This window comes from Dama dama, chromosome 1 (genome assembly GCF_033118175.1).
Source record: "Dama dama isolate Ldn47 chromosome 1, ASM3311817v1, whole genome shotgun sequence".
In the NCBI taxonomy this organism is placed as follows: domain Eukaryota; kingdom Metazoa; phylum Chordata; class Mammalia; order Artiodactyla; family Cervidae; genus Dama; species Dama dama.
In genome coordinates, this window is record NC_083681.1 from 15,307,089 (window position 1) to 15,801,551 (window position 494,463).

The following is a 494,463-nucleotide window of genomic DNA, read 5'->3' on the forward strand; positions in this document are numbered from 1 at the left end:
TCTAACAAAAACACTGATCCACTGGATCGTTACCCCATCCTTATGACTTCACTGTATAAGTCATCAGTTCCATTCAGTTCAGTCGCTCAGTCGTGTCCGACTCTTTGCGACCCCATGGACTTACACAGCCCATGGAATTCTCCAGGCCAGAATACTGGAGTGGGTGGCCTTTCCCTTCTCCAGAGGATCTTCCCAACACAGGGATTGAACCCAGGTCTCCCGCATTGCAGGTGGATTCTTTACCAGCTGAGCCACAAGGGAAGACCTTATAAGTCATAAGGTAACCTTAATTACCTCCTTATAGGCCTTATCCCCAAACCCAGTTACATTGGGGATTTGGACTTTAGTATATGAATTGGGAGCAGGGGGGCATAATTCAGCCTGTAGCAGATATAAACACTAATCTAAATCTAAATTAAGCCTAGTTATCTAAGTATAATCAACAACAATAACAAAGCAACAATGTCTACTATTTATTAAAGGCTTACTTTCACAAAACTATTTCTAATTTTTAGGATAATATTACTTTTCCCTACTTTGCAGCAGAGAGAGTTGAAGGCTTGAGGTGTAAAAGCCCTAACCAAGGCCATACAACAACAAAATGACAAGAGTTGGAACTCAAACCCGTGTCTGTAGGAATTCAAAGTCCCAATGTAATGTGTCTACCATGACTTCTTAGGTAGAAACTGTAATTCAGATCACTGATCGACCTTAAGTCCCAGTGTCTTCCCTTTCCCCACCTGCCTGAACTGTGATTAGTAGTTTGCCTCATAGACACACCTGAGTTTAGATAATTATGGAAGTGACAGCAAGTCAATCAAAATGTCTATTCAACACCTAAGATCAGGCACTCAGTAGAGCACTAGATTACTTCTCAAATATCTACATGTGCCTGAAAAGATTAATTTAGAACCAACAGATTCAGATGGTACTTTGGTTACTGTAATCAAATTTTGCAGCGATCTGCCTCTTTGATCCATGCTCTCCTTATTTAAAATTCTGCATTGTTCTTTGTGATATACCAGCTGTTAAATGGTCATCACATCCATCTTCCTCTATCTTTGGCTTCCCAGAACAGCATCCATTTACTCTTTAATTCAAAATATACGATTGAGCCTTGAACAACACAGGTTCGAACTGAGCAGGGCCACTTATCCAAGGACGTTTTTCAGCAGTGAATACTACAGTACTACATGAACTGGGGTTGGTTAAATCTGGTACTGAGGAACCACAGATATAAGGGCCAACTGAAAGTTCCATGTGGGCTTCCCAAGTGGCACCAGGGGTAAAGAATGTGCCTACCAGTGCAGAAGATGTAAGAGATATGAGTTCGATCCCTGGGTCAGGAAGATCTCCTGCAGGAGGGCATGGCAATCCACTCCAGTATTTTTGCCTGGAGAATCCCATGCACAGAGGAGCCTGCTGGGCTACAGCCCATAGGGTCACAGAATTGGATCCGACTAAAGTAACTTAGCACACACACACACACACACAGGTAAGTTATACGTGAATTTTTGAGTGCATGGATGACCAGCACCCCTAGCCCCCCCAACCTTCGCTTGTTGTTCAAGGCTCACCTGTACTTACTGAGCCCCTACTAGCTGTCAGGCATGTGGGATACATGAGAGAACACAACAGATAATAGCCCTGCCATGATGCTAATATGCTAGCCTATGGAAACAGAAAGTAGAAGCCATACTAAATAAGTAAAATATGTAATGTGTAGAAATTGTGATACAGCCTATGGAAAAAATAAGGGCAGCACAAGGTAAGGGAGATCAAGAGCATGAGAGGAGAGGGTCATGGTGAGCATCTCTGAGAAGGAGACGTGATCAAAGATATAAGGAGACGGCTCATATCCGAGGAAGAGCATTTCAGACACAGCACACAGTACTTGCAAAGAATTTGAGGTGAAAGCAGGCCTAGGAATGACTGAGGAAGAGCAAAGAGACCAGCATGACAGGAGCCCAGTGAGCAGGAGGAAAGTCAGAGAGTTAATGGCGCACCAGATAACAAAGGGCCTCTGGCCATTGTAAGGGTTTTCATTTTTTACACTGAATAAATCAGAAAATGATTGCAGGATTCTGAAAGGAGGAACAATCTTGACCAAACTCATATTTTTAAAGGATCATCACCATCCCGGCTATTATATAAAGGACAGATTATAGGGGAGAAACAATAGAAACAGGGAGGCCAGTTAGGAGGTCTTTGCAATTATGTAGGGCAGGTGGGTTGTGGGGAGCATGGTGATAGTGGTGGTGATGATGATGGTGGTGGCAGGGGGGAGAACTGGTTAGATTCTGGACATATTTTAAAAGAGACACCTCATCATTTGGATCCAGCTCTGCCAGATCTTGAGCCAAAGGACAAGAAGCGTGTCAACAGGCTTCAAAACCTCAATGCAGGTGGTGCTAATTTGTAAAGAGCCCGCTTGCCAATGCAGGAGATGTTAAGAGATATGGGTTCGAACCCTGGGTGGGGAAGATTCCCTAGAGGAGTGCATGGCAACACACTCCAGTATTCTTGCCTGGAGAGTCCCATGGACAAAGGAGCCTGGTGGGCTACAGTCCATAGGGTCTCAGTCAGACACGACTGAAGCAGCTTAGCATGTATGCAGGAGGTGGGGGTAGGTAAAATAATGTCTAACATAGTAAGCACTTATTGCTCACCAGTTACACTAAGAGTGCACCTAGTAAGATAGGAAACTAAACCACAGAAACATTAAATGATTTTAGTTAGTAAGCAGAAGAACTAGGATTTGAATCCAGAACAACTTGAACTGGAACCCTCATGCATCACTTCTCATACAGCCTTGCTGGTTAAGGTACATTTATAGACTTGAGATCTGGTGACTCAGGGATAAATACCTGGAGCTGATGACCCAAAGGTGGACCACAGTAACCTCTAAATTACAGCAGTCCCTAACTCACCACTGAGGCAGAAAATCCATAATAAAGCAGTGACAACTAATGAACTTGATTCTGAAATGAATGAATCTCTTGGCACAAAGTGATTCTGTATGGGATGACAGCTAACTAGAAATGTGGCAGTTTTACATATTATCCTACTTCTTCAGCAGTGTATACACACTTCTGTAATGACTGGGGACAACATCATGAAACTTCACTAGGGCACTGGGCTCCAGAAAGCAGAACTGCTTATGCCGTTTGGCTTTGGGGAAGGTTTTGGTATGATGCTTTTTTAAAAGAATATTTTGAAGTTTGAAATGAGAAAAAGAGATTAAGTAGCTGGAAGAATATGAGCAGTGTTTCTGCAGCTTAGCCTCAGGAGAGATAAAGTGAATTAATTCAAAGTATAGCTAGGCCTTTAGGACTGCATTTCTGCTTCTGAGGAGGAGGATACAGAGATGAAAGAGAAGAGGCTGACATGGGTGCTGCTCTCCTATGACTGGCACTTTCCTATAAGGAAACAAAGCCATATGTGAGGTCAGAAAAACTCAAGTGAGCACCCTACCCTGCTCCAAGCTAGGACATGTGCTTATAGATTCCCAAGCTCACCTTTCATAAACATCCAAAGTTATTCATGCCCACCATGCTTTTAAGTCTTCCAAGTAACCTCTTATTTTGAGCTAGAAATCATATTTTTTTTCTTTTTTTTTTTGTTTTTTTCATTTATTTTTATTAGTTGGAGGCTAATTACTTTACAATATTGTAGTGGTTTTTGCCATGCATTGACATGAATCATATTTTTAAGTGAATTTTTAAAATCTAGTCATGGTGCACTTTACTGCTGTAATAGGTAGAATTCGGGATAGTTCCCAAAATATTCCCACCCCTTTTGTATGCAAAATATTCCCGCCCCTTTTGTATGCAAAATATTCCCACCCCTTTCTCCCAGTGACTCAATCAGACACTAATCTGGTGCTGCTGTGGAGAAGTATACCAGTATAATAAAAGTGCCAAATCAGCAGACCTTAAGACAGGTAAATATTTTCAATGGCCCTTCAGTAGGCCTGACCTAATTAGTTGAGGCTGTAAAAGGAACTTGTCTCCTCCTGGTGAAAGAGCTTCAAAGATGGGGTAGGGGTGGGGGTTTGGTGCAAGAGAAATTCTTTGTTTCTCATTTTGAAGATGGAGGAAGCCAAATGGCAAGGAATGCAGGTGGTATCTAGGAGCTGAGAGCAGTCTTCAGCTGATAGCCAGTAAGAAAACAGGAAAAAAAAAAAGTCCTGTAACCACAAGGAACCAAAGTCTTCCAACAACCTGAGATCGTCCCCAGGTGCTCCAAAAGTAACCCAGTCTGGCCAGAACTCTGATTTCAACCAGTGAGACCCAGAGCAAAGGCCACCTCCACACCACACCAGACTTTCTATACACAGAACTATGAATTGCTAAATGGGGATTGCTTTCCACTGCTGAGCTTATGGTAATGTTACACAGAGATAAAAAAACTAATACAATTGCTAAAGGCACATTTTAGAAAATAAATCACTAGTAGAACTATTTAAGATGTGATTAATTCATTGAAAAAACCTTTCTTCCGAAGGATACTTTCTTTCATCTTCATCATCTATCAGAAGTTAATATTTCATATTTTGGCATTTCTTAAAGCAAGCTATGTCTTACTCATGTGATTGCTAAGTGAAAATCATAAGAGCTAAGTTTTATTATGAAATTTAGTCAGAATTAACTAGCAAAGAAAACTCTAAAACTGATTTCAGTAAATATGTTACAATTTAATTAATATGAAACCATCTGTGAATAAATTAGTCTACCTCTCAGTAGTTTCTGATAGATCTCATTATTCAAAATATCTCCCATTTTTCTTACTTGCTAATGAAGTTTATGCCATTTAAACTTTAAAAAGTAATTATTAAATCATATTATCAACAATATCTACTTTTCTACATATAATCCATATATATTTTTAAACATTTTTAAAGCCTCTGCAGAACTTGAAGAAAAAAAGCTATATTAAAATATAACATCATAGTTTTAAATGTAAAGAAATTCTAATATTTGCTTTGAGAATGTAGTCAGAATCCAGGCTTTTCAAAATTCAAAACATTTCAACTTTAAAATGTTGATTTTCATAGAATAACTAAAACAATGTAGATATACTAAAAATATTATATCCCCAAACTCCTATCCTTTCATATTTAATACAAAATATTATTATAATAATACTCATAAATAAAGCCTATATGTTCCCTCATACCTATTGTTTTCAAGGTAGCAACAAAAACAAAAGTACTCAACTGTGGCCTAGCGCTTCAGGGAGAGGCAACTGCTGTTGCCAAGAGACAGAAACTTCAGAGGCAGGATCCAGATTCTGGAATCGTGACTCAATAAGATTTCTGGCACTTGTTGGATCTTAAAAGAATTTAATTGCCAGGGAAAACACAGACTTGACCAAGAAGGTCCTGTGATGGCTCAATTCCTAGAGCAATCCCCAGTCTTTATAAACTTGCCAAGAAAGTATTCAGCTAAAGCAGTAAAGCCCTAATGAAATTAGGCAGACTATTGACTACACCTGACAGAATTTCACTTAAGCAATAAAAAGGTATTTTGGGGCCCACTTCAGCCAAAATGTCCAGAAGTCACACTGCCCTGAGGCACATCTAGATGGAGTGCACAAATACTGTGTCCCCCAAACTCTCCTCATGAAGCAGGCATGAGCATCCCAGCACCCCAAGGCTGGCAAAGTACCAGCCTGACAGCTCTGTTGTGTGAGAGCATCTGCAAATCCCCTGAAGAGGTTCTGAGTAGGAGTCTTGACAGCCCTGGTTTGGGGGCATATGTCCATCTCTGTAGCTGGGAAAAGAAAGGATAAGGGTATGGTAGGCTAAGATTGTTACCAAACCAAACTTAGGGACACTCCCCCATACACAATAAAGTCAATCTACTGATCCCAGGTTGTGGTGAAGCAAAATACAGTATTTATTGCAGGCACCAAGCAAGGAGTATGGGTGGCTAATATTCAAAAGACCCTTAACTCCTTGATGGGTTTCAGGAAAATGTTTTTAAAGGCAAGCTGACAGAGAGAGGTGCAGGTGCATGATCAGCTTGTGCACAATTCTCTGATTGGTTGAGGGTGAGGTAACGGGCTGCTTTCACAGGGGTTAACATCAATCCTTAGTCTCTAGCCAGTCTAGGGTCTACATGTTCATGGTCATCACGAAGTTAGCTGCTTCCATCTGGTGGACATTTTAGTATCTGCAGAACAATTCAGGGATGTGGATAAAACACTATTATCTATGTCCTTCACTGAGGAATTAAAGATTCTATGACTGCCATGTGGCTGATTTACTGTTTAAATGGTTACTGAGTCTCCTGGCCCAACTGCTGTTTTCTTTGTTACTACATGTTCACATTCTTCCAATTGTTCATTCTTGAGCCAGCCTTTTGTGACTCAGGGGAGGCCTGGGAGACTAAAGCTTTCTACAAATAAGAGGCAGGTAGAGGACATGGAATTGGGGGATGTCTGTCCCAGAAAACCCCATAGAGCCCTGCTTGGTTACAAGGTGTGCAGTTATAACCCAAATACATTCATTTCCTTTAGAGAGGTCAGGTTCTGTGATCAGAAGAGGACTGTATGCCAGAAGACACAATATAAAAGACCCAAAGGAGTCTTTATACTTCAGAAGGGGAATACTCATCTATACCAGACCCAAGGACAGTCATTGATGATGGTGGACCAGGGAGATATTCCTGGTAAGGAGAACCTGTAAAAAAAATTAGTCTGTCACCTGGAGGAAATCAGTCTGCTGCCAGAGCAGGGAGATTCTTTAGATATCCACGGTGAGCCAGGGAAATATTCCTGGAAAGGAGAACCTGTAAAAAAAAAATTAGTCTGTCACCTGGAGGAAATCAGTCTGCTAGCAGAGCAGGGAGATCCTTTAGATATCTATCTAGCAGATGTAATACATCTAACGGTACATCAACTTTACTGCACTCATTTCCTTCTATGAAATAGGAATTTTTATTATTATTAAAGGTGAGTGAGGACAAATTCTAGTGTCATGTATAAAAATATAATGAGCTGGATTTACTGAAAAAACATAGATATCAAGAGTTAGAATTCAGAGGCATAGAGTCTGCTTTCTCTCATCAAAGGGGAGTCTGAAAAAATAAGCACATCATACTCCACACACCACAGGTCCTTGCCTGCAGAAGAGGGATTGCTACTGAGTCCAAACTCATTCTGGTCAATGCACAGTCAGGAGATGAGGTGTTGGGGCAAGGAATAACAACTTTATTCGGAAAGCCAGGAGTCTGAGAAGATGGTGGACTAATGTCCTAGAGAATCATCTTATCAAAGTAGAATTCAGACTTCTTTTCTATTTAAAACAGGAGGGGTGTATCTGGCTGTGCACACTTCTTGGGCCAGAATCCTTTGTTCTTGAAGCTGTCCATGTAGGTCATATCACAATATCCTGTCTTGTTCCAACAAGACAAATGTTATTCTCTATTCTGCAGTTTTTTATTTCTATTTGAAAGGAAAAGTGTTACAGCCTTAAGGATCAGAGGCTTGAAATGGGCTATCCTGTATATTTCAGGCTATAGGCAGCCTTCTTAAAGCAAAAGCAATAGAATACAAAGGTTAAAGTAAAAGCAATAGCTGTAATATGGAGTCAGACTTATTCTTTCCTATTGCAGGATCCTGACTCTTGACTCTCTTAAAATGCAATCATGATAAAGTTGAGATAAGCATTATAAATTGAAAGGATTTAGGCACCAACAAGTCTGAGTGGAAATAACAGTGCAGTTGAGAATTGTCTAAGAATGCCAGCTGCCATCACTTTATTACTTGTAAGTAGTAGCTGCTGTGACTGCTGGAAAAAGCTCTCTATTACTGTGGGTCCAGATACAGCCATTCCTTCTAGAAGAGAAGGAGTGAGCCTCTGTACCTAAGCTGCTGGACAACTCTCCATTTCTCATCCAATATATATTGTTTGTCATTTAGCCACAACTGCAGGGTCAAGAAGAGCCCATTCAAACTTGACCTGGTGTAATAAACACTACCCAAAGATGCTGGACTTGGAACAGAATAGAGAAATTGGTTGGGTCATCTCCTTTCAGAGAGGGTTTAGGTGTGGGATTTTGCTATTGTTCTTGGTCTTAAATGTGGGAAAACTTATAATGTGATTTGGAATGTTTCTAGAACTGTGAAAGTGGAATGAAGTCTTGCTATAGAAGTCAGTACCTATGGTTTGCTAAGCAGTCCAGGCATAGCAAGGTGTAAACAATGTCAGCTATTGTTTTTGGCTAACCCATGGGGTCCCAGTGGGTTCTTCCCCATCCTTCTTCACCTGGCAAGAGGCCCAAGGAAGCCTACCTATTCATTTCCCTACTTTCTGTAGATATATTGATTGAATTATTTAGAAGCTGGTGTGTAGCCTAAACAGCCCCAGGCAGAATCATTCCCTGGAATCAACTGTAAAGTGCACCTTGCCACATCCATCCCTGTTCAGAAATTTATAGTGTCTTCCCATTATAATTAAAGTCATATCCCTTACCATGGCCTATGAGAACTTCATGATCTACCTTCTATTTCCTTATCAATTTCCTCATCACTTGCCATCCTATGATCTTGCCAACACACTTCAGCCATAGGAGGTATCTCTTAGTTCCTACAACATGTCAAGGGTTCCTTCCCATCTCAAGGGTGTCTTCTTTGCCTCAAATTCCCTTAGATTCTTCTTGTGTTGATTCTTATCATTTTAAACTTATGGAAAAGTTACAAGAATAGAAAAATGAATACTTGTATACTAATTGTCCAGATTCCTCAATTGCCCCATTTGCTTTTTTATTCTTCCTATTCATATTTTTGTATGTTCTTGCCATTTATTTGAACCATAAGAGCTTACATTGGAGACATTATGCCCTCTACTTCTAAATACTTTTCTGTGCCTTTACCAAGAATAAGGACATTCTCTTTCAGAACTAGAATGTAATTAACAAAAAACAAGAAACTTAACAGGAATACAATGCTATTCTCTGATCCACTTTGAGTGTTAAAATTTCATCAGTTGTCCCCGTGATAGCCTACAGCAATTTTTGCTTTTCAGTCCACTAGCTCATATAATGCTTCATTGTCACATCTCTTTACTATCTTTATATCTGGAAATGTTCTCAGGCTTTATCTTTCTTACTCATTCATACATTAAACATATGGGAAATATCTTTTATACCTATCAAATATAGGCATAAATGTTTCTAACATCGTGTGACTTCAGACTCCTTGAATTTAAATATTTTCATCTAAAGACTGTTCTTCATAGGAATTGTTATGTAAGTGTTTATCAAGTCCAAACCAAGTCCAAGCTTGTACACCTCACTGTATGATAGTCCAATAAGTCAAGAACTGAATTGTTGGGATGGGATATAGCAACTTTATTTGGAAAGCCTGCAGACCGAGAATATGGTGGATTAGTGCCCCAAAGAACCATCTTTCCCAGGTTTTGGATACTAGTTTCTTTTACAGAACAAAGACAGGGAACTGAGGAGGTAAAGTGAAAAAGGAAAGAAGTTGTTGTACAAGTTTCCTGGTTCCAGCCAGACTTCTGAAGGGATGTGTTAATTTCTTATTTCCTGCAGCCATTCACAGATACACCTAGTCAGGATGGTTCCTGTGAGCTAAACAAAGATATCTTAGCTTAACATCAGGCATGGGAGGTAGGGTTCCCAGATATGCGCCATTATGTACACCTTACATAGACAACATCTCTTTATAGTGATTAACTTGTAGTAAAAGCAGTTAGAATACAAAAGTTAAAGAAACAGATCCAATATGGAGTCAGATTTTTTCCTCTCTATTTCATAACCTGTAATGCTAAGATCATAATAGCCCTTACTTGCATAGTAGCAAGATCTCAGGTTCCTTCTCCGTGAAATACCCTATACTAGGAAGCACAGTATTTGCAGATTCCTGTCAATGCCTGACTGTTCCTCTTGTGTAACTCTGTGCCGCAATTACCCTTCTAACCATGGCCTCCCTGGACTCAGGACTCTGCTGCCAGCAATTAGATAGCAACCAAATCATCTCTGAGTTGCTGCTGAAACTATACTCCATACAATTAACAAGATGTAATGTCTGGTAAGCAACAGACATTCTTGAACTTGTCTTACAGGTCAGCAGATAAGGGAACAGCTTGTTAAAACTCCCTCGCTTGTAAACTGCCTTCCCAGTTTCACGCAGACCAGTTGTTTTACAGGAACTTGGAGTCAGCTTCTGCCCAGTGTGGGGGCTTCCCTGATGGCTCAGACAGTAAAGAATCTGCCTGCAATCCAGGAGACCCAGATTCAACCCCTGAGTCAGGAAGATCCTCTGGAGAAGAAAATGGCAACACACTCCAGTATTCTTGCCTGGAGAATTCCATGGACAGAGGACCCTGGTGGGCTACTTTCACACTTTCACTTCTCCCCAGTGTGAGCCAGCTACAGACAATTGGAACCACCAGCCCTAAACCTGGGCCTCACAGATGTCTGATGAATGGCCTGTTGATGTCAGAGGACTGGAAAACTCTGCCCTCAGCTCACCTCCATTGTGAATATACAGAAACATGTCATCCAGAAGCACCATCTCAAAATATCAATTACTTCACCTCCTCCCTGCCTCCAAGATCCTTCCCCCAAACCTAAGACCATCTTGCTTACCCATACATATCCCAACCACCACAACTTCAGGGAAGCAAATTTGATAACTGTACTCCCATTTCCTTGACTGGCTGCCACGTGAGTAAACTCTTTCTAGGCTGTAAACCTCAGCATCTCAGCGTTTGGTTTGCTGCATGTTGGCAAACGCACATGGTTTGGTAACACTGGGGTTGCTCCCTCTTCCACACTAGTCTCTAAAAAGGCAGTTCTCAAATAGAAGTGAAAGTGTCCGTTGCTCAGTGATGTCTGATTCTCTGTGACTCCATGGGCTGTAGCCTGCTGGTCTCCTTTCTGTCCATGGGATTCCCTTCTCCAGGGGATCTTCCTGACCCAGGGATTGAACCTGGGTCTCCTGCATCACAGTCAAACTCTTTACCATTTGAGCCACCAAGCTTCCCTTGCCAATTCTCAAATTGGCACATTAGAATCAACTGGGCTACTCTTAAAAATTCTGGTGCTCCAGGCTAATTATATCAGATTTTTCTGGAAGAGAGATTCAAGTAGAATGATTGCTGTCTCAAATCCTTTCTAAGCATGGATACAGATATGATTAATTATCTTTATCAGAACCTATGCCAGTTTCTGCATCTGAGCTTTATGGAATAAGTGAAGGGAATGTACAACATGTAAAATAAAAAAAATCACCTTACCTTTGGCTACTTTATATGAATCCAGGCATCCTGTATCATTCTCATGAGGCTTTTGCAGGGAACCTCCATGTGTAGCTACTAGGCTGGTTCCTTGTGGCAAAGAAAACTTCCAACCACCACTGCGTGTCTACAAGAATATCTACACTAGATTCAAGGGGATAGTCACAAAAGGAAATCCTTCTGTAACCAGCTCAGATGGCTACCTTCTCATCCTCATTTCTTATTCCAGAGAATTTATAATAGGAAAATCCACCTCCTTCAACACAAAGTCCACTTGGTACCCATAGTGGTGGACCCAGCCTTGACCCCATGGGCAGTCTCAACAGATTGAGCATCTACAAACTAGTTTAGTTCTGTCTTATGGTCTTTCCCTGCCAGCATTCATCCCTGCAGTATTTTTGGCCTAAATTTATGACATCTGTAAAATACTGCTCAAACACAACCGAACATACAAATATCAAACATACAACTAAATAAATTAATACATAAAAATAAACACATGTACACCCACATTTGCCCACATGTTCACACACAGTGAAGGCACTTTGCAAATTAAATTTTTCATTTACACAAGAATTATCTCTCCAAAAAAAAAAAAAAAATACCAAGAATTCTTCCTGCAACATAAAGACAATGTTTCACAAGCTGGATTCAAGATTGCCAGGAGAAATAGCAATAACCTCAGATATGCAGATGACACCACCCTTATGGGAAAAAGTGAAGAAGAACTAAAGAGCCACTTGATGAAAGTGAGAGAAGAGAGTGAAAAAGCTGGCTTAAAGCTCAACATTCAGAAAACTAAGATCATGGCATCTGGTCCCATCACTTCATGGCAAATAAATGGGGAAATAGTGGCTGACTTTATTTTCTTGGGCTCCAAAATAACTGCAGATGGTGACTGCAGCCATGAAATGAAAAGACGCTTACTCCTTGGAAGGAAAGTTATGACCAACCTAGATAGCATATTAAAAAGCAGAGATACTACTTTGCCAACAAAGGTCCGTCTAGTCAAGGCTATGGTTTTCCAGTAGTCACATATGGATGTGAGAGTTGGACTTTAAAGAAAGCTGAGCCCCAAAGAATTGATGCTTTTGAACTGTGGTGTTGGAGAAGACTCTTGAGAGTCCCTTGGACTGCAAGGAGATCCAACCTGTCCATCCTAAAGGAGATCAGTCCTGGGCGTTCATTGGAAGGACTGATGTTGAAGCTGAAATTCCAGTACTTTGGCCACCTGATGCAAAGAGCTGACTCATTTGAAAAGACCCCGATGCTGGGATAGATGGAAGGCAAGAGGAGAAGGGGATGACAGAGGATGAGATGGTTGGATGGCATCACCGACTCAATAGAGATGAGTTTGAGTAGACTCCGAGAGTTGGTAATGGACAGGGAGGCTTGGCGAGCTGTGGTCCATGGGGTCACAAAAAGTTGGACACAACTAAGTGACTGAACTGAACTGAACTGATAGAGTAATTCAGTCCTTTGAACAGTTTATTTTGCCATTTTTCAAGCATTTCTATTTTTCCATTACATTCTATTATATTTGTATACACACAAGGTGGCTTTTCCAGAAGAAAGAACATTCTGCTGTAAACATGAATCCAGACAAGATTTGACTCAGAAATGCTATTACAGATAATCAGGTTTCTTAACCATGAATCATTCTTTACATAATTTGATGTTTCTTACAAGAGAATTTTTAAAAAATAATTGCATAGGTTTTCTTCTTTTGTTGTTGCAAAATTAATAAATGTGTATTGTAAAACCTTTTGGAAAATGTATCTATGCAAAGGGAAAAAGCATTATCATTAAGGTCATCACCTAAATTTTACTATAGACATCTTATTGTAAACTTTCCCTCTACTGTTTTAGGGAATATATGCTTTTTAAATACAGAAGTGGAAACAAGAATTACAAAGTTTTGTGATTCATTTCTTATGACAAAATTAGTTTTTCCATGCCAATAAACAGTCTTCTACAAGATCACTTGTTTTTATAGTATATCAAAATTAATTTACATAGCCAGTCCCAAATTGTTAAGCAGGTTGTTCTTTATTTTCTCTTTTTATGAACAATGTCTTTGTAACACAACCTTAGTCCATATCCATAGTTCTTTCCTTGGGATGAATTCCTGAAGGCAGAATTAATGGATTGAAAGTTGTGCAAATCTCTAGTTTAAGAAAACAACCATTGCTAAAATGCTTTCAAGAACATTTCATCCAATTTACCCTCATTTCAACATCTTTGGCAATAAAGGATCTTAATTAATTTCTTATCTTTTATAATTTATGTCTAAAAATATGGAATTTCACTTTCTTACACCACTTTACATATTTTCATATAATGTTCTCACTACTCACAAAGTTGAACTTTTTTTGATGTAAGCCTATAGTTTAACTTATGAATTGCCTGGTGGTATCTTTCTTATAGATTTGTAAGCTCTCTTTTATATGAAAGACATTAAAAATAAGTTGGCTCCTCTAAATGTTTCAAGTTTTTACCACTCATTTCTCTTTCCAAAGTTTGCAGTTATTCTACATATATTTATTCAGTCAATATTAATAATTATGTATTAAAATCAACCAAACTTTGCTTACTGTCTTCAATTTTTTAGGTCATACTTAAGAAAAGTCTACTTCTCTCACACCCTTGTTTCTCTCACACACTTATTGTTTGTGGATTGTTTTATGAAAGCCATTCTGACTGGTGTCATTGCAGTTTTGATTTGCATTTCTCCAATAATTAGTGGTGGTGAACACATCTTTTCATGTGCATCTTGGCCATCTGTATGTCTTCTCTGGAGAAATTTCTATTTAGGTCTTCTGCCCATATTTTGATAAGTTTACTTGTTTTCATAATATTAAACCACATGAGCTGTTTGTAAATTTTGGAGTCTAATCCCTTATCAGTCACATCATTTGGAAATATTTTCTCCCATTCTGAGGGTTGTTTTTTTTTTTTTTCATTTTGTTTATGGTTTCCTTTGTTATGCAAAAGGTTTTGAGTCTAATGGGGGCAGCGACCTAGAGGAGCTACCCCACCTCCGAGGTCAAGGGCGGCGGCTGAGAAGAACTACCCCACTCCCGAGGTCAGGGGCGGCGGCCAAGAGGAGCAACCCCACCTCAAAGGAGCAGCTGCTGTGGGGTGCAGGAGGGCTGAGAGGAGCTACTCCACGTTCAAGGTCAGGAAGGACGGCCGTGAGAAGATACCCCTCGTCCAAGGTAAGGAGCAGCGGCTGCGCTTTGCTGGAGCAGCCGTGAAGAGATAGCCCAAGTCCAAGGTAAGAGAAACCCAAGTAAGACGGTAGGCACTGAGAGAGGGCATCAGAGGGCAGACAGACTGAAACCACAATCACAGACAACTAGCCAATCTGATCACAGGACCAGAGTCGTGTCTAACTCGGTGAAACTAAGCCATGTTGTATGGAGCCACCCAAGACGGTCAGGTCATGGTGGAGAGGTCTGACAGAATGTGGTCCACCGGAGAAGGGAATGGCAAACCACTTCAGTATTCTTGCCTTGAGAACCCCATGAACAGTATAAGAAGGCAAAATGATAGGATACTGAAAGAGGAACTCCCAAGGTCGGTAGGTGCCCAATATGCTACTGGAGATCAGTGGAGAAATAACGCCAGAAAGAACGAAGGGATAGAGCCAAAGCAGAAACACTACCCAGTTATGGATGTAACTGGTGATAGAAGCAAGGTCCAATGCTGTAAAGTGCAATATTGCATAGGAACCTGGAATGTTAGGTCCATGAATCAAGGCAAATTGGAAGTGGTCAAACTTCCAATTGGCAAGAGTGAATGTCGACATTCTAGGAATCAGTGAACTAAAATGGACAGGAATGGGTGAATTTAACTCAGATGACCATTATATCTACTACTGTGGGCAGAAATCCCTTAGAAGAAATGGAGTAGCCATCATGGTCAACAAAAGAGTCGGAAATGCAGTACTTGGATGCAATCTCAAAAACGACAGAATGATCTCTGTTTCCAAGGCAAACCATTCAATATCACGGTAATCCAAGCCTATGCCCCAACCAGTAATGCTGAAGAAGCTGAAGTTGAACGGTTCTATGAAGACCTACAAGACCTTTTAGACCTAACACCCAAAAAAGATGTCCTTTTCATTAAAGGGGACTGGAATGCAAAAGTGGGAAGTCAGGAAACACCTGGAGTGACAGGCAAATTTGGCCTTGGAGTACAGAATGAAGCAGGCCAAAGGCTAATAGAGTTTTGCCAAGAGAACACACTGGTCATAGCAAACACCCTCTTCCAACAACACAAGAGAAGACTACACATGGACATCACCAGATGGTCAACACCGAAATCAGATTGATTATATTCTTTGCAGCCAAAGATGGAGAAGCTCTATACAGTCAGCAAAAACAAGACCAAAAAAGTTTTTGATTTCTTTTGAAAGTTTTTGATTTCTATGTCAAATCTGAAAGAGAGGCTTGCTGGATATTCTTATTTATAGGTTCTCCCCTTTCACCATTTTGAATATATCATGCCACTCCCTTCTGGCTTGCAGAGTTTCTGCTGAGAAGTCAGCTAATAACCTTATGAGGAGTTCTCTTGTATGTCTGTTGTTTTTTCCTTGTTGCTTTTAAATACTTTTTATTTGTCTTTAATTTTGCCAACTTGATTAGTCTCAGCATGTTCTTCCTTGGGTTTATCTTGCCTGGGACTCCCTGTGCTTCCTGGACTTGGGTCACTGTTTCCTTTCCCCAGAATTCAGAAGAATTCAGCAACTATCTCTTCAAGTATCTTCTCAGGCCCTTTCTCTCTTTCTTCTCCTTCTGGAACCCCTTTAATGCAAATGCTGGTGTTTTTAATGTTGCCCCAGAGTTATCTTAAACTGTCTTCGTGGTTTTTTTTTTTTTTTTTTACATTTTTTTCTTCATTCTTTTCCTTGGCAGTGATTTACACCATTCTATCTTCCAGGTCATTTACATGTTCTTCTGCCTTAGTTATTCTGCTATTGATTCCTTTTAGTGCATTTTTCATTTCAGTTACTGTATTGTTCAACACTGTTTGTATTTTAGTTCTTCTAGGTCTTTGTTCCAGTATTCTTGCCTGGAAAATCCCATGGACGGAGAAGCCTGGTAGGCTGAAGTCCATGGGGTCACTAAGCGTCGGACACGACTGAGCAACTTCACTTTCACTTTTCACTTTCACACATTGGAGAAGGGAATGGCAACCCACTCCAGTGTTCTTGCCTGGAGAATCCCAGGGACAGGGGAGCCTGGTGGGCTGCCGTCTATGTGGTTGCACAGAGTCGGACACGACTGAAGCAACTTAGCAGCAGGTCTCTGTTAAACTTTTATTGTATCTTCTCAATCATTGCCTCCATTTTTTTCTGAGATCCTGGGTCATCTTCACTATCATTATTTTGAATTCTTTTTTTTGGAAAACTGCCCATCTCTGCTTCACTTAGTTGTTGTTTTTCTGGGGTTTTATACTGATCCTTCTTGTGGGACTTATTCCTCTGCCATTTCATTTTGTCTCACTTTCTGTGATTGTGTTTTCTGTTCCATGGGCTGTAAGACTGTAGTTCTTTCTGCTTCTCCTGTCTGCTCTGTTCAGTAAGAATTTTTCCTACCAACTTTTTGAACTGCAAGTATGATAAACTGATTCTCTCTGTTTCTCAGGGGTTTTGGGGGGAGAGTTTTCGCTTGCTTTTTCAATTGGGAGTAGTTGCTCTGCCTTATCGTTTCATTTAACTTTCTCTGTTTCTATGAACTTAGGTGAAACATGTATCTATCACAATCCTGAAGAGGTGTTTTCATGTGGGATCATCCCTATATGGGCTGTATGTGCTAAATGTCTTCAGTGCCAGGGCGAAATTTAATTTGCACACCAGCTATACCTTTCCTTATGGTGTACTGGCCACTATCACCTTGATAGAGGGTGTGGCTGGTGTTTGAGGAGCTAAAGCCTGCACAGGGTATGAGGTGGGAGTTCCTTTCTGCTCAGTGGCCCTGTCAGGGATGTGATCTGCTCCCAAGTTGCTGGAGCAGAAGCCCTGAAGTTGGACTCAAGCAGGCTTTGTTCCCCGTTAAAAGTGTGATTTTCCTTCTCCCTGAACTGGGGCCTTTGCCCCAGTGAAAGGGAATGCTGATGTAACTTGAGACCTGTGTGTTTACAGAGGTCCAATGTACTGCCTGTGTAAGCATCTATGATTCCACTCAGATGCACCCTAAGGTTGCACCCTTTACCCGATTGTGGTCATCCCAGATTAGTACAGTGCTGTGTGGAGCGAATGGTGCTGGAGCATTCAGTTGGCTGGGACTGGAGTTCACGGTGGTTGTAGGAATTTAAGTGGCTGTGCTGCTAACAGAAGGGGGTTGCTTCTGGGGCGCTGCTTAAATGCTAACAGTGGCCATCACTGCCCCACCTGGACTACATCCCAGATGCCCAGACTGCCTCCGCATCCCTAGTTCAAGTTTTTTCCCAGTTGCTGGTGATGCTAGATCCGCTGCCAAGCTGTGGCATGAATTGAGCAGGGAAGATGCATTTGCTTACCTTAGATTGGGGAGTGCACTGAGGTGGCTGCAACAAGGACAGATCTCTCTCCACCCTCTCTGGGGGCAAGCCATACCCATGCATGCCCATGAGTGATGTCTTGTCTTCTCCAGCCTTTTTACTTGTCTAGCAGTTCTCCAAGCAGCCAAGGATATCTTGTCTTCCCTGAATAAGACCCCAAAACTGGGACATTAAGCCTCTGGCTTAACCCCCTCATCCCCCTGGACAAGTGTCTGTCCCTGTACAGCCTTCTTTTCGTTTTAGTCCCTTCCCAGGAGCACAGGTCCCAACTCAATGTTTTTTGGGTTTTTTTTTTTTTTCATGCTATTTGATTATGTGGGAATATTTTTTGTAGCCTTGGTTATATAGGCATTCTGCCAGTTTGCAGATAGTTTTCCATGAGAATTGTTCCACATGTAGATGTATTTTTGACATATTTATGGGAGGAGGCAAGCTACACATCCTCTCTTCTTCCTCTGCCATCTTAATCCCCATCCAAATCACCTCACTTTTCACTGTGACTCATGTGTTTGTCTACGCCCCTAATCAGACTATAAGCATCTGATGGGTAGGGGCAGTATCTCACCTTCCCTACTTTTATATTCCTAGTTACATAGTTTTGGCACATCAGCAGCATTTCAGTGAACACTTTAAATCATGGATTAATTAAAAATAAAACCTCTTATGCCAAAGAACCAAATCATAAAAAGTAAGATAATAGAGAATGCACTTACATTCCTAACCATGCATTTTCAGAGACTCCACTCCATATTACAGGTAACCAGATGGGTCTCAGGCAAAAGGACTGGAATGTAATAATGTAAGAAAAAGAGGAGAGTGAAAAAGCTGGCTTAAAACTCAACATTCAAAAAACAAAGATCTTGCAGATTCAACTTTCTCTGCATTACTCTCCCCTGTTCCCAAGAATAATCAAGTTAGCTATCGTTTATATGTAAACTCAAAATGCCATTAAAAAGCAGAGTCAATATTCTGAAACACCACAAGATGGGGATGTTACTCCATTTAAAATAGCCTTTTTTCTCCCTTTAAACTTTCTTCATAGGGCTTAATTAATACTTTCTCAAAAATCAAGAGTTCGAGATCCTCTATAGTTCCAAATGAAGTTAGATTCAAAACTATTTAAATAACAAAATTGTAACAGTGACTTCCAGTTAAAATGTGTCAGGGAAGTATGAGTTATGTTGCTTCTCCTCTCTCTTTGCACATTTGTCTTTTATATGCATCTTCACTCGTGTGTGTGTGCGTGGTGTGTGTGTTATCTTCTAGGTGTTGACTGTCCTTTCCTTCTGTTACTCTATTGTTCTATATGTGTGCCTCCCATGCTGTGACTCTGTTATCACCATAATTGTCTCTCTAAATTGTGTCCAGCTCCTGTTACAATCCCAGGATCAAACAATCATGTCTGTATTAGTCTTGTGAACATGTGTGTATGCCTTCCTTTTTGTTTCTATTCTTCCTTATCTCTTCTGTTTTTTCCATTTAAAAAATCTTTACATAGCAGAAGATTCAGGTAGTTCACAGTCTCAAAAGTATTTCTTTCTCTTCCCTACCCTTTAACTCTATTTAACTACTCCTATTTCTCTCCCTTAAATCCACTAAATGTTTGATTTTTTAAGTAGCCATTATTATTAAACCAAATTAAGATATAGAAAAACACTTTATGTGTTTTATATGTTCCCTGAGTAGGGTATAGGTATGTGTGAGAGAGAGAGTGTGTGTTTATAAATACTTTTTTTCCTCTGGATGCCTTGAAGTTGATACAAGAGAAATCTCCTATTCAATTGATTTACATGATTTGTGGACAGACTTAAGTAGAAAAGCAAACCTCATTTTGATCTACTATACCAGTCAGAAATCACAGTCTGCAGGGAGAATTTGACTTAGTTATCTATTGATCAAAATTTTGTATTTTATCTAACGTGGAACTGAGTTGCTTAATTTCACTATCAAATTCATGAAATAATAAAATATATTTTTTTTAAAGTTACAATGGAGAGAACAAGACGGCGGGGGAGTGGGTGGACGTGGAGTACATCTCTCTCCACAGATACACCAGGAATAAACCTTCAGACACAGAAGTGCATGCAGAACTCCTGCTGAGAGTGGACAGGAGTCTCTGACCAGCGCAAAAGAGTATGTAGAACCATGCAAAAACCACTACAATATTGTAAAGAGTAATTAGCCTCCAACTAATAAGAATAAATGAAAAAAAAAAAGAATATGTAGAACCAAATAAAACTTGGGAGGACTAAGGAAGTAGGGGGGGAAACTGGAGTGTTAGTAGGACTGGACCTGCCCTTGGTGGGGGCGGGGAACTGAAGCAGGTGTCCAATCCCCACATCGGGGCAATTATCTGAGTCAGAAGAGAAACATTTAAGGCTGAGAGTGAAACAGCTGATCTGTGGCAGCCTAAATGGAATGAGAATCAGACAGTCCTTGCCGCAGCCATGCATACCCCAGGTAGGGACGCAGGTCTCCCGGAAGGCGCAGTGGCTGGGAGCTGGAGTTTGGGGATTGTGGAGCAATCCCAGGGCAAGGGCTGCTGTTGACTGTGGAGAGATGGATCAAGGAGATGTGAGGGAGGAGACTATGGTGGGAAATGCCTGTGGAGGAAAGCCAGGCAGCCATGGAAGCAAGGCAATACTGCTGAGTCACGAGTAGGTGGTGGAACCATCACATTAGCCTCTCTCCCCACATGCCAGCATCCGCAGCTGAACAATAGAGAGGCTGGTCCATCAAACACCTGATGCACTGAACTACAGAGTAGAACCCCAGCCAGGGGGCCCCTCTATGTGACTGACGTGCTGAAAAACAGAGAAGGACTCCAGGCAGAGGAGCTCTCTAAGTGTCTGAACAGGCGGAGCTATGGAGAAAGACTGGCCAAAGAGGCCTTCTAATCACCAGCTACAAGAGGCTCGAAAAAAGACTCTGATAGGGCCATAACTCCTGCGGTAGAGGCAATCCGTGTCCCTGAACATTTTGCGATGCCAGGGTCCCTGCAAATCAGGCAGCTGTACCACCTTCATGCTCAATTCTCACTGGGGTAGAGCTGCCACAGGCAAAAAAATTCTTGCGTCTATGTGTACAGGGTCATATTGGTAGTGTCCGACTCCTCGCAACCCTGTAGACTGTGACCTACCAGGCTTCTCTGTCAGGGGGTTTCTCCAGGCAAGAATACTGGAGTGTATTGGCCAACACTGGTTGCCATACCCTTCCAGAGCACTATATTTCCTGCTGCCCTGGCCGCCAGCCCCTCTGAGTACCTGGTGCTGCCAGAACCCTTGGAATCCAAGCAGCTGCACCACCTCCACACCTGGCCCTCACAGGGGCAAACCCAAGTCCTCCAGGGCAGCCTCAGGAGCAAACCCCAGTGGACGACCCACATGCAGAGGTGGACATAAAACCACAACTGAAACCCAGGGCCAGTGTGGCTAAGGAAGAAGACCCCAAAACTTCCCACCAGCTCTACCAGCTGGGGATTAAATCCACACGATCAGCTAGGCAGACACTGTGTCTATGGAATACACAAAAGGGCATTGAGAGCTCCCACAAAAGAAAACGCACTAGTTCTGATGGCTGTGGACATTGGAGGCAAGAACACACAGGAGTAGGACCAGGTTAGAGTCTGAGCTGCCCCCACAGCAGGTCCAGAGATCAGCACAGTGTTGGAGGGCATCCTAGGGAGGTGAGTAGATCATGACTCCCAGCAGGGAAGGGCTCTGACAGCAGTGACTCAAGAAAAATATTTATTCTTCTGATGTTTTGAGTTGTTCTATAGATTCTTTTGGATTTTTTCTTTTTTCTTTTTTTCTTTTTTCCCCCTCTGTTGTATTTGTCAATTTTATTGACACTATGATATCTAATTAAGATTTTGAGCTTTTTTTTTCTAAGTCACATTTTTTATTCTTGTTATAAATCTCTGCCTCTACATTGGGCTTTTGCTGTTCTGGGGAGTCCCCCCTACCTCTTTTTTCTCTTTCTTTAATTTTAATTTTTTAAGGCTACAATATTTTTCTACATTTATTCCTTTGTTTGCCTTTCCTACTGTTCTTTTCCCCTTGCAGTTAATCTTTACTGTATATAAATCTTCTTCATCTTCCTCTATGTAACTTTGTATATATATCCTTTCTTTTCTTTCTTTCCTTTTCTCTCAACATATTTGTTAGCTTAGTTTCCATTGCTTTATTCCCCCACCTGTCACCTTGCTTTAGTTTTGCTTTATAGTTTCTGCTTTAGTTAGTTTTGTTCTTAACTGGTAAATATAATTTATTTCCTTTGTCCACCAGGTCAATCTATTCTACTTTATTTTTGTTGGACTGTTTTGACTTTGTTCATGGGTGTATATGTACATGTGTATATTCCATTATTTTAATTATTATTTGCCTGATTTTACAACTGCCATTGGTCTGGGGTTCATGTTTGGTTTCTCATTTATGGATATTTGTTTTAATCTCACTTAATGCCATAACAAACCACTTGTGGAATCTCTGTTCCTGACCAAAGATTAACCTTTGAGCCTTTGGAGTGGGAACATGGACTCCAAGACCCTAGACTACCAGAGAACTAACCCTAGGGAGTATCAAATAGTGAGAATTCACACAAAGGAAATGACTTGAATACAAGACCCAGCATGACCCGACCACCAGAAGCACCCTATGAAGGCCGCCTCATCTAAACAACAAACAAAACTAAAATACAAACCCAATCATCGGCAGACAGGATTACCACCTCACTCAGCCTTGCCCACCAGCGGAAAAACAAACAACAAACAAAAAATTAGCACATATCTTACACTATCCGAAGCTTACACAAACCACTGGACCAACCTTAGGAGGGGAGAAACCAAAAGGAAGAAAGAATTCAACCTTGGAGCCTGGGAAAAGGAGACCTCAAATGCAATAAGTTTAAAAAAAAAAAAGAAAGAAAGAAAGAAAGAAAAAGAAAAGGCAGAGAAATACTACACAAATGAAGGAACAAACTAGAAACAAATAAATGAGGAGGAAATAGGCAATCTACCTGAAAAAGAATTCAGAATAATAATAGTAAAGATTATAAAAAACCTTGAAAACAAAATAGAGAAAATGCAAGAATTAATTAACAAAGACCTAGAAGAATTAAAGAATAAACATACAGAAACAAACAACACAATTACTAAAATTAAAAATACTCTAGAAGGAATCAATAGCAGAATATCTGAAGGAGAAGAATGAATCAGTGAGCTGGAAGATAAAATGGTAGAAATAATTTCTGAAGAGCAGAATAAAGTAAAAAGAATGAAAAGAACTGAGGATAGTCTCAGAGACCTCTGAGACATTATCAAATACATGAACTTTTGAACTGCAGGGGTCCTGGAAAAAGAAGAGAAAAACAAAGGGTATGAGAAAATTTTTGAATAGATTATAGTTGAAAATTTCCCCAACATGAAAAAGGAAATAGTCAGTCAAGTCCAAGAGGCACAAAGAGTCCCATATTGGATAAACCTAAGGAGAAACAGGCCAAGACACATATTAATCAGACTAACAAATACTAAACACAAAGAAAGAATATTAAAAGCACCAACAGAGAAGCAACAAGGAAAATACAATGGAAACCCCATACACTTAACAGCTGATCTTTCAACAGAAACTCTGTAGGCTAGAGGGAATGGCAGGATATATTTAAAGTACCAAAAGGGAAAATTTTACAACCAAGATTACTGTACCCGGCAAAGATCTCATTCAAAATTGATGGAGAAATAAAAAGCCTTTCAGACAAGCAAAAGTTAAGAGAATTCAGTACCACCAAACCAGCTTTACAACAAATGTTAAAGGGACTTATACTGTCAAGAAATAGAATAAAAAAGATCTACAAAATCAACCCCAAACAGTTAAGAAAATGGCAATAAGAACATGTATACCAATAATTACTTTAAATGTAAATGGTTTAAATGCTCCAAACAAAAGACACATAGTGGCTGAATGGATACAAAAACAAGATCCATATATATGCTCTCTACAAGAAACCCACTTCAGACCTAAAGACACATATAGACTAAAAGTGGGAGGATGGAAAAATATATTCCATGCAAATGGGAAGCAAAAGAAAGCTGGAGTAGCAATCTTCATATCAGACAAAATAGACCTTAAGATAAAGAAGATTACAAGAGGTAAGAAAGGACACTACATAATGATCAAGGGATCAATCCAAATGAAGATATAACAATTGTAAATATCTATGTACCCAACATAGGAGCACCTCAATATATAAGACAAACACTAACAGACAAAAAGAAGTTGACAGTAACACAATAATAGTAGGAGACATTAGCACCCCACTGAAACCAAAGGACAGATCATCAAACAGAAAATTAATAAGGAAACACAAGTCTTAAATGATACATTACATGAGATGGATCTCACTGATATTTTCAGGACATTCCATCCAAATGCAGAAGAATATAGTTTATTCTCAAGTGCATATGGAACATTCTCCAGGATAGACCATATCTTGGGTCACAAATCAAACCTCAGTAAATATAAGATTGAAATCAATCAACCATCTTCTCTAACCACAATGTAATGAAACTAGATATCAGTTACAAGGAAAAAACCTCTAAGAAACACAAACACATGAAGATTAAACAACACATTGCTAAATAACCAACAGGTTACTGAAGAAATCAAAAGGGAAATTAAAAAAAAAATTCTAGAAACAAATGACAATGAAAACACAACAACTCAAAACCTATGGGATGCAACAAAAGCAGTTCTAGGAGGAAAGTTTATAGTAATACAATCCTACCTCAAGACACCTAAAACAACTGGAAAAAGAAGGACAGACAAACAAACAAACAAACAAACAAAAAAACAAAATTAGTAGAAGGAAAGAAATCATAAAGATATGAGCAGAAATAAAGGAAAAAGAAATGAAAGAAACAATAGTAAAGATTAATCAAATGAAAACCTGGTTCCTTGAGAAGATTAACAAAATCGACAAACCGTTAGCCAGACTCATCACGAAAAACAGAGAAGAATCAAATCAACAAAATTAGAAATGAAGATGGAGAGGTTACAACAGACAATGCAGAAATACAAAGGATTATAAGAGACTATTATGAACAGTTCAGTTCAGTTCAATCGCTCAGTCATGCCAGACTCTTTGCAACCCCATGAACCGCAGCACGCCGAGCCTCCCCTGTCCATCCCCAACTCCCGGAGTCCACCCGAACCCATGTCCATTGAGTCGATGATGCCATCAAACCATCTCATCCTCTGTCGTCCCTTTCGCCTCCTGCCCTCAATCTTTCCCAGCATCATGGTCCTTTCAAATGTGTCAGCTCTTCGCATCAGGTGGCCAATGTATTGGAGTTTCAGCTTTAACATCAGTCCTTCCAATGAACACCCAGGACTGATCTCCTTTAGGATGGACTGGTTGGATCTCCTTGCAGGCCAAGGGACTCTCAAGGGTCTTCTCCAGCACCACAGTTCAAAAGCTAATATTTGTCGGTGCTCAGCTTCCTTTATAGTCCAACTCTCACATCCATATATGACCATTGGAAAAACCATAGCCTTGACTAGAGGGACCTTTGTCGGCAAAGTAATGTCTCTGCTTTTTAATATGCTATCTAGTTTGGTCATAACTTTCCTTCCAAGGAGTAAGTGTCTTTTAATTTCATGTCTGCAATCAACATCTGCAGTGATTTTGGAGCCCAGAAAAATAAAGTCAGCCAGTGTTTCCACTCTTTCCCCATCTGCCATGAAGTGATGGGAACAATGCCACAATCAGTTTTCTGAATGTTGAGCTTTAAGCCAACATTTTCACTCTCCTCTTTCACTTTCATCAAGAGGTTCTTGAGTTCTTCTTCACTTTCTGCCACAAGGGTGGTGTCATCTGCATATCTGAGGTTACTGATATTTCTCCCGGCAATCTTGATTCCAGCTTGTGCTTCTTCCAGCCTAGCATTTATCATGATGTACTCTGCATATAAGTTAAATAAGCAGGGTGACAATATACAGCCTTGACATACTCCTTTTCCTGTTTGGAACCAGTCTGTTGTTCCATGTCCAGTTCTAACTGTTGCTTCCTGACCTGCATACAGGTTTCTCAAGAGGCAGGTCAGGTGGTCTGGTATGCCCATCTCTTTCAGAATTTTCCACAATTTATTGTGATCCACACAGTCGAAGGCTTTGGCGTAGTCAATAAAGCAGAAATAGACATTTTTCCTTAACTCTTGCTTTTTTCGATGATCCATCGGGTGTTAGCAATTTGATCTCTGGTTCCTCTGCTTTTTCTAAATCCAACTTGAACATCTGGAAGTCCATGGTTCATGTATTGCTGAAGCCTGGCTTGGAGAATTTTGAGCATTACTTTACCAGTGTGTGAGATGAGTGCAATTGTGCAGTAGTTTGAGCATTCTTCGAGATTGTCTTTCTTTGGGATTGGAATGAAAACGGACCTTTTCCAGTCCTGTGGCCACTGCTGAGTTTTCCAAATTTGCTGGCATATTGAGTGCAGCACTTTAACAGTGTCATCTTTCAGGATTTGAAATAGCTCAACTGGAACTCCATCACCTCCACTCGCTTTGTTCATAGTGATGCTTCCTAAGGCCCACCTGCCTTCACATTCCAGGATGTCTGGCTCTAGGTGAGTGATCACGCCATCATGATTATCTGGGTCATGAAGATCTTTCTTGTACAGTTCTTCTGTGTATTCTTGCCACCTCTTCTTAATATCCTCTGCTTCTGTTAGGTCCATACCATTTCTGTCCTTTATTGAGCCCATCTTTGCATGAAATGTTCCCTTGGTATCTCTGATTTTCTTGAAGAGATCTCTAGTCTTTCCCATTGTGTTGTTTTCCTCTATTTCTTTGCATTGATCGCTGAGGGAGGCTTTCTTATCTCTTCTTGCTATCCCTGGAACTCTGCATTCTAATGGGTATATCTTTCCTTTTCTCCTTTGCTTTTCACTTCACGTCTTTTCACAGCTATTCGTAAGGCCTCCTCAGACAACCATTTTGCTTTGTTGCATTTCTTTTTCTTGGGGATGGTCTTGATTCCTTCCTCCTGTACAATGTCACGAACCTCCATCCATGGTTCATCAGGCATGCTATCAGATCTAGTCCCTTAAATCTATTTCTCACTTCCACTGTATAGTCATAAGGGATTGATTTAGGTCATACCTCAATGGTCTAATGGTTTTCTCCACTTTCTTCAATTTCAGTCTGAATTTGGCAACAAGGAGTTCCTGATCCGAGCCACAGTCAGTTCCCAGTCTTGTTTTTGCTGACTGTATAGAGCTCTCCATCTTTGGCTGCAAAGAATATAATCAATCTGATTTCGGTGTTGACCATCTGGTGATGTCCATGTGTAGAGTCTTCTCTTGTGTTGTTGGAAGAGGGTGTTTGCTATGACCAGTGCATTCTCTTGGCAGAACTCTATGACCCTTTGCCCTCCTTCATTCTGTACTCCAAGGGCAAATTTGCCTGTTACTCCAGGTGTTTCTTGACTTCCTACTTTTGCATTTCAGTTCCCTATAATGAAAAGGACGTCTTTTTTGGGTGTTAGTTCTAAAAGGTCTTGTAGGTCTCCATAGACTGTTCAACTTCAGCTTCTTCAGCATTACTGGTCAGGGCATAGACTTGAATTACCATGATATTGAATGGTTTGCCTTGGGAATGAACAGAGGTCATTCTGTCGTCTTTGAGACTGCATCCAAGTACTGCATTTCGGACTCTTTTGTTGACTTTGATGGCTACTTCATTTCTTCTAAGGGACTCCTGCCCACAGTAGTGGATTTAATGGTCATCTGAGTTAGATTCACCCATTCCAGTCCATCTTAGTTCACTGATTCCTAGAATGTTGATGTTCACTCTTGTTATCTCCTGTTTGACCACTTCCAATTTGCCTTGATTCATGGACCTAAAATTCCAGGTTCCTATGCAATATTGCTCTTTATAGCATCGAATCTTGCTTCTATCACCAGTCCCATTCAGAACTGAGTGTTGTTTTGCTTTGGCTCCATCCCTTCGTTCTTTCTGGAGTTATTTCTCCACTGACCTCCAGCAGCATATTGGGCACCTACTAACCTGGGGAGTTCATATTTCAGTGTCCTATCTTTTTGCATTTTCATACTGTTCATGGGGTTCTCAAGGCAAGAATACTGAAGTGGTTTACCATTCCCTTCTCCAGTGGACCACATTCTTCATACCTATTCACCATGACCCGTCCACCTTGGGTGGCCCCACATGGCATGGCTTAGTTTCATTAAGTTAGACAAGGCTGTGGTCCATGTGATCAGACTGGCCAGTTGTCTGTGACTGTAGTTTCAGTCTGTCTGTCCCCTGATCCCCTCTCTCAGTGCCTACTGTCTTACCTGGGTTTCTCTTACCTTGGACATAGGGTCTCTCCTCACAGCTGCTCCAGCAAAGCAGAGCCACCGCTTCTTACCTCAGACAGGGGGTAACTCCTCTCGGCCACCGCCCCTGACCTTGGACGTGAGGTAGCTCCTCTAGGCCGTGCTCATGTGCAGTCGCAGCCACCAAGTTATGAACAACTATTTATGTTGTCGGACATAATAGTTATGAACAACTATTTCACAATAAAATGGATAACCTCAAAGAAATGGACAGACTTTGAACAACCCAATTACAAGCACTGAAATTGAAGCTGTGATCAAAAATCTCCCCCGAAAGCCCAGGACCAAATGGCTTCACAGAAGAATTCTATCAAACACTTAGAAAAGAGCTAATGCCTATCCTTCTAAAACCCTTTCAAAAAATTGCAGATGAAGGAACACTTCCAAACTCATTCTGTGAGGCCACCATCACCCTGAAACCAGAACCAGATAAAGACAACACAGAAAAAGAAAACTATAGGCCAATATCACTGATGAACATAAATGCAAAAATCCTCAACAAAATTTTAGCAAGCAGAATTCAGAAACTCATCAAAAAGCTCATACATCATGATCAAGTTGGGTTTATTCCTGGAATGCAATGACTCTTCAATATATGCAAATCAATCAATGTGATACACCATATTAACACATTGAAAGATTAAAAACCATATGATAATCTCAATAGAAGCAGAAAAAGCCTTTGACAAAATTTAGCACCCACTTACGATTAAAACTCTTCAAAAAATATGCAGAGAAGGAAACTACCTCAACATAGTAAAGGCCATATATGACAATCCTACAGCAAACATTATTCTCAATGGTGAAATACTAAAAGCATTCCCCCTAAGATCAGGAACAAGACAAGGGTGTCCACTTTCACCACTATTCTTCTTCATAGTTCTGGAAGTCCTAGCTATAGCAATCAGGGAAGAAAAAGAAATAAACGGAATCCAGAACGGAAAAGAAGTAAAGCTCTCATTGTTTGCAGATGAAATGATACTGTACATAAAAAAACCCTAAAGATAATATTAGAAAATTACTAGAGCTAATCAGTCAATTTAGCAAAATTGCAGGATACAAAATCAATACATAGAAATCACTTGCATTTCTATATACTAACAAAGAAAATCAGAAAGAGAAATTAAGGAATCAATCCCATTCACCATTACAACAAAAAGAAATACTTAGGAATAAACTTGCCTAAGGAGACAAAAGAACTATACACAGAAAATTATAAGAAACTGATGAAAGAAAACAAAGATGACATAAACAGATGGAGAGATATTCCATGTTCTTGGGTAGGAAGAATCAATATTATGAAAATGACTATACAGACAAATGCAATCTACAGATTCAATGTTATCCATATCAAATTACCAATGGGATTTTTTTCAAGGAACTAGATCAAAAAAAATTCACAATTCATATGGAAACACAGAAGACCCCAATATCCAAAGAAGTCTTGAGAAAGAAGAAGGGAGCTGGAGAAATCAATCTTCCTGACTTCAGATTATACTACAAAGCTACAGTCATGAAGACAGTACGGTACTGGCACAAAAACAGAAATGTAAACCAATGGAACAAGATAGAAAGCCCAGACATAAACCCATGCACCTATGGGTTCCTTATTTTTTACAATGAAGGCAAGAATATACAACGAGGCAAAGACAGCCTCTTCAAAGAATGGTGCTGGGAAAAGTGGACAGCTACATGTAAAAGAATGAAATTAGAACACTTCCTAACACCATACACAAAGATAAACTCAAAATGGATTAAAGATCTAAATGTAAGACCACAGACTGTAAAAGTCTTAGAGGAAAACATAGGCAGAACACTTGATGACATAAATCAAAGCAAGGTCCTCTTTGACCCAGCTCCTAGAGCAGTGGAAAGAAAAACAAAAGTAAACAAGAGGGACCTGATTAAACTTAAAAGTTTTTGCATAGCAAAGGAAACTATAAGCAAGGTGAAAAGACAACCCTCAGAATGGGAGAAAATAATAGCAAATGAAACAACTGGCAAAGGATTAACTTCCAAAATATATAAGCAGCTCACATAACTCAATACCAGTAAAACAAACAACCCGGTCAAAAATTGGGAAGACAACCTAAACAGACATTCCTCCAAAGAAGACATACAGATGACTAACAAACACATGAAAATCTACTCAACATTGGTCATTAGAAAAATGCAAATGAAAACCACAATGAGATATCACCTCACACCAGTTGGAATGGCCCTCATCAAAAAGTCTACAAACAATAAATGCTGGAGAGGGTGTGGAGAAAAGGGAACACTCTTACACCGTTGGTGGGAATGTAAATTGATACAGCCACTATGGAAGACAGTATGGAGATTCCTTCAAAAACTTGGAATAAAACCACCATATGACCCAGCAATCCCAGTCCTAGGCATATACCCTGAGGAAACCAAAATTGAAAAAGACACATGTATCCCATTGTTCATTGCAGCACTATTTGCAATAGCTAGAACATGGAGGCAACTTAGATGTCCATCAACAGATGAATGGATAAAGAAGTTGTGGTATATATACACAATGGAATATTACTCAGCCATAAAAAGGAATGCCTTTGAGTCAGTTCTAATGAGGTGGATGAACCTAGAACCTATTATACAGAGTGAAGTGTATCAGAAAGAGAAAGATAAATATCATGTTCTAACGCACATATACGGAATCTAGAAAAATGGTACTGAAGAATGTATTTACAGGGCAACAAAGGAGAAACAGGCATAGAGAACAGATTTATGAACATGGGGAAAGGGGAGGAGACGGTGGGAGGTATGGAAAGAGTGACATGAAAACTTACACTACCATATGTAAAATAGACAGCCAAGGGGAATTTGCTGTCTGGCTCAGGAAACTCAAACAGGGGCTCTGTATCAACCTAGAGGGGTGGGATGGGAAGGGAGATGGGAGGGAGGCTCACAAGGGAGGGGATATATGCATACCTATGGCTGATTCATGTTGAGGTTTGACAGAAAACAATAAAATTCTGTAAAGCAATTACCTTCAATAAAAAAATAAATTAAAAAAAAAAGTAACCATGTCCCCTCTTACTACTCCTATTCAACATCATATTGAAAGTTCTGGCTAACGCAATAAAATGAGAAACAGAAATAAAAGCATATGGGTTAGGGAAGAAATAAAATTGCCTTTGTTCACAGATAACATGATTGTTTATGTACAAAATCTGAACAAATTGCACTGTGTAAGGCTAACATACAAAAATGAATTGCTTTCCAGCTACTAGCAATGAATTGTTGGAATTTGAAATTAGAAAAAACACCACCATTTACAATGGCACCAATAAAAAATGAAATATGTGGGCATAAACCCAGTAAGACGTGTACAAGATCTACATGAGGAAAACTACAAAACTCTGACAGAAAATCAAAAAAGATTTAATAAGTGGAGAGATATTCAATGTTTAAGGATAGGAGGACCTCAATATTGACAAGATGTCAGTTCTTCCCACTCTGATCTATAGTTTCAATGAAATGTCAATCAGTATCCCAGCGAGTTATTTTGTGGATGCTGACAACTTGATTCTATAATTTATATGGAGAGGTAAAAGACGCAGAATAGAAAGAACAATATTGAAGCTGAAGAATAGGAGGAGAACCAATACCACATGACTTACTATAAAACTATATAATCAAAGCAGTGTGGTGTTGGCAAAAAAAAAAAATAGACAAATAGTTTACTGGAAACAAATAAGGAGCCCTAATAGATGCACACAGGTGTAGTGAACTGACCTTGGACAAAGGACCAAAGACAATTCTAAAGAAACGGGACACTCTTCAATAAATGGTGTGGACCTACTAGACACCCATTTGCAAAGAAATGAATCTGGACAGACTTTACAAGCTTTATACAAAATTAACTCAAATTGCTTTATAGGCTTAAATGTAAAATGCAAAATTATAAGACTTCCAGAAGATAGTATTGTATAAAATCTAGGTGATCTTGGGTTTGGTGAAGACTTTTCTATTTTATTTTTTAAATTAATTAATTTTGAGAATAATTACTTTACAATATTGTGATGATTTTTGCCATACTTAAGCATGAATCAGCCACAAGTATACATATGTCTCCCTATCCTGAATCCCCCTCCCACCTCCTCCCCACCTATCCCTCTGGGTTATCCCAGAGTGCCAGCTTTGGGTGCCCTGCTTCATGCACCAAACTTGTACTGGTAGCCTATTTTACAAATGGTAATGTACATGTTTCAGTGGTATTCTCTCAAATCATCCCCCCCAACCTTCTCCTGCTGAGTCCAAAATTCTGTTCTTTACATTTGTGTCTCCTTGGCTGTCTTGCATGTAGGATCATTGGTATCAGGTGAACACTTTTTTTAGATACAACACCAAGAATATTTAAGAAAATATTGGTAAATTGGACTTCATTAAAATTTCTGCTCTTCCAAAAATACTGGTAATGAAAAACCACAGACTATGAGAAAGTATTTACAAATCATATATTTCATAAAAGAACATGTATCATCTATCCAAAATATATTAAGAACACTTAAAACCCAAGACTAAGAAAACAAATAAACCAATTTAAAACTAGGCCAACATCTAAATGTGCAGCTCATCAAAGAAAATATATAAATGACAAATAAGCTTATGAAAACATACTCATCATTAAATATTATGGAATTATAAATTAAAACAGTGAAATCACTACATTAGAATGGCTACTATGCATAACACTGACAGAGCCAAATACCAGTGAGAGTTTGAGTAACAGGAACTCTCACTCATGGCTAGTAAGAATGCAAAATGATACAACTACTTTGGAAAACAGTATGGTAGTTTCTCACAAAGCTAAACATAATCTTACTGTAGGGTTCAGCAATTGCAATCCTAGTTATTTACCCAAGTGAGCTGAAAATTTATGTCCACACAAAACCCTGCCTACAAATGTTTATAGCAGTTTCATTCATAACTGCCAAAAATTGGAAGAAATCAAAATGTCCTTCAATAGTGTAAAGAAAACTAAGATCATGGCATCTGGTCCCATAACTTCATGGCAAATAGATGGAGAAACAGTGGAAACAGTGGCAGACTTTATTTTTGGGGGCTCCAAAATCACTGCAGATGGTGACTGTGGCCATGAAATTAAAAGATGCTTACTCCTTGGAAGAAAAGCTATGACCAACCTAGACAGCATATTAAAAAACAGAGACATTACTTTCTGACAAAGGTCCATCTAGTCAAGGCTATGGTTTTTTCAGTAGTCATGTATGAATGTGAGAGTTGGACTATAAAGAAAGCTGAGCACCGAAAAATTGATGCTTTCGAACTGTGGTGTTGAAGAAGACTCTTGAGAGTCCCTTGGACTGCAAGGAGATCCAACCAGTCCATCCTAAAGGAAATCAGTCCTGAATATTCATTGGAAAGACTGATGTTGAAGCTGAAACTCCAATACTTTGGTGTTACTTAATAACAGTGTTTAATTATCAGTTCACTGATTATAACAAATGTGCAACACTAATGCAAGATATTAGTAACTGGGTAAACTGGGGGCGGGGGCGGGGGGGGGGGGGGGAACTTGCCTGGTGGCTCAGTGGTAAAGACTCTGCCTGCAATGAAGGAGACACAGGTTTGATCTCTGGATCAGGAGGATCCCCTGGAGAAGGAAATGGCAACGCACTCCAGTAATTCTGCTTGGGAAATTCCATGGACAGAGGGGCCTGGCAGGCTACAGTCCATGAGGTGGCAAGGATCCGACATGACTTAGCGACGAACCCACCACCATCAATCTGTGGGGGTGTGGGAGCAGTAGGGAAGAGGAGGCATGTGAGAACTCTCTATACCTTCTGTATGATTTTTCTGTATACTCAGAACTCTTCTAAAAATAAGTCTATTAATAAAAAACAGGTAATCTTATCACATTTTATGATACTTTGCAATGGAAATTATTCAAAGTGGCTTTGTGAAATTAGCTGGAGCTCTAGTATAACACTGTCAGTTTCAAATAAAACTCTGCATAAGGTGCATACATCTAGGTAGTCTAGTCATCTAAGGTACTTTTGACATTTTAAGGGATTTTATCAGAAAATCTTTTCATTACCTACAAAGTCCAAGCTTCTATTGTGGATGTGGGAAACGCTAATGATCTTAATATTGAAGATGGAATTATGACCCTAAACTCCAAATCAGGGGTTGTCTTATTTATCTTAACATATCCTACCTTAACTAACCTTTGTATAAACTTTACCCAATCTACAAAATTTTTAATTCACTTTGGCTAAAAATTTTAAAAAGACTCCAAAGATGTAAACCACAGTTAGCATTTTAAAGATAAACTCAAACAAATGGAGACCTGTTGTCATGAATGTTTTAAGAAAATAAATCTCATGAAATATGAATCAAAATGGTAGAGTAGAAGATACTGAGCTCTTGTCCTTCACTGACACACCAAAATACAACTTCATGTAGCACAACTATCTCGAGAACGGCTTGAAGACCAAAAGGGATATTCTACAACTAAGAATATTTTTTAAAGGCCACATCAAGAAGGGGAAGAGGGGAAGAGAAGCCGTCTAGTCAGAACCCACACTCCCAGTTGGCAACCCACAAGCAGGAGGGATATCACAATTGTGGAGGTCCCTCTCAAGGAATGAGGGGTCTGAACCCCACAGTTGCCCCCCAGCATGGGAGACCTTCATCAGGAAGACTAGCCTACATAATATCTGGTTTATGTCCAGGAGAGTTGAACGGTTATGGGAAACCAAAATTCCACTCTTGAAGAGCTTATGCACACACCTGCTCCAAGTTCCAGTACTGAATCAGCAGCTTGAAAAGCACTTGGTCATATAAGAAAGAGATTCATTGACTGATTTTATACTATGCACCAGAGGGGCAGGAATCTGACAGAATTTTCTCCTGGACTGGAAATGAAGGCAGGCAGCATTATTTTGCTCTCCTTCCACCTAGCTGCCCCAGCACTGGCAGGCACCATTTCTGTCACCCTTCATCAACCTAGCTAACACTGTGCCTTGCCCAAGCATACCCCTGAGTACCAGCACTTCTCAATTCACTATACCAGCTGCCCCTCCAAAGTGGCCTGTACTTCATCCCACTTGGGAGGCAGCACTGGCCAGCCACAGCACTCCTCCAAGTAGTTCCTGCTCCAGGGAATTAGTCCTATCCCACCTGGTGAGTGGTCTTGAACAGCATCAGTGCCCCATCAAAAGCTCTTGCTGCAGGGGACAAGTTCAACACACTAGCATGCCTGCAGCAATCTCAGCCCAACCACAAGAAGAGGGGGCACACAGCCCACAGAGGGGATAGACCTGGAGTACCTAGATAAAGTGACCATAGGGAATTGTGCCACTGGGCCCCAAAGGACATATTCTACATGAGGCTACTCTTTCAAGACTGGGAAATGTAGTTGATATATCTAATATATAGAAATAAACACAGAGAGAATTAGGTAAAATGAAGAGACAAAAGAATACCTTACAAACAAAAGAACAAGACAACACTTCAAGGAAAAAATAAGTAAAACAGAGATAAACAGAAATAAAGAATTCAAAGAAACAGTCATAAAGATCCTCACAAAACATGGAAGAAGAATGAATGAACTCACTGAGAATGTCAGCCAAGAGAAAATATTAAAAATAATCAGAACTGAAGGCAATAACTGAAATGAAAAACATGCTACAGGAAATCAACAGCAGATGAGAGAATGCAGAAGAATAAAGGCAGGATAGAAACACAATCAGAAAAGCAAAAGGAAAAAGAATTGCCCAAAACAAGATTAGTTTAAGCAACCTCTGGGACAACATCAAGCATACTAACATTTGCATTGTAATGATCCCAGAAGGAGAAGAGACAGAGGACAGAAAACCTATTCAAAGAATTAATGGTTGAAAATTATCCTAACCTGGCAAAGGAAAACAGGTATCCAATTCCAGGAAGCAAAGATTACCAAAAAGAATAACCTAAAGTGACCCACACCAAGAAACACTATAGTTAAAATGTCAAAAGTTAAAGATAAATACAAACTTAAAAGCAGCAAGATAAAAATCAGTTATGTACAAGGGAGCCCCCATAAGACTATCATCTGATTTTTCAGCAGAAAGGTTATAGACCACAAGAGACTGGCATAATATATTCAAAGTGAAAGTGCTCAGTTATGTCTGGCTCTTTGAGACTCCATAGACTGTAGCCTGCCAGGCTCCTCTGTCCATGGAATTCTCTAGGCAAGAAAACTGGAGTGCATTGCCATTCCCTTCTCCAGGGGATCTTCATGGTCCAGGGATTAAACTCGAGTCTCCTGCATTGCAGGCAGATTCTTCACCATCTGAGCCAACAGGGAAGTACTCAAAGGTAAAAACTTACAACCCAAAACACCCTAACCAGCAAAGTTATCATTCAGAATTGAAATACAGATAAGGAATTTCCTTGACAAGCAAAGCTAAAGAAATTCATCACCACTGAAGTGTCCTTACCAAAAAAAAAAATAAATAAATAAGTGTTTATTTTAAAGAAAGAAAAAGTTCTAACTACAAACAAAATTATGAAAGAAAAAAAAAAACTCATTGGTAAAGGCAAATATATATGAAAGATAGTGGATCAACTACCCATAAAACTGGAAAGATAAAAGTAGTAAAAACCAAAAGCATCCAAAATAAAGTACTACACAAAATTTTAAAATATAAATTATCAAAACCATAAAACATTAGCAAGGGTGTAAAAATGCAGTTATTGTTAAATGAGTTCAAACTTAAGTGACCATCTACTAAAAATCAACTTCTATATACATAGATTGTTATATAGTAACCTCAAGGTAACCAAAAACAAAAAACCAATAACAGGTACTCAAAAAATAAGAAGAAAGGAATAAAAATTAATACCAAAGAAAGTCATCAAATAACAAGAGAATAGAATGAGAAGAAAGGAACAGACAAGAATTTTAAAGACAACCAAAAAGCAGTAAAATGGCAAGAAATACATATTTATTAATAATTATCTTGAATGTAAATGGACTAAATGTTTAAGTAAAGACATAGTATGAATAAATAGATATAAAACAAGACCTATATACAAGATGACTACAAGAGACTCACTTCAGATCTAGAAACACACACAAAATTAAAGCGAACTGAAGGAAAAAGATATTCCATGCAAATGGAAATGAAAAGAAAGCAGGGATGGCATATTTACATTAGACAAAATACATTTTAAAACAAAGAATGTTAAAAGAGAAGAGTATTACATAATGTTAAGGGGATCAATCCAACAAGAGGATGTAATACTTGTAAATAACTATGCATTCAACATAGAAGCCCCTACAAATTCCTGTGAATTTCAGCATAAAATGTCATTGAAATTCAGGCATATTACCTGTCTCATGTTTATTGTCTAATTCTTTCTGGATTTGCATTGTTCTTTTTAAGATTCTAAATTGGTGTATTTTGATGGCAAAATGTGGTTCTTTGAAATCAGAGAAATCAAATAAAAGGCTTCATTCCAAAAATCATCATACTTATTGTTAAAGATAGTTCCTTAAGGGTTAGAACAGTGCCCACAAGCACTGAGTAAATATTTATTGAATGCATAAATGAAAATTTCTAAAAGTACTTTTATTGCTATTTGGTAGTATGATCATCACTCACCCTACGACAATTCAGTGTGAAAGAATCATGGAGCCTTATGGTTGAAAAGGTAATCTCATTCAACAAATACGGTGACTGAACCCCTTCTTTAAAAAGGCATAGTGAATAGGCTGTCTAATGAATCTTCTAGCTCTAAAAGGGATGGAAAACTCCATACTTTTGAAGGAAGTCAATTAAATCTGAAGATAACTCTAGTACTAGATTAATCCTTTTATTGAGCCACAAACTAATTCTCTGTTCTTAGCAGATCCACAGGGAAATAATTTGTTGAGTGTTACCATGGTCTAAGAGCAATACATAACCGTCTCTGCTGAATTCCAATACCTAGAGCAATGTCTGGCATAGGTAAGCCCTCTGTAAATATTCATTAAGCATTATACTGTTAATGTACACTGCATTAATTACTGGTTGATATTAAACTATCCATAGCCTTTTTTTTTTTTTGTAAACTAGCTCCCACAAACCGCATTCTTCTCTTACACATACACTGTTGAGCAGATTTGGACAGAAGAACACTAGTTGTCTTTGATAAATTTTAATTCATTAGATGATATAATTTATCATAGTCAATCATGTATGGAATTTTTTTAGTGTTACTCAGTTTTAATAGAAAAGGGTATCCTAATCTACTAAACAGAAATGTTCCACGTGTCTGCTTTTATTTTGAAGCTTTCTGTATATTACCCTTTTATAAAATGTTATGTAACTTTGTATATCGTCATGAACTGACAAGAAATATATTGAATCCCTGAAAACTAATTTTCTCCTTAGAATATCTGCAGGTCTCTTTGTTAATCCAAATCAGTTTTAAGCTATTATTAGACTAAATTCATATATTCCAACTATTTAAGCCAGAAAGGTGACAGCAGTCTGATTAGAAGGCAGCTCTGTTAGCTCTAGGATATATAATTGATATTAAAACAACTATCATAATAACTGTAAAAACAAAAGACACATTAGAAACCAGGCATCTGTGCAATTCAATAAAATATTCATTACTTTGAGAGAGATTTCATGAAAATTCATTTAAGACAAAGCTACTATCTATTTTAATATTTTTTGAATATAACCATTATAGAACACTTTAAACTTTCTGCTTTTATTTGTATTTGGATTTTTCCTTTTTTTAAGCCAGCATTTAATCTCTAGGTAACATAGAATGGGTATCTTGTATAAATATCTGGGATATATGTCCAAAAGTAGATTATTTGTATCAAGTGTTTACAGAAACCAAATATTTAGTTAGTCGCTCAGTCGTGTCCAACTCATTGCAACCTCAAGGACTGTAACCTGCCAGGCTCCTCTGTCCATGGGATTCCCCAGGCAAGAATACTGGAGTGGGATGCTATTCCCTTCTCCAGGGGATCTTCCCTACCCAGGGATCAAACCTGAGTCTCCTGCATTGCAGGTGGACTCTTTACTGTCTGAGTCAACAGTGAAGCCCTACATATTATAAGCACTTCTAAATGACAACCTCAAAATAATTCTGGTTTTAAGAACCAATTTGTATGCTAAAAATTATCAAAAACCTTCATCATCTCATTGATCACTAAAGTACAAGTGTCATTTTTCTAACATGCAAAATGTATGATTAAATCTAAAGCTCCTGATCACACAAACCTGCATGAAGAAACTGGGGAATGATTATTTAAATTTTTGGTTATGGAGTAGCTAAATATTTGGGATGAACAAATGAATGAATAAATGACAAAATTTCATAGAAACAGTAAAGGATCTTACAGAGTACTTGAATTAAAAGAGGGTAAATGTTTATCTAAGGGACATATTTTTTCTTGTACGAAACATTTTTTCCCTTTAAGATTAGGAAAAAAGGAGTTTCTACTTATCAGGGTAAAAATATAGCTAAAAAATTAACTCATGGATAATTTATTTTTCTATATCGCATTCAATTGTTTCATTTGTTAAAGTATCTATAATATATACAGAATAAAAATGGGCTAGCTGTAAATATTCAAGTGAAAATAGAAAATTATGTTTAATTAAATGGTCAAATACAGCTCTTTGTTTTCAGTTGCCAAGGAGCTCTCATACTTTTCTACAACAACAAAAAAATGTGTCTTTACGTGCCTCATACAAAAAAAGGCCTTATCAAGTAAGTTTTTTAATAAAGAATGAACTATGTACATTTCCCCCCATGTAATATGTACTGACAATTCCCGATCACTTGTGTCAATAATAGTACCAGACAAATCCATTTAGGGTCTTTGTCATTATTCTGTGAGGATGTAGAGAACAGTAGAAGCAAGAGAACTGAAGCTCAGGCTATAGGCAACAATCAGCTGCTATGAAGGCATACGCTTTGTTAGACTGAGAGACAAAATGCATTATGTATAAAAAGGGGGAATGGAAGAGATACTTGGCTGCTTGATACCACTTATTCCCTTAATATCAGAGTGGCATCGAATACCAACCATCTCTCTCACCTTTTGTCAAAATGTGATTAGTGAAAAAGTAGACTCCCTCTGCTATTTGGGTTCCTTTCAATGGAAATGAAAAACACAAACTGTTCTCAGTCAACCTGAAATTATCCCAGTATGATCATATTTCTAAAATGTATTAAAAATAAATCTGCCATCATTGTGATGATTCATTTAATAAACATATTTTTATTTTCCTCATTCAAAAAGATAAATTATATAAAGGCTGGTCACTAATCTGATATTATTTACTTATACATCACTCCTTTTCAGATTGATCTGTTCTTTTAAACTTGATGAACTTTTTTTGAATAAAATATTAGATTTATATACTTGTAAGTTATACTGGCCAATCTGATCACAGGACCACAGTCTTGTCTAACTCAGTGAAACTAAGCCATGCGTGTGGGGCCACCCAGGACAGTCGGGTCATGGTGGAGAGGTCTGACAGCATGTGGTCCACTGGAGAAGGGACTGGCAAACCACTTCAGTATTCTTGCCTTGAGAACCCCATGAACAGTATGAGAAGGCAAAATGGTAGGATACTGAAAGAGGAACTCCCCAGGTCGGTAGGTGCCCAATGTGCTACTGGAGATCAGTGGAGAAATAACTCCAGAAATAATGAAGGGATGGAGCCAAAGCAAAAACAATACCCAGTTGTGGATGGGACTGGTGATAGAAGAAATGTCCAATGCTGTAAAGAGCAATATTGCATAGGAACTTGGAATGTTAGGTCCATGAATCGAGGCAAATTGGAAGTGGTCAAACAGGAGATGGCAAGAGTGAATGTTGACATTCTAGGAATCAGCAAATTAAAATGGGCTGGAATGGGTGAATTTAACTCAGATGACCATTGTATCTACTACTGTGGGCAGGAATCCCTTAGAAGAAATGGAGTAGCCATCATAGTCAACAAAAGAGTCCGAAAAGCAGTACTTGGATGCAATCTCAAAAATGACAGAAGGATCTCTGTTCGTTTCCAAGGCAAACCATTCAACATCACAATAATCCAAATCTATGCCCCAAGCAGTAATGCTGAAGAAGCTGAAGTTGAACGGTTCTGTGAAGACCTACAAGATCTTTTAGAACTAACACCCAAAAAAGATGTCCTTTTCATCATAGGGGACTGGAATGCAAAAGCAGGAAGTCAAGAAACACCTGGAGTAACAGGCAAGTTTGACCTTGGAGTACAGAATGAAGTAGGGCAAAGGCTAACAGACTTTTGCCAAGAGAAAGTACTGGTCATAGCAAACACCTTCTTCCAACAACACAAGAGAAGACTCTACACATGGACATCACCAGATGGTCAACACGAAAATGAAATAGATTATATTCTATTCAGCCAAAGATGGAGAAGCTCTATATAGTCAGCAAAAATAAGACCAGGAGCTGACTGTGGCTCAGATCATGAACTCCTTATTGCCAAATTCAGACTTAAACTGAAGAGAGTAGGGATAACCACTAGACCATTCAGGTATGACCTAAATCAAATCCCTTATGACTATACAGTGGAAGTGAGAAATAGATTTAAGGGACTAGATCTGATAGAGTGCCTGATGAACTATGGATGGAGGTTCGTGACATTGTACAGGAGACAGGAATCAAGACCATCCCCAAGAAAAAGAAATGCAACAAATCAAAATGGTTCTCTGAGGAGGCCCTATAAATAGCCGTGAAAAGACGTGAAGTGAAAAGGAGAAAAGGAAAGATATACCCATTTGAATGCAGAATTCCAAAGAATAGCAAGGAGAGATAAGAAAGCCTCACTCAGCGATCAATGCAAAGAAATAGAGGAAAACAGTAGAATGGGAAAGACTAGAGATCTCATCAAGAAAAGTAGATACCAAGGGAACATCTCATGCAAAGATGGGCTCAATAAAGGACAGAAATGGTAGGGACCTAACAGAAGCAGAAGATATTAAGAAGAGGTGGCACGAATACACAGAAGAACTGTATAAAAAAGATCTTCACAACCCAGATAATCACAATGGTGTGATCACTCACCTGTAGCCAGACATCCTGGAATGTAAAGTCAAGTGGGCCTTAGAAAGCATCACGACGAACAAAGCTAGTGGATGTGATCGAATTCCAGTTGAGCTATTTCAAATCCTAAAAGATGAACCTGTGAAAGTGCTGCACTCAACATGCCAGCAAATATGGAAAACTCAGCAGTGGCTACAGGACTGGAGAAGGTCAGTTTTCAACAAGAGATAATTGCCAACATCTGTTGGATCATACAAAAAGCAAGAGATTTCCAGAAAAAAACATCTACTTCTATTTAATTGACTATGCTAAAGCCTTTGTGTGAATCACAACAAATTGTGAAAAATTCTTGAAGAAATGAGAATACCAGATGACCTTACATGCCTCCTGAGAAACTTGTATGCAGGTCAACAAATAACAGTTAGAACCAGACATGGAATAATGGACTGGCTCCAAATTGGGAAAGGAGTACATCAAGGTTGTATATTGTCACCCTGCTTATTTACCTTATATGCAGCAAACACCATGTGAAATGCCAGGCTGGATGAAGCACAAGCTGGAATGAAGATTGCTAGGAGAAATATCAATAACCCCAGATATGCAGATGGCACCAATCTTATGGCAGAAAGCAAAGCAGAGCTAAAGACCTACTTGATGAAAGTGAAAGAGAAGAGTGAAAAAGCTGGCTTAAAACTCAACATTTAAAAAACTAAGATCATGGCATCCAGTCCCATCACTTCATGGCAAATAGATGGGGAAACAGTGGAAACAGTGGCTGACTATTTTTCTGGGCTCCAAAATCACTGCAGATGGAGACTGCAGCCATGAAATTAAAAGACGCTTGCTCCTTGGAAGGTAAGCTATGACCAAACTAGACAGCATATTAAAAAGCAGAGATATTACTTTGCTGACAAAGATCCATATAGTCAAAGCTATGGTTTTCCCAGTAGTCATGTATGGATGTGAGTGTCAGACCATAAAGAAAGCTGAGCACTGAAGAACTGATGCTTTTGAACTATGGTGTTGGAGAAGACTCTTGAGAGTCCCTTGGACTGCAAGGAGATCAAACCAGTCAATTCTAAAGGAAATGAGTCCTGAACATTCATTGGAAGGACTGATGCTAAAGCAGAAGCTCCAATACTTTGGCCACCAAAGAAGAACTGACTCATTGGAAAAGACCCTATGCTAGGAAATATTGAAGGCAGGAGAAGGGGATAACAGAGGATGAGATGGTCGGATGGCATCACCAACTCAATGGACATGAGTTTGAGCAAGCTCCGGGAGTTGGTGATGGACAGGGAAGCCTGGTGCCCTGCAGTCCATGGGGTCGCAAAGAGCTGGAGATGACTGAGCGACTGAACTGTACTTAGCATGAAAGGAGAGTGAAAAAGCTCATTTAAAACTCAACATTCTAAAAACAAAAATCATGGTGTCCAGTCCCATCACTTCATGGCAAATATATTGGGAAAAAGTGGAAACAGTGACAAATTTTATTTTCTTGGTCTCCAAAATCACTGTGGACAGTGACTGCAGACCTAAAATTAAAAGACACTTGCTTCTTGGAAGAAAAGCTATGACAAACCTAGACAGCAAATTAAAAAGCAGAGACATCACTTTGCCAACAAAGGTCTGTATAGTCAAACTATGGTTCCTCCAGTAGTTGTATGGATGTGAGCTGGACCATAAAGGCAGCCAAGGACCAAGGCAAACTTTTGGAGGACCATAAACTATGTGTGAGAAAATTGTATTCTATATAATGAGGCTATGAGAGCTGGGACCAGGAATATGGATATAACAAACAAGAGACCTGATGCAAGAATCCAGGCATATATTAGGAAGCACCTGCCTCTTAGGGAGTTACTCTAGAGCGCCCCCTGCATCAAGGTAGGGCCAGATGATGAGTGCTTATCATTAGAACGTGAACAGAAATAATGTGTATCATTTCTGATAGAAGGAAGTTAATAAGCAGAGTATATTCTTTACTCTCTCTAAAGAATCTCAGACCAACAATTTAAATTTCCCATCCAGGCTGGAATACTGCTTCTCAACTGAAGACACAAATCTGTACTTCTGACAACTGGGTGACTGGAAGCAAACTTGGGATCTTAAGCAAGGAGGTAATGGAAATGGAAGTCACTCAGGAGTAGTAAAGACCAAAACCTTAAAACATAGAGGGTATAAAGAGCAGAAGCCACTGAAGGCATTAATAAGCAAACTAAATCATAATGGTTTCCTTACATAATTCATATCACATTATCTTGGCTGTTTTAAATGCTTATAAATAGACCAGATGGCTTTGTTCTTTTCAAATACATTATTTTTCTACCTTGATTTCAAGATCTCTAGGACATGAACCACTCTTCCCCTTTAGATACAGCAAGGAATTGCATTCCCTTCTCCCATCTACCCCCACAAAAGCCCAAATCTCTCATAAAGGAAGTTTCTTAATTCCTGCATCATCCCCTGCAGGTAATCCTACTCTCAGAGCTTTCTTGGCTAACAGGAGTGTGGGATTAGAGAAACTCTGTAATGCAGTTGATCAAGGCTCACCAAGGGGAAAACCTCATAAGACTAGTGAGATCGAGACCCTATGGATAATTTATAATTTAAATTCTTACCTGTAACCAAGTGGTCTTCAGTAATTAAAAGTATAAACTGAGCATCAGTATTTCCATCTAATTGATAATTTGGGGGTTAGTGATAGAAATACACTGCTTAGAACATAACATAGTATTCAGTAATTGGCAGCTTTTATAATTATGTTTTAAGAAGAGTCCAAAACAGAACTTTCTATTTACCATTGTTGACAGTTTTCAGAAACGAGTAAATAGCTATAAGCCTAAGAATGAAGAGTAGTTTCTCACAGGATAGAGAGTCACAAGATTCACACTCAAGGCCACAACACAGTGAATCTTTTACTAGATATTAAAGTTTAAAACCACACAGTTTAACAGTCATGTTAACTTTACCACTAGGTGGCAGTGATACAGCTGAATTTCACTCACACGGTTAATTTTAAAACTGAGCAAATCCAGAAATTCCAAGATTTTTAGTACCTATTTTCATTTTAGAAAAACGAAAAATACTTTTATATACAATTTAATTTACACCAGAATGTGTAATTATCTGATTCAATATGTATGCTAATTTCTGATGCTTTCTCTTCTGTTTACTGAGGCAATTCATGCAACAAACACAATTTTAAACAGTTGTCGACACAGATAAGTCTTTTTTAAAAATCTAAACATACATCATAAAGAACAGAAATTATGGAAAGCTAAAATATTTCTGAAACTTTAGAATTCACTTTAGAAAGCTTTAGAAAATCACTACAAAATGCAAGTGTTTCAATGAAAAAGTTAAAACATTTCAAAAATGACTTTTTTAAAATTTAGGGCCAAAGTTTTTAAATTACAAATGAAATTAATATTTATATAGGCAAAGTCTTTTCAATGCCTTGAGTAACCTACATTGTTAAACAAGTATCAAAATTCTGACAAACCATTTTATCTGAAATGCCATTTTACAAATGTCAAAATAATAATGATGAAATTCCTTAGAATCTGCCACTTTCCATAATTATTTCTGCTTTCCTCATAACAGATCATAATCTATGGCTTATTAAAAATAAAAACTCTTTTCACTCTTCTTTTCACATCATATAAAAGGAGAAAGTATCACCAAACTTTTCAAATTATAACTTTCAAGTATATAGTAAAAAAGAAAAAAAACTTACAAATACCCAAAATATTCCCTCACATACAGGTGGGTGCTCACATAACCATATGTAACATTACAAAACCTGTACTATAATTAGATGAATAAATACTAGACCTATACTGTTATCCAATTAATAATAAGACCCAATTAAGACAAGTGTATTTATTCCCTTTTCATAAATAACCTAAAGTTCCCCAAATTTTCACTTCCCTGTTTCTACAAATGAATAAGTCAGAATATCAGCTTTCCAATAGTTTTCTAAATTTTCTAGCTTTCAAAGTTAGCACCACTTCCTATATTTACTTCATTTCCAGAGAAATCTCCCCTCTAAAACAAAGAAAAGCATGATTCCTAAGTTATTTTATTAATTCACAGATCAGTTTTCTCATTTTGAATTATTATAGATCACTCATTCCAAATATACAAATAATCACTTAAGATGGTTAGCACAATAAAAGATAACTGTGGCTGCCCTCACACAACAAACAAAAGATTTCAGGAAAGTGCTCTATCTGTTCACTGTTACCTGTAACTTCTGCTAGAAATTTTATGGAATACCACTGTAATGGAAGGGATAATTGTAGATCTATGAAAGTGAATACATATGCATATGTAACTTACACCTATACAAAATCAGCTTCTGATTATCTACACAAATAATGGGACAGATGCTACAAAACACATAAGCCTTAAACCGCTTCAGATACTTTTTTTTTTTTGTATCTGTATTTCACAGGGCTGTGTCTGAGAATTCAGAACACCAAGTAAAGCCATATTGCAAAGAGGTCAAGAGTTACACAATTACCAAAACAATGCTAACGCAGATATGCCATTACTGACTTGAGTTTGCCATCTTTTGTTTATTTCTGATGGTGGCTCGAAGTTTACGTATCACCAGTCTATCAGGCAGAATCATATCACCTTGTTGTTCTAGATAATCCAATAAATTTTCAGTCCATTGGAGAGCAGCTGCATGATTAATATGTTTCTCTGGAATCAGTTCTATTTCCTCCTCCTCCTCTTCACTGGATTCATCTGTCTGACCTTGTGCTCTTTTGATGATTTCGCTGTCAGTTAAGACTTCATAGCCTGGTTCAGTACTGTCCACTTCAAGCCATTTTTCAATGTTCTCAGTAGGCACATTTTCCAATCCTTTGGTGTGTTGTAAAATGGTAGCAATGGCAGCCACTGAGATATCTTCCTCATCAAAGTCCAGGCCTTCTTTCTCCTCTATGGTAGGGAGAATCTTCTTCCATGCTCTGCTGATGGTAACTGGCTTTACTAAATTCCATGCCATTGCTATTTCATAAAGTGCATCTAGTAGAGTTAGCTTCTTCCAGAATGACCTCAGGTCATTGCCTTCTTCCAAGTTGTTCTGGAGAAGACGTGCTCGGTAGTTTCTCTTCATTGTAGCTATGACTCCCTGATTCAAGGGCTGAATCAACGAAGCCACATTAGGTGGTAAATATTTAGCAAATATTTGGCCATCATCTGACCTCAGGACGTTTTCATTTGGATGTGTTGGTGAATTATCCAATAGGAGTACAGCCTTTTCTTGCAACCCTTTGGATCTTAAGTGCTCTCGAACTTGGGGCACAAAAATCTTATCAAACCACTGTCGGAAAATGGAAAGATCCATCCATGCGCCTTTTTGGCTGAAATAAGAGACTGGCAGGTTTGAGGTGTCAGTTGACTTGAAGGAGCGAGGCTTCTTTGCTTTCCCCACAACACAAAGCTTAAGTTTGTGTAAACCTGTTGCATTGGCACAACACATGATAGTGACTCTTTCTTCCATTGACTTGTGCCCAGGGGCTGTGCATTTACCTTTGATTACCGAAGTCCTGGAAGGCAGGCACTTCCAAAACAGTCCAGTTTCATCTGCATTGTAGATTTGCTCGGGCTGCAAATTCTCTCGTTCAATATAGTCTCGAAAGTTGCTGCAAAAATCCTCCACAGCAGTCTCATCTCCACTTAATCTTTCATTTCTAATATTAATCTCTCTAATGCTGTGCCGCTGCTTAAAACGAGTTAACCAACCAGCAGAGGGGTTAAAATCACCATCCATTCCCAAAGCATAAAAGAAGAATTCTGCCCTTTTTGCACAAATTGGTCCAGACACGGGATTCCCTTTTGCTCTTTGCTGGTTGAACCATTCTAGCATCGCTTTGTCCAGTTCCTCATACATGGATGGTTTCATAGATTTCCTCTTAGCCAGAAGACTTGTAGAGTCTGAACTGCTTGCATAAGTTATGATCTTTTCCTTATTTTTCCTTATATCTCGAACTGTCGTTTCGCCAATTCCATAAATCACTGCCAGTTGTTTGGAAGAACCTCCATCTTCAAGTTTCTTTATTATATCAAGCTTATCTTTAATGGTCAACACCACACGCTTCCGTTTCCCTGACATGGTGAGGCTGTGGGACCCAGTTCGCACACTCACGGAAGCAACCCACAAAATTCTGCCTAATCTCACTGACTCAACTTTAACACAACCTTACACACTTACTCTTTCAACCTCACCAGGAACCCGGTGGCCCTGACCCCGTCCCTAGCTGGGCTTGGCTGGCGGAAGTTTCAGGGCTCAGGCCTCTAACTTTACTTGGGCAGCAGAGGAGGCCCAAGTCACCGCGGATAATCCGGATTACAAACATCTGTTTTATTCCCCCAGAGGCCGCGAGAAAGACTAGCTCCCCATCGCGACCACAAACCTCCTTCAGGCCCAGATCGCGGGTCAACAGCCGTCACTAACCTCTGCCACACCCCAAAGTTACCGCCGAGAGCGGAAGAGTCAGGGAGTCGGGGACTGGCCCCCTTCCCCAGAGGGACGTGACGCTGGATTCCTTCCCCAGCAGCCAGACCTTTCCACAGCAAGCCCCACTTCCCCGCGTCGGGCTTACTTAGTCTGCACAGTCCTCCCGGCCCCTCACAAGCCCGCCGAGACCCTCTCCCAACCTCAGTCGGAACCAGGACCCCTGGGCGGCGCCCTGCCTAACGCTCGGCAGCCGCTCCTCCCACTAGCGCCCGCTCCCGGAAGACGCCCCCTCCCGCCGCGGGCCCCGCCCCTCGCCCCGCCCAGAGGCGGGACTTCCCTTGGCGCCCGGAAGGAGGAGGAGCGTCGCCCGTCCGGACTTGGGTACCTGGGCGGAGGCAGAGGCGGAGGCGGAGGCTGAGGAGGGTTGAAAGGTGAGAGCGCGGGGCGGTGCGCGCTCCCTCGGGGCGGGGACTCGCTTTTGCTCCGGCTGCTGAGGGTTTGTTGGAGGGGCGGGGGAAGCCGCTCCTCTCAGCCTGCAGGCGGGAAACGTTCCCGCGGGCGCGCTCGGGGTGGGCGGGACTGCTTCCCGCACTGCGCTTCGTTCCCCTCGCGCGCCGCGGGCCCGGGCTGCGACGGGCGTGTCGCCCGCTCCTTCCGCGAAGGGGAAGTGGGCCGGCCGGATGCACGGGACGCGGAGGGTGACTTCGCGCGCTTCTCTGGTCTTTCCAGATCTCGGTTGCTTTCTGGGGGTCGAGCGCCTGTAAGCTCTGGGGGTCTGTGACGTCCCGCGCGCGCCCTCGCCAAGCCGTGTCGGAGGGTCCCGCGTTCCAGCTGCGGCGCCCTTCCCATCAGGTGGCGAGTGGCGGCCGGGCGGGCTTGCTGCGCCAGGCCTCTGTGTCCCGCGGAGAAGCCAGGTTTGTATCACGAGATACAACCAGAGTATCTGGTGTTGCACTCTGCTGCTAGCTCCCCAGAGGCTCTGTTCCTTCCTCAACCCCTCAGCCCTGCTGAATTTAGCGAACCATCTTCAGGGTTATAGATTTCGATGAATGCTATAGTAGTCTGGGATGCCAGCTGGCAGGATTCACTCTGTGCGAAATTGTGGAATACTGAACGGCGAGCCTAAGTGGGGGACATTGGCTTTTTCTATATATTTCTTGCTATTTTCCTACTTGTGTCGTATAGTGCTGCCCTGTTTTCGTTGAAGAACTATGATGCATTTGTTGCCAGCAATATGATAAGAGCAAAAAAAAAAAAAAAAGGAATCATATTCTGTAGCCCTCAAATCATGTATTACTCTGGCTAGTTTAGATGTTCCCTTTCATGAGATTGTGAGCTCCATGGGAGCTGAGACCGTGTGGTTGAATTCTTCAAGAAACGCCCCAGCCCCGAATTGGTGCCAGCGAATAGTGTATACATTCAGTGCTTTGGTTTGTCACGGTTTCCTCTTCGAACTGTCATACAAAAGGAAACCTTAAGGAGGGGTAGGTAATGTTTTTCAGATAGGGCGCATCCCTTCAGGTGGAATTTCAGGTAATGGTGGAAGTTCCATTGCCCTTCAAATTTTTAATTTTTAAACTACCACCTACATTTTCATAGGGCAAGTGGATGATTCCTAGAATGAATCTTTTTTTGATGAATTAACCTCAAAGTCTCGAATAAAGGATATTTCTTCTGATGAGAAATTCAGGTAGCATCAAAGTACCCCGTTTAGTTACCCCAGTGTTAGCCAAAGAGCACACGCCTTATGGGTTATTGCCCTGACATTGTTTGGCAGACAAGATAGTAAGTGCGTCTTAAGTGATTTTCACCATGAAGCACAAAGATGTGATAGTACTGATCATCTTCATTCACTTATTTAATGCTTTTTGTTTGGAGCTTCTATTTTTCTCTTTGCCTAAAAGGTTAGGTATCATTAAAATTTTGCTTTAACTTTGATTTCAAGAAATTGAGTGTATACTCAGCCTATATAGAAATTACATCCATTTGCCTGGACTGTTTTCTGAGTGAATTCTCATGCTCAAGAGATGTTTTACCCATCAACCTTTCATTTCTCTCCTCAGGTTCAGTTCACTCACCTTTTCTCTCTGTCATCCTTCTTCTCTCTCCAGCTCACAAAGTAAAAGTATCCACAATTTTAAAAAAGAGCCAGCCATAATCAAATTATCTTTTTCAATGACAGAATTTTTGACATTATTGACATAAACAGCAGTTTTGACATATGAAAGAGGCCCTGGAAATTTGGCACTTGGCCAAATGAAATTTTGTTTTAGGTAAAGTTTGCCTCATCAATATTCAACACTGAAGTTTTCCAAAATCAATTTTTTCTCACCAGAGACTGCCTTTCTTTGGAATCTTTACATTTGGATTCAATGGGGAATCCCTTAAATTTTGTAATCAGTGTTGTCAGTAAGGTGGTAGAGGGAAGCCTTCAAATTTTCATCTCTGTTGCACATTCTTGTTTTGCGTTTTGGATAAATAATTTTTAGAAGTTTTTGGCCTAGCTCACGTGCTCAGTTACATAATTGAAAAAGCATGTTTGTAAACTTACTCAGAGTATTTTAATGATTGTTTTTTGAAACTAAAATTTAGAATAAATGAGAGATACAATAATGACTTTTTGAAAGCATAACTTTTCCTACTTTGTACAAATATAATATTGGCAGCAGTCATTGTGTAACGCTGGACTGGGAATCAGAAGACCTGGTTTCTAATCCCTGTTCTGTCACTAAAGAGCTGTGTGATCTTTGGTAAGTCATTTAAAATCTATGTCCTTGGCTTTGACTTTTATAATTGAAGATAGATAATATCTTCCTTCTAGGATCATTGTCAGGACTTTAAAATATATCTGAAAATGCCCTGAAAATACATAAAGGGTGTTTTAATAGCTTAACTCTGTGGCAGTCACAGGTATTTGTATAGTGTGACATTCTTAGTTGTTTCTGCCATCATAAGAGTCACTTGATATGATAAATAGCTGTTTTTCACATGGTACAGTTTTGTGAGATAAATATCTAGTGTGTATGAAACTGCTTTTGAGTACTAATAAAAGGCATCTTTTACTTTAATGTTCCTACAGGCCACTCTTTAGTGTATCTACTGAGGCCATATTTGTCTTTGGTTTTCATAAACTTTTTTTCCATTACTTCTCCCAATTCAGAGAGATTTTTATAAAACAGCCTTACCTTCTTATTACAGTGAAAAGCACATATACAGTTAGCTTGTACAAATTTATAACTATATGTGCTTTAAAAATCCTTCTTTGTACTACATGGCTTCAAAATACAACCTGTATAATTTTACCTAGGTAAAAAGAAACAGTAATCAGTTTGAAACTTGAAAGAGAAACTGGGTGGACATATTTTGAAGCATTATGGAGTACAAAAATCCATACTTTATAAAGCAATATAGAGATCTTTGAAAAAGTACAGTTTTATTCTTTGCTTATTTTAATACATATCTTCTGTAAGATGCAATCTGAGTGTAATTTCAAATAGCATAATATTTGGTCTGTGGACTAGGATTTGTTCGATTGCTGTTACAATGCTGAATGTATCTTGTAGCAGTTACTGTCATAAGATTGCCTACATTATAATTTATTTTGTATAGTCATAGCAACTGTTCTTATTTTGTATGAGTTGTTACCATTTTAGAAGCAGTTACATTGTCTTATAAACATAACAGAATCTGTACAATCAAATAGGTGATATCTCTCTCCCCCACCAAAAAAAAGTAATCATCTTGGGGAGCCATAAACTTGGTTCAGTAACACTTCCATTGCTCAAAAAAGATGTGACATTCTAGTTTTGGAATGTCAGTTTGTAGCACATTTTAAAAATATCTTTAATAGTAGTTAGTCTTCATCTTTTCAAATTAGATTTAATTTCTGGAAGCTAGTAACAGTCCCTTCTGAGTAGGACAAATGAATAAAGTGGATATTTAAACCTCTCTTTGGGATAAAAAACAAAGTGTGAGTATTTTCATATTTTTTGAAAGTATGGTTTTCAGAAAATCTCCAGAATATTCTGTGCCATGGTAGAAATATTAGAACAATCAACCTCATAAAGTGATTTCTTTAAAGGAGATAGCACACAGTTAAATATGTAAGTTCTTACATGAGTGTTTTGAGGTCATCTCATTGCATTGTGATCATATTTCTCTTTTCCTTGGCAGCCATAGAAGTGTATGTGTATATATATATATAAGTGTATATATATATACACATAGAAGTGTATATATATATATATACACACACACACACACATAGAAGTATGTATATATATATATATATATATATATATAACTTTTTCTAGTTATCTTGTCTCTAATTGTTCCTTTATACTTGTGATGATTTTGATGGTGCTCCTCGTGGCTCAGTGTTAAAGACTGCCTGCAGTGCAGGAGAGCCAAGTTCGATTCCTGGATCGGGAAGATTCCCCTGGAGAAGGTAATGGCAACCCACTCCAGTATTCTTGCCTGGAGAATCCCGTGGACAGAGGAGCCTGGCGGGCGGTAGTCCATAGGATCACAAAGAGTCAGACACAGCTGAGTTACTAACATTTTCACTTTGTTTCACCCTTTTCTGAATCAGAAACTTAGAGCATTTGTTTTCCTTCCAAATACTGTACTCTGTTTCGCCATCCAACTGTTTTTTCACCCATGTTACTGGATTGTTAGTAAGTTTTCTATTGGATTATGTTGTACTTTTAGTTTTTAATGGTTTAAGCCATTACCATTTTACTGAAGTATATAAAGACTGAAATCTTAGTAGATAAGTTATCGCTCAGTTTTGCACCATTGACTTTTTTTCTGTCTATTACTATTCTATAACTTTCTTCATACGTATGATTAGTCTTTTGTGTTAAAATTCATTTCTCTGTTCAGAATCCTTCTTTGCTTATGGGAGGAATCGTTCTGTAATGCCACCCTACTTTTCTATCTCAATCCCTTTTTTCCAGCATAAAGCCTTTTTTCATGTCGTTTTGGTCATACTTATTTACTAAATGGGTTTGTTACCAGTGCCAAAATTTTTACTTTATCATTTTTTCCTGCCTGAAATCCCTTTTTCTTTCCTTCTTTCTGTTCAAATTTATCAATTCTTCAGAGGTGTATCAGGTCATAGCTGTTCAACAAAATCTTCAGTGAAATACTTGCTGTTCTGATCTACCTGCATCTTTACACTTTTATTGCAGTTACTTTTTATCACTCATTTTGTACTAAATGAACTCTACCTTGTATTTTTCTTAATTATTATGTTTCAGTGTTTTAGTTCTACACATGGATAATAATGAAGACGACGACCATGATTTTTGTATGAACCTCTTTCCTTAAAACATACATAGCATAATTCAGAACAGATGTTCGTGTGATGCTTTCATAGATGTTCAGTGAATTATTTGTTGAATAAATATTCTGCCATCTTCACACAGTTATTTCATGTGATTTTACATTTGTGAACCATTTAATAACATCAAATAAATACAGTCTGTACTATAAATGCGTTCATTGTTGTAATCTGATTGTCATTATTATATTCCTAATAACTTTATTTTGTAGAAGCTTAAGTGAAAATGGTACATGTTAGAAGACGTGAAACAAGGAGTAATTCTAAAACTCAAGAGCATGAACAGAAATCTCGAGTGGATTGGAGGCGGACTAAAAGAAGTAGTCTCTTGCAATTATGTGAGAGTGATGACGAGCTTGAGAGTGGTGACGAGCTTGAGAGTGATGAAAGTGCTGACAGTAATGAAAGTGTTGACAGTGATGAAGATCCAGACAGTAACAAGGGGCCTGATTGCATTAAGAAGCCAGAAAATGAAAACGAGCTTAAATTAATTAATGTTGAAGGTGAAGGAAACAACAGTAAGCATCTCATTAACACTGACAACAGTTCAATATATGAAGAAGAAAAGAACAAAACTAAACATGGAAGTATTGACTTAGCAGATCATGAAAAGGGTTCAGGTCAAGAGGAGGGTGATCTCAACAAACACACTGGACAAATAACAGAGGAGGATTTAGAAGAAGAACACATCAAGCGAGGGAAGAGGAGAAGGATCTCTTCTGTGATGTGTGACAGTGATGAGAGTGATGACAGTGATATCCTAGTTAGCAAAGTGGGTGTTAAACGTCCACGTAGAGTGGTTGAAGACGAATGTTCTTCAGTGGAGATGGAGCAAAAAAATCCTGAAAGAACTTCAGCCACAAGAAAGCGAGAACAGCTGCAGAAACTGAAAGAACTCTCAAAACAGAGATCTCGTCAGAGACGTGATAGTAGTAGAGAGTTTGAGGTGTGTTATATTTTATTGGTTTTGTTACTGTTTTTAAATTTTTATTTAAATTATTTAACTTTTATAAAAATCAAAGTCCTGAGTCTGTTCTCTTGCAGTAACTCTAGAATTTATTTTTTAGTCAAGTATCCTTGGGCATGTTTGGTTGCAGTATTGCATCTAATAATATTTTATTATGAGCCTCATTCCTTCACTCTTTTTTTAGAAATTTAAAGATTTTGTTTTGTCTGACTTTTCCCATTTTTTATTTCTACTTATTACCTTAACGTCCATTTTAAACATTTTATCACTTACTGGGGTATGTTATCTTTTTCCTTATTTCAAAAGTTCAACATCTAACATGACAAGATTTTTTTCAACCTTAAAGTATGAAATTATTTTCTACAGATCATTTTTTGTTTCAGATTTGATCTTTTAATTTCACATCCATAGTGACAATTTTAAAGGTACACTTTATTAAAAGATATGTTTTAATTTAATTAGGACTCTGAAAAGAAATCCTCCCCCAGCAGTGATGAAAATGATGTTGAGGAGGAAGAGGAAGAAGACAATGATTATGAATCTGGTGAAGATGGAGATAATTATATTATTGATGGCTTTGTAGTACAAGATGAGGAGGGTGATGAAGAAAATAAAAGCCAACAAGGAGAACAATTGACTACCTCGCAACTGAAATTAGTAAAACAGAATTCTCTTTGTAAGTTAAATATCAAGAGATGTTTTATGACTTACTCTAATTATTATGTTATGTTGAGTATTGAATCAGCCTTTTACTGTCATATTCTAAATCTTTGATTAGGAACTATGGTTTCATTTTCAGGTAACTTTATCTGTCTAATAGTTTATGCTGGTGGTTTGTGAGAACCCTTTACTCTTAAAAATAATAGAGAACCCTAAAGAGCTTTTGTTTCTGTGGGTTATATCTATCAACATCTACCATTGTAGAAATACAAAAGAGAAATTTAAAATATATTTATTAATTAAATGACTTAAAATTCTCATGTGATAAGCTCATTACATGTTAATATAGGTAACACTCATGAAAAAATAACTTTTCCCAAAAAATGAGAAGAATGGCGTTGTTTTACATTTATATTTAATATCTAGCCTAGTACAGGCAGCTGGATTCTTGTATCGGCTTTTGCATTCAGTCTATATTGACATTAAATTAGAGGAAAGCAATTTTGTTTCGTAGAAGTAGATAGCTGGAAAAAGGAGGGTTGTTTTTAAAGCATTTTCAAAATAATTGTGGATATTCTCACTGACACTGCACCAAAATTCAACAAATTTCTTAAAGAACTTGTTCTTAAGTTTCTTAAAGATTAGTTGCAATTTGGAGTCTGAAAGCATATAAATTAACTTTTAGTACTTACATTTCATTCCATTGATATGTCTTTCAATTTGAATGGATCTTTTACCTATTCATGATTTTGTAACATCATGCATTGGTTCTTTGGAAAATATTGATTCACTGGTTATATGAAAGTGAAAGTGAAGTTGCTCAGTCCTGTCCAACTCTTTGTGACTCCATAGACTGTAGCTCACCAGACTCCTCTGTCCATAGGATTTTCCAGGCAAGAGTACTGGAGTGGGTTGCCATTTCCTTCTCCAGAGGATCTTCCCCACACAGGGATCGAACCCTGGTCTCCTGCATTATAGGCAGATGCTTTACCGTCTGAGCCACCAAGGAAGTCTATATACTGGTTATATCTCTCTCTCTCTTTAGTTACTCAGTCATTTCTGACTCTTGGCGACCCCATGGACTGTAGCCCACCAGGCTCCTCTGTACATGGGATTCTCCACAGGCAAGAATACTGGAGTGGGTTGCCATTTCCTTCTCCAGGGGATCTTCCCAACCCAGGAATTGAACCTGGGTCTCCTGCATGGCAGGCAGATTCTTTACCAACCGAGCTATGAGGGAATCTTCCATATTTTGACACATTCCACTATATAATATTTTAAAAATCACATTCACTGATATCACCACCAGTATCATCAAAAAATTCTTTAGGTATTGGGAAATTGGCAAGCTCATAGTAGCAAATACAAGTTTTTCAAAATTCTGATTTCTGCTCAAATACCAGTTTTTATCTTTGGTAACAAACACTGTGAGTTCTTGAAATGACAGATTCTCTTTGTTCATTTTTGATAAAATATTTGGCAGATGCCTGAATAACCATAGTTGGTCAACAGTTCTTTCAGGTAAACTTGGTGTTTCAAATAAATCTGAAAAATGAGGCTCCCAACTTAGTTTTAAAAGATGTATGCTCAGATTCATGACTTAATAAAAATGCTAATTTTTACTGCTTCCTCATGGACCTTTTTAAATGAAAGTAGCTTTTTTACTGAATGCATAGCAGTGGTGACTATAGTGATTACTAGTAGTTTGATTCCACAGCTCCTTAACATTTGATTCATGTTAAGGAGCCAGCTGCCTTATCCATAGTTAATTTTGCACCATCAGTGACAATGTCAAAATGGCAAAAACAACAGATAATTATCTTAATATTACAGCTTTGACTTCACCGATCCCCTTAAATGGACTTAGAGACTTACAGGGGTCTGTAGACCACACTTTGAGAACCACTGGTGTTATCTGGACTTTTGAAGTGTTATGCAGTGAAACCTGTCAGGAGATTAGAATAATTTATATTTACATATAATAAATAATAGGACCCTAAAATATTAGGGTGTCTTTAAATGTGTATACTATTGTTCTGATTCCTATAATTGTACATAAATTTAAAGACTGTTATTATGATGTTTTACAACTGTGGTAGAAACAGGATGTTGGATGAAAATTTTTTTTTCCCTTCAAGAATGCATATTTCCAAAAGGAATTTAAAAGGCATGTTTACTAAAGTTAAGTTTAATATGATTCAATTTAGATACTGTGATTTAAATAAAATAGTAGATTGAGATATGAATTAAATTTCAAGGAAATCAAGAAATCAGTTACAGAGATGCCAGTGATAGGCATAGGCATCTGTATGTTGGAAATTAATGAGTGTTTTCTTTATATCAGTAAGCACTGGTTCACATGCCATCAGGACATTTGATCTCAGAGAAAGTCAGTTAGGAGGTGTCCCATCATTCTGGATATTAGTACCTAGGATGTGATAAAACATTTACTGAGAGATACCTACTTATAGGGGCTTCCCTGGTGGCTCATTGGTAAAGAACCCACCTGCAATGCAGGAGATGCAGGTTCGATCCCTGGGTTTGGAAGATCTCTGGAGAAGGGAATGGCAACCCACTCCAGTATTCTTGCCTAGGTAATCCCATGGACAGAGGAGCCTGGTGGGCTACAGTCCATGGGGGTTGCAAAAGATTCAGACATGACTTAGCGGCTCAACAACAACCACACACTCATAGCCACTCCAAATAAAAGTCCAGCACATGGAAAGTATCTTAACTCTCTTCTCTATCCTACACTTTAATGCTTACCTTTGGTTTTTTAACTTTGATTTTCTAAGTTTTAGATTTACTGAAAAGTTGAGTGGAAAGTACAGAGTTTCTATATAACCCATCACACACAGTTGCCCTGTTATTAACATCTTGTATTATCTTGATGTATCTGGTGCAAGTGATGAGCTAGTATTGATCATTGATACATTACTAACTGTAGTTCATAGTTTGCATCTAGGCTCACTCTTTGTGTTGTACATTCTGTGGGTTTGAGATGTGTATAATGATGCAACAGGTATCCACCATTACAATAACAGAACAGTTTCACTCCTAAAATTATCCTGTTCTCCACCTACTCATCCCTCCCTCCCACCCCTGAACCCCTAGCAACCACTGACCTTTTCAATGTCTCCATAGTTTTGCCTTTGCCAAAATGTTATCATCATGGGAATCATACAGCATGTAGCCTTTTCAGATTGGCATATTTCACTTAATAATGCATTTAAGTTTCCTCCATGTCTTAATGTGCAGGGTAGCTCATTTCCTTTTATCACGGAATAATATTCCATTGTATGGATGTACCACGGTTTGTTTATCCGTTCACTTGTTGAGGGATGTTTTGGTTGCTTCCAAGTTTTGGCAATTATGAATAAAGCTGCTATAAATATTTGTGTGAAAATTTATCTATGGACATAAGTTTTCAATTCATTTGGGTAAATATCAAGGAGCCCTGTGCTTGTTTTTAACAGTGATCATCTCCACCTTAGAAGGAGATGTACCTAATTTTTATGCAATACATTTTGTCTTTTGTGTTCTTAGTTACAGCTTTTCTTTCTGACTCTATCCTCACAGTCTCCCTTTTCTCAACTCCTAACCGTATTAATGCCTTTCCTCCCTTGAGTTGTCATGTTTTGTGACCCACTATTCTAAACTTACCTTTTTGTTCAGAGTTTCCCAATAACTACAAAGCACTGTACTTAGACTGTTCGAGCCATCAGTCCAGTGAAATTGCTCTTACTAAAATTAGTGACAACTTTTAAGTTGCCAAAATGCTCTTTGGTCCTTATGTTAACCTGATACTGCTGTGTGTTTTGCCACTAGCCATTGACAGTTCTCATTTTCAGGTGTTTGGTTTTTTTTTAGCTTCTTGTCTTCCTCTTTATAATATTGCATTCCTCTTTTTCCATTTGCCGTGTAAATATTGATGTTTTCAACGGTTTCATCCTCACACTGCCTTCATTTTACTTGGGCTTCAGGCAGTCTCTGCCCCATAACTTCAGCCTAATCTCTGGGGAAGTTCCCAAGCTTTTATTTCCAGCACAGACTTCTCCATAGTGTAAGGCCCAATTTTTCAATCTTCTTACTGAACATTTTCATCACAGTGTCTTTCAGACACCTCAGACTCAGTATGTACAAATCTAAATGATTAAGAGGGAGCATAAGGAAGTTTGGGGTGGTGATAGAAGTTGTGTTTTTCATTGTCTTGGTGGTTACACAACTTTGTGTTTTGATCATAGAACTGTGCACCAAAAAGAGTGAATTTTATGGTATGTGAAAAAGTAAAACTCAGTAAAGAAATCCAAATGGCCATCCCCACTTTCAAAAAATAACCTAGGTAGTTAATCAACTTCTCTTCTCTTTGTAATGCTAATACACATTAGACCTGCTGACACATTATAGGAACTTATTAGTTGGATGGATGGATGATTAAAATAAACGTACCAACTGAAGTTTCCTAAAGACAGAAAAATGTTAAGTATTACTAGATTTATTAAAACATCAGAGGAAAAACAACATACATATTTTAAGATGATAATTAATGACTTGGTTAATGTTTTTAATACTTATTAGTGACTGCCATTTATGAATATAGTAAGTATATGTAGATTTTATATGCCAAGGGATTATGTTCTAAAAGTTGCTGTAAGTTAATACTTACATTAGAAAATCAAAATATATTTTCTCATTAAAGCAATATGTAGGATGAATATGAACACAGTTCTCTGACCTGGGTTAGGTTTGTATTCCCAGATTCATTCTACCATCTGCCTCAACCTCTATAGGAACACTGACAACTACTCATATTCAACATGTGATCAGAATTTGGGAGAGACATTTCATAACTCCAAATTCAGTTCTCAATTGAGACAATCAGTGGCATATCCAATTTTACCTTTTTGAAGAGAACAGTTCTACTATAGGAAGACATTTTCTCACTTCCTTGCTGTCTGCCATTTGGCTCTGAGAGGTATGTTCACCTGTAGCACTTTAGAATAGTTTCCTTCCAAATATATGGTTCAAGGACTTAGTCAGAGTATTTTCCTCTTCTCATCAATCCCTATTATTATTTATTCATATTTATTCTGAGACTGCAACTCCCAGAAAAGATACCAAAGGAAGTAAAGGGATGGACTAGCAGTGGCTCATTTAATTCCAGATCTATATGGTTCACATGGTAATCTTATACACAGGTAAAGAGGTACACCTTCTGATTTGTAGATATTAAAATGATATTATTTTTCTGGTACTTTATCATATGTTCACAGTGACAGAGAACCAAGTAGTAAATTATCACAGTACATCTCAGTCTACTAGTGCCTTGGTAGAAAAATACTTGCCAGATTACTGAAAGTTAGATTGAGTGAACATTAACTTGGTCTCCACCTAGCAATTAAGCAGAATCATTCTGTCAGTACACTGCATAGGACTAAGACCAATCTCACAACCATTTATGTTAAATATTAAATCCTCTCCTCTGGAGAACTTCTCCTCTTGTTCTAAGATAAATAAAAAATACCTGTAAAATCATGTGGCACAAAGGAAAGGTGACATTACCCTGAAGACCCAAGCGAAAAAAATGCTCATGAAAAAATGTTTCATTAAAGGAAACATAAGAAAATTGTACAAAGCATTTGCCTTGCAATCTTAAGAAAAAGAAATAAGAAATCATAAGGAGAGAACAATTTGAGGTGAACGGGAAGTAGTTAAGGATAAACTGCCAGAAAATGAAAAGTATAAAATCAAAAATGAAGTATATATTGGAAGCAGTAGAGAGCCGAGTTAGCGGTTTAGAAATCTCATCAATAATATGTAGGTTAAACCCAAGAAGTTTCTAGTGTAGAGAGAAAAAACATTTCTGCAGAGAAGATAACATAAAGGAATAGAAATGAAGACATTATTTCACACATTCTTAGCTGGGAAAATAACAAATGAAAATCTAAAGAAAATTATATAACCTTAGTGAGATATGAAAAAGGAAATTTGAATGTACTAAAAAGGCTTACCTTGTTTTTGGATATAAAGACGTGCAGATGTGAATTCAAAGGTATGATAGAAGAAAACATAACCTGAGTTGCCAAACGCAGTTGTTTGTGGCAGATTAAAGAGGCCCACATTCCTAAGTTGATGAAAAAGATTTTCAAATAGGCATATGAAGGAAATATGTTTGTGGTTACAAGAGTAAAGAAAAAGTTCTCTAACCATTAGAGTTATAAAAATGGCCTAATATTAGGTGCCATATTAATGTGTTACATATATCAAAAGAATAATTTCAATAGATCCTTAAAAAGTACTTGATAAAATTCAATGCCCACACCTAATTTAAGTCTTAAAAATAGTGTGAACATATGTCCTTTACATAACGAAGAATATTTTAACTGAAATCCAACATTGTAATGAAGTGCTAAAGATATTCTCTTTAAAGAACAAGACAATAATATTACATGCTTTGTTCTAGATGTTTTCAACAATGCAACAGACACAAAAGTAAAACAAGAAATACAACTACGGAAAAGGAAAATACATTTATTACTGAACATAATATGCCTACATATACAAGCTGTCGGTTTCTGACTTAGTTAACCACAGATACGAAAGTTGAAAGGATGTGCATATATTGAGACCAGGAGTAGAGACAGCATCTATTCCCATATTTTTCCTAAGTTCTTTTTTCTGTAAATAGAGGGACACCTGTTAGAATAGAAAAAGGGTTCCTTTTATTGCTCTGCCCCTGCCCTTTTACTCTGGGCTCATATCTCCATTTGACATGAAAGTACACCAACAATCCATGTGCCTCTACCAAACAGAATACTTATAAACCTCTCTTGGTTCTAGAAATAAACTTAGCACTAGCAAGACCGCATCCTCCTCAGGGTTAAGGGAGAAAGCAGTCAGTGCCCAGGAATTTGCAAACAGTATCTCTCTCTCCAGCTCTGCGATTTTCCAGGAAGCTCATATTCCTTAGAAAACGGTCTCAAGAATGACTAATGCACAATAAATGCATAACATTCAATAGTTTTCTTATATACTGTCAATAATTATTTAGAAGATACAATGTGGGAAAATTCCATTTACTCTAGTGAACAAAATAGCTACTAGGCCTAATCTTAAGGAAGAAAAGCATAGCTTTATAGGTACAGGGATAAAGTTTACTGTGGAATAGAAAAGGAAATGTGAGTAAAAGAGATAAGAATGCTTATGGGAGGTATTAATAATAAATTATACAAGAAGTTCTATCTTCTGAAATTCTTTGATTCAGCCTTGTGGAGACAGTCTTAAAGTTTGCTTGGAAGAACAAATGTATGAGAATAAATAACATTTTCAAACCTGCCCCCACAAGATATAAAAATAATTATAAAATTTCAATAAGTAAAGGAATGTAGTACTGAAGTGAGAAAACAAAATCAGTAGTGGGAAGGTCAGATGCTAAACAAAATCTTAGCATATATGTGAAATGCATGACAAAGGATGCACAGAAAATCAACAGAATGACTAAACTGTCTGATGATTGAATATGGGGGAGTTGATTACCTTGTAAAAATAAAGATGCCTAAACATGTATATTGTTGGTTTTCTCCTGTATCCGTTTGAATTTTTTTGTAATCAAGGAGGAAAGTTTTAAACAGTATTCCTGGGGTATCCTATAGAAACCCATCCAATATAGGGATTAAAATGATGAGAAAAGCTCTGGAGGAGGTCAGGATTTGACTCTGCTTCTATCTAGTTGTGTAAGCTTGGATAAATTATTTCATCATGAGTGTCATTAATCCTAAAATAAAGGATTAATCCTAAGATAAAGGATTTGGATTTTATTTTCTTCAATTTCCCACCCAACTCTAAAATTACACGTTCTGAAGTATGAAAGGATCACATCTAACTACCATGCAAAACGACATCTTTGTAGGGGATTGTAACATGAAATCTAGAGTCAGGTTGTCTGTTCCAGCTTTGGTTCCAACATTTGCTGGCTCTCTCATCTTTCGGAAGTTTTTCATCCTCTCTGTATCTGTTTCCTCAATGAGAAATAAACTGAGAGTATTGATAGTACCTTGTAGGTTTGTTGTCAGAAATAAAGCAGTGTATGCAAGTGCATAAAATGATGCCTGGCCTTTACCTGCTCAGTAATATTTTTATTCAGCTTGAGAAAAAATTATGCCAGGAGCATAATTCCACCACCACCTACCCATCTATTCAAGCACAATGAAATCAAGGCCCTCCTCCTGACTCTTGTGAAGGAGATTCTGACACACATTAGTAGGAAAGGCTTGCTGTGTTTAGAAGAACTCCTCAGATGATTCTGATCTCTGCCCTATTCTTTCACTCCCAATCTTAAACACTGTTAGCACTATCTTTGAAATAGAGCATCAGTTATTCAAACTCTGTAACAGATGAGTAACACTGGGCATTAGCATATTTAAGACTGATGATAGATTCAGTGGAGTAAAAATTTTAAATTCTATTTCAGTTTTTTGATAGTTAAACACATGTGAAGGAGGGTCCATTTGATTTTTTTTCTCAACACAACAGTTACTATTTCCAGAACAGTTTTCACCTAATTCAGTTTGGTACGTGCTAGACAGAATTTAAATTCATTTTAACACTCGTAAATCAAATATGTACCAACACTATACTTTTATACCCAAAGGTTGATGAAAGTCTAGTCGAAATTGAATACTATTAAACTATCACTTCATTTTCCAATTGTATTCATAAATGGCTATTGTTAGTTTTTTTGAAATTTTCAATTAAACATAGGCTTTTAAAGCCTATGGTCCCCAGTGCAAATTATATGCTATTGTCCAGTAGTTTTATTGCTGCTTTATTTTGACAACTCTAGTACCTCAGTAAGGTGTTTTCTTAAAGATGGTTGCATACTAAAAGTTTCCCTGAAGTCTAAGATTTATACAACCCTTTTAGTAACTAAAATGTAAATCAAAAGATTTCTTCATGTTAAATTTCATCTTTATTTCAACTGAAATCAAAGAATCACTCGTGGATGCTAATACTATTGATCAGTTTTATTTTGATTTAATCCCTTGTTGAGCGTCTTCTACTTTTCTGGAAACACTCAAGCAGTTGTTAATGTCTTCACAATGCCCAGAGCAGGGACAGGTGTTCTTTGATGACAGCTTGGATGAAAGAAGGGGTCGTGTTTGACAGAGAACACTTCCACAGCCATAGTAAATCTTGACCGAAGAGAAATGGGAAACAATAGGAACCTTCTCTCTCATCATTTCGCCTGACCCACCACAAGAGATGTTTCCATGGGCCAAACTGAGTTAGTGGGAAAGTAGGCTTTTATATTTGGCATGAAAAAGAGGAGACATAACTTTTCTTAATTGATGTGGAAAATCCTAAAGCTGTGGCATCAGAAAGGATATTGAGTTTTTGTAGCCATTGTGGTTCTGGCTAGGGTAGCAATTTCCTGAACAATTTCATATGTAACATATTTTAGAGATAAGGAATAAGAGAGGAGTTCATTCACATACTGAGCAATATGCCTTTAGAGGTTTTCTTCCTTGCTGTAATTGTCAAGTTGATAATTAAATTTGAGTGCATAGGGGATGATTTTGATTTTTTCCACAAAATATCTTAATATTTCCTGAACAGTTTTCCCTTAATAAGTTTGAAAAGTGAAGATGATTTGAAATAAGAACTTGAAACTTTGGATTATAAGTCAGTAAATCTGGAAAATGGAGATTTTTTCAGTGACTGGACAAATCACTGAGGCAGCTAGAAAATTAGAATAATTAAGCAATTTCAGTGTATAGCATTAATTTCTTAGCCTTGGAGAAGGGAACCCATTGTATTCAGATAACTGTTTTGTCTGCCAGATTCTAATATTTATTTTAAATTAATTTCAGATTCTTTTAGTGACCACTATACTCACTTTGAAAGAGTTGTGAAGGCTCTTCTGATCAATGCTCTAGATGAATGTTTTCTGGGAACATTATATGGTAAGTTAATATAAATGGAGCAATCAGGGTTTTTTTTCCAATTTTTAAACTTATTGTTCTATATTTGTATGTGTATATTAAATAAAACCAAGGAGACCCAATCTTAAGGCCTTCCTATTGTTCCGTCTAGGATCAACTACACCAAAAGTCCATTCACATCGCAAACTTGTTAGTGTTTATTATTTGTGATATGTGAAAGTACAAAAGAAATATTTTCCCTCTCCTTTGAGAGTTCCACAGTAAACTTGAGGATATAGGGAATATATTAATAAAGCAATAGGGTAACTCAACACACTTGCATTGTCCCAGCCTAAGCACTAAGCTCCTTTAATTTCACCGAGAGTTATATGCTTTTTTATGCTTTTGTGCCTTGCTGTTTCTCATTAGAGTATAATCCCTTTCTACTCTAGATTTTCTAAGCGAGTGTAATTTCCACTGAACGTTATCTGTGACCCACTTAAGTAATATTTCTCACTACCTCATCTATGCTGTTGTCCTGAGTATGGTGGTACTGATATATATGCACTTCTCAAATGTATTGAAACTATTTTTGCCTTCCTCCCTTCTTCAAGAGTGTGGGAAGAACCATACTTTCCATATACATACCCCTTGCATCTAGCTCAGAATCTGGCTCTTAATAAAGACTATAAATAATGCTGAATATCTACCTACGTGCCTAAGCAAGATTTCATTCAAACTTTATTAAACAAATATCCATTGAGTGTCTACTAAGGACCAGGCATTATTTGAGAAAAACTGCAGGAATACGGCAGTAACTATATGACATAGACAAATCTTGCCCTTGTGTTGCTTGAAGTCTAATGGGAGAGACAGACAATGAGTAAACAAATATATAATATGATATGATGTCAGCTAGGGATTAGTTCTTGAAAAATTATAAAACAGGATAAGGAAATCAAGAGTATATAGGACAGGAAAGTCTGTGTTAGATTGCTCAGAAAGGTCTCCCGAATGGAGGGAGGAAGCAATGCATGAATCTAGCAGAGAGCACAGCAAGTGTAAAGAGCCTTAGAAAAGAATAAGTTTGAGGTGTTCAGGGAACAATTAGAGGGCCTGTGTGGTTTCTTCCATTCCCTCATACTCTGATGGAATGATTTTCTTTAACTTTATTTTTTTTTTTTAATTTAAAATGTTTCTAATCAACCAGCCAAGTATCTGCTTAAAGCTATGGGAAGAAATCTTTAACTATTCCATTATTTAAATATTTTATAAGGGCAAAGTGATTGTTTTTGTTGGTGTTGTTATTGTCCCCCTGAACAGATGGCACCAGGCAGAAATCGTATGCACAAGATATGTTGACTTCTCTTCATTATTTGGATAACCGCTTTGTTCAGCCTCGTTTAGAGAGTTTAGTCTCTAGAAGTCGTTGGAAAGAGCAATACAAGGTATACAGTTTTACTTGTTTTTAAATCTCTGCTTGAGGGTGAGGTGGGATAGGAGTGGCAGTCTTCTCGGAATTTCAATAACCAGTCACACTTCTTTAATTCATCTTCTAAATTTAATCTTCTAAATTATTAGCATTTTTCTTTGTTAGATAATCAGCTTGTTTCTTGTCTCTTCTAAGGTTATAATTGTTTTAATTATTCCCACTTGTTATATCTATCCAATAATTAAGTAGTTATAAATGATAACTTTAAAACATCTCTAGGGCTTAACCCATCTGGTAAAATGAGGAAATTGTCTCACAGGATGTTAACTATTTCAGTAAAAAGAGTTCCACTGTTAAAGAAGGTCAAGAAACAGTAGGTTTAACTTAACTGCAGGAGGGCTTTTCAAGAAGCATTAATGTGTGAATTTATACTGTAAATCTTCTAGAGGGCAATATAGAATATAATACTTTCCAAATTTGTGTTTTACTATGAGGCTCCTTTTCATAAAATACGTATTATTACCTTCTAGGATATTGGTTCCCATAATATAATTAGGGAAGCCCTGGCCTACGTGGTCTTTGACATCTTTCTCCACCTTAAGATTTTGTAATTCTACCAATTTGGGAGAATATTCTTTGTAATTTATAAGATCTAATTGATTCCATGTTATTCTCCTAGATTTCTATTTTATCATCTCTATTAGTACAGGCTGTCTTATATGATTTACAAGACTTTTTTTCCTCCCTACTTCTAACTTTTTATCTTTTAATAATTAGCAAGAAGAAAAAGGCAAGATAGTAGAAGTTCAAGTTCCATATAGTCTTTCTAGCACCTAAATCATTAGCTACTCTACCTCATTTGTGTCAGGAGATTTGGCTTCATCCAGTGCCTGTTCAGCCTTTTATTACTTGAAGATAAATTAGCTACAGATGGTTTAGGTTTAAGGGACAGTTATGGGATTACAAAAAAAAAAGAGAGAGAGAAGACTTCAATTTGGAGGATAGATTGAGTTTAGGGGGCTTCCCTGGTGGCTCAGCTGGTAAAGAGTCTGCTTGCAATGTGGGAGACCTGGGTTCAATCCCTGGGTTGGGAAGATCCCGTGGAGAAGGGAAATGCTACCCACTCCAGTATTCTGGCCTGGAGAATTCCATGGACTGGATAGTCCATGGGGTCACAAAGAGTCAGACACGACTGAGTGACTTTCACTCATTTGAGTTTAGAGTCACCATGTATTTCTTTTTGACTTTGAGTGATTTTAACTTCCATGAATTCCAGTTTCTTCCTCAGATAGAGAAAATACTTACCCACTTTAAAGGGAAATATTTACTAATTTTTAAGGTAAAGTACATGGCACAACTTTTAAGATATGGTATAATATATATCATTGTCTTTAATAGAAATAAAAGTAGCATATTGATCACTCAATTTTGCCAAGTAATTTATATGCAAAGTAAAATATCTGATCTGATCTTCAGAGTAACCCCCCCAAGAAAGGTACTACTGTTTCCTCTATTTTAGAAACGAGAAAATTGTGACCCAGAAAAACTGAATAATGTAAGGTAACAGAGCTAATGTTAGTCAGGCCATTGTTTGAACCAAGCACAAACCTTAGGTCTAGGGTTCCTCAGACTTCAAAGCCCATCAATTCTGCTGTAATATGTTTTGCATACTATGATAGGTTATGTGGAATTTGGATAACCTACTGTTGAAATAATAACTATAAGTTACAAGATAATATTAGCTTAAAAATTTAGACACATAGATAATCAATTCAGTACGATCTTGTTCAAAATAAGTTAAGTTATGCTGCAAGAAATAAATAATGTGACAAAGTAAACCAACAACGAAAACCTCAACAGCTTAATAAACAAAGTTTATTTTTCACTTGTGTGTTCACTGTGAGTCAGTAGGGGTGCTCTATTAATTGTGGTCATTCAGGGAGCCAAGCTGATAGAACTTTCATCTCCGTATGTGCTGTGAGTTCCAGAGAAGCAGGAAGGGAAGATGGTTAGTCACCTATTTACTCTGAATGTCAGCCTGTAGTGACACATGTCATGAAGTACCATGAAATAAGAGAAACACTAAAAAGTACAAGACAATGTTGTTGTGAATTATAAATGTAAAAAGGAAACTCTACTGGATACTTAATTACTGTCAGGCTGATAGAGAATGCAGATTAGTGACCTTGTTAATATGCTCATTGTGTGCAGCTCAAATATTGTGGTAAGCTAATCCACACTACTAACTAGAATAGGAGTGTTTAGCACCGGTCTAGAGCCTAAGCAAAACTGCTCGAGCACAAGTAATTTCACAGCTTAATAAAGCTTATTTATGAATGCCAAATATTTTCTCTGTTTGTCCATTGCTAACTCAGCTGTTATAGCAATACTGGCAACCTGGCAATCCTAGTTCAAACTTGTCTGTTTTCATAGTACTTTAGTAAGCAACTATAGGAGAATTGAATTATTTCTGGGATATTTTGTGGAAAACATAAATCATGCAACGGAGACTAAATGTGATCTTGTTTTTTTCTCTATTTTTATTAACCTAAATGAACTGATCTTTTAATTATATTATCCTGAATTTTTTTTCTGCTCATTCTTTCCTATTTTAACTAATCACAACATCTGGAGATAAGAAGAGAGATAGACGTAAATTAAAACCTTAGTAGTAACTTAGAAGTTTGAGAGAACTGAAGCTAGTTTCTTTCTTCATCTGATTTCTTTTCTTATAACAGCCTAAATTATCAATTTATTTTTAAAATTTAAATGTATTTTGTCAAACACCTACTGTGTGCTCAGTACTAAAGTGAGACATACCAGTGTGCTTTGCTCTTACATCTTATTCTATTATTATGATTCCTATTCTTAATTTTAGTTTGGTTGGGCTCTTATGTTTTATTTTGTTGTTGTCTTTCTTATGCTTTAAACTTTCATTACATTTTGAAATTATTTTCAGGAGCGAGTAGAAAATTATTCTAGTGTAAGTATCCAACCGAAGAATCCTGAGAACTGTTGCTGCCAGGCTTGTGGACTGCATCGCCACTGTACATACTCAGTGCGTTTATCAGGAAAGTTGTATAATACCAGGACCATGGAGACAGATGATTTCATGTCACACGATAAACAGGTATTTTTTCCCCCTCTCATTTTAATTCTCAAAAATTAGAATTTTCACTAAATAAGCCTGCACAGTTAACGCTAAGTTCTTTTCACAAATGGAGAAAGCACCAGGAGAAGAAAAAAGAGCACGGGGAAAGAGTGTGCCATTTTTTAATGTGAAAAGGTGTATTATACAGCAGATTCACTCCAGATTCAGTCAGGTACTGAAATCAGTGCATGTTGTCTAAGTGTGCTTCACCCAGACTGGGTGAGGGTGAGGGGCGTGAGGGAGAGGGGACAAGGATGAAAGGGAGGTAACTGAGCCAGAGGAAGCAGAAAGCCTTTTTGAGTCCCAAGGAGAATTTGACCCCAGTGGAAATTTTAGGGCAGATCATCTACCAAATTGACAATCTACAAGCAAATAATTAAAGATGCCTATAGATGGTAAAGGGTCTGCCTGCAGTGTGGGAGACCAGGTTTGATCCCTGGGTTGGGCAGATCCCCTGGAGGAGGGCATGGCAATTCACTCCAGTATTCTTGCCTAGAGAATCCCATGGACAGAGGAGCCTGGCGGGGTATAGTCCACGGGGTCGCACAGAGTTGGATACAAATGAGTGACTAACACTTTGAAATTCACCCCAATAATGAGGTTTGAAGAAAAACTGTGCTTCAACTTACACTACATCAGAAGTGTTTCAGAGCCTAGAACCATCACTGTATATTTAAGGTACTGTTAATTTTGAATGAATAGACAAAACAGAAGAAAATATTTGAAATATTTGAAGAAAAGTATTTGATAAACAAGAGCAGAACAGTGCAGTGTGAAGACAGAAAAAAAAAAGATGCAGATGCATACTACTTCTATTTATTTTTTTACTCTTTGTAAAATGATTACACTTACAAGTACAAAAAATAATAAAATTGAGAGCTTTCTCTGGACTTCCCTCTGTGGAGTCCTCATCCACTGATACAGAGGACCAACTGTATCTTTATTTTAAAAAATCCATATCTACATGGGTCCATGCACTTCAAGCGTATGTTGTTCATGGTTTAACTATACTATTTTTACACCTGTGGTTGGTTCAATCTGCAGATAGAGAAGCCCAAATGTAAGACTTGGGCAGCTGTGGATTTTGGCATCAGGGAAGGTCCTGAGGAGAGTGAGGGGTGGCTGTAGTTTTAGCTACAACAGTCTTGGATAGGTTACTGAGATCAGAACCCTGGACCACCAGCTTGTGGTGATACCTGAGGGCATTAGAGAAGAAGGAAATCACCTGGAGGAAAGAGACATGCGATCTGAAAGGCAGTCAGGAGTACTAAGAAGTTTTTCAGTTTTGCCCAGAGTCTGTCCAGACTCCTCAAGACACTTAAGATCCAGTGAGAAGAGGCATTAAGTTTCAGGCAGATGGCCATGTGTAATAAAAAAGGTGAAAAGTGAAAGTGTCAGTTGCTCAAGTGAGTCCGACTCTTTGAGACCCCGTGGACTGTATGTCTCCTCTGTCCGTGGAATTCTCCAGACAAGAATACTGGAGTGGGTAGCCATTCCCTGCTCCAGAGGATCTTCCCGAGCCATGGAGTGAACCCAGTTCTCCTGCACTGCAGGCAGATTCTTTTGCCATCCGAGCCACCAAGGAAGCCTAGCCACGTGTCATGCGTCCATGCAAAGAACAGGCTGAGAGGGAATAGAATCCCTTAACTCAGCTTGTTGCACTTACGTTTTTTGCTGTGCTTTGTCACTCAGTCGTGTCCGACTCTTTGCGACCCCATGGACTGTAGCCCGCCAGGCACCTCTGTCCATGGGATTCTCCAGGCAAGCATGCTGGAGTGGGTTGCCATGCCCTCCTCCAGGGAATCTTCCCAACTCAGAGATCCAGGTCTCCTACATTGCAAACAGATCCTTTACGTCTGTGCCACCAGGGAAGCCCAATGTTCTTAGAGATCTGGGAATAGACAGTAGATTTCTTCCCATCCTTCCTCTATCCTTGAAGATATTTTCTCTTTCTTCTCCATATTTTAATTTCTTTAAGGAACTGGTTGCTTCTCTGTATATGAGGGCCTAAAGAAATACCTCAAAAAGCTACCGACTGTTAAAAACGTGTTAAAAACGTACATAATGCATGTTTCATTGTATTTCCTTGCTTTAGTTTGTTAAACAGTGTTAATTTACATTTCCAGGTGTTGTATCTAATAAATTATAGAGCAGATTATTTCTATTGCTTTGCAGTCACCATCTTCTGCTTTAGGAAAATTTGATGACAATTTTTAGCTTTGCTTCTGATTAATTTTTGGCTATGTCAGGCCACTAGTTCACACTGATAACTGAGATGATTCAGTTATCTTCAGATTTATCAGTTCATAGAACTATACTAACCCTACACAGTGGATTAGTTATCATTTATATATCACTTATCTGCTTTGAGATAATCATCACAGAACTTGCCATTTCTCTTTCTCTCTGGCATTTTTAAATATTGTCTATCTTGTGAGACTAGCGTCTCTATTTTTTTTTTTTTCTTTTTCTTTTGGCTGCACCGTGTGGCTTGTGGGATCTTAGTTCCCCAACCAGAGATTGAACTTGGGCCCTTGGCAGTAAAAACACTGTGTCCTAACCACAGAACCACCAGATAATTTCCCCCAAGTAGTGTCCTTACTGTTTAGAAATGCAATCAGTTAATTAAAAGTACTCTCTAAACACATTTCTGGACATTTAAGGACACTGTTCTAGCAATATAGATTTAATTTACTTGTTTTTAGAACTTCATGTAAATAGAATGCTACAGTATAAGCTGTGTTGTACTATATACATTAATTCATAAGGTATAGTTGGCTGTAACAATACCCTAAAACAGGGAAGGGGTGAAAGGAGAGGTCTGCTTGCAGTGTATGCAGCAACTGTGTACACATACTATGTATATTTACTGCTTTTATGAAGCCTTACTCACAGTGATTTAGGCTCTTCCGTATAAAATGTGCTCACATTTGGGGAAAAAAATAGTATGAGAATATTCTAAAGGTAATTTTGGGTTTATTGACCTCCAGTGTCAATAAACTAAATGTAAAGTAGACACCAAGAGGGTAGGAATTAGACATGAAAAGGATTTTCAATAGATAGTTTTGTTTCATACTGGAAAAAGAAATTAAAATAGAAAATCTTAAACACTTCTCCTTTCCTTTTGTTCCGACTCAAAATCTCTATACAGATAAGTTCTTGTTTTGTGGAAATACAGAATACAATGTAATAAAAACAAAAAATTGTATTATTCTTCTACCATATTTTATCCAGACCAGCCATCAGAGATTTCTCCTGCATCATCTACTTAAATGGTAGAAGTGGACTTCCCCATAGAGTTCACTGCAACTGTTGTGGTATCTTTTTACTCAAAGTGGGAGGTATTGGCAAATGAACTGTAATTTATATGACTGGTTTGATGAAAATGTTTCAATGGGAACAATACTTAGAGTAAGCAAGCCATGAACAGTAATACCTGATTGTTTCTGATGATCTGAAAAACAGATTTTCCCAAATCATAAACAGAAATATGTATGTGCTTTTCCTCAGCATTTTGAAATTTTTAAGCAACGTTAGAAGATATCCCAAATGCCATCGTCACAAGACAATGCATCAAAGCTGACTTGTTACTATCATATTTAACTTTTATTCATTTTTGCCAACTTTTGTATTGTTTATTTACCTCATCGCCTGTGTGATCCCTATCGTGTGACTTCAGAAAAAGAGCACAGTTCTTTGCCAGATAGAATACACGTTGCATAGGTCAGTAATGTAACTGTATCACTCTTACTGAACTCACCAAAGTATAAACCATCATGCATGTAGACACAAAGACAAACACATAAGTTAGGAAGAAGTTTGTCTATTTCCTGAGGTTACTCCATGAGAACAAGATTGGTCATGTTATAAAAGTTTGAAGTCCTTTCTGATGCATTTTCTACAATGGGTGAAATAATGTAGGTACAATTACATTTAATTTGGTCAGTGCAGTGACACTGTTTTCCAATTTTAGCTATAGGTGTGTATAACAAAGTATACACTCAAAACATTCTAAAAGAGAATGGATGGTTGACTTTACAAGAAGAGTATTCTTAATCATGAGATCCTAGAAGTCTACATAAACATAGAAATCAAAATTTTTATAGTTTGCTAATAATAAAATAGTAATGTTTATAATTACATCAGACTCTATAATTAAGGGGCTTCCTAGGTGGCTCAGATGGTAAAGAATCCACCTCAATGCAGGAGACCCCAGTTTGACCCCTCAGTTGGGAAGGTCCCCTGGAGAAGGGGTAGGCTGCCCACTCCAGGATTCTTGGGCTTCCCTGGTGGCTCAGACGGTGAAGAATCTGCCTGCAGTGTGGGAGACCTAGGTGTGATCCCTGGGTTGGGAGGATCCCCTCAAGGAGGACATGGCAACCCACTCCAGTATTAGGGCTTCCCAGCTGGCACTAGTGGTAAAGAACCCGCCTGCCAATGCAGAAGAGGTAAGAGATGCAGGTTCAGTCCCTGGGTGGGGAAGATCTCTGGAGAAGGCAATGACAGGCCACTCGAGTATTCTTGCCTGGAGAATCCCATGGACAGGAGCCTGGAGGGTTACAGTCCATGGGATCACAAAGAGTCAGAAACAACTGAAGTGACTTAGCACACATTAATTAAGATAAAAAGTATAACTAAACACAAAGTTTTTTTTACTTGCAGAATATTTTAGAAAAAAATATTTGGTTAAAAGCTCTCTATTTTTGATATTGGTATGAGAGCCTGTTTCAGTTTACATATTGTTTGTAACAGGAGTCCCCAACCTCCAGAATCTAACACCTGATATCTGAGGTGGAGCTGATGTAATAATGATAGAAATAAAGTTCACAATAAATGTAATGCACTTGAATTATCCCAAAATCATTCCCCTGTCCAGGTCTTTGGGGGAAAAAAAAAAATGTTTTCCGTGAACCTGGTTCCCAGTGCCAAAAATGTTGGGGATTGCTGGTTTATAAGCTAGAAAATTATCATAATTCAAGCATTTTTACCTCAGTAACTGTATGTATAGTAGCTTGCGTGCTTTTCTTGCTTTGAAGTATGGTTGTCCTTTTGCCTTACAAGCCATCTTTCTCCTCTTTCCCAAACTTGGCTAACTGTTTTCTAAAGACTTAGTTCACACATCACCTAATTTAGAACCCTTCTACTTTCTGGATTGTGTTAATTGTCCCTTCTCTGTACCTTGATTGCCTCTCGTGCATTGCATTTGGCACGTTGATTTGTAATCATTTGGTTTTTTCTCCCAGCAGTGTAAATTCCCCTGATATAGGTGGCACATATTTTATTTCTGTATCTCCAGTGCTTAACTCAGTACTTGAAACAGCAGTTGCTCGTTTTTTTGTTATTCTGGTTGTATAAGTAAAAGAAGGTAAAGGAATTATTGTATAAAAAATTTTGAAAAATAGTGCATGGATTCTACTTTTAAAGAAAATCTGAAAACCAGAAAGGCTCTACATTCACTACTATATATTCATTTAATATAGCAGGTGATGTTTTATTTCTTGATTTAGGTGTTTACTGTTGGCAGAATTTGTGCTGAGCGAACCAGAATTTACCATAAACTGAAACATTTTAAATTTGAGCTGTACCAAGAGTGTTGCTCCATTGCAAAGACAGAAGAGGTTGAGGATGAACAGGTTAAAGAAACAGTGAAAAGAATTTTCAATCAGTCAAGAAACAGTGGCTGGATTAGAGAGGTAAGGTGAATATAGAAGAACCATTTCATTCAGTAGATTCTGGAGCCTACTACTGATCAGCGAAAGGATGTGAATTATGAGAATAGAAGACAGTGACTTTTAAAAGAGAACCTCTCCTGCTCTCCCTGTCTTTGTATTTTCTCTTCTTCCACCCATTCCTTCCACGCTTATCATTGTCGTACCCTGAATAGTGCCCTGATGTTCTAAGCATTCACTTAGCTCATCAGATAAATTTTAATCAGGAGTAATACAGTCCTTTAATGAAGGACCTCTGTCCTTTCACTTTTATGTATGTGTGGTTTTCCTTACATATATATTAAGTCCCCTTATTTTCTTTGACAAAGTATAGGACTCACCTCTGCTTGTCTGCTTCCTATCTTTAGAACAGTTCTTGTGACCTGAGAGTGAAGAAGCCTCTGATGCCAGTCTGAGGAAAGGATCTCGGCTGCCAGTTCTAATACCACCCACATCCTCTTCTTGAGGACATGGGACTGAGCAGTGAGCACTCTAACTGAAGATCAAGGGGAATGCAGAGGTCTCAGGCCACGGCACTGATTTTGATTCCCCCATATCCTGTTGATCACTAAATTTGATACCAAGGATAAAGTGGGGATTTTGAAGAGTGCACTGGATTCCCGAAGATCTGCTGGCAGCTCATAAGCTCTGGTCTACTTACAGAGCTTTTAGAATTGTTATGGTACATGGAAAGAATGCAAGGATGCTAACATGATTGCAGTCTTCTAAAGCAAGTCTAGTTACATGACTGTATAAGAGAGAACAGATAGGAGATTTTCAGGTATCAACTCAGATAGGAGTTGATACTCAGATCAACAGTATATTTAATCTTAAAAGCCTGGGTTATTTATATCATAGGGAAATTTGTAAAAGAGGAAAATAAAAAGAGCTTAGAGAGTCAACTTATGAGCCAAGGGAAAGAAAAGGAGAACAAACAGAACAGGAACGTCTCAGGGTGTGACATGTCCCACGGGGGTGTCCTGGGCCGGGGAGTGACATCACGGCTGGTCTCCCTTTTGACATTACCCACCCACCACAAACCACCAGCGGGGATCTCCTTGCCTGCTCCCCACATCGTGACCCTTCAGTCGTCTTGTTTTCATTTTACTCTCTTCAGCTTTGTATCTTTTACTTTGCTTCCAGTTCTCTCACTCACAGTTCTTTCCTCCCTGTCCTTCTCTGTGCTTTTTCATTTGCTGTGGGGAAGAGCCATCACTTATCCAGTAAGTCCCAACTTCTTTTTCCTCAGTGACATGAAATTCTTCAGTGCATTTATTGATGCATTGAACTGTTACCAACCCTCTAGTGGAGTTAAAAGACCTTTTGGGACACCAATTAAAAGAATTATGTACTAGGTGTAGCAAAATCACTCTGCATTGTATATACTATACAATAATTTTATATATGGCAAAGAACATTAAACTTCTTACAGAAAAAAGTAAAAGCATTTCCAAATCATGTACCTTAGAGAAAGCTTAACAAAGTTTGTGACAACAGAAGGGACCTGCAAGAAGAAAAAGATTCTTAAGAAAGCCAAGAGTCACATTATGCTTAAAAAAATAACACAGCATTGGGCATTGAAAGTATTTCAGGATGGTGCATATTTAGGACAACATGCATATTTTTTCACATAAAATACCAAAGAACTTCATTTTCTTTTTGAGAGCCCTCCTACTTTAAAAATATTTGTCAGTAGATATTCTCAAAAGATTTCCTGGAAACCAAACAAGTTTATTAGCCAATGTCAGCCCATAGGTAGCTTTTTGTGCAATGATTAAATTGCAGAATTTATCAGATGCCCTGGTATTTCTCCACATCACTCCGCCTCCCTGTCAGAGTGTGTTTGCCTTTGAGTAGTAGCACTGCCTGTGCTCTTGTGATGCACGCCTTCCTCTTGGCCACAGCTATCCTAAACCTTGAGAATACCTGGGCTCTGTGCTCCTTGAGTGGCGCATCCATGGCTCTTTCTGCCCTTAGCGCTCAGTTATCATGTGAGCCTCCTCTCTCACACTGTATAAACTCTGTTCCTGTCTGTCCCCCCCAGCTTACGTTTCACACCTTGCTTTTTCCCTTACCTGCCTCTTCTTCCTCCAAGCATTTTTCTTCCATTATCTTGGGATCTCTCAGAATTTCTTCCCAAAGACCTGCCAACTAGAATGACTTCATTCTTCTTATACTTCCTCCTAACAGTTGAACTAGGAGATCTGATTTTAACCTAATGATATTAAAAGGATAGGAGCAATTCAAGTGTAAGAAAAGAACAAATGATAAGAAAATTATGATAAAATCAAAATATATAACATATAATAGTAATACATGCCTCATTCTAAATTGGAAGTGAAGAACATAATGTCATATGCCACTGGCAAATGCTGACAAACGATTTTTCTTTGAGAGTACCTTTGATGGTGGGACTTCCAGGGCAGTTGAAGACAGGATTGTTGGGATAGGGTAGTGAACACATAACACCAGGAAGTGAAAAAAGTATGTCCACAGGAACATCAGGTCTCAGTCCCTATCACCATAATCGTCAGAGTTATCAACATCGTCTCTCCTTTTATTGGAAGCAGAAGCAGAGCTCATAAGGAGAGTTAAGAAACCATTAGGTCAGTTCATCTCCTCAGCGGAAGGAAGCACTTGAACTCTGTCAACCTTGAAATCTCCAAACTGTCCCAGCTCCTCTCTCCTCTTGTCCGGCCCTGGTCTTTACTCTCCATCGTCATTGCTGTCACTCAGATTTAGGCCTTCATTACCTAAATTATTATAGTAGACTCATGACTAGCTTCCAAACCATTCTAGACTGGATGTTTTACCCTTTAAAAAAAAAAAATATATATATATATATATACACATATATATATATACCTCAGATTGTGTCAATTTCCTGCCCTAACACCTTTGGCAGCTTTCCATTGCCTGTCACATTATTGCTAAACTCTATGACCTAACATTTCATACTTTTTATTCTCTGACCACCTCTTTGGTTCAGTCTTCTCTCTCAGTTCCCCTGGAAAACCTGAGACTGCAGTCAAACTCCGTACTTTTCTGTCTTGTCACTGTTTTATGGACTTCTGTCTCCTAGAGAAAACTTTCCACCAGATCGTCACCTACCAAGTCTTTTTCCCTAGGATAGCTCAAATGCCAGTCTTCCTGGTCACCTCAGCTAACCATAACCCCTCTTCCGAACCCTCATAGCAGTGTCTATACTTCTTTATGCCCCTTGTTATTGGTTGTCATTGGTGAACTCTGTTCTCCTTAGAGGCAGGGAAAGCAATGGAAAGGGCATGGCAATCCACTCCAGTATTTATTCTTCCCTGGAAAATCCCATGGATGGAGGAGCCTGGCGGGCTACAGTCCATAGGGCTGCAAAGAGTCAGACATGACTGAAGCAACTTAGCATGCATGCATGCATTAGCGAAGTATTTGATATATGTTATGTGTTAAACAAATTTTTATTGAATAAGTTATTGAAGTTTTACACTTCTACTACAAATATAATAGAAAACTTATAATTTATCAGACAGTTATGAAGTTAATAACAATGTTCATTTTGATCTCTTACCAATGCTTTCTGTGAATTAGAAATGCTTATTTGAAATTGAGTCCCTGTTTATAATAAAAAGATATTTGTTCATGATTGCCATGAGATAAACTTGTTACTATTTGTCTGTAGATTCAAAAGGCCTAGTTTATCTTCACTGCTTTGAGTAAAATAACTAGCTTTTTTATTGTATACACAGAAATATGATCAACTTGAAGAATATCTCAATTTTGCGGATTACTTTCAAGATGAGAAGTTTGACTGAATTTTAACACATTTCCTTCAGAGAAGATTTTGTAAATTCCTGTAAATGTGAAGATCACAAGTCTCGTTTCTCTGTATCATGTGACATATTTATATATTATATGTATAGCTTCATGGCAAAATTGGAGAAGGAAATGGCAACCCACTCCAGTACTCTTGCCTGGAAAATCCCATGGACCAAGGAGCCTAGTAGGCTACAGTCCATGGGGTCGCAAAGAGTCGGACACGACTGAGCAACTTCACTTCACTTCATGGCAAAATGTCTTGTGTGAAACATGTTTTTCTTAATTTCCATGAAACAACATTCTGCAGTCTAATAAAACTTTTATCTACTGTACATAGAAAACATAAGCCTAACTTTTAAGTATATTTTAAAGTTATATAACAATGCCTTTATATCAGATGACTATCAAGTGAATGAGCTGTTCATGTCCTGTCAGTTTATTCGAAAACCATGTTTTTTAAAAATGTATTTAGATTAACATCTATGTGTATTCCTGCCCAGATCTGCTTGTTATCCTTCTGCAGTATTAAATGATCTTCACTAACATATTTTTTACTGCCATCATTATCTAAATCAGTGGGCCATGGAAGAAGCCTCAGTGTTATGTTCAACTAAATTCTCTGGCATCACAATCAGACTATAGCTTACCCATTCCAAGTAGAGGAATGCTTTTTTCCCTTTTACAAAGTTTCCCTTACAAATATATTTCAGGCCTGCAAAGTCTTCCAATCCTCACATTCAGGAATAATTTCATGATATGTATTTGCATAGGTCATAGCGTTCTTTCTTTTTCCTGTCCAATTTTGTCTACAGGTACACGAATAAGATGTATTTTATTTATTTTTATCCATTACTCTTCCCCTATAACTATTTATTAGGATCAGAAGATCTTAGAGAGACAAATTCTGCCAAAAATAGTTTAAAGTCACATTTTGGCATCTGCATTGCTTCTAAATTGCACTTCTAAATTTTCCCTTAATATAATAAAGTAAAATGGTTTCAGAGTGAACAAATGGACCCTGGCTATTTTGTATCTTTAATTCTTAAAAGTGCTGTTCTGTTAGGGTCTAGTTCCTTGTGAATTTTAGATCCTTGTTTCTTCAAGTGTCAGTTGAGCTTTGCTTCATCTATTATGTGGTTCATGGAATGGTCTTCATTATATACATTAAAAATTGCATTGTATTAAGTCCTTACATAGAGATTTAATATTTTCTACAATTAATTTTCCAATATTATCCCTATTAGAATTGTAAACAAAACAGGTAGAAAGAACTTACAAAGTTGTAAGAATACTGCTGCTGACTTTTCATGTGAAGAGTGCATACCTTTTTAAAAACTATGAAATAGAAATTTTTAATCACGCATCTATTCATATTCTTACTTGTCTGTTATATTGAAATAATCCTTAGCTATATGAAGGTACAGTTGAAAGTTGAAGATATAGTGATAGTGTCCAAAAAGATATATGGCAGAGTTTAGAGAAAAAGTGATGGCCAGTTGGGAAGGGTGAAGATCGTGAATGATTTGTCAAAAAAGAAGTCCAGGGGAAACAAAGGAATGATCTCTAAAGTATCTCTGAAGACCTCGGGAGCATCATTTCTCACATGTGACACTACAGACAAGTTTGAACCAACTGAGGAGTGAACTTACGGACTGAACGTTAAAAATATTTATCTATTCTTATAAATAGCATTCCTTAATTTATAAAAATGAAAGCACTAACGACTTTAAGGACTTTTTATGGCAGCTGACTCAGTTCCTAGGTCATGCCTCTTGTTGACTTAAAACGTTTTTCTTGTTAGAACAGTATTCTGACTGTTGATCAGGAAATGCTGATAAGTAGTTTTGCTGATGTCTGAGGTCACTTGCAACTGAGCAAGCTTCTTCAGAAGGTGTTTGGAGAGTACAAGAGACTTTTTTGTACATGATTACACCAAAAGAACTGCAAAGAGACAGGCTATCAGGAAATGAGAATTAGCATGGATCAGGGGGCCAAAAGCAAGTGGTCTAGAAGAAAACAATGTTGAAAAATTGGAATTAACTTTAGTAGGTATTATGACGTACTGTATTATTTTATCATCATAATTGATATCACTGATTCTATATAACAAAAAATGGTTTGTAAGCTTACAAGTCTCATATCTATGAACTTTTGAGATCTTGACATTTATCACTATAGCATTAAATGCTTTATGTTAGGTAGCTATGAACAGCAAAGATGATGAGGAAGACAGATGGACAAACGAACTAATGCTTTAAAAAAATTGGTGGGGCTCTTATAGAAGCTTTAGGGATATAAGAGGGAACAGTTCCATAAAAGGGGAAGACAAGGAAAAAAATGTTTATTTTATTGGCAGCTGGACGTAACTGAGCATATTTTCTCACTTGTCTGCTCTCATACTCAGATGAGTAGTTCTATTCACTACTCATTTCTTGGAGGTATTATAGGACTTGCTTAGACTCCAGCATGTTGATTGAGGTGTAATTGCAGCCCTTGAGCTATTCTGGGTATAGTCTGGTTTCCCTGTAACTCTTTTCACCCTTGATACTGAGGCAGCAAGTCCAGTGGTTAAGAAAGGATAGGTTTGAAATTAGGCTTGAGTTCGAGTCCTGATCTGTTACTTCCTAGTTAGTTTAAACAGTTTATTTTCAATAAGCCTCAGTTTCCTCATTTATAAATGGGGTTAATAATTCCTCTCCCTCAGGATTGTTGGTGGATTGAGGGAGATACATGCAAAGTACTGTGCCTGAAACAGTGACTAAATAAATAGTAATGACGTGAGTGGAAACGAGGATGTGGATGATAATGATGTCAGCTTGAAATTAAATGGCTGTAAAGGGCAAATGTGCACAAAAGATGCTGTAAAGGCGTGTCCTACATCACTAGAATATAGTTGGAAAATTTACTAAATTGTTGCTGGACAAGTTTTTAAGGTGTGTCCTTGTCTAGCTTAGAAATAAAAGTTTACATCATTTAGAAATAGCAGCTTTGACCAAAAACTGTTAATCACAATCATGCTACTGGCAGGACTGTAGAGTGAACAGTAAGTTTAAATTTATTGAAGTGTTTCTCTTTCATCAAGTATGATTGCTGAATATAAAGTGCTGATGATAACAGAAGATAATGTCTAATGAATACACCTTTTTAAAAACCAAGTCTAAAATGATCAGAACTCCTTCACATTTTACTGACACCTCATGAGAGAGCTCTCCTTTCAGATTTGCATACCTTAAAAAGGTATTTCTGCCTTTCTCCATAAGTGGTGAGGAACAGCCTTGGAACAGACAGCAGTATGTTCCAATGAAAAGTAAAAAGTTACATTCCATCAGAATGCAGTTGTCCCAAATTCCAAAATAACATTCTAGAATTCGTGAAAATAAAATGAACTAATGTAGGCCAGCCTATCAAGAACTAAACTGTAGATAAATCCAGTCTTAAAATGTTTGCAGTGATCTTATTCATTTCTATCCACAGCTCAGTTTGAAGCAGGATCTTGTAACTGAGATGCCAGAGGTGGTTTAAATTAACAAAGCCCCATTGCTTGACACCTCAAATCCAAATGACTTCCAAATGAGCATAACAGATGATATGGTCCTGACTAGAGCAATACTGTGCTCACTTTATTTTATCCTCCATAACTGGTAATCAGCAGAATCCAACATACATTTTGAGAGCTTAAAGGTAGAATTATCTGAAGATGAGGAGACAACAGTTGTGTGTCAGAGATCTATTTGTTTTGTGTTAGTGAACTTCTTGAAACTGGACTGCTGCATAATGATTTTCCTTGTTATATATGTAAACAGACTACCATGAAGGCCCCAGATCTTGCATTAGGTTTGTCATAGGGAATCTTGTATTTTCAGAAAAGTCTTTTTTTGTTGTGTTTTTTTTTTTTTTTTTTTTTTTCCTTTCTGAGAAGTGGTATTTGTAATTTCATCGTGGTAGCATATTTTAGTTATTTTTACTGATTTGCTTGTGATCACCCAGATTGACTTAACCAGAGACAGACAAAACAGGCGAGCAGGTAGACACTCGCCTGCCCTTTAGGAGCTAACGATGTAATTTCTTCTCTGCACCCACTCCTCTGTTTCCCCAATACGCACACATCCTACGCCTCCCTTTCTGACACCCAGGAACATTTCCTCCGTGTTCACCCAGCTCTCGCTAGAGTGCCCAGGGGTGTCATAGACAACATACTGAAAAATGAAAGTGATATCCTCGGGGGGTGGAGGGGGGAGTGTAACGGAGGTCTGGCAGGGAAAATACATCCCCTGGCCGGGAATTTCTGCACCATTTCGGGCTGGTGAAGTAGTCGGGTAGAGGCTGGGGAATTTCCCCAACGTCCCCCCCTCCTGCCCGAGCCGAGCCGGAGTGCGAGCTGCGCGCGCCGACGCCGAGATGCGCAGGCTTCGGGATCCTCCACTTCTTGCCGCTGGGAGGCCCTCTGCGTTCCCCTTTCCCCGCGCCGGCAGCCTCGCTCGCCCGTGCAGTGGCACCCGCCTTCCACCAGGGAGCCTCGGGCGAGCGCTCCCCCGCCCTCCGCCCCCCACCCCCCTGCAGCTCGCTGGCTCTCTCTTTCTCCCTCTGTCTCACTCTCTCTCTTTCTCTCCCTCTCCTATCGGAGCACAATGAAAGCCTGTGTATCGCCGTGACTCCGGGCGGCGGAGCCAGTGTCAGCCCAGCGGCGAACAACAGACGGGAAAAAGAGAAAGGAAAAGACCGGCTACTTTCTTTTCCATCTCTAAAAGCGGAGCAATCCAAGAGATAGAACCACATTGCTTATTGCGAGTCCAGACCCTCAGATCCACTGGCCGGGGATGGAATGTACAAAAGTGGACAGAAAAGTGGCTGGACATGACTCGGTGCAATTTGCTGGAAGTTTGTAAGTTTGACCATCGTTTGTAAATTACTCTCGGAAGAGTTTGTCTCTCTTGATACTGTATTAGAATCGAGCCGGGGGTGAGGACTAGAAACGTAAGCGGGAAAGAAGAAAAAAAAAAAAAAAATGTGTTGAAGGATCTCTCTCTCAGTGGCTAGTGACTTCAGACTGCTTTCATTTAAGGCTGGGAAACCTTAGAGGGAATGAGGATTTTACCGGTGATTGGATTAGCTGAAGAAAAAAGCATGGTCCAGAAGTCCAATTACTGACGTTAACAATTGAAAAGCTGTCTCCCTCTTTGGGGAGAAGACCACATCCTACAGCACCCCCAAAGAGGAGAAAACACCGGAGCAAAAGGAAAGGGGGGGGGGATTAAAAGCCAAAAGACAGTCTCTGATTTTTGTACGTTTTGAACATTGACTTCAAAAAGCTTCTGAAACAGCACTTTAAAAAAAAAAAAATTGAGGAAAAGTAAAGGCCGTGGGTTACAGATTTCATGGTAGATATGGGTTTCTCTGCAGAAACATCCCCATAAAAGAATCTTCGGAAACAACGAGGCGAGGGGGGAGTCCAGCTCTCTGTAATACCTCTCACAATTCCCTTTGCTGTCTGTTCCTGTCTCTTGCTTGACAATCCCTGAATTCTTGCTCGAACCCCCAGATCGTGTGTTTACAAAGTACCCAGTGGCTCTTGTCAGCCTGGTGAGTTGGGGGGGGGGGGGGGGGGCGGGGGGAATCCCCACTAACTCTCTCCAACTTCTCCAGAGCTGTCAGATACAATTAGAGCAAGTTGATCAGGGCTTGTTTCCAACTTATCCTCTGCCATTGGTTTCTATTCTTTCTCCTCACCCTCTTTTTACTCACTCCCCTCCCCCATACCTTCTCCACTACGTCCCCCCCCCCCCCAGCGCCCCCAGCCTCTGAAGACCTCTATTCATGTGGTCCTGAGCACTGAGCGCACATTGTCAAAGGCAGACTTGCCTGTGCTAACCAGCCGTAGCCTCCCACCACCTCACCATCCCACAGGCAGCCGTCATTGTGTCCAGGAAGATGGGGGACACAGCGCCCCCGCAGGCCCCCACGGGAGGGCTGGGGGGGGCCCCCGGGGCGGGGCTCCTGGGAGGGGGCTCGGTCACCCCGAGAGTGCACAGTGCCATCGTGGAGCGCCTTCGAGCGCGCATCGCCGTCTGCCGCCAGCACCACCTGAGCTGTGAAGGCCGCTACGAGCGGGGCAGGGCCGAGAGCTCGGACCGGGAGAGAGAGAGTACCCTGCAGCTCCTGAGCCTCGTGCAGCACGGCCAGGGGGCCAGGAAGGCCGGCAAGCACGCCAAGGCCACGGCCTCCACCGCGCCCGCCACAGCGGCCCCGCCGGCGCCCGCCGCCCCTCCGCCGGCGCCCCCGACGGCAGCGCCCGCGGCCCCGGCGCCGCCGCCGGACTACCGTCACCACCAGCAGCACCTGCGGAGCACCGGTGGCAGCGGTGGGATCGACGGCGAGCAGCAGCCACCGCCGCCGGCCTCCGCCCCGGGGGACCAGAGGAACTCGGCCCTCATTGCGGTAAGACCCCTGGTTTTCTCCTCGTTCCGGCGGCGGTCCCGTGGCCTTCGGTCAGGGCGGACGCTGGCCTCGGCCTGATGCCAAGTGGACGGCAGTGCGGAGGGCTCCGGGCCCGCCTGACCACCCCAAAGGCCGTTGGGCGGCCGGTTGGTGCCGTGTTGTTAAACCTTCTTCGTCACGTTCTGCGGTTGCGTATGCATTGGTGTCCTTCCACCTGTAGAGTAGTTCTTAAGGGGTGAGAAACTTGAGTTTTCCAGAGTTTTCTCTGGGGTCCGCAGACTGCAGAAGAGTTGGCCCCAAGCGGCAAGATCTGAGCCACTGAAGAAGGCCTTGCCTCAAGGAGCCTCTCACTTTGGCAGGCCAGGGCCGATTAGGCCCGACAAGCCACACTTAGCCTGAAAGCGTTTGTTTAGCAGCCAGTCCAGCTGACCTTTAGCCAAGCCTTTTCCTTCTTGTCCCATTTCCCTTTCCCTCTTTGAAGTGGCCCCTTCTCCTTGGTCAAGAGAGCACAAGTGGTCATCCCTAACAGAGCAAGTTCCCTGAGCGCCCCCTCACTCAAAAACTCGGGGAGTTCTCCCCGAGACGTGTGCGGGAATGTTTCTGAGAGGCCTGCTCCCTGGTTTCTTCCAGACTCCCCCACTGTCCCCACCTAGCTTCTTTCCGCAGGCACTGCAATCAGAGAGTGCTGACTTGCAGCCTTCACTGAAGTGTGCAGGCGCCAAGGGGCTGTTTCTAGTTTGTCGTCCTAGAAAGTGCCTTGTCCTCTGCCACTCCTGGCGACAGAGTACCCTACCTGAGAGTTGTGATTCGGTTTCTGGCTGGAAGTTCTTCCTCAGAGGCGCAGACACACCCCAGCCCGGAGGGAGTAGCCCTTGACTCATTGGTTCCCGTGCCAGTCCTGGTCGGGTGATCGCCGGCTTGTGCGGGCTTCCCCCGCAAAGCTGCCGGGGCCATGGCCTCTGGGTAGAAGGTGGAGCCCCGCGGCCCTGTGACCCTGCAAGCTTCCTCCGTTTCTGCGTTCCTTGGGGCTTCGGAAGTCCTGTGTCCACTCGCAGAACAGCTCCCACGTGCCCAAGCCAGCCCTAATGAAAGTCAGCAACAGGAAATGGCCATCCAAGCCGAAATGTCCTCAAAAAGCCCAAAGGAGAGGAAGGCACTAGGTCGAGCTCTTTCTTGGAGGGGGCTTGAGAAGGAGCTCTGGGGAGAGGTCATCCCCTAGCCAGGCCGCTGGATGCTTCTCTGTGGCTTCTCCTTATCCCTGGCCTGGGTCGTGAAGTTTCTAGAAAGCCTGGGGGCTGAATTGTTCTGTTCTGTTCCACCACACACACATTTTGCCTGGGATGCCTAGAACTGCAACTTCCTGGTGCCAATTCCAGACCAGAGATAACAGCTAACAGTTAAACTGCTCAATGTTTGTTGTTTTATCCTTGGATACAGTTAGCCCTTGGGGTTATTTCATGCTTTCAGGCCTAATTTCCATTCCTTTCCACCTGCTGTATCCTCACCTCTCTCTGGAATTCCCTACGACAGCAATGGGAGTTTGTTTCGTGAAAGAAAGATGCTTGGGGTGGGGGGAGCGGGTAAAGAATCACTCGAATGGAAAGAAGAATGAGGTTTGTATGTGTCTGTGTCACTGGCATTTGTGGCCAAAAGCATCTAAATGCCTTGATTGTCCTCAGTAAATTTATAATCTGTCTGCAAGTCTCCCAATAATACAGCCTTGTATGCTTCACAGTCTCCTGGTAAGTGTTTCTGGGGTGATACGGGGAACTAGGCGCCCAGCCCCAGAGAAGACAGACCTCTGTCCTGGGTGCCAAGCCTGGATGTGGCCTTCACATCCCAGTGGCTGCAAGGAAGGTGTCTGCTTGTGGCCTTGCTCTTTCGGTTTTTTTGCTCTCCTCCCACTTGGAAGGAAGCTGAGGCTGCCTCTTTTTCCTGGGGTTTTGGGGATGTGAAATGAAACCAACTTCAGTGGTAACTGTAACTTTATGATAGTAGTGTCCGTGCCGGCAGTGTCTGGCCTCTCTCGGCTGGAGGCTTGGTGCTATAGAAGCCAGAGGTAGCTGCTTTGTCACCCCTTTTCTAAAGGGGAATCTGCTTTCTCTCTCCTCACTACCAGTCATCTCCTGAAACACCCGCTTAGAGGGGCTCCCTCCCCAAGCACCGTGAGGATTGATGAGATGTGCTGTGCATGTAAGGAGTGAAAAGACCAGTGTATTTCTGATGGTGGTTCTTCACTGCAGACCTGTGCCATGACAAGGGGTGATCCACCACCCCCTTTTTGGTTATTGGAAATTCCCTTCTCCATTTTAGCTTCTAAATTTGGCGCTTTGTTACTCAGCATAGTACTCAGAGATGGTGATGCAAGTACTGTATTAACCTGATAACATTGTGTCCAAAGGGGAGGCCTGGGCGTTTGGGAGTGATTCACTAAGCCCGTTAAATCTGCTGGTCTCATTTCACTCGGGCTCCTCTTCTTTTCAGAAACACCATCCATTTAAAGGGGCCTTTGCACAGAATGGGTGTCAGAATTCTTTCTTACTGCTCTGTCCATAACCAGATTTATTTCTGTCTGGGTATGTGGAAGGTATCCCTTTAATAGTTTATTCGTGTGCCCTAAGTGGCCATAAATGTCCTTTGAAGAAAGGGTGAACATATTGATCATCTAAAATCGAACATGCACACTGCCCTCAGACGAGAGGTCTGTATCCTGCGTACCTGCTGATACAATGCCTTGGATATAGGCAGTAATATTTCAGTGAGAGTGGAAAGAGAGCCTCCATTCTTCGGGTGATTGTTGACTTTGAGGGGGGTGATATTGCAAGACATGTACAATGTCTGAGATTTTCAATAGCCTAAGTTTCCAGAACAATGTCAGAATAACCTCTAAGCCAGTTCTAATTCTGTCCACATAGCCTAATTCTGCAGCCCTTACTCAGCCAATTTCTTCATTTAGCTCAAGTACAAGTTCAGAGGAAGCCCCTTTACTGCAGAGATGGCAGGAACAGGGCCTTTCGGAGGGCCTGGATTGTAAGGGTTTAAGCAGGTCTGCCTTTCTAACCACTTGGAGCAGGCTTTCGGCACTAAATCATTTCCTGGTGAAGTATGTTTGAATCTTTGAATGAACTGTGAAGCTGAATAATTGCTGGTCCATGGAACAGAAAGGTTTAGAGCTTCCGTGGTGCATTATTAATCTTTCCCTTTTGCCTGAGACAGGCTCTTTTTTGTTGTTGTTGTTGCTTAGACTGTGTTGCTAGGATAGATAGATAAGTGGTTCCAAGTCATCTTTGGCTTCAGAGATTATCTTCTCCCTAACATAGTGTGGAGGAAAGAAAACAGATCAGACAAGGAATCTGTATCCTCGGTTCTGGGCCTGCTTGATCACTAACCAGCTGGGTGACCCAGGATAAGTTACTTAGCAGTCATCTGCAAGACAGAACAATAATGCTGCCCCGGCTTGTTGAGAAAACAAATGAATGTGTGTTTCTGGATAGTCTTTGGAAAAAATTAAGCACTGCAGAAATGCAAGGCATTATTACTAGTATTACTAATAATAAATGCTAAACAAGGAATCATAATACCAGTTTTTCCAGGGATTAAAAGTGTACTTAAGCTTTCAGTTGTCTGTTTTAAATAGTGAAATAGCTTTTATTGTAAATAGAGGGATTATATTTCAAATTCAGTGCTGTCAAGAGAAAACTGAGATATCAGTGTACTTAAGCGTTCTCAGAGGTCCCAGGAAATCCTAGTTAAAATGTGCAACAGTGTGAAGGTGTTTAGGGTCTTTTACGGCCCCTGCACAGACCTAAGCAGCTTCAGAAAGGTGTGTCTGTCAGAGTGTGTCAGGAATATTAGAAAAGTCGTTTGCACAAATGGCACAGGAAAGTTAAATATTTTGTCAACAATAGTCTAAAATGTTAATTGTTAGCTTAAGAAAGTCAAACAAGTTAAATCATTGCCAGAGTTCCCCAGTTATTTTTAACTGATAATAATCAAGTTTCCAATTGACAATTCAGAATTGGAGGCCTGTGCGTGGGAGGGGGGCTGAGAATAGAAACACTTCGTTGGCCAGATCTGGGAGTCTGTAGCTGTCCATGTGATGAATATCCTCCCTGGGACAGTGATAGGAGTGTTTACATTATTTATATATGCAGCCATCATTTCCTTAAGAACTGACCTATTTTTGTTCTGTTTTCCAGAACAAAGTAATAAAGAGAGAGTTCTTATTTATCCAGGACCTTCCTATGACTTCTTTCCAGTAAATATAAGATCTCACAAAGGCAAAAGAGTTCAAGTGGAGAGAGAAGTTGGTACAATCCTTTATCAAAAATGGATAGAAAGCTTGTTTTGCCAGCAGAGTAGTGTAATTATGTCATCAAGACGTCTTGCTTGTTTAGGTCAGTGTTTGTTTATAGAAGGCCTCTGTTTTCTTTGAAGTAATGTCATTGCTGGGTGATGTCTATCAAGTTTTCCTAAACCTTAAAGTTTGATGCTGTATGACTCCCCTATGCTGGTAAACCTTTTGTTAAGTTATGAGACAAACATGGGTTTTCAAATGAAGTAGCTTGAGTGGCTGTTTTTGTTTTCATTGTTGGTGGTGGTGTGTGTGTGTGTGTTTAGCCCTGCTATTTAATCTCCAAAAGCTTATTAAGGAAATTTGGAAAAAAAAAAAAAAAACCATCCAGTTCTGCTATGCATGGCAGCTAAACCATTCCAAGTAGACTCTACTACTTCCTTGTACTTTAATCCTGTCTCTTTTATACATTCATAGGTAGGATCATGTTTAAGGAAAACATTTCCAAGTTCTTTCTTCTGCATTTTCATGATGATTTCCCTCACACGTTAACAGGTTCTGTGGGAGAATGGGGAAATAGAGCTAAAGACCTAGTCCGTTCTTACTTACAGGCTGGTTAGCAAATCAAGACCATATTTACACAGTAACAGTGAAATGCTTAACTAGGTAGAATGGACCAAAACTGATAAAGAAATTCAGAGAGAGAGGAGTAAATATTTATTGAGCCCTAGAATATCCAGACACTGTTATTATATATTTATGTAATGCTCAAAAAAAGAGAGAGGTGAGTAAGCAACATTTGACTAGTTTACAAATAAGGAAACTGAGGCTTAAAGGTTTGATAAGAGAAGAATTTCATGCGTAGATTTTCTAGTTGGATCTTGTGTGACCCCTACTTCACATCTACTACCTGTGTGAGCTTGGGGAAATAATTTTCTTCTTTTAGGGCATGAGCATCTTCATCTGTTACTCAGCAGCAACCCAAATTGGGCAGTTGTTATAATCTGTCTCGAGTATAAAATATTGTTTGGTTGGAACTATGGGCATCAATACAAGCAGATGTGATCTTAACAGAGCACCCTTGGCTTTGGAGGTGCTCTGTTCAAGGATGGACAAGGATGTTTCTTTCCTTAAAAGTGGCCCTCTGTGATATTGCTGTTTCGGATTTTTGTTGTTGTTGTTTAGTCACTAAGTCGCGTCTGACTCTTTGGAATCCCATGGACTGTAGCCTGCCAGGCTCCTCTGTCCATGGGATTCTCCAGGAAAGAATGCTGGAGTGGGTCGCCATGCCCTCCTCCAGGGGATCTTCCTGACACAGGGATTGAACCCACATCTCTAGCCTACTTCTGCACTGGCAGGTGGATTCTTTACCACTGCACCACCTGGGAAATCTTCATCTGTAAAAGAAAGCTAATATTCTTCAGCAAAACAGTTAATGTAGTGCCTGACACATAGTGGGTGCTCAGAACAAGAGTGCTGTTGGTAGTCCGGCAGCAGAGAGAGTCAAACCCAGGTCAGGTGGTGCTGTATGTAGAATGTGGGTTCCCAGCAGGCCTGGGAAGAGCAAGAGAGAAGGTGGAAGTGAGCACCGGGGCCAGTGAGTGCAGATCTGGGTAAACCTTGGGTGTTTGGGGACAGAGAGTGGAGCCGGGCTGACCCTGTGGTTGGGTGTGAGCAGTGAGGGGCCCATGAGAGGTCGATCCCCCCCACCCTGGAGGGTCTCGAGCTCCAGCAAGAGTGTATCAGTGAAGTGAAAGGCACTCTGTTGCCTCCGACTGTTTGTGACCGCATGGACTCCTCACCGGGCTCCTCTGTCCTTGGGGTTCTCCAGGCAAGGATACTGAAGTGGGTAACCATTCCCTTCTCCAGGGGATCTTCCCAACCCAGGGATCAAACCCGAGTCTCCTGCATTGCAAGCAGATTCTTTACCATCTGAGCCACCAGGGAAGAGTGTATCAGAGGCCCTGGGAAATGGTCTGGCAAGGAAGGCTCAGAGGAGTCAGTGTCTCTGAAGCAATAACAATCCTTCATATACTTGAAGACAAGTATTACATTTCCCCTCCAGCAGCCTCTTCTCATCGCGCACTGCCTAAGTGTTCTCTATTACCTATCTTCAAGTCCCTTGAGCTGCTTAATGCCTTGCTATTTACACACTTCTCCCATTCACTGTGAGTTATATACAGCGTGACATGGCCTTTGGCATCGAAAGGAGATGGTTTTAAAAGCACAGTTGCTAGACGCAGAAGAGAAGCTAAAAGAAGCAGAACCAGCTACACCTCTCTTCTCAGGCTGGCTAGGCCTTCCAGCGCAAATCAGGATTGCCCCCGTGGGTTCTCTGGATGTATAAACTGACCTTTCCAACAAATGAGTTTACTAACTTGGAAAAGGTCTTTTCGTTAAAACAAACAAACAAAAAATCATGCGCAGAAATTTATAAGAAGCTGTGAGTCCAGATGGTGTTTGAGATGCGCTGGCTTTCTTCCTTGCTTTTTAATTGCCGGTGTGTTACAGATATTTTCCTTGCCCGGAGGTTGGTCAATAACAGTTTCCCCCATTTGGTCCATGTTCGCAGAGCACGGGGAAGGCTCCCCGTGGAGTGGATGGCCGAGGGGAAGAACTAGCAACTCCTTCCCTCCTTGATTCCAGGCAGGATGCTAAGCTAGTAGGCACAGCTCTGGTGGGCTCTGTCTCCACCACTCAGCTCTGGCCCTTTCCTATGCATATCCAAGGGTCGGGTGGAAAGAATGAAAGCTGTTCTGTTTCCTTGGAGAGAGGATGTAGAGAGAGGTTTACATACTTCTCAGTGAGGCTTGAATAAAGCTAGAGAGTAGGGTCAAAGGCATGGCTATAACAGTATTTGACATGCACTGTGGTCCCTGTGGGTCTTAATGGTTTTAGCAAAAGTCCTGAAATTTCTTATCACGATTGTGAACATGGGTGCTTTTTAGAGTTGGGGGAACCTATCCATTAATTCAATAAATAATTTATTCTATACCAGGACAATGAATGTATCCACGATGAGCAATTTGATATAGCCTTTGTCTTTTTAGAATTTACAGTCTGAAATGGGTGGGGATGTTTTAACATCAGCTGATGGAGACAAGATAAGCATAGCACTTAAGAATCTGGGGTGGGGGTGAGACGACCCGGTTTCAATCACAGCTCCTCTCTCAGTGGCTCACCACTTCTTGGCTAATTAAACTCTCCAGTCCCAGTTTTCTCACCTATAAAATGGAATGATAGTCCTAGAACTGACTACAGAGGGTTGGTGAGTGAGTGAGGTAACTTCCTAGCACCTAGAGGAGGCTCAGTAACTTTTAACTTGCTCTTATTAACGTGAGAAGTGACATACGCAAGTCAGAGTCACGGTTTCCCCGCTCAGGATTCTACCTCCAAAGTGATGTCAGGGATAGTTTGTGGAAGGATGTGGCTTTTCTCTTTTTATTTCTTTTAAATGGATGGTGAAGTATGCCACATTATCCAGTTTCCTTAAGGAGTTTACTATGCAGATGCTGTCTGGGACGGGTTTACATTTCTCTGAAATGGGTTGAATAGTACCCGTCTTCAGAACAGGATCAATTCCTATCTCTTCCACTGCTGGGACTGCACAACTCCTCATCTAGAACTTGACTAGAGTCAGAGGTTGACTCCTTGCCTCTTCAAGAAGAAAGGCTCGGTTTCCATTCAGTTGCCCAGGGATTGTGGTGGGTGGGTTGTGTGAGTCAGTGAGAAATTGAGACTATCTGTTGAGAATTTGGAATGATTAGAATGGAAGAGTCGAAATTTACCAATTTAACTGAATTATTCATTCAGACTGATGAATAATTCTTAAGGGAATCTGGCCACAGAGTCACAAAGAGGTAGCAGTTCCCTGCTGTGGAGATTTAAATGTGCGCTTTTGAAAGCCAGGTCCCTCTCTCAAGTTGCTAGGGAATCGGGAATCGGTCCTCTCACCACAGCTGCACACACAGGCGGCAAGGATCTGCCCTCTCCCCAACCCCGACCTGGAGCATGCTGAAAACGTCCCCCTTGATGTGGTTCCTCGCTTGGAATCTCTTCTTCGCTCAGTACCTCCTCAAGTGTGACTTTCCATAAGAAACGCGAGGAAAAAGTTGCCAAGGCTTCAAAGCAAGTTTCTGTGAGGAAGCTTCTTAATCAAAAGCTCAGTGTTTCTGTGAAGAAGTGACAGGATTAGAATGAGAATAGTCTTGTTCTCGGTGGATGATGTTTGAACAAGGACAGATTTGCTGGTTCTAACTCCAAGCACAGACTGGAGTTAAAACTTTTCTTTCAGTCTCTTTATTCCCCATCATTTAAACTCAGACCTTGCTCCTCCTCTTGAAGGATAATATTCTGTGGAAAGGTGGAATCAAACTCGTGTTGGGTTCGTTGTATTTGATATTTGTTTTTAACCGTGTTCTTGCTTCCTCAGTCACAGCCGGTTCCTATGTTAATGTGGAATCATTAACATTGTCGTTTTTAAAAGTTCTCTTTTGTCAGAAATATATGGTTGAGTTTTCCAGCACTCTAATAACTCTCACCCACATGAAGCCCAGCATCTTGAATTCCTCACTGCACAACAGGCTTCTTTTCAGGTGGTTCTGAAGGATTTGAACAGAAAGTTAATTACATGTCTTTTCTTTTTTTTTCCCAGAAAATTTACTTAAGGCCAAAGTTTGCTTCAGCTGCTAATAACTTACCAGGGGTTTGTTGGATGCACAGTATAATCTCTTAGAGTCATGGTAACCAGGGTGCAAAGAAGTGGCTTAATTGAATACAGTGTGTGCTGTACTGTGTCTTTGGAATGGCGATTGCCATACTTCAATGTACACTGCTCATTTCTGGAGGTCTCTTGAGTCTAAATTATGTAAAAACAAAAACATTCTCTGGCTGAGCAGCTGAGAAGCTGATTTCTCGTTGTTGTTCACCTAAGGAGGCCCATACTTGCTAAACCGGCTAAGGCTTGCACATCTGATTGCCACGCTGCACCGTGTAATTTCAGACAGCACAACCCGTGTGCCGGTGGTGTTATCCTCTTTGGCTGTTTCACAGACGTGTTGAAAAAGAGCAAAGTACAGACCCAAGGGCAAACGAGAAAGATCAGCGGTCCTCCTGACAGAAACCCAGGCAGAAGCGCTTGTTTAGGAGAGTTGCGCCCAAGTCCTGTAGTCATTGCACCCACAAGAGCTTCCTTTTCTCACTTAGATTCTTTGCATGTGGGTCTTTTTGCAGGCTCAGTCCCCTAGAGAGAGATTCTGAGCTGTCTTTGTGCTAAATTAAACATTAGTGTTCTCCTTGGGAACCTGATCTTCCAAAGACTAGGCAACAATATCTTTCAGAGAACACTCCCAGCTCCCTCAGGAAGAGACCAGCTCAAGAGCCTTCTTGCCTCTGCTGTCAGCTTCGCTGCTGTGAGTGTGTGTTGTATGGGAAATGTTTGGTCTAACCTGGTCTAGATGCACTTAGATTGAGGACTTGTACTCTTAATCTTGGTATATTGTGGGAGGACCCACGTCATCTTGGAATATAATAAATGGAAATGATCAGAATAGCACCCAGATCGTGGAAGATTTCAACCACCCATGGGAAGGACGTTTCTGCCCCCAATTCCAAACCTACAGCAATGAAAGAGGGAGCATGTGGCAAAATAGAAGCCATCTCATTTCTAACCTTCTCTCATCTCCATCTTGCCCCTCCCCCAAGAGGGCTAGTTCATATTGATCTAAAAATAGACACTATTCTATCAACATATAGTCTCATAAGCCCTTTGAAAGATAACGGATCAAATCCTTTTCTCACAAGTGAGAAAAGTAAGACCCATTTAAAAACAAACACTCCAGGTTCCAGTAGCAGTAAAGATAGAGCTAGAAGTTTTCTGACATCTATTCCAGGTTATAAAAAGTAGTCCCATTAATAAATCTATAAAAAGAACACTGAAGGGTAGTGTGGGATTTATATTCAAGGTTTGCAATGCAGGAGACCCAGGTTCAATTCCTGGGTCGGGAAGATTCGCTGGAGAAGGGATCAGATACCCACCCCAGTATTCTTGGGCTTCCCTTGTGTCTCAGCTGGTAAAGAATCCGCCTGCAATGCAAGAGACCTGAGTTTGATCCCTGGGTTGGGAAGATCCCCTGGAGAAAGGAAAGGCTACCCACTCCAATATTCTGGCCTGGAGAATTCCATAGGCTCTATAGTCTGTGGGGTCACAAAGAGTCAGACGCAACTGAATGATTTTCACTTCACTTTGGTAGTAGAAGGAACACAGAGTCCAGAGCTTATGGTGAGTTGTTTTTTAAGTGATCACATGATTCCTTCCATGCCATATGCCCCTTTGTAATGTGACTTTAACTCTCCTTCCATTGGGAAGTAGATGCTCTTTCTTCGCTTGAACCTTTAATAGTCTTGTGACTTGTTTTAACCAAGAGTATGTGACAGAAAATGGCATCATGCTACTTCTGAGGATGGGCTTTAAAAAGCCCTTCTGGATTTAAAATTTGTTAAGGGTAGGTCTTCAGTGTTCTTACCATAAACAAACAAATAAGTAAATAAAAATGGAGGACAGGAGAAAATGTTGGGAAGTGATGGATATGTTTTTGACCTTGAAGGTGATGATTGTTTCCTGGATGTTTACTTATCCCCAACTCATGGAGTTGTATATGTTAAATAGATACAGCTCTTTATTGTCCATCATACTTTAGTAAAATGGCAAGCAAACCAACACAAAAATAAAACAGCCTGCCTGGGACACTGAGACCACCGTATCATGAAGCTGGTCTCGCCTGCTGGAAGATGAGTGTCCACATGCTGAGAACCGAGGTGCCCCAGCCTCTCACCAGCACCCACTACCAGCACAGGAGTGAGGCCATGTTCGGTCAGCCAATCCTCCGGCTCAGTGCAGCCAGGTGAGTGAATGGGCCCAGGTGGAGTCAGCAGAGCACCTGCCCAGACAGCTTAGACGATCATGGGAAATATTGCATAATTGCTTCAAGCCACTAAGTTTTGAGGGTGGTTTGCAACTTAGCAGCAGTTGGCTGAATCAGAACCAGAACACCTTAGTGTGGAGGACAGTCTGGTCTCTTTAGGTGTATTACCCCAGGACTGGTTACTTAACATCTTTGAAGACTCACTTTCTGCTTTTTGTGATAATAGAAATTATCATCAAAGGTTGTGAGGATTGTGTGATGATAATAATACATAAAAGAACCCAGCATGTTGTCTGGCACGTGGCAGAGCTTAACAGACATCAGTTTCCTTGCTTCGTCCTTAGCCTCTTCACACTGTTATAACTCAGCTCCGCACCCTGCTATTGTACCATCTCACTTTCACTTCATGGACATCAGTGTTCTCAGAGGCTCCACCAGCTCACTGCTCCTCTGCACAATTTATTTTTTCCTTCTGGATGACGGCTTGGTGCTCTTAGCTACCAGATTTCCAGCGATTCTTGTTACGCTCCACAGAACACCACTGCCTTCCGTTGTCTCCTCTTGAAACAGAAAAGGGTTAACCTCAGAAAGACGTCACTCCCCTTACACTCTTATGCTGCGCTTGGGAGAGTCGAGCAGCGTAGCAGATCTGTATGGGCGATGGAATTGCCTTCCGTCTTCCAGGTCACAGAAGACTTTGCCCGTGAGTGTGATGTCTGGGGGAAAGTAAGCATATTCTGTCTTGAAGAGCAGAGTGTCTAATGTCTACCCTTGTTATTGTTTTTGTATTTTTTTTTTGTATCAAATTATTCTGAGTGCCTCATTGTTTCCCTCTTATGCATCACAATAAATGAACAAATAAAGAGGGAGTGATATAGTAGTACTATATTTTCCTTCTTATACTTATTAGTGATAATTGAGAGGACTGGCCTGGGAATTGAATGTTGAAGGTCCCCCTGATATCAGTGCTCCCACTGATACCAACTAGTAGCAACTTAGTCAAGTCCTTTTACATCCCTGGATGCTAACTTTCCTTCTTGGAAAAACAATGAGGGGCACTTGGCGAGTGTCTTGGTCTGCCTCTAAGGCCCCTTTTCAGGTAATATGCTTTGAATAACTTCCCTGATATTTGGCTTCTGTTTTTCAACCTTCAATTTCTCCTTAAAGGTATCTGCTAGGAATAATGGAGGGGCTCCCAGGTGGCTCAGTGGTAAAGAATCTGCCTGCCAAGCATTGAGCGCCAAAGAAATGAGGCTTTTGAACTGTGGAGTTGGTGATGAACAGGGAAGCCTGGTGTGCTGCAGTCCATGGGGTTGCAAAGAGTCGGACACAGCTGAGAAACTGAACTGCCAAGCAGGAGATGCTGCTTTGATCCCTGGGTGGGGAAGAATCCCTGGGGCAGAAATGGCAATTCACTCCAATATTTTTGCCTGGGAAATCCCACGGACAGAGGAAACTGGCAGGCTATAGTCCATAGGGCTGCAAAGAGTTGGACACAACTGAGTGACTGAGCATGAACAGGAAGAATGGAAAGAGGTGACAAGGGTGAAAATGTCTTGTTTTAGTTTTTAGAGGAAGTGTTCATGAGGAGGGTCTGAAGTAATCTTGGAAGCAGGGTCCAGCCAGCTGTGGCAGAGGGCGAGGGCACGGCCATGTTAATTGCTCAGCACCGTTCCTAGAAGTCATGAACATGTAACTCTACATTCTTATTCAGTAGCTAAGTCCGGTCCAACTCTTCAATGTCATGGACTCCAGCACACCAGGCTCCTCTGTCCTTCACTTTCTCCAGGTGTTTGCTGAAATTCATGTCCATAGAATCAGTGATGCTATCTAACCATCTCATCCTCTACTTTTCCCTCCAGTCTTTCCCAGCATCAAGGTCTTTTCCAGTGAGTCAGCTCTTCACATCAGGTGGCCAAAGTATTGGAGCTTCAACTGCAGCATCAGTCATCCCAATGAATATTCAGGTTGATTTCCTTTAGGATTGAGTGATTTGATCTTGCAGTCCAAAGGACTATATCACATTATGAAAGTGAAAGTGAAAGTCTGTCAGTCGCGTCTGACTCTGCGACCCCTTGGACTATACAGTCCCTGGAATTCTCCAGGCCAGAATGCCGAAGTGGGTAGCCTTTCTCTTCTTCAGGGGATCTTCCCAACCCGGAGATCAAACCCAGGTCTCCCACATTGCAGGCGAATTCTTTACCAACTGAGCCACAAGGGAAGCTCAAGAATACTGGAGTGGGTAGCCTATCCCATCTCCAGTGGATCTTCCAGCCCAGGAATCAAACTGGGGTCTCCTGCATTGCAGGGGGATTCTTTACTAACTGAGCATTTGTTGTCTAAAGGACTCAAAATTCTACTGTATATCACTCTATATCTGACCCTATTTAATGGGATTTAGGATTCCAGTATGAGAAACACAGTTGTAGGACTAGAGTTTGATTTATTAAATTGACTTTGGGGGGAAAACACTAATTTTCTTCACCCAGATCCTCCCAACTACACTTGGAACATTTCTGTGGGTAAAGAAGTTTTCCAATCTAGTACCCCTGTGAAGTAATTACAAGAAATATAAAATGTAAACTGAAAAGACTTGTAGAGCTTTCCTTCCTCAGAAATTGAGTAATCTTTTTTCTGTATGCATCAGTCTCTCCATCTCTTTGTCTCTCTTTTATACATCTAACAATTGAAAAATGAAGATTAATGGATGGGATTTTATATGTCACCACTTCATTTTTAAAACATGTTTCTGCTTTAAATGGGAACTACAAAAGAGAGTCACTGAGAAATTGATCTGGAGGAGGGGAATTCAATCCATTGCCTACTTTTTTTTTCCCCATATCACTAAAACCCTAAACAGAGAGTGTGATCATCTATTTTCCAAGGGCAATCCTAAGCCCTTAAAACTCAGATCTGTTTAAGGATTTAATAGAACTGGAAAAAAGAAATGCACAGAATCTGCTCCAAACCAAGAAAGGAAAATTTACCCAACCAAATATTCAATCTTGAGAATTTGTTTACTAGTACCCTTTTCCTCCCTATCCCTTGACTTAGAACACAGCTCTACAGATTGAATCTTTACAGCTCCTAGAATTTTGGGGGCCTGTGGATCACATCTTTGGCTGCTGGTTGAGTCCAGCGCATTTTCTTTCACAAAGCGAGATAGACGGGGCGTTAGTTGTGGTGGTTGTTTATTTTGTTTCAAATGGTAGACACACTTGGCTTCTCTGTTAGAGCAGAGCCAGAGACATGGTGATATTTTTCCTGTTCATGCCTGCTCAGTCGCTTCAGTCATGTCTGACTCTTGGCGACCCCATGAACTGTAGCCCACACGCTCCTCTGTCCATGGGATTCTCCAGGCAAGAATACCGGAGTGGGTTGCCATGCCCTCCTCCAGGGTTTCTTCCTGACCTGGGATTGAACCCAAATCTCTTAAATCTCCTGGATTTACAGGCGGGTTCTTTACCATTAGCTCCACCTGGGATGCTGATATTTTTCCTAGGAACTTCTAAACTCCTTAGTTTTACTTCTAAGATTTTTTTTTAAAGTCAAAAATGCTTCATATTACGTTTTGCAATGTGGCTTTTCTTTTTAAAAATTCTAAGATAAAGGAAGTTGTGTTGCTTTTTTTACCCAGTAGATTGGGTATTACTTTTGCTTAGAAAATGTGCCCCAAATTCTCATTACACACACACACCCTTTGTTTACCATGGTTATTTTTCATCCATATAGTATAGTATTATTAGTATGTAGAGACACAAGTTGATTATATGGGTGACTTTACAGAGAAAATAGAAGTGAGGAAATGTATGAAAGAGTATAGGGAAAATTCTTTTGAAAGGAAATTGCTCCAGAAGGCAAGAGTATGCCAAATTGCAGAAAGTAGGAAAGAGAATATTATATCCCAGTGGTAAGTGTGGAGTGACAGATCTCCATTTGGTCCAGATTTCACTGCTGACTAACAGCATGACCTTGGGACCAGTCCTCTTTTGTTTCTTAGCATCCCTGTCTGCAACAGCAAAGATTTGCATTCATCAACGCTTTGCTTGGCTGGATTATTCCTGAAACACACTTTTTGGCCTGTGTACCACCTCCATGGAGAGACCTCCCCGGCTGCTCTAACTCATGGAGACATGCATGATTGATCTCTTCTCTCACGTCTTCCCCATCCCCTTCATAGAGGTTTTGTTGTCTTCATAACTTTTATCACTGTCTGAGTTCATGCTGATTCCTTACTCATTGTGCACTTCCTGGCTTTCTCCACAGGATGTGAGCTGTGTGAGACCAGGGATCTTGTCAGTCTTGTTCACCCCATGTATTCCCAGCGCTGAGCAGTTCCTGGGATGTTTTGGATTCACAGTAAATATTCGTTGCGTGAATGACTAGTGACTTTTAAAACTAGAAATGTCTTATGAATCCTTCAGGGATGAAAGTAGGAAAGAGATGATGGAACAAGTGATGGGCCTCCAGAGTCTCCACTTCCTGTTTAATTTTGGGTATATTATATATATGTGTATGTGTTATGCATGTAATATGTATAGTATATATGTATGTATACATAATTATATGGGGGCTTCCCAGGTGGCTCTATGGTAAAGAATCCACCTGCCAACCAGGAGGTGTGGGTTCGATCTCTGGGTCGGGAAGATCCCCTGGAGAAGGAAATGGCAGCCCACTCTGTTATTCTTGCCTGGGAAATCCCATGGACAGAGGAGCCTGGTGGGCTACTGTCCATGGGCTCACAAAAGAGTCAGACATGACTTAGCTACTAAACAACAACATATGTAATTATATATATTATATATAATATATACACATATGTAAATAATAGACATATGAGTAAAAACTTAGATATATACATATAAAGCATATATAACATATATATAAACTCTAAGGCACATGTGTATATCTATATTATATATATATAATATATATAAACATCTTTATGTCTTTATATATGTGTATGTATATATGAAGTATATAATATATAAAGTGTATATATATATATAAATATAAGGCATATGTTTATATGTCTAAGTGTGATTAAAACATGGCTTCAGTGCCACAATTATTTGAAGGATAAAGGGACATGATGATCTAAGGTTGTTCCCAGATTGTAATTTTGTAGCCCACTATCACGTGAGGAGAAAGTGTTGGTGCAAAGGAAAGGATTGTGGAATAGAAGTGACACGTATTGAGCGCCTACTACCTGCTGGGTCCTGTGTCAGGCCCTTGGACCACACAGGAGAGACAGAGTTCCTGTTGGATGGAGTTTATATTTTAGCAGGAAAGGGTGTAGAGACAGGGAGGAAGCGAAGGAATGATCCGTTTAACTAGTCATACGATAAAGCACAGCTCTTTGGTCCTTAAGTGGCTGACTGGAGATGGATCTGTGTTGATTAAAAGGAAGCAAGCGCTCTGGGAGGTGCAAAGTGATGACCCTGAACAGTTACCCTCAGAGCTGGGAGATGGACTCTTTGGCACGTGCCTGCTCTGGGCCGCGACAGCTGCCTGCACAGGGGTCCTGCCGGTCCAGGCTGGGTGCTGCTTTGGCCAGGCTTGCAAGATGCTGGTTCTGATGCTCCTAGGCAGGAGGGCCGTGTCAGCCACCTTCTGTCCCCTGGAATGGTTGTGGTTGTTTTGTTGGATGTCACTGAAGTTTGAGAATTAAGGAGAAATGGCTGGAAGGCTCCTTTGGAGGAAAAGAAGAATATTATCTGTCTTTAGCTATAGAAAAAGAAAAGCGATGGTCAGGAAGTTAGCACCAGGACCGAAAGGAGAGGGAAGCACAGCAGGATGTCAGACAGCAGGCAGAAGCGAGGGCTGGCATTTGCAACAGTCACCGTCCTGTCTCCCTACACGTACACAAGCCATACAGTTCTCACAGAGGCCCTGAGCTGTGAATGCCGTGAGTGTAGCTTTTTTATTCTAATTATGGGAAACAAAGTCAGAGCAGCTGAGGAATGCTAATAATATCTTACTTTTGAATAGCAAATCTGCAGTTTGTCACATGTGTACACACAAACTATCTCTGTTTATCCCCTGGGGTGTTATTATACCCATTTTCGAGACAGCTAAGTGGCTCCCTGGCCTGTGCTAACTCCGCTAGTGACCAGAGCCGTCCTGACCCCTGGGGTCTGCGGGGCGCCCAGCTGGCAGAGTGCAGTAGCTGGGCCCCAAATGCACCACTGAATTTGCATCTATGATGAGGACATTGAGTGTCTTGAGCTCCCAGAAGCACACCCACACATATTTTTGAAGCAATGACTCGCCTAGAAAGAACGGCAAGCATGAATGGCATGAGGATGTCAGACACCCCGGGCACATCCAATCTAGAATAAGAGAAACTGGAAAAAGAGAGTCTTGCTTTGTTTTGTTTTTAATTCATTAATTTGTCAGAATACAAGTTGAAGTGAGAAAACTGTTTTAATTCATGAAAACCTACACTTTTTTTCTTGTGAGTCTGGTGAGTCAACCCGCAGGTCTGGGGAAAAAGGGCTCCAAGGTTGCTATGAAGAGAAACTTGATCTTGAATCAAAGAAGCAGATTCATCTCTAAAACCAAGATTGGTCTAAGTTTTTCTCCTTGCTGTTGCTTATTTTGGATGCAGATCTTAGAAGCAGCTTAAAAGAGAGACCAGCAGCTCTCTGCTGAAAAGTGATTTTGAATGTACTCAGATCCAGGTTGAATGTGCTTTCCAGGCTGATGGGTGTCTTCTCAGTACCTGGAGAAAATATAGGCATTCATAATTGTTAGAATTTTTGTTTCAAGATGGCGAAGTGCCTAATTTTCTATGTAGTTCCACTATTACAGTAGTATCAAACCTCTTGTAAACAAGCATTTGGTAAATATGGTGAGCACGCATTATTGAAGGGACCCAATCCTTTATATTTCTGTGATTAAATGTACGGTGCACCAACTGTGAAACATTGATCTTTAAGATATTCTTTTGGTTCAACATTTTAAAGTTACACTTACTAAGTGTTTAACATGTCAGGCACTCTTCTAAGTGTTTTTTGAGTATTAACTCATATTTCCTCATAATCCATGATGAAGTAGGTAGGTATGACCTTATCTCCATTGGACAGATGAGGAAGTTGAGGCATGAGATGGAGATATCAGCCAGGTCATTCAGTCATGCATGTGGAGGCTGGGTATGAACAGAGTGAATGATGCCACCGCCCATGTATCTAGTCATGGTATCTGACTACATCTAAGAGAATGTCAGACTCCAGCTCACCCATGACCCAGGCTTGAGTTTGGAAGCCACGTTCACTGAGACATTTGAAAGTCAATAATGATTAGGATCATCGTCTGAAGTGCAGATAGAATTCAGAATGAATGCCTATGGGCCACAGGTTATTCTTTGAGACAGTTGCCATTTTCCTGTTTTTGAAAAGATAGAAAATGCTTGAACATATAGGATCTGTGAGTAACAAATATGTTTCAACTTGCAAGTCAGGGGAGATTGGTAGTAGTTACCCAGAGGACTGCCTAAAGGATTCTAAGGCAATATCCAAACTGGGTGGGACAGAGTGCCATGGTGGTTCATTACTGATACCCTCAAGATTCAGGAATCCAAACCTGAAGGATCTTGAATATAGATTCCTGGTGAAATGTTGACTTTTCCCATGGAGGAATGTATCAAGAGCTAATTACACTGTGAGTGGGGCCTTTATAGAAGAAATTTAGGTTTATGTAAGTTCATTGGCGGTGTCTTGAAGACAAGTGAGTCCCATGAAGACATTATAACATCTGCTTTCTCTCAAGAGCTCAGATAAGGTCACTGAGGCTTTCTTCAGTATTTTGTAAGGTACAGTGTACTCAGCTGCACTTCCTCCCTAACCTGCAATAAGATTACCACCCCCCCAACCCCCTTTGACATGGAAATTCTGGAGATGCCATTCTTTATGGTCAATATTCTGAAGGAAATCCAGTTTTGGTAGAAGCAGAGACAGAAACAATGTAGAAATGAGCAAATCATGCCCTAAACATAAGTGAGATCACTGGAACTTTCTTTGGGGAATCAAATCCTGCTATAGTTGCTTTTAAAACATTTTTAGCAAATTTGTATTAAGCTATTGTGTTCAGCCCAGAGTAGGCACCAGGAATGGAGTGGTTCTGTGGTCTCTTGGAAAGCATTTGCATATTATCAAGAGCCTGCTTTGACCCTGGAACAGCAGTCCCCAGTCTTTTCCCCAGCTAGGCACCAGGGACTACTTTTGTGGAAGACAGTTTTTTCATGCACCCGAGAAGTGGGGAGAGATGTTTCAGGAGGTAATGTGAGTGATGGGAAGTGATGGGAAACTGCAGATGAAGCTTTGCTTGCTTGCCCCCTGCTCACCTCCTGCTGTGTAGCCCAGTCCCTAATAGGTTGCAGCCTTGTGGCCAGGGGAGGTGAGCTGGGGTTGGACACCCTTGCCCTAGAAGATAAGGGATGTAGCATCTTGAGTTTTGGCACTCCCTGAATTGAATGCAGAATTTTGTGTGACGGCGTACACACATTTTCCATGCGAACCTGGTCCATAGCTTTGTCAGATTCTCCAAAAATTCCAAGGGCCAAAGAACCTGGAGCTGAGGCTTGTGGTTTTGGGAAGAAGGGTCCAGAGAAACTAGGGTAGTATGATTCTTCAGTCTGCACAGGGCAGCCAGTTCTCGGAGATCTGGATGTTTCCTTGTTCATTCTGGCTTCAGGAATCTGAACAACAAGCAAGGTTTCTTCATGCCTAATGTAGTTCCTTTAATTTGGACTTTTGTTATCTATTTTGTTATCTATCTAAACGTTTTCTTCTTTCCAAAAAGCAAGCAGTCCTCAGGTAGTAACTGGACTCTCCACTCTGTTTTGCTGTGTTGTTAGGAGCCCCGTCCGGCAACGTTTTCCTGTGTTTTTAAGTGGCCGCCCACCATTTTGAGCCTCCCTTCCCTCCCACCTTGACCTCTTAAGTCCACATTTATGTCTCAGGGTCATCGTGGGGAGCTTTGCAATGGAAAGGGCAAAGCTGAGTTGGAGCTCCGTCTCGGGGATTTTTCGTAGCAACACTGACTCTTTATTATTAGCTGTGCACTCCAGGCTGCTGCAGTTCTCATTTTGGCAGTGGACCATCAAACACCCTATTTTTAAGAGCCTTTAACTTAGTTGTAAACATGTGCTGTGACTGGGAACTCGCTTTCTTTACTCATATTTACCAAAAGTGGTTTAACTGTTGAAAAGTTGTTATATAAAAAAAAAAAAAAAGTTCAGACTTTGGAACTGTTTTTCCACTCGTCTAACTCAAAACTCTGTGCAATCTAAAAAAAGAAAATTTGGCATTTAGTTGTTTAATTTGATGGTCCAGTCATATTGGTAATTTGAGGGGAGGAAGGAATGGAACGGCTAGGTCATTTTACTTTGACATATGCCCATCAGACTTGCATGGAGGGAATAATGGTTGCTACGCTTGTTTACATGGTTGACCAGAAAGTCCCAAAGAAAAGCAGTCCAGTACACAGAGTAAATTGCTTATGTCCTTATAATCTTCTATATTTAGAATAAAAGCTTTCTATGGACATATTTCCTGCACACTCTTAATTCTGGTCTGTACTGTACTGTACAGGTCCCATTAAGAGAATATAAATAATATCCCAGACTCGTCAATGTGCACCTATATACATGGATCATTGATGCCTGGGGACCTTAAAGTCTTATTGAGAAATTTAATGAAGGAATCACAAATATGTTTATTTCTTTTATCTCTGGGAGGAATTTCAGCAAGTATAACAAAACACATTTTAATCTTTTGAGGAGAATGTGACTTATAGCCCTAAAACTTAAGGAATTTAAATGTTCAAAAGGAGGGGTTCAACTTTGACGTCTTCTACTTGTGATTTAAGATTCTAAAAGTAACATTAGGCAAATTCTTGTGCTCCATCATAAGAGAAATACCAGCTTTCCTTGAGGGTTGAGCCTTTCTTGAAATCTTTTGCAACAGAGAAAAGCAACTGTGCTTCCAAGATTGGCCGCATTTACGAGGTGGAGAGAATAAACACACACGGGAGTGTGTGTGTTTCAGGGGTCATGAGCCCAGTGGGCAGCCACATGCCATGGAAGATGTCTGGCTTGGAAATCTGGCCAGTTGATGAGGGCATCTTTTCCGTACAGATCCTGCCGGGAGGCATCTTTCCTCAGTGTTATTCTTACCCCTCAGGCTGCCTCTAGCTGTTGCATCCTCCCCACGTCCCAGACAGATGAGCGCCTACGCCGGCGGCAGGTGGACTCCACGACGGCTGAGGACACTGGCCTCCTTGGCCCTTGTCACGTGGTGTGACATCTCACCGCCACTCTTCCTGCCCTGACTTTTAGGTCACTCACCTTTTCTCGTGTTTTCAAAGACAATAACCTTCTGGTCCTGGTGGACATTCCTTCTGTTAAACATGCACATGACCCTTACAAGCTCTTCTTGTCTCCATCTTCTTGAAGTGATAACGAATGGAGGACTCTCACGTATATAAATCCAGAAATTCGCAAGAGCATGTCTCCATGCCAGAAGAACGCAAGCAGGGGAGAGAAACACAGACGGCCTCACAGTGGCCTTGTGCCCGCTGCTCCTGCCACGTCTGCTCAGGGACAGGACAGGCCGTTCTGCTAGGGTCATCTCCAGAGTCAATGAAAGGGACTTCCTTCGCTTTTTTTTAATGTGGACTGTCTTAGACTCGCTCAGACCGTAAAGCATCTACCTGCAGTGCAGGAGAGCCGAGTTCCATCCCTGGGCTGGGAAGATCCCTAGAGAAGGAAATGGCAACCCACTCCAGCATCCTTGCCTGGAGGATCCCATGGACAGAGGAGCCTGATGGGCTACAGTCCATGAGGTCGCGAAGAGTCAGACACGACTGAGTGACTTGGACTTCACTTTGATGTGACCACTTTTAGTCTTTGTTGAATTTGTTACAATATTGTTTCTGTTTTATGTTTGTTTGTCTTATTTGGTTTTCTGGCCACAAGGCAAGTGGGGCCTTAGTTCCTTGACCAGGGATCGAACCCACACCCCTGCATTAGAAGGTGAAGTCTTAACCACTGTGCCAGCAGGGAAGCCCTGAGCTTCCATCTTGAGTTGCTATGAACTGGAGTATACCAGAGGATTAGGGAATGAGCTCAAAACTGTGTTCTCTAGGCCACTGACCAGGGTTGCTTTAGGGCTATTGTGATGCTGAAAGTGGTACGTTTCATAGTGACTCTTCTTCCCTAGACTCCTAGTGGGTCATCAGACCTTTGATTGTACTTCATTATTAGGTCTCCAGTGGGGCATTAGGTGACAGGTAACATAGACCAATCAGTGTAACAAGGAGTTAATTCCACTTCACTTTATTTTCCCCTTGTTGAACTGCAAGTACTTCATAGATATATCCTAACTCATAACACCCTTTTGGTGGAAAAAGCATCATTGCCTAGTTTGCGTGTCTCTTATCTCCTTGAACTATCCTGGAGGGTTGTCTGTGGCTTCTGCAGCATGATCTGATGGTTTTCACTGAGTCATTTTGCATAATCTTTTGAGCAAAGTACCACTTTAGGTAATTAGCTGAATTCAGAAAAATCACAACCAATTCTCTCTCAGGGTAAGTCTTCTCTGTATGAGCTGTGATATGTTCATTGAGTTTGTGATACTTATTACAACCTGAAAGTAATCTAATCATTTTGTTTAACTGGTTGTACTTCCTCCACTATTGAATGTGAGTTTATAAAAACTTAGAATTAAAATTAATTTAATATCAGTAGGAAAATTTTTCCTAAAAATGAGTAAGAATATCTCTTCCCTTCCATGGGAGAGGAGGGTACTTGCCCCTGATCTGAACCTCTTTCAGAATAACAGAACCATAAGACCACATCTATGCCCCACTGTAACTAAAATGAATGCCCTTGACTGTTCAGTGATTAGCGAAGAAAAAGTGGCCATCATGAATAAGAAGAACACATATTTATGTTTTTAAAACTTTCGGGTGGGAGAAGAATTTGCAGAATTAAATTCTTAGAATTCTTTATAAAAAAGTTTTTAGCATGGATTTTTGTTGAAAAGTTGGATTTCTTGTTAATGAATAAAAAGATGAGTTACTTGTATCAGTTATCTATTGATGCGTAACAAATTACCCCAACACTTAGCTGCTGAAAACAGTAAACACTTCCTACGTCATGTAGTTTTAAGGGTCAGGAATTGGGGATTGCTAGTTCCAGGTGTCTCTTGAGGTTGTAGTCACCTCAAGGACTGACTGAAGATGGGGAATCTACTTCTAAATTCACTCACGTATTGGGGTTGACAGGTAGCAGAGTTATGTTTAAAAGGGATAACCAACAGTGGCCTCCTGTAGGGCACAGAGAGCCCTGCCCAGGGTTACGTGGCAGCCTGGATGGGAGCGGGGTTTGGGGGAGAATGGATACGTGTACATGCGTGGTTGAGTCCCTTTGCTGTCCTCCTGAAACCATTACAAGCATTGTTAATCGGCTGTTCTCCGATATAAAATAAAAAGTTTAAACAAATAAATAAATTCGCCCGCATGGTGGTTGGCAGGGCTCGGTTCCCTTGGTCCCTGGCCTCCTTGACCTCTCCACAGGCTGCCTGTGTGTTCTCGGTCACAGCAGCTTGCTTCCCGTAGACAGCGTGGGCCAAGAGGGAGAAAGCCAGCTCGGGGATCACTGTTTTTTACCACCTCATCTCAGAAGGGACGCACATTTGCTTGCACCGTATTCTGTTGGCCACGTGGACCCACCCTGATACAGGGTGGGAGGAGAGAGCGCGAGACGGGAGCACCAGGAGTAGGTATTGTTGGGAGCCATCTAGGAGGCTAGTTAATATATTAATGAGTAAACACTGGCCCATGAGCCAGGCTGCCATGTCTCCTACTATGATGTTAAGGAAGATTATACTCCTGACTATTCTAAGACTAGGCCTTTCATTCATTTCACTTGTGTTTATTGAGAGCCAGCTATGGGCACTTGGGATACATGAGGGAATAAAACAAAGGTCCTCACCCTCATGAATCTTACACTCTGTTTTATATTCTGCTTTGCATGTAGCAGATTCCGTGGATCTGTGGGTCCAAGTGATTACAGTAAGTACCTGGATCTCACACCATTGTTGCAGGCTGACTTGCATTTGACCAGCTTCAACTGGAACAGCAGTAACTATTTTATCAGCCAGAATAAAGGTAGACTTCTTGAAATATGTCCTAACAATATAATCTCTCTAGTGATTACATTCTTTTATTAACTGGCTGTCTTAAATGATGACTTCTTTGTCTTTGATCACTAAGTGAGGAAGTAGAGTACATTACTTAAGAATTAAGGGAAGTGGCGTGCGTTACATAAGAATAAAGGTTTGAGAGCCGTACCCTCCCAGATTTGAGTCACACTCTTCTGCTTTCTTACTGTGCTCTCTTGGGTGTGTTGTTTAACTCATCTGACTCTCAGTTTTGTCATCTGTAAAATGGTGTGAACAATGTCATCCTTCTTGGAGCTGTAAGCCATAAATGACTTAAAGCACTCATCTTAAGATTTGGTACATAGATATCACTCCGTTTTATCTGCCTTTTCTTCATTCTGACTGCATCTGTGTGCTGCACACAGACTCATTACCAAAGGTGCTGTCAGAAGTGACCCCTAGTTCAACCCGCACTAAACCATTCAAGACATTAAGAAGCAATGTGATGTTAGTTCCAGAAGTATGGTTGCCGCTAGTGTGTGTTAAGTGGGAAGAATAGCTCAATCTGGGCTTCATAATTTGTGCTGAAGCCTTTGGTTTATCATCAGGAGTTTACCATTTAGAAGTGTAAAAATATTTTCAATATCCACCTGCTGGTTTCCTACCAATGCTGTTTCTTTTGAATATACTTTACTGATAAGTCATCTGTCAACAAAGGAACCGGGAGAAGACAGGCTCATGTGCTCAGGGGTTTCTCTCTCATGTTAGTCTTGGGTCCCTGCGCTAGGAAACCCCTGACTTTTCACTGAGCGGGCAGCTGCTTCCTGTCACAGAGATGCCTGCCTTCCCAAGGCTGGGAAGCCTGTGGCCTCACTCTGGGTTCCTCTCTCGCTTTCCTTCCTGGAGTAATACCATTAGAGAAACTGGCAGTGAGGAGGAAGGGACCCTTGTGACTGCCAGCCCCGGAAAGAATATACAGATTGAGCAGCTCGGTATATTTTAGTGGAGGGAAAAGTATTAGTCACTCAGTTGTGTACGACTCATTGAGACCCCATGAACTGCAACCCACCAGGCTCCTCTGTCCATGGAATTCTCCAGGCAAGAATACTGGAGTGGATAGCCATTTCCTTCTCCAGGGAGTCTTCCCAACCCTGGGATCAAACCCATGTCTCTTGCATTGCAGGCAGATTCTTTACTATCTGAGCCACGAGGGAATCTTGGGAGGTGCAGTATAATTCTTGGAGATATCTGGTAATTTGGAACTCTGTGCATTTTACACGCCCCATCCCTTTTCACTGGGCAAGAAATCTATACATGGCTGATACATAATCTCTTCAACTATTGAAAGACACGAACAAATGTTACCAATTTCCAGGCAGTTGTGGGCTCTGGACTCTGGATTAGCTTAGGAGGAAAGGAATTCTGAAGACACCAGGAGGGTGGAGAGGACTGGGGAGCAAGGAACAGATGCTTGAAGTCAAACAGTCTTGAGTTTGAATCCTGACTCTCATACTGTGACCTTGAGGAATGGTATTTTTTAACCTATCCAAGCCTATTCATATAGAAAATTAGAATAATACCAACCTGTGAGAGTATGTAAATAGCCTAGCAACTTGAACAATAAAAAAAATAAACAAGCTGAAAAAGAAGATCCCAGGAAGCACTTTTTCCTCCCTACACTCCATCAGTTTTCTAAGTTAATCAATGTAGATCATCACATTGTTTTTCTCAGGAAAAGATATTTGCAGCTTCCAGGACTTCACTCCTTAGCACTACTGTATATAGCAGTCACTGGGGAGTGTGTTAAATTGCTGAGCTTCACCAGCAGAAATTCAGGAGCTCTGACGTGGGATCTTTCTAGAAGGGTCTCAAGCCACATTTGGAGGCACAGGCTTCAGAATAACTCCCAAGTCTTGTAAAGTTTTGAAATCACCTCGGCTTAAACATTTGACGTTTGTGGAGATCAGATGGGAAACACATTCTTTTGGCTTTTGAACCGTAGGTATTTTAGAGCAGTGGGTGGTTCTCTGTGCCTTCTGGGTGCTTTGGAAGGCACCAAGGCAGAGATTTGTGAAGATGCACCTTCCATTCTGCGGAAAATCTGTCAGCTTTCTGTGTGACCCATTGGAACCATTTACTACTTTCCATGGGCACCATTTAAAAATGCAAGCAGGAACAGGACACCCAGGAATATCTGTGGAATGTAGGCCTGAAGCTGAATGACAAGTAAAACCAGAGGGCTTGGAAAGATAAGGAAGGCCGGGAGGCTGAGTGCTTAACCTTGAAATGTGACTGCCCACCAGGGTAGGAAGGACACTTGGAGCCCCAACAGGAGAGGAATCATCTGGTTCTCTGATTTTCTCTGTCTGCTGGATCGCTTTCTCGATTCCTCCAAGACATGGCTTGAATCCTCTGTCTGGTCGCCGTCTTGTCCCAGGTCAGTTCCTTTTCTATCCTCAGCTGCTGCAACAGCCAATGAACCCATGCCCCTGTTGGTACACATGCAGCCAAACAAGTGACCTTGCTACATGAGAGTGTTCACGTCATGTGTGTGCGTGCATGCTAAGTCGCTTCAGTCATGTCCAACTCTTTGTGACTCCATGGATCATAACCCATCAGGCTCCTCTGTCCATGGGATTCTCCAGGCAAGGATACTGGAGTGGGTTGCCATGCCCTCCTCCAGGGGATCTTCCCCACCCAGGGATCAAACCTGCATTTCTTAGGTCTCCTGTATTGGCAGGCAGATTCTTTACCATCTGAGCCACTAGGGAGGCCCATACCCTCTGCTTCACATCCTGCCCCTGCTTAAAAGTCTTCAGTGGCCGCCTGTTGCATTTAAAATAAAGTCCAAACCCTTTGCCCAAGCTTATGAGTCCTGCACAGTCTGCTCCCTGCTGTATTTCTCAAGCCACCCTTGCCCTGGCTTACCACGCTCCAGCCACGTGTGGAGCGCTGATCTATCCAAGTGAGTCAAGGTCTTTCCTTCCTCGAGCCCTTTCTTGGGTGATTTCTCTCACTTGTCACCTAACTGGCTCCCACTTAATTTTTAGATTCCTACTTAAATCATGATCTTGCTAAATATCCCTTCTAAAGAGGTTTCCCTCCTGATATTCTGTATTTTTGCCCTGTCTTTGTTTTCTATACAATAGTCATTACAATTTGCATTGTCTTTTTAAAATTTGGAGAAGGAAATGGCAACCGACTCCAGTGTTCTTGCCTGGAGAATCCCATTGTCAGAGGAACCTGGTGGGCTATAGTCCATGGGGTTGCAAAGAGTTGGACACAACTGAGCGATAAACACACACACTTTAAAATTTACTTATTTTTTTTTCCCATTTTGGTCCATCATCCTCTTTAGAGGGCATTCTCTTCTTCACCAGTGTATCTGTGGTGAGTGTTTGGTCGCTTGTTGAATGAGCAGAGGCACTCTGACTTCCTAGAGTATGAAGAAGGATTATTAGTGGGAATAACTGCTTCTGTTTTCCAAGCAGTCATCCTTCTAGAATATTCCATGGAAGGCAGTGTAGGACTGTGCCACAAGTGACTCACTGACCCAGACTGAAATTCGAGGAACCATAGATGCTCTGATTCTGTTCTTCAGAGAAGTCGCGGGCTGACATATTGCCCAAGTGAGAGCAAGGCTGGGTCCATGTGATAGAACATGTGGTTATCACAGTTCACTGGTGCTTTTGGCAACTTTCTTGACTCGGTCTGACTGTTGATCAGATCGTTGGAAAGAAATGCATTCTGAAGTTAAGTTACAGAAAACTGAAGCATGTGTCGACAGGAGCAGGGTCTCCACAGCTTCCTCGCAGCCAGCCCCTTTGCACCTGCGGACACTTGAGCTGAACTGCATAGCCCAGCACAGGGTGATAAGGAGGTTTTGGGCCAGGTGTCCTCAGGGCCGTGCCAGACTGCTCCCTTCTCTGTTGGGTCTCCTGGGTACCATGAAGGAAGAGAGTAGGTCATTCTGATCTGTCAGTATAGGTGAGTTAATGCGGAGGACAAACCACTAGCACGGACCAATAGAACATGAAAACACTCTGATTTCAAAGAGACAATATTCTTTAAAGGGGCATATGAAAGAAATGTGGAAGCCATTCTCAACATTCTGGGACTCAAGGGCTAGTTCAAATGTTACAGTTCAAAAGAGCTAGCCTTTGAATAAACAAATGGTAGTTCTGTTTTATATAGTACATACTAAATTTATGGGAAATCTAATCCCAAGAGGTAGCAGGCTGAATGAACAGAGAAGTGTGAAATAAATTAGATCAACATAAATATATTTTATATGGCTCCTCTGGTGGCTGAGTGGTAAAGAACCTACCTGCCAATGCAGCAGACTTGGGTTCGATCCCTGAGTCAGAAAGATCCCCTGGAGAAGGAGATGGCAGCCCACTCCAGTATTCTTGCCTGGGAAATCCCATGGACAGAGGAGCTTGGCAGGCTACAGTCCATGAGGTCGCAAAGAATCAGACACGACCTAGCTACTGAACAACAACAACAAAATATACTTTATAGATGACCAGAATGTGTTATTTAGGGATTTTTGGGGGAGTATCATTTCTAATCTTTGAGGTTTACAATAAGGATAACCATATTCTCCCACAAAATATTCTTTGGTACCATTTAGTCCCTTATCCTTTCAGTAAATATTAATTCAGCACTTTCTGTACACATGGAACTATACCATGACCACAGTCAGAAGTTGCCAATTGTCCCTTGGGGGCAAAACCTGTCTGGCTGAGAAGCTCTTTTTCAGCCTGTTCTTTAGAACTGAGGTAAATGACCCAGGTTGCTGGAATTAGATTAGGAACCCGATACTGTGTATCTCAGAAGCTTCCCAGTGCCTCCTGGGCACCTGGATAGAAGCTCTAGAGTTGATAGGTAGAAGCTGCCTGTTGTTTCGAGTAGCACCAGTGTTTGGTCTTGTACGTTGTAAGAACACATTTCCTCCCGGCTTCTGTGTCGCCCAGTTCCAGCTCAGACTGCTGACTTCATTTGTCCCCTGGCCTAGAGTCTGGACGGCTGCGGGCGGGTATGGAGCCCTGCCTGCCCCTGCCACGCCCATGGCAGCTTCCCCTGTGAACCGTTCGGGGCCTCATGTTTATTCTGGGTACAAAGTAAGTCTCCATTATCTTCTGAACAGAATAATGGAACAGGATTTTACACCAGGCAGGAATTTGGGAGGCCTCTTGGAAAAGGGAGGAAAAAGTTGAAATATTTTCCCTGTGTTTTAGGTTATCGCAGCAGAAGGAATTGAAACAAAGAGAAGGCCGTGGCAGTGGCACGGGGCAGAGGGCTCATTATCCCTCTCAGATACGGCGTGGGTCGCCAACACGGGGAGGATGCAGTGATTGTCTGGGAGAGGGTGAGGCCTCGTCAATAAAATCTCTGGTATGAGGAAACAGGAAACAAACTGGTCTTATTCGCATTAGGAAACAGGGGGCTTCCAAGATGACTTGAAAATGATTCCAAACTACCATGCAGAGTTAAAGGTGTGGACTGTGGAAAAATCTAGAAATGTTGCCCATGCCAGGGTCTACAGGCTGCACATGTCTTCCCAGAAGCTGCGTGGGCTGGCTGGTGGGGCTACCAGAGCCCCTTTGCCTCTTTGTGTTGTTATCTGTGAAAATCTCAGCAGCCAGGAGTCAAGCTGAGCAAGATCCCCTCTGCAGAACTAGTCCCAGGAGGCCTTGGAGAGTTTCCCTTCTTGAAAGCATTCTGCTTCGGTGTACCTCAAGTTTTTTCTTTTCATTTCCCACCTGAAGACCCCACTGAGGGAAAAAAGACAAGCAAAAGAAACCTAGAAAAAAACACGCAAATTACTGGGTGCTCCTAACCAAACTACTCCAGGGCGTGTTTTCAGGATATACAGAGCACCTGATTCAGGCATCAGAATCACCTGGAATGCTTGACAAAATGCGGATTCTGGGGTTCTGTCTCACAGCTAGAGAATCTGAATGTGTGGCAGGGCCCAAATAGCTGCATTTTCTTTTTTTTAAATTTTTTAAAAAAATTTAATTTGAAGGACAATTGCTTTACAGTATTGTGTTGGTCTCTACCAAACATCAACATGAATCAGACTTAAGTTTACCTATATCCCCTCCCACTTGAACATCCCTCCAACCTCCCTCCCCATCCCACCCTTCTAGATCGTTACCAATATTTTCAATAACATATGAGAGCCTACGTGAGGACAGGGATCTTTGTCTTTTATTCATAAATGTCTCCCGGATACCTAGATCACTTCCTAAAATACCGAAAATATTATAGGGCACTGTAAATACTTGTTGAATGAATAAATGAAACAAAGCGTCATAGGATTTGTTCATTAAGTTTGCTCTTCTACTAAATAATAGCAGGAACCAGTGGCAGGACAGAGGAATCCTTAACGGGAGGAAGACAGACTAGAAGAGAGGAAGGGGGAAGTCAGTTTGAAGAATGGGGCAATTTCTGGGAGGCTAGGCTTAGGTGGAGCACAAAAATGGAGACGGTGTGACTGGAACTCGTAGTGGATCTTGGCAAATGAAGAAAGAAGCTTGAGAAAAGGGAAATGCAATGAGAGAGTGGTTATGGCAATGGTTCTTTTTTTTTTTAATTGGAGGCTAATTACTTTACAGTATTGTAATGATTATTGCCATACATTGACATGAATCAGCCATGAGTGTACCTGCAATGGTTCTTAAACCTCAGTGAGCCTCCCAGCCCCGCAGAGGGCTTGTTAGACCTCTGTTGCTCCTCCCCCCACCTTGAGTTTCTGATTCAGCAGCTCAGGGGCAGGGTCTGAGGATTTGCATTTCTGACAGCTTCCCAGGTGATGCAGCTGCTGCTGCAGTGAACTCTGTGAACCGTTTAGTTGGACTGTTAGTCTTCGGAGTCAGATGGTTTCGGGTATGCACCCCAGCTCTACACCTTGCTACTTGTGGGACCCTGACAGTTTCCCTAACCTCTGTATCTCATTCTCCTTCACATGTAATATGAATAATAAAGATAGTTAAACATGGCGAGGCTTACTGAGTTGATGTATGTGAAGTTTTTAGCAAAGTCTAACACTTCCAAGCACCCACTATCTTAAAAATCATTATTTTATCTTTGGAGAAAGAGTGAATATAGTTATTCTAATGAAAGAGGCGATATGACTCATAGAGCTTTAATAACAGGATGGACTTGATCAGATTCCAACTTAGCTATTTGTTTCTCTGTCACAATATAGTATGTAACTAGCTGGAATTAATTCCTGATAAGAAAGCCATCAAAGGCTAATTTTCACAACAGGTAAGCATAAATGGACTGACTAGAGATGGATGGCACTAATGGTATTTCAGCAGTATGAATGTAGTTATTGCCACAGAGCTGTACACTTAAAAATGATTAAAACATTTTTAGAGTTAAATGGTAAGTTAAAAGAATCTATAAAGAATATATATACAGAAATATGTATATGTGTGTGCTCAGTCATGTCCCACTCTTTGCAACCCCATGGACTGTAGCCCACCAGGCTCCTCTGTCCATGGAATTTTCCAGGCAAGAATACTGGAGCGGGTTGCCATTTCCTTCTCCAGGGGATCTTCCTGACCCAGGGATCGAACCATTGTCTTCTGCAGCTCCTGCATTGGCAGGCAGATTCTTTACCATTATGCTGTATGTATGTATATAACTGTATCACTTTATTGTATACTTGAAACTAACAAAACATTGTAAATCAACTATACTTCAGTAAAAAAAAATATATTTAAAAAAAAATTTTTTTAATTAGTGTATCAGAAAAAGTAAATAAATAAAATCGTAGATTTTATGTTGCATGTATTTTACCACAATTAAAGAAAATAAGATAGATGGCCTCAGTATTACTTTCCTCTCCCTCCCTTATGATCTCCTATAGGGAAATTCATTTTACAATATATGTTGGCAACCATTGTCCAGATCAGCCTACTTAGTTTGAACAGCAGCTAGATTTTGAAACACATATTGTACATCCTCTGGGAGAGCTCTCTAGGCCTACCATTGTCAATGCAGTCTCTGATAAATCAGTTTTAAAGATGAATCCAGTGATGTTTTAAGGTCCTTAATACTGAATTGCAATCGCTTCTCATACACAAAAAGCCCACCTTTCTGGATTCTCACTGGATGATTGAAAGAGAAAATGCCCTTAAGGACTTGGCCTGAGACAGCCTATCTTTTGCTTTGAACGTTCCCTTTGTGAGATGATGAACTTGGAGAAATATGGGCCATTCATGCATTCTGGTTACATAGGCCTTTATCTGGTGTCTATAACCTCTTTTTTTATGCTTACATACTACCCTGGCAAGAAAAGATATCTTTGTTCTTAAAATCAAATACTACAGTGATAGGAAAAAAGAAAAAAGACCTCCTGATAAAAAGCATAAGAAGGATCTGGGAAAAATCATTTAGAAAATCAAATACAGGCAACTTTTAATTGCCCAACTCAGAGTGAAACTCAGCATCACAGAGGTAGTCCCCCTATTATAAGCAAGTTAGATCCCCAAAGCTTGTAAGCACACTGTGTATAACTTGGCATACATTTTCCTGTAACACCTTCTACATGTGAGACTGTAGTTTAAACTTAAGGATGGATCTTGGAAAATCAGGAAGAGAGGTCTTTGCTGGCCTCAGCTATGAGAACCCAGTCTAGGCTGCATGGTCTCTAGCCATCTGTAGCACCAGCCACTGCTGCCATCCCCATGGGGGGCAGGTTGCAAGTTGTACATTCATATCTCAGCAATGACTAACATTCAAAGTGGGAGCTATTTCAGAAATCACAGTGTGATTTTATAAGATGCTTTGCAAGAATATCTTAGGTAATAAAGATTTCTAATGATTTCATAAAGTGGAATTAAACTATTTCGTGACTATCCAACTTCTCTTTCTTCCCACTCTTCAGCCTCTTGTTGTGTTTCGTATATGATTCTACTGCATGCCAGGAATGTGCTTACATAGTTTCTCAAACTCTGAGTCAATAGATTGTAAATAAACATAGTGAAATGTAGTAGAGTGATGAAGAGCTATTCAGACCTGGATTTTACTGTGGACAAATTACCTAACCTCTTTGAGCTACAGTGTTCTTATGTATAAAATGGAATAAGAACTCATAAAAAGGTATTGTGAGGATTAAATGAGATAAAACACGTAAAGTGCTAAGCCTAGTGCCTAGACATAGTTGGAACTCCATTAAGTGTTGGCCATTAGTATTATTACATGCTTTCTTGAGCTATCTATTGCCACTTTTTTGGCATATGGTTAATGCACTCATCAGCGTTTGCATAAGTGGTGTTGTGAAAATATGTGTGCTAAGCATCCTCTGCATTTGCATAGCAGGTTATAGCTTATAAAGGAATTTCTTCTTTGATCCTTAGAACGACCCTGTGGAATCAGAGGAGGTGATGATCTCTCCTGTCTTTGCATGGGAGGAAACAGCCCCAAGAGGAGACTTGGTTTGGATTGATTTAGGCAGAGTGAAGAGTCAGTCAGAGTCCAGACTGTTTAATCTAGTGCTTTCTGTGACTATGAGGAAGTGTCTTCTAATCACTGATACCAAAGTATTGCCAACTTAAAACTAGGAGGAAAACGCTTACGTGTTTCTTGCTTTAATAATTCTTTTTTTAGAAAATATATCCAAGAAGTCACACTTTCTGAATAGGGCTTTAATATTAATTTTTCTTCCATGTACTGAAAAGTTTTGATTCGTGTGTAACAGTGTGGCAACTTGAAAAATGACTCCAGGGATTTCATGTTCCTGGCAGTTTCAGCTCACACTGGGGTGAAATCTGACATACTCTAGCTACTCCGAAGGTAATAATGTTGTTGAGATGGTGGAAACCCTGATGAATTCTTAAGCAGAATGAATCTCCAAAAGGTTGTTTCAGTATTTTTAGCCCTTTTAAGTGACTTTGACTTTCCACATACTGATTTTTAGATTACTTTGTTTAAAAAAGAAAACAAACTTTAGAGTCTTTCTTTGGGAGCTCGGTGGTAAAGAATCCGCCTGCCGATGCAGGAGACACAGGTTATATCCCTGATTCAGGAAGACCCCACGTGCTCCCCCCGTGTGCTGCACCTACTGAATGCACACCAGAGCCCCGGAACCGCAACCACAGGCCCCGGCTACTGAAGGCCGCGGGCCCTGGAGTCTGCGCTCCGCAAGAGGAGCCACCGCAGCAAGAAGCCTACACAGCCACAACTAGAGGGGAGCCGTCGCCTGACAATCGGAGAAAAGCCTGCGCAGCGGGGAAGACCCAGCACCGCCAAAAATAAATAAATTTGTAAAATTAAAAAAAAAAAAAAAAACTTTACACTTCTGACACAACAATAGCAGTGTTGGTTGTTTCCTCTGGAGTAGTCTCCTTTGCATACCAGTTCTCTATGTATCTATAGTAAAATTTCCTTTTTGAGGTAATCACAGCATAAACTTGTAACTTCTTGGCTCCAAATGTGACATTAGTTTTTAAAAGAGCAAGTAGCAAGTATTCTTCCTATCTGTCATCATGCAAATGTTGGAAATTAATAAGAGTCTCAAAAATCATCCATTTGGGAGATGTAATATGATAATAGTTAAGGCCTTGGGCAGTAGAAAGAATCCAAGCTCTACTGTTTATTAACTGAGCAAACTGAGAGAAATGATTTCATTCTAAGGCATTAGTTCCCCTTCTATCAAATGATGATGTAATTGAACCTGCCTAACAGGATTACTGTGAGGACTAAGTGAGAAGGTGTGCTCAGTAGTAGGTTCGATACCATCACCCCCATCACCCCATCATCACCATCATCACCATCCATGATGGTCTCAGTAATCTTGGTACTGAATTGTATGCCTCTCTCTGTACAGATTCCGTGGTTGTAGGTAAGAATGAATCATTCATAATTATGAGCAGAATAATGTGTGATAAACTTAAAATTATACAGTTACTACAGTTTTCCTATAAAACCCCATTTACCGGGTCAAACTGAAGGGCAGTTTTGAGGCTTGGGCCTCTGAGTGTGAATGCATTGTCAAGCCCTTCACAGTAAAATACAATAGCATTCCAGATCTCAGTATGATGTCAGATACAATGGATTACTCATTTCTGTGGGAGTTTATTCTCTCCAAAATCCCAGAAACATTCATCCAGAAATTTCAAGACATACTGATGAAAGCATTGCCAGCTAACTCCACCAAGGACACTTGATTCTCTTTTTTTCTCTCTCTCTCTTTAGCTCTTTACTTTGCTGAACTTAAGCAGTGAATTGTCTTTGTTTTGTTTTATTTCTTTTTGTTGCAGACTTTTAAATTTGGACAGGAATATGCAGAGCAGAAAGTATAGCACATGTGTTGTTTACTGTGTATAAATGAAGGATCCATTCATTCAACCAATATTTGTTCAATATCCATTGTATTCATTCATTCAACCAGTATTTGTTCAATATCCATTGTATTCAAGAGACCAGTTTAGGGACATAATTCCTGACTTCAAGGACTTTAGATTCTAACAGAGAAATAGATTAAAAGCAAGCAAATACAAAAAAATACTGTAATAGCAAGTAATTTTTGACCACAGAGTCCAGCTTTCTTTAAATTTAACATAGAGGAGTAGGAATTAGCTATGGAAATAATCTTGGAAAGTGCATTCAGGGATGCTAGAGCAACTCTGTTCCATACCTTTTTTTTTTTTAGCTCAGTGGTTTATATCTGTGATCAGTTTCTTATTGATAAATATTACATCATTAGATTGAGGGGTTTGGGAAATGATTGGATAATAGAAAATAAAACATAATGGAGTCTGTAGTAAGTGAAAAAGTGATGCCAGAGTTTAGAGTAATATCATAATTATTTAAATCATCACTTGAATAGACTTGGTGGGTTCGTATTCGAATACATGTAGAGTCTTAAATAACACATCAGTCACCCATATGTATCTTCAAAAGGCTTCAGTTACATTTCAGAATTCTGCTATTGTTTAGCAAATCACAGGATTTTTTTCCCTCCTGGTTTAGGATATCATTGAAATACCTAGGTATAATTACTTCCATACTTCGTCATTAGTGTTTTATAGTCTTTATTACATGGACTAACCCCCACCCCCGCAAATTGTAGCTGTGCTGAAATGAAATTTGCTCTGAAATTTTTATTCTAATTCTGAGGCTGCGGGGATCCCAAGTGTAATCTATAGCACTGTTTAAGGTTTGAGTCTAGAATTATAAAACCTTCCATGAGTATGTGCAGGCCCTCGCTAGAATTCAGAATGGAACAATCAGCATTCAAAACCACACGAAGCTGAGACTCTCTGCCTTGCCTTCCCCACCCCCCAGTAAAGTGATCTCCACCCATGAGTCACAGATCATTCATTCACTTGGGTTTGGTTTTAGTTCTGCTCCTGAACTCTCATGGGCCATCCGTCGCCTGAAAATCAAATTAATACACAAGGAGAGATGATCATTGTAGGGGATTTGTGGGAGCCCAGACACTTCTTATGAGAAGAGATTGTCACCCCCAAGGATGTTATTTGAATCTGAAAACAGGCGGTCGTAAAGGAAGTGGCACCGCTTTAATCTGCTATAGGAAGCTGCCACCCTGCTCTAGGCGGCCTTCCCATCTGAGCAGAATGAGCATTCTGCTGGAGAAAGCAGCTGAGGTTTGAAAACGGTTCCAATGTTGCAGTTTGAGGAATGTGTCGGAGCTGCAGCTTTAAGATGGCATTTCCCCCTCTCGGCTGTGGAGAGAGCCCGGGCTAACGTGAATGGGGGTTTTGTATGAAGGTTGCGGGCCAGCCAGAGCCACTTGATAATCAAGGCAGCAAAGCACATTAATCCTTCAGGAATATACTTTTACATACGGCTTCTCACTTTTCTTTTAAAGCGAAAGTATATATAAAACTTCCGTGTGCTCCTGGAGCTATCCTGCCTTTGATCTCATTTTAAGTTCGGCACTGAAGGCAACTTGATCTCTGTCGCTATCTCCTTTCAGAGATGATAATGAGCACAGTTCTAGGAGGCTGGCTGCAATGATACCCTTTGCTGTTAGAAAAGGGGAGCGGGGGTAGGGATGGGAGCGATTGTTTGCTGTGTTGGTGACTGTGGTGTTGCCATGGGAAAGCTCAAGACTTCAGGAGAGTTTGTGTTTTGTTGGGCGAGGTGCCAAGCTGTTGTGACTTATTACAGCCCTGCGAGTGAGCCGCAGGGAACAGTATCCTGAGTAGCAATTCAAAGGGCAGGATCGCTTTAATCAGGGAAGGATAGAGCACTGAGTATTCGCATTATGCTTTATTTCAACTTGGAAATGATAAACAAAGCCAACATTTTGGTAGTCTCTGGGTTGGCTCTTTTACCTTTGGAGGAAAAACAAGTCAGTTCTTTGCACTCACCCCAACTCAAAGGCAAAACAAAACGGCTTCTGCTTTACATAGAAAGACCCCTTGTGGAGAATGGTGTGCTCTCAAATAACCACTCCGCCCGCAAATGCTAGTTCATCTTGACTCAGCTTCAAGAAAAGCAAAACTTCACAGGCAGAGTTGATTTGGTGTGAAAAGAAGAAAAAAAAAAAAAGTAGACGTTTGGGAAGGTTGCTTCTCAATTCAGACTTCAGACAGGCCTTTGCCTCACTTATCTGGGAGATTCGTCCATGTGTGCCAAAGGGTCCAGCTTAGAACGTGGTCCTGCCGAGATGTTTAGTCATTGTCCAGTCACGCCAAAGGCAAGGAGTTTTTGTTGGGGTTGTATGGCAAGTTGATATATAGATACACGTAAAGAAAAACTATGGAGCTTTGTAAATTATTTCGGCTTTTCAGGTCCCCAAATGCTGGCTGTGGCCCCCTTTCTGCAGTAGTCAACACATCCCTCATTCTTTAGGAAGATGCCAAGTCTCCATTTCATTTTGTGCTGTGTAGACATTGCCTAGAAGTTCCCTTGGTGCCAAGTCTTCTGAAGCCTTTTGATCCATTCCAGGGAACTCTTGGAAGGGGAGAGAACTTCACGATTTCCATTTTTAGCCTAAAACAGATGTCAACATGTTAACTCTTCTTCGTTTGGTGTCGGAGGCCTGGGCCTGAACAGTGATCACAAAGATACCACTGAAGTACTCCATGTTTTCTCAATTTATTCTCATCCAGAGACTTCTAAGAAATATATACGTTGCAGATAAATGAAGTACCTGTCTTGTGGCATAACAGGAATAAAGGTATTTTTCATGTCTTAAAATACTGGAGTAAAAATTTCACATGATAGATTTTCACTGTTCATTTTATTTTATTTTTTTTTAAGATTTGAAAGGCTTTCATAAGTGGGTGAATAAAGAAAGTGTATGATTTCTAGCAGAAGATAATTTACATATATATATTTTTTAATATGTCCATTTTCTAGGAGTATTTCAGTTTATCTTTTGGAAACACTTTTCAGAGTGTTATTCTTGTATTTGTTGCCAGATTAGCTATTTATTTCCACCGAATTTGACCTTAGAGGGACAAATTTTATGGAGAAATAGATATTTTAATCTGCTTTAATTTTCAATTACTATATTTCCAATTAACTGTTCAGAATAGGTTTTTATAACACAGGGAAAAAATTCCTTTGTGTACTAGATGACTCAAATAGTAAGTTACAGATATCTAGGTTTTGGGGGTTAGGAAATTGATGAGATTTTTTTTTCTCCCAGTGTTTTCTGTTTAGTACAGTTTCACATGTATTTTAATATAAGACAAATTGTCTCATTATCATCATCGTTGTCATCATTGTCTTTTAAACACACCTTATTTTTAAGAAAAATTTTAGGTTCACAGCTGCGTTGAAGGTACAGAGATTTTTCCATATATATACTCTCTGACCCACACATTCATAGCTACCCCCTCTTCAACAGCCTGCCCCCAGAGTGGTACATATGTTACAACTGATGAACCTTCATTGACACATCATTAATACTCAAGGTCCATAGTTTACATTAGGCTTCACTTTGGGTGTTGTATCTTCTATGAGTTTTGACAAATGTACAATAACATGCGTCCACCATTATAGTATCATACGGAAGAATTTCACTGCCCTAAAAATCTGTGTACCCCCTGTTCATCCTTCCCTCCCCCTGACCCCTTGCAACTATTGATCTTTTTACTGTCTCCACAGTTTTACTTTTTCTTTATTGTTTTAACATGCATTATCTTTAATTTTTAAATATTTTAAAAGTTACTCAAAAATTTGAAAGCCACTTAAAATGAATAAAAGTGATTTTTTTTTTTTTAATCTCAGAACTTTGTTTTTGCATTAAGAACGCATTACAAATGGAATAATTCCTCCACCATACTTGGGAATTCCTTGACCTATATATATTTCAGAATGCCATTCTCAGTCAAGGGAATTGCAGCCTTCTGGGGCTCTGGAAATTTCAAAAAGTGATTAAGTCAGAATAGAAGCATAAATAGCATAACACATAAGAGCATAACGTGGCACAGACACATTTAGATTTTTCTTTTTCAATGAGCCTTCTTCCTGGATGAACCTGGTGTAGTCTCAATGTGATCTGGGACTGCAGTTATCTACTCAGGTCTCCATGGCTCCTCTGCCTGGTCCAAGAAGAGTTATTTGAATCTATTAATTACTTGTAGATCTATAAAAGATTGTTAAGGAAATTAGGGCTAATGGGAAGCATGAACAACTTTTGGAAATAGATGCCACAAAACGTAAAAGGATGTTCTTCTAGTTGTAAGACAAACCTTAGTTTTACTCTCAGGAAACAGTGCTGGATAGACAGGGTCGGAGCATCTCTCTCTTTTCTAAATTCACTTCAGCCCACTTCCCATTTTGTATTTTAACTCTTGCAATACTTCCAAACTGCCCACTTATCCTTTCAACATATCTCCCATCCTTTTGCAAGTTAACTGTCTTAAATACATCACTTGTTTTATCAAGTCCCTGCTTTAAGTCTTTTAAACGGCACCCTTGGCCTACAGAAAAAATCTGAATTTCCTTACAGACTCTGAATTTTGTGAATCCCAGTATCGGGCGAATTCTAAGTTTGTTACTTTACTGGAAACAACAGTAGTAGAAGTCATCCTGACTCCTCATTCTGAGCAGTGAGAATGTGAACTCGGCCTCAACAGGAGAACTAGTGTCAGAATTTAACTCTGGGGTCAAGGAGGGGTCGAAGCTGACTTGTAAGAAGTAGGACCCAAGCAGCCTTCAGAGATTCAAAGGACTGGAACGGGTGGATCCTGTGAGCATCAAAAGGTGCTGGATTGAAGAAGAAGAATTTCTTGTAAAGAATTTCTTGTAAATATTTCTACTCTTTACTTTCTTGTAAATAGTAATTGTGCACTAAGTATTTACTCATCTAGGACTCACTGACCTACAGCTGTCATGCTAATGAATGAATGTTTTCACCTTGTCAGATGCTTAGATCAGAGGTCAGGTAGGATGGGGAAGGTGTCATCTCTAGAATCTAGAGTGAACCCAGGAGTCAAAGAACTACCCTGGCCTTGTATGGATACCAAGGGCAGCTGCTGCCCATCTGTATCCCTCTAGGGCTCATTTGGTGTGTGTGTGTGGTGGGGGGGGTCTGTTGTTATAAGACACTTACTATCTTGTCCAAAGGCCTGTGACATAGTCACTACCACTCTTGGAAATAGCTCAAAAGAGGAAAGGAAAACAGGTCCCTTTGTTTTCCTTTATTTAAAGATTCTTAGATGCACCATAAAGAATTATTAAGATGGCTGTCTCCACAGTTTTTTGTGTTGGTATAGCACACAAAACTCATGTGTGCTATAGCAAAACTCATGAAAACTGGTTCCTACTGGCTCCTTACTCTATGACTCATTTGTTAACGAAAACTTGCTATTTTACTATAGAGATAACTATAATTCTAGCAAGATGAGTGAAGGAAACAGCTTCAATGCCAAAATTTACATCGATGGTCAGTGCTGACCAGAAGTCTAGTAAAAATGAGTCGTTGAATTCATTATAAATTGGCAGAGCCCTTTTAGAAAACATTTTGGGAATATCTTTCAAGAGCCACAATAATATTTGTGCCCTCTGACTCAGTAAAGTCATTTCTGGGAATCTCTCAGAGGAAAGAATCCAAAATATGGAAAAAGTGATATGCATGAAAATAATCATTGTAAGATTATTTATTATAATAATAGAAAACCTTGGAAACATCCATATGTACAACAGGAACATAATTAAGTGAATTTTACCTATATGAAAATATGATTATGAAAAGCCCTGGAAAATAATAGAGATAAATTATAACAGAAGTCTTAAGATGGTGTGTCTTTGTGTATAGTCTTTGGTTGCGAGCAACAGACATGACTCTGGCTCATTTAATCGATGATGTAATTTGTTAGAGGGACAGGGGGTTGCTCACAGAATCCGAGAAAAGTCTGAATAACCAAACCTTGGGAAGGACAGGAATGAGGACAGCTCTGAGGCTCTAGGCAGGAACCGGAAAGTCCTGTCTCAAGGGTCCCTCCTCAGGGGAGAGTCAGTTCTACCTGATTTCTGTCCAGGTGTCATTCTCCTCAATCTCCAGAGAATCAGAGTCTCCTGGATATGGCTTGGATCACATGTCCACTTTGTGAGCAGAAGAACAAGGCCCATGATCAACAATCCCACCCAGATCAAATGCAGAAGGAGCGGGTGGCAATGCTTGGGAAGTAGGGAGGATACTGTTCACAGGGAAGAGAGAAGAGTGGATTCGGAGCAGGCCAAAGCAACACATGTATAGGATATGGTGAGATTTTTTTCTCTTCTCTTTGTAATCCAAACTTTCCTATATTTTTAAAATCAAGTAATTTTAATCAACAACACGTCTCTCTTAGAAAGTCAGTGTCAGTAGAGACAACTCACATTATATTGTTGCAGTAGTTAACACACATTGAAAATATTGACTGCATGAAGCAACTGAAGCATGAAAGCAAATCTGTGTCTTTAACACTAAGTAGAAATATCTTAATAAATGGAAATACTTGATGGGGCTTTGATGAGGATTAATGATGTAACACATGAGAAAGTTCTTTGCACAATGACTAGCACACACACAGAAAGTGTATATGAAACCCAAATAAAGACTTTTAGGTGTGAAGAATGAGGTTGCAAGAGCTCTTCAATGTTTATGTAGTAGGCAGAAAGCAACTGCCAAGTTATATATGGCAGGTGATAATGACTGTAAAATGTGTGAATTATGGTTAGATTTTCTCTGCCAGTGCTATTAATTTTTTTTTTTTTTTAAGTAAAATTGTCAGCACAGAGGAACCTGGCAGTCTGTAGTCCATGGGGTCGAAAAAGAGTCAGACATGACTTAGCGACTAAACAACAACAGCGCCAGCACCTGAGTGTATTACCTGAGTGTGAATCCAAGAAGCACAATTCATAAAGTGACTGAATAATTTCCCCAGCTTTGTGTTTCGTAGAATATCTTTGATGATGGCGTGCACGTATGCTTAGTTGCTCAGTCGTGTCCGACTCTTTGCGACCCCGTGGACTGTGGCCCCCCAGGCTCCTCTGTCCATGGGATTTTCCAGGCAAGAATACTGGAGTGGATTGCCATTTCCTCCTCCAGGGGAATCTTCCTGACCTAGGGATCCAACCCGAGTCTCTTGTGTCTCCTGCATTGGCAGGCAGATTCTTTACCACTAGCACCACCTGGGAAGCCCTTGATGATGGTATAACAAACAGATCTATTAACAGATAACAAAGTGTTAGTCATTCAGTCATGTCTGACTCTTTGCGACCCCATGCCAGGCTCCTCTGTCCATGAACTTTTTCAGGCAAGAATACTGGAGTGGATTGCCATTTCTTTCTCCAGGGGGATCTTCCTGACCCAGGGATCGAACCCAGGTCTCCTGTGTTGCAGGCAGTTTCTCTACCATCTGAGTCACTGGGGCATATACTTTAATTTACAACAGTGAAAAGATGCATCATATAAGTTAGGAATTTGTTAGCATATATAAACTCTAGGGAAAAGTTCTGAGAAATATATTTGTTCATATCAGTTAGTCTTGGGTCATACACAGAGTGGCAAGATAGTCATTCTGCTTTTAATATGTGTCCATAGACTGAAATCGATTGGTTTGGCCCCACGGTCTGTAAGTTGAATGGTTCTGCCCTAGAGTCTGATTACTACCAACCTAGTCTAAAGGGAGTTATTCACAGACAGGGCCAAGACTAGAATGAGGAAATCAAGACACATAGGGCATAAAATTTAAGAGTGAATGCATTCTCAAGTTCTGCACTCACTCGGTGTGAGTGTCTTCATAAATTCTACACTTTACTGTAGTCCCAGTCCTACTGACAGGAAAGTTGACATTTACACAGATTCAGAATTGCTGATTTCTAGGAAAAAGGAATCTATTTTTACCAATCAATCTCTCTGTTTAATTTTTGCATGATAGAGTCCAAACAATACCTGAGGCCATTGGTCAGTTGGTATTAAAATCCTTTGTACCAAAGGATTCACTCAAAATCATGTGGCTAGCTATAATAAAAAATACTTAACATTTATTGAGTGCTTACTGGGAGCTAGAAGTGGAGCTAAGCATTTTACATTTTATCCTCCACATATTCCTATTCCCATGGTGAAGATCACCCACACTGAGGCATAGCCATTTAGGTAATGTGACCAGGATCCCAAAGTCACCAAGGTCCCAGAGTCAGTAACAGATTCAGGACCTAACTTCAGAGTCTGACTCCAAAGTTCCCATTCTTGACCCTGCTGTTATGGCACCACCATCCTGGCCTTTTACCAGGTTATTTCTAGTCCCCCACTCCATCCTACTCACCTCCATAAGCTCTGTGGTCATGAATCCTCCCTAATGATGTCATCTGGTCCAGGGAGCCTCCCTTTCTCCCAACAGCTTATTGTCCTTTCACTGACTTCCCTTCCAGTTCTTTCTACCGTGCATGCTGAAAACTCTTTTCCTTTGTGCAAAAAACCTCTCCCCATCCTGTTTCCACGTGGCATGCCACTGCCTTTACCTCCAGCCCTTCAGTGAAACCTGGTTCTCTCCTACGAACATTTCTTTCCTTCTTTTCCTCTCAGATAAAAGATGGAGGAGCTTGAGGTACCTCAAAGCGCTGATGTACCATGATGTACCACTGTGTGTACATGACGTGTCAGCGTTGTCTTAGTTCCACACTGCCCCTTGCAGCTTCTCCCTCCTCCTCTGAAATCCACACCATTCAGCTTTATTACCTTCAATACGTTTTGTCATAGCTGTCTGCCTCTATTCAGGTCACTTCCACGCTTTGACAGCCGCCGAGGTTTGTCTTCCCCCCAACTACTGTCATCACCCCAGCAGATTTCACATTCCTGAAGGAAATGCTTCAAACACTCCAGCTCTTAGTTTCGTGACTTCTGATTTCATTAGCGTTCACCTCAGCTCCACTGAGAACTGGATTCCCATGGTCTCACCCTTGACTTTTTCGACACCTCAGTCTGTCCTGTCAATGAAATCTCAAACTCTAGTTATCACACGATCTCCCCTGCTTCCGCGTCCCCAGTGTCTCACCTCCTGTCTTCCTTGTGGAGGCCTCAGCCATCTTGACCGTTCCACGGTGTCTACCTCTCTCCACTTCCTCTTGATTCTTTTTCTTGTTTTACCCACACTGAATCTCAAGGGTGGCAGGAGAATTAGCTCTCTCACAGCACTTTCAATTCTGTGACTTCTTTAGCACCTTTTCTCATTATTTTGGTTTTGACTCCCCAGAAGCTGGATCATGAGGAACTGAGTGGAGATAGTGGCCTCAGGAGGTGATTCTGGGAAGTCCGTGTAAGGATGTGGGGAAGTGGGATGGAGAGAAGGAAGCCGTGACAGGTGTGTTAAGCAGGTTGCTGCTGCGGGTAACCGGGGCTCAGCTTGACTGTGGAGCTCGGGCGAATGTGGGCCGCATGTCTCAGGGTTGCCTTCCCACCAGAGGCATAGTTCTCCACCAACATCCATGGGTCATGGACTGAGGGATGCTTCCAGGGGAACTTCTTCCCTAGAACTTCTTGTCCCTTCCTTGTCTAAAGGCCAAGCCTGCTTCCATAGCTGGAGAAAGCCCCAAGGCAGAGGGTCCCAGCTGCTTGTATGTTAAGAAGTTGTCCGTGTGCAGAGGAAAGGTGGGTGCCAAGACTATATGGGTGGGTACACAGGCAGCATCTTTCGTATATATCTACTCTGCAAAACTCTCAATGTGGGATTGACCCTACAAGCTGCCTTCTGAATACCAACCGTACTTTGTGCTATTCTGAATATCTAGTTTCTGATCTTGGCAGGACCCATAAATAACATTCTATGATCTTTTAACTTGTTGCCTCTCTTTCATTTCCCTTGGGATTTATGATTACAGTCAAATAGATTGAGTTCACATTCTGGCTCTACCACATTGTGAATTTGGACAGATAACAAACTTCTCCAAGCCACGCTTTCCTCTTTTGTAAAATCGGAATATTAGTGCTGACTTGATTCTTTTTGTTATATAAATTGTTTGATGCAATAATAAATATATATGGGTATATAATAAAACATACATATATTAACATCTGTAACATGTATTTTATGTAATATAGATATAAATATATGGATATATGACCTAGCATAGTGACTAACACATAATGAGAACTCATTAGCCCTTCATCTGCGTAGTTATCTCCTCTCGTATAATCCCAATGTTTGTGGCAAATGGCCTTGCCTTGTGGATCTCGCAGAGAAAACAGGCCATCAGCTCTAGACTCCACAACTTTTCAGTGCCTTCTTAGCAGAGAATACCTACCCTGTGTTTATATATTCCTTGAGTCTCAAAGGGAGGGACCCTCTTCCTGTTCAAGGCTAGCCTTTAACTCAGCCCATTTCTATTCCTCCAGAACTTCATACCGTCAGTTACTAGCATTCTTCTCCCAATCCCTTAGCCTTTCCATCCTCACGCTTTTTCTGCAGAAAACTTTCTTTAAATAGTTATAATCATTTGACTCTTGTACACATTTCATTTTTAATTTACCCCAGTTGGAGCATGTAGCATGCCGTTTACTAATTTGAAGCACTTAGAAGATGCCCTTATATCACATAGCTGCCAAGATAGTATCAGTGCTGCAGAAAGGCTGGTAGCTTTCAATATGATCACACAGACATCGGGGGGAAATATAAAATGGTCCTGTTTCCTGGGCATAGTAGTTTTCTGGGAAATTGGGGGAAGCAATGAGAAGGTGAAGATGGGGTATGGGTGATAGGTGAAAGGCAGGAGTTAGGGCACGGAGTAGGATTTATAGTCTATAAAAATCAAGGAAATGGAAATCTTTATAACTGCATTTAAAAAGAAAATTTAACATATGCGTATTTATATATTTCTCCCCTTATATAAAGCATCATCAGCATATCAGAAATACTTCTATGAAGTATTTAGGCTTTAGAATTGTGAAGACAAAAACAGGTTAACAGACTGCAAATAAAGCCCCCCTGGGTGTTCCTTTCTATAGTAAGTAAACATATCCAAAAAAAAAAAAAAATCTGTTTCTGTCATAGGTGCCAGTTTACCGTTAGGATTGTTCTGTTATTTTGCAAACATTTACTGAGTGCCTACTGCTGTGCTCTGTGAAAAGACAAGAGCAGAGAGAGGAAGTTAGTCTATGCTATGTACTGAGTGAGTCACTGGCCAGTTTGTACCTATTCTTTTGATATCCTAGATGCTATAGCCAAGGTCATCACTGTTTCTTATTTAATGGGAATTAAAGGAAAGTTATGACCAACCTAGACAGCATATTAAAAAGCAGAGACATTACTTTGCCAACAAAGGTCCGTCTGGTCAAGGCTATGGCTTTTCCAGTGGTCATGTATGGATGTGAGAGTTGGACAATAAAGAAAGCTGAGCACCGAAAAATTGATGCTTTTGAACTGTGGTGTTGGAGAAGACTCTTGGGAGTCCCTTGAACTGCAAGGAGATCCAACCAGTCCATCCTAAAGGAGATCAGTCCTGGGTGTTCATTGGAAGGACTGATGCTGAAGCTGAAACTCCAATACTTTGGCCACCTCATGCAAAGAGATGACTCATTGGAAAAGACCCTGATGCTGGGAGGGGTTAGGGGCAGGAGGAGAAGGGGATGACAGAGGATGAGATGGCTGGATGGCATCACCGACTCGATGGACATGAATTTGGGTGGACTCTGGGAGTTGGTGTTAGGGAGGCCTGGCGTGCTGTGATTCATGGAGTCACAAAGAGTTGGACACGACTGAGCGACTGAACTGAACTGAACTGAATGAAACATTCTCTGATAATTTGGGCTCCTGCTTTGACCAGACCTATAATTGCCATAATTTTATTATTGATATAGACTTTGCAGTTTTATGGAAGGGAAGGTGTTCTTTCTGTTAAGAGTTGACTGCGTACCACAATAAGGATTCAATTCATGTGAGGATTCTACTGTGGACTGAGTAACAAATGAAGCATTTGTCCTCTTTTCTTTCAGTTTTCCTGTTTGTTCCGTGGATATTATACTATTTTTTCTTTGTCATTCAAGGGTCATTTCAAATATCTTGAATCATTTCTTGGCCACCAACCCAAAATGTTCCTTTCCCTTTTGTCCATTAAGATGCAGTACAATTAACAAGGCTCATAATTCTATGTTCTTTAAACGTTTTAGAGTTTAACAATGAATACTCTAACATTCTAATCCCTTCTTTCTCTTATTCACATCTGTACTTCATCCTTAAACTTTTGACCGGACAGTTAGGCACTTGAGGGTAGTGATTTTCAGCTTGCGGGCCATGATCCATTGGTTGGTCACGAAACCAAATTAGTGAGTTGTAACCACAAGAAAAAGTGAAATGGGGCAGAAATTAATGAGTTGCATTGGTAAGAATGAGTATTACTTTCTGAAATTTTGTTCCAGTTGTGTGTGTGTGTGTATGTCCTGGGTATGATCTAAGATACATTTCTTGCTGTGGGTTACAGTCAAAATAGCTTGAAAACCAGTAAGAAGTAGTGCAAAGGTTGCAAAGAAGAATTTGCGTTAGAGGAGTGATCAGCAGTTTACTTGAGTATTAGTATTGAAGCTACTGCTTTATTGTTTATTTTTAACACTCTCGTCAGACACCCCTGGGTACATGCATGTTCATGTGTGTGTGTGTATGTGAGCAGCAGAACAGTGGTAATTTGATTGAAACCACAATGTAGTTTAATACACAGTTGGGATTTTATCAAATAACATGACTGAACATTTAATCACTATTGTGCTGCCAGGTTAAATAATAATGTAGGCTTCTGAGGGTCTTGGGATGAAACTGACTGCAGATGATGGACATTTAGTTGTTACTCTTGGGCCTTCCGCAGTGTGTCTGTGTGGATTGTATTCTGTTTACGGCTCAACTCACTTGGGCATGCAGGAAGCAGTTTTGAATGCATTGGTGTGAATCTGGCCTTACGAGTTAGTTTGAAAAATGCCAGTTCATTTTTATGTTTCTATATATAGTAAAACATTTTATCCTGACCGTCTCTGTTTTTGTTGAAAGTTTATTCACCTGTGGTTTTTCTGTGACTCTTTAAAACTCTCTTAAAATATCAGTGTTTTCAGAAAAAATTCTGACTATTGCAAAAGTGAATTTGTAATAGAAATTACATTTGCATACTTCAAAGTTAAATCCAAACTAAATAAGGCTTTCATTCACCCGGTGTTACCTCAGTTTTGGTGGAGCATCTGACTAAACTTTAGCTGGACAAGATTATTTGAAATTGTATTTCTACAACTGGGAGAAATTCCTAAATATGCCCTTATATTGAGGCTGCTGTCATTACACTGAATTCAGTCTTCTTGGCCAAAGGGAACAAAATTAACTTGTATTCAAATACCTCATTTCCTAGTAAATTCTCTTAGGTGTTAGAGACACAGACGCTTGAAATCCAACAGCTTGGGTTCCCAAATGCCATTTATTAGTTTTGTGGCAGAGAGCGATTTTCATAGCCTCCCTAAGCCTTATTTTTCTCATTTGTTAAATGGAGATAATAATACTGTTTACATTATAGTGTTGATGAATCAAGGCAGTGCATATAAAGGACAAAGCATGGTCCCTAGCATATTGTAAGTTTTCAGTAAATGCTGTCTCCTTGTTTATTCTAGAAGAGATTCTCTTCTTATCACAGTTATATGAGAATTATATAAAGTTAAGGTTTTTTACTTGTGGGACATTTGATTACTGAACCTCTGAATAAACAGTGAGCTTCTTAGAAATAGTCATTTCTGCCATCTCTTTCCTTTAGAATCCTTAAAGTTTTTCCCTGTAAAAAATATAAACAGAAGATGCTCATAATAAGATGCTGATCATTTAGCTACAACTGATGAAAATTTCACAAAATGGTTGTTTCTTTTTCTTCCACCCCAAGTTTACCATGTGGTTTTGGTATTAGGGCAACCACATCTTTAGAATTAATTGATGTGTGTTAAAAAACAGACACACACACATTAAATGTTTTCTTATAATGCGTTACCTTTGATAGAACATCCTTGTTCCAGAGGACAGAAAATTCACATCTCAGCTCTTTGTACAAAGTTTCTGGAGCTGGCATTGTTGTCAAAAGGAAAATATCTGAGCTTGGCATTTGTATGGGTTTCCTTTATGAAGTACTTATTTCTAGGGGACAGAACTGCTTTGGGGCAAGAATAATTAAGAAAGAAGATATTAGTCTTTTGAAGAACTGTTTAGAAAATGAAAGCTAAGCCAATGCTGAAAATAACACTTAGAATTCACTAGTATCCCTCCAGAGTGCTTCCTAAACTTTGGGCATTCAGCATTTATTTTCCAGCTACAACTGGATAGTCAGTGCTTGCCTGAATAGCCAAGGTTAAATAAGGGCTGAGAAAGTATTTATCCAATCCACTTTTGTAGACCCTGGATGTATGAACCATTTAAACCATTTTATAGTTTTCTTCTCTACTCCTCTGCTAAATGTATAAAACCTTCAGTGTTTTCATTTTTATTTGAAACTTTGACCAGTCTGTTCAGATGTGACTGTTTCACTTTCACTTCCTTTGATTGGGCTGACACAGGAGAATGGCATGCTGTCAAAATGATTATTGTTCTGTATACTTTCCATGGGCTGTTAAGCTGTGTCTAATTTTTTCAGCCTGACATTTCTGAGGGTCCCTACTGCTTGAGTTTTCAAGGTTGAAGTCCTGCTCTTGTTACTATTGCTATTTCCTTTTAGTTGGCAATGCTTCAAACTTTCTCTTTTTAGTAAAGCATTTGACTTATTTAGAGTTATTATCTTAATGTGCATCAGAAAAGTTGTATGATTTAACATGCTTCAGATGACCAAAAATGCAAACCCTATGCCGTTACTCCCTTTCAGCATATGGGAGACTGAGGAAAATTATTCATTGTTCTAATGAATTCAAAGATGTAACAAAATTTTGCATTTGATTACAGTGGGTTTTATTTGCTTGTTTTGGTTTTGAATATATATTCTAATCTGCCACAGGCTCACACTTTGTACTTGATAAGTGGATTAAAATGAGCAAGCTCCAGATTTTTAGTACATATAACACGCCTACTGAATTGGGCAGAAACTTTGCTTGTGGATGCTTTCACAGTAAAAATGTAGATAGTTTAGACATGACAAAGGTAATGTCACGCCCATTTTCACTAGTGATTCTTTTTAAAGAACACATAGTTGCACATGACTTCATAGCTGGTGTTTCAAAAAATGTCCATATTGTAAGGTATGGATACTGTTTTCAAGCATAATCCAAGTGATATATGTTTAATTTTCATTGGAAAGGCAGTATAATATTTGAAAAAAATCAACATAAAGTAGAAAATTTACAAGTAATGATTAACTCGTATATCAGATCCACTTTCAGTAACTTGAATCTACTCAGGTATTTTGGGGGCTGTCTTATGTGAGACTTTGCTAGACTTTGATCCCTATTTCTTCACTTGTTTTTATATTCCAGTCCTGTAAACTCACACCGTGCTGTTAGAGCAGACTTATTCACAGATTTCCCTGCCATCTCGATAGCCATATATCAATGCACTGGAGGGAATAGAGGAACAGAAAAAGATTAAATTATTATTGCAAAAAAAAAATGGAATAGTCTTTTTAAATTGAAGTTCAATTAATTTACAATGTTGTGTTAGCTTCAGCTACATAGCAAAATAACTCAGTTATATGTATGTATGTATGTGTGTATATATATGTATATTCTTTCTCAGATTCTTTTCTGTTATTGGTTATTTGTTGTTCAGTCACTAAATCATGTCTGCCTCTTTGCGACCCCGTCGACTGCAGCACGCCAAGGTCCTCTGTCCTCCACTAACTCCTGGAGTTTGCTCAAATTCATGTTCATTGAGTCGGTGATGCCGTCCAACAATCTCATCCTCTGTCGTCCCCTTCTCCTCTCCCAGCATTAGGGTCTTTTCCAGTGAGTCAGCTCTTCACATAGGATGGCCAAAGTATTGGAGCTTCAGCTTCAGCATCTGTCCTTCCAATGAATATTCAGGACTGATTTCCTTTAGGATTGACTTGTTTGATCTTCTTGCAGTCCAAGTGACTCTCAAGAGTCTTCTCCAACACCATGATTCAAAAGTATCAATTCTTTGTCGCTCAGCCTTCTTTATGATCCAGCTCTTACTTCCGTACATGAGTACTGGAAAAACCATAGCTTTGACTACATGGACCTTTGTTGGCAAACTGATGTCTCTGTTTTTTAATATGCTGTCTAGGTCATAGCTTTCCTTCCAAGGAGCAAGTGTCTTTTAATGCCATGGCTGTAGTCATCATCCGCAGTGATTTTGAAGTGCAAGAAAATAAAAATCTGTCCTGCTTCCACCATTTCCTCTTCCATTTGTCATGAAGTGATGGGACCAGATGCCATGATCTTCATTTTTTTTAAATGTTGAGTTTGTAGTCAACTTTTTCACTCTTCTCTTTCACCTTCATCAAGAGGCTCTTTAGTTCCTCTTTACTTTCTGCCATTAGAGTGGTATTATATGCATATCTAAGGTAGTTGATATTCCTCCAGGCAGTTTTGATTCCAGCTTGTGATTCACCCAGCCTGACATTTTATATGATATAAGTTAGGTAAGCAGGGTGATGACATACAACTTTGTCATCCTCCTTTCCCAATTTTGAATCAGTCAGTTGTTCCACATCCAGTTCTAACTGCTGCTTCTTGACTTGCACACAGGTTTCTCAGAAAACAAGTAAGTGATCTGGTACTCCCATCTCTTTAAGAATTTTCCACAATTTGTTGTGATCCAAACAGTCAAAGCAGAAATAGATGTTTTTCTGGAACTCCTTTCCTTTTTCTATGATCCAGTGAATGTTGGCAATTTGATCTCTGGTTCCACTGCCTTTTCTAAACCCAGCCTGTACATCTGAAAGTTCTCGGTTCACATATTGCTGAAGTCTAGTTTGAAGTATTTTGAGCCGCACCCTGCTAGCATGTGAAATGAGAGCAATTGTATGGAAAATTCTCACTGTCCTTTTTCAGGATTGGAATGAAAACTGACCTTTTCCGGTCCTGTGACCGCTGCTGATTTTTCAAATTTGCTGATATATCGAGTGCAGCACCTTAACAGCATCATCTTTTAGGATCTGAAATCTCAGCTGAAATTCCATCACCTCCATTAGCTTTGTTCTTAATCATGGCCCACTTGACTTCACACTCTAGAATGTCCAGCTCTACGTGACTGATCACACCATTGTGGTTATCTGGGTCATTAAGACCTTTATTGTATAATTCTTCTGTGTCTTCTTGCCATCTCTTCTTATCTCTTCTGTTTCTGTTAGGTCTTTACCATATGTCATTTATCATGCCCATCCTTGCATGAAATGTACCTTGATATCTCCAGTATTCTAAAAGAGATCTCTAGTGTTTTCCGTTCTGTTGTTTTCCTCTATTTCTTTGCATTGTTCATTTGGGAAGACCTTCTTATGTCTCCTTACTATTCTCTGAAACTGTATTCAGTTGGATATATCCTTCCCTTTATCCCTTGCCTTTCGCTTCTCTTCTTTCCTCAGCTATTTGTAAAGCCTCCTCAGACACCCACTTTGCCTTCTTACATTTCTTTTACTTTGGAATGGTTTTGGTCACTGTCTCTGGTACAGTGTTACAAACGTCTGTCCATAGTTCTTCAGGCACTCTGTCTACCAGATCTAATCCCATGAATCTATTCATTACCTCCACTGTATTATCATAAGGGATTTGATTTAGGTCATATCTTAATGGCCTAGGGGTTTTCCCTACTTTCTTCAATTTAATGCTGAATTTTGCAATAAGGACCTCTTGATCTGAGTTGCAGTCATCTCCAAGTCTTGTTTTTCCGGACTGTATAGAGCTTCTCCATTGTTGGCTGCAAAGAACATATCAATCTAATTTCAGTACTGACCACCTGGTGATGTCCATATGTAGAGACATCTCTTGAGTTGTTGGAAAAGGGTGTTTGCTATGACTAGGGAGTTCTCTTGGCAAAACTCTGTTAGCCTTTGCCCTGCTTCATTTTTGTACTCCAAGGCCGAACTTACTTGTTATTCTGGGTGTCTCTTGACTTTTTACTTTTGCATTCCAGTCCTCTATGATGAAAAGAACATCTTTCTTGAATGTTAGTTCTAGAAGGTATTGTAGGTCTTCACATAACTGGTCAACTTCAGCTTCTTCAGTATCAGTGGTTGGGGCATAGACTTGGATTACTGTGATGTTGAATGGTTTGCCTTGGAAACGACGTGAGATCACCTATCATTTTTGAGGTTGCAGCCAAGGACTGCGTTTCAGACTTTTTTTGTTGACAGTGAGGGCTACTCCATTTCTTCTAAGGGATTCTTGCCCACAGTAGTACATATAATGGTCATCTGAATTCAATTTGCCCATGCACCCACTGATTCCTAAGACGTTGATTTTCAATCTGTCTCCTGCTTGAATACATCCAATTTGCCTTGATTCATGTGTCTAACATTCTGGTTTCCCATGCAATATTGTCCTTTACAGCATCAGACTTTGACCACCAGACACATCCACAACTAAGCCTCATTTCCACTTGGCCCAACTGCTTTGTTCTTTCTAGAGCTAACAGTAGTTGCACCATGCTCTTCCCCAGTAGTATATTGGACACCATCCGACCTGGGAGGCTCATCTTCCAATATCATCTCTTTTTGCCTTTTCATGCTATTCATGGGCAAAGGTTATGCAAGATGTTGAATATAGTTCCTTATGCTAGCAGTAGATTTTTATTATTTATGTATTTTATTCATAATGGTGTGTATATGTTAATCCCAAACTCTTAATTTCTCTCCCTGCATTCTCACTATCCCCTCTGCTAAGCATAAGGTTTTTTTTTGTATCTATGAATCTATTTCTGTTTCATAAATAAATTCATTTAAATGTTTTTATATTCCACATAGAAGTGATAGCATATGATATTTGTTATTCTCTGACTTACTTCACTTCATATGATAATCTCTAGGTTCATCCATGTTTCTGCAAATGGCATTATTTCATTCTTTTTCTGGCTGATTATATTTGATTGTGCATATATACCACATCTTCTTTATCCATTCATCCGTTGATGGACTCTTAGGTAGCTTCCATGTTTTAGCTATTGTAAACAGTGCTGCTGAGAACTGGGGTACAAGTACCTTTTCAAATTACAGTTTTCTAGTTTTATAAGGAGTTTGCATTCTGTTCTGGATAGTAGCTACACCAATTTACATTCCCACCAACAATATAGGAGGATTTCTCTTTCTCCACACTCTGTCTAGCTTTTATTGTTTGTATACTTTTTAATGATGGTCATTCTGACTGGTGTGAGGTGATACTTCATTGTAGTTTTGATTAGCATTTCTCTAATAATTAGCTATATTGAGCATCTTTTCAAGTATATGTTGGCCATCTGTATGTCTTCTTTGGAGAAATCTGTATTTAGATCTTCTGTCCATTTTTTGATTAGGGTTTTTTTTTTGTTTGTTTAAGCTGTTTGTATGTTCTGGAAATTAATCCCTGTTGGTAGCATCATTTGCAAATATTTTCTCCCAGTCTTTTCATTTTGTGTATGGTTTCTTTTGCTGTGCAAAAGTTTTTAAGTTTAATTAAGTCCAACTTATTTATTTTTGTTTTTATTTCCAAAACTCTAGGAGACAGATCCAAAAAAAATATTGCTGTGATTCATGTCAAAGAGTGTTCTGCATATGTTTTCCTTTAGGAGTTTCACACTAACTGGTCTTATATTTAGGTCTTTAATCCATTTTAAATTTATTTTTGTATATAGTGTCAAAGAATGTCCTAATTTCATTATTTTTCACATGTAGCTGTCCAGTTTTCCCAGCACCATGTACTGAAGAGACTATCTTTTCCCCATTGTATCTTTTGCCTCCTTTGTTATTCATTAATTGATTAATTCCCAGATGGTGCTAGAGGTTAAGAATCAGCCTGCTGATGCAAGAGATGGGTTCGATCCATGGGTTAGGAAGATCCCTGGAGGAGGAAATGGCAACCCACTCCAGTATCCTTGCCTAGGAAATCCCAAGGATAGAGGAGACTGGTGGGCTGCAGTCCATGGGGTTGCACAGACTTGGAGACAACTGAGCATGCATGCAAACAAAAAGCAAAAGCGCAGGTTTATTTGTGGACTTTCTATTCTGTTTGGTCTGTAAGTCCATCTTCGTGCAGGTATCATACTGTTTTGATTACTGTAGCTCTATAGTATAGTGAAGTCAGGGAGTCAGATTCCTCCAGCTGCATTCTTCTTTCTCAAGATTGTTTGGACTATTTGGGGTCTTTTGTATTAACGTACAAATTTTAAAAAATTTTGTTCTAGTTCTGTGAAAAATGCCATTGGTGATTTGATACAGATTGCATTGAATCTATGGGTTACCGTGGGTAGTATGGTCACTTTAACAATATGATTCTTCCCATCCAAGAAGATGGTATATCTTTCCATCTGTTTGTGTCATCTTCAGTTTCATTCAGCATCTTACAGACACTTCAATTTCTCAGCATCTTACAGTTTTCGAAGCAGAGGTCTTTTCCTTCTTAGGTAGGTTTTTTCCTAAGTATTTTATTCTTCTTGATGTGATAGTAAATGAGATTGTTTCCTTAATTTTTCTTTCTGATATGTCATTGTTCATGTACAGAAATGTGACAGATTTGTGTACATCAATTAATTAATCCAGCAACTTTATAGAATTCATTAATGAGCTCTAGCAGTTTTCTGGTAGTCTCTTGACTTTGTATAACATTATGTCATCTGCAAACAGTGACAATTTTACTCCTTCTTTTCCAATTTGGATTCCTCTAATTTTTATCCTTTCTGATCACTGTGGCCAAAACTTCCAAAACTATGCTGACTAAAAGTGGCAAGAATGGGCATCCTTGTCTTGCACTTGATCTTAGAGGAAACGCTTTCAGCTTTTCACCATTGATTACGATGTTAGCTGTGGGTTTGTTACATATGGCATTTATTATGTTGAGGTAGTTTCCCTCTATACCCACTTTCTGAAGAGTTTTTCCCATAAATGCATGTTGAGTTTTATCAAAATGTTTATCAGTATCTGTTGAGATGATCATATGGCTTTTATTCTTCAATTTGCTAATGGGGTATATCACATTGATTGATTTGCAAACTGAAAAATCTTTGCATTCCTGAGATAAATGTTCATCAGTGATACTGACCTGTCATTTTCTTTTTTTATGATATCTTTGTCTGGTTTTGGTGTCAAGGTGATGATGGCCTTACAGAATACATTTGGAAGTGTTCTCTCCTCTGCAGTTTTTTGAAATAGTTTCAGAAGAATTGGTGTTAGAACAGGCTAGTCTTTTAAGTGTTTCTGGGAATGACTAATGCATCTAAATGAATTTTGGCAACAGATATACAGGGAAATTTCTACAGAAGAGAGGCATCATGGAGTACAGCAGTGGAAAGAACCCAGTCTTCAGAGTCAAATAGACCTAGGTTTACATAATGACTGTTCGATGTAATAAACATAAGCTTGGGAAAAATGAATGCACTATTTCTGGTTTCAGTTTTCTCCTCTACAAAATGGGGTAATAATAGCCACCCTATAGAATTGTCCTTTGGATTAAGTGAGGAAAAGTGTCTCTAGCATTTAGTGCAGTGCACAGTGGACATCCAATGGATGAAAATTAATTTCCTTCCCTTCACAGACTTCTCTTTTTTTTCTTGAAGTCTGCCTATTCCTGCTACTCAAAGTGTTATTTTTAAAGCCACTTAGAATATAGTACCAGACTTTTATGATTCTGTGATAAATTCAGGTTTTTTACACTGAACCAATTATATGCTGCCTTAGTCAATAGTAAATATGATTAGCGAAAAGAAACTGACTGAGCTGAGTTCCATCCAAGGAAGACAGCAGTGGTTCTGTGCTGCAAAGTAGAATGGTGCATGGCAATAACACATAGGAGGTAATTTGTTATATGCGTTCACCGAATGGTGGCACTTTAGTATTCAAGTATTCCTAAAGATTCCTAATAATAGTGCTTTTCCTAATATATGACATTCCTAACATATGCTGCAACAAGATGTTCTAGTGGCACAGAACTGTGGCAGGAGAGAGCTAGACATCTCAGAGTCTATCTTCTGGTGTTGCAGGAGGTCCTGGCCAAAGGTGATATACAACCAGGAGATGAAAATCATAATCACAAGTGGTTATCTTTTACATTGGCAGATGTTCTTATACCTTTCAAAGTGATTGTGATGAGCAGCAATGTTTTCTGAATAAAGAGGTGACAAAGGGCACACACACAAACCCCTTTATGTGCATGTACAAATATTATACATGTGCACACACTCACGGAAGTTTCCGAAAAGGTCCAAGGAGGCCTCAGTAAAGTAATACCAATAAAAGGGAAAACGAGACTACAAAATGAAAGGGAAAAATAATATTCTAAAAACAGTGTTTTGAGTCATATCAACTAAGATTTCACTTATCTGGAAGTTATTTTCCTGAGATCTCAGCAATATAGAATATATCCACGGACCAGGCAGTAAACAACACAATGCTTATGAGGAACCAATTTGTATATCACAAAGCACTGGGTTTGAGTGAATCAAATTCCCACTGATTATCTATTTTCCTTATGGTAATGTATCCGTTTCAATGTTAGTCTTTCAGTTCGTCGCTCGCTCTCATTCCCGCACTGTGTCCACAAGTCTGTTCACTGCGTCTGCGTCTCCATTGCTGCCCTGCACATGGGTTCATCATACCATCTTTCTAGATTCCTTATACATGCCTTAATATACGACACTTGTTTTTCTCTTTCTGACTTACTTCACTCTGTATAATCAGCTCTAGATTCATCCATCTCATTCGAACTGACTCAATGTGTTCCTTTCTATGGCTGAGTAATATTCCAATTATATATATGTATGATGGGCTTCCCTGGTGGCTCAGAGGTTAAAGCGTCTGCCTCCAATGCAGGAGACCCAGGTTCGATCCCTGGGTCAGGAAGATCCCCTGGAGAAGGAAATGGTAACCCACTCCAGTATTCTTGCCTGGAGAATCCCATGGACGGAGAAGCCTGGTAGGCTACAGTCCACGGGGTCGCAAAGAGTCGGACACGACTGAGCAACTTCACTTTTACTTTCATATGTACGATAGAGCAAATGAAACAACTGGCAAAGGATTAATCTCCAAAATATACAAGCAGCTCATGCAGCTCAATACCAGAAAAACAACCCAATCAAACAGTGGGCAGAAGAGCTAAATGGATATCTCTTCAAAGGAGACATACAGATGGCTAGTAAACACATGAAAAGATGCTCAACATCACTCATTATTAGAGAAATGCAGTCAAAACTACAATGAGGTATCACCTCACACTGGTCGGACTGACCATCATCAAAAAATCTACAAACAATAAATGCTGGGGAAGGTGTGGAGAAAAGGGAGCCCTATTGCATTGTTGGTGGGAATGTAAATCAATACAGTCACTGTGGAGAACAGTATGTAGATTCCTTAAAAAAACAGGAATAAAACAACCATATGACCCAGCCATCCTGCTACCGGTCATATACCCTGAGGAAGCCATAATTGAAAAAGACACATGTACCCCAGTGTTCACTGAAGCACTCAAGGGTTGGGATGGGGTGGGAGGTGGAAGGGAGGGGACATATGTATACCTATGGCAGATTCATGTTGATATATGGCAGAAACTAACACAATATTGTAAAGTAAATATCCTCCATTAAAATGTTAAAAAAGATTTTTTAAAAAGTAAATATCGTGTAATTCTTAAAAAATAAATTCTATTTTCCAAGCCTTTAATTACCAAACACCATTTTTTTCAAATTTTTTATGCCTCCAGAAATTATATGAATTCATCTACAAAAAAAAATTTCTCTGATATCATGATCTCAGCAAAAAATGACAAGCCTAGTAAGATGGAAGGAGTCAGAAAAATTATAAAAAGCAAAATGAAACAAAACAGAAAAGCCCAGTAGCCAGAGACTATGGCACGTTGCATTACATGTGGAATGGTTTGGGGGCTTTGCCACTTTTCAGTACAGCGTAATAATTATTGTTCATAATGGTGGTTCTCAGTTATTTAAACAGATTGGATTATGGTCAAAATATTCTTTAAACAAGTAGACAGTGTGTAAGACAATTTCTGACAAATTCCCAGGCTCATTTGTGAAAGTAGGAAAATTTGGCCCTTCAAGGGTAAATATCAAATACCTGAAATTTTACTTACATGAAACAATATCTCATCAGGATTTGTGAGGATTTGTAATGCATTTGTGGATTGTGGAGGTAGAGTGTGATTCAGGCAACATGGAGCACATTAGAATCTTGAAATCTTGATTGCCTCATCAGTCAGCTTGGCCTCTGTGCGTCCACCAGGCTTGCCTGGCAATTGATTGTCCATGGGGATGAACGGTGCTTATTCTCAGGCTCATGGAAGAAGCAGAATGGAAGCACCACAGTTACTTTGGCAATAGCACTAACATTGGTAGTAGCATCAATTACTATTAAATGAGCCACATTCTCCCCACTGTCTTTTTCAAGCCACCAGGGTACCATTTTGTGCAGCAGAGTGGTAAATCAAACGGTACTCTACTGGGTTGAAAGAGTAACTGCATTGCTCTTAGAGTTCAACATATTACCTGAATGTGAGGAAAGCTTTGAGGTAAGAATAAAGGCCATTAAGTGCCCCCAGGGTGTAAGATATTGCCCAAAGTACCAACATTTCCCTGTTATTCTATGGGGCCAAATGGTTATCAGCCATCAAGAGGAGGTGGTCCAATGGTACTTGCTGTTCATTCTCTCTGAAAAGCTAATGAAGGAATAAAATACACTACTATTAAGTTTCAGAAAAGTGAGGGAGGTTAGAGGACCTTTCCCCCGATTCCAAGTATTAATTTAGTTGATATTTATGCTCAATCTCCCTCCGAACATTTCAAGTAGTTTTATGTAATAAAAAGGACATTAAGTAATCAAAAACAAACCATTCAAAATCATCAAAGAAAGGAAATTCTGTTCCTCTGAATATGTGATGTGTGTGCCCAGTTCACTGAGAAAGTTAGACACATCAAATAAATACATGATGCCAAATAAAAAAACATGCTCTTAAAAACAAATTAGCCACATCACCCTGTCCTACCTACACTTTATATTCCATGAATTATCTCCAAAGGTCTCTGGTGAGCTAGGTTTATGAATACCCAATGAATGTAAGATGCTTAGTGACTATAAGCATAGTCTTCTCTTAACTAAAATTTGATTGTTTTAGGCATCAGAAGAAACCAAGAAGGTTAACATTTATGGATATATTAAAACTCTGGACTCCATATTTAAATCTGTCAGCAACTAAAAAATCATTTTTTATTCACATGAGTTATATAGAATTGCACAAAATTTATGAACTGCCTACTAAGGTTCTAGGCAGTGTAGCTATCAGGCTCTGTTTCTTGACATTAACAGTCCGTATATTCCAGTTAATTTTATAATCTGTCTAATCATATAAAAGTTCAGTTATTCCTGAAGCTTATGCTTAAATCATGCATAAATCAAAGTAACGTTACTTAGGTGAGGTTAGATTCTGCATAGAGTTAAAAGGATGAACCAAAAAAAATAAAAATACAGGCTGAACACAGTCATGGTTTTTGAAAGCCAAATGTCAGGTAGAACTAAAAGCTTCGATATCAGTCCAAGTCATTTTCTATCCTTGTGCCATTTCATGACTAAACTACTAAAACTGAACATAGACTTCAAAGAAGGTTAGAAAACGAAGTAGGCTTTACCCATATCATGCTGCCTTTCCTCATAACTCTAACCCTACTTAAGTGCATGCCACAGCCATGTAGTCGGAAAAACACAAAGTATGAAGAACATTAAGAATTCAACACCTGCTGGCTTCACTTATTAGTAGGAAAGTTACCTTTTTTTCATCTTCTAAAAACTTTTTTATTGAAATATAGGTGACTCACAATGTTGTGTTAGTTTTAGGTGCACAGCAAAATGAATCAGATATATATATATCCATTCTTGTTAGATGCTTTTTCCACATATGTTATTACAGAATAATAATTCTGTGCTATACATATACAGGAGATCCTTATTAGTTTTCTATTTTATATATTGCAGTGTATATATGATAATCCCAATCTCCTAATTTATCACTCCCCTCCCCCCCCGCCATGTTTCCCCTTTGGTAACCATAAATTTGAGATCTGTGAGTTTGTTTCTGCTTTATATTAAGTTCATTTGTATAATTTTTTATTAAATCCCACACATAACTGACATTATATGATATTTGTCTTTGTCTGACTTCCTTCACTTAGGATGAAAGGAAAGTTACATTTTTAACTTACATGTGACCTTATCATTCCAGGGTGACCTTCACTGTATAATATAAAAACGTTTAGAGTTTTGCTGAACTTTCTGGAAATCATGAAAATGCATTTAAATTCATAATGCCTGAGTATTTGTATGCCACATATTTATTACCCTCAATAGCTTAATTTAAATTCACATTGGAGGCTAGTGAGCAGTCAGACTTGGTATTACATGAAGAATCATGCTATTACCATTTACGGCTTAGCAGTTAGATTATCATTGTACAGACCAGGTGGAAAATGTACTTGTCTCTTTTATTCCTTGTTCTAGATGGTAGCCAATTCACATAATCTGCAGAACAGTAGATATCCAGCCACCAGTAACAGGATCCCGCTCGTGTTAAAAGATACTGCACGTCTGCTCTGAACTCTGAGTTCTTTTTCTGCCATTAAGTATTTCCATATATTAAGCAAGAATAGAATATTTCCTGTGGTTTTCAGGTGCTTTCCAAGATTTGTCATTCAGATTTATAGCACCCGATGTAAATATTTCAGTGACAGTGATAAATGTGTCAGGATACCATTCCACTTTGTCTCAGAGTTCACATGGGGCCCTTTTGGGATTCAGTGTCTCAGTTCCACAAATTTGCAAGCAAAGTGTATTTAATGATCCAGTTGATAAGCCCCTCCTTTCATGCAGTCTTTGTGAGTTAATATGAAAATAAAGGACTAGTTTTTCCTTAGCCTTTTAGCTATTTAATCTCCTAACATGGAATTAAACAATAAAATGTATCAAAAGGAGAGTATTATGATGGTGAGAACATGAAAAGATAACATCGGTGCTTGATTCTTTCCTTACTAAGATGACTGAGTATTTAATGACTCTACTTTGTAAGTTCACTTACTGTAATCTACTTGCACTAGATTGTTTATTAGGACTGTTCCAGCTCCCTGTGTTTTGATTCTAAAATCAATATTATATTTAAAATTTCTGCCCTATCATAGAAGTCTTTCAAACTAGAAAAAAGGACAAAAATCAAAGTTTATGTTTCTATAATTGTGTGAAATTAAGTTTTCTTAGTATATTTTGCTTAGGTTGCCAGTGGTAACCTAAAACCACTGGTAAGGCCCTGCCCACCGAACATTGAATTTTGTTTTGCTTTTAAAAATGTATCCCATCCAAGGATAGAAGTAGACATACGTATTCACATAATCCCCCTGCATCCTCCTAAGGGTTTTCATCAGATGAATTTCCCCCAAAGGGCCTTTTAGCTACCAACAGCTTCTCTTTAGGACATATATACTTCTGGCTGTGGTCATTTGTTAAAGAGAATTTTAGCAGATGTTATTAATCAAATAAATTTAAGAGAGCTATTGCTTTTCACTTTCTCCCATGGTGTAACACACATAATAACAGGTTGTCTGTGGTCTCCTTTATGAAACTCCCTGGTGACAATCATCTTTACTCTTGGAAGCTCGGTTTACATCTTTTCTTCTTCGGATCTGTTAAGTGCTCGCTGCTGATTTCTTTGCACAATATCTCCGTCCATTCAGTTTCATCCCTGAAACATTCCTTCAGACTGCCCTCTCTTGTGAATACATTCTTACCTTTTCTTTAGCTCTAAAATATACAACTCTCCGTGACTGCATAATTTGGGAGCCATGTTAAGATCACTGGTCGATACCATGACAGTGTAAAGATTTGTTTAAATTGCGTGGTTCCCCATTGGAATGGTTGAATAGGTTTCTGTCTCAGAGGTTAATCAGAAAGCTTATACGAAGCAAAAGTTATTCACCATTCTCACCACATACTTATTTTTCTCATATATTTATTTTGACACACTAGAGAGTTAGCATAGTCATTTATGCAACAAACATTAATTGATAACTGATTTTGTGACAGATCTATAATAAGAATGATAAAAATGAATGATATTAGCCACAATTTACTGAGTGTCTGCTGTATGCCAGATTCTAGGCTCTTTTTATAAATACTAAGAATAACAATTTAAGAAATTAAATTTCTCCCTTTAGTGGGATTCACATTCTAAGTGAGGAGACAAGTGTAAAAGCAAGTGTTTTCAATGTGTGCTTCACGAGAAAAGGTGGTTTGGTATAATGATTAAGCAGAGAATTAGATATCAGAATAGCCGTTTACATGGTTTGAATCCTTGCTTAATACTGGCCTAGTAGCTGCATGATTTTGGACAAGTTCCTTAACCTGTCTCTGTGGTTGAATATCTTCATTTGTAAAATGAAAAATCAGGCCAAGAGACACGGTTGCAGAGATTGTGCACTGCACAACTCCATGAAGTCTTACGTGACATCATTCAGTAGGTAATGATGGGTGCCTCAGAGGCTAGTGATGAGGATTAGCAGAGAAAATATTTTTAAAGCACTTAAACAACGCCTAGCACCTTACAGGTTCTGTTGTTTTTGTTTGGGGTTACCCGCCAGGCTCCTCTGGCCATAGGGTTTCTCAGGCAAGAATACTGGAGTCAGTTGCCATTTCCTTCTCCATATTATCACTGTAAAATGCTGAATTAGAAAAAGTGAAGACATTCTCTCTTTCTTTCTTTTTCTGACTGTGCCATGAGATCTTAGTTCCCGGACCAAGGATTGAACCTGGGTCCTCGGCAGTGAAAGTATGAGTCCTAACCACTGTGCAATGATAGGGAACTCCCAAGAGATTGACTCTTCATTAGGAACAAATATTCATGGAGACTGTTCAAGAAAGTTAAGACATTGATTCAAGCTCATACCATTCTTTCCTTAATTCCTGGGGAAGGAAGTCTGCATTGCTAGCAGAGTTCTAGTCCTGCATACTGCCGCTGCTGCTGCTAAGTCGCTTCCATCGTGTCCGACTCTGTGCGACCCCATAGACGGCAGCCCACCAGGCTTCCCAGTCCCTGGGGTTCTCCAGGCATAAGTCACGCTCAAAAACTGTTTTCAAGCCGAACTAAATGCTATCACAGGTCCTTTGGTACCATCAGACTGGTGTTGACTCTCAAAGCCCCAAACAACTAGTTCTATCCTCAGGAAGCATTCAGTTGTCATTGCTTGATTCACCACTATATTTCCACATCTCTCCTTTGGAGAATGGCTTATCAATTCAGTATTGAGGACTAAAAGAGAAGAAACTGAAAGAGAAGAAAGCATTATTCACTTAGAAAGATGGAACCATTGAAAAAAAAAAAGTAGGAGCAAGAACAGGAGGAAAAATGGGCTAGAGATGGTGACATTTGATATGGAATGTGTGGAGTTAGGAGTATTAGCAGGTGAAATAGCAGATGCAAATGTTTATTGGACAGTTGAACTATGGGTCCAGGCCTCTGGAGAGGACTTAAGTCTAAGGACAGTGATTGAAAACTACATGCATGTCTTTGAAGATGAAATTTGTAGAGGTGGAAGATCTTACCAAGTAGATAAATTGCAAGTTTATTATTAAATTAGGAATTGCCTACATTCCAAGGCTCTGCCTGGAGAAGTGATTTTCCTCTTGACTAGTAGGCAAGGGAGAAAGGAGTCTTAAGAACAAAAGTGATATTCTATAGAATCAGATGCTGCAGAAGTATATAAGAGGAAGAGGATGGAAAGAAAAGTGTAATAATCAAAAGGATATACATGAACATCTAGAGAACAGAGGGACACGTACTTTCAGTGAAGTTTGGAGAATGGACGTTATAGATGGGGCAGTAGAAATTGTGGACATAGCATTTGTGAAAAATTCTTTCAAAAATGTTAATAGTGTAAAAAAGAAATAGTTCCTAGGAAAGGAATTAGAGATCAGAATAGCGTTATTTTTAGGTGAGCACAGTGAATACATTTAGCTGTTGCTGTTGTTCACTCGCTCAGTTATACCCAACTCTTTGTGATCCCATGGACTACAGCCTGCCAGGCTTCCCTGTCCTTCACCATCTCCCAGAGCTTTCTCAAACTCACGTCCATTGAGTCGGTGATGCCATCCAGCCATCTCATCCTCTGTCGTCCCCTTCTCCTCCTGCCTTCTGTCTTTCCCAGCATCAGGGTCTTTTCTAATGAGTCGGGTCTTTGCATCAGGTGGCCAAAGTACGTAAATAAGTGAAGAAGAGATTGAAATGGAAAAGAAAGCAGGGGGAAATCGCTAGTGCATAATAGTTCCATTGAGAATGATTGGTGACTTGTGAAAACAGCAGGGCTTTGGAATGTAGAGGAAAACTGTTGGTTGGTCCAGTAGGTTCATGAGTCATCATGTACCTCTTCTAGCTTCTTAAATGTTGGCTTCAATCACATTTCTCACCTTTTTAATGACTTCTCCAGCTGGAGACTCAAACTTAGTTCTTTGAGGGCTATGGGATTGTTTCAGTAGAGTCAATTTTCATTTGCAGAGAAGATTATAGCACATTTCATTTTTATTGGTATAAGGGTATCTTGATATTCTCTATTAACCCTGTAAGTAGACATCATAGAAAGTAGTACTAACCTCACACATCTTCCCCCCCCAAAAAAGCACTTTAAAATGGAGTTGCCCTTGCTTAATTTCTGGTTTAAAAAAAAAATGGATGTGACATTAAAATAGACAAAGAGGCTGCAATTGTAATTTTGGTATTAGATCTTAAGGCCACAGAGAGTATAAAGTTTAATAATTCTGCAGGGAATGAAGAAGAAACCCTACACCTTGACAGTTACCATCTCTTTAGTTTATGGCTTATTTAGGTTTCAGTTTTATAAGTGATCAAAAGTTAAAGTTTGTGGATTACACAATCTTTTGTTTGCCCTTGTTGATGGATTGGTTCCTGCTTTCCTGAATTTTTAATGGAAACAATTATATCATATAAGAAACTATCTCACTTGTTTCTATTCCCTGGCATCATATATGGAAAAATACAGCAGTTGGTTGAATTGTCTGCTAGAAACTAGCCTTTAAAGGAGAATGTAAGAGGAAGAAATTTTGCAAGTGTATACTTTAAGGTTGAATTGAAAAGGGGAGAGGGGATTTAAGGGGGGTGACTGAGTTCACATTCCAGTTTTTGAAGGTAATTTACTAATTCATGAAGGAAATTACCTCTGAAATGTAGTGTATAAATTTTTTTAAATTTATTTAGATTTGAATTATAAAAATTCAACATGATTACTGTTGTAGGAAGATGATATCTGATCTTAGTTATGTTGTCTAAGCAAGATTTTCTGCCTTATTTGAACCAAGAAATCTTACTATTCCCTCTCCAAATTTCCAGCAGAAAGTATATCTTCTGACATTAAGAAAGAAAGACTACTTTAAACAGAATGAGCTTAAAAAAAATTTTTTTTTAAATCAGGAAAGTTGCTACAAACTTCTGTTCCAGTTTTGACCACCTGACCTGGCCTGGCCTGCTGTATGAGGGTGGACATCAGCATACCTTGTCTTAGGCAATAGATGTGTCCTTGACAAGTTGCGTTGGAAACAAATTTTCGGATTAAAAAATAAACCACTCAAGTGGCTTGAAGTAAAAAAAAAATTCTGTTGTGAATTTTGTGAGTCTCTTGTGCAGTGGAGAATGCTGCCATGAGGGGCATTCACACCCCAAATACAGACACACAGGCATTTCTTTCTTTTCAACTCTTGTTTCTTTGGTTGTTATGGTAGTTTGTTCTGTATATCAGAGGGTCTTAAAGTGGGGAATCCATCCAACTTTCACTGCAAAATATAATAATTCCCCCTTGAAAATCAGAGGCAGATTTTATATTTTTGACGACCCCTAATTCAGCTGATAAATGTGGGTAGAAGCCACTGTTCCTTTCCCCACAACCAGTGCCTCCTGCCATCCCGTGAGCCCAGGCGGGAGGGGCCCCTGGGGGGAATCCACGGGGGCGCGGAGGGGCTGCCCTCGTGAGGCTCTGAGGTTCCTGTGTGAGAGCCCCATGCCTGCTTGCTCCTCCTCCCTGGCCATAGCCATTCGGCCCCCAGGGAGAATGCACTCTTGGCAGTAACACTAGCAGCCTCTTGGGCAAGTGCTACATGTCCCATCCCCCGTCCTCCCCAGCGTGGCTGTCCTCCCCGGGAATTACCCTCACGTGGCTGCTTGTGCGAACTGTGTGCTGGGCCTGTGCTCAGCCACTTCAGTGGTGTCCAACTCTGTGCAACCCTACGGATGGTAGCCCACCAGGCTCCTCTGTCCATGGATTCTCCAGGCAAGAATACTAGAATGGGTTGCCATACCCTCCTCCAGGGGGTTTTCCCAACCCAGGGATCAAACCTGCGTCTCTTACGTCTCTTGAATCAGCGAGTGGGTTCTTTAATGGCTCCCCCCATATTCAGTTAGATTGTTCAATATTTTTAAGATTACACCCAGTGACAACCATGTTGAATGTTCAGTTTTGTGGTCCACTTAAAAGCAAAACTTGTACGTGTGTGATTTGAAAAGCTGCAAAGAGTAAGTACACTAATTTCCCTTTTAATATCACTGCTACTTAAATAATGTTCCCATGTGCTACATTTGAAACTACCATTGCAAACTGCAGTTCCTTCATCTGAGAGTTAAATGATGTCCTGTGTTCCTCTAGTGTATCCTGTTAGGTGTTGGGGATACAGAAGTGAAGATATGGTACCTACCCTGGGAGCTCACAGTTGAGAGTAAGAGATGTATGTGCTGTATGAAAAGGGTATAGGCTGCAAAATGGGATTATGAAGGTAAATTAAACTGAGTTCAAAATTAAATTATACCAGGGGAAAGGACTTCTAGCCACCACTCATCGTTATGACTCAATATAAATTTCCAGTTCATGTTGCAAATAGGGCATGGTGTGGTTGTCTTTAAGTAATGGAAATAGCTTGGTGTGAGGCAAGTGAAGCCTTCGTTATAAGGCGGGTTCAAGCCCCAACCCACTTGACTATCTGTCAGGCAGATTGCTGATGTACTAAGATCCCTTTCAATTACCAGTTTCCATGATTCCATGAAATCATCTCTGACCTCCTAGGAAGGAAATTTTAAGAAATAGAGGATATAAAATGGAACAAACCAACCAGAATAGTAAAAATCTGAAGAAAAGAAATGAGTCTGAGCATTGTGCAGGAGAAAGAAGGGTTCAATAACAGTTTCAAAATCTGTAGCTTTTCACTTGCCAGAAAACACATTTCTAGAAGGTGACACGGAGAAATTACTGCATCATTGCATTCCTTTAAAGTTTTTTTTTAATTAAATAATTTTAGACTATTTCCCCTTTCTATGAGAAATATAAGGCCAGAGGGGCATGAATACTAATTTTTCTGTTTTCTTTTTACTCTACCTACCAACTCCACAGTGTCTGCTTTCCAAAATTAGTTTGAAAGCCCACAACCTGTGTCTGAACTGGGCAAAACAGCACAACAGTTGATGCCTGGAATGAAAGAATGATTGTGTGTGAGTCTGTTAATGGCTGTGTAGAGCTCTATCTCTATATGAACCTGTTTATAGTTGCATTTTATACATGACAGATACATTTAGAGTAGAAGTGATCCCAGCGTAAAATGGCATGAATAAAGTATTATTTCCGATAATGCCCTCACTCAAATAAGAGAAATGAGCTCTTGTAGTTACCATTTCCTCTATAACTTTTTCTGAGATGCAGAAAAATCCCTTTACAAAGTGCTTAGTTCCCCTAAGGACACAGACATGCCGTGGGTTACGATACATCCTCATCTGTGTAGGGGCATACAGCTGCTCTTATATCAGCCCCCAATAGTTCCTGCTGCCAGTTCCAGGCTGTTCAAACCTGTGGGTCAGCAAAGACACAGGTGAGCCATAGGTATGGCGCATTCATAAAAGGAAAAAGTGCTTTCATGAAAAACATGTTAGGGTACTGGAGGAAGTCCAGGTGACTAAGAATCAGTGAGAACTAGATTCGCTATGTTAGTTCTTGGCTAAGCCCTGAGAAGTTGGTCTGTGGTCTTCCTCTTTCTCCTCTCCTTGTGTGTCTTCTCTTAAATTTTGTACAGAACTTTGTAGTTTGCAGAGGACTGTGATATACAGCATCTCCTTTACATCTTCTGTGTACTGAGTGTAGGAATGAACAAAAGGTCATCATTGAGGACAGACTGTGAGTTTATGCCCTGAACACTGCAAAGTCCACCCCAGCAATGGGGAGACTTTCTTGATATTGCCTCTCTCCCTATAAGGAAAATATCATCTACAATCAACTTGATAGTAGAGTCACTCACTCTCCACTCTCTCCTGGGTGATGGTGGATAAGTCGAGGGTTTTAAATCCTTGATCCTGTGCCCAAGCCCACATAGTCAGCTGTGTGATTCTCACATCTCCTTGGATGACACCTGGTGGTCATGTCCACTTCAGTGTCCTAAACTCACAAATTTGTTCTTTCTCCCATATTCTTTATGATAGTCAATGATGGTCTTTTCATCCCAGCCAGATCCCTGGTGGCTGGGACAGTGAAGGATCCTCCTGCAGAAATGTGAGTGTTCTTGTAAGTTCCACCCTCACTCAGCTTTCAGTTTTCTATAAATGAGCCAGTTCCTCTATTTTCTGCTGCTTTACCCTCTCACCTCTCCTGTCTTCTGGATTATCCCCACTGCCACAATGTTAGCTGCTCCTGATCTCACATTTACTCACTTTTACTGCAACAAAAATATCCCAAGCAGTTACCCTGCTTTCAGGCTAATCCGTCCCAATATGAAGCTGCCAGGGTGGGTTTCTTAAAATGTTTATCATTAATTCAAAATCATCAGCAAAGTACACAAAAACCTCTGTAATGTGATGTTGCTGAATAAAGTTGTTAGCAGCCCTAGAAACACAAGAACTATATTGGAAGGACTGATGCTGAAGCTCCAGTACTTTGGCACCTAATGTGAAGAGCCAACTTATTGGAAAAGACCCTGATGCTGGGAAAGATTGAGGGCAGGAGGAGAAGGGGGCAACAGAGGATGAGATGGTTGGATGACATCATCGACTCAGTGGACATGAGTTTGAGCAAACTCCAGGACACGGTGAAGGTCAGGGAAGCCTGGCACGCTATGGTCCACAGGGTCACAAAGAGTCATAACTGAGTGACTGAACAAAAAAAGAAACACAAAACTCCCTTAATGTCACTGTGCTATTCCCCCCACCTGGAATGCTCTTGCAGTCTTTGTTTAGAAAACTCCTGTTCATGCTTCAGTGCTCAGGGAATCATGGGTCATCTTACTAGGAAAGATCCACCACCTCCCCAGCTCGCCAGCCTGAGTTTGCTCCTCTTTCACCCTCTCCTAATACTCAGCCATCGTATGGTTTTACGTATCCCATCGCTGCACTTCGCACATTGAACTCTGTTTTGCTGGGCTGTCCACCTCACTTCACTGTGAACTCCTCAAGGCAGAGACTGGTTCTGATGGGCTTATTAGCACAGTGACCAGCAACAGATGAAGCATTTGGTAAATGGTGAACAGAATCTGTTTACTTTTTCCAGAGCACGAAGCATGCATGAAAGATTAATTTACTCCACATGGGAAGTCGTTGCCCAGACTTACCAAAAGATCAGGTCTATATAAAATGGCGTTACTTTTTTTCCCCCTTTTCTTTAGTAAAACATTAAAAAGAAAAACACAGTTTCAAAGCTGGGACCTATGGAACCTATTTCTGATGTGAAAAATTACAGACACGTATTCCCACAGAACCTAAACTATTCCCTAGGGCAGTGCTTCTCAAAGTGTGGTCCCCGGAAGAGCAGCAGCAACATCACCTGGGAACTTGTTACATGTGCAGATTACTGGACTCCACCCCAGACTGTCTGAACTGGAGACCCTGGGGATGGAGTCTGTGCGTGCTAGGTTGCTTCAGTTGTGTTCAACTCTTTGCTACCCTGTGGACCGTAGCCCACCAGGCTTCTGTGTCCATGGGGTTCTCCAGGCAAGACTACTGGAGTGGGTTGCCATGCCTTCCTCCAAGGGATCTTCCCGACTCAGGGATTGAACCCACATCTCTTATGTCTCCTGCATTGGCAGATCGGCTCTTTACCACTAGTGTCTAGCCCTCTATTTTATCAAATCCTCCTGGTGACCGTAGTGGTTACCCTAGTTTGACAACTATTTCCTGGGGTTAAGAGAAAAATCTACTGAAGGATATTAGCATTTATGGAGCACCTGTTATGTGCCAGGCCATGTTAACTTTGTTATTAACTTCTTCATGACACCAGATTAGCACTTAAAGATTTAAATCTGGTAAGATACCTTTTATTCTGTTTATTCTCTATCTAAAAGTATTTTAGATACAGCTGTCTTGAGTTGCAGTAGTTCCTGGCCAGGTAAAAATGGTGCATCCTCCACAAAGCAATTTTCCATTGCTCTTCAGGAGTGATTCTTCACTTTTTTACACTGGCTTGTGGCACTGAAGTGACGCTCTGAATATATTGCCTTGAATCATAGATATCTACACAGCTGGCTTATCTCTCAAACTGTGAGCTTTTACAAAGTATAGACCCTGTTTTGTGTCTCTACCCTGCACTCTGCATTAGATAGTACTTTCCACGTATGGGGCTTCCCTGATGGCTCAGCTGGTAAAGAATCCACCTGCAATGCAGGAGACCCTCGTTCGATTTCTGAGTCGGGAAGATATGCTGGAGAGGGGATAGGCTCCCCACTCCAGTATTCTGACCTGCAGAATTCCATGGACTGTATAGTGGGATCGCAAAGAATTGGACATGACTGAGCGACTTTCACTTCACTTCCACATATGAACTAAACACTAGATAAATATCAGTTGGATGAGTGAATGACTCTTATGAATTTATCACAGTACTGTCCAGATTTAGGTTTGTACTGTTTAATTTGTTGCACTACACAGAACAGGGATTAAAAGCTTTCTTTTTTTTTTCATCTAAGAAGTTATATCATCTGTTTATATGGAAGAGAAGGGGAGAAATAATTATGGAAATGGAGAAATAACCATATTTTCCCCTCTTTTTTTTGGGGGGGGGGTAGCTGTTTCTCAAGTGGCTTCTGCCTGATTGGTGTTTTAAAGCCATAGATATTTTAAAGTGTGGATTAATTTAACTCCATCAATCTCAGAAGCTACCAGGATTGGATAATCTGTCCCAAGTATATAATCTTGTTTGGTTGGTACCGTGGGTATCAACACAGGTTGGCATGACCTTAACACATCACTCTTGGCTTTGGGGGTGCTCTGTTCAAGGACAGACAAGCATGTTTCCTTCCTTAAAAGGAAGGCCCTCTGCTTTGGATTTTTGTTGTTGTTTAGTCAGTAAATAGTGTTCAATTCCTTGTGACCCCGTGGACTGTAGCCTACCAGGTTTCTCTGTCTGTGGGATTCTCCAAGGAAGAATACTGGAGTGGGTTGCCATTTTCTCCTCCAGAGGATCTTCCCCACTCAGGGATTGAACCCGTGTCTCCTGTGGCTCCTGCATTGCCAGATGGATTCTTTACTACTGAGCCCCCAGGGAAGCCCATTTTGGATTTTATTTTATTTTATTTTTTTCCGTTTTGGATTTTAAAAAGTGAAGTCACTCAGTCATGTCTGACTCTTTGCGACCCCATGGACTGTAGCCTACGAGGCTCCTCCGTCCATGGGATTTTCCAGGCATGAGTACTGGAGTGGGTTGCTATTTCCTTCTCCTTTGGATTTTAGGACTAAGCTTAAAAAGGGGGGTGGGAGGGCGGGCATTGACAAGCAAAAGAAACTGTTCTTGCTATCCTCTCCCCCTCATCTCAGGATGAGGAACGGCCAGAGTACAACACGGCAGTTCAGAGTTATCAGGGATCCAGAGTGAATATGCATAGTCTTCCGCAAAGTAGAATTAATCATGCTAAAGGAAGAAAACGAAACAAAAGTCTCTTACACTATATTCAGCGCCCCCCCCCCCATTATTGCTTTCTCTAGAAATGGAGAATGAGCCAGAAGACTTGTTATTTATATTTCATATTTTTTTCCTTGAGATCCTGTGCTAATTTGCATGGACAGGAGATTTGAAAATTGTGATTGCCCTGCCCTCTTTCTTGCCTTGAACTTTATGAATTCTTAACACATCCACCAGGTTAGACTTTTCCTAGTCATTGTAAAATCCTCTTTCTGAAGAAATGTACATTTCTGGAGGCTGTGAATAGGGTCTTCTATGGACTAAAAATGTTCAGTTAAAGTAGACATAGAAATGAGTAAAAACGGAAATGAAATATTTTTATTGATTTGTAGCATAAGGAAGCATTTTGGTCTAAGCGCTACTATTTATATTGCAAGAATGTTTAAATTACTAAAAAGTCATAGATCAGGCAACACAGTTTTTCTACCCTTTTCCACTGTCCCATATGGAGAGTTGTACTTACAGGAGCACTGATAGTGAACTTCACTTTAAGATGTTGCAAGGTTTGAATTCTACAACAAGGAAAAAAAATTCCTTGGTTTGTGGACAAAGGAAAATGTGTAAGTTAGGATGTGTTTAAAAACTAGTTCATCAAATATGTTCTGAGCCATTATTCTGAAGGGATCTGGCATAAATGTTATTCTCTGCAGTATTGTTTTTAATAGTTGGAAGGGGGAAGTAACCTTAATGTCCACCCATAAGGAATTGACTATATTATGATACATTTATATAATGAAATATTATGCAACCATTAAAATTCAGGACATTTATATATATTAGGGCTTCCCTGATAGCTCAGATGGTACAGAATCTGCCTGCAATGCAGGAGACCCCAGTTCAATTCCTGGGTTGGGAAGATCCCCTGGAGAAGGGAAAGGCTACCCACTCCAGTATTCTGGCCTGGAGAATTCTATGGACTGTATAGTCCATGGGGTTGCAAAGAGTCAGGCTTCCCTGATAGCTCTATATGATGGAATGTTATCCAACCATTAAAATTTAGGATATATATATACATATATATATATATATATATATATATATATATATATTGCACTAACATGGAATTAACCTGGCAAGATATTAAATGAAAAAGGAGGCACCAAAATATCATTTGTACATGAACCCATTTATGTGAAATTATACATATCTAGGGCTTCCCAGATGGTGCTAGTCGTAAAGAACCCACCTGCCAATGCAGTATAATAAGAGTTGCAGGTTCGATCCCTTAGTCAGGAAGATCCCCTGGAGGAGGGCATGGCCAACCACTCCAGTATTCTTGCCTGGACAATCCCACGGACAGAGGAGCCTGGCAGGCTACAGTTCATGGGGTTGCAAAGAGTTGGACATGACTGAGTATGCACACACATACAAGTCTAATGTGTATTTACATATATGCAATGGGATTAATGACAACGGTTCAACAAAACCTTCATCGTAATGACCTCTAGGTGGCTGGATGCAGGTGATACTTGTTTCTCTTTAGAGTTTTTTTGTATTGTTTGAATATTTACAAAAGATTATCTTTTTAAAAGAAATTAAAAATGTAAAAAAAGAATAGTTGTATGAGCATATAGCTGTGTGAACTACATCACTCTATGCAGATTCTGTTTCAAATAATGTTTTAGTTTTCCAGTGCAATTCACCATTGCTGCCCTTTTCATTTAGAAATATATGTAATTGATAGGTGACCTAATTTAATATTTCTGTTTTTTTAAAAAAACTCACAATAGATATAACTATGAGATTCATAAAATATAAAGAAAAAAATTGCATAAACGCACTAAATTTTTTTAATTAAGATCAGTGAAATACAAATATAATAAGAAGAAAATTGTAGTAGAGATAGGGAGGTATGAGTAAAGATGTCCATAAAGAGAAAGATGAGAAATACTTTGAAAGAGAACTAAGAATAAATGAAACTACCAAGCAAATTTGCAAAACTCCAAAGAGACAGGACAATTGAATGATATTATCTTATAATGGTGACTGCAGCCATGAAATTAAAAGATGCTTGCTCCTTGGAAGGAAAGTTATGACCAACCTAGATAGCATATTAAAAAGCAAAGACATTACTTTGCCAACAAAGGTCCATCTAGTCAAAGCTATGGTTTTTCCAGTACTCACGTATGGATGTGAGAGTTGGACTATAAAGAAAGTTGAGCGCTGAAGAATTGATGCTTTTGAACTATGGGGTGTTGGAGAAGACTCTTGAGAGTCCCTTGGACTGCAAGGAGATCCAACCAGTCCATCCTAAAGGAGATCAGTCCTGGGTGTTCATTGGAAAGACTGATGCTGAAGCTGAAACTCCAATACTTTGGCCACCTCATGCAAAGAGCTGACTCACTGGAAAAGACCCTGATACTGGGAAAGATTGAGGGCCGGAGGAGAAGCGGAATACAGAGGATGAGATGGCTGGATGGCATCACCGACTCAATGGACATGAGTTTGAGTAAATTTGAGGGGTTGGTGATGGACAGGGAGGCCTGCTGCCCTGCAGGCCATGGGTCACAAAGAGTCGGACACAACTGAGCGACTGAACTGAACTGAACTGAACCTTATAATGAGCATGAATTATGTGTTATAATAATTAAACTAAGGATTTGAATCCCACAACAGTCCTAAAAATTTTGTAGTTTTTAATCCTCATTTTTTATATGAGAAATGAAGCCCTGGGAGAGGCAAGCATCTTGCCTTAAGTCACAAATATGATATCTCTTTGCTTTTTACCAGGCATCTTAAAGGTTATTTTATTTAAACCTCAGAATAATTCTGGTAAGTTTCTCTCCATTTTACAGATGAGAAAACTGAGTCTCATGGTCACAGAGTTGTTTGTCTTAACCCACATAACTATGCCATAGAATAATCCAGACTCAAACTTAGATATTTTAACCTAAATTCAGTGTTTGCTTGTTTGTTTTTCTTTTCTCTTTTAGCACTGTGGAGAATAACTTGTAATAGAAAGGGAAAATGTAAATAAAGTAAACAAAGGGATAGAAATGAAAGCTACCAAAAAGCTTTCCAAAATTAACAATCATTTGTATAAATATGTGAAAGTAAATTACTTTCATTTGCATGAAATTACTATTTTGGGCTAGCGTAATTTTTCCCAAGCCAAATATTGATGAAACCTAGTAAATTCTGTCCCTTTTAATCTAAGTTGAGCTTTTTTTTTTTAACTTCTCAAGAGGTAAATAAATGATTCTTCCAAAACCTTTGCAATTTTATGGGAAAATAAGACAGACCATGCAAGAGAGACAAGATTATTGCCTTAATTTATAAACAGTGCAGAATTCAGATTGTTTCTCATTGCTGTCAAAAACAGTACCATCCTTTCAATGCAACTTGACGCCAGTTCTGAGTGTGACTTTCCTCCTTGTTTCTATGGTAACAAACTTTACTGCGATCAGCACTATATAAAAACTTTTTACGTTGAAACAGACTAGGAAAACCTGACTCTGTGTGCCTGATATACATAGTAGGGCTGAATAAACATTTACTGGATGAAAGAGTTAAAAAAAAAAAAAGTCTCAGCCGTACAATTGCATGCTAATCAGATGTGGTGCTAAAATTTGCATATGCAAACATATTCATCGGACAGAACAAACTTTAGCAAAACAGTAAGGTGTAGGGTTGTTTTTGCTTCACTTTAGACCCAGATTGTAGCACAAAGAGAGCTAAGTTGAAGGTTTAAATGGCTTAATTGTGCAGCAAGTTAGAAGTTAAAGGGTCAGAGTAATGTTAAGTAAATGAAGCTGTTTTGGAGAAAACCTGTAATGCTACATTCCAGGTCTGCAAAGGCACAGTGCCATTTTTGTGTGTGTTAAATCAGTTTAAGGCCAAATACTGGTGTTTGCTGACTTCCAGAGCTTCCTTCTGTTTCCACTCTTTGCAAAGCAACATAGCCAAGCGCACGATATGTGGTGGGCTGCTTCTGAGATTTTGCTTGGAAGGTATTTAAATACATGTTGTTTTTTGGGTTTTGTTTTTGCTTTTAGCTCATAATCTGGTCTGTTTTCTTAAAACCTTGAGTTTCTGGCATGCATGCATGCTGAGTCGCTTCAGTTGTGTCCGACTGTTTGCGACCCCATGGACTGAAGCCCACCAGGCTCCTTTGTCTGTGGGATTCTCCAGGCAAGAATACTGGAGTGGGTTGCTATTTCCTTCTTCTGGAGATCTTCCTGAGTCAGGGATTGAACCTGTGTCTCCTGTGTCACAGGCGGATTCTTTACCCACCAAACCACTATGGAAGCACTAAGTTTCTGGCAGTTGACCATTTACATTTTAAAAGATGTCTGAAAATTCTCATCCAGGTAAGGTGGGTATCTTTTGTGAGATCATGGAAGCCTTTTAACATGGAAGAGAAAGGTAGTATGTGGGTATGTGGACCAAGGTGTGTTTTTTTTGTTTTTTCTTAACACATTATCAATTAGCTCAACAAATATTTACTGAGCTCCTGCCATGTGCCAGGTACTGCAGTAGGCACACAGTAAACAGAAGTTCAGCAGTCTTGGAGCTTACATTCTAGTGGGGAAACCAAAATAAAAGTACAATAAACAAATGTTAGATGATGGCAAGTGCTGTGGAATAATATGAGGCAAAGAAAGGGGCCAGCTTTAAATAGAAAGATTGTGCAAGCTTCACTATGAGGGTGGCCTTTGGGCAGGGACCTGAGTGAGGTAAGGGAGAGTGCCATGCAGAGTGGATGGAAGAACGTCAGCAGCCTGATCTAGAAGAGCAAAGGGTCTGAGCCAGGGGCATCCCTGGCACGTTCTAGGAACAGCAAGGTGGCCAGCCTGGCTGGAGCAGTAAGCCGGGGAGGGAGAGATGGAGTTGATGTCAAAGAGTTGTTGGAGTCTGGGAGAGGATGTGGGAGATGGATTGTGAAGGACCTTGTAGACCATCATTGAGAACTTTAGCTTTTGTTCTAAATGAGATGGGAACTCCTTGGAGAGATTTAAGCAGAGAAGTGGCATAATCTGACATGGGTTTTAAATGGATCATTTTGGCTGTTGTGTTTAAAAAAAAAAAAAAAAAGACTGGAGGGAGAAAGACTGATAAATTTAAAGATTGCATAGGAGCCTGTTGTATTAATCCAAATAAGAGATGATGGTGTCTTGGAACAGACCAATATTGGCAGAAGTGGTACAGTTCGCTGGCTTCTGGATATCTTGTCTCAATGACTGCACTCTTAATGGCTTAGCTCTGGGGGAAGAAGGAGGAATCAACAAAGACACTTAAGTTTTCTCCTGGAGCAAGTAGAAGGATGGGGTTGCTCCGGGCTAAGAAGGAGGAGACTGTCTTCACAGATAAGCTTTGGGGAAAAACATTAGGAGCTTATTTTAGACATGTTAAATCTCAGATATCTAAGAGGAGATATCATTTGGACATAACAGTCTGGATTTCAGAAAAGATACCTAGGTTAGAGATATAAATTTGACAGTTATCAATGACTCGAATCGTAGACATTATTTAAAGCCATGAGGCTCGAGAAGAAGCCTGTGGGCTGAGCTCTGGGTCTCCCAACATTTAGACATAAAGGAGATAGGGAGGGACACCCAAGGGAGATGCGACGGAGGGGCAAATGAAGGGGAGGACAGATCGGGAGCCAAATGAACCCACTTCAGAGAAACATAGAGCAAAAGGCCCTTTTCTGATGGGCTGCACATATTTACCAGGATATGCCAAAGTGAGAAGAGCCAGAAAGAAGGAGCTATTTAACCTTGGTCCCTTTAGTATCACACCCATCTAAGTATTGTCTCAGGAGTATGTCACCCAACAGCCGTTTAGGCCGACCAGAGAGCTGAAGCAAATGTGTGCAATCATGATTCCTGTGACCAGTTGTCCCAGAAATTTCACCATAGCCACAGAATCATAGATGCTTACTTTGGACAAGTCCTGAAGGGAAACCCATTTTAATTTACCTGATATAAAATTCCCATTGTGAATTCATCCCACCATTATTCTTAATCATCTTCAATAACAGGTGACTTCACATTTTCGAGAACAGTGGTGCTTCTTTGAATTCCTCTAACTGGCAGCCGCTGCAGTTAAAAATGGCCAAGTCCTTAACATGGTATATGAATGAAGTGAACTTATTATGCTGACATTACATTGATGTATAACTTTTGAGGATATTTCTGAGTTTTCAGAGATTTAGCCTAATTCACATATGCCTTCACTCAAGCAGTTCAGCGTTTGCTTCGTTTATTTTCCTCCAAAGTCATATTTTTGACTTTTCAAATGTTTGTTTCTGGGCAAACAAGAAAGAAAATATATTTACCTGTAAGATGTGTGTGTGTGTGTATGTTCAATCGCTCAGTCGTGTCTGACTCTTTGAGACCCTATGGATTCTAGCCCGCCAGACTCCTCTGTCCATGGAATTCTTCAGGCAAGAATACTGGAGGGGGTTGTCATTTCCTCTTCCAGGGGATCTTCCCAATCTAGGGATTGGACCTGGATCTCCTGTATTGCAGACAGATTCTTTCCAGCTGAGCCACCAGGGAAACCCTTTTTAAGGTGTATGCTTGATTATGTTCTGGTCGAAGGGGAAGTTTCAGATCATTAAATAAAGCTAGCCAAATACCATCAGAGCAGAACCTTCATAATAAACTAAAATCCTAGAGAGCAGAGGTGACATCCTCCTGGTTATAGAGGTATGTGCCTGTCAGGAAGAGAAAGCCAACTGCATGTTTGCAGAGTCAAGATGAAATCAAATGTCATATGGCTTCACAGGGGCCATATGTTGATGCTTCTTCCTATAGGAGGAATTGCTGAGTCGTTCAAAACAGAGTGTAAAAATAACAAACGGGCTGAATGAGTAGGCACAGTCAGGGCCTAGGAAGTGTAAGAAGCCCCCTTTTTGTTTTTGCTGCTCCACTGGTGGGGGAGGAAGTCTGTACACCATATACTCCAGACCTTTGTGTAAAGAGACACAACTCACAGTCTCAGCCTGGAGTGCGGCCAGCTGAAACCAGCTCCTGGAGGAATCGAACCCCTGAAGGGGGAGCAGAGTCAGCAGTGCTTTCCTTATTCCCCAGCCTGCCAAGGCTACCCCAATCCAACGCTTCTCTTCCACCTCCAGGCAGCACAGGGCAGTTAATAAGGCTCGGAGAATGGGAAGCACACGTCAGCACCGCGTGTGGTAAGCGGTAGGTAATTACATTTCGGTTGTTTAATTAAGTTTCACTTTCTGGTTGCCTTGGGGAAACTGTAGGAGAGGATTTTTGTTGTTGTTGTTTTCCCCTGATGCCTCCTTTTCTTTTGTCCCCTGGCTAGAAACGGAGCAGTTCCACATTGTTGTTGAAATAGATACGCATGCTGCATTTGTGTTGGCCGAGCCCAGCACCTATAATCATATATTTCCTCTCTTCGGTCTATGTGTGTGCCACTGCCTTAATATGTGGGGTAGGAATTTCATTCAATGAAGACATGATTTTTCTCTTGTCTCAGGGCTTATTGAAACCAGCTCATTCTCTATTAGAATGTTTTTCTGTACCTCAGCCATCGGCTCAGTACTGACTCTATTATTGTTTTTCACCCTTTCCTTTAAAGACTGTATTTTCTATCGAAGTCCAAGGGGCTGATAAATTTTCTATACTTGCAAGGAAATCTTTTTCCTTGTTTTTCCTAGATTGTGCACATATACAAGTTAGGCACTAGGAATGCTATACCCTTCCTTGGAAGGCTGCGTGGCCATTCTTTGATTCTCTTAAAAATTACCTGTGGACCTACTATGTGAAGGAATATGTGATGTGCTCAGTGGAAGATTTACTTTTCCATAAGGTTATGGTTTAGTAAGTCTCCAGTATTTCTAAATTTATTTGCCTTGAATATTCCGTCACAGGGGGGCCCCACTATGACACACCTCCCCAAGAATGACGATTGTCGAGGTGTGTCCTTGGAACACACCCAGCCCCAGAAGGGGGCAAGGGTGTCATGGCACAGGAAACTTAGAAGCGCATCCTGCCACTCAGCACCTAGGAAATAACATATCAGTTTCCAGCTTCTCTCCTGGAAGTGAAGCCTGCATTTGAAACTGGTTGACTGCTTTGAGAGACAATTCATTTTTCTCAAGAGATGTGGTCAATTTCACCTTACCAGTGACACTCAGAATGGCACCCGGGTATGGGTTTTGAAAGGCTGTCATCTCTTAGAAGTCCAGCCCAGGACTGACTTAGGAGGGCCGCCGTCGTCACTGCTGAGTTACCTGTTCCTTTTTCTCCTGAGCTCAGCTCCCACGCTGCAGGCTTCAGTGAAGTGCAGCTACCTCAGAGGCCGTATTTCAGTTGCTCCCTCAAAGGACTGCCCCACTTCCAGCAGTAATTCATGAGCAAGGTGTCTCTGTCATTCTCCTGTCGCATTTTCTGCCCCTGCCGACTCTCCCCTCCTCTTCCGAGCACTGGGGTCAGGAAAGGGGCCTCACTTTTCCGTCCGTTTGCATGGACTAAGATGCTTTGCGCTGAGCGTGTTGGTCTGCCAGCTTTCTGACCTCTTCTGGAGTCTGCCGTCCTCCGTGACAGTTTCTACCAAGATCCTCAGAAAAGTCAGTTGACGCTGTTTCGTGCCCTCTGCTTTGCCCCGTCACTTCAGTTGTGTCGGACTCTTTGTGTCTCCACGGACTGTAGCCCACCAGGCTCCTCTGTCCATGGGATTCTCCAGGCCGAATATTGCAGTGGGTTGCCATACCCTTCTCCAGAGGATCTTCCCAACCCAGGGATCGAACCCCCATCTCCTGTGTCTCCTGCACTGGCAGGAGGATTCTTTACCACTGGGCCACCGGGAAAGCTCTTGTTTCGTGCCCTAAGGAGTAAATAATATGTTTTGTTTCCATAGCAATTTGAATTCCTTATGTTAATGTTATAGCCCTGGTATGGTTAAGTCTCTGCCATCTGCTAACTTTTTGCTAAAGTCAGAGGGTCTTGCTCTTCAGAACTCCTCTTCTGATGAAAGGGTTTATGTTTATGGCTGAAGAAATGCATATTTAGTGTAGCAAATATGTCAGGGACTTGCACTTCTTTCAGCCTTTTCGTTTCAGAAGCATCTTGAGAAGTGATCCAGTATCACATCTCTTTATTACAACATCGGGTATGATTTCTAATGCTTCATTTGCAGACCCTCCTTTATTAGCTTCAAAGATATAACTTGAAACTTCAATAAGGTAGAGTCCATGAGGAGAGATTCCAAAATGGATAAAATAAAGCTGAGGGAAATTAAAACAGCTTGCCCAGTCTGACTAAGAGGGTCAGGAATAGAACCTGACTGCTAATAGAACACATTTTTGTGTGGGTGGCACAAAAGAACGGGACATGTTAACAATCAGAAAAAGCTCAAGTTCAGCCATAAAGCATATTTGTACACACTGTTGCATATTGTGTTCGAATGACTTATTTTTGCCTCAGTCTGTTCCAGTGCACATTCCTGCCAGTGGTAGGTATTGGTTTGGAGATCATTTTTTCTCTTGCAGCACGCAAGAGTCAGAGTTTCCAGATGCGTAGCTGAGTAGGGGGTCTGGGTCATACAAGACATGAACTGGTGGGTCCGCACGTTGTAGCCAATTCTGCGACAGCTGGCAAAACCTTGGTGTACCAGGCGGCTTTACAAACCCAGCCAGTTTCCATGGGGATGCAGAGTTGCTGAGGCAAATGCGGGCAAATGTGGGAAAGACAGCCCAGGCAGGAGACACTCGGGTACACGTGGCCACAACTCAGGTTACAGGATCCAGGGAAGTGATCCGGCTCTTATGTGAGTTACAGTCAGAACCAACATTTATTTCACAGGGATTTTCATACATTATCTCAATTTTCCCTCACAAAAGCCCCCGAGAAGGAAGTATGTTGGCACACCGTTACAGATCTTTTATGAGGGCAAACACAGTCTCTATCCGGGAGATTTCAACAGGCTCAAGGTTACACAACTAAGAAATGAGGATACACAGAGTCAGGTCTCTTGATTCCGAATTGGGTGCCCTTTCATTTTTATTTTTGTATTTGCATTTATTTTTTATTGAAGTATAGTTGATCTGCAATGTTGTTTCAGGTGTCCAACAAAATGATTCAATTATATGTGTGTGTGTGTGTGTGTATGTGTGTGTGTATCTAGATTCTTTTCCCTTAGAGGTTATTACAAAATACGGAGTATGTTTCCCTGAGCTATGTAGTAGGTCCTTGTTGGTTATCCGTTTTATATACAGCACTGTGCTTCTGTTAATCCGAAACTCCTAATTCGTCTCCTGCCTTCCGGGTCCCCTTTTAATGAGACCAACCACTCTGACTGCTCCGAGTGTTCTGTGCCACCCCAGCCTCCCTCCACACCTGCAGAGACTAAGTACAGACTGAGGGCGTTTATACTGCGCTCACGGGTGTGTGAACTCTCAGAACCCCACCCCACTTTCCCCTTCTTTCAGGACCGTCTTTGCTCTCCCGTGGGGGGAGTGCAGGTCACAGTGTGGGGTCATCTGCCTCTGTGGTCTTCATCCTTCACAGTGGACATCAGACTTCCTTTTATGGCATTCTGGATGATTCATTAATAGTTTGATTTTTTGCAAGATACACGGACATTTTTTGATTGAGAAACACTTTAGAAATGCCGAACATACTACTGTGATGAAATAACAATGACTAAGATCGCTCTTAAATTGTTGGAATTATAAGGGCTTCAGCCTTTTTTTTACTCGATGTGTTTGTTTTGATTTGTTTTATCTTGCCTTTCAAATGGTCTTATTGGCTTTGAAACATTAGCGAGCAGTGTTGTTCTCTTACAGATCTAGCTCCAACTTTTAGCAGCCATAGGAAGTAGATTCAAAACATACCTGAATTAGACATGGGATTTTACAGAACATTTTATTTTTACTGATTTGTGATAAAACTGAATAAACCACAATTGGTTAAAGAAGTAATAGTACAACTAATCTTAGGGTGAATAAAGTACTCCTGAGAAGTAAATTGTTTGTGTAGATATGATAATACCATAGTATACTCAATCCAATAAAATACATAAACCAGAATAGGAATTTTCAAACATTTAACTCCTGGAGGAGCAGTATAATGATTACTGTCATACTTACCCAAGTAAAGATCTATAAACACATAGATGCAAAGTAAATGCAAATTCTTTGGTTTATTAATGGATGATAGGATTGAAAACAAGCCAGAAAGTGCAGGCAGATGAGATTATAGTAAATCATAAAAATATGGCACTTGCAACCAAAAACTTGCCATTTCTGGGGTGGCAAATGAAATAGAGCATTAAAACAAGGGTTTTTAAAACATGGATTAAATTTTAAAAATGAAAACAAATGGTAACAGGAAGAGAAAAACAAGAGGAAACAAAAATGAGCAGGAATCAGAATCCTGGGGGAAGTTTTTTTACTTTGATTTCGGTGAATTCTAAGTATGCAATCGAGACTGCATTGAGGGTCAGGTTTAATCTTCTCTATGAGAACACTATGAATTACTTTAAGTCAGCACATTTAGAAAAAGAAAGAGCTGAATTTGTGGCTGAGCTTTCTGTCTGATCATCATGTGTAAAGTCGTGTCTGACTTTGCAGCCCCATGGACTGGAGCCTGCCAGGCTCCTCTGTCCATGGGATTCTCCAGGCAGTACTGGAGTGGGTTGCCATTTCCTTCTCCAGAGGAATCTTCTGACCCAGGGATCGAACCCGCATCTCCTGCATTGGCAGGCAGATTCTGTACCAGTGAACCACTTGGGAAGCCCTTGACGGTCACACCCTCTATATAATTTTAGGCTCCTTACGTCTCAGTTTCACTTTTAGTGACACTTATGTCCCATTAGTGGTGCTCAGACTTTGGTGTAGGTCAGCGTGTCACATGCTGGTGAACAGGGCAGATTTCTGGGTGACGTCCCAGAAGTTCTAGCCAGTACCTCTTGAGTGGGACCCAGCCAGATGCAAGGACCACAGACCACCTTTTGAAAACACTAACAGAGAATCATGAATCAGGAGGGAAGTGGCTCTTTGAGCCAGAGAATGTCATTGATTTTCATGAACTCTGACTCTATCAAATATAAGTTTTAAAATTTAAATTTTTGTTCATGGTGATGGATTAGAAATATGACATCTTCCCTGTTAGTCAAAAAAAGGATTATACAGATGTCTGTGACTATACAACTTGGTTGCTTATAATCAAACTTTTTAGAACATAAAACTGAAAGAATGACCTAATTCAACGCTTCATTTTATAAATGAGCCATATGAGGTTCAGAGAGTTGAAGTAGCTTGCAGTGTCACGTAGGTTGCTAGTGACCACATAAGACTGTTTTGCTCTTTCCATTCCTTATGTTGCTGCTTTTGCTGCTGCTAAGTCGCTTCAGTCTTGTCCGACTCTGTGCAACCCCATAGATGGCAGCCCACCAGGCTCCCCCATCCCTGGGAATTCTCCAGGCAAGAACACCGGAGTGGGTTGCCATTTCCTTCTCCAACGCATGAAAGTGAAAAGTGAAAGTGAAGTCGCTCAGTCATGTCTGACTTGTAGCGACCCCATGGACTGTAGCCCACCAGGCTCCTACCAGAGTCCTGGAGTGGGGTGTCATCACCCTCTCCGATTCCTTATGTTACATTTCTCTTAAAATTCTCTGATACTGGTCCAGTTAATATAAAAAGGACTGAGGATAAGCCAAGCATCCCATTAGCTGATATCTTTGCCTTATACAGAAAAATAAGATTAGAAACTTGGGTAAAAATATATGCAGTCAACAAAAGCAATTGCATAGTGACAACTATATGATATGTCTTGTCCATCCTCTAAATAAATGTCGTGAACTAGGGGATGGCGTAATGATGCTAAGTTGTTGCAGACATAAAAGTTTGAAACAAATTATGAGGCTCCAGGAAAGTGTCCGCCTGCAGTTTAGGAGACCGGGGGTTCGATCTCTGGGTTGGCAAGGTCCCCTGGAGAAGGAAATGGAAATCTATTCCAGTATCCTTGCCTGGAGAATCCCATGGACAGAGGAGCCTGGCAGGCTACAACCCATGGGGTCGCAAAGAATCAGATATGACTGAGGGACTAAGCTCGCACACGCAGGGTATGATAAATTGGTTTTTACCTTCTTAAGAATATTAGGCTTCACCTGAATTTTTCAAAGCTGTCCTTTCCCCACAAAGTTTTCTAAGAATAGATAACTTTTTTAAAGACTTTTTTTCCTTCATGTGGACCATTTAAAAAGTCTTTATTAAATATGTTGCAGTGTTGCTTCTGTTTTATGTTTTGCTGCTTAGGTTGCAAGGCATGTGGGATCTTGGGCCCGTGACCGGGGATTGAGCCCTCACCCCTGCATTGGAAGGTGAAGTCTTAACCACTAGACCACCAGGGAAGTCCCTCAAAAGCTTCTTATTTGGTCTGCTGCCCCTACCAAATCAAATTTTTTTTTTGGGGGGGATGGGGGTGGCGTTCGTTGTTGTTTAGTTGGTCAGTCATGTCTGACTCTTTGTGACCCCATGGACTGGCGGCACGCCAGGCTTCCCTGTCCTTCGCCATCTCCTGGAGTGTGCTCAAACGGGAGGCTGCAAATAACCGAACACTGATTGATAGTGCTTAAAACAAGTAGAGACGTTTCTTCTCACATTTACCGTGTTTCTGGAGATAGGTCATCGTTGGCATTTGGTTGAGTAGCTCAATAACATCAAGGCTCAGGATCAGTAACTCTGTGATCTTCCTCTCCTTTCTCTCATAGGCTCAAGCTCCAGGTGCCATATTGTCATTCAAAGTCAGATGAAGGGCTAGGCAATGGAGACGGGGTGTGGGGTGACAGAGTGTCTGCCACTCTCTTTGTTCGTGAAGAAACTTTTGTTTTTCCAGCATCATCTGGGTCTTATGGGGCACCCCAGTTTGAGATGTCCCCTCTTCTTGCTCCTTCTTCGTCCTGCCTCCATCCTTCTAGACTCTTCTACGTGGCCCCCAACACAAACACACCACACAGAGTGACCACATACCCAAGCCAGTCGGAACCTGCATTTCAAAAGAGTCCTTTGATTGACAAGCCTTTAGGAATCTGTACAGGTGTCCCTAGGGTGATAGGAAGTTTTTTTTTAATTTTTGTTTATTTTTAATTGAAGGATAATTGCTTTATAGTATTGCATTGGTTTCTACCAAACATCAACACATAGGAAGTTTTGCTGAATACACTCTCTCTGTGGATGTCCAGCAGTCCTTCTTCCCTGCTTCTTTAAAAGAATGATCAAATCCAACCATAATACACTGATGTTTTATAAAAAAAAAATCAGAAGTCAGTATCTTGAAAACGTATCCTAAGGCTTTTTTTCAGGTAACCTTTATATTGAACCATAAAAAGATTTAAGACATCTTCTGTTGGACTCAGGCCCTGTCATTCATGCTGAGATTGTTCGGGAAAAGAGGTGCTGACACCTTTGCTAAGAGGAGTCAAGGTCTTCCAAGCAGGAAACTGGCTTGATGACAATACGCTGACTTGTCAGTTAAGCCAGTGGCTGCTCTGGGCAATCAGAGATTGGCTCTCCTTCTGACTTCTGACTTTTGTGTGTGTGTCGGGGGAATCTTATGAGTCATGGCTAGCCTTTCCAGGCTGATTAAGCTTGAAGGAGCCTCTGGATTTTTGCAAAAAAAAAAAAAGAAAGGATTTTGCCAACAGTTGTCTTCGGCACCCCCACTGGAGAAAGTCGGTTCAGAAATGGAAATTCTAGACAAACAACTGAAGCTAAGGACACCTCCGTGTGTAAACGCTTCCAGATGCAAACAAATTTTTCATTTCACTCTCTACAGTTTTCATTTTAAAGGGTTATTGAGATGGAAGCTTGGAGGAAAGTGCATTAGAATCATTTGCCCTGGTTTCCCATCCGAGTGAGGCCGGCTCACAGTTGCAAGGGGAAAGCACTGTCTAAAAAATAAATCTTAATCAAGTCCCTGTAGTCTATCAACACATGCTATTCAGAAGAAGCAAACGAAGAAACATCTGAGGAAAACAGGGCTGAGTTGGTGGAACATCTTGAAGGGGGCCAGTCCCCTCTTAGAAAATTAAAAAGACATGCGGTAGCCTAGGAAGCGTCAGTGCTTGTTAAATAGAATAACATAAAGGGTGAAATTCAAGATACAGCCATCTTAAAGTTTAAAACAACAATCTGCAATTCTTTGGATTGTAAGGTTGTTAGGATTGTTTTTACCCTTTTGAAACGGTGCTGAGCAGAGTTACAAATAGTGTTTTTGTTTTTGTTTTTAAAGTGTTGGGCCAACAACAATAAAAAATGTCATTTGGCCTATAAAATATTCTCTGCTCCCACCCAACAAGCCTTCCTCTTGCTTCCTACCAGTCATCCCCCCCTCCTTCTACAGCTTCCTGTACAAAAGGCTACGATACCAACATCTGCCTGAAGCAACAACAGATGCATTTCAACCAAATTAATAAATAAAAAGGAACAAAAGTCTGGGTACACTAATGTTGCTCTTATTCTCAGCGGCTGACTGCCATTAGCCCTCTCTGGTTATAATTATAAGGTCTTTCAAGCCTTAGGCCGATGGGCCTGAGCTCATGGGTGATTTGGAATCTGCTGATAGCGGCTGGAATGAAGCATGGAGAATCTTTTAAACTTAAGGCCTAAGCTCACCGAGTTAGACCACTGTATTCTTGGACTTAGATGTTTACTCAGTAAATGATGCTCCTCAGCGGTAGTGCCTGGACCATTGCCCAGCCATGTGGAGGGGGCGTAAGCGTGGATGTGACTTTCTGGGGGGAGCCTTCTGCAAACAAGAGGTAACGGGACCCCGTTGAGAACGTTCAGCTCCCAGCTCCTCTGTGCCAGCACGGTGGATAACAACAGGATGTGGGTTTCAAACACGTGTAAACTTCTTCAAGCTGCCTCTTTCAGTTTCACTCTTTTTTAAACTAGAAAAGAATAATTCAGCTATTTAAAGCAAACTTCTTTTTCTTGCTACCAGTATTTTTTTTTTGTCATTGTCATATCCCATATCAGGACTTGATTCCATTCACATTTCTACAAGCCACTCAGGTAACTGAATTCATATCAACGTGTATTTAATTAGTACATTATGCAAATGAAACACGGCATATTTATGACACAGGTAGATTATGATGTACACTAAAAAAAGTTTCACTTTCTGTAAATGAGGAAATAGATTGCATTCATCATCAACTAAGGGTATTCTTCTATACCTCTAGAACTTGGTTGATGGTTTTAGTGAACAGGACTAAAAGATTCAAAAGTCACACGCATGTTGGTTGTAAAAATCGAAGGCATTTAGCTTTAAATTAATTTCTTTTAAAATAAGTTATGAAGTTTGAGTAGGCCATAAAATTAGGATCTGCATGCATTTTTATCAGACCAGAGAAAATAAGGGAGAATTGACTATCCATTCTTTGTATTTTCTGTTGTTTCTCCAATCCTCACCCTCCCTTTCATGGTCCTTTCTCTTCATCTCAATCTACTCTTTCTTACATTCTTCTTTCCCCATCACTCTCAGGACACAGAATTAAGAGAGAATAGAGGATGGTTAGAATTGGTGAGTAGAGAAATTTCGTAGGTTTGTTTTTTTTAACTGCAGGTTTTGAGTTGTTTTTGCACTTGAGGTATGCACATGATAAAAGGTTGCCATTTCAATTCATATTGTCTCAAAAACTCAAAGGCTCCTTTTTAGTTTTTCTGTATACAACGAAGACTTGGTGGATTGTAGGCTCTTTTAACTATGCTCACTGAACAAAATACCCTGGAAGGGAAACAATTCCAAGTCATGTATCAAAGGTTCAGTTTGATGTGTATATACTAAATGCCTGACATCCCTGTGCATTTTGTTGATTCATTATAATACAAAAGAGTGAATTCATATTCTGTGCTGGCACTTGCTCTGTGTTGAAAATCCAAAATTAAACAAGTCGCAAGACTCCTACCTTCAAATTTATAGTCTAATGGAAGAGTTGTTGTTTCAGATGCTAAGATGTGTCTGAAATTTTTGTGACCCCATGGACTGTAGCCCACCAGGCTCCTCTGTCTATGCAATTTCCCAGGCAAGAATACTGGAGTGGGTTGCCATTTCCTTCACCAGGGAATCTTCCCCACCTGGGTATCAAGCCTGTTCTTCTACTTGGCAGGCAGATTCTTTACCACTGAGCCACCAGGGAAGCCCCTAACGGAGGAGAAAGGAGTATAACAAGATCAATTTCAGGGTGATGAGAGAGCGTTACAATGACACAAAGAGCTGTGATTTTAAAAGGATGATGCAAACCAGTTACCTCTTGCTTACGGAATAGATGGGCTACAGGAAATTTGGTAATAAGACAGATTTATATAAACTGAAACATTTTCCTACAACTCCACTATAAAGTTGGATATGTTTTCCCAGGAAAACCTCCAAAATGCCTAATGCAAAACTTGAGATTGCAGAAAATACTCCATTGTGCCTATATTTGGCCTCCTGAAAATTGTGTCTTTACAAGGCCTTCCCTGCTTTCATTCACAGCTCCCATCTTGCTCTTACTGTTTTCTTCTTGGTGTATTTTTCTATTTCTGGGACTACCACTATCTTGGGACTGGAAGCATTCTTTTCTTTCTCACTGGGATTGCCTCTGTCTTCACACTCAGCCTCTGCAGCTCAGTTTCCCCCCTTCCTTTCTGTTGAGAGATTTATGGCAGCTAATAGAGTCTAATAAGACATATTCCAGCCTGGTACGCCGTGTGGTTTCAGCTGTGTAAGATGAATGACCTCTTATGTCTAGCTCAAGAATAAATATCTAGCTGATATTTATTGATTAATTCAATAAATACATATTGACGGCCTACTCTGTCCAATCAGAACACAGTTCTTCACCTCCTGAGCTTACCAAGTAGCATGGGAAGATAAGCATTAAATACTCATTTGTTTGTAATTGTGATTATGGCTACAGAGGGCAAGTATAGGTTTTTGTGAATAAATTGAAGGGGAATAGAGTTTGTCTGGAAGATGTAAGAAGACGAAGAAAGGCTTCCCTGAGGAGATGATATTTAAACTGAGATCTGGAGGATAAGTAGGAGATTCCTCCAGGCAGAGGGAAGAGTAAAGTTTGGGGGCAGAAAGAACGTGGTAGTTTTGAGGAACTCAGAGGTTGGTGAGGCTGTGTGTGCGTGCGTGCCAAGTCACTTCAGTCATGTCTGACTCTTTGGGACGCTATGGACTGTAGCCCACCACGCTCCTCTGTCCATGGGATTCTCCAGGCAAGTACACTGTGTGTGTGTTAGTCGCTCAGTCGTGTCCGATTCTTTGCAACCCCACGAACTGTAGCCCGCCAGGCTCCTCTGTCCATGGGATTCTCCAGGCAAGAAGACTGGAGTGGGTTGCCATGCCCGCCTCCAGGGGATCTTCCCAACCCAGGGATCGAACCCGGGTCTCCTGCATTGCAGGCAGATTCTTTACCAGCTGAGCCAGGAAAACAGGGAGGATATAAAGTACAATCTAAATGTATTGTCCCCACAAAAAAAAAGGCTGAAAATAAGCAGCTCGGGATTGGTGCAAGACTCAGGAGTTCATCACAGGCTTTGTTAAGTATTGCTCCGTCATGTCTGAGTCACGAGTGGTCCTAGGCATGACGGTGCCATTGGAAGGGAGAGGGCGAGGAAGAATGTACAATGCCAAGTTCTTTATCAGAAAAGTTAGAAGCTTCTCTGAAATCTGCTGGTGAACTTCTGCCTATGTGTCACTGGCCAGAACACAACCCAAATAGTAAGGAAAGCTGGGAAAGTGAGAATGTAGATTTACCAGCTGTGACCCTGGATGCAGCCCAGTGAGAAGGGATCGGGAATGGGTATTGGTTTCCTCAGTAAACAGTGTCTGATGTCAGCATTCTCCAGCTTCATGATCTTCGGCAAGTAACTCAACTTCTCTAATCCCTCTTCTGAAAAATGGGAACAATGAGGCTCTCCACCTCAATTGTTGTGGGGTTAACTGAAAGAATTTTTGTGCTGAGTACATAAGCGTTCAACCCATGTGAGCTCAGGTCTTGTGCTTGACAGGTATGCTGCAATCAGGCCATGAAGAGCTCTGTAAGTCATATTGATCATTTTGTGTTGATCCTTAGCACAATGAGAAGGTATCAAAGGATTTTAAGCAAGGAGGGGCATGATCACATTTGTGTTAGAGCCTTCGGTTTCTCCCCTAACAGATACAGCCGGTTGTGTGACATAGCAAATTGTCCGCACAAGGCTTTGCTTACCTGTGTTTGCGCCCGGCTGACTTTTAATACTTTTTTGGCAATCTAAGTTGTTTTGAGATGTGTGAAATGAGAATCAAATGCAGGTGTTTGACTTTCTTTGATTTTTTAGAAAAACATTTTAACCCTGGGGCAATTTAATGCCAGAGAATCAACTTACTTTGATCAGGATTTTCAAATCTATTTGGCTGATAGTGCACCTACAGAATATAGGGGGAAAAAATCACAAAGATTTTACTTTGCTCACTTGAACTACTGCCCTACTATTAAGGACCACGGCAAGCTTACATGTTTAAAAAAAAAAGGAAGAGCTCCAGCATTCCTTTCACACTCCCACTCGCCCCCGAGGTTCTTCCACTTCCTTCCTATGGCTTTTTTTAGAAGCGAGTGTGTTTTTCTCACGTCCGGCAACAAAGGATGTTTTTGAGCCACCACTGAGGTTTGTGTGTGTGACTGACTTTATAACTCTTTCTAGAAAGTGCTATCTCTATTTGCATAGATTAAGTCGAACTTTATCTTGAGTGAAAGTCTCAAAAGACTATTTTTGTTTTTGTAAATGGATTTTTGCCGTTATTTAACTTCAAATAAATTTACCTATGTGTTTTAAAATAATCTTAAGAGGACCTGTCAAAATTCCTTCACAATTCCCACATAAGTTTTAATCTCAAAAAAACCTGTTTGGGTGATTCTTTCAGCATATTGTGTTTATTCCTGTTACCTTGTTAAAAAGTTTACCATCTCTTCCTTAAATATGTCTGAAAGTGTCAAAATGTGTGTATGGTGGAGGGCATGGTAGTTATGTATAAACTTTGGTGATTTTCACGGAGAAAAATGCTTGTAACTGTCACCGTGTCCCATGCTGGGGCTATTGGATGTCTTGACATTAGGCGTTTTTATCTAATTGTAATTCTCTGAGCAATGAGACAAGGTGAAATCAACAAAACTCAGATAGCTGAGAATCATGCCGTAAATCCTGTGAGAGAATTTACCTTTCCATTGTCAGACGATATAAATCATTTAAAACATGTGCTGGAAGAGCTGCCCATTTTCTCGAGGGGAAATAGGGTTTACGTCCCAAGTTTTACTTCTCAACCAAGAGAAAGATATTAAAAGAGCCTCCAAACCTTTTAGACACATTTTGGTGGCCAACCTCTGTCCATGTGCTGCCAGCAACAATCCCGCCAATGACATTATAAAGAGGCAGCATTCCATTCAGTACAGAACAACCTTAGCTGCTTGGTTGGTAAACAAGATTGCACTGGAGATAAGTGTCTGCCTTTAGTAAACGACAAGCCCCACCTCTAATCCAGATAGGAAGATCTCTACTTCTTGTGAATTTTGTGATTCCTCTTCTGTTGGAGTTCAAGAAGGGGAGCTTAGCTTCCAAGATCAATTTAATGTCTAAATTCCTTGGCATTTGTCATGTTAAATCAGCACGTCTCCGGTGGGTGGCTGTAGTTATTTTAGCATTGATTTACCTCTAGTGGTGCAAAGCAAAGGAAGACCCAGAAAATCAAAGTCAGTTTTCGTAGGCCTTTTCTCAGAAACAAAGGGAAGCTGTGGTGTTGATGGGGTGTTTTGGTTTTTTTTGGTGTTTTTTTTTTTTTTTTTTTTGCTCATCTTTGCCTTCCATGCGAAATCACTCTTTATATGAGTTTCCTTCCCATACTGAATATCTGTTATAGGTCGAGCCTTGGGTATTTCTGTGGTTGGGGGATTATGCAAAATAATTTGAAGGCACACCAGTCGACTTTGAGGAACTAAGTACTCATTTAAAGAGACAAGATATTACAGTGGGAGTTGTGAGAGTGGGTGTGCGGTGTTGTGAGAAGCCAGGCTTTCACATCATGCCTCATCTTGGATCCGGCCTCTGCCTACTATCTGAGCAACCTGGTGCAGAGGGTTTCATGTGGGTCCTCATCTGGAAGAGGGAGGTAATAAAGACTCTTGCCTCGAGGTCACTATGAAAGGGCAGCAAGGGCCACTTGACTAAGAACATGACCCAAACCAGACTGCTTGTGTTTAAATCCCAGCTGCACTGTTTGTAGCTGATGCGGCCTTGGGCAAATCTCATCCTCGCTGCCTACCTCAGCTGCCTCATCTGAAGATGGAGACGATGCCGGTACCCACTTCACAGCGGTGCTGAGCATCTAAGGGGAGAGAGGAAAGGAAAACGGCTGAGAATAGTGCCCTGCAAGCAGCATTAGCTGAGGGTTTGCTTTCGTTTTTGTGGGGATTAAATGCTTGGTACTCATGTAGGAGGTAACTAGTAACTATTACATTATGTGGAGAGCTCAACACAGCGTATGGTATGTTTTCAGGACTTGGTAAATATTTGTTAACTTCATTGTCTACTGTATACGTCTTTGTGTGTGTGTGCGTGTGTGTGTGTGTGTGTGTGTGTGTGTGTGTGTAATAAGGGAGAAAAGCACATATTCCCTAACAACACAAAAAACCATAAGTTTATGGGTCAAAGTCTATAAGACAGAATGGATATCATTCTGGATATCAGCCAATGGATATCAGCCAAGCCACACATCTAGGAGAGTTCTTCCTATACTACCTGGTGCCTGTTTTGTCCTTATTTAGAGGCCTATTTTTTCCACTGATGCTTCTCAAACATTTTCAACTGTGGATGGAACCCCTAATATTTCATAAATCAAAGGAATAATCACAGCTGATTGTTCCTACCACCACAGAAAGCTAAAATCCACTTGGCTTTTGGGCTTGACTAGAAACCTAATTAATAGTCATCACAATGCAGGCACGTTCCCATTTATAAATACACTCCCAAAATTCAGTTATAAAACAAGAAATTAGATCGCATAATACCTCATAAAAATAATGTTACAATGACCATTAAAATTCAAGCCTACCTATATAATTATCCCAGTATATTGAAGAAAAAAAATGGTACTGCACATTTCTGCTAACCGTGTATGAGTCGAGGTATGTAGTCTGACTTCTGGGTCGGGACAAACCAGAGACCTACCCCCTGTGAAAATCCCACAGGTGATGAGGATGAGGGAGTCACCTCTTGTCTGTCCCCATCACCTTTAGTTTACTTAAGAGACAGGAGTTCGGGAGATACGGTTTCCAATATGCAACTTCAGCCTTGGTTTTCTGTGCAAATCAATGGAGAAAAGAAAGAGGGGTTATGGGGTAAAAAATCACCAGTGCTGGGCCTTCCGTGGCAGTCCAGGGGTTAAGACTCCAAGCCCCCAGTGTTACGTGGCAGCCTGGATGGGAGGGGAGTGTGGGGGAGAATGGATACACATATATGTATGGCTGAGTCCCTCCGGTGTTCACCCAAAACTATCACAGCATAAAATAAAAAGTTCAAAAAAAAAAGACTCTAAGCTTCTCCTGCAGGGGGAGAGGTTCAATCCCTGCTCAGGGAACTAAGATTCTGCATGCTGCATGGCACAGCCAAAAAAAAAACAAAACACAAAACATTATTAAAAATCACCATTGGTAAGTATATGTCATCTGTAAAGATTATTTTCTTATTAAGACCTTTGGCATGTTTTATTGTCCCCTATGTTCCTTTCACCCCTCACTCCACCTCTCCACAAATTACCCAAGGCCATGGTTGTAGGGATAACTCCACTTGTCATCAGTTTTTCCTCCATGTACTCCCGATATGATATTGAAAGGCTTTCAGATGAAGACATCCCTCAAATCCCTCATTTAAAAAGGCATATTAGAAGAAAACAGTTTGTAATGTCATTATCACTGTTAATTCCCAATTGAGTCAGATTTCACTGTTTCACCCTCACTACTGAGTTTGTATGCAAAGGCAGCCTGGCGGAAAAACCAAATGCTATGCCATTCAAGATGTGTCCATCAGATGATGCTTCACACAGAACAGAAAGTGACAGTAGCTTTCTTGAGGATCCCAAGCTGTTAATATGACATCAGGTTTTCATTCATTCAACAAACACTGACTGAACCTTTAATAGATGCCAAGCATTCTGGTGGATGCCAGGTGTATAGCAATGCAAAGCAAATAATATGCCTGCTAAGGCTAGGATGATGAGAAAATACACCAACAGGTGAAGATCGTGTGTCATAAGATGGTAATTGCCATGGAGGGGATTAATTTCAGTTGGTTCTGCAGAAGGAAGTCAGGGAGCAGGCCATGTGGCCATTTGGGAGAGGCGCTTTCAGGCAGAACAGCAAGGACAAAGCCTCTGAGCCAGTAGCATCACAGATGTTCCAGCTGGATCAGAGGAAGCTCAAGGAGATGGGTGGAAGACGAGGTCAGAGAGGTAGCAGGGGTACTTTATAGGGCTTCGTAGACCACTGGGAGGATTTGCTCTTATTCTAAGTAAGAGAGGATATGTTTTGAAGACAGAGCATTAGGAGTGCAATGTGCCGGATGTCAGGTGTCAAAGGAAGTGCAGAAGCAAGGATATCTCAACCTGTGTGGCTGCGTACCTGGAACTGTCATTAATTGAGCTGAGGAATATTACTGAAACATCATGTTTGGCAACAGGGGAAGAAGGAGGAGGAAAATTAGAATTTTTATTTTGGATAGGTTTAGTTTGATATGCCAACTAGAACACTTAGAAGATGTCAGGTAGGCAGGGGATAGGTTGGATGCAATTCATGGGTGAGATCTGTTAAAGGTGTACATTTGGGTATTTAGGACCACAAGACTAAAAACACCAGAGAAAAAGTGTAGATAGCTTTTGGCTTAAACAAAAACAAACAAACCTATAACAGTGACTGGAGGCCATTCACCATCCTTATATCTTTTGGGAGTTTTTTAAGAAAAAAATCAGACAAAATATTAAAGCAAGCTTCAGTTTAGTTCAGTTCAGTTCAGTCACTCAGTCGTGTCTGACTCTTTGCGACCCCATAAATCACAGCATGCCAGGCCTCCCTGTTCATCACCAACTCCCGGAGTTTGCTCAAACTCATGTCCATCAAGTCGGTGATGCCATCCAGCCATCTCATCCTCTGTCGTCCCCTTCTCCTCCTGCCCCCAATCCCTCCAAGCATCAGGGTCTTTTCCAGTGAGTCAACTCTTCACATGAGGTGGCCAAAGTCCTGGAATTTCAGCTTTAGCATCAGTCTTTCCAATGAACACCCAGGATTGATGTCCTTTAGGACGGACTGGTTGGATCTCCTTGCAGTCCAAGGGACTCTCAAGAGTCTTCTCCAACACCACAGTTCAAAAGCATCAATTCTTCGGTGCTCAGCTTTCTTCACAGTCCAACTCTCACATCCATACATGACCACTGGAAAAACCATAGCCTTGACTAGACGGACCTTTGTTGGCAAAGTAATGTCTCTGCTTTTTAATATGCTATCTAGGTTGGTTATAACTTTCCTTCCAAGGAGTAATCACCTTTTAATTTCATGGCTGTAATCACCATCTGCAGTGATTTTGGAGCCCCAAAAAATAAAGTCTGACACTGCTTCCACTGTTTCCCCATCTATTTCCCATGAAGTGATGGGACCGGATGCCATGATCTCAGTTTTCTGAATGTTGAGCCAACTTTTTCACTCTCCTCTTTCACTTTCATCAAGAGGCTTTTTAGTTCCTCTTCACTTTCTGCCATAAGGGTGGTGTCATCTGCATATCTGAGGTCATTGCTATTTCTCCCAGCAGTCTTGATTTCAGCTTGTGCTTCCTCCAGCCCAGCATCTCTCATGATGTACTCTGCATATAAGTTAAATAAGCAGGGTGACAACATACAGCCTTGACATACTCTTTTTCCTATTTGGAACCAGTCTGTTGGTCCATGTCCAGTTCTGACTGTTGCTTCCTGACCTGCATATAGGTTTCTCAAGAGGCAGGTCAGGTGGTCTGGTATTCCCATCTCTCAAGCTTACAAAAGTAAAAAACCTTTGGCTAGCTTATTCTCTTTATGAGGAAAAGCCTGTTGTAAGATGTTTGTTTGGTTATTGTTTACTAAGCCAACCTGATATCTAGAACTGTTTTGAGCTCGAATACACAACCATAGCATGCTTGATTAGAAGCTTTATATTATACGATAGTGATAAAAGCAATAGGAGAAATAAATGACATATATCCAGTGATAGTAAGGGGGAAAGTAGAGAGATGTTTCGTCTGAGTGCGTAGACTCTCCAGTACTTAGAAGCCAGAGAGATTAACTAGAACTAGCAAAGGAGGCAGAAGAACAGTGTCAGTGAAGAAGACCTGAGAGAAGATGGTGCCCCATAAGACCAGTAGAGAAAGAAGTTAAGGAGAGAGTGTGTGTCCCTGCCAAATGCTACCAATAAATTAGGTTATCTGAGGACTGATAATTAATTATAAAACTTGGGGAAGGTCATGATTTTCATTCAGAGCTGCTCTTCGGGTTGGTAGTGTGTGCCAATTCCCATGCTGTAAATACTTCCATCGTAGTCTGTTTCAAGCTACCTGTAGTTTCAGAGGAAGCTTGTAAAATTGTTGAATTTAACCGCTGGCTCCAGCTAGCTCCTGTGTACTCTGCTTGCCAGGAGCCATTCTGATGGATGCATGGGGAGGGAAGTGGATTCATAGGGGATGAAACTAGAAGAACTGGAGACAGTGAGTATAGACAACATTTTTTGAGGAGTTCTGCTATATAGAGATAAGGTGGTAACCAGATCAAGATGTGTGGTCAAGAGTTTTTGTTTGTTTGTTTTGGGTTTTTTTTGGGGGGGGCGTTCTTTATAATAACAGGAGGTATAGCAGCATATTTATATGTGATGGGAGCGATTCAATTATAAACTGGTGAAGAAGAAAGCAGTGAGAACTGGTGGAGAGAAGGCCCTGAGTGGGAGAAAGAGAAGGGTTGAATGCACAGGGAGGGGGCCTCGGTTTCAGCGGAGAGCCTGATAGTCCCCTCGGAGTCCCAGCAGAGAACACGTCAGCCCTGCCCGACAGGACAGTGTGAGCTATAATCTCAACATTCTAGTCTCTATGTTGAAAACACAAACAGGGAAACATTAATTTGAGTTCTTTGATTTAACCCAATATGTACAAATTGTTAAGACTTGTACTGAATAGAAAGCAATTATTTATGAGACATTTTACATTCATGGTTGATAAAATTACAAAATCCTGTGTATATGACATAAAAAAGCACATCTCAATGTGGTTCACGTGATCAGTAGCTACAGGTGGCCAGACTGGAGAAGGCAGGTATAAAAATGAGTGAAGGGCTTATTATGTCTTGTGGGGGGTGGGGATCGTAGAAGTTCTATTTACTTCTATTTTATCAGTGAAATAGAATTCAAGGTAATCCAGCAACTGGGACTGAGAATTGGGCAGAAGGTGCTAGAGGTTTGAGGAGAGAGGAAAAGATGTGGAATAGTCGTGGAGGAGAACGACAGAGTGAGTGGAACAGGAAAAATGTACTAGGAATAGGGCGGCACTGATGGTGCGCTTGAGCCTGTTGTCAACTCACTCAGTTGTGTCCGAGTCTTTGCAAACTCTTGGACTGTAGCCCGCCAGGCTCCTCTGTCCATGGGGCTTCCCAGGCAAGAGTACTGGAGTGGGTTGCCATTTCCTTCTCCAGGGGATCTTCCCGACCTGGAGACAGAACCCATGTCTCCTGCATCAGCAGGCGGATTCTTTTACCACTGAGCCACCTGAGATCAATGGTCCAGAATTTAACGTGAGACATGCAATCCTGAGTATGTGGTTTTCTTCAGCCACTTTCTCTTCTGCAGAAGTGGGGCAGGAGCATCTGCAGCATGTACAAGAGTTGGAGTGAACCGGGTTGAAATGGACTGGAAAGCAGACGCCAGGCAGTCCATCTAGTAGAAAATGCTAAACTTTGCCCATAGGAAATCTGCCCTTTATTCTGCCTGATCTAGGCTTTCTATGCCTGGGTTGGCGGGTGAGGAGGAGGATGAGACATTAGGCGAGAGCGTGTGGGAGGGTTTAAAAGCATAGTGACATTTTTCTTTTCGGCCACTGAACTCCTATCTTAGAATTCTTCTCTTAGCAAGCTCTCCAAGTTCTTTCTCCAGGGTCGCTTCACTGAGCTGTGGGTGACCCATCTCTCTCTTTCCTTGGAAGTCATCAGACTGTTTACTGAGGTTTATTCTTTTTGCAGGGTCTGAATCTGATACATACTTGTCAGGACACAGTGGTGTGCTGAGCTGACTCTGTGTTTGTTGGAGCCCAGGAAGATGTTAATGAGGGCTCTCTGTTCGCTGGTAACCTGAAGCTGCCAGTCAACAGAACAAATCAGAGGTTTCCAGCGGCACACTGAGGTCCTTATGGAAGGCAAATCACACGCAATTTTTGTCTTTGCAGAATTTCTTTCTGTATAATTATTCTTTTGATCATGCTACACATGAAAAGAAAAGCAACTGGGGATATGAATCATGCCCTTGTTTTACTTAGAATTCAGAACCGAGACAGGGTGAGGAGTCTGAGAATTGCTGGTCTGCGGGAGGTGGTTCTCCGTTCTTAATCGACACACTGGCTGCATGTCCTTCCTCCATGGTGTCCTCGGAGCAGACTTGCCCCCCTTGAACCCCCTATCTCAGTCATCTTGCGTAGCTCCCTTCCTGGGTGTGATGCTGAAGGGAGCATGGCCCCAACTTTCTCTACTGTGCACGCAGGAGTGCTTCATTGTTCCTCAGGAAATAAGTTAGGTCCACTGGACTGCATTCGGGCTTTTACTGAGATGTCTCAGGAATTTTCTCACTGGCTTGATGTTAAAGGGATTGAGCGCTTAATCTGTACTGTGCCTTTGACCGCTTTTGGCATTAGTGGTTTACAAGAGGAGTTTGTGGATACACGAGTGGGGTTCACAAGTCCTCTGCTGTCTTGATGCCTTCCTCCACCCCCGGAAAGGATGGATCGCTTGAGCACTGGTGCCCTCGTTGTGTTTTGTACGTATTTTCTCCGTGTCCCTGAACTCGAAGTCCCTTTTGGAACTTCATGATTTCGCATATGATGCTTCTTTGACCTTCCCCACCTGTAAATATCCGCTTTATCCCTCAAAATCCAATAAATATTTGTTGAATGGATAAATGAGATGCTTTGTAGAGGAGAGGGCCTTCCGTGAATTAGTCACTTTTTCTGATGAGTCCCACACACTTGGGTTATGCTTCATTTGGGGCACTTATCCACTTCTTAAGATGAATTTACTTCTGGGTCTCTCAGGAACTTTCTCCAGTATAGGGCTGTGTTTTATGTACTTTTGTGTCTTTAGTGCTTAGCATAGTTAGTACCTGGTGATGTGATGAGCCCTCACATTTTTGTTGAATGTGACATGCAAAGAATTAAGCATGATCGTGTGCTTGACATGAATATAGAAATAGTTGAATTGGACCACATTTTTATAGCCCATGCAAGGTCGTATTGAAGTAAGTCAACCAACTTGATGCATTTCAGATGAAATATCAAAACAAAGATGTATTGGCTTTAGCCCAAAGCAAAAGTTTATATAAAGGATGTAACCTTTTGCCCACCACACTCAGGAATTAAACTAAAAAGAAATCTAAAAATCCATCTATAGGTAATTTCCACTTGAAGCTTATAGGTATGAAAACAGGTTTATTTAAAGTTTAATAACCAAATTTCATGTGGATTCTTGTTTGGGAAAACTTTCACATGACATTAATATGCCGTAAATTGTGATTTACAAAAACATTCTCACATCCTGTCTGGGGTGAGATTGTAATTTGTCCAATGAACTTTCCACTGAAAAAGAAAATGGCAAAACTGACAAACTAATCTAGCTATGCATGTTTTGTTTTGGAAACTTGCTATTCCCAAATGTTCCCTGAATTTATTTTTGAAAATTCTTTGGAAAATTCAAGGAAAAAAATTGGTCTTTTGAGAAATACCTTGAATGTTAGATTTTGTATGTCAAAGGAATATTGGATTTCTTGTTAGCAGGTGTTTTTTTGTTGTTGTTGTTTTCTTTTTACTTTTTGCTTTTTTTTTCTTTTACTATTTATTGTTTCTATGATTTAGTAGGTATGTATTTTATTCTGATGTCTGAACTTTTTTTTTTAATTTTTAGAAATATACTGTGTTTCTTGTGTTTCAATTTGATAAAATAGATGTATAAGAGTAAAAAATGTTTTGTGTATGTCTTATCTATTTGATTGAATGCATCTTCCAGATAACAGACATTTCATATTGAATAGATGGATGGGTGGTTGCTTTGAGTGCAGGTGGATAGGTACAAGTCACAGCTTTGCTACATACTAACTCTCTGGACTAGAGCAAATTAAAGATATAAACCTCTGTTTCTTCAAATGTGCTTAATCATAGTTCTAGCCAGGGTTGTGGAGATTAAAATAAATTATGCATGTAAAGAACTTTGTATCACAGTTGGCACATGGTGAGGGCTCAGAAATATTAGCTGTTGTTATTACTCATATTAACATAAGAATACATGGCTTTAACCACGTAACCCATTTTTTTTTTTAATTTAAAAGTAAACCGTTGCAACATGTAAGAATTATGAATGTATTGACTGTAGCAGATTTGATACCAGTAATTTTCTAATCACTATAGCTCAAATTCTTCCATCCATAGGAACAGGGAAGGGTAAAAGAACCGGAAGCTTCTTTATCTAATTTTAGAATTACAAGCATAGCTTAGATATGAAAACATTCAGAAGCTTTACTATGATACAACAGCTGGTTGTATTATGTACCATGCCTTATTAAAGCAGCATCATTTCGTGCAGTTTAAAATGTTTATAAATTCTAGGTAAGCATTCTTAAAATAGGTCTTTCCCTCTAGGGTGACACCGAGATTCCCAAAAAGGGTGATAACATTTTATTAATAAAAGATCTTTAATGGGGTTGCGATCATTAGGCAGCGTAGCCCCCAGATTGTACAAACTTTCACCTAGCCTTCTCTAGAGGAAGAACCAGCCTGATTTTTTTAGGCAAAAGAGTAAGTCACTGAGGTCTGCCCTAACTCTGCGCAGATGGAGGGCGCGCAGGCGACCGGAGGGGTTAGGTCGCGCTCAGCGCAGGCTGGCTGTTCAAAGGGCACTGTCCGCTTCCCCCCTGACTTGCACGGCCGGGCCCCCCTTCTCGGCGGCCTGGGCGCCCCCCGGCCCCACGCTGATGCCAACGGGCGGTGGGCTCCTCGGCCGAAGCTCCGGCGAGGCCCGCGCGCCGCGGCTGGGCTGCCTCTCGGCGCGCGCGTGGACACGCGCAGCTTGTTTGGAACTTGAGCAACGCCTCCTGTTTTCTTTCCACCCTATTTCTGTTTGTGCAGAGCTGGCCTTTTCTGGCAGGAAGTGCCAGCCATTTAAGGAGTGCAGGCGATTCCCGACAGCCGGCCCCCTCCCCCGCCGGGCCGCTTTGCTCCCAGCTAATTGGCCTGGAGACCGACCGGGCTTAGCCCTGCGAAGGTTCGCATTTTAAAAATGTCTTCTTTTGTCAGCTTGAGATTTTCCAGCATTTAAAAGCGGAAAGGAAGCGAGGAATACAAGGAAGCTATTAAAGATATATTAAATAAACTCTACTGGGAGCAAGCGTGTGTTTAAGAGAAAATCTGTAACTTTTGCAAGGGAACTTTTGGTGATTGCTTATTATTTTAACAAAGAGGGAGGGAAGGAGGGACAGAGGGAGTTGGTTTTGTCCCTGAACTGGAGAAGCAGATGTTTCAAGGAGAGGGGCAGGAAGCCGCTCTGACAAATGAAAGGATTTTTGATTGAGTTCATGAGCTAAAGTTTCCTGCCAGTAATTCATTCAACCCTAGGCTACATAAAAGAAAAACCCTCATAATTGAATTTTAATCGCCTAACTTTTTAACATACAACCAACACAGTCAAGTGGAGCTACCACAGGTAAAACAGAAATAACGCTATAAGCTGATCTTAGGTGATTATTTATTGGTAGTTTTTTTTTTTTTTTTTTTTTAATTATGATCTTTGCTTCATACTGCTCCTTCTTTTATGGGGGCCTGTGGGCCAGAGGCTATTTCTTACTGTCTGTGTAAGTTAAAATCCTTTGTGCAGACTTTTTTTTTTTTTTTTCCTTTAAGCTGTTTTGTGAGCAGGTGCAGATGGCTTTCCTGATCTGAGCCAATTGAAATGTTCTGTTTCAGCCTGCAGAAACTGAGGTTTTAAAAAAAATGAAGCAACCACGTTTTGTGCTGTATCTATAATTCAGCTGGAAAATGTGTTCTCCATTTTATGATGAAATCTGCCACTTCTGTTTCTTTCTCTTAATGAATTTGGTTTGTTTACAGCCTTAAGGAAATCTTGTCACTAAAAGCCACCCTCAACACGCCTGCAGTGTTTTTCAGCCTGATGATTTCACAACCTGGGCCATTGCAAAATAAGAGTAAATGGGGTGTTTTTTTGTTTTTGTTTTTTTTAAATCCCTGGAGATTTTTAAGAACTTTTTTTCCTTTCTTTTTTTTGTCACAGTGTACTCAAGTAAACAGTTTCAGGAAAACTTGGAAACATTTGAGACTTTTGTACCTTTTTGTAAATATAATATGAAATAAGCCAGTTTTCTTAGTGAAGTCTTAGAATCTTACACCAAGTGAAAGCAGGGAGTCCATGCATCCTAAAAACTCTAGGTTTGGTGCTTGCATTAATGAGTCCTCCTGCAAAACAAAGTCAAGAGCAAATTAACTCCTCTGGAGCACAGAAGGTTCTGTGGCCATCACTGGTGGTAAGCCACAGCTCTCTGCTCACTCACACTATGTGGGCAGGCCATAAACCAAAAGTCTATAGCCAAAATCCAGAATCGCAGAATGGGCTGCGCCTTGAACTGAACAGACCCAAATGTCAAGACTGTAACTGAACCAAAACATGTCCATAAGTAGGCCTGATGAACTAGTTTAAACCGGCATGATACTTAGGTACTTTCTAACATGACTGAACAAAGCCAAACTAGAACTTCAAAAAAATTCCACAGACTTAGCCTGAAACAAACCAAGAGCTCATCGATCTGGATCAGTGTTCCTGTGTTGTTTACGGGATCCCAGCTGGAAGTGAAGGGTTTGGATCCTGCTCTGATATCGACCCTCACAATAATGACTGATCCGAGGCTACTGACTCAGGAAAGAAGTGTTAAGGGGCAATACCTGGTATGTTGTCAGTGAAAGTGAAATTCGCTCAGTCGTGTCTGACTCTTTCTACCCCATGGACTATACAGTCCATATAATTCTCCAGGCCAGAATACTGGAGTGGGTAGCCTTTCCTTTCTCCAGGGGATCTTCCCAACCCAGGGATCGAACCCAGGTCTCCCAGATTACAGGCAGATTCTTTACCAGCTGAGCCACAAGGGAAGCCCTGAGATACAAACCCCAAAGGACGATGTTTCTCACCCTTGGTGCAACTCGAGTTTAGACTGGATAATTTCCTTGGTGGCCGGGGTTGGGGGGCGGGGAGGGGGATAGTCATCAACATTGTTTCCAAAATGCTGTTATATCAGTTGTATTGATTGTATTAATGTCCAGGAGATATTGGAAAGAAAAGCTGTATACATTTATCTGCCCAGAAGGATCACCTAATAGATAGTAAGTCCTGCTAGTCTTCATTTCAGAGCTGGTTCCTCTACTAAAGCAAGAAGCCCTTTATGTTAGAAAGTCCATGTATGGTGTTATTGTGAGGCAGAGCTAAGGAAAATACTGTAAGTTATAGAAGTTATAAGTTATTTATAAGCACACACTTTTATAGAAACTTGCCCTCACACCAATTTATGGTGTCAGTGATAAAATGATTCTAGAATCTTCTGACCACACAGTGTTTATCTTCATACTCTGTAAAAATGTGGCAGAAATATTTCGACACATTTGAGTCTAGTATTTCTAGTTCACAGTGTGGGGAGATGCTGTTTGATCCAGGCTGCCTACATACCCTACAATGAATTATTATATATTAGAGTGTTATTTCGGGAGAGTTAGACATCTTAATTATAACATTTTTTTTTTTTTTTTTAGTTTGTGTGTATATAGTGTGTGCCTTTGAAGTAAAACTTATAGTTATTCTGTGCTTCGATGAGACTTTTCATTTTTACATATTGTAATGGTACCTTTCCCTTGGCAGTTTTCATTTGTGAGGAAGACTCATTTGTACATCAGAGCATTATTTGGAACAGTGGGTTTTGCCAAGATTATAATGTGGTAATTGCATCTAAAATTGAGCTGTGCCAAAGCACTGCAAAAGTAATAATAAATCCACTAAATATATAACACTGACACAGACAGTTCATCAACTTTTCTTAATACTGTGAAAAACAAACCAAATTTTCTTTTTTTTTTTTGTCTGTGAGGAAAACATGGGGAAAGAATCATTACTGTATAAAATTGAACAGCTAATCGTGTTTTCCAAATGGTTTACTTTAATGGTGATTTAGCATTTTAAGGCACAGACCCTTAGCTTTTGTTTAGCTTTGGTCTTTAATGTAGATTATAAATCTAACTGCTCTATAGCAACAAAGAAAAAAGTTACTGGTTAATATGTCCTCATACAATGTAACTGATGACGGTGCCTGTGAAGCTTTTAATAACAAGAATATACTCCCTTAATCTCAATTGATCCCTACAACCACTCTGTTCAGAATCAATGATTTTCTTATTTTACCAATGAGAAAACTGCAGCTTGGCAGTGTGATGAAGACATGAGCAGGTCAGCATAGCTGTGGGAGGGATCAGGGAGGGAGGGATACAAATACTCCAGAACTTCCTGATGTATCTGCCTCTTTGACCGTCATTCTGCTCTGTTATGCGGCTACCACTGTGCTCTAAGATGTAGGTGCCATTATTCCATTTTCTTAAGATAAAAAACAGACTCTAAGTGGAAACTCTATGTGGACAGCTTGTAAATGATAGCCCTGGAATTTTGAAACCAGGATCTGTGACTTTTTTTTTTTTTTTTTTATTGATTCCCTGGTACCTTGAAGTGAAAAACATAAAAGAAACTCAAAGTGCATTAATTCACACTGAATGTGTAAACTCTTAAACATGAAAAAGTACAATCACATTAGGTATGGCCTCAGTTTTTAGGAAAGCCAAAACTTTGAAAGTTCTTGGTTCTGTCCCAGTGATTTGCCTTCACTCTGAAATTGGCCAAAATATCCAAAGTGTTTGCCGCATTCTGTGCGTGGCTTTCTGAAGAGCTTTGCCTTAGAGCAATGGCAACACTGGTGACGACTCCAGAAAGAGTCAAAAGCTATTCACTTGCGTCTGCTGCGCTGCCATCACCCTGGAGAAGGAAGAAAATTTACCCCAGTGATCTGCTGTCTAGCGACCCTCCTTCTAACGTGTTGAATCATCCAAACCTGACATTACCTGCCAGCCCCTGAAAGAATAGCACAGCATTTATGTCATAGAAAATCAGAAGGATTGAGCCAGACCGTATCAGTGCGTTCAAGTGTGGGAGCTTGAGTCTTTAATAAAACAGTTCTGACATTCTTAAGAGGGCTTCCCAGGTGGTCAGTGGTAAAGAATCTGCCTGCCAGTGCAGGAGACGCAGGAGTCGAGGGTTCCATCCCTGGGCTGGAAAGAGCCCCCGAAGGAGGAAATGGCAACCTGCTCCAGTGTTCGTGCCTGGAGAATCCCACGGACAGAGGAGCCTAGTGGGCTACAGTCCATGGGATCACAAACAGTCAGACATGAGTGAGCGACTCAGCAGCACACACTACATTCTTAAAGGTGTGAGTATGATTTATGTCTTTTATTGCAGTTGTACTTGTGCCAACCTGCCTCCGCCCTGGCTGGCCAGTCTGTGCCTCTTAGGTCTCATCCTGGTGTTACATGCTGTTTCTAGCTTGGACTTGGACCACAGTGCCTCTTCATTTGGGCTGCCCAGGTGGTGTGAGTGGTAAAGAACCTGCCTGCCATGGCAGTAGATGTAAGAGACGTGGGTTCCATCCCTGTGTCGGGAAAATCCACTGGAGGAGGGCAAGGCAACCCACTCCAGTTTTCTTGCTGGGAAATCACATGCTCAGAGGAGCCTGGCAGGCTATGGTCCGTAGGGTCACAGAGTTGGACACAACTGAAGCAACTTAGCATGCAGGCATGCATGCACCTCTTCATTCTGTTTTTTCCACAGTCTCCAGAAGCCCGAAGTTGCTACTTATTCCTTTGGACAATGACCCTTCAACACACCCCTCGTTAAATTCCTTTCCACTTAGTTTGGTTTCTCCAAGAAGCTCCCATCAGCTGTACTCCATCAGTGACTCAATAATACTCTCCCCCATTTTGTGAGCAAGTTCTTTATCTGACTGACTCTGTACATTCCAGACACTTGAATAAGTCGCATTTCTTGTCTTACCTCTTCTAGTAGATCCTGGCTCATCAACAGACAAATACTGTATGACCTCGCTTATATGTGGCATCTAAACTACCAAACTTACAGAAACAGAGACTAGATTGGGGGTTACTGGGGCCTAGGAAGGTGAGAGAAATGAGTGATGGTGGTCAAAAGGTCCACACTTCCACTTATAAGATGAATGAATGGGGATCGACTGTACAGCATGGTACCTGTAGCTAACAATAGTGCAATGTATACTGAAAGTTGCACTTTACACGAAATTGTAAATCAATTATACTTCAATAAAATAAACATAAAAACAGGAAGTCATTAAGAGTAAATCCTAAATGTTCCCACCACAGACACATACACACACACCAAAAAATGGTAACTGTGAGGTTAGGATATATTAGCTAACTTTATTGTGGTAATCATTTTGCATCTGATAAATGTTTATCAGATCATCCTGTTGTCTACCTTAAACACTCACAGTGGTGTGTCAGTTACATCTCAATAAAGCTAGGACAAAAAAAAAAAAAGCATTAGTAAGCACGCCTTGACGTATCATATCTAAAATGGAAGTTTCGTCTGCAGCCATAGTAGCTACAATGACACCTACTGTTGGAAAAAGAGTTGTTGATCCAGGAGCTGAACTTGAACTTGAACTTTGCTGGGGGGGTCGTTGGGAACAGTGACAACCACAGCCGTCATGAAAACACCATTGCAGAGACAACCAGGCTTGGAGTCACTGTGGAGATTTCGTTCAAAATTGGGTTCTCTTTCCCTGGTCTCTCAAATGGTTTCCAGAGGCAAGCCACTTAGAGAAAAAAGTAGATCTTCTCTCACTAGGAAGTCAAGAATGTGCCATTTGACTTGAAACATAACACAAATGTTCCTTGGCTCACTTTGTTTTGTGTTTGATGAGCCTAATGCTTCTCTTCCCCTTTATACAAACCTGTCACTGGTTTCTTAGGTGAGGTGTCCGAGCATGAAGTGCGTAGATCAGACTCTATAATAGTGTAAGTAACAGTTTTCCTATCTCCTCCATATTAATGAAACAAGTAAAGCCTATACTAATGGCTTGTCCTCCAAGCAGGGTATTTCAGGCCTAATTCTCTCTAGAGCGCAGCTGGCATGGAGTACGCAAAAGCTCCTCTGGTTCCTTTAACCACTTAAGTACTAATTCGGTGGCATGGAAAACATTAGGCTGTGTTCATACGAGCAGAACAAAGCAGAATATTGAGCAATTTCCCAATTTTATCAATGTAGTAAGCCGGCTCGGTTGGTGTTTCTACTTAAAACAGATGTTTGAGTTGTCAGGATGCACCCAAAGTGTTGGTTGAAATAAACATTAGCTTAGCAGTTTCCTCTCATTGCACAAGTGTTCTGAACAATGGGCAGGTGTGAACTGTGCAAATCTGTGAGCCTTGAAGAAACTGGACAGACTGTAGAAGATTGTGTCATTTTCCAAATGGGTTATACCCGTAGCCAGACTCATGTAATGATTATTACATTAAAGAAAGAAGGAATGAACTGTTAACTTTTGTAACTGTTTTGGCCTGTACTTGATCAGTTAGTTAAATTTCATATCTTACTATGTGTTCTCTCTACATCTCCTTCTTCATTTACTTAGCTCTTTTCTTATGAATTTAGATATTCCAGCCTGCAAGTAATGACTGAAACGGTCCCTTTCATTTGGCCCTGCCATTCCATATATATTTATTAAAATTACCCCATTTGGGGGTTTCCACTGTATGACCTTACTGCTGTTTCTGATCTAAAAGTTTGACTTGTAGTCACCCACAATACAACTGGCAAGCTACGTAAGCTTTCAAGCTATATAAGCTTTCAAGCTATATGAAAACTGCTCTTATGGGTTGGGGAAAAAAAGTATTTATGGGATGTTTTCTGCCTAACAGTTCACTAGATATTACGGAAAACAGCTTCATCCATCGGGAGCTGACAATCTCACTGGAGAAAGAAAGCCAGCTCACACGAACCAGTTATAAAGAAGAAGTGTAATGTGTTATGTGGGCCAGACTCTTAGTGCTTAGAATAATAAGGTGTTAATTGTGTGGGAGAGACAGTCAACCTCAGAGGCGTTAAGGAAGGTAGAGATCAACATGGGCTGAGGCCATCTAGGACGACTCTCAAAACAAACCAACAGTATTTATAGGCCCCTTCTATGTTCAAAGCATCGTGAGGGCTGGCGAGAAGTGTGATCACAGAGATGGGTCTTAAGCAGGATCCCAGCGGATGAGAAAATTACTGACTGGCCAAGAAGTGAAGGTAAAGTAAAATACAGGGCTGGGGGAGGGGCGGGGGCAGGGAGAGCCGCAGCTCCGCTAATCAGCTTAGCGCTGCAGTTCTTCCTTTGAAAACTCCTTAGGCTGATGCAGATATGCCAGCTTAGATTTTTTAATCCATTTTGGCTCATGCTTGGTCTGCAAAATATTAGCATCCAGTTCAGAGATTTCTCTGTAAGAGAGAGAGAGAAAAGCAGATAGTGCTGTTCTCGGGGATTTGGGAAGATGATCTAGCAGAAATGATGGATGGTGCACTAGTGTCTTTTTCTTGCAAAGAAAGGCACTACAGAGGACAAAGGTGCCAGCTAAAAGTCTATCCTGTGTGGTAAATGCAGAGAACTCAGTATCACTTGTGTGTGTGCATGTGCGCTCAGTCATGTCTGATTCTTTGCAACCCCCATGGACTGTAGTTCTCCAGGCTCCTCTGTCCATGGGATTTCCCAGGCAAGAATGCTGGAGTGGGGTGCCACTTCCTGCTCCAGGGGATCATCCCAACCCAGGGATTGAACCTCTATCTCTTGTGTCCCCTGCATCGACAGGCAGACTCTTTACCACTAGTGCCAGCTGGGGCAGTATCCCTTAGAAGATATGCATGAGATGTTGGTAACCAAGCTCTATTATTCAGGGTTATTTGGGTTTGGGAAAGCTCTCTCATTTGTGAAGTACTTCTTCATGTTACAAAATACAGTGTTTCAGTGTGAACATTCATTATGCTTTCTAAATTCCATATATGCTCATTCTTATTCAAAATCCTCTGCTATGGAGACCAAGAACCAATCATTTCTGGTTCAGAGATGCAATGATAACTGCCAACACCTTTATTTTCCAGGCATAAAAGAAATGGGAGAAAAATGTTTATTTTGAAGATAATAGGCTTGCTGGTTTTAAAATCATAGTCATTAGCATTGAGATCTAGTGCCTTTTCTGCTCTCTACTTCAAGCACTTTAGGTGCTCGGGTTTTAGGATTATATCGCAAGTATTTTATTCTGTAAAGACAGCAGACACAAAAGTTCATTTAGTTGTTGGGGCAGTTTTGGAAGGAAGGAGACTATTCCTGCTCTAGCATGATTTCGTTAATTTTGTAGCCTTCTGTCATGTGTCTAGAGAGAAACTGTGTGATGTAGAATATGCCCATAGCATTCAAGTTTGCAGAGTGCACAGCCTCCTTCCTACTGAAGCGAAGACATTTTGCTTTGGTAATCAGTGCAAAGTGCTTTTTTGGTGTGAGGCCTCCTGCCATTTCCCTCAGGATTCCAAAGCGGCAGCAGAGACAGGACGCTCGCTTACCAAAAACACGACAGAAAAGAGCATTCATCTCTGGCACAAGCAGTATGGTGCATCTGTTCTAGGAAAGTGTGAGCCAGATGTGCTGCCTTGTCTGAAACAGATTTTATTGCTGTTTACATTCTCTTTCCAGCTCTAATCTGCAGCTTTCTGGCATGTCCATGATACGGTAGCAAGGGGGTATCATCACTTGGTTGTTAAATGCTTGAAATGATGTGAAACATTTCACTGTAAACTTGGGTTTTGAAGAAAGGCTTTTTTAAAACTGATTTGGATTTCTTTAAAATATCATACAATGAGGAAAGGTCTAGTCACATAGAAATTTAGAGGGAATTAATAAGGAATACATGATCACATGGGCTAATTCTCCATCTTTTATAGATAAAAAGTCAACCTTGAGGGAAGTGACTACTTACCCAAGGTCGGATAGAGGTTTACTGGCAGAATGCAGTTTAAAATCCAGGTATTTTGACTTTCGGTCTAAAGAAGGGATGCAGATTCCTCCAGGTCAGGAGACAGAAAACTTTGCTCTGTAAAGGACCAGAGAGCAAATAGTTTAGGAATTGTGAGCCACATGATTACTCTCAGAACCACTCAACTCTGTCCCTGTACCTGAAAGTAGCCCCAGAGACAGTATGTAAACATGAGTGTGTCTGTGTTCCAATAAAACTTTATTTACAAAGTCAGTCAGTGGGCCACATTTGGTCCTCAGGCCATGGTTTGCCAACCTTTGCTCTAGATCTTAAGGAGGAAAATAAGCATGAAAGTCTCCTTGGGAGCTTCTTTATGAGCCACATCCAAATTTGATCTGTCATGGAGAATGTCAATTTTCAAAGGTCCAGAGGGTGCAATTAGTTAGATAAAATTGCTCTGACTCTGGCAAAACTGACTCTTTTTATAGCTTTCCTGAGAAAAGGTTGTGAGAATTTCAGTGTTGAAGAGTCATTCTTCAGGATTGTCCTTATGTCACTATTATTTCACTTAAATGTGGAAAATTTATGTTTTCATATGCCTTTCAGAATTTAAACCCGCTCACCACAGAGATCTTCTATTGTCACTGTTGGATTTCATTAACTTGAGTAATCTCTTTAAAAATCTTGTTTTCAGTTAAAAGTAAATACATTTTTTAAAATATGTTTTTCAGAAACAGGATTCCAAAGAGTTTTCCAGTTTAATAGCAGTTAAGAAATGAAAATGAAGTTTTTCTAAAATACCCTTACATTTTTATGTAGTATTTCTCTTGGAACAGAGAAATGTTGAAGTTTCTTAAGTTTGCATATGTGCGTAAACGAGTGTGTACGTGTGTGTGTGTGTGAGAGAGAGAGAGAGAGGGAGAGAAGGAGAGACAGAAATAGAAATCTTTAAGAGGCAAATCAGAGGGATTACCTACATCTCTAACAATAGCTGGCCTGATGATGCTAAGTGAAATAAGTATGACAGAAGAAGAGAAGTACTATATCACTTATATGTGGAATCTACACAAAATACAACCAGCTAGTGAATATAACCAAAAAGAAGCAGACTCACAGATACAGAATAAACTAGTGGTTACCAGTGGAAAGAGGGGAGGGGCAGTATAGGGAAGGAGTTGAAGAGGTACAAACTACTAGGTATAAAAGAAGATACAAGGATATAGAGTAGAACATGGGGAATATAGCCAATATTTTATAATAACCATAAATGGAGTATAACCTTTAAAAGCTATGAACCAAGGTTGATCTGGGAGAAGTGGTCATTTTAGTTCTTTTTCATTTTCTTCTTTACTTTGGTATTATTTTATAAAGAATGGAGGAAAGCATTTACATATCTAACTTTCCTCCACTATAAATGTTTCATTTTCAAAGATAATAGTTTTATCTATGTGTAACAATTATTTGGAGGGTAATTAAAAGGAAAGTTATCTATTTTAATGTTCCTTTTATTAAGAATTAATTGCCATAATGCCTCACTCATTTCCTGTGGTCATGTTGGTCTCTAAAATAAATTTGGGATGATAAATAACCCGACTATTCAAACTTGCTTTTCTTTTGGTAGTGGATATTACTTTTTTTTCTCTTCAGTTTGCATTAGAAGTTCATGTAAATGTTCTCATTGCATAATTGATGGTATTTAAAAAATTGGTCTATGCTAGCAAATTATTAAGAGGTTAATATCCTTCTGAGGGGGCTTCCCTGGTGACACAGGCAATAAGCATCTGCCTGAAATGCAGGAGACCCAGGTTTGATCCCTGGTTGGGAACAGCCCTAAAGAAGGGAATGGCTTACCCACTCCAGTATTCTTGCCTGGAGACTTCCATGGATAGAAGAGCCTGGTGGGCTCTAGTCCATGGGGTTGCGAAGAGTTGGACACAACTGAACCACTAACACTTTCACTTCTTTTTCATCCTTCTTCAGAAACTAGGCACATACTAAGATGTTGGGTTTCATTTTATTTTGTTTCATTAATGTCTACAGTTCAAAGCTTAAATAAGACATTTATTTCTTTTCTCATCAGTCTCCAGGACTTATTAAAAGGGGGTAAAGAGAGGGCATGTTGTCCAATCTCTAGTTCTAATACTTCAATAATGTGACCCAAGCCTTCTGGCCCCTGCATCCGTGGACCTATGTCCTCCTGGTAGAAATTCCCTTCCCCTCCTTTCCACCCACTCACATCCTGCCCAGACCTCAAGTCCCTCTCTTAGGACCACAGGTCTTTAGAGATCTTTCCTTGGATAATTGCCCACCACAAAGATCTTTACTCTTTTGGAATTTGTATGGCATTTTCAGTTTGTGCCAAACAATTTCTCACTTAATTATATGTTAATTTGGATCACTCTCTGGTGGTTTAAAGCATAGTAAGAAGCACATCATCTGTGCAGCCATTTCAAGAAAAGGCAAATGGCTCATGAGGACTCATGAGAGTCACATCACTGAGATGTGATGCTTAGGGAGGGCCACACGTACCCACAGGGAGGAATTACCTTGGAGGGTTGGTTAAAATTAAACTCTGGCTCTCAGACCCACAAGCACAATGACTTGAATGTCAGTATACCATGTGCTGCAGCATCAACTGAGGCAAACCCACCTTCACCTGATTGTCGGAAGCTGATTAGAATGCTGGTTTATTCGTTTTCAACATGAAAACTAGGATAACTCAGGTCCTCAGATGAACACATCATCTACCTCTGAGCAAGCTGTGTGAGTTCCAGTATAACCATCAGAACTCCTGGTGAACATGGAATCAAGGCGACCGTAGTTAGTCAAATTATTTGAGTGTCAAGGGATTAGAACAAAGGACTAATGACTGGTTCTAAGACTGGTGACGTGTTTTTACCATAAGGATAAACCTGCACACAGAATTGGAAAGGTAGTGACCTTTGCTGGGATAAGCTTGAACTCTAGACAGCGCTTGTATGAATGGTTACTCTGTGACTTTCTCAATGACCCTATGTATGAGCAACCAACCTTCTTTCCTACTAGCAAATTTTTTCTAAAGACTTTAAATAGACTTGGTTAGTTTCCAGTCAAGTCTTAGTCTCTTGAATTTGATTTTTTTTTTTTTTTTTTATCTCTGCTCTGAGCAGAGCAGAGATTTCCCATTCTATGTAGGGAAATCTCATTTCTGTCATTTCTGACTCCTCGGGTGTACATCTCATTGTTGCCTTCTTCTACCTCCTCTAGTAGGTACCACTAAATATTGAGTGATTGATCATCTCCCAGCTCCAGTACAGAATCCTTCATAGCACTGACTGCACAAACATTTATTTTTTCAGTGTTTAGGAAGCAAACATATTTAGTATCCACCATGTTCCAGCATTTTAGAAGTTAATAGGGATTCAGAGATGAGTAAAATACAATGCCTTTCCTTAGTAACTTCATATTTAAAAGACAAGTGTGTAAAACAAGTACAATCACATGTTTTGGGTGCCATGATGAGAATAATGGTGGGACATAGAAGAGCAAATAATTGATTTTACTTGTGAGAATCAGGGGAGTTTTCATTGAGAGGAAAACTATATTGATTAAAATTCCTTACACTTGCAGTTTTTATTATAAATTGTCTTAGATATCAATTCAGATTTTAAAACCTTGACGTCTTTCTTGTTCATTCCATTCACTTGCCGTTAAATACTCATGCCTAATCTAAGTTTGGAATGAAAATCACAAAACACATCTTTCACTATTTCCTGATTTACTAAACATGGAAATGTAGCTAAGGACCTGAGCATTTGGTGATCTCATGTGACCATGAGAACATTAAATAAGGAAGGAAGTGCAGGAGTGAATATGATGATCTCTTACAAAGCCTCCATCTGGGTAGAGAGGTAGGCATTAATTAGCCAGGCAAGTGTCACATCTACTCTATAGACATCACAACATATTAAGCTTAGTATCAACTCATTTCCTGTCAGCCATCCTCAAAAATATACATGAATGAAGTCAGAGAACCCGGTAACTCTGTAAATCTCAGATTGGCCAAGACAGAATCATCGTATTCTGATGCTAGCAGTCTTGAAAATCAGAAAATCCAAGAATCAGTTGCCCCTTTATGCTCTTTAGTAAATAATTAAATTTCGGTGTACTCACTCATTTGAAGAAAGACAGCTAGTATAATCTGGTCTTAATCTCAGCAGATAGGATGCCATAAAATAAATGAGATGCAGTGCTGTTCTTCCAACATGTTAGCTACTTCAGTTTCCTAAATTTAAAAGAAATATGCATAAATCATCAAAAGAACATATGTATAAATCATTAAAAGAGCATTAAGTGAAATAATGCTTTTAAACTGAGAATCAATATGTACTAATATATATAAATATATATATTTATAAGATAAAATATATAAATGTTTGAAAGAATATTTTAATGCATTTTGATGTATTTTTTTAAACTGGAAATTTTTGCACAAATGTTATCATATCCATATTCTAAAGAGCACAAGATTTTCTTTCTAAAAATGGACCAAAGGACAGTCATATGGTAGAAAATCTTTCATTAATCAGACCAGATTTCATTAAAAGTGTTTTTTAAAGCTGTTTCAATTTTCACATTATCCTATTGAGGATAACAATTTTGAAAACTTGCCAACTGCTGATAAGAATAACGTTCGTATCCTAAGATAACATTTTCCTTTTTAAGAGAAGATTAGAATCAGAGGATTCTAGGATACCAAAATACAGCAAATAAATTTGTGTTTTCCATATCCACATCCACTTTTCTGTCTTTTATATCTAGCTTTGATTTTTGCAAGGTAGAATGTTATATGCAAGTAGACACCAAGTGGCTATTTTCTTTCTAGCCCAAAGATTCCACAGTTTCTCCAAAAGTTGAATAAATACCCCAAATAATTTAAAATGTCTGGAATAGCAGATTCTACTTTTTTTCCCTAGTATAATGGAATGAAACACTCTTTTCTATTTGTATTCTTTATGGGTTTAAAGAAAATATTTGTGAATTCTGAAGTGAGTTAATCAGTTCATATTTATTGATCTCTCGTGTTCAAGGCATCTTGGTAGGTGCTGAAGGGGTAATGAATATAGAAGTCTATATTTTACACCCAGGCTGCTGACAGACTAGAAGAAAGACTATAGATACATGGTGGGAAATGCTTTGGTCTTCCCAGGTGGCTCAGAATTTAAAAATCCACCTGCAATGCAGGAGATTCAGGTTCGCTGCCTGAGTCTGGAAGATCCTCTGGAGAAGGGAATGGCTACACCCTCCAGTATTCTTGCCCGAGAAATCCTATGGACAGAGGACCCTGGTGGGCTACAGTCTATGGGGTCGCAAAAAAGGGACTAAACAATGGGAAATGCTTTACAACGTGATGCACAAGCATCATTATGGGGTAAAGGAGCCTCTGAGAAGAGAGCGGTGATCGAGAGGAAGGCCTGTAGCTCTTGGGGTCGCAGAAAGCTTCCTGGAGGAAGAGGTAGACCCCTGTAGGGTTTTCCCAGCTGCTTCCAAAAGAGCATTTAGAGACTCTCTGAGGTATAACTGCTCTTTCTAGGAAATAGAATTCGATTCTTTAAGTATTTAACAGCTTTTTCGACTGCATGTTGCTTTCTTTTTGCCATTAATAGGTTTCTCGGTGCTTTGGGGTTGGATTTGTGTTTTTCTCCTCTCTTACTTATCTGAGAAATTCTGGCACTGACCAGGTTTTGGGATGTTTTTCTTCAGACATTCTTAAGTTATTTGGTAAGAAGTAAAGTCTTTGTTGCATTTTTCTGCTTAGAAACTGCTTTTTCTTTGTCTTTGTTTAAATCCTGAACTCAGTAAAAAGCTCTTTATTTTTATAGGGTGTACTGCAAAGCAATATCTTTGGAAGTGAAAGAAGAGAAGACACTTTTTTTCTCTTTTTCCAACTGGAAGTAGCCATATTTTCAGAAAATATTTAATACATTTAAAAAGATATCCCAAACAACCTTAACAAGAGAATGCATGCACACGGTTACATAAAAGAACGCCAGTGGTTTCCATGCCCATATCAGCAGGCCTCAAAATTGCTTGTGAACGACGGGAAACCATGGCCTTGTGCCAGCCAGAAGCAGCATCACCCGAATGGAATTCACAGTTACACTGTTAAGACTTATGAATACAGTGAGGGTCCGAGAGCCAGGACCTTGAGGCAAATCAGGCTTGTCTGGTCTGGTCTGGTCCGGCTGACTGAGCAAGCAAGCTCTCTTTGCACGAGGGCTTCCTCAGCATCAGTGACTAAACTTGTTTGTCCCCAAAGCTAAAATGTCCCAAGGGACAGGGGGACAGTAGCCATCCATTTTCTTGCCAGACACTCTCCTAAGTGGGGCAGGAAGTCATCCTGAAAGTCAGGGGGTAGGCGATTGGTCTGGGGACAGTGTTTGGAAGTCAGGAAAGTGCAGCCATTTTCGAGTGTGAATTCATTTCCCTTCAGAGACACTATGCCAGGTCCTAGGAACTGGGTGCTGTCACAGAAGATAAAAGTAAGTAAATTAAAGAAGTGGGTCTAGAAAGACTTGTAGGAAAATAAAAATGCAGCCCAGCGATTACAGGGAGGGATGGGTGAAGTTAGCCGAGGCCGCTGGGAGGGAGCCAGGCGGCTGAGGTGACAGGAAGCCACAAGTGACCGAGACTAGGCTGACCAGAAGCTCAGCAAGGAGTCCTTTCTTCCCTACCCTACTGACCAAGAGGGGAGAACTGGAGAATGAAGTTCGTCATGATTTCATTCCATGGCTGGAGGTAGAACCAGAAGCAGTTACGACAATAACAGCAGCAACGGTAATCTACTAAGCGCTTCTTCTATGCCAGGTTTCAAGCTAAATACATTCACTGTATGCATTTTCTCAAGCTCATGGACAGCCGTGTGAGGAAGCTATTATTGTCTCCATTTTACCCATGAGGAAACTGAATCTTAGAGAGGAAAAACGCATGCCAAAGGTCACATAACTGAATAGTAAGAACTTGGGTTGTACCCAAGTATGTTTAACTTGAGAGCTCAGGCTCTGAACACACACTGCACTGCTCGTTTATTCATTTATTCACATAGTCACATCTGTTTTACGTACCTACAATGTGCCAGGCACTAGAAGAGAAGAAAAGAGGCACCCCTCCTCCCCATATTGCCTGAAACTTATTTCATGTGTTCATGAAATAATGGTATAAATATATAGCTGTAATCTGTGACAAGTAATAGTAAGGAAAGTAGATGGGGACAGAGAATGCCTAGGTACGAAGATGAGTGTATCTTTGTTATTAAGGGAGCCATGAACTATGATAAATAAGGTTAAGGAAAGGGATGCATACTGAGAATATGTGGTATTATTTAGGGGAAGTTAAGGAGCACTTCCCAGAGAAAGAGACACATGCTCTTTTTGTTATTATTATTATTGTCATTTTTACATTTTTATTGGAGCATAGTTGCTTTATAATTTTGTGTTAGTTTCTACTGTACAGCAAAGTGAATCAGCTATACATGCACATATACCCCTTCTTGGATTTCCTTCCCATTGAGGTCACCACAGAGCGCTGAGGAGAGTTCCCTGGGCTATCCAGTAGGTTCTCATCGGTGGTGGTGGTGTTCAGTTGCTAAGTCGTGTCCGACTCTTTTACGACCCATGGACTATAGCACACACCAGCCTTCCCTGTCCTTCACTCTCTTCCTGAGTTTACCCAAACTCATGTCGGTCGAGTCGGCGATGCCATCCAGCCATCTCACCCTCTGCCGTCCCCTTCTCCTCCTGCCCCCAGTCCCTCCCAGCACCAGGGGCTTCTCCAGCGAGTCGGCCCTTGGCACCAGGTGGCCAGAGTACTGGATCTTCAGGGTTGACGAGTTGTCTGTTTTCCACGCAGTGTCAGCAACAGTCTAAGGGTGTCGGTCTGAGTCTCCTCCCCGCTTTGGCCCTTGGCATCCATGTTTGTTAACATGCTCTTAAATCTGAGAGGTGAAAGGCTGAAAACCAGGCAGAGAGGAGAACACGCAAAGCAGGAAGCACTAGACCCTGAGGCTGAAGAGAGCTTGACTCAGTCTCTGAATGCTTGTCCACAGGTAATGTGAATTGCAGCGAGAATGTCACCTTCAAGGTGCTTCATATTCTTCAACTGAACCTAACATTTCTTACTGTTTCCCCAAATGAATTGATATGAAAATACTCTCACTGTTCTTTATGCATTTTTTTATTTGCTTTCTGCTAATTTTATCTGATGGGCTGCTCAAGGTTTTAGGGAAGCAAGAGCTACATCTGTCGTTGTTGTATTACAGTTCCTAAGATTACATGCAGTTGGGTACTTAATACATGCATTTTTATGGTAAAGAGGAAGAAGGGATAGTAACTGTCAATTCAGAGAATAATAGAACGTAGTTACTTTTAACTGATATGCTCAATTAGGAGTTGACACGGCCTGTAAAAAAAAAAAATCTCATCTTTGTATATTATGTGAGCTAAGAAATAGATTCATTTTTAATTTTTGCTAAGTGAAGCTTTTTAATATTTCTTGAAAGTAAATGGGAAATTTTCCAAATTAATGCTCAGCAGTTTGGCATAGGGTGGGGCAGGGGTGGGGGGTGGGGAATCTTTCCACTAAAGCAGCTTTTCCAAGGAACAGATTAGTATTAATTAGGGACTGTTTTACTAATGGAATATTTTCCCTGCCATTGATGTCACTGTCCTTCATCCCTGAGGATGGCATTATTGACAGTGATTGTTCTTCTGTGTGATAGACAGACCATTTATCAAACTTCCATTTGTCACACACCCTGAGACAACTGTCCTTGATTTAAAAGCCTGAAGCTGTTTGTCAAGCCTGGCATTGTGTGGGGCCCTACCTGCTAAAATCATAATTGGCCCAGAGCCTTTTCTTGAATTCCACCTGTATTCTTTCTCTGTTACACAAAATAATTCTTAAATAATTTTCCATTCAAGTAGGTGGGGCTCCTTTTATTGTTTGTGATGGGTAAGTTGGTGGAGAACACTGGAATTTAGAGCCTTTAAAAACATGCATCTTACCTGATTTGTCTTTGTGTTCCCAAGACTTAGAATAGTGACTGCCCGATAGCAGACACTTCCATACGTATTAATAATGTAATTCGTTGACCGAATGCACTGCAGGTAGTACAAAGTGGGTTCCAGATCATGACTTTAGGTAACTGCTGCGAATTTTTTCACCACTTCCAGAAATTAATGACCACAGATGTTAAACTGTGAATATCTACAGTGAGCGTGCACATAATATTTCTATACTATCTGTATCGGTTATCTATCATGAATATGAGTTTTCATGAAATTTAGCACCTTGAATCAACTGACATTTATTATCTCACAGTTTCTGCGAGCAACTTAGCTGTGTGGTTCTGCCTGGGGGTCTCTCATAAGCTTGCAGCCAGGCCAGCTGCTGGGTCTGCAGCCATCTGAAAGCTCGAATAGGGCCGGAGGATCTAAGCCCACTTGTGTGGCTGTTGGCAGGAGACCCTACCATGTGGGCCTTTCCATAGAACAGCTAGATTGTCCTCATGACATGGCAGCTGGCTTCCCCCGGAGGGAGTGATCCATGAGAGATCATCTTTATGATCTACTTTCCCAAGTCACATACTATCACTGCCACTTTATTCTATTTCTTAGAAGAGAAAAGTAAGTCACTAAGTCAAACCTACATTTAGGTCCTGCCTTGGAAGGGAGGAATATCAAAGAATTTGTGGACATTGGAAACCACTGAGATATCCAAATATTGAAATCTTTCCAATATATTAACATAAATTACATGTTTTTTAAGTGGTACAGTACATCACAATGTTCCCTTTGTCAATAAGAAGTGCTTTTAGACAAAGTGCTTTTCCTGGAAATCAGCAAACTGTTTTGAAGTATAAGTAATGCCATTTAAAAAACAAACAACAAGAAAACTCATAACCATGAGACCAAGAATAACCAGTACTTGAAGAATCTGAATAGTAATCTTTATTTTTATTTTTTCATTCTATTGTATTCTATTTCTCTGAAGTCAATGTCAATAAGTTCAGATTTTGAAAAATTAAGAGCACCTACTTTGTACCAAGTACTGTGTTACTTACATGCACTGGGAAGAGAACAGGCATGGATACAGAGGTAAAAAGACATAATCTAACCTGAAGAAGTGGATAGCGGGGCAGAGATGATGGATGCATACCCAAAACTTGATATAATACCAAGCTCACTGAATTGAGTTTTCTAATAGAGCTACAGAGATAGTGCTATAGGAACACAAAGAGAAGAAATTTAATTGAAATTGGAAAATGGGAAGACTTCTTGCAAGCAGTGCCACTTGAACTGACCCTTGGAAGATGAAGGGCCATCCAAATAGATGGAATCATGGTAGTAAAAACATAGAGGCAGGAAGGAATAGATCTCCTGGGGGAGTTGTAATGAGGTGAGAGGAAGGCTGGAATTTAAGGATGGAAGGACAAATTAGAGCACTCGAATGCCATGAGAAGGAATACTCTGGGCAGTGGAAACTATGAAAAGGTTGTTTGATTGGGCTTGGGGTTTTTTAACATCATGTAAGTTTCAGGTGTGCATGTGTGCATGCTAAGTCATTTCAGTTGTGTCCAGTTCTTTGCGATCCTGTGGACTGTATCCTGCCTGTATCCTGTATCCTGGCTCCTGTGTCCATGGGATTCTCCAGGCAAGAATATTGGAATGGGTTGCCATGCCCTCCTCCAAGGGAATCTTCCTTACCTAAGGATCAAACCCGCGTCTCTTACATCTCCTGCATAGGCAGGCAGGTTCTTTACCATGAGCACTGTGTACAACAGTATGTTTGGCATCTTTATACACTACAAAGTGATCACGATTACAAGTCTAGTTACCAACCATCACGATAAAGTTGACCTCCTTCATCCATTTTGCCCACATCCCAACCCCATTCACCCTGGTACCCGCCCAAAGGATTTTGAACAGGAGGATTATTAAATGAATGAACATACTAATACTTTAAGAATTAAAACATGTGGGAATTCTAATAACTTTATTTTATGTTTACTATCTGCTAAGCACTTTGTGTGTACTATCTCTAGTCTTCAGTGCAACCTTATGAGTGTATTTCCATCACTGTTTTACTGATCGAGACATTAAGGCTTAAATAGTTGAAATAAATTTCTCTGCAAGTGATTGGCAGGGTTACAGTGCAAATCCAGGATTGTCTGACTTCACAGAACCATGTTTCTAACATGCATACGTAACTCTTTCCTACATTATACATAAAATATGGAAGTATATTGAAGAGTACACATAGACTGTCAAAAAATACTTTAGTAAACTGATTATAAGACCAAAGAACTTAGTATTCTTGTCTTTTTCTCTTTTATCTCTATCTGTAAGACAATTACCTATTGAGAACATACATTAATTAAGTTCCTGGGGAGAAAAATCCAATCCTATTGCACCTATACCAGTGACCATAAAGAGATGGTTCAAAAGACCAGTACTATTGAGAATAGCTTCAGAAAGAAAATATTGAGAAGACCTGGTCTCTTACATTTGCAGAGCTCAAGGCAAGACAAATGGTGGCCTACATACCATATGTCTAAATATTAAAAAATTATAAATCGGGCTAACAAACAGATATTCTGTCTTCCTACTTTGACATATACGTTTATAGTGACAAAGTGAAAAAATATATGGAAAGCTAGGGTTCTTGTATGACTGAAAGTCAACAGAATATCTAATGACTGGATTTAGTTATTGTTGTGCACATCTGGATATTCTGTTCTTGGATTGGCGATGTTTCCATGATAAGAAAACTAAGTTATTCACAATTAACAAAGTATTTATTAATCTATAACATTCATTTATTGCCTTCATAATGCCAAAATCCTAATCTTGTTGTCATAGAAAAGATTTTTATGCAACTTTTTTTCTACTGACTGTCATGATCTAAGCTTTAAATTCTAAAGTATTAAAAGTAAAATGTAATTTTATTCAAGGTGGACACAAGTTTCATCACAAGTGTAGCTTAAACATAAACCTGACAAAGTAAAATTTTTGTGTGTTCTCAAAAGTTATTTTTCCCCTAAAATCTTCACTTTTCTGTAAAACAAAAGATAAAATTTGGAGTATAATGAATGAATGTAGATTTTAAATTAAAATGGTTTAAATGAAAATTTTTGGGGGGAAAATTTAAATCTTATTAAATACTTTTATAAAGATAAAACTATGAACAATTCTAATGATTGGTGTTAAGCTAATTGCCAAAGACTATCAAACAGGTCACTTCTAGCCCTTCGTTTAACTTCAAGAATAATAAGACTTGTTTAATATTATAAGACATTCTTCTGCCACGTGTGCATCTGTGGGGAATATCCTGCTAATAGGAGGTTCTGCTGGAACCAAGAATCAGAACACAAACAGAAGCAGCAAAGTGGAAGGTCAGCATTACTGGGAAATGGTCCCTCATTATCCTTTTGCATTCATGCCAAGAGGAAAGACTTGACAAGTTAATTAATTTGTCTTTTTAATACCTAAGTGCTTTTACTGCCCAAATCTGCCCACCGTCCAAAGTGTCCCCTGACCTCAGCAGCATCAGAAGCTAGAAGGACCCTTCCCACCCTCAGAAGGAAGCCACCTTGGGCTTCCAAGATGCAAAGCAGGAGATCCAGAGAAGCACGCCCCTGGAGCCGGAACACTGCTCCTCAGTAAGAGTGGATGTTTATGGTGACTAGTGGCGTTGGGCAGCCCCGAGTGTCAAATTCCAAGTGACCACCTGTCTGCTAGTACATTTCTTTTGTGTGTGTTTTTGATCCCCTGTGGCTCTCCAAAGCACAAGGCTCAGGCTGCAAGGCTGGGACTGACCCCTAGCATCACCTGTAAGCGATTCAGCGTCCTTTGGTTTGCAACAGCTGGATGGCTTGTGGGGGGGGGGGGGGGGGCGGTGGTCGGTGGGTGGGGGCCGTGGGGGATAGAGGTTGCCGGCATGAAGACTTTACCTGTGAACTTTTTCCCCTTGTGAAATAGTCTGGTTTTAATAAAGCCGCCAGATCCTACCCGGAGAAAATGAAAGATTACAAGGGTCTCAGTGAATAGGTGACAAAGTAGAGACGGAAACAGGGAGGAAATGAGGTGAAACACGAGGGAGTGATGTATCAGAAAGGGGGAATGAAAACCAGTGGAGAATGGAGACACGTGAAGAGCTGCTCTGGAAACTCCACTCACTCCTTGTGTACAAGGGACCTGCTCCTAAGTGTATTCACCTTGCTCTCTATTTGCATCTGCCAACAGGGCACCTTGAGCTGTTTTCTATTAACACTGAAGTACACTGAGGCTTTGGAAATCTTTAATAGCCAAATCAGGACCGGAGAGCAGTCAAAATAAATAAAGAAATGGCTAGCTTGACTGAGCTGCCGCTCCATCTTCCCTATACTGTGCAGAAGCGAACTGCTAAATAGTGATTTTGGTTTTGTGGTTAAAGTCAACTACCATGCAACTTCTTAAGTGGTTCATGGCTGTCCGTGTGCTCGCCTTATAATTGAAACAATATTTCCCGCTTTTCCCAGAGTAATCGTTTTAGAGGTGGGGTCTCTAACCTCAGGGTCAGCCTGGCCCCTGCAGTGTTGAACTGCTCCCAAAATGACAGGGGACACAGAACAGACAGGTCCCACTGAAGGTTGTAGGAGGGGCACTTTGCTCACAAAACCAACTCGACCACTAGAGAAGGAAAGGCTTCAGACTGCCTCTGAGTCTTGATGGGCTTGGAATGACTTTATTAATCAATAGAAACAAGATCGGTGGGATCTTGGGAACATGTTGTTCTCTGTGGGTAACAATCGCAATGACGAGGTCAACTGTCATTAAGTCTAAACAATCAGAAGCTAAGAACTATATCACCCAGACTCCCAGAGCTGATGATACTGGCTTGCTGGTCGGCGGCATTATAAACAATGTTGTGGTGAAATAATTATTTATTAATGACCTTAGTGATAATAACTCTATACTGCAGACGGATTTGAGGGCAATATATCTCCTAAGTGCTCAATAAATATTTCTTGAAAAAATACTTGTTCTTTGGTTGGCTCAACAAATGTTCCTTGAATACCTGTTATGAGAAAGGCATTGGGTCCCAATGCAAAAAAAATGAATTTGGCACAGCAGAAGCCTCCCAAGATATTGCAGTTTTGCAAATGTTATGCTCATGAATGGATGCCCCCAGACAGTTTTGTTTTCACGTAAAGGATTTTGAATGTGATTTTTGGAAAAAGCCACTAGAGAAATCAGAGGACATACTTGCAACTTGCATTTTGCTTTTTAACATATATATCCCCAGTTGCTCTAGTGATTCTAGTAAAACTGGAAATCAAATATCAAAAATCCAATCTCATGCATACTCCAGGATGCAAAAATACAAAATCATTTTGAATTTAGGAGAACATTTTCCACAGCATTTACAGTCGGGGGGGTGGGGGGAAATAGCATGCATGACTTTGGATTGCAAGACAGTGAGTCCCACTTAGCTTTTAAATTATGCAACTTCCTCACTGATGACTGAGAGAAAAATAAAGAGGCAGCAAATAGTCAATAAAGAGTCAGGCAGGAAGTGTGCAGTGACCAGAGTCCCAGAGGGTTCCCTATGCTGGTGCCACTAAGGAAAGAAGTCTCTAAGGCAGTTAGTTTTCCTGCTTGTCACATGCACAATGCAGTGGTTTAAATGTGTAGGTTTAGAGGAGTGAAGAGGAATAGAGAAATAAGAAAATGAAATCTTTACCTTGTAGAGTGAATGAGGCTCATTTATCCGTCCCCAGGCAATGCTTTTTCTCTCTCTGGGTGACTGGGAATTTGGAGTCTCTGCCTGGAGTCTCAGGCGCCGATTCTTCAGTCAATTCTTATAAGTTCTGATGAGCAGTGGACACTTTGGGGAGTGTAGATTCAAAGAAGATAATGATAATAATATGACGATGATGCTGACCGTGATTACCTACCATGGATCAGTGCTCTCTAAGAGCTGACACTACTCATATGTCATCTTACTGAACTCAACACTATAATTTACTGAGAGATGAAGATAATCAGTTGAGACCTTAGAGATGTGTTTGTCCAGGGTGATAGAGCTAAGAAGGGAAGAGCACCATTTGAAACCAAAATTGGTCTGACTCTAGGGCTCTCGTGCTAAATCACAGCGCTATGCTACCACTGCCTACAGATTTCCCCCCAGGGAATTTATAAATGGAAGGTCAGTTCGAATAGTAAGCAGATTATGTCACATGTCAAATGAATGGGGTAAATGGTAAATGCTGGCAAGATGGGGCAGGAGATGCGGTGAGGTGATAGGGGGGAGGCTTTTTAAACAAGGTGGCATTTATATCTGGTTCCTGAAGAATCCGATGTGCTTAGATTTCGAGGTGAGGGTTATGTAGAAACTGTTTTTAGGATGTCATATTTTATCATCTTATTCCTCTTGATTGTCACTAATGAACATGAAAGATTTCAACAAAAATACATGGAGCGCCCACTCTATGAAGGGCATTATTTTTGTTGCCTTGTAGCTTTTTAGGGACTGGTTAATCTCCAGTGTCTTCTAGATCCATTAGACCCCGAGCCAGATGGCTCCATGGGACCCTGGGGAATGGCCAGTGCAACAGTCTCTGCTTTTGCACATAGTCATGAAAAGAATGGCCCCTTGGGAATTCAGTAGACCTGCAATCTAGAGATAATGTAATTCTGATCATAATTCAACTGCCCTCAGATATAGGGTTGCCAGATTTAGCCAATAAAAATACAAGAGGCTCAGTTAAATTTGAATTTCAGATAAACCAATGATCTTTTTAGTACAAGTAGTCCCAAATATTGACTGGAAGATGCTTATACTAAAAAAAGCTATTTGTTGTTTATCTGAAATTCACATTTAATTGGGCCCCTGCATTTTGTCTGTCAACCATAGCAAGATAAGAATTAGAGGGAAAATTCTGAGATTTGAATTTCTTTGACCTGTGTAAAAACTCCCTTGTTTGAAAACATCAAATCAACTAAAAAAGAAAGGAAAAATGATCACTAGGGCTTCACTGTACTATGAAATGTATTCCATTTTCACATGAAATCAATGGAGCAGGAAAGGAGTTACATCACAAGATAGTTTTGTGGAACCGGTGTAAAATGTTTGTGTTTTGATACCTTATATTTTCATTCAAGAAATTCTGATCTTGAGGTAATAGTTGGGGTTGACCCAAGTAAGTCAGTTGTTCTGTATCAAGATAAAAATACATTTCATGCCTTGTACCCTGAGGATAAGAAAGGGCAGACTGAAAACTGGATTTCCAAGGAAAGCCCCCATTAAAGATGATGATTAAGAGGGGTTCATTGAGGAGGCATGTGCCTTCAGATTGAATTGTAAGAATGATGAGTGTTTTTAGAGTTGGAGTCAAATATCAGCCTTTAAACCAAGTTCAAGTCAATGCTGCAGCTGCCTTCTGTCACTGACACCATTGTGGAAAAATTTAAAGGCACACTCAAAATTTTTTTCTAGTGCATTTTTCAAAATGACTCAAAATTAGTACAAACACCACCAAAGCAGAAAGCAAATATATTTACCAATTTAATATCTACCTTGCCAGTAATTATTAAACAAAAAACAGGATTCTGCAGAGAAATAATGTACTTTGAGAGAATGTAAAGCATTTGAGAGAATGTGAAATGGAGTCTTGAAAAGGGAGACACTTGAAATCACATTTGGACAGAAATCCTTTCAGGTCACAATCCCGTAGATTACCAGCAACTGCTAAGCCTAGATAGTTTATAGTGACTAAAATTGTTCTAATCTTCCTATGGAAGGCTTACCAAGGAAGTGCTGAAATACACTGGGTTAATACTGCTAAAAATGAACAGTCAAGAAAACGATGCATAAATTAACAGAGTGGCTACATAGTAAAATCTAATGTTTGTAACGTATCTGAAGCAGGCTGTGGTTATCAAAGATAACCTCCTTTAGGGTGACATGTTCTCAGCTATGTAATCACCTGGAAAGTTGCCAACCATTATTTGCCTTCACCCACTCCTGCCATCATCTGTGACTTGTCATCTTACCTTCAAAAAGAGAGGAGGGCCTGAAGGTTGAGTCTATAAAATAGAAGGGAAGCCATAAAAACAAAAGCACAGATATGGCAATGAGGGAGGATGCTCGAATACACTGTCAGTGACTCATGTTCTTTGTATGAAGCGTCAGCTTTAAACTGATGAATCTGAAAGCTATCTACCTCCCATGGCCTGAATGGGAACAGTATATTTACTGCTATGTGAATTGTGTACCATCAGCACCGTCAAGTGACAGTTACCTAGTCTTATCATGTGTATGTGTGTGTGTGTGTGTGTGTGTGCGTGTGTGTGTGTGTGTGTGTGTGTTTTAAGATGGACAATGCATTTATACTTGTATAAGATTTTTTTTAGTAAATGCATAGGTGTAAGCATTCTCACCGTCCTCCAATAAATTTCCCAGAATCAAGAGAAACATTTTAATGACACAGAGGTATACACTAACAAGTTATAAAACAGCTGAGCAAATTCTTGTTATACTTTAATATGAGCAGCAGTAAAATGTGCTAAGAACCAAGTAAAGTGATTATGTTGAATGCATCCATACATCCTTTTAAGTAGAATGTCTGGACCTTATTTCCACACCTCCTGCAGCCTTGCTGTCATATTCCCTGGTCTCCAGTCATTCTCGCAAATTCTCTGAACACCCCACGCCATGGCCACTTTCTGCCTGTTTGCTTTTGCGTGTCCTTCTGCCCGTGGTGGGTTTCCCCTCTGCCCTTTGTCTCCCTGGTGAAGCTCCGCTTAGCCTTCAAAACTTAATTCAAAAAGCACCCTCTGACCTCTGCTCCCAGTCTCCCCTCCACTGTCTCCCAGTCTCTTCTCCACTCCCCTCCAGCCTGCATTCACACCCTCTATGAGAAAGCACTTAACATGGATTCCCGATAGTGGCTTCTTTGCTTTCCTGTCTCAGCAGGCTCCACACTTCTGGAGGCCAGGGACTGTGTCTTTTTCTTCCTTTTATTCTCAGAACAGAGCATGATATATGACTCATGTGCGCATGCCCAGTTACTCAGTCGGGTCCGACTGTTTGCGACCCCGTGGACTGTAGCCCGCCAGGCTCCTCCGTCCATGGGATTCTCCAGGCAAGAACAGTGGAGTGGGTTGCCATTGCCTTCTGCAGGGGATCTTCTCAACCCAGAGATATAACCTGCGTTTCCTGCTTGGTAGGTGGATTCTTTACCACCTGAGAAGCCCATGTGACACATATGGGTGATCAATAGGCTTTTGTTCAATGTCACCTGGAATATGCCACTGGCCTGGGCACTTTGGAGGAGGGATGGTGGTATAAGACAAATACAATACCAGAGACTGACATATCTAAAACAGCTAGATAACAAAGCTCTAAACTTTTTTAAAATGTTTTTATTTTTTTATTGCAGTATCTTGATTTACGATGTTGTATTAGTTTAAGGTGTACAGCAAAGTGATTCAATTATATGTATACATATAGTCTGGGTTTTTTTTTTTTTTTTTCAGATTCTTTTCCCTAATAGGTTTTTACAGGTTACCGAGTACAGTGCCCTGTGCTATTCAGTAGGTCTTTGTTGTTTATCTATTTTATGTAGAGTTGTGTGTGTGTGTTAAATCCCAAACTCCTGATTTATCCCTCCCCTCCCCTTTCTCCTTTGGTAACCATCAGCTTGTTTTCTATGTCTTGGGTCTATTTCCATTTTGCATATAAGTTCATTTGTATCTTTTCTTAAGATTCCTCATGCACGCAATATCATATGATATTTGCCCTTCTCTGTCTGTCAAGCTCTAAACTTAATGATACTGGCAGTGAAATTGTGGCAGTTGAGAGAAGGGAGAGTAAAATTCTGGGGGAAGGATTGGGGAAGTCTGCACGGAGAAGGTATAACTTGGATGGGCTGGGACAGAGGCATTAAAACGGGAGAAGGCAGTGGCCTCCTCTTCCTGGGAGCTCATAGACTGCAGGACAGAAAAGCCAGGACATGGACTGAAAAGAGAGCCAAGTATGAGTGCAGGGTCTATGTTGAAGAGGAGGTTAGAATCTCCCCATTCTTCATTCCAGGTAGCGGGGGGACTCTTCTTCCAGCGTCCAGTGTTCCATCATCTTCCTTTGGTCTAGGAGACAGGCCTAAAAGGGATTCAGCTCTCACTGAAAAACTTGTGTAGACGCTGTGTGTGGAGTTCCTGTTGGCTGGGGACACATAGATCTGCCAAGATGTTAAATAATTTTTTAGAAAATTGAGTCCATAACTCTGCCTCAAAGTGTGCAGTACCTATCTCCCCCTTCAAATTTCCTATTGTTATAATTTTCTGAACTATATTTGGGATCCCTTGTGACCTCAAGCTCAAAACCAGAAAGTCATTCTCATTTTTTCTGTGGTCCTCAATCATAACTCTTTCAATTTCTGGACTCGGAAATGTCATTTGATGATGAGGATTAAAAAGTCCCAGGGTGGGAGGAAGTGAGTTACGGAGAGGGGCTGGCAGGCAGGAGCCGAGGCGGTGGTGGGGGACAGGGCAGGGTGCATCTGTGTTCAGCTGCAGGTGTGGAGGCGGAAGGGCAAGAGGGGCGGGCGTCCAGGTGGCAGCATGGTTCAGTGGGCAGCTGCTCACGGGCATGGTCGGCCTCCTCCCCTCTGCACCACCCTGAGCAAGCCACTGGCCATTTTCTCCCTTGGATGTCCTCATCCCAAAAGAAGAGCTAACAATGTGTATTCATCAGGGGAATCATGGCCCAGTGTCTCATTCAGAGCAGCTAATGGAGGTGGTCGTCAGACCTTAGAACACATGAAACAAAGCAATAAGGAAGTAAGAATAACAGGAAGTGGAAGGGAGAGGACTCTGTGACCAGTAATGTTATGTGTCATCTGCTGGTGTCATCGAGGTCATCAGGCCTCCATAAAGCTTTGTGACTTAGGAGGATGGCCATACTGGGGACCTCGTCACTGTGACCCAGCAGTCCCCAGCATCTCAAGTAGCATAGATTCTTCCGAGAGCATTTATTTCTATGTTGAAATTGCCCCATTCTCAGCCCATCCCCGTTTCAACTTTGTACAAACATGAGTGGCCAATTCACTTTACTACACAAATGACTCATGATTTCATGAGCCACGTAGCTTCCTTCCCTCTTTGTACAGGAAAGGAGCACAGAGAGGCATGTCTCTTGCAGGCTGGGTCTTTTCTAGGTGTGAGGCAAATTCAGGGAGGGAACAGCTTGATCTGAGCTCAACAATTCAAGATCAGCTAGAGAATGAAACTGGTAATTAACTTCAAAAGGCACAGGATTCTTCCTGAATCCTCAGCCCCTACTTCATAGTGGACCTGAGTTTAAAGTCTTGTTTCTCATGAAAGGCAAAACTCATACATTTGGGGCATTTTTGTGCAAATGGATATGACTGAGAATTTAAGGAGGAAAAGGCAACTTTTTGCAGTTTTCGGTACATGTTAGTTTTTTGACAACTGCTGAAATATAGCTGCATTTAGAGGGTAGTGTGGGTAGCCAACCACTGCTATTCAAGATGGGAATTTTGGCCAGGGACCTTCAAGCAAGTGTACAGTGTGTTCCACATGACTATGAGCATTTCTCATCTGGAAGATAACTGCATCAACAATTCCTGGAGTTTTCTTGGTTATTTAAACCTTCTGCCTTGGAATTGAGTTCATGGCTTACTTACCAACATCGGCAACTGTTTCCTATTTTGTTGTAGGCTTTCAGGGAGGAAGAAGGAATCTGTAGAGGAAAATGGGAACAAATGATTCTGGAGACTTTATTTCCCTTATTACATTTAATCCTCGTAAGAACCCTAAAAGTTAGTACTTTTTTCCTCTGTTTTATAGACCTTGAAAGAAAACTGAAGCTCAGAAAAGTTAACTTGTCTGAGATCTAGATGGCTAGAAATGGAAGTGCTGGAATTAGAATCCAGAATTTCTTAACTCAGAAGACTTTGTTCTTATCTACATCAGTTTACCAGAATAACCTGGGCACGGCCTCAAAAAAATCTATGCTGGAAATGTGCCTTTTTCTGGTTGTAAGGATGGATTAACTTTTTATTATTCAACTATTTAGGCTGCTTATGTATTATGCAGAAATTTTGAACATCAATAACAAATGAGGGGGAAATGTCTTCACTGCACACACGTAAACATGCAATCTATGTTGTTGTTTTTTTTTTTTTGCAACTGTCTCTGTTCCAAGACTGGGAATGAAAATAATTAGAATTTGCTGTTGGGCGTCTGTGTCCACTTTAACCTGATCTATTTTGTCTAACATTTCTTTACAAAGCTCTCAAATGCATTGTTAGCCTATCTGATCCTGTCGTCTAGAGACTGCAGAGGATTTCACATCTTACCCGGGGAACAGATCACTTTTAAGGAAGGGAGGGCATTCTTTGCTGACTTTTCCTCATTTAAACCCATTGAATTTTGTTTCAGCTGCCATTTTAAGAGCAAAGAAAAAGCAATGCCTCTGTAAAGAGCTCTGTCACTTTACTCCATGTGATGACTAATGGTGAGGAACTTAAAACCTTATCCTTGGTATCTTTTGGAGTCCAGACAATTCAACACTCTCTTGGGATGAGTAAATATCAGCCTGTTCCCAGGAAGATTAACTAGTAAGATGATGGAAGAAAAGCTGCTACTTTTTAGAGGGCTACACTTAAACTGCCATCTCTACTTCTTAAGACAGAATCTCAGATGATTCATTTGCTATAATTCACAGTGCTATAATTTCTAGAAAGGAAAGCTATTCAATACAGTTTTAAGAGTAGCAATAGTTTCTTTCCAAGATGTTAATTTTGGTCGCAAAGTTAATTTGTGTTAATGTAATACATTTACTGATCTTTAAAACGCCATAAAATAGAGTATGAAGACCTGGGTTCCGTATACTGACAGGCAGATCCTCAGTTTGTCTACCTGTTGCGGAGGTGACAATACTTAACCAGCTTCCCTCATAGCCTTACATTTATGGAGGCGGGGGTGGGTGGGGAGGGGGAGGGAATGAAGCAGATTTAAGTACTTTGAAAGTTCTAAGAGTCCCCATGGGAAGCAAAGCATGAGCATTGTGGACAGAGAGCCCCAAATCTGAAACTTAACTTTGCTGCATGTCACCTGTCTGAGCCAATTTCCTAACTCTCTATATCTTGGCTAACTCATCTATAAAGTGGGCCAAAAATAGTCCCTGCCACGTAGGATACTTGTGAGACCCAAATGGACTACTCCCCTGAGTGATCACAGGAGGAAACTGAAGCCCTCTGGACAGTGTCTTTCTCTGGTTCATCCGCCAGCAAATACTCACTGAGTTATCCCAAGCAGTGTGCACGCGGGGATTCAAAAGCCATTGTCTAAATTACTACTCCCTCAATTCTGAGGGAGACTTTTTTCTTTTTAATTGAGAGCTCTTTTTGCTCCTTTATTTCAGGAGGGCCGCTCATGTTGCTGGCTCTCTGCTGTTTATGGGCTGATGACTCATTCATGAGTTATCTAAGCGTCTTGTTCCGTCTTTCTTCCTCTCCACTGCCATCTCTATCATGGGACCCTTCTCTCTCTTCTAGCACTTCTCCTGGAGATTGTGAAAGAGTGGGGAACTGTGGTGAATTCACTCCTAGTTGGCAGCCCTGCCTCTTGAGAGAGAAGCCTCACCCGCGGCTACTGACTGAGAAAACAACAGCCATCTACACTTCCTAAAATGTCTCCTCCGCAACGTTGTCTCCCAGATTTCCTCTTGTCTCCTTCTGCTCTGATTGTTGCTTCTTTGCTGGAGCCTCTTCCGCGGCTCACGGCTTGAACGTTGCTGTTCCTTGGGGATCTGCCCTTGGACTTCTCTTTTGATTCTGCTGCTCTCCTGGGAGACCGTGTACACACGCTTGTCCTCAGTCACCATCTATCCGACACTGACTCCCAAGTCCTTTATCTTTCACACCGAATCTCTTTCTTAACCTCCAGATCCAGATGTCCCTTGAACACCGCTGCCTGTGAGCCACATATCAAACAAGTTCTGGTCAAAAGTGAACTTATTTGCCCCCCTCCATACACACACAGACACACACACACACACACACACACACACAAACGCGCGCGAGTTTCTGGATTCGAACTCTAACACACACACACACACACACACACACACACACACACACAGCATGATTGAATTGACCACTTTTCCCCAAGTGCTTGTCATACAAGAGAGGTGTGATTTCTTCCTTAAAGGCCCCACGCATATTTCTCATCTTCCCTTTTCTTACAGTTCCCCCTTAGGTCCCAGCAAGTGAGCCTTTAAAGAAAGAATCTTTTAAAATCCCTCTCATGAATAATTGGGACTTCCCTGGTGGCTCAGAGGGTAAAGCGTCTGCCTTCAACACAGGAGACCTGGGTTCGATCCCTGGGTGGGGAAGATCCCCTGGAGAAGGAAATGGCAGCCCACTCCAGTATTCTTGCCTGGAAAACCCCATAGATGGAAAAGCCTGGTGAGCTAGAGTCCATGGACTCACAAAGAGTCAGACACGACTGAGTGACTTGACTTTACATGAATAATTATTTGTTCCATCTTCTGTGCGTTCACCTCCCTTTATTCATAACTTTATGTTATGGTCTCTTTTTATTTATCTCTCTCCAGTAAAGCTTTGAGCTCATCAGATTAGATAATAATATTCTTTTTTTTTAATTTCAAAGAAATTCCCTATTTCCCTGTCATATTGGACAATGCCTTACTCACAGAAGGAATTCAATAAAAATTTATTGAATGAATGCACTTATAACTATTATTAAGACCCAAGGAAAATTATCTATCATTCTATTTCCATGAGGAAATATTTGATTGTTGATAGTCATTTACTAAATAATTCACTTACCACTCCACAAACTAATTAACAAGAAGAGCCTTCACAGATGGCTTTGTTGTCACATCAAGATGTAAGAGTCGAGAGTTAGGATTTCAAAAATATTTCTGTACCCTATGGCTTTCAACAACTTTCAGGTCTCCCTATAGTTTAATTTTAATTTACTTAAATTGTTTAATTGTTTAAAAAAGCAATCTTTTATACTTACACTTATTGACTCCAAATTTCTGACTATTATATTAAATCCAAAGATAGATGAGGACTTTCAATCTTAAAGTTTCCCAATAGATGGATAGAATGAAGTCAATATAACATGTAGTTTGAGGAAGTAATGCATATATGAAGCTACAGAAAAGGAAGAGAGAAAGAATTTCAAAACTTAAATAAACCTATTATATTAACATATGCTGCAATATTAAATAAGTGTTAGGAGTTGAATGATACATTGGTTTTATAAAACTATCATGAATTGTTATTAATTGTCTAACACAGTGCCTAGAGATAAGAAAACAAGGATAATAATTATAATAACTGACATTTATCGGGCACTTACTATATGCTAGAGTCTGTGATAAGGACTTTACATTCATCACTTAATCCTCCCAATACCTCTTTGAGACAGTTCCTGTTACTATCCCTGTTTACAGATGAGTAAAATGAATCTTGGAAAGGTTGAATGACATGGGAGGAAACGACAAACAACACTTTTTATAGCTGTTTCATTGTAAGTCTAAGTGGTTGTTCTGTGTTACTTGCGTTAATGCCTTTTAATCATCTTGATAGCAGAAGGAAATGGCAACCCACTCCAGTATTCTTGCCTAGAGGATCCCAGGGACAGAGGAGCCTGGTGGGCTGCCTTCTGTGGGTTCGCACAGCCGGACACGACTGAAGAGACTTAGCAGCAGCAGCAGCAGCAATCATCTTGGTGTCATATTAATTAGTAAATAATTGATAAATCATTTGATGAATTTGTATAAGCTGTTTTGCTCCATCTAAAATGATAAGACATCTGGCACATGCTATAGTCATTATTGAGAATCATCAAAGTTAAGTATTGGTTTTCTAAAAGTATTTGTTGTTTAAATCTACACATTAGCTTGCTTTAAAGTCTGCTTTTCTATCAAAGTATTGAACATTTATATCATTTCTTTTTAGATGCCACATATAAAGGATGTTATACAAGTGAGCATATTTACAAAACAGACTCACAGGCTTAGAAAATGAACTTATGGTTACCACTAGTAATGGTAAGGGAGAGGGATAGTTAGAGAGTTTGGGATCAACATGTGCACTCTGCTGTATTTGAAATGGATAACCAAGAAGGGCCTACTCTACAGCACAGGGAACTCTGTGGCTGCGAGGATGGGAGGAGAGTTTGGGGGAGAATGGATACGTGTATGTGTGTGGCTGAGTCCATTAGTTGTGCACTTGCAACTATCACAACATTGTTAATTGGCTTTATGCCAAAAACAGGAAGTTTTTAAAAAAATTTTGTTCATTTGCTATAATGTACGCTTGTTTGTGTTTCCTGAAACTAGAACTCTTTTTTGAGTAGAAATATAAAAAAAAATTCTTTCTTTAAACAGGACAGTTGTCAGGAATGACCACTAATATATTTTTAAAACACAGTGGGAGATTTTCAGGTCTGTTAGATGATATAGGAAATATAGTTTCCTGCTGAAGGATAATTAAAAAGAAAATAACTGATAGTAAGTTTTGTGGGCACTGTACAAGTGTAAATGTTCTCAAAATAGTCACGATTAAAAGAGCCTACAGATATTATAAAGCTTTTCCCCAGGTTAATTGTTTCAGAATATCTACTCATCACAGTATGCTATATAGGCTGCCAATAAAGAGTCAGAATTATTTTTTCTTCATGTTTGATCTCCAGAGTTTGATTTATAAATAGCAAATGAAGATGGAACTTCTTTTATTACAGGTTTTGAGGGGCATGGAAAATATTTTCTTGTCCCAAAATATTTTGTCCATAAAAAAGAAGAAAGAAAAGTTGTATGTTTTAAAGATTATCAAGTCTTCAGTTGCTATTAACAAGTAACTCTTCCTGGGAGATATAAGCCTGTATGTCTTTATCATATCATTAAGTAATCACACTGGGCAGCTGTCAAATGCAGATCCCCAGGCCTAGTCTCAAAGATTCTGATTTGATAGGTTTGGGATGAGATCTAGGAATCTGCATTTTAACAAGCACTTTTCTGTTCTGATTTAGATGGTCTTCTGGAAAACGCTGAAAAACCTTGATTTCATGGATAACTGACATAAACTTGGAAGTAGAAGCACACATTAAAAAAAAAAGTGAAAATTTACCAAACTCAAAATTCATTTCATTGAAAATATCATCTAGGTCTAGCCTTGCCTTTAGTCTGAATTTTATCTGAATTTTATTACTTCAAGTATCACCAAGTGAAATAAATGAAACAAAAGTTCCTTAACTGACTTTAAAAACTCAAAAGGGGAAAAAAATGACTTTTGTTTGTTTCTGAAAGTTCTTTTTAATAGCCCCAGAAATGCTAAAAGTTGAGAGCAGAATGTACAAAACGTTCTTGAAATATATTTTATTCTTGGGTGCCAGGCACATTGGGTTTGTATCACAAAACACTGAAATAATAAAAAGCAGGTGCCCTGTCAAGTTTCTTTAGTAATTGTGAAACTCAGGGTTGATATATTTTGCAAAACAAAATTTTGACAGAACATCCCCAACGGATTAATCTAGTGCCCTTGCTTTACATTGAATACAATGGAGATTGGGGCAGGATAGTGTATTTAGGAATATAGTAGATGACAAATTAGGCTCATAACACTTCTTATGTTTCGTAGGAAACAAATCTTTTTTTTTTTTTTAATTCACTGCTATAAAATGTGGCCAGTTGTTAAGAAGAGTATTCCATACGATGGAGACTCTGAGTTTGGAAGTTTAGACCAAAACCTTGCAAGAGTGCTCATATGGAGAAAACAGGAAGACAACTTCCTCTCTGAACATAGACCATTTCCTGGGGAGGAAGTAGGGGCTTTTAAAAAAATTGTTCTTTGTTGACTCTGTAACTGAGAGGCATCTAGTTAGTGATGACTCTATATGTTTATACAATCAGTACATCGACTGTAAAAAAAAAAAAAAAAAATCCTGTAAGTGCCTTCTCTATTTGATGATGGCAAGTTCAAAGCCCTTGGATTAGTTGGTTGGGAATTTGTTGTATTTTATGATCATTGATTTACTCATAGCCAAGCATACACTGCCCAGATTTTGAGCACAGTGGCATGGCCTGAAGCAGCCTCACCTTGCAGATACAGTAGCGGAGGTGATATGGATATTGCCCAGGATGCCAGCACCAGTCCTCACAAAAGACCCGCTGTATGTGTAGGTAAAAAGAGGCAGCCCCAGGCAGTGATGTCAGTGCGTGTAATCTGTGATCAGTTTGGTATATGGGATACCGGCTGGCTGAAACTTGTTTCTGGCCACTCTCATTTAAGGATGAAGCAATATCATTGAGGTAACCACATCTTACCATTCACCTGAGGGAGTCACGATTATAAACCAAAAACCATGAGAACCTAGAGTGGCTGAGTCTAAGACGGTTCTGCCCACTGACTTTTAAATAGCAACTTTAGCAATATATTGAATGTTTGGGCAGGATTTGCCCTGTAACTTTTAAAGGACTTAAAAGATGGACCAGCGAGTAATTGAAATGACATCCTTTACACAGCAGAAAGAGCACACAACAATGCTCAGAGCGCCCCAAAGCCATAGATTTCCAGATTACAATAGAGAAATCTAACTGGAGCAGTGACAAGAAAACAAATCCTTTTATTGAGGACAGAGTAAATCTCTTTTAGGAAAACAAAAAGGGAAGTGGATTTAACATCTTCCCTTAAGATACTTTGAAAGAATGGTATGGCTCAGATTCACTGTGTTTTTTCAGGAGGTTGGATGGTATTTTTCCTTCACCTTTTTTATCCTCATAACTTTATGATTTCTATAATTTTTACCTTTCTGTTATTCACCAAACTTAATATTTTAAGAGACCTTGCTAAAACCATATATCCTCCTAATATTCCTTTTTATACCTCTATTATTTCCAGAAATGTCCAAAGTGTTTGATAAACAGTATTATGGAGTTGTAGACTTGCCCCAGATTCCATACTCAGGACAGTCTCTATTTTCTCACATAGTTAATTATATTTATATGTGGTATGTTCAGGCAAAAATAAAAGAAAAAAGAATCTGCATTCTTTTTCTTTTTGTCTAAAGAGGGCAAAATGAGAAAGATTGCCTGATGACTCTTGGCCTTCTGGCAATTTCATTATCCCTACAATAATAAAAACTTTTCAACAGAACTATTTACTTTTCTCTTGTATTAATACTACTCATCAATCACCACAGTTATCCTTTTGGCCTGAAATAAGCCAATTTTTAATGACATATGAGCTAAAATTGTTTTTTATGTTCACAAAGCTTTTTGAAAAGATTGAGGAACTAATTTTAGGTAACTGATCAAAACCCTTATTGCTTAACTTGCCCAATTGTGAAAATTAAGTTTTTCAAAACACAAATTAGGCAGGCATTGAGAACCAGAAAGCTCATATGACATACTCTTATTGCCAAAGACATTGATTTTTCTTTCAGCATATATGCAATCCTAATTTCTCCTTAAATGTGTAAAAATCTTCTGTTGAGGGCTTACTTGGATAACCCAAACAAAACACTTGAAGGATCAACAATAAAATGGAATTTTACTTTCTTTTAGGGATCAAGACCTCAATGTTTAGCTGTTTTTGCTCTCAGCCAGAAACTGGGGAGTCTTTCTACAGAAGTAACAAAGAAGAATGGGGATGGAAGGAAGGAGGCAAATCTTTGACCTCTCTAGGAAAGGAAGGACCAGGGTTCTGATGGCAAGACGGCCTCCAGTGTGTTGGGAGAGGGATTGAATGCAGCCCCTACAGGAATCTTACCACTGTGATTACGACCATGTCTTCACCAGCACAGTGCTTGGACACATAGTATGAGTCAATTAAAATTGGTGATATTGAACTAAACTTAGCTTGAGCTTCTTGAAGGGAGTGACTATATCTCATATTTAACCCCTAAATGCAGTACCTGAAATATACTAGACACTAGATGTGTGTTTAATGATGAACCAACTATGGAATCTTTGGGAGTTCTTACACAGTCTTGTAGAAATTATTTAATGAAAGATATTGGGTGGATCTGTTGTGTTAAAGTACTCCGAATAATTGTCACTAACAAAACAATAAATGGTAACAAGTAGGTCACTACAGTAATTGCTTAAGGACAGTCCGCAGATTGGAGCATTCAATTGCGTGGCAACCATATGGTTATGCATCTCACCATGTTGACATCATGCTGCAAAATTCACACATTATATAAAAAGAAATCACACCAGGAAAGTACAGGCTACCACAAATAGTAGAGTGAAAAGCACATTACTGAAGTGTACTGCTTAGTAACAGATTTTAGGTATTTGAGCTTCTAATTCTTAAGAACTTCATTGATGCCAGTTTTAAGAGGCCCTCCAACCAGTGTACAAAGAATGAAGGCTAAAATGAAAAAGAAATGTAGTAGAAGAGGAATGAGAGAGAGAAGTAAGTGACTTAATTTAGGCTCAGCTAACATTGTTTCTACCTGGCAGGGAATCAGGAAACCTGGGTCCTTGCTCTGTCTCTCTGCTACTAAATAGATTAAGCAGATTTCTTCATCTGTAACATGAAGACATTGAACAATTTCTGATATGAATTGTGGTTTTAAAAAACCCAAAACACATTTAGGGTTTGCCAAGACCTCGTAATGCAATTGCTATTATCTTTATAAACACTATCAGTAGAATTATAAGCCCATAATTCAGTGACCTCTTTATTATCCTGAAGATAATTAACTTGATATTACAGGTTGGGCTGTGTCAGCCATTTCTTAATCATGTCCCCTTTCCAAAGGAGAGCACTTCTTTAGTGTGCTTCCTCTCCCAACACTTTCTCCTATTTCTGTTACAGAATCTGCCTGAGGCAATGCCTTTTACACAGTCTGTATGTCTGTCATCCACACTAGGCTCTGTTATTTGAGGGCAAATACCATGACTGACTTATCTTTTAGACTCCTTGCATAGTGTAGGGATTGACATGTAGTAGGTGCTCAAAATACTGAAAAGAGTGAACGTCGCTCAGTAGTGTCTGACTCTTTGCAACCCCGTGGACTATACAATTCATGGAATTCTCTAGGCCGGAATACTGGAGTGGGTAGCCATTCAAAATACTGAAGGAATATTTAATAAACTTAATTGAGCAATAGCATATGGGGCTTCGCAAGTGCTCTAGTGGTAAAGAACCTGCCTGCCAGTACAAGAGACATAAGAGAGGTGGGTTCGATCCCTGGGTCAGGAAGATCCCCTGGAGGAGGAAATGGCAACCCACTCCAGTGTTCTTGCTTGGGAAATCCCATGGACAGAGGAGCCTAGCGGGCTACAGTCCATGGGGTCACAAAGAGTCGGAACACGACTGATGCGACTTAGCGCAAGCACATTTGGGTGTGTGTCAGACACATTCTATTTGCCCCATCTGTTTGGATCCATGTCCACCCGTTTTTACCCTGTTCTAGCAAGAAAGTTCTTGCCTTTCAAGGTAGCCTACTCTGTGGGACTTTCTCTTATTTGGCTTCAGAATCTTCTTCCTCTTCTAGTCCTTTTAGTAATGCTGACCATCTCTGCTATTAGCCCTGGGTTCCTGCTCTAGCCCCTGGGATTTCCCTGTATCTTACCTACACTTGGGTGATTAACCCTTCACCCACTCCACGAATTATCCTGATTGAAGCACACCACCTATTTCCTGCCAGCACCCTCACTAATAGTAGATAAGAGAAGAAAACGACTTCAGTTTAAAATGTGTCTTGATACTGACATTATTGAGAATAACCACCCTGAATTTTTTGATAAACATTTCGACAAGTAAATCCTTGTAAAGGCTAGTTGTTTTTGTATACGACTGACCTTCGCTGAGTCACCCATCCTCCAAGTATGCTGTTACACATTCATCTCAGTGTCTACACCACAAATGCGTTTTGCATTTGACTTAGTAATATAATTACTTATGTTTACATTTGGCCATTGGTGTTTAAATGTCTTTCTCATGTCTTATAACCTCTTGTGTTAGAATATAGTGCCTCAAGAGAAAGGGTGCCATCTCTTTCTTTTTAAATGAAGCCTCAGAGCTGGTGGTTCTGTGGGTGACAAATATCTTTAAAAAATCTAGATCTATATGATGATGAATACAGACTAATAAATGTAAAACCATATCTGACAAGAAATATTTTGCACATTATTTTAAGGGCTAATTTGATTGTACATGATGCATTCTTTTCCAGAATCAACAATTCTTAAGAAAGTGTATAACTGTACAGTTAGTATATTCATGGAAGAATAATTTGAAGAATCATTAAAATGTCCACCTTTAAAGAGTGTTATATGTATCAGTTTAGGCCACAATTCAGATAGGTAAAAGCATTTATCACTGATGTATAAGCACCATGAAGTCAGAGCTGTTTTCTGTTTCGTCTACTAGTGACTCCCCAATGCTTAAAACAGAGACTAGCGTTTAGTAAGTGTTCATTGTATTTGTTGGTTAAATGTATATCTTGGAATTTGGTTATATTATTGTTGTCCATTATGTTTTTGCAGTTGCATATTGTCATTCATAAATGATCAGAGAGACAATTTAGGTTCGTTTTCTCAGCCAATATTTATTTCATTCTTATTCTGTTTCTTTAAATAGAGTTTCTTTTAGAAGCTCATGTTCTACATCTGAAAAATGTTCTCTTGAACACAACCGAGTTATGGGTGGATTCCACTCAGTGGCTTTTCTTTTGCACCAGAATACGTTTGCTCAAAGCAAGCCTGTACCTCCACTCTCCCAACCTCTGATTTTTGCCAGTTTTGCAGAAATATACTGAAGCAATTAGCACTTCCTAAAGAGCCCCTGATGCTATTCTGGGATTCTGTGACTGGTGTCCATGTTGTGCCTTTTCATGTGGACTTGATTACTCCAATAAAACTGCTGGAAGGCTATTTTTTTCTTGCATGATATTTTTCTACCTCATCCACTATGGCAGAAACAGAATCTTCTCCTTGTCTGTGGTTCACATGAGGTTTGCAGGGTGTCATGGTTCCATTAGAGACTTTTCAAGGTCCTTTATTAGGCTTTTATATGACTCCAGTTGATCTATACAGGCTTTTAAATTCACAGACATTTTGATTTATTCACAAACACTTTTTACTTGTTTGACTATAAATACATCTTCGATGTGAGTCATTCTTCTGGAGTAGGCTTAGTGGTCTCAGAACTTGGAACACACTGAATAAAACTCCAAACTTAAAGTAATTGTTTCTTAATCCAAATAGATTTCTAAAGGTTGCAGAGTTTATGAGGGAATTGTACATGGCAAGACACTGTTATAATTGGGGAGTGTACATTCCCGTAGGGAATTAAATATCCTCCTTCTTCCTTTCCACCTTCCATTTCCCCCTCCTCCCTCCTACTTTTCTCCCTTTTTTTTTTTTTTTTTCTTGAGGATTCAAAGATCCACTTCCCCTTTGTAAATATTCACATTTACATGTAAGAGAGACATAGATTCTTCAAGTAGGTACATATTGTAAGTAGTTATAAAATAGTATAAATATATATTGCTCAGAAGAATTTGTTCATGAAAATACAGATGACTCTTAAACAACATGGGGATTAATCCACATACAATATATCAACTCTCCATATCCTTGGTTCTATATCTTCAGATTCAACCAACCATGGAGTAGGTAGTACTGTCACGGTTACTATTGAAAAACATCCGCATCTAAGTGGACTCAGGCAGTTCAGACCCACATTGTTCAAGGGTCAACTGTAATCCTTTATAATGTATTTTCAGATTTCATGCCATAAATGAATGAGGTCTTTCTTTTCTTTTCTTTATTAAGAAAAGGAAAAGACAAGCAAAAGCAGTCTTTTTTTTTTTTTTGCAAAAGAGGTATGAGTCATTGTAATCTTATGAAATATTGCTTCTAAATCATAAAAGCAAAGAATTTCAGAAGTAAAACTTACCATCTTGGTTGCTTTTGTCACATGAAATTGCCTTTCCTATTTTTTCCCTCCTTGACCGCCTCACTGTGGCTGTTATGTGAGTAAAGGATGGTGCCGCTGCCTGTCCTTTACTGCTTTATACACTGGTGCTGTCTTTCCTGAAAGGGTTGTTTTCAGTCATTTCTCCACCCCATCGCTGCCTCCCTCCCCCGACACACACACTTTGCGCTACTACAGTGGTTAACTTTTCAGAGCCCAGAAGTTGTGGAGATGTCTGCAGGAAGAAATGGCAGTGTGAGGCTTAACCACGACCTGAAGGAAATAATAAATTGCAGGAGTGTTTCTGGGAGGAACATGCTAACTTAGGACATCTTTCTCTGATGAAATCTGTTAGGCTTTTAGTTTTCCAAATGTGGGAACTTTTGTTCTTGTTTTTCACTTAGGCACAGGACAATTCCCAAGAGAGATTCCATTCATTCCTCATAGAGAAAGAGAAGAAAAAGATTGAAGCTGAGCTAGTAGTTGTTAGGAGAATTGTGACTACTCTGAGATCTGATTCAAAACCAGGCACAGGGAATATCAGCAAGTCCATGCTAGAGCTTCTCCGTTTTGTAGCTGAGGCATATAGTGCTCAACCATGTAGTCTGCTGACCAGGAAAAGTCCCAGTCACCTAGAACACTAAGCCGGCAAATGCATGTCTACAAAGAGACTGATTGTTGACAGTGTCATTAATGAGAGTCATCTTTACATTTTTATTGTTATTACTGAGTCCAAGCTCATACTGCTCTCTGCATGACAGGCCAGTAAATCCAGAGATGAGTTGTTGGGGCAAGGAATAGTGACTTTATTTAGAAAGCCATAGACTGAGAAGATGGTGGACTAGTGTTCCAAAGAACCATCTTTCCCCCAAGTTAGAGTTTAAGCTTTTATACTAAAAGGGGAGGTGTGTGGTTGGTTGTTGCCAACTTCTTGGTGTTAGGATCATTTGTTCTTGCAGCTGTCCAGGTAGATCAGGTCATGATGTTCCAGTAAACCTCCAACAAGACAACCATAGTCTCTGTTCTGAAACTCTTTCTCTCTAGATGAATGGAAAAGTATTACACCTTTATAGATCTGAGCCTTGAGAATGGGCTGTTTCAGACTATAGGCAACATTCTTAACCTGTAGCAAAACCAATAGAATGCAAAGGTTAATGGAAAAGAAAGAAATCTAATCTTTCCTTTACAAGATGACATTGTGACTGATCGTTCATGTTTTAACTACTGACTTCTAGTCAGTGATAACAATATAACAGAATGCCTCAGATATGTAGAAAGTACTTTAATTTCTTCATTTACCCAAGTTGATTCCTGACCTTCCCCTGCTCATCCCTCAAGAAATAGTTTCAGCAAGTCCTCTTTATGCTAATAAGTGGTACTCTTCTGGAGAGAATGGGAGCTGAACCTTGCCTAATGAGATGGTTGGTCTTCATTTTGGCATTAGACCAAACTGATGAAGCATACATGGATGTTTGCATTCATTATTGTATTCATCTTTTATAGAAAATGTGAAGACTTCTAGTTTGGTTTGGCTTTCTGCCAACTAATGTTGCCACGGTTTTCCAGTGATGCATATTCACATGAGTCAACAGAAACCTTTTTGACTAAGCAGAGTTGGATTTAGCAATCCTGAGTGCACCAGGGCTTTGGATGTGGGGGAAACTAGAGTTACAGGGGGCCAGTGAGACCTCAGACAGAAGCACTGACAAATAGGTTTCAAAACAGTGGAGTCACCGTAGCCCCACAGCACCTCACGTCTCCCCAGCACAAGTTCTACGTGATAGACAAAGACGTGCTCAGTTTATCATCTCTTGTTCATTAGACTCACAGCCCCAGAAACCTGGATCTTAGAGAGGGTACAACCGCTTTGAGGAATGAGGCCCCAGTGTAATACCTCACCTCTCTTTTTGTCCATCCTTGAAGCCAAGTCTTCCTTTGAAGATTCCTAATGATTTTTAACATATCATTCCAGTGAAGAAGCATGCCACTTTAACGGCCGATCAAAAGGAAAAGGCTAAAAGTCATTTCATAACATGATGTGGTGGGGAGGGCAGCAAATTCTTAGGCTTCTTTAATAAAGATAAATTTTCTCAAGTAAGGAACGTGTATCAGTCAGCTTTAGCTTCGGTTGTGAGTGACAGAAAACACAAAAATCACAGGAAGTTAAACAGCATAAATGTTTGTTTCTCTCTCTTGTGAAAGAAGTCCCAAGGGTCGGCCCAGGAGAGGGAGGCACTTCCCAGTGTTAGGGATCCACGCACCCCCTCACTGTTTTCCCAGCCTCAGCAACATGTGGCCTCCATGTGGGGGACAAGAACGCTGCTCCAAGCTCAGTCAGGAAGGAGGAGGAGGCGGCCACAGCGGCAGCAGGGACCGCCCCTCTCTTAAAGGACTCCTTCCAGAAGCCTCTCACGGCACTTCCATGTAAGCCTTAGTCACCTGGTCACCGCTAGCTGCGGGTGTGGTGGGGACATGTCACCTTTACTTGGAGGAGTGGTGTGGGCAGCTGAAAACCAGGGATGGTGTGACTAATGAAGAAGGAACCTTGCCAGCGCTCGGCCCACTTCCAGAGACCTAGTGGTCTCTCCACGGGAGGCGAAAAGCCTTCCCTACCCTTGTCTTAGTCACAGAACACCTTGGGTATGCTTTTCAGTCCCAGGACCCACACAGCAAAAGAGATATATGTGAACAAGTCACTTCTGAGGTAAACTGCCAGGCTGTGTGAGGCCTGGACCCTCCGTCTACCTCAGGGTTGGTTAAACAAGCTATGTCACCTGAGGAAGAGCTAGAAGAACTGGTGACGTTTCACCTGGAATTTACCCCTTTCTGAGGAAAAAGAAAGCCATGGGGAAGACATAACACCTGAATTAGAATGTGCCCCAGTCAGTGAGTCTCACCAGAGGTACCATGTGAAGGAGCATTTCCAAGTCCTCAGGGGAGTCCTGAGTTTGAGCTGTGCAGAGAAAGTGGACTTGCTGCGGTCCCGGGGACTGAAGCAGTGACTGCAGGGTCCGTTGACATCTTTCTAACATGTTATCCTGGCTGTAGTCTTCCTATCCCTCCAGTCCGTTCTCCACATTGCCATTGGCCATCTTCTGAATGTCGAATAGATCAGATAACTTCCCAGATCTCTGCCCCTCACTCAGGGGCTTCCCATTGCTTCCTGCCACCCAGTTCCTCCTGACCTGGTCTTAGCTTCCTCAGTCTGAGTCTCCAGACAGAATTTCCACTTCCCCCAGCGTGTCAAATTTCTCTCCCTTCTGGAACTTTGCCCGCGTCATTCCCTTTTCCAGAACGCCCTCCTCCACTCTCTCTCACACTTCACCTGGCTAACTCCTACACCTCCTGAATCATCGCTTCCTCTCTGAAGCCTCCACTCCCACCCTCTCAGAAGGGGATTTTCCCATAACTTCTGACACCTCAGTTAGCACAGCATTTTCTACGATTACTACGATTGCTTATTTAATGATCTGTCTTTCCAGCTAGACTGGAAGCTGTCTGTAAGTAGAGTCTGGTCTCCTGATCATCCTAGGGGCCTGAAAATAATATGGAAACGTTATAGAAGATACTCAAGCATCAGCTGAGGGGACATAAACGTTAATGATGAGGAAGAAGCAATAGAGGCAGGAGTCAGGAGGAAGGGACCATACATTAAAGAGTGTCTTTTCCTCCAGCCTCCCCCACCCACCCCCCGAACATTCTTTCTGGAGTGGTGATTTTGAGGCATGTGAAAGAAATACTTCTCTTGGGTTACTTGGATTGCCTCCTAGCCCCCAAAGAGTCAGAGCAACTGTTACAATGGAATTTGAGATACTAGCTAAGTTAATGGAGGTCAGAGTTACCGGGTCTGGATTTACAGCTCCAAAAAATTGACCCAGATTTATTTCCTATTATTCAAAATTAGTTATGTTGAAGGAGGAGCAAGGGGTTCCTTGGCATATAGACTATCGCTAATGTGTCCTGGGACTTAAATCTTGTTTGGCTTTTCATCTGTCCTGGAGAACATGACTGTGGTTCTCAGTGAGTAGGGCAGCGCTGGGGGACCTAACAATACAGTTTGCACGTGGGCAGCTCTGGCCACCAGACCTTCATGATCTGGGCTGGTCACTCGTGTCTGCCTTTTCCTGGAGTGATTTTTACAGGCTCTGAACAAACTCCCGCCCTTAGATGCCTACTGCCATTTGCTTCTTAATGCTTAACACTGCAGGTTTAGAGATGAGGCCTCAAATTCAAGGACCGTGAGAATGATGCATTGATTTAAATTTATGTAGACATATATTGGATCCTTTTGTGATGTATTGGAGCATTGGGCTGCAGGAAGTGTAAGTGAGGAGTAGAAAAATGAGAAGTTTGAAACAGGAGAGGCCAGGAATTCCAAGTAGGCTGAGCAGGTAGAGGACAAACTGCATTTAATATATAACTTTGTTTAACTTACTTTGGAGAAGGAAGTGGCAACCCACTCCAGTATTCTTGCCAGGAGAATCCCGGGGACAAAGGAGCCTGGCGGGCTACAGTCCATGGGGTCGCAAAGAGTGGGACACGACTGAGCTCATACACACACTCACACACACATACACACACACCCTCCAGATGTAACAATTTCTTGTTCGGATCTGAGCAGACAGTAGAAGAGTGACTTAGACCCAGGCATGGACCTCCTCTTACCAGCATGAGGACAGGGCGTCCTGTTATGTTGTGAGATTCTCCATGCGCCATTGGCTTTAAGTGGGTAGGACTTTCAGCGCCACCTCTGCATTACCTCTGGTCAGTCACCTCATGGTCAGTCCCTGCCTGCTCTGCGGGTGCCCACGTCGCCTTTTCTTGGTCCACACAGGCCAGCAGAAAGTAGATAAATCGGGACTTCCCTGATGATCCAGCAGTTAAGACTCCACGCTCCTAGTGCAGGGGGCCTGGGTTCGTTCCCTGGTCAAGGAACTAGATCCCGCGTACGACAACTGAAGTTCCCACATGGCAACTGAGAAGGATCTCACACAGTGCAACTAAGCAGAGTCCTGCATAACACAACGAAAATTCCGGTGCCACAACTAAGACCTGGCGCAGCTAAAAAAAATAAATATTTTTTAAAAAGTAGATGAATAGGCAAACAGACAGCACATTCCCAAGAGGAGAGATTTTGTGCTCATGCAGGCCAGGACAGTGGTCACCTTGAAAATGATTTTTTTCAAGTCTTGTCTACTTCTGAGGCTGATTGGAGATAACTTTTCCTAGAATGAAAATCACCCAACCAGCATGAACTATTTATTTTCTTGATTGCTTCGAGAAAGCTCGTGAACAACAATCTTATTGTCTCTTCCAGTCTTGCTTTAAAAGGCATGCAGCTGCTAATAATATTGTGTGTACAAAGCATTAATTAACAATAGTCCCTCTTTATTTATATTTGCCCTCTAAAAATTTAATTGTTGATTGCTTTGGTGCTGTAAAATGCACTGTCTGTGCCTCTTTCTGTAGACTTTCATGCAGTGAAATTAAACATTTTAGATTGTGTCGGTGATCAGAAAGATTTAATTCTCTTGACATATACAATGACAGTGTTTCAATTCTATAAACAAAACCCACTGGTACAGTTAATCATTAACCTACTTGCTGTAGGGATTAAGGGAGAGAGCGAATGTTAACTCTTTGTGTCACACTGTAAATCAGCAAGAGAGGAAAGATGGTAGAACGTGTAGTTTTTGTTGTCTAATAATTGACTATAGTTTGATATTCAGAGTATAATTTTCCAAAAAAACTCCTAATATCCCATTTTTAAGTATATGCATCCACACTTGTCTTTTTACTGAGTTATCTGGAATTCTTGTCCACACAGCAGATGGACACAACCAGTTACTCATGCAAGTCACCTTTCACTTGCATCGGATTCTAGTAAATCATGCCCCTCTTCCACTCAGCTTTCTGCCTGTGTTCAGTAGCAGAGATTATTCTTTTTTGGTGAAGAAGACACTCAGAAGGCACAGACAGGTCATACTTAGTTTTCTGAGTTTGTGAGCTGATGGAGGAATCACATTGATCTTCTTCTGTTCTTTATCACTGGAGGCATTAGGGAATGCCACCATCCCTGGTCCTTCCTGTAGACTCATCCTCTGAGCTTTCCATCTTTGGCCACTTACTTCCTTAGGTCTTCTTGGGAGAATATTCTTACCCCTAACTGGAACTTACCGAGCACCACCAAGTAGTGAACTATAGTTGGTATATAATTCTTGGGGGTGTTTCTGTAAGTAGAGGTAAAATCTAAGAGAGCTCTGTGGAATATTCTGTAGATTTAAATGTATTAATTATATTTTTATACATTTATTTATGTATTATAACATGTATATATTTATATATTTGTAATAAATATGCTAATCATATTTTTCTCAGGAATACACCATCCTTTCACAGGTTTTTTCAGAGAGTGTCGGGTGTCTCTCTAACTATATATATATATATATGTATTTTTTGAATGAATGATCAATTGCATGACTTGTGGTTCTATCAGAGATCAGGTCAGTAGGGGAAAAAGCCTACAGATGAGGAAGAACATGAGATCAGAGGATTTGCTACAGCTTGGATACCAACACTGTTCAGAATATTTGCCTTTTCTAATTTCATTTTGCCCACATAAAAACAATCAGGAAAAAAATCCAGGGTCTGAATATTTTTTTAGTCTCTTGTTTCCCGAGCAAGCATATGTATCACAGAATTGTATCTGTTCTCATTAGGAATGTTTAAAAATTTTAATTCTAATTATAATCCCCACCAATTTGACAGTGTTCCTTTAAATGTCAGAGGCACTGGAGAGGTTGCCGGGCAGGGAGGGGCTGTGAACTAAACCTCTCCAAAGGATTTTAATGCCTTCCCTTCGGTGTCTTTTCTTCCTGAGAATAAAGGGAGGGAAAGGAGCCAATGGACTCAGCCCTATAGCAACATTTTTCCCCAAGGAATTTTGTATTTAGTTCTTGTGCCTTTGGCTAATAAAGAAGAGATGAACATTTAGTTCATCCGAACAAAAGAAAGCAAAATTTCAAAATGTGGTTCTTTGACTTGCAGATTTTCTGGATTTTATCTCACCCAACTTTAGGCTGTAAACTAGAGGGCAAATTATTTAAGAAATTTATTCTTTCCTTGCAGTACACTGCTTTGTACTGAGGTGGCTTGTTTTTCTGCTCAGACAAAATAGAATGGAGGAAATTATCTAGTGGATGCAAGCTGAAGAAAGAGCCCCAACTCCATAATTTGAGCACCTAGCTACTCTCTTTCCCCAATAATGAGGAGAATTTCATAAATTCTCACCTTCACTTTGCTTGTTCAGATGTAGGCTCCTGCTATGTATACACAGTAACACCAGTTCAAACACTGGGACTGAACTGTTAATAAAATTTAAAAATTAAAAAATTAAAAAAAAAAAACCTGTTAATAAAATTACCAAACTGGTCTAGTTAACTCATACCCCCTACTCCCCCACCCTACTCTCCGTCCACTCTGCTTCCCTGTTCCTCCAATTCAATTGACCATTTGTTTGCATGAATTTATTAGACTGACCGCCTGGTGTGCTGTTACAGAGGCCTGGTCTTTTTTTTTAATTTCGGTGACCATCAGGTTTTGTTCCTTATTTTGAAGCCAGTTCTAGATTGTTTACCCTTTGATGGATAGAGACCCACGCTTTGTCTCATTCAGTTCCATTTAGACAAAGAGTAGGGGTGTGCAAAGGATGCTTGGGTTCAGTTAAAAAGAGGCCTAGATCCTCTCCCCTCTGGGGACTGTTCCCTCTGCAGACACAGCTACAGTGAGAATTAGGAACGACAGAAAGGAGAAACAAACCACATGGTGGAACTTGTCAGCTGCTTTTGTTAACATCTCTTAAAATTCAGGTCAGGGTAGTATATGCAGATCCCGAAAATGAGGAGATGGTCTGGTTAAAAGTCAAGTATGTGTCCCTCACATTTTATAAGGAAAAGAATAAAGACCACTGAAAAGTAAAGATCTTGCTCTTCGAAGAGAAATTTCCATTTTGTTACAAAGGAAAATGCTTCATTTGAAATTGGTAAATACATGGCTGCTTTGCAAGCATTCCAGAAAATGCAGTTTGTCTTTTTGAACCTCACAGGATTAGCTGTTGTATTACAGTTTCTTCTTATTTCTGGAGCTATAGACATTATGTATAGGATAGCTCACAAACATCTATCAGCATGTCTTTAACATGGTGTTCTGTCAAGTGAATGTTGCAGTCTGATCAAATTGATGGTGTCTTTCTAGCCGGCGAAATGCAATGCCACATAATTCCACTGCCTGACATCATGTTTTAATCAATGGCAGATAGCAAGTGCCAGAGAATGAACAAAATGGTTCCTGAACCACTTACCCGAGTTTTAGTGGTGTACCTAAAGATGTCATTCCTGGAGTTCACAGTATAGTAAATTATTCTAAAGCATATGCTCCACTAGAATTTTTATCTTAAAATAATTCAATTCTGGTTCACATACGGGCAGGGTCAGATGGCCTGCAGGAAGAAGGCCAGCTAAATTTCCATGATTCATGGTCACTAGGCAATGTCTAGTTCAGTTGATCATTCATACTGGCATATGTCCCAAGTATAGGTCATCCCAGTTATGGATAATCTAACTGCCCTTAATAAGACTAAAAGATAGTCTTACTCTGCCTCCAGATAATTTGAAGCCTTTGAGTTTAAGTATCTAGAAGGGATCATTCCAGGGAATGCTATCTTAGAGACAGAATTCTTCTTGATCTTGAAAACAATCATCTTTGAACAGTTTAGATTTGGAATGGAAGATAAGGGATGAAATTATAAAATCACAAAATGTCTCATCATAGATTTAACCTCTGTTTTTCTTAAAATTTACGTTCTCACAATTAGAAGTAGCTTCCCAGGTGGCTCAGTGGTAAAGAATCTTTCTACAATGCAGGAGACACAGGAGACATGGGTTCGATCCCTGGTTGGGAAGATCCTCTGGAGAAGGAAATGGCAACCCACTCCAGTAGTCTTGCCTGGGAAATCCCATGGACAGAGAAACCTGGTGGGCTACAGTACAGGGGGTCACAAAGAGTCAGACATGACTGAGCACTCAGGCACGCACATAGAGGTCTTTGAACCTTAACCATATCTGTGTGCAGGAGATGTTAACTCCTGTCCTAAGGCTCTTTACCTGATGGGTTCCTTCTTCCTTAGATCGAACTAGAAAGAAATCTGTCACAATGACACTCCTTGCGATAAAGGACCACAGAGGAGGATTGTAAGGACCTTGTCTTGGAGGGTCTGATGCATTTTGCATATAATTTTTCTCAAAAGTGAGAGCAAAGCCCAACCTTCAGAGAAACCATGTGGCTCCCTGCCTTGTAGTGTCACAGGTTCCCAGCCCTGTTCCTTGGCCGCCCTTGACCCTGGTCTTTGCGGAAGGCTCAGGCTCAGCCTCACTCGAGTTTGTAGCTTCTACTGTCCTCCTTTGGATTCCGCTTAGTCATGGTCTGGGCAACTGCGAAAGTCCAAACTTCACATAGTTATCTGCATTTGTGTGAAAATGCCTTATATGTCATCCAGTTGGATATCCATCCATGTGGGGATTTCTGCCAGAATATCTCCATCTGTGGCCTTCCAGCTGGGCTGCTAGACCTCTAACACTCTCACCGACAGACCTTGTATTCCCTGAGGCTGTCCATTTCCTCTGAGCTGGGCTGCTTATAACTCTGTGAATTAGTCCTAGACAAGAACTTGAGTCTACACCCACTTAGTTGAACCCTTCTTTCCCATGCTGGAATTTCAGCTGATTACAGATAACTCTTAAGCTTCCCGTAAGGTACATCTTCTACTGCTTAAATGTCCTCAGCTCTGTTTCATCTTTCTTATATCACAGTTGTTCAGATTCTCTCTCCATCTAGCCTGGCATGACCTTTAAACAAGTATCACTTTGGCTAACTCTTTTCTAAAAGGGAAACCAAAAAACTGAGCAGCGTACTCCTCATGGGGTTTGGCAAGAGCAGAACTGAGAACTAACCCTATATAAGCAATCTCAGATAACATTAGTTGTTTCAGCAGCGACATCGAGTGACCTGTGTCAACTGAAACTCTCGGTACCCCATTATCTCTTTCAGAACAGGCCCTCAGTAAAACTTTGATTACTTAAAGTAAATCTTTTTTATACATGAGCCCCTGTTAGATTTCTTCTCTCCAACCCTATTCATTTTATACAATTGATATTTTATGTCCAAGTGCAGGGACTTAATTTTTATCCCATTAAACAACATCTTTTTAGAGCTGACTTATGGTTCTAACTTGTTGAGATATTTTTGCTCTGTACTCAAATTCTGTGCTCAAAATATTTTTTATTGCTCTCAGCTCCATGTCACTGATAAGTGGACTAAGCATGTTTTTTCCAAACTTTAACCAAGTCACCAACACAGATTATTAAACAAGATGGAGAAGAGGTTGGAGTTCTATGGAGTGCTGTAAGGGCCTTACGGGCTGTCATTCTTCAGTGAATGAGCTCTGTGTATGGATGTTTAACTCATTACAAATCCCTCTGAAAGAGGTGGCCGGTAGGATCATGGGTTCTATGGTCAAGTAGAAGTGGATTTCAAAATCCAATCTTTTCCCTCACTAATTGTGTGGCCTTGAACAAGTTCATTAAAATTTCTCATCAACAGATGCTCATCTATAACAATACTTCCTTCCTAAGTCTTGGGAGCACACTGAATGAGGCACTGGCTGTGAATTATGGACAAGTGCCTGGCACCTGCCTCCCACACATCAGTATTCCCCAGCTCCTTCCCTCACCTAATTTGTCTGCATCTTGTATACAAGGATATCATGGACTCTATCTAGGTTCACCATTGAAAGTAAAAAATTCAATGATGTATTAAAATTGCTTCATCTATGTGGCTTTTTTATTTCCTCTTAACAAATTTTTCAGTATGAAATCATTTCCTTAAGGAAGGGGGATTTACAAAAAATAGGAATTAGGATTTTTTTCCTTCTTTATGTCATCTAGTAACATGCATCATTAACCTCAGCTACATAAATTCCTAGTATGCTTTGGCCCTGAACTTTAGAAGAAAAATTCTTTAGTCATCTTTAATATTTTATAATTATAATTGATTAAGCCAACTGAATAAAAATATAAATATCCTAGTTTCATCTTTTAAAGCTATTTCTTCTTGTGACGTATTCACTTCTGAATGAAGGTTTTACTTCTTACAAATGTTTCTGGGTAATGCAGCAAAGACACCTGTAATCGAATCTGCAACCTACAAGGTAGTAAGTTAATTTGGAGTTCTAATAGTTGCACTGTGTATCTACAGAATGGATATGATGAAACATGACATGAATTAACAAATCTGTCAGGAGTAAAACAGGTTTGCTGTCACAAATTAACCAATTTTACCATGATTTCAAGGCCATAGATTTTCAATCACCTGAAATTAGTCATCGTGGTAGGAGACTCTTTTCTTTCTAGTCTAGCCCACAACAGTGTTAAAGACTGTTTCAGATATTTCAAATGGAGAATCTAAACCATCCATTTAAAATTATTTTATAAGCTCATGTTCCCCTAAGAGTAATTCTTGGGGATAAAAAACACAAAGCTAAAATATACAGATAATATATGAAAATACTGGAGAAGGAGATGGCAACCCACTCCAGTATTCTTGTCTAGAAAATTCAATGGACAGAGGAGCTTGGCAGGTGGGCCACAGCCCATTGTGGGGGGGGGGGGGGGGGTAGGCCCCAAAAAGTGGGACATGACTGAGCCCATATATAATATACATGATGTAATTACATATAATAAAAGATAACATAAAGGTAGTAAATGAATAAGCACAAAACTTGTACTACACAAAATGTGCACTACTTTAGAAACAAAATCTATTTCAGTAAGAAGTCTAGATTAGGCCCTATTGGCTTTAATTTTATAATGGAAATCCATTTACATGTATTACCAAACTCTCATCAAATCATACCTCAGGGCACCAGTAGGGAAATCACCTCTTTTATTAAACTAGATGTGTCAGGAGAGTGATGGGTATAAAGGTGGTCGTTTCTATGAGTGGAACCAGATGTAGAAAAAAAAATCCAGTCCCTAGCACTTGAACTGAAATCTTCTCTTGGCTAATACGATGTGACTGAATTCCAGGAATGTTAGTCCAGTTCAAACAGGAATGGTTTCTCGTCAGTGGCTCGTTGGACGTTTGCAATCTTCTGCTTATTTGTTTGTTGGATTCCTTTTTTTTTTTCGTGAACTAGGGCACAGCACTTTGATGCGGCTCTGACTGGCTCTGTAGAATGCTGCCTCATAACTTTTTCCTGTGACGCTTCCTTTCAATGATGTTTCACATGTGCTTTTTTTCCCTCTGCCCACACTCCGTGTTCACCACCAAATTTCCATTGTCAGTCCCCGCCTACATGCCATTTTACCAGCTCGTGTCCTCCTCGAATCTTAGAGCGGTTCGGGCTACTGCTCACATTTTCATTACACCTTATGGAGAAGAAAATTGACTTCCTCAAAAAGGGCATAGAGTTCACAGAGAGAACTTGATATTTTCCAGGGCATTTTTCTCTACGAGGGCGTCTCGTGCCGGTTTCTTGCACTTGCCACAGTAAGAATATCTTCTCTCTCTTTGCTTGTGGGACCCCCCCCCCCCCAAGCCATTTTCCCCTCTTGACTGATTTTCCCATCAGAAGTTCTTCATTATGAGTCAATAAAATAATACTCTACAGTCACATCCCCAGGGAAGGGAAGGATTGCCCAAGTCTCTAGATTATTCAAGAGAGGAAGTGGCCAGGGGGCGGGGGATTTGTTTGGTTTCTAATTTCTGTGCAAGAAAAAGTAGATTTTAAAAACTGAATTAGGAAGGTAATAGGAACTGCTAAAATCAGACTCTCGCATCTGTGTTTATAAGCTCCCAACTCGAGAAAGTTTGAGAAAAAGAAAACTTAGAGTTTCAAACATGTGCTTGTGTCTAAGCACAGACTTGGCAGCTTCTCACGTGCCTTTCACTAAACCTAAGAATTCTCATACAAGTGAGGTCTGTGTTCATCCCTTTCCACCAAAGATTAAATAGTAGGGTGCTGTGGTGATGACTCCGGTTGCTAAGACTTCATTGCCAAGTCAGAAACATCTGAGGGACAACTCCATTTAACCAGAGGCCAAGGATACCTCGGCCGCCTGAGTGCCAGGCCAGATGCCAGCCAAATTCATCAGTATGCACAGTGTGGGAGTCAGGAGCAAAACCTCCTCAGGAGGGCTCAGTCCATAGACCAGGGTGAAAAAGGAGCAAGACAGAGGACAGTAATAAGTGGCCCATTCCCGGCCGTGACTCTGACACTTTAAAAATGTCTAGTCACTTCGGATAAGTGACACTGGAAGTTCAAGCATTTACTTCCAAGGCAGCCTAGAATAGAATTGTCTGTGATTTCTTAAGGGAAGTTAAATTAATACCCTTATTCTTTCACTTATTCATTCATTCGTTTAAAATACAGATATTTCGAGGGCACCTAATGAAGGAGCCTGTTAGGCTACAGTCTGTGGGATCGCAAAGAGTCGGACCCGACTGAACAACTTCACGGGTTCAATGAATGTCAAGGAAATTCCAAATACATGTCTCTTGCCATAGCTAATGGATGAATTTAAAGTTCTGAGGAAAAAAAAATAGGAACCCAGAATCTATATTTGAGCAATAATAAGTCAAATAAAAGTATTTCTTTTAGACCTACTATGTGTACACTTCATATATCTTGTTTCTCTATCACACTTAACTTCTAAGAAAGGTGTGGAGAAGGCAATGAAAGGGGTGCTCAGGAGCAGCTTGAGTCACAGAGATGAGAAAAGCCCTTCGGAGGGTTCCTGGATACCCTGGCAGTTCGGAATTAAGTTAAAGAAACATAGCTTGGCCCCAGGAAAGACAGAGGGGAAGATAATAGCTAAGTGGCAGGGGGCTGGGGTAGCGGGAGTGTGGGCAAAGGTGCTAAATCACATTGGTTTTGTTTGTTTGTTTGAGCTGTGATTTGAAAGTCACTGAAACCTGTTTCTTTAAATCCAGTTGCATTTATCAAGTCACATCCTGCTTATGATATTTTATGCTTATGGGAACCTTTGTAAAAAGACTCTCTTCCTGTGAGGCTCTGTGAACTGTAGTTGTTAGGAGTAGGATTCTGAGGCCAGAACCCACTGGGTTCCATTTGAGAGTCTGACACTCACCACCTGTGTCACCTTGGGAAGTGATTTCAAGCTCTTTGCATCAGTTTTTGCCTTTAAGATGGGAATGGTAACAGTTCGTACCGAGTGGAGTTGTGAAAATGGGATGATGCATGTGAGCTACTCACCATGGTAGCTAACGTTTGCAGAGTGATTATTCTATTAGCCCCTTCTGCCATCCCCAGACCACTCTTTTAATACAGTTGTGTGCATCTCTTCTTTCCAGGGACTCAAAAAGTACTCTGTTTCTCCTGTGTTTTGATAGGCAATTTGTAAAAGCTAATATATAATTCGTTTAGAAGCAAAACCTCATTATGCTCTATTGCTGTATGATTTCCTCTAGCGTGCAAGTATCTGATGCTGCTTATTGAAGTAAGAAAGTACACTATGCCATCTACCAGAAGGGAGGAATTCTGAGTTCTCTGCATCTGGGATGTCATCCACCAGAAGGGAGGAATTTTGAGTTCTCTGCATCTGGGCTTCTGCTTGTCCTGCGCACATAGATCCCTAGTCTCGTAGAAATGCAGATTCTGATCGGCCAGGTCTGGGGGAAAGCCTGAGTTTCTGGGTCTCTGGCCAGCTCCCCAGCCATGCTGGGGCTGCTAGTCGACCGCCCACAGCGTGTTCTAGACCCCAAAGCAGTAGCAGTGCCGGAATGAGCCGGGCTGAGGAATTGGTGTGAACACTCCTCCGGTCGTGGGTCGTTTCCTGGACAGCAGTTTTTCTGTGGAAGACCCAGTATTCAGTCCCCACAGACATGGTCAAACCTCACTGCAAGGCACCACCTTCTCACGTGAGCACCTGTGACAACATATTGGAAACAGGCTATAAAAAGAGAGAAACCTGCAGCCAGACACCTGGTCAGGCCACAGCTGTTCAACCAAGAGAGAGCGCCCTGGTTTCAACACTTCGCTGGCTCCTTTTCTAGAAGGCTGGGTCCTCCCAAGGCCCGATTGTTTTAGAAAATCACGTGTAACAGAGGCTGATAGACCACACAAGGGAGCATCACAGACTTGACTTGACCTTTGTCACTGCAGTCTGTAGCTCTGTGGACCATTCCTCACTTCTACATCAAATGGACTTTTAAAATCAAGGTGTGCGAAGTCTATATTTAGTGGATTTGGGTGCCAGTTGGACCAATAAAACATAGAATGGACTCTGTGTCTCCACATCTTCCCTTGACAGTTCTTCTGAAGGGGAAAAAGGGTAAATCCTAGAAGTACCTTTTTTTTTAATGTTTAAAAATCCTAGAAATGTTGGACAGATGTTACTCCATTTGGAAGTCAAGGTTTAGTACAGACACCGAATTATAAAGTGTTGAGATCTTCTCCTTTACCGTTGCTCGTGCGTATTTCTCTAACATTGCTCCTGGGGTGTTGCTTGCCCTGGCCTGGTGACAACAGATAAAGTGCTACACTGGGAACATAGTCCACCAAAGGTTCTCCCTGCTTCGCAGATGCAAATACAAACTTTTGACCTCCGTATAGTCCAGGTAGCTTTCCCACAGTCAGTCCGAAAAGCAAACTTACTGATTTATTTCTGAATCCCTCACCCAGCTCCAGCAAAATACTGGGTATTTTAAATAAATGACAGTGAAAGGTACAACAAGGATTTATGAAAAGCATGCTTAGTAGGTTATAGAAATAGAGAAAAATAATAATGTAAAAAATGCAAAGTCAAGGGAGGAGTGTGTGGAACTATGTCGTTTCAGTGCAGTTTTGCAGTAAACCTAAAACGGCTCTAAAAAATAATGGTCGGTTAATAAAAGAAATGCAAAGCTCATCACCTTGGAAAATATAAGCAGATATGCTAAATACAAAAGCTCTAGAAAGGATGTTTAAGAAGAAAGGGCTTCCGGAAAGTTTCCTATTATTGCACCACCATTAACTGGTATAATGAAAAAAAAAAAAATCCTGCTCCTCTGGTAGACGGTAAGGTGCTCCCCTACCCCATTGCTTCTCCAGCAAGAAAGAACATTCTGGAATGAGCTTACAGTAAGGCCTGGGTTTGAATCCCAGGTCTGCTTTCCCACTAGCTATGTGGCTTTGGGCAAGCTACTTAACAGCTTTGGCTGTTAGTTTTCTCATCTGTAAAACAGTGTTCCTGTGACATGAGCATAATGGAGTTATTATGAGGATTAGATGAAATATTGTAAATGAAACCACTAGCCATAGTCAATGCTTAGCAAATGTTAGTTGAAATTAATCAGCTTCTGGTAGCAATGCCCTGCTTTTGTGGTTTAATTCTCTGAAGAGGTGTGTTGGGTCAGTTCGATGGAAAGTCACTTGGTGGGGAAAGAAACTTGGAGAGGGATAAAGATTGCTTATATGCAAGTACATACCTAGACATCTGCCTGACGCACTGAAGTCCCCCAACAGATATTTGTCAAATGCAAAAAGTCCTGGACCAAGAGTGTCCAGATTGATTGATTTTGTTCTCAGAAGCATTGCTTCGAACCTCACAATTTCCAAAGCGCATTTATACCTATTTAATAAGATAAACCAAAACCTAGGAGGAAGGTAGGAAAGATCTTAGATTCTATTTTGTAGAAGTGGAAACTGAGGTACATAGAGAATCACACCAAAAAATCTATCAAAAGAACAGAATTAGAATTCAGCTCTTCTAATTTAACATCAGTTTTTCCACTGTATCTGTTGAAAGTTAGCAAGTCTTTTTTCCCTATACCCACCAGTCGGGGGGGGGGGGGCGCGGGGGGGCTGCATTTTAAGCACTTAAGAAACCATAGATGAGTCATAAGCCTGAGTTGGAAATTTGCAATATAAGGGAAGATTTGCTGCATTAGATAGTGGTTGCTCTTGATGCTGCATGAAGAAAAGGTGGCTGAGAACAAATGTAGAAAAGAATCGATTGGTGACCATGCGTTTCACAAAAGCATTGAAAGAGTCTTACTCGTTCCTTTTCAGGCTGAGATTTGATGGTCACTGATGGCCACCAGCATGCATTGGCTAGTGCACAGGCCACCAGAGGCAACTCTTCTGCTTTAATGACAGTTGTCTATATACAGTTGACAGTCTGTTTTGACACTTGTCCAAAAGCTACATTTTTTTACCTCTTATGCTTGTTTTCAAATAATATATTTGAAAAGTTTGATAAGATGGGGTGATGGGGAGTATGGCAGAGCAAAGAGAGAAGAAAGATAAGAAAGGTTTTCCTAGTAATGGAAGGTTTTCTTGGTTATTGCAATAGTTGCACAAACTGTACCAGCTGATGTTTGTATAGGTCTAGCAGAAAGGTAGAATTTTTTTTTTTAATGTTTTTGTAACATATGTAAGACTGTAAACATCATCTGGAGGTTGGCCAACTCCCAAATATCTCCTAATGGAGGAGCAGGATAAGAGTCACAGCTGCTTAGTGAGGGCACCTGCCTTTGAGCCCCAGACAGGCCATTACTGACGTTAGAGCCTTCCCTGTAGGTAGACTTGGGTGGAAAGAAGCAGAAACACGAAGATTATTAAGAGTTTGAGGACGGGGGCTAAAGAAATAAAGAAGGAGTTTGGAGGGTAATGGGAAGACTAGAGACCCTGAAGTCGGGTTTGATACTGAGACTTGATCCTAGGTACTTTCACCATTCCCTGGCTTCTGTGACATCTGTTCACATTCTTCCTTTCGGACACGTGAACTATGTCTCTTTCGATTAAAGGATATGTATAGTTATAATGAGCCCAGGTGACCAAGACTTTTCATTTTTAAAGCCGTTTAGAAGGTAAGGTCACTGACACAAGACACAGTACCACTTGGCTGGGAAGGAAATGTAAGGTCAGGCAGAATAATACAGACTTGCCAGACAGTCCCACAGATCTAAGCTCCCAGGGACAAAAGCAGAATGAACCCTTTCTCGGGATGCTGTCTAATCAAATTCATGCATGCGTCCAGCCTGCAGCACTGCAAGGATGACCATTTCATTGGACAACGATTATGAAAATTGGATTCCTTTTTTTTTTTTTTTTTTTCAGAAGAGGGTCAAAATTAGAATTCCACAGAGCATTATCTTCTTCCCGCAATAGCCATGTCATTTTTTGTTAGAGACCGTGTTGCCTAGAAATCCTCCTGATCCTTTTGTTATTCCTCACGTCTAATCCGTGTTCAAGTCAGCAGCAAAACTGGGTACCAGACATGTCCAGAGAAGCACAAGAGACAATTAACACCTAGCTTCTGGAACACTGGGGACGGTTAATAAGATATTGTGCCTCAGCTGTGTGTGTTTTTATGTTTACCACAATCAGGCTTGATTAAAGCTGGCTTTTGTGACTTCCTCTGATTCCTCGTGGTGTCCGGAGTTTTAGGAGATTGGTTGCCCAGCTCCCATTTTTTGCCTCACAGGGAATCACTCCTGCAGCCATTTCCTGATCTCTGCTAGGGATTAACTGATATTCCTCTGTGGCTGGTGAAACAGCATCGTTGAGGCCATCCCTGGAAGCTGGCGGGGGCGGGGGGGGGGGGGCGGGGGGCGAGAATTTAACTCTTCAGATCATATATATTTGTACCATTCCTGGCTCTGTCTCCTGATCATAGTCATGAGTCATTTTGGAGAGGTGGTCTCTCATTCAGAGGCTGTATGTCTGCTGTTTCCCCAAGGGTAGGAAAAACAAGCCACTGATGTGGAACCAAGTCTTCACTGTGGCAGCTGACTTCTGTTTACCACAGAGTCGAGGCTCACGTCTTTAATCCCTCCCTATAAAGCTGTCTGAGAGAGTTGTACAAACCCACGGATGTCTTTTATTGTTTCTCTAATCACTTTAAATGTGTTTTCCCACAGTTTTTGTAAGTGTTGCTGTCTCAGCCTGGCTGTGTCAGCAAAAAAGAAAAAAAAAAGGAAAAAGAAAGATTCCCCTAAAGGGATGCTATTTCAATTTATTATTAGTGTTTTAAGTTAGAGAGTTAGAGGGGCTTAGAGAGTTAAAGAATATAAAATTATAGATCTCATCAGGATTTAAATTGTATCTCAGACACAGTGTCATATTTAAATACATACAAACACAGAACCAAGGTCTCAGGATCTTCAGCCTTTCCCATTTCTCTCACAAATCCCCTCAAACACCCCACTGTCTGTATCCCAATATGAAAAAATGAGTTACCCCCAAGCTCTACTTTCTCCCATGGATATTCGTTTCTCCCCCACCCCACTTTCTATCTTTTATGGCTCTTCTTTTGATTAAATGTGGGCTTATGGTTGCTAATAATTTCAGGATAAATGTTTTGATTGGATCCAAAGGGATTTGAAAACAATAGACACAGACTCAATGTCATCGCCGCTTCCGCATGAAGGAAGGTGTGTTTCTAAGTGTGTCTTATGGCCTAGAAAGACTCGGCCGCAAGTGAAAACCCATCCCCCACAGCGCTGTCAGCTTTTTAGGGTTAAACACTGACATGCCTTGTAATTTTGGCAGTGGGCTGTCATTTGGATAGTTGTCTGCAAATGCTGCTAATGTTACTTTGGATAAAACCTGTCTCATTACCGTGTAAGTTATGAAGAGACTTGAACTCACATATCACCCTCATTCTTCCTCCTCTTCCCGTGTCACCCTGTCCTGTTGTGATGCAGTGCAGTTCCCGGGGGACTGTAATGCCCCTGAAAATTGACAGTCACATTCTAGTGTAACATATTTTTCCCATTTAATAACATGGTCTGTGTAATGATTCATAATCCTCAAAGGGCCTCCTGCCAGTGACAAGTGAACTCAAGAAATTGAATACACCAGGCAGTTTGGTGGCGACTATACTTTTACGGTTCAATCAAGAGTTAAAGCAACAGTGTGTCTGGAGAGATGTTGGTAAAATGGCCTTCAGCTCAAATATTCCCTTGTCTGGTTCACACATGGAACTCCTGCTTCTTCAGGCCACTGTGGCCTGAAATAGGACCGCAAAGGGTATATTTGTTCCCCATGAGACAATCAGTCCTAAGAAGACAGGGATATTTTCTCCTTTTTACCTCTGTATTTTTAGTGCCTACAATAGTGCTTGGCATATGATGTGCTCAGTTGTTACTTCCCTTGCCTGGTGGAATATCAGTCAAGAAAATAATCTTTGGTTTTGAGCTCCCATCCATCACCATCACTGCATCCAAACTCCACAAGGCCCCTTTAAGCTCTGGAAGGGTTAACGTGACTGGCATTATTTGTCTGGCCCTCAAGCAACAAAGCTGGGACTTCTCAGGTAGTGCTTGTGGTAAAGAACCCACCTGCCAGTGCAGCAGATATTAGAGACAGAGGCTTGATCCCTGAGTTGGGAAGATCCCCTGGAGGAGGGCATGACAGCCCACTCCAGTAGTCTTGCCTGGAGAATCCATGGACAGGGCAGTCTGGCGGGCTACTGTTCATGGGGTTGCAAAGAGTTGGACATGACTGAAGCAATTTAGCGCACACACACGCCCAAGCAACCAACCTACTTCCTCCCCACCACCTGATGGCTTTCACTTGGAACCCCTGATGGCCCTCCCTCAATCATCATCTCTTCTAGCTCTGTTACAGCTAGGTGACCTCACTTTTCCAGTCTTCTCTTAGACCCCTCATCGGACAGAGCTGGAACTGAGACTTTCTAAGTGTCAAAACTTTGTGCCCACCCAAAAGAATTCTGAGAAATGGAGTATTCCTGCAATATCAGGAAACAAGAACGTCGCATTTATCAGTGACTGCCCTCCAAATGTGAATTTCGGAGCCCTTCAGGGCATCCAAGAAGGAGAACAGTACCTGTTATCCAGAAGCCATGAGGCTGCAGCCACTCCCTGTGGTGAGTGTGGAGGTCAGGATGTGAAAAAACACAGGATATGGGCCCCAGAGAGCTGAGATGCATGTGAAAGGGATGATTTCATTGAACCCAGACTTTTGGATCTTCTCACACATAGAGAAGCACCAAATACATGAGATGTCTGATTTCCTTTAATTCACAAAAATACTTTTGATGTTCCAACTACCTGCCCCTTGTTGAAAACATCTACATAACCTGACTCCTCCCCCACTCCTCGGAGCAGTTCTTTCAAGGTTACTTAAGATGCTGCCTCCTGGACTTAAGTCTTAAAAGTTTCCACCAAATAAAACATAACTCAACTGTTAGGTTGTAACTGATGTTTAAGTTAATGATTCCTTTCTACTGACCATCAGCAGCAGCACCCCAGAATAGATCCTAGGCACCTTAGCTCCTTCCTACCTCGAGATGATCCCCCTGCCTTACTTGCGAAGACACTGTTTTTTTTCTCAGAAACTATGTTAAGATTTGTTGTTCAGTTGCTAAGTCGTGTCTGACTCTTTTGATCCCATGGAATTAAGTGTGATAATATATATGTTATCTAATATGGTATCTAGCACCAGGTAAGCATTCAATAATTGATAGCTTATTCATTTTTATAATGAGTTAAACTTTAAAATCTGTCTTTTGGAACCGTGAATTATAACAAATATTAAGCTCCTAATATCACAGATGTGGAGACAACATCATGAGGTTTGGCAAGCGTGAGCTTGGCAGGGAGTTTAACCCTGCTTCAAGTACCATCTTTCATCATGACTTCCTATGACTCAGCATCTCTGAATCTCATCTTCATCTGTAAAATTTGGGTCACAATACCTCATATGGTAGGGACAAAGGTTAAGAGAGATGGTGCCTGTGATTTTGTGTTCTACATACTAAAGCATCGTGCAAATCAAGGCATCTTCTTTCTCCCAGGCAAATATATGTTATGTGAATTGGGGGCAGCTTGTATTTTGCATTCACAAGAGGTGAATTATGGAACTGAGATTTCAGCAAACATCAGCACAGGCATTAGAAACTGACTTTCAGCTTACTTACAAAACAGAAATAGAGTCACAGATAGAGAAAACAAACGTGTAGTTACCAAGGGGGAAGCAGGGGAGGGATAAATTGGGACATTGGGATTGACACCTACATACTACTATGTATAAAGTAGATAAGTAACTGTATATAAAAGTATATTATCACCAACTATATATACATACGACTATATATAAAATAGATCAGAACCTACTGTATAAGGAACTGTACTCAATACTCTGTAATGGCCTCTATGGGGGAAAAAATCTAAAACAGAGTGGGCATATGTATATGTATAACTGATTCACTTGGCCCTACAGAAACTAATACAACATTGTGAATCAACTATACTCCAATAAAAATTAATTAAAAAAAAAAAAAAACACCTGACTTTCCATTTCCTTGGTGTGTTAAGGGCAAAACAGACTGAAGCACGACAGTAGAGGAAGGAAGTCCTGTGCCGCCCAGGCCTGCCTTCTCCCCATCCCCCAGGGTATGACAGGGTCTGTGGGCCCCCTCAAGGCTTCTGCACCCAGGGGCTATGCTGGCAGTTTGTTTTGTACATGATTAAAAAAAAAAAAAAAATCCAACTAGAGCCAGGGAGATTTTTGTTGGCTTGCATGTGAGATATGTTTTTAAATTGCAGAACAAAGTTTAATTTGGTTTCCATGTCCCTTGATGAGGAATAGCATCTCTACTGCAAGAAAACCTGACACTCCTTTATTCTTGCAAGGATGGTAAAAATTTTCTGGGTCACAAAACAAGCACTAGAGGAAGAAATGAAAGTGCACGCAAGACACTTGAAACAAATATTCCTCTGTGGTCATTATTAGAAGGCTTGGACTAAGAAGCTGTCAGCCCTAGGAGTTTGGGCCATCCTTCCCTCTAGTTTTCCCTGGCTGCTTTGTTCCATGTCGCTCGTACAACACACGCTAGTCAGGAGCTGCTTCACCCCGTGTTTCCCAAAATGCTTGCAAACGCTGAATGGCAATTATAAAACAATGCCTTAGGGTATATGGGCTCCAAGAATATCACTCTAGCCGAAGGCCAACTCAAGAAAGTGTTCCTTAAAACAAATCCACTGTCAGGGGGAAATGGTAGCGAGAGATTTGAATTATCCCGGATGCCACACGAGACATTTAATTCAGGTTATCAATTGAATGTGTTTTAGGCTTTGTAAGTATCCCACCAGCCTAGGACACAGGCACTATTCTCAAGGAGATTAGTTTCACTCAGGAGAGCAGACTCGCGGGGCACTTAAATAATAAAGAAAGAGAATTGCTGCCTCCACGTTTAGTGTGGAATTTCAGAGGAGGGAAACGACCATAACCTGGTGTGTCCCAGGGAGGTCTTCCTGTAGGATGAACATTTGTCACCTCTGTGCCTTCCAGGACAAAAGAGGCAGACATCCCCCAATAGTGCCTTTTAGATCCTCTGTGACCAAACAACTTGGCTTCTCAGATGGCATTAGTGGTACAGAACTGGCCTGCCAATGCAGGAGACATCAGAGATGCGGTTTCAATCCCTGAGTTGGAAAGAGCTCCAGGAGAAAGGCGTGGCAACCCACTCCTTGTATCCTTGCCTGGAGAATCCATGGACAGGGGAGTCTGCCTGGCTGGCTACAGTCCCTAGGATAGCAAAGAATCAGACACAACTGAAGTGACTTAGCATGTATGACTGTACAACCACTGAGTGAGCTGGGCAGGTTTCATTCTACAGAACGAAGGAAAAGAGAGGTGTGACCCTTCCACGGCCTGGAAGACCTGGATGGCAGGCCAGGTTGCCTCCCACTCCTGCCTTGATGATTCTGGTGCTCACTTTCTCTTAAGTCATTGCTATTTGAATGTGTCATTTTACTCCATTTTACTCCATTTTACCATTTTACTCCACATACTGCTTAGCCCACGGGAGCCACTCTTCATGTTTCCTCCTGTCCCCTTGTCCTCTAGAGAGGCAGGGGATAAAATGGTCACATTCCTTAAAAAGTGCAAAAGCATAATATATTAATATAACAGAGAAGAATCCCATGTCTTCTGACCCTCTTTCAGCTGATTCTCATCAGAATAGTGGGGCTTCCCTGGTGGCTCAGTGGTAAAGAATCCATCTGCAATGCGGGAGATGTGGGTTCAATTCCTGAGTTGGGAAGATCCCCTGGAGAAAGAAATGGCAACCCACTCCAGTATTCTTGCCTGGGAAACCCCATGGACAGAGGAGCCTGATGGGCTACAGTCCATGGGGTCACAAAAGAGTCAGACATGACTTAGAGACTAAACAACAAAAACAGTCAGAATGGTATTGCAGTGAGCTGGAGAAAGATGATGATTTTGGAGGAGAGAAGGCAAGAGAGAAAGCTTCTGTCCTTACCTTCTAGAATCCTCTGCAGCCTTTGGCATGGCTGAGGATCCCCCTTCTGCTTCCCAACATCCTTTCTCCCTGCTGCTTCCATGGCATCCAGGGAGCCTGTCCACCTCTTCTTCTTGTGAATCCTTCTGCCTCCTTCACCCAACGTTCTTCTTCACATCGCCTCTTAGATGCAGGTGGCCCGGAAGGTTTGGTCTCAGCTGTGTCTCCCACCCTTTCCCTCCCCTATAGCTGCCCTCTCAGTACAGATGACTCTCAACATCTATGCCGCTCCAACCAGACTGGCCTGAGCTCTAGACCTCTGTCTCCAGGGCTTATTTCTCAACTCAGGTCACTCAGACTCAACCTGTTACAAATGTGATTTTGCCCACTGAAACTCTCTGATCTCTTATTTCCAAGACCGTTTTCCTTAGAACCCATTTTCTTCTCTCCCGCTTCCTGAATGTCACAGAACAAATATAAGAGCCTTTCTTGGGTAGGGAAACATTTCCTGCAAGATGCTTTGTGGCTAACGGCTGCTGTGTGTGACCAAGGGCTCTGGAACCCATCTTCCCACTGCCCCCTGCATTCCAGAGCCTCTGCAAAGGGGGAGGAGGGGTGGCAGGTTTGCATAGGCGAGAAGCTCACAGGAGATAGCTTGTAAATGCCAAAAATGACTGCGCTGGTGTGTGTACGGAGGGGAAGGATGTCAGGGAGGAAATACATTCTTAGCATCCATGGCAGTTGCATAAAGGATGCCCGTTAGAAAGACATCCACCCCTGGCATTTTAGCGCATGGTGTTTTATGTTCAGAGAGGTTGGGAAACATATGAAAGGGAATTACTCGTGTTTTTCCATCTGTACACATGTGCTTTCGCTGGTGTTAAATTCTTGTTGCAAGAGTCTCTCATCTGGTAATGTACACACAGAAAGATATTCCCACCACTTAAAAAAATTATGATGATTAAAACCAGCTGAGTCAATTCATACGACATTGAAGCAGGACAAGTGAAATGTAAACCCACGTTCTCTGGAGCTGTAAATGCTTTTAACACATGAGCTGCTTCATGTGAAATTTATTCCACTACCAGTATTGTGTTTTCATATTACTGTTCTTAAGGTTGATATTTGAGGATTAAAAAAAAAAAAAAAAAAAGCATGCTTTGAAAGGAGGAGTTTTCCCGTAACTTTTGAAATGTGGTCATCAGTGGCTAACAGACACAGAGTTTCCCTTCTAGGTAACAGGACCTGAGCAGAGATCAGTTTGAGGAAAGAAGCTGTCCCCTTGTTCCTGTCACTTACATACTTCTTAAAAAGGGATTGCTTAATCTGTCTTCAAAAGTGAGACAGAAGTCACTCAATCCGGAGACCCTCCAAACTCTAAAAGTACTTTCTTAGGTGATGAACATTCCCAGATTATGGTTTATTATCTCCTTTTGCTTTGCTGATGTGTCCTGAGTAATTCTGATGAGGGTTCATTGAAAATACTACCCTGAAAGACTACTCAGCTCTGGCCATGGAGACAGGGGCCTCCTGTAAGGTTTTAGAAATTTGTTTATCCATTCAGCAGATGTTTACTGAGCATGAATATTGTGACAAGCACAAGTCTGGACTTTTGGAATACATCAGTGCTCAGCAAGGACAGAGGTAGACATGCTGTTTATCAGCGCTTACTACTCAAGCTTGTCTCTCTACAAGCTGCTGGGGGAAGTTCTTGCTGGAACACCAAAGACAGAGAAGGTATGGTCCTGCCACGAAAGAAACATCCATCTAGCTGAAGTCACCAGATTCAGGGGTTAGTTCATCAGTCCTCTGCCTTCAGATGGATAGAACTGAAGTTGAAGGATGAAGGCAAGGGCCTTCCACAGAGACCCCCTCCCCCAAAGACTCAGAAAAGCCATTGTTTCTCCCCTCGTGTCCTGATTGTCCTTGCCTAACCCCCATCCTTCGGCTTCTGCCATTCATTATTTGGCTTCTACCATCACTCTGTCTCCAGCTCTGAGCTGACTCTTTTTACCAGGTTTGGGGGCACTGTTTCATCTCCCACTGGAATGTAACTTTGGACAGTACTTATTTTCTGCTTTATCAATCTCAGGTCTGCATTGACAATCAGAGTGAAACACTGCCCTTGATGTGGCATTTATTTACACCAATTGTTAGTAATTCATTTTAAAAAGCATTTGTTGAACACTCGTCATATTGAGGCATTTTACTGAGGCCCTGGGCACAGTGATACTCTCATAGTTTGCAGAATAGAGTGGGATTGTCAGAAAAATGAGCCAGTAATTATGTACAATGCCTTGGGAAGACAGAAAAGGAGCACCTACTCTGAGTGGGCAAAGTCTTGAGGCATAAGCAGAAATAAGTCAGGCATAGAAGCAGGAGCCGGGTCAAGGGGAAGATATAAATACCTATGTGATAAAGCCATATGTCGCCATCAGAGAGATGAAAAGAACAGTGAATACTGTGGCCTTCTCCTCAGACCACGTACAGTCTGGTGGCCCGCTTCACTCTTCTCTGCAGGGGGTTGTACCTCCTTCTCCTCTTTGGTCCCCCCATCAGCACACAGGACGGAGGAAGAAAAGAGGCAGGTGAGAAAGAGAACGGACAGGTGGAAACAGAGGGTTGAAGGAGTTTGCGCCCAGTCAGATGTAGACAAAGAAGTAAAAACAAGCCATGCTCCTCTCTCACCCTTTCTCTCCCCAGCTTTCAGCCATGTGCTTTAGCCAAGGCCTCCTCAGATGGCAAAGAATCCACCTGCCGATGCAGGAGATGCAAGAGATGCAAGTTAGATCCCTGGGTCAGGAAGATCCCCTGGAGGAGGGCATGGCAACTCACTCCAGTATTCTTGCCTGGAAAATTCCATGGACAGAGGAGCCTGGCAGGCTACAGTCTATAGGGTCACAAAGAGTCAGACACAACTGAGTGACTGAGCATGCACACATCTGTTGTGGGGCTTCCCTGGTGGCTCAGACAGTCAAGAATCTGCCTGCCAATGCAGGAGACCTGGGTTCGATCCCTGAATCAGGAAGATCCCTTGGAGAAGGAAATGGCAATCCACTCTAGTATTCTTGCCTGGAGAATTCCATGGACAGAGCCTGGTGGGCTACAGTCCATGGGGTCACAGAATTGAACACAACTGAATGACTAACACTTTTAGCCAAGAAATCGTCTTTCACCACCTGGTAATGCAGCATCCACCCTGGAACCTCTCATCGTGATGAAAGATAGCCTTTGCTCACCTTCCTGTCAAAATGCAGAGTTACAGACATCCTAGAAGTTCATTTTCTAAAAAGCTTCATCTGAAAGCAAACTCTCTGTGATAAGACTAAGTAAACTCACCGAGAGGCCAGTTTTCTGCTTTTCACTGGAATGATAATAATGATTCCACTGGCACTTGGGAGAAGATGGGAAGCATTGATTAGGCATTCTCTGTGTCTCTGATTAGTTTTTAAATGGCAAAACACTATAACTTAATTAATGGGTAGAAGAATCTTTTGTCACATAATCTGGGCCAAGAAGGGAAAATTGACAAAAAATTAGGATTTCCTTGTTTGTTAAGTGCTTAGAACACATCAGCCAAGGGGGCATCGGCTGCATGGGTTTGGCAGGAGTAGAGAGTTGCACCCGCCTGCCTGCTGTGCCCTGACCCTGAAGAAAGGGACTGTGTGATGCAGACACGCATCTACATTGTCTCAAGTTTGGTCCTCCTGAAGCGTGCATTTGGAAGGCACTTTCCCTGTGGACCACACTTAGTATTAATATAATCTACAGCAGACTGGTTCAAGACCCCATGGACAGAGGAGCCTGGCAGGCTACAGTCCGTGGGATCGCAAAAAGTCGGACACGACTGAATGGCTGGGCAGCAGCAACAGAGGCCCTACCTCATGTTAGGTTTCTGTTGTTCAGTTGCTCTTCACTCTTTGCGACCCCATGGATGCAGCACTCCAGGCTTCCCTGTCCTTCACCATCTCCCGGAGTTTGCTCAAACTCATGTCCGTTGAATCGGTGATGCCATCCAACCATTTCATCCTCTGTCATCCCCTTCTCCTCTTGCCTTCAATCTTTTCCCAGCAACAGCATCTTTTCCACTCACAATAATAAAGATTTATCTCTCATTCCTTTTTCTTTCTCCACTGATGGCCGTGATTCTGACAGCAGTTCCAGTGAGAGTGGTTCCCAAACCAATTAAGAATTCTCCAGCACTGTCTGGGTGTCCTGTCCTTCAGCTCAGTTCTGCTGATGGTGTTGTGGTGTCATCTCCTGGTGATGGGGTCAGGTCCCATGGGTTAATGGCTCTGTCCTACAAGACTGCCCCTCCCAGCTTCAGACCCAAGTTAGCTATGCTTCTGAGTGGCTACTCATCAGAAGTTCCAAGCACCCCCTCCTTGGATTCGATTGATTTGCTGGAGTGGCTCACAGAGAAACATTTTGCTTACTAGATTATCAGTTTAATATGAAAGAATACAACTCAGGAATAGCCAGATGGAAGAGATGCCTAGGGCAGAGTATGTGGATAGGGCAGGGCTTCCCCTATGGCTCCGCCGGGAAAGAATCCACCTGCAGTGCAGCAGACCCGGGCGATACAGGGTCAATCCCTGGGTCGAGAAGATTCCCCTGGAGGAGGAAAATGTCAAGCCACTCCAATGTTCTTGCCTGGAGAATCCCATGGACAGAGGAGCCTGGCGGGCTCCAGTCCAGAGGGTCACAAAGAGTCGGACAGGACTGAGTGACTAAGAAGCCTATGGGGAGAAGACACAAAGCCCCCATCTCCTCTCTCGGCATGCCAGAATTTCCATGTATTCACCAGTCTGGAAGTTGCCCAAACTCTGTCCTTTAGGGGTTTTATGGAGGCTTCATTACCAAGGTATGATTGACTAGTCATTGGCTATAGGTGATGGGATTCAGTCTCCAATCCCTCTCCCCTCCCAGAGTATTTGGGAGTGGGACTTAAAGTTCCAACTCTCTAACCTCAGGTTTGGCTCCATGGGCAGCCATCCCCCATCCTTAGATGTGGTCCAAAAGTTGCCCTATTAACATAACTAAAGACGCTTTTCTTACTCTCATCACTTAGGAAGCTCCAAGAGTTCTAGGAGCTCGGCGCCATAAACTGGAACAGAGACCAAATACATATTTATTACTATAAATCACAATACCACAGTGGTCTAACAGAAATAAAGGCAAGAATGGGAGTTGGATTTCCAGAAAAACAGGCACGGATTCACTGTTGCTAGTACATTCAGATTTGCTCCCAAGGGTGTGAGCAGATGACTTCCTACAGATGGCCCCAGTGAGATCCTTCAGGAAGGAGTAGCTCAAGTACCTGCCTCCTGATGGCCATCCCTAGAGCATGAGGATGGGAGACTGAGGCCTTTGGAGAACATGCTGGATGGAGCAGCAGGGCAGGAGGGAAGAGAATAGCTCTTTGTTTCAGGTGGCTTCTTGGTTCCTGTTTCAGCTGAGCACTGGCACAGACCACCCAGTGGAGCTGGCACTCTGTCTTCACCATTCAAAATCTGGGGGTGTTGCTATCGATTGACGTTTGGAAATTGCCTCTGAGGTTAATACTGAGGCAACTGTTCTCTCTTAGGAGAGTCGTGAATTCTTCCAGGCCTTCAGTCAGTGGCTTGCTGTTCTCAGCCAAGGAGTTAGCGAATAAGAGGATTGAAGCACTCTTAAAGAAACTTTAACCCAACCAGTCTTCATAGAAAGAAGAGGCCCCAGAAAGGCAGAGTGACCTGTCAAATGTCACATCGGTAATTTATGGCAGATTAATAATCATAAATTAACTCAACATGAAACTGATGATAAAGCTCAACCCTGAACAGCAAAATCTACATGCCCTAAATACCATCATTCTGTTGCCAGTTCTTAGAAAATAACCCAAGAGGGATTACTAGGAAATTTTTCATCCACCCCCACAATCAGCCTTGCTTTGTGACGCAGATGTCCTTGTAGCAGGTCTCCACAGAATCCATTTTAGGTACTTCATTTCCCTCCCTGATTGCCTTCCATAGAAGGATCCTGTGAGATTACCTTGATCTTCAGGACCCCTCTAGACCCTTTCCTCATGTGAGATAATGTGTAGTCCTGGGACTAGCAGCAGGTGAAAGAGTCTGAGGTACCAGCCAGGGCTAGTAGTTCTCAAAGTGTGGCTTATGGATCATCCATCCAAACAGTGCTTATTACAAATGCACATTCTCAGATGGACTCCAAAGTAAGTCAGAAAGGGGACAGAGATATGAATTTAAATTGGATCCTTGCGTGCATTCGTCATGTCCTACATTTTATGCTATGGACTGTAGCCCACCAGGCTTCTCTGTCCATGGGACTCTCCAAGTGAGATACTGGATGGGTTGACATGCCCTCCTCCAAGGGATCATCCCAACCCAGAGTTCGAACCCACATCTCCTGCAGCTACTGCATTGCAGACGGATTCTTTACTGCTGAGCAACCAGAAGCCCCAATAGGTTCCTTAGGAGATTTTAAAGCATGCTAAAGCTTGAAAATCACTGCTTTAGACTGTGGGTTACATCTGGCCTGACCATTCTCATACCTGTGAATAAGGTGGTATGATCTTAGAGTAAGGTAGATAAATAAGTAAATTTTAACATACTTAAATAATATCCATCCACTCATTAAGTCGGCTTTTATGAAGGGCTTTCTATCACTAGCAGCCTCATAGAATTAACAAAAAAATGGAGTACCTACCATATTCTATGTAATTGCTTTCATATATTAACTCCTTTAATCCTTACAACCCTATGGATTACTACTATTATGTTCACTCAACAGAGGAGCAAACCAAAGCACAGAGAGACTTTTTAAATTGTCTAAAGTTACAGAGCTTGTAAATGGTAGAAGCAGAATATAAACCCAGGTAGTTGTCTAAGAACTCATGACCTTAACCACTACACTGAAGAGCCTCCTCAAGTATAGAGATGAGTGAGTCTCCATCATCAATGCAGGCCTTCGACCCCTTATCCAAGGAGCTCAGGGTCTAATCAGGAATCCAGACTTAATTACATTATGGCTTATTAACTGCCATCATCCCTGGAGGAGAAAATGGCAACCCACTCCAGTATCCTTGCCTGGAGAATTCCATGGACAGAGGAGCCTGGCGGGCTACAGTCCATGGGGTCGCAAAAAGTCGGACAGGACTGAGTGACTGATACCCACACAACTGCCATCATAGTGGCATAAACAAAATGCTATGCAGGTAAAGAGGAAATCATTAACTGCCCAAAGTGTCAAGAAAGTCTTCAAGAAGAATTCATACCTCTCCAAGAACAGGGATCCTGTCTGTATGGCTCCTTTAGCATGATTTTTTTTTTTTTTTTTTGCAATTATTAGATGCTAAAAATAATTATGTTGAATGAGTGAATGAATCAATGAATGAGATGATTCATTTCAGAGGGCACTGAAAGATAAGGAGGAAATTTTGTGACAAATAAGAGGAAGAAGAATGCACACAACCTGGAGAAGTGCATGGTTAAAAATGGCTCTTGTTCTGTGAACAGAGATTCCATGTGAGTAGAGGAAAGCATGCCAGGGAGGCTGGGTGGCGTGAAGTGAGGAGGGAGAAAGAAGAGGCTGGTAGTGGAAAGTCTTCAGTGCCACGCCAAAGGATTTAGATTAGTCCTCTGGGCAGCCATCTTTAGGCCAGGGAGTGAGGCAATCAGAATCCTTTAACAGGAAGGCATTTCTGGAGGCCATTTGGAAGGCACAAAGTGAATTGGAATGAAGTGTACTAGGAGGAAGGCCAGACAGGAGGGGTGAAGTAGTGAGGGTCAGAGATTAGAAAGGTCTGAGCTAATGCCTAAGGGCAGGGGGTAGACAGGGAGGGACTGCCTCTGCTTGAGGCAGAGGAGGCAGGATTCAAAGACCAAGTGAATACAGGATATCCAGATAAGGCGTGATTTTTAACGTAAGTGGGGATGCCACTAACTGAAATGAGGAAAATTAAAATATAAAATAGAGATTAAAATAAATAAAATAAAAAGGAAAATTTGAGATGGAGAGAGTTAAAGAGTTTCCTTTTAAACAGGTGAGGTTTCCATCTTCTGTCAGCTTTTCCAATCTTTCCAGTGAAACTAAACTCCCAGAGGGCGTTCATTGAGATGGTGGAGGAGCACATTTGCCAATGAGATGTGATGTTTGGCGCCATCAGCCTCAGGATGGGAGTTGAAGCCGTGGGAGCAAAGAACATCCTTAGGAAGAAAGTACTGAAAGGAAAGAAGAGGACTAAGGAAGTGATCATAAAACACTGCTTTTAAGAGGTGGGCAGTCAGTACGGCAAACAAAGCAGAGAAAGATAATTTCAAATTATGCTGGTCTAGTGGAAGAGTCACTTAGTATTTATTCAGAAGAATTTTAGGCAAAGAAAATTCTTAAAAATCCTGTGTGTGTGTGTGTGTTTGCTTTCTGACCTATTTAGGTGTGAGTGTGTACATGCTGAGTTGTGTCCAACTCTCTGCAACCCCACAGACTGTAGCCCGCCAGGTTCCACTGTCCATGGAATTTCCCAGACAAGAATACTGGAGTGGGTTGCTAGTCCCTTCTCCAGGGGATCTTCCCAACCCAGGGATAGAACCCATGTCTCTTGAGTCTCCCACATTGGCAGGCAGATTCTTCACCACTAGTGCCACCTGGGAAGCCCCCAAAACTCTGTAGACAAGCTGAAACTTAGAACACAGTGTTTTTGTACTGGATGCTTTGGACACCAGCTCTCCTTCAGCTGTGAAAATCTAGACGTGACATTTCCCCCAGTGAATGCCAAAGAGCCCAAGAATGCAGAATCCTCCACCAAAGGTTTAGCTGTTGGTGTTCGACCTTAAGGCTTCCATGGTGGCAAGTTAGGAAAGTTTTTCAAAGATCAGCGGTTACAGCTCTTTCCTCAGACCTTCTTCCTTCCAGTTTCTACTCAGCCTGGGAGCCACGGTTCTGCTGAGTCCATGCGCCTCACCCAGAGCAGAGCAGAAAACAAGGAGAAAAACCTATTAAGATAAACACCTTCTTTTAAATTTAACTCCATAAACATTGTAGCACTTATCCTTTACCTCAATTCCATTGGCTATTTGTAGTAGAACTGACTCACCAAATTCAGTTGGGGGTTTTTAGGCTGGTGTGTTTTTGCCCCCTTAGTGGAAGTTTCCCTGGGACTGCCCATAGCCTGGCAGTCCTTCACAATTTGAGGGGTGTGTGTGTGTGTGTGTGTGTGTGTGTAAAAGAGACAGAAATGGATGCTGGTGTTTAAGGAGAATTGTAAGGAAGTAACATTTTACATAGGATTTTTCCTTGTGTCCATTAAGATGGCCAATGTCCTCATGGTCTGTGCTATGCAAGATACCTACACAGATATCCTGCCTAAGGCAGAGCAATTCACAAAATCATAAATACTGATGCCAAATAAATATGTGGGGGAAGATGTTCAACCTCAACTGATGTCAAAGAAATAAAATCAACAATACAGTTCTATTTTTCTCAAGTTGGTAAAAGTGTTTTAAAAATTACAATACCCTGAGTTGCTCTAGGAAATCAGAAAATGAGATGCTGCTGGTACTCTGTTCTGAGAATCTAATTATGTACAACCTCAATTTAAAAAAAAGAAAGTTACATTGTACTACAACCATGGCCCTCCAAGGGCGTTCCCCAACCAACCACATCAATATCTCCTAGAAACTTGTTAGAAATGAAAATTATGGATGTCTACCATAGAGGTACTACATTAGAAACTGGAAGTGGGACTCGAACTCTGTCTTAACAAGCCATCCAGGTGATTCTCATGTTCAGTAAAGTTTGATAACTACTTGGGGGAAAAAAAAAGGTTCTTAATAAGTTGTAATGTGAAAATAAGGAGAAATAGGCTACAAAACAATATATAATGATGTGAGGCCAATTTCCTTGAAAAAATATCTGTGTATGCATGTCTAGCTAAAATATTAATAGAGAATTTTTTTTAGTAACAGTATTTATCTACAGATGGTAAATATGTAGATCTATTTGGTTTTTTTCTTGATGACTTTCTGTCTTTTTCAAATTTTCTATAATAATTATGTGCAATTTTCTAGTAAAAACTGTTATTTTACAAAGTTCTTACCCTTGAAAGTTCTGAGCACCAGACATTTAAGGAAATAAATAGCCCAAGTTCAGTGAAGAGAGAAACAGAAAGGATGGGTTGATTTCTCCCCTACTCAGTTGTGTGGGGAGTGTTACTGTTTTTAAAGTAGGACTTGACATTTTTTGTACTTGCTTTAGTTATGAAAGTGCCACACTAGCTGTCTTAAGCATCGTACATCAAAGGGTATGTGGTGAATGGTGAACATAAGATTTCAGACTCAACTTCTTTTGAGACCATGACGGGGTGATTTTCTTTCTTTCTTTCTTTTTCCTATGTTGTGGGATGGTGGTTTTTTCTGTCTTGTGTCCAGGGATTGTTGCAAATTAGCATGTGCTGGTCTTCTGCTTTGGACAGGGTCACTTTGGGGCTTCGTCACAATCTGTATCACTAAAAAAATCAAGAGCATCTTCTCCACTCTTGGGAATTTCATGTAAAGAGCTCAATAGCAAGTGCTTTGTTGGCACAACTACTGAATATATCAGGTGGCCTCGGCCTTTTGTTACCGGACAACATGATGGAAAAGACAGACCAGTTTCCTTGTAACTAGTTCTGTGCCTGAGGCGAGTCTCTCGTGTTCTCTGGGTCTCGCTTTCTTCACTGTTAAAGTGAAGGAGTTGACAAGATGATCTCTGAGCTCCCTCCCAGCTCTGAATTTCGGTGCTTTTATGACGAGATTCACAGAGGTAGATTGACCATAACCAGAAGGCAGTGTAAAGCTCTTTGATCTGTTTCATACAGTTTGGCTTTGAGAAAGCCTGGTGGTATTTTTTTCAGAAGCTGAGACTTCCTTTCATGGGCGTCTTCCTGCTCTGGTGCTGAAAATCTATTTTGAGTTATTTACTTAAGCAATATTATCAATGAGAAATGGTGTTTGGAATTCAGAACCCTTTCCACTGCAGTACCGAGGAGCTGGGGCGCTTGTAAATAGAAACGGCCCTTTCCATAAATGAGGAGGGAGAAGCACAGGTCACTGGAATCTGAACGATTTATGAGAGAGGACATAGCAGTTGCTTTTTCTTTAATTGGAGGATAATTGCTTTACAATATTGTGTTTGTTCCTGCCATACATCGGCAAGAGTCAGCCATATGTCCCCTCCCTCCCACCCAGTAGTTTTTCAGACCAGTTAAGAGACTTGGATTCTAATCCTCGCTATGGCCTTGTCTAAATATGTTCTCTCTCTTTTTTTCTCAGCAGCAGTTTCCTCATTTGAAATATTTCTAATTGATCTGTAGTATTCTTTCATTTCTGAAAAAAAAAAAAAGGTGAGTTTTTGATTGAAAAAAAAAAGATATTATGGGGATAAAGACAATTGTCCTATCTGAAGAAGTCCCTCAGGAAGTAACTATTCTAGAAAAACAAAATTGTAGAGTTGGAAGAAAGAACCCTGTCGATCCTTTTGAGGGTCTGAATCATTTCTATGAGATCCAACTTTTCCTTGACAGGCAACAGGAGATGAACACATGTGTTGTCTGGGGCTGGCACTTGGCAGCTTTTGCTTGGGGTGCGGGAAGTGTGTGTTTAAACTGCCGAGACAGCCCCGGGTCTGGGGGAGCGCTCTCTGCTCCTCCCTCTAACGGCAGAGTTAGCAGTGTGTGCTGCACCGTCAAGGAAGCACGGGAAGCTCGCTTGGCATAGGAGTAATGTGAGTAATGAAGCTCTGGCTCTAGCCAGCATTCTAAAGCTGGGGTTTTGCAAAAGTTGCAAATCCCCAGAGGAAATGCTGGAGCACAGAAGGCTTGCATATCATGGATTACACTAATCCAGGCAGGAAGTGATAATGACATAGTTATACAAGCAGTGTTTTTCATGGCTAATTGGGAAGGATGGTCATTTAATTAAACTGCATCAGACATTGGGGGTTATTTTTGTGTCCAAGACAGTCTAAGAGCTCTTCCTAGACACCCTTTCTCAGGTCGCTTAAGCTCAATTGTAAAGGGTAGGGTCTATTGTTTTTAAAATTTCTAATATGTAATACCTAGTATCGTCCCTAGAACATAGAAGGTGCTAGACCTGGAGGAGAAGGCTTCTGAGTATGTTATTAGCCATATGAAATGCTTTAAGCTGAATAGAGAGGCCAACACTTGATTCGATCAGCCTCTCATAGATGCAAAAACAGTTCTGGCCTGATTCTGCATGGATATGCTGATCATACACACAAAAATAAAGTAAAATAAAACAAAAATTTATATTGATAAAGAGAATGGCCCTAATGATGTTATACATAAATATATATGTAAAGTTAATAAAGTTAGATTATATATATATACATGTATACTGTCAGGAGTAACACGTATATTGTCAGGATTAAAGTGCTTCTTTAATTAAAGAAAAAGCCTTTTGAAAGCTTAAAATGAATATGATGGCTGGATAGTGTATTAGAAGGGAGTAATGCATTGAGTGTCAGAAAAACTGGATTTCAGTCCCCTGGTGCTGACACCAACCTGTGTTAAGATATAACTTTCCTCATTCACAAAATGAAAGGTGTGTATTGCAATGGTTATATTTCCCAAGCCAAAAATTACTCCAATTCTCATCATGTAGGAGACGAGGCGAGCTGGGTGATACAATTTGGGAGCTAAGCTATGGAAAGTTTCTGGACACAAGGATGCCATTCAAACAGAGGAATAAAATATGACACTGTGCTTGTTGACTAAAATTCAGGACATATGGATGCCGAACATGAAACAATGCAGTCTTAAAGAAGTTACAGTGCAGATCTTCTAATTATGTTTGTGTTGCCTTGAATTTTTCCTTTAGCAGAGGAGTAGAAAATTCCAGAAACTTGACGCTACTTGGAGGGTCAGCTTCCCATCATCCCGTCTCAGCCTGATGTGACCCTTTGTGGGTCCTCTAACCTGCCCCCGTCCCATCTGATGGATTCCAAGACTCCTTTGTCTGTCTTTACAGAGTCCAAAAATGAGCCCTTTAAGAGACTGTAAGAGATCCAGGCTGTTCTGCTCAGGGAATCATACTAGGAAGGAATGAGATTTATGAGATGAGGTAATAGAAATACAAATAGAAATACATTCTAAAGGAACTTTTTCCTCAAATGCCTATTTCCTTGGTGATTGATTTGTGTGGGGGAGGCTGAGGAGATTGAATTCCCTTGCTTTCCCCACCACATTCGTACTGTTTCAGCTTCTAAATGTTCCCCATCACAGGACACAGGCGTCTTCTCAGAGACTAGTCCTCAGGGATGCTCTCCACTCTCAGCTCTGCAGTTTCTAGAGGCTTCTTGCAGTGACATGTCTACTTTCCACTGACGCTTGAGAAATTTTATTAAAATGGAAGAAGATTTATTCCCCCAGCCGAAATTGGGGTCACTAATACTCACAGAAAGGTGCAGTGACTCGCAGGTTATCCTGCAGCCGTTTGTCAAGCCTTGTAGAGTAATTTATAGGCAAGTGGGCACCAAGGGTCACCCCTAAAGGGTGCAGAGCAAACTACACTTTCCCCCAAATCTGTGTTTGTGATAAATAACAGAGGCTGTATAAGCGAGTCCCTACTGTAGCAGGCACAGAGCTACACAGATTCTATGCATCATTCTATTTAATCCTTAAGAAAAATTTGTAAATTAGGGATCATTAGACTTCATCTTAGAAATGGGCAAATTGAAGCTTAAGTCAATCAACTTACCAAAGTCCATGGGGTTTAAAAGTATTACAGTTGGGTTCAAAACCAGGGATTTCCTATTAAAAAATAGAATAAAATAAGTCCATTTGGATCGACCTAGAGATTATCATACTAAGTGAAGTAAGACAGAAAAAAAGACAAATATGATATGACATCACTTATACATGGAATCTAAAAAAGATGGTACAAGCTAAGTTATTTACAAAGCAAACTCAGACATAGAAAACAAATTTATGGTTACCAAAAGGGAAAGGTGGGGGAGGGAGGGAGGGATAAATTACGAGTTTTGGATTAACGTACACACACCACTATATATAAAATAGATAACCAACAGTGATCTACTGTATCACACAGGGAACTCTACTCAGTATTCTGTAATGACCTATATAAGAAAAGAATCTGGAAAAAAAAAAAATGGGTATATGTACATGTATTAGAGAAGGCAATGGCAACCCACCCCAGTATTCTTGCCTGGGAGATCCCATGGACAGGGGAGCCTGGCGGGCTACAGTCCATGGGGTTGCAAAAGAGTCAGACACAACCTGGCAACTGTACACACATATGTATAGATGAACCACTTTGCTGTGCGCCTGAAACTAACACAACATTGCAAATTAATGCACTCCAATACGAAACTAAAATTAAGTTAAAAGTACAGGGCTTTCTGACCCCTTACTATGAACCAAGCTCAAATGACAGGAATACTTGTAAAGGGAAAGAGGAGGCAGATGGCCTCCTGAAGGGTCCATGGAAGCAGGAGGAGCCGGGGGCTCCACCCCTGATGTAAGTAGCTCTGTGCATTCTGTAACCATAAGCATCTCAGGGATTTTGGAGGCTCTGAAGATAGTCATTTCTGCCCAGTTCACCCCTGATTTAACAACAAACTCTTATTGATCCCTTTCTATAGTGAAAAAGCCTTGCAGTAGGCAAGAGAGTAACAAAGTTTATTAGAACATATACTGTTTCCTAATTCAAGACCATAAACACTACAGTGCAGGGCATGCCAACTAACTACAATAAATTCAGAATGTGATATTATTTGACATAAAGTGGAATGGGCATACTGAGTAGAGGCAATGGATCTGTGGCTCTTTTCAAATGTGGTCCCTGGACCAGCAGTATCAGGCCATCATCACCTGGGAATATATTAGCCATGCAAATTCTCAGGCACCACCCCAGGGGTGGGGACCAGCAATCTGTTTTGTTCACTGAAGTTTGAGAAACACTGGATTAGGAATTTGACTGGTAATTGAATTTGGCTTGCTAGGCGATGGGGTAAGGGACCAACAGCAAATTATTCTGGGTAGGTAATTCAGGGCTGCTGATTTAAAGGCATTGAACTTTGTGCTACAGGGACTTCAGCAAGGGGATGAAGTGTGGATGGCAAACCTTTTAATGAAGTTTACATTTAGAAAGATTACTGCTTCACAGTAAGATTCAAGGGACCATAACACTCTGAACCAGAACTAATCACAAATTTCTCCACTTTTTCCTGTCTTTTCTGTTCTTTCCACTCAAGTTTCTATGACAACAGTTCTGATACAGTTTGTATTTATGAAAATCATATTAATTTCATTAGGGCCTCAGGGATTCTTACAAATCAATATTTTTCACATCTGTGGATCATAAGGAAGAGCAGCCACCCTTTGCCCACTAGTCAACAGGAAACAGAAGGAGAGCTGTGCTCTTGTGTTAATTAGGAAGGCTCAAAGGCACAACTTTGGGAATTTTCACATTTTTCCTCTACCGTTGACTTTTTCCCCCAAAGAAGGCTTTATTCTGCTAAGACAGCAAATCTTATTTCCTTTCCCTAAAAGGTAAGGCTGAGAAAAAGGCTTACCCACATCCTCTTAACAAATTCCATCTACCTGGGCATTTGAATGATACGTATTCTAAATGAGAATTTTAACAAGAGCTGGAAGATCACGGAAGAGCAATGCCCTTGGCTCATTCCCTGCAGGGTCGTCTCACTCCTGATCATTCTAGCTTGAACCTCGTGACAGCTCCTCTGTGAAATTAAAAAATAGGCTTCATACATAAATTAAGACTTGCCAATTACAGCCTTCACCCCACAAAAGAAATCTGCTCTGATTTCAAGACTACTCTTGTTGACCTATCGTCAGACTTTGCAGAGGTTTGAGGAGTGGCGATTCCTGCCAGCTCTGGACACGCTCCCAAGCAGCTCATTGTGTGCTGACCTTTGAGAGCATTCTCGATCACTCCGGACATCCCCCGTGTCACACAGGAAAACCTAGACAGATGGTCAACCTGGGCAGCATCTTGCTTTCAGAGCCTGTCTCCATGTGTGGGCCTGGTCACCCCAGGACCAACAAAACAAAGCCAGAAGACAACTGGGTGGTCCACCATGTTAGGGAAACCAACACATGCCAACAGACTATGAGAATTAAGACTCTTTCTTTTGTAAATAAACTATAAGTGTTCACCAAACCTTGGAGTCTATGGAACTCTGTAGCACCTCTTATCCGTATAATTCACTTTAGCAGTAATCGTACCCTCTCAGAAAAACATGTTTTGTGTTTAGCCTTGCCTTCCCTACAGGACTTGAAATACTTGAGAACAGGAAATGTGATTTATACTTTGTTTGAATACTAAAACCACAGCCCTGGAAACACAATAGATAATTCTCCTTGAACTGAATTAAAACAGAATGGAATACAAGAATCAGGGGCCTCCTCTTGAAGTCTGAAATAGGTACTTTAGGGGTTAAAAATGAAAGGAAAGAAAAAACAAAATGCAATCTTAAATGATCAGTTAGGTTACAGAAGTTATTACCCACAGAGGTGATATAAACAGCAAATACATAGACTTTAAGAATTTTCTTTATTTGGATTCTTTGAAATGTTTGTGAACCACATATGTGAGTTTTATATCTACTTATCTATATTAAGTAGATATGTTAATGAAAGATCATAAGTATAGATAAGTAAAATTATTTGGTTACTTAGAAAGTGAAGTCGCTCAGTCATGTTTGACTCTTTGTGACCCCCATGGACTGTAGCCTGCCAGGCTCCTCCATCCATAGGATTTTCCAGGCAAGAATACTGGAGTGGGTTGCCATTTCCTTGGCTACTTGCAAGAGTCCAATTTTATATAGCAAGAGATAACTTAAAAGATATGATTTTCATGCCTCCTGCATAAGTGTGTCATTCTTGTTAGTTGAACAACCAGTGGTGGTAGACGAGCTAGCATTTAGTTCAACAGAAGGCTGATGAGAACTTGTCAAAGTCCTCAGGTTCATGATTAAAATTACTTTCCTACTGTAGTACCTGCCACTGTTCCACAGACCACTAGTGGTTAGACATGCATGTGTTCTCAGTTGCTCAGTTGTGTCCAACTCTTTGCAGCCCTACAGACTTTAGTTTGCCAGCCTCCTCTGTCCATGGGATTTTCCCAGCAAGAATACTGGAGTGGATTGCCATTTCCTACTCTCGACACAGATGGATTAACAATGTTTTCTGTATTTTCTGTGATTTCGTGGACAAAGCTCTGTGGTGTTTGTGTCAAGATGTTTTTAGGGAAAGTCCTTCACTTTGGACACTGAAATATCAAGCGGGACAGCCCCTCTCTCAACCAGGTACCACTCCCTGTCAGAAAGGAAGCTTGTGTAGTATAGGTCTGATCGGCTCCTACAAATATCTTTGCTTCTGGAGTTTAGAAACTTCACTGCATTCTCCAAATGCCAGCTTTGAAAGACATACAAAGCACAGAATGTTTAGCAGTCTCTTCTTGTGGTGTCTGGCTTTCTGGCATTTTCTTGTGCTGCTGCACCATGACGATGCTGCCAGGGAAGCCATTGGAATGGCCCTCTCCAATGGCTGCTGTTGCTAATACAGTGCCGAGTCTGCTCTGCCCGCCGGACTGAGACGTGGCTGGGGACTTCTCAACCAGGGTAATCACAGAGTCCAGCCACCAGTGCGAGTGAGACACGGGGCCAAGAGAACACTGAGTTTAAGATTCCGTTGTGTTTTGTTTTTATTGCCTCATAACACTCAAGTTCCAACTTGGAGATGAAACATTATATAAAGGGACCCCGGTTTGCTTTCAGCCGTTAATTTGTTTTTCATCTCCAACAAAGTAGGTAGAGTTGTAGCTGTTATTTAATCTCAGTGCTTCTGGATGAACAGGGGCCGTTCTTTACCTCCACTGGTCAAACTCTTTAGATGGTTTTCAGAAACTGGTTAATATGTCCTCAGGTCACCCTGTGATGAAGTTAAGTATCCTTGTTTTTCAAGTGGGAAAAAAATGAAGCACAAAGAGCTGCTTAGGCAACTGGCTTGGCCTGTCAGGGACGGCAGCCTGGGCCGTCACTGGGGAGCCCTGGGTGGCGGGCGGCGGGCGCCCTGGCCTGCTCTCTGGACGGCCGTTGCGCGCCTGCGCTGTCTGGGGGCAGCAACATGGCGGCGAGAGCAAGCCTCCCCCTCAAGGAGACGGTGGTTCCGAAACGTCCCCCGGAGAGGCCTGTTCGCCGGCTGACAGTTACAGCAAGTGACCTTCAGCTTCACTCTGGAAAGTCCAAGTGACTAATTTAACGAACCTTTGCTGTGTGGTGGGTGGAGGCGGGGAGGAGGCTGTCTGGGCCCGGGGCCAGTGTGAGCCATCTTCAGGCCACGCAGGGGGTTGAGGGAGAGATGCGAGCAGGACTCAGAAGAAAAGGGGCTCCTCTGCCTGGTCAGGGAAGAGATCTGACCATGTGGACAGATGGAGGCCCTGGGTGACGGAGGCGAAGCGTGTCAGCAAACCAGGAGCACTTCCTGTCTGCAGGCAGGCGGAGGGCCAGTTCTTCGATGAGCTGGAAATAGGAAGCGGCGGGGGGTGGTCAGCAGAACCCTTGTGCTCTGTGGGGCTCACCAAGCAAAGTGAAAGAGCTCGTTATGTCAGTGATGCAGGGAGCTTGTTTATGCGCTGTGTTTTCTTTTATGTTTCCTCTTGTAATACTTGATAGTACTCAATCCAAAGAGGCCACACCGCCCTTACGTCTCAGACCTACATCAGCCAGGAGCCATTGTTCGGGCTGCAATTATTTTGCCCAGGCCTTGTGGGCTGGATATGTTTAGATCATGAGTTAGCTCACTGATCTCTGCTTTCTCGAAAGCAGGAGGGGGGAGGGGGGAGGTTCCTTCTGTCGCCCTTTCTCTAAAGAAGTGACGATGCCTCCCAGGCATTCTTACAGCACAAAGCCCTGTTCTAAGTGACGCAGAGGTAGTGACTGAATATGGGACCAGGCCATTCTGGTGAGCCCAAGATTTTCCTCCTAGGTGTTCTTAGGGAATTGTTACAGCCCTGCCCAGTGCGTGGTATGGTTTGGAGGCAAATGAGACTCAGAGAAATGCAGGAGGTCTCCTAATAGACAGTCTGACCCTGCCCTAAAGGGCCTTTTGAAGAACCATAACCAGCAAGAAGGCAGATGGAACTCAGATCACTCTGAGCCCCGCCAGCATTCCCAACCTTTCGTCCTTCACCCCTTCTTCCTCCTCTTCTTCTTTTAATATTTATTTAATTTTATCTATTTTTATTTTTGGCTGTGCCGGCTGGCGGGTTCTTCGTTGCAGTGCATGGGTTTAGTTGCCCCACGGCATGTGAGATCTTTGTTCCCTGACCAGGGATCGAACCCATGTCTGCTGCATTGGAGGGCGGATTCTTAACCGCTAGACCACCAGGGAAGTCCCCTGATCAGCCTTTCTGACTCAACTCAGCTACTAATCTCTGCTGGAGTTTCTGAGGGAGCCCAAGCTACAGCATCCCTCTGTCCTACTGAGTCCCAAACAAATTGAGAAGCATCACCATTCTTCTTCTAATTTGATTTTTATTTTATATTGGAGTATAGGTAGCTTAGGCAGTAAGGAATCTGCCAACAATGCAAGAGACCCGGGTTTGCTCCTTGGAGAAGGGAATGGCTGTCCACTCCAGTATTCTTTTGCCTGGAAAATTCCATGGACAGGGGAGCCTGATGGGCTACAGTACATGGGGTCACAAAAGTGTCAAACACAACTGAGCAACTAACACTTTCACTTTCATAGTTCATCTACAGTGTTGTGTTAGTTTCGGGTGTACAGCAAAGTGATTCAGTTATATGTATACATATACCCATTTTTTTCAGATTCTTTTACGGTATAGGTTACCACAGAATATTAAGTTGTGATACAGTAGAAAATATCACCATTATTAATTTTAAAAAAAAGGGACTATGGTGGGAGACTTAATTCACCAACTAGACTCCCAAGTTTAGGCAGACATCTTTCTCAAGGCTTGCGCACCAGGAAAGCCTGAGGGGTGAGATTTACCTTCTGGAGAAGCAGAGAAGCACTCTCTGCATGGCTGTGCCCAAGAGAAAGCAGAGCATCAGGATCCGCACACCCCTAGCAGAGTAAATTGAGGGCCTGGAGGCCAGTGTTAGAAACTGTGGGGCTTCACAGACACCTGGCAGAAAGTGAAGTCACTTCATCTGATGCCTCCTCCAGGATGTCTTACCCGGAGCATGTAGACTAGGCTAAAGTGCCCTCTCTGCTCCCTGCAGCCCTCCCTGCATATGGCTGTCTTGTCACATATAATCCTGAATTATGACTACTGTTCACGTGCCTCTCTGCCCTGCCCTTCATTAGAATGATGTCCCATTAGAATGGGTCCCTTCATCTTTCTGTCTGCAGTGCCCAGCACCCAGCAGGTACTGGTAAGAGTTGGTTGAATGGCACTGAACTGGGATACTGAACCTCTTTTACAACCCATGCTGAAAAGACTTTGTTGTTGGGTGGTCTCAGAAACTTCTGAGAAGTTTTCCTAAGTGTTCATTTACAAAGTCAGGATAAGCACTGATAAGAGGCAGCTCTAGCAGTTCTAAAGGAAAGCAAAAGCTATAATATGTAGATAAAAGCTGCAGAGGCTGTTGGCAGCCGATTCTGTTTATCACCATGAACCTGTACAGAGGATGTTTGTGTGAGCAGCCCAGTTGAGAGTTAGTGTATGCGCTGGTGATTAATTGCAAACATGTTGCTGGTGAAGGATCAATCCAAGCTTTATCCAGTTACGTTGCCTGCAGTGAAGTACAGTTGACCTTTGAATAACATGGGTTTAAATTGCACAGGTCAACTTATACACATTTTTATTTTCAATAAATAAACACTACAGTGTTACACGACCCAAGGTTGGTTGTATGCATGGATGCAGGGATATAAAACTGTTAATTGCTCAGTCTTGTCCAACTCTTTTCGACCCCATGGCCTGTATGCTGACAGGCTCCTCCATCCATGGGATTTTCCAGGCAAGAATACTGGAGTGGGTTGCCATTTCCTTCTCCAGGGGATCTTCCTGACCCAGGGATCAAACCCGGGTATCCCGCATTGCAGGCAGACTCTTTACCATCTGAGCCACCAGGGAAGCCAGGGATATGAAGGAACCATGTATATGGAGGAACCGAGTGTGTGAAGGGCTGCCTATAAGTTAAACTCAAATTTTCCACTAAATATAGGGTTAGCACCCCAACCTCCGTGTTGTTCAGACTCAAAATTTGATGTCTGCAGCAACAGCAACACCTAGGAGCTTGTTAGAAATGCAGACTCCTGATCCCCCACTCTGCTCCTAATAATTGCAGTTTTTGTGAACAGTGTCTAGGAATTTGTGTTTTAACAAGCCCTATAGGTGATTCTCAGGCTGCTAAAGTTCAAGAAGCATCGTTGCAATGTGCTTCCTCTAGTGTGGAAAGAACAGATTTGCAGCAGTCAAAGAAATGATAGTAAGAGTTCACATCATTTGTGAGGCAATGTTCCAAACACTGTAAGTGTATTATCTCTGTTATTCCTTGCATCAATCCAATGAAATGGTCATTGTGTTTCACTTGATTTTATAGATGAGAAGACTGAGACACAAAGCTAGGGCTAGGGTAAGGCAAGGGAGGCAATCTCCTCCTAAGGAGAGAAATTTAAGAGGGTGCCCCAAACTCAGTAATCAAGGTTAATGATATTTTAATGTAATATTTTTAAAAATCAAAAATAGTGCTAATAAATTAGTAATGATCAGGATGTCAAAGGTCCAACAATCAGAATGGTTGCAATTACGTGTCAGGATGATAACAGTAAGAAGCAGAGTCAAGACGAACCCAGGCTGGTTCACTCCAGACACTGCTTACTCAATGGAGATGCCATGGACCACCTGTCTACTCCCACTGCTGTGTTCTGATTGGGAAGGGAAGGGTCCAAGCCTAGGAGCAAGTAGCATTTGGGTCACAGGGGTGCGTCATGGATCCGAACTCATTGGGACCTCAAGCAAAACAAAAAGCGAGCAAACAAACCCAGCCACCTAGAAACGGAAGCAGAAAATTCAGATGGGCCCTCAATTTCATAGCTTGGCTATCTCTGAACTTAAGTATGAAAAAGGAAGATGATTTCCAAAGCTTCCTCCCAATTTTTCTTCTGGCTGGCTCCTGCTGGGAGAATCAGTGGGGAGAGCTACTCTGCATTCTGGCTGTGGGAATGTGATAATTAGAATCACTTAATATAACTGCCCTCCTTGGTCCGTCCACCTTTGGAGAGAGAGAGATTGAGCATTTTCCTTGCTTCCAAACTGTGAGATTCTGGCAGACAGGCAAGCTGCTTGTCTTGAGGGCTTGTCATTGAGAGCTGGTCACCTGGAATGCCCCAACATGTTTGGGCTGCATTGTTCAACTCCATTGGTATTCTCCCAGGAAAACTTCTCTCCTTCTTTGTCCAAATCAGCATTCTGTCAACATGGTATTTCCTAACCTGAAAATTGCATGTTTCTGCTACTCCCGCCATGATTCTTCCTTGCTTTATATAAATTGACTCAAAGGAATATTTGTGGTAAATGTGTTCATGTGTCAGGAGACTGAAACATAGTTAGTTACAAACTGTACCTGATACATTAAAGAAGATCAAAGGGCTTATGGCTAGTTTCCACTTTCCCTGTCTTTAGTGGGGACAGAGGAGAAAATGTTCTATAAACGTAGAATTCTTGCCAGCCATGTACCCTATGATATTTAAGGTAAATGGGAGGCACAAAATTTGAAATGTAGATGTTTGGACGGAACCTCTAATAGTTGGTCAGTTTCTCTGTCCACCTTCTTTTTTAATAGCTGTAGTATTTGGGGATAAGTTGTTTCTCAGATGGGTAATTTCAAGTCAATGGAGGTCATTTCCCAAATGTTACGAAGTAAGTGCTAATTGGGTTTCTTTGCTATCGATAGAAATACGTGTTTACTCTTTTTCACCCTTTGAGTACAAACATTTTCTTTCAATAATTTATCCTAGAAATATGTATGCTAAGTCACTTTAGTCATGTCTGACTCTGCAACCTCATGGACTGTAGCCCACCAGGCTCCTCTGTCCATGGGATTCTCCAGGCAAGACTACTGGAGTGGGTTGCCATGCCCTCCTCCAGGGGATCTTCCCGACCCAGGAATCGAACCCACTTATGTCTCCTGCATTAGCATGCAGGTTCTTCCCAGGTTGCCTGGGAAGCCCAGAAGTATGTATAGAGCACCTATTAGCTAAAATCATGAGGAACAGTTATATGGGGAAGCTGTGGTCTCTGCCTTTCAGGAATTTATAGATGACTAGCAGTCAGGAAATGTCACTGATAACTCTACTGCAAGATAGGACAGACTAAAAAAGAAATAGCCTATGTACTTTGGACATTCAGAGATGAGAGAGACACACCTGGGAAGGATCTAAGAGGAGACACCTCAGCCCCGTGGATCAAAAGGATTTAATAAGTGAAAGAGGGCTCCAAGTGAAGAGAACAGGAGCAAAGGCAAGGGGGTGAAGAGAGAAGGCTGGAGCATGTTCCAGAACAGGAATGTGTCCTGGGGAGCTGGAAAGAAGCAGAAATTATTTGGGGGGTTTTGAACTACATTCATTGGGTATGAGGGAGCCAGTGAAGATTTTGTTTTTCAGCAGTGATGGAATATCAGTAAAGCTGTGCTTCTGAGCAATGCTTTTCAGACTTCACTTTGTGTTCCCATCACCAAGGGATTTGTTAAGATGCAGATTCGGATTCAGGCAGGGACTTGAGAGTGTGCATTTCTCAGAAACTCCCAGGTCATGGTCCTGCTACTGGACTACAAAGCACAGTCTGAACAAGAAGGCTTTAAAAATGCGCGGTAATGGGAGATCAGAAACACTGAAGTGGAAGAAGGCTGGAGGCTGGGAAAACAGGGCTTGGAACAGCGAAAGATAAAGCAGGTCTGAACTAGAGTGGAGGACCATCTGGTGGAAGTGAAATGTGTGAGCTTGACAGCTACTTCACAAACCATGAGGGAGAAGAGTAGGAGCTGTCACAGGTGACCCTAAGACCCCCAGACTGCGGGCATGGGTGCCGTGAGCATGCCTCTCCCCTCAGACTGTGCTCTGGTCACCCAGAACCACTCACAGTTCTCTGGACTTGCCTGCCTATCTGCCTGGACATGTGTCACATGGCTGATTCTGAAAGAAATGCTAGGAAATGTATCTCTCAAGGCCCTCATCAGAATAACTCCTACAGAACCCATGCGACTCAAGTCAGGTGTTATCTCTTCTTGGATGCCTTCCTGGTACCCTCACCTACCCCCTTCGCCCAGGCCAGATTCGGTCTCCTGCCCATGTGCTCTCATGACATCTTGGGAGGTCTCTGATCAAAGCATGGTGTAGTCGGATGACATACCTGTCATTGACCCCGAGCTTCTGGAGTGTAGGTTTTATCTTTTTCAGTTTTGCGACCTCAGTGTCCTAACAAGGTAGGGGCTCATCAGTGTTTGATGAATGAATGGATGAGTCATGAGGAAGAGCAGTTTTACTCGCCTGGTTGCCGTGGCTTTTGTTTTTGTCATGTCTGGTGAGAAAGGAAGTTGTTTACATTTTGAATCAAATCTAGTTTGGTACGTGGTAATTTTGAGGTGCAGAAGATCTAGGTGAAGATATCCAACAAGTAGTAAGACATTTTGGTGTGCAACATAGAAAGACATTGAGATTTGAGTACAATGGCTTAGGAGTCCTATGCATGGAGGTGACAGTTAAGAGTACAGAAGGGGATCAGATTAAGACAGTGACAAGGAGACACAAAGGGAAAGAGACAGCCAACGGAGGAAAAGAGTCACAAAGAGAACGAGTCAGAGAGCAGACAGGGTCAGATGGAGGTAGATGGAAGGCAGCAACTTTAGGACTTACTTTTGAAGCCCTTTCTTCTGTGACATCCAATGTGAGGGACACGATTGGGTCACAGGTCACCACGTAAGGGCAGTGTTAGTCCTAGAGGGCTTCAGGAGCCAGCAAGAGAGAGATCCTGCAGGGAAATAGGCTTAGATATGAGGTCAAGATCCAAAAACCAACTTCACATTCAGATTATACAGGCCTGTTTCATATCTCTACCTTCCTGCATGCATGCGTGCTAAGTTGATCCAGTCGTGTCCGACTCTTTGTGACCCTATGGACTGTCGCCCGCCAGGCTCCTCTGTCCATGGGATTCTCCAGGCAAGAATACCGGAGTGGGTTGCCATGCCATCCTCCAGGGGATCTTTACAACCCAGGAATCAAACCTGCATCTCTTTTATCTCCTGCATTGGCAGGTTGGTTCTTTACCATTAGTGCCACCTGGGAATCCCCTCTGCCTTCTACCCAAGTAGAATCTCATTCATCAAAATGTAGGTGAACTTGAAGCTTGGTCCCAACTCCTCTGCCCTTCACTTTCCAAACTGCTTGATGAGATAATCTGATCAACACACACACACAGACACACACACACACACACATACACACACACACTACTGTGTTCTGCTTTTTATCAGGTAGGCTTGAGTACATTTCAGAATAAGACTTTTCAGGCTAGAAGGCCATTTTCTCCAAAAAAATAACTCCCTGGATTTTATCCAGAGCAGTACAATCCGCAGAATACCCAAACGCGGGCTGGTGGGTGCCCCTCAAATCGTCATTAGTGTCGGCACCTCCAAGGCCTTCAGAAAGAATGATCGCATCAGGCTTTTTTATTCTCGTTGCCCAAAGCAGCATTTTAACAGACTTCTATTGTGTTTTCTCCATTCAGTTCACTTAGAGGGTGACATTTTGCCCTCAAATTCATATGCATAGTTGCTCTTAGAGACTTCCAGAGCTACATTCCTGACAAAATCAGACCCTCTGTTATATCTGAAACAACCCCCCAAAGAAAATCATCGGATATGAATGAACAGAACAATTCTTTATGTCCATGGGAGACAGGCAGACAAAACCCAATAAAACTAAAGAAAGAAAGAGACATGGTCATGATTTGTTTTTCATAATTACTTATTCAAAGTAGAAAGGAACAGGGGAAGACGGTTTCTTTTAACATGTCTCGACGTGACGGATGAGGTGTGCTCATCAAGTGTATGCAGGAGAGATGAATGCAGGGCAGTCTTGTTAAAGGCGATGTTTCATGTTGGGCGGAGATATATTTCTATCTGCAATGCTGGAGATAAACACCCGGCGTTTTATTCCTCGTTTTCATTGTGCTTAAAGCCCCTCGCTGTTCTATCAGAGTGGCAGGTGCTGTGACTAGCATGCATCAGACCTTTCTTTTCTATGTCCTGTCTCAAAAACAGTGCCCCCTCCTTCAAGACATGAAATAGAAATACCCTAAACGCATGTTTTCCTCCTAACAATACCCCCAAACGTGTCTGTAATAGATTTGGAAATCATACTGGAGGGCAAAAAGCCTCCATCGTCTCTGAGTTTATTTTCTCTTCCTAGTAACTCAGTCATTGAGTTTTCTTTGGTGCAAACCTCATCCCAGCCAGAAGTCACGGGAGAGAAAGAAAAAAGGAAAGTTTTAGCTAAATTAATTGGCTTTGTTTCTTCAATTATGCACAAAAGGTAGATAAACTTTTTCTACCTACAACACACAGCCTTTACTCACGGAAGAGTTGAATCCAGAAAATTCTGATTTGAACTGTAGAAGCAATAAGTTGGATCTGTGATTTAGAAGGAAAGAAATTAGTGATACACTTTTTCACATTTCTAACTAAGGAAGGGTGTTAATGCATCTTTGAACCATTTTCTAAGGCTATTATAAATTCTAGGATAAAATTTTTTTAAAAGCAAGTACAGGGAGTGTCAAAATAAGTTTTGCCATAAACATTTATACCTCCACGGTACAGTCATGTGAGGACCTAACTTGCATCCTAAGCCATGCAAGTGTGTGTATATTTAGTTGCTCAGTCATGTCCGAATCTTTGTGACCCCATGGACTGTAGCCCTCTGGGCTCCTCTGTCCATGGAATTTTCCAGGCAAGAATACTGGAGTGGGTTGCCATTTCCTACTCCAGGGTATCTTTCCCACCCAGAGATTGAACCCACATCTCTTGCCTCTCCAGCCTTGGCAGTCGGGTTCTTTACCACTAGCACCACCTGGAAAGCCCACTGTTAGCAATATTATACCCAATTCTTCCTAGTAATTTTAAGTACAAGTCACAGTAGTAAGCATATGTAGCCAGACTGATTTGGAGAATAGTTTCCCATTTTTTCTCATCGAAACCTACCGGATCGCATAACCTTAGGGTTCCAAGAGATAGAATTTCCTATAAGAAACCTGACTTTCTTCAAACCATGAATTTTCTGCTACCAATAGCTTCAAACTTATATCCCAAAGGTGCTCCTATATAAGACAGGACCCCAACACAGTACTTGCGACAGGTAAACCTTTCCCTTCACCTTGGGGTGTTGGAAGTGGATGGAAAAGTCATCCATATTTTATGTGATCATACTGCATGTCACCATGTTAGTGTGTGACAAACTGCTCTGATTGCAATCTTTTACATTTATATATGTGTACCATTTTTTAAGGGCTTCCCAGTTGGCTCAGTGGGCTCAGAATATGCCTACCAATGCAGGAGACACAGGAGACAAGGGATCGATCCCTAGGTGGGGAAGATCCCCTGGTGTAGGAAATGGCAACCCAGTCCACTATTCTTGTCTGGAAAATGGACAGAGGAGCCCAGCGGGCTACAGTCCACAGGGTGGCAAAGAGTCGGACATGACTGAGCACACACACTACTTTTTTTAAAACCTTTACACATCATGATTTTATTAGGACAGTCCCTTTCGTAGATTAGGAGACTGAGTCCTAGCAGGTTTAAAGTGACAGGTTATGCAGCTGATTCACAGAGGAGACAGGACCAGCGCCCACGTCTCTTAACTTCTGGACCAGCGTTCTTTCTACTATACTAGGCTGTTGAAAGTTCTCAGTGTTATCATGTGCTTCTCATCTTTTCCCTGAAAAATCACAAGACAGCATGATGTTATCTGGCCTATCACTGTAAATATTTTAGCATTTAAATGAGGAGGAGGAGAAAAATGAGAGAGAAAAATGTTTCTGTAGAGATCTTTTTCAAAGATAGGAGGGTTCTTGGGCTCCATCCAGAGAGCATGAGTGTTTAATGAGACTATTGTCCACAAATCAGTGCAGGGGTAACAATGAGGGGGTAGCTGTTCAGTGGTTCTCAGTCTCCCTCAAGGTCTGCAGAGGGAAAACAGGAAGCGAGGTTAGTACTGACAGAAGCTGCCTCTGGTCCTGGCCTTGAGGAACGCAGGTCACTCTCTGAGCCTCACTGTCATTGTCTCTAAAATGAGGGCAACTGTTCCTGTTTTGCCCAGCTCACAGAGTTGTTTTTGAGAATCCAGTAAGGTAATGCATTACAAATTCCTGGAAGACTATTCACATTACATGCCATACAAATGTAAGGGATGCTTTTCAATATTATTAATGGATCGCAGAGATTCCACTTCACTGAGAAAACAATGGAATTAAAAGAATGCACTGCACTTCACTCTAGATCACATTTCTTTCCCTCTTGAATCAAAAATAGGGAAAATATTTATTCCACAGGGTTTGTAGAATAAAAGGATGCAGACATAGAGAAGGGACATGTGGACAGGGTGGAATGGGTAGGAGATAGGGCTGGGTAGGAGACAGGGGAGAGTGGGATGAATTGGGAGATCAGGGTTGGCATACATACATTTGTTGCTTTTGTGCTAAGTCACCTCGGTCATGTCCAACTCTTTGTGACCCTATGAACCGTATAGTCTGCCAGGCTCCTCTGTCTATGGGATTCTCAGACCAGAATACTGGGGTGAGTTGCCATGCCCTCATCCAGGGGATCTTCCCGACCCAGGGATTGAACTCGGGCCTCTTATGTCTCCTGCACTAGCAGGCAGGTTCTTTACCACTAGCGCCACCTTGGAAGCCATGTTTAAAATAGCTGTTGGGAAGTTGCTGTGTAACACAGGGAGCTCCGCTTGGCGCTCTGTGATGACGTAGGCGGGTGGGGTGGGGGGTGGTGAGGAGGAGGCTTGAGAGGGGAAGGATACACACACACACACACACACAGCTGTTTCACTTTGTGTATGGCAGAAACCGACACAACATTGTAAAGCAATTATACTCTAGTGAGAAAGAATAAAAGGAAATGTCTGTAAGGACTTAGAGTAGTACTTGGTATATACATCTGGCATCTTCTTCAAAACTTCCAGTGATGAAACCTATCCCATCAGATAGCCTAACAAATGATCCCAAGTAGGACAGTGAGCGTTCTTATTATTTGTTACTATTTCTGTCATTCTCAGTTTACTCCACTTCCTCTAATTCCACAGTAAAAATAGAGCTATTCATCAGATAGCAAGCCCAGGGCTCCCTGTCTTCTAAGGTCAGTGACATGAAGGTTGCCACACAAATATTTGGGGGATTATTTAGTGATTAAATCTGGGGCTCTGAGCTGATGAAATGCTGCACATTTTAACAATTCCACATATTGTTAATCAGAATCTCCTACCATCATGTATTTTTCTGATCTCAGCCTCCCTCCTCTCCCAGATCCCTCCTCCTAGAGTTTCTGGAAGATCTGCCCATGACTAAACATTTCAACTAGCCCTGGTGTTAAACACTGATGGTTTTTTTTCCTACATAAGCATTCTTCCTGACCATGTTATGAGAGTTCTCTAGATGTATTTACACGTTTGGTTTGTGTCCCTCAAGGCCCTGACTGATGTTACTCAGCATCCACCCAGCAGTGTGTTTTCAGTTGTTAATTGCCTTACCTGGTTAAGAAAAAGCCTAATGAGTTAGGCATCAGAATTTGGAAGAGGACTCCAAGCTATGAAGGGAAAGCCCAGTGCTCATTTCTTTACCTATCTGCCTTCCTGCCACAAAATTATTAGGCCCTCAAAAGCCCATCATTTCAAAAGCTGTCCTCTTCCTTTATAACCTCCAGCCCTCCCCAGCGAGAACTCCATCCTGATCTTTAGTACAATTGAGCTAACATCTTCAGACACTGCAGTTAGGTGTTTTGAAATAAAATGTGTAATTATGGTAGTGGAAAGCTACATCTGATTCCAAACAAACCTCGTGTTCCTCCAGCTATAATTAGAGAGCAAGGTTTGCAGCACACATTTTCCCAGCAAAGCCAGTTCAAGTGAGGCTTCTGTTCTTTCAGAGGGGCTGGGAGATGCAGATGGTGATAGAATGATTGGACATTGGTTCCCCTTCCCAGTTCTAAACAGCTTGTCCATCATCAATCATAGAGACTAAAAAAGCACAAGGTATGTGTAAGGAATCAGCGTTTGGAGGTTTGGATAGTAGTCTTCCAATGTGCTCATCTCTGAATGGGAACAAATTAGAACAGGAAGGAACGTTACAGACTCCCACAGATATCCATGAACCAACATGTGCCGAAGTAAAAACGGTCTTTTAGATGCCTCCAGAGCCTTGCAGCTTTGGATAAAATTAGATATTGTTTTGAATCATCGCACACATCTCTACAACTTAAAATTCCTAATATTAGAAGCAGGTACAAGGTGCCCAAAGGCTCAGAGGTGTTCCTGTTTCCTATTTGAGGACTGTACCTGTGAATCTTCTCAAAAGTGTGCCTTTTCCCACTGTCCTTGTAGGGCTTTTGTAATTAGGCATATTTAGCTGCACCATGTTATACTGCTATAGGAAGAATCTCATTTGTCAGCAGTTTTAAACTTTGCCAAATAAAGGCTTATTGGCAAACTGCAGTGAACACCCTGATAATGACCCAACTTTAGAAAACACACACCCTGCTGTGTTGTATTCAAGCCACAGTTCTATTGAAATAAAAAGAGAGAGACAATGCCTGCTTTCAGACACTAGAGATCCTTTGTATTCCAATAAAAGTCTAAATTAATGTTTTAAAAGGTTATTGCTATTTTTTCCCATTTAGCTGGCATCATTTATAACTCTTATTTAGACAAGGTCCTACATTATTTTACTATTGCTTTTTTGCACAAAAGCTAGTATTTGATTGCGTTAGATCATCGGCTTCTGGTTTTCATTAGACAAACCTGAAATACCCTATTATTAAGATTAAACAAAAAAAAATAGTTGTTTTCTTATTCTGAAACCTATTATTTTGAGGCTACTCTGACCAGAGGAAAAGAAATCAGCTTTGCAGAACCTGATAGAGAGATCCTTCAAGAGGAGCAGCATAACCTCATCGATGCTGCATTTGGGTCGCTTGTGTATATGGGTCATTTCCTAGAACTGACAGTGGGGAAGAGGGATACGTTAATTCCTTGACATTTGCAATACTTTCTTTATTAAGAAAGAACTTTCAAAGTGCAGCATATATGGTAAAAATATACTGTTTATTGTAATGCATGGATCCCTGTGAGGTGCTCCTGAAAATCTACAATTAGATGGCACTTGGACCTAAGAGTTCTAAGGGTCTTCCAGCTCCGTGTTATTTACACTTCTTGGTATTTATTCAACATAAGGATCAGACTGAGCCATTAGTGGTTGAGTGGCAGCCACAGTAGCCTAACAGGAAAACAAGGTCAAGATAACATAGACAAATCAGAACTCCCTTGACTCTCCCACCCATTCACATGGGAACTTTGGCCTCCTTGATATCTCCCTAATAGATTCTCTAGAGGCATCTCTTATGGAGGAAGAGATGTATAGTATGTATGTATGCTATGTATAGTAAGTATGTCTCTTCCTCCTGACTCATTCTGACTGGTCCATGGGACCTCAGTTAGAAACCATCGTTCTAGGACACCTACCTCAGCCAAGCGAAGAGGAATTGGGTGCCCTCCCATGAGCGTGCAGACTTCTATAGCTCTAATCACATCGTCCTGTGATCATCTCAGGTTTCTTGGTTTCCTAAAGTGGGCTGTGAGCAATGTGATGTGAGGGACCATGTCTTTTCAATGTTAGACTTGTGGCATCTAGCCCACTACATGCGGCAGAGTAGGTGTTTGCATGCTGAGTTGCTTCAGTTGTGTCCCAGCTCTATGTGACACTGTGAACTGCACCCACTAGGCTCCTCTGTCCATGGGCTTGTCCAGGCAAGAATATTGGAGTGGGTTGCCATTTCCTTCTCCAACAGTAGGTGTTTAATAAAGGTTGACTAGTATCTTCTCAGACTAGCTTTCTTGACTGTGCCCTCACCTTCGCCAGTTTCCTCTAGTTTTCCCACAGATTCCCCTGACAACGGCTGGCCCCACTGGTAACATCAGCTAGAGCGTGGGCACCTGCTGACATCAGCATCTGGGTTGGTCATGGCCCCTCTGCCGATGCACGGACCCGGACTCAAATGCTGCATCATTTTGTTCACTTATTGTACTCCCTCTGTCTTTGCACCCCCACCCTTCTTTCTAGGACATTCTAAGCATGGCCTTAAGAGGTGATAAGAAAGCAGCCTGATAGCCGAGATCCGCCAGGCTCAGCATCACCACCTTCTCTGTGACAGTGGTTCAAACTCGTGTACCTTGGTTTTTATTTCTGAGAATGAGTTTTTCCTCAGGATACTCTCTGGCTCCTGATCTAAATGGAGCTTAGTGGGATGTCCCTTCCCTGTGTCCATTTGATGTACTCAAATATGTCTGATTCTGAGGGTTAACACAATGGCAGATCTCGCTGCTCTGTAAAACTCTTAGTGCATTAGCAGACTTTGCTCCCTTGGATTTCAGGAGAGGTGTCGAGGGTCCTGATGGGGTAAACTACAGGGCACTCAGTTAAAGCTGAATATCTGATAAACAACAAATACATTCTTAAAGTATGTCTCAAATACTTCACGGGATATACTTATACTTAAGAAGTGCTGCTCTTGGGCCCCAAAGTAAACACCTCCCCAGAGTGATAACGATATTGTCACGTCATCCTTTATCCCCACCTACCTGAGCTTGTTGTAAGCCTTTGAGTATTGAACAACTAATGAGAAAAAAATAAATGGTCAACAGGGTGGTGAGATCAGGCAGGATGTTACATGAGACATACCTTTACTAAAAAGTGACGTCTGATGTTTACATAAAATGCACATTTATTTGGGTGTCCTGCGTTTTTATTTGCTACACCAGGCAATCTTGCAACAAATAGCCATTGGAAGGGCAGGGACAGTAATAGTCCCAGTATGTCCCTGAAGTGACAGCCCCAGGGCAGCCCTTGGCAGAACACATGGAACTGTCAGCTGTCTCTGAACCCCTGACCCCCAGGCTCACCCCAATCCAGACGGCCTTCCCAGTTCTTAAGGAAGGACACAGCACCAAATCAGCAAGTTCTAGACTCTAGATATGTCTTACTTGTGTATCTTGAGTGGTGAAAGTCTTTGGGGGACTTCTCTGGTGGTCCGGTGATTAAGAATCTGCCCCTCAATGCAGGGGATGTGGTTTCAATCCCTAGTTGGGGAACTAAGATCCCACATGCTGTGGAGCAACTAAGCCCGCGTACCGTAACTATGAGCCCACATGCCACAACTAGAGTCCACATGCCGATATGAAAGATCACACATGGTGCAACTAAGACCTGATGCAAATAAAAGAATACAATTTAGAGTTGGACCATAAACAAGGCTGAGAGCTGAACAATAGATGCTTTTGAACTGTGGTGCTGGAGAAGACCCTTGAGAGTCCCTTGGACAGCATGGAGATTAAATCAGTCAATCTTAAGGAAATCAGTCCTAAATATTCACTTGAAGGACTGATGCTGAAGCTGAAGCTCCAATTCTATGGCCACCTGATGTGAAGAGCTGACTCATTGGAAAAGACCCTGATGCTGGGAAAGATTGAAGGCAGGAGGAGAAGGGGATGACAGAGGATGAGGTGGCTGGATGACATCATCAACTCAATGAACATGAATTTAAGCAAACTCCAGAAAATAGTGAAGGACAGGGAAGCTGGGCCTGCTGCAGTCCATGAGGTCGCAAAGAATCAGACATGACTAAACAACTGAACAACAATTTTAAAATATGTTTTTTTTTAAAAAGAAAAATCTTTGGAGAATAAGAGAGATGAAATTTTAGAAGCTACCTCTGGCTCCACTGCTTCAGGCTGAATCTTATGGGGCAGCTCCTGAGACTTTATTCAGAGAAAATCCAAGCTCCACTGTGCCCTGTATGACTTCTGCTAGCCATTCTGCCCTGGGGACTGGACTCGGCTCATCTCAGCCTACTCATGCTGTGCCCAAAAATCTAAGTGGCTCAGAAGAGGTGATAATGGCGTTTTCTTGTCTTCCTTTATTCCTCATCTACCTGGGCTTATGTTAAGCCTTTGAGGATTGAATAACTAACAAGAAAAATATAATTTGTCAACAGTATGATGAAATCAGGCCAAGGCAAGAAATGTGAAAATGAATTAACATGAACAGGATAGAATCTTAATTTTCTTCCCTCAGTCCTGGCTTTTGTGCTTGCCACAAGTCTAATGGAGACCGAGATGAACCATGCCAATGCCTGGGATTTGTGACAAAACAAGAGGAGATAAAGAGGGATGAAATCATCCATGGAAGAAGGAAGCAATTAACCACATAAAGAAAGTGAAACATCATCAGTGATAAGCCTCGGCAGCAATTTACTCAGGTTTGGGAACTTTTTGTTCAGAAGGTTTTCAATAAGTTTTCCTAGTTTTCTACAGCTTCCTTGATTCAATAGCTTTTTTTTCAAAAAGACAAAATTATGCAGTCATTACTACCCACATACCCATGTCTTTATTTTATCACAGTGATTAGATGTGGGTGGAAAGAGTGGAAATAAGCAACAGAGATGGAAATTTCAAAGGTCCTTAATGTTTGCCTTTGCCTAACTATTTTGTATTATAGATCTTCCTTGACTTATGATGGGTTTATCAGGATGAAACCCAAATTAAGTCAAAAATATCTTAAGTTGAAATGCATTTAATGTGTCTAATCTACTTGAACATCATAGCCTATGTGTGTGTTAGTCACTCAGTCATGTCTGACTCTGTGCAATCCCATGGACTGTAGCCCACCAGGCTCCTCTGTCCATGGGATTCTCCAGGCAAAAATACTGGAGTGGGTTGCCATGCCCTTCTCCAAGGGGTATCCCCGACTCAAGGATTGAACCCAGGTCTCCAGCACTGCAGGCAGATTCTCTATCTGCCTACCTTAAACATGGTCAGAACACTTATATTTGACTACAGTTGGGCTCACTCATCTAGCACAGAGCGTATTTTATAATAAAGTGTTGAGTATCTCATGTAGTCTATTGGATTCTGTACTGTAAATGAAAAAACAGGATGATTATGTGGTTAGGTGCTAAGTCACTTCAGTTGTGTCCGACTCTTTGTGCCCCTGTGGACCATAGCCCGCCAGGCTCCTCTGTCCATGGGATTTCCCAGACCAGAATACTGGAGTGGGTTACCACATCCTCCTCCAGGATCAAACTCAAATCTCTTATGTCTACTGCATTGGCAGATGGGCTCTTTACCGCTAGAGCCACCTGGGAAGCAGAATGATTGTAAGGGTATCTGTTGTTCACCTGGTGATGGTTGGCTGCCTAGGAGCTGTGGCATAACCAGAGAGTAGCATACTCTGTATCGCCAACCCAGGAAAAGGTCAGAATTCCCAGTGTGAGGTATGGTCTCCATTGAATATGTATCATTTTTGCACCATCGTAAAGCCGAACAATATTAGGTTGAGCCATCACTGAGTCTGGGACTCTCTGTATTTTGGTCTTTGCCATTGTCTGGTATTGTCTTGAGAGACAAAGCTTCTATACTGTTGTTCTGAAAAGCAGCAGTCACTACTGACTGAAGCAATTATGAGGAAGTGAAAAGGGAAGATAGAGCTCCAGAAGTCTGATTTCCAGGTGTCAAATTACCTTTCTCTAGGGTTCAGAAGAGTCTTGTGATAAAGAATTTAATGTGATTGGAGATTTAATTTTCTCTTACAGATCAAGAAAAAGGAATTGTTATGTAGCCAATATTTGAGATAGTAATTGTTGATAACTTTGTCTTTTTTTTTTTAATAGTTCGTATACTATATTATTGTATAAGTTAAGATGTACAATACAGTTGAGTCACGGCTTTTAAAGGTTATATATACACCCTGGTGGCTCAGACGGTAAAGAATCTGGCTGCAATGCAGGAGACCCAGGTTTGATCCAGAGAAGGAAATGGCTACCCACTCCAGTATTCTTGCCTGGAGAATTACATGGACAGAGAACCCTGGCAGGCTATAGTCCATGGGGTTGCAAAGAATCATACAACTGTGAGACTATTACTTTCACTTTTTTTCTACTCTGCTCCATTTATAGTTATTATAAAATATTGGCTATATTTCCCCATGTTGTACAAAACACCCTTGTAGTTTATTTTATACCTAATACCTTAGTCCTCTACCCCTGTACTGCCTCTCCCTGCTTCCCTCCCTCAGTGGTGACCACTAGTTTGTTCTCTATATCCATGAGCCTTTTTTTTTTTATTCACTAGTTCACTGTATTTTCTAGATTCAACATATAAGTGATATCATGCAGTGATATCTTTTCCTGTCTGACTTATTTCAATTAACATAATTCCTTCCAAATACATCCATGTTCCTGCAAATGGCAAAATTTCCTTCTTCTTTATGGCTGAGTAGTATTCCTTTCTACATATGTACTACATTTTCTTCATTCATTCCTCTATTGATGGACCCTTAGATTGTTTCATATCTTGGCAATTGTAAATAATGCTGTTTTGAACATTGGGATGCATGTATCTTTTCAGATTAGTGTTTGGGGTTTTTTTTTCTTTCAGTTATACACCCAGGAGTGGAATTGTTGGGTCACATGGTAGTTCTATTCTTAGTTTTTCGAGAAACCTCCATACCTGTTTTCCACAGTGATTGCACCAATTTACATTTCCACCACCAATACCACTGTCTTTTATCACAGACTGTGGATGATAAGCCTAATATATCTGATTTGTGTACAGATTTGTGTTAGGAGAGCTAATTTGGCCCATGGTACATTATGAATAGATATGGGGTGGGGGGAGTTCTATTAGCACATGGTTCTTGCATATTCCATTTTTAAGGAACTGTAAGCATCAAATGACATCCTAGGCAACAAAAGTTGCAGGATGATTAAGTAACTATTTTCAAGAGTTCTGGCGTTACTATATGAAGAAAGTGTAACCAACTACTTTTCACCTTCTTGGAAGAAAGAAGAGGAAACAACTTAAATTTTAGAATGGGTTGTGAAATCATTTTCATCAGCATCGTATGGTAGAGGACAGGACTCTTCCCCAGGTGTTTGAGAAAGGTAGTGAATGGGACTCAGTAGCCTAGAACAATGTAAAGTTTTCCCAAGATTCACAAGTTTGAGGGGGGTCATAGAAACCCACTGGTCTCTAACTAGGAAGCTTCTCGGGCCCTTCTTGTGCTGTGGTTCACGGGTTCTTCCTGCTCGGGCATTCATAAGTGAGGGTGCATTATCAAACCCATCCCCTGGTGGTTCATTCACCCAGCAACATTATTCACAACTCCCCCCATCTTTCTCACCCTCTCCAACACACAGGCCGACCACTTGGGGGTAAGGAAAACAGGAAGACTGAAATAAGATCTCCCATTAGCAGCCATTAGGAGCTCAACAGCCACTGAAATAGATTTTTCATAAATTTCCTGAGTAGCCTGTGGAACCCAAGATAAAGGGTAGTTTTTGCTCCTTCTTTTACAGATGGCATAAATAACTTCCTTTGACCACAAAGCTTTAGAGCTAGGAATGAAGCAAAGATCTCCAAGTCCAGGGACAGTAACATGAGCTCAGGTGGCTGTCTGGAAATTAGCACTTGAAGAGTGTGACTAAGGAGGAGGCTTTGGGGAGAGAGAGAACTAATATGGGTATCAACATGGAATAAAGGAAAGCATATTTTTCTTCATTGCTTTGTATGCCATTTTGCTTCACTTCACCGTTTTCAGACTTTCCATTTTTTCTTACAATAGAAGGATCTTAAGTCATATAAAAAGAAGAATCTTATATTTTTATTACCCTAGATGTATTAAGGCTTCTTTGGGCCCTAATAACTCTAAGGTGAATAACATTTACCATAGCCATTTCTGAATCATGCTGCCCAAAATGGGAATCACAGAGGCCAAAGCACAATTATAACACAATTCCTTGATGGGTATAGGAATATTGTCGGGAACAGTATGGGAAGGGAATTTATTTGATGGAAAGAGACTGCCTTTTTGATATGATTAGTACATTAAAAAGGTTGTTTAAAAATAAAGGAGTGAAGTATTAAAGGCCAATATATTTAATAATCTTCAGGGTTAGCCCAATTCTAGTTTTCTAACTTGCTCATCATAATACACATTAGCTATGGGATTAATATGGGCCATAAACACCCATACAGTTTTCTCCACTCTCTCTCTCTCCCTCCTACCTCCTCCTCTCTCTCTCTCTCTCTCTCTCTCTCTCACACACACACAGACACACACACACACACAGTGTGTGTAGTATGTTAGGCTGGTGACTGGATGGTCAGTGAGTTTGTGGACAACACAATGCTTGTTATTCTTCTCTCTGAGAGGCAAGAAACAAAGGAATTCCACTGCTTAGATCATGTGAGGAAGCTCTTTCTGGCTCCCAGTAAATGTGTCGTCCAGTTCTCAAAGTGCACCAGGCTAAAGTAAACTTAGACTCTTATCCAAAGTCTTTGCTGAGAAAACAAAAGGAATTAGGTTTTCCCTAAAGATTTTCCTAAACCAGTCAGATTTGCTTCTTTTGATCCAGGCGTATTAAAGACAGTAAAGAGAAATTTAGTCTTGGGAATTACTATTTTAAACAAAGGCCGAAAACAGTGGTGTCTATTTTTAAAGCCTCCTCCTTCCTCTCCAGTAACCAAGCGCAAGGTAATTTGAATTCTGTTTCCAGTTAAGACGGTTAACTTGATTCTACTCTACAATTCAGTGGTCTCTCCTTTATACTTGATTTCTATGATATTAAGTATACACAACATTTCCTTTCCTTTTAACCCGGTTTCCAATTACACTTTTCTGTGTATCTGAAATCTGTACTGTGACCTGCCTGAACTCATGGAAAGTTGACGACAGTGAAAGAGAATTGTTGTAGTTAAACTTCCTGATGGCACTTTTTAAAAACAGCAGTGGAAGAAAAAAAATAACAGGGCACTCGTCAGATGTGATTTTTGGCAGACATTTCACTTGGACTGTTCAGGGTATCCCCAGAAATTACAAACCCTCAGAGGTGTTCAGGGTACAGTAAATCAAGCAAGATAAATTATTTTAATGTTCAACTTATTGATTCAGTTCCTTTCTCTGCAAGTTTTTAGTAACATGGATTTCAATCTAAATGAAAGGTCAGCTTTGAAGTAAGTGTAAAGATATTTACAGGAAATGAAGCAGAAAGTGAGCTTTCATGCATTTTCAAATGTGTCTATTATTCAGGGGAAAATGAACTGTGTCATCAGTCAAAAGAACAACAGATGCCTACCTTCTTACATTAAAGTTAAATGAATACCTACCATACCAGTAGTATGCTATTAACTCTGAAATTTGAAATTCACTAAGGTATGTTTTCCCCAACTTTGCTGTGAAAACAGGAAATAAACAACTGTGAATTAAGGTTCTAAGTAAATATGTAGCAGTTGTAGTTTGGGGGGAGACAAGGAAGACTGCCAAGATGAAATCATCATGGTGGATTTTTTTTCCAGTGTAGGATGCTAACTAGACATTTGTGACAACGACATAATCAACAACATCTTTAAATATTTAATTTCTTGTCAGTTGTTATCTAAATTGACTTCAATTCATGTTTATGTAAGTGTGTATGTATTATGTGCATGTGTATAACTAGATCTGTCAGAAGGAAGTGGCAAATTGAAACAATTATGTGGCTCATTCTGCAGGGTAAAAAGAGGAAGAGGAGAAACCTGATGGTGAGGAAAAAGACAATTTAGAAAATTATAATTTACCATATAGCTTTATATTTAGGTATTGTTTGGACTTCCTCCAATAATATGTCTACCTACAAATCTTGTACTCCTTCCTACCCCAGGTCATCAGATTGATTCCTAGATGTGCTTAGATGGACACATATAAGCGGGTTCACTGGCACATGAGTACAGGACTCCATGGTTCCATGTTGGTCCTCAACTGGATTAGTTGGCAAGTTTAGTTCAGCAGTAATTTAGTTCAGTAAATATCTTAAAAGTACTGACTGTGTTCCAGGCCCTTAGCTTGGTGCAGGGGCCACAGTTCATTTTATTATAATCTGTAATGTGTTTGTAGTTAAAATGATCCCCTGGTCTGATGTCCAAAGTAAAAGCAGAAAAGTAAGATGCAATACAAGACCTCCAGCTTACACATTCCATTGCCTGACATCAGGTGAGCATGATGGGACTGATTTGGCCAAGAGACCCGCGACATGGGATTCACTGAAATCCTGTGGCAGAGAGGAGGGCCAGTGGAATACTGCCCCATGGAGGTTGAACACTGATGTGTTCAAATCATAAAGACTTGGGTTACAAGCCATGCCTCCTTCATCCCTTCTCCCCCCAAACCCCAACCCTGGACTCCCAGTAGAAAGAATCATTTTGTTCACAGGTTAGGGTGCTGTCACTCAGAGAGGCGTGTCAGTATCAGGGATTAAGAGCACCTCCCCGAGCAGTGACCCAGACGAATCTCTCCTCCATAGGTGGCAGAGAACATGCCATCCTCATTCAGGAATAAAACTGCATAAATTATAAGAAAAATCAGTCTTTACTTTGAGTACGTATTCTGTTACTTTTCTATCTCCAGCACAAACCTCCCATAAAATCATTACCACAGTTTTAAAAAGTTAAAAAAGATCTGGGTTAGGACCTCAATTCTGCTACCTAGTAGCTGAGTGAGCTTGAAAAAAATTGTTTAAAATGTCTCAGTATCAGTTTCATCCTCTGTAAAGGTACACTAATAGTAAGATCTAGTTCATAGGCTTAGTATGTGTATGAAATGAGATAATGTATAGAAAGCTTTGGTGCAGTATCTGGCATTGGGCAAAGGTTCAGTAAGTGTCCCCTGTTATTGTGATCCCTCTTTCTGCTATGGCTGGACAGCCTGAGGGGCTTCAGACACTGTGGATCGAATATGTGGTACATGCCTGAAGCTCACCTCTTAGAAGGAACCCTTGCTGTTTCTTGTAATAAATGATATCATGGCCAATGAGGAAATAGCAGTCAGTGATATTTGTGTCTTTCCATGGTAACCATTTCTATTTACCCCTCTTAGCTGAGGAGATGAAGGCAATTGCAGCTGAATTAGTTGGAACATGCCACTTGCTTTTACCACAATGTGGTAAGAATAGAGAATATCATGATAAAATTTCTATGTGTCAGGTCATTGGCAATGTCAGAATTTGGGGAGAAAGAGGATAGATTAATTTACATACAGCGAAACTTCATTGGCTCATTCTTTTATTTCAGTATACTATTTGGACAAGAGTGTGGCCAATTTTATTTTATTTTTTTATTTTTTTTTAATTTTTTTTTAATTATTATTATTATTTTTTTTTCCAGTGGGTTTTGTCATACATTGATATGAATCAGCCATGGATGTACATGTATTCCAATTTTAAATATATAAGAAGCATAATCTTCTAAGCAAATAAGTAATTCCAGAATCTTAAAGTACTTAGAAACTTTAACGTGGTAGGGGAGAAAGAAAATAAACAAGTAAATAAATAAATAAAGTATTTCTAGTTTGTAATAAGGGCTATAAAGGAAATAAATAGGATTCTGTCTCCTATACTTACTAGCAGTATGGTCTTGAATAAGTCACAGATGCATGGAATAATAGAATCTGAAGCCATCTTAGAGATCATTACAAAGGCTTTATGAACTGTAAGGCACTAAACACATGGGAAGAATGGTTATCAGTAGTTTATAATTGTCGCTCAGTCATGTCCGACTCTTTTGCGACCCCATGAACTGTAGCCTATCAGGGTCCTCTGTCCATGGCATTCTCCAGGCAAGAATACTGGAATGGGTTGCCATTTCCTTCTCCAGGGGATCTTCCCAACCCAGGGATCGAACCCGGGTTGCCCGCATTGCGGGGCAGATGCTTTACCATCTGAGCCACCAGGGAAGCCCAATTTATAATTGTAAGCCTTTCCTACCTAGTAATAGAAGCAGTCATTAAAGACTTTTATTGAAAGCCTATATTCCTCCTCAGAAGTACAGTATGTTTCTTAAAAACATAAAACCCATTTCATTCAATATTGCATGTTTCAATATATTCACTATTTTAAACTAGTTCCCTGCCAAGTGGTCTGGCCTAGAGAAGGGTGAATGTTCACATCATCTTTCAGAGGGAAGAAAATCAAGGTGTGTAATGATTATATGGATTGCTATGCATTTGTCTAGAGACCAAAAAAATGGCCCAGAAATAACAGATCTAGGTGCCTATGGAACTTTAAAATCAAAAATAATAAAGACAAATAAAAAATAAGAACAAATGTATTCAGCTACTTTTTCCCAGGTGGTGTTCAACAAGAACTGAAATCAAGATATAGACTTCTAGAAAAAAGACAACAGCATATCTATTTCATATTAATAGAACCATTTTTTATAATAATTCTCTTGTAATTTTTAATATGCTCAATATTGAACCTAAAAGTTCAATAGGAACTTTTAATAGGAAACATTCCATTAAACATCAAGTGAATTCATATCCTCACTGATTTTCATTTAAAATTCTAAGTGTAATCAGATATTCACAGAACTTAATTAATGTCTGTGAAGTGCTTTAAGTACCTTGAATAAAGGTTATCAAGAAATATCTTTATCCAGGAGTGCCCACATGAGGTTGTTTTGTCTTACATGTCTTGTATCTCACCTACCTCCAAGCAGAGTATCATGTGAATATAAAGCACTCACTGTATATTTTTGAATGATGTGTCACAGTTAAGTAGTTTTATTCTAGTGTTTTTTCCACAAACATCACAGAGTAGCAGTATCTTGAGTGTGATCATTAAGTTCCAGGATTTAATATAAATCTTGCCAGACTTCCAGATAGTTCACATTACTCAACCCAGACAAGATTGATGTATAAACTGAAATACCAATTTAGACCTTTCCAGTGAGAACCATAACACACAGCAGAGAACCAGAACACCCAAATGCACAGAGGAATTCACCCTTTCCAGTGTGTAAAGGAGACATATTACAAGGTAAGTTCCTCATAGACTATGGAATCAGAGCCATAATATTTGGTAGGAACATTGCTGTGCTGTTATCAGAAAGGTAAGAGGATGCCATATGTATCTCTCCCACAGGTTTATGTTTGCAGAAGGGCTCATATTTCTATCTGAGACATACTATTCTTTGAGATTCCTCCTCTTTTATTGTTATACTGACCATCATTCACACATATTGTTTCTTCAAACTCTATAAAATAAAAAAGCCTTTAAGTTTCATTAGGTCCCATTTGTTTATTTTTGCTTTTATTTTCTTTACTGTAGGAGGTGAGTCAAAAAGGATCTTGCTGTGGTTTATGTCAAAGAGTGTTCTGCCTACATTTTCCTCTAAAAGTTTTATAGTGTTCGCCTTACATTTAGGCCTTTAATTCATTTTGAGTTTATTTTTTTGTATGGTGTTAGGAAGTATTCTAATTTCACTATTTTGCACATAGCTATCCAGTTTTCCCAGCACCACTTAATAAAGAGGCTGTCTTCCCCAGTGTATATTCTTGCTTTCTCTGTCAAAGAGAAGGTGTTCATAGGTGTGTAGGCTTATCTCCGGGCTTCCTATCCTGCTACATTGATCTATATCTCTGGTTCTGTGCCAGTACCATACTGTCTTATTTCCTGTAGCTTTGTAGTATAATCCGAAGTCAAGGGAGCTTGGTTCCTCCAGCTCTGTGTTTCTTTCTCAAGAGGGCGGGATGTGGGGGTGGGAGGGAGGCTCAGGATGGAAGGATTATATATATACTTATAACTGATTCATGTTTTTGTACATCAGCAACTAACACAACATTGTAAATCAATAATATTCCAATTAAAAATAAATTTAAAAAGAAAACTTTACAAAATCAGATGATTATGCTATAGCTTTATAAGTGCAAAAGTAATTATGCTTCCTGCTCACATTTGATCTCTGAGATTGAAGTGTGGTTAGTTCCAGTGTAGACTCACTGAAGCATAGACTCTGGCAAATTATTGTCTGTCTTATTCACCTCTGAATCCTTAGCACTTTACAGAAGGCCTTTCACACAGTAGGTCCTCAGTAGATTCTTGTAGAAGAAATGACTGAATAGATAAGTTGTCTCAAATGCCTGACTTCATTCTGTATATGAATTTTTTTCCTAATTTCCTGCTCAGAGAATAACATTTTAGAGATCCTTTTCTATAAGTGGTGTGGGCGAGAGCAAAATATGTATATGTGCACACTATTAACTGTGTGTTCTGTTCCTTTGCCAAATACATGATCCTGGACTACCAGAAACTTTGAAGTGTACAATGCATTGTTTTTAGTATATGTAAAAAATTATGCAGCCATCACCATTACCTAATTCCAGAATCTATTATTCTATCAAGAAACCTCATACACATTAAAAGTCACTCACCATTGCCCCCTTTCTCTGGATTCTTGGACCACTAATCTACTTTCTGTCTCTATGAATTTGAATATTCTGGGCATTTCATATAAATGGAATTCTAAATATGTGATCTATCTTGAAGAATGTTCTATGTACACTTGAGAAGAATATGTATTCTACTGTTGTTGTGTGGAGTACTCTATATTATGTTAGGTTTTGTTGGCTTAAAAGGTTATTCAAGTCTTCTCTTGATGGTCTGTCTAGTTATTCCATCCATTATTGAAAGTAGAGTGTACAATACCCTACTAATAGTAGTTGGAAGTCAAAAACTATTACTGTTTTTTATTCCTTCTGACAGTTTTTTCTTTGTGTATTTTGAAGCTGCTTTTAGATGCATGTATATTTATAATTGTTTTTGTCTTTTAGAGAGATTAAGCTTTTCATCATTCTCTGCCTTTATTTATGCTGCTCCCTTTCCTCAAGGCTATCTTTTCATGCCTACCCTGCTAAAATTTTATATGCATTCAAGACACGTCTTCAATGCTGTCTATTCTGAAGTAGTTTTCAGTCTTTCTGCTAGTTCTGCTCACTCCTACTTTTGTATTACCATATCTCTGCTATATAATTTGTGTTTTTGTCTTTCAACTCCTAATTAAATAGTCTGTTTCATCTTTGTAGCCATTCCATACCTAGCACAGTAGAGATTCAGTAAGTATTTCTAACTTCAAAAAAAATCATCCCAGTTTTGAGTGATCCTGGATGATTGGTATAAGACAATGGGTAGAAGTTACAAAGAAGTGTAATTTAGAGTTAAAGAAACTTAAGATTTTTTTCCCTTATAAAGAAATCTTAAGCCTTGAATGTAGGAATGGCAGATGATCTAACTACAGCAAATTATTCTTGCAACTAAAATCCAAGTTATAGATCTTACTTCATCTTTCATGTCCCTGGATTGGATCCTTTCTTCAAGATTAAAACAGCAAGCCATGGTACATATCATGGCTTGGCAAACTTAGAGCATTTTGGAATCTTCTCTCTTTTCCCTCTCTAACGTCTTGCCAACTGGAAGATTGTGATGAGGCATGAGGTGGGGAAAGCTGTTGAGTGAGGAAGGGGGAAAAAGTGTCACATATCCCCTCTGGGTTTCTGAACCTTGTTATGATTTCACTAGAAAAATGACATTCTTTTGGAAGTCATCTTGAAGAAGGTTCTGTGGCTCAGTGTTGTAGGTGGCTCTTCTGGTTTAGCCTTCTGCACAAGAAGCCCTGCATGGGACGATTGGCAGCCTATTCCTGCATGGAGTCCAAGTACCAAACACACAGACGTGTGTGTGCTCGTGGACATACACACACAGAGTAAATGCTGGGAAAATCAGGCGATAAAACTGCAACTTTCCGCGGGCTTATATCTCCTATAGTCATTGGACATTTTATCTGCTCATCGTTTTGCTCATTTGTGCTCTTGGAATCATCATAAAGTGGGACAATGAGCTTGAGATAATCATTTGGTATATCTCAGCTGCAAAAAAGCTTTTCCATCATACCTAGTAGTTCTTAGCCTTGGCTAAACCATGGGGCCATCTGGGGAGCTTTAAAACTTGCTTGTAGCTGGATCCCACACCCCAGAGACCTTGATTTCATTTGTCTGGATAGCAACACAAGTGTTAGGATTTTCAAAAGTTGCCCTTGATGATTTTAATATATAACCAAGGACGCAAACTTGTTGTCTAGAACAGTGTCTGTCAAAGTGTGTACCAGAAGCATCAGCTCATGCGGAAAAGCAATGTCTGAGACACCAGCCTAGACACATTTAAATCATAAATTCTGGGGCTGGGGCTTAGCAGCACAATGTGTTTTTAAAAACCCTGCAGGCAATTTTGATGTGTTCTAAAGTTTGAGAACCACTGGTCTAAAATGAAGACCTCTTTTTACTAATTATTAAGTGTTCTTTTAAAAAAGATTAGTAGTATTTAGGACGCGTCTGACACCAGGGGTAAAACTACAGTTGCTTGGGCCTTACTGTACCTGCCAGCTCTCCATCCTCACCCTGTGTCCACCTCCTGGCTCTGGCTGGCTGTTCACCAGCCCCATGCCCACAGGTTCCCTATTCCAGCACAGGGAAGGCCTTCTGGGATTATGGCCTTAATCTTGGCCTGAACCATGGCTCTTCAAAGAGACCCCCGGGAGACGATGATTCCACTGCTTCTACAGAGAAGTACATTGGCATGTTGGACACTGGATTCCTATATGTAACTGTTAAGTGTGGAGCCATTTGGATAAAGCTGAGAAGAAAGTGTGGCATCTTCCTGCCTGGCCTTGTCATCCTCTCCTGAGGTGGATGGGCTAGTCCTAAAGTGAGATCACCAGATTTATGTCCTTTCCAGATGAAATGTGGAGCCTCTAGCAACAGGAGAGACCAAGCCCTGAGCCTTTGGAGTGGGAGCACTGACTCCAAGACCGTAGACTACCAGAGAACTAACCCTAGGGAATATCAAATAGTGAGAACTCACACGAAGTAAACCACTTGAATACAAGACCCAGCATCACCCAACCACCAGTAGCACCCTGTGCAGGATGCCTCATCTAAACAACAAACAAAACAAAAATGCAAACCCAATCAGCAGCAGACAGGATTACCACCTCAGCCTTGCCCATCTGAGGAAAAACAAGCAAATAAACAAACCAGCTCGAATCTCACCCTATAGGAAGCTCACACAAACCACTAGACCAACCTTAGGAGGGCAGAAACCAAAAGGAAGAAAGAATTCAACCTTCTTAAAGGAAAGAATTCAGCTTTCCTTGAAGCCTGGGAAAAGTAGACTTCAAACACAATAACTTAAAAAAAAAAAAATAATGAAAAGGCAGAGAAATACTACAGAAATGAAGGAACAAACTGGAAACACAGAGGTCCAAATAAATGAAGAGGAAATAGGCAAACTACCTGAAAAAGAATTCAGAATAATGATAAGATGATCAAAAACCTTGAAAACAAAATGGAGAAAATGCAAGAATCAATTAACAAAGACCTAGAAGAATTAAAGAATAAACATACAGACAAACAACACAATTACTGAAATTAAAAATACTCTAGAAGGAACCAATAGCAGAATATCTGAAGCAGAAGAACAAATCAGTGAGCTGGAAGATGAAATGGTGGAAATAACTTCTGAAGAGCAGAATAAAGTAAAGAGGATGAAAGGAGCTGAGGACAGTCTCAGAGACGTCTGGGACCTCATCAAATGCACCATAGGGGCCCCAGGAGAAGAACAGAAAAACAAAGGGCATGAGAAGTTTTTTGAAGAGATTATAGTTGAAGATTTCCCCAACATGGAAAAGGAAATAGTCAATCAAGTCCCAAAGGTACAAAGAGTACCATACAGGATAAACCCAAGAAGAAACACGCCAAGACACATACTAATCAAACTGACCAAGACTAAACTCAAAGGATGTTAAAAGCAGCAATGGAGAAGCAACAGGTAACATACAAGGGAAACCCCATATGCTTAACAGCTGATCTTTTAGCAGAAACTCTGAAGGCCAGAAGTGAATGGCAAGATACATTTAAAGTACTGAAAGGGAAAAATCTACAACCAAGATTACTGTACCCAGCAAGGATCTCATTCAAAATTGATGGAGAAATAAAAATCATTTCAGAAGAGCAAAAGTTAAAGAGAATTCAGTACCACCAAACCAGCTTTACAACAAATGTTAGAGGAACTTCTACAGTCAAGAAATACAACAGAAGAAAAAAGATCTACAAAATCAACCCGAACCAATTAAGAAAATGGCAATAGGAACATATATATCAACAATTACTTTAAATGTAAATGGATTAAATGCTCCAACAAAAACACACAGACTGGCCAAATGGATACAAAAACAAGACCCATATATATGCTGTCTACTAGAAACCCACTTCAGACCTCAAGAGGCATATAGACTGAAAGTGAGAGGATGGAAAAATACATTCCATGCAAATGGGAAGCAAAAGAAAGCTGGGGTAGCAATCCTCATATCAGACAAAGTAGACCTTAAAAAAGATTACAGGAGATAAGGAAGGACACTACAAAATGATCAAGGGATCAATAAACGAGGAAGACATAGCAACTGTAAATATCTATGTACCCAACATAGGAGCACCTCAATACATAAGACAAACACTAACAGACATAAAAGGAGAAGTTGACAGTGACACAATAATAATAATAATAGTAGGAGACCTTAACACCCCACTCACACCAATGGACAGATCGTCAAAACAGAAAATTAGTAAGGAAACACAAGTCTTAAATGATACATTAGATGACATGGATCTCATCGGTATCTTCAGGACATTCCATCCAAATGCAGAAGAATACACCTTCTTCTCAAGTGCACATGGAACATTCTCCAGGACAGACCATATCTTGGGTCACAAATCAAACCTCAGTAAATTCAAGAAGATTTAAATCATATCAAGCATCTTCTCCAACCACAATGCTATGAGACTAGATAGCAATTACAAGACAAAAGTGTAAGAAACACAAACACATGGAGATTAAACAATGTGTTTCTAAATAACCAACAGGTTACTGAAGAAATAAAAAGGGAAATAAAAAAATTTCTAGAAACAAATGACAATGAAAACAACTCAAAACCTATGGGATGCAGCAAAAGCAAAAAAGTTTTTAAGAGGGAAGTTTATAGCAATAAAATCCTACCTCAAGAAACAAGAAAAACATCAAATAGACAACCTAACTTTACATGTAAAACAACTGGAAAAAGAAGAACAAAAAAACCCCAAAATTAGTAGAAGGAAAGAAATATAAAGATCTGAGCAGAAATAAAGGAAAAGGAAATGAAAGAAAGAATAGTAAAGATTAACAAAACTAAAAACTGATTCTTTGAGAAGATAAACAAAATTGGCAAACCTTTAGCCAGACTCATCAAGAAAAAAAGGGAGAAGAATCAAATCAACCAATTAGAAATTAAAAGGAAAAACAGACAATGCAGAAATACAAAGGATTGCAAAAGGCTGTTATGAACAGCTATATGGCAGTAAAATAGATAACCTGGTAGAAATAGGAAGATTCTTAGAAAAGTTCAATCTTTCAAGACTGAACCAGGAAGAAATAGAAATTATGAACAACCCAATTACAAGCACTGAAATTGAAGCTGTGATCAAAAATCTCCCCGAAAAAAGCCCAGGACCAGATGTCTTCACAGGAGATTTCTATCAAACATTTAGAGAAGAGCTAATGCCTATCCTTCTAAAACTCTTTCAAAAAATTGCAGAGGAAGGAACATTTCCAAAATCATTCTACGAGGCTACCTCGTAGAATCATACCATCAGGCCATCAGCCTGATACCAAAACCAGACACAGACAACACAAAAAAAGAAGAAAACTACAGGCCAGTATCACTGATGAACATAGATGCAGAAATTCTCAACAAAATTTTAGCAAACAGAATTCAGCAATGCATCAAAAAGCTCATACACCATGAGCAAGCTGGGTTTATTCCAGGGATGCAAGGATTCTTCAGTATATGCAAATCAATCAATGTAATACACCACATTAACAAATTGAAAGATAAAAACCATATGATAATGTCAATAGATGCAGCAAAAGCCTTTGACAAAATTCAGCACCCATTTATGGTTAAAACTTTTCAAAAAAATGGGCATAGAAGGAACCTACCTCAACATAGTAAAGGCCATTTATGATAAGACTACAGCAAATATTATTCTCCATGGTAAAAAACTGAAAGCATTCCCACTAAGTTCAGGAACAAGACAAGGGTGTCCACTTTTACCAGTATTATTCAACATAGTTCTGGAAGTCCTAGCTTTGGCAATCAGAGAATAAAAAGAAATAAAAGGAATCCAGATCAGAAAAGAATAATAAAGCTCTCACTGTTTGCAGATTACATGAGACTGTACATAGAAAACCCTAAAGATAGTATCAGAAAACTACTAGAGCTAATCAGTGAATTTAGCAAAGTTGCAGGATACAAAATGAATACACAGAAATCACTTGCATTTCTATGTACTAACAATGAAAAATCAGAAAGACAAATTAAGGAATCAAACCCATTCACCACTGCAACAAAAAGAATTAAATATGTAGGAATAAACTTACCTAAGGAGACAAAAGAACTGTACACAGAAAATTATAAGACACTAATGAAGGAAATTAAAGATGACACAAACAGATGGAGAGATATTCCATGCTCCTGGGTAGGAAGAATCAATATTGTGAAAATGACTATACTACCAAACACAACCTACGGATTCAATGCAATTCCTATCAAATAACCAATGGCATTTTTCACAGAACTAGAACAAAAAAATTTCACAATTCATATGGAAACACAAAAGACCCCGAATAGCCAAAGCAGTCCTGAGAAAGAAGAAGGGAGCTGGAGGAATCACCTTCCTGACTTCAGATTATGCTACAAAAACTACAGTCATCAAGACAGTATGGTACTGGCCCAGAAACAGAAATATAGACCAATGGAACAAGATAGAAAGCCCAGAAATAAACCCACACACCTATGGGTATCTTATTTTTGACAAAGGAGGCAAGAATATACAATGGGGCAAAGACAACCTCTTCAATAAATGTTGCTGGGAAAACTGGACAGCTACACATAAAAGAATGAAATTAGAACACCTCCTAACACCATACACAAAGGTAAATTCAAAATGGATTAAAGACCTAAATGTAAGACTAGAAACTATAAAACTCTTAGAGGAAAACATAAGCAAAAGATTTGATGACATAAATCAAAGCAAGATTCTCTATGACCCACCTCCTAAAGTAGTGGAAATAAAAACAAAAGTAAACAAGTGGGACCTGATTAAACTTAAAAGCTTTTGCACAGCAAAGGAAACTATAAGCAAGGTGAAAAGACCACCCTCAGAATGGGAGAAAATAATAGCAAGTGAAACAGCTGACAAAGGATTGATTTCCAAAATATCCAAGCAGCTCATACAACTCAATTCCAGAAAAACAAACAATCCAATCAACAAGTGGGAAAAAGACCTAAACAGACATTCCTCCAAAGAAGACATACAGATGGCTAACAAACACATGAAAAGATGCTCAACATCACTCATTATTAGAGAAATGCAAATCAAAACTCCAATGAGATATCACCTCACACCAGTCAAATTGGCCCTCATCAAAAAGTCTACAAACAATAAATGCTGGAGAGGGTGTGGAGAAAAGGGATTGTTCTTGCACTGTTGGTGGGAATATAAATTGATACAGCCACTATGGAAGACGGTACGGAGAGTCCTTAAAAAACTAGGAAAAAAACCACCAAATGACCCAGTAATCCCACTCCTAGGTATATACCCTGAGGAAACCAAAATTGAAAAAGACACATGTATCCCATTGTTCATTGCAGCAGTGTTTACAGTAGCTAGAACATGAAAGCTACCTAGATGTCCATTGACAGATGAATGGATAAAGAAGTTGTGGTACATATATATAATGTAATATTACTCAACCATAAAAAGGAACGCATTTGGGTCAGTTCTAATGAGATGGATGAACCTAGAACCTATTATACAGAGTGAAGTTGGAGTCAGAAAGAGAAAGATAAATACCATATTATAATGCATATATACAGAATCTAGGAAAATGGTACTGAAGAATTTATTTACAGGACAGCAGTGGAGAAACAAACATAGAGAATAGACTTATGGACAGGAGGAGAGGGGAGGAGAGAGTGAGATGTATAGAAAGAGTAACATGGAAACTTACATTACCATATGTAACATAGACAGCCAACGGGAATTTGCTGTATGTCTCAGGGATCCCAAACAGGGGCTCTGTATCAACCTAGAGGGGTGGGATGGGGAGGGAGACGGGAGGGAGGTTCACAAGGGAGGGGACATATGTATACCTATGGCTGATTCATGTTGAAGTTTGACAGAAAACAGCAAAATTCTGTAAAGCATTTATCCTTCAGTAAAAAATAAATAATTAAAAAAAGAAAAAAAGATGGTTAGTAGGAATTAATCAGTTTGGGGGGATGGGGGCGGGGGGGGGGGCGGGAGGTTGTCCATGGTATAGGCTGGTATAGAGTTATATAAATCTATAATTTTAATTTAGTGGTTGCCCCATATACCTTTTCCCCAAGTGGGATGCTTGTTAAATCTTGAATGAAGCACTGTCTAGTGTACTATGTGGATGGTTCCTCTGGATAATGTATAGCAAGGCCCCCAACCCACCAGGCCGTGGACTGGAAATGGTCTGGGGCCTGTTAGGAACCAGACCACACAGCAGGAGGTGAGAGGCGGGCTAGACAGTGAAATTTCATCTGCTGCTCCCCGTCGTTTCCTGTCGCTCACATTACTTCCTGAACCCGCCCCCATCCTTCTACCCCACCACACCCTTACCTGTGGAAAAATTGTCTTTCACAACACTGGTACCTGGGGCCAAAAAAGTGGAGCGAAGCGAAAGTCTCTCGGTCGTGTCCAACGCTTAGCGACATAGTCCATGGAATTCTCCAGGCCAGAAAACTAGGAGTGGGTAACTGTCCCCTTCTCCTGGGGATCTTCCCAACCCAGGGATGGAACCCAGATGTCCTGCGTTATAGGTGGATTCTTTACCAGCTGAGCCACAAGGGAAGCCCAAAGAATTTAGGGACCACTGATACATAGCACATCAGGCACGTGTGCATGCTCAGTCATTTCCAGCTCTTTGTGACTCTATGGACTGGAGCCTGCCCAACTCTTCTATCCATGGGATTCTCCAGGCAAGAATACTGGAGTGGGTTGTCATTTCCTACTGCAGAGGATTTTCCTGACCCAGGGATCCAGGGGTTGAACCCATGCCTCCTGCATCTCCTGCATGAGCAGGCAGATTCTCTATAGCTGTGCCACCTGCGAAGCCCACATAGCACATTACCCCACCAAAAAAAAAGGGGAAGCCCAACAATGGATTGTCCTAAAATACACTATAATGTTAAAATATCAGCCTGTGCCATACTAGGAATCTCTCCATGTTTTAAATAAGTTGCAATTTTAGATTTCACACTTACTTTATGTATATTTTGTCAATGTCACATCAGTGGAATTCTGACTTGCTTTGAACCAAATGATTAATTTTTGATGTGTGCTTCTTTCATTGTTAAAGAGTTAAGATCAGTTCAACGCTATTTTGCCTGGGATGAAGACATTTCATTAACTCCACATCTGAGTTACTTATTGTCTTCTGGCTAGATGCTGTATGGTAACGTAAATAGAAATCACAGTCCAACAGGAGGTATCTGAGAGTCCTGGGAGCCCCAGGTCCTCTGGGCTTAATGAGATGGGAAACTGGGCGACATCGCCACGTCAGTCAACTCTAACGCCTGTGTGAACGGGACAGATCATCTGTGTGTCATGTGTGAAGGTGGTGTGGCGGCATTTTAGAGGTAATGTTTATGATGATGCTAATCGGCAAATGATGAAGCAGACCAGGACTGTGCTACTCACACAGTCTATGGGCCAGCATCTCTGGTGTCACCTGGGAGATCTTTAGAAGCACAGACTCTCATGCCCTACTCCACACCTGCTGACTCAGAATCCATAGGTTCACAGGCTCTCCAGGTGACTTATATGCACATTAAAGTTTGAGAAGCACTGAGCTAAAGATTCACTTCAATTCACATGTCTGTTTTCTTCTCCTTGGTCTACTGGAGTGGAACGTGCTGCTTATAAAGCAAGCAGCCTGTATTTCTCTCCATTCTGACATTTCCAATGGAAACAATAAGCTCACTAGGATGGGAAATCAGCAGGAATAGCTGACCAAGAAAGGAAGTTTAGATTGAACAAAGGTTCGGTTCATTTTTATAGCCCCTAGAGGAAGAACAATACTGTACAGAAGCTGTTAATGATGGGCTGCATTGGAAGGCAGTAATCTGTGCCAAAACTCAAATGTGTTTTCACTCTAAACTTCCCTCCAGATGTCCAGTTACACTGTAGAATTTCCAGCTGGTAAAAACCCCATAGAAATGGCTGGTCACTAAAAGATACTTACATATAAAGTAGATCATACTAACTTTATTTTCGAGTTCTTCTGCTCTTTTAATAATTTCATTAACTTCCATTAGGCAGCAAATGATTTGGTGCTGATTGAAAATGTCTAGTTGACCTTGACGGAGAGATTTTTTTTAGCAGAGATTGTGCTCTGTTTAACAGCTCACACAGGTAACTATGGCAACTCTCCATTTCAGTTATGAACATGTCATACAAACCCTAAGTGAAAACAGCTTCAACCTACCAGTCCTCTTTAATAAGTAATCCAATAATAGTGGACCATTCAATCCAGAGAAAAGGCTTTCTCTTAACTGAGCAGTAATTGAAATGGCCCCAAGCAGAGAGAGCTATAGTCTTAACACGCTGGCCAACCTCTTAGCGTGATTCCCTGTGTGCCGTTCAACAGGTCGCCCTTCCGCTTTGAACAGGTGAAGAGAAGCCCATATAACTGCTCAGGTAGTTTTTCCCACCTGTATTCTGTTCCTTTCAGGTTGAGCTTTACAAAAGGTTTCAAGAAACAGTGGCTGTGGTTTCCCTAATTTGAAGGTGGAAACACTGAGTCAGCAAGAGATCGGGGAGCCATGTGTTTTATGGCATCCGGCAGGAGCCATCCCTGAAATTACTGCCCTGACCTTGCTGCTCTAGCCTTTTCAAACTCCATTTGCTTCCCGCACCTGCCCCTCCATGCACTGTCATCACGCGTAGTTGTCTGCTCAGAGACGCTCAGTGGCTCCGTTATCTACAGTCTGACATTCGCGTGGCGTTCATGGCGTGGTCTGCCCCCTGCCTGCCTCGTCCTGGGGTACCTGGACCACACACCACCGTGTCCAGCGCCATTGATCCTTGAGTATGACCCGACTTTTAGACCTTTATGTCTTTGCCCGTGCCCGTCCTTGACCCCGTGCTGTTCTTCGCCTCTTGGTCTTCCATCTCGGAATCCTTCAGGCTCAGCTCAAATAATCTCTCTCCTGGCAAGTTCTTCCTAATCACCCTGATCAGAATCATCTGCCTCCCCTATGCCCCAGGAACGCTTGGCTTACGCCTCTGTTGTTACACGGACTCTGAACTGACTCCTGTCACGGTGAGACAGAACACCCCGTGAAGGTGGGGACCACCTTGTGTCGGCCTTACATGCTCAGGGCCTAACGCAGTGCTCAGCACAGCAGAAGTGCTCCTTCGGTGTCTGTGGAATGACTGAATGTGTACATTAGGTTTCTGTTGTGTCCCAGCCAATCTGACATGATTGTCTTTCTCTCCACTTTCCAAGGTCATCCCCATCTCGAAAGTCCAACTCAAGTACAGCATACTCTTGAGCAGCTTCTCTCATTTTCAACGTCTCAGATAACATCTCTGCCTGAACCCTGGCCCAGTACTTGCTTTCTCTATTACTCCTTTGGGTACTGTCATTGTCTCTCATAAATTTTTACCTTTCCGTTTCCATACAGCATGTCTTTTCAACTAGACTCGATATAAGTGTCTGGTAACTAGAGATGACGTCCCATATCCTCCAGACCTCCTGGCATAACACGTTGCACGTCATGGATGCTTACTCTGTGGTTACCACTCATGAGTCAGGACACCAGCAAAAGTATTGCTATCAGAAGAAGGCTTTTCGAGGGGTCCCTGAAGCCTGGGTTCCTGCTCTGCACGTGAATTAGCAGACACCGAGGCTGGAGACCACTGCGGGCCTCTTTCCCATGTTAACACTGCAGTCACAACCAGAACCCTTTGCTTCCCAGCAAGTAAGCATCCTCTAAAGGAGGCTTTGATCCCCTATTTTCTCCTTCATCCTCACGGCCTGACTCACATGACTGCCTGGCCTAACATAACACCAGAAAAGCCATTCTGGAGAATGACAAGGAAAGGGAAGAGGAGATGATGAAGGGCTTTATTGAATATTGGTCTCACTGAAGAACCTTTACTTCTTGCCTTTCACTTCACCATTAGTAATGTCAAGGGCTGCTGGGGGTCGTAAATAACCCAAGCCGTTCGTGACCCAGAGAACAGGCAGATAGTCCTGATTCATTTAGGATTTCATAAAGTGTGTGCCAGGGGCTTCCCCAACATCAAAGAATCCGCCTGCAATGCAGGAGACCCGGGTTCAATCCCTGAGTTAGGAAGAACCCCTGGAGGAGGAAATGGCAACCCACTTCAGTATTCAGTTCTAGAGAATTCCATGGACAGAGGAGCCTGGCGGGCTGCGGTCCATGGGGTCTCAAAGAGTCAGACACTACTGAGCACAATGACAGTAACGCGTGTGCCAGCACGGCACACACACACTGTGGAACCTGCCTCCCCGTCTGCAGCGCAGACCCAGAGAGACAGGTGTGAGCACACACCTCTGTGACGTGGGCATTGTTCCAGAGTCAGTGCCTGCCTCCAGCAGCAGCCTCCTGGCATGTCCCAGGTGTCCTCCCCAGAGCTCTCCTGCCCCTTCTGCTGCCTGAGACTCGGCGATTGGAGGTGTTTCCACAACACCTCCCTGTGCAGCGTGGATCAGGAACCTCACAATCCAGCCTGTCCGAGGCAAAGTGCTTCTGCTTCAATCACTTGTCTCTATTCACTGTCTGTCTCTTCTCTCTGCTCGTTTGCTCCCCTCCTTCCATGGCCAGGAATCTGCATAAATCATGAACTTTTCAGGTCATTCAAGGGCAACTAATTAACCCTCCCCTTAGGAAAAGCCAGCAATGTCATCTCTTCCTAAGTGGTGGCTTAATGGCTGCAAGCAGATAATGCTTTATCAAGAGGCAATAATAAAATAATAAAAGGTGGCTCATGAGATAGGTAATAAATGATCCAAATTAGGGGATAAGTGCCAATTAATGTGGCCATCACCTATTCTCACTAGTGGATAACCTAGGGGGAAAGAAAGAAGCAAAAGAGACCCTGGGTTGGGAATTATGTTGAGAAAAAGCTACATTTGAGCTTAATACATAACCAGCTTCTTTTAGCAAACCATAGAAGGTTTAGCATTTGACTTCTGGATCCACATTTACTCTTTTAAGAATTTCTGTGCTATGTGACTCCTCTCTATCTCATGCTCTTTCACTGGGTATATACATATATGTGTGCCCCCCCCCCCACTCACAAACACACATGCACACACACACACTTTTGACTTGAAATAAAAGCATAGTGATGATGAGGAGAAGACGTATCTATATGGTTTTATCCTTTTAAATATGCTTTCCCAGGGATTATCTCAGTAAATATTTAAAATAACCATTTGACTTAGGTAAGGTAGATATCATGATGAACATCTTACTGATGAGGCGCCTGGAACTGATCTGATAAAAGATCATAAGAGAGCCAGAGTTAAGGCTTTCTTTCCCGTCTCTAACCCAGGTGCTTCTCCCGCCTACCCCACTAGAGTCAAACTACAGAACACACAGCATTGTAGTAAGTGATCATCTTACCCCTCCTGTCCGCTGGGAGCACTCGGGCAGGAGTAGGTCTTATTCAGGCCAGTTCCTAGCTCAGTGCCTGACAAGGAGGACTACTTTGAGTGGAGAGGAGGGAGAGGATGCCTGTCCTCCGGAACACTTGCAGAAGCCGCCCCGTGAGAGGATAGGAAGGGGGTCCATGGCAGGCAGGATGGGGGCATTTCTAAGTCATCCCTACCCATGAAGCTTTCGTCACTCTCCCTTCTTCCCCATCTTTGGATGCTGTTCCTCAGCTCACATGGTTCTCTGGTTCATAAAGGCTGGAGCGGCTGCTCCTTCCCTTATTTGCCAGCCCAGCTCTTGGTGACTCAAGACAAAACCCTGGGTGACTGTGACAAGCTCTTAGAACTGGCTCTAAAAATGTTATGTATCTGAATTAGGTCTTTCCTTGACAGGACCAGACTCCCTTAGCAAGGATGGGGACACTGCATGCAACCACAAGGCCCGATGCATGTGGATTGTTAAACATGTCCAGGGCAAATGATAAATTGCCAGCCTCTTTATTCAACAAGCATTACTGAGCTCTTGTTAAGGTGCCAGACACTGCGTGCAGTGCCGGGGATGCATTGAACAACCAGACGAGCTTCCTGACCTGGAGGACTCAGCTAGGTGTAGAGATGGGCCATTGTGGGATTACCAGGAAAAAAAAGACTTTGAACATCTCTCAGGCACACTTTTCCCGGGTAAATTCTAGTGACATCTTTTGGAGACGTGGCTCCTACTTCAGGAGGCTGCCTGGGAGCCAGCTGCAAGGCTGTCACGGGCACAAAGCAGGTGGGAAGCAAGGCAGGGAATGCTTAGAACAGTAGGGGTAGTACTAGTCATGAGACAGAGAGGGTGTCTCACCACCTTGGACCTCAGCTCCTCCTTGATGGTCCTGTGCACAAATGTCTCCAAGAGGAGAAGCCTCCAGCTCTAAAGGGTTTCCAACCAATGGATTCAGCCAGCCCATGGCTCAGTTTGGGTCCCTGAAATGGTCCATGACATCATTCACTTGCCCATCAAGCCCATCAGGCAAGTGGCTGTTAGACCTGTCGTTTCAGCACCAGCGCCATAAAGGGCATTCACTAGGCATAACCCAGGTTTGCAGCTTACATTTCCTCTGCCCTGGCCAGGACCAGTGGCTCACATTTCACTTACACGGGGCTTTCTGAGTGCGAGACTGGGCATGTAGAGAATGGGATAATTGATCTTTTCCCTCCTGGCTGGAATCTGTGGTTGCATTCCCTCTAAACCGCACAGAATTCCGATTTGCTGCCTTGGATTTTACAGGGTCCTCTGTTAGAAATAAAAGCCCACAGGTGTGATGCTTTACTGCAGAGGTGGAGATAGAATTTCTTATGACTAAATGGCTTATGGTTTCTCGGAAAAACACACGCACACCGACCTGAAAGATCTGCCTTCGTCCGACCTCATTTCTTATGTAATTGTCTCCTTTGTCTGGCTTTCTTTCCCTCCCTTCGTGGCTGCTCCCACAAACCCATTTTACAATAGGGCACTTAAGCAGACAGGAGAATTTTCTGCAACTGGGGAGAAGGCAGAAGTGATTTGAATGGCACCCATGGGAGGGGGGAAGGTTTTCTGGCCCATTAGTAGGGAATCGTGCCTTAGAAACTCCAAGAGATTATCTGCAAGTCAGGAGGCCAAGCCCGGGTGTGTCTACATGTCTAGAGAAATGTCTAGTGGATCTGTGCTATTGCCCCAGGGCAACATTGGCAGACCAGTTATGAGGGCAATTAAGACCCCTGCAGACAGGACTGTGGAATAGGCACAAGACTAACAGTGCCTTGGTTTCCCAACCCTTCCTTTTCAGTTTGATTTCCTCTCTTCTTTACATGTTGCCAGAAAGAATGCCTTGCTGTGGTAGTGCGAAGGCTGCCAGGACACTCACCCATTAATCACAGCGATTAGAAGTTAATCCTAGATGAGTTCATTATAATTAACAAGGAACAGTTTGAGAAGCTGAAATTTAGATTTGAAGTAATGAAAAAAAATAAAAATTAAAGTGATGCTTCTTTGGAACATGTTTGTTGAGGGTTTATGCACACTGCACCCTAGTCCATGTCTGTGAAATGCTTTTTGCTGTCAGGCAATGATACACACCGGACAAACATGAGTCTTTCCTTCCTGGTAACAAGGAATCACGCCCCCGTGTATGAGTGGCCTCCTCCTCCACAGCAGGAAGTTCAGTTCACAGCTGAACAAGTACTAATCATCTCCTGCGTATCAATGGGAACACACTGTGATGAAGATTTCTGATACCCCAGCAAGTCTGCTCACTTCTAAGATCTGAGACCCTTGTGGCTCCTTCCCTTGTCAATTGAGGTGATTCTCTCATGTTCTGGCAGCTTCTTGGCCAGGCTGGCTGTAAAATCCCTGTAAAATCCCATGGACAGAAGAGCCTGGTAGGTTACCGTCCATGGAGTCGCAAAGAGTCAGACACGACTGAGCGACTCCACATGGTCATGGTCATGGCCAGCCCGGCTGTCCAGGGTGAGAGCAGACAGACGTTTGGGTTCTGTCTGCAGGCTGGCGTAGAGAAGCGAGGGCTCGGTGGGGTCCAGCTTGATATCGATGGCTTCAGGAACCCTTACTGCTCTTTGTGCTCCCAGAAATGAGCCAGAAACCTGGCTTAGCGTCCCCGTTTTCCTTCACTTTCTCCTGACTCTGGCGTTCTTCAGATGAGTATGTATTCATCAGTGATGGATCTAGCTACCTGTCTAGGAGAATTTCTCTTTGCCCCATTTTCCCATCTTGTAAATTGAGAATCACAGCTGTAGTCCTGGAGTGATTGCAAAAGGCAAGACATCATTCCATGAGCAACTTGGCACAAAGAATCAATGTAAACATAGGAATCATGTAATTTCTCCTTAAGTCTCTGAGGATTCTGTCCTCCAGGTCAGTGGTTCCTATCCCTCACTGATCTTCATAATCACCCAGAGACACTTTAAAAATCCTGATTCTTTGGCTCCGCTTGGCTGAGATTCTTAATGCAAAAGGTCAGAGAGAGCAGGGGATGAGGATGAAGAGAGGAAAGAGACAGGAGGAGTCGGAAGGAGCTGCAGATGGCTCACCCGGGCCTCTGCTCCACAGCCCTACACAAACCTGATTTATTTTTTATTATTCATTTCCAAGAGTTAATGATACAATTATCCAAAGGCAATTAGATGTAGGGTGGAAACAAAGTGCTTAGGGGACTGGGAGATAGGCTTATTGATAAGAGAAATGGAAGCTAAAATGTCACCAGCAAGTGATCTCTTCAAACCTGGGCTTCCAGCCCACACCTGGGCATGCAGAGGGGGCCTCTGCTAGGACTCTTGTTCAGTTCAGTTCAGTTCAGTGGCTCAGTCGTGTCCGACTCTTCATGACCTTATGGACTGCAGCACACCCAGCCTCCCTGTCCACCACCAACTCCCAGAGTTTACTCAAACTCACGTCCATCGAGTCGGTGATGCCATCCAGCCATCTCATCCTCTGTCGTCCCCTTCTTCTCCTGCCCTCAATCTTTCCCAGCATCAGGGTCTTTTCCAATGAGTCAGCTCTTCGCATCAGGTGGCCAAAGTATTGGAGTTTCAGCTTCAACATCAGTCCTTCCAATGAATATTCAGGATTGATTTCCTTTAGAATGGACTGGTTGGATCTCCTTGCAGTCCAAGGGACTCTCAAGAGCCTTCTCCAACACCACAGTTCAAAAGCATCAATTCTTCGGTGCTCAGCCTTCTGTATAGTCCAACTCTCACATCCATACATGATTACTGGAAAAATAATAGCTTTGACTAGATGGACCTTTTGACAAAGTAATGTCTCTGCTTTTTAATCTGCTGTCTAGGTTGGTCAAAACTTTTTTTCCAAGGAGCAAATATCTGTTAATTTCATGGCTGCAGTCACCATCTGCAGTGATTTTGAAACCCAAGAAAACAAAGTCTGTCATTGTTTCCCCATCTATTTGCCATGAAGTGATGGGACTGCATGTCCTGATCTTAGTTTTCTGAATGTTGAGTTTTAAGCCAACTTTTTCACTCTCCTCTTTCACTTTCATCAAGAGGCTCTTTAGTTCTTCACTTTCTGCCATGGGGACAACAAAATTTCCCTTTTACTTCCCAAGAAGCAGATCACTCCTGATCCTTCAGGTCTGCAGTAGACATTGGGCCACCATTTCAGCCCCTATGGTCCTGCTCAGCTGTTGTCTAGCTTGAGGGAATGATTTTTCCAACACATATGTACTGAGCACTGAGTGTTTCCCAAGTACCATCATAAGCATGAGGGACTCCAGGGTGAGCAGACTGAAGGCCTAGGTCCTCTCCTGGAACTTACATTCTGGTGGGAAGAGAGATAAACAAACTCCTCCTTAAATAAAGAAAAGTATTCCAAGTTATAGTAGTGGTTTAAAGGAAACAAGGGGCAGGGGAGAGTCATTAGAGTAAATACGGTAACTCCAAGAAAGACAGAGCCAGGTGGTAGACGGAGCCTGCCCTGGGCTCTAGACGCAGCTCTGATAGCCTTGGGCTACGCGAGAACTTTTTGCCTGTATTAGTTTCTCTTGCTGCCCTAAGCAATGACCACAGACTTGGGGGCTTAACATTGAAAACACAGAATTTATTACATTGCCGGTCCAAGATGGGTCTCACTGGACTAAAGTCAATGTGTTGGCAGGGCTGTGTTCCTGGAGGCTCTAAAAGAAAATCGCTTCCCTGGTTTTTCCAGCTTCTACAGGCTGCCTTCATGTCTTGATTCATGGCTCCCTCCCACCTCCAAAGCCAGCAGTGTGGCATCCTCACATCTAGCCGATTCTGCTGTTACTCACTTTACTTATAAGGACTGTGGTGATGACATTGAGCCCGCCTGGAAAATCCAGGCTAATCTCCCCATTTCAAGATCCTTAAGGAATCACACCTGCAAAGTCCCTTGTACCAGGTATTCAAAGGTCCTAGGGATTAGAGCATGGCCATCTTTGGGGGCGGGAGGTGGGGGTGGGGATATTGTTCTGGCTACTACAATGCCACGCCTGCCTGTCTTGGTCTTTATAACAAGATTACTGTTACTTTCTCAACCCACCTCAGAGGGTTATTGTAGAAGTCAAATATGGTAATGGGCATAGAAGTGTTTTCAAACGTTGTAATAATCAGTAGTTATAAGGAGTTCTGTATTTATTTTGATATAGAGAAATGGTGGGAGGATTCAGAGGAAAAGAAGAAATGGAATGGAACAGCAGGGGAAAGGTGCTGAAGGCAAAAATTAAAGGAGGGGGCTGTGTTTATCTTGGAAGAAACAAACCAAAAAGGCAACTTTTTTGTTGTCCTCAGTGATATAGAAATATTATGAGGCGGTTTCTCGTCAGAAATATTCGTTTCATGAAAGAGCCAGCAAGAGGCAGATTTTCTTGCATCACTCGACTTATTTTGCTCCTTCTCCACCTTCAAGACTAAAATCAGACCCAAAAGATTGCTCCAACTACATTACCGTGAATCTGTCTTTCCATGTCGTTTTCTTTTAGTCTTTTTTGCATGTCTTTCTCAGTTTAACAAACATTTATTGAGAAAGTACAGCATGCTGGTCATCATGCTAGGCTCCCGGGATTTAAAGATGAAAAAGACACAGTCTCTGCCCTCAAGGAGTTCGCTCACTGCCTTGGGTCCAAGCTCTATGTGTGGCTGCTTGCTGTTGCTACTAGAAGACGAAACACCAGAATATAGCTTGGCTTCTGCTGTGGTACAGCCCCAGTGACTTACAATTGTAGGTTTAACCGGTGTTGGTTGAATCAAATAGAGGACATTTTCTTAACCATCAAGATGATTTCTTGCCATAGTGAGGAAGTCTTTGATCTGCCTAGATTTAAGAAGAGAGTAGAAACCTCTCTGGGATGGTTTGGATTCACTTGTTAAAAGGCAGGGCCTGGATCAAATTATTTCTTAGGTCCTTCTCAGACTTATTATTATACCTCCTTTTGTTCCTTGGTTGCATGAGTTTATTCTTGTCAGTTAAATATGATTATTTTAAGCATTTGCTCTTTGGGGGTAGGGTGGGCTTTCAGCGGACTACAGAACACCTTTGCTCTAAGGTGCTTCTAGTCTGTCTAAGCAGAGGATGATGTATTGTCTAGGCAGTGATGGGTTAGATGTTTTAGATCGTTTATTTGCCTTGTCTATTCTTGGTGCAGTATTCCAGAGCTCTTTCTCAGCCCCAGAGTTGCTAGAATGCTTCTACAGCACAACAGGTACTGAACCCATCAAGGAGTCTGAGGCCATGTTACTTTCCGAAAGCAATCAGCTCTGGAAGGCCAGGGCCGGTCCTTTACCCATGCCTCGTCTGCTTGTAGGGTTTATTGTTTATCTTCTCCCTGCATTTGCTCATCACATTCTCATCCCTTGCACTGTCCTCCCCTCACATCACTTATCTCAACTCCGTCCATCTCAAATTGTCTCTGCTTAGACCCAGGAAAAGAGGTTGGACTTTAACCTTCTGGGCCACTCTGACTCACTCAGACACCTAAACTCATGACTGTCAGTTCATTTGTACACCACTTGTGAATGATGTACTCATTAACCACAGACTTAGTAACTGCTTTTCCTTTGTTCTTTAAAAATATGTATATAACTTCGCTTTTGTTATTGTTATTTTAATGAGCTCTGTATTTTATTTCTGTATGTCTTCGTATGGCTACCCATAGTCCCTTGCATTTAGTGCTGCTGCTAAGTCACTTCAGCCGTATCCGACTCTGTGCGACCCCATAGATGGCAGCCCACCAGGCTCCCCCATCCCTGGGATTCTCCAGGCAAGAACACTGGAGTGGGTTGCCATAGCAGGGAGTACTCAATAGAGTCATTATGTGGTGATTCCCTTAATGGACTGAATGTTGAAGTCTCAGTCTCTTTGCCACACACACGAATCAGCGTGATGGTCCACTTAGGGGAGCACATTCAAGCTGGAAGAATCATTTGTTGGGGAAGAGTGCTTTGGAGACCTGTTTCGTTTTTCCACCGTCTTCCTCCCAACCCTGCAGACGTGGAGGGAGCTCAGCTCCATATGTTCCAGTGGCTGAACACCAGAAAGCTTAGCAGCTGAGCACAAAACCTGTTTGTAAATTCCACACAGAAGCCAGCACCTCCTACTTGCCATGTTGTCAGACCAGAGAGGAACACGAGCACAGGCAAGGTACACGGTGCTACAGAATGACTCTGTTTGGGTCACGCTGCATTCCAGGAGCAACCGGCTGATTCTGAATCCTCAGAGTCACAATATGGCCCTCCTGCAGTGCAGGTTAGAATGTTTGAGCTGTGTCTCTGTCCTTCTTGGGCTGTCATCCCTGAGGGTGAAGCATACAGTTCCTCAAGTCCCCTTTATGAATGCGTCCAGTGGGAAGGGACATATACAAATTTAAATGGATTGTGAGAGTCTGCCTAAGAATGAAAGGCACATAGAATTCAGGCACCAGTCCATTATCCACTCTTAATAAAGGGAGACAAAAAAGCACCGCCCTGCCTCCCGCTGAGAAAGCTGGCATTATTTACAGGAACTTGGTGCCTCTTTGGGCTTCCCTGGGGCTCAGAAGGTAAAAAATCTGCCTGCAGTGCAGGAGACCTGGGTTTGATCCCTGGGTTGGGAAGATCCTGGAGAAGGGAATGGCTACCCACTTCAGTATTCTGGCCTGGAGAATTCCATGGACAGAGGAGCCTGGTGGGCTACAGTCCGTGAGGTTGCAAGAGTTGGGACAAGACTGGTGCCTCTTTGCTGCCTACGATGCTGTGTCAGAGTCCCAGGGGGTACCTGGCTTCCCAGCCTCAGATTTGTCAGGGCGGGAGAGAAAGTTTACCAGCCTTCAGGGGACCCCTGAGCCCCGGGGTTCAGTGCTGAAGTGGCCGCGTGGGTTCATCAAAGCCAGTTTCTATAGGGCCCTTTGAAAATGGTGCTCTAACAGACACTAAGACTCAGGATCTGAACCCCTGGGCCTTGGAGTCTTTGAAGACTATGGTCTGCTTGTTCACAACTAGATCTCACACGTGTGGGACAGAGGTCATCAGTGTTTGTAGAATGAGTGTCCGTAGGAGGTAACAGGCGAGGCATATATTGGCCAATTTAATTATCTTAGATTTCTGAGCATGATTACTTGGGGGATGAGTGAAGTAAAAACAAGTTCACCTCTTATCAGCAAACATTTAATATGCCCCACTCGGCTTCATGGGCTTTCCCGGCGGCTCAGGGGTAAAGAGTCTGCCTGCCAATGCAGGAGACATGGGTCTGATACCTGGGTCATGAATATCCCCTGGAGTAGGAAATGTCAACCCGCTCTAGTACTCTTGCCTCGGGAAATCCCATGGACAGAGGAGCCTGGCGGGCTATAGTCCATGGGGTCACAAAGAGTCGGACACGACTGAGCAACAGACCACCTCTGCTTCAGCCCCGCTTCGCTGTGTTTGAAATTCCCAGGGTGGCCTCAGCCAACACAGGAACCTACCGGTCCCCTCTTGCCTCTGGTTTTCCTGGTTCAGAACCTCGGCAGAAACCTAACTCTGACACCCTGGGTTTCTAATGATGCCTCCCTTTCTCTGTCTCTGCTTCCCATGGCGACTCTGGGTCGAGGTGTTTTTAATCCCAGCAGCTCACCTTTTCCCGCCCCCGCCCTCCCTGCTCCTGTTTACCTCTTGCCTGTTGGGATTGGAGTTCTTGGCTCTGTTTCACATTCCAGCTCGACCTACTGCTTACCACGGGAGCCCAACACATGGGGCCTGAGCCGCTTCTGCTGACAAGGACGCCTAAGTGTACGTCCTTCAGATCTGCCACCGAACCAGCTCTCAGGGCCGTCCAACAGTGAGAGAGATGCTTCAGTATCCACGATTTCCTTTTATGGTGGGGGCTTCTCTGTTGGGTGAAACTTTAGATGCTGCTTCTTTATTTCTGAAAATATTTCAGGCTTTCCCATCCACAGAGCCAGCAACAGAAATCAATTAGATGTGTAGGGAGGGCGTGTGCATATGAGATCACAGTCAAAGGAGCCAGAACCCCGGGAGTGGGACTTGCAAAACCAAGACTACTTGGAGCCGCTTGCAGGAGTTCATTTAGAGCTGAGGTTTTGGGGGGCGGGGTAGTGAGAAGGAATAGGAGCTGAGCAGATTAGGGTAAAACAATGACCCTGAGACAAAGAAGCTAAATCAGGTTGTTGTTGGCTTTAGTCGTGTCTGACTCCTTGCGACCCTATGGACTGTAGGCCACCAGGCTCCTCTGTCCACGGGATTCTCTGGGGAAAATTACCAGAGTGGGTTGCCATGCCCTCCTCCAGGGGATCTTCCAGACTCAGAGACTGAACCTGCACCTCTCACGTCTCCTCCGTTGGCTGGCAGGTTCTTTATCACTAACGCCACCTGGGAAACCCCGGATTCCTCACCAGGAATCATCATTGTACGTGTCTCAGTCTGGACCATCTTTTGCCCCAGGGCAAAGTCTGGGCAATCAAAGAATGAACGGTCTGGATTTCCCTCATTAGATTCCTGTTTTTATTTTTTATTTTTCAAAACCCCGCAACGCTGATGATGGCATGCCAGTTTCCTGGAGCAGGACTTCACCTAATGTTTCATTTTTATTTTTAATTTTTCCAGAAGGTGCCTCTAAGCACACCCTCTCTGAGTGACTCCAAATACTTTCTCCCCATGAATAAATGAAGCATTGTGTACTCAGATATATCACTGCCTTCATGCGCTTCCAGCGGTTTCTAGGCATCAGTAGAGCTTAAAAATGTATAGCCCTCCACCCGCCTTTAGGGAGCCGTAGAGATGCAGGGAGGAGGCTCTGTTCCCTTGGGGCCAAACACCCTGGATTTAAGCCTCCATTTTTTTTCTTTTTTTCCCTCGTTAGTAACCATTTCAAATGCAAACCCATAGAAGAACACATTCTCTTTATTCAAACAACAAGGATAGGGAAACATTAGGAGCAGAGTAAAAGCCGTTCAGTTGTGCCGGGATGACTCAGTCTAAAATAGTATTATAACTTGGCAGCAAACCCACTTCAGGGAAGCTGGTGGGAGACTAAAATAAAAGTTAAATTGAGAGGGTAAATCATTTTATCAGGCTTAGGGTTTTTTACTTGATGTAATGAGATTCTCAATATAAAATGAGCTAATATATCTGCCCAAGGGCCTAGATATTTGAAGAAAGAATCTGAAAATACAGACTCAAAGTAACTAGCAGTCTGAAATAAAACCAACGCAGGGCAGGGAAATTTTCCTCATATAAATTTTGCCCCAGTAACGTTTCTTTTTGAATGGCATGATTAAACGTGAATATCCCTTAGTTGTCATTAAGAAAGTGGGGGAAGGGGGGACCCCTACAAAGTATGTTTTTTTTTTTCTTTCAAAGACTTTTCTATGACATTCTATTTTCCTTCTCTTCTGCGTCTTTCTTGTGTGTCTGTTAGAAAACCTAGGGCTGTTTTTGTGCACTGCACAAGGCAGGCTGGATTCGGATCGTTTGTAAAAGATGAGGCTGAACACATGTCTGCCTTCTTGCCTGTCGCTCTCCGACTGTGCATGACTCAAAGTCAGAGTGGGCCCAGAGGGCACAGGGCAGAGCCTTGCTGACAAATCCCCAAGGGGAAATCTCAGCTTTTCTTCTCAGCACCTGACTCAGTGGCTTTGACACTTTCTCCCCCGGCCTCCCCTTTTCCACTTCTTTCAGAAGACACTTCACTCTAGACCAGGTATGCTCCTTATTCCACAGAAGGGGAGGAGCAAGTCAAGTCTTGGGAATGTATTGCCAGCTTTCCTTCAAACTAATTCAGTTACGCAAGAAAGGGAGGGCTACTGCCTGGATGTCAAATCCACAACCGTGGAGGGTGAAACTGGGGCAAGGATGGAAGGTCAGAGCCCCCTCCCTGGCCCTGGCCTAGGAAGTGGAAGCACAGAGAGGAGAGAAGGGTGGAAGACTGGTCCCTTTCTGGTTCTACAGATGGTGTCCATATCCTACTGGTCTTTCAGAGACTGTACTCAGCACACAGGTTATTAGTGAAATTTGAGGTAAGTCAAGGAGCACACCCAGTTGGTCAGCCTTCTTTTTTTTAAATTGAAGTATAATTGATTTAGAGTGTTGTGTTAATTTCTGTTATGCAGCCAAGTAATTCAGTTATACATACACACACACACACACACACACACACACTTTCTTCTTTTAGATATTCTTTTCCATCATGGTTTATCACACGATATTGACTATAGCTCCCTACGCTGTACTGTGGGGCCTTGTTTATCCATTCTGTATGTACTCGCTTGCGTCTGCTAACCCCAAACTCCCACCCCATTCTCCCCTACGCCCTGGCCCCAGTGTCACCGTCAAGTCTATTCTGTCTGTGCTAATTCAGCTGCCCCACAGAGCGGCAGGCCCAAGCCCGCTCTCTCAAGGTGGACGTTCCTTCAGGTCATCCAACACGCCACAAGCATGAAGCCAGAGCTCGGACTCTCTTCAGCAGTGGCCTGAGTCCCATTTCCTCTTTGTCACCTCCCCCAAGGGCCTTCAAGCCTGGTCACCATGTAAATGGTGGCTTGGTTTTTGTTGTAGAGAAACCACCTTCATCTGTATGGAGTGCCCCATCTAATCAGTGGGTGCGTCCATTGCTATCTCAAAAATTGCTTATTTTCACCTCTAGTTTATCTTTTCCATCTGACACGCTTATGTTTCTCCCTGGCCTTCCATGTGGCATCGGGATCTGCTTGTTGTTAACAGGCAGCCTTTATAAGTACTCAAGGAAGAACCTGTGATGGGTGGTTGTTGCTATAGCAACTTTTTTTTGAGGGAAAAAAAAAACTAAACTTGAAAATGGGCACATAAATCATAAGAAATTAAAATTTCTCCCTCAGAGAAGAATGAAGCTAGAATGTCGAAGACTGTCTTAACCCCATGAAAAGATTTGTATGAACCTTTTCTATGCATTGGATTGCACATAGCAAGCTGTGGGCTCTGAATTCCCAGAATAATGATTCAGTGTGAAAATCAAACAGCTCCCTTCTTTGACAAAGCATTTCTTTAATTATGGAGGAGATGGCCAACATGTGGGGCAGTGTCACTGTCAAACACCTCAAGGTCATATGTATGCAACATCTTACTTAAAAAACCGCCCATTCATATCTTTTAACGGGTCCCACCAATAAAGAAGGGCTATTTCCTTTTCAGAGCTGTGGTGGTCCTGGCAACTTGATGTCAGCGTTTTCAGCTCTCACAGCAGGGAAATTCAGGTGAATTCCAAACTGTGATTAGAGAGATCTGAGTGGAGTTAAAAGCAGTCAAACAATAGGAGCACACTTCTCAGACACATGCACGCAGACCAACTGCGTGCAAAGATAAATTGCATCTGCGTATGACCATGTTAGCTCTTGCCATCCAGCAATGAATTTGCTAGGAATAGGCAAAGGTCAGTGGGAGAGAGGAAGAAAAAAAATCTCTTTCTACTGCCAAAAGTAATAAAGAGAAAGAAAAAGGCACCTGTGACATGAGATATCCTGGAGGAAAAAAGAATGTTACTAAATGATATTGAAAGTTTAAAAATATGATGAGAAGCCAAAGCAAGAAATGAAATGATGTGTGCTTGTTCGGTGAACACAGATAACGGAGAATAGTCTGAATTGATGCATAGATGGATTGAGCTTGTTGGATTGTTCTCTCTCTCGTCTTCTCCCTCTTCTCTGACTGTGTTTTCTTTGATGGAGAAAATGATAGGCTTGATAATACATGGTGATAGGCATCCAAAGATCAAACTTCATTAGATCCTTCTTGTTCTGTAGCAAGAAACTATCTGGGCAAAAGCAATTCCCATATGTGACCATAATTTAACAAGCGATTAGACCCAATCCCAATGCTTTGAACTATGATTAGTTATCAAGATCAAGTAGGATTCCACTTTAAATAGGTTTCTAGTTTCCTTGGCTCCCCTTGTGACTCAGATGGGAAAGAATCTGCCTGCAGTGCAGGAGACCAGGGTTCGATCCCTGAGTTGGGAAGATCCCCTGGAGAAAAGAATGGCAACCCACGCCGGTATTCTTGCCTGGAGAATTCCATGGACAGAGGAGCCTGGCGGGCTACTGTCCACGGAGGTCACAAGAATCAGACTGAGCAACTAACACTTCCATTTTCATACTTAGTAGCCTTAGATTTCCTGCAAATCTGTGCTACTGAAATTTTCACTGAAGCCACCCAATGCTATCCATCTTGCTTTGGGTAGTTTTTTGTTGTTGTTCCTCAAACAGGATTTTCCTATATATTCATTTATTTGGACACGAAGCCCAAGGAAAAGAATACTTGGATACAGCACTTCTGTTTTCTCAGTGATACCTATTGTTCTTGGGGCCTGACTTCTCTTATTTCGTGGCTGATTTCAAATGCATACAGAATTTCCTAGTGCTTGCAATCTGTTTAACTACTCATGGAAAAACAGGTGAACTCTATCTAGTATTTGAACAAGGAAACAGCCTCACTACCTCCCTTAATAGAGAAGAGGAGAAAACATGGAAGAAAAGGAATGAGACAAAGGGGCAGAATTAGGTAAGATGACAGAATCATCCCTTCAAAAATGTCTAACTGCATCCTTACAAAGTATTTTACGGACTGCTGTGAAGGATGTTAAAAATGATGAGGCAGGTAACTCCCTCTCGCTGCTATCCTGTCTCTCCTTCTTTCAGTCAAGCTTTTAGGAAAAATAATGTACCCACTTTGCTTCCTTCTGTGACTTCCCAGTCTGTCTTCAGCCCCTTGTGATTTGACTCTTACCCCAACCACCATCAAATATCAGATGCTATGGATACAGCTCTGATTGTTTTTCTGTTTGTTTTATTTTCAATTGGAGGATAATTACTTTACAATATTGTGATTGTCAGGCTTCCCAGTTGGCACTAGTGGTAAAGAAAAGAACTCGCAGGAGACATATGAGATGCTGTTTCCATCTCTGGGTTGGGAAGATCCCCTGGAGGAGGTCCTGGCAACCCGCTCTAGTATTCATGCCTCCTCCGTGGATGGAGGAGCCTGGTGGGCTACAGTCCATAGGGTCACAAAGAGGGGAACACGACTGAGAGACTTAGCACGCACACACATTGTGTTAGTTTCTGCCATACATCAGCATGCATCAGCCATGGGTATACATACGTCCCCTCGCACAGCTCTGCATTTATTCCACGTGACTTCTGCATCATTGGGTGAGGTTGCTGCCTCCCTCTGTGAAGCTCCCTTCTTCCTTCAACTCTTCATCTCCTCTACACCTCATTCCTCAAAACTGCTCTATCCTTAGTTTGGGTGCTCCCCAGAGCTCCCTTCACATCTCTCTTCCCTTCTCACTCCAAACTCTTTGGACTCACAACCTCGTTCATTCCTTTCACTGATGCTTAGACGCATTTCAACCCAAACTCTGTAGGCAGCCAAAAGATTGCTCCTGACCTACAGACCCAAATATCTAATCAGTAAGGAGACATCTCTGCTCACGTGACCTACAACATCTCCAATCCAACATATGCCAACTTAAGCCTATTATTTGCCTTCTACCCCCATCATGAACCCTGGAGAAGGACATGGTGACCCCCTCCAGTATCCTTGCCTGGAGAATCCCATGCACAGAGGAGCCTGGCGGGCTACAGTCCATGGGGTCACAAAGAATTGGACACGACTGAACGATTAACACTCCACCCCTACTATGAAACACACTCCTCTCCCTACCATCTTTTTCTCACACATGACCCCATCATCTATTCAGTCACTAATCCAGGAATCTGGATTTGGCCTTTCTGTCTTTTCATATCTCCCACATATCTCACGTGGAATTACTCACGAAGTTCACGTGGTGTCTGGTTCCTAAGTTCTTTCTCATCACCTCTGTTTATACTGCCACCATCTTACCTCAAGTCCAATTCTCACCATCCTTTACTGAGAGCTGAGACATTCTCATTGGTCTGCTGGCTTAAACTCTCCTTTCTCCAATCCACTCACAAATATTTGGTTGGTAGCGTATTTTTTCTAAAATATCTTACAGTTGTGTCACTCCCCTGCTTAGTTCTTTGATGCCTATGTATGGGGTCCACAATTAAGCTCATCTTTCTCTGCATGCTTTGCAAGCCAGGGAGGTCATCTCTTGCCTCTCAGTGGCCTTACCTCTTACCCACCTTGCAGGCCTGCCTCACTCTTAGCCTCACCTGCGATGGACAGTTACCTGAGGACCTAATTGTACCTCCAGGGCTTCCCTGGGACAACTTCCTAGCATGAAATTGAAATTTTCTCCAGTGAATGCATTTCATAAACAGCATGGCTTTTCACAGTCAGATGAATCTGATTCAGTTATTGGCTTGGTCAAGTGGCTTAAATTTTTGTAGCCTCATTTTTTCTTATCTATAAAATGAGGTTCCCTATATCTCCTCTCAAGGTAGTAAGGATTTAATAGCAATGATAAGAATAGTTGGTATTATCAGTCATTTTCTGCATGTCAGGACTGTTTTAAGCACTCTACATGAATTTATTTAACCTTTGCATCACCTTTATAAGTATCATTTCTATATATACCTTTTACAGATGAGAAAATTGAGGTACAGAAGCTAAGCAAGTTGCCCATGGTCACAGTGATAGCGAGTCAGAAAGCTGAAATTCAGTGAGATGATATATGAAGAGTACTTTCTACTGAGTGGTCCCTTGGTGAATGCTGTTGGCTCCTCCTCTTTTTTGCTGTATGCTGAACACTCATCCAGGTTTTGTTGAGACCCAGAAGACTAGATGAAAATAATAGCTGATATTTATTAAAACTTAATTATTTGTCACATTTTGAATACAGAGTTTACGACATTACCTCATTTGAGACTCACTATAACTGTGAGCTGGGCTCACTATAACTGAGCTGGGCTTCCCCGGGGTCTCAGACAGAAAAGAATCTGCCTGCAAAGCTGGAGACCCAGGTTTGATCCCTGGGTCAGGAAGATCCCCTGGAGCAGGGAATGGCAACCCACTCTAGTATTCTTGCATGGAGAATTCCATGGACAGAGGAGCCTGGAGGGCTACAGTCCATAGGGTTTCAAAGAGTTGGACACACACATAACTACTGAGTTAGAACTATTATATCCATTATACAGAGAAGGAAATTGAGGCTCAGAGAGGTTAACTAAGCTATTCAAACTATCTCATAGAGGACAGAAGTGTTAGTGTATGTTAGTTTCTCAGTTGTGTCCGACTCTTTGCGACCCCATGGACTATAGCCCGCCAGGCTCCTCTGTCCATGGGATTCTCCAGGCAAGAATACTGGAGTGGGTTGTCATTTCTTCCTCCAAGGGCTCTGACAGAGACAGGACTTAAATCCAGATCTCTGAGGTCGAAGCTTGGACTCTTAACCACCACAATGTATTATTGCCTCAAAAGACATTAGAAGACAGAAAACAGTGTTTACAATCTTTCTGGGGCCACTGAGAAAGACATAATAATAGTTATAAACCAGAAGCCTTAAATACACAAAGAAAGCAAATCGTGGATAGAGTCGCTTACTGGGGACCAAAATAGTAGAGCAGTGATTGCAATTAGGCTCTGAGAAGGGGTGCGTTTTGATCTGGGATTTGAAGACTGTGAAAGAAATACACTGGTTGAAAAGAAAGACCCTCTTTGAGATTGAAATGGCATATAGGGAGACATGACAAATGCAGAGAACCAGTCATGTATAAGGAAGTATTTTATCCTCTAGAAATCCAACTAGTGGATACAAGATATTAATTGTGAGCCAGGTACAGGGAAGAGATGTATGTTTGGGGATAGGGGCTCAAGTCCCAGAGGCATCAATCCTGCTGACATCCTGGATTAAAAGCAATTTACAAGGTTGCAGTTGGTGAGATTTCCCAGTTTAAATCTGTCCTGGGTTGTATCTAAAAGGCAAATGAAATAAACAGTAGCAATATTTTGGAGGATTAGGAGCTTTCTGAGTTAAGACTGTGCTTTTAATATTTTAAGCAGACTCAAGCAAGATAGTAAACAGTTTTCTTAGCAGAATGGTGCAAAATGAGCTCTTTTACTTGTCTGATTTATACCATGGCCATTCATAATGGGCTGGATAGGTGGTGGTTGTTTTTTTTCCATCAGGGAGCAGTCAGTTAGCAGTCAATTCAAGGCCCAGGTTAGTACATTCTGCTCTCATTTATTTTAAGAATGATAAGTGTTGATTTATCATGAAATGAATTCACAGAAAGGAAGCGTGACATATTTCAGCTTAAAGATAAGTTTCAAGAAGAATGTAAGCCTGTCCTGGGAAACAGAGGTTCTCATCAGCTGGGAAAGACTTTCTGCCTAGTCTGCTGCTCTGACACAGGGAATTACTGTTGATTCCCAATTTTGACTTGTTTAAAGTTTTATTTTCCAATCTAGGTGGATTTATTTTCCCTCTTCAAAGAATATGGCCACACATGAAGGATTGGAACCTGTCAGGTGGAGAATTCATCTCAGTCATGTAATTACTGGGCTGAGCAGGTTAGATCAAAGTGAGGGCATTGTGTTGCTATAGGACATTGCTTCAAAGAGCAGTTAAACTGCAAACACTATAAAGGCTTTATTGTCCCTCATTTCGTGTCATTTAAATCATCAACAATCATTTCCCATGAATGTATGGCAAATACTGGGATTTTAATTCCTGCTTGAAAAAAAAAAAAATCTGCATTGAGACCTTCCTGGAAAGCAAAGGAAGTTTTCTGTCTTCCATTATGCATTCTCATTTCCGGGCATGAAAGGCTTAAATTAGCTGAAGTGTAGGTTTTGGTGGGTTTTTTTGTTTTTTTTTTTCAATTATAACCAAATATCTCTGTAAACCTCTTCATGTTTCATAGAGCCAGTTAAGCAGTTTCCTCTTAGATGTGTCTTTGATGTGAAAATAAACACAGGCTGGAGTGAAAGCTGAGGTCTCCCTAAAGGAGCATCTCTCTGTATGGTTCATAGTTACTCGGGTTAACATTAGACCAGAGAAAACACACATCAACACCCTGCACTGAACTTAGATACAGTTGCTATAAAAAAAATATTTCTTCAAAAGTTTCAAAAGAATGATGACCTCAATGCCAAGAACATCAAAGGAGCTGTTAGGTACTTTAAGGTACTTTGCCAAACGACCTTCTAAATGCTGCTTAACATTCCTTTGTAATGGAGTTAAAGATGAGCCTGAAATTGCAGGGACCTCTTAAAAGGTCTGCTCATCCCTCCCACCTCTGTCTCCAGGTGATCGCATCCAAACCAGTTAACACGTTGCAGACCTGGGTTGTCTAAACATGATTCAGATGGAAGTCTTATGCTCAGGATGTTCTTGTGCGCTGAAGGGAGAATTGGTGGAGATATCATCTCTGGACCTCCTCTGGGTTAGGCCCTGTCGAGTTCTGTGCAGACAATGGGAACCCTGTTAGAATCCTGTTGTCATGGAACCGCCGCCCTCATTCTTAATTCATAATGCTCTCCTTTCATAAAGGCTGTGGAAGAGCTGGGTTAATGACCACACGTGGAAAGTTGAAAGAGAAACCAAAGTAAATGTGTTTTAGCCTCTGCTCAGCTTTTCAGTTTTAATCAATCCCAAAAAAAAGTGCATTTACCTTATGAAAACTCTAACTGGAACGTAATTATTGGCTTTATTACATCTTTGGTTGAGAATCGTTTGTTGTTAGTAACAGAAGGCCCCTTAATTAAAGTATCAAAATGGGAAGACGAGGCATAGGTGTGTATGTTGGGGGGAGATTTATTGGAAGGTTACAGGGTATCTCAATTGTGGGAAATACAACTGACTCTCCCAAAGGGCTAGAACCAGGAATTGGAAAGCTTCAGGAATCTCGTACGTCTGTCTCTCTCCCACTTCTTCCCCCTCCGCCTCTCTTTCAGCATGGCTTCTCATCCTGACAATTCCACAGTCAGTTTCATTCTCCCATCTCCATAGACTTGCTTTCTCTGCTGCTCACTGTACATACACAACTGAGAATGTTTCCGTAACAGGCAGCCCTCCACCTCTCCCATTTCAAGGGCACAGAGACTGTTGAGAAGGTCTTGTTTCAATTTCTGATTACTAAAATAATCATTAAAATGGTTCTGCTTGAATCAAATGTCCACCTTGATCCAGCCTGCTTGGGGCCCAGGGAGATGGGGTGTCCTGCCATCAGAAGCAAGCCCCGTACCCGGTTCTTGTTAAGCGTGGTTATTTAGCAAGGGCAGCCCTCCTGAATAACATGGTCACTTCAGTCCTAATTCCATAGGTAATATATATGCTCTATGTAGAAAAATTAGGAGACACAGACACATGAGAAGTGGGAGGGGAAAAATCATCATCCTGCTAACCAGAAAGTACTTCAGAATCTTGAAGTGTTTCCTTCTAGACATTTTCACTGACTTTAAACAAATTTTTTATCTCCTATTGGTTTGTGTTACACTAGAGATGAAGTTCAGTGGTCACCAAGACAGACAGGAAGTACAGTGGTCACCAAGACACCAAGCCTCCCTCTCTGGGGCTCGTTATAACATGGGAGACGGACTTAAAAAACGGAAGCAAATGAACACGAGTCTTCCAGAACTACAATAAGCACTGTAGAGGGAACAGTCAAGAGGTTGAGATGGAAGAGAACCCTGAGGGCATATCTGAGGTCAGTGGTCAGGGAAAACCTCTGCTGGGGTCACACTGGAGGAAAAGAAGGAGCTAGCTATGGTAAGAATGGGAAGGGGTAGAGAGAGTGAAGAGTTCCAGAACATCACACACTGAAGACCTGAAGCTGAAGTCGCCTTTGATGTTTGGGGAAATTGTTAGAAAGTAATACAGCGGCTTAGGCGTGAGAGGGCCGTCCTGTCTCGTTGCTATGAGAACACACGGGGGCCGCGCGGCATTCATGTGGAGGGTAGAGGCACAGTCACGCGGAGAGAGGCGAAACGTGGGGTCAGGTTCTCAGAATGTGGTTGCCAAACACGGTGCCGAAAGCAGAGGGGGCCCGGGGGAGAAGGAAGAACGTGGTCGAAGACAAGGAGACTGAGCGAACAGGGAAGCTTAGTAGCCACTCAAGTCGGACAAACCACTGAGGACGAGAGAGAAACGCCACAGGGAATTAGGAGTCACTGAGGGGGTTATTATTTTTTTTTTATTATTATTATTTTACAAAAAGGGGGCAACTTCCCCGTACCCGGGTTTAACCCCCCAAATAATGAACCGACCGACAGCTCTGGGATGGTATGAGGGCACGCTCTCTGCCAGCTGGGGGGTGTTCCTGATGTTCACACCGGCCAGCGTTCTGGAATGAGTCCAGCAGCCGCCAGCACAAGGAAAGAGCGCGCTCTGAGAACACCGCGCCTCCCCTCTGACTCCGGGACTTCTCGGCCCAGCGCCCGGCGGCCCCGCCATGGGACGGAGAGCGGCTGAGAGTCGGTCCTGTGGTTTATGAAGGGGGTGTGGCTCATGGCCAACGGCAGAGGCTCATGGCCGTCCCGTAAACTGGCTCATCGAGTGTTCCCAGGCCGCTGGCTGCCCAGTGAGTCCAGTCATCCCCCAGTGAGTTGGAGCTAGTGCTGGGAGTGAGCTCCTGTGACATGAGATGGACAAACGCTCTCTCTTCCATGGACTCCTTGGAGGCACAAGGAAGTGGAAAGACAGGCAGACCTGAATCAGTGACCAAAGACACTATTAGACAGATCGTGCTAAGATGATTAAAGCAGGAAGAAAGAACGTGAGGGAGACCAGAAGGGGGAGGCCTCACAAGGGAGATGCGTTGACCTTGATCTCGGCCCCTTAGAGTGAAAGCTTCCAGACTGGGCCCTCCAGCTGAGGAGGAGAGTAGCCTCTTGATTGATGGTACTTAATACATTGTACATTCTGCTGAGGAGGACATTTAGAGATTTCCAGAGTACCATCAACATTGTAGACAAAGCATTTGCTTTGGTTTTTGCTTCAATATATTTTGGGTGAAAAAATGAGTCATGATTAAAGTGTTTCATGCACAGAGTGGTTGGGTTTTTCAGGCTTTTACAGACCCTTCTGTTCATTTTCTGTCAGACACAGAGGGTCCATCTCTGAAAGGTGGCCCTGCAGGCCCCTGCTCTCTGACGATTGTAGCAACTAGTCAGGATGACCAAGGAGATAGTCACCAGGATACTCACACTGGTTACTGCTAAGTAGATCTGGAGTGACTACTGGTTAAGCTAGTAGACAACATGGCAGAATTCGTTGTTCAGTCACTCAGTCGTGTCCAACTCTTTGCGACCCCATGGGCTGCAGCATGCCAGGCTCCCTGTCCTTCACTGTCTCCTGAAGTTTGCTCAAACTCATGTCCATTGAGTTGGTGATGCCATCCAACCATCTCATCCTCTGTTGTCCCCTTCTCCTCCTGCCTTCAATCTTTCCCAGCATCAGGGTGTTTTCCAATGAATCGTTCTTCTCATCAGGTGGCCAAAATATTGGAGCTTCAGCTTAACTGTCAGTACTTCCAAAGAATATTCAGGGTTGATTTCCTTTAGTATTGACTGGTTGGATCTCCTTGCTGGTCTAAGGGACTCTCAAGAGTCTTCTCCAGCACCACAGTTTGAAAGTATCAATTCTTCAGCTCTCAGCCTTCTTTATGGCAGAATACTTCTACCTTGAACTTTTTAATTTCATCTCAACATTCCCCTGTTGCTAGACAACAAGTTTTGTTGACCCCATCACTAGCAGTGTAGCAGAATATCATCAATCAATCATATTATTTGCATATCTGGGGGACATTTCCTTGGAAGGGAGAGGGAGGGACTCCTTCCTATCTTTCCAAGCAAAGGCCACTCCCCTCCACAGCTATAATCCCATGCTCCCCTCTGCAGAGCAACCATCACATTGCACTGTTACTTTCTGTTTTATTTCCAGACAGACTGGTACCTTCCTTTTCATTTGTTTGTTTTATCAGCTCTCGCATGTATTGAGCACTGTGTTCCAAAACCAATTTTGCAGGCTCTTTGTGCTCTAAACAAGAACCCTAAGACACTCAGTCTCACCGAACATCTCCTTGGTGCTAAGTAGATATCTTTTGAATGGATGAGTAAGCAAATGTTGTTTTACACATGAGGAGAAGCTCATCTTGTTGCCTTCAGTTTGCCTTTATCTAGCATATGCCTGGCATGTAATAGTCAGGACGGCAGGAAGCATCTCAGAGGCCCAGACGCAAGTTCTGTCTCTTCTCCTGGGAAAGAGCCGCCAGCGACGGAGTGCTGTCCTGCGCTATGCGCGCTGCTGGTGCTTTCCGACAAGGCCCCTGCTCGTCCTGAGCGCCCGTCCTGCAGTGAGGGAAGGACCTGGTTCACACTCAGTGAACAGGAGGGGAGCAGCCTTCCTATCCCAGGCTCACTAGCAGCTGAATTCAGCCTCTTTTGAGATCCCACAGCCTCCCATTCACCTAGATAAAACAGGATGTCTGAAATATCATATATCACTTATATGTGGAATCTGAAAAAATAATACAAATAAACTTATTTACAAGGCAGAAATAAACCCACAGACATAGAAAATAAATTCATGCCTACCAAAAGGAAAGAGAAGAGGGATAAATTAGGAGTTTGGAATTAATATATACACAATGCTGAATATAAAAGAGGTAAACAACAAAGATCTACTGTATAGCACAGGGAACAATATTCAATATCTTGTAATAACCCATGATGGAAAAGGATCTGCAAAAGAATAGACACGTATGTGTGTATAATTGAATCCCTTTGCTCTATACCTGAAATTAATGCATCACTGCGAATCAACTGTATTTCAATTAAAGAGGAAAAAAAAAAACGAGATGGCCACATCTCTGAGTTGCCTCAGAGAGCCTATTTATTGTCCCTCTTCCCTCTGTGAATGTTTTATGAATTGATAGACTTGAAACATTCTCCAAGGACAAGGGATAAAAGTGTGCAAACTGAAAAATGCCATAATGAAACACCTTCCCTCTGCCCTGTAATGAGGAGTGTGTTTCTGGGGCAATTTCCAGCTCTTCTGGTTACTCTTGTAGAAGTAGCCATGACAATATGAAGGGAGGGAGAAGCATGAAAGCAGGTTTGAATGTGGGACACTTTGGCATTTACCATCTTTAGAAGGACACTGTGTTGACTTGTTTTCTCTACAAAGATCCTGAATTTGCACTTCTCTGGTTTCTATAGAAAATTTTATCTTTGGTTTGATTAAAAAAAAAAAAAAAAAAAGAACTATTTTATTGACTTAAGTAGTCACATTCCCCAGAGTCCAGACCTTAAGGAACAAAGTTGCAGAATCACTTTTCCATATAGTTCTAACATGCTTTCTCTGACACCTTCCACCCTACCAAAAAAAAAAAAAAAAAAAAAAAGCTTTACTCTGAAGGAGTAAAAATGGAAATTCCTGAAAATCATATAGGAAACATGCCCAACTTCTTTGAGCTGCAGTGGTTTCATTCACATGGGGCATGGAGTCGAGAAGGAGTCAAGAATTACATGCCAGCTTTGGCATCCGTTCAGGAGGCTCAGCACCCCGTGGAATCCATCATGAAGCTTCACACACCCCTTCACATTTGGTTTATGTGGATGAAAACACGGTTCCGGTTCTCAGGGTTTCTTATTCCTGACTTCAGGGTTCAGAGGAAAGTGATCACTAAAGCACAGCTCTAGTGGAACCACTAAATTGCTTGTGAATTGGTTAATAAAATAATTACCACAGCCTTCTTAACATTGTTTTACTGCTCAGCAGTTAGAAGGGTACAACTTCCCAAGTACTGAGATCATCCAAGAAACTACTCTTTGAACACCTGTAATGTGCCCAGCACTGTGGTTGGGACCAAAAGCAACCAGTCAAATGTAGGACAAGGTGTGTGCGTGCGTGCTAAGTCACTTCAGCCATGTCCAACTCTTGGCAACCCTGTAGGGTCTGTGGGCTGTCAGGCTCTCTGTCCATGGGATTCTCCAGGCAGGAATACTGCGGTGGGTCACCATGCCCTCCTCCAGGGGAATCTTCCCAACCCAGGGACAGAACCCGTGTCTCTTAGATCTCCTGCATTGGCAGCCAGGTTCTTTATCACGAGTGCCACCTGGGAAGTCGTAAGACACAGTGTCTGCACTCAAAGAGCTTGAAATCTAGCTGGGCAAATCTAATTACTATGTGGACATAAAACAATACCTCAAAATACAGGGGAGCACTAAAGGAGAAGCTCAGAGGTCTTCGACATCCAGATGAGAACCAGGAGCTTTTTGATGTCTTCAGCAGAAGGCTTTAAAATCCCATCTCATTTGTGTGGGGGCAGGAGAGCCAGGGAAGAATCAGTCTTACCTTCAAGTACTGGGATGAGCTGGAACTGACTGTTTCAGGATCTCAAACATTTTTACTTCAAGAATCAAATCAAGAGTCGTAAATTATTGGGGCAGAGGTTGGTTTCCTCATGTTGGTGGTGGTGGTTTAGTCGCTAAGTCGTGTCTGACTCTTGTGACCCCATAGACTGTAGCCTGCCAGGCTCCTCTGTCCATGGGATTCTCCAGGCAAGAACACTGGAGTGGGTTGCCATTTCCTTCTCCAGGGGATCTTCCTGAGCCAGGAATCGAACCCGGGTCTCCCACATTGCAGGCAGACTCTTTACCGACTGAGCTATGAGGGAAGCCCACTTCTCATGTTATCTACCCTCAACCCCATCTCTCATCAGCCGTGAGTAAAATGGCCTGAGCAAAACGTTTACCAGTAATGGAACCAAGATACCCGCTTAAGGACCTAGGCAGTGGTAAATTTAGTTCTCGAATTTATTTCTTGTTGAGAAAGACAGAAATCTACTTAAGGGGAAAAAAAAAAAGGTGACCTATGGACTGAATTGTTACCTTTGTGTAGCATATTCCCTGTTTCCAGGGCAGCAAGGGAGACAAAGAAGGCATTTATTTTGTGGAAAGGGATGGGGGCAGGGAAAGAAACAGAAACCAGAGGATTGTGCAATCATGGCATTCTTAAATCCCTCCAGGAAGTTTATGTTTCGAGTCCTTTGAAAGAGTAGAACACAGCTGTTCAAAAAGGCGAGTTTATCAGGGGGCTGCAGGCCCCATTCCACCGTTGGATTTTTCTTGGCCATTGGCTTCTCGGCACCTCCATCCAAAGCCCTCGGGGCAGGCAGGCCACTGTGTCTGGGCCCTGCCCTGAGCAGGCCTACACCTTCCCCCAGTAGAGACCGCAGGCCTCAAATAGCATCGAGGTGTTCAAGTAGAGTCAGAACAAGGATGAGAGTGAAAGGAAACAGGCTACTGGATCTCAGCAAAGGGAAGCAGGGTGAGTCCTGCACGCCACCCAGACAAGACTTGCTGCGTTGAAATCCTTTCCAAAAGAAGTCCCTTCCTCGGATGGCCAGTGAAAGGGGGAGATTGTATGCATCATCTCACACTTTAAACATAGTAATTTTGGGCTGCAGCTTTATTGTACAAAACAAAAAAGTGCCTCTGAGTCCACCTAGGAAAATATAAACGTTGCAATGTAGCATTCATGCGACGCCTTTACAAGCTACCACAAGCTTCGTCATCTGCATATTTTCTCCCTTGCCAATGATCACTGGATAAGGGATGGTTCGGAACCCTCTCTGCATGCTCAGTAAATCTTTCTGACTGACCAAGTGACCCTTTGTCTCTTCCCTTCCTTCCGTTGGAGCCTTGAGGGCGATGTTCTGAGCTTTCACTGTCAGCTCCAACCAGTGACGACCCCGTTCCCCCTCGCATCCGTCCCTCTGAGCCCCAAATGCCCTTGCCCCTGCCCCGTGCCTGCCATGCGTCTCCGTTCTATCACCCCTTTGTCTTGGCTTTCTGTGTGCTCCGCGTTGAGAACAATGTTGGCATGTGGCGAATGAAAGGCCGAGAGGAAAGTGAGCAGTCTGGTTACTGATTGAGGAGGAGGAATTTGGAACCAGACCAGGTTGGCCACCCACCTCCATATTTTTCACTATGTGATCTTAAAGTTAGGAGTGACCGTTTCTTCACTTGTAAGAGGAAGATCAGAACACATGTGCAGAAAGCCGGGAGATGATTACATGGGACTGTACACAACTCTTGTTTGAAGAGCATCTGTTTTGAAATAAGCATTCAGAATGCAGTAGTTGTCAGGGGAGCGCCTCTGGGGGGCCTTGGACAGTCTTGCTTTTGAAGGCCCCTTCTTCCTTATAAAAATTTTAAAAATGATATTTTATGACTGTGCTAACATCAAGATAAAGACAGTACTAGGGCTTCCCAGGTGGTGCAGTGGTAAAGAACCCACCTGCCAATGAAGGAGATGCAAGAGACATGGGTTTGATCCCTGGGTCAGGAAGACCCCCTGGAGGAGGGCCTGGCAACTCACTCCAGTATTCTTGCCTGGAGAATCCCATGGACAGAGGAGCCTGGGAGGCTACAGTCCATAGGGTCTCAAAGAGTCAGACACGACTTAAGACAACACAACGCATTATATATTAAAACATTTCCTCAACCTAAAAGTTCAATTTGTCTTCCATCTTAAATCATTTTCATGGGTCCCTAAGACTATTGTGGTCCCTTGGCCTTGTACCTATGCAGTTTAAGGGGTCCATCATCCTGACTGACAGATTTATTTTGGAATTTCTTTCCTCTGCCTTTTCAATGCTAGTAACTGCTTTCTGGAAACTGTCTGGCCCCTCTAGCCTTCAGGATATACCCTGCCTCTGCCTCACCCCTCCCATCTTCCCAGCCACCTGGAACGTCTACACTGTTGGAGCTCCCAAGTTCCTTAGTCCAGCCACCATCTTTCTCAATGCAAACCCATGTCTTCACTCCTCTGATTGAGTCTCATTCCCTTAGGACTATTCCTGGCCTGGTGAGGCGGCACTGAATTTTTCTAACAAACTATTTCTCACTGAGATATTCATGATATGACTCTCTGTGCTCCTTCTCTACTCCTTCTAGAATATCTGCGCTTTGTCACAGAACTTTTTGAGACTCTATGTCATCATTCCAAGCCAGGTATCTGACAGAGGCAAAGAAAATATTTCAGAGCAAAGACTGAGCTTTAAGAATCCCTGAGATTGTATTGTGCCTCTACCTCTATGCATTCACTGGGTCTTGATGATGTAACTGTGATGAGAAGCTTTCACAAGGCAGGACATAGACTGTCTCCCAGTTCTCTTGGTTAAGGGTCATGCCTGATGAAGTCCTAGTGGAATCTCTTTATCCATGGAGATGTCTTCTACATGTCACTGGGGAGGACTTCTGTTCCCCAGCTTAAGTCATCCATCCAGCTATGCTTGGTGGTGACCTTACACCATGTTACATGTGCCTAAAAAACAATTCTAACTCCCTCAGTGTCTGTTATTTTCTGGATTCATTGGGAAAGCATTCTCAGAGTTAACCTTATTTATAAAGGGGGGAACTATGGTCCATAGAAGAGAAAATTTCCTACCTAAAATAGCAAAACAAATTAATGCCAGAATCAGGACTAGACCCTGGGCCAGTGTCCTCAATACCCATGTGTGGGCACCGCTTCCCTCTTCAGGGCCTGGCTGCCATTTACTAACCGGCACAGGCTCTGCAGTGGGAATGCTTGGTTTGATTCTGGCCTTTATTGCTTAGTATTTGTGTGACCTAGAAGAGTCATTCAGTCTCAACTGGCTCAGCGGTGAAAGGGAAGGGAGAGGGTAGAAATAGTATCAACCTTATAGAGTTGTTGTTGCAAAGATTCTTAGAGTTGTTTGTGAGACTTAAATGAGATTTAATTTAATTTAGCACCATTAATATGCTAAGCCCATACAAAGAGCTTAGCATAAGGCCTAGCACACAGCCCTCAGTAAATGACTTTGTTGTTGTCGCTATTATTACTAGTCCTGCTGCTGCTACCACCACTAATTCTATCACTGCCTCTCCAGTCTTGGTAACTTAGAGAAAGTGCTGGAGCTGCTTCCCAGGGTATGTACTGAGCTGCCCAGGGAGTGGCCTGAGCTGTAGGAGAATCTGGAAGAACAGGTTTTTTTCAAAGCAGTGGAAAATAAATCAAAGGCAATAACCCAAACCTGGAAAAAGAATGTTTTCCTTTGTTTGTTCTTTACTCAGTGTGAAAAAAAAAAAAAAAAAAAACTTCAAAAAGTAACTTATGCTGAAATAAATCAGCATGGCCACTTTTGAGGCAGCTTGGCTGACTCTCTGCGGTGTGTGCTCTTTCTGACCCCCTGAGGACAGTGACCACTTTCAGTGGGCGCCAGATGTAGTGATGACTGACAGTGTTCTGTGATAATGTTGGCCTCCATCAGGGGAGAGATGACATTAGGAGTCAGGGAAACATGGAGAGACGGCAAAGATGGGGAAAATAAAAGCTCCACAACCAGGGACAAAGCGCACCCTACCCCTTGTTGCAAACTGCTCATCCCCCAGTGTTAGATCTCATGGGACTTACTAGTTCGGGCTCTTGGCTGAAAGTAACAGAAGCCCAACTCATGTTAGCTTAAGGAAAAAGGAGACTTTATTATAAAGATTCCACAGTGTAGCAAGGAAAACAAGGAGAGTGGTAGAGGTGGCCTCATGTTGAAATCAGGCCCTCAGATGCTCTAAAATTTGTGTCCTTTCTCTCTCCATCATTCTCTTTCCACAGACTTTCTTCCTCTGTGGTTCTGGTTGGTTAATGGTGCAACACTTCACAGGTTTTATAAACAGCCGTGTGTTAAGAGTGTTAGTTGCTCAGTCATGTCCAATTCTTTGTGACCCCATGAACTGTAGCCTGCCAGGCTCCTCTGTCCATGGAATTCTCCAGACAAGAATACTGGAGTGGGTTACCATTTCCTCCTCCAGGGGATCTTCCTAACCCAGGGATCTAACCTGGGTCTCCCACATTGCAGGCAGTTTCTTTACTGTTTGAGACACAAGGGAAGCCCATAAATGACCACGCAGTCACCCAAAAAGAGCCTCGCTTCACTTTCTCCAATTTAAAAATCTTCCTGGAAGGAATGATTAGCCCAGCTTGGGTCAGGTTCCTTTTCCTGATTACCCATTAGCAGTGATAAAATGTAAGCACTGGTTATACCGACATGGTACATCCTCCGTAACTATATACACTTATGAGGGGCACAACCTCAGGTAATGGATTAATGAAACAGGTATTGTTGAACTACATGACGAGGAACATATTGTTCACACTCAGCCCTAGACCGTATCCCCACCATTCTCTGGTTCCTCATCCTGTGCTCACTGCCCCCTCCCTCTTACACAAGGCAAACCCTACCTCTAAACAAGCTGACTCCAGCATCAAATAGTGGAAATGACACACGCTTTAGAACTACCCAGTTCAGTTCAGTTCAGTCGCTCAGTCGTGTCCGACTCTTTGCAACCCCATGAACCACAGCATGCCAGGCCACCCTGTCCATCACCAACTCCCGGAATTTACTCAAACTCATGTCCATCAAGTCGGTGATGCCATCCAACCACCTCATCCTCTGTCATCCCCTTCTCCTCCCACTTTCAATCTTTCCCAGCATCAGGGTCTTTTCAAATGAGTCAGCTTTTCACATCAGGTAGCCAAATCCTGCACATCAGGATTTCAGCTTCAGCATCAGTCCTTCCAATGAATATTCAGGACTGACTTCCTTTAGAATGGGCTGGTTGGATCTCCTTACAGTCCAAGGGACTCTCAAGAGTCTTCTCCAACACCACAGTTCAAAAGCATCAATTCTCCAGTGCTCAGCTTTCTTTATGGTCCAACTCTCACATCCATACATGACTACTGGAAAAATCATAGCCTTGACTAGACGGACCTTTGTTGTCAAAGTAATGTCTCTGCACTTTAATATGCTATCTAGGTTGGCCATGACTTTTCTTCCAAGGAGCAAGTGTCTTTTAATTTCATGGCTGCAGTCACCATCTGCAGTGATTTTGGAGCCCAAGAAAATAAAGTCTGTCACTGTTTCCACATCTATTTGCTGTGTGACACTGGGCAACTTACTTAGCCTCCCTGAGCCTTGGTTTCCTTACCTATGAAGTAAAGCATATTTAATGGGGTTGTTGTAAATAGTAAGGAAAATAAAGTAATCATAATTTAAACACTTGGCATGTAATAGTTGTTCAGTTCAGTTCAGTCACTCAGTCATGTCTGATACTTTGCAACCCCATGGACCGCAGCACACCAGGCCTCCCTGCCCATCACCAACTCCCAGAGTTTACTCAGATTCATGTCCATTGAGTCGGTGATGCCATTCAACCATCTTATCCTCTGTCATCCCCTTCTCCTCCCACCTTCAATCTTTCCCAGCATCAGGGGCTTTTCAAATGAGTCAGTTCTTTGCATCAGGTGGCTGAAGTAATAGGTGCTCATAATTAAAATATTAAATATTTAAAAATATTTAAAATATTAAAAATATAAATATTTTTTAAAATATTAAAAGTTAAAGAGTAATAATTAAAATATTAATTTCACTTTCTAATTAAGTTACCTGGAAATCTTCAGGAGGGTGGAGGAGTGATGGTAAGAGAAAAGGGAGGACGGGAGAAGTGATAGAATTTTGTATCTGGGAAATGTCCTTCTGCCTCAGGTAATTTCTGGTTATTCTGAGCAAACAGAAATAATTGAAGTGGTTCAGCTGCACTGGGAAAGCCACATTTTGCTACATATAGCCTCCCACTTTAGAGGCAAAGCAACAAGCATCTCAAGATCAATGTGTATATTTTATGTTTCTTATTAATTTACTGGTTCTTAAATCTCTCTATATAATGTCTGAAGTTAATGGAATACAGTCTAATCACTGAATGAGTGACTGAAGTCCTTTGATATTTTGTTGCTGTTTAGAGAGATGCTCCTCTCTTGAGAATATAATAAGCCATATTTTTTATTAAATATACTTTATTGAGTTCTTATTTTGGTAAAGTGAAAGTGAAAGTGAAGTCACTCAGCCGTGTCCAACTCTTTGCAACCCCATGGACTGTAGCCTACCAGGATCCTCAGTCCATGGGATTTTCCAGGCAAGAGTACTGGAGTGGGTTGCCATTTCCTTCTCCAGGGGATGGCCTGTCCAAATGTTTGCATGTCTCATGTCTTTCTTTTTTGGTAATTGTTTTGGTTTTTTGTTTAAACTTATTAATTTTAAATTGAAGGATAATGGCTTTGCACCATTGTGTTGGTTTCTGCATGTACCAACTTGAATCAGCCATAGGTATATGTGTGTCCCATCCCTTGTGAACCTCCCTCCGACCTCCCAACCCATCCCACCCCTCTGGGTTGTCACAGAGCACTGCATTTGAGTTCCCAGTACAAGTTTGTGGACACAGAGTGGGGAGGAGAGGGTAGGACGAATTGAAAGAGTAGCACTGAAACATATACAATACCAAACGTAAAATTAGATAGCCAGTGTCTCATGTCTTTCTATGAGTTAAGTGGTCCTGTGCCCATTTTCCAGGTAAGGAAATTGAGGCTTGGAGAAGTCAAGAGCCAGAATCACTTAGCGCTCAGTGACAGATTGGGATTTGAGCTCACCTTAACTAGTTCCAGAGCCTGAGCACTTAACCATCATGCAGTACTGCCTCTCTACACCTCGGCTTTGGCTAAAAGACTTAGAGACAGGCCACATGAAAAATGAATCCCCAGGAAAATCCGTGCTTAGAGGGTTTCAGATGATAAGTGATAATCCCATAGATGCCATGCACCCACACAGTGTTGCTACAGGGGCTTGAATGCAAAGCCGCAGAATCATAGGAAGAAAAATAGTTAAACAACAGAGAGACTGTCTCCTTAGACAAGGCAAACATTCTGATTACTCACTTAGAGGATAAGAGTGGTGAAGGGATTGAATCTGTGCAAAAGAAACTGGAAATTGGGTCTCAGCTTTAGACTCTGTGCTGTTTCCCATCTTGGTCAAAATGATGCTCAGTCCAGTGGCCTGTGTCTGTGTGGGTTGTGTGTGCATGCGTGTGGAATAGTTTGGCCTGTTGCAGAAAACAGCACCACTTTGGCGATTAGCCATAGGTATTATCAATAACTCCCGATGACATGTGATGGATTCTTCACCCACTGACCAGGGTACCAATCATGGGAACCTCTGTGACCTCCCACCCTTCGTTGGCATGCTCCTCCAGGAACATTTTGCCCTGTCTGTGCTACTGTTAAGTTTCCTTACCTTCCACACTGGGCCGCATTTGTGCTTTTCTTTTATGAATTCATCCTGCACACGTGTAAATGGAAGAACATTCAAATATTCTGTCTCCTTTGACTACACACATACCTGGATTAATATCTCATGCTCTGTTTTTTTTTTTTCTATTCCCCATCTGTCTTTCAGCTCCAGGGTTCCTTGAAAAGAAAACAGATCGTTAACCTGTCTCCTGCCAACAGCAAGAGGCCCAATGGCTTTGTCGACAACTCGTTCCTTGATATCAAAAGAATCCGTGTCAGCGAAAATCTCGCTGCGGGACCAGGGGGCCTCCCAGTAAATAACGGACAAAGTCAGATGATGTCGGGGACCTTGCCCATGAGCCAAGCACCCCTGAGAAAGACTGCCACGCTGCCGCCCCCTCCTACCCACTCTCCTGGAAATGGTCTGTTCAACATGGGCTTAAAGGAAGTGAAGAAGGAGCCTGGAGAGACGCTGTCTTGCAGCAAGCACGGGGATGGCCAAGTGACCCAGGAGAATATTTTCTCTAACAGGTACGGAGATGATCCCGGGGAGCAGCTGATGGATCCCGAACTGCAGGAGCTGTTTAACGAACTGACCAATATATCTGTGCCTCCCATGAGTGACCTTGAGCTGGAGAACATGATCAATGCCACCATAAAGCAGGATGACCCGTTTAACATCGACTTGGGTCAGCAGAGCCAGAGGAGCACTCCCCGGCCGTCCTTGCCCCTGGAGAAGACGGTGATCAAAAGCGAATACTCCCCTGGCCTGACCCAGGGCCCTTCGGGCTCCCCGCAGTTGAGGCCCTCATCCGCGGGGCCCCCGTTCTCCATGGCCAGCTCGGGCCTCTCCGCTTCATCCCCGATCCCGTCGGTCCCCCAGAGCCAGGCGCAGCCCCCGCCAGCCTCCGGAGCAGCCCGGGCCCTGCCCAGCTGGCAGGAAGTGTCCCACGCTCAGCAGCTCAAACAGATTGCCGCCAACCGGCAGCAGCACGTCCGGATGCACCAGCACCAGCAGCAGCAGCAGCAGCCCGCCAGCTGGCCAGCCTTGCCCTCCTCGGCAGGGCCCTCCCCAGGTCCCTTCGGGCAGGAGAAAATCCCCAGCCCCTCCTTCGGCCAGCAGCCGTTCAGCCCCCAGAGCACCACCATGCCGGGGGTCGCGGGCGGCGGCAACCCGTCGAAGGTCATGGCGAACTACCTGTACAAGGCCAGCCCCTCGGCCCAGGGGGGGCCGCTGGACGTGCTCCTGCAACCCAAGCCGCAGGACCTCAGCCGGAGCTTTCTGAGCAGCCCGCACCCGGCCATGGAGCCCCGGCACGGCAGCACCAAGCCTTTGTTCCATTTCAGCTCGGATCAAGCCAACCAGCAGATGCCTTCCGTGTTGCCTTCCCAGAGCAAGCCTTCACTCTTGCATTACACGCAGCAGCAGCCGCAGCAGAGCTCCGTCACGGTTCAGCAGCCGCAGCCGCAGCCGCAGCCGCAGCCGCCCGCGCAGCAGCCGCAGCCGCCCGCGCAGCCGCCAGCGGCCCAGCCCGCCCAGCCGCTCTCGAACCAGCCCTTGCTGAGGGCCCCGTTACCACTGCAGCAAAAGATCCTCCTGCAGAAGATGCAGAATCAGCCTATCACGGGACTGGGGTACCAAGTCTCCCCGCAGCACAGGCAGGTAAGGGCCGCGCCCCTCCCCACCCAGAGTCCCCAGACACCGCCGAGCTCGCTCAGCATGCTCTGGTTACCGCTGTGCTCCTGTCAGGACAGAATCAAGACCCCAGAGACAGCAGTGGTCCTGACAGATGCCTCTGAAGGCCTCCTGACGGTTCCCTTGAGGCGTCCGGAGGCAAGAGCATCGTCCACTGTCCCTGGGGTCTGCTCTTGCTTGTTAAGAGTGTCGCCTGAGGATCAGTGCCTTTAGTGGCATGTCCGGTTGGCAGTAATCTTCTGATAATGCCCATGCCTGGTGCCTATTCATTCAGTCGATAAATCGGTCATTAAGTCAACATGCGTGTTCCGAGTCCCTGCCCGTGTGTATGATGTAGTGATTATGCTGAGTACTGAAATAAGGCCAGACGTGATATTAAGAGTGTTGAATGACAAATATCCACCCACACCAACCCACTGAGGTGTCTAAATGTCCAACCCATCATAGTAGATCCTGCTGTGACTCCACGCTTGCGCCTAAGGCTTGAGTACCCCCCTCAAGTAAGACGTGTTCTCTGTCTTCAAGTTCAGTCTGGAGAGGGCGACAGGCTTTTAAAACAATCATCTTAATACTGAGTGGAAAGGATAATGATATATGGAGACGAAGGCTGGGTATTTACCGAGCAGGGGGACATCAGGGAATATTGCTGGAGAAAGTAATGTGTGAGTTAATGTTAAAGGGTGAAATTGTCATGACTACAAACAGAAAAAAAAAAAAAAAAGGCTGTGGTTACCTTATATCCTGCGGTTAACATAAAGCGGAGATCTTATTCTGCCCCAAACAGGAATTGTGTGAGGAGATAGCTCTGTCTCCAGAGCACTGGTGAATCAGAGCTGCTCCCCAGGGAATTTGAAAGGAAAAAAATCCTTCCTGGAATAAGTGAAGGGAGGGAGGAAGGAAGGAAGGAAGTCAGGAAGGGAGACTGGATGTTGCTTTGTGCATGTAATTTGACAGGTCTCTGTTAGTGTCCAAGCACAAAGACAGCATGTGACATGTCAAAACAATATGTCAGGACAGTGTGACGGCGCAGAGCCTCATTCCAATCACATTCCTCGAGTCGTTTGTGCGGCTGCTGCCCAGAACAGAATGCCACCGGCAGCACAGACCGCGGCCAAGCTAACCTTCGCCCTAGATACACGCCAGGAGGAAGCCAGACCCAGCCAGGATTCAAGAGCTGTGTCCCACAGAAAGCTCTCGGTTCTTAACCGCCTACATTGTAGATTGTGAAGAATGGGCTTGGAGTAGAGTGCTGTGTATACTTTACAAAGTTCCATTTTTAACATGGGTAATTTGGGGATCATTTGAAAACAAACAGTATTGTGGAATTACTTTCTAATATTATGTGTAGCCATTTTGCTGTGACTGAATCTGGGTTTAAATTCTTACTCGGATAGTCTAGCTGTATGAACCTCAATCAAATCAGTGAACCTCTGTAAGCCTTAGTTTTCTCACCTGTAAATGAGGGTAATAATGTATATCCTAGGATTTGGGGAGAATAGGTGATATCTTTCTTAGGCCAGCATCTAGAATAAAGTTGGCTACTACTGTGCTTATCATGGAAAAGGCCTTATATGATATCAAAATGTTTTTAACAAGCATTACTTTTATGTAGGAGATCCCTTGGAGTAAGTCTCAGATTTTAACAGAAGCAGTACTCGAGGAATAAAAGAGAACTTACCTTAGTTCTGTCTAGCACTGTGGTGAGTGGGTGATTTACCTTCCCTGGGCCTGGACTTCTGACTGTAAAAGTGGAAATAATAAATAATGAGATATTACTAAGAGTCATGATTTATTGACTACTTATGACTAACATGACTTCTGTCTCCCTTACTGGTATCTCATTTACTCATATAAAGTAATTACCATTATTCTCGTGTTACAAGTGAGACAGTTGAGGCTCAGAGAAGTTAAGTAAGTTTTCCAAAGTTGCAAGGATAACAAGTAGCAGAGGCATGATTCTAATGGTCTACTTTGAAGGCTGTACTTTCAGCCATGAGGCTGTACCACTCACAAGTAGGATTTGCTTGGAAATGAGTTTGTAAATCATTGTGAAATTCTCAAAAGAAATATTTCTTATAATACTGAGCCATATTTACATAATCTACATAGTAAATTAAGTTTGGGGGGTAGTAAAGTCTCATCTTGAATTACCTTCAGAGTTGTTAAAGAAGAAAAATCAAAAAAATATCTGTGTGACCTTTGACCTTCCTGAGAATGAGCATTACGGAGCTTAACCAAAATAAACAATGTGCAACAGGAAATATAGCTCTTTGGTGCCCCATCAGCCCTTCTTTGGGAGCCTTCCTGCCACCTCCAACATCCTCTGTCCTGTTTCCGCCTCCATCGCTCATGTCAACAGCTGTCCACCACATTTCTGACCCCTTGGCCTCCACCCCAGCTCCCCAGGGCCCAAGCACCCCAATGGGTGCTAATGGACAAACTAACTAGCATCTTCCAGTGTGTTAGATAGTTTTTTACTTTTCCTGGTACATGCGACACTTATGATGCCAAGATAATTTTCATCTTCAAGAAGGACCTCAAGGGAGCAGAAATGGTGGGTGACATTGGCTGGCAGGCAGTGGCTCTCCATTCAAAGCCTAATCCTCAACCTTATCAATTGAACTGTATTGTCCCTTCCGACTCAACAGTTTGATGAAGTATGACTCAAGTGTCCTGTGTCTGAGTTGTGAGCAAGTGTATCACAGCTCTGTAGTCAAATGTCACCCTCTTGAAAGCATTCACGTCTAGAGGGGTTGGGCCCATTTCTCATCACGGTGCTGTTACAGTTGCAGAGTTTTTTCCCAGGGATTGTCTTCAAAGCTTTTAGCACATCAAGGAGATTATTATCAATACAGTAATATTCATCTTGTCAGGGTTATTTCTGAAAACAGTCAAACTGAGTATTGCTACATTGGGTCAAAAAAACAAAGAATAACTACAGTACGATGGAGCTGCATCGCAAATTTTCTTTGTGAACTTTCTCTGAAGATAATAAAGAAGTAAATGAGTTGCTTCCCAAGATGATCATTTTGAGAAGTGATTTTTCACTTGGATGTACATATTTCTAGGTTTTTCCATTTTTATTGTCTCATCCAGTATGTTGCCAAGTATTCCCAACTCCAAGAGGGTAGTTTTAACTCTGCCATTCATAGCAGAGAGTAGAGATCTGTGTTCTCATTTCGGATTAGCCAAATCTCTGATACTCATGACCAAAGTTATGGGCAAGCAGGGATTGGAAATTAAACAGTTCTTATGTTTATCAACTAAAGAATCCTGAACAAAAATAGTAGTCATGGATTTTTTTTTTTTTTTTTTTCTGCTTGTCATACTCACTTTGTGTCAAACACAGGAAGATTTACTAATGAGATATGCTAATTGGGACGCTCTAGTTCGGGAATGGTGGAAATCTTGGCTCTCTGCTACAAAATAGTAGATTGAATTTGGTGATCATTTGTTTAGAATTTACCCAGTAGGCTAGGCAAAGATGACCTTCTCTTCAGCCTCAGAACTCTGAACCCACACAGGGCTGCATGCTCACGCAGAGGCTGAAATTGAGGGGTTCATATGTCCTTCTCTCTTTATTGGGTACCCCGTTCTCCTAGATGTGAATGACACCCAAGAGTTGGATACAGCATAATCGAATTGTTGGGAGACATTTTTATCATTCCATGCCTGGAGTGGTTTTAAGTAATCCATTCCCTGGAGGCTGGGAGAACAAATGGTATTTGGTGTTTCAGCAAATGTCTTCAGCAACTCTGTCTTGCTGATGTTTGGGGCTTGGCAAATGGAAATCCCTCCTGGCTATAATTTTCTTCTTTTTCCTATTGGAAGGTTATGGGAGAGGGCAGGAGAGGGGTGTAGTGCATGCAGTTCTGATTTATCTTCAAGTCACTGAATACTTGCTTTAAGGTGTAAGAGAATTATTGGTTGACCAGGGCTCATGAGAGTTCAATTCAAAGCCTTAACCTCTTCAACTAGAATACAGTCTTTTTCAGAGCTATATAATCAGACACTTGAAAGTGTGAATTTTTTTTTTTCTAACATTAGAGCCATGAAACTCGAGTGGATTCTATATTTGGTTTAGAATTTTCCCATCTCTAAAAATTCTGAGAGGGAAGGCAGCCAGTGAATGGATGGTTTGTTATGACCAAAACATAAATTTGTACATTTCCTTTTTAGTTTAAAGCCAAGTTCTTCGATCATATATTAGGAACCTCAACCCACTCTCTCTACCTAGCCAAGTTTATCCTTCAGTACTCTATATATCAACCATTGGCATAAATCAAGCAGTGTTCTCCTCCCCTCATCTTTAAGTTAGTCTTGGGTGTAGCTAATCTTAAAGATGAACACTCAAAAGATTGTTTCCCAATTGGCCTAGCTGACGTTGGAGCATTCTCTCATGTACTGACAATGCTTCTGAATCCTTTTAATTGCCCAGAGAAAGTTCCAGAAAAGAAATAGAACCTTCAATCAATTGGGAATGCCTTTTCTAGTAGGAGAATATGAATTCATAGTTCTACAACAATATAACATTCAATTCACCCCTTTGCTGGGGGATAGAGGTTGGTTAAAGTGTCAGTCAGTTAGGCTAGTGCCAGGGTTTGGTTTTAGGGGCCAGAATCAAGTGAGGGGAAGTCAGGAGCATGAAGGGCCAAAGATAGAACCTATCCAAAATCCTAAAAATGCTGGGAAACAAGATTAGTCAGTATACTCAGAATCCAGGAGTGAATTTGAAAGATGGTAACAAACTCATGATTTCACAAGTGACCTAAAATCTAGAGTTGAAATTAGGATAGAGACTTGGGAGATAAGTCTAGGTGGTCATCACAAATGACCCTCAACCATTTGATGATTTCCATTATGACTTACCTTGGCTGGGTTAGGCTGGCAAAAGGAAAAAGAGCTGGTACAAATGTTGCCCATGGCAGGCAAGAAGCATTATTTTTGTATTTTCATTTTATCTTTGATAGTACGTCATTTATGTTTACAAAGGAAGCAAAATCTGTTTTTGATGCCCCATGAAACTAGGGCTAAGGCCAGAATCCAGAGTAAATTTCCAGACACACATGTTAATATAATTTGTACTGAAAACTCTTGACTGGCAAAATTAGCAGAAGAGATTTTGCTCGTGTTCTATTGGTGTTCATTGGTTTATTTTAACAAGAGTACCAACTCTGTGCCATTTATAAACCATCCAAATGGTTGTTGTTCGGTCACTCAGTCGTGTCTGACTCGTTGTGACCCCATGGACTGCAGCACTCCAGGCTTCCCTGTCCTTCACCATCCAAATGGTAGATATTATTAATCTTTTTTTTAATATCAGTAAATGAGGACACTGAGGCTTAGAGAGGTTAAATAACTTGCTTAGAGTTAGTCAGTAACTCATCTGATTTTAAGCCTAGTGATAAACACCATGCTGCCTAAGGAAATAGCTATAGGTGGTCTGAGTTGTGCTAACAGGGTCTTTCTTTGTGGTATCTGTTTGACATTTCACCGTTGTCTACATTCTCAGTTTTTTTCTACATCAGGCAAAATTTAAGCCGGTTTTGTTGCAGTTGCCTTATCCCAATCTACAGATCTCTAATCTCCTGTTTGCCCAACCTGGAGCCAAGAACTAAAGATTCTAAGCTAAATTGAGTACAGTTCTAGTCTTCACTCTAGCAATAGCTGTATTCATTCATTCAAAAAAATATTTGTTGAGTCCCTACTCTATCAGTAGTATTTACTGATGCTACAACTGAGAAAAAAGATGAAGGTGTGATGCAGTAAGGGAGAAAATAAAATATTTTAAGTTTTAAAAAATTAAAATATCAGAGAGTGTTTTCAAGTTGCTCTATTTTCATCATACTGTGGACTTACTCCTGCTTCTGTTACTAGGCTGATTTTTTGCCAGGCTTACTGGTGCCTCTGATCCCTGATAAAAATGGGAAAAACCCAAGGGAGTGGTATGTGATTTAGTTTGCAAAGCAAAAAATCCAAAGGCTTTGTTAGATTTTTGAACTGATAAAGAAAATTTAATCACTCTCTTTTCCTTTAGCATGATCCATCAAGATTTCAGAAACTGTTCAGGGTCTCACAGAGTTTTACAAGAGGGTGAAACCATAATTTTTGCCTGTATTCATTCATTCATATGATGAAAATTTATTGAGAACCTACAGTGTGTCTGGAATTGAAAACTAAAAGCTTAAGTGATCCAGAGAACCCTCATTGCATTCATCTAAAAATCAGGAAGGCATGGTTCCTCTCCTCAGTGAGTTTTTAATCAGAAGGAGACATCTGTCCGTAATACTATTGGGTTCCCATTGGGTACACCTACTATCTCATCATCATCCTGAAATCCACTTTATGTAGTAACTGAGCACAAATCATCTGGGCTTTTCCCCAAGTTTTCAAGTTCAACTTTGAGCATGATATTTTAACCTTTTGTAGACTAGAACTCTGCTGGATATTCCACTTTCATTCATATTTCACTTTATCATCCTAGTGTGCAATAGCTTGGATCACAATAAAGTGAATTGGTATAAAGCAACAATTAACTCTTGATTCCCTCCATGAAGAAATAAACATAGTAGCAAGAAGAGTATGTTGGCCTTGGAATCATAATACATAGGGTTTAAATCCCTCGTTAGGGGAATGGCTTCTATTATTCTCATTTCAAGGTCTTTGTCCATGGCTTGCATCAGTCCATAAGAGCTATGCATTTAAAGCATTAGTGGTAATTTAGCCTGTTGAATACCAAGTTTCTAACTAGGGAAAAAGGGGGTATGAGGTTAAGAAATAGATTTGATCCTGGAGATGGAAATGCAAGAGGGTTAATGGAAAATCTGACAGATATTTAACTGTAATGTGCATTAATGTAAGTGACTCAAACAATCCCCTTTGCACCAGTTCTAATTAGTTTTGCCTTTTCTAATCAGATGTCAGGTCTTATCAGTTCGGTATAGGGGGGTGGTGTGGATTCTTCTTGTGAAATCAAAAGGAAGCCAAAACCTGTTTAGCCTGCGCACCAATCAGTAAATGTTCCTATTAATGGTTAATTAAAGTCAGGCACAAAGACTTGAGATTCAGAAGGTGCTTACAATAAGTTCTAGGTTTGAAACAAAAGACCACATAAATATTTAGACTTCTCGGATCAGAGAGATGTGATGTGAGTGAATCATCTTACTCTTTTATTAATACATTGTGGTGCAAGCAAGGAAGATTCAACCTACACGCACAGAGCCCAGGCAGCTCTCTGGATGCTAATTAGAGAACTCTGGATGAATATTTGTATTTTATGCAATGAATCTGAACAATAAAGTGGCACCTTCTTTAGAGCAGAATAGAGGGAGGCCAGTGAGTATTCTCCGGTGCATTCGGCAAAAATCAAGTTTCAAGGTCCCTGGGGATGGCAGGATGGAGGTAATTGACCTGTTTCCCTTTCTTTCTACTGCTGATTCCCCTCCACCATGAATCACTGGCATTTTCCACAGTTTGCTTTTCACAGGAGCTTAAGTCCAGCTCCACCTTTAGGAAACATGAACTTCATAAACAAGGAGCTTTTCTGGCCCTGCACCCTGTGGCCCACACATCTTTGGCTCACATCTCGACTTTGTGTCTCTGAGTCTTTGTCGAGTCCCCTCTGCCTTTGTCTGTACCATCTCCTGTTTCACTCTTTAGGAACAGACCAGTTCTGAACTCGCCTCTTTTCCCTGGACTCCTCTGAGACCCATTTTATGGCAGGCCTGGAAAACGGGGGTGGTGAGGACATTTAGCCACTGGAGTTGTTATTGGCAACAAGAGTGAAGAGACTTTTCCTGGAAAAGGATGCATGTTGGGGAGAGCCTGGTGAGCTGGCAGGCCACCTCTGGGTCCCGCAAGCCTCTGGCGCAGGTGAATGAATTGAGTGGACACCCCCATGGGCAAAACAGTATCCTTCTTGCATCAAGTCTTTGCCGTCTGGCCTGTATCCTTGCCATCTTCCTGACCTGCCACTGGAGTGAGCATTCTAAAAAGGGGAATTTAACCATGTCTGTCACCTGCCTCAGCCCCTTAAGTGGTCTTCATTTTCTCAGAATGAAATACAGCTCCTTGTGTAGCTTTGAAAGCCCCGTGTGACCTGGCTCCCACCAAGTACCCCAGGTTGACAGACTTCTATTCCCAGCATTCTTCTTCCCTTTGGCCCGCCCTTTGACCCCTCTGTGACCTCAGACCCCTGGACACAGTGCCCTCCAGCTCGCTCCAAAAGACGTGTCCCCCGAGTCCTGAGAAGTACCAGGCTTTTGCCCTGAGGCAGGCCTTCAGACACGATGTTCCTTCTTTCGGGAACATTCTCCTGCTCTACCCTGGCTGGCTAACCTAACCCTAAGCTTTCTCAGTCTCAACTAAACCGTTTCTTCCACAGGGTTTCCCTGGCCTCCCAATCTGAGTTAGCTCCCATGCTGTGTTCTCTGCTGGTTGCCGCTCCTTCCTCTCTTTCATCATCTTTGCTCTTGTGTGTCTCCTCAACTGAACTACGTACCACTTGAAGCCAGGAATCGTGTCCCTGTTGCTCACCCTCATACTCCAGTCCCTGATATGCCTACTCTGTGGTTGGCACCTACAACATATTTGCTGAAGAAATGAACAAAGGACTTGTACCACTGGCCCACCATCCTTCCTTCTGTTCTGAGGTCTTACAGTCAGCAACTTACCCCCTCTCCTCCTCAGAGGGTAGGGAAGGAGCTAGCCCTTCCACCTTGCTCCATACCAACTCTGCCCTTCAGACATTTCCCCCTGGGCCTGACAGCAGTTCAGAGAGTTCACTCTCAGCTGCCTCCTGGGTTAATCCTGTGGAAAGAGATCAGGCACAAGCACTTTTGATGGAAGCTGGACTGACCTATACCCTGGGGGATCATGTAAGTAAGAGTTTTATCAGCAGTTGTTGCTGTTCAGTCACTCAGTCATGTCCAACTCTTCACGACCCCATGGACTACAGCACGCCAGGCTTCCCTGTCCTTCACTGTCTCCTGGAACTTGCTCAAACTCATGTCCATCGAGTCAACGATGCTATCCGACCATCTCATCCTCTGTCACCTACTTCTCCTCCTGCCCTCAATCTTTCCCAGCATCAGGGTCTTTTCCAGTGAATCAGCTCTTCACATCCAGTGGCCGCAGTATTGGAGTTTCAGCTTCAGTCTTTCCAGTAACTATTCAGGCTTGATTTCCTCTAGGATTGACTGGGTCAGTCTCCTTGCTGTCCAATATTGTTGATAAGAACAATAAAGAATTTTATCAACGATATTCCATGTGATTTTTTTAGCTTTTTTTTTAATTTATTTTTTATTGAAGGATAATTGCTTTACAGAATTTTGTTGTTTTCTGTCAAACCTCAACATGAATCAGCCATAGGTATAGAACATCAATAATGTACTAATAATGACCAAACACAATCCCTCCTCATAAGTAATTAACAGGAACAAGTGATTATCGTGTTGTTTTATAAGATTTCTGATAGAGGTTAATGTCAGGTAATCTGGGAATACAGAGATGAAGCACCTAGGACAGCCTTGGGAACCAGAAAAGGTTTCCTGGAGGAGGTATCATCTAAGCGCCTACCTCAAGGAAGAACAGGAATTAGTGAGGTAGATGGGAAAAGCCCCTCCAGGCAGGGGTTGAGTTCTTCTGGAAGATTCCAAGCAGTTCAATGTGGCTGGACTGCAGAGTGCAAGGTCAGGAGAGGACAGATAAGACTAGAGCGGTAAGCAGGGGCCAGATCATAAGGAGCCTTAAACACCATTGTAAGGAGGTTAGGAATTCATCCTGAGGGCAACAGGAAGTTATGGAGAGAAGCCTACGGGTTGTTTTTAAACAGAGGCATAGCTGTTGCCTGCCACAGAGTAGCTGCGAAATTCAGACATGTTGAATGTTAAAGAAACAGATTTGCTCTGCAGAAAAGTTGCAGTGTAGGGAATACACTGGGGGGCCCCAGGCGAGGGGCACAGACACCTTCACCAAATCTATATGCCAAGAACATTCCAGAGATTTTGAACATGCTGTGGGCCCAGGAAGCTCCTGCCTTCTGTCTAGGGCAGGGACCCTAGAATGTCCCTGCTGGTTCACTGGTCCTCTGTTTCCCCCACCCCGCCCCTCACACATGGCTTTTCTATGGCCAACCCTGGACTTCCGCTCTTGCTCCAGAGGACTTGGTCCATCCGTTTGATCTCTTATGGCTACATTTCCATCTTCAAGCATGCTCAAGTCTTCAACACCCTTTCAAAACAACTTCTCACCAGCCTCCCTCCCCTGTGACACCCCAGCTTCCCAGTAACCAGGCTCAGGACCTCTGAGTCAGTATAATTCTTCCCTGTCCACTTTCCCGGGTGGTACCACGGAGGCCGCTGATGGCCATCCACACCTCTTTCTCTTCTCCGTGTCCACTACTGCTGGCCACAGGTTCATGTTATTGCAGTATTCCCCCATCCCTCCCAGTAGTGGGCTGGAGAGCGGGTCTAAGGAATTCTGCCTTGCTCTATACTCCTGAGGGCTGAGACCAGTCGCTGGGGTTCCAGACACCCTTGTGGCCTCCCCGCTGGAATTACAGCCTTACTCAAGATCCAATCCCTCGTTGAGGCTCCTTCACTTCTCAGAACCAGCTCTCCTCCCTTTGAGGGTCTTTTGCTCAACCGCTGCCTTTTCTGCACTGGCCGCAGATCCTATTCACCAGCGCAGGCAGCTGTGAGGTGTCCTGGACAACCAGCCCTGGCCCCCTCCATCCCCGCCCTTAAGGTAAGCCCATGCTGCTGTCATCAGCCTTCCTCAGGCTGTGAAAGAAAGTCCCGTTTCTCCCTCCTTTGGTGCACGCAGCATAGGGAAAACTCCTCCAGTACAGTTCTTAAACATTGCATTATACTTCCAGTTCAGTATCTGCTCGGTCCAGTGAACTGTGAATTCCTAGTGAGTTTGGACCCTGGAATTTCCCTTCTCCCTCTGAACTCATAAAGCATTCTGCATCTCTTATTGCACTCATTGCTTTTTTCAACCTTTAATTGTCGTTAAGTCTGTATTTTAACCCTTCCACTAAGCAGTAAGCTTGAAACCAGAGTTTCTTTATCATTCATCTTTGTACCTCCAAGGATTAACAGAGAAAGTCCCAACATACAGACCCAGAAACAGAGAGGAGGAAAGAAGAAAAGAAGGAAGGGAAATAAATCAACTATACTCCAGTAAAAATTAATTTTAAAAACTCGGTAAAGGATAATAAAATGAAGTTATGGTGTGTGTGTGTGTGTGTGTGTGAGAGAGAGTGTGTTATAGGCTGTGTGATCTTGAAATCAAAGGCTGTATGGTCTTGAATTATAGGCCTGAATAATTTGACACTGATCTGAATATCAAATGTACATTACTGAGACTGTATACATCGCTTACTTCTAAAAATGTTGTAAGTGCCTTAATGACCACAGTTGTGGCCAAGTCACTTAATATCCCTGAAACTGACCTGCATCATCTGTAAATGAGAACACCACCTATTTTACCGGATTCTTGAACACAGTTCATGAAATAACCCATAAGACATATGACAAATACAAGGCCTGCACCTGGTAGGCAATTCACAAGTGCTGGCTTGCTTCTCTTTACAAAATAAGGACCCTCCGAACCAAATCCATTCAAACAATCCAAATTAAATGTTAGTAGACACTTGCAACGGGTGATTTCCAAAACTGAACTCTCATTTAACTCTGTGTTTTTCAGACAACTAAAGCAAAAGGAATCATGTGGGGATGTAGGGGTTCTTTATTTATTTATTTTAATATAAAAGAAAATGTCCTGGTTCATCAATGCAAGCACAGTTTTTCCTGGAAGTAAATTCAAAGGCCCATTTATCATTGGGGGAATTAGGTAATGTGACGACGTCTTCCACTGGGAATCTTGTGAAGATGCTGGCAGTGTTTACTTTTATGTTTCTGTTATTAAGCTGCATTATGAAATCTGAGGCCAAAATCCTAGATTTTAATTCAGTGACTACTTTTCCCCAGCAAGCTGAGATAATGTGGTCAGACGTAATGTTTTCTACAACCCTGTTCAGTGGTTTTCTTACACTCTTAGCAAGAATACTTCTTTCCTTTTCTCCCCCTTTCGGGGTTCCTTTAGGGCAAAGATTACAAACCAGAGTTCTGGTTTATCCCAAGAGCAGAGTTTAGAGATCATATAGGAATGCATAATTAAAATTCCCATTAGACTGCCTCACTCAAATATCAATTGTTTTGAATGAGTCTCTGGCAAACCCTTGCACTGTGTAAAGTAGATTAGACCTGTGGAATGTCTACCTCAGAATCAGATTTCAGGGAGACTTCTCAAATCCATTTAAGCTATAATCTTCTCCTTCCATGTAAAACAAAACAAAACTTTAAACTTCAGATGTGACTCACCAAGCTCATTAAAAATCACCGTGAAAAAAAATCAACAATTGGCATATTTATCATCCAACAAATATTTTAAGCACCTCGTGTATACAGAAAACTAGGCCAGCTACTGTAAGACATGCAACAAATCAATATGCTGTGGGGTAGGGGCTGCATTGTTCTTGCTCACTAACTCATGTCCAACTCTTTGCGACCCCATGAATTGCAGCACGCCAGGCTTCCCCATCCTTCACCATCTCTTGAAGTTTACTCCCCCTTCTCCTCCTGCCTTAAATCTTTCCCAGCATCAAGGTCTTTTCCAGTGAGTCAGCTCTTCACATCTGGTGGCCAATGTATTGAAGCTTCATACAAACTCCATGACCAGTATGAAAAGGGGCTGCGTGGGAATGAGAAATACAGCGCAGGAATATTCTGGAACCAGACCTGTTGCTCAATATTGTACCTTGAGTGATCAGACCTTCTTTACTTCTTTGGTTACAGTTTAATTCTACAATCTGAATTTTATGTGTATAAAATAGAATCGTTGCTGTTGTGTATAGTCACTAAGTCGTGTCGACTCTTTGCAACTCCATGGACTGTAGCCCACCAGGGTCCTCTGTCCATGGGATTTCCCAAGGCAAGGGTACTGGAGTGGGTTTACATTTCCTACTCCAAGGGATCTTCCCAACCCAGGGATCAAACCCACAGCTCCTGGATTGGCAGGCGCATTCTTTACTGCTGAGCCACCAAGGAAGCCCAAAATATAGTTAGTGGATTCATTTTAAAATTTTTATTTTTATCAAAGTAACATGCACATAATTCTAAAAGACAAGCAGTGCTAAAATGCAAAAGCCATTCGCTGGCACCCCCATCTCCTACCCTTAGTCTCTAGGGGAAACATTGTCATCATTTGAATTGCTTTTTCTGCATCATATTTCTAATTTTATCCATACCAAATACCCTTGATTTATTCATTTCGAGCACTACTTACTACTTCTGATTATAATGGATGGAGATTTTCATTCCATTCCCAGCCCTTCCTACCTCTCCCCCTTTGCTACCATAGGGTTATGTCAAAATTTTGCTTAAGTCCTTATCAGTGTTTTCAGGGTCATGGAGAGAGAAATAGTGTTTCCTGCTAAGACCAGCAGTATATATAACTATAATTCCTCTCCCGAGTGACGTGTCCAACTTTTTTTTTCATTTGTGAAGTTTCTTTGACTCTGGCTCAGTCTTCTCATACCAGCCAGCAGCTCTGTAAAACATCTCAGCACATTTTCCTCACTGTGATTCCTGTCAGAGAATCTCTCTGCTCCTTTTCCTTTTCTGGGTTTGTTTCCCCTTGAGTCCTCTGTCCCCACGACGAGCCTGCTGGGTGTTCTCTAGGCCTGCTGACACAGCATCACCCTAGGCCTTCATGCCACCATGCTGGGAATCCCTTCAGGTCTTTCCTTTGTCAGAGTCCCTGTTTCTGGCTCCTTTGTGTTTCTCTATTTGTCTATGTACTCTCATTTTGGTAGACTATTGGTGGCTCAGATGGTAAAGAATCCGCTTGCAATGTGGGAGACCCAGGTTTAATCCCTGATTCGGGAAGATCCCCTGGAAAGGAGAATGGCTACCCGACTCCGATATTCTGGCCTGGAGAACTCCATGGACAGGGGAGCCTGCTGGACTATGGCCCATGTGGTTGCAGAGAGTTGGACATGACTGAGCGACTTTGACTTTTCACATGTCTGCCAGTAGCTTCCTGAAAATCTTGAAGCCTTCCGAGAAATCATAAGCCGTTTGAGACGATAGGGAAAAAATTTCAAAACATGAAGCAAAAAAATTGTTGACCATAGACAATGTCCTCGTAAAGCATACTTAGCTGTACAGTGTGCAGGAAGGAATGAGAAAGACCTTTTCATTATTGAGCACCGACTGTGTGCTAAATGCTCCTTATGGGACATTCCTAAGAAATAAGAATCAGTTTCTCCTCTTTTTAAAAAAGTTTTTTATTTATTTTTGGCTACACCGGGTCTTCATTGCTTTTTGCAAGGGCTTTCTCTAGTTGCAGCGAGCAGAGGCTCCTCTCTAGCTGTATCATGCGAGCTTCTCATTGCAGTGGCTTCTCTGGTGGACCACAGGCCCTAGGGCATGCAGGCTTTAGTAGCTGCAGTGGGTTCTTTGTGACTTGTGGGCTCTAGAGCTCAGGCTCAGTAGTTGTGGCACATGGGCTTAGCTGCTCCGAGGCATGCGGCATCCTCCTGAGCCAGGGATCGAACCCATGTCCCCTGCATCGGCAGGCGGAGTCTTATCCACTGGACCACCAGGGAAGTCCCTCTCCTCTTTATCTATGAGGAAGTTAAGAATAGAGTGACTTGGTATTAATAATTTGCCTGCAACGTACAGCTCTCCGGTGGCAGAGCTGGAATTCACATCATGTTTTTCTGCTTCTAACCACACTCCATTCACTGTGTCTCTTAGCCAACAAGCATGAATGCAGAATCCTTGCCCTCAAGGAGTTTGCTCAACTATGTCTTTAATCCAATGTCAGACAACTTTCTGGCCCAATATGCTGACTGCCCTTTTACATATGTGTGTATGTGTGTGCAGTTTAACTCTGGTTAATAGAACATCTATTTTCATAGTCCCATGTACATTGTTTCATTATATTTTTTCTGTGAAATTCTGGAACAGAGCTATCTTCAAAGGAGATTTCTATTCTTTATCCCCCTCTATTTATTAGGGATTAGGCAGTTACAGTCTGATCTGGTTACAGCTGAAAATATGTGAGTGGTTTTGCCCTTCTCCCTGGTGGATTTCTGGTTTCTCTGCCAGTCAGTTCATTGGCTGACATTTATCACATTTAGCTCCAGCCTAAAGGGACATCCAGGGTAACTAACTGCATAAAAGGGATGATACATGCTTCTGGCTGTGTACTGTACCTGCGGGTTACACCAAGCTATCATTGCCTGGAAATCTGTACCGTTAGCTCTCTCAGAAACAAAGCAGGATAGTAAGTACATTGTAAGTACATTGCCTGGAAACACAGGAAAGGATTTTTAAATGATTGAAAGAAGATGGAATCAGTAGACATGTTAGTAACGTGGAAGCAAACAAATACCATGGGTACATTTCATTCCTGCTGGCACAGTGAAGCCCTCTGACAGCTTTCCTCACCTGGCGGGCTTGACGCTTCAGCTACAGCTATCATTAAAGGAGGGAGACTCTTGACACAGTAAAATTCTGGGGCTGAAGCAAAGGGGAAGTTCCTCCACACCCCTAGCACTGTTCTCTAGCATCATCTTGGCGGCTGTTTCAGTACATCGGCTCTCGGAGACAGAAACATGAACCCTTTCACTCGGTCAGAAATTAGAAGCAGGTAACTGCTTTTTGAACAGTCTCCACTTTGGAGTGTTGGGTTCCAAAAGTTCATTTTTAATTTGGTTGCTTGGCACCCCTGGTGCATTTTTCCATAGGAACAATTTAAAGAAAGTTTATTAGGTCCTCAGGCGAGCGTGTTTAAAGTCTATTTGACTCATGTGGACGGTGAGCGATTAGAGCACCAACCGTGATTTCTCTAGCATTACATTAAGAAAAACAAAATTTGTTCAATGTATGTTGATTGAGCCAGAAGCAGTGGTGGAATCAGGAATGCAATCTATTTGGTGAAGCAGAGGATTACAGGACAGGGGAGACACGTGCACCCCAGGTGTGTATAGAGCTCTTTGCCATGGAAACCCCCAGGAAGGGGCGCCCCCCCCTTAGCCGGGCTCCGAGTCTGGAATGCAGAAAATAGGAGTATTTTTCTGCTGAACCTTCATGGCAGAGGTAAGCAGGCCCTCAGCCCAAGGGAAGAGGGAAAATGAGATTAGTCAGAACATCAGCAAGAGGTGGAAGGAAGGTTCAGGAGGAGGGCATAAATGTATACCTGTGACTGATTCACATTGATGTATGGCAGAAACCAACACAACATTGTAAAGCAATTATCGTCCAATTAAAAATAAATAAATTTTAAAAATAAAACATCAACAGGGAAGGGGCACAGAGCTCTTCATTCCTAGGGGTCATTTACAGACATTTATAATCTGTATGCAGGTCAAGAAGCAACAGTTAGCACTGGACATGGAACAGACTGGTTCCAAATTGAGAAAGGAGTACGTCAAGGCTATATATTGTCACCCTACTTATTTAACTTGTGTGCAGAGTACATCATGAGAAATGCTGGACTGGATGAAGCACAAGCTGGAATCAAGATTGCTGGGAAAAATATCAATAACCTCAAATATGCAGATGACACCACCCTTATGGCAGAAAGTGAAGAAGCACTAAAGAGCCTCTTGATGAAAGTGAAAGAGGAGAGTGAAAAAGTTGGCTTAAAGCTCAACATTCAGAAAACTAAGATCATGGCATCTGGTCCCATCACTTCATGGCAAATAGATGGAGAAACAGTGGAAACAGTGACAGACTTTATTTTTTTGTGCTCCAAAGTGACTGCAGATGGTGACTGCAGCCATGAAATTAAAAGACACTTGCTCCTTGGAAGTAAAGCTATGACTAACCTAGACAGCAGATTAAAAAGCAGAAACATTACTTTGCCAACAAAGGTCCATCTAGTCAAGGCTATGGTTTTTCCAGTGGTCATGTATGGATGTGAGAGTTGGACTATAAAGACAGCTGAGTGCTGAAGAATTGATGCTTTTGAACTGTGGTGTTGGAGAAGACTCTTGAGAGTCCCTTGGACTGCAAGGAGATCCAACCAGTCCATCCTAAAGGAAATCAGTCCTGAATATTCATTGGAAGAACGAATGGTGAAGCTGAAACTCCAATACTTTGGCTACCTGATGCGAAGAACTAACTCATTTGAAAAGACGCTGTTGCTGGGAAAGATTGAAGGCAGGAGGGAAAAGGGGACGACAGAGGATGAGATGGTTGGATGTCATCACCGACTCAATGGTCATGAGTTTGAATAAACTCCAGAAGTTGGTGATGAACAGGGAGGCCTGGCGTGCTGCGATTCATGGGGTTGCAAAGAGTCAGACAGGACTGAGTGACTGAACTGAACTGAACTGATAGTATGAAAGTGTTAGTCGCTCAGTTGTGTCTGACTCTTTGCGACCTCATGTGCTGTAGTCCACCAGACCCCTTTGTCCAGGGAATTCTCCAAGCGAGAATACTAGAGTGGGTTGCCATTCCCTTCTCCAGGGGATCTTCTCAACCTAGGGATCAAACCTAGGTTTCCTGCACTGCAGGCAGATTCTTTACCATCTGAGTCACCTACTATCTATATACCTAAAGGTGCCCATCTATACCAGTTTTGTGGACTAAATTTTGTTTATTTGATTTATCAAGATAGAACAGTTTTGAGCCATCAGTTCAATTTCCATAGTCTATGAAGGGGGCTTCCCTGGTGGCTCAGAAGGTGAAGGATCTGCCTGTAACACAGGAGACCAGCATTCAGTCCCTAGGTGCGGAAGATCCTGGGGAATCCCATGGACAGAGGGGCCTGGCAGGCTACAGCCCACGGAGTCGCACAGAGCAGTGGGCAGTGAGGGATATGCCAGGGAAACAGCGGGCCCAGGGCCCCACCAGGCCATGCTCTGGACTCCACACCCGCCCCAGGAGGCAGTGCTTGGCCGATGAGGCTATGTTTCTTGTGTGCTGTAAATCAAGTACACAGAACTATTTGCTTCTGAAAAAGCGGTTCTCTTGCAACCACGATTATTCCTAAAATAAGGTTTCCACCCACATGGGCAATGACATCGAAACTGCCTACATTGCCAAAATCGGAGGGAAAACCAGAGGGTCAGAGAGATGGGGTAAAATGTAGGGAAAAAGAGACCCCCAGGGAGAAAGAAAGGAAATTAGGGCCAAAAAATGCATTTCTGACCATCTCTTCCTCGGTATAAAGATACTTTATAAGGCAATTTAAGCTCTGACAAATTGTCTATTTCTGTTTGCTCATGCAGACGAAGCCAGCCACTCACAGATCTCACCATTCGTGCTTCCTCCTCACGTTTCATTCGGTGTGGAGGAGGGTAGGTGTTGAGGGGTCTGCTGTAAAATTCTTTCACATTTCTCTGAACACTTGAAATGGGGTCAGATCTAAATGGATGTGAGCTCAGCATTGCATCCCAAGGCCCAAAGGTCAGGCTCCAGTCGGACAGTTTTGATATGGACGTTCATGTTTGTAGAGCAGTGGGTTCATGAAGATCCCCAGAGAGTTCCTTCTCCTCGTACCTAGAGGCAAACCGTTTTCTCACCCCGTGTACATGATGTTGGGGAATATTGGGGACCCTTCCTTGGTCCACCTTGGGTGCACACGTCCTCCAGGGACACCAGAGGCAAATGGGTTAGAACTTCAGCAAGCTGTTCCTTGGGAGTGTGAGGGCAGCCCCGACTTCCATGGGAATGGGATTCCCTGCCAAATTCAGATGCCGCGGCTTCCCTGGGGGACCACGGCCCCTCCCAAGTGGAGGAAGTTGCTGGGAGAAGTTAAGCAGACAGCTCTAAAGGGCTGTGCCCGTGTGTGTGTGTGTGTGTGTGTGTGTGTGTGTGTGAGTGAAAAGAGAGTAGCCTTTATAGAGTACATTATAGTACTGCATTATAGTACATGCAGAATTTAAAATTTTTTTTGAATTAAAAAAATCCTTAATACCTAGAATATGTATAGTTACACGCATCACAAAACTGCACACCAATCAATAGGAGAAAAGCAACAGGAAACCTCAATACAAAGTTAGGAAAATGATACCAACAGGCATCTTTTGTTAAAAAAAGGAAAATTTTTTAGAAAGTAAGACCAATAAACTCCTGGTAAACAGGCAATACAAATTAAAACAATGTGACACCTTATCATATTCATTAGATAGGTAGAAGAAAAATACCTGGCATGTATGTAAAGCAGTGATGACTCCTATGAGTTGTTGATTCAGAGTGCTTATCAGTAACTTGTAAATGTTGATTTTTTTAATTTAATTTGTATTTTATTGAAGTTTTTAGCTGATTTACAGTAATTTAATTTTTACTTTATACTTGAGTTTAGAGTTGACTTCCAGTGTTGTAAATCATTAGTTTCAGGGGTACAGCAAAGCGATTTAGTCATGAGTATACATGTATCCGTGCTTTTTCAGAATGAGAGCAGCCATCCATTATAGTATCGGTGGAATTTAAAATTACACAGAGAGAAAGCAGTAAAGAGACTAGGACGGGAGCTGGTTTCTCTCTCCAAGGCTGGCGTTTCTGTTCAGTCAACTACAAGATGCGCGCCATTCACACTTCCAGGCTTGTCTTTTACAGGCTTGTCTTTCCCGCCTGAAGTGTCTCTGAGACTCAGCTCGGATGATATTTCAAATGATTGTGAGACTCACATCTCACAACCGTAGAGTCAGAATAACTTGTAATTCTTTTAAAATGAAGAAGCTTTTCACCTACGCATTGCCCTGACGTAGGACAGAGCAGAATTGGTCAACAAGTTGATCCTCCATGTGGACACAGGGGATTCACAGCACAGGATGCCACCGCCCCACACCCCGAGGTTCACTTCATGATTCAAGTGTAGAGATGCATGAGGAGGCTGTGCAACAAGGCCAGGGAGCTCAGATGCATGAGCCTGTGACTGACGATATGACAGGCACTATCTGAACACCAGTTAGGAAGAGGAGAAACATTTTTTCGCATCTACCATTGTCGCAGATGACACATGAAACCGTATGTTCTCAACCACAAACCCCAGCAGCTTTTCCCATAACCTGAAAAGACAAAGAAAAAGAGAACTTGGGGAAACTCCTACTCATCAGTCAGGTTTCCCCTTCAGCATCACTTCCTTTAGGAAGCTGGTCAGACAGATCCACCCCCATCGACTTCCGCTTGCTCGGCCCTTCTCACTCTTTCCAGAATGATCTGTCTTGTTCACGAAACAACCGTCACCTCTCAATCCCCAGCCGCAGTACACACCCCAGCAGGACACAGCCCAGCACTCTGAAGGCACCTACAGCAGTGCTTCAGTGGCCATGTATACATGTGGGGGTGGACCATAAAGAAGGCTGAGCGCTGAAGAACTGATGCTTTTGGACTGTGGTACTGGAGGAGACTCTTGAGAGTCCCTTGGGCTGCAAGGAGAGCAAACCAGTCAGTCCTAAAGGAAACCAACCCTGAATACTCATTGGGAGGACTGATGCTGAAACTGGAGCTCCAATACCTTACGTGAAGAACTGACAATTAGAAAAGACCCTGATGCTGGCAAAGATTGAGGGCAAAAGGAGAAGGTGTCAACAGAGGGTGTGATGGTTTGATGGCATCACCAATTCAGTGGACATGAACTTGGGCAACTCCAAGAGATATGAGGGACCAGGAGGCCTGGCGTGCTGCAGGCCATGGGGTCGCAAAGAGTCGGACAAGGCTAGCGACTGAACAACGCCACCACCTGTGTTCAGCGATTGATGGAGTACTGAGGGGCCTATGATGCAGAAGTGAAGACAGTAGACTCCCTGTGGGAAGCAAGACATCAGACAACTTACTAAATTTTTTAATACTTATAAACACCCTTTCTAAAAGAAAACAAAGGAAGGTTGAACTTGTGAGAACCCTACTGATGAAAGACAACTGTATTAGTTCTCTTCCTGATTTATTAACTTCCCTAATAATAAATAATGAATAGAATCCTATTTCCTTACATTTCAAGTTTGCTGCCAGGGTAGCACAATATCAATAATAATAGTCTATGAATTTCGTTGAGAGAAAATTACATCAGGAAGAAAATATGACATATTATCAATAGCTACTCTGGGAAATCTGTTGATCAGCTGTATGGTATCTAACATTGAATTTCTGAACTTCAGAACTGAAAGCTAATATATAATTGGCCACGTAGCAATGCTTTAAAGAGTGAAATAGTCACGCTCAAGTTTCCTCTTACATTTCTTTGTTACTTACTCCTTTTGTCACTCTGTCATTTAATTCCTTTCTTTCAGAGGAACAGTCAAAAGCAAAATATGTTACACCCAATTCTTGGCCTCCTGTATCCATATAGCATTATTTATTGAGCACTCTTGGTGTGCTAGGCATAACAGACAACAGAAAGGAAGAAAAGTCTTTCCCGTAAGGGTTTGCTGATTCAATTAGAGAGAGCCATTTAACAAAGATAACTTGAGATCTCAGACACAGAAATCTAACTTTTATTCCAGTGTCAAAAAAGGCTTGAAATCTTTCTCATGTTAAGGATGCTCCTCAGTACACTTTTCATTCCTCTCGCAGTACCCAGCATCTCCGTGCTTGATGCAGACAGAAAGATGGAACCCAAGGCTTGTTGCAAAGGTGAATGACTTTAGGTGGCCTTGACACCACCATCATAACCTGCACAAACAGTACACTAACAACTTTCCTCCACATTGATCTCTCCAAAGATAGAGTCTATTGGAGAGGTGAATCTTTTGGGATCATTCGCCTCGGTTACTTTTTTGCTGGTTGTTTCTTGATGGAAATTACATTTCTCAGCTATTGGTTGTAACTCTCATGACACCAAAAGAGAACAAGAACTTTATACACAGAATCCCGTGTTGCCATTGTTTCCGGGCAGCGCGCTGAGTGTGGCGGGTACAGCCTGTGCTTCCCTCACCCACTGCTACGCCTCCAGAGTATGAGACTGTCCACAGCCACGGAGCTTTGATGCCATTGATGAATCAGGTGGCTGCTTGCAAACTAGTCACCACTCAGCCTCCTTTCCCCCACATCTCATGAAATAGATGATCAGACCAGATGTGTGGTCCCCAGACTTCTATCTTTCAAGGTCATCTTTAGAATAGGGAGGCTGACATGAATTTGCTATATTTCATTTTCCTGTGTAAAGGCACTAAACATGAAAACAACCACCACTTAACTACTACCATTGTTTCATGAAAGAAAATGCATCTTAGCATTTAAAAAGTGAAAAAAAAAAAAAACAAACAAAAAACTGCAGAGTAAGTGTCAATCCTTTAAATTTAGCAATTTGAAAGACTCACAACACAAGGGTTCTATTTTGGTTCCATTGGTAACTGAAAACCTACTTGGAAATGGGTACATGTCCATAGAACACCGTTAGATAAGATGATCTCTGTGGCGCCTTCCAACTCTACATTTTAAGCACAACCCTGGAATTTACAAATGAGTAAATAAATGAAAAGCCAACCAGAGAGGCATCACCGCCTCCTCCATTGGACTGCAGGTGTTCATGTTTTCCGGCACCCAGCCAACTAGAACATGGAAGGCACTGCCAACCACATCATATTATGTCCACCCAAAATAGTCTGTGTCCTTCACACCATTAAATTGTCATTGTTTTAGTTGAAGTGACTCCTTCCGTTAGAAGTGAATCTAACAACAAGGAACTCAGATTTTTCAAATGAAGATGTCAAAGCGACAGGAGAATGTAAAAGCAAAATGAAAGTCTTTTTTGCAAGGCTCAATGGATGATTTTGCCCCAGACTCAAAAGTAACAGAATTTACAGCACAAAGAATGTAATACAATTTAGTTAAATTATTCAGTATTGTTACAGTATTAATGTTGCAGCCCAAGTCTCATTGTATAAATTAAATACACAGTCTGTTCCCTAAGATGGTACTTGGTTTCCATAATAGCTTTTTTAAGTCCTCACAGATTGGAAATATAAATATGGAAATTTATGATTATCAATATTTTGAGCCAAATCCTAAGAGAAGGGGTTTGGACTGAGGTCTAAAAGTACTTAACTGAAATGGAGCCACCGAGAGACACGTTTAGTCTTGGAGGCACATGTGAGAAGGTGACAAATGGAGTTTATCACTTTGGGAGGTTTGGATTTGCCTTCTTGCTTCCTCTGGCAGCTCAGGGCAAGAGGCCAGCTTTGGCATTCATTGCTTTAAAGGCACAGTCACTTTGGCATGAGATTGGATCCCTGGTTCCGTACAGAGTTCATTTTGTAGTAAATCTGTTCTTAGAATGAAGTAAGTTTTTAGAAAACAGCCCTTTCCTAGAGAGAGAACTCTTTGAAGTTGAGCAAACTCAACCCTCTTCCTTTTTTCCTTGCTGAACCTCACCCTGGCTGAGGGGGGCAAAAATAGCTTCAGTTCAGTTCAGTCGCTCAGTCATGTCCGACTCTTTGCGACCCCATGAATCACAGCATGCCAGGCCTCCCTGTCCATCACCAACTCCTGGAGTTTACCCAAACTCATGTCCATCTAGTCGATGATGCCATCCAGCCATCTCATCCTCTGTCGACCCGTTCTCCTCCTGCCCCCAATCCCTCCCAGCATCAGGGTCTTTTCCAATGAGTCAACTCTTCACATGAGGTAGCCAAAGTATCAGAGTTTCAGCTTCAGCATCAGTCCTTCCAATGAACACCCAGGACTGATCTCCTTTAGGATGGACTGGTTGGATCTCCTTGCCGTCCAAGGGACTCTTCAAGAGGCTTCTCCAACACCACAGTTCAAAAGCATCAATTCTTCAGCGCTCAGCTTTCTTCACAGTCCAACTCTCACATCCATCCATGACCACTGGAAAAACCATAGCCTTGACTAGATGGACCTTTGCTGGCAAAGTAATGTCTTTGCTTTTTAATATGCTGTCTAGGTTGGTCATAACTTTTCTTCCAAGGAATAAACATCCTTTAATTTCATGGCTGCAATCACCATCTGCAGTGATTTTGGAGCCCCCCAAAATAAAGTCTGACACTGTTTCCACTGTATCCCCTATTTCAACTCTGTAAATGCTCCAATGTAGGTTCAGTAGAGGTGGGATGAATCTTAGAGCTGTTTCTAATAAAGTCATTACTCCCTTTTCATGAACGCAAGAGAAATTTAGTCGCTTCTCCAAGTTGATTCACTCATCATACCCCTGATTAGGAACAGTGATCTGATTTCCAGAATAATAATGGACCCCCAAGGTCAGCTTCCCATGAATCTCTAGAATTGGAGTATTACCAAGGATACACATAATTCTATGTAAGAAGCATGCAAAAGTCCCTCAACGTATATACCCTCAAGATATACACTGAAAACAAGGTTTTGCTATACAGAAATGTGGCCTGACTTTTAAGATCTTTATTCAGCAACTGGCCTAGGCAAGATCAGTGTCAATGGGAAATGGTGACTATCACTGAGGAATCTGAGAAATTCCATAACAACTTGAAATTTTCATTTTTTTAAAAAAGCGAAGGTTAAACAAAATACATCTCTTGTCTCCCCAAATCTTATACTCCACCAACTCAGTTTCCTTTATTTTTGTAATGCAATATGCATTTTATGGCTTTGTGGTGTATTTGGCTCAACAGCCAAGATAAATGAAGGAAGGACTCTTCCCTAAGGGTCTGCTGATGCAATCAGAGAAAGCTGCCTCGCAGGGCAATTTTTCTGTGGCTGTGACTAGTCTGATCGACTGCCTGTGAAGACAACCAATCTTCAGAATGGCCAGTGGTGAAATGTCATGTTGACCTCTTTTAATCTATCTCTGTATATTAGGCACATGCAGGATGGACTCGGGTGGAGAAAGGAAATGGGGCCTTTGGGGTAGTACAGATGGAAGACATGGGGTTTGGTGACTGAAGAAATAAAAGGATGGGGTAATACCCAGTGCACACAAATGCCTACGTCTCTACAGCCCATCAGTCTGAATAAGGTCAGTCTGTTCAGTCGCTCAGTCATGTCCGACTCTTTGCAACCCCATGGACTGCAGCACACCAGGCTTCCCTGTCCACCACCAACTCCCAGAGCTTACTCAAACTCATGTCCATCAAGTCAGTGATGCCATCCAACCATCTCATCCTCTGTCACCCCCTTCTCCTCCTGCCCTCAATCTTTCCCAGCATCAGGGTCTTTTCTAATGAGTCAGCTCTTCTCAAGTAGCCAAAGAACTGGAGCTTCAGCTTCAGCATCAGTCCTTCCAATGTATATTCAGGACTGATTTCATTTAGGACTGACAGGTTTGATTAGCCCAAACCAAACCTGTTTGATCAGTCCAAACTGGTTTGCAGTCCAAGTGGCTCTCAAGAAAAGTCCGTCACTGTTTCAATTTTTTCCCCATCTATTTGCCATGAAGTGATGGAACCAGATGCCATGATCTTAGTTTTCTGAATGTTGAGCTTTAAGCCAGCTTTTTCACTTTCCTCTTTCACTTTCATCAAGAGGCTCTTTAGTTCCTCTTCCCTTTCTGCCGTAAGGGTGGTGTCATCTGTGTATCTGAGGTTATTGATATTTCTCCCAGCAATCTTGATTCCAGCTTGTGCTTCTTCCAGCCTGACATTTCACATGATATACTCTGCATATAAGTTAAATAAGCAGGGTGACAATATACAGTCTTGACATACTCCTTTCCCAGTTTGGAACCAGTCTGTTGTTCCATGTCCAGTTCTAACTGTTGCTTCCTGACCTACATATAGGTTTCTCAGGAGGCAGGTCAGGTGGTCTGGTATTCCCATCTCTTGAAGAATTTTCCACAGTTTGTGTGATCCACACAGTCAAAGGTTTTAGCATAGTCAATGAAGCAGAAGTAGATGTTTTTCTGAAACTCTCTTGCTTTTTTGATGATCCAACAGATTTTGGCAATTTGATCTCTGGTTCCTCTGCCTTTTCTAAATCCAGCTTGAACATCTGAAAGTTCTCGATTCACGTACTGTTGAAGCTAGGTTGGAGAATTTGAAGCATTACTTTACTAGCGTGTGAGATGAGTGCAATTTTGTGGTACTTTGAACATTCTTTGGCATTGTCTTTCTTTGGGAATGGAATGAAAACTGACCTTTTCCAGAGAGGTCACATAAGATCAAAACTGACATCTCACAGGCTACAAGCTTCTTCCTCTACCTTCTCACCTGAGAATTCTGATCGTGTGCAAAGTTACTTCCTTGGGGGTCCCAAATAAGTGTTTTCACATACTTTCTTGAGGGCTTCCCAGGTGTCACTAGTGGTAAAGCACCTGCCTGCCAGTGCAGGAGATGTAAGAGACGTGGGTTCAATCCTTGGGGCGGGAAGAGCCCCTGGAGGAGGGCACAGCAACCCACTCCAATATTCTTGCCTGGAGAATCCCGTGGACAGAGGAGCCTGGCGGGCTATGGTCCATAGGATCGCAAAGGGTCGAACACAACTGAAGTGACTTAGCATGCACACACCTGGCCACCTTGGACCACTTAACTCAGAATCTCTTCAGTTTGAGCCTGGTTATCTTTTCTCTCTCTCTTTTTCTAGAAATATATTTAAAGCTCCCCCAGGAAATTCTACTGTGCAACAGAGTTGAGAACTACAGTTCTAGGGGAAGTACTGGGAGGGGGGAAGTTCACAGACTTGCTTTATCTCCAGCTTTGAAAAGTCAGGCTTTCTTACGTAATTTTGAAGGGAATCAACTGAGGTCAATTACTGTAGTAGAGAGAATCATCAAAGGAAAATTATCTTCTTTTCAATGGCTATGTAAAGATTCTCATAAAAATAACTGTCATTGAGAATAAAACATTTCCTAAGTGAAGTAATAGATGCATTACTATTATGACTCAGGATATTCAGATAATTAAGAAGTAACACTTTTGTTGACATTTGACTACCTTAAGAAGAAAAGTTGTTGAACCAGAAATGTCAGTGGATGAGAAGTTTTTTTAAAAACTGTCCTAGGCAGATAATTTCTTCCTAAAACTGCATCTGTCCTAGGAGAGAATTTTCTATTTATTTGGTCTTATTTATAAGCATTACTTGGTTCTGTCATCACCCTCAGGCTGACAAAGTAGGGGAAAAACGTTAAAATTCTGTCCAGAGGTCAGCAAGACCTTAGATCAGCAACTTGAAACCACAAACTTACAGAATATGGTATTTGAAGCTGTTCTTTGGGAATGTATAAGTAAGATGGGTTTGAAATGAAAGCTAAAACAAGACAGGTATTCCTGGATATGCATTTTCCTGTCTCTGTTCCAACCTTCATATTAACACAAAATATCATATTCAAAGAATTCAGTAGGCCCTGATAAACGATCATTTCCTTTCCTTCCTTTGACTCTCCTAGCAAAACTTTTGAGGCAATTTTGAGATTCTGAATCCTGTTTATCAATGAGAGATTTTAAAACAAAATCCAAAAGGGATATGATTTTCAGCAGAAATGTTTCATGTATTGGGTTTTTACTTATCCTTCATAGATAAGGGGATCATGTGACAGCTTTGGGTTTTAAAGGGTTCTTGCTGACAAAATAGACTCGCTTTCTGGAATAGAAACGTTACTGTTCTAGGGCCTTGCTGTTGGGTGCAAGAAACACATTTGCTTCAATAGAAATGGCCCATTGTTATCTCTTGAAATTCATGCCCTGTTTCGGGGAAGAAGACATTTTGAAAGGCAGTCTTTAAGAGCTGTTTTTAAAGTAGTGTCAAGCTCTACTGGACAGCTGGGCCCTGAGACTGGAGATGCTATGGCCAGAGAAAAATGCGTGTAAATGGAAGTTCATCAGCCGCAGGCGAGAGTTCTGCAGGGTGGCGCCAGTGGGCCTGTTTGGGAAGGCAAGTTAGACGTCTGCAGTAGGCTGCCCTGAACCCTGGGGAATTCTGGCCACGTGTTCTATCAAGTGTATCCCCGGCTGAGCCCTCCTCCGGTTTCCATCTCACTAGGGGGAAATGCCTAAGTCCTCAAGGTCTTTACAGGATCTGACTGTAAAATCGCGGGTGCAGGAACACATGCACACACACACGCACACACACACACACACACACACACACACACACACACCCCTCTCCTCTGATGGAAACTCCATCACGCTCTCCAGCCACACTCACCCCCGCGAAACGTGCCAAGCTCCTGCTCATCTCAGCGTGCACTTCTGAGTCTCTCTCCAGCCACCTCTCTAGTTTTCTTACCAGGTTCCCTTTTCTCCATAGTTCCGATCACCTAAGGACCCACTGTTCAGTTTACCTGTCTGTTTCTGACTGTCTGCCCTGGCTAGAATGTAAGCACCGTGAAAACGAGGGGCTCTTTTGGTCTCACTCACTATTGTCTACCCAATATCTCAGTGTCTGGCACTTAGGAAATGCTCGATCAATATTTGTTGAACTTGTAGAAGACTTTTCATCCTACTCCTCATCCAATATAATCTGCTCCTAGAAGTCTGGCTCCATGATTCATTGCGATCTGATCTCACTTTATGTCAACTCTTATCCAAGGAGACATCACTAAGGCCTTCATCAATAAAGAGCCTGTTGTTGTTGTTGAAGTCGCTAAGTAGTGTCTGACTCTCTTGCAACCCCACGGACTGTTGCAGACACGCCAGGCTCCTCTCTCCGTAGGATTTCCCAGGCAGGAATCCTGGAGTGGGTTGCCATTTCCTTCTCCAGGGGAATCTTCTCGACCCAGGGGTTGAACCTGCATCTCCCGCATGACAGGTGGATTCTTTACCACTGAACCACCTGGGAAGCCAAGGAGCGTGTAGAAAGGGTCTACAGACAGGTGGCTCAAGGCTGAGTCTAGCGGCTCATCCAGTCCTTCTGCAACACCGTATTCACCTTTGTCTCCCTGCATCCTCCCTTTCCTCCTCCACGAGCCTCGGTGGCGCTGAGCTTACTCAGTGCCTGCTCAGCAGGGGCAGGGCAGCCTTTGAGGATGAAGACCTTGATCCCGTCCTCCTTCGGGAGCTGCTGCTCTTCCATGACAACATCAGAGCTCTCGTACCCTCAGAAGAGCAGCGTGTGCCAGCCCCAGTGAGTCATTCAGCACGTTGGCGACGCTGTTTGCACGCTCGTTGTCACCATGAGAGTTTTCTGTAGCACTGGAGTCCGACCAGCAAGGCCCGGGCAGTGCTAAGAAGAGTCAGGTGGGCAGAGGAAGATACCACTGTCCCTGCGGGGTTGATTTTCTGAAGAAGAACCACTGGTTTTGCTGCTCATTGAATTGCACAGCTCCCTGGCAGTGTACCTAGTGATTACTAGTCCCTGACTCTTTTGAGCAAAGTTTTCAGTCCTTTCTGGAAGAGGTTGAGGAGGGAAAGGCGAGTGGGCCTACGAGGCTGGGTGGGTCAAAGGCCAACTTAACTGGTTTCCATGTTGAGCCTGGACCAAGCATGAAAGTAAGGAGGAGGCTGGAGGTGGCCGAATCCCGCCAGCACCAGCTCTGCCCTCCGTGGCTTCCGACACGGGGCGGTGCAGAGAGTGATTAAGAGTATCGGTTTTGCCGTCAGACAGACTTTGGTTCAAATCCTGACTGTTAGTCCCTAACTGTGTGACTGTCACCAAAGTACCTCCGCTCTCGTGTTTTATCGTCTATAGAATGAGAGTTTTATCCTCCGTACATGATTATTATAAGGATTAAATGAGACTGTTTTTGTTCAGCAGTGCCTGGAACATGAAAGTTCACAATACAAGGCAACTCCCCAGAGAAGACCTGAATCACCCTCTATGAATATTGGAGAGATTTATGGGATGAATCATGACTCTTCTTGCTAGGTCTCTATGTTGTCATCCCAGAGGACTTTGGAAAACTAACAGCCAAGCTAAGGTTTTTTGATCTGCGCGTGTGTGTGTGTGTGTGTGTGTGTGCACGCGCGCGCACGTGTGTTTGAGAGAGAGACAGAGAGAAGAGAGACAGAGAGGAGAGAGGGAGGCAGAGACAGAGAGCGCATTGTACACCAGGCATGACACAGGAGATTTAGAAAAGCAAGCATGCTCTGCCCCACTGCGCCATGAGAGTTAATATCTGTAAACATGAATGCATTAGAAGAACTCTATTCATCTTGGCTTTGGGATAAATATTTGATAAAACCAACACATTCTTTAGTAGCTCTTCTTGTACCTTTTTTATTCAATAAAAAGATACATATAAGCATTTTAAAATCTGCGAGACATGTATTCAGAACATTTTCCAAATCGTTACCAAAAGATCACTTTTTTTCTGATACTCTAGGTTCTGGAAATCAGCTATTTCCTGTCCACTTTGACACAAAAACATTCCTTCTCGCTTTTTAAGAATACAGTCCCTTGTTAAGAAGTTGGCTTCCCAGTTTAGAGCATGAATTCTAATCATTTCTAAACTTTTATTCCACGGTTAGAATTCAAGCGAAAGGACAAACAGCAATGGAGTTTATGAAGTATGAAGCTCCTACATGAAAAGTTTTTAGAAAAAATAAGTTTTTTCCATGATCATAATAACAGTAATTAAAACCAATTGAAGATCTATTCTGTGCCAAACACAGTTTAAGCACTTTACGTTTTTAATTCATTTAATCCTTGTAATAATTTTTGGAGAAAGATATTATTATTATCTTCCACATATTACAGCACAATGAGGTGTGTGGGGATTATTTAACTTCACAAGATCATGCATCTGAATATCCAACAGTCTGAATAGATTGTCTTCTACAAGTATAAAGGTGAATTTTATTATTCATGGAAAAGGAAACTGAGGCTTAGAGAGGCCCAGAGGTTTATCCAAGGCACATAGCTGGTAAGGATAGAGAAAGGACTTGAACTTAGGGATGTCTGACTCCAGAGCTTGAATATGTTCAATATGTACATATATACTTCACAAGTATTTTTCATCATTCAGACAAAGCCAGAAAATTCTTCATGTAAACATTTCATCAAACTTTCCTCCGCATAGAATTTGAAAGGACGTTAGAAGTCCTCTTGTCTAACTATCCTCCTAAAGTGCACATCATTTTCGAGAGTGGACTTGATCTGTAGTCACCCAGCTCCTACTTCCATCCATCCATCCTCCAGAAACACAGATGGTCCATTGCTGAGTCATCCTCTTAGTGGAGAGTTTCCTTATATTAAGCTGATGTGCTGTAACCTAACCTTACACGTTTTATAATATGCAAAGTAAATATTGTCGTTCTTAGGAACCTTGGTACTAACCTGGTACTACATCAAATCACGTATCTTTCGGGCAACAGAATAAGAAGGTGTCATACAATCGTGTCCCATAGCTGGCCAGCCATGAGCCTCAGATCCCTTTGGTAAAAGATTTCTGGCCATCCGTGGCTTGCTGTACAGACATGAACTCATCTCACTTCTAAGCACTTAGGCAACATCTGAGCAGAAGTGAAACCCTTGGTTGAACTCTGGTCCAGAAGACATTGTATTAATAGGAAAAAAAAAAAAAAAGAAATTCAGGACTGGATTTGGGTGAGGAATTTAGAGACTTTTTTGGAATTAGTTCTAATCACATTAATTCATATCAAATACAGTTACAAAGGGATTCTCAAATCAGAAGAACTTTATATGTTCATAAGTCTTTCTGTATGTGTGTATTTTTTTAATTAATTTTTTGGCGTATAGTTGATTTAGAGTATTGTGTTAGCTTCTGCTGACCAGCAAAGTGAATCCATTATATATATACACACACATATGTGTATACATCTCCACTCTCTTTTAGATTCTCTCCCCATAATAGAATCACAAATGTAGAAGACAAACGTATGGTTACCAGAGAAGAAAGTGAGAGGAAGGGATAAACTGGGCAGTTGGGATTGACGTAGATACACTGCTACATGTAACATAGATAACTAATAAAACCTACTGTGTAGCACAGGGAACTCTACTCAATGCTCTGTGTATTTTCTTAATGAGCATTTACCGGGTAGCTATTTGAGAAACCTATGACCCCATAAAAAGTCCTAGGTTTTGGAGTGAGGCAGCCTTGGGCACAGACCCCAGCTTTGTCCTTTTCTAGCTAGGTAACCCGAGTCATTAACAACCTCTCCAAGACTTGGTTTTCTCGTCTATAAACAGGAGTAATAATATGTATCAGAGGCAATAATGGGACCACTGTGATGGTCAGGTGGCATAATGTGTATAAAATATGCGGCATGCTCATGGGCACCTGGGAAGCTCTCAGCACATGGCAGTGCTTATTACAGTGGCTATTCATTCATTCATTCACTGACTCAAATAATAACATTTATTGAGTTCTCATATAGTAGAACCATACATCGACGCCTTATGCCCTAGGCACTGAAGGTAGAGGGCTGGGTGGGGGGGACCCTGACTTCCTAGGAAAGTCAGCTGGAAAACAGACACTAAAGCAGATCGAGCTGGAAAACAGACACTAAGGCAGATACAAAAGCAGCTGGAAAGCAGACACTAAAGCAGATACAAATAATAAAAATGAGGAGTGAGCTGTGAGAGCGGAAATACAGGAAAGTTCGGGGATGCATAACTTTGTTGCGGGTGTGAAAGGGTCCCCGAAGAAGACTAGGAGCTGTGAGGAGGGAGTCAGCGGCAGACAGAGGTGGGCAGAGATGGGCGGGCAGCTTATCCCAGGCAGGGGAACGGCACACACAAACCAAGGAGTGAGACAGCAGGAATGTGCTAGCAAGAAAAGATGGGTCAAGGGCCAGAGATGGACGGGAGGGTGGGTCAGACTGGGGCCGAATTATGGAGACCCTTGTACGAGCCACGTTAAAGAGCTTGTTAGGCTTGATCCTAAAGTCAATGGGAAGCCACTAAAATGTTTTTTGTGGGTCGCGGAGGAAGGGGAGAATGTTGGCAACATAATCATCCTTGGCTTCAGGGTAACAGAGAACAGGAGTTGGTCCTTGTCATGGAGATGATTATAATCTCATGGTGGGAGAAGCTGAAGGGGAGGAAAGGGGTCACAAAGAGAACGACACGGTTAAGGAAGGTCCAGGAAGACAAGAATACTCTTGGGTACAAAGTTTTAGGTGAGACTTTAAAAGAGGGAATGGTAGTTGATGCAGCATTTGAGACTCATCTTAAAAATAGGCAGCCTTTGGGTGGGGGACTGTTAGGGAGTTTGAGGTGCACAGGTCCACTCGGCTCTATTTAAAATGGGTAACCGACAAGGACCTACCGTGGCGCAGGGAGCCCCGTGGTTATGTGCCGCCTGGATGGGAGGGGAGTTTGGGGGAGAATGGACACATGTACATGTATGGAGATCCGCTCCAGTATTCTTGCCTGGAGAATCCTACGGACAGAGGAGCCAGGCAGGCTACAGTCCATGGGGTCCAAGAGTCAGACACGACCTAGCCACTAAACGACCACCACCACATGTATGGCTGAGTCCCTTCACCGCTCACCTGAAATTATCGCATTGTATATTCATTGGCTATACCCCCAATAAAAAATAAAGAAAAAAAAAAAAAGGGCACTCTTTGGATGAGGAGAGCTGGTGGTGAAGGGTGCTTGCCCTCCTGGATACCTTAAGAAGTAAAATTAATAGCCGTACTGTTTCAGCACACCCAGATTCTGTTAACTGGTGCTATTTGTACATTCCCCATCCTTCTGCCAGGCCGTATTTCAGAACCCAGTTGGGAGAAAACTCCGCTACTTTTACCGTAGTGCTTAAAACCCATATTCTGTAAATTTCAAATTATTACCATGTGTGACCCCCCCGACACCACCCTCCCCCACCCCGTCTTCCAGGGCCGTTTCCAGCCGGATGCCTATGTAAGCTTACAGCTTTCCAGAGCACTTCCTATACACCCCCTCCAGCTGTGAACTTTTTACCTGGGCTTCGCTGCCGTGTCTACATGCTTATTGAGAAGTTAAAACAGTACAGGAAATTCTACATCATCCCCCTGGCATTACCAGTTAAATCGCCAAGTGTCTGGCCCTTACGAGACTGAGCCATTTATTATAAATGCCACATCACAGTTGCAGCAACTTTCTTTTTCTTTTGAGTCATTCTCTGTAAGATGAACCAAGACGAAAAGTACCCTGCTCCCGCCCCTCTCGAACTTTCTATTTACTTTCTCTTTATTGACTAAACGCATGAAAAGAACATCAGGGCAAGGAGCTGTCGGATTTTTTTCATGCAGTGGCTAAAACAGCCATTTCTCTTTGAAATAAACTTTTTTCTCTGAATCGGGGTGAGAGTGGAACTTCTCTCTCCCAGAGTGCAGGCTTCCTATTTCGTTCTGAGACTTCTCTTCAGTGACGTGCCTGTGCTGAGCACCGCTTTCGTGCTAACTGTCTGATTCACCTTACTTGGAACGTGGCAGGTTTTCAGTAAACGTGTCTCATGCTGCTTTGAAGAACCCTCTGTCCCTGAGGTTAAGTAACCTCTGGTCACCCTTTGGATCTGTTGTTTTCAGTTAGCATTATTGTTACTCACGGCGATCAACTTGTCCATCAGAAAGTGTACCCCATGTGCAGCTGGGAAGCTTGTACCTCTCTAAGCCAGATAAGGTGAAAAGCAAAGGCTTTTTTGCTCATGAAGAAGTACTAGAAGAATGACAGAGAAATTAGTTTTTCTTCTTTTGTTACCTTTATACCTATGGGGTATATTTATAATACGGCTTTCCAAGTGGCTCTGTGGTAAAGAATCCACCTGCCAATGCAGGAGATTCAAGAGACTCGAGTTTGATCCCTGGCTTGGGAAGATCCCCTGGAGAAAGGAATGACAACCCACTCCAGTATTCTTGCCTGGAGAATCCCATGGACAGAGGAGCCTGGTGGGCCACAGTCCCTGGGGTTGCAAAGAGTCGGACACGACTGAGCACACCACATATTTATATTAAGCACGATTCATCTGAGATACTTCCTCCTAACACAGAGAAAGCATCAGAAATGAGAAAACTGGAAGAAAGGAAGAGAAGATGGAAAAAACAGAGAAAGAAGGAACAAAGGAAGTTTTGTTTGAAATGGAAATTACTTATCTGGAAATATTTCTTTTGAAGCTCTGACGTTCAGGTGTTTACACCTTTCCTACAGAAAGGAAGCTGCTGGTCTCATAGAATTGGCGGATCCTCCACTCTGTGTTAGTGTCCTGATATCCAGATGTCAAAACCAGACTGGTGGTAGAAACCCATATTTCAAGGAAACAAGTCTGGCTTCCTTTTTTCTATTTGAACAACTGGTGCACTTAATAGAGAACTGTGTTCATCTTTTCAAACTTGCTTTCCACTTTTGTATTTTCCTCTTCTCATGACATTATTCAGGAAAAGGGCCTGCGTTACTTTGGTTTCCTACCTCCAGCCCTTAGTTACCCTTCAGATGCTCACTCTCTTGGGTAAATTTTTGTCCTTCACCCATCTCAGGAAATCACACCATCTCTTCATCCAAAATTGTGGTACTGGAATTGTGGTGCTAGAGGAGACTCTTAAGAGTCCCTGGGACTGCAAGGAGGTCAAACCAGCCAATCCTCAAGGAAATCAACCCTGAATATCCATTGGAAGGGCTGATGCTGAAGCTGAAACACCAGTACTTTGGCCACCTGATGCAAAGAGCAGGCTCATTGGAAAACACCCTGATGCTGGGGAAGACTGAAGGCAAAAGGAGAAGAGGGCGGCAGAGGATGAGATGGTTGGATGGCATCACCGACTCAGTGGACATAAATATGAGCAAACTCCAGGAGACAGTGAAGGACAGGGGAGCCTGGCATGCTGAGGTCCACAGGGTCACAAAGAGTCAGACACGACTAAGCAACTGAGCAACTTCATCCAGAAAAACCTGAGGGAAAGAACAGTGCAGGCAGACAACTTCTTGTCATCAAAAGAATAGCTGTCACTGTGCTTAAGACAAACTTAGAGGATTTCTAAATGCATCTCCATGGGAGCATTTTCTTGGGAATTTGACAACCAAGTTCCTCAAGGAGAAATGATCAAGCAAATAGTGATTGTCCCCAAATCACCAGATACACAGGGCACAGCTATCTGCTCATTGAGTTTCTTTCATCTATACATATGCACAGATTTCAATTTGAGAATAACATGGGAGTCAAAGCTACTGATTCCAGGTCCAAGTTCTCATGAGACCCAGAATCTTGCTTTCTTGGTTTCCCTTTCCATGACACTGAAGAACGCTACTTTCCTCTGGTATCATGAGAAACAGATTATGATATTCAAGATACAGGTTTGGATTATCCACTCTTTGAGCTACTGCCTTGCACAGTTTTGAAAGGAGTAACTCTTTTAGATTCCAGCCACAAGACTACTGTCAGTAAAGTAAAACTTAGCAGCGACTGTAAAAGTGATGATTTAATTTTCAAGGGGCCCTAATTTTCTCCCAAGGAGTAGTAACATTGAACCTGGCACTTCAGTCTTTAAAAGGAGGGCCTCAGCTTTAAAGGATTACAGCACATTTATACTCGTGAAAAAAAAGCACAACACCCTGTAATTTTCACTTAAATTCCCATTTTCTTCTCATTAGGTCTTTTTCTCATTTAGATACAGGCCCTCTGTTCTTGCATTAATGTTTCCCATTGAAATGTCATAAAATGGTTATTTGGGTGCTTTTCTGCTGTGTGATAATGTAGATAGTGTTATTTTCTATTAAAAAAAAAAAAAATCAGGATTATATGGTCTGAAAAGTCCAGATCCACTGACAGAGACATGGGGACCAAAATGTGTAATTGAAGGGAAACATGCTAAATAGCATGGAGCGGATTCTGAATGGCTTGGTTTCTCTTGGAGATATCAGAGCATCACTGATTCACTGGAGTGTGAATTGTCCTTTCTCCAAAAATTTCAACTTACAGTTGTGTCGGAAAATTCAGTCCTACGTTCACTTAGTGATTGCATTTATAAAAACGGGCTTTATTATGATGGAATCATTTTCTAGAACTCTTTTAAGCTTCAGGACACACCCTCCTCACCTCACCACTCCAACTCTTGTCTTCAGCCACGGTAGCTGCACCACACGAAGCGCCTTCATTCCTGTCCCTGTCTGCGGTTCCCTCTGCCAGAAGTACCCTTCCCCTTGCCTTCTGGCTTTGCTCAATAGACTAGTCCTAGTTCACTGGTCAGCTCCTTCTACAGAGTTCAGGGTTAGGCATATTTCTGTTGTAGCATTGAATGCATGGGTAACCCTAACTCTCCCATGGGATAATCAGAAACCCAAAGGCAAGGACCACTTTCTTCCCATCTTTTTAAGTCTTTGGTGACTAGGAGAATGTCTGTTCCATGGTGAGCTCCCAGGAAATGTTTTGGGAATACATGAGAGAGGTTCGTCTTATCCACGTCTATGCTTCTCACATAATTTGGGCTTCTTTTTGCTTTCCTTGGCCTGATAATTCACCATAAAGCGTACACAGAGGTCATGAAAACAGGGGATTAGAAAACCTGAATCAAGGTTCTACAGAGGGATAAGAAGTCAGCTAAAATCCAGCTTGAAATTTTTCTTAAAATTGCTGCTTACTACCATGCAGCTCTCATTTCAAACCTGGTGCTGTCATCGGGTATAAATGGAACGCGACTGAAGAAATTTCATTTCTGTTTTAGTCATAGTTTTGCAGTCGCCGTCTTGGGCTGAATGTCCATGGCAAAGAGAGTCAAGTCAGGAGCCCCAGTTCCCCACTTGCCAGCCTACTTTAGGGAAATTGCCCCAGTTCTCTGTGCCTTAGGTTCCTCCCATGAAGTGAGATAGTGGCGTTTACTTCATGGAGCTGTGACACGTGAATCCCTGGCGCGTAAAGGCCTTGGCATAGGACTTGGTGTGGTCCCGCTCTAAGTGGAACCTGGGACTGGCGGACTTGAACTCCGTGGGGCAGGAGGTATCCTGGCAGGCAGCTGGGCAGAGTTCTGGTAGTTCCTAAACCGAAATAGAGAGAACTGGGTTCTCCTTAAAGCAAGCACCTCAGAGAGGCGATCTCCCTCTTGCTGGAAACTGCTTGAGGGTCTGTGGCCTCATCAGTGGTCTCTGCTCTGGGGATACGATGACAGGTCCTGGTGTGAAGCGGGCAGTGTTGGCCAGCCCGCTCCAAAGGCATGGCATCCCCAACCCTCCCTGCACTGCCCTAAGCTTGGACGTGATCAGAAAAGAAAACCTGTCATGTGGGGTCCCAAACATGCCCGTTAAAATTGTGTATCCTACACCTCAGACCCTTACTGGAGCCTCACTGCCTCTGACACAGATTTAAGATAAAACTATTAGTGAATTTTCAGAAATGACTCTTGGCCCTGCAAATTAACACAGATTGTGAGAAAGCTGCTAGAAGTCAGGACAACTTGCAGTGACCAGTGTCAACCGCCTGAGATTGAAAGAGAGATCTGGGGGCTTCCCTGGTAGCTCCGTGGGGGGGAGTCTGCCTATCAGCACAGGAGACGGGGATTTGATCCCTGCCCCCGGAGGAGCCCACATGCCGTGGAGGGACTGGGCCTGTGCCGACAACAGAGGAGGCATCACAAGCAGAGGAAAGCCTGTGCAGCCACGCAGACCCAGTCCAGCCAAAAATACATTTAATAAATAAATTAATTAAAATGTTTTAAAAAGTCTGACTCTTCTGAAGTGCTATTTAAAAAAGAGAGAGACCTGGAAAATTAGACACAGGGCAGTGTCACTGTCCAGTATGATAATGAATATTCCTAAGAGATCACTCTGAGTCATGTTTAAAAAAAAAAGACAATTAAGTCATGTTCAATATCTTTTGTTTCCCAAGGCAGGGCAATAGGAAATAGCCTTTAAAGAAGAGTTCTGTTGAAAAGTTTTGATTTTGGTGGTCTATAGAGTTTACTTACTTGGAAGACCTTGTGCATGGCCCAAGTCAAATAAATGAAGTGTTGCTATATTTGGAGACTGAGGAAAATGGAACATTCATTGTAATAATGTTAATTTTTTTAAAACTTGTTAAGAACAGCTAGAAAACTGGCTTTTTTCACCAGAAGGTTAGTAAGGGTCAAATTCAGCTGTACTCTGAGCTTCCTGAAGAACAGGGATATTTCATTTTGTTTACCGGGTCTAGATCAACTCCAAGGTGATGTGGTTTTGGATGGAGAGATGTGTGGATCTGGCGGGTGTGATAACCGTGAATGTGTTACCTATTCTGATGCAGAAGTTTAAAAATACCCGAGTCTCCCTTCTCCTACTATCCATCTCAGTGATTTGGGGCAGATCCTTTTCATCTCTGGGTTTCATTTTCCTCATCTGTAAAATGAGGAGATTGAACTAGATCATTTTCTAAAGGTCCTCCCAATTCCAGCAGCTCAGGATTTAATAGAAAAAAATTAATTCTTTTGTGCATCTGACACATAGTTGCAAGTCTCAACTAAGCGATACAGATGAATGCAACAAACAGCAAATTTTATTGCAAGGACACTGGTATTCTTGGAACCGACATCTTTGGAGCTTTGTCTAGTGCACATACTATGCAGTCAAAATGGCTTGTCCACTTTTTTTTTGTTTTGTTTTTGAATGAAAAGATTTGTGCCTCCCCGCATGCATGTAGGGCTTGGCGCACTGTGAATGGTAGCCTACACATACGCAAATGAGAACTGGGACGATAATTAAATCTGAGGTGGAAATAGAGTAGACTTGTGAATGAACAAAGGAAGTGTGTTTCTCTGGAAGCCAAGATGTCAAAGATACATTTTATTGGTACTGTACACTTTCAGCTTTCATAGAAATCAGTATTCAGCTGCTTCAAACATTCTAACTCTGCATTTCTCAAGAATCCGTTGTATATATGAACTGCGGCTGAGGCAGGAGGAGGTGTCAGGCATTTTTAAATCTCGAACTTAATAGAGAATCACAGATGTGTGTGATGCTCTATGCAAAGAATTGAACGGTCAGAACGTACTTGATTTTTGAGCTGAGAGTGAGAACAAAACGGATTCATTACTGAGACTTTGCTTCCAAAGCTGAGCTTCTATTTTGTTTCTCAGAAAATAGCCGTGGAACTAAAAGGGGGAAAATGCAACTCAAAGGATTCTAAAATTCTTCCGAGCTGCATACCTTTCCAATGGCTCAGTTTTGGCAAACGAGTTCCAGACCCTACCCCCCGTCCAAGCTCCCACTGTCCATCCTTGTGACTCACACTTACACTTGGGGGCTAAGAGGCGCTCCATGGCTACAGGGAGGCGTATCAGAGGAAACATTCACTGAGAAGAAACCCCAAGGTCCTCGGACCCAATCCTCTTCCGCTACACAGATGGAAACTGAGGTCCAGGGAGGCGACTCTCGTCACATCCTGTAGCACAGCAAGTCACAGCAGTCCCGATTTCTAACCCCTTGCTCTTTTCAGAGCCACGTTGATCCCTAACAAATATGTAATATAACACAAGAGGACCAGACCCTTAATAAAAAAAAAAAAAAACTAGCAGGGTTATAACACTTTTTTTTTTTTTTTTTTCAGAGGAACCATCTTTTCACCATTGTTGCTTTTGTCTTGTCAGCTTCTTGTAGAAAGATGACTTACTGCTTGGAAATCCAACTTGGCATTTTCTTTCGACCAAGTGATCTTTTAAATGTAGCCAACATTTCTTTTGGAGTATGACTCCATTTCACATAACACATCCTAAGATTGATGTTTACTAAGTTGGTTGTTTAAATCATGTTCGGAGCTTGGTTACATGGGCTGTTTCTTCGTCTCTGTCCCTCCCTCTCTCTCCTTTTTCTTTGTGCCTGACACAAAAGGATGGGGGCCCCCAGGATCATCTGGAAATGGATCAGTGTATTCATGTGTGAGCTTTACAAAGCACTGGAGCAAAGGTGTCATTAAACATTAGAAGTCATTCAATCACACCCATCTCTTCATACGCAGTAAAGAAGGCTCTGTATGGTAACTATCCATAAAGCTTTGTGTATTCATTTACCCCTTGCTTCTTATAGGAACTGGCTCCCTTTTTTTTTTTTTTTTTTTTTTCCCTTCTCTCTCTCAGAGGAGGTTTAGGACTACCTTTGTTTTTCTGAATCTGCCTTTAATACTCAGCTCTTGTTTGGTGCTGAAAGTAACTAAAGCAATAGGTTTTTAAAGAGAGCTTCTAGGTTTAATTCTGATTATGTTTCCTTTCAAATGACCGAGGTTTTCCTACTAGCCATGATGCTGCCATGGGCTTGGCAAGGAAAAAAGAATGACTCTTACCTTCCCAAAGGGAATTAATTGTCTATTCTTAAGTATGTTTCTAGCAGGCTTTTGTAGGTATCAAATGTAGGAGTCAATTAAGGGAGGTTTCAATATGTTAGTATCTTGTTTGTCTTGAAAAGTAAATGGAATTTATGAGAGTTTTGAAGCAGATGCCATCTGCTGGTTAGTTAAGATACTGTAACCAAAATCAGTGTGAAGGGAAAACATGAAACGGAATGCCTTCAAGAGGGGACTGATTGCTAATTTAAGCCAACATCCATAGCAATTCCCAGGCCCCAGCTACAGTGCAATGTCCCAAATTTATTGTCTGCAGTCTAAATGTTGAAATTTATTTTTGTTTCTACTCTGAAGAAAGATATCCCTTCCTATTCATACACAATATTATATCCCTCAGACTTTTCACCTAGTTTTCCAATCATGAGAACAAACGCAAAATAAGTGCTCATCTTCAGGGAAAGGATAACTTGTAATAATGCATTTGGAAGCCACTCAAATTAAAACAGAGATAATATAAAAGAAAATGGAAAAAGACAGAGATGAAATAGGGTTATGTAGGAATAAAGGATAAGTGTATCAAATCAAAACCACATGTTAGACATAAATACAGGCTAAACAGCTAATTCGTTCTCCAAGGGACCCGTGAAAACTATTGATCTCCACCTAACACCCCCACACCGCCCCCTCATTAGAAGACCCATGGATAAAGCAGACATGCCTTAAATTACCCAACCTCCCTTAGAAATTATATATTAGAATCACAGTCTAGGTAACTCCTATTAATTCTGGATCCCAGCCTGGGCTCTTCCTCTGATTACCTAAGCAGGTTACTTCACATTTTAGGGACTCAGTAACTTCTTCTGTCAAATATTACTTGATGAATCTTACTGTCCTATTTGTTGTTAGTTGCTTGGTCTGACTCTTTGCGACCCCATGGACTGTAGCCCACCAGGCTCCTCTGTCCATGGGATTCTCCAGGCAAGGATACTGGAGTGGGTTGCCATTCCTTTGTCCAGGGGACCTTATGACCCAGGGATCGAACCCAGGTCTCCTGCACTGCAGGCAGATTCTTAACTGTCTGAGCCACCAGGGAAGCCCATTTTACTCTCCTGGTAAGCTATTTTAAAAATTGAGATGCAAATTAATAGTATATCCATAAACAGAAGCCCCCCAAAATATCTTCATCTAGAGTTAACAATGTAGAATTCGGACATTGACAAGGCAGTCTGTGAAAGAAGGGTGTCTCTCTGCAAGTAGAAAAATATCCTAAGACATGCGAAATTTCAGAACTTCAGTCTGCAACTAACTGGCTTGGAAGCCCTATGCGGAGTTTGCAGGAAGTGACCCACAGATTGCTAGAAGATGGTTCTTTCTTATCCCGTGTACCCGTAGACTACACAACAGTAAAACCCAGCCCGTAAATGTCTAACATGAAGAACTGTCAGAGCGAGGGCACCCAAGTTGTTGGCTCCATCTCCATTTCCAAGTCACAGATCCATATATATGGCTAAAAGGAGGGAAGGAGCAGACAAAATACCGAACAGATGAAGAGAGAAAGAAAAGATGCTCCCAAACATATTTGTTGTTCGCCCACATGACTTACTGGTGGGTTAATGTCTCTCATCAGCCACTACTAATGATAATGCTGCCCCTATTTCCCTTTTAGTTTATAAATGGAGTGGCATTATGTAATCACCCTAATGAGGTAATAGAAACATAAGTACACAGGAAAATTTGATAGGGTTTCTCCTAACTCATCCTGGGCTGTGTTGGTCACCGCCCCCCACATCCCATTAACCCTCCCTTTCCCCTCCACACCCCCCTCCCTCCGACTGGCTGAGTCTCTGGTCCCAGAGGACATATTGTTGGCTTTTATTTATAATAAGTCTCTCTCCTCTTGGCAGGATATAGAACAGCTGTTGGTCTATTCTCTGCCACAAAGACCAACTTCCCTCTTTTGCCCTGGATGACTGGAGGAAAGTTGGGGCGAAGAGCAATTTATAGTCGTGTTACAGCACCTCTATTTTCTTTTATGTTTATTTATATTGTTTCCATTTCTGTCTGGGGCTTCTGAGATAATCAGGATCACTCTGCTACAGAATTCTCATTTGGGGAGGCTCTGGTGGCAGTTGATGGCATTTTTCTTCATTGAGTCAGACATGTTAGAACTCCAGGCTAGAGGAAATAGTGAACATTTCTTCTGTGAGAGTTTGAGAATCAGTGTGGTTCCCCGTCCCCACCCCGCCCCGCCTCTGCTGCGGAACTGGCGAGTGTGTTCTGTCTTACAGGAACAATAAATGAGTCTGAGTTTTTCAGTGGAAGGCACCTTGGCGTCATCAGCATTCTGCCCCTGAACTGTAGCAGGCACCTCCCCAGTGGACATTCGGTGAACTGAGCACTGAGCAGGGTCCGGGCTCGTCCACCATTCAGCGTCAGGTTCCCTGACACACCAGCTCTGAAGTCTCAGTCCAGACATCCAGGCCAGACAAGCCCATCCGAGGAGGGCCTTCTCCTGAGGTCTTTCGTCTTGGATTACTTTTGACTCCGGGACTCATCCTCGGCAAAGAAGTCCAGGAACCTGAGGTCTCGAAATCTCGGATGGGCACTGAATCTTTGGAGCATCTCTGGAAGTGGAATCTGGAGAGAAGTTCTCTGTTCTTTTAGGACTTGAAGGAAATCGCAAAGTAGGAAACTGGCCTGAGACCCCAGACCCAGAAAAGACCCAAATGGCTTTGACAGGAAGGAAGCACCGCCCAGCATTATGGTTTCTCCTCATGACAGAGTGTTTGGACCTGAGGCAGGTTGGCTGCTGGTCAAGGCTGTGTTAGTGAAGGCCAGGCAGAAACGGAGTGGGGTGGTTCAATCTGAGGCAATGGGGTGTGGCAGAGAGGAGATGGACTTCTGGTTCCCTTATTTATGTGAAAATGGCTTCGTTCGTATTAGTAACAGCTAACTTCCTCCATAGTTCAACAAGCCTCTCTCCTGGAGGAGACTTGGAGAGCTTGGAGAGACTTGGATTTCTGTGTGGTGGGAGCCTCTTTGTGAGGGTTCCTAAGGCACTTGCAGATTTCCCAGTCTGTGTTCCTGAGTGTGTCGCAGGCATCCTGATGGAAGTGGAGGACCTCTGTCTTGTCTCTGAGACCTCACGGCCCACACAGTGAGCACCTAAGGAGGGTTCTTGACAAGACACACAAAAAAGCTGCATGGTTAAAGAGGATACTAGGTGCTAAAGCCACTGAAATGCCTGCCTTTCTGATAATTTTCAGCATTTTGTGGACACCAGGAAAGAAAGAATTATAACAGCTGTGTTTTAGAGAGTGCTTACATAGAGCATGAGATGGTTGGATGGCATCACCGACTCAGTGGACATGAATTTGAGCAAACTCTGGGAGATGGTGGAGGACAGGGGAAGCTGGCGTGCTGGGTCACAAAGAGTCAGACACAAGTTAGCAACGAACAACAACACCATAGAGTGCTTATGACCTGACAGGTACAGTGCTTGTCACTTGACATATGTTACCTCATGATCTTGTCTCTAAAAGGAATCGTTGGAGACAGAGTGTCATAGTGCTCACTTCTGCCCAGTTTTGAGCCAGGCCCTTCAGAAGTAGAATAGGAAGCTGATCAGAGTGGATCAGAGAGTAGCTTAAGATTTCTCTGGAGAAGGAGAGACTCGGGCCTGACCCACAATCAGATCCAGGTAAATTTCAGCCCTTTTTTTGCCCCTGACCTATATATCCCTGGTTATGCTGATGACTCCTGAGCAGTTGCCTATTAATGCAAAATAAGTTATAATTGGCAGGCTCTCAGGCATTGTAGAAGATGGAGAGGCAGGAGCGCCTTCATGAAAAATTCCTGTAGGAAGTCCTTGGTGGTCAAGGCCATGTTTAGTAAAGACTGGGCAGAAGTAGGGTAGAGTCGTTCATCTGAGGCGTTAGGGTTTCCCTGGTGGCTCAGCTGGTAAAGAATCTGCCTGCAGTGCAGGAGATCTGGGCTTGATCCCTGGGTTGGGAAGATCCCCTGAAGAAGGGAAAGGCCGCCCACTCCAGTATTCTAGCCTGGAGAGTTCCATGGACTGTATAGACCATGGGATCACAAAGAGTCGGACAAAGAGGCAGACTCGACTGAGCGACTTTCACTTTCAGGGCGTAGAAAAGAGAAGATTGGCTTCTGATTCCCTTATTTATTTACGTATGAAAATAATTTAGTAAATAATTCGTAATAGCTAATTACTATTAAAGTGCACACCCATATTACATAATATGCCAGTTAAGCCAGACCGCCTGAGTTCAGACTCCACACTAGAGTTGTAAGTTTGAGGCAACCTCTCTATGCCTCAACTTCACTGTCTATAAAATATATAGGATACCCGCTTTACAGAATTCTTATTAAGGATTAGATGAGATGATGCATGTCAAGTGTTTAACACAGTGCATGCATGCGAAGTCACTTCAGTCGTGTCCGACTCTGCTACCCCATGGACTGTAGCCTGCCAGGCTCCTCTTCCCTGGGGTTCTCAGGGATAAGAATACTGGAGTGGGTTGCCATGCCTTCCTCCAGGGGATCTTCCCAACCCAGAGATCGAACCTGCGTCTCTTATGTCTCTGCATTGGCCGGCATGTTCTTTATCACTAGCACCACCTGAGAAGCCCATTTAACATAGTATCTGGTATTTTAATAAATATTGGCCACTAATATTACTATTACTAATCAATACATACCTCTTTTTCTATAAGATAGGAAGGCTAAGTAAGAGAAAGGATCTTGTATGTCTTTGTATCTAGCACAATTCTTGGTACATTGTAGATTCTTAATGAATACTGGCTGGTTGGTTGGCTGGCTGGCTGGCTGGCTGGCTGGATAGATAAATGAATTTTAGTTTATGTGGATAAAGGCACTACCAAAAAAAAAAAATCTCATTCTTTCCAGATCCCTTCCTAGAAAGTCATGCCTCACATGTTGCACAAAGGAAGTCACCATGACACTAAACCACCTTGCAACATCCAGCCGGCAGTTCCTTAGGCACAGCTAGACATTCAGACTCACAAGACTACTGTTACACCATGTTTGACATCAGCCTACCAAGAAGGATATAAGATAGGAACTATAGTTGCCAGCAGATCAGCCTCATACATTCTCCTGTAACCAGAGCCCCTACCAGCGCAGGTGTAAGCTGATGGACTCCACGCTGGGCAGGTGAAGGAGCTGCCTTTGCGTAAAAAAAGCCTTATATGCTGCAGCAGTCAATAACTCTTACAACAACTCCAAAGACACAGCTTGCAGGGTCCTCTCAAGGGACTTCTAGTTACAAGAACTGCTGCACTCAGAGGAGTCCAAAGCCTGGCATTCCCATCAGGTACTTACAGTTCATTTGTACTTCTCCCCCCACCCCCCAGTCCAGATGCAGTCTACCAATAAGGGGTCATTTTTTTACCATATGCAGTGTTGCCTAGTAACATAGTTGACACATACCATCTTTATCTGTTTCTAGGGAAACCAAGCTAAGAAGTTAACCAAAGGTCAGATTCTCATGCAAAAAGGGAAAAAGTTTTTAACTCTATGCCCACTCCATCTAACTAGTTACTTACAGCGCACTCTGAGAAACCTATACGGCATCCCTGTGAAAAACTCATTCTTACATCTCATACCTCCCGGATAAATTTTCCCAAAGTAGACTTACATAGGTGTGGCCACATTCTGCACCCTCCCTTCAACAACCAAGAGTCAAGCACAGTAATTCTCGACACTAGCCTGCCCCCACTGTCACCCACCCCCACTTCCATTCAGCAGTCTCATTCTTCAGAGACCAAGCACAGATAGGTCTCTATACACACACTCACTTCTACAAACGCACAAAAGATTTCAGTTTCCTTGGACCCGTATCATCTTAATAGATTATCCTAGCCTAGAAGTCACACCATTAAGGATCTTCTGAGTTTTGCCCTTCCTTACAGAGTTATTGGGAGGGTAAAATGAAATTAAAAGACGCAAAGCATTGAAAGGACGATAGTAAAAACTCAAACTAGTTTTCCTGTTCAGTGAACAGGAGTGAATTCCAAATATGGGTGAGTGGCATCAGATCTGCATAAGTGGGGAGCACAGAGCAGTCTCAACTTCCCTGGTTTAAATTATTAGTGATGATAGCCATCTTTACTAAAAGTAGTTGGGGAGATATTTCTTTTGACCCACGGGAACCACTAAACTCTCCGATCATTTCATCTTTTAAACAGCCATGATGTGGTAGAAAGTTTCTGTGTGTGGGAAGTCATTTCAGTCGCATCTTTGCGACCCTATGGACCGTAGCCAGCCAGGCTCCTCTGTCCATGGGATTCTTCAGGCTAGAATACTGGAGTGGGTTGCCATGCCCTCCTCCAGGGGATCTTTCTGACCCAGGGACCAAACCCAGGTCTCTTAAGTATCCTGCGTTACAGGGCTGTTCTTTACCACTAGCGTCATCTGAGAAGCCCAGAGAATTTGGTGAGTACCAACTTGTCTTAGTATATTCATTTCCCTGCCCCAGTGATGATAATAGTTTCTATTTATTAAATTATTAACAAAGTGCTTTACTTACACTCTCTCATTTAGTCATCAAATATCACTAACTATATTTCTCAGCAGAAACCAAAACTCAGAAAGAATAGAAGACTTTCCCAACTGTCACTCAACTGTAGTGGCAAAGCCAGGGACTAGGCCATGTTTAGTATTAATATTAGACCGGGTCTCATGTTCTTTGTTCTGTGATATCTTCAGGGAGGTGGCTTACTGGTTATACATTATCCCCATTTAGCCAATCTGTGAATGCAGTAGGAATGGATTTTACATGGCCTTTAAAAATTATTTTTACCTCCTTTCCCCAAAAAGGAAAAGGGATTTTATTGAAATAGGAAAAAGAGTTTAGATGGAAATATATGTGAGACAAAAGGAAGTTCTCATTTTATTTGAATTTCTTTTCTCTATTTTATATTGTTATCTATTCTAAAATATCTCCAGGGAAAAAAGGGCACAAAGTACAAAGGGAACTAAAGAAAAATAGGCATAGCGTGCACATTCTGAAGTCACCACAGCTGGTCTTGTCAGAGCCCTTTCAAAGGAGCAGTAATTACAACTCATTATCTACCTTGAAGACATGCTAAATAGCATGAGAACGGGTTCCAAATCAATAAAATTCTCTTTGAGATATTAGAAGCATCACTGGTTTATTATAGTGGAAAGTTTAATAGCTTTTCCCCAAAATTTCAACTCCATGTTTTGTCTACTTATATTGTACTTGAACATGTATTCCTGCCAAAAAGAAAAATTAAGCTAACTTCTTCTGCTTACGGCTAGCACGTTCCTACTTTGTTCTGATTAATTCACAGATCTGTGCAGGAAAGAATTTGCAGTTGGCAAGAAAAATTCTAAACTGGGCAGTTTAATTGTCAAATAAATTTTAAAACTTGCATGGAGTGTGGGGAAAAATGTAGACATGTCGGCATTTTGAACCCATAAATGCGTGTTTTCTCGTAGATCATGCCAATCTAAGAGAAGGGAAAAAAAGAAAATGAATGACTTTGGTTCTGTCAGATAAAATCACTTTTTTTTTCCAGGAAACTTGAAGAAATCCATTCAATCATATAATTTTTTTGGTGAAGGTAAATGTAATAAAACTTTATAATTCACTTTATTTCCTTCAACCCCTCTTAAGACATTCTCTCAGAAAAGAGGTGTGTGAATAAAATGACCTCTATGTGCAAAAAAAATTTTTTTAGTTAAAATCATTTCCTTCCTTTCTGAATTAAAGTACAAAAGATTAGCTTTATAGCAAATACAGGATGGATTTTATCAGAATAGTTTCATCCCCCTAAAGTTTATTTACTGGTGACATCAAAGGAAAAACAGAGAATTGATATTTATTTACATTGTTTCCTTAATCGTGTAGTTTTATAATACCTTTTTTGATTCTTTTACAATCTTATTTCTCAATCCAGATTTCTTTGATTTCTGTTAACTTGCTCTCCCATTAAATAAAGGTTAGATAATATGAATTGCAGTGTATGTGAGGGTTAGCAGTGTTTCAAAGTGGAACACCTCATAATGGCACCTAGTCTAGAGTGTCAGGGTAGCTAGAGTGGGTCCTGACTGTCCAAATAGGATGTGACGAATGGAAATAGCACAGAGTGGAGAGAAACCCTAAGAGGTCTAAGCCTCTCCAACCTATCCCAGCTACTACTTCCATATTTTCTGCTACAGACCATGAAGACAAGCCATTCCTTATTCATACCTGAGCATGACTTCCTTTGAGCAATTTCTTTTTCTAATATTTATTGAAATCATCTTCCCAGGTGGTGCAGCGGTAAAAAAAAAATCTGCCCGCAATGCAGGAGACCTGGGTTCGATCCCTGGGTGAGGAAGATCCCCTGGAGAAGGGAATGGCTATCCACTCTAGTATTCTTGCCTGGGAAATCCCATGGACAGACAGTCCATGGGGTCACAAAGAGTTGGACACAACTGATCGACTAACACACACAGAGATAATATCTATTGAAAGCTTCCTATAAGCTAAGAGGTGGGCTAGGCATTTTATTTAAATCATCAGTCACCTAGTGGATCCTCAGAGCATACCTGTAAATTTCAGTTAATCCCACTGAATGATGAGGAACAGGGTCTTAGAGAATGGGATGGTCTGCCCAAGGTTTCCTATGACAAGATGCCAGAACTGGGATTTGAGATAAAACTGCTTGGAGTTTGGATTGGGAAGTGAGTTGGTTGAGTAGCAAGAAATTGAAAGGAAATTTTGAGCAGGGGCATTTGGGGTGGGGGTGGGGGGACCATTCATGGATTCATTCAACAACTATTTGATTAGCTGTTAAGGGCCAGCCCTATGCCACACCCCAGGGGAAAGGAGAGTGGATGATAACTGTAAGGATTCTGTACTCCTGTCACTTAGCTGAGAACTGAGTAGCCAGGAGCAGCACTATAAACCCGGGGAAAGAGATGCGAAAGGGGAGGTAGAGGATTCCAAAGGCAAGCTTTGATACGCATCCACTGAGAGTTTCAACTGAAACATTCATTCTTCCCGTCATCAGGTTCTGACCTGAGCTGGGCTGAGCTCTTTCTCCAGAGTAAAACCTGATAAATACATCATTAGAAAGTCAGGGCTATGATTCTGAGGACTAAACATTAAAGAAAGTTGTAGTCTATAGGCCTCTGGGAGAGGCTTGATAATCGTCCCAGCTGATCTGAAGGGCATAGTTGTTGGAGGTGATGATCGAGATTCCATTTCTGCACCATGTCTTTCCCTAAGGAGACCCTGGCACTTAGAAGATACTGTACACCAAATTGTGGGAGGGAAGGAAGGAAGAACCGGGAAGGAAAGAGCAAGTCTTCCTGGATTTGTGCTCAGATTTCACCTGTCTTCCCCAGGGACCTCTGATATACATGCCGCTTGCTTATGCAAATTCAGGGACGGAGAGTGTCCTGTGTATTAAAAATGTTCGAAGTAGCTCAGAACTCCACTATCCCATAAGCCCATTTATTGGAAACATTTGTCTTTTCGTTTGAATGGAAGTTATATGTCTTAGAAAAATTGAGGTGAAAAAGGAATGCATTAGTCTGACAGAGGTAATCTACCATTCATAGTTTTGAAACTAGAACATTTTGCTGACAAAGAGAAATGTATTTTTAAGTCTGAGTTCTTAAAAAAAAAAAAAAAAAAAAAGCCTTCCATCCTAGTCCTCTAACTAGGCTATTTCTGCCAGCTCCTCGGCTCTGAACACAACACATTCTTGCAATTCATCACTTCCCTTGGCTCAAGCCAGCCTTTCCAATGGTTGGCGGCATATGCTTCTCATTAGCTCTGCCGCGGCCTCACCTGGGCTGCTCAGACTCCTCCCCCTGCTCCTCCACCCCCACCGCCCGCCCCTTTCCTCCGCCTCCTCCCGCTCCAACCCCGGACTCATCCCCCGCCAGCTCCTGCTACCGAGCAGCCCTGCCTGCTGGCTTGGCAGCCGGCGAGCAGAGAAAAAGAAGGAGGAAACAGACCCGTTCTTTCGAAAGTCAGTCCTGCGGTTGAACAGCCTTTCGTTCAGAAAAAAGACCGAGCAAAGGAGAAAGCCAAGGGCAAGACCAAAAACCATAACAGAAGTGGAAACAAGAAAAAAGCAGAAGTCTGCTAACTGGGAGAAAACTAGAGAGGGGGCAACAAAAGGTTAAGAGGGGAAAACTCCCATCATTACCTCACTTCGCAACCACGTGTTTCTTCCCGTCACCAGTGTCGCTCTTGACTTACCTTCTAGGCCCTATAAGGGAGTTTCACCCATTTGGAGGGCACTTTACATTTAACGCTGTTAGAGGGGTAACAAAAATCTTCCTTCCATTTGGTGAATTCCAGTTCCCTCTGTGACCCAGTGCATAAATTAAGAACTAGGCTGGACTGAATCAAAGATTTTTTTGATCAGCCCCAGAGACACTTTCCAATACTTGTCAAATTCTTTTTTCATTTTCTCTCTTGTGTGATAGCCTTCAATTAGCAGTTTTTATCTTTGTCTTACTTTCCAAAGGGATCGAGAAGGTAAATTCTCTCAGTGTTATCTCTGGAGTATACCTGGATAACTCTGATCCCAACCTATTCCAACCACAAGACTTAGAGTGAAGTTAGTGGGTTTCTTTTTTGAAACTGGTTATTAATGGCAGGAAAGGACTGTTGAAAGGATGAAGGCCTTCATCTCTGATAACATTAGAAGAGGATCATAGAAATCTGAGGTTGCAAAGGACTTCAGAGATTCCCTAATCTACACCCTTCATGTTACAGATGGGGACTAAGAGGTGACCTCCCACTGCCATACAGGGAAGGGGTGCTGGGACAAGGATTCACCAGGCATCTTCAGCCCCAGTCCTGTTCTCTTTTCCGTCTTAAATATATGCAAGCACCACAGTGTCCCCCAAGTCCCTTTGTGCCAACATTAGAGAGTGGGCTCTGCCAACTGCCAAGGATGGCTTTTTGTCCTGGATCTAAGAGTTAACATAGAACCTAATGAGCAGGACTTCCCAGATGGCTTCCCAGGTAGCGCTTGTGGTAAAGAACCTGTCTTTCAGTGCAGGAGACATGAGAGATGCAGGTTCAATCCCTGGGTCAGGAAGATCCCCTGGAGGAGGACATGGCAACGCACTCCAGTATTCTTGCTTGGCGCATTCCATGGATAGAGGAGCCTGGTGGGCTACAGTCCACGGGGTCACAAAGAGTCAGGACTGAGGTGACTTAGCATGCAATGAGTAGGACAGAGTTTGCCCAGTGTTTAGTGACCCATGACTTTCCCAGGACCAATTAGAAAACCTCCAGAGACAGACCTACCTCTGAGAAAATTAGAAAAATGTTCCCCTTCCTCGGGGCTTATCCACACCCCCACCCCTCACCCTACACCAAGTACAAAGCCTAGCAAAATGCAGGCTGGATATATTTCAGCCCCCACTTGGTCCATCACCTGGGTACTCTTATGTGGGCAAAACTCACGTGACCACGTATGTCGGGGTCCTGACCAGGGGGTGCTCATGGATCAAGAGAATCACAGGTGCAGCCAGCCCCTTGATTCACAAAGGGTCATTCCGAGGTCCTCATCTGGAACAAGAGCCCTCTCCTTATAGTGGATAAAGGGGGAAAAAACTCATCTTCAAGGACTTGGACAGATTTTTTGTTGTTGTTTTTTTTCCTTAGCATCTCTTATTTCCGAAGAACTGAGCCAGATTCAGCTCTGAACAACACTGCACAGTCAGAAAAACATACCAGAAAGACCTCTTTCCCTCTCGATTCACCTCCTTTCAGCAGCCAGAGGCTGCACCCTCCTCAGCTACCTGCTCTGTCCCTCCCTCCTGGCTTGCAATCACAGTCTTTCCCCAGCTGTTTGCTGATGGTGGCCTCATGCCTTCATTCGAAAAGTAGTTACTGAGAACCCAGCCTGTGACAGGTTTAAGGTTTTGCCCTCTCTGGGGTATTTATGTTTTAATAGAAATTCCCAAGCCCAGCACAATGCCTGGTATATAATGTCCATTCAATAAATATATGAGAAAGGATGGAGGGAAGAGAATGGGAGGCATCTGATACTCTAAGAATGGTGAGATTCAGGTCTCATCCAGCGGTGCCCAGGAAGGGGAAAATTGGGGTCAGGAAACCTTCATAACCACCCTACGTGTCCTGGCAGAGAGACCTTATGTTCTGTTCTGTTCTATATTCTCCAAAATCTTAAGACATCAGTGCAACCACATGGAAAACTGCTGCAGACACCCATATTCTACCTCCAAATTCTTCCAGATATGCCTCTCTCTTGCCCAGCCAGATACCAGCACTTCTGAGCTCCTGGATTTTTTTCAGACTCTGTTCTGGCCCACGGCTTGGTTTCTGTTACTTATCTTGCCCCTAGACTAGCAATACAGTCTAGAAATTATACCTTAACCTTAGCCTTCATGCTGGTGCAAAGCAAGGTGTGATTTCTGGGATTTCTCTCTGGCACCAAATACTTTGCTCCCAGAATCTCAGGCCCTGGCCCCCTACCCACCTGACCAACATAGCCACTCACCTCTGTCTGCTTATTTTAAAGCCGTGAAAGGGGCATCCCATAGTGACTAAAATCACTTACAGAATCCTTTCCTTGAGAGCTTCTGCTGGAAGTCTCCTCTCAACTTTCTTCCTACGTATAATGTGTCTTTCTACTCCTTTCAGCTGGAAGTTCCTAGAAAGAAAACCATCTGCCATAGTCACCTCTGTAACACCATTTTTGCTGAGCACAGTGGCTTGTCTGTAATAATTGCCCCTAAGATATTTTTTCTTTGTTGAATTATTCAACCAGATATTTTATTGCCCATGTAGTTTTGGTTGTTGTTTTAACCAGAGGAAATTAGCAGGGATTTCTGACCGATTCTGCTCTTCCTCTGGTGGGAAAATTTTTATGTTAAATGCAAATTGCTTTGCCATCTGTGTGCAGCATACGTTCTGGAATCCTTTCCCTTTATATGGGGAAACCAGGTTTCCCACCAATGACCATGAACGTGCATTTGGCAGCCCTTGCAGCTCTTTCTCTGTAACCCAGATGGCAAAGTTTGCTTCACATTTCCACTTGAGAATTTTTATAAGGCTTCTTTATGTTGCTCCTTCTTTTCAAGTGCTTTTCTGTTCCTGGACAGAGGGTTTGAACCTTCTCTTTGGACCTCCCTGTCCATTACTGTCTAGTCATTGCACTGATTCTATGAGAGGAAGCCTATTTTGCTAGTTAGAACTCAAATCCACTTGCTAATATGTCTGATCTTTTGTGTTTCTGCCTGTAAAATGATATCAGTGTTTGTTGTTGCTCCTTCACTCCCTAGGTTAACTTGTAAATAGAGGAATAAGTTAGCTGAGCTAAAAGAAGATGGTGTTTTTCATATGTTCCCCAGCGGTGCCTGTGTGTGTGCTAAGTCACCTCAGTCATGTCCAGCTCTTTGTGACTTTATGGACGGTAGCCCACCAGGCTCCTCTGTCCATGGGATTCTCCAGGCACAAATACTAGAGTGGATTGCCATGCCCTCCTCCAGGGGATCTTCCCAACCCAGGGATCAAACCTGCATCTCTTACGTCTCCTGCATTGGTAGGTGGGTTCTTTACCACTAGCACCACCTGGAAAGCCCGTTCCCCAGTGGACCTCACCCTAACTTAAAGGCAGTACCTGGGTTACAGAATGTTAAGCATTGGCTAGTAATCAGCATAATACTAGCCAGGGTTTGATTCTGCCCTGTAACATTGGATAAATGAGATACAACCCTGACTTAAAGATATAAGTAGGAGGAGACCCAATGGTGAAGGACTTTGATTTTTAGACTAAAGGTTTGGACTTCATCCAATAGGGAAGCACAGTGAGACTTTTAACAAAGAAGTGACAGAAATGATTAGAAGGGTCATTCTGACTTCAGGGTGGAAGACCAGTGGGCATTCAAAGTCGGGTTAGGAGGCTGAGGCCGCAGTCCATGTGAGGAGAGGTGGGCCCAGATCAGGGAAGACAGTGGAAACAAAGGAAGAAGAAGAGATTTGAAAGACCCTTCAGGAAAAACAATGGATCTTCCACCTCCCCTCTCTCTTCACTCACTCCAGCTCCTTTGACTTCCTTCCTGTTTCTCACACATTAGGCACACTCTGTTTTTAGTTGAAGTATAGCTGAGTTGATCCCCTGGAGAAGGGAATGGCTACCCACTCCGGGATTCTTGGGGCTTTCCTGGGGGTTCAGATGGTAGAGAATCTGCCTGCAATGCAGGAGACCAAGGTTCAATCCCTGAGTCAGGAAGATCCCCTGGAGAAGGGACTGACAGCCCACTCCAGTATTCTTGCCTGGAGAATCCCATGGACAGAGGAGCCTGGCGGGTTACAGTCCTTGGGTTCACAAAGAGTCGGATACGACTGAGCAACTAACACTTTTACTTTTTCACTTTTTGCTTTTCACATAGCTGAGTTACAATGTTCTGTTAGTTTCAGATGTACAGCAGAATGATTCCATTTTATATATATATATATAAAATATACTTTTTCATATTCTTTTCCATTATAGGTTATTACAGGATATTGAACATAGTTCCCTATACTATATGGCAGATTCTTATTGGTTATCTATTTTATATATAGTAGTGTGTATGTATCAATCCCAGTCCCCCAATTTATCCCTATCCTTCTTTTTCCCTCTTGGTAATATAGGTTTGTTTTCTACATCTGTGACTCAATTTCTGTTTTGTAAATAAGTTCATTTGTATCATTTTTTTAGATTCCACATATGAGCAGCACCATATGATATTTGCCTTTCTCTGTCTGCCTTACTTCACAGAGTATGACACTCTCTAGGTCCGTCTATATATGTACCCCATCTTCTTCATCCATTCGTCTGTCAGTGGACATTTAGGTTGCTTCCATGTGTTGCCTCATGAGTGTCCTCACTGACTACACTACTCTTTTCCAGATTACCATGTCTGACTTCCTGAGATCCTTCCAGTTTTAGTTTGAACATCCTCTTCTTAATGAGTTTTACCCTGATATTCCTATTTAAGGGCTCCCTCCTAGCTCAGTTGGTAAAGAATCCACCTGCAATGCAGGAGACCCCGGTTCAATTCCTGGGTCAGGAAGATCCCCTGGGGAAGGGATAGGCTACCCACTCCAGGATTCTTGGGCTTCCCCGGTGTCTCAACTGGTAAAGAATCCGCCTGCAATGTGGGAGACCTGGGTTCAATCCCTGGGTTGTGAAGATCTCCTGGAGAAGGGAAAGGCTACCCACTCCAGTATTCTGGCCTGGAGAATTCCATGGACTATGTAGTCCATCAGGTCACAAAGAGTTGGACACAACTGAGTGACTTTCACTTTCAAACCTATTTAAATCCACACCCCCACCAAAAGTCATACATCAGAATGTTCATAGCAGGGATATTTACAGTAGCCAACAAGTAGAAAATATCCAAATGCCCAAGAAGAACTGAAAGGGTCAAGTGTGGTATAATCACACCCTGAAATATACCATATAGTCATTAAAGTGAATGATTAACCTACAGCCATATGCAACAACATGGATGAATCTTGTAAATGTAATGCTGCCTGAAAAGCAGTCCGATTAAAAAAGACTTCTTAACAGACAATTCCATTTGTATAAAAGCGCAGAAACAGACCACACAGAGCTCTATGATTTGGAGTCAGGTAACAGTTGGAGAAGACTCTTGAGAGTCCCTTGGACTGCAAGGAGATCCAACCAGTCCATCCTAAATGAGATCAGTCCTGGTGTTCATTGGAAGGACTGATGCTGAAGCTGAAGCTCCAATACTTTGGCCACCTCATGTGAAGAGCTGACTCATTGGAAAAGACTTTGATGCTGGAAGGGATTGGGGGCAGGAGGAGAAGGGGACGACAGAGGATGAGATGGCTTGATGGCATCACGGACTCGATGGGCATGGGTTTGAGTAAACTCCGGGAGTTGGTGATGGACAGGGAGGCTTGGTGTGCTGCAATTCATGGGGTCGCAAAGAGTCGGACATGACTGAGCGACTCAACTGAACTGAACTGAACTGAACGGCTACCTTTGGCTTGGGAGTTGGTTCCCAGAGGAGCACAAGAAGTGTTTATGGGTTCTTGGGAAGATTCAGTTTTCTGTTGTGCATGCTGGGTACACAGGGTTAGTTCAGTGTGTGAAAATTCAGAGAGTGGCTCGTTAATGGTATGTGCACTTTTCTTTTTTAATATTATTTATTTATTTGGCTTCCCCAGGTCTTAGTTGCAGCAGATGGGGTCTTTAGTTATAGCATGTGGAATTTAGTTGCCTGACCAGGGATCAAACCTGGGTCCCCTGCGTTGGGAGCTCGAAGTCTTAGCCACTGGACCACCAAGGAAATCTCAATGTGTGTACTTTTCTACATGTATATTATACTCCAATAAAATTTTCAAAGTGCAACTCTTCCCCAGAGATACTTCTCATCTCCCTTACTCCATGTTTCCGTAATACTTATCACTTTCTAATATAAGCTGCAATTATAGTGTTTATCACATTCTTTCCCCATTAGAGTGTAGGAGGAGCAGGGATTTTGCTGCATTTTACTCACTTCTGCCTCTATATGACCTTGAAGTGTACCTGGCACTCAATAGGTATCAGAATGAATGAACAAAGCATTGCATCAGAAGGCATGAATAGAGTGACCCAGACTCAAAGATGCAAGTGGAACCTAGTCGAGGTGCAGTGTTGCCTTGGCAGTCCCGCTTCCCAGGTGTGGTGGGTAGGCTGCTAGTCCCAAGGCTGCGACGGTCGTTCCCATGCCTGTCTCAAAGCTGCTTCTCAAAGCTACTTCAGCACTTTTAATTAAGAGGGCTTTTTCCTTATCCTAGAATATTTATGTCATCTGACCTGTATTGGAAACCTTCCCATCTTCAAAGGCAAGTTCATATGCCATCTTCTCCATAATGCCTCTTAAACCTCAACCTAAATTCCTCTAGCGTCTTATTTTTACTCTTTCTATGATACTCTTCTGGAATTGTTTTTATTCATTCATTTGCCAAATATTTATTGAGCATCTGATATTTTAAAAGTGAAGTCACTCAGTCATGTCTGACTCTTTGTGTCCCCCGGACTGAAGCCTGCCAGGCTCCGCCATCCATGGAATTTTCCAGGCAAGGGTACTGGAGTGGGTAACCATTCCATTCTCCAGGGGATCTTCCCAACCCAGGAATAGAACCCGGGTCTCCTGCATTGCAGACAGATCCTTTACCGTCTGAGCCACCAGGGAAGTCCCAGATGCTATTTTAAGTCCTGAAAAATTCAAGGCTGAAATTCGAGTCCTGAAAAATTCAAAAATTCAATTCAAAAACTGTCTTTCATGGGACTAAATTCCGTAGGTAAATAGGCAATAAACTAATAAATACATGTGTACAATTATTTGGAGTTCTTTGAAAGAAATTAAGATGAAGAGTTGGAAAGGGATTGGTGGCTCAGTGGTAAAGAATCTGCCTGCCAATGCAGGAGATGCAAGAGACACAAACTCAGTCCCTGGATCAGGAAGATCCCCTGAAGAAGGGCATGGCAATCCACTCCAATATTCTTGCCCGGGGAATCCCATGGACAGAGAAGTCTGGCGGGCTACAATCCACGGTGTCGCGAAGATTTGAACACACCTGAGTGACTGAACACACACACACAGACAGTGCTTTTTTAGATAAGTTACGAGGAAGACTTCCCTATATCAACAACACTGGAAGAGAGACGCAGATAAGTAAGGAAGTGAACTATGAGGAAGCACATTCCAGGCAGAGGAACCAGCAAGTGCAGATGGCCCGCTGTTAGAGCAGGCTTCTGTGTGAGCCTTGTGTGAGTTGTGTGTGTGTGTGTGTTCCTTGCGATAAGACTTGGGTGCCTAGCTTACTGTTTTAGATGCAGAAAATTCTGAGTGATTGAATTTATTCAAGATTTTGTCATTTATTAATCCATTTCACATTTTTACTGAAAGAAGCATTTCTAAAATGTGTTAGATAGAATATATCCTAAACTGAATTATGCAAAATCTGTTACACCACACATATATGGTTCTGTGGTCAAATAAGTATAAGAAGTAAAGAGGAGTCATAATATTTAACCAGTATAACGTGGACATTGCTAAGTCTCACAGTAAAAAACAAAACGCCTAATTCATTATTTTCTAATGTGTGTTTCTCCCATGGAATACACATTAATAAAGCACAAAACACTAGAATTCATAAAATTCAGTTTGGAATATGTCATTTCAGATTCCTTAATTTTCATATCCAGTACATATTTATTAAACTCCTAACATTTACCTGACTTTGTTTCATAATTTTATAGAATTAAACTAAATTAAAATATGAACACCAGAATAGTGCAGTATCATTCAATCAATGACAGAAGACTCTAGATTTTCAACAGTCTCTTTCCTATGTTAATATAGTATATATCTTCACGGCTCTGTGCTGCCTAATTTTAATATATATCTAGTGATCTTCACACTATTAACAAAGCTGTCTGTTGGGATATTTGGTTGCTGTCAGGATTCGGAGCTAAAATATCAAGGACAGGTTTGTAAGCTTTGCTATAAACAAATAGCAGTTAAGAGAATAGAACGAAGGCTCGGAATGCCCAGTGAGAGTAAGTCCTACGTGGTAACATACATCCAGACTCCATGAATGAGCAGCCTTTGAACACAGCTCCCCCTGCTTCTGACTGTCTGTGTATTTTTGATCTCTTCCGCTTCACATGTCCTCTGTGAATTGCGCTAGATGACTTGTGATGGCCTTAAAACTCAGCAATCCTGGTATCATTCTGTGTTTCTTTGCTCCCTAATCTCTCCCTCCTTAAGTAAACATTTATTGGTTTTCCGTGGTCATCAGCCAGCGGCAGAGACATGTAATAAGGCTCAATTTGCAAACAGCCCTCACAGTTGTAACTGTCTGAGTGTTTTTGTCTCAAAATGCCTGTGTGTGTGTATGAGAGAAAGGGAACACTTGGACTCTTGGACTCTTGGATAAATTTAGCCAGAATTCTCATAGCCACTGGTAAATTTTAAAAGGTGAAAAGAGCATTTATTCTTATTTTATGGTGGGTGCGGCACTTAGCTTTACAGGTTTAAACGCAGCAGGGAAACTGCAAAGCCAAAGGTTTTTCTGAGGCATTCGTTGCTGTGCAGAAAAACAAGCCAAAGTTTTGCTTGTTGGCAGAAACACCCCAGAATGCATCTGGTGATTGGTCTGAAAGTGAGTCCTGGCAAGAGCCCAGGGCCACTGGCTCATAAGTACAGCGCAGGAACCACCTAGGCGGCGTTTGGAATCAAATTTCCAAGGTAGATCATGGTCAAAACTGTCTGCTTTGCTTTCACGTGTCTACGGTGATGCCCTGTGTCTAAGACTGCGGACATCTGAACTGGGAGTAGGGGCTAGAGGGAGAGCACCTTCTGATGTCTGCCAGTGTCACGGGGTGTTTCAGTTTGGTTCACTAGGAAGCAACACTTCCCTGGTGGCTCAGTGGTAAAGGATCCACGTGCCAACGCAGGAGACGTGAGTTCGATCCCTGGCTTGGGAAGATCCCCTGGAGTAGGAAATGGTAGCCCACTCCAGTATTCTTGCCTGGGAAATCCCATGGGCAGAGGTGCCTGGCAGGCTACAGTCCATGGGGTCGCCAAAGAGTCGGACACGATTTAGCAGCTAAAACCACAAGGCGTCAGTGCACATGGACGTCAGCAACGGACAGTCATTTCTGGAGGATTTGGGACACTGAGCATTATTTGGGGTGAACAATTTTCATGGTTTTGTATCATAAGCAGCTTGACTCCAGAGTCATTCCAAATGGAACCACTTGCTTAAATCTCTAATTTTAAAGTTACATGATTCAACATATTTTCAAAAAAATTTTTGCAGCCAATTTTTTTTACAACTTTTAAAGCTGACTTTGCATTTACAGTTATTAAAAAAAAAATTGGTTATCTTTTCAAACCTTGAGAAGTAGCTTCCCTAACCATCAGCCCTATTACTATCATCTAGTTTATAAGAAAGAGGTAAGGCTAAACCCAAGATCACAGCGTACTCCTGTTATGTGCACCTAACACCTTGTCTTCCATGTGTGACCGTGGTGGTCACCAGGCCAGTCCCGGTGGCTGTGGGTCAGATGGTTGTTGCATTCTTCACCATCATATTCCCGCACAGAACAGTGCTAAAAGGGTTTAAAATGGATGAATGATAAATCACTGCTCGTTCTGAGAGTAAATAGAACTCTCCAGAGTGAGCAGAAAGAACTACTCCGGAACCACTTACAACCTCAGGCCACAAAAACAGGTTGTCAGAACCACAACAACCATCTTGTTTCAATGGCTCCATCCTATAGACAGGATTATCTTAAACCCAGCTTTTCGTGATTGTCTAACTGTGTTTGGTCCACTGGAGAAGGGAATGGCAAACCACTTCAGTATTCTTGCCCTGAGAACCCCATGAACAGTATGAAAAGGCAAAAAGATAGGACACTGAAAGATGAACTCCCCAGGTCGTAGGTGCCCAATATGCTACTGGAGATCAGTGGAGAAATAACTCCAGAAAGAATGAAGAGACAGAGCCAAAGCAAAAACAACACCCAGTTGTGGATGTGACTGGTGATGGAAGCAAAGTCCGATGCTGTAAAGAGCAACATTGCATAGGAACCTGGAACGTTAGGTCCATAAATCAAGTCAAATCAAGTCAAATAGGAGATGGCAAGAGTGACATCAACATTTTAGGAATCAGTGAACTAAAATGGACTGGAATGGGTGAATTTAACTCTGATGACCATTATATCTACTACTGTGGGCAAGAATCCCTTAGAAGAAATGGAGTAGCCATCATGGTCAACAAAAGAGTCTGAAATGCAGTTCTTGGATACAATCTCCAAAGGACAGAATGATCTCTGTTCATTTCCAAGGCAAATCATTCAATATCACAGTAATCCAAGCCTATGCCCCAACCAGTTATTCTGAAGAAGCTGAAGTTGAACAGTACTATGAAGACCTACAAAACCTTCTAGAACTAACACCCAAAAAAGATGTCCTTTTCATCATAGGGGACTGGAATGCAAAAGTAGGAAGTCATGAAACACCTGGAGTGACAGGCAAATTTGGCCATGGGGTACAAAATGAAGCAGGACAAAGGCTAATAGAGTTTTGCCAAGAGAACACACTGGTCATAGCAAACGCTCTCTTCCAACAACACAAGAGAAGACTCTATATATGGACATCACCAGATAGTCAATACCGAAATCAGATTGATTATATTCTTTGCAGTTAAAGATGGAGAAGCTCTATACAGTCAGCAAAAACAAGACCGGAAGCTGACTGTGGCTCAGATCATGAACTTCTTACTGCCAAATTCAGACTTAAATTGAAGAAAGTGGGGAAAACCACTTGACCATTCAGGTATGACCTAAATCAAATCCCTTACAATTATACAGTGGAAGTGACAAATAGATTCAAGGGATTAGATCTGATAGACAGAGTGCCTGAAGAACTATGGATGGAGGTTCATGACATTGTACAGGAAACAGGGATCAAGACTATCCCCAAGGGAAAAAAAAATGCAAAAAGGCAGAATGGTTGCTTGAGGAGGCCTTACAAATAGCTGAGAAAAAAAGAGAAGCTAAAGGCAAAGGAGAAAAGGAAAGATATACCCATTTGAATGCAAAGTTCCAAAGAATAGCAAGGAGGGATAAGAAAGCCTCCCTCAGTGATCAGTGCAAAGAAAGAGAGGAAAACAATAGAATGGGAAAGACTAGAGATCTCTTCAAGAAAATTAGAGAGACCAAGGGAACATTTCATGCAAAGATGGGCACAATAAAGGACAGAAATGGTAGGGACCTAGTAGAAGCAGAAGATATTAAGAAGAGGTGATAAGAATACACAGAAGAACTATACAAAAAGATCTTCATGACCCAAATAACCATGATAGTGTGATCACTCACCTAGAGCCAGACATCCTGGAGTCTGAGGTCAAGTGGGCCTTAGGAAGCATCACTACAAACAAAGCTAGTGGAGGAGATGGAATTCCAGTTGAGCTATTTCAAATCCTAAAAGATGATGCTGTTACAGTGCTGCACTCAATATGCCAGCAAATTTGGAAAACTCAGCAGTGGCCACAGCACTGGAAAAGGTCAGTTTTCATTCCAATCTCAAAGAAAGGCAATGCCAAAGAACGTTCAAAGTAGCACACAGTTGCACTCATCTCACATGCTAGCAAAGTAATCCTCAAAATTCTCCAAGTCAGGCTTCAACAGTTAGTGAACCAAGAACTTCCAATCGTTCAAGCTGGATTGAGAAAAGGCAGAGGAACCAGAGATCAAATTGCCAACATCCACTGGATCATCGAAAAAGCAAGAGAGTTCCAGAAAAACATCTGTTTTTGCTTTATTGACTGCACCAAAGCCTTTGACTGTGTGGATCACCACAAACTGTGGAAAAGTCTTCAACCGATGGGAATACCAGACCACCTGACCTGCCTCCTGTGAAATCTGTGTGCAAGTCAAGAAGCAACAGTTAGAACCTGACATGGAACAACAAACTGGTTCCAAATTGAGAAAGGGGTACATCAAGACTGTATATTGTCACTCTGCTTATTTAACTTATATGCAGAGTACATCATGTGAAATGCTGGGCTGGAAGAAGCACAAGCTGGAATCAAGACTGCAGGGAGAAATATCAATAACCTAAAATATACAGATGACACCACCCTTATGGCAGAAAGCAAAGAGGAACTAAAGAGCCTCTTGGTGAAAGTGAAAGAGGAGAGTGAGAAAGTTGGTTTAAAACTCAACATTCAAAAAACTAAGATGCCTTCCAGTCCTATCACTTCCAGGAAAATAGATGAAGAAACAATGAAAACAGTGACAGACTTTATTTTCTTGGGTTCCAAAATCACTGCAGGTGGTGACTGCAGCCATGAAATTAAAACACGCTTGCTCCTTGAAAGAAAAGCTGTGACCAACCTAGACAGCATATTAAAAAGCAGAGACATTACTTTCCTGACAAAGGTCCATCTAGTCAAAGCTATGGTTTTTCCAGTAGTCATGTAGGGATGTGAGAGTTGGACCATAAATAAAGCTGAGCACCGAGGAACTGATGCTTTTGAACTGTGGTGTTGGAGAATACTCTTGAGAGTCCCCTGGACTGAAAGGAGATCCAACCAGTCAATCATAACAGAAATCAATCCTGAATATTTATTGGAAGGACTGTTGCTGAAGCTGAAACTCCCAATACTTTGGCCACCTGATGCAAAGAACTGACTCATTGGAAAATACCCTGATGCTGGGAAAGATTGAAGGAAAGAGGGTGAGATCATTGGATGGCATCACCGACAAGATGGACATGAGCTTGAGCAGACTCCCAGAGTTGGTGATGGACAGGGAAGCCTGACGTCCTCCAGTCCATGGGGAAGCAAATAGTTGGACACAACTGAGCAACTGAAATGAATTGAACTGAGCTGAACTGAGCTGTGTTTGATATCATTCTGACAGGCTTAAATCACTCATTAGATGAAGGATTTTTGGTTTGTTACCTGCTGGCTTTACAATAGATTATGTAACTTGCCCAGGGTCTCATGATTGAAGTCAAGATTACAATGCAGGTCACCCTTTTCCAAGGTTGTTGGTCTCCATCTCATCTCTGTATGTGAGACAGTGCTTGATTTCAGGGAACAGAAATCTCCTCAACCTCTCTTGAATAAAAGATTTTCTGGATGGATACAATGAAGTGTTAGAGAACCCAATATTGGGAGGATACTGCGATTCAAGAAAATGAGAAAGTCACAGTAGCATCTCTATTATATTTCTCTCTAGACCTCATTGTCTCTTTCATTCTTAGGTCTTTGAGGATCTTAGTTTCTTTTGCCCACTAACTTCAGCCTGCAAGAGCTTTGGGTTACATTAATGCCAGTTCTTACACCAAAAGTCCAGGAACCAACAACAGACAGACTAAACCTATATGTGTTCTGTAGAATTCACATCCTTAAAAAAAAAAAAAAAAACTAGGAATTTGATTGACCTAGTCAAAGCACCAGAGAAGGCAATGGCACCCCACTCCAGTACTCTTGCCTGGAAAATCCCATGGACGGAGGAGCCTGGTGGGCTACAGTCCATGGGGTCGCTAAGAGTCAGACACGACTGAGTGACTTCACTTTCACTTTTCACTTTCATGCACTGGAGAAGGAAATGGCAACCCACTCCAGTGTTCTTGCCTGGAAAATCCCAGGAATGGGGGAGCCTGGTGGGCTGCCGTCTATGGGGTCGCACAGAGTCGGACATGACTGAAGCGACTTAGCAGCAGCAGCAGTAGGCAAAGCACACTGTTCCAAAGGAAGGTGTTCCGAGAAAATAACGGGCATGCCTGAAACACATGCTCTTTTATTTAGGTATTCTATTTCAAATTTTGAAATTAAAATTTTAAATTACTGTTGCTTGGCTTCCAGTAGCTTTATTCTAGTCTAGTTCTGTTTATTTTCCACATGCCTCCCGCTGATGATAGTCAACCGACCCTTTCTTGACCTATTTCACTCTTATCTTGATTGCCTCCTTACAGACTAGCAAACAATTCTCAGAGTCCAATATTTTTTCTTTGTGGTTATTATGCAAATGCTTTTATTTAGTAGTCAAATTCCAACTCTACTTCCTCTAGGTAGCTTTCCATTTGGTCCCTTTCCATACACAGTGATGACGTGCATCTATTCTTAATTCCAGTCCCTTTGCCTATGAGAAGAGCTCAGGTCATATTGAAAAGCAGAGAACCTTTTTAAACTTTTAAACTGAAACTCCCAGACACCCCTATGTCCCCTTGTGACCTAGAGCATATATGGAAAGAACCATAGTTACAATGACTGGGGTCCAGAGCAAAACTAACGGGCTCTATATGTTAGATCAGACTTTGATTCTCTGATAGGCAACTAGACAAACATCTGACTCCAATTCACAGTGGATGGTCTGAGGCCCGTGCTGAGGAATAGCACTTATCTTTTTCCTTAGACTATGCCTTTAAAATTTCACATCATACCTAAACTATCATGATTACTCAATAACATATCAAAAATAATTTGAGGATAAGGAATTCTGGGCCAAACTTGAAATGTTACAGGACTTTTCTTATTACTTTTCTATTACCACAAAGCTTTTTTGCATTAAGTGAGAAGGAGGTTTCTAGTAAGCTGATGGAGTCACTTTTAATTAAATGGTTTAATAAATAACAAATGTTTTTTTTATTAATATTAAACTTTTAAACCAGAAGAAATTACATGCAAACACACACATCAAAGTATTTGACCAACTGCCCTAGCCGGCTGGCTGTGCTGTTTCAGAAGCAACGAACGAACAAGGAACTGGAGGTCTGATTCTGTGCTTCCTGGATCCAGTGTGTTAGTCATCAGATACACAGGGCATAAAACTCTGGCTTTACAAGTGTTCATTATGTTATTAAACATCCTTATGAGACCAATTCCCCTTAGGCCACCTAAAGGACTAAGGTGTTTAGGATGCTGAGCTGTTTAACTATAATTATAACAATTCAAACCTTATAAAATGCATCAAATAAAATGGATTCACTGCTTCCACTTAATCTGATTTAAGAAAAATAGTTATAAGGAATATTGCTCTTTCCCAAAAGAGATGAAAACTTCCGGGATTGGCCAACAGTAGGGGGAGATAAGAATAAAAGAGAAGAAAAGATTTGCCTTAAAACCTTTCATAAAGTGTTTTTATTTTCCTGCTTAACAAATGAAACCTTCATAGTCTTTGCTTCTGGGAACAGTTTCAAGCCTAAGAAACACAGTTGGACACGTGCAATGTTGCAGCCCATCCCCAGTTAGTCATTCCAGTTGGATTCAAATCGAGTATCTCCCTTCCAAGAGTTCTCCGAAAATGCTCATGATAAGAAATGAAACCTAGCCCTGCAGCCTGGAAGGCTGCACCTTCACCCTCTGCCACCAGGTCTGCCAAGACATGTCTCAGGGTACACCCTGCTCTCCTCTTCTCATGAGTCCTTTCCCCAGAGCCCAGGTCTGCTCTCAACAACCAGTTTCTCCTCTCCTGCCACCTCTTAACAAAAGCGTAAGCATAATCAGAATCCCTGGGAGTCTTTTTCATTCAATAATGACTAAAAAGCAGTTCTTGAGCATTGCAGCGCAGCAGGCCTAGGTCAAGACTGTATATGCACAACCCCTGTCTGCAAGGAGCTCACAGTCTTTGAAGGACTCATAGGCTTACAGGTTATTTATTTAGCATTTTTAATAGCACTCCTGCCAGGCATTTTAATAGGCAATCTGGTGGGTACAAGGAAGGCATGGTTCTTTATTGCCTGGAACTTGAAATCTAGAGAAGATAAGACATGGAGGAAGAACTATAAGTTAAGGCAGTATCGGGACTCCTGTGGTGGTCCAGGGACTATGACTCTGTGCTCCAATGCAGGGGGCCCAGGCTCATTCCCTTGGGAGGGAACCAGATCCCACATGCTGCAGCTGAGGCCTGGCACAGCCAAATAAATAAACAAAAATAAATATTAAAAAAAAAAGATAAGGCAGTATAGCAGTAGGCACTGTAGAAGTGGTGCTGTCCTGCGCTTAGTCTTGTCCAGCTCTTTGGGACCCCATGGACTGCAGCCCGCCAGGCTCCTCTGTCCATGGGGATTCTCCAGGCAGTAATACTGGAGTGGGTTGCCATGGTCTCCTCCAGGGGATCTTCCCAACCCAGGGACTGAACCTTCGTATCCTGTGTCTCCTGCGCTGCAGGCGGATTCTTGACTCACCGAGCCAGAGAAGTGGTAGCAGGTGTAATTGTCCCCATGTCCCCAGGTAATGTTTTGGAAGCCAGCTCAGATACAAAGTAAAGGTCAGGAGAGGAATTTGAATGAATTATGAGCTGCAGCCATCTTGGGAGGTTATAGTGATATATTCCTTGCCACTAAAGAAAAAGTTTTAAGAGCAAATGTTATATATATATTTTTTTATTTTAGAAAATAAAGCTATAGGCTATTTTGAAAGGGATTTCCCATTTAAAAAAATATAGGTTTGTAATTTACATACTATAAAGTTCTCTTAAGTGCATAGTTTCCCAAATTTTAACAAATGCATAGCCATTTAACTATAACCAGAATCTATTAATAGAACGTTTCATCACCCTAAAATTCCCGTGTTCTTTGTAATCCGATCCTTCCCCTACCTTCAGTCCTGGCAACCACTGATCTGTTTTCTAACCTTATAGTCTTTTTATATAGAATGTCATATAAATGAAATCAGGTAATATGGAATCTTTTGCATCTGGCTTCTTTCCCTTAGTATCATGCATTTGAGATTCACTTAGTTGTATGTATGAATAATTTTTCCTTTTTAGTGCTTAGTAGTATTGCACTGTATGAGTATATCAGTTTATTTAAACATTCACCAGCTAAGGGATATTTTGCTTCCCAATTTGGTATTTGTGGGAACCTAAATTTTTATTTCTCTTGGGTAAATACCTAGGACTGGGACTGTTGGATCAGGTGTTAAGTGTATGTTTTTAAAAGTCTGTCAAACTGTTTTCCAAAGTGTTTGCAACCATTTTGCTTTCCTGACCTCAGTGTTGAAGGGTTCTAGCTGGTCCATACTCTAGCCAGGACTTACCTTGGCTATGTTTAATTTGAGGAAATTTAAGGCCATGGGCTCACTTTTAGATGGAGAGATAGCATGTCCCTATCTTGGCCCACTGATGTACAGAGAACTAGATAATGTAACACAGAAGTCAAGTAGCTGGTACATTAAACCCTTTACCTGTACCATATTATGCCATGTACTGTGGGCAAGTACCGAATGCGTAAAACTGGATCCTTTGATCCAGGGAATCTTTTAGTCTACATTTTGCCAAGATTTATTGTGAGAAAAACTTTTTAAGAACTGTTTGTTTTTAAATATGTAAAGGAATCCTCCTTTCTGGAAATTAATAGTTCACCTTAGCATCTCAATGACTTTGAGACATTTTGTTGTAAATAAATTGTTTCAGTTTGGTTTAATTACAATTTCCCATAGATGTGGAGATGTTAATTATGTTTCCCATTTGGGTAGACAGTTGTCAGAGAAGCATTTATTGAATACTTCTATTCTCTTATTGTGGATTTATAATGTCCTTCCTCTCCATATGACAGCCTTCCCTGTGTTTGTGAGTCTATTTCTAGACTCTATCCTATTCTGTTGGTCTTTTCATTTCTCCCAAAGCCAATTCACAGTGTTTAAATTACAATGAAAAGTCATCATATACCTGCAAGAGTAATTCCCCCTATTTTATCTTTCTTTTTTTTTTTTTTTTTTTCAAAAATATGGTAGTTATTTTTGAACTTTTATCATTCCACATGAATTTTAGAATGAGTCTATAAAAAAAAGTTCTTCCAAACATAATAATTTGTTACCTGTCGACCTACAAAATGAATAAAAATAAATGCTCTACTTGACATGAGATGGTGTCTCTAGATGTGACTTCTAAGCCCTTCTTTCAGCCCTTGAAATCTTTCATTCACCAAGCTTATAAGATGTCAACTGAACATAGAAAGTGAGAGCTTTAAGCCAGTGAATGACTAATGGTGGGGATTTCCAGCCCACAGAGAGACAGGGTCAGAGGAGAAGATGGGAAAACAGATGAGGGGATATGTGCTAACCTGGGCCATTTTTTCTTAGAGTTTTTCCTATTACTATCCTTGACCAATATCCAGTAATTGGAAAACTACATTATCTAGATACACTATCCTCTGTAAAGTTTGTTCATAGGAAAGAATAATTTTGTCTTAATTATGATTCATTTTAGAAAGTGAAAAAAAAAAATGTGGTCTCCCACATACATAGAGAATCCCACTGAGATGGCAAACAGCTAGAAACCCGGATACTTTCTTTGGAAGACAGGCCAGTAGAATTTTTACATAATGAAAATCTCTCAGATCACAGTCCATCCCTATCAGGGGAATAATACCAAACAAAATGAGATGAGTACCAGTTAAAAGGTAATTTCCTGGAATAGTCTCATGTGGAACAAATTGAAAATCCACAATCCTTCGAGAAAGATTTTTTTTTTCATTTCTTGATCTTCAAAAAATTGTTTCACTCCTCACTTCCCTAGCAGATGTTGCAAATTTCAGAAACAGGCGGGGACTTTTGGACTGAAATGAAAAATTGAGCCACTTAAAAATGTAAAATTCAGATCAAAATGTTTAGAATATAGTAAGTGGGGCCTGAAAAGAGAATACCTCTGCTTGCAGGATTTCCTTTCCATGCTATTCAGATGCCATAAATCTGGCGAAGACCAGCGCCGCCCTGAACGTGATGAGTAACATTTTTATAACCTTTTTTTTTTTCAACAAAATGGCCCATGTGTTGGGAATATATGAAAACTGAATTCTACTATTGATGAGATCTGGCAAATTACTATGTGTCTAAGGAGGTACTGGTGGGAGGTACAATAAAGGATGCAATTCTATAAATTCTACACATGTGTCATGTTTTACTCTGCCTTTCAGTTTATCCTTTAATGGTAATTTAAATATAAGTAAAAATAAAATGTGAAAACCAGAAGCAAAAGAATACCATTGTGTATATTTCCATAATAGTGTATGTTATCAATCCCTTTAGGACAACATTTAAGTTGTCATCACTCACATCCTTTTTTTTAAAATTGAAGTATAGTTAATTTACAATGGTGTGTTAGTTTCAGGTTTATAGCATAGTGATTCATATATGGATATACATATAAGCATATATATTCTTTTTCAGATTCCTTTTCCATATAGGTTATCACAAAATATTAAATAGAGTTCCTTGTGCTATACAGTAAGTCCTTGTTGTTTATCTATTTTATATATATTAGTGTGTATATGTTAATCCCAAATTCCTAATTTACGCCTCACCCCTCACCTCTTCCTTTTGGTAACTGTATGCCTGTGAATTTGTTTCTATTTTGTAAATAAGTTTATTTGTATCATTTTTTTAGATTCCATGTATAAATTATATCATATAATGCTTTTCTCTGCCCAGTTTACTTCACTTGGTATAATAATCTCTAGGTCTAATCCATGTTGCTGCAAATGGCATTATTTTTTTCTTTTTTTTACCTTGCCTTTTCTTAGAATAAAAAATTCTTGTTTTTATTCTTTTGACTACTTCCTAGATATCAGACTTTGCTTTTTAATTTTCTTTTTATAAGAAAAAACTTATCAAAAACATGGTCATTCATTTATTACTTTTACAAATATTTACTGTGTGCCTATCATGTACTACTTTGTTGATCACTGAGAATATGGGAGTAAATGAGACAACCTTAGGCTCTCATGGAGTTTAAAGTTTACAGGAGATGATAGACAATTACGTCAATGGGGAAGAAAGCATGATGAGTGTAAAGGGGGACACTTTTTAGGGGACACTCTCAGGGGACCTGACCTAACCCTGAGATCAGCAAGGCCTCCCAGAGGAAGTGGTGTTTAACCTGACCCTTGAAGAATAAATAGGAATTGGCCGAGGACAATTGGTAAAATGTTTATAAGGGAGAATAGAGGAGCCTTTCAGGCAGAGAGAATCGTGGCTGTGCAAGTGGCAAGTGGAGCATAAATGTCTTGAGGAAGCAGATTAGAATTAAAAAATATTTATATAAAAAAGTGTCTAATATTTAGCACAAGTGTACTCAAACTGTGGATGGTTCCCCTGCATTGGTTCAAATAATGTAGAGACATGCAGACAGCTAGACATTCTCAGGAGAAGGCAATGGCACCCCACTCCAGTACTCTTGCCTGGAAAATCCCACGGACGGAGGAGCCTGGTAGGCTGCAGTCCATGGGGTCGCACAGAGTCGGACACGACTGAGCGACTTCCCTTTCACTTTTCACTTTCAGGCATTGGAGAAGGAAATGGCAACCCACTCCAGTGTTCTTGCCTGGAGAATCCCAGGGACGGGGGAGCCTGGTGGGCTGCCGTCTGTGGGGTCACACAGGGTCGGACACGACTGAAGCGACTTAGCAGCAGCAGCAGCAGACGTTCTTGGTGCCTCGTTTATAATGAGTCCATCATACAAACTGGAGGAGAGTGAATCAGAATGTACTATGCTTCCTTTGTATTTCTGCCTTTTTTGGCTAATGAACTCCGAACTCTTCTCCAAGACCTGGCATATCGTCCCCTCAAGGAAGATTCCTTCCTGGGTCCTTCCTCCTCCAATCCGAGGTAGACACCCCTCCTCTCTGATTGCACTGTGCACTCTGGTCAGAACACTCTTCACACTGTGTCTGTTTTCCAGCTTACCCTGCTGCTCAATTTTGAGTTCCTAAGGTGAGACAAGTGTAATGGAAGGAATGAATAGCCTTTGATGTCAGAGTTCATCAGATGAAAAGTTGAAATCATAAATCAGCTGTGTGTCCTTGAGAACTTAATTCTGAGACTCGGCTTCCTCATCTTAGAACTGGGGTAATCATGGTATACGCCTCTTAGAGCTGTTTTAAGTATTTGAGAATAATGTATGTGAAGTGCGTGGCACAGGGTCTAGCTGTGACAACACTCTATAAAAATTCGGTGAATTGGATGAAATGAATGAATGAGAAAATGTCAAGCTTGTTCACAGGATTGATTGTTCGGTGCTCCTTTCCCTCCTTCCTTCTTTCTTTCCTTCTTTTTTCTTTTTATTGAAGTCTAGTTTATTTACAAGAGAGCTCTCTTTATAGACTGTAGCCAATTCAGTGATCAGAGTCCCATGAGCTCAATCCTGGACATTGTCACCTTACCCAGAAGCTCCAGAGGCACAGATATCCTTCAAACGGGTGCTGATGGCAACAGCCTCAGCTGCTGCCTAAGGAGCTAAGCTTCTCGTTTTATCCTACCTAAGCTCTGAATCCAGACTCCCAGCTCCCTGGCCTTCCTACAGGTAGAAGAAGAAACTTCTCACACTGCTATTCATTCACTTCTTCATTCATTCATGAAATACTTATTAAGTACCTTCTACGTGCCAGAGACTGGGAGAGATGTTAGTGATGGAATGGAGGTTTGATGAGATGTCTTCCTTATTATTAGGATACTAAAAAAATCCATTGTATATGAAACTTTTCTCCCCCTGGCCACCCAGGGACCACCTCAGTCCCACCTCATGTTGTACCTACTGTACCCCAACATCATTTCTTCTTTCCCTTCCCCTATCTAGTAGTTCAGTCGCTCAGTCGTGTCCGACTCTTTGTGATCCCATGAACCGCAGCACGCCGGGCCTCCCTGTCCGTCACCAACTCCCAGAGTCCACCCAAACCCATGTCCATTGAGTTGGTGATGCCATCAAACCATCTCATCCTCTGTCGTCCCCTTCTCCTCCTGCCCCCAATCCCTCCCAGCATCAGGGTCTTTTCCAACAAGTCAGCTGTTTGTCTCAGGTAGCCAAAGTATTGGAGTTTCAGCTTCAACATCAGTCCTTCCAATGAACACCCAGGACTGATCTCCTTTAGGATGGACTGGTTGGATCTCCTTGCAGTCCAAGGGACTCTCAAGAGTCTTCTCCAACACCACAGTTCAAAAGCATCCATTCTTCTGCGCTCAGCTTTCTTCACAGTCCAGCTGTCACATCCATACATGACCACTGGAAAAACCATAGCCTTGACTAGATGGACTGTTGCTGACAAAGTAATAGAGATATAAATATAAAGATATTATCATATATTCTCTATTTTCCATTGTAGCTATGTGTGCTGAGCACACAGGTGCAAAAGGAATCCTTTTGATCACTATTACAAGGGACTTTCACAGAGGAGGTTACATGAAGAACGAAGGAAGACGTCCAGCCCCCTGCCCTACAGGGTGCTGCTGACTGTGAATCATTTCAAAGCAAGGGGAGTATTGGGAGCATCTCACCTCATCGGAAGCTGATTCTTTCAGTGGTGTTACCAAAAGGATGAGACACAGAGAAAATGATGTCCAGGGAGCCAATCAAATGTTAACTATTGTCTCTCTTAAGTGGTACATATGACTTCAATTCTTAGAGAATATTGACATTTTATGGCTGTTTAATGAGCACATCTTATGCTTTTTACTCAGTCAGTTCAGTCGCTCAGTCGTGTCCTACTCTTTGGACCCCATGGGCTGCAGCATGCCAGGCTTCCCTGTCTATCACCAACTCCTGGAGCTTGCTCAAACTCATGTCCATTGATTCAGTAATGCCATCCAACCATCTCATCTTCTGTCGTCCCCTTCTCCTCCCGCCTTCAGTCTTTGCCAGCATCAGGGTCTTTTCCAATGAGTCAGTTCTTCGCATCGGGTAGCCAAAGTACTGGAGCTTCAGCTTGAGCATCAGTCCTTCCAATGAATATTCAGGATTGATTTTCTTTAGGATTGATTGGTTGGATCTCCTTGCAGTCCAAGGGACTCTCAAGAGCCTTCTCCAACACCACAGTTCAAAAGCATCAGTTCTTCAGCACTCAGCTTTCTTTATGGTCCAACTCTCACATCCATACATGACTACTGGAAAAACCAGAGTTTGACAAGACAGACCTTTGTTGGGAAAGTAATGTCTCTACTTTTTAATATGCTGACTAGGTTGGTCAGAACTTTTCTTCCAGGGAGTAAGCATCTTTTAATTTAATGGCTGCAGTCACCATCTGCAGTAATTTTGGAGCCCCCAAAAATGAAATCTGTCACTGTTTCCATTGTTTCCCCATCTATTTGCCATGAAATGATGGGAACAGATGCCATGGTCTTAGTTTTCTGAATGTTGAGCTTTAAGCCAGCTTTTTCACTGCCCTCTTTCACTTTCATCAAGAGGCTCTTTAGTTCCTCTTCACTTTCTGCTTTAAGGGTGGTGTCGTCTGCATATCTGAGGTTATTGATCTCTCTCCTGACATTCTGATTCCAGCTTGTGCTTCATCGAGCCCAGCATTTCTCCTGATATACTCTGCATATAAGTGAAATGCAGGGTGACAATATACAGCCTTGACGTACTCCTTTCCCAATTCGAAACCAGTTTGTTGTTCCATGTCAGGTTATAACTGTTGCTTCTTGGCCTCCATACAGGTTTCTCAAGAGGCAGGTCAGGTGGTCTGGTGTTCCCATCTCTTTCAGAATTTTCCCGTTTGTTGTGATTCACACAATCAAAAGCTTTGGCGTAGTCAATAAAGAAGAAGTAGATGTTTTTCTGAAACTCTCTTGGTTTTTCAATGATCCAACAGATGTAAGCAATTTGATCTCCGGTTCCTCTGCCTCTTCTAAACCCAGCCTGAACATCTGGAAGTTCTCTGTTCACGTACTGTTAAAGCCTGGCTTGGAGAATTTTGAGCATTGCCTTGATAGCATGTGAGATGAGTGCAGTCGTGTGGTAGTTTGAACATTCTTTGGCATTGACTTTCTTTGGGGCTGGAATGAAAACTCACCTTTTCCAGTCCTGTGGCCACTGCTGAGTTTTCCAGAGTTGCTGGCATATTGAGGGCAGCACTTTCACAGCATCATCTTTTAGGATTTGAAATAGCTCGACTGGAGTTCCATCACCTCCACTAGCTTTGTTCGTAGTGATGCTTCCTAAGGCCCATTTGACTTCGGACACCAGGATGTCTGGCTCTCAGTGAGTGATCACACCACTGTAGTTATCTGGTTCATGAAGATCTTTTTGTATAGTTCTTCTATATATTCTTACCACCTCTTTAATATCTTGTGCTTCTGTTAGGTCCATACCATTTCTGTCCTTTATTGTGCCCATCTTTGCATGAAATGTTCCCTTGGTCTCTCTAATTTTCTTGAAGAGATCTCTAGTCTTTCCCATTCTATTATTTTCCTCTCTTTCTTTGCACTGATCACTAAGGAAGGCTTTCTTATCTCTCCTTGCTATTCTTTGGAACTCTGCATTCAAATGGGTATATCTTTCCTTTTCTCCTTTGCCTTTAGCTTCTCTTTTTTTCTCAGCTATTTGTAAGGCCTCCTCAAGCAACCGTTTTGCCTTTTTGCATTTCTTTTTCTTGAGGATGGTCTTGATCTCTGCCTCCTGTACATTGTCACGAATCTCTGTCTGTAGTTATTCAGGCACTCTGTCTATCAGATCTAATCCCTTGAATCTATTTCTTACTTCCACTGTATAATTGTAAGGGATTTGATTTAGGTCATACCTGAATGGTCAAGTGGTTTTCCCCACTTTCTTCAATTTAAGTCTGAATTTGGCAATAAGTTCATGATCTGAGTCACAGTCAGCTCTTGGTCTTGTTTTTGCTGACTGTATCTTCTCCATCTTTGACTGCAAATAATATAATCAGTCTGATTTCGGTATTGACTGAAATACCAGTGATGTCCATGTGTAGCATCTTCTCTTGTGTTGTTGGAAGAGAGCGTTTGCTATGACCAGTGTGTTCTCTTGGCAAAGTTCTGTTAGCCTTTGTCCTGCTTCATTTTGTACCCCATGGCCAAATTTGCCTGTTACTCCAGGTGTTTCATGACTTCCTACTTTTGCATTCCAGTCCCCTATGATGAAAAGGACATCTTTTTGGGGTGTTAGTTCTAGAAGGTCTTGTAGGTCTTCATAGAACCATTCAACTTCAACTTCTTCAGCATAACTGGTTGGGGCATAGACTTGGATTACTGTGATATTGAATGGTTTTGCCTTGGAAACAAACAGAGATCATTCTGTCATATTTGAGATTGCACCCAAGAACTGGATTTGGACTCTTTTGTTGACTGTGATGTCTACTCCATTTCTTCTAATGGGTTCTTGCCCACTGGTGGATATAATGATCATCTGAGTTAAATTCTCCCATTCCAGTCCATTTTAGTTCACTGATTCCTAAAATGTCAATGTTCACTATTGCCATCTCCTGTTTGACCACTTCCACTTTGCCTTGAGTCATGGACCTAAGTCCAGGCTCTTTATAGCCTCAGACTTTACTTCCATCACCAGTCACATCCACAACTGGGTGTTGTTTTTGCTTTGGCTCCATCTCTTCATTCTTTCTGGAGTTATTTCTCCACTCTTCTCCAGTAGCATATTGGGAACCTATCAACCTGGGGAGTTCATCTTTCAGTGTCCTATCTTTTTGCTTTTGCATACTGTTCATGGGGTTCTCAAGGCAAGAATACTGAAGTGGTTTTCCATTTCCTTCTCCAGTGGACCACATTCTGCCAGAACTCTCCACCATGACACATCCGTCTTGGGTGGCCCTACACGGCATGGCTCATAGTTTCATTGAGTTAGGCAAGACTGTGGTCCATGTGATCAGTTTGATTAGTTTTCTGTGATTGTGGTTTTCATTCTCTCTGCCCTCTGATGGAGAAGGATAAGAGGCTTATGGAAGCTTCCTGATGGGAGAAACTGATTGAGGGGGAAACTTGGTCTTGTTCTGATGGGCGGGGCCATGCTCAGTAAATCTTTAATCCAATTTTCTGTTGATGGATGGGGCTGTGTTCCCTCCCTGTTGTTTGACCTGAGACCAAACTACTGGTGGAGGTAATGAAGACAATGGCCACTTCCCTCAAAAGGTCCCATGCGTAAACTGCCACACTCAGTGCCTGCAACCCTGCAGCAGGCCTCTGCTGACCCACACTCCCCTGGGACTCTTCCACACTCACAGGCAAGTCTGGGTCAGTCTCTTGTGGGGTCCCTGCTCCTCTCTCCTGGGTCCTGGTGCACACAAGGTTCTGTTTGTGCCCTCCAAGAGTCTGTTTCCCCAGTCCTGTGTAAGTTCTGGCGGCTCTGTGGTGGGGTCAATGATGACCTCCTCCAAGAGGGCTTATGCCATGCCCAGGTCTGCTGCACCCAGAGCCCCTGTCCCTGCAGCATCCACTGCTGACCCGTACCTCTGCTGGAGACATTCAAACTCCGTCTCTGTGGGGTCTCCTGGTGCACACAAGGTTTTGTTTGAGCCCTCCGAGCATCTCTGGTGGGTATGGGATTTGATTCTAAATGCGATTTCACCTTTCCTACCATCTTGCTGGGACTTCTCCTTTGCCCTTGGACGTGGAGCATCTTTTTTTTGGTGGGACCCAACGTTCTCCTGCCGATGGTTGTTCAACAGTGAGTTGTACTTTTGGAGTTCTCGCAGGAGAAGATGAGTGCACGTCCTTCTACTCTGCCATCTTGGGAACTCAGTATGAGAACCCATATTGATAAATAAATGCTTTTATTCAGGAAACACTTTTTAACTGAAATACAGCTGATTTACAACATTGTGTTAGTTTCAGGTGTACATAGTGATCCAATATTTTTGTAGGTTATATTCTATTATAGGTTATTGCAAGATAATGGGTACAGTCCTCTGTGGTATACAGTATATACTTATAGTTTATCTGTTTTATATATGGAAATTTGCACCTGTTAATTACATACCCCTAATTTATCCTTCTCCTTCCCTCTCCCCTTTGGTGCCCACAAGTTTGTTTCCCAGATCTGTGAGTGCATTTCTACTTTCAGCAAACATTTATTGAGGACCTGCATGTACACTGCTGGCTAAAGTATGATTCCTCTTCTTTAGATATACTTGGTCTAATGGAAAATTGAGAAGACTAACAAATGAGCAAATCATACCATTATAGTACCAGAGGGGGATGATGCACACGCATCTGGGATTGATTACTGCATTTGAAATTGGAAGCAAGTTAATGACTTGCTTATAGTCTAACTGGGGATGGTCACTCAATCTCTCTGAGCCTCAGTTTTCTCATCTAAAAAGTGAGGAAAACAACAGCATTAAGTTAGGGAAAATGTGTTGGAAGAGTCGATGAGATTATCTATTTATAATCTATCTTAAGGTATCTGGAACATTGTAAGCCCCCAGTAAGCGTTAGCTGTGGCTTATTTGCTCTTTGTTTTTACTGCTGTTACTATCAGAGGCTGTGACAGAGTCTGAACAGACTGCTGAGGGAATACTGAGAGGATGTGATGAATTTGACTTAGGCAAGGGTTTCCCAAGGTGGCATCAAACCCGGATATTGAGGATGGGGTAAGAGGCAAGCATATGAAGAAACAGTGGAGGGGCATTGTGGGTCTCCAGAACAATGTGTTCAGAGTCAGAGTCACGAAAATACTATAACAATTCAGAGAACGCTTCAGAGACATTCTATAAGGTGAATGGGTAAGGTGACCAAAAATTATGCTTACACACAAGCTGGGGAAATAATATCTCTGCCATATAAAATGAACTTCCCTGGTGACTCAGATGGTAAAGAATCTGCCTACAGTGCTGGAGACCTGTGTTCAATCTCTGGGTCAGGAAGATCGACCTGAGAAGGAAATGGCTACCCACTCCAGTATTCTCGCCAGGAAAACTCCATGGACAGAGGAGCCTGATGGGCTACGGTCCATGGGGTTGCAAAGGATCAGACACTACTGAGTGACTTTCACACACACACACGCAGATAAAATGGTTGGAAATCTGCTCTATAGTCAGTAGGAAGCCAAAGAAAGTCTTTTAATTAATTCCTTTTATCTCCCCCTACCACCAAACTACTCAGCAAGCAGATGGCTTTTTGCAGTGTGGACATGTAGCTGCACACCTAGAAGATACAAAAAATACGGTGTAAGAAACTAGAGAAATTCTTTGATAATGATAGCTAACATTTGTTTGAACATTGTGGATTAGAGAGAACTTTCATTTACATGATCTGCTTTAAGCCTATGCTATCCCTGTGATTTGGCATCACTAAGGTTTCCAGTTCATATAGAGGAAAACATGCACAAGATCACACAGTTAGGAAGTCATGGAGTTGGGTCTGTAAACCATCTAAGGCCTTGGCACTTTGCAGAAATTACCTTCTCAAGAAACACTGTTACCAAAGGTGAAAGTGGGGGTATAAATTAGGAGGTTGGGATTAACATATACACACTACTGTATATAAAATAATCTGACTGCATAGAATAGGAAACTGTATTATTTTATAAAAACCTATAACAGAAAAGAATCTGAAAAAGAATATATAATATATATATGTATTATATTGTATGTATTTACATCTGAATCACTGTCTGTATGTCTGAAACTAACGTATTATTGTAGATCAACTATACTTAAAAAAAAAAAAAGAAATGACCTTCTCTACTATTGTAACTCTTTCACTGTCAATGTAAGATTTTTTACTCTGAATAAGAACTCCTGTCTATTAAAAAGTAGATCTTCCCCTCACTGTTTTAGTTCTCTAAAACACTGCTGAAATCTCCCTTAACCAGCTTATCCCTAGGCTTTGCTTCAGCTATTTTGTGCCTTTGATATCTGGATGTTCCATTTTTATGATCATCCTATATCTTCATTTTCTCCAACCCTAGACAACTGAAAGTGTTTGCAGTTTAATTAATCTGTCACTTTCGTGCAGGAGACTTACCCATTTCAAAGGTGATTCTGGCCTTATTCAGCAAAATTGCCTCTTGTTCACCACCTCGTGTTAGAAGCATCTCATCTCAATAACTTGATTCTTTCCACCTCTTCCCTACTTTTCTCCTGGGCCTCCCTTAGCTCTGCCTGGCATATTCGGCTTGCTCGAAGCCTGATAATGTTTGCACTGTGAACAACTTTCAAGGAAAATCTGCCTAATAGAAACCCGGTGATGAGTGGCCACCCCCACCCCCACCCCATGTTTCCAGGGCCTCTCGTGAGAACTCGGGGAGTCTGTCTGCATTTCCCTCACGGCCCCAATGATCCCCCTCCCACAGATGGGACACCCCATGCAGCAATGTGGTCCAGCCTTGCTCTCTCCCACATTCCACATCAGCCTTCTGACTACCTGGGTGGTCCAGGCTCCAGTCCGGGGAGCCTTGCCAACTGCTGATGCCTGGCTCCCTGGCAGCCGCCAAAGCTTCCACATGTGTGAGAACTGTGCTGGAAAGGTGAGGAGACAGGGCTGGGCTCAGCAAGTGGGTGCACTGGGAATTCATCGAAGAGCAAGGAGGTCCTCCAGAGGCTTCCAGGCTACCCGGCAACAAGACAGGCAAGCAGTGACTCCATCCCATGGCAACAGTGCCATCTGTAGCTTATCCTCTTGCACATCTGCCCAGCGCAGCTGCAGATGAGGAGAAGCCGCGAGGTTGGACTTGCCGGGGAGGTCCGGGCTGTCAGGAGTAGCCTAATTAGCTCAGTGTCCTGCCAGGGATAGTTGACTCTGGTCCACCCTCTGCAGAGAGGTTCTTCTGCCTGGTTCTCTAGGACTTCACGGTCCTAAACGCTCTTCTTCACTGAATCTTGTTTCAGGTCTACATACCTCCAATCCCAGGGGACCCCTGCATTCCTTGAGTTCTTTGGACCCAGGATCTTTCACATCCCTTGCCTACAATGTGACAATTGCCTGGTTCTATTCAAATATAAAGAGGCCACCATCACTTATTTTTAAGGTTCAGCCTGATGCCCCTGGGACTAGTTCATCTTCCTCTGTCTGTTCCACCCTCATTGCCTTAACACTACCTATTGTTAATCAACTTCTTTATAGTAGGCTCAGTGCTTCTGCAAACACATGATCTTCACATGTAATCTTTACAAGACCCCCATCAGCCTCATTAAGGGCTGCATTGTGTGCATGCGTGCTAAGTCGCTTCAGTCATGTCCAACTCTGTGTGACCCCGTGGACTGTAGCCCGCTGGGCTCTTCTGTCCATGGGACTCTCCAGGCAAGAATACTGGAGTGGGTTGCCATGCTGTCCTCCAGGGGATCGTCCCGACCGCATTAAGGATGTGTTACTAGCTTCATTTTACACCTGAGCGGATAGACTCAGAGAGGTTAATTTAGCTGTGTGAGGTCACAGAGCCGGTAAATGACACGGCTGGCACTCAACCCTGTGTTTTTGACTTTCAGGCTAGGGTTCTTTCTTTTACAGACAGACAGGGACGGTGAGAGTGGACTAAATCCAGCAACCATCACATATGCTCATGGGGCCAAGTGACCATTTTGAAATCAGCTCCCCAGTGTCCTTCTCTACACTCCCCACCAGGCGAAAGACTAATCCTTCTAAAAGCACTCTGCTCTCTGTTTGCCACCATAATCCCCAGGATCCCATCTGTTATGTCTCTGGACACAAATACACATGGCCCATTTAACTGCAGTGATTCAGGGCAGTATGGAAAGGCAGGAAACTGGGACAAAATTCCCTGATTATAACAGGGCAGCCTTTGGGACTGGGGGACAGATTCAGGACAGGGGCCAGCAATAGAGATCACTGCGGCAGACAGTACACAGCAAAAGATAACTGGTGGGAATACAGTTATTCATTCAGCGCAGTGCAATTCAACAGTGTCTTCAGGATGTCCTGACTGGCGGGTGGATCATCTGGCTAGAGAAGCAGGAGCAGCGGCAGAAATCTAGGCAGACAGGGAGCACGGTCACAGGACCCAGGAAGGCAAAAGCTAGACAGTGCCTCTCACCCTGGGGAGTCCGTGCTGCAGAGACCAGAACATGTTTGCCCACACCTGAAAGGGCCCCTCAAATCAGAACCAGCTTTGAGGTGTGAACTTGGTCTCGGAACGAAGGCATCGCCTTACTCTCAGAACCAAAGACTTGCTTCAGGACCACATTTAAAACCCAGCTTCATGGGAAGAGGGATGCTGGGCCTGGGAACCGGCAGGATGTGTGCAGAATAGAGTTATTTAAGAAAAATGAAAATCTGACGACAGAGGGGGGAAGATGTAGAAGCAGGGAAAAGGAGTTTGAAGGCATCTTGTGCCTTTTGTACTCTTTCACTCGGAGATGGTCTTGTGGCCGTAGCTGGCATTTAGAAGTGAGGGAAGATTCCATAGATAACGTGTAAATATGCTATATTTGTTCTTCCCTTTCTGACTTACTTCACTCTGTATCATATATAGAATCTAAAAAAGTGGTATTGATGAACCTGTTTGCAGGGAAGGAATGGAGACGCAGATGTAGAGAACGGACTTGTGGACACAGTGGGACAAACGGAGAAGGTAGCATCGATGTATACACTATCAGGTGTAAAACAGAGAGCCATCGGGAAGCTGCTGCATAAAACGGGGAGTCCCGCCTGGCGCTCTGTGGTGGCCGAAAAGGGTGAGGTGTGGGGAGGAGAGGGAGAATCAAGAGGGAGGTGATATGTGTGTAATTACAGCTGATTTGGGGCTTCCCTGGTAGCTCAGCTGATAAAGAATCCGCCTGCAATGCAGGAGACCCCGGTTTGATTCCTGGGTCAGGAAGATCCCCTGGAGAAGGGATAGGCTGCCCATTCCAGGATTCTTGGGCTTCCCTGGTGACTGTTTGAGGACAGGAAAGAATCCACCTGCGGTGCAGGAGACCTGGATTCGATCCCTGGGTTGGGAAACTTCCCTGGAGGAGGGCACGGCAACCCCCTCCAGTATTCTTGCCTGGAGCATCCCCATGGACAGAGGAGCCCGGCAGGCTACAGTCCATGGGGTCACAAAGAGTTGGACACGGCTGAGCGACTAAGCACAGCGCAGCACACGGCTGATCTGCGTTGTTGTGCGGCAGAAACCAACACAACTTTGTAAAGCAATTTTCCTCCACTTAAAAAATTTTTTAAAATGAGGTAAGGACACAGGAGGCCCCTTCTCAGTTGCTCTTCCTTTTCCCCTGCTAAATCTGCACGTGCAAAATTGTTCCATCTACATGCACTGCCCTTCAATGACTTGCGCCCCCAGCACTGGCCATGTAGAACGGGGATCCATTGACCAAAAGCTCTCCGTAGCCTCATTAAATGGCACTAGACAACGGAATAGCATAAATTCCAGAACCAGGGGATTCACAATGACAACCAAAATCTCATGTCTTTTAAGTCATGACAGCAGTGGGAGATTTATAAACTAGCAACTAGATTTTTTTATTTGAACAAAAGTTTCTCCCAAAATGGACTGCCATGCGCTACCACATCCTTCTAATATTCGGGTCTTCTGAATCTGACCTGTTCCCCAAGCTGCGCTGTTTCCAGCAGCTAGTGCATCCACTGTTCACTGCCAGCTCTCTGGTTCAACCTCTACGTTATTATTACTGCTGTCGTTAGCCTTTCACTGCTGATGTAGCTGTAATGGGCAATTTAAATGTATTTGTATGAGACTCAGAAAGCTGAGTTACCTTAGCCTAGGTAAAATTTGATATGCCAGGAGTTATATCTGAACTGACTGGAATGGCTAATTCTTTCTATAACATTTTCCCCATAATGTGTACTTCATTCAAAACCTTGTCTATAACTTTTGGAACATATCCAGCAAGCATTTCCAACCAGAAGACTTCAAGATGAAGCTAATAGCTGCCTATTTCAAAGGTATTAGAGACCAAGCCCTGTAGATATTACGTTTACATTGAAAATGATGGCTATGATCAAGATAACTAAAAACTATCATTGGTACTTTTATAACCTCACTAGTAATACTTGTTAGTAGGTATTGTCTTCTATATCAGCAAAACTAATGTGCAAAACTGCATGTATTGTGAAGCAGATGAAATAAGGTAAGTGTTTACATTACTAAGGCATTTGCCATTTCCCCTTAAATTACTTTCATAAGCATATAAACCCAAGCAAACAAAACCTCCACATTTCTTTCTGCTACCTCTCCATTTTTCTGCCCTCCTTTTCATCAGTACTCCTTGAAAAAGTTCTTCAAAACCCTGACTCTCACCTCTCTTCTCATTCTATCCTGAACCCATTCCACTAAGGTTCTCATCTCTAGACTTCCAGTGAAATAGCTCTTGTCAAAGCCATCAGTGATACCCAGTTGTCCATTTCAATGGTCAATTCTCAACTCTCATCTTTTATGACTTATTGTATGTGTGTGTGCATGCACATGTTCAGTTGTGTCTGACTCTGCGACTCCATGTACTGTAATCCACCAGTCTCTTCTGTCCATGAAATTTTCCAGGCAAGAATACTGGAGTGAGTTGCCATTTCCTTCTCCAGGGGATCTTTCCAACCCAGGGGTCAAACCCATGTCTCCTGAGTCTCCTGAATTGGCAGGCAGATTCTCGACCACCAGAGCCACCTGGGAAGCCTTTCTTTATGTTCCTCTATCCCATAATTCAGTGCAAATGCAATCTAGACCAGCATTCTGAGTCTTTATATCCCAATGGACCTAAGAAGCCCTCTATTTCCAGAAGCCCTTGTAAGATATTATTATAGCTAGCAAGAAAGTGAAAGTCACTCAGTCATGTCCGGTTCTTTGCATCCCCGTGGGCTGTATAGAATTCTCCAGGCCAGAATGCTGGAGGGGATAGCCTTTCCCTTCTCCAGGGGATCTTCCCAACCCAGGGATCGAACCCAGGTTTCCCACATTGCAGGTGGATTCTTTACCAGCTGAGCCACAAGGGAGGCCAAGAATACTGGAGTGGGTAGCCTATCCCTTCTCCACAGGATCTTGCCAACCCAGGAATCGAACTGGGGTCTCCTGCATTGCAGGCGGATTCTTTACTAGCTGGGCCATGAGGGAAGCCCTGAGCTATGAGGGAATCCCACATTCCCACAATTAACATTCTTTTGCCAGAGAGGGTGGACATGCTCCCTTCAAACTTGGGGAGGAAGAGATTCAAAACTTTGGCAGGAGTAGGGTGTCAGAGGGCACGTTGGAGGGGACCAGGTCTATGAAAGGTCCAGGCGCCGGTGTGGGTGGTAACTTGATAAACTGATCACTTCAAGCTTCCTGCTGCAGGGAGGAGCAGAATCTCTAGCTTTGGGACTCTTTGATCTCTAGTTTCCATCTTCTAGTCCTTCCCTTCTACCTAATTTCTTGGGCTCAGTTCTCTCCCAATATGAACCACTCCCAACCACCACCAGATACAAGTAGGCAGTGTCTGTCCTCATGACTGGGCAGAGAGCTGGGTCATAAGTTGATCAATAACACTACATTGCATGAAACTATCTATATCTATCCACACAGTCACAGAGACCCAATCTGAAGCACCAAAAAGAGCCGTTGAGGTCAGTAAGTTTGTGTAAAGATTTAGCTTTGAGCTAGAGGACTTCAGAACCAACCTGATGATAAACCTAAAGGCAGCCCCCAATGCCATTTTTTTAATGTGTATTTCCCAGGGACTTAACTTCCTTTGTTTTTGGCTCTGGAAGCCACAAATATGTGGTCTCTGATGTATACCTCTCCTAAAATTTACTCTTTCTTTTAAACTGTAATGACATGATAAATTAAATAGCAATTATAATAGTCACCAGTATTAACTATGAGCTATGTTAATATGAAACACTGTTTATATATATAATATATATTATTATATAATATATGTGTTATAATATAACACTATATCTGCTGCAGTCCCTACATTCACCATCTCCATTTCACTATTGAGAAAAACAGAGATCTTAAGTATCTTGCCCAGGCTTCCCAGGTAGCTCAGTGGGTAATGAATCCGCCTTCAATGAGGAGACGCAGGAGACACAGTTTCAATCCCTGAGTCAGGAAGATCTCCTGGAGGAGGGCAGGGCAGCCCACTCCAGTATTCTTGCTTGGAGAATCTCATGGACAGAGGAGCCTGGCAGGCTACAGTCCATAGGGTCACAAAGAATCAGTTGTGGCTGAAGTGACTGAACGTGCACACACACACACACACAACTTGCCCAGGATTTAACCTGAAGTTTAAGTGCAAAGTCCACATTCTTAGCAAACTGTGCCATAATGCCTGCAGAAAATTAACTTTGGCTTCTGTCTTCCCTGTGATTCAAAGAATCTTCTACACATTTTAACATCCATGGGTCAGAGTTGATATGCCTCCATGAATTTCCTTCTTAACACTTTCATTTCATTATTCTGTGCTCTCCGTCATTTATTAGATTGGATTGGCTCAACAGAAAATGTGTCTGCAGTTTCATGCTTTTATTTTAGCCAACTGGAATAGTGTTTACAAAATGATTTTTGCATGTATTATCTCATATGCTACCCTGAGAATTAAACATCATTCTACTTTTACAGATGAGAAATTAGAGTTCAAAAAAAGGAAACAACTTATTCAGTGTGCTGTTATTCCTAGAGCAAATGCAGGCCCTATATCTTCAAATTGTTAAATTATTTGTTTCACTAAACCACATTGGCTTACATTTTCATATTATGTGAAGAAAGTATATATATAACACTGCTTTATAACAAAGACTCTGGCTGAGTTTGTTGTTGTTGGTTAGTCTCTAAGTCACGACTGACTCTTTGCAACTCCGTGGACTGTAGCCCACCAGGCTTCTCTGTCCATGGGATTTCCCAGATAAGAATACTAGAGTGGGTTGCCATTTCCTTCTCCAGGGTATCTTCCTAACCCAGTGATCAAACCCATGTCTCCTGCTTGGCAGGTGGATTCTTTCCCACTGAGCCACCTGGGAAGCCTTCTGGCTGAGTTAGATTTGTATTATTTCGCATACTAGTTTTATAGAGCTGACTCATTGGGAAAGACCCTGATGCCGGGAAAGGTTGAAGGCAGGAAGAGAAGGGGACAGCAGAGGATGAGATGGTTGGATGGCATCACCAGCTCAGTGGACATGAGTTTGAGCAAGCTCTGGGAGTTGGTGATGGACAGGGAAGCCTGGCGTGCTGCAGTCCATGGGATCACAAAGAGTTGGACACAACTGAGCAACTGAACTGAACTGAGTATTACAGCAGGGCTCTGGAGTCAGGCTGCCTGAGTTAAAACTTTAGGTCCATCACTTACTATTTAGATGACTTATTTAATGTCTCTAAATGTCAGTTCTCTCATGTGTAAAATGGGGATATTAATAGCACCTACCATAGAAGTTTTATTCGGTTATGAAATATGACGGTCCATAAAATGCCCAGCATGGTGACTGACCAATAGTTCCCCATGCGTGAGAGCCGTGTCGTTATCTATGTATCATGACTCAAATAAATATGTATTGGCGTTTCCTTGAGATTTGCATACCCATGATATATAACTTGCTTTAGTGTTCCATGCCATCTACGCATAGTTTGAGAGTCCCTTAACTTGTAATTGATTTAGGTTTTTGTCCAAACACTTCGACATAAGCCCCCAAATGTTACAAACTTAGCTTGTAATTGGAAAAAGATTGAAGATAAGCAACAAGTTGAAGCCAAGTGTTGTATTTTAAAAGTAATTTGTGTGTTGTGAGGTGAGTTTACCCTAACTCTCGAGATACATAGAACCAGTTAGCGTAGATTACCCCAAGTTAAATTCAGTTGAAATAATCAAGATTGGTTGGTTTGTAAGAATAGAGTCTAAGACCATCGCAAGCCCTGAAAACTTTCCTTCTATAGTTCATCATTGCTTTCCTTCACAGTTCAGAGTTCACTGTTGTTAGTTTTAAATGTTGATCCCAGGAGGCTCCAATCAAAAGATGTTCATTTTCTGATTGGGGTTTCCTAACAGGCTGCTTTTGATCTTAACATGAGTCAACGACCATTATGTCATCCCTGTCACATACATTTGTGTGAAGAGCTTAATTACCAATAATAAGATGGCCTTTTTGTTTGTAGAATGTCATTGTCATCCTCCTTAGTGAGTATAACTCAGCTTAAAGAAATTATTAATTAACTCGGCTGTATTCTAAACACTGAGTACATCAGGAGAATTGCATATTTTATATTTTGTGATTGGATTTCATACTTTAGCTTTTATATGGTAAACGTACTAGTTAAAATCTTCTACTTGAACTATAGGAGACCTGCTATCACTTAATTTTGACCCATTGGAAAAGTGGAGTTAATAAATACAGAGAATCCTCAGGGTTACTTCATTTTGGATTTTGTTACATGTGATGCTTGTTATTGGGGGAAAAAATGTATTTGTTTTTATAACTGACTTCCCATGGTGATTTTGTTGTTACTTGCATTAGCCCTTGCCCCTTGCCTCCTAGAAGCTGTCTCATAGCTACTCTTCCCTCTTCACCTGCCCTCCTAGTTCATAGGCAACGGGGTTCCTGTTAGTGATATTTACATGGTGAACAAGAAAAAAATAGAACCTCCAAGTCATCTATTAATATGAATATACTATTGCATGACCAACTAAGACAGATAAGTAGTACTTAGTCAAGTCACTAAAAAGCACAGCTGAGTAAAACGGTAATGGTGTTAGTTAACATTACAACTCCGTTGCCTTGTGAAACAGAGTCTTTTGAAGGAGGAATTCTGAAAATATTTTTACTGCTTTTCAAAACATGGTGCTTTGTCAACATAGAAGTTATTCTTATGTGGAAACAGTAGTGAAGTTATGTTCACTGCACAACTAAATTATATCAACTTGTCATTGTGTTGCTTAAGGAAACAAACAGATTTCAAAGGTTTATTCCAGAAAGCAGTGTTTAATCAATTTCTCCTACCATCTTTGAACATAATCTAGTAAGCAGATGTGGAGTTAATGGCTTATTATATTCTCACTCCCTATATCCATTCAGAGTCTGCCAGGCTTGGAATAAAAGTCAAGACGTGTGCACATAGAAACTCTGTAGATGTTTGGAGCATTTGAAATTAAAATAGTGAGACGGCTGCCCAGGCGTCCCTTCAGACATGGCACAGTGGAGCACAGAGACAGGAAATATACCAGACTGCCTCTGCAGGGAGGCTGCTGAGAACACGTGCATCAAGGAACAAGGAGCCGCTTAATGATTAATCACTGTCAACCTTTGTTCTTGTTAAAGACTTGATTGTTGGACAAGGCTTGTAATGAGGGACTGTTTTGGTGTCTGTTGCTATGAGATTGTGTTCACTGATCCTCAGTGGATGTAAGTCGCTGTTCCCTTTTTGCCCGAACAGAACAAACTTGAATGAAAATGCTCTAACAGTGCCTGCTAGTGGTGCTTTGAGAAGAGGCTCTGGACATGCTGTTTACCAAATGTTCCTCCATTCCCAAAATAGAGAGCAGATAGCCAAGAGTTTGGCTACGCTGAATTATAGCATATGAGATTTTAGCAAACAAAGAACAGAGAACTTTTATAATAAAAGCAGATAGAAATAGATTTTAAGAATTTAATGGTATAAAGACTCTCCCCCAACCGCATACATGCACACCTTTTTGGCAACACAGATGTTCGGAAATTAAAATTTTAAGTTGTGTTACCATTTCTCTTGCCTTCAATAAATAAAATGTTCAGTTGTGTCCTGCAAAACAAATGTTTAAGCACCAAATCGTGTGAAAGGCTGAAGGATGTATTGGCATTTTCCTGAAGACTAAGGAAAAAAAAAATCACACTTATTCTGTCATTGTCTACTTGGTTTCTAGACTTTTGCATAACTATTTTTGAATCTTTATTTTATTGCTATAAAAGATCAATGGAACATTTTATAGGAAGAAAAAACTACTTTTAAATGTGAAAAGTTATTCTTCTAGGTTAATGTGACCTTAAAGGACTTTAAAACTCTTATAACCATCATTGCATCATTATCATGAAATTACTTTATAAATATACGCCTATGTGAAAGTACTAAAAGATACAGAATAACTAAAACTGTTGGTGACATTCTCAGATTATGACTACTAATCCCTAGCCATAACTACTTCTCTCTGACAAAAAAGCTTGCTATAGCTTTGTGATGACTACATGAAGCAACTTTTCTTCTGGTTTTCATAATATGTAACTGTTTTGTTCGGAGTATCATGTGTCCCCATTTTTCTCTCCTTTTAAAAGAAAAATTAAATTTGGCTGCCTCAGGCCTTAGTTGCAACACATGGCCTCTAGTTGTGACAGATGCGCCCAGTGGCCCCAATGCCTGTGAGATCTTAGTTCCCCGACCAGGGATGGAACCCACATCTCCTGCAGTGAAAGGCAGATTCTGACCCACTCGGCTGCCGAGGAAGTTCCCTCTTCTCTCCTTTTTGCTCTCCATTCCCCTTAACTCATCTACAGGGTAGTCAGGGAAGTTGGGTAGGGACTGTTTGGAGCTCCAGCAATCTAAAATATGGCCTCTGTTGGCATCCTATGTTTCTCCCTAGTCCTCAGGAAACTATGGATGTTGCACTGACATCAATGAGGACCCTGTAGCACCCAAGGCCCTGCCTCTTCCAGAGTGCCCCCTATATATAAAGGTAGGAGGGGACCCGGGAAAGGCCAGCTCATCAGCCCCTGTATCTCCCAGTTGATTTGTTTTAATCCTCCCAGACAGGAAAACCAGTTTTTCATTTAAATCTCTAAATAGAAATCCAGCTTGCTTGCCAGAATAGTCACAATATATATAACCTGTAAACACTTCAATTTTCATAGTCTTGCCTCTATGTTTATATTAGTATCCACATGTAATTAAAGATATAGAATGTAAATTTTCTCTGACCACAGTATTTATGTGTTGAAGTTACAATGGGGAAATATCCTAAACTGAGACCGAAATCAGGAGGTTCACAATGATAATGATAATTGTAACTGATTTGTTCATTTAAGACATATTATAATTTGCAGCAAGTGGATTATCCTCAAAGCTACAAATCATTCTTGATTCAGTTCATGGAACTGCAACCCACTAAGGAATATCTTTCAATAAGACATGCTTTATAAATCTTGGTAGGCCTGACTGTGTTTTCATCCTTGACCAGAGATATAAATGGTAAGGAATACTTGACCATTTTGTAAGGTAGATCCTTGAACAGATGTCCTTGGGCAATATTTCTAGTAACTAGCTTAAAATCCTGGGGGAAAAAAAGTATGTATCAAAATAAATCACTCTCTATACAACAGTGTGAATTATTCTTTGCATTTAAATAGAAACACTACTGCCTTCCTTTACTATAACAGATGCTTACAAGTAAATTACCATACTTTTCATGGCTTCCCTAAGAACTGAAGGGACTATATATATCAAAGCCCATGTTGTTTTCTTCTACCCTCTAATGACCAATGTAGTAGTTAAGTACACAAGTTAGTTTCACTGATGTTAAATTTGACTAAAAGCTATTCACTACATACCAACAGCCTCTCTTTAATCTTTTATAAGTAATAAATACAATCAAGTTACTAAAATAAGCTGTATTATCCAGATTTATTGCTTTTCCTCTAAAAGCAGTGACCATCCCACTTTCTTTTATGACCAAGGACCAGGGGAAATCCAAAGATTACTACCTTCTTGGTATGGAAATCTATAGCACAGTATATGAATGAATGTCATATTTCCTGGGAAAAAACCATGAATCCAGCTGCCAAAAAAAAATGATTAAGGTAAAGAAAATGTGTGAGAAATATATTCAGATTTTTGAAAGTCCAAGGAAAAGTTGCAGCATTGGGGTACAGAAGGACTGAGATACAAGAGAATGATCATCTTAGTGTTAAGTGATAGGTATTTATTTTAAAGGAACTGACTTGTCCCTCCTATCATATGATCTGGATAGCTATATTAATATTATATTTAACAGTGTTTTTGGGGGAAATTCCCTGGGTGTCCAGTGGTTAGGACTCAGAGCTTTCAATGCCAGGACCCAGGTTCGATCCCTAGTCCGGAACTAAGATTTCACAAGCCATGTGGCATGACCAAAATAATAATAATAATAATAGTATTACTTTGTTTCTAAAGAACTCAAAATATTTTAAACTTACTTAACCCTCAAAATATTTATTAATTTAATTACCTTTCTAAAGTGGAATACTAATGCTTGCCCAATATCTTAAAAAAAAAAAAAATCAACTTTTTAAAATGCTGTCAACACAGCTGTGTCTACAAGGTCTGAAGTCAAGACCTGGCAAGGATTAGATCAATGTGACGAATTTCAAACTAAAAATCTTATCAGGTAAATTAAGTCTTTAGATAAGATAATCAAGCTGCAGCTTATACTGAAACAACTGGTTGATTTAGTTAATTTAAATAACTTTTGTAAGCTAATTTTTTGGTAACACATAGGCCAAAAAAAACTACTTGAATGATTCTGAAGGGTAAAAACTATGAAAGTGTGAGTGGCTTGGTTGTGTCCAACTCTGAGACCCCCATGGCCTGTAGCCTGCCAGGCTTCTCTGTCCATGGAATTCTTCAGACACAAATACTAGAGTGGGTTGCCATTCCCTTCTCCAGGGTATCTGCCCAACCCAGGGATCAAACCCAGGTTTCCTGCTTTGCAGGCATGTTTTTTAACATCTGGACCACCGTAACTTTTGCAAGCCAATTATTTGGAAATACATAAGCCAAAAAAATAGTTGACTGATTTTAACTTTCCATGATATTCAGTGTTGTGGCATTTCACATATTTGGCCCAAGTTCTGTTAAGTTTATGGACAAGCTAGAAATTTTTGAAATTATTTCTGTGTTTATTTTGTCTTATGTGGATGGCTAGATAGCAATATTTTCAAATTATAAAAGGAATCCAGTTGGTTCAAATGTAGTCACAGTTTGATTTAAATATTCGGAAATGCTCAGATAGATACTAAATGAACTGTTATTTGGATCCAGCCAGGAGTTGAAGAGCTGTTGCAGGCCCAGATGTATATCTTTTTAGAAAGTGCCACATGGGTCTGGAAAACACAAAAAAGTGTAAACATTGGAAACTGTATAATGTATCAGTCTCCCTTCCTACATTCTCTTCTGATCAGCAGTTAGGAATATAAGCCACAAATGTTTACCCAGTGGAAAAATCACTGGACAGTTATGTTCCAATCAAGGATCTGTTTCCAGTTATATAACAGAATCCACAATCAACATACCCAGATTGCTGAGAAAAAAGGTTAAAAGTTCAGATAACCCTGTATATGCTGAATTAAAGTTCACAATTTTAATCATAAGAAGATTTTATAGTGTCTTGAACTGACAAATAATAAGAAATATTCTTGGGCAAAGCATTTTGTATACTTGATACTGATATTTGCCTTTCACTGAAGTTTGTGATAAGCCATGTTACTTTCTAATAAAACCTAAATAACTACAAATCATGTTATAAATGAAGTTTGATTTTCAAGTGATTATTTATTATTTATACAAATATATACTGAGTATCTATGTCATGCCAGGCTTATGTATGCTAGTGGGGATGCATAGATGAATAAAACAGTCCATATTCTTAAAATAATAATAGTGTAGCAAGAGAAAATAAACATGTAAGTAAATAAGTTTTATAGTCTATAAAATAAACACAAAATACATTTGAGACTCAAGCAACACCAGTTACCCCAGTTACCTATGTGAGTTTGTCTGAATTCTCTAATACCTTTGTCTGAATTCTCTACTCAAATGAATTAATATGAAGAGTCAGCTTGTGAGCCCAAATTTGTAACTAGAAATTTTTGTAGATGAAAAAATGTCTTAAAAAGTGGTTGACATCTAAAAATAATTTAGTCTACGCCACCTTGTAATTCCAAAGAACAAAAACAGAGAAGCTAAAATACTGTGTGTGTGTGTGTTAGATACCCTTTATTTTATTACTCAACTTAATTAGTCAAATTTTAGGTGTTTTTCTAGATTCATAGTCATACACTAATAGCAGATCTGGTAATAGGTGTACATCTGATTTGACCAGTGTAGACAGACAAGATAATCAGACCAAAGAAAGTTGACCTTTCCCATTCCTATGTGGTAGACTTTCCATTTAAGGTTATCATTTTCCTAAAACATTATTTTAGTACTCTGCAGATCAAAATGTGTTTGTATAGTTTGCATAAATAAGATTTGGTAAATAACTTGATTTTCTGGGAACTGATCCAAGTGAAACCTCTAAGCTTTTGAAGTTCATCCCATAGTGATTATTAGGGAGAACTCAGCTTTTTGAAGTCCCACTGAAGTATTTAGTGGCTTGCTTCACTAATCCAAGGGAGACTTCAGGGCTACATTTAACAGAGAGCAGATGGCTCCTTTTTTAATGCCCTTTGTGGTCATTTTAATAATACATTCAAAAATAGCTAATCATGTCACATTAGAATAGATGGACATGTTTGAGAACAATGGCAATAGTCACTGTACTGTATCATTGCATTTTTTTTTTCATTTATTTTTATTAGTTGGAGGCTAATTACTTTACAGTATCGTAGTGGTTTTTGTCATACATTGACGTGAATCAGCCATGGATTTACATGTATTCCCCATCCCATATCATTGCATTTAAATTTCTATGTCTGTCAGACAACCTGCAGGGCTTCCCTGGCAGCACAGTGGTAAAGAATCCATCTGCCAATGCAGGAGATGCAAGTTCAGTCCCTGGGTCGGGAAGATCCCCTGGAGAAGGAGATGGCAACCCACCCCAGTATTCTTGCCTGGAAATTCCCATGGATGGAGGAGCCTGGCGGGCTACAGTCCATGGGGTCGCAAAAAAGTTGGAGACAAGTTAGTGACAACCTTCAATAACTAAGAGGTTCTCTCCTTTTCCATAAGAGGAGACACGTCAGAATTTGTAGGCTACTTGCAGGTCAATACACTTGATATATTCTAGAGCAGAATGGATATTCAAATCGCGAAAATTACCTCTAGCAATATATTTTGTAGATATATTTTACAGAATCAAGGAAAAATACAGATTCCTTCACAGAATCAGTTCAGTAAAGACAGATATTATTAACAAAGCTGTATATATATGGTTCTACTTGCCATATGGTTGTGTCTATATGGTTGTATCTTCCACACAGAGACATATGAACAAGTTCATTATTCGGTTTAATATGTCTTTCAACATTTCTGTCCCCAAGCTCAATTCATTTCCCTCAGTCACTTAAGAAGATAACCTGTCTGATTCCCCACTCCCCACTCCCACCTGGATCGATCTTGTATTTGTTCACTATACACAAAACCACCGCATGTCCTGTTGTTAGATTGCATTCCAGACTCAATAGAAAAAAGGAATCAAATTATTTCATCACAGGGGTATTTATTGTCACCTTGATTGCAATACAAATGGAATTTCAACTATTCTAGCACTAGAATGGAATTTTGAGATTTTAACCTAATTTCCTTCTCTTAAAGTTGGAGAAAGTAAAGCCTAGGGAGGTAAGAAGAGAGGACTCCGAAATTAACAAGGTTCACAGGTCACAGGAAACAAATTCGTACAAGATTCAATGAAAGAATGTTATAATGTGTAGGAAGTTAAAATGGTCAAAGAAAACAATAGTGTAAATAGGTGCTAGCTTTTCTTGAATACCTGCTCTGACCCAGAGACATGTTTTACCTACATGATCTAATTTAAGCCAACACGGCAATCGTATGAGGAAGGGGTTATTAATTAGTTACCCCTTAATAGTTAAGAATTGAGACATAGAGGCTTTTATAACTTGCCCAAGAACAATTAGTAAGTTATGGAGGAAACATTTCAACCCAGGCATTCCGACTACAAAAGCAGCATTTTTCATCATTATAGTATTTTTGCCATGAGATATCACATGAGATGCGTGAGAATTTTCTTAGGTTTCTCATCTCTCCAACCTAAAGATACAAAAAGCTAAAAGTAGTTTATAAAATTTTTATTAACTTGAAATTCTAGGGCCAAAATTCCATGTTGATTTTTGTTCTATTTCCAAAGGAAAAAATCTTATATATTTTTTCAAGGTATAGAAGCCATCTTTGGAAATCTTAAAAATTCCAGATTTGTTTCATATATAATTTGGACATCATTTTGATTTAAAAACCACCCCTTTAAAAGAGATTTTTTGGCTCCTTTTGAACTGTGGTGTTATCCCTTCTTTATTCTCCATTACTATTTGTTACTGGATTACCTTAACTTTTAATAATAACAGAAAATGCTGATAACACATCCCATTCAAAACCATAATACTTTCCAAAACATTTCTAGAGGAATGGCACAAGTTTAGGGTATATGTGTTAGTCACTCAGTCATGTCCAAATCTTTGCACCCCCATGGGCTGCAGCCCGCCAGGCTCCTCTGTCCATGGGATTCTCCAAGCGAGAACACTGGAGTGGGTTGCCGTGTCCTGCCCCGGGGGATCTTCCCGACCCAGGGATCGAACCCCAGTCTCCTGCACTGCTGGAGGGTTCTTCACTGTGTGGGTCCCCAGGGAAGACCTTAGGGTATAAAGCTGGTTCCTAACGTATGTTGCTTTGAAATAAATGTTTTTATAAACAGGCATTATAAGCTTAATGTAGTTATCCATTATACAAAGAAAGAAAAAAGGGGGATTAATATGACACAATTTATAGAATAAACTCAACAAAGAATAAAAGTATGCTCAAACACAAGTTCCTAGTCTTGTTTTAGTTGGTGGAGGCAATGGTGATAATACTTAGCTGTTGCTAAATTCTACTCACTGAGCACATCTCTGGATGATTATTGTTGTTCAGTCACTAAGTTGTGTCCAACTCTTTGCAACCCCATGCACTGCAACCTACCAGGTTACACTGTCCATGGGATTCCCCAGGCAAGAAAACTGGAGTGGGTTTCCATTTCCTTCTACACTGGATGATTAATGCTTGCTGGTTTATTGATGATATTATTACAAAGATCACACTCTCCTCACTATCTGACAATCAGAAATTGTATATTATTTAGATCTATGCCTTGTTGTGTGACTATGTTTATATTTGTATTCATATTCAGTAAATATCAAATTGACTTGAGGAAATATTAATATTTATTCCAAGTCTACTGCACATCTGCTACTATATGAAGCCCTTCATTTACTTTATGTCATTTGTTCTTAACCACCACCTTTTGAGGTATTAGAACCCACACACAACTTTGGGAAAAAATGGAATTGGGATTTGAACCTAGTTTTGTTCGATCCCAGAATGACTGTTTCACCATTGCTACCTACCCACTCAAACTGCTTTTGGAACAGAGGGATTTTTTTTTTTTAATTTTTGCCCTTTACCTGTTTTATTAAGCCTTCAAAGTATTTTGCATTTTCAAGGCATACGTGTTGAAAAAAGAATCAAATTTCTTAGCCTGTCTCCTCCTCTTTAAAGTTGGAATCATAATTTAAACGGAATTAGTGTGGAAATTAAAGAGGTAATAAATGTCACGCCTGCAATGCATGCCCTGGCATATAGCTTTCAAATCTGGTAACTTGTCAGTAGAAATTGTATTTCATCAGTAAGCCTTCCTCCCGCCTAACAGCACAGACAGGCAGTAATTGTCATTGTCATCATCATCATCGTCAAAACCTCCATCATCACTCACCACTAGCTCTTTTCCTTCCTAACACATCCTTTATGCCCTGGGCCCGTCTCAGGCGGCACGCCCCTTAAAGCAACACTGGATTTAGCAGCTTCACTCCACCTTTGCCTTCTATTCTGCACTGGCTTTCCAGTGGCCTTTGAAAAGAGCCAGCGTTTTCATCCCATTTGCCTGACAGCAAGTTCCGTCCTCATTTGCTACTTGCCACGGCTTCATTTTTTCATGTGTTTATTTATACAAAAACATGCATAGAGTCCACTGTACCCTGGGAATATCGTGATGGACATTTATAATTCTAAGCATTTGTAACGGGAGATAGATATAAGCAAACAAGTAACTGAGATACAGGGTGAGAAATGCTACCTAATAGATCAGTACCAGCAGTTAGGGGAGCACAGGAGAGATCACTGCACAGCCTTGGGGAGTCAGAGAAGATTCCCTGAAGAATGACATCTGAGCTGAGCCTGGAATGAATGAGTGTTTACTTGGTAGGGAAGGACATGGGAAGAGTCTCCCAGGCAGAAAGGATGTAAGCACATAGAAAATTGTGGAGAGGAGAGAGAGGTCTGGGATACTGGAGGATTTCGAGTGGTTTAATATCACTATGGTGTAAAGTAAATAAAGGGCATGTTGAGAGATGAAATGGGAGGAAATGTACAGAGGCCAGATCATAGAAGGCCTTAATTCTCTACTATCTGGGGAAGTTAGGATTGATTCCAAAGGCAGGGAGGATCCATGAATGGTTTTAACCCAGACTTGAAGTATAGAGAGTGTATCCAAGGGGGAAATCATTTCTCTTCTTTCCTAAACACCAACCTTTGAGGGATGGGAGGTGGAGTGCTCAACCTGAGGTCTCTGGATGGTCTGTGAATGTTTTAAAGATTTGTAAGCACCTTGAAATTATAAACGAAATTGTTGGCTGTGTGTGTACTTGATGGGAGGGCCGTAGAGACCGAATCCACAGCTTTGTAAGATCCTCAACAGACACTGTTATCCAAAGAGAAGTTTGAAACCACTGCTCTACGGGGAGCAAGCAAAAAGCTGTTACAGAGCAGACATTTCAGGTCTGCCACAAAGAGCCCTTCTGAAGTTGAAGAGTTTCTCTTTTAAGAAAACGTTCTCATTTCTTCCCCTGAGTTACCAAACACTTCCCACTCCATCCTGACCCGCTGACGTTTTGTTCCTGGCCACGCTCCCACCTGAATGCTGCTTCCTCCCTCATGGAACTGTTCTTCTGTGCCAACCCAAAGTAAATGTCCACCCCAGAGGCTAAGAATAGACACAGTGTTCGGGTGACTTGAAAATTAGGTAACATCTGAAGAATGAACTCTACAGTGACCACAAACTCATTCTAATCATTTGAACCAAACAGATTGTAAACATGTGACCAGGGTTTCCCTGCGGGGTAGAGGAGAAGGTTCTGAGCAAAGCAAAGAAAAATGCCCTATCAAATAGAAGAGAAAAGCAGTTACTGTTCAGAGTTCCAAAGGATAAAGAAAAACATTAATCGAAATACATCCTTCTGTGTTTGCATATTCTACCTTTCAGTATCTCCTGACCCATCCCCCAACCCCCAGCGAGCTAGTTGTATCTGACAAGCTATCATTCTCTCAAGCATATAGACTTCATTCCATTCATTTCTCTTTAATGTATTTCCCTGGATTTGGATATGGTTTTTCATCTTTTCATTGGGTTTTATAACTTTGTTATAAGTCAGTTCCTTAACCTTTCTGGACAGTGTCTTCAACTGTAAAATGCAGTTGGATGAATGATGTAAGTTGCTTTTCAGTTTCCACTACTTGCAGTGGTGGCTGGACTGGAGGGCTGTTGTAAACAGATCTCGTGATTATTGTTCTTCTCATTCACTTGCTAAGTTGTGTCCGACTCTTTCCGACCCCGTGCACTGAAACATGCCAGGCTTCCCCTCCTTCACCATCTCCCGGAGTTTGCTCAAAGTCATGTCCATTGAGTCAGTGATGCTATGAGTTGGTGACCTCATGATAGATATTTCTTAATTCCCAACTTGCCAGTTCCTGCCAAAATTGCTGGGTACTTTCTCTAAGGCATTTTATCAGTTTGATGTAAAAGACCAAAATACTTAGCATGACTTGGATAGTACAGCCAAATAGAGCGAAGGTCAGCACATTGTTTTCCACAGAGGCCCAGATAGCAAATATTTTAGGCTTGTGGGTCATAAGGCCTCTGTCAGAACTATTCAACTGTGTCACAGCGTGGAACCAGCTGCAGACAATATATAAATGAATGTGTATGGCTATGTTCCAATAAAATTTTATTTACCAAAAAAGGTAGCGAGTTGGATTCAACTGATCATGTCATAGTTTAACAACCCTTGAAATAAATGATTGGAAACCCAAAGACAGCAGCGGTCTATCCCTCCAGTCTTTCTGTTTAAAGGTTGTTTCCTGGAGGACTTCCTGATCTTCCTTCTCTTATCATTTTAACTGTCGTTGTTGTGTCAAACAATAACTTTTCATTTATTGTAGCCACTCACAGCCACCTCACCCTCCATACCCCCAAATAAATATCTTAAGTGGGCCTGTGGTCTTGTTGGGAATCTGAAACAGTTAAGGCAGCTTGTTTCTCAGGCATAGAGATAAATAAATGGCTTCATAAGCAGATAGCTCAGAAGATGAATAGCCTGGAGGAACAGTTGAGCTGTTAGTTCACGGAGACAGGGAAAGAAGAAGAGGGAAAGAGACAAGGGAGGGAAAGAGAAAGACTGATTGAAACAGCAAACCAGTTTGTTAGACCTACTGTACAGACTTGCCCAGCTGGGTACTTTATCTTGAATTTGTTTTGCAAATTGCAGATGCTTCGCTCTAGGAGCCAAGAAAAAGAAAGGGCAGTCATTCCACGCCAAAACACTCTCATGGATCCTAAGTAACTTACATTACTTCATTTTTGTGGGGGAAAAAAAACCATTATATACTCCCCTTCCAAAATAAGTCAAGAGAAACAGAGAGCTCATTTTACCCAGATGCCCAGATTATTAGTTTGTTTTTTTTTTAATATTAAGAGAACAATGGTTGTCTGATAACTTCTTGCTTTGTGAAACTTATTATGTCACTGTTCAGCCCACAAAACTGCTTTAACAGTAAAGCTGACTGAATTCAATGAGTCTTAATTTTTCAACATACTTCAATACAACCAAGGATATTTTTGTTTGCTGCTTTAGGACATGTCTAACTGGACGCCATCCTACCTTTTGCTGAAATCAATCCTGCTTCACAGAACCTCTGCATGCCTTTCAAATGAAAGAGGAAATTCTGGCATTTTTATTAGCTAACATTTTTAAAAAAGATCTTTAAAAAGATCGCTCACATATTGACCAGGCCTTACAGAGCCATTTTATCAGTCAGACCTGGGGCCAGGTCTATACTCTGGTGTTTGTTACTGAGGTTTGTGGGGTTTCTTTCATACATACTCTTTAATTATTTTATGCCTGAAAATTGTAAAGAAGAGGGTATTGGTGAATTAGCTGTTAGGACTAAAATAGTGGGGTCTGCTTCTAATTTTTACTTTGGACATTTTTTTCAAAAGGACTTGAAAATGTTTAAAGGGAAACAGGTGATAAGGCATGCATGCATGCTCAGTCACTTCAGTCGTGTCTGACTTTTTGCGACCCTATGGACTGTAGCCCTCCAGGCTCCTCTGTCCATGGGCTACTCCAGGTAAGAATACTGGAGTGGGTTGCCATGCCCTTCTCCAGAGGGTCTTTCCAACCCAGAGATTAAACCCAAGTCTCCTGCGTCTCCTGTACCAATGAGCCACCGGGGAAGTCCTTAGGTGATAATAAGGACAGGTAATTTGTCCTCTAAGGAAAAGAGGTTCTCATTTAGAAGAGTTCAGGTGTTTCCTTAATCTTCTGCCAGATTTCATTGACACAGTTTGTGATCTTGTCGAGTTAGTGCTTCCCATGCTGATCCATGGACAAGATCTGAAGTCAATAAAGTAACTCATTTGGAAAGTATACGTTTACCATATTTTCCATACAGTAAAATATGTATCCAGTTTCCTATAAACATTAATCAACCTTACACACTGCCACTCACTTGTGAGCATGTTTTGATTTATCCAGCTAAAAGGTTTGATCATGTGCATGATCTCCTAACATCCTCAAGACCATTCTGGAAAATAAATTCCCCATCCATAGTCCAGTTCGAAAACTTGGAAGGATAGACAAACTTCAGGGTTTTTCAACCAGCTGAGTGGTTTTTGATCCCCAGGGCCTGAAATAGGCGTGAGGCACCATAGGTGTTCAACAAATATCTGTTGAATGAATAAGAGTAGAGGAAGATAATAATTCTGAAGATATAGCTTGATTATTGGCAGAATTTTATTAAAAAGATACAGGTCTAGCAGTCCTGCGCAGGGCTGAAATGAAAATTCAGAATCTTTAACCATGTTTAAGTACTTGGTATACAACCCTAACTCAGTGGCTGAGCCGGTGCTCTAAAAGAAATTCAAAATCTTAAATACATATCACAGACGTACATACACACACAGTCAGATGTGGAAAACTATAAGTGCATATTAAACTTAAATTTATATTAAATCCCAGGAGGATAGGATCAGAAGCCTGTTTTGTATGTTAGCATCAAACACCGTAATTTATTGGAAAAACAGAAAAAAAACCCACACAAAATGAAAGATCATTCAAGTTCATAATTTGCACTAGTCTCTGGGAAATAAGTTTTCTAGCATATAAAAGATGACATTAGTAGAAATAGCTTAATTCATTCACAGTCACACACACACACACACACACACACACACACACACACTGTCACGTAGAGGCTGAGATTGTGCCCTTTTACCACGGTCTTCAAGCTTTTGAGGAGAAAATGAGTGTTGAAGGAGAAACAGGTGGTTTCTATTAAGTCAAGTTCTTCATGGGCTGAGTGTAAGGCAAAGAGTGAGGCTGAGTATGGAAATCAAAGCCAACGGATGGGAGCATATTTTTCTTTCAAAATATTTTATGTACTGAAGTTTGCACAACATCTTGGCAATGACAGCAAGCCTGTGGAAGGAGGTGTTTTGTGTTTCATAGCTAACATAAGGGCAAAAAAATGTAGCGGCAGCCGAATATTCCTTCCATCATGAGCAGAAAGAACGTGTATGGTAGAATACATGGTAAGGCCCACGGGCTACAGACTACAAGGTTTAAAAATCTACAAAACTCCAAAAGAGAGCCTGTCCTTATTTTTGTATCTTTTAGTATTGTAAAGGAATGAGACTAAATTTGGCAGAGTCCATCTGTTTGATTAGAGAGAGGAAGAAACAGAGTTACATTTTCTTGGCGTGCAGATCTTTTATAAATCTTAGCAGAGGGTGGCTTTCCAGATTTCACTGGAAATTATGTTGATGGTGTTCACCAATTCTGCCAACATCAAGCATTCGGTCCACCACTCTTCTTTCTCTTTGTTTTCCTCCTAAATATGTTCTTAGTCTTCAGAACATAGAAAACTGCCTAGCACATAGGAGATACTCAGTAAAATTTATCAAATTCATTAATGGATGGATGTGCTGGTGACAAGACTGGGCATAAGGAGATCTGGACTTTAATCCTCAGGCACTAGTGTCATACCACCTAATGCAGATTATTATACATTGCTTTTTACTGCAGTAAATTTCAGTATATATGTGGTGTTTGTGGTGCATGTATCATAGATTCCCAGATAAAATGTAAGCCGCAGAGATTCCTTTTCTTTTTTGGCCACGCTGCGCAGCACATGAGATAGTTCATCGATGCTCCCTGCATTGGGACTGCGGCATCTTAACCACCAGACCCCCAGGGAAGTCCCCAGAGATCCTTTTCTAATTGAACTGTAGTTGATTTACAATGTTGTGTTGGTTTGTGGTGTACAGCAAAGTGATTCAGTTCATATATATATACATAAACCCATATATACACATATGGGCTTCCCTGGTGGCTCAGATGGTAAAGAATCTGCCTGCAGGTTCGGTCCCTAGGTCAGGAAGATCCCCTGGAGAAGGGAATGGCAACCCACCCCAATATTCTTGCCTGGAGAATTCCATGGACAGAATAGTCTGGCAGGCTACAGCCCATGGTGGTCAAAAAGAGTCAGACACAACTGAGCAACTAACACACAGACACACACACACACACATATTTATATATATATTCAATATTATACAAAATATTATAGAAACCATTATAATTCATTACAAGATATTGATTATAGTTTCCTGTGCTATTGTAGGACCTTGTTGTTCACCTATTTTATGTATAGTAGTATCTGCTAATCCCAAATTTCTAATTTATCCCTTTCTCCATACTCCTGTCCCCTTTGGTAACTATGTTTTTTTTTTTCTATGTCTGAGAATGTGTTTCTGTTTTGTAAATAAGTTCATTTGTATCATTTTTTTAGATTCCACATATAAGTGTTTCATATATTTGTCTGATTTACTTCAGTTAGTATGATAATCTCTAGATCTATCCATGTTGCTGTAAATGGCATAATTTTATTCTTTTTATGGCTGAGTAATATTCCAGTGTGTGTGTGTGTGTGTGTGTGTGTGTGTGTGTGTACATATAGGCACACATGGGTTTCCCAGGTGGCTCAGCAGGAAAGAATCCACCTGCAATGCAGGAGCCACAGGAGATGCCAGTTTGATCCCTGAGTCGGAAAGTTACCTTGGAGGAGGGCATGACAACCCACCTGAGTATTGCTGCCTGGAGAATCCCATGGACAGGGGAATCTGATGTGCTCCAGCCCATAGTGTCACAAAGAGTTGGACATAACTGAAGCTACAGAGCACACATGCATGCTTATGTACCACATCTTCTTTATCCATGTAGGTGTTGGTGGACATGGAGGCTATTTCCATGTCGTGGCTATTGTAAATAGTGCCACTGTGAATATTGGGGTGCCTGTATCTTTTCCAATTATTTTTTTAAATTTAACATTTCTGCTAAAACAGTTTTCTTGGAGTATAATGCTGAAATCAACAACAATCAGTTCTCTTAATTGCTTTAACATTCCACTTACCAATACAGCCAACAGTTATTTAATTATATTAATTTTCCTTTAATTTCATGGAGTTGTAAAAAATTAACTTCCAATCAATACACAATAAATTAGGTCATTCTTCTTTGTACAGTTTGCATTTAGCACAGTACCTGAATCACAATAGATACTAAATCATATTTGCTAAATAAAATTATTAAAAATCACCCATCAAAATAGAATTTTCATCTCTTCCAAATCACTGGTAACTCTATCTTTAGCTTTTTTAGGAACTGTCCTCCACAGGGGCTGCACCAGTGTACATTCCCATCAACAGGAAGATTCCCTTTCCTCCATATCCTCTCCCATTTATTGTTAGTAGATTTTTTGATGTTGGTCTTTCTGCCTGGTTTGAGGTGATACCACAGTATAGTTTTGATTTCTCTAATAATGAGGGATGGTGAGCATCTTTCCATGTGCCTGTTGGCCATCTGTATGTCTTCTTTAAAATATAAAGCCAGAGATCTTAACTTCAAATGCGCACGTGGGCCAGATAACTAATAGAAATGAGGGGGAAAGGGTGCAAGTAATAAAATAAGGAGCAGTGGGGACTGTGGCCACCTGCAGAGCATGAGCCTCTCAGTGTTTATAAAATGATGGGCGCTGAACACAGCACACATGCAGTCCAAGTGTGCATACAGCACAAGCTCCTTCACAAAAGCAGCAGTTTCCAAAATATCTCTGCTCCGCACAAATACAGCAATAGGGAAATAAGAAAAATAGTAATTGCTACAATTCATCTAGTGCCTAGAACTGTTCTAAATTTCATCCAGCTTAATCTTAGGTCATAAATAAAATTACCTTCATTTTACACAAGGAAATTAAGACAGAGTACCTAGTAAATGTATACTGATTGCTCTATCAAATTGGATGATAAAAACGGCACAGCAAAGAACAAAGTAGCAGGACCCTAAACTGAACCCCTAATCCACACAAGAGATGCACACTCCAAGGGAGAGTCTTGGTGGCTTGCAGAACCATCTTTCCCAAGAGTCATAATAGATTTAAGGCTGAGAGCTCTGACTGAACGTTGGGCACAGATGTGTTAGGAACAGTTCCATTCCTTTAAGCTGCTCAGAAGATGTTCCTGCCTCAGTTGTTGTCTAGTCAGTCATGTCTGATTCCTTGCTACCCCATGGACTGCAGCATCCCAGGCTTCCCTGTTCTTCGCCATCTCCTGGAATTTGCTCAAATACTTGTCCATTGAGTCGGTGATGCCATCCAACCATATCAGCCTTTGTTGCCCTCTTCTCCTCCTGCCCTCAATCCTTCCCAGCATCGGGGTCTTTTCCAGTGAGTTGGCTCTTCACATCACGTGGCCCAAGTATTGGAGCTTCAGCTTCAGCATCAGCCATTCCAGTGAATATTCAAGGTTGATTTCCTTTAGGATGGACTGGTTTGATCTCCTTGCTGTCCAAAGGACTCTCAAGAGTCTTCTCCAGCACCACAACTTGAAAGCATCAGTTCTTTGACACTCAGCCTTCTTTATGTTCCAGCTCTCACATCCATACATGACTACTGGAAAGACCATAGCTTTGACTATACACACCTTTGTTGGCAAAGTGATGTCTCTATTTTTTAATATGCTGTCTAGGTTTGTCAGAGCTTTCCTACCTCAGTGCTGACTCTAATTATTTTTCATGAACAGGTGAGGAGGACCACCAGTCCCCCCAGCTCTGCCTTTCTCCCCAAAACATGCCCTTTCCAGGTGCCTGATTGAGAGTCACCCCTGAAAGGAATGCTCAACACGCATTTGCTACACAGAGAGATGGCTTGGCCCAGAGTATGAAGCTCTATCTCTTCCTGACTCAACTAAGAGACAGTACAGTGATTGAGAACTGGATTTCTGGAGTCAGGCAGGCCTGGCTTAATATTCCCCAGCTACTTAAAGCCAAGTGATCTCTCAGAGGCAGATTTCTCATCTGCAAAATTAGGATGAAAACGCTAGTTCTTGCTCATTGTTCTGTGAGGAGGACGAACTGAAATAAATCACCTGAGTCATTAAGCCAGCTGAGCCATACACTAAGCCACTCAGCACAGTATATATCATGCTCGTGTTCAGTCGTGTCTGGCTCTTTTGTGACCCCGCGGACTGTAGCCCCTCAGGATCCTCTGTCTGTGGGGTTTCCCAGGCAAGAGTACTGGAGTGGGTCACCATTTCCTTCTCCAGGGGATCTTCCTGACCCAGGGATCAAACCCAGGTCTTCTTCATTGGCAGGCAGATTCTTTACCACTGAGCCACTTGGGAAGCCCCTTAAGCACAGTGACTGGCCTGTAACAAACCTTAGTGCATGGTCATTTTAGAATTATTTTGTATTCCTTTGCCTTTGAGGCAGTTGGTGAACTCTGTATCCCCAGGGATTACTAAAGCAAGACCACATACATACCCAGGCTTTGGACTGGTGGCTTTTTTTTTCTTTTTTAAGCTCAACGGATAACTAAAGAAAGAGAAGGCAAGTCCACACATGGAGTACCTACTGCTTACCACTCATCAGACATCATGGGAGCTGCTTTATCTTTTTAATCTCTTGTAACCTCACACAGTCCAGGTGGGAATGAAAGTTGGATTTTACTGCTCCCATATATCTAGTGTTTCTCAAAGAGTATTCTCTGGACCCATGAGCATTAGAATCGCCTGAGTAGGTACCTGATCTGTAGCCTCAGAGTTCCTGGAGCAAGGCAGATCCTTTGATTTAGTACTTGTATCATTTATCTAAAACTTGAGTTTATATTTTCTTGTATTTGATGTGTAAACATGTCATCTCTTCCTGGTAAATTCTCCAAAATGAGGACTGTGTTTTCTAGTTTTCTTGTAACCCCAACAGTGTACAGATCAATCCTATACACACACACACCATTAGGAATTAGTAAAATCTCTGGCTGGGTTTAGCTTTGTGCCCTTCAATGTCCTGACCTGTCAATGCCGAAAGATTGATAGATACCTCAAATCAGAACGGCAGTTCACCAATACTATTTAATATGCAACTGTGAGTCTTTGACCAATAACTTCTAATTAATTGTCAGTGGTGTTCTTTTAATTTAATGTGCTGCAGTTCTTGTCTTATTGATCAGGGAGGAAAATTAACAAATCTGGACACTAACCCTCCAGGTTCCTCTATCCAGGAAATTCTCCAGGCAAGAATACTGGAAAGGGTTGCCATGCCTTCCTCCAGGGATCTTCCCAACCCAGGGATTGAACCTGGGTCTCCTGCATTGCAGGCAGATTCTTTATCATTTGAGCCACCAGGGAAACAAACCCCTGAAAGGTGAAATCCCTAACAAGTTTTAGTGTTTGTGAAATAGAAACTCACAGGTTCTCCTTATCACAGAAAGCTAGGCCCTTTCTGTCCAAAATGGTTATTCAACATTTAAATACATGAATTGAAATGATTTTTATTGCAGGATCAGCCATGATATGGGCTAACTTTAGGGAAAAGGAGGAACTTGTTACTTTATGATGTGTTTGTTCCTGAGCAATTGAGAGGTTTGCCTTATGTTTTTACGACAATTTTCTTTGAGGTTCCATAAACACCTTCTGGAATGTGGAGGTTCCACCATCAGAGTCATATGAGAGCTTTTCCAGTTCCTTAATGTCATTAACCCAGCTGCTTTGGTTGCTGTGACATGCAATTATTTCTCCTACATTTAAAAAGCGATTCTCTGATCTCCAACCCATTAACCTTGTTTGATCTTAACAAGCTGAAAAATGTTTGGAATCTAAGCTTATGATCTCGGCGTGACTTTTTTTTCTTTTAATTCACAGTAGCTTTCCGCCCCCCTCCCTTTCTCTTTTTCAGGATCAACACTCTGTGGTAGGCCAGAACGCGGGCCCCAGTCCAAGTCCCAACCCCTGCTCAAATCCAAACACTGGAAGTGGTTACATGAACTCCCAGCAATCACTGTTGAATCAGCAATTGATGGGAAAGAAACAGACTCTACAGAGGCAGATCATGGAGCAGAAACAGCAGCTTCTCCTCCAGCAGCAGATGCTGGCTGATGCGGTAAAATGTTCTCCTAATTCTTACTGTGCATACCTGTTCACCCAACAGAGGGAATTCATCAGTTTCCATTTCTACTTGCTGCACTTGTATATGTGTCCGTCTATGGCACAGCAACAAGGGTGTCTTGACTGTAAGAGAGATTAATTCCATACATAAAGTGCTTCAGGGGAAAAAAAAAAAACAAACTTGATTTACCAGGTGCTGGACAGTTGGAATCCACAGCACCTGGACTGATTAGCCCTGCCCAGCCCAGGAATGTTCAGCACCGCCACATGGGCCTTGGAATCAGGAAAAAGAAACCAGTGTTGTTCCCCAGTGCCGAGGGGCAGAAAATAGGGACAAAACTTTAATCAACTCAAATCCAAACTGATTTTAGAGATAAAAGAGTTTTCAAAGCAGCTTTAAAAGCCAGTGTGGAGTTCCAAAACTTAAAATTTGGCTTCCAAAATAAAGCATCTCAGAGTAGATTTTTTTTTTTTAAGGAAACTGAAAGTGTATTTCCCACTTTCTTCACATTTAAGTGGCCTTACCTTAAAGGCAAGATCATTCTCTCCCACCCGTTACCCAAGTATCTGCTCGTCCCTTCTGTAGTCTCAAACTCATACGTTCAACAGCTGATCCAAACCCTTCCTGCCTCCTAAGACCAAAGCCCTTTCTCCAGATTTTCTTCATTCCTTTCAAAATGTTTGGCCGAATTAAAGGAGAAAGAGGAAAATTAACCATCTCCAGATTGATAGAGCTAAGGTACACAGAAAATACAATAAGGACAAATTTATCCTCAAGGAGCTTTGCAGTGAGCAGAGGCCCAGGTGTAATAAGGGCTATAATTCATTTGGTAAACATTTACTAATTCACAATGGGGCTACAGTCATAAACAAGACAACCCTGTCTTTGTCCTTAAGGAGCTTAGAGCCTTCTGGGGGTGTCAAACCGGCAATTGTAATATATATGATTAAATACTGTGATGTGGGAACTACCAGAAATGGTTTCAGAGAGGAAGTTATAGCTACCGAAGATCTGAAGGTGAAGAAGGAGATGGAAGGAAGAATAGGAGAGTGTCCAACCAGAAGAACCAGCATATTCAAAGACTCGGGCACAATGAAGTATACAACATACTGGGCTTGCTGAGGGAGGTCATGTATACACCGATAGGGAATGAAAGTTTGGGAAACCAGAGATCAGAGACCAGAGGCATTTGCAAATCAGAATTTGCACTGTCTGAAAAGCAATGGAGAGGACTTCAAAGCATTTTAAACAAGTACTTGATTCAGACTTGATTTGCAGCATAATAAGCACTGTCCAAGTAGCACTAGTGGTAAAGAACCTGCCTGCCAATTCAGGAGACAAAAGAGATGAGCGTTCAATCCCTGGTTCAGGAAGATCCCCTGGAGGAGGGCATGGCAACTCACTCCAGTATTCTTGCCTGGAGAATCCCAGGGACAGAGGAGCCTGGCAGGCTACGGTTCATAGGGTCGCAAAGAGTCAGACATGACTGAAGTAACTTAGCAACAAATAAGTACTTGATTCAGATTTTATTTGCATTATAATAAAGGTAGAAAGGGCTCCCCAGGAGGCTGGGTGGTAAAGATTCTGCCTGCCAATGAGAGAGACATAGGTTTGATCCCTGGGTTGGGAAGATTCCCTAGAGAAGGAAATAGCAACCCACTCCAGTATTCTTGCCTGGGAAATCCCATGAATAGAGGAGCCTGGTGGGCTACAGTCCATGGGATCCCAAAGAGTTGGATTTTGGGGGGGCTTCCCTGATGGTTCAGACGGTAAAGAAGCCGCCTACAATGCAGGAGTTACGGATTTGATCCCTGGGTTGAGGGTGGCCAGAGACCAAAAGTGAAGTCGCTCAGTCGTGTCCAACTCTTTGCAACCCCTTGGCCTGTATAGCCTACCAGGCTCTTCAGTCCATGGAATTTTCCAGGCAAGAGTACTGGAGTGGGTTGCCATTTCTGATAGCTCAGTTGGTAAAGAGACCAAAAGGTATAGCCTAATGTGTGTATTTGTTGGTTAGTTTGAGACTGTATTATGAAATATTTAATTTATAGTGAAAAGTATAAATCATAATATAACAATCTTTTTTTAAAGATATGACAAAATGGAATTAATTTTAGAGTCCAGAGCATGTGAAAAGAAATAGTGAGAAATAAATTTATTTGACTCAAATAAGGAATAGTGAGAAACAAACTTACAGGTGAACTTGAATGCTGCCCTAAGGTATAGGGGACCCACTGACCGGATGGCTAAATGACACAACTAATTTCTACCACAAATCATTGTTTTGGAAACTCCATTCCTCCTACCCACTCCCTCCCTTCTGATGATCTTCATAAATGTCAGGCGAGTGTATGCTCCTCGGTTCTTTGTCTCGTCACAACAAAGATTTGGAGTGACGGACATTAAAGTCCCCGCGGCATGTCGCAGCTCTCGGGTCTTGGACAAACCGTGTCATAGCTCTTAGACAAATCAGTGTTACAGCTCTATTTTATTTAGAAGATAGCAGGAGAATCCATCCTTGAAGAAGAGAAGAGAGTGGAGGAGCGCGCCAGCGTGCGGGGTGGTGGGGGGTGGGGGTGGGAGAGAGAGAAAGAGCATATGCAGGTGTGGGAGAGAGAGAGAGGGAGCCCTTTGGCTCCTCTTTTTATATGTTTTTTTTCTTCCCCCTGGGCCTGCCCTATGCAAATTGGGCTTAGGCAGGAGCGCTGTTCTACCTGAAGTCCTCAATCCGGTCCTCGGACCTTCCTTTGATCTTCCTCTGTTCTATTTTCGCGGGCTTTTCCCTTCCTTGTCTTTTAGCCATCGCCATTTTGGACTCCTTTTCCCTATTCTAACTACCTAACAATAAACAATACAGCTTGGAAATAAGGGCAGTAGACGAAAAAAGCAGATCATCTAAGATTGGCTCACTGGGTGCACGTTCATCATTGCCATCAACACTACTAATTTGTTGACTTACAGCAGGCAGAAGCTGAATTTCTGGATTTTCAGCTTTCATTAAAAGGCGAGGAGATGTCCCCTGAGGGTCTTGACCCGGCCCCATCCTGGCTCCTGTGGAGCCCCGGTTGAGTCACCACTGGGGCAGGTGCAAAGGGCAGGGGCATAAGCTATGGGAGGTGAATGGGAATGAGGCTGCTGTTTTTGTGATTTTTATAAGCCATTCACATTTCTTTTTGTTTGGCCACCATTGAGGGTGCCTGTGCTTTTTAGCATATCCAGGAAGAAACCGTCTTTGATGCCGCTTTACATTAGCATATGCTTTGTAGTCATTTGCAGTCAGTTGGCAAGACTAGATAGACTCCTAAATTGAGACATTTTTCTCATAAAAGTGTATTATCCTTATTCTCTATTATTCTCCCACCAGTGAGACACAAAGAAGAGAGATGAGTAGAACTTGTTAACAACGGGCATCAGAATTACCAACGTGTTTTGGGTACCTACTACGTACGTGCCAGGCACCATGCGGAGTTTTTACAGAATTAAAAGGATTAATCCTTTCAAGGGGAGTTTGAGGGAGGTCCTAGAATTGTCCACATTTTACATTTTGAGATGGAAAAACTGAAGCAAGTCGGATATGGGCCACAGAAGATGATTTCTATGTTAGCTTTTCGGGTCCAAGATATCAGAATATGAGACACTAGTTGTGAAGTTAAATTTCATGTTGCACAGAAATAATTCACAGGGGTGGTCTGTGGGTTTACACTTGCTTAGGATGGGGATGCCATTCTCTTGCAAATGGAGCAGGCTTCATTCAGTGCTGCTCTTCACCACAAAGGGAGCACCATAAAGTGACAAGGTGGTAGTCCTATCACAGCCCATGTTTAAGGCCAGGAACTCTAACTCATTTGTGAACAGGTACTTTAAGAAACTCGGTTTCCAGAGATATATATGCTACTCTTCGAACAACCTAAGTAACCCCTCAGGAGAACAAAACATCAATAAGTAGGTTGAATATATATGAAAATAAATCCAGATTTGAAATCTAGTCCTTAATGGAGAACCAAGGGCCTAATTATCACATGTGTATGTGCATGAATTCTGTTTTCTTGAACAAAAACACCTAATTACGTAAGAAAATAGGATGGATGCCTCTGAAAAAGAGAAGACTTCAGAAAGTCCCATGCTTGGCATAAAAATCAAAACTGTCAGCTTGCACAATAGTTTACAGCAGGAATGGTTGAATATCACCACATTTGGGTTCATGGAACATCTCAAGCTGTTTCTTGAACATTTAGGGTTTGGGCAAAACCAGAAAGAGTTTCACCAACCACTTTTTCCCTTAATTTGTAAACCCATGTTTAAAAGAAACGTAAGCCATGTGTTTCTGATTCATTTACACTTAGCTCATCAAAATTGTGTTTTATATGAATTACTTGATGCCCCAAATTCCCTCTGAGCCTTTCAAGTCTTTCTCCTTAGAAACAAGAATTTGAATTTGGTTTGTTGTTGTTTTAAAGCCACTTTCTTTTCCCCTTTATAGTTGATTTATTCAACTTAGAAGGTTTGGAATTTGATGGGAAACTGAGAAATACATGGTTTAAGTGGGTTCTAAATTAGGTAGCCCACATTTGACTTCCATCTAATTTATCCATCTGTTACAAGGTTTTCTTTTCTATTTATTGATTTTTCTGTAACTATATTGTATCTACTATTGTGAGCAAGAATCCCTTAGAAGAAATGGAGTAGCCATCATAGTCAACAAGAGTCTGAAATACAGAACTTGGATGCAATTGCAAAAACAACAGAATGATCTCTGTTTGTTTCCAAGGCAAACCATTCAATAGCACAGTAATCCAAGGTTTTTCCCCGACCAATAATGTCTAAGAAACTGAAGTTGAATGGTTCTATGAGGACCTACAAGACCTTCTAGAACTAACACCTAAAAATGATGTTCTTTTCATCATAGGGGACTAGAATGCAAAAGTAGGAAGTCAAGAGATACCTGGAGTAACATGCAAGTTTGGCCTTGGAGTACAAAATGAAGCAAGGCAAAGGCTAACAGAGTTTTGCCAAAAGAACGCCTGAGTCATAGCAAACACCCTCTTCCAACAACAAAAGAGATGACTCTACCCATGGACATCACCAGATGGTCAATACTGAAATCAGACTGATTACATTCTTTGCCACCAAAGCTGGAGAAGCTCTATACAGTCAGCAAATACAAGACCAGGAGCTGACTATGGCTCCAATCATGAACTCCTTATTGCCAAATGCAGCCTTAAATTAAGGAAAGTAGGGAAAACCACTAAGCCATTCAGGTATGACCTAAATCAAATCCCTTACAATTATACAGGGGAAGTGACATATAGATTCAAGGGATTAGATCTGATAGACAGAGTGCCTGAAGAAGTGTGGATGGAGGTTCCTGACATTGTACAGGAGGCAGTGATCAAGACCATCCCCAAGGAAAAGAAATGCAAAAAGGCTAAATGATTGTCTGAGGAGGCCTTACAAATAGCTGAGAAAAGAAGAGAAGCTAAAGGCAAAGGAGAAAAGGAAAGATAGTCCCATTTGAATGCAGAGTTCCAAAGAATAGCAAGGAGAGATAAGAAAGCCTTCCTCAATGATCAGTGCAAAAAACAGAGGAAAACAATAGAATGGGAAAGACTAGAGATTTCTTCAAGAAAATTACAGATTCCAAGGGAACATTTCATGCAAAGATGGGCACAATAAAGGACAGAAATGGTATGGGCCTAACAGAAGCAGTAGATTATAAGAAAAGGTGGCAAGAATACACAGAAGAACTATACAGAAAAGATCTTCATGACCCAGATGACCATGATAGTGTGATCACTCACCTAGAGCCAGATATCCTGGAATGTGAAGTCAAGGGGACCTTAGGAAGCATCACTACGAACAAAGCTAGTGGAGGTGATGGAATTCCAGTTGAACTATTTCAAATCCTAAAAGATGATGCTGTGAAAGTGCTGCCCTCAACATGCCAGCAAATTTGGAAAACTCAGCAGTGGCCACAGGACTGGAAAAGGTTTTCATTCCAATCTCAAAGAAAGGCAATGCCAAAGGATGTTCAAACTACCACGCAGTTGCACTCATCTCACACGCTAGCAAAGTAATGCTCAAAATTCTCCAACCTAGGCTTCAACAGTACATGAACCAAGAACTTCCAGATGTACAAACTGGATTTAGAAAAGAGAGAAACCATACATCAAATGCCGACATCTGTTGGATCATCGAAAAAGCAAGAGAGTTCCAGGAAAACATCTACTTCTGCTTTATTGACTACACCAAAGCCTTTGTGTGGATCAGAACAAACTGGAAACTCTTGAAGAGATGGAAAAATTCTTGAACACCAGACCACCTTGCCTGCCTGAGAAATCTGTATGCAGGACAAGAAGCAAAAGTTAGAACTGGACATAGACCAACAGACTGGTTCCAAATTGGGAAAGGAGTACTTCAAGGCTGTACATTGTCACCCTGCTTATTTAACTTATATGCAGAGTATATCATGCGAAATGCTGGGCTGGATGAAGCACAAGCTGGAATCAAGATTTCAGGGAGAAATATCAATAACCTCAGATATGCAGATTACACCACTCTTATGGCAGAAAGTAGGAACTAAAGAGCCTCTTGATGAAAGTGAAAGAGGAGAGTGAAAAAGCTTGCTTAAAACTCAACATTCAAAAGACTAAGATCATGGCATCTGGTCCCATCACTTCATGGGAAATAATGGGGAAACAATGAAATCAGTGACAGATTTTATTTTTCTAGGCTCCAGAATCACTGCAGATGGTGACTGCAGCCATGAAATTAAAGAGGCTTACTCCTTGGAAGAAAAGCTATGACCAATCTAGACAGCATATTAAAAAGCAGACACATTACCTTGCCAACAAAGGTCCATGTAGTCAAAGCTATGGTTTTTCCAGTAGTCATGTATGGATGTGAGAGTGGACCATAAAGAAGGCTGAGCGCCAAATAATTGATGCTCCTGAACTGTGGTGTTGGAGAAGACTCTTGAGAGTCCCTTGGACTGCAAGGAGATCCAACCAGTCCATCCTAAAGGAGATCAGTCCTGAATATTCATTGGAAGGATTGATGTTGAAGCTGAAACCCCAATACTCTGGCCACCTGATCAGAAGAACTGACTCATCGGAAAAGACCCTGATGTTTGGAAAGTTTGAAGGTGGGAGAAGGGGACGACAGAGGATGAGATGGCTGGATGGCATCGCCGACAGGACAGACATGAGTTTGAGTAAACTCCGCGAGTTGGTGATGGACAGGGAGGCCTGGCATGCTGCAGACCATGGGGTCACTAAGAGTCAGACACGACTGAGTGACTGAACTGAACTGAACTTATGCCAATTATTTTTATCTTCGAAAAATTGAGTTTCTTTGAGCTTCATGTAAAGTTGCAGTGAAACATTCTATAAACTTCCTGATCCATACTGAGAAAGACAAAAACATTTCCTGATGTCCAGAACTGATACGAAACTCACAGCCAGGCTATTTTGTTTTCTATTGAACTTAAACAGTTTTACAGAATGTGAAGCTCAGACAGTATTGCTCTGAGACCATGATAAAATGAGACAAAAGAAGGCCACTTCATAATTTTGTCGACAAACAAACACAAACAAGGTCACTGTGTAACTCACAAAATAGGAAAATATCCCATCTTTTGCTGAATGCATGACATATAGTTTTTTACTATAGAATCAACCTCACTTTCTGATTGCTTACAACCTAGAACAAATCCTCGCTTCCTTAGACCCACCCTAAGTCACCCAGTCAAAGCCCAAATCCTGTAATATTCTAATACAGTTCTGCTGAGATACTCTATTGTCCCTCATGATGTGTTTTCGTCCTCCCTCCAATGAATGGTAAACCCAACAGGTGTGTTCCTGTTACTGAACACAAATCCATGTCCCTGACACACAGTGAGTGCAAGCAACACAAAACGTCAGAGCTTGGAACAGAGAAAGATTTATTGCAGGGCCAAGGGGACAGGTGGCTCATGCCCCCAAACTCCATAACCCCAGAAGGGTTTCAGCAAAGCACTTCTAAAGGCAAGGTAAGGGAGGGAGTGGTCAGTTATGGCAAACTTCTTGGTGTCAGAATTCTTTGTTTTTGCAACTGTCCGGGTAGGTCAGGTGACAATGTTCCTGAAAACCTCTAACAAGACAGATGTAATTATCTGTTCTGCAATTTTTTATCTCTGTATGAATGGACTTTTAAAGATCAGAGCCCCAAGAATGGGATATCTCATACATTTCAGGCTCTAGGCAACATTCTTTTACAGAAGGTGCCGAGCCAGCATGACTAAGCACAGCCAGCAGAGCACAACGGTTGAAGGAAGAGGAGCAGAGCTAACATGGAGTTAGATTTGCTCTTCCCTATTGCATTGGTGGTGTTCTTGGGCCTCATATGGGCCTTCCCAGGTGGCTCAGATGATAAAGAATGTGCCTGCAACTCGGGAGACCCGTGTTCGGTCCCTGGGTTGGGAAGGTCCCCTGGAGAAGGGAATGGCAGCCCACTCCAGTATTCTTGAAGGAGAATTCCATGGACAGAGCAGCCTGAGGAGCTGCAGTCCATGGGGTTGCAAAGATTCAGACACGACTGGGTGACTAACACTTGGCCTCATATAAAAAGAATGCCCCTGTTTCCTCTGTTTGCCTCCAAACTCACCTACTCTAAAGATCTAAAGGTGGCTGATGCCAGAAAGAAGAAAAGAAGGGAATCTGGGAAATGTCTGGACTCTGAGAATGGGGTGCAGAGAAACGAAGCAGCGAGAGACCCTTGTATCATGTGATCAGAAAGCCTAGGTTTTTGACTCAGCATCGGGTTTCAGTTTTGCTACTGTATGATCTTGGACTCGTTACTCAACCTAAGGAAGCTTCTGTTCATGGATTTCGGGAGGTCGAAAAGGACCCTCCCTCCGTGGGCCTTGGTAAAGACACAAAGAAGAAGCTGAGGTCTTACCCATGGCCGAAACAAGTTTACTGAAGGAAGAACAGAAAGAGAAGAAAGAACAGAAAGATAACCTCAAGAGAGAGGTGTGCCAAGCCCAGGGAGATACTGGCGCCAGAAGGATGAGGTGGGGGCGGAGTGGGGGAGGTTGTTAAAGACGCGGCTTTTACATATTCATTTAGGTGGACGTGGACTGACAGTTTTGATTGACAGTTGCGAGTTACATAACAACAGGTTGTCTTTCCCATAATTCAGCCTGTTATAATCAGATGCATGTGTGTATAGACTATTTATGAGCCCTTAATAGACTCCCGGCTGCCTAAGGTCACTTGAGGACACAACTTTGCATCAATGGCCATGCCCTGGAGTTGGAGAGCCCCAGTGGTCAGTTTATATTACTGGGTGCCTAGGGTGCATGCGCAGGAGTTGGCCCCATCTCTGGTTATTTTGCAGCGTATCTGTGAATTCTGTACCGCATTGGGGCCTGTCTGGGGTGGGATTTAGAGATCAGTATGCATCCTTTTCGGACAGGCCACCCCTCAGGCCTAACTTCCTACCTAACACTTCCATTCCTTATGTATAAGTGGGAATAATTAACCTTCAGTTCAGTTCAGTCGCTCAGTCGTGTCCGACTCTGCGACCCCATGAACTGCAGCATGCTAGGCCTCCCTGTCCATCACCAACTCCTGGAGTTTACTCAAACTTGTGTCCGTCCAGTCAGTGATGCCATCCAGCCATCTCATCCTCTGTCGTCCCCTTCTCCTCCTGCCCCCAATCCCTCCCGTCATCAGGGTCTTTTCCAGTGAGTCAGCTCTTCGCATCAGGTGGCCAAACCATTGGAGTTTCAGCTTCAGCATCAGTCCTTCCAATGAACACCTGGGACTGATCTCCTTTAGGATGGACTGGTTGGATTTCCTTGCAGTCCAAGGGACTCTCAAGAGTCTTCTCCAACACCACAGTTCAAAAGCATCCATTCTTCGGCGCTCAGCTTTCTTCACAGTCCAACTCTCACATCCATACATGACCACTGGAAAAACCATAACCTTGACTAGATGGACCTTTGTTGGCTAAGTAATGTTTCTGCTTTTTAATATGCTGTCTAGGTTGGTCATAACTTTCCTTCCAAGGAGTAAGCCTCTTTAATTTCATGGCTGCAGTCACCATCTGCAGTGATTCTGGAGCCCAGAAAAATAAAGTCTGACACTGTTTCCACTGTTTCCCTATCTATTTCCCATGAAGTGATGGGACCAGATGCCATGATCTTAATTTTTTGAATGTTGAGCATTAAAACAACTTTTTCACTCTCTTCTTTCACTTTCATCAAGAGGCTTTTTAGTTCCTCTTCACTTTCTGCCGTAAGGGTGGTGTCACCTGCATATCTGAGGTTATTGATATTTCTCCCGGTAATCTTGATTCCAGCTTGTGCTTCCTCCAGCCCAGCATTTCTCATGATGTACTCTGCATATAAGTTAAATAAGCAGGGTGACAATATACAGCCATGACGTACTCCTTTTCCTATTTGGAACCACTCTATTGTTCCAAGTCCAGTTCTAATTGTTGCTTCCTGACCTGCACATAGGTTTGTCAAGAGGCAGGTCAAGTGGTCTTGTATTCCCATCTCTTTCAGAATTTTCCACAGTTTATTGTGATCCACACAGTCAAAGGCTTTGACATAGTCAATAAAGCAGAAATAGATGTTTTTCTGGAACTCTCTTGCTTTTTCAATGATCCAGTGGATGTTGGCAATTTGATCTCTGGTTCCTCTGCCTTTTCTAAAACCAGCTTGAACATCTGGAAGTTCAGGATTCACATATTGCTGAAACCTGGCTTGGAGAATTTTGAGCATTACTTTACTAGTGTGTGAGATGAGTGCAATGGTGCAGTAGTTTGAGCATTCTTTGGCATTGCCCTTCTTTGGGATTGGAATGAAAACTGACCATTTCCAGTCCTGTGGCCACTGCTGAGTTTTCCAAATTTGCTGACATATTGAGTGCAGCACTCTTACAGTATCATCTTTCAGGATTTGAAATAGCTCAACTGGAATTCCATCACCTTCACTAGCTTTGTTCATAGTGATGCTTTCTAAGGCCCACTTGACTTCACATTCCAGGATGTCCAGCTCTAGGTGAGTGATCACACCATCGTGATTATCTGGGTCATGAAGATCTTTTTTGTACATTTCTTCTGTGTATTCTTGCCACCTCTTCTTAATATCTTCTGCTTTTGTCCTTTATTGTGCCTATCTTTGCATGAAATGTTCCCTTGGTATCTCTAACTTTCTTGAAGAGATCTCTAATCTTCCCCATTCTTTTCTTTTCCCATATTTCTTTGCATTAATCACTGAGGAAGGCTTTCTTATCTCTCCTTGCTATTCTTTGGAACTCTGCATTCAAATAGGAATGTCTTTCCTTTTCTCCTTTGCCTTTCGCTTCTCTTCTTTTCACAGCTATTTGTAAGGCCTCCCCAGACAGCCATTTTGCTTTTTTGCATTTCTTTTCCATGGTGATGGTCTTGATCGCTGTCTCCTGTACAATGTCACATACCTCTGTCCATAGTTCATCAGGCACTCTATCTGATCTAGTCCCTTAAATCTCTTTCTCACCTGCACTGTATAATCATAAGGGATTTGATTTAGGTCATACCTGAATGGTCTAGTGGTTTTCCCTACTTTCTTCAATTTAAGTCTGAATTTGGCAGTAAGGAGTTCATGATATGAGCCACAGTCAGCTCCTGGTCTTGTTTTTGCTGACTGTATAGAGCTTCTCCATCTTTGGCTGCAAAGAATATAATCAGTCTGATTTCAGTGTTGAGCATCTGGTGATGTCCATGTGTAGAGTCTTCACTTGTGTTGTTGGAAGAGGGTGTTTGCTATGACCAGTGTGTTCTCTTGGCAAAACTCTATTAGCCTTTGCCCTAACCAACCTTATGAAGGGGAAAATGAGATAATATGCACAGAATGCCTATGTCAGTTGCCTGATAGGTTATCTCCTCCTATCTCTCAGGTTGCCAAATTTAGCAAATAAAAACACAGAATACCTGAGTGTCCTTCATTTTGTCTGACAGTCTTATTCCTACAACTTCCACACATGGTGGGACCAGAAGTACATAAAGGTACCAAAGTATATCAGGTGTGCTACAAAACAAAACTAGAAATATCCATCTGTGAAGTCACAGAAAATCTGTCGTCTCTGAAAGCTAATTGCAAAGTAAAGAAAATGAGAGTAGTTACTAGACTCAAAATACATGTTGCATGTTAACAAGAGGTAGAAACTAAACTTTTATGAAGGAAATTGAAATCTAAAAGATCAGTCTCTAAATAAGGTCCATGATTCGCCACTGACTTGAAAACATGAAAAAAAAACAAAAAACTAAGATCCATGATTCTTGACTATGACTGCAAAATTGTTCTTACCTTTTGAATAACAGTATTTATTCAGAATTTGTTACCTTTTGAATAATAATATTCTTACATTTTTGAATAACAATCTATACATTTTTACAAGTGGGAAACTAACAATGCAGTTTATTATATTTTCATTTGTGTTTTCTAGGAGAAAATTGCTCCACAAGATCAAATAAACAGACATTTGACAAGGCCACCCCCAGATTATAAAGACCAAAGAAGAAATGTGGGCAACATGCAACCAGCTGCTCAGTATTCTGGTAAGTGTTCTTAAAAATTAATAAAAATCCTAACTGTGAAAAGAAGAACACTGTTCAGTTGTTAGTATTCCCTCCTTTCCTCATTTCATATTTAATTGTAACATCTTTCTTAGACTCCTTCTCTAGCTCCCATTTAACTTTCAATCAGGACCAAACTGGACTATTTTTCAGTCCAGGCATTAGTTTTTCTAACTTATTTTTGTTCCTCATTCGTGGTTTTCACCGCTCTCGGGATTACCTCTGAGAGTCTAAAAAGCATAAATATTTTCTAAATGCTAGGTTCAACCATTCTTCTCCCAACAGCATATTTTGACCCAGACAGTGTAAGATAAGCATATGTTTCACCCTCACGATCCCATTTGTAATTTGCATAGGGTCCAATGTTTCTGTCTCCACTTTGGGCTCAGCTCCCTAAGACAAATAGCCCTATTACCAAAAAATAATTGAAAAGCAAATTAAGTCTTTAGGAAGTCTCTCAAACATACCAAAGTTGGATTACATGTAAAATACAAAGCAAGGGACTTCCCTGGTGGTCCAGTGGTTAAGGCCTCTAGCTCCCAATGCCTGGGGCCCAGGTTTGATCCCTGGTCAGGGAATTAGAATCCCACATGTCTCAATGAAGAGTTGACATGCTGCAACTAAGATTTAGTGCAGCCAAATATATATATATATATACACATATATATATATGTATATACACACAAATATGTATATACACACAAATATGTATATACACAAATATATACACACACACACATATATATGTATATAGAAAGCTATGTATATATATATGTATATGTATGTATATATCAAACAAAACTTCTTAACAGATCTCTCAATATAACATAGATGACAGACACTACCCCTAAAATCTCTCTCCTTCCAGTCTCTGAACTCTAAAAAACCTCTCTCAAACCTAGCCTGCGTGGCCCCTGCTTTCTCCTAGTCAGCATCGATTCCACTCTTTTCTGTCCAGAACTCCCTGGACCTTCTCATGTAAATTAAGCTTGTCCTTGAGTGTCCCAGATTCTCTCTGCTTTACCTGTTATCTTCATCTGTCCAGGAAACCATAAAGGAGATGCTCTAAAGAGGGAGGGGTATGTGACTATTTCTGTTCATTAATATTTTCCGATCCTGTTAAGTGTAGTAGCCAATATATTGTTCTAGTTTATTTCACCTCTTTCAAATGCACCAGATTGCCTCTTTCCACTAAAATCAGGAGTGGGATATATGTATTCCATTCTCTAAGATTCCTTTGCCTCGGGGCAAAAACAGGATTCGCAGTTTGAGTCTGTCCTCAAGGAGGCTGAATGACAAGATGGGTTTTATTTGGAGCATGGCTTCTTATACCACAGCTTTCTTGGCCCACCAGTAGGCTTGGGGTAAGCTAAGCGCACTTTGAAATACTATGCCACATTCAAAGCGAACGTTTGGGCTTTTTTTTCCCCAGCCATGTGAGATTCCCAGCGAGAGCAGGGAGAGGCTGGTTAGTGGCTCTATCATGTTATCAGGGGTCCAGGCTTCTTTATTTTTCTACTCTGCCTTCTTGAGCATGTAGCTTCCATTGTAAAGGTTGCCTGGCCACCACATCACCCAGCTTCGTTTCCATATTCCAGGTAGAAAGATGAAAGAAGGGAAGAGGTAAAATGGCCTTCCAAATGAATCAGATTCCCTTTTTAAAGTAGGGTTTTGGGGGATACTCAACTAGTAACTTCTGCCTTTAGCCAGAATTTATTCATATGGGCCCCCCACCCCCACCCCATCAGCAAAGAAGTTTGGCAAATTGTGGCTTTTCGGCTGGGCACATTGCTGCGAAATGAAGGCTGTGTTTCTAAGGGAGACGTGGAGGTTGGTGATTTAGACCTATAAGTCTCTTCCACAGTGTATATGGGCATTTCGTAAGGGAGGCATCCTTAGCGCTAACTCCCAGACAGGTAAGAATCACTGCTCTAGAGTGCTGCATTTCCCATGTCTTCTAAGAAGGAAATAAACATCAAGCACAACACAAACTCTTTTATCATTCTTTATTTCAATCTGAGGACAATAATAGTCACTTCGGCCAGATGTTAATCTTAGAAATGCTATATGAAAAGCACCTAGGACAATTTCTACCACATATCAGGAGCTTCTAAATGTTAACTGTGATTAATATTTTGTTACCTTTATGGAAATTCTCTTCTGATCGTTTAAAAATATAGCTCTCTACAGGGGTAGGATGGGGGAGTGGGAGGGGGTATATGTGTACATATAGCTGATTCATATTCACAGCAGGAAATAAGACAACGTGGTAATAATGCACTTATACTCCAGTTTAAAAAATACTTTGATAAATAATGAATACCTTTTAATTAATAAATAATGTGTGTGTGCATACAGTGTAAAGCAATTATACTGCAGTTTAAAAAATACTTTGACTGATAAATAAATGAGTAATTTTTAAGAGTGTAAAGTAACCTAAATAAAGGGTGCAAATTTTGAAAAGAAAAAAAAAAAAGACAATAACACCAGCCAAATATATCAACTTCTGAAAGATGTCCTCTTAATACAACATGTTCACTCCATAACCATCACCATCCTAGACTTTGGTCTTACAGGCTATCACCTTTGGAAAATTGAATTAAGTTGAATTTTTGCAAAATTGATTCTATGCTAATGTCACCCCAGATGTTTGCTACTTAAGTGACCCTAACAATAAATGTTTTGGAAAAAATAAAAAGGCAGAGTTCTACTCACAAACCTTTTCAGAGCATATTGTTAAAATAGGGGGCATCTACAGGGAGTGATCTGTAAAGCCTCTAAAGTGTTTTCCATAGCATTTCTATAATGGAAATGGCCTTTTCGTGAAACCTCCAGATACCGAGATGATATTGCTTCATGTCATTAGCAGCCTGTGAACTCTGAGTTATTGTCCAAGTATCTCCTATCTGACTCTGATCCCTCTTCATTAAACACTGCCCTGCAAACACAGTCAGGGCCCTGTGCTAAACCTGGAGATACAAGGAGACACAAGAGAGACAGCTCCTGCTTCAAGAGGAATGTAGTCTAGTAGCACGTATTTTTAAACAAACAGCAAGGACTTCTGTCTTTCAAGGTGTGTACCATGCTAGCTGTCCTCAAGCGGTAGGGGATAGCCTTGGGTTATAATTGCAGCCATTCTCTTTTCACACACTGCCATTCTGATTTTCATATGTGTCTAGTTATCTGTTTCTCAGTATCTCTGATTTCCAAGTTATAGCTTTGTTTCATTGTCTCATTCATTCATTCAGTAATTATCAATTGAATAATTATCAGTTGAATGCTGATCCACTACAGTTTGAGAATATGATAGTGAACAAAACAGGCAAAAATTCTTTCTTTCAGGTAACTTATCATCTAGCAAGCATTTTTATTTACCTTTCTGGCATTCCATTTTTACCTCTCAAGATGTCTTTCCCATGATGATTTTAACCTCCCCAAGCCAGGAAGATTTCAATGTATTGATTAATCACTATCTGATAGGGTGGAGCCTCTCTATTTAGCAGGCTGTGGTTGAATAGTCCCACATTCAATCACTTATTTCCAGGCATCGATGTAGCCTCAACTGCAGCTCCATGGATTTCCCAGTACAGAAGCTAAATGCCAAGTAAAACTTGAAAGAGCAAATGCTGCTTGGGAGAGGAGGCTGGAATATCAGGGAAGGCTTAATGAAGGAGCCTGGACCTTGGTCTGAGCCTTTGGAGAAAAGATAGGACTTGGTGAAGTAAGAAGGGCATCCTGTGAGAAGGAAATGGCATGACTGGAAGTAGCTCATGGTGTGTGGATACCAATGCCATGATAACTGTACCTCCTAGAGCAGAGTACCTCTCTGTATGGAGATTATCACTGGCGCAGGGATTGCACTGAATTCCAAATGTTTGAAGAGATGGGAATTTACCCATCTTGTGGCAAATTCTTGAGTGGGGATGATAAAGATGAAAACTGGACATGATTTTCAAGGCCATAGATTTGGACCGTTGATCTAGTAGCCATGTATAAGATGCATCCACATGTTCTAATTTGGACCCGGTGGGTAACCAGTAGCATGGATTTTAGGACAGCTGGGAAGTCAAAGTTGTAGTCTTTGGTCTTGAAACAGAGTAAAGGTAATTCAGAATGGAAGATTGACTATCATTCCTCAGTGTTTCCAGAAGGAGAGTAAAGCCTGAAAAATAGAACCATTCTATTTCAGTCTTTTTTCTACAGTGTGTAAACTGTTGACCAAGGGATAACTTAGGGTGATGCTTCCCCCCAAAAGCTGTCAGTCCTTTTATGTAATATGCTGTGATGATTATTTCTCTTACTCTGTTCTTATACCCAAAGGCAGCCTCAGAGCCAATAAGCTATTGTCAACTGCTCTAAGAGAGGAGATAACCTGCTGTTATGAACTAACATAATTCTCTTCTTTTTCTTAGGTGGCTCATCGACAGCGAATTTAAACTCTAACCAGGCTTTGGCAAACCCAGTTTCAACGCACACCATCCTAACTCCAAATCCCAGCCTCATGTCTCCTCCTCATGGGACACGAATGCCGTCCTTACCCACAGGCGTTCAGAACGTAGGGATGTTCGGGAACCTGCCTTGTGGTCAACCCAGCACGTACAGCGTCACTTCAGGAATGAGTCAACTGACCCAACCGAGGAACCCAAACCAACTGATAGCAAATCAAAACAGCCCTCTGATGCCACGGCCACCCAATTTAGGGCCCAGTAATAACAACAATAATAATGTGGCCACTTTTGGGGCTGGATCTGTTGGCAGTTCGCAACCATTAAGACCAAATTTAACCCACAGCATGGCCAGCATGCCAGCACAGAGAACGTCAAATGTAATGATCACCTCCAACACGGCAGCACCAAACTGGGCCTCTCAAGAAGCAACAGCCAAACAACAGGAGGCGCTGAAGTCTGCAGGAGTGCGCTTCCCTTCCGGCACGACTACAGCCTACGCGCCAAACCAGTCACTGCAACAGGCGGTAGGCAGCCAGCAGTTTTCCCAGAGAGCAGTGGCTCCTTCTAATCAGTTAACACCAGCCGTGCAAATGAGACCCATGAACCAGATGAGCCAGACACTAAATGGACAAAACATGGGTCCGCTCCGAAGTCTGAATCTCAGACCAAATCAGCTAAGCACACAGATTTTGCCGACGATGAACCAGGCAGGGACAGGGCTGAGCCAGTCAAGGACAGTCAGCCAGCCACCCTCCCTGGCAGCCGGCAGTTTTCCTTCACCCAACCAAAGTTCCAGGGCATTTCAAGGAACTGACCATGGCAGCGACTTAGCTTTTGACTTTCTCAACCAGCAGACTGATAACATGGGCCCTGCCCTAAACAGTGATGCTGATTTCATTGATTCTTTATTGAAGACAGAGCCTGGTAATGATGACTGGATGAAAGACATCAATCTTGATGAAATCTTGGGGAACAACTCCTAGAGGAGAAGAGGGAGACAGTTCACAAACTGCAAGCACTAGAAGGCAGTATTTTACAAGGACTCTGGAAAGGCCAAACTGTTGACTTTTAGTTGGACTCTAGGGAAGATACCTTGGGTTAAAAATGGAAAGCAGAAAGTAACTGTAGTGGTGAACGTTTTGGTCCAAATGCTTGTTTTAAATCTCAAACCTGGAAGTAAAGCATTGGGATCACCTTTGCCTGTCTAAACCCCAGGGCACAGTATCCAGTTTATCCAAACAGAACGGTGATGTTGATGTACAATTAGTTGTATAAAATAGGCTTCCCAAGGTCCTCTTCTCCCTGAAAGAAAAGGAATAGAACTTGTAGCTCGTCTAAACCCCATGCAGAGGTACTCGTTCCAAGCAACGAGCCACAAATTCCTTAATCTGCTCCAACAGATGTATGTGTGATTTAACCTCTCCACTCCATCTTTTCATTTAGGTTTCCTAAAACTTCCAGGGTTGGTTGAAATGTTATAGATTTGTTTGGAGTAACCAGTGTCCTAAGTGAGGAAAACCGGAGAACACAGAGAATATCCAGTAGACTCTCAACTTTCTTCCCCAGATTCATCCCTTACTTTTCCAGTTTTCTCACCGATCCTGTCCTTCAGCAAGATGCTGTGTCTAGTAAGGAACAGGAACGCAGAACTGGTCAACTTTTTTCCACAACCAGTTTCCAAACCCAGTTTCTGAATCTTAAGCTTCAATTATGGTCTGTCCTAATCATACTGAAATATTAGTGCACACCAGTCTGCATCAGATCCCACTATTTAAAAGAGAAAACACTCCATTGGGCATTGCTTTAAAGGAGATGTATTAACCACAAATAGCCTGAAGTGTTACTTACTGTTGATGATGCCTGCTGGTTAGTTTCCATACTGAGTGAAACTGAACCTGGCCCTGTCTGCTTATTTTGATGGTCAGTGACTGATTTGTAAGAAGAGGAAGTTTGGAAACCAAAACTGAAATTATAAAGTGTCATGTTTTGGTTGAAGATAAGAAGCAAAAGGTCAGAACCAGGGATGGTGGGTACACATCTGTGTCATAGGGTTTGAAGGAAAGTGTAATTGAAATTAAAAAACCAATTTGGCCTTATTTAGACACATTATTTGGGTGAACAACTAAATAGAATGTGATCTGTCAGTAGCAGTCTGCTCATTCTGTTGTCCCTGATGTGATGAATCATTACCACATGCTAGATGGGCCCTTCATATCCAGGTTTTCTCCCTCAGGGCAGAGCACTGTATCAAAGAAAGAGTTCCTGCTGAATTGAAACAGATCAGCTGTAAAATGGGGAATATGTATGCTGATTTGGGATGTATGCAAAATATTACTATCATTTTCCTCATTAGAGAGGAACACAGGTTATCTTTAGCCTGTTTAGTTATATACTCACGTATTCAATTATCAAAAGATATTTAACTGAAATCATTTAATAACTCTTTAAATACTTGTTCTAGAAAGAACACATTTTGAAAGTTCTGCAAAGCCCTCTTGTGATCTTTAAAATGTCTAGAAGCACTCTCTTTCTTTTACACAATACCAACATCACTGGCCCAGAATCTTTTCTGTGCTAGGTTGTAAATATAAATAAATTACTTGTTTTGTAAACTTTTGTAAAGAATATTTTGGTAGAAATACTTAAAGCATATTCTTTGGGTTATATTTATACATATGTGAAATAAATATACTATCAAAAGGTTATATTTTATACAAAAAGTAAATTGTTACCTTTTGTATGCTAATATACAAAATTTTGTATAATATGATGGTTTATTTTTAGCTCTTACACTTCACCCTAGATGGTCAAGTGGGAACTTTTGAAAACTATCAAGAGGCTTGTTAGACAAATTTATTTCTGAAACCTCAATAAGAAAGCATTCCAGGTTTCAACTCTTTCCTTTTTATTTTTTCCGCTCCCAAATCCTCCTTTAAGCCCATAGTTCCCGTGTCTTGTTTATTCTGCTACGCACAGTGTATTGTCCTTGTTGCATGTTCTACTGTGTTTTCCCATTTTTATAAAACAGTGTTTCTCCATGCAAAAAAGTAAGGAAGAATTTATGTACATATGAACACTTTTGTTTTATGGCTCCTCCATGTTACTGTATATATATCTGCCAGCACGTCCCAGTTACACTCCTGTGATTCAGCTTATTTTTACCCTAACATAAATAGTATGTTTTTGTAGTAGATATCAAATTTAAGAGATAAAGCAATCAGAATGTTTGGATTTTCTTCTATCTTAATGTGAATTTCATAATTAATGTCTATTTATTCAGCTATTCATTAAAATACAGGATTCTTTGGAAAAAAAATGGTGTAGTCTATAGTTTCTGTTTGTTGGCAGCCTATTACCAAAGATGATGTAAGCTGAGATAATGATGATTTGATAAACATTTGCAGCCAAAACTTCAGGATTTACAACTTAAAAGCTATGGGAATGCAATCTCCCTTTTATAGAAATACCAGACTTCTTAATTGTTGGCACTGCTTATCATTCTGACACAGTATCCATGAGGTAGAAGTGATTTTTCCTTTTTTTTAAATTCAAAGACTAGAAAGCAGTTTAAGCAGATAATTCATTCTTGGCTTTGTGTTAAGCCCAATGAAGACAGATAACTCTGTTCTAAGTGAATGCACTAATATTACTTGCATTACTGTAACTGTACCCATAACTGTAAAGATTTCAACTTGTAAGACAAGTATTTTGTATCGTGTATAATCTCATGTGTTAAAAAAAATAGCTTAAAAAATTCCGAAGTGGTTCTCTTGTATGAAATCATGTTTCAGTCACCAACAATACTGTTGCACTATCACAGAAAGTTCTGATGGGCAAATTTTTTCTTTGGGAAGCTTCTACTACTAGTGAAGTGCTGACTTGTCTCATTTCAATATTCTTCACTTCACTTAGAAAGTTGGTATTAAGATCCCACATCCACAACAACTACCAAATACTGGAGAAACATTGCCTAATTCTCAGGCATGGTGAACCCTTGCCTGGCCTGCTGTGTGGCATTTGGTCAACCAGGCTGACTGAACACCAAACAAGGTAAACACAGCCTCACTGAGCATATTTACACAGTCCTTCTTGGGAGTCAAGGAGATTGAGAGAAAGATGGGCCTTTGCAGGAGACAAGGGGAACCATTCTATCAAATTTTCTCACTCAACTGTTGAAATATGTTGTTGGGGTTCCATTGTCCCTCCCTCCTCTGCCAAAAAAAGATGTGTGACATTATCCTTTTTATTAGCGTTATTAATGGAGCAATAATAAAATTGATATTTTATGTCCAATGCCTCTCCAATGACTCTGGAAGGTTGTAAACAAATAAAATCAGCATCAAAGAGAAAGATAAATACCGTACTCTAACACATATATATGGAATCTAGAAAAATGGTACTGAAGAATTTATTTACAGGGCAGCAATGGAGAAACAGACATAGAGAATAGACTTATGGACATGGGGAGAGGGGAGGAGCAGGTGAGATGTGTGGAAAGAGCAACATGGAAACTTACATTACCATATGTAAGATAGATAGCCAACGGGAATTTGCTGTATGTCTCAGGGATCCCAAACAGGGGCTCTGTGTCAACCTAGGCGGGTGGGATGGGGAGGGAGATGGGGGGAGGTTCACAAGGGAGGGGGTATATGTGTACCTATGGCTGATTCATGTTGAGGTGTGACAGAAAACAGCAAAATTCTGTAAAGCAATTATCCTTCAATAAAAATAAATAAATTTTTTAAAAAAGATAACAAAAGGAGCACATAAAAAAAAAAAAAGAAAAAAAAAAACCCATAGCCAATAGGATCCACTGTTATTCATGATTTATGAAGACTTACTCCTCCACCCAAGAAGGACATCAAGGACAGAAAGTGTCCAGGAACTAGAAAGTCTATCTGAAAGCCCATGGTGAGGTTAAGCCAATGGACACATTTTTTTATTTTCTTTTTTGTTCATCTTTCTTATACTACCCAGTACTATTAAGTCTGCCATGGGGCAATCATGTCTCCAAATGCCAAAAAAGAGTCAAGAAAAATAAAAATGGATGACAACCAAAAATTCCTAGGTAGAAAAGACAAAGGCAAGAGACTCCTACGGGATGCAGTTTGTACTTTCGAGAGGGAAGAGATCCTAGAAATGAAGCAATGTCAAAGTTGATTGAAAACCTCATGAGAGAAAAGAAGTGGGGGAGTCTAAATTGGAAAATTTTTAAATGTACATCAATATACACTTCACGTATATGTAAACACACTACACATTATATTTATACTTAATCTAAGTAAGGCATAGGTGATATGATCAACATGGGACAACACAAGTGTTTGTGATAGAATAAATGAATGAAGGGTTGAGCTATTGAATGGATCATTCTAATGGCTTCCTGATGAGTTGAATTTGGAAAAGAAAATAGAAAAATAAGAATGAGAGAGAAACTTTGGTGGGTGACAGGAACTATGAGATTCGGGGGGTGGGTGGGAGTCACAGGCTGGAGGGGTATGAAAGTAATGGGCATTACAACTACTTTTTGATCAACCTAGAGGGGTGGGGTGGGGAGGGAGATGGGAGAGAGGTTCAAAAGGGAAGGGATATATGTGTACCTGTGGCTGATTCATGTTGAGGTTTGACAGAAAACAACAAAATTCTGTGAAGCAATTATCCTGAAGGATAATAATTTTTTATTGAAATAAAAAAAAAATTAAAAAAAACAGATTAACAGATTTGATCACACAGATACTTAATTTTTCTGTACTAAACAGAGACTGCCTACCTGCCTGCTAAGTCGCTTCAGTTGTGTCCGACTCTCTGCGACGCCATGGACTGTAGCCTGTCAGGCTTGTCTGTCCATGGGATTCTCCAGGCAAGAATATGGGAGTGGGTTACTAGGCCCTCCTCCAGGAGATCTTCCTGACCCAGGGAATCGAAACTGCATGTCCTTCAGCTCCTGCATTGCGGGTGGATTATTTCCCTGGCCTAAGACAAATGGAGAAGTATATTTTCAACATATAATATGCAAATGGTTTATAACCTTACTTTACTTTTAAAAGATACATTGGGATGTAATTCATACACCATAAAATTTACCCATTTTAAGTGCAGGGGGAAAAAAAAGGAACTAAAAGACAGCAAAAATAAAGATGAAATATATAATTCTAAAATTATCAAATCAATCCTAGTATGTACCCATAGAAGGATACCTGAGAAGAAAGAGGGTAGACATATGAGTGCAAAAGAGAGAGAACGCTCAGAGTCTTCCTCTGTGCTTGCCAAAGGTAGCACACAGGCTTAAACGGTGTATCTGCTATTTCCATTTTATATCTCTGTGACTGTGTTTCCTCACTCCAAGATGAGGACTTGGGGCTGAGATGATTCTCATTTCTTCCCAACTCTAAAACTCTGTGATGATTTTTTTCCAAAGCTAAGTGGAAAGTTAACCAAAAAGACTCAAAGCATCATTTTCAAAATACAGAAATCACTGTCCAATCAACCTTTTGAAAAATTTCAGATTTCTAGTCAACTTTATTTACCAAAGCATCCTTCTCCTTGAAAATTAAATCACATGAGAATGACATTTCATCAAAAGTAAGCCAGAACTTGTGTATAGACAAATAGAAAAATAACATAGATGTAGGTGCCCACTGACCAGTCCTGAAAATCAAAAGCTGGGGTGTGATAGTAAATGGTCATTTTCTTGTGAGATCATAGAATTTCATAAAATATTTGCCTACCAGTGAGAAGAAATTCCATACTTCATACATACAATGAGCAGTGTACTTCATTGGCTATATAATAATGGACTTTCGTGAGTTTTAAATGGCAGTATAACATCTTTTAAATACACTTCCTAAGTTCCTATAACAGACAAAGTACAGGTAATGCCCTACTGTTAACTTCATTGTCAATAATAACATTACTAAAACACCACACCGTGAGAATTAAGAAAACATACTGACCTTAGGTTTTTAAAACTAAATGCCGTCGTCTCTAACCTGCATGCAATAATATTAAAAGCGGGCTTTTGTTGAGTTTCCTTCTTGCCAAATTGAATCATCATTAGTGCCGCTGTTGCTGCTGCTGCTAAGTCACTTCAGTCGTGTTCGACTCTTTGTACCCCATAGACGGCAGCCCACCAGGCTCCTCTGTCCAAGGGATTCTCCAGGTAACAATACTGGAGTGGGTTGCCATTTCCTTCTCCACATTAGTGCCGGGATGTGCATGACTATGTAGAAACTTTTTTACAATACTTAGAATTCTATCAGAAAAAGGAAAGGAGAAAGAGAGAAGAGTACGTAAATGACTGTAAATACATAGAAGGTTTTTACAGGGTTCTCTCAGCAAAAAGGATAGAAGGAGGAAGGGGAAAAGGGAGAAAAAGACCTCAAACAGGCTTAGAGAAAAGAATTTACTGGTGGACGTAACTACAAAGGCCAGGTGCTAGCTCTGGGTTTAGGCACGGCTGAATCCAGCAGGTAACAACGTCATCAAGAATTGGTTCTTTTCTGTCCCTCACCTTTGCTGCCCTGTTCTCTTGACTACATTCTCAGGCAGGCCCCTCTTCATGGTGGCAAGATGGTTGCTAGAAGCTCCAGACAAATCCTTGGAACTCCCAGTCTCAAGTGACCAACTTTGCATCTCACAAGCTTTGATTCGGACACGTGCCCATTCCCAGACGATCACTTTGGCCAGAGAGGTGAGGTCTGATTAGCAAGTCCGGAGTCAAATGCCTTTCCCTGGAGGCAGATGAAGTATTAATACTACCAAACTATATGAACTAAGGGTAGAAAAGAGGTGATTTCTCAAAAGAAAATCTGTATTGTCAGAAAAAAAGAGGGTTACTGAGTCCAAGCTTGCTCTGCTTGCCACATGTCAGGCCAATGAATCCAAGAGGTGTTGAGGCAAGGAATTACTTTATTTGGAGAGCTGGCTGACTGAGAAGATTGCAGAGTAATATCTCCAAATAACTGTCTTACCTGGGTCTGGATGCCAGGTTCTTTTATGCATCAGAGATCAGAGATGGGGGGAGGTAAGGAAACAAAGTAAAAAGGCCATTAATCTTGCAAATACCCCCTAGAATGGCAAGCCATGTGGGGGGATGTGTTCATTTCTTTCTTCCTGACATCCACAGGTGGACAAGGTCCTGAACTAAGGAACTTTAACGGGCAGGGAGAGGGGCAGGATTCTCTGAAGCAGGCCTTTACGTATGATTATAATAACAAAAGCAACGGAAAGCAACTCAAAGAAATAATTCCAACCCGGAGTCAGAATTGACTCCTTCTTGCAGCAAGAAGAAGAGAGAAGGAAGTAGGGACGGAAGGAGGGCAGAGGGCAAGGGAGGGAGATAAAGACATTGAAAATAAAACCCCAAATGTGTACTATCATTTTTTGACTGCAGTATTGCAGTATTTCCACACACACTGTTTTTCTCACATCGTCAGTGTCAAAATCTCACTAACAGCTCAAGCATACTCAACAACTTCCAAATCAAACCTATTTACTGCATCCACCTCCTAGTCCCACACACCCTAGTGAGATATGCTCTCTTCTGCCAGGTCAAGATGAACCAGCAATCTAAGCTCAAAAGATGTTTATCCCCTCCCAGTGTAAGCAGGTGGAGAAAGAATAGGATGGTGGTAATAAGGAGTTCTATTTGGAAGAGAAACTGACATGTAAACATCACATCCTTCCAACCAAGAAGAATCAAGACTTTTCTGCCTTGGAGCCTTCACATCAATGGTCTGGGGAGGAGAAGCATTAGGAACTCCCCTCTTTCCTCAGGATGCATGCCAGCTGCATTTTACAATGAGAATAATCGCCCCTTTCCTCAGGAAGTATATTACAGTAGGTGTTGGGGTGGGGCGCAGGGGATCTGACTTATCTCAAGTCCCAATTATATCTCCCGCTACCGTGCTTATCTGTTTGAGTGTGCGGTCATTTTAGTTTAGGACTGAGAGTTCAGCTTGTCAAAAAGTATCACCGGCTTCTAGTCAGGGAAATAAGAGCCACTTCAAATCGTTAAAGTGTCAGAGAAACTCCGATGCAAGGAATTGGTGCTAAGGACTGGTTCCATGGGTGATGGATGAGCTGAGAAGCTGAGTGGGATGATTAGGGCATCCTGAGATGAGCGAAGAGTCAGACACGACTGAGTGACTAACACTTTCACTTTCTTCAGAGCACAAGGTTTAAGTAAAAGGAACAGAGCTACTGTAGAGTCAGACTTGTTCTTCCCTACTGCATGAGGAAGCATAGACGTCTTCTTCCTCATTCTTGTCATCTTATAATGACAAGAGAGTTACCTTAGCCTCAAGTCTGTGTCCCAAGCTGGCAACATGAAAGGCAAAATTATGAAGGGCAAGAAATGTTGCTTACAGAAAATCTTTAGTTTTCCATTTGGGAAAGGTCACTCCTCCTCAGAGACTTCTACCACACCTCATTAGCTATGACTGTGTCTACGGCCTTTCAGATCTTTAAGAGAGGTTGGGTATTAAGGATTTAAAGTTGTAGCCACTATAGCAAAGGATAGCAAGGGAAACAGGTGATTGGAAATGATGGCAAATACAAGTATAAAGACATGCATGAGAATGAAAAACAAATGAATTTGAGATGTTAAGCATCTTTGAGGGATTATAGAGAAATGTGATTGAGAAGGTACACACAAGGAACTCAAATTATGTTATTTTCCAATGAAAATTACATGACTGCTCTTTTCGATGCCTTTTTATATATCTGAAATAGATTCTTAGAAATGAAATGAAAACTAAGTTAAATTATTTGGAGTTTTCACTAACATATTTTATTGTGAATAAATGAATGAATATAAACAGTGATTGATTTAGATTTGTTGTGGTATGCAGATGAGATACACTGAAAGGCCATCCTAACTAAAATATTAAATTTTAAAATAAAAGGAAGATTCCAAACTTACTGAAAATCTACAAAAATAAAAACTATGTGTGGCTGGCATAAGCATAGTCATAAAGACCCATGGAGTAGAATTGAGAGTACAAAAATAAACCCCCACATTTACAGTCAAACAATTTTTGAGAATGCCAAGACAATTCAAGGGAGGGGAAACAGTCTTTTCAAAAATAGTGTGGGGACAGTGGATATCCACATGCAAAAGAATGGGGTAGGACTCCTACCTCACACCGCATACAAAAGTGACCTTAAAATGGTTCACAAGACCTAAATTAAGAATTGTATAAAGTTCTTAGGAAAAAACAGATACAGATCTCCGTGACCTTGGATTAGGCAAGATTTCTTGTGCTTAGTCTCCCAGTCGTGTCCAGATCTTTGCAGCCCTGTGGACTCTAGCCCACCAGACTCCTTTCGTGGGATTCTCTAGGCAAGCATACTGGACAGGGTAGCCATTCCCTTTTCCAGGGGATCTTCCTGATTCAGGGATCGAACCCTTGTCTGTATTGGCAGGTTGATTCTTTACCATCTGAGCCATAGTTTCTTAGATATGACACCAAAAACATAAGCAACAACAACAACAAAAATAGATGGATTGGACTTCATCCAAAGAAAAAACTTTTGTGAGCCAAGGCAATGATCAATGAAATGAAAAGATAGCTACAATATTAATATCAGGATAGATCTCCAGAGAAAAAGAATCACAGAACTAGTAGGATGTTTATACAGACACATACGTATAATAAGTATATGAAAAACACTGAATTGGACGTATCAAATGAATCAATTTTATGTTCTGTGATTTATAGCACAATAAAACTATTTTAAAAAGAAAAAATAAAGGGGAATTAAAAAAAAATAGATCTCAGTGAGTTGCCACCAAAGTAACCAATATGCCATGCCCAGAAATGAAGCAAGACCAGGAATCCCTGAACATAAGCAAGTGTCAATAATAGCTTTGGCCCTGGCAGTTTCTGCTAAAATCTGGAGACCTTGAATTTGGATTTTGGCAACTTCACAGGGTGTGGGAACAGGATATAGAGGCAAGGGCATTTCAAGATAAGAAGTCCAATTAAAAGATCCCTACAAAAAGCCACTAATCCCAAAATTATAAAACCACAGCATAAGGGTGAAAATGAAATAAACCTTGCTCTGGTACAAAGGGGATGAATTCTTCCCTGGAAGTGCTCAGTCATTTAGTCGTGTCCAACTCTTTGCAGTCCCACGGACTGCAGCCTTCCAGGCCCCTCTGCCCATGGAATTGTCCAGGTAAGAATACTGGAGTGGGTTGCCATTTCCTTCTCCAGGGGATCTTTCTGACCCAGGGATTGAACCCAGGTCTCCTACATTGGCAGGCAGAATCTTTACCACTGAACCACCAAGGAAGTCCTACCATATAATCAAGTCAGCATTCAAATGAGCTTGGGTTTATATACACAGAAATTTGCACATTCCAAAACAAACAAACAAACAAAAAACATGAGTGTAGAATTTTATGTGAATTATCCTCAGGTTGGTTGCGCTCTCAGGAAAAAGAAAACAAATGCAATTCCTCTTTGTGCAAAGTCGCTCAGTCATGTCTGACTCTTTGTGACCCCAAGGACTGTAGCCTGCCAGGCTCCTCTGTCTATGGGATTTTTCTGGTGAGACTATTGGAGTGGGTTGTCATTCTCTCCTCCAGGAGATCTTCCCAACCCAGGGATCGAACCTGCATCTCCCGAGTCTCCTGCATTGCAGGTGGATTTCTTTCTTTCTTTCTTTCTTTTTTTTTTTTTTTTAACCACTGAGCCACCAGGGAAGCCCAGTTGCTCTTAGGAAGTTTCAAAAGTTTTTCACTAAGTTCCAGAGAAAACCAGCATCAGATCCATAATCAAAAATCACAAAACATACAAGTAAACAAAGCGTTATAAGTGAGAACCAGCATAAACAACAGACAGTAGAAGACCCAGATGTTGGAAAGAACAGACACAAAAAAAACCCCTAAACTTAATACATATAAATGAAATAAACAGAAAGAAAGAAACAGAAGCTTAGAAATAGCAGCCCAAATTGAATACTGTCCCTAGTAAATGTTTAAGTGTGCAGAGAATATTCATAAAAATTAATAACATTATATACCATGAAATAGTCTTATCAAATTTCAAAGCATCAGTATTACACGGACCTCATTCACCATTCCCAATTCACTTAAATTAGAAATGAACTTTAAAATTATTTGGAAAACTCCACTCATTTGAAAATGTTCTAAAAATCTTAACAACTCATAGATCAATGAAAAAACTGTAGCAGTATACAAAGTGTTTGTAACTAAACAAAAATAGAAAATGTATGTTGGTTAAGGCGTTCTTGAAGAGAAATTTATTCCCTTAAACATTTTTCGTCTGGGAAAAAAAGGCTAAGAATAAATTTTAAAAATCTACCTTGAAAAGTTAGAAGTGTGCTGTGCTTAGTCGCTCAGTCACGTCTGACTCTTTGCGACCCCATGGGCTGTAGCCCCTCAGGCTCCTCCGCCCATGGGATTCTCCAGGCAAGAATACTGGAGTGGGTTGCCATGCCCTCCTCCAGGGGATGTTCCCAAGCCAGAGATGGAACCCAGGTTTTCCCCATTGCAGTAGGATGATAAATCTAAAGGAAGTGTAGGTAAATAGTAAAGATAGAAAAGTTTAATTCATAAAAATAAAAGCAAAAGTAAATATGTAATTAAAAGAGTAACAAAATAAAAAATTGGCTCTTTAAAGACATTAAAAAACTATTGGAGACACTCATCAAAGGAAAGAGAAAAAATATTAAGAATTAAAAATAAATACAACTATTCACTACTATGAATCAATTTATGGCAATACATTAGAAAATTTAGAGATAATGAATGAACTACCACAGAATACTACTCATCAAAACTGATTTAATAAAAAATGGAGAACCCAGATAACATGAAACATTGAAGCAACTGGGATAGTCGTTCAAAATCTTACTATAAGGAAAACAGCAGAACAAAGCAGCTTAACAGAAAGATTTTACTAAACAGTCAAAGAATAGTTAAGCTCAATTTTACATGAATTTTTCCAGAGAACTGAAAAACAAGTAATACTTTCCAACTTACTTTTTGAAGCTGGCATAACCTTGGTGCCAAAACAAGACATGGATGGAAGGCACATGATAGGAAAATTACAGACTGGCCACACTCATGAGCATAGTTTTGAAAATCCCTAAACCAAATTTTAGTCAAGACAACCCAGTAGTATAATATATAAAAAGCATAGTACATTATAACCAAGTTGGGTCTCTCCCGGGAATATGTTTGGTTTGATATTTTAAAAATTGATAGGAACAAGATAAAGATGCCAGCTATCATCACTCTCACTCAGTCTACTCAACGCAATGAAATGAGAAAAGAAATAAAACACATAAACATTGCATAAGAAGGACAAAATAAACATTATTTGGATAATTACCAATAGATATGATTATCTAGAAAACCCCCGAAGAATTCAAGGAGTATTTTTTTAATACTATATTGATACATAGAAGGAATTTTGTATACTACCAACTATTAAAAAGTATAACTAGAGAAACATCATTCATGATAACATCAAAAACAAAAATTTAGGATGTATTGAATATAAAGCTCTGTATGAATAAAAAGATTAAATTTTAATAAAAATCATTTTAAAATGAATAGAAAGAATAGAATAGAAAGTCATACCAGTTTCTTGGACAGGAAGATTCCATATTTTAGTGTCTTCAACTTTATCCAATGCAGAGGGATTTGCAAGGATACTTCCTGGGGCTTCCATGTCAATGAGAGTATCATATAGACAATTTCTACAATCCAGTCTTTACAAAGGCAAAGTAACCAAGAATTCAGTTCCCTCAAAGATGAAGGAGTGGATCGCCCCACCAAGGCAAGCTCCTTGAGAATTTCTGACCAAGAGAAATTTATAATGGGTGGTAAAGGGGTTGATGAATATTAATAGTAGTCTTGGGACCAACCACAGCTGTAGCGACTACACTTTGGCCCATTGACTCACCCATTGTTTAGTGCTTTATTGTTTTTTTCTTCTTTTCAGGGAACTGTATCTTGAACCCTGAAGAATCAGTGACAGGCCAGAGTGAAACTATTCGGGGCTTGAGTGGATCTGAGTGGTACACCGGCCGCTTTGTAGCAGATCCAAGAAGGACTCCACTTTATTCTCTCCACCTATCCTGGACAGTTCTTGTGCAAGATGATTGCTTCCTGTGTATCTCTGCTTCCGGGCACCCTCAGCAACCCACACAGGGGCAAGCCATAAGGGGTGTTGATGGCCTAGGGTGATGTTCAGCCAATTTAGGACAGGAATGGGTGGATAAATATTCTAAGTTCCAGCTCCCTTAGTGGATAAATCTTCTGTGTGCTTCATACTCTTTCAGAGCTGCCAGCAGGAATAAAACCATAGTGATCACTTGTTCGTGAACACACATTTTATCAGCTTTTCTTCTTTCTGAGTCTTACTTCCTCCTACTTTACAGTGCTTCCCAGAATCACGTCCCAGAAAAGCTGCTTATACCCAAATCTTTGCCTTAGGATCTACTTTGGGGAGAATTAAACTAAAAGCCCAAATTGTCCATCAGTGGTAGAATGGGTAAATTGAACTGTTGTCCTGAAATAGAATACTATGCTGCAGAAGAGAATTAGCTACACACATCACCACAATGTTAAGGGGAAGAAGCAAGTCACCAAAATACAGGTCTATTCTGTTTCGCATTTAAAAAGCTAACTAAAGATATATTTTAAAGATGCAAATAGGACAGCAACACTGGACAGAAAAGCAGGAGGATGATTATCATAAAAGTCATTCTAATAGTTGCCTCTGGGGTGTGTAACAGAAAGGGCGTTTAAGGTACAGGCAATATTCTATTTCCTAACCTGGTTGTGTGTACGCCAGTTATTCTTTAAATTATACATATGCATTTTATTTATACTTTGTATTTGATATACTTCATGACAAACAATTTTTAAGTGCTGTCATATTAGGTATGTGAAAGACAGAAAGAAGATTGCAATTAATCAAACAATTGATCACTAAGTGCAAGGATTTTGCACTCAGATTGCTTAGCAAGTGTTTTGTTTTCACCCCATTTTAGTGAAATCAGAGCTTGAAATCATACAAGATGCATTACATATGTGATTTATGCAAGAAGGGCTTCAGAGACCTCCCATTTGCAAAACAATACCAAAAAGAAAGGCCTGGGTCCTCATATCAAAAAATTTATGTACAAAGGTGCTTTATAAGCTACATATTTTAGTATTTAAAATTTACTTTTTGTTAAAACTTTTAATTTGTATGTATATTTGTGTGTATATAATCTATGTATGCATAGATATATAATTTTCTCTTTAATTCAATTTTATTTTCTTTCTAAAATTAACCGACCAACTACCAGCTCTGTTGACATCATACAGGAAAACATCTATTCTACTAAACATTAAGGGATAAACTAAATTTTTTTAATTTGCATAAGGCTGTGAGAACTATTGGGAGGTGAGGATAGAATGGCACAGAGGTTACATATGTTTGAAAAGTAAGCTTGATCCTTAACATTCATTCCTGAGAAGATGTAAGGCTTAAATATTAAGGAAGATTATCTCCAATGTGAATGGACACAACACAAATAATCTTCAAACTAGTTTTTACTCATTACTCACTCATACACTAGCTTGAAAGCAACATGTCACTTCACAAAGCACTGAAGAAAATGTTAAATATATAAAAAGAGAGAGATACATGAACCTCGTTTATAAATGTGTCTCCATTTGTGTGATTCTGCCTTTCAACACTTACTGGAAAAATAGAAGATTACACCTAGTCTTTTAGTCAAAATTAGCAGCGAATTTTTGTTAATCTTTGGAATAATCGGAAGGTTTGAAGGATGTCTTAGACCTGCTCTGAGTGTGTCGAAGTAGACGTCTTTGTTCATTCCACATAACAAAGTAAGAGTGATGTGCAGATTGGATTCTGACAATTCAATCCAGATGACTACTTCATTATGGAAAGATTTCCACGTCCCTTATCTAATCCAGAGAGTATAGTCATGGAGGAGACAGTTGTAAACATTAGCATGAAAGGTTATAAGGAAAAAACATAGCTGTTAAAGGGCAGTGACTGAGTGAATTCGTTTAGTGTTACATATCTATCATGATATTGGTTATTCAGATTTTTTCAAAACTCATTTCAAAGGCTCTCACGTTAACATTTCAAAGGTTATGGATAATATTAGGGAGAAAAAGTTTCACTTCTTTTATATACAATAATAATAGAACTTGAAAACTAAATATGCAAAGGCTTATAAAATAACGTGTACTGGGGAGCTCTGAATGTCCATTGTGCCCACAGATGTCTTAGAACATCAAACTTGTGCATGTTTCCCAGTAGTTTTTCTTTCCTGAAGAAGTTATTTGCACTTGGGCAGTGACATGAGCTCTCTTTGTGACAAATCTCAAAAAAAAAAAGGGGTAAAAATTTGTACCTCGAAATTTCACCAACCCTGGTTGTGAGTTATTAAACAAATAAAACACTGCATGTGTGTATTTCTTTGTTTAAAAAAAAAAATTCAAATCAGTCAAGATGTATTTCACCTCCGAGAAATACATTCAAACTATTTTGTTTTAAAGTTAAAACGTGTAGTGCTCCATTCAGAAAGTTCAGATTTTTTTTTTTAAGTTCATTTAACTCTATCATTTTCCCAAATATCTGATGCTTCTCATCCTACTGCAATATAAAGTCAGAAACTACATTATGGATATTTCCTCTTAGTCTTTTAATAATACAGTTGGATTTAAAGAATCTAGAGCCTTTATTAGAGAACTAGAATTCCCATCTCTGTGTATAGTTCTTAAAGCTGCACTTCCCAAAGTATATTTCATGAACTACTAGTTCCGAGCTTTGCAACACACAAAGGACTTCCATTGTCAGATTAGGTTGAAAAGTACTAGAATGCATTCTTATATCTACTTATATATGGTGTTTTGAAAGTTTTCTTTGGTAAACAAAACTGTTTAACTTATTTTTAAAACTACAATTTCCTAAAATTTTATTTGAGTTTTTTCACATAATCCCAATTGACACTCTATGGTATAGTTAGACAAATGCTGTCCTATGTAATTTAACCAAAGAGGGTATTCTGGCTGGACTTTAAAAGAATATCCATTTCTATAAAATTCAAACCTTGATATATTTGCATTTGCAATGAAAAAATACTTTCTATATGATAATAAAAGTCTAACGTGTTACTGATTTCTCTTCAAGGTCAGCACCAGTCTTTTCAGAGATTGTTTGTTTGCTTGGCCTCACTAAAGTGCTACAGAGACCAAAGACATTTCAGGAGCACTGTCTCACATAATATCGGATACTTTGCAGATAATGATATCAAAAACGTAAGTTTTCAAATGAGAGGGTCAGAGTAAGGGAAACCACCTGACTTCTGCTATTTTGAAGGAAAGAATTTGGAGGAGGATGAATAGATAGCTGTAGTTTAAAAGCTGCTTTTGAGGCTCAAGGCATAGAGCAGAGTCACAGAATACTGGTCTGTGTTCTGAGAGTATTAGCCTCAGGCATCTTTGAGGAAAACTTGGGAAGACAAAAGTAGCTGAGACTCTTCTAGACGTTATATCTACTTTCACTGGAATCTTCCTATTACCTTTCTATTAGTGCTGACTTATTACCCTCTCCCCCATTTTTGCTTTTGTTTTTCTTTTTATAAAGCAGACTTTTAAAATATATATATATATTATTTGTTTATTCTTTTGTTTGGCTGAGCCAGGTCTTAGTTGCTGCATGACAGATCTTTGGTCTTCATGGCAACAGGCGGGATCTTTAGTAGTGGCATATGACCTCTCAGCTGTGAGATGTAGTTAACCGACTAGGGATCGAACCTGGGTCCCCTGAATTGGGAGAATTGAGTCTTAGCTGCTGCACCACCAGGGAACTCCCTAATATTCCCATTTAACTTATATGTATTTTTTTTTTTAATCAGCTCTATCTAAAATCACAGGCTTCCCTGATGGCTCAGTGGTGAAGAATCCACCTGCGATGCAGGAGACGAGGTTCAATCCCTGGGTCAGGAAAATCCCCTGGAGAAGGAAATGGCAACCCACTCCAGTATTCTTGCCTGGGAAATCCCATGGACAGAGGAGCCCGAAGGGCCATAGTCCATAGGGTCACAAAAGAGTCTCTTAGGGACAAAACCACCACCACCTAACATCACACATTGGTGATATAGTCATACAGTTTCAGCCTATTTTATTATTTTAACTATTTCATCTGTCAGTCCTCCAGTTGTAATTATTTTGCTGAATGTATCAATAATTCTTAATCCTTCTTTGTTCTTCTTTTCATTTCCTATATCCCATATTTGCTTCTACTGTATTATTCCATCTGCTTACCTTTCTCTTTTTTTAAAATTTATATTTATTTTAAATGAAACAAAGATGAATATTTTTAATGATAAAAGGTATTTACATTTCTCTTTTATCAATATATTGTTTAATTAATGTTTTAAAGATTATTTTAAAATACATTGAGTGTATTACACTTTATTTCTCACTCCTTTCTGCTCTTGAAACTTATTAAATGCCAAACAGCCAATATAAGGGAAGAAGCTGTAAGGACTGTCCACAGCCTGAGTAATGGAAGCTGGATGGTTTGTCTCTAGTGTACCCTGCCTAGTCCATCCAACTTCCCTTAGAACATTTCAGTCCCCACCCTATTTCTTTAAGTGTTGAAGTCCTTAAATGTATAAATTGGGTAAAAATATTTACCTATAGAGGATCCATTTGAGCAGTGAAAAAAGTACTATTTTTATAAGGTGATACATAACTAAACATTCATTTATCCAATCAATATTTATTCTAGTGAAAGGGGGAGTTGAGAGGGTCTATTTTCAGATCATCCTACATATTGATAATAAATATCAACTACACTTTTAACAATTTATACTTACTAAGTTTTCTTTTTATATTAGACACACATTTAGCATGTCCTAATTTCATCTTTAAAATTTCTATGAAGTTTTGATTATTTCTTTGGTACTGAAGTAGAACGTAAAGCAAAGAGAGAGTAAATAAATTTCTCTGGGTCACACAGCTGGCTAATTCATCAGCAGGATTAATTTCAGCAAGTAAGTAGATGGTTTCAAATCATCAGTGAATTATTTTTAATTTAGGAGGGCACAATATGTCAAAACACAAAGCTTTAAATACACTTTTATCAGTCTGCCTCCAAAGATCTATCTGATTTGCCTTGTTATCAAAGCAATGTTAAAAAAGGATTGTTTAAGTGTATAGTATTAGTCCTGGTATGTTTATGATCCCTACTTTCAAAGTTTTATCCTGCCACCTTTGGCCATTATGCTAGTTGACCAAGGCTTCCAAACACAGACAACAGTCTAGGAAAGCAAATAGTCTTTATTTTTAGCTGAAGCGTCAGCCTTAAATCACCATCTCATAAACTATTCTATTGGACCAGAGTGGAAATATGTCAGCTCTATCTATATCTTTTGCTCTTCTTCAGAGGTTTGGAGCCAATCCTATGATGAATGGAGCCATTCTAAATCATTCATTCTTTATTCTAGAAATCATTTCGGTTACACTTGGATAAAAAAGATGGGGATAATCAACCTAGAAGATACTCCCAACTGCAATTACTTTTCCAGAGTCATGAGGTGAATGATAAAAAAAAGAGTATCCGAAGCAGTTGCATTTATAATCTGCATATGTTGTACACTGGAACCTCTAACTCCAAAGGAAGGGCCCAGTTTGTCTTATTTTAAGGACTCTATGCTTTCCTAAATCCATCTCACAGTGTTTTATATTTTAGGAATGTCACAGGGATTTGAAGGACAGCTGTGAGCACATTATACTGTGTGACTTATTAGTATTTCCCCCCAATTTCTCTCTCTTCTCATGGGAACCAGGTCAAATTTGGTTTGAAATAACTCAATGAAATA

At 41.3% G+C, this 494,463-nt stretch overlaps 3 protein-coding genes and 1 non-coding gene across 10 annotated transcripts; 3 read left to right on the forward strand and 1 right to left on the reverse strand.

Annotated features, from left to right (window-relative positions):
• Positions 1-45,160: 45,160 nt before the first annotated feature.
• Positions 45,161-49,000, reverse strand: JRKL (JRK like). Its single transcript, XM_061143625.1, has one exon. It carries the CDS (start codon positions 48,388-48,390, stop codon positions 46,816-46,818), a length of 1,575 nt encoding a protein of 524 aa, XP_060999608.1. The 5' UTR covers positions 48,391-49,000; the 3' UTR covers positions 45,161-46,815.
• Positions 49,001-49,102: 102 nt separating this feature from the next.
• On the forward strand, positions 49,103-80,272 carry CCDC82 (coiled-coil domain containing 82). 7 transcript variants are annotated; one of them, XM_061143647.1, is made up of 10 exons: positions 49,133-49,166; positions 49,465-49,649; positions 51,402-51,485; positions 54,292-55,025; positions 55,509-55,722; positions 65,576-65,668; positions 66,950-67,074; positions 70,018-70,188; positions 75,717-75,902; positions 79,658-80,272. In XM_061143647.1, the coding sequence occupies exons 4-10, from the start codon at positions 54,306-54,308 to the stop codon at positions 79,721-79,723; spliced, it is 1,575 nt and encodes a 524-aa protein (XP_060999630.1). In that variant the 5' UTR covers positions 49,133-49,166; positions 49,465-49,649; positions 51,402-51,485; positions 54,292-54,305; the 3' UTR covers positions 79,724-80,272. The 7 variants fall into 7 exon arrangements, with proteins under 7 accessions (XP_060999657.1, XP_060999630.1, XP_060999674.1 ...); XM_061143683.1 differs by lacking the exons at positions 49,133-49,166; positions 79,658-80,272 and adding an exon at positions 76,286-79,647 and having other exon boundaries at positions 49,251-49,649; XM_061143638.1 differs by lacking the exon at positions 49,133-49,166 and having other exon boundaries at positions 49,254-49,649.
• A 4,027-nt stretch (positions 80,273-84,299) lies between these two features.
• On the forward strand, positions 84,300-478,327 carry MAML2 (mastermind like transcriptional coactivator 2). The gene is made up of 5 exons (XM_061143726.1): positions 84,300-86,162; positions 346,990-348,486; positions 457,313-457,516; positions 469,993-470,104; positions 474,535-478,327. The coding sequence occupies exons 1-5, from the start codon at positions 85,656-85,658 to the stop codon at positions 475,551-475,553; spliced, it is 3,339 nt and encodes a 1,112-aa protein (XP_060999709.1). The 5' UTR covers positions 84,300-85,655; the 3' UTR covers positions 475,554-478,327.
• On the forward strand, positions 144,878-144,950 carry TRNAW-CCA (transfer RNA tryptophan (anticodon CCA)). The gene has a single exon. It is a non-coding gene; the product is annotated as a tRNA-Trp (tRNA).
• Positions 478,328-494,463: the final 16,136 nt, after the last annotated feature.

What these genes read in the sequence shown, in the direction of transcription:
- MAML2 (XM_061143726.1), top strand. Translation starts at nt 85,656, where the DNA reads ATGGGGGACACAGCGCCCCCGCAGGCCCCCACGGGAGGGCTGGGGGGG. An exon ending in GGAACTCGGCCCTCATTGCG is followed by an intron (nt 86,163 to 346,989) that starts GTAAGACCCCTG and finishes TCTGTCTTTCAG; the next exon opens with CTCCAGGGTTCCTTGAAAAG. An exon ending in AGCAGATGCTGGCTGATGCG is followed by an intron (nt 457,517 to 469,992) that starts GTAAAATGTTCT and finishes TGTGTTTTCTAG; the next exon opens with GAGAAAATTGCTCCACAAGA.
- JRKL (XM_061143625.1), bottom strand. Translation starts at nt 48,390, where the DNA reads ATGTCAGGGAAACGGAAGCGTGTGGTGTTGACCATTAAAGATAAGCTT.
- CCDC82 (XM_061143674.1), top strand. Translation starts at nt 54,306, where the DNA reads ATGGTACATGTTAGAAGACGTGAAACAAGGAGTAATTCTAAAACTCAA. An exon ending in AGTAAAACAGAATTCTCTTT is followed by an intron (nt 55,723 to 65,575) that starts GTAAGTTAAATA and finishes AATTAATTTCAG; the next exon opens with ATTCTTTTAGTGACCACTAT. An exon ending in TTTTCTGGGAACATTATATG is followed by an intron (nt 65,669 to 66,949) that starts GTAAGTTAATAT and finishes CCCCCTGAACAG; the next exon opens with ATGGCACCAGGCAGAAATCG.